This window comes from Perissodus microlepis, chromosome 4, assembly GCF_051167445.1.
Source record: "Perissodus microlepis isolate ML-2025 ecotype Zambia chromosome 4, ASM5116744v1, whole genome shotgun sequence".
NCBI classification, from domain to species: Eukaryota; Metazoa; Chordata; class Actinopteri; order Cichliformes; family Cichlidae; genus Perissodus; species Perissodus microlepis.
Window position 1 is genome coordinate 21,968,111 of NC_140464.1, and position 576,716 is coordinate 22,544,826.

The 576,716-nt window shown below is 40.3% G+C and overlaps 20 protein-coding genes across 28 annotated transcripts; 11 read left to right on the forward strand and 9 right to left on the reverse strand.

Annotated features, from left to right (window-relative positions):
• The first annotated feature begins 46,815 nt into the window (after window positions 1–46,815).
• arhgdig (Rho GDP dissociation inhibitor (GDI) gamma) lies at window positions 46,816–80,655 on the forward strand. The gene is made up of 6 exons (XM_084926464.1): window positions 46,816–47,484; window positions 61,879–62,052; window positions 62,733–62,816; window positions 73,612–73,688; window positions 76,725–76,788; window positions 77,475–80,655. The coding sequence occupies exons 1-6, from the start codon at window positions 47,412–47,414 to the stop codon at window positions 77,669–77,671; spliced, it is 669 nt and encodes a 222-aa protein (XP_084782590.1). The 5' UTR covers window positions 46,816–47,411; the 3' UTR covers window positions 77,672–80,655.
• A 4,032-nt stretch (window positions 80,656–84,687) lies between these two features.
• Window positions 84,688–91,334, forward strand: rpusd1 (RNA pseudouridine synthase domain containing 1). Its single transcript, XM_084926465.1, has 6 exons — window positions 84,688–84,795; window positions 86,208–86,431; window positions 86,516–86,639; window positions 89,355–89,457; window positions 89,611–89,712; window positions 89,917–91,334. Exons 2-6 carry the CDS (start codon window positions 86,244–86,246, stop codon window positions 90,333–90,335), a joined length of 936 nt encoding a protein of 311 aa, XP_084782591.1. The 5' UTR covers window positions 84,688–84,795; window positions 86,208–86,243; the 3' UTR covers window positions 90,336–91,334.
• Window positions 91,335–95,948: 4,614 nt separating this feature from the next.
• Window positions 95,949–111,810, reverse strand: clcn7 (Cl-/H+ antiporter 7). 2 transcript variants are annotated; one of them, XM_084926466.1, is made up of 25 exons: window positions 111,559–111,810; window positions 110,329–110,406; window positions 107,568–107,633; window positions 107,023–107,088; window positions 106,749–106,881; window positions 106,494–106,603; window positions 106,016–106,096; window positions 105,867–105,929; window positions 105,657–105,740; window positions 105,391–105,484; window positions 104,470–104,534; window positions 104,135–104,251; window positions 103,990–104,044; window positions 103,390–103,450; window positions 101,814–101,955; window positions 101,132–101,225; window positions 100,879–101,051; window positions 100,473–100,524; window positions 100,240–100,367; window positions 99,499–99,584; window positions 99,254–99,386; window positions 98,911–98,970; window positions 98,649–98,825; window positions 97,568–97,648; window positions 95,949–97,430 (listed from the first exon to the last, which is right to left on the reverse strand). In XM_084926466.1, exons 1-25 carry the CDS (start codon window positions 111,670–111,672, stop codon window positions 97,344–97,346), a joined length of 2,400 nt encoding a protein of 799 aa, XP_084782592.1. In that variant the 5' UTR covers window positions 111,673–111,810; the 3' UTR covers window positions 95,949–97,343. The 2 variants fall into 2 exon arrangements, with proteins under 2 accessions (XP_084782592.1, XP_084782593.1); XM_084926467.1 differs by lacking the exon at window positions 110,329–110,406.
• Window positions 111,811–112,604: 794 nt separating this feature from the next.
• ptx4 (pentraxin 4, long) lies at window positions 112,605–116,676 on the reverse strand. The gene is made up of 4 exons (XM_084924793.1): window positions 116,511–116,676; window positions 115,344–115,522; window positions 114,100–115,121; window positions 112,605–113,824 (listed from the first exon to the last, which is right to left on the reverse strand). The coding sequence occupies exons 1-4, from the start codon at window positions 116,634–116,636 to the stop codon at window positions 113,142–113,144; spliced, it is 2,010 nt and encodes a 669-aa protein (XP_084780919.1). The 5' UTR covers window positions 116,637–116,676; the 3' UTR covers window positions 112,605–113,141.
• Window positions 116,677–117,624: 948 nt separating this feature from the next.
• Window positions 117,625–126,443, forward strand: slc2a6 (solute carrier family 2 member 6). Its single transcript, XM_084926468.1, has 8 exons — window positions 117,625–117,913; window positions 119,473–119,744; window positions 120,637–120,733; window positions 121,594–121,693; window positions 121,893–122,086; window positions 122,205–122,380; window positions 122,557–122,852; window positions 123,978–126,443. Exons 1-8 carry the CDS (start codon window positions 117,869–117,871, stop codon window positions 124,286–124,288), a joined length of 1,491 nt encoding a protein of 496 aa, XP_084782594.1. The 5' UTR covers window positions 117,625–117,868; the 3' UTR covers window positions 124,289–126,443.
• A 5,967-nt stretch (window positions 126,444–132,410) lies between these two features.
• On the forward strand, window positions 132,411–137,570 carry litafd (LITAF domain containing). Of its 2 annotated transcripts, none has more exons than XM_084926469.1 (5): window positions 132,411–132,527; window positions 136,010–136,059; window positions 136,160–136,249; window positions 136,344–136,545; window positions 136,799–137,570. In XM_084926469.1, the coding sequence occupies exons 2-5, from the start codon at window positions 136,014–136,016 to the stop codon at window positions 136,914–136,916; spliced, it is 456 nt and encodes a 151-aa protein (XP_084782595.1). In that variant the 5' UTR covers window positions 132,411–132,527; window positions 136,010–136,013; the 3' UTR covers window positions 136,917–137,570. The 2 variants fall into 2 exon arrangements, with proteins under 2 accessions (XP_084782595.1, XP_084782596.1); XM_084926470.1 differs by having other exon boundaries at window positions 136,163–136,249.
• Window positions 137,571–148,409: 10,839 nt separating this feature from the next.
• slc25a17 (solute carrier family 25 member 17) lies at window positions 148,410–151,873 on the forward strand. Its single transcript, XM_084926471.1, has 9 exons — window positions 148,410–148,633; window positions 149,056–149,116; window positions 149,216–149,282; window positions 149,435–149,586; window positions 149,785–149,901; window positions 150,016–150,164; window positions 150,472–150,567; window positions 150,704–150,792; window positions 151,537–151,873. The coding sequence occupies exons 1-9, from the start codon at window positions 148,580–148,582 to the stop codon at window positions 151,688–151,690; spliced, it is 939 nt and encodes a 312-aa protein (XP_084782597.1). The 5' UTR covers window positions 148,410–148,579; the 3' UTR covers window positions 151,691–151,873.
• Window positions 151,874–152,944: 1,071 nt separating this feature from the next.
• On the forward strand, window positions 152,945–161,999 carry znf598 (zinc finger protein 598). Its single transcript, XM_084926473.1, has 12 exons — window positions 152,945–153,270; window positions 154,593–154,705; window positions 155,262–155,391; window positions 156,077–156,288; window positions 156,394–156,611; window positions 156,706–156,799; window positions 157,179–157,366; window positions 157,469–157,547; window positions 157,654–158,540; window positions 159,439–159,604; window positions 159,703–159,850; window positions 160,818–161,999. The coding sequence occupies exons 1-12, from the start codon at window positions 153,097–153,099 to the stop codon at window positions 161,184–161,186; spliced, it is 2,778 nt and encodes a 925-aa protein (XP_084782599.1). The 5' UTR covers window positions 152,945–153,096; the 3' UTR covers window positions 161,187–161,999.
• Window positions 162,000–164,187: 2,188 nt separating this feature from the next.
• syngr3a (synaptogyrin 3a) lies at window positions 164,188–173,080 on the reverse strand. Its single transcript, XM_084926474.1, has 4 exons — window positions 172,860–173,080; window positions 170,764–170,998; window positions 169,182–169,327; window positions 164,188–168,438 (listed from the first exon to the last, which is right to left on the reverse strand). Exons 1-4 carry the CDS (start codon window positions 172,959–172,961, stop codon window positions 168,223–168,225), a joined length of 699 nt encoding a protein of 232 aa, XP_084782600.1. The 5' UTR covers window positions 172,962–173,080; the 3' UTR covers window positions 164,188–168,222.
• Window positions 173,081–174,685: 1,605 nt separating this feature from the next.
• gfer (growth factor, augmenter of liver regeneration (ERV1 homolog, S. cerevisiae)) lies at window positions 174,686–176,995 on the reverse strand. Its single transcript, XM_084926477.1, has 3 exons — window positions 176,774–176,995; window positions 176,322–176,533; window positions 174,686–176,127 (listed from the first exon to the last, which is right to left on the reverse strand). Exons 1-3 carry the CDS (start codon window positions 176,993–176,995, stop codon window positions 175,965–175,967), a joined length of 597 nt encoding a protein of 198 aa, XP_084782603.1. The 3' UTR covers window positions 174,686–175,964.
• A 71-nt stretch (window positions 176,996–177,066) lies between these two features.
• On the forward strand, window positions 177,067–183,880 carry drg2 (developmentally regulated GTP binding protein 2). 2 transcript variants are annotated; one of them, XM_084926476.1, is made up of 14 exons: window positions 177,067–177,182; window positions 177,519–177,614; window positions 177,858–178,018; window positions 179,358–179,447; window positions 179,535–179,595; window positions 179,890–179,980; window positions 180,086–180,158; window positions 181,341–181,431; window positions 181,544–181,641; window positions 181,826–181,902; window positions 182,803–182,891; window positions 183,008–183,066; window positions 183,172–183,225; window positions 183,518–183,880. In XM_084926476.1, the coding sequence occupies exons 2-14, from the start codon at window positions 177,551–177,553 to the stop codon at window positions 183,602–183,604; spliced, it is 1,095 nt and encodes a 364-aa protein (XP_084782602.1). In that variant the 5' UTR covers window positions 177,067–177,182; window positions 177,519–177,550; the 3' UTR covers window positions 183,605–183,880. The 2 variants fall into 2 exon arrangements, with proteins under 2 accessions (XP_084782602.1, XP_084782601.1); XM_084926475.1 differs by lacking the exon at window positions 177,067–177,182 and adding an exon at window positions 177,214–177,299.
• A 7,171-nt stretch (window positions 183,881–191,051) lies between these two features.
• On the forward strand, window positions 191,052–244,396 carry myo15aa (myosin XVAa). The gene is made up of 64 exons (XM_084924712.1): window positions 191,052–191,154; window positions 202,826–202,908; window positions 203,267–203,330; window positions 206,577–206,686; window positions 206,903–206,977; window positions 209,240–209,330; window positions 209,731–209,834; window positions 209,963–210,026; window positions 210,113–210,226; window positions 210,337–210,498; window positions 210,742–210,855; window positions 214,613–214,671; window positions 214,953–215,076; window positions 216,094–216,189; window positions 216,623–216,754; window positions 216,844–216,969; window positions 217,088–217,165; window positions 217,260–217,414; window positions 217,505–217,550; window positions 217,634–217,758; window positions 219,006–219,123; window positions 219,322–219,497; window positions 219,859–219,943; window positions 220,179–220,232; window positions 220,390–220,471; window positions 220,787–220,917; window positions 221,123–221,218; window positions 221,984–222,219; window positions 222,358–222,548; window positions 222,994–223,066; window positions 223,195–223,390; window positions 223,436–223,592; window positions 225,414–225,505; window positions 228,202–228,337; window positions 231,501–231,565; window positions 232,817–232,954; window positions 233,065–233,125; window positions 233,413–233,560; window positions 233,667–233,760; window positions 233,846–233,966; window positions 234,072–234,187; window positions 234,307–234,366; window positions 234,631–234,706; window positions 234,822–234,937; window positions 235,036–235,154; window positions 235,349–235,490; window positions 237,077–237,188; window positions 237,296–237,370; window positions 237,523–237,725; window positions 237,994–238,118; window positions 238,244–238,340; window positions 238,437–238,509; window positions 238,701–238,774; window positions 238,877–238,959; window positions 239,055–239,185; window positions 239,266–239,360; window positions 239,668–239,745; window positions 239,876–239,972; window positions 240,090–240,250; window positions 240,516–240,649; window positions 241,839–241,972; window positions 242,346–242,479; window positions 242,772–242,912; window positions 243,575–244,396. Exons 2-64 carry the CDS (start codon window positions 202,826–202,828, stop codon window positions 243,674–243,676), a joined length of 7,050 nt encoding a protein of 2,349 aa, XP_084780838.1. The 5' UTR covers window positions 191,052–191,154; the 3' UTR covers window positions 243,677–244,396.
• A 506-nt stretch (window positions 244,397–244,902) lies between these two features.
• Window positions 244,903–278,858, forward strand: llgl1 (LLGL scribble cell polarity complex component 1). Of its 2 annotated transcripts, none has more exons than XM_084926480.1 (24): window positions 244,903–245,342; window positions 249,192–249,289; window positions 262,546–262,627; window positions 262,758–262,918; window positions 263,075–263,221; window positions 266,113–266,275; window positions 266,390–266,525; window positions 267,365–267,419; window positions 267,815–267,969; window positions 268,065–268,285; window positions 268,927–268,994; window positions 270,619–270,796; window positions 272,134–272,238; window positions 272,492–272,784; window positions 272,934–273,084; window positions 273,169–273,307; window positions 273,477–273,790; window positions 273,938–274,129; window positions 274,222–274,294; window positions 274,574–274,688; window positions 275,188–275,252; window positions 276,015–276,150; window positions 276,233–276,312; window positions 277,384–278,858. In XM_084926480.1, exons 1-23 carry the CDS (start codon window positions 245,262–245,264, stop codon window positions 276,306–276,308), a joined length of 3,204 nt encoding a protein of 1,067 aa, XP_084782606.1. In that variant the 5' UTR covers window positions 244,903–245,261; the 3' UTR covers window positions 276,309–276,312; window positions 277,384–278,858. The 2 variants fall into 2 exon arrangements, with proteins under 2 accessions (XP_084782606.1, XP_084782605.1); XM_084926479.1 differs by having other exon boundaries at window positions 244,904–245,342; window positions 276,230–276,312.
• Window positions 278,859–279,381: 523 nt separating this feature from the next.
• flii (FLII actin remodeling protein) lies at window positions 279,382–292,575 on the reverse strand. The gene is made up of 31 exons (XM_084926478.1): window positions 292,445–292,575; window positions 290,965–291,075; window positions 290,386–290,457; window positions 290,141–290,221; window positions 289,763–290,010; window positions 289,505–289,608; window positions 289,246–289,421; window positions 288,901–289,058; window positions 288,685–288,769; window positions 288,196–288,343; window positions 287,938–288,068; window positions 286,810–286,917; window positions 286,241–286,345; window positions 285,923–286,102; window positions 285,752–285,834; window positions 285,486–285,560; window positions 285,240–285,323; window positions 284,974–285,145; window positions 284,526–284,633; window positions 284,219–284,410; window positions 283,995–284,093; window positions 283,827–283,916; window positions 283,580–283,719; window positions 283,268–283,487; window positions 282,992–283,146; window positions 282,791–282,851; window positions 282,565–282,693; window positions 281,292–281,398; window positions 281,064–281,169; window positions 280,920–280,985; window positions 279,382–280,844 (listed from the first exon to the last, which is right to left on the reverse strand). The coding sequence occupies exons 1-31, from the start codon at window positions 292,505–292,507 to the stop codon at window positions 280,710–280,712; spliced, it is 3,792 nt and encodes a 1,263-aa protein (XP_084782604.1). The 5' UTR covers window positions 292,508–292,575; the 3' UTR covers window positions 279,382–280,709.
• A 1,410-nt stretch (window positions 292,576–293,985) lies between these two features.
• desi1a (desumoylating isopeptidase 1a) lies at window positions 293,986–316,303 on the forward strand. Of its 2 annotated transcripts, XM_084926482.1 has the most exons (7): window positions 293,986–294,196; window positions 294,505–294,526; window positions 294,993–295,062; window positions 296,299–296,408; window positions 296,541–296,663; window positions 297,353–297,470; window positions 311,723–316,303. In XM_084926482.1, the coding sequence occupies exons 1-6, from the start codon at window positions 294,106–294,108 to the stop codon at window positions 297,441–297,443; spliced, it is 507 nt and encodes a 168-aa protein (XP_084782608.1). In that variant the 5' UTR covers window positions 293,986–294,105; the 3' UTR covers window positions 297,444–297,470; window positions 311,723–316,303. The 2 variants fall into 2 exon arrangements, with proteins under 2 accessions (XP_084782608.1, XP_084782607.1); XM_084926481.1 differs by lacking the exon at window positions 311,723–316,303 and having other exon boundaries at window positions 297,353–300,721.
• Window positions 316,304–335,429: 19,126 nt separating this feature from the next.
• Window positions 335,430–451,025, reverse strand: LOC146388911 (protein shisa-8). Its single transcript, XM_084926483.1, has 5 exons — window positions 448,812–451,025; window positions 447,750–448,389; window positions 406,077–406,192; window positions 353,867–353,983; window positions 335,430–341,222 (listed from the first exon to the last, which is right to left on the reverse strand). Exons 2-5 carry the CDS (start codon window positions 448,313–448,315, stop codon window positions 340,726–340,728), a joined length of 1,296 nt encoding a protein of 431 aa, XP_084782609.1. The 5' UTR covers window positions 448,316–448,389; window positions 448,812–451,025; the 3' UTR covers window positions 335,430–340,725.
• A 56,714-nt stretch (window positions 451,026–507,739) lies between these two features.
• On the reverse strand, window positions 507,740–540,641 carry LOC146388912 (myocardin-related transcription factor A-like). The gene is made up of 19 exons (XM_084926485.1): window positions 540,078–540,641; window positions 533,831–533,896; window positions 527,075–527,130; window positions 526,494–526,569; window positions 526,232–526,375; window positions 522,183–522,358; window positions 520,922–521,029; window positions 520,556–520,621; window positions 520,226–520,404; window positions 519,899–520,082; window positions 518,890–519,091; window positions 518,640–518,797; window positions 516,595–517,533; window positions 516,134–516,331; window positions 515,470–515,583; window positions 511,348–511,491; window positions 511,154–511,237; window positions 510,960–511,008; window positions 507,740–510,268 (listed from the first exon to the last, which is right to left on the reverse strand). Exons 1-19 carry the CDS (start codon window positions 540,205–540,207, stop codon window positions 509,721–509,723), a joined length of 3,621 nt encoding a protein of 1,206 aa, XP_084782611.1. The 5' UTR covers window positions 540,208–540,641; the 3' UTR covers window positions 507,740–509,720.
• Window positions 540,642–549,232: 8,591 nt separating this feature from the next.
• Window positions 549,233–553,734, forward strand: ccdc97 (coiled-coil domain containing 97). Its single transcript, XM_084926489.1, has 7 exons — window positions 549,233–549,658; window positions 549,772–549,948; window positions 550,893–551,052; window positions 551,245–551,333; window positions 551,422–551,614; window positions 551,713–551,836; window positions 553,377–553,734. The coding sequence occupies exons 1-7, from the start codon at window positions 549,503–549,505 to the stop codon at window positions 553,498–553,500; spliced, it is 1,023 nt and encodes a 340-aa protein (XP_084782615.1). The 5' UTR covers window positions 549,233–549,502; the 3' UTR covers window positions 553,501–553,734.
• Window positions 553,735–553,835: 101 nt separating this feature from the next.
• LOC146388914 (uncharacterized) lies at window positions 553,836–561,987 on the reverse strand. Of its 3 annotated transcripts, XM_084926487.1 has the most exons (11): window positions 561,706–561,987; window positions 559,970–560,144; window positions 559,773–559,835; window positions 559,107–559,240; window positions 558,973–559,026; window positions 556,435–558,868; window positions 556,189–556,341; window positions 555,245–555,502; window positions 554,977–555,147; window positions 554,727–554,832; window positions 553,836–554,644 (listed from the first exon to the last, which is right to left on the reverse strand). In XM_084926487.1, the coding sequence occupies exons 6-11, from the start codon at window positions 556,676–556,678 to the stop codon at window positions 554,443–554,445; spliced, it is 1,134 nt and encodes a 377-aa protein (XP_084782613.1). In that variant the 5' UTR covers window positions 556,679–558,868; window positions 558,973–559,026; window positions 559,107–559,240; window positions 559,773–559,835; window positions 559,970–560,144; window positions 561,706–561,987; the 3' UTR covers window positions 553,836–554,442. The 3 variants fall into 3 exon arrangements, with proteins under 3 accessions (XP_084782613.1, XP_084782614.1, XP_084782612.1); XM_084926488.1 differs by having other exon boundaries at window positions 554,977–555,144; window positions 559,970–561,987; XM_084926486.1 differs by having other exon boundaries at window positions 559,970–561,987.
• A 1,129-nt stretch (window positions 561,988–563,116) lies between these two features.
• Window positions 563,117–570,832, reverse strand: LOC146388915 (uncharacterized). Of its 2 annotated transcripts, XM_084924794.1 has the most exons (12): window positions 570,541–570,832; window positions 570,231–570,397; window positions 568,083–568,145; window positions 567,819–567,952; window positions 567,660–567,744; window positions 567,124–567,438; window positions 566,981–567,036; window positions 566,605–566,722; window positions 565,900–565,988; window positions 565,495–565,612; window positions 565,234–565,339; window positions 563,117–563,980 (listed from the first exon to the last, which is right to left on the reverse strand). In XM_084924794.1, the coding sequence occupies exons 2-12, from the start codon at window positions 570,355–570,357 to the stop codon at window positions 563,773–563,775; spliced, it is 1,419 nt and encodes a 472-aa protein (XP_084780920.1). In that variant the 5' UTR covers window positions 570,358–570,397; window positions 570,541–570,832; the 3' UTR covers window positions 563,117–563,772. The 2 variants fall into 2 exon arrangements, with proteins under 2 accessions (XP_084780920.1, XP_084780921.1); XM_084924795.1 differs by lacking the exon at window positions 563,117–563,980 and having other exon boundaries at window positions 564,902–565,339.
• Between the last annotated feature and the right edge of the window lie 5,884 nt (window positions 570,833–576,716).

Genomic DNA, 576,716 nt, shown 5'->3' on the forward strand with positions numbered 1-576,716 from the left:
CTTAATTTAAATCTTTTCTTTCAGCCAATGGGAAACTGTCAATCACATGCTAGCTTTCTAAATTGCCACTCAGCCACCAAAACAAAAATGTTGTAAAAGGGCAGGGAGATGCAGAACTCAAGAGAAAAACTTTATCGCTCTGTTTCTTTTGAAGCTGATATAAAATTGTATCAAAAACTCACACAGACGCAAAAGATTTGGACGTTTTTGGAATTCTAGCAAGTGTGAAATGACTTGCTATTGTTGGGATTTCTGCTTTGATATATTGGGGATTTTACCTTGCAATATAAGTCCTTTCATACAACACAATAAAACACAACAGAAATCAGAAGGTTTTTGTGATTTGGATTTTTATTTATTTATTCATTTTTTTCTTTTCTTTTTTTGTCAGGTTAGTACGGTGGCCCTGAGAGGCCAAACGGACTGCAACTTAAGAAAACACCAGCGATAAGAAAAATGCTGTTTTGTTTTTTCCTATTTCCGTTGTGTTTTGTGTGCTTTTGCAGCATTTTTCTTACTGCTGGTATTTTCTTAAGTTGCAGTCCGTTTGGCCTCTCAGGGCCACCGTAGGGTTAGAGATTTTGATTAATTTCAATGAAGTATACTTTAGTTTTATTGTTTTACTTTGATGCTATAATAGATGTTTATAGAATTCAGTTATATTTAAGATTATATAGCATCATGGCAAAACAACAGTCTCCTCAAGCTGCTTTATACTGTAAGGTGAAAACATTACAGTATAAGCAAGACAAACCCCAACAATCCAATGATCCCCTTTGAGCAAGCACTGGGCGACAGTGGGGAGGAAAAACTCCCTTTAGGAAGAAACCTCCAGCAGAACCAGGCTCAAGAAGGGGCGGCCATCTGCTGCGACCGGTTGGGGGTGATGGAAAGAGAATATAGGGAGACAAGATGAAGTATACTTCTAATGGCCTATTACAGGGGTGGCCAACTCCAGGCCTCGAGAGCCGCTGTCCTGCAGGTTTTAGATGCGTCCTTGATCCAACACAGCTGATTTAAATGACTAAATGACCTCCTCAACATTTCTTGAAGTTCTCCAGAGGCCTGGTAATGAACTGATCATTTGATTCAGGTGTGTTGACCCAGGGCGTTATCTAAAGCCTGCAGGACACCGGCTCTCGAGGCCTGGAGTTGGCCACCCTTGCCCTGTTAGATTATTTTTGATGAAATTACTAAATGCTTCAAAACCCTTTTGAAGTTTTAGCAGTTAATTTTTAACAATTAATTGGTGGTAAACCATCATCAGCATTGAGGAAAGGTGGTGTTGATGGAGACTCTACAGGGAGATACACTGGGGAAGGCCTTCCTACACGTCTGCCAGGGTGTTTTGGAGGCACTTGAATAAATTTAGTTTGCACTGGAGGTGGACGAGGTTTAATCTGAGACGGAGTCGGAGTCTCCCCATAACATCTCCCCATCACGCTTCTATGGACCAACGATGCGAGCTTTTGTCCTTTCTGTTTTTCTAATTTAAGCTCGAGTTGAACGTCTTTCACTCTAGATTTTAGATGACCTATCTCTTTTTCTTCATTGCCAGCCTTTCTGATCATCTGGTTCACTGGTCCAATGAGCTCCTGTTTTTGTTTGAATAAAGCGTATTCGGAAGACTTTACCATATCATTGTACTTCCTTTTAAATGATTCCAGCTCCCGTTTTTTTATCTAGTAAAGCTGCCTCTAGATCCTTGCATCTGGTACGTAGAAAGTTCAGCTGTTTTTCAAGAAACTCCTTCGTTGTTCCAACAAAGGGGATGCCTTCCACACCGTCTACGTATTTCTTTTTCAAGTTGAGGAATATATCCCTAAATTCCACCTTTTCTTTTTCTCTGAAGTGACCTGCATGTGGAAATGCCTTTTCAAAGGACAAAACGCACTGGTACAATTCCTCTTGGAAGTGGCGCTTTTTCTTTTCCAGGCAATTCGTTTTTTGTGTGAATATTTCTGTTTGCTTTTTTGTGGAGCGCAGTTGCTCTTCCAGCGAGATCTTTTCAGCCAGTGCCTGATTGTGTGCCGTTTTTACTTTATGCCTGTCCACTGCTGTCTTTCTGTGTTCTTCCTTCTCTTCGCTTAGGGCCTTTTTTAGATCTTCATTTTTCTTTTTCAGAGAAACAACTACTTCTTCGACCATAGCCTTCATTTTCTTTTCAAAGGCCAGAGCCCTAATATTGCTCTGACATTTTTGTTTCATCTCCATTTGCTGGGCCGTTTTTTCGTTGATGGTCTTCCCCATTTGATCTTTCTCGTCTGTTAAATCTTTCACAGTTTTACCCATTAATTCGTTTTGGACCTGTAGCTTTGTATTACGTGTCAAAAGGCCCTCGATCCAAAACTGCGAGGATTTATGTTCCTCACGTTCTTTGACTGCATTGATGGTCAGACTTTTACCAATTTCCATTTGCTTCTCAAGCTTTGCAATATATTTATCATAAATGCCTATGACGATTTTTAACGTCGTTTCTGCAGCATAAGCTTTGTCTGTGAGTTTTGATGTATTCTCGTCATAAAATTGCTGCATCTGATTTTTCTCCTCTTTGTGGCGTTTCACCAGTAAGTCAACGACTTGGCTGTTGTGAAACTGCTGACGCGCAACTTTTTCTTTTTCTGTTTCCAGCAGTCCTTGTGTAAGTGGTCAGCAGGTGTTATTCTAAGGAGCGAAACCCTCCAAAACAATGGACAGAGCAGTGGAGTAGCCAAGGGAATAGAACAATATAAAACTTAATTACTAAAATATAATTTATTGTACAAAAAGGTTTAAAAGCAATTAAAACAGCCCTGGCCAGGGAGAACACACAGTAAAAACCATAAAACATAAACACTAAAACCTTGGTGGCATCAGGCACAGCATCAAAATCCAGTAAAATCGGAGCGGGGCAAGGAAAACCCGGTGGCATCCCCAGCCGTCCCGTCTGTCTCTTCGCTTCAGAGTACTGGAAGAGAGAGGGGGCAGCGACAGTCACTATTTTTCTAGTGAACCAGGTTATCGCAGCACAATATGTCTCGGGACTTATCCCCGATGGGCAGAGCTCTCAACTCCACCCGCCGCTTTTCTGTGTCACGCCATAGTGATGGGTCGTTCGCGAACGAAATAGCTCTTAGAGCCGGGTCTTTGACGTGAACGACGCGAGCCGGCTCCTTATCGCGAGCCGTCACGTGGTTTTGTTTTCTTTCTCTCAGCCTCTCTCGCTCTCTCTCTCGCACTTTTTTTCCGCTTCACTCAGCATGCGAGCCTTGTGCTTTACGCTGGGCAGAGGGGCGGTAGTTACACTCAGTAGCACAGGAACAGAGCAGGAGAGAGAAAGAGAGCCAGGGACAACAAGGTCACATTAGAAAGGTATAGTAATCATCCACAACTATTTTCAGTTGCAGATGATAAAGGATTAAGAAAGTTTATTCATGCAGGTCCATATGACAGAGATTATGCATGTTCTTTTTGTTTTCATATTATAATTTATATTTAATTGTGTTGTGGTTTGCAGTGTTTTGTGTTGTTTCATTTTAAATTTGTAAAAGGAAAAAGCTGAAAATTTAAATAGTTAAAAGTTGAAATGTGAAGTTGATTTTGTATTATATGATTTATTTATTACATTTTATGCGGAGTGAATAAATAAAAGTATATTTACGGTGGCCCCTACAGACAAAGCACATACAAACTTCAAATCACGTACGAACTCTGAAGCACGTACAAACCCTGAAACACGTACAAACTCCAAAACACGTGCAAACTCCAAAACACGTAAAAACTCAGAAGCACATAAAAACTAAGAAGCACATAAAAACTCAAAACACGTACAAAAGACAACAGAAGTGCTCCAGGATGCTAGGCGCAGTGTTGAGCTTTTGTTACCTAGTGGCTACACAAGCCAGCAAGTACCAACGACCGGATTTGGTGTGTGGTAGTAACAGGTAAATGAACTTTTTTTTAAATTATTTGAATATATATGAGTGCCTGTGTATAAATACACAAACAATACACACATGCTTTCAATTGTGTAATTTAAGTGATCTAGTAGCTCTGCTTTGGAAGTTCAGTTCATGCTAGAAATGTGTTTTGAAGTTTGTACATGTTTTGTCTCTAGGGGCCACCGCATATATTTATATATAAACATATATAAATAAAACCACTTTTTTTTTACGTTAGTAATTCCTTTTGTGCATCATTTTATATTATTGTTAATAATAAATTAATTAAAGCAACAAAACAACCCGAAGAGCCGCTTCCGAGCCGAAAGAGCCGGCTCTTTTTAGTGAGCCGAACCGAAAGAGCCGGATCTCTAAAAAAAGCCGGAAATCCCATCACTACCGGATACGGTAGATGGGATGGCGACAACGTGACGGCTCTCGGGAAGGGTCATGATGCGGCGCGTGTACCTACTCCTGCCCTCCTCGTGCAGGGAGGAGTTTCCATTCCCCTAACCTAACCCCCCTAACCCTAATGCCTTTTCAAAGGACAAAATGCACTGGTACAATTCCTCTTGGAAGTAGCGCTCTTTCTTCTCCAGCCAATTCACTTTGGTTATAAATCTTTCCCGTTGCTTTATTGTGGAGCGCAGTTTCTCTACGAGCGCCACCTTTTCAGCCAGTGCCTGATTGTGTGCCGTTTTTACTTTATACCTGTCCACTGCTGTCTTTCTGTGGTTTTCCTGCTCTGTGCTTAGGGCCTTTTTTAGGTCTTCATTTTTCTTTTTCAAAGAATCAACTTCATCTTCGACCATAGCCTTCATTTTCTTTTCCAAGGCCAGAGCCCTAATATTTCTCTGACATTTGCGTTTGATCTCCATATTCTGGGCCTTTTGGTCGTCTATTACTTTGCCCATTTGATCTTTCTCGTCTGTTAATTCTTTCACGGTTTTATCCATTAATTCATTTTCGTCCTGTAACTTTGTATTATGTGTCAAAAGACCCTCAATCCAATACTGCGAGAATTGATGTTCCTCCTCGCGTTCATTTTTTTTTTTTTTTTTTTTTTTGCCTGTCCCGTTTGGTTCTTTTGCCATCAGAATTATTGTCTAAAGGCGAGAAAAGATGCCCAACGGATTTACTTTACCAAATTGACCATCCCAGCCTTGCCGTAATGGTCTATTTGATTCATCTTTTATTGTTTATTTTATTTATTTATTTTTTATTTTCACTTGCTAGATACGGGACTGACTTGAATGAGGAAAAGAAAAGGGAGAAAGGAAGAGGGGGGAGAAACAGTGGAGAAGAGGGACGGGGATAAAGGGCAAAAAAAACCTCCTGGCATGCTTTAGCTGCATTGGCGGTCACACCTGTACTAATTTTTACTCTTCTCTCAAGCTTTTCTATTTGGTTATCATACATTTCTATGACGTTTTCTAACTTTGTTTCTGCAGCATTAGCTTTGTCTTTGAGTTTTAGTATTTTCGTCGTAAAATTGCTGCATCTGATTTTTTTCCTCTTTGTGGCGTTTCAATAATAATTCAACAACTTGGCTGTTGTGAAATTCCTGACGTGCCACCTTTTCTTTTTCTGTTTCCAGCAGTCCTTGCAGGACTTCGACGTCTTCCTCATGTTTTTCTTTAAGTTCAGCCAGAGTTTTCTCCGTCTCTGCGCGGAACTTTGCGAGAGCTTCGTGGTCATCTTTTATCGAGTTTAACCTGTCTGAGATATTTGTCCTGTCATCCAAGACCGAACCCAGCATCGTATTATTCTGCAAAAGTTCATTATTTTCTTTTGTTAGATCCTCGATCCGTTTCTTATTGACTGTATGCAGTTTTTTGAAGTAGTCAAGCTCTGTTTTAAGCTTTTCAACTTCATCAATCATTGGGTGCAGTCTTTGGTCAAACTGGCTGTCATACGTGTCTTTTTCTTTTTGACATTTGCCTTTTAAACGGTTAGACATTTTTTTCAAGATATTAACATCACCGTCTTTATATAATATATTTATATTTATCATAAATACCTATGACGATTTTTAACGTTGTTTCTGCAGCATAAGCTTTGTCTTCGAGTTTTGATGTATTTTCCTCATAAAATTGCTGCATCTGATTTTTCTCCTCTTTGTGGCGTTTCACCAGCAAGTCAACGACTTGGCTGTTGTGAAATTGCTGACGCGCAACCTTTTTGTTTTTCAGTTTCCAGCAGTCCTTGTGTAAGTGGTCAGCAGGTGTTATTCTAAGGAGCGAAACCCTCCAAAACAATGGACAGAGCAGTGGAGTAGCCAAGGGAATAGAACAATATAAAACTTAATTACTAAAATATAATTTATTGTACAAAAAGGTTTAAAAGCAATTAAAACAGCCCTGGCCAGGGAGAACACACAGTAAAAACCATAAAACATAAACACTAAAACCTTGGTGGCATCAGGCACAGCATCAAAATCCAGTAAAATCGGAGCGGGGCAAGGAAAACCCGGTGGCATCCCCAGCCGTCCCGTCTGTCTCTTCGCTTCAGAGTACTGGAAGAGAGAGGGGGCAGCGACAGTCACTATTTTTCTAGTGAACCAGGTTATCGCAGCACAATATGTCTCGGGACTTATCCCCGATGGGCAGAGCTCTCAACTCCACCCGCCGCTTTTCTGTGTCACGCCATAGTGATGGGTCGTTCGCGAACGAAATAGCTCTTAGAGCCGGGTCTTTGACGTGAACGACGCGAGCCGGCTCCTTATCGCGAGCCGTCACGTGGTTTTGTTTTCTTTCTCTCAGCCTCTCTCGCTCTCTCTCTCGCACTTTTTTTCCGCTTCACTCAGCATGCGAGCCTTGTGCTTTACGCTGGGCAGAGGGAAGAGGGGCGGTAGTTACACTCAGTAGCACAGGAACAGAGCAGGAGAGAGAAAGAGAGCCAGGGACAACAAGGTCACATTAGAAAGGTATAGTAATCATCCACAACTATTTTCAGTTGCAGATGATAAAGGATTAAGAAAGTTTATTCATGCAGGTCCATATGACAGAGATTATGCATGTTCTTTTTGTTTTCATATTATAATTTATATTTAATTGTGTTGTGGTTTGCAGTGTTTTGTGTTGTTTCATTTTAAATTTGTAAAAGGAAAAAGCTGAAAATTTAAATAGTTAAAAGTTGAAATGTGAAGTTGATTTTGTATTATATGATTTATTTATTACATTTTATGCGGAGTGAATAAATAAAAGTATATTTACGGTGGCCCCTACAGACAAAGCACATACAAACTTCAAATCACGTACGAACTCTGAAGCACGTACAAACCCTGAAACACGTACAAACCCTGAAACACGTACAAACTCCAAAACACGTGCAAACTCCAAAACACGTAAAAACTCAGAAGCACATAAAAACTCAGAAGCACATAAAAACTCAAAACACGTACAAAAGACAACAGAAGTGCTCCAGGATGCTAGGCGCAGTGTTGAGCTTTTGTTACCTAGTGGCTACACAAGCCAGCAAGTACCAACGACCGGATTTGGTGTGTGGTAGTAACAGGTAAATGAACTTTTTTTTAAATTATTTGAATATATATGAGTGCCTGTGTATAAATACACAAACAATACACACATGCTTTCAATTGTGTAATTTAAGTGATCTAGTAGCTCTGCTTTGGAAGTTCAGTTCATGCTAGAAATGTGTTTTGAAGTTTGTACATGTTTTGTCTCTAGGGGCCACCGCATATATTTATATATAAACATATATAAATAAAACCACTTTTTTTTACGTTAGTAATTCCTTTTGTGCATCATTTTATATTATTGTTAATAATAAATTAATTAAAGCAACAAAACAACCCGAAGAGCCGCTTCCGAGCCAAAAGAGCCGGCTCTTTTTAGTGAGCCGAACCGAAAGAGCCGGATCTCTAAAAAAAGCCGGAAATCCCATCACTACCGGATACGGTAGATGGGATGGCGACAACGTGACGGCTCCCGGGAAGGGTCATGATGCGGCGCGTGTACCTACTCCTGCCCTCCTCGTGCAGGGAGGAGTTTCCATTCCCCTAACCTAACCCCCCTAACCCTAATGCCTTTTCAAAGGACAAAATGCACTGGTACAATTCCTCTTGGAAGTAGCGCTCTTTCTTCTCCAGCCAATTCACTTTGGTTATAAATCTTTCCCGTTGCTTTATTGTGGAGCGCAGTTTCTCTACGAGCGCCACCTTTTCAGCCAGTGCCTGATTGTGTGCCGTTTTTACTTTATACCTGTCCACTGCTGTCTTTCTGTGGTTTTCCTGCTCTGTGCTTAGGGCCTTTTTTAGGTCTTCATTTTTCTTTTTCAAAGAATCAACTTCATCTTCGACCATAGCCTTCATTTTCTTTTCCAAGGCCAGAGCCCTAATATTTCTCTGACATTTGCGTTTGATCTCCATATTCTGGGCCTTTTGGTCGTCTATTACTTTGCCCATTTGATCTTTCTCGTCTGTTAATTCTTTCACGGTTTTATCCATTAATTCATTTTCGTCCTGTAACTTTGTATTATGTGTCAAAAGACCCTCAATCCAATACTGCGAGAATTGATGTTCCTCCTCGCGTTCATTTTTTTTTTTTTTTTTTTTTTTGCCTGTCCCGTTTGGTTCTTTTGCCATCAGAATTATTGTCTAAAGGCGAGAAAAGATGCCCAACGGATTTACTTTACCAAATTGACCATCCCAGCCTTGCCGTAATGGTCTATTTGATTCATCTTTTATTGTTTATTTTATTTATTTATTTTTTATTTTCACTTGCTAGATACGGGACTGACTTGAATGAGGAAAAGAAAAGGGAGAAAGGAAGAGGGGGGAGGAACAGTGGAGAAGAGGGACGGGGATTAAGGGCAAAAAAAACCTCCTGGCGTGCTTTAGCTGCATTGGCGGTCACACCTGTACTAATTTTTACTCTTCTCTCAAGCTTTTCTATTTGGTTATCATACATTTCTATGACGTTTTCTAACTTTGTTTCTGCAGCATTAGCTTTGTCTTTGAGTTTTAGTATTTTCGTCGTAAAATTGCTGCATCTGATTTTTTTCCTCTTTGTGGCGTTTCAATAATAATTCAACAACTTGGCTGTTGTGAAATTCCTGACGTGCCACCTTTTCTTTTTCTGTTTCCAGCAGTCCTTGCAGGACTTCGACGTCTTCCTCATGTTTTTCTTTAAGTTCAGCCAGAGTTTTCTCCGTCTCTGCGCGGAACTTTGCGAGAGCTTCGTGGTCATCTTTTATCGAGTTTAACCTGTCTGAGATATTTGTCCTGTCATCCAAGACCGAACCCAGCATCGTATTATTCTGCAAAAGTTCATTATTTTCTTTTGTTAGATCCTCGATCCGTTTCTTATTGACTGTATGCAGTTTTTTGAAGTAGTCAAGCTCTGTTTTAAGCTTTTCAACTTCATCAATCATTGGGTGCAGTCTTTGGTCAAACTGGCTGTCATACGTGTCTTTTTCTTTTTGACATTTGCCTTTTAAACGGTTAGACATTTTTTTCAAGATATTAACATCACCGTCTTTATATAATATATTTATATTTATCATAAATACCTATGACGATTTTTAACGTTGTTTCTGCAGCATAAGCTTTGTCTTCGAGTTTTGATGTATTTTCCTCATAAAATTGCTGCATCTGATTTTTCTCCTCTTTGTGGCGTTTCACCAGCAAGTCAACGACTTGGCTGTTGTGAAATTGCTGACGCGCAACCTTTTTGTTTTTCAGTTTCCAGCAGTCCTTGTGTAAGTGGTCACCAGGTGTTATTCTAAGGAGCGAAACCCTCCAAAACAATGGACAGAACAGTGGAGTAGCCAAGGGAATAGAACAATATAAAACTTAATTACTAAAATATAATTTATTGTACAAAAAGGTTTAAAAGCAATTAAAACAGCCCTGGCCAGGGAGAACACACAGTAAAAACCATAAAACATAAACACTAAAACCTTGGTGGCATCAGGCACAGCATCAAAATCCAGTAAAATCGGAGCGGGGCAAGGAAAACCCGGTGGCATCCCCAGCCGTCCCGTCTGTCTCTTCGCTTCAGAGTACTGGAAGAGAGAGGGGGCAGCGACAGTCACTATTTTTCTAGTGAACCAGGTTATCGCAGCACAATATGTCTCGGGACTTATCCCCGATGGGCAGAGCTCTCAACTCCACCCGCCGCTTTTCTGTGTCACGCCATAGTGATGGGTCGTTCGCGAACGAAATAGCTCTTAGAGCCGGGTCTTTGACGTGAACGACGCGAGCCGGCTCCTTATCGCGAGCCGTCACGTGGTTTTGTTTTCTTTCTCTCAGCCTCTCTCGCTCTCTCTCGCACTTTTTTTCCGCTTCACTCAGCATGCGAGCCTTGTGCTTTACGCTGGGCAGAGGGGAGAGGGGCGGTAGTTACACTCAGTAGCACAGGAACAGAGCAGGAGAGAGAAAGAGAGCCAGGGACAACAAGGTCACATTAGAAAGGTATAGTAATCATCCACAACTATTTTCAGTTGCAGATGATAAAGGATTAAGAAAGTTTATTCATGCAGGTCCATATGACAGAGATTATGCATGTTCTTTTTGTTTTCATATTATAATTTATATTTAATTGTGTTGTGGTTTGCAGTGTTTTGTGTTGTTTCATTTTAAATTTGTAAAAGGAAAAAGCTGAAAATTTAAATAGTTAAAAGTTGAAATGTGAAGTTGATTTTGTATTATATGATTTATTTATTACATTTTATGCGGAGTGAATAAATAAAAGTATATTTACGGTGGCCCCTACAGACAAAGCACATACAAACTTCAAATCACGTACGAACTCTGAAGCACGTACAAACCCTGAAACACGTACAAACTCCAAAACACGTGCAAACTCCAAAACACGTAAAAACTCAGAAGCACATAAAAACTAAGAAGCACATAAAAACTCAAAACACGTACAAAAGACAACAGAAGTGCTCCAGGATGCTAGGCGCAGTGTTGAGCTTTTGTTACCTAGTGGCTACACAAGCCAGCAAGTACCAACGACCGGATTTGGTGTGTGGTAGTAACAGGTAAATGAACTTTTTTTTAAATTATTTGAATATATATGAGTGCCTGTGTATAAATACACAAACAATACACACATGCTTTCAATTGTATAATTTAAGTGATCTAGTAGCTCTGCTTTGGAAGTTCAGTTCATGCTAGAAATGTGTTTTGAAGTTTGTACATGTTTTGTCTCTAGGGGCCACCGCATATATTTATATATAAACATATATAAATAAAACCACTTTTTTTTACGTTAGTAATTCCTTTTGTGCAGAATTTTATATTATTGTTAATAATAAATTAATTAAAGCAACAAAACAACCCGAAGAGCCGCTTCCAAGCCGAAAGAGCCGGCTCATTTTAGTGAGCCGAACCGAAAGAGCCGGATCTCTAAAAACAGCCGGAAATCCCATCACTATTAGGGGGGTTAGGTCAGGGGAATGGAAACTGTTCGCTGCACGAGGAGGGCAGGAGTAGGTGTATGCTCCGCACCATGACCCTTCCCGAGACCCATCACGTTGTCGCCATCCCATCTACCGTATCCGGCAATCCCCAGGTCCGAATTGAGGTAAGTACCGTCCTTTTCTTTTTCAGGTTCAGGTAAGTACAAAATTATGTTTAATTTTACCGAAGTTGTGTTTTAATAAAATTTGTCTTTGCTCAATGAATTTAGTCTCTGTGTCGTTTTTAATTCCAATTTTTAGGCTTTTAAACTGTTTTTATCCATAAATTATCCAATTTTTAGGTTATAAATTTATGATATTCCAATTTTTAGGTTTGAATTTTTAGGCCAGTAAATCGATATGTAAATGAAAAAAACATCAAAAGAAATCCCCCCCAAAAAATAACAAACTAAAATAACAAACTAAAACAACAAACAAAAACACTTTTTAGTGCTGACGCATGGCTGTAGCTACGTTTCGGCTGGACTGTGCCTTCTTCAGGCTGTGCACATGCGTCGCTGGCCAAATTAAAATGAAGAGACTCTTCTCTGCCCCTCCTTTTATAGTGTGCTGTGTCTCCTCCCACTCTTGGGATTTCTGTTTTATTGTTTTTTTTGTTCAGTATCTTTAATGTTTGTCCTGTGTTATCTTAGGCTTTTTGTGTTTTTATTATTTTTCTGGCACCCCCTTCTGTAATGTCCTTTCCATTATCCATCCTTATTTTTCTATTGTTATGGCACCCCCTTCTTATTTGTGCTTTCCGTTAATTTTTTCATGACTTCGTGATTTTGTTCCTTTCCTGTGATTGTCCTATTCGTCCTGCTCTGTCCTTGTTATGAGATCCTCCGTGACCTTTTGTGCTATGTTGCGTTTTATTGTGTTGTCAAGTGGAATTTGTGCACACTTTCCCAAGGTTTCTTCCCATCATCTGGCACCTGGGAGTTTTTCCTTGTCTTCCTAGAGAGCCAGCTTGGCCTGGGTCAGGAGCTCTATCACAGCAAAACAACAAAAAAAGACTTTTATGAAAGAAGGACTTGAATTTTGTGTTATTTAAAAACACTGAATTATTATTCAGTGTTGTGTGTGATAGCAAACTGCCAGCCTTAAACCTGAAAAAAACCCACAATTTTATAGAACTAGACAATGCATTTCCTGAAGAAAATTTCAATGTAATGATTATTTATTAATACGTTTTGTATTCAGTATTTAGTTTTATAAAGTAAATGCTGACCACACAAGTTTCCTTCTGGATTAATAAAGTTTAAAAAAATATCTGTAAAGTGTTATGAAATATAAAAATGTTTTTGTTGAGAATATGTCCACACAAAATAATTAAATAGGGCATTTTCTGTTATTTAACAGAGGTTTTCTGTTTTATAATTACACTGCAGTTTGGACGACGAGCTTCTGGAACGTTTTTAGGCATTTTAGGCATTTGTTCACATTTTGCAATTTAAGCCCCAAGAAACATAAAGATTTTCTTCTTTTATTCCAGAAGCACTCCATTATCATGTACACTGTAAAATCTAACATTGTGTTTAATTAAAAAATGTAAGGATATACTAAACTCAATTTTTATCAGTTTGTTTAAATAAGTAGTTTTTATTCAAAAAGCTGATCAACCCAGTTTATTTGAGTTGTCTTGAATTGGAAAAACTAAGTAAGCTAGAAATTTTGCTTCTCAGTGCAGGCTTTTAAAAGATATGGTTTGAAAATGCCATGTGACTAGTGATGGGATTTCCGGCTCTTTCGGCTCCGAACCGGCTCTTCAGGTTGTTTTGTTGTTTAGTTAATTTATTATTAACAATAATATAAAATTATGCACAAAAGGAATTACTAATGTAAAAAAAAAAGTGGTTTTATTTATATATGTTTATCTATCTATATATATATATATATATATATATATATGGCGTGGCCCCTAGAGACAAAACACGTACAAACTCCAAAACACATTTCTAGCATGAACTGAACTTCCAAAACAGAGCTACCTAGATCACTTAAATTACACAATTGAAAGCATGAAAGCATATGTGTATTGTTTGTGTATTTATACACAAGCATTCATATATAGTCAAATAAATGTTCAAAAAAAAAAAAAGTTCATTTTCCTGTTACTACCACACACCAAATCCGGTAGTTGGTACTTGCTGACTTGTGTAGCCACTAGGTAACAAAAGCTCAACACTGCGCCTAGCATCCTGGAGCACTTCTGTTGTCTTTTGTGCGTGTTTTGAGATATTATGTGCTTCAGAGTTTGTACGTGTTTTGGAGTTTTTACGTGTTTTGGAGTTTGTACGTGTTTTGGAGTTTGTACGTGCTTCAGGGTTTGTACGTGCTTCAGAGTTCGTACGTGATTTGAAGTTTGTACGTGCTTTGTCTGTAGGGGCCACCGTAAATATACTTTTGTTTATTCACTCCACAAAAAATGTAATAAATAAATCATATAATACAAAAGTCAACTATTCACATTTCAACTTTTAACTATTTAAATTTTCAGCTTTTTCCTTTTACAAATTTAAAGTGAAACAACACAAAACACTGCAAACCACAACACAATTAAATATAAATTATAATATGAAAACAAAAAGAACATGCATAATCTCTGTCATATGGACCTGCATGAATAAACTTTCTGAATCCTTTATCATCTGCAACTGAAAATAGTTGATGATTGTAGATGATTATACCTTTCTAATGTGACGTTGTTGTCCCTGGCTCTCTTTCTCTCTCCTGCTCTGTTCCTGTGCTACTGAGTGTAACTACCGCCCCTCCCCCCTCTTCCCAGCGTAAAGCACAAGGCTCGCATGCGGAGTGAAGTGGAAAAAAGGGTGAGAGAGAGGGTGAGAGAAAGAAAAAAAAAACAACCCCACGGCTCGCGATAAGGAGCCGGCTCGCGTCTTTCACGTCAAAGACCCGGCTCTAAGAGCCGTTTCGTTCGCGACCGACCCATCACTACATGTCACTGCTATCCTCCTCGCTTTGCACAGATTAGTCTGCATGTTCATGGCACCCACATTTTTTTATTGCATTAGTTTGAGCAAACCTGGGTTCAGATGGAGCAGCTTGAGCTCAAGAGATCATTTCTGTGATTTTTTGCGTGATACTCTGGCTTGGAAGTAAACTGTTTTTGTACCTTCTTTCAGTTTAGAACCAGGTTTTGAACTTGCTAGCTAGCCAGCTTGTTAGCCTAGCATTAGCCTAGCGTTGCTGCTGCTTCTCAGCGCATGTTACGTAGAAAATTAAACCCACAACTTTAAAATTCATTTAAAAATTGCTCAGTGACATTTTCTGTTGATTGTTTGAAATTGAAAAGTGAGCAGCTATTAGAGCAGCGGTCCCCAACCCCCGGGCCTCGGACCGGTACCGGTCCGTGAGTAGTTTGGTACCGGGCCGCGAGAGTTGAGGCTCAGGTGTGAGATGTGTAGTTTTCAGGGTTTTTATCGGTTTTCAGCGTTATTTTTTTATCGTTTACTCGGCTTTCCTTGGTCTTTTCACGTGTGTTATGAATAAATCTTCTTTTTTTCGGTACCGGTACTAGTTTTATTTTGTTGTATTTATCCGCGACACCTTAAAGGCCGGTCCGTGAAAATATTGTCGGGCATAAACCGGTCCGTGGTGCAAAAAAGGTTGGGGACCGCTGTATTAGAGGACAAAACTTTTTCGGAAGGTGCAGCCCTTAGGGGTAGGGACTTTTTTTCTATCCATATTTATGTTTGGCAATATGTAAAAAGTATCCAACCGACATTCGTCAGTCCAAAAAAGGATAATAGGCGATATATTCGCTCCCGTGACCTTTTGATGGGTGAAGCAATGTAAGGGAAATTATGTCTTTTCTGTTTTTCTAATTTAAGCTTGAGTTGAATGTCTTTCACTCTAGATTTTAGATGACCTATCTCTTATACTTCATTGCCAGCCTTTTCGATAATTTGGTTCACTGGTCCAATGAGCTCCTGTCTTTGTTTGAATAAAGCGAAAGACTTTACCATACCATTGTACTTCTTTTGAAACTATTCCAGCTCCCGTTTTTTATCTAGTAAAGCTGTCTCTAGATATTTGCATCTGGTACATAGACAGTTCAGCTGTTTTTCAAGAAACTCCTTTGTTATTCCAACAAAGGGGATGCCTTCCACACCGTCTATGTCACGGTTCTGGGTCCGTCGGACCCAGTATTTTGAGTTTATTGTGTTTTGGTTTAATTTTGCATCATGGATTGTTTTCTTGTTCTCTTGTTGTGGTTGTGATGATTATTATTTGAGTTTCATGTTTCTGTTATCCATGTTTTAGGAATTGTGGTTTCATGTATAGTTCAGTTCCATGTGTCATTTTCTGTCTCTCTGTGTTGAGTCCATGTCTCTGAGTTGTGATACATGTTTCCTGTTTTATTGTGAAAGTCTTTGTCTTATGTTAGTGTGTGCAGCTTTGTTCCCCATGTCTCGTTAGCCCTGATCTCTCCCAGCTGTGTCTCCCTCCTGTTGCCGATTCCCCCGTTACTACCCTGTGTGTGTATATAAGCCCTGTGTTTTCCCATGCTCGGTGTCGCGTCGTACCATCAGTTTATGCCTGTGTGTTTTTTGGTCTCAGTGTTCAGTCCTCACTTCATGTTTTGTTTTCTTGCCAGCAATAAAGCTGAGGTTTTTGAGTTGCATTCCGTTTTCCGAGTCCTGCATTTGGATCCTCATCTCTGCCTGCCCGCACACAGAGCCGTGACAGTCTACGCATTTCTTTTTCAAGTTGAGGAACATATCCCTAAATTTCACCTTTTCTTTTCCCGGAAGTGAACTGCATTTGGAAATGCCTTTCCAAAGGACAAAATGCACTGTACAGTTCTTCTTGGAAGTAGTGCTCTTTCTTCTCCAGCCAATTAGCTTTGTGTATAAATTTTTCTCTTTGCTTTATTGTAGAGCACAGTTTCTCTTCGAGACCCACCTTTTCACCCTGTGCCTGATTGTGTGCCGTTTTCGTTTTATGCCTGTCCACTGCTGTCTTTCTGTGTTTTTCCTTTTCTGTGCATAGGGCCTTTATTAGGTCATTGCATTTTTCTTTTTCAAAGAAACAAGTTCATCTTCGACCATAGCCTTTATTTTCTTTTCAAATGCCAGAGCCCTAATGTTTCTCTGACATTTGCGTTTGATCTCCATATACTGGGCCTTTTGATCTTCTATTACTTTGCACATTTGATATTTCTCATCTGTTAACTCTTTCACAGTTTCATGCTTAAATTTATTTTGGTCCTTTAGCTATGTATTATATGTCAATAGGCCCTCAATCCAATGCTGCGAGGATTATTGTTCCTCCTCGCGTTTTTTAACTGCATTCATGGTAACACTTTTACCAATTTTTATTTCATTCTCTAGCTTTTCTATATAATTATCATAAATTCCTATGACTGTTTTTAACTTTGTTTCTGCAGCATAAGCTTTATTTTCGAGTTTTTTTGTATTTTCATCATAAAACTGCTGCATCTGATTTTTCTCCTCTTTGTGGCGTTTCAATAGTAAGTCAACAATTTGGCTGCATCGTTGGTCCATAGAAGCGTGATCCGTTTCTTATTGATTGTATGTTGTTTTTTGTAGTATTCAAGTTCTGTTTTAAGCTTTTCAACTTCATCAATCATTGAATGGAGTCTTTGTTCGAACTGGCTGGCATATGTTTCTTTTTCTTTTATGACTTTTGCCTTTTAAACGGTTAACCATTTTTTTCAAGATATTAACATCACCGTCTTTATATAATATATTTATCATAAATTCCTATGACGATTTTTAACTTTGTTTCTGCAGCATAAGCTTTGTCTGTGAGTTTTGATGTATTTTCATCATAAAATTGCTGCATCTGATTTTTCTCCTCTTTGTGGCGTTTCACCAGTTTCTTTTAAGTTCAGCCATAGTTTTCTCCGTCTCTGCGCGGAACTTTATGAGAGCTTCGTGGTCATCTTTTATCGAGTTTAACCTGTCAGAGATACTGGTCCTGTCGTACACGACAGAAGACAGCATCTTATTAATGAATGACAAGTGAGTATTAACCTGTGTTGTATTTTGCCTTTGTTTGTGTTGGTACTGTAATGTGTTTACCATTTAGGAGCGAATGTAGTCCATAGTTGGGGTGGTAGGCCACGCATGCAACGCGTGAGTTCACCCTCATTAATTTACGTTGCTAGCTTATCCTGGTTTAGCTTTGACGCATGTACGGTCTCTCATATGTCCATAAGGTCATTCCTGTGGTATCAGACCTTCGCTGTATGTTGTATGTGGTGCTTGTGATTGTTTACTTTAAAATACAGAGTTTGTAGCGGACAATTAGGGTACGAGGATTAATAAAATACCAATGTAGTTCGACCGGAAGTATCGCGTTCCCGCTTGCCCTTCACAATAAGAGCATTACAGCAGATTATAATGGGGGAGCTTTTAGTTTGTACAACTACTAAGTTAACTTACCCTCGCACTAATGCTGTTTAGTTGCATTGTGTGAGCAGTTTGAAGTGTGCTAAAATGTTCTGATCTATATATATATGATTATGTTAACTATATTGTATTATGTCTATAACTGAGTATGTCACTTGTCTATTCTCTTTATTTATCGTTTATTTGTATTGCTTATTTCCTTTGTAGAAAACCACACACGCAACTGTGTTTCACAGCCCCAGGAATTGAGTTGTGACAATAAAAGTGCCTCAATCCGAACCTCAAGCTCCTTCTTCTTTCATACTCTGGGACAATGTGTCCTTAAGTGGTGTTCTGGCCAACACACCGGAGTGACCGTAGTGCTCAAAGACTGAATCAGTGGCATAACCGTGCCTATCTTTGATATCTCCACTACAAAGATGTTAACATCTCTGTCTTTCTTAGGTTTTGAACTCATTTCTGCTTTTTAAATGCTGTATCACTCCAACAATACGATAGCTTAATAATCAATTAATTTTGACAATTTCATGGTCTATTTATGGATTTTTGAACATCAAAGGACTGTCATTGAACGTCACCACGTTCTGTGACGTCACTGGCTCCACGGTTTCTTGCGTACTGTTAAACAACAGACAATTCATTCTGTTTTGCAGTGTGAGTCAGTAGTGACCGGTGACTGGCTGCTCCAGCCAATGATGCACAGCTAATCAACGGCGCTGACAGTCTATGACAGCGTCCTCATGTGCCGACACCGGTGTTTTAGCTAGCAAAGTGGCGTGGCTGATGTGGTGTGAAACCACGTTAATGACACCGTGTACAACCATTGGAGATGTGAGCAGGACAGACAGATCAATTGACGGAAAAGTGTGGACTTCATACTAGTTTTTAAATTGTGTTGATAGGCCACGTAAAACCAGAGTTATGCTAAAAATATATGCAATGTTTGTTTTTCTTCCTGAATACTATCGCTGTTTATATTTACTGCGGGAAGAAACAGTAAAAACTGCGTTTTATAAGGAAAACGCTCAAAAGCCTGTGAGCAAAAACAAAACCAAAAAAAATCTTTCCTATCGGTCGAAAAATGTACCATGTCGACCAATCCAAAAATGATATGGCAATATGGCATTTAGTTGTTTAGGAAGGGGGAAGTTTTAGGAGTGACGGCGGTGTTTTGAGATGTGAGAGATTTGAGACATTTAGCGCAAATCTTGTGTAGTTAGTGTGTAGTGTAGTCAATAGTTTTGTTGTGTGTGTCAGAACAATGAGGCGACTGTTGAATGTTACAGGTGTTACAGGAGTGATACATCTCCTGTTGTTCTCCTTTATCTCATAGTGGACAGAAATTATTTTTGGAGTGGCACAAATAATTTGTGTGGCATCAAATTTGATTAAGAACAGCTGCAAAAAACTTTGTTTGCATAAATCAGTTACTTTTTTGAAGAAGTAATTATATAATTAATTGCCCAACATTGGTCATTATATACTGTATTTTGCAGACAGAGAGTTACAGGACTCTCTCCCAGACCACAGACTCATACTCATAATACAAGTCAGAGCTTTTTTTTTTTTTTTTTTTTTTTTTTTAAAAAGAAAGTTGTGTTTTCAAAATTGGAGTTCAAGTTATTTTTACTTCCAATAGTGTTAACATACTACGCAGGTCATGAACAAGATTTTTTTTTAAATTTTTATTGTAAGTGGGCTAAAGGAGTTAATTAAAAAAAAGTCTAACATAAATTTAAATGTTGTAATTTGATTATTTTAATAAACCATGTAACTTGGATGGATTCAATGCTGGCGTGACCACAGTGCACACGTCTGCTGTTGCTCACAGTGGTCCAAGGTAGGGCTGGGCGATATATCGAGTTTTTAAAAAATATCGATATATTTTCATACGAGATATAAGATGTGACAATATCCTTTATATCGATATAGTCTATGTTACGTTATAATTATACTTGTGGAGCCACAAGTTTGCCTCTCTTTCGTCCACTTTTGTCTCTGCGCAACGTTACTCGGCCTCGCCTCTCCTTCACTGAACACAACTCCCCCTCCTCCCCCATAGCTTCACCTGCAGGCAGCGACAAGATGGACACGGCAAATCTCCGTTAGCGAGTTGTGGGGCTGGACGGCGTCAACGTGTTAGCGAGCTAACCGCGCTAACGAGCTAACCACGCTAACGATATGCAGCCCACAAGGGCTGCACGGCCTAAAATCCTTTCATTTTCTCAAAAGTTGACAGCGCGCCTTATGTATGAATTCTGGTTGTGCTTACTGACCGCGAACCGATTTTAGGTGGTACACGGCGCTCAGCAATCTGTCAAAAAAATGTTTTAGTACGACTTTGGTAAGCTACGGAGCTGCAGCGCTTGATGGATTGTCGGAGCATTACGGCTACCGTAGTCTGGAGCCTCGCGTAGTGATACGTACTGTGCTTCAACGTAATATTACCGTATTGTGTGTGTATAAGGACCATAAATGGCACCTGTTAAGAGACATGGTTACGAAGCGGATTGCAAACTCAAGGCTGTCAGTCACGCAGTAGAAGTTGGGAACAGAGCAGCTGTGAAATCTGTCTTTGTTATTACGCTCAGCGTCTGTTAGTTTACACTTTGACTGCACAATTATGAGCTTTTTGTTATGCACAAAAACAACATTGTTTTCTTTTATTTATGGAGCATGATTATTTAATAAATGCTGATAATTTATTTTTGAGTAATTTCTTCATGTAAATCTATGCTGTATGTAAATAAAAATGCCTGTGTGACATCTGGGACACAGTGTGACTAAGAACTCTCTTTTTGTTCTTAACTTATGGCTTTAAAAAAATATCGAGATATATATATCTTATATCGCCACCCAGCTAAAAAATATCGAGATATGAATTTTGGGTCATATCGCCCAGCCCTAGTCCAAGGGACCGCTCAGAGAGTTTGTGTGTTCGCTCAGACACATGAAAAATTAGAGGGAACATTGGACCCAAGCCTCTCACCCACAACAGGGTCCTCAACCGTCCTGGAAGAAAGTCTAGTGTGGTATTCTACTGATCAGCTGAGCATGCCACCTCTCCCAGTTTGTGTCCATAAACCTCTTTGTGTGCTCCCCTGTTGATCTTCTCTCATTCCTACACTGCTCTTTTGATGGTCATGTGATCTGTACACCTAAATGCAGCCCAGTTATTGTTGTCGTTCACACCTGACGCCTGGGCTCATAAGTTGTCCTCAATATCTTGCATTTCCATCCCCTGTTTCTGACTCCCTGCCATCTGTCTCCTTGATATTCTTCTATAATGAAACCTGCAATCATTACAATCACCAATGAGTCAGTTGAATGGCTGGCTTATCACTTTAACTGAAACACTGTTCAGTCTCAACTTTGCAGTTACTATTTTCATCATTTATGTTACAAGCATTTGTAAGTGCAATTTGTTTGGAGGCACAATCGTCTGATTTTTGTGTGTGAGAACATTTCTGCATCTCAAGAACGGTTTAGTTTGGACTACTTGCACAATTTTCAGCTTTAAACTGACCTGCAAGTTGGTTTGGCTAAAAACTTCAGAGCAGACATTTGCCCAAATTTCTGGGCGCTTTCTTGGGTCAGCACAGCTTCTCAGTTTAATATATGAAGTGCCAGATCTTTTTGCATGTCCACTTAATTTCAGAATTTAAGAAACAATCCATGTGACTGAGGCTTGGTATCAGCTTGGCATCCTTTCGACTCTCTAGCCTTTTAGTTAATTATGCCTTACTAAAAACGTGTGCAACAGAGGACACAATCTCTGATTAGGTATTGAAACAGCTGTTTACTCCCCAGATGTTTGTGTCCTCAAGGAAATTCCATTTTGATTTATGCAAATGTATTGTGCAGGTACTTTCTCTGCTTCGCCCTCATTGCTTGCTTTATCTGAGAACATAATCTGCCTTCTTTTAGCGTGGGGTAGGCCTCAGTTTATGTTTTAAATTAAAACGCTTGAAGACAAAGCAGAACTCTGGACAAGCGCCTGAAGTCCAGGTGGGCTCGATGATAATCACATATGTTAACCTTTTACACAACAAACACAGCAGTGCTACTAATCCAAAATACTCAAAGCTTCATAGAACTGAAACAAACATTTATTTTTAGCTCCATTCTGCTGCTGATACATACTTTAGGTTTCTGAATATTAAACTTGTTGCTGCCTTTCATAGTGTGTAACTTGAAGGCCCTGAGTACTTTCTCCCACACTGAAAACACTGGAATGATAACATTATTTGAACATTACCTAATAAGACTGATTCAGGACAGACAATTAGTTATTTTAAACTTTTCTAGCAGTCCTTCACAAACAGGGAACAGTCTGTCTATTCTCTCCATCTGTCAGCAGCTGCTGACTCTTCCTCCTCCTCTTCCTCACACACTACTGAGTTTGTCCTGGTGGATCATCAGGGGTGCAAAGCCTCACAGATGATGTGCAGCAGTGGGTCCCTCAGTCTGTCCTCACTCTGGACACTTGCAGTTGTCACACATGGAAATCAAATGTGTGAGAAGCTGCAGGATTCAAACACAAGTGTAACTTATAAATACATGTTCATACTTTTATTACACAATCAGAAAGAAAGACAAATAGAGAGAGTGCAGGATAGACCGACAGGTGACAGTCTCAGGTGTATACACTGCTACAAAACAGCACAAGAGAAGGAGGATTTAGTGTTTGTGTTATTACGAGTGCAAAACAAGAAGAGTTCCCAGATGGTGCAGTGGACACATGTGTGACTCCTGTGATTAAAGCATCTTTCTTTCAGCTTAATGAGTGAACCGCCAGCTCGTTCAAAGACACGTTAAAGTCTGTTTGGTTCGACATCACCGAACAGAGGCAGCAATATAACATAGCTAACGTTAACAGTGCAGTGAATCCTGCTTGTGCCGTGATATTCAGGACTGCAAACCGAGCAGCATCACTGACTTTCAGCTTGTTGTGTTTGTGGATATATGACTGACTTTAATTATCCATAAAATCATCAAATTCTCTGTAAGACTAAGGTTGACTATTGAGCGGAGTATATTTCCGGCAAAATTATCCACACCCACCGCTGTGCTACGAAGTCTGGGATATGTTGGGCCATGAAGGATACACATACCCATCCTTAAAATTCAGGGAAATGAAGGACGCATTTGAGGGCCGCATTTCGAGCAGCCTTCGAATTGGGACAGCCTTTCTCGCGTCGCTGTGACGTAATCGGCCTTAAAATGCGGCCTTTAGGGCTGCAGACCCTTAATTAATTCCAACTCTTGAGCCACGATCACCCCAATGACTGTTCTTTCTTTTTTTGTTAACTCTTTTTGGCTTTGTGTTTATTGGGGTTTTTTTTTGTTTGTTTGTTTTGTTTTGTTTTCTTGTTGTAATGCTCAACTGAGAATATTGGATATTTGAATTAATGATGGTGCCTTGTATGTGGGGGTGTCCAAATTCATGGGCTGCATCCTCCTGAGGCCGTATTTGTAGGCCTATTACGTCACAGCGACGCGACGAAGACTGTCCAAATTCGTAGACTCCTCCAAATGCAGTCTACAAATGCGTCCTCCTTTTCCCCGAATTTGAAGGATGGGTCGAGTGTGTCCTTCGTGGCCCACCATATCCCAGAATTCATAGTGCAGCTCAGCCAATTCCAGTTTTCAACAATGGCGACCGCTCCTCAGTTTTTTATATTACTCTTATTACTCTTTCTGGTTCACAAAATAAACTTTTAACATATTTTCAGGCAAGAATGTAGCTGTGTAAGCTTTATCAAGTCATCACATATTTGCAAAAGTGCTGCGATGTTTTCAGAGACGTCTGTTATCCGTTAGCTTATCTGTTATCTGTTAGCTTGTAAAGACCTTCTATGACTCTTTTTTTACAGTGTTTTATGTTGGAGCCACAGTTTATCGGCAGTTGAGAGGAAGAGGTTGGATAAACTCATCAGGAAGGCCAGCTCTGTTCTGGGATGCACCCTGGACCCAGTGCAGGTGGTGGGAGACAGAAGGACTCAGGCCAAAATAACATCTCTGATGGACAGAGTCTCCCACCCCATGCATGGAAATGTTGCTGAACTGCAGAGCTCCTTCAGTGAGAGACTGCTGCATCTAGATACATGAAGGAGCGTTTCCGCAGGTCCTCCCTCCCTGCAGCTGTTAGACTGTACAATCAGAACTGCTCCCAACAATCATAGATATTTACATCTGCACTGTAACTGCAATAATTTAATCAACCGATTCGCACTACAACCTGGGTTTGCCTCTTATCTGTAGTTAATTTTATTTAATAACTGTACAGTACTCTGTTTATAGTAACCATTGTCCTTAATTTAAATATGTAAGAAAAATTGTGTATGTTTCTGTTCTGTGTCCTGTGTACTGTTTGTTTGTATGTGTGTCTTTCTGGCTGCTGTTACAACCAAATTTCCCCCTGTGGGACAATTAAGGATTATTCTGTTATTCTATTTTATTCTATTCACCAGCTTGATAGCTAGCCGGGAGCTCGAGGGTCACTGAAGCCGTCGAGAACGGCAAACTCCCGGCACATCATTTTCAGATCACCACGGTCTTTCGCTACTCAGGTTAAACGTAATATATAAGTTATTAGATTAAAGTCATTAGATTAGATTAAAAAAAACCTTTTTCCTCCTTGGTTTTCACACAGCTGAAACAACGTCAAACGGAAAACCAATTAAACAGAAGTGTGAGATGGTCGAGAATTTACACCAGTGTCCTGTTATATTTTAGATGGGAAGGAGCAGACAGCTGAGTTTATTAAACTCCACAGAGACAGCAGTGACGCAAATCTGAAGGCTAGACTGTCCAATTTCACAGCCGTTTACTTCTGGTCGGGTAGGCCAGCCCACATAGACTGAGAAGGACAGGTCCACAGGAGGATGCAGCCCATGAATGTGGACACGACTAGTGACAGCCTTCGTCGCGTCGCTGTGACGTAATCGGCCTTAAAATGTGGCCTTTAAGGCTGCAGACCCTAAATTGGGATACAGCCTTAGAGCCCCACTGGTTTGAGGATTGTTTGGAGACAAAAAACCAGCATTGTAAGAAACACTTTATGCCCTTTGAATTTATTTTTTCTTTTGTTAATTTCAGGTTTTGTTTTCTTCTTTCTTTTAAAGCACAGATGGACTGCACCCCTAATAGCACATAGCTGGCTTTGTACAAACAACATTTAAGAATTGTATATTTAAAAATATGAACATGTAAAATTTAAGAGAAACACACGCCTTTGTTGTTGGGTACAGAAGGAGCCAGGTGTTCATATTTCTTGTGTGTAGGTTTCTTTTTTGTTTGTTTGTTTGGATTGTTTTTCTTTTAAAAACTAACTGCATTGGTTTGTCTTGTTAAGAAGTGCAGTACAGAGATGACCCGCACCTTAATTTGATCTTTTCCACTTTAATATCCTCAGTGTAGCAGCAGTGTACGACAACTATTCCTGTATATTGCCTTTTTGCTGGAAAATGTATGTTGAATAAAAATTTTTTATAAAAACAAATAGACGCACCTCTGCTGCTTATCCGTGCCAGTGTGCGACCTGCGATTCCCAGTGTTTGCCAAAAAATTACTGCAGAAATTTAAGCTGTTATAAATGACTTGTTGACCTCAAATTTGTCAAAAAATAGGTCAATCATATCTCTCATGAAGAATATCAAGTAATGTAGAGCCAGAAATGACAAGTGACTTTTACATATCCTTTATTTTTTTCTGGGTTAAAAGTGTCATTAACATTTAAAAGTGTTTTTCAAGACCAATCTAGCCAAGAGGGCAGCAGAAATTGTAAAAAATATAACCTCACACTTCTATGAACTTACTTGAAGTGACGAAAAAGGACTGGACTGATGACAATATGAGTACAATCACGCAAAGTCATAAAGATACTTCAAGAATAGGTAATTTCTCTTTTTTTATATACAACCTCCTACATAAATCCTGTTCACTACAGTCTGATTACTAATAGAAGTAAAGATATTAGATGTAAAAACACATAAAAACATTGGTCCATTTCTTTTTGTTTTATTTGATATAAATCACAAAGTGGTTTATTTTAGAGAACTGGTGCAGTGGGGGCAGGAACAATATGATGAAATGAACAGAGGTGTCATTGAGAATAAGGAAAACGAAGGTTAACTGCAGAATGTGTATTAAAATATGGCAGCCCCAGTGTCATTATCAACTTTTATACTTTAAAAGTTAAGCTACTTATTTCCCCCTTTTCCTCACTGTGTTTGGTTATTACATGACCTACAGCTGTGGACAGATGTTTACATCCATCATGCACATGAATGTCAGGGTCATTTTTGGAGTTTTAATGATTTCTCTGAACTGAACTTTTCTTAGGGAGGAAGAGCATACATCTTTAATGACTGTGTGCACAAGTTTGAATTTATTTCTGATTTTCTTGAATCCACGTGCACATGCTCATACATATCCCCACCATGATACATCAACCTGTCATCCTATGCTACCTCCATCAACCTTCTCTTACCACTGTGGTCACTCTCTACCACTTCATCAAACTTACTCCACAATTCATCTTTCTCCTCCAGCTGATATCCAACCTGGGAAGTGTGCATGCTGACAGCCAGCGTTTTAGGTCTTTGTCAGAGGTGAGATATTTAAAATATGAGCTATTGGTGGACACTTTGTGCACACCACCGGTGACAACATAGTGGAGTCTGTGCAGGCACGTATAGAGGGGGTGGAGGGGGCTTGAGCACCTTCCTGTTTTCCTCTTGGATCCCCCAAGTGCCCTTTTTTTTCCTAAATAAAAGGTTCTGGCACATGATGCGGCAGAGCGTGCTGGTTACAAGCCGGGAGCGAGCTGGAAAAAAGCACACGCATTTTTGAGAAGGAGGCGGCTGCTCAGCCCCGGCTGTGTAGTCCAGAAAGGTCAAGTCAAGTCAGAACAGCTGGTCTGTTGAGTGCAATTACCAAAGTCACCTTGAATTTGGTTTTTATTAAACCTTTATTCATCCAGGTAAAAAAATCTCATTAAAAATCTAATTTCCAAGAGAGACCTGGCATCATGGCAACAAAGGGTGCTGAGTAGCTGAATAAGAAGTCTGTGCTGCAATTTTGAAACTTAATTTATTTGCAAAAGTTTCATTCTGCTACTTAATTCAATACAGGTTTTTATAATAAATTATTATGCATACATTATATATATATCTATATTATATATAAACTTTAACTCACCAAACTAGCAGCATAAATTATGATCTACAGACAAACATCGTAAACCAGATAAAGTTTTGTCAAACTTAATTTAAATCTTTTCTTTCAGCCAATGGGAAACTTTCAATCACATGCTAGCTTTCTAAATTGCCACTCAGCCACCAAAACAAAAATGTTGTAAAAGGGCAGGGAGATGCAGAACTCAAGAGAAAAACTTTATCGCTCTGTTTCTTTTGAAGCTGATATAAAATTGTATCAAAAACTCACACAGACGCAAAAGATTTGGACGTTTTTGGAATTCTAGCAAGTGTGAAATGACTTGCTATTGTTGGGATTTCTGCTTTGATATATTGGGGATTTTACCTTGCAATATAAGTCCTTTCATACAACACAATAAAACACAACAGAAATCAGAAGGTTTTTGTGATTTGGATTTTTATTTATTTATTCATTTTTTTTCTTTTCTTTTTTTGTCAGGTTAGTACGGTGGCCCTGAGAGGCCAAACGGACTGCAACTTAAGAAAACACCAGCGATAAGAAAAATGCTGTTTTGTTTTTTCCTATTTCCGTTGTGTTTTGTATGCTTTTGCAGCATTTTTCTTACTGCTGGTATATTCTTAAGTTGCAGTACGTTTGGCCTCTCAGGGCCACCGTAGGGTTAGAGATTTTGATTAATTTCAATGAAGTATACTTTAGTTTTATTGTTTTACTTTGATGCTATAATAGATGTTTATAGAATTCAGTTATATTTAAGATTATATAGCATCTATATAACTAAGATTATATAACTAAAAGATTGTAAGCAATAGAAATGGTGACTTCCAGAATTATCTTTGTACTCTTAAAGCTGAAAATGCTAATGAAATGTATTTAAAAGCGATGCTACAATCAAAATGCTAATTACATTTAACCGTGTGTTTTATTTATATTATGTTTTGACTACTGAATTAATAGAAAAGATCTAATTCATGATGTAAAAATTGTAATTCTTTCTTTCTTTTAAATAAAAAAAAAAACCCATAAAAACCCAAAACATCCTACTTGTGTGGCTGTTATTTTTGTGTAGCTCAGATATTGATCATCACAGCAGATAAAGATGAAGGATTTGCTTCTCTGTTTTCTTTTTGTTCCACTGATGATTTGCTTGTTAAGGATGATTCTCCAGTAACAGCTTTACTTCTTGCATGTCACAGGCACTGGTCCATTTTAGTTCTTTTCAGCTAAGATGAGATATAAGTTCAGGATCAAAAACAAGTCAGAAAAGGAAGATTAACATCAACATTTTAAACCTCATGGCTTTATTCCTTTGCGTCTTTCTTGTTAATCTAATTACAAGATGCAGCTCTCACATAGTCCACCAGAGGGCGACCACCTGCATTCTGTGAACCAGCAGTGCAGTAGTTAAGGACTCATATTGAATTGTACTAAGCTGATCTAACAGCTGCTTTTGGAAACTTGAAGGATGCACAGATATGGCAAACAAAGACAGTAATGGAAAAAAAATACACCTATTCATGTACGGAGTAGCACCTGGTAGCGTTCTGTTCCCTGCCCTGTGATTGGTGGAGGAATTCTGAAAGGAAGTTAGGTGTGTGGGGACAGAAGCCGAGAAGAAGAGCGGTATTACCTGATCCGTACAGATTAATAAAAAGCCTCTCATCTGCTTGACGACAGTGATTTATTCACACGTTCCTTAAAACCAGGTAATTGGGATGCTATATAACAGTATCAACAGCTCAGTAGCTTTAGGTCATGGAGCATGTCCGATATTTGAAATCAAAAAGGGGATAAGACAAGGATGTGCTGTTTGTCTGGGCTTATCTATGGTAAATTGTCTGGTTCTCATATAGCGCTTTGTTTTTTTACTGTATCTGAGCACTCAAAGCACTTTATACAACTAACAAGTTATTTTGGTGTCATGGTGTTTTAAAGCTTAAATGGGTAAAGTCCTTTCCATATAGCAAACAGTCATTCTGGTTCATTATGCCTCATGTAATATTTTTAAATTCTGGAGGAATAGACTTTTAAGTACGCTTTGACTTTGAATCTCATAGATTGCCAACCACTTTCTCTGACTTTCATCAACAGGTTCTTGTCTACTGGAAATTGATTTATAGGCACAATTTCACATCACATAATGCAGCAGTCTGGAATAATAGCTATACTGTTATTCATAGAAAATCTGGATATATGGAGAATCTTTTTTCCCACAGGTGTTTGGGGAATATCACATGAATGATCTTGGTGATGTGTTATTGTGTAAAGAATTTTGTACAGTAGCTATGGCTCCGATCTCAGACACAGGATGGGCCAGGTTGGGTATGTACGGTCTGTTTATGTGGGGCTTCAGCTTTTATATCACAGAGGCAAAATAAAGGAAGGTCAGGCACAAGTAGGGCTTTTTAAAGATAGTGTTTTTATTTGCCGTCATAGATCTATTATAACTGCACATGTGCATCATCAACTACAAACCTATAAATGTGTTGAACAGCCACACCCTGAGTGTGCTTGACTATGAGATCTTTGATACACAGTTATTTTAACAGTGCTTTCTTTACGATACATACAAACAAAACTGAGTAGTCTTCTGATTCCTAATCTTCTTGTCATGCTACTTCATGAAGTGTTTGAGCTCACCTTGCTCAGGTTGATCTCAGTATTTTGAGCCTGTATCTGGGACCAAGTCATCTTTGAACTGATCAGCCAGAGAGGCAGTCTCTGTAAAAGAAGTCACTGACTGACCTTCAAGGCCAGTTTTCTCCAGGTATGTCTTCATACGGTGGATGTAAAGGAGATACAAATTGATGTGAGACTGAAATAATGAACATTTTCTTTTAAATGTCAATTCCACCTTCTGTGCACAACACTGATATTCTTATGCAACTTCTCATAATGCTGGAGCCGGGCTCGAAGTGATTCATGCCCACCTTGGTTTTGGCACTGAAAGCTGCAGAGACATGCAATGTCTTGCCCTGCCTCCAAGCGCCAGCTAGTCCAAGGGAAACAGAATATATTTCAGAGACATAACGTTATAGAAAAAGGCTTCATTATACAGTTAAGAAGAGATACAGTTCAAAGTTATTCGACAACCTTAGGTTTAAAACAGTCTGTTTCAGTTTAAGCGCTGTTAAATTGCACGTTCAAAACAATGTTTTGTCTCACTCCCAATTCTTCTAGTTGCATGTTGAAGCTCTACTTGCAACCTTGTTAAGTTCCAACCATGCAAAATATGATTTATTATTATTATTATTATTATTATTATTATTATTATTATTATTATTATTATTATTATTATACCATTTTTCAAGTGGTCTTAAACTTTTGATCGAGACCGCACTTGTTATTAATCTCTGGCTCTCTTTCACAGCATGTCTTTTGTCCTGTCTTCCTTCTCTCACCCCAACCGGTCGCAGCAGATCGCCGCCCCTCCCTGAGCCTCGTTCTTCCGGTGGTTTCTTCCTGTTAAAAGGGAGTTTTTCCTTTCCACTGTCTATATGTTTTTCTGTATATGTATTATTGTAGGGTCCACCTTATAATATAAAGCGACTTGAGGCAGCCGTTGTTGTAAGTGGGCGCTGTATAAATAAAATTGAATTGAACAACTAACTTGAGCAAACTAATCCGTTTATCCTGCACTAATGTGCAGAGGATTTTCATGCAGTCTTTAAATAGCACATTTATTCTACATCAGTTTGTTTTGCAGCCCGTTTCAAAATATATTACAAAAAACATTGTCACATGTACAGATCCAATGTCTGGCTTAAGAACATGAGGACTTACATGTAAGCTTACAGTTTATCAAATTCCACTTACCTTTAAATCTAACCTCTCTTCTTTCTCTCCTGTCCTGTTTTTCTTGTCTTCCTCCGGTTGAGTCATCAGCACCTCTTTTTCTTGAGGACACTGAAGAAGAACCACCTGTCTAGAAGAGATGGACTGCAGAGTGAAGGCAAAAGGGCCAACTAGTGCTCAGCATCTCTGGATCTCCTTTATGACTGTTGGAAAACCATTTCAGGTGACAACATGAAGCTCATTGAGAGAATGTGCAAAGGAGTAATCAAAGCAAACGGGAGCTATTTTAATGAACTTAAAATATAAAACATGTTTAGAGTTATTTCACACTTTTTTGTTTACTACATAATTCCATATGTGTTCATTCATAATTTTGATACTGTCACGACTGGGGCAGCAGCCGTGTGATGTGTGGAAGGAGGACTCAAATGCAGCACTTATTCAGATGTGAGGGTGATTTATTAAGAATACCAAACATAAAGTGGGGATGGCAAAACAGAACTACGGATGAACTAAACTGGGAGAAACTAAACCAAAGAGTAGCAAACCTGAACATGAAGGGAGGACAGCAGGGAGAGCACGCAGGGGATTCACAGAGTAATGCAGAGTACGCAGGGTAACACAGAGGATGAACACAGACGACGCGACGAGGAACTTTTTGCAACAGTACTGCTTTAGCCCCAACAGCACTGGCGACAATTTCTAACTTGCATGGTTGTATCAAGTCGGGAGCAGTTAACACAGAAGTGTGGCATAAGAGGGATTTTGTACTTTCAAGGTACCCAAGTAAAAATAAGTTAGTTAGTTCTTTGTGAACCGACAATGAGCCGCTTATCCAGAGCATTGGCCTGACCCCAGTCCACACTTCCTGCACCAGGTGGGTACCATTGACACATTAGCACATTTTGCTCTATGGAACAGGCTTGTTGCTCATGGCTGGCTTGCTCAGCACTTACCACACGCTTAAAACATGGCTTTAATGATTTGCCACCTATCTGAGCTGTCGACAGGTTTTCTCGGGTCAAAGGCAGTGGAATATCTTTTTCAGATGGACCAGGCTCCTCAGGTTTCACAAAGTCTGGTGGAGACAAAACATTGTTTTCTTCAGATAACGCAACACCCTCCTCAGAAAATGAGGTCCTCAACTCAGAATCAGCGAGGGTAACGTAACCATCTTTACGGGCTTGGGCACGAGTAACCACACAGGCTGGGTACAGCTTTGGGGTCACAGAAATCTCTGGGGCATCAGAACTGAGGGGCTTATCCAGAACCTCTAGACTAGGACGCACTAATCCACCCGCAATATCATTTCCTAGCAACATGGCAACCCCCTCTATGGGTAAGGTTGGGCATACTGCGATGGGGAAAAATCCCGTAACGAGTTCTGATTTGATATAGACTTTGTGAACTGGTTTAGGAGCATAACCCATCTCTATTCCATGCAGCACAACATTAAATCCGCATGCACTGTCTGCTGAGAAAGGTAAAGCGCTAGAAAGGATTAAGGTCTGAGATCCTCCGGTGTCTCTCAGTATGCGCACCGACTTTAGATCAGTGGATCTATCAGTTAGTGATACAAAACCATCAAAGATAAATGGGTCAAAACAAGGGTCTGGCACTTTACCACCACAATCAAGCACCTCAGGATGGAACGCTGCTTTCACAAAGGCAACACCTTTGGGTTGCTGAGAATTCACGGTTTTGCGTTTTAGGGCCAAACAGTCCGCAATGACATGTCCCGGTTTATGACAGTAGAAACACTCTCGACTCTCTTTAAAGCCTAAGGGTGTAACAGTGGGAGCCTGCTGCGCGGCACTAAACTGTGAGTTCTCTTTAACCAGAAAAGAGGACGTATGGGTGAGCACATACTCGTCTGCGAGAACTCCTGCAGTTGCTAAAGTGGTTACTTTCTGCTCATTCAGGTATAACACTATGCTCTCTGGAAGACACTTTTTAAAGTCTTCCAGCAACATCAGTTCACGCAATGAATCATAATCACTGGCTTTTGACGCAGAGCATCACTTGTCAAAGAGGATACCTTTTTCCCTGGCAAACTCCACATACGTTTGGGAGGGAGGTTTCTTCTGTAGCCGAAATTTCTGCCTGTATGCTTCTGGAACCAATTCATATGCTTGCAACACAGCTGATTTAACACAAGAATACTCCAAACTGTCTTTTAAGGGAAGCGCAGCTACCACCTCTTGGGCTTTTCCAGTCAGTTTACACTGTAATAAAAGGGGCCAGATCTCACTAGGCCACCGCAAAGCACCAGCAATGCGCTCAAATGCTGCAAAATAAGAATCCACCTCAGCCTCTTTAAATGCAGGCACTAAAGAAATGCACTTACTAATGTCATAAGGAGTAGTAGACACGGGGGCAGAACCTGGACCATCAGCGGAGACAGATGAGGCTCATGGCTGAGACTCCAGCTTACGCAGCCTCACTGTTTTATCTGCCTCTATTTCCAGCTTTCTGATCTCAAGCTCTAATTGAGCTCGCCTGGCTTGAGCCTTCTCCTCGGCCTCCAACTGGAGCCGTGCCAAGCGCACCTTTAGCCAGGCCCCGTCCCGTGCTTCTAAACTTCCAGAGGAAAGGGGATCATAGCGAGGGAGCGTGCGCGGTGTCTTCCCCCGCTCATCTCCCACACTGTCATGACCCGTACCATCTTTATGGTCCCCCTCAAATGAGGAAGTTTGACTAGGCTCACCAGAGACCACAGGCACTTCAGGCAGATCAGGGACTTGCATTAGACCAGCCTCCACCAACTCGTCTACTACCCGCTTTTTCAGGTCACTCTTACGGAGTGTTTTAGAGACCTGTAGCTTAAGGTGTTCTGCAATTTGCAGCAATTCGCATTTGCGGCAGCTCTCAAGGAGCACAACAGACGGAGCTTTTAAAAAATCCTCTAAACAAAATGGAGCCGACATGGCGCTCAAAACAGGGAAGAGAGCAGAAGAAGAAAAAAAAACCCAAAATTGAGCAAAACACACATTCTCTCTTTCACAAAAGGGAATTCTCCTTATGGGGAAAAGGAGGATCCCGGACGAGCCCCCACTTATGTTACGACCCCCTCTGCTAGGCGTCAGGGAAGGAGTAACATACACAAGCCCCCAACACAAAACTGAGTAAAGAAAAAGGTTTTAATCTCAAACTTTGAACAGAAAATCGACAGGGCTGTTCAACAGACCACTGGGCAAACAATTATTACATAAAGAAAAAACAGTCAAGAGTAAAAGTTTAAAGGTTAACTAAGGCAAGCTGGCAGCACACAAAATAAAAGCTAAGGGTTAACTAAGGCAAGCCAGCATCACAAAATTCTACTCACAGCCAGCTAGCAGCTTAGGGCGACCGTGGCTCAGGGGGTTGGGAAGCGTATCTGTAACCGGAAAGTCGCCGGTTCGATCCCCTGGCTCTCTGTCCTGGTCGTTGTGTCCTTGAGCAAGACACTTTACCCTACCGCCTACTGGTGTTGGCCAGAGGGGCCGATGGCGCGATATGGCAGCCTCGCTTCTGTCAGTCTGCCCCAGGGCAGCTGTGGCTACAACCGTAGCTTGCCTCCACCAGTGTGTGAATGTGAGAGTGAATGAATAGTGGCATTGTAAAGCGCTTTGGGTGCCTTGAAAAGCGCTATATAAATCCAATCCATTATTATTATAAAACTCTAATCAGGCTAAGTTCAAAGCATGCACCAAGGTTTGACAAAGTTCAACAAAGATCGAAGAGAGAGGCACGAAGGGCAAACTGCATGTTCAGTCCTAAGCAGCAGCCACTGAGTGAAGGACCTCCAGCCTTTTGTAGCCACAGGTGGGCACGATCAGCCACTGATTGCCTCTTGGAGCATCACGGGATCCCCGGGTAGCCAATCGTCCGTGTGGTCTGGCACACTTCATTCTGCATAAGAGAGGGTTGGCATGGGTCTCCCAGTAACCAATCACACACAAGTCATGGCACACATGGATTTGCATGAACACAAAAAGGCAGTCTCACTCCCTCCAAGGCCCAGGGCCGTAACAAAATACACAGAGGGACACTGGGAAATCACACACAAGTGGGAGACACAGCTGGACCTGATTAACCTGACGAGACAGGGGAACACTAACACCAGGGACCAACAGAGAGAGCACAAACCCAGAAACCCAGTATCTAAAATCCCAAAACACAAACCATCCCAAAACAGCCCACAAATAATAATGAAAATAATAACAATAAATACACCAAACACAAAATCACTGAGTCATGGACTCAGGATCATGACAGATGCCTTCAGTGAGAATCTACAATGTAAATAGTCATGAAAATAAATGAGAAGGTGTGTCCAAACTTTTAACTGGTAGTGTAAGTAAAAATTTTAATAACAATGTACCATATTTTGTTTATAGGTTGGTATAACTTGCACTGCCAGACTGTACTCACACAGTTTATGTTTGGCAGAGTGGTCTTATAAAAAGTGGCCAGCTACTGTAACTGCTGATACACTGTTTTTACTGGATATCTTCAGGACATTTGAAGAGATAAAAACTGTTGCAGCCAGTTTGCCAAGGTAAGGATTTCTGCAGAAGTTGGAGAGGAGGACTTGTCGCTTTGGAAGGGTAAGATCGGTGTGGACTAAAGCCACCTGACGTGGTAATCCAAGTGTACCTGTTTTATTTAACTGATACAATGACAGTTGTAAAGCATTTTGTATGCTTGTACTTTGTGCTGATGCTAATTGAAAACTGTACAGATTTCAGCAATCAAAGCGGTGTGTTGTTTTATACTTCATTGTTGCCATATCTGTGTATTTAAAACACTGTGAGTCGAGTTGGTGAGTCGAATTGTCATCTTGGTTAATCTTTTATTGTTACCTTTTTTCATGTGTTTATATTTAACAAAATGGATATTTAAAAACTATGAAAGTTGGATGTAACTTCCTTTATTTTTGGATCTACAGTGCGTGTTTGATTGTTCTTTGCCAGATTTGTGATGACAAGATTGTAAGTCTGTGTGAAGATATAAAATGTTCATGTTTGAGGCAGGAAGGATTTAAATCAACAAGTAGAAATTTGTTTTTGTCACGGCTGAAAGGCAGAAGTAGGAAAACGGACTCAAATGCAGACTGAGACGGAGGCACTGAGAAACGTGATAACAATACTTTATTTACAAACTGTAAGGGAAAACTTGAAAAGTCAATGATGTACTGTGAGCACACACACACACACACATATATATATGCATATATATATATATGTGTGTGTGTGTGTATGTATGTGTGTGTATATGTAGTTGGAGAGTTGGAGTTGGAGAGGGAAGATAGTCAGAACTGAGGGGATCAAACTACCAGAAGGCAACACTGCAGACATTGAGGACAGTTACAAGTACCTGGGGATCCTACAGGCAAATGGAAACCATGAAGAGGCTGCTAAGAAAGCAACCACCAAGTACCTTCATTTTGTCACTCCTGGCTCTCCATACATACATACATACATGACAGCCTCTTTCCTTGTTTTCTACAGTCATTGACTGCAGTGCAGAACAGTGGGTGGACACGCATAGTCATACTCACAGTGAGATGTGACGACATGTGTCGAGATGTGTCACTCTTCCAAACATTTTTTTCTCGGTAGTAGAATTGTCGTGCTCTCTCTATACTGATAGTGAACAAACATGCTTGCAACAAGATGAAACTTTTTATGCTCTCTGGTTTGAGAGTCACAGTTTAATGACTGAATTAGCGCCTATCTGACCCAAGCGGATTGACGGACGCAGAAAGTAAAATTCAGACTGGATATAAACATCTTGATCCTCACTTACACATGCGCTCTTTGACAGCAAAGGGACAGCAAAGGGACAGCAAAGGGGCGAAGGGGCAACAATTACTGGTATATAAAGCTCACCTCAGTCATTACTGTACAGTTGCGTCAAAAATATGAAAACTCCGGAGTTATTTCTGCCTTTTCCTTGTAACGGCCTCTACGAAAGGACATGAAAATGGTAAGAGACTAATCCTCAGTAGTCTAACTGCATTCAAATTTACTGATCGGAGAAATGTATACAGTGCTGTAAATCTAAATGTTACGAATGTGAAATTGAAACTTTATAAATCCAGAATATAAAAGACAATAATAATATGGGGGATCTGGATTACTCAGAATATTAGATACGACTGTTAAAGTGAGACTTCTTTCAGCTATTACCGACCTACATTGCCAGAAAGAGGAAGTTTATGATCTTCCACCGTAGTTCTTTTTTGCACCTACGGGTGGTGGTATTTCTGTGGACCAAAACGAAGTAAAGTCTATACTACTTAAATTCACTCACGGTTTAACATTTCTTTTCAACCACAACAAAAACTGTAAGTCAGAAGAAGCAGCATAGGTAAGAACAAACTATAACAGCTACTCAGCCACAACTTTAAATATGTTTGATTTTATGGTTTCCCAAATTTCTTAGTTTTAGGGAGAAAAGAGAGGACAGTGGCTCTTATTAGTGGTTCTTATTCATGATTCTTCTTATTATTATTAGTATTATCATTATTAGTTGTTGTAGTATTGGTAGTAGTAATAACAGAAGTATATGCAACTGGAGAATTTAACTGTGAATTAATGAGTTTACTGTATCAGTCCTGTGTATTTCCACTATAGAAAAATCCTTTCTGTTAGAGGAAGGATTAAATGCATCCCGTGCTTCAAAATATGCTTCATCCTTCAGGGTGGGGAGTTGTCACAGTGGTGGTCACAGAAGGAAGAGACACCATCTTACCCTGCTCCCTCAGCACCAAGCTGAGCCTTCAACATGAGGTCTTTGACTGGAAGAAAGATGGTCAGAAGGAGGTGTTCCTGTACTCTGCTCACGATGAATACAATAACGGACGTCCGGGACAAGACGAGCAGGTCAAAGGTCGGGTCTCACATTTCTCAGAAGAGTTGAAGCTTGGCAACGCCTCCATAGTCATCAGAAACACCAAGCTGTTCGACAGTGGAGAATCAGTCCAATAATGTAATAACAGAGTTCTGCATTTATGATGTGACCTGTGAGAAGTTTTAGAAACACAAAAATGCAGAACTATTCCTTTGATACTGAGGTGGCTCTCACTGTTAGATTGTACAAGTTTAACTACTAAGCACGAGGCAAACAGCAGGAAATAAGCTGATGATGCAGAGTGAAAACGTGTTGTTGTTGCCTTTCAGAACGTGTCTTTAAGGACCGATCAGGTGACGTCACAGGTGAGTGATGATGTCATTTATATCCGTGACGTGTGCTGCAGCTCTGCAGGCCTGAGCATCATTTGAGAAGTGTTGATACTGAACAGCATAAACAGTTCAGTAAATCAGAGTCTGTGATGCTCTGCTGTTAAACACAGATCAACAGTGTTGAACCCTGTTTTTGATCCATGACCCCAGTGTGTGTAAAATGTGACTAAAAATAAAATACCACGACTGAATTAGACTTCATGACAAACATGTTGGTGAAACATGCTTCATGCTGCATGCTTCCCACTTCAGCATCCAGATACAACTACGAAGCCATGTTTTTTTTTAATAGATCCAGTATGCAGTTTAGGATCTTGGGGAAGTATAAGAGGCGTGTGACTGGACAATATGTTACTCTATTGAGGTCCTTTATCACTGTGACACATGAATTTGAAGCTTTATTCAGAGTTCTGTGTGTAAATGAGTGAATGGTGCACAGCCTCTGGGTGCAGAGTTGTAGCACACAGTGCAGATGTAAACATCAGTGACATCGTCAGGCTGTTGATTTCTCCACCTCTGTCTTTACGTCTGAGATGCTGTGGGTTACAGTCACATGACAACACTTGCATGTAACAGCAGTGTACTATAGTACTGTTGTTTACAGCCAAGTGATCTCAGTCTTTATTACATTTGTATTATTTTGGTTTATCTGAGTGTGAGTTAGTTTTTTTATATTGAATAATTTAAGTAAAATTTCATGAACTGATTTTGTTTTAGGAGGAGGCCCCAGAGCAGACCCAGGGCATGCTGGAGAGATTATATGTCTCGGCTGACCTGGGAATGCCTTGATATTCCCCCCGGAAAAGCTAGAGGAGGTGGCTGCGGAGAGGGAGGTCTGGGCTTCTCTGCTTTGGCTGCTGCCCCCACGACCCGGCCCTGGATAAAGCGTAAGAAGATGGATGAGAGGACGCTTGGTGAGAATGTCGGTGTGATTATTCAGAAATAGAAGAAATATAAAATGACCATCAATCGGCCTTGTGTCCAGAGCATCATGCAAGATCTTGACTCAAGGGGTTAAATTATCATGAAAAAGGTGGAGGAATTTTACAAAATTACACAGGAGGAGCTTGTTAATAATCTGAAGGTACCTGAGACCACAGTCACCAGAAACACCACTGGTAACACACTACGCTGTATTGGATCCAAATCTTACAACACTTGTTTAAGTGCTTTCACAGTCAAGCTGAAAAGGGTAAACACCAACTAGCCCATTGGCTGGGCTGGATGTGCGTTACAGGTCTGCTGCTCTACTGGTCTGCCCAGGTCTGGTGTATATGATGGTTAAATCTCCCACGAGGCCTTTTTTGTACCTGTGAGGTGAATCTATTAAGTCACTGTGACTTTCACCTACACCATACCTACAGTTTGTTAATATGGTCGCAACAAGTGAGAACAAAGAAAACAAAGAAAACAAACTGGAAGTGTGGGTTGGGTCTTGTATCAACAATTAGGGCACTAAAAGTAATTTAAGAATAGTATTTCAAAGTAAGGGCAAGTCTGGAGTTCATCATTATATACCCTATTAATGTGTAGATTTGTGCATCATTACAGCTCATACTACCCTCTTCTTCCTTTGAGAGGTTGCTATTCTCATCACCTGACCAAAAAAACCTCTGAGTCATTCCTCCGTCCTCCGTCAAGCTGGATTACCAGCCCTGATTACTTTCATACTTACTCAATTACTACTTTAAAAACACCTTTGTGCTGATTCATAGATTCTTTCCTGTCACATTCTTTCCCCTCCTGAAATTATTATTCAGAGAATTAACACTGGTGTTATTCACTCTCAGTCTGACTAAATCTGCTGCTGCTTATGGACGAATGAGCCTCAAATGAGACAGGTTATTCTTTCCACGCTAAAAAGAAAGAGATAAATGCCCCCTCACCAATATACTGTCGGAAAACCATTTAGACCCTGCTCATTCAGGCACCCCAAGAGTATAACGTACATAGTGTTTCTCTCTGTGTGTGTGTGTGTGTGTGTGTGAGAGAGAGAGAGAGAGATAGAGAGAGAGAGGCAGAAAGCAATTATTTCAGCTCATGTAGCCGCAGCGTAATGGAATAACTTGCCAAATCAAAGCAGATTACGCTTGCGAATCCATGTGATATCAGTTCGTGAATTCAATTTGAGGTGTGTTACAGTGTGTGATAATTGCATTTTCTCATTTCTTTTAAATTACATTTGATTGTGATTTCATAAACAGCAAGAGGGATAACTAGGACTGTTTGCTGCAGGAATAAACATTTATGTAGATCTGGGTTGTCCAAACAGGAAATTAAAACTTAAGACACAACAGCTTCTGACAAATTTTACACCTGTTAGAAAGAGGAAAACATATAATGAATCACCAAACTTACATTTACAGGAAATGCACGATCAAAGTGTAAAACAAGTGATTGTACAGTCCAAAAAATCTGTTGTTGGATGAACAGATTTTAATCATGGCACCTATTTCCACGTGATTTAACCAAGTACAATAACCCATTTTTGACCATGTCAAACCAACACATTTGACATTTGGTGGTTTAATGTAATCAGATTACGTTGGATCAACGTAGTATACTTTCTTAGTCAAGGCAATTACTGCTAGTCCTGCTTAATGAACCAATATGGGGGTTGATGATTTCATAGAGACAAACAATCATTTGCACTTACATTCATGGGTAATTTAGAATCACCAATTAACCTAACTCTAATTGTGTGAATGCCATGAGGCATTCACACTATAGTGATCCTGTTTCTCTTTAAAGTTTATTCTACCTTATTCTAGTTGCTCAGACCTTTGCTGGTTAACTCCTCCCTCAGTTTTCAGCTGATTTTCACCATTCAAACTTTAAACTGTTCTGCTAATGCCTGCTATATCTTGAGACCAGGAGGCGCAGGTTCGAATCCTATCTGTGCCTCTTGCCGCACATCTTCTCTCCTCGCACTCTCCCTGAGTTCTTGACACTGTTCAGTGTAGGCTTTCAAATAAAGCAGTTTTCAGCAGGTAGTTGTCCGTCTTCTGCTTTTGTCAGATTCCACTACACGGCATTCACGCAGGAAATGCAACTTTTTGTAGTTACACACTGCAAACCAGACAGATTGTGGATTTGAACCCAGGCTCTTCTTGCTGTGAGGCAACAGCACCAACCATCACGCCACCAAGCTGTCAATCCAGGCTTACCAAAACTGGGAAAGCTATGATTACAAGGCTTGATGCAGAATTTTCTGTACGTTTTTGTCCTTGACAGGTTAAACCACAATAAATAGCGATAGCATAAACGTGCAGCATAAAACTCCAGCGATTTTCCTGCTGTTTGACATCTAATGTGATCTTGTGAATTTTGTGAGTCCAGGTAACTCACATGTGTCAAAGTCAAGCCCCGCGGGCCACATCCGGCCCGGCGTACATTTATATCCGGCCCGCAAGATCATTTTATATAGATTTATTATTATTGTTATGCATGGCCCGGCGATATAAGGCGCTAATAAAACACAAATTACAGATCCCATAATGCAGCGCTGCAGCCTCCTTGCCAAATGCTAGGCTAACTGGGAACATTCCCGCGTCAATTAGCAAACTTCTGTTACCTAGCCCCTCACAATGGTGAAGAGAAAAGTTGATTCTGAAAACAGAGCCTTTCAGCACCGGCGGCGGGAGGCTGAATATATGTTTACAGACATTGCTGGTAAACCCGTATCTTATTTGTGGAGCTAATGTGGCTGTAATTAAGGAATTTAATTTAAAACGGCACTACAAGACAAAACATAAGCTGAAAAACCGAAATGCAGAAACTACAGAAGGCAGAAGAGCTAAAGAAGAATCTGACATTTCAGCAGACGTTTGTCACCAGAGCATCCTTATCATACAGAGGTCCGTTGGCTGAGTTGGGGAAAAGTTCTCAATCAAGTTTTTGAGCTCAGCAAGGAAATCTGTCAGTTCATGAACATGGCCTGTATGATGCGGTGAAGGCATTTCAAGTGAAGCTGTCACAAATGCACCAGTGCAACTTGCCTCACTTTCCCTGTTGCCAAGTAATGTAGAACAAAGTCGGCGCACTTTGCTCCGTCTACATGCGGCTCCAACCTTGTGTATGCTTTCATTTATTTTTTTCTGGGGTTTTGGCAGCATGTTCATATTTCTAACTTGCATATTTTTGACAGGATATATTTTTATGGAGAGCAAAATATTTAAAGTTAAAGTTAATTTTTTTTAATTTATTTATTCTGGAATAATATTCCTGTCTGTTTTTATTCATATTTATGTTTAAAAAACATTGTTTTAGTGTGTTCAATAAATGTTTATCTTGTTTGGCCCGCGACCTAAAGTGTGCCTTGAGTTTTGGCCCCCTGTGCAATTGAGTTTGACACCCCTGAGGTAACTAATCACTCTTACTAGATTGTATCATGTCATCTCAACAAGAACAAATCATGCAATCATCATCTGCATTTCATGCAGATGCTACATGATTTAATTACTGCATGATTTAATTACGTTCACCATAGAAACACCATGAAATTATTTAGTTCTTTGTTTGTTTTGCAAGAAAACTCTTCACCCCCCCAGACACATCCTTCAACACCTGGTATTCCCAGGCAGTCTCCCATCCAAGTACTAACCAAGCCCAACCTTGCTTCGCTTTGTGAGATCACATCCTTCAACCACACACACAAATATTTTGTTTTCGGACTCCATTGCGGTTTATTTCACACCTCAAACATTTAGTAAACAATTAAACAAATAAAAGTAAACTGCAATAAATTACAGGTAGCAATAAAATAAACGACTAACTCTTTTACGCTACATCCACACCTACACGGGTATTTTTGAAAACGCAGCTGTTTCTATGCGTTTGGGCCTTTCGTCCACACGTAAACAGCGTTTCAAATCACCGAAAACTCAGTTTGTGCGTTTACGTGTGGACGCGGAATACAGACTTCGTCTCGCAACATCAAAGGTATGTGCCTTTTTTCACGTCACGCTGTGCGCCACATTATTGTTTACATGAGATGAATTTCTACAATGGCTCTGTGCAAAATGGGTTTAAAAACATGATTTGGACAGGGGGAAGAAGTTATGGCAGGATCAGCCTGATATTAGCGAGTGCTCCCGATGCAGGGAAATCTAATTATGTCGCACTTGGCACTTGTGCAGGTGAAGCCAAAGGGAAGATATGCTTCACCATATTTTCTAGTCTTTGACTTGGAAGGAAGTTGTTTTGGAAACATATTTGGCGATGCTTCATCTCCTGCTTTGCGTTTGTGTGGGAGCCCTGTCAAAAACCTGTCCATTATGCCAGCAGTGTCCAAGAGTTCTCTGTTTGATTTTTTTCTTTTCATACCACGCCCTCCCTGTAATAGCTCTGCGCCTCCCCCCCCAGGGGGCGGGCCCCACACTTTGGGAACCTCTGATTTAAGAAATGATGGCAGAGGAAGAAGTAGCTTGAAATGGGTAAGAATTGGCCAGTCACAGTTGGAGGCTGTGTCAGTGCTATGTTGGATTTCTAGAATGGCACAGGGAAGTAGAAACATAAATACTGCAGTATTAACACATCTCCAGGACGAATTAGGAGACAAGATCACCCACCACACACTTCTTATTAAGAGGAAAACTATGAAAAGCGTTTTTCATATGGCTATCTGAGGGCTCTGCTCATATACTGAAGGTTTTAGGTGGATTCTGATGATTCTTGGCTTTTTGTTTTCTCCGTTAATCATTTTATTTATTTGATCATATTTTTAAGATTGTTGACTAACCTTCAAACCTTAATCTAACTTGTCTTTACATAAAGACAGCAGATTCATATTAAAATATATATTTATGCCATGAAGGTGTTATGAGCCATCTCATCTGTCAAGCAAAGAAGGAAACAGGATAATTCCCAATCCGTCAAACTATCTAATCCATTCTGCATATATTAATGCGTGTCACTGTTTATCAGGTGAACCGATGTATGAGAAGACAGTGGACTGGTTCACTTGAGAGCTGAGTTATGTCATTATGTTACGAAGATAAAAACAGCGCAGCTTCTTGTCAGCTACCCGCTGAGTTTTCTGTCAGATTTTTCCTGTTTGAGGTGAAATACGGTTACGCTAAATCCTGGGGGGCCCTTCCACCGACACACTCTTTATGACCTCATTCATGGCTGGCGTGTTCGAGCACACATTTTATAGATACCACTCGCCCCACTACTGCTGCTGATTTATTTTTCCATAAAGTGATATGAATATAATGAGTTTATGGAACAGCTTCTTTAGGACAGAGGCTCACCGCAGACACTGACGGGGGTGACTGTTCGGGCGAGGCAGTGGCATTAAATCAGATTTTACTGCTGTTAACCGTTTGAAAATGACAGATTTGCACAGACACGACGAACCTTAAGATGAAGTTTGATGGGATATTTTTCATGGAAGGAACTTCTCAGTGATATGTGAACTTAGTCACAGATCCAGGGACTTACGTTTGTCAAACATAGCCTGTTTGGGTGCATGCGTCTGGTTTTGTTCTAAAATCATATATAAAATAGACATTTTTTTTAATGTGAATTTATTGTGTTGTGGGTGTTTTTGATTTTTTTTCCCACTGACTGTTGCTTGACTTTAAAGACTGGCTCTAATGGGAAAAACATGTAAGGGCTGGCATACAGACTGGAATTGTGCAATACAGTTAAATATATTTGGAGAATTGTCTAAATTTGAATTCCACAGCTTTTGTCTAAACAGTGTTTTTATTATTATATCATGCCCTCACCCCAGAATATAAGCTGTTGTCCCCTTACCAACCAGTCCGCAGCCTGAGATTGTCAGGAAGGAAACAACTTGCAAGAGAAAGTCCAGCTTTCTGCATCAATAAACCCTTTCAAGTTATTGTTGAAGACTTATTTTATAAGAATGTGTTTGTAACATTTATTTTTAAAAATTTAAGGTGATTTTATTCTTAACTATTGAGTTATTCCTGTTGCTGTTTACTTGGTTTGTTTCTCTCAAGCTGAAAAATTAACTGCAGTTCCTCTAATGGCCACATGAGTATTGGCTCCCAGATACAGGAAGCATTAGACGTGCTCGTAGCTTCAGGTCTGAAAAATGAAGCCAATACAGAAGTGTCTTAAACCTGCATTCTATCTAAAGACCACCAGATGGCGATAGCTGTGTTTGCAAAAAGGCTTCCAGTCCTATAGAAGTCTATGTGAAAACAGCTTTCTAACTTGAGCCCTCTAAACACTTTCCTGATGAGTTTATGGGCTCAGTCATTAATTTTGGGTCAGTGAATTAAAAAGTTACATCTATTTTGTAAATTTTGGTCATACTATGTTTCAAATTGGAGAGCAAACTACAGTCTCAAAGTGCTTTCTCATTAGCAAACGAGTCAATCATGAATCAATAGTCAAGCATTCAGTGCCACAATCAGACCCAACTCTCCTCTCACGATGGTGGAACAGCGAAAACGCTCATCTTGAGGCTTCAAAATGGCATTTTAGGTGACGTAACAGTGGCCATGTCCACCGGTTATACAGTCTACACTCGCAAAATAAGCAATTAGATTATCACTGTCTGCTGTTGTGACGACTGTATGAGAGTTTGTAATTTATTTATTCTTTTTTTATTATTTTAAAAACTTTTCTATTTTGTTAAGGCTCATAGTTAGGGGTGTGGTCACTTTGATCGGCAGGTATTTCAAGAGTTGTAGCTAGCTGCTTTCTGCAAAGACCTCACATTTACTAATTTGAGTTACTAAATCATGTTGGTGTTGTTGGCCTCTTCCTAATCATTGTAATTGGCCTTCAGCTCATCCAAAAACTTTTCCTGAAATTTTTGCTGAGTGAAGTCCAGTGTCCTTTTGCTCTGTTATCACTAGCTAAGTGCTAGCAAGCAACCGCTGATAGCTAGTGCTAAGGTGGCCAAAAACACAAGCAATGATGCTTCAAAATGCCAAGTCCAGAAGTCAGTTGCTGAAGTCATGGTGGCAAAATGCATGTTTGATGTACCATGTTTGATTTTACTCAGTTTTATTCCAGATGCCAGCCTCTGTATTCATGCATGACCACATGCAAAACACTTTGTAATGCTGGGTTTTGATAAGCGCTATGCTAATAAACTTTCTTTTTTATTATTACTGTCATTCCTGATGACATCAAACAACATCATGCAAACTGCTAGAGATCTGAGAGGGTGAGAGGCAGGGAAATAGAGAAGTTGCATCCAGTAGTATGTTAGGTGACAGCTGGACAACCCCTGAATGACAAAATAAGAAGGCATGTGTGCGTAGACATGAGTGAAAAGGAGTGTGTCTGATTATCAAGTGGGGGAAGCAAATCCTTTTGTATTCTCCAGCACCACAACCTCCTTCGTGGCATCAGAGGTATCTGAAGAAAAGATAGGGAGCCAAAACAGTGATGATATATAAAAAAAAGACTGAAAGACAAAGAATGAGAGTGACCGTCATGATTGAAGCATGCCGCTGACAGGGCGTGGTCACTTAAAGCCAGAGGGAGATAAAGAACAAGATGAAGCTGAAGGAAAGGGGAAGTGAGATAAATAGGGAAACAGAGAGAGAGTTGGCTTGACACTGTGATACAAAGGTGAAGGAGGAGAGAGCGGACGCCACGTGAGAATTCGTAAAAGTAATGAAAAACGAAGAGGGGAAATGAAAGCATGAGAGAGTTGGAGGGGGCACGAGGAGTGAGGTGTGGAAGAAAGGAAGGAGGGGATGCAAGGAAGAGCGGAGGAGGGAGGGGGAGAGTGTGTGTGTGTGTGTGTGTGGGGGGGGGGGGGGGGGGGGGTAAAAGGATGAGCTCATTGCAGTCGCTGGGCTGATGGCATGAGGAGGGGAGGGGAGGGAGGGATGCGGGAGGGGAGGGGTTCCATGCTTGTCTGCGAATCGATAGCCAGCGTCTGAGCACCGCACACACTCACATTCACACACACACACACACTAAACTGCAGACAGCTCTGCCGGCTGAGCCAGCGTCTGCCTACCGCTGTTCTTCCAGCACCCTTACTGCATCCAGAAACAGCTGACAGCCTCCTCAGCCTTTAGATCTCTTTTTTTCCTTTTGTCACTAAACTCTAGTGTATGTAAGACTAGAAGTAGCGCAGAAAGCCAGCTGCTTCTCACGTCTGCTGCTTCCCTTCCCTCGACCTCCCTCCACCCTCTCACTCTCTCTCTCTTCCTAGCTCACACACATCCTATCACATCCACACCCACACCCAAGGATACCTCCTTGCTTCCCTCTGCTGTTTCTCTCACGCCGGTCCTCTTTCTCTTTAACCCTCTACACCTGTAAATACGTATTTCTTGTTATTTCCTCAGAGGAAGAGATGCTTGCCTGACCTCTTTTCTTTCTATTCAAACATTTCTGTGGATTCTCTTCTTTTTAATCGATCCCTGCTCTGCCACTTTGTTGCTACCTGTGGAGGTTCTCTGGTTCTACTTCAGCCTGCCGTCTCACAGAGTAAAGCCCCGCAGAGAGGCACCATGCTGGGATTGGACGTGTGTGAGTTTGGCGGTCAGGTGCTGGAGCTGCTCTGGCTAACTATGTGCTACAGAGGTGAGGCGATGAAGAAGCGCACGCGAGCGTGTGTGTGTGTCTTTGTGTGTGTGAATTAATGTAACTTCAGTGACTGAAGTTAATGTTGCTGCTAATCAGTTATCGATTTGTGCTGAATTTTCATGATTTAGAGATAAAATCTAAATGTGTGTGTGTTTAAGGGATGTTCATATGTGTATGTGTGTGTGTATCTGTGAGTCTGTGTGCAATTTGTCTCCATCCTGCCGGGTGTGGACATTTTTATGTCTGACATGAAGCGCTGCCAAGACAAGCCAAAGGTGGCAGATCAATGGCTATTGATCACATCTTACAGTATCCTGCGTGTGTCTCTTTGTGTGCATGTGTGTGGCTTGTGTATACATGCGCATGTCTTTATGTGCATCTGCATGCATGCTGCCAGCTTTTGACATTTTTTGTAAAAGTGTGTCTGTTCATTAATGGGAATGGTGAGGGAAAAAGGTGTGTGCGTCAGTGTGTGGGTGTGTGTGCATTTAGAAGGTTACACAGAGTATGCAGGAGTCATATTACATCACCAACGTTCTGCATTACTTTTAACAGCATCTTCTGCATTTGCAAAACTATAATAAATGCAAGATAAAACTGTGCGAGCGTGTCTGTTACACTGCAGTATTGTTGAACCCCGGTGCAGTACCAGATGGTGGTAAAGCGCTGGGGTTTCCCTTCACACAGGTGTGTGTATAAGTGTGTGTTTTTGGGAGGTTTAGAAAAGAAAAACGAGCATGATTTAAGGACAGAGCCACAGGAGCGGTGAAAGTGAGGTCTCTTAAGTGGAGAAGTAATGTGCTTCAGAGCCAAGAAAGGCACAGATAATCTATTCTATTAACTGTATGAATTTCAAACAGCAGTTTGACGTGATCGCGCCGCTCCAGGTGTGCAGCAGTGTTACAGCTCTCAGCTTGTTTCTCCTGCAGACTGAATACTCAGTGCTTCAGTTTCCGGCGGCCTAAAGTTCAGCTGCTTTTCATTTCTCGAACTGAAGAGAGTTTTTCTCTGTTAATCTACCTTTAATTAGGATTTTCAAAGTAAAATTACTCGCTCATGCTTCCATGCCTTCATTTAGATGCATTCATCATATCGTGTCCAATATCCTTAAACATGCTACACTTACTAGTTCCTTACAATCAAAATCTGACTATGGTAATCTTTGCATCATTTCTTGTTGAAGATAAATGCAAAAAAAATCTGCACCCTGCATGTCCTGTACATTTTTTTCCCTGTGGATATGACACATCAAATATCGTCATTTGGCCAGGACTGAATTTTGAGGACGTGTAGGAGAATTTGATAGGAACGTGGGAGGTGACTGAGTTGGAAGATAAACGGCAAGACGAAGGAGCAAAATGATAAAGCTAGGATGAATGGGAAGCATATCAGTGGAGTTTGTGGTGGAAAGAGAGCGAAGAAACATAAGAGAGCAAAGAGGGAAGGTGGAAATGGTTAGAGCAGGTGAGGAAGAAACTGGGCAGAAGGAAGATGGGGATTTATTGTATTGGGAAAAAAATAAACATCACCAGAAAACAAAGAAAGCAGAGGGATACCTTGAGATTGACGTGTTCTGTCAGCAGCTGTTACCTGGAAAGAAAAGGGAGCAGCTCGGGATATTTTACAAAGCGTGTTGTGTGTATGTGTGGCAGATACAGAGAGAGACACAGGATGAGTGGGTGAGGCCCAAGTGGCTGAACGCTTTTCATGAGCTGTCAATCAGCAAACACTGTCTCACACAGCGAGCAGCAGGCCTCGAAAATGCCTCATGGAAATCTCTTTTCTTTTCTAGTCCCTCTGCATTTTATAACCCACATGATTCCCATGCTTGCTTCCCCTTCTTTTCTCGTTTATACAGTCACTTTTTTCCTTTTTTTCCATCTGAATAGAGCTGATGCTCCATACCTGCCTCCTTCTTCCTTCACATCTGCCCCTCTTTTTCATCCAAATATTCTTTATTCTCTCTTTAGATTCAACAACATAACTTCCGCGTTTCCCTCCCTAATCTTTCCCCTGTCTTGCCGTCTCTTGCTCACTTCCACCACTTAGGTCTGCATGCACACATGCTGTCAGGTGCCAGATAAGAGATCTAAGAAAACCACTGTAATAATGTGTATGTGTTAGTCCCCGTAGGGAAATTACTCCTCTGCATTTAACCCATTCACACAGTGAAGCGGTGGGCAGCTACCAATGCAGCGCCCGGGGAGCAGTGTGCTCAGGGGTACCTCAGGGTAGCTGTTCAGTGGAGTCATACCCCCGACCTTCCGATCATGGGGCAACCACTCTACCTACTGAGTTATCCCTGGTATCTGTTTACGTTCATCATCCCGCCTCCTTTTTTTTGTCCTATTAGTGATAAATGAGGTTTTTATGGGTGAACAGACACATACGAGGGCAATCAAGTCAGTCAATTAGACAACCTGCTGTCTCATCAAGGCTGACAGAGCAGCTGTGGACATATTACTGCGCTTGGGTGTCTGTGTGTGCGTGTGTGCCAAACATTAACAAAAGAGGATGATGATTAAAGGGTGCAGGTTCATTTTCCCAGTCTGCTCATATGACTAAATTTGCGAAAGCCAGTGGATAATCAAGCATAATGATACATTAGCTTGCAAGGTAAAGATGCCATTGCTGTGTTAGCAGTAATACGAGTTGGATTGGGAAGACAGATGCCCTCTCTGCTTTTAAGATTAGGATTCAAACTTTCCTTTTTGATAGAGCGTGTAGTTAGAGCTGGATCAGGTGACCCTGAATCTTCCATTAGTTATGTTGCTATAGCTTCAGGCGGCTACTCGACCTGCTATGATGGACGGAACAGTTCTTCTGTGGTCCATATGTGTCCATATACCACAACTACGTATTTAACATTTGCCATAATTAACACTATGTTAACATTTGTCTTCTCCCTTTTCTTTTCTCTTCTCTTTCTTTCTCATTCTCTTCATCCCAAACCGGTCGCAGCACATGGCCTCCCTGAGCTGGTTCACAGAGGCTTCTTCCTGTTAAAAGGGAGTTTTTCCTTCCCATTGTCGCCAAGTGCATGCTCATAGTTGGCCATCTGAACGTTGGGATTTCTCTCTTATATTGCAGGCTCTTCACCTTACAATATAAAATGCCTTGAGGCAAGTGTTGCTGTGAATTGATGCTAAATAAATAAAACTGAACTGAACTGAAATAATAATCGTAATTCAACTACATTTAATTATCGCAACATTAAATATATGGCAAACCTTAGTTTGTGAATTTTCAAGAATACGGAGCTCAGCAGTCCTTCTGCAGTCCTTCTGATGGTCAGCAGGGGGAGACAACAGAGGGAGAGCATCAGTATGACAAAAAGGGGCACCTGAATTTCGACTTTATTTATTAGAGTTTTGTTAAATTTCATTTTTGTTAAATTTATATGCAGTGAGTCAGGGTTTTTTTTTGCTGAACAGCACCATGGTGTTATGACTACAAGCGTCTTGGAACTGGAGGATGACACATTGACTTTACTTTCTGGCAAAAGCCAGCGCTGCTCTTTCTTGTATTTACTTACTAAATTGAATGAGCATTGGATCACAGCCACTAGGGGGATATACTGCCTAATGTCAGAACAAATTGCATTAGTTGATTTCCACATTTATGTTTGGGTTCATTTAGAAGGTATGGTGAAAATGACATTTTCAACCTTTCAGCCTCTTTTGACTTGGCTCACATATAAGGAGGAATTTTCTTGATCCAGCAATCAGCCAATTTTGTCTCATAATAGAGATTTATTACTGATGCTGTCCTGCTTGAGATCTGGGTTTTGACAGAATAAGCGGGTTTACTGAAAAACTTTTGATGGCTGCAGATGGCGATGATATGAAGAAACCCCACATTATGATTGCAGTCAATTTTGATTTAGTTTAGGAAAACAGATGTAAACAGTTTAGCATGCATGGTGTTCTTCTAATAATAATAGCACACATTTTAGTTTTTGTCATGAGTAAAAGAGCATTTTCAGAGGTTAAAAGAGGTTAAGCAGTTTGCAAACTGCAGGTGAAAATCATACTGAATGATGTCTGCAGTATCATTATGTTATTTCAAAGACGGACTGTCACTCGTGAATGTGCCAATATGACCAGCAGCTGGTCTCATTTATTTGTCATCTCAGCTTTTCATCAGCAGGGCAAAACGGGGACAGAGATTACAGTGCTTTGCTGGTTAGCATGATTAAGTGTTACGAGTGTCTCCAGTGTTGACAGGATGTCTGCATCACCCCTCTGAAATCGTAGAGGTGACGGATCAAGTGCAGTCATTTGTGGCAGGAGAGACCACACTCTGCCAGCAGCTCCACAGATGGAAACAAACCCTGCCTGCACAGTCTCCCGATATGCTTTTACAGCCTTTTTTCAGTCATATTATAGCTGTTACTGGCTGTGCAGAGGCCTGTAAGCTTCCTTTTTATTTTCAGCTATGTGTGTCTTTTTGTATATAAGTCTGCGTGTACATCCCAGAGGTCTCGTTATAGTATTAGAACAGAGCAGTGACAGAGTGTCTCAAAGGACTATAGACCCCCCCAGCACATCAACACTGAGGGCACACACGCTCTGTCACAGACGTACATCGAACACACACAAAGAAGAATAAGTGTGTTTCTGACACAGTGAACAGTTATCTGGGTTAAGAGATGAGGGGGCAGACAGGAAGCAATTATGCAAACAGACGCAGGAACGTCGTGGACGTGAAACTTTGATTACTCACAATAAGGTTCCTTTTCCGTTTACAAGACAATGCTCCATTTGCGATATGTTATTTTAAATAAATATCAAAAGAAGATTTATTTTTTTAACCTGGATTTTCATCCCAGAGCCTCCATTGTGTAGATGAACAGCTCATTTGTCCACAATCCACTCCAGCCTGCAGCTTTTTAAGAATAGCTAAGCTAAAACTAAAAACTGGAAATATTTTATATCGCAGGCCGTATTCAACCCACTTAGATCTTAAGTGGGTCAGACCAGTGAAACTCCCCCTTCTGTCAGTGTAAAGATGTTTTACTATGCATTTAATCGCTCACATATCTTTTTATAAGAAAAAACGTTTCCACAGTAAGTTTCAGTTTTTCTACATGATAAAGAAATGCTGGTGTAGTAATTGGAAGAAATCTGTTAGCACTGTAAGTAACAGATGTGTGGTTTAAAAAAAATTTCTACTGAGGACTCACTATAAAAATTAGACGTTTCTACTACATTATTCTACATAGTGAAAAACAGGAACTCTTCTCATGTTATTCTTTATTTACTATTTAGTTACTTTGGTGTAGTATGAATGGCCTTCAAGGAGGTTTTTATTGATAGGAAAAGTTGTAAAACTTATGAAAATGGAATTAAAAGTCAAAAATATTTGCTCTTCTTCACGTTTTCCAAAGCAGTCCAGTGTGATTGGGGTCTTCAGCAGGCCAGTTCTGGCCCCCAGCCATATGTTTGACACCCCGCCTTAAACTTTCAGACTTTGTCTAAAGGTAATAAAACGTAAACATTTGCACTAAATGATATTTAGATGATTTAATCCACAAAAAGAACTCCAACAAAGAACTTAAAGGACGTTTTTTTTATGAAGTTATCAGGAAACCAACAGAATGAAGGAAGTTAGTGCTCCATGAAATAGTCTGTGATCTCTGTTACAGGAGTTTTTAAATTATTTTTCTACAGGTCAGAAAGACCCACTTGTAGTCTAGCTGACTGCTTGCTTTAGATGATGCTGAGTAGGGATATGATGTGATTTTGCACATTGGTCAATTTTGTTGTAGACTGTAGATAATAAATGGAGGTTGCCACATCACCCATTATTAGTTTGGAAGCCCAGAGTTTGGCATTTTGAAACCAGATGTCAGAAACACAAAGTCACTCACAGAGAAACCTCACGCTGTCATGTTAAATCAGCTGAGAAGTAATGTTTCTAATTGTTTTTATTGCTATTAATTTCTGCTAAACCGTTAAAAAATTATCCAAAGTATATCAACTATACTGTAGATTTAGTCGTATGGTAGACATGCATCACCAAGGAACCAATGAAAGAACAACTTTAATGCATGCACTCATGTTTGTGACTCATGCCTCCATTAGTATACATTTCAGCTCTCATGTGTTCAGTCCTCTCTGTATCCTCCTTCCCCTGAAGCCCCCTCTCCTCCACCAAACAGATTGCTGTGTTGACTTTCGCTAAACATGTTGGTTTAGCTGTAAATGCCGGCAGATGTGTCTTGTGATTCTACTTACATATGCAAGACTTTGATTCTTCCTTTAAACACTATTAAACTTTGAGATTTGACTACTGGGTTTTTGCATTTTAAAAACTGAAATTTGCATTTATTTAAATAAAAACGAAGAAAATAAATGATGACAGAGTGACTTAAGTATCAATTTCTGTTTCTCAGACTGTAGCTAGAGGCACCTAGAAATTCACATGAATAATAAATACCTACTCTGTGGAATAGCAATAAAGTTCATTTTAGGGGTGACGAGTATCTTTTGTTTCTTTGAAGCACTCTCTTCATCCTTTTTCTAAAAAACAAGACAAAAACAAACTGAAAACATACATTCTATACACCAAAATCTGTGATTTTAATATTTATTTTAAAGGGCTGGTTCTAACTTGTAGCGTTTAGCAGCGAGTATGTTCAGTGAAGCTGACGATAGTTTGGAAAGCAAGTGGGTTAATGATGCAGTTTTATGAGCATCAAAGAAAATCCACCAGCAAATATCACTTCACAGATGGGGGCTGAGACAGTTGGAGGACCACATGGACACACTCTGATTCACACAATATGGGAAGTTTATAGCTCTGCATGTTTAGATTTAATGAAGCTTCTGAATCACTTTTGGACAAAAACAGAGCTTTTCTTTCTGTAAGATTTTTATCTTTAGAAAACTTTGCATCTATGTATTTTGCAGCAATGTCACCATAAGGAACCAGATTAACTGGGACAGATTTAATATAACCTATGTCAAAATGTAACCTGTTCAAACAGAGGAGATATTTTGCTAAGCTTGACAAGTTTCCATCACATGCTACAACTTCAAAAGGAATCCATGTTAAAACACTCAGGCTGTTTCACTGTGGACTATATCCTGCTTTTTAAAATAAATGGTAATTGATTCAGTTAGTGTGACAGGTCAGCAGTCTGGAGATCAAAGAGGAGCTCTCAGATGTCAGAGAGGAAACTGGTTTAAATAGCAGCTCAGAAACACGTTTGCCCCGCAGTGTGTGTTAATGTACGAGCACATACACACTCACGTGCTGCTTGTACTGCAGGGTTTCATATGTAAATACAGGTGGCTGAATCATTCATGAAGACATGAACCATCCATATATTACATGCCACATGATTTTAAATGTAACTATGCAAGTAAGAGAGATTTTTACTAACAATGTAAAATGATTTACTTAGATATTGTATTAAAATAAAATAGTCTTCAACTAGAAAGTTTGCTTAGTCTCACTGAATGATGATGAAAATCATTGTTTGGGGGTCAGAAATGACAATATTTAGATTAAAGATGGACAGCTAAGTTAACTTACCTCAGCTAGTTAGCCAGTTGCATCTATGGTACAAACCGTATGCCAGCAGTGTTTGGCCAGGGCAAGCAAGGCAAGACATACTTGCCTAGTGAATTTAAAAATAGAAATCATTAAAGCGTACTAAAATGAAAGCAGTCGCTCTCCTTGCATCTCAAAGGTTTGTGCCATAAATCTTCCTTTTTGCATTCATCCTTTAAACTATTGCCATCTTGTGGCACATGCAACTATTGTCTCTGGAAACAGGCTTAACTCTGCTTGACTTGGAGACAAAGACATATGTCAGTTTTCTACTAAAGGGAGGACAGCTTTGTCCGGTTGAGCACATGCATTGTGAATAAATCTGTTATCTTTGGTGGGAGACTATTGAGAGACAGTAGTGCTAGATAAGCTGGTCCGGGTTCTGCTGAAAATAAAATCAGTCACTAGTAAAAATTTAAATGAAGAAAAACACATAACCATAATTTTTATTCTGTAAAAGTCATACCACTGTTATATGCTAATAAGTAACTAGATCAAACTAGATCATTAAAAGATTGAAGGGTCTGTTAATTAACCACGCTAAGGTTCATTATTTGTTACATAATTGTATTAAAATACTCCTGTAGGCACAAACACAGCCGCAAGTTCTAGTTCAGTGAGTCAAATTAGCTTTAAATTAGAGGTGACACAGGTACCGGCTCCACAAGTAGGTCAAAGAGGCCATGTCCCTAATAATGCATATCTTCAGGCCTTAGCACATTTTAAAAGGCAGTGTTATATAAAAAGAACCAAGGTAATTTAATCCAAATCTGGTATTGGACTAGGCTCTGTGCTTGTTTTTTATTCCAAGGTTGGGCATCTTAACATGGGAGTTTGACTTCAGCCTGAAATAGACATTTAAGGAACTGCAGTTTTGAGAACTCCACTTCTGTGTTAGTGTTGGCGGCTGTTGCTATGCTAGTCTATAATGCTTCACAGTATATGCATATTTAATGTTAAAATCCAGGAAAAGCTCTTGGCGGTTTTGGGAAGTAAGAAATTGTACTAATTGATGTTGCCAGTTATTTAAAAGCACGGCAGTTACTCTTGAGTTTGACCTTGTGAGTAAACTTTCTTACAATGAAAAGTGTAATGACTGAATTTTTAGTGGCACATTTAGATAAAATGTTTTGATGTGCCTAAAGTCACCTGTGGTGCTGTGTGGCAGCTGTTTCTAGCCTCATTACAAGCCAATAGGCCAACAGCGGCCTGTGTGTGTAAACTTTATGTTGTTCTCGTCCCTGCGTGGGTTGTCTTTGCAGTTTCATTTTCCTGTCAATATAAACATGACCGGTTCTTTGTGTGTGTGTGTGTGTGTGTGTGTGTGTGTGTGTGTGTGTGTGTGTGTGTGTGTGTGTGTGTGTGTGTGTGTGTGAGAGAGAGAGAGAGAGTGTGTGTGTGTCAGACCTGTGATTGACTGGCTGTCTGTCCACTCATTCAGTGTCGACTGGGATTACCTCCAGCCCCCTGTGACACTGTTAAAAGGATAAGTGGGTACAGCAAATGGATGGCTTATTACTTACTCGCTTAATTAAACAACGATGACTAACTACAAATGAAAAAATCATGTGTCAAGTCAAGATCATTGCTTTTAGTGCTCCATAACTATTAACATTAGTGTGGTAAGTGATGATAGGGAATTAGCTGTCTAGCAATAACCTTACTTAACATGGGTTTAGGAAAAGAATATAACCATTAAACATCTAGTTTTACAAACATATGTGCAGTACTAAAGCTGATTCACGATGGCTCTCTTGCTGTACATCTGATCATATAAAACAGATGCACTTTAAGGATGATGTCACTGAAAGCAGAGTTGAAAGTGTTGCCATGGTAATAGGTGAAGGCAGCCGTGTTTGGCCCTGACTGGGTGGGGTGCTACTGTAAGTAACAGACACGCATTCAAAGGACAGTGCACAGGTACCGCTCAGTTTGTGTGCATCTCTGTGTTTTGTGTGTAAGCAAGTGCGTTTGTGTACTCCCCCGTATCATCCAATTACCTCTACACACAGCTCTGGGGTGATGTACACTGTGTCATCTCATTATGAACAGTAAAAACAGAACCAGAGGTTATTACAGGTTGTTACTGGGCACTAAATAGATGTGCGTGGCACAGTTTGTGTGCGTTTTCTCTTCTACATATAATTGGGGTCTAGAGGTATGCATTGTGCATCTGTGTCTGTAACCGTGTTATGTCTCTATGTAAGAAATTATCTTTCTTCTGTCTCAGTATGTTTGTGTGCGTGTGGGGTGGAAGTTAGAAAGAATGTGCTGCTAACTTCAATCATAAAATGTAATTTTTTAAAACAAGAGAGAGAGAGATTTTATTCCAGCATGTCCAATATGACTGATGGGCTGTGATGAAATATAAGCAGCATGAATATAACGTTTGTCCATTAATGAGAAAATGTTTTATTGTCTTCAAAGCTACATTATTCTTTGTAAAGTGGTTACAAAGGATCAAGGATATCTGTATCAATCTAAAGGGGAAATTAATTTTTTTGTACAATCAGCAGAAATCACATAACCATCAAACAAAATGCAATAAAAAGGCAATGCAACATTAAGAATACAGGGATTCATTCAAAAGACAGATGTCAGCTGGGATGAATAGGTTTTTGAGTATATTTGTATATATTTGCACTTTGGCATATGTTATCTGCAGCCACACAGAGGCAACTTAAATCCTTTGATAAGGAGGGGCTTGTAGAGGTGGGACTAAACAGGCACCCAGCAATATGATCAATATTATCAGAATACTTCACTGACTGTGCGATATGACTGCGATTGTAATTTAAACCATTTTCTTCAACTGCAAATTATGCCAATTGCCAATATCTGAGTATCCAATAAAAATGATGCCAGTTAAGTTATTTATTTGCTGCAAAATGAGATCAAATACACCAACACTGTCTCTAAAACCTGTCATTAATTTTGCCATAAGATGAAGTCAGTTTGCTATCAGTCTGTCATTGAATGGGCTCAAGTTCGCCATTAAATGCAGCGTGTTTCTGATTATAGAGCAATTTACTGAAATAAATCATTGAAAATCACACATCGATTGCTCTCTACATGGACAGAAATTCACATTTAACTATTACATTTGTACTCAGCAACCTTCCTGCTCTACAGGAACATAACCAGATTATAACCAGCTGGCAGAAAACTGAGCCAATTCCCCTAAGATGTGCTCATTGACAAAGACTCATTCAGACTGATGGCAATAGGTTGGCAATCTGTCTGCATTTATAACTTAGGCAGCAATTATGTGGAAACCTTCAACAATCTCAGAGAGTGACTGCAGTCAGTCCAAATCAAACTGGAACTGTTTGCAAGGTTGCCTCTATCAGGCAACCTGTGCAATCATCTTATGATCAAAAGTAGTTGTTAGTGAGCAACACACTCAATCTCTGGGAAACCCTTTAGTCACAATTAGTAGCAGAACATAAATAAATTCAGTGCACTCATCAGGCAGTCAGTGTCCTAACCTTGCACAGGCAAGGAAAGTCTTTCAGGGTCACATCTGCAAGTTTGCTGCACATTGTACGTAGCTTGAAGTCTGTTTTTGTTTTTTAGGTTCAGTGACCCGCGACCAAAGAGTGTCTCATAAAAGTGCTGTTGACATGAAAAAGAAAAGCTTGTGATAAAAGTATATGCACTAGCAGGCTACAGCATCCACCTGAAGCTCAAAGTCCAGCTTATAATCAGTTCAGACTCCACACATGTATCCTTTATCACCACAGGGGAGATGGTCATAGGCTTCTTCCTAAAATCCACGATCATCTCCATAGTTTTTGATAAGTCCAAGAAGGACAACTTGCACTCCCTACTTAAGAATATGGTACCTGGCTTTGACACTCATTAGTATAGAGCACAAACAAAATCATCAAAATAACATGTTCCTGTGGTGGTGCAGTGGAGGAAAGAAGATTGGAGAAGATTGGATAAAATGCCATCAACCATCACATGCTATAACCAACATATCAAGTCAGGATCAATGATATGAATCCTCACAGGTCTCAAATAGAAATATAAGCTGAAGAAGAATTAAATTAAAAAAGGGTGCAAAGGTTTTTGCACCCTCTAAATGTGCCAGAATCATATTTAGTAGAGTGCCCAATACATCATGAAAATGCTGCCTGACCTACAGGCAAGCTGGAACACATTCAGATTTGTATGCACTGATATAGGAGATTTAAGAACTACAGGCTTGTAGTCATCAATGACTGACAACAGGCCCGTAATGCCATGAGGGCTTTTCTTGCCCTTCTCAGCCCAGAAAAGTTTCGCAACCTGCACACTGCTTTTCCCGGGAGCTACATGAAATCAGTTCATCAGGGCCCACTCTGATGATTCACCTGCATTAACAAGAGTGAAAAAGGGTGTAAAGTGCTTTAGAAACTTTTAAGTTCTGATCATTTTATCACATTCACTAATCTAAAGTTTATACATAAATGTTTATACATAAATGAGCTCAGGGACCTGTGAAAGTTCTGGGCTTAGTAACTAGTAGCATGATATAATAGTTGTAAAGGCAAGTTGCCTCTTGTTTGTCAAACAATATTCTGTGTTCGGAGTATTTGCATGTGGAATTTTTTGCCTTCAAACCCGGAGCCTGATTGGGATAATTTTAAATTTTTAAAATTAAACTGAAACGTTGTTATAAATACCTGACTAGCGACAGGCAATCTAGCTTTGTTGTGGGGTGTTGCCTGGTTCATATAACACACTTGTCCCTATGTAAAAATAAACTAAACTTAAAAAAAAATTAATTAATTGATATCTAATGTACAAAATTCTACAACCTGTTTTAGACGTTTTGTACATCCCTGTAAATATGAGCCAGTGCTGACATGTATGTGGCATTATCTGGTCACATCCTTTCATTTATATAACTATTCCGGCCTGCAAGCATCGCTCTCTGGAGGTGCACATGAGATGGAGATGCTGAAATGAAATTTTGGCTTGCAGAACACATTATCGAATGTCTGTAAATTTCAGTATTGAATCAAAATCCCTGATGAAATCAAACTCCGGATGGCTGCAGCCAGCAGACTTATGTGGAGTAAAAGGCATCATATAGCTGACATGAAGCAATCCTGCCTGTGTTGCCTGAGAAATATAACAGAAATATTTACTGCAGAGGAAAGTTGCTGACAGGGTTGTTCTCCTTACTTGCAATTAGATGACTGTTAGGCAGACAGTTATAACTTTCTTCTTGATAGTATACAGGTGCTTGTCAAACCTAAGGTATTTTGTAGGACGGTAGTTAAGGGCTGAGTTCGTTTCACATTTGATACCTGTACCAGTACTTGGAATTTAGTACTAATTACTTGTTTATTGGTACTTTACTTGTTTTAGAATGACAGAGTGCAAATTTTTGCTTGCAAAGTAATTCCATATTGTCTGATAATGTCAGTGATGTTGATGCCATTGTCACAGTGTTTGCGTACAACAGTATTAAATAGTAATCTTAGACAACTATTGCTTACTGTATACTTAGGTTTTAGGCATACTATCTCACATATGGTTAACATGTTTAGCGTAACTAGCATGCTAATAAGAAATTTCAGTGCTGCTAATGTAAAAATGTTAACCACACATATTTCTGATAACAGCTTATTAGACTCCCTGGACAACATGTCAGTGCATGAATAAACATTTCTTCATCATCATGTGCTGTGGGTTCAACTTTGTAAAGGTTGGAAGGAGGCATGCTAACATTAGCTAACATTTGGCTACCAGGTTACCAAATACAATACACCCTTTAGCTTTTATTTATTTTGTACTTGACCAGGCGTTTCTTCAGATTAGATGTGTTGCCATGGATAGCATTGCATTTTACACTACAAATGTTTCAGAAGTGCTCATCTGTGTCAAGTTTTGAAAATTGTAATCACAACTGAGATTGTGTTTAGCTTGCTACCGCTACCATTGCTCTGTTTGTTTGTTGCTATTCAGTATGTGAATAGCATGTGAACAGTATGCTCTACAATATGAGACAAATAAAAGGCTATATGTAAGCTTGTTTCTGCAACTGAAAGAAGGATTTACATTTTTCCCCATCCACAAGTAAAAATTTCAACTTACTAATGTAAACTTTCTGGGAAAATAACTTGAAATTAACAAAATAATTTTAACCTCCTAAGACCCGAACTCTTTCATGACATGCATTTTTAATTTCCCTTTGCTATTTGGGGTGATTTGGACCTGATGAATGTAAAAACAAAGAATTACCTGATTTTTTTTTTTTTTTACCTCATTTTTGTTTCTGAGAAAAATGAGATCCAAATAAGAGGCCACTGATTTTAAATTCTGATAGAACAGTGGCAGTATAATGTCCTCATAAGTGGATATCAGGCCAAATTTAGACAAAATTTAGACAACCCAAAATGTGATGTCCACATATGTGGACGCCAGGTCCTAGGAGGTTAAAAGTCATTAAGTCAAAATTGTGAGCTAATAAGTTAAAAATTTGACATGGCAATGTTTTTTTTTTAGTAGCAGAAACAAGCTTCCAAAATAAATGGATGAAATACTCAGCTAGAAAATATATAGCAGCTAGTTTGTGCTAATCCTGCTAATGTAGTGCAACTGCAAGTAAACACATCTAAACATTAATAGTCCAAAGGTGTGAAGTGTAACAATATTCACTTTTTAAAAACAGATTTTTAGTGTTAATGATTTAAATATGAAAAAAAAAATAACATGATGATGCCGGTGAGTAAGTGGGGGTGGAAATGTACATGATATAAATACTGGTCCCACCCAGCCTGCAAACTGTAAGAAAATGTGCATCTGTAATATGATATTCTTTCTTCTTTCTCAAAGGTCTGATTGCTGAAAAGAATGACTTGCCCATCGAGGAGGAAGATGATGAGCGAAATCTCAACTACAACCCCCCAGCTCAAAAGTCCCTGCAGGAGATTCAGGAGCTGGACAAGGATGATGAAAGTCTGGTGAAGTACAAGCAGACCCTGCTGGGGCCAGAAGCAATGATGGCAGGTTGGTGTGTGTTTATTCTTTGGCCGTGGAAGAGGAAGATTCATGATTCACGATTCACGCTGGTGCCCAGTCTTACTGCAGCTTTATACTTTAATACTATCCACTTACAACAACAATTTGTGATGCACAAACCTGCACATACACACACACACACACACACACACACACTTCCTACGGACCTGCTTGTCTCAGCATCTCTAACCCAGCAGCCAGTGTTATGGCAGCTGATATCAGTACAGCGCTGACTCCCTCACTGCTGTAACTCAGCACCACCTCATCTACAGCTTAGTAGCATTGAATTCTGTAAGAAAGGTTATAATGAGACAATGGAAAAGCAGCAAAGAGAGGGGAGATGACTTTATCTTCGAAGAGAAGCTGTATGCTGAATACCGAAACTATCTCTAAATACCAGCTTGGGACAAGACGTTTTTCTAGTGCTTCTAAATGTTAGATACTGTATTTTAAGATGCCTTTTGATATTCCAGCATTAGTGCAATGGCCAGCCTCTGATTACAGATCAAATAAGTGATATCTAATGTGGCCAGCTTGTTCATTTTCCCTGCTACTGTTCATGATGTGGAGCTCAGTCAATCAGGAAAAAAAGAAAAGATGAAAACTGAACAAACAAAAGCCAAGCAGGTACTTGAATTCTGCAATAATGGACTGTTTCTCCTCTTCAGACGCCTCTGGTCCTAATGTCAAGGTGACCAGATTGACCCTGCTGTGCGATGACGCACCTGAACCAATTACTATGGACCTGACAGGTACGCAGTGCCTCTGTTTTGTCACTTCTTCACCAAACTACTTTTTCTCTCTAACCTTGTCCAGCTGTGGATACGATATGGTGTTGCTGTTCACTTAAACAGTTTAATGCTTTGCCCTGAAGCAAGGCATCCCATCCCACAGTGCTGCATTTTGTGTGCAGTAAGACTGCAGTGGGTGTGCCAGTGCTCGAGAGAGGGGAGACAGCTAGATGTTTGCTTAGTGGACATACTCTTTTTTTTTCTTCCTGTGGCAAACTAAGGACAGAGAGTGATCTTTCTCATATTTAATTACAGTGTGTGCATGTGTTGAATGGTAATTGTAAGTGTATGTCACTTCCTATAAGAGACATCTGTGTGTGTGTGTGTGTGTGTGTGTGTGTGTGTGTGTGTGTGTGTGTGTGTGTGTGTGTATTCACAAGTCTGATATGCATGCGCTGTATTTAAGTGCATGCCGGTTTGCTTCCCCACCCTGATGTGAGGATTTCCCTGCCTGTTACAATCACAGTCACTCATACATGCACATTCACACACAGCTAATAAGAAAGGTCACCTGGTTGCTAGGCAATGCTGATTTTGTACTGTGCAGCTTCCAAATGCAGAGCGATGAAAAGCATCTAGGAGCGCTTGTTTCAGAGTAAAAGGCTCTGCTGGACTGTATGGAGCTTGAAGAGCATGCTATGTTTCCACATCTAAAGTTTTCAAAATGAAAACCATTGGAATAATCTTGGGCTAAGCTGCCCATTAAAAGAAACACTGCATTACAAAGTGGCAAAGATTTTAAAAGGACACGGCATTGATTATGTACAAGATGTTCAGATAGACTCAGCTATCCAATGACTAAAGCTGTTTAATGTCTACTGTGGCCTTGCAGGAGCTGAATGAAGTGTGGGACAATAGCTAAGGTGATGTCATAGTGAGTCATGAGTTTATTTCAGCGTGGGCTGTGGAAACCTTTATGACAACCTGCAGGTGTGGAATATGTATGAGTTTGTCAGGGAAACAGGCTTTAATGAGTGGTAATAATGCAAATTATGGAAAATGCAGGATACTGTGTTTACCAGGTCATAATTCCTGTACTTCTCCATTGAAGTGGAATTCAAACCTCTGGAAATATCTGGAAAACCATTTCAATACAAGTGAAGACTCAGGGAGTAAAGGTTCCTAAAAATGATTTAATTCAAGCACTGCTCTGAAAGCTTTTGTTACAATAACATTTATGCTCATCATCATAGCAAGCGGACAAAAAAAACCTTAATAACTGATAATGGAGGCCTTGCTTTATTCATTCCATCTCAAATCTGTCGATTTCGAGAACGTTTGCAGATTTGCATAAAAATGTTTATAATGCAAAGATTGAACATATATAATGAGTGCTGTGAAATTTTTAGCTTCAAGTCAAATACTTTTAAAGTTATATTTGTTTTGAAAAATGGTCCAAAGACCCCCTTTCAATTTTGTTTTTTTTTTGCTGCGGAAATGTTTGAACATGTTTCAGTCTTTTATCCTGTCTTCCTTCTCTCACCCCAACCGGTCGCAGCAGATGGCCGTCACTCCCTGATCCTGGTTCATCCGGAGGTTTCTTCCTGTTAAAAGGGAGTTTTTCTTTCCCACTGCTGCCAAAGCGCTTGCTCATAGGGGGTCATGTGATTGTTGGGTTTTTCTCTGTATTATTGTAGGGTCTACCTTACAATATAAAGTGCCTTGAGGCGACTCTTGTTTTGATTTGGCGCTGTATAAACAAAATTGAATTGAATTGAATGAATACCTCAAAACCATCTTCACTGATATTTCTTACCATCAAAATGAATCAGGATCTGTAATTTGGGACAAATACATCAAAAAATGTCTGATAACTGGCTAGTTAATAATATATTAATATAATATAGTCCAGCACTAATAAAAAAAAGTCACTCAATGACAATAATTTGGAATAATGCTTATTTCAGTTTCACAGCACTGTAAAATAAACCACATGGAATATTTTTCAAGATCAAAGTTACAACAATGGAAAAAAAGACATTTTCATTCAACTTCCACGCTGGATTGAGTAAATATGACAAACTGTACTACACAAACAAAAATTTCAGTTCATAATGTAAAACCCGGGTCATTTTATCTCCATCTGTGTAAACTTTGGACAAACGTTGGATGATTGCTGTGGAATTTTAGCATTATATAACCTTTTCTTTATCTTTGTGACTAAGAATTTCATGGTAAAATTTCATTTTTCCACATGCTTTTGTTATTGTGAAATGTAACTATATACCAGAAATGAGTTCAAATATGGCATTTGAGTGCACACTGCTGGATTGAAAAAAATCTTTTAAATATCCAACACTTCAACATTTTTTAATGTACCAAATGACTGATTCTGATTCATTTTGATAGTAAGGAGGACCAGTGGATATATCAGTATTTAATCTTTGAGATATTCATGTTCATGTTTTGAACTAAAAAGAAGAAGAGAGATTGGCGAAAGCATGACTCTACAGAGTAGCTGCAGTATAATAACACTATAAGCCATGCTGGTATCATGTTGCAGTCAGATAGCTAAAACCACTTCAGTGGATGCATTAGAGATCCCATTTTGCACTCTAGGCTGTGTTTGTATACGCACGCGCGCGCACGTGTGTGTGTGTGTCTATGTGTGTGTGTGTGTGTGTGTGTGTATTGATGTTACAGAAATGGAGAGGGTTGGAAAAAATGTAGGGTGATATTGCACAATAGTAGAGTTTACTGACCTGACCGTGTGTGGGGAGAAGAGAAAGCAGACACTCAGCCTGACTGCACGCTTGACTGGTCATCCCATCAGGGACCTTTCACTTTTGGCAAGGTTACTTGGGTCCACATCCTAACCTTAACATCTGAAATCATAGCCGTCCCTTCATTCACCCAGAGGGTGTGAAATTTATCTCGTATATCAAAGTACCCAGTCTCTGTCACAACAACAAGGTGGTGGAAAGCAGACTTTGCTCTGTGGTCCAGTTACATTATGTAATATATTATTCTATTCTAACAGGATCATATACAGTCACGTGAAAACTCTTTTTCATCTTTTTCAAAATCCTGTAGGAGAATGTCTGGCCTTCTGTTCATGTCCTAAAGCTCAGGTGAACTTGAGTTATGCAGCAGGACAAACACAAAAGCCAGTCCACCTCTGAATGGCTCAAAAAAACCCAAAAACAAAATGAAGATCTTTGAGCGTCCCAGTCAGCGTTAGGATTCTAATCTGACTGAGATGCTTTGGCATGACCTTCATGTTCAAAAACCCTCCAATGTGTCTTAATTAAAACAATTCTGCAAAGAAGAGTGGGCCAAAATTCCTCCACAGTGATTTGAAAGACTCATTGGCTTCTATCACAAACACTTGATTACAGTTCTCCCTGTTAGGGGTGGCAAAACCAGTTATTAGGTTTAGGGGGCAATCGCTTTATCACACAGGGCCATGTAGGTTTGGATAACTTTTTCCTTCAATAAATGAATCCATTATTTAAAAACTGCATTTTGCATTGACGCTGGTTATCTTTGTGTGACGAAATGAAACATGTATATGTGACAAAAATGCAAAAAAGTAAAAAATCAGGAAGGGGAAGTGCTTTAGGTAATACTGGCCTGTGTATTGAACATTGATCTTGTTTAATCACAACTAAATGAAAGGAATAATATAAATCAAAGAACGTGAATTGAAAACCACGTGCACTTATTTGATGTTTCTTCTTTTGAATAAACCATCTTCTACTTATCCTGCCAGTCATCAACATCTCTTTACTGTTGCCATCCATTTCAGTTTTACTTGAATGACACTTTTTTGTATTTTTTTTTCGTCATTTCTAATTAGTTGAGTGAGCCTTGGTGTTAATGCACTGAAACACAAGAAATGCAATTGTTTCTGCACAAAAAATAGCTTTTTAAGTTTTTTTTTGTCTCAGTGGAAATAGCAGCAAGACTATCAGGTATATAGATAGAGATTTTTTTTCCTGTGAAAAGTTTAATAATAAATATCTTATAACCAAGTAGAAAAGTCTAACTTAAAGCTCTAATATATTGTATACCACATATTGCACTCTGTGTGGCCACACTGCACAAAGCAATATCCGTGACTTTGACATTTGGTGCTTTGGTGTCCTAAATGCAAGCACCGGCTTTGTTAAACTTTCATGTTCCCGGGGTTGTTTTGCTGAGCGTGCATGCTGCTGTGCATTTATTCAGACACACACTCGACACCAAGCAGCCTCTGCAACATTTATTATATTCTGTGTGTCTTATGTCAGTGATACTTCAAGGGTATATCTTTTATGTGTAATGCATATAATAAAGTCAACTGAGAGTGAACAGAAAACATGATGATTTATTCAAAAGAACTGGATGCTAGCCTGAATATTTTACCTCAGCTGTTTGAGCGTCAGAGGATGAAACAGAGGTGAAAGAGGATGAGCACTTTTATCACAAGCTGGTGTCTAATGTCCGAATGTTTGCTCTGCAACGTGTTACTGATTCGTTTTCCTGTGATTTGAGTGCTCCACAATTATCATATTGTCACATCTTATACTTATCATATCTATTAGCTAAGTAGCTGGCTCCTTATTTCTGAAGGGACGACTCGTTTACACCCTATATGACACAACCCCACCCCCCCATTTATCCAAGCTGGGGGCCAGCACAAGGAGGGTCCTAGCTTGTGAACCTGTGAAGCTGAGATTGTGTCTCTTTCTGGTCTTGAACTGCAGATGTTTTGCGTTTAAGATGAAGGTGTTCGCCACATTGGCTTACAGTTTTTTGCAATCGCTAACAAGCGCCTACCCATACTTCAGATACTTTTTCTAAACTCTTAACACAGACTCACACCTACAAAACACAATTGGCCAAATGGATAATTTTCTTCTCAAAAATACATTTTGGTAAATATATACTAACTCTTCATTTCAAAATAGAACACATCTTTCTCTGCACACACTAACTGTACAAAAACACTATAAATCTGACTCAAAATGAAATTAGTCTGTCAAAGAATAACACTTGTTTTCACTTCACAAGGTACATGCAGTCAATCAAAGTACACCAGGTTTCAAAATACTGGCTATTATTGACATTACAAAAACTGCATAGACTTTTATGTTTCAGTTTTACAGGTATTTGCATGCGAAACATGCAATCCACCATTTTGACACCAGAAATGTCTTGGTTGGTAACTGTATGTCCACATGTACAGTAATGTTCACATTCAAAAGCATTCCAGTAAAAAGCAAACAAGTTTTTGTTTCTTTACTGTTTACTACAGGAGGTACAGTAGAAACACGGTATGATAGGACAGAGAAAGTTTTACAGTATTGCTTACAGTGAACAAAATATCCATGAAACACACAAGAGCATTCTGAACAAAAAAACAACAGCAAAAAGCCAAGATAAAAAGGGGGGGGAGGGGGAGGGGGGCTAAAAAAAGGCAAAAAAGTTGCATCTAATCTCTGCGATCTTCAGGGTTAGGCCACATGTTTTCATCAACATCACATCTGATGTTATCCAAGTCGATGCACCTGGGATAAAACCGCCTGGTATGTCGGATCCACCCTTGGCAATCGTCAACTGTGATGTCCCTGGAGCCAGCATCCATGGCTTCACGGAGGGACATCTGGTCATGTGGCTGATGGTCATAAACCTTCCACCTCCATGCAGAAAAGAACTCCTCTATAGGGTTGAGGAAAGGTGAATAGGGTGGAAGGAAGAGACTTACCAGTCTTGGGTGGACTTCAAACCATGTTGTTATTGCTTGCGAGTGATGGAAAGCCACATTGTCCCAGGTAATTACAAAGGTCCTCATGTTTTCACCCTCCTGACCCTGCTCTGGAACCAGGCGCTGGTGGAGATCATTGACAAAGGCAAGCAAGCGCTCTGTATTATAGGGTCCAACCTGACATCTGTGAAGGAGTAATCCTGCATTTGCAATTGCTGCACACATGGTAATGTTTGCCCCTCTCTGTCCTGGCACATCAACTGTGGCCCTTTTTCCAATTACATTTCGTCCACGTCGACGCCTTTTGGCCAGATTGAATCCTGCCTCATCGATGTATATGAATTCATGAGGGGCCTGGTTGGCCTCCAATTCCATAACTCTCTGAAACAAAGTTTATGTAAGTCATGTTATTACTGTATACCATACTGTACTGTAACCTAGCATTGTGTAGGTTACCTACTTGCAAAGTGCAAAGCTTATAGAACTGGACATTGGATTGAATATACACTATACCTGGACATATTGTCGTCGTAGCTCCTTGACCCTCTCACTGTTCCTCTCAAAGGGAACAGTGTAGAGCTGCTTCATCCGCACTCTGTGTTTGGACAATGTCCGCGTAATGGTTGTGAGGCTGATTCTATCGATATTGTCAAATATCTCATGGTCCGCCACAATTCTAGTTTGAATTTCACGCAGTTTTATTGCATTATTTGCAGTGACCATTTCTACAATGGCAAGCTCCTGATCATTACTGAGGAGCTTTCCTCTTCCCCCAGAGGGTGGAAGACGTTGCATTCTTTAGACAGACAAAAAATTCAACATATGCATTACTGTATGACCATATTGACATGTCAAGTGAGAATAGAAACAATCCATGTAAAATGCAATACTTACCTGTTGGTTTGTTGAAAGATGCGTATAATGGAGGCAACCGTTGACCGCCTCAAATTGGGCTGCACTCTTTCACCAGCCTCTCTTAGTGAAAGACCATGGTTGATTACATGGTCAATGATAGTGGCACGAATTTCATCACTGACTACTGTTCTTGCAGCCCTTGGAATGCCACCACCACGCATTCTTACACCTCTACCTTGCCCTCTCCTTGGGCCTGCTCTTCTCCCTGGGCCCCTTGCTCTTACTCTTCCTCGACCAGACATTACAGTGTTTGTCTTTTTTTTGTTTCCAAAAACATCACTCCTCAAGGTCTTGCCTTATAAACCCCACTGAGTCTAAGCCAGAATGGAAGAAGCTGTGGTTGGCCCAATTTACCCAACATAAATCAGCTGTGTGTCAATTATTCAATTGTTTGTTTATTATCAGCTGAGATATATTTTTGATATTGATATTGTTTTTGTACTGATATCATTGCAGAAGCAGAGGTTTTTATACTGTATCTAAGGTTTGGAATATTGTTTTTGCTATTGTGGGATGTTGTGTGTTAACATTCGTAGATACTACAAAAACAGTCCATAATTTTGTTGGGAGGTATAGCTTGTCTGTTAAGAAAATGTAAGCATTGTGGAAATGTGTTCACTGACTGCATATTGGGTGAACACGACATGAAATGTGTGAATGGTATGGCCACAACAGACCGATGCTGTGCTAATTGTGTTTAGAGTTTTGCAAATGTGACAACTGTTTGGACAAACGCTTGTTAGCGACTGAAAAAAACTGTAAAAAGGTGCCAGGGCAAAAATGCAATTCTTAATAACAACATTTCAGGCCCCTACTGTCATTAGCTTGCTAATAAAAATGCTTTAAGGGATGAAGGTAAAACATTTTTAGACATTTTTTATAGCACTGCTTGATGTCAAATCCAATTTCACCCAGTAAATAGCAGCACTGAATGAAATTTAGGGCATTTATTTTAAAACAAACACATTTAAAAATATATATATATTATATATATTATTATAATCTTTGGCCACCGTAAATAAAACGTTCATTTTCATAATCCATCATTTTATATTAATCTGGGTTACACTCCTCCACAGAGAAGCAGGAATTCACCATAAAAAGTGGTTTTCTAGATAATGCAGTTTTAAAATAACTGGAAAAAAAACATCTAAAATGAATGATGAGGTGGGAAGTGTTTGATGAACTGACCCATTCAGAATAACCTTTGCTGCTAATGATAAACGAACCCTGGACTACACACAGAGGCATAATTGTGTAGGCAGTGTTAACAGATAGTGGTGTAATTAGTCAATTATAGCCCTGACTGACATGTATCAACAAACACTGGGTGGATGTTTCTCAAGTCAGCCCAGTGTGATCCTTTGACTCTTATGCAGCACCAGCATCGGGTCAAAATCATAACTTATGCAGCTGTTTTGACATTTTTCTCGCTGCTGTGCCGCTACACATCCGCCCAGCTGTTAACTACTAATGACTGCTTTGTATACGGCTGGTGAGTTTAATGTGCGCTAATGTATCATATTTAATATGAAGTGTGCATGAATTTTAAATGAATAACTAGTCTGAAGAGTGTGACACAAGCACGTGTAGCTGTTAGATTAATGGAGTGGAATAAAAAAAGTAGAAGGCTTCTCTATAGTATGATGCTCATGTAGCACCGCTGTAATATCCATGTATTATTATTATTAAATAAAAGATATAGATATGATTAACCCTGCTACAGAATATAATTCTATAATTGACCTTTGAATTAGGTCAGCAACCAGAATGACTACTTAAAACTGACTTGACAAAGAAAATGACAAATTTGTGATTTTGTGGCATAAAAAATAACAAGCAGTGATCGCCATTGGTGCAATATGTGCAAAGTGTAAGGTTTAGGCTTGTGTGTGTGTGTGCGTGTGTGTGTGTGTGTGTGTGTGTGTGTGTGTGCGTATCCTTGCATGCATACTTGCTGGTGTTCATACCTGCTTGCGTTTTTTTGGCAAGAGAGAAGGGGGGAGAACAGGTAGACAGCTTTCCACATTGACCTATTTTCTCAGTCAGACGCTCCCAAGGGTGGCCAGCTTCTTTTCTCTTCTCTCTGTCTCCTGAGACGAGAGTAGGGAGAGGAAGGAGGTGCACAGGAAGGTAGAAAGGAGGTTGTATGAGAGGGGGGGGGGGGGGGTTACAGGCTGCAGTTCAGAGAGGGAGATGAGTCCAAAGAAATGAGACAGAAATAGAGATGGAGAAGCTACCGAGGTAAATGGCATGTTTGGTTTTTATCTGATGACTTTATCTCGCAGCAACAAGAAGCTCCCAAACCACAAGGGGATGTGCAGATTGTCAAAATTAAGACATAACCACATACTGTAGGAACAGTTAGGAGTTTATATTTATTTATTTATTGCGAATTTAAATGTACTACATCTACGTGGATTTTTAAGATGTCTTGCTTTTATTCTCTGACTGCCTCACTTCTTCCTCGCATCATATCACTGCTATCTGTTTTTTTCATTTGCCCCATTCTTCTATCTCTCCTTCATCTCCCCCTCCTTTGCTTCCTCTTTTGTCTCTCTTTGTCCATTAGGAAGCACTCAGGACTGATGGTTTGGTTTAAATTGACATATAAAGTGATTAGGCAGTTCTGAGCTGATTGCTCTGTGCTTTTTCAATGGGCCAGGATGCTTTGCCACCACTGCAGTATGAACTCATTCAACCACACCACACAACTGAGACACTTTTACTATACAAAGAAACCATACTGGTTTTACCCAGTAACAATAAATAACCAGTATGTCAGAGTTCCTTTATAGGTACAGTCAGCAATTTTTTTCAGGTTATTTCATAATTTAAAAAACAAAGTACATAAATTAGTCATCTTCCAAGAAATTGATGAGTTTTCATAGGTTATTTTATGGAAAGTGCCATGTTCCCTCCAGTCAACCTATAACTGACAGGTTATAAAATACCAGCCAGTTATACAGTAAGCTAACAATATGCCTGATAATATTTGGATAGAGCGTCCTTAAAATCGCACTTTCTCCTTGATTATATTCTCACATCCTATAATAGTTTATTCACTAAGCATCAGAGTCCAACAAAGTTACATCGACTTCAAAGAAAGTTTCATTAATACCAGCTAACAGCAGATAACAGATGCTAACAGAGGCTAACATATGCTAACAGAGGCTAATTGTTTTAAGTCACTTCTTAAAATCCACTTCTTTTGATTGGCCACAGTGTTTGACTGAGAGTTGTTTTTGTATTGTATAATGTATAATGTTAAGTACTATTCTAAAGCGCTTTATAACTAAAAGTTAGCTTGGTTTGGCTAACTATGGCAAAAACAGCAGCACCTGCTGACAGAAAAGTTCTCAACAACTCACCTCAATATTATTGTCATTTGTCAGAAGTGAGCTGCGCTGACTCTTTGACTTCTTTCACAAACTTTTACAGCATCCTCCCAAATAAACAGACATAGACGCTTCCAGCACTGATAGCTGAGGTAAACGGTGGACTGACAGCCTTTCACAGATTGTGGCAAAACTTAGCTTTGCTAAATACACTCAGAGATTTTATGGTGACTCTGGGGTTATAGTGTTAAATATTGCAAAATCATTAATGGATTATATATGTGTTTTTTATTCCATGATTCATTGTTGATATAATATTATTAAAATATGTTGAAATATAGCATGTAAAAAAGTAGCAAAACACTCTAACCGGCTGTGTCCGTGATGGGGCACATCTTTTTGGTTTTGGCTGCCAAAAACATGTTTGTCCTACATCAGCTACCATAGCTAGGATTATGTGCTTTAATTGGGAGGGACAATCTGCAATCTACTAACATCTCAAGGGGAAAATGTTACGCACTATAACTTTAAGCACATTTTCTTTTTAAATTTACTCCTTCCGATTTAGCAGAAAATATGAGAAGACAATACTGGGAATTCACTGGCATCCCTCTTTAAACAATTATATCATGGTGGTCATATTATGGTGCAATTCTCCAGTTGCTGTGTAAGTCAGTAAGCTACATTTCTGGATATGTAAGAAGCAACGAGAGGGTGACCCTTCGAGTCATTTTACATGTGGAGTGAGTGATGTCATACATGTCATGTGGTCCATTAGGAATGTTTTATTGTTTCTTTGTTGTTGATTGTGCAGGAGACCTGATCGCTCTGAAGGAGAAGAGCTTCTCCTTACAGGAGGGAGTGAAATACAGACTAAAGATACACTTCAAGGTAAGTTGGAAAGATACAGTCACACAGGATATATTAAGGATGGCGAGCCTTAGTGTGGGTTACTGTGTGTGTATGTTTGTGTGTGTGGGTGTGTGAGGGATGGAAACAAACAGATGGGAAGGTATCTACTGGAAGTGATTAAGAGGTGGAAAGGGAGACACAGTGCTGAGTAAGCCACCACGTGCTATAAAATCAAACCACCAAAATCAAAGCAGACCATTATCTTTTTTTAATGGGCTTTTTCAGTGCTGCTTAATTTTATAGTGCTTGTAAAGCTTCATGCTGGAGATGAAACCCTTTTAATGCTGTGGAAATAAGACTCGGTGGGAGTTTTCACGTTATCAGCTGTCTTTGTTACGTGAACACTGAGAGGCCAAGGGCAGAACTGCAGAATATGGCAGTTTGCACCAAGACGTTTTTATACTGTTTACAGACAGCTCACTGGAAGAGTCTGTCCATCTTGATTCTTTGCTGGCGGTGGATTAAAGGTCACTTAGGTGGAGCCATTGGAGGAGCACACTCGAGGTTGTGATCCACTCTGACACACTGAGGCTCAAAGGAAGGATACACACAATAATTTCTCAGGGAAGATTTGTCAGTTTCTTTTTCTATGGAGCCCTTTCATTAGCTTCCTTTCTGTCACTGCACTCTGCTACACATTTAATGCTTTCGGGGGATTTTCCACTTCAACAAACTCTTCCAGTTTCATGTTTTTTTCTGGGCTTTTATCTCTCTTGAACTATTTTCTCTTCTAACTGCATTAGCTGAATGTTCCTCTTTGTGGAAGCCCATTATGGTTTACCCAGACATATATGACACTAACAGCTCCATTTTCATATGTTTCCATCATATAAACCATATTTGAAGACATGCATCAGTCTCATAGTGACCTCTCCTCAGTTTTACTCTAATGCACAAAGACTATCAATACATATTGTAAGTCTTTTTGATTTATAATTTGTCTTTGCAAAGGGACAAGGTATCTGTCAGCCACAGTACAGGATACAGTGAGAACACTGTGTTCAAAGGATATCGTGCACAACTGACTACATCTCGTACTGTAAAATTATAAGGAGACAGAAACAGGTAGGGTAATTTTCCACAGCTGTCACTTCTCACACTGTGGGAAATTGTCCACTTCAGTAGCTTTTGTACTACTGGAAGTCCTCTGTGTGGTTTAGTGGCGGCAGCACACATAACCAAAATATTCTCCCACTGGCGCCTTCACACAGGTTTTGTGCTAGATAGCCGGCAGGCTAAGTTCGGAGTTGTGGTGCATGTGTGAAAGTGACTTTAATGATTGTGTTGATGTTGTAAATTTCCCTGAAAGGTGTGGATAACATTGCTATAAATGCTGCAAATGAACATTATATTTTTATTTGAATGTGTTTCTGTATTGCCAAGTGCATGCAGAGCTTTTTTATATATATGTAAATGTAAAGAAAAAAGTAAATATCCAGTTAGTTATGTTTGCTCATTATGACACCAGTAACAGCCCAAATTCCTCCTAGTTTATTTGTTATATTAATAAGCATGATGATAGCAGTGATTTAATTCAATTCCTTTCCTCTGTCTCTTTTAGTAATGTTCCTTTAATCATTCAAATGCTACCCCGCCCAGCCTCCACACTCTCCTCTCCTCTTCCCAGCATCATCATCCTTTCCTGCCTTTCTCTTGCCTCACTTCCCTGTTCTCTTCTTTTTCACTTCATGCTCTGCCATCCACACTTCCTCACACCTCTAATCTCTTCCTTCTTTTCTCTGTTACAAATAAACCCCTCAACATTTAGCTGTCACATTGACAATAAACACCTGAGGTGATGAAAATGTGTTTGAAATCAAGTGAATTCCCCAGAGGGTAACTTCATTAATTATTTGCCACAGAAATAAGAAAAGGTCAGAACTCAATTGTAGTTTAGCTGCATGTAGGATCTTCCCTTGAGTCAGTAGGGATAGTAGTTTATCGCATTTTTGAAATTCGGTGGAGCTGATTGTAAGACAACCAGGAGCCAGCTCATCTATAACCCTGCGTAGGTCTCATTGTCTGAGAGTGCGGGAAATACTATTGACCTGGAGATGAAAGCTAAACATCGCTGTTATGATACAGAAGTAATTTGAATGAATCACCAGGAGCGAGTCACCCTATCACCTGGATCTTTATTAAAAAGCAAAGAGTAAGTAAGCCTAGAAAATAGGTCAGTGTGTGTCTAAGTGTGAATGTGTGGAAGTACTGGGCTTGAGGAAGGACCCAAGAGACCTTGCCCTGAAGGAAAAGGTAGAGGTGGGTAGAATAGCCAAACAGCTCAGGGAATGAGCAGCTCAGCTGTGCTGCGAGGACACCTGCTGGGCAAAGATTATCACTGCAGTTTGCTGTTACATTTAACGATGGTTTACTTCATTGATTGAATGTTTAAGGTCCCACAGACCTTATGTGTGTGTAAGGGTATGTGTAGAAATAATGACAATCCCAGAATTTCTCTCTTTTTTCCTTGAGACTAGTATTTTTTCTCACCCCATTAAAATGTAACGGATAAAGTGAAACTTATAACCCATTTTGTGAAATGGATAAAATACAAGCTAATCAACACAAATCTGCTTAAAAAAAAAACTACTTATGGGCTACTTATGAAAAAAATTATTTAATTTGCCAAAAGGCTGCTGGATAGCAGTAAATCTCCAATAGCAGAAGTACTGTAATGATGGATGTATGTATGACTGAGGAAGGATACTGCTACATATTACACAAAGCTGTTTTTTCCAGCTGTGGTCTCATCTGAATAAAAGGTAATTGTGTTTTAAGGCACTTTGCATTAATGTAATGTGTTTCCATTAATGTAGCAAAGATATCCTTAAGGTTGTGTGGAGATTTCTTTTTACATCGGTTTATGCTGCATTATGCATTATGTGAATTAGACACTTTCAATTACCTTTTGCTCACTGAGTCAGTGTGAACTGATTTCTTTTTTGGGGGTGGGGGCAGCCTGGAAAGAGGAAATCACAAATTAATGAACATGTTTGAAACTATGTGTGTCTGCAGGTGAACAGAGAAATAGTTTCTGGCCTGAAGTACCGTCAAGTGACCTACAGAAAAGGAGTGAGAAGTAAGTTCAGTCATGAAAAAAAGTGCTGGAACACACGTCTTAACCTTTGAATCCAAGTTAAGAGGTGGATCCTATTGCCACAGGTGTGTAAAATCAAGCATCTAGCCATGCAGTCTGCCTTTACAAACCTTTCTGAAAAATGGGTAATTCTAAAGAGCTCGCTTAATTCGAGCATGGTGCACCAAGTCAGTTAAAGTCATTAAATTCTATCCTAAATATGTGACGATCATCTAAAGTGGTATTATTGCAAAGTGGAACCATTAAGTAACCATAGCAACTCAGCCACAAAGTGTCAGACTATGTAGAGTTAACGATGGGGGTAACCAACACGCTGATGACTCAGCGACTGAAGAGATCCAAACCTCCCCGGGCATTAACATCAGCACAAAAACTTTGTGCAGGGAGCTTCATGGCTGAGCAGCTTCTGCATATTGTCCATATATTGTGTTTGAATGCAACTAAACATCCATCAACAAAGACACTGAACATCAGTCAGTGAAATGGACTTGTGTTTCTATTTTTTATGAACAAAATATTGTATGTCACATACATATTGTACAAAAATAAAAGTACAGAAGGGTGAAAATGGCACCTTTGAAATGTTTACACTGAATGCACAGATAGATTGTTAGACTCAGAGAAAAGGTTGTTAGAGAGCTACATGCTCTGTTTGCGTCTCTTCACAGTGAACAAGGCGGTGTACATGGTAGGAAGTTACGGCCCACGCGCAGAGGAGCAGGAGTTTCTTTGCCCGATCGATGAGGCAGCTAAAGGCGTGATGTCCCGTGGCCAGTATCAGATCAAGTCCTGCTTCACTGATGATGACAAGAACGTCTACTTATCCTGGGAGTGGAACCTCAATATCAGCAAGGACTGGAATTAATCGATTGGGAGTGTGTGTGTGTGTGTGTGTGTGTGTGTGTGTGTGTGTGTGTGTGTGTGTGTGTGTGTGTGTGTGAGAGAGAGAGAGAGAGAGAGAGAGAGAGAGTGTGTGTGTGTGTTAGAGAGAGAGAGAGTAATAATTCTGCTCTCTTTCCTTCTTTCACGTCTATTCTTCATCCCCTCTTGTCTCTGTCATCTTCCGCCACATTTCATGAGAGCTACCTTGCAGTGGCCAAAACAAGAAGTTTTCTAACTCTTCTCTTCCACCTTTTCCCTCTTTTTCTGTTTAGTGCACTACATGCAGGCCTCCAGAAAACCTGAGACTGTGACTGAGACTTTTAGAAAAGAGAATGCCCTCTTTCTCTGCTATTGTTCAGAGTTAACCACATGCTGAAATCTCCCTTTCCGCTTGCTTTCAGTTCCTTCCTCATGGCGTGTGTAGGCAAGTAATGAAAGGGTGTTTAATCTGTTCAAGGCGCAAATCCAATAAAATATAAACATGGCAAAATCGTTTTTATAGCTGAAGGGAAACAAACTCCAGAGACTGCTGTTGTGTCCAGTAAGTAAGGTGGATTTATTCTTTTTTATTTTATCATTATAGAGTTAACTGGGACAAGATGTCCTGAACAGCTTGCAGCACAGATTAGAACAGGTTTTTTTTATAGCAACATCACAACAACAGTCGCCTCTAAGTGCTTTATAGTGTAAGGTAAAGACGCTACAATATTAGAAAGAAAATCGCACCAATCAAACAACCCCTATGAGCAAGCACTTGGCCACAGTGGGGAAGAAGAAACTCACTTTTAACAGGAAGAAACCTCCTGCAGAACCAGCAGGAGGGATTTCGGATTCACACATCAGAGCATTTCAGGTTTAAAAGGCAGAGATCCAGACAAAAGTGAAGATGAGAGGGGCAGACATGCCGGTGATAGAAAAGGTTGTTTGGTCCATTCACAGAGTGAACTCGGCAGCAGGGACAGCTCATCGAGGCAATTAAGCACCAGATTAGCTGAAAAAACCTCAAAGTCACAAAGTGCACCTGTGGTACACTTTCCTCCTTAAAATTAGGGTGACTTACACTTCAAGATTGTATCTCACATTTCTGCTGCAAATGGTTGAGAAGCAACTACAGAAATATAAACAACTCAGAACCAGTTTAGAATTTTCATCTGTTTCTAAGTAATACAGCGGCTGATGTCTGGGTGTCACTGGGTGGGAGAGAATAGGTGTGCTTATAACATGCGGGTTATAACAGTGTTATATACCAGTGAGGGACAAGATCATTGTTTACCCTGTCCATCCCTGATTTAATAGAATAGAATAAACCTTTATTATCCCACGGATGAGAAATTTCGGTGTTTAACATTGTAAGCGTTAAGGATAAGAGATTTTTAGGTAGTAACATTCTTTCTTTCTTTCAAGTTTCAATTTTTTAATTTTTTGGGACCAACACAATTTTTTAGTGCACATACAATTAGAGATACAATTAGAGATAAAATTAGAGATTTTAACAGATAAATACTATTTATAAGTCTACCGGAGCAGAATTAGCACATGTGACAATGTGCTCAGTTTTATTCCATTTAGCTAAAAAATGTTCCCAATGATAGCTCAGTAAAATATAACATCAAACACTCACAAATATAGATCTTTGAACAGTTGGCAATGGTGGGGAGGAAGAACTTCTTCAGGAAGAAACCTCTGCCGGAGGTTTCTTCCAGTTAATGCAGCCATCCACCAGGACCAGTTGGGAGTAGGAGAAAAGAAAGTAGGAACAGCACATATTTAGCATCACCCTTAAACATCTGTAATAATCTTGCACAAATGTAAATTGGCGCTATTTGTCATGAACAAATGTGGGTACTTTGTATCAAAGTTTAGGAACTGTAGGTCCAAAATTTCGTGATTTTAAAGATACTGAAACAACAGGTGTCACAACCGTACCTGCTCCCAACATACAGCAAATGTAATTGTGCCTCTGAACTGGCATCATACACTTAGAAACCCACAGGGCATTACTTGGAGTGAGAGACTGTGGCAGCAAAATAGGATACATTTTAATTAGGTGCATTTAGATCATTTAGATTCACTGACACTGTATTTGCTGTCTTTCTTAACATCTCCGTTTTCTGTTTTCTCATATGTTTTTTTCCTGTTTTCTGTTATTGATTATAATAACTTTTCACATATTCTCTCTTCCCCTCATAATGGTGCGTCATCTCTCCTAAACCCAGATTACACTCCAACTAAAAAGGCCCGACCTTTTTGCCTTCGTTTTTCATACACATGCTGTGTTTTAACTTTTGTGTTTGCTATCGAAGCGCCAGTTCTCGCGAGACTTTGTGACATGTTTTATTTGAAGGAGCAGACCAATGAATGACTGGAACTGAACTGTGTATATTGTAGAAAGAGATGCATGTAAGTCCTTAAGGATTTGATACGCTTATGAACTAAATTAAACCTTTCTAAACCTCTCTCTTATACCAAGGACGTAAGATGTGAATAATATTCAGCTTTCGAGCTTGAATGTGAGAGCAGTAAATCAAGGGATAAACTGGTGTCCCTTAAAAAATACGTAATATCATTATTGTGTCAAGTCTTTGGATATGATATTTTCATTGTAGCTGAACATATTGAACTCTGAAGTACCATTTGAGTGAATCATCGTGGTCTAAGACTAACTGTAAATGTTGGCTTGTTGGGTGTTGCATGGTTTAGCAAGATTCTCTCTTTCTTTTTTTAAGGATTTAATGTGATTAAAAGAAAAAAAAAATATTAGCGATGCGATATCCAGATGTCAGTAGTGGTCGTATACTGCGGATACAGTATTTACGGGAACCATTTGTAAGGCACGGATAGCAGAAAGGAAAAAAAAAAAGTTTTCTGGATCTGATGCCTCAGCCTGTAACAATCAAGTGCTGCATCTTTAAATATTGGTGTCAAATCTAGTATCCTGTATCTTTTAATAAAGGTAATTCAAACCGAGCTTTTCGTTTGTCTTAAACCCAAGTCTGCTTTGCTTTGCTCATGTATTTTCACAGGACTCTACGCGATCGTGTTGATTTTTTCCAAACATGGTGCTGTTCTTTATGGCCAAACATCTTCACTTTAGTGTCGTTTGCCTAAAGGACGTTGTTCCAGAAGTATTGTGGTTTGTTCAGATGTAACTTTGCAAACATAAGTCAAGCTAAAATGTTGATTTTAGAGGAGCTTTCTCCTGGCAACACTTCCAAACACGCCACACTTGTTCATTCTTTATCTAATTATACTGTCATGAACTTTTATATGCTAACTGTGGCCGGCAGAGATATAGCTGTTGGATTTTTTGCAGGTTCCTCGAACATTTCACAGTCTGACCTTGGGAGGAATTTGCTGGGACACTCTTTGGAAGATTGTGGAATTGTCAATGGTCCAGACCAGCAAACTGCCAAAGTTTCTCCGTTCAGAGTTTCTCACACTTCCTGATGATCTGTGAATCAAGTGCATGTTATTAGCAGCACCTGGCTCCTACTTACTACTTAATTTCTACAAAAACATTAAGGGTGTGAAACTCATTTTCACAGGACTGTAACAGGGTTGGGAAATTAGAACAAAACAGCCTTTTTTTTGTGCAGATTTAGTGCATTGCATTGATTTGCATATCATTTTATTATCAATTGGTCTTGAAAACACATGGCAAAGTTTAAAGAGGAAAAAAAAGAAGCACAGGAATACATACCTGATACCATTTTTAATATACATAGAGGGAACAACATGGCCAGTAGGACCTCCAGAAAGTACAGTGCTTCAACACAGCTACATACTTTTTTTCTTCTCTGAAACACAGAGGCGCTAAATGGCTCATTACAAACCCCTCCAAGTCTAAACGCACTTTAAATCCATCTTCAAGTATCCATGTCTCTGTTTCCTTACTGACACTTTACAGCTTCTTGATTTTTGTTGGGCAAAATGACCAGCAGTAGAGTCCACACTATTTACATATGTAAGATGGCCTCGCTTGTCTGCTTATCCATTCGTGAAGCTTCTGTCACGGTTCATCCCTGAATCAGTCAGTCACGGCGGTGGTGGTGTTGTTGCTGCTGAGGGCCTGCTCTAGCAGGGCTCGCTGGGCGGAGGCAGGCAGGTAGAGGAAGGAGTAGACCAGCGCCAGCAGCAGCAGAGCCAGCAGCAAAAGGAGACCCCAGTCCGACGTAATTATAGGCTCATCACAGCGAGCCTGCAAAAATGACTTATTATGCATGGTGGAGAGGCGGCTTAAAATACTCACGGCAGTCTCAGAAAGTAATCTTACAGAAATAAATGCAAGGTCAGAAAAATTACACTTTTCAGAGTTGGAAAAAAATGAATACCGCTTATATAAGCTGTGTCCTTCACGCTTTATCCAAATGATATAAAATAAACGGTATCTAGACAGCCTGCCTTGTCACGTCTCTGAGCAAAAAAGAAAAAAACTGTTTGAGAAAAGACCTGTAAAAATGCTCGTATTATGGCCGGCAAAGACTTTTGCACCAAACTCAAAGTGGTGCAGAAAAGATCAAAACAGTTCTAAAAAGAAAAAATACATCCAAGATAGAGAAAGCTGGTTAGAAATCAAGCAAATCCAGAGCAACAAGGAATCTTTAGATATCTTTTTTCACACAATCCACAGTAAGGATGCTGAAGAACTTCCTCTTACAATATCAGTATTGATGCTTGCCTCCTGCACAGTATCTGCCAGCTCATCCTCTCTCTGACTGAAGCGTTTGTGTTAGTGCCACGTGCATCTGTGTGTGAGCATGTGTGCCTTCTTATCAGAGTGCATGATTTGCTATGACATGTTACGAAACAATAACCAGAAAAACAGCATCACAGCAGCACGACTGAATCCAATTCTCCAGCATTTGGCTCAACACACACACCAATTATATAATAAGTCTTCATCCTCTTAGCTCAACACACGTTATTACCTGTCTGCGTTCAGGGATTACTCTGTGGAAGAGCCTGTGCTTTATTCAACCAATGTGTTTCAGCACGTAATGTTCCAAAGAGTCTTCACTTACTATATTAGCTTTGGACCTATGAGGAGGTCAAAGCGTGACAAGATGGAGAAACATTTTCGCTTCAAAATTAATTTGACATCTCTGTACTTTTTTCTTCACCCCATCTCTGAATCTGAGCCCTTTATCTTCGTCCTCTCGCACGTCCTTGCTCAGGTGCCCTCCGATGCCCCTGGATGTGCCGGGGCAGACTTGAACAAAGCACATAAACAAAACGTGGCATTTCATTACCTCAGCTACCACATGCTCACAATACTGGATTGTCACATGGACCCGTCCCGAGGTGAAGGTGAGGGATTATGAACATCACAGTAACTGCGGACTGACCTGAAACGGTACCATAGGGCAATAAATAAATAATAAAATGAGGCAAATGCAATAAACATAATCCGCTCACTTCAGTCCAGATGACAAGCTGTTTGATTTGTAACTGTTCAAAGTTTTCAATAGAGTTGTCATAGGGCTAAAAACTAAACATCAGGAAGCTTCTTCCTCACTCTCTTCGCTTGGCTTGGCAATAAAATCACAGGTGAACCGATAGCGTGCCTATAAATAATATAGATGCTTTATCTAAAATACCACATCTTTAAATCCTGTGATGAAGGACAAGTATTTCCCATTCATTCTCTCTACTCTTTGTGCAGACGTCTTGAGCTATTCCTGATTTCTTTATAATTTATTTTACTTCCAAGGAGCCAGACTTTCTTATCATTTATTAAGGCAGTGGTTCCAAAACTGCCAAACTTCGTGCACAACACATAATTTGTTCCCACCTCTGTATTTGATTCTTAGAAAAATACCAACGATAACACAATTTGACAGGAATGAAATATTATTTTTGCCCCAAAAAGCTGATTCACAAAGAGCTGTTAGCTGAAAACTTGACATATCCTGGCCATATGTGCAGCGGATCCTTGATAAATTTGAGGAAAGTGGACAAGTGACGGATGAGAAAAGCAACAGTGGGCTTCTAAAAAATATCTGCGCCAGCTGAACTGTATTTGAAAGTCATGTTCTTAGGAAATAGAAAGACATTCAGACCTGATTCGTGACCTGAGAAATCTGTCTGTTCACTGAAGCCTCACCATAAATGGTCTCTATTAGAAGGGTGGCTATAAAGAAGCCATTTTTAAAGAAGGGAAACAGGGAAAAAAGTCTGAGGTAAAAACCCAGCACACTAGAACTGGACTGAGAGACAACAGGTCTGAAGGAGTGATGAATCCAAACTAGAAATCTTTGGTTCAATATGTAGGTCAGGAGAGAGTAACAACAGGCAGTAGCTACAGGATCTTGTTGAAATTATGAACACAGAAACGTATGGTCAGATATTGATCCACCACGCATCCACCTGGAAAGCGTCTGATTGGCAACAGCTTCATCTGTCAGCATGACAATGATCGCAAACACACATACTGTGCGGTAAAGGTATACCTGGATAGAAAAAACACACAGTCGAACACTATCAGTCATGGATTTTCCTCCCCAGAGCCCGGACTTCAACATTATTGAAGGATTGTGTGATCATCTTGATAGAGAACAGAACAAAAGGCAAAAACATCCAAAGAAGAGCTTCGAATGTCCTTCAAGAAGCCTGGAGAACTATTCCTGAAGACTACTTAAAGAAATTACAAGAACCCTGCCTAAGACAGTTAAAACTGTGTTGAAGAATAAAGGTGGTATTATCAAATATGGAGTTTCACGCTTGTTACAATTGTATAAACTGATCCATATCTTATATACTGTATTTCTCTGTATGTTTTAAAAGGTCTCCTATTTCAAATTTTCCAAGCAAAATATGAAGAAATAAGGGGTGGTTCAAGACTATTGCACAATACTGGAGACTTTTAATCCTTGAACAAAGTAAACCAGCAACGAGGTGACTCATAAAATGTTTGTAAACGTAAATCGTTCATGTACGGTGAAATAAACACCGTCATACACGGGTGGTGGCGCTGTGCACCTTTTAAGCTAGTCTGATGACCCAAAACACGCACGAAGAAGATGAAGCGCATGCGCAGTGCAGTGCGTCACAAGCGGTTTTGTTTACATCTGTTGAAAACATTTATCACTTTTTGGGTCCTTATTAACGGTAAGTTTTCCGGTTATATTAACTATAATAAGAAAGCCCTATAACCGGGCTTTCTTATTCAGAAAACATATTTTATCATACAACACAGGTTAGTTGTCTTATGCTAATAGCAAACCACTAGTTAGCAAATCAGCGGTGCTAACTAGTGGGCGCATGATTTACTGCCACACGCGCAGGTGGATGGGATGCTCTCACGGCCAAGGAAACGTCCTCGAATATAAGACAGGCTACGGCCACCGGTCTGTTCTCCTCACAGCCGTAAAGATGGTTTGGCGCACTGCGGTTGAGACCTCTGGACGCTGTCGCTTTTTTGATATTGAAACTACATAAACGTTCAGGACCTTTCGACCTTTTAACTCCTCCATTTGGGTCAAATCTGATCTTTTTTTTTTTTTTTTTTTAATTTGACAGCAGTAAAAATAAATAATTAAACATGAATGTTATTGTTTTACCCTGATATTCGACGCCTTTTCCGAAAGTTACACACAATACGCAAAATGAAAGTTGAATCCCAAAAATATTGTTGTACACCGAGGCTATTCCGGGTCAAAATTGAGCTGTTTCTTTTCAGATGAATTTCAGATCTAAACCTGGAAAACAGACAGACAGAGGTGAAGGCAGAAGCTTGATTCAGTCATGAGAACTGTCACATTTGCCCAGGTTCCCAGAGAGACAGGCACCTGCTGGTTTTTAAAGGATCGTGGAGGACTCTTCAAACAGTGTAATAGTAAAACACCATAATTTTGCACATAAGAAGATCAAACATAGGGTGCCTTGAGAGAGTGTACCTTGACACAGACACGAGCATGGTAGTAGGTTGATGAGCACTGTTGCATCAGAGCAAGGTTTTTGGTTTAACTCCTGCAGGGCTGTTCTACATGGAGTTTGTATGCTTGACCAGCTCTAGAGGTACCTGGACTGAGTTTCCATCAGGTCCTCAAGCTTCCTTCCACAGTCCAAAAACATGCATGTCAAGATAAAGTGCTGTATGAATGTGTACTTAAGATGTTAGAAGACCTTTGAGTGATCAGTAAGCCTAGAAAAGTGCTGCATGAGCACAGCTATGTTGCATATCTATGCTGGTACTTATGCTTTGCACCTGCAAGCACAAGTATGCATAATGTAACAACAAAAAACTTAAAATCCATTTATTCCGAGTTAAATGAGATTAAAGCAGAAATCAAAGAAAGTTGTGAGAAACACTTGTGCAACATCCAAACATGCAAGGTTTCGTACCACTGCCTGCTAGTTTATACTAATCAAGTTTTATGCTCTATAATTTATTGACTGTTGAATTAATATAAGTGGCAGCTATGAGGTTTTTTTTATACTGGTGAGAGGAAAGTCTTTAGTACTGTACTTCAAATAAACCCTCAGTGAAATGTGTCACGACAGCGACTTTGTCTCTGCAGGCCTGCAACGCTTGTGCCAGTTAATCACTGCACACGATGAGCACGGAGCCCGCTAGCCTGGAGAGCCTGTGTGTACTGTATCACAGTGATGACTACATCGTGGTGGACAAACACTGGGACATCCGCATCGACAGCAAGATGTGGTACGAGAAGAACACCGTACAGGCACAGCTTCGCCACCGCTTCCCTCAGCTGGCTGACCCACGCACCTACTATGGATTTCGGTCAGAATCCCTTTACTTCCTCTGCACTTGTCAGATGTTCTTGGTAGCAGGAGTAGTCTTATTGTTTTCCTCGTCTCTCACAAGGTTCTGTCATCAGTTGGATTTCTCCACAAGTGGAGCTCTTTGTGTTGCCCTGAATAAAGCTGCCGCTGGCCGGGCTTACCGCTGCTTCAAGGACCGCACCGTGACCAAATTCTACCTCGCTCTGGTATGGGCTGCAAATACAGTGAAACACATGCAATTGTGCTCTGACACTTTAATGAATTTAATGAGTTTTTAAGCGGTTTTTTGTTTGTTTGTTTGGTTTTTTGTGCTGTTAGAGTCCCTTAATCCATAGCATAATTACTGACAAAGATAAAATATTTTTATCTTTCAGAATTTGATAAATAAAAATTGAGTAAAATAAAAATGATAACAGGAAATAATATAATAAGAGTAAAAGAGATAAGGATACAGTAAGTCAGATGGCGCATTGGACATAGAAATGTACAAGATCTGCTGGATAAATTAAAACGAGCTCATGTAAGCACTTATATGTGAGGAATAATATTTTAAAATTGATCCTGTACTTCACGGGAAGCCAGTGCAACGATTTAAGAAGATGATCACGCTTCTGTGTGCCTGTCAGGGGTCTAGCAGTTGCATTTTGAAAGAGCTGCAGTTGTGTTATAAGCGTTTTGCAGTAATCCAATCTGGATGTAATAAAAACATGAATGACTTTTTCTAGTTCAGAATTAGAAAGAAATGGCTTAACAGCTGCTCTGATCTGTGCGTCTAATTTAAGAGAGGAATCAAACAGAACAGTAAAGATTTTTTTTTTTCTGAGGCTTAAGAAATGATGCCAGCGATCATTATCTGAAGTGATAGTGGAAACTAGGGCTGGGCCATATCATACCGTTCACTGTAACACCGGTATAATGTTGGGCAACGATAAGAAAATGAAATATCGCGATAGAATATGGGTAAAACACGCATGCGCAGTGCCTTTGTTTTCATATGCACATGGTGGAAAAAGCATGGCAGCGACGGAGAATGAGAAGAGCGAAAGCGGATCGTTGAATGAAACGGATGAATCAGAATTGGTTTGTAAGAATGCTGCAACTTCAGTGGTGTGGAACTGGTTTAGCTTTCATCCGTCAGATACACAACAAAGCACTATTTTTGGTAGAGCATGCTAGCAGACCGTCGTTATTACCGTTTTTTTTGGAAAATACGGCCCACTTAAAATCAATCCTTTGATTTTTCTGAAAATCGACAGTGCCCCTTATAATCCCGTGTGCCTTATGTATGAACGCTGGTTGTGTTTACTGACCTCGAAATGATTTTATGTGGTACACGGCGCTCGAAAATCTGTCAAATGTTTTAGTATGACTTTGCTAAGCTACGAACCCGCACCGTCGGAGCATGACGGCTATCGTAGGCTGGAGCCTCGCGGAGTGATACGTACTGTGCTTCAACATAAGGGCTGTGCGATATGACCAAAATCTCAAATCCCGATATAGAAAATCTATCGTCCGATAACGATATAAATCACAAAAATTTAACATTTTCTGTAAATTCTGTGAATCTTGAGCAGCTCGACTTGCGTGAAGTGTTTCCAGCTGCGCGTCATGTAGCTGGAGTCGAGTGTTTTAACCGATGCATGAAACGATACATTTAACGATACTTTTAGACATAAGTTGTAACGGCCTCCGTTTTCTTTGTGAGTATTTATTACACAGTGTGCTGCAGGGAAAAGCCTGTTCTAACGTTTGAGTCTAAGGTTTATTTTTTAGCACCTGACGGCTCTTTTTTGCTTCTCATCCGTAAATAATCTGCATACTGTTTCACTTGATTCAGTTTATTTTGAAAAGTCTCAACAGGATCTTGAGCTTTATTGTTAAAGGTTTATGTGGAAAATAAGCGAGCAGACACGCGATGGTGCTAACGACAACGCATAAACACAGTCACTTGTCCGTCCGTAGTGTGGTTATATTAAATATAAGAGAAAGAGAGAACTTCAAGAAATTAATATAGCCACTACAGTGACCATCAAAACCATGAAAAAATATTGCCGTAAACGGTTTATTCTGCGACACCACGAAACAAACGAAAGCCTAAAATGAAACGATAGACTTTTTTATATCGTCATCCCGAACAGCCCTACATAATATTACCGTATTGTGTGTGTATAACCTCTTTTGAAGTTTTGTGGATATTATACATGGTTATGCTGAGGATATGTCGGCCAATTTCCACTGGAAATGTCTTTTGGTTAAACTGTCAGCAAGGATTTGCATTTGCACGGTTAAATTTTTATATAACTTTAATGCACATAAAAACCACCTGCTTGTTTAAGTGAAAATACGTTGATGGGTTTTTTTTGCACGAATAAAGTTGTGGAGTTGTAAAGTAATTTGTCTAGTGTCAATTATATCGTCAGTTATATCGTTATCGCGAATTTTCAAAAGTATATCGTGATAAATATTTTTGGTCATATCGCCCTGCTCTAGTGGAAACTGTAACTGCCTCCTGAAAAGGGGATGAATCACTAAAGTTTCAGTTTTATTTTAAGGTAGATGTGAAGCTTGGCAAAAGAAAACAAAAGAGGAAGAAGTGCCATGAACCGGCCACAGTGTGGGTCATCAGATTCAGGCTACTTCCCTAAACTATTATGAGTAAGCTTAACTAACAGAACCAAAATTTCCAGCTCAATTAATGATTAATAGGACCTGACGAGTACTGCCGAGTTAAGGTAGAGCAGGCAGAGAGAGAGAGAGAGAGAGCTGACCTTCTGTTCTTTGACGACCAATCAGCACGAGGGATGAATGAGAGAGGAAGGAGAGCCGGTTAACAAGGATTACAGAAAAGAACAATAACCAGATGATGGATGTGCGGGTGCTCTGAGACACGTGTCAGTGAAAATACACTTTTTGCTTTCCAGATACGTGGGGCGGTTGAAGGAGAGACGCACACTGTGGACTTCTCCATCGGCAAGAACTCCACGGAGGGAAAAACACATATGATGTGTGTTGAGGGAACAGAAGGTACTTAAACTTGGCTTGGTTTGAGTCTTGTGAGTGTGAACAACAATGAGTAGAGACTCTGACATTTATTCCATCTGGACATCGTGTTGAAAGTAAATCATTAATTTCCAACAGTTGTTTGAATTATATTCTGTTCTTTCCTTCTGTGGTCAGGTTGTGAGAACCCGAAGCCTTGCCAGACTGAGCTCTTAGTGTTAGAATATGGGTTATATGACGGAGACCCTGTTACCAAGGTGCTGCTGCAGCCTCTCACTGGTAATTGCATTTGTTTCAAAGGACAAATGAAGATTTTCTTCTTGCAGAGGAAAGCCTAGCTTCCATGTAAAGATGGCAGTGCCAGGCCTGTTTTTTTGTGTGTGTTTGTTTGTTTGTTTTTACTGTAACATTCATTTGGAAAGAAGCAAACACTTCCTATAAAGTCTCCCTCCCGCTTCCGCTCAATTTTCCTTTTCTTCTCAGGTCGAACCCACCAGTTAAGGGTCCACTGCAGCGCTTTAGGCCACCCTATTGTTGGGGACTTCACCTACAGCTCGGGAACAGACAACTCCCCGTACCGCATGATGCTGCACGCACACCTCCTCCACATTCCCCTCGAACCTCAGCCACTGTGCGTCACTGCTGGAGACCCTTTTGTCCCAGCGGTTGATCCTAAGTGGCTCCCGCAGTGCTCATTAAGGACACTAGAGGCCACTGTGGAGGCCCTGATACACCGCAGGGAGGAGGAGGACAGGAAGATTAAAAAGGAAGAGCAAGAGAGAGCGAGAAATGAAGAGAAGAATGAGAGGAGAAAACGAAGCAAGGAGCAGAGCACCGAGGAGGAGAGTGAGGAGCAGAGGAGACAGTGCCAGCAGTGGCTGAGTGAATGGGCTGGAGATTGATTTATTATTACTGTTATTATCATTATTACTTTTCATGGGTTTCGCTGTCTCCTCGTGCATGTTGAGCATGCATTTTATTTGAGTGTCCATATCTGTTTCATTTCAGCTGCATCTTGGTGGTTTAACTCCTTTACGTTCTCACAAACAAGTTAAAATCACAAAAAGGCATGTGTGAACATAGTTTATGCTGCACTACTGGAATGTCCACACTATACCCACTGCAAGCTGCGAAACAAGTGCCTTGCTCAAGGTCAAGTTAATAAGAGTTCCTTGTTGCTTTTTTAATTTTAATGTGCCAACATTATAAGAAATTGGCCTTTTTCTGAACTACAAAAGCAGATGTTAGTTTCTCCCAGAAAAAAAACTGTTTTTAAACTCGTGTGATTGGTTATTTATGATACAAAGCACTGACATGCATGAAGTCCCACATGAAACATACTGTATCTGTAAACACTACTCAGCATCCTACCCAGGACTTTAATGTTTGTGAGCAGTTTTACAGCTTTATGTCTGTTTTACTCCAGTACAAATACCCTCACTTGCCACTTTGTTAGGTACACCCATTCAGCTGCTCATTAATGCAAAAATGGGATCAGCCAATCGCATGTCAGCAACCCAATGCATTTAGGCACGTCAACATGGACAGAAAGACCTGCTGAAATGCAAACTGAGCATTTTAATGCTTTGGAAGCAAAAAGGGGCCCAATCTGGTACTAGCAAGGTGTATCTAACAAAGTGGCCAGTGAGTGTACAGAGCACTGATGTGGTGTACAAAGTTCATCTGTCCACTATTTTTAATAATGGCATGAAAAATTTCTATTTTTCACACTATTATTCTACAATTTTGGGGGGATTTTCCCCCTTAAAATCCCATCAAGTACCACAAACAACATTTGAATTTTAAACTGGTATATATGATTAAAAACTTGGGATCAGCTATATTTATGACTTTGATTAAGAAGCAGGGTTTGAACATGCCAATAAAATGAATAAAGTACCTGGCTGCCTGATGTGTTTTTTCCCCCTCACTTCATGTTTGGATCCTGCTGATCAAATATAATGAAGAGTTGTGTAATAGATGAAATCTAGAAGTGTAAAAACAACAACACTGCGGACTGAATTGTTAGATTTGCAAACCAACACAATTTCAATCAGTGAAAAACTGTGTTGTGACACAAATGCCGTTACACCCCGAGCTGTGGCGTCCTCAGTGGATCAGGCTCGTTCTGGTGCATTCCACGGATCCTGGACTGGCTTTCAATCTTGGAAGTTTGGAGGCTGGATCAACATCTTGGTTTACAGTCATGTTGCTCGAGCTGCTCATGAGTATGTTTTGCATATAGTTGGGGACTGTTAGTATTTGGGAGTTTGCTCGGTCTGCAGCAGTGTTTGGGTAGGTGGTCCATGTCAATATTAGAAGCACATAAGACCCAGGACCCAAGGTTTCCCAACAAATTGCTGCTGAGGTAATTAAAAACTTCCTTCTTTTTAGTCCAACACAATTGTCCATCCAGTTAAAAAAACAAATTCCAATCAATGTGTCTGAAATAACAGAAAATTATGGTTATTATCAGTTGCAACTAATGGAAATCCTAAATAAGTAAATATAAAGGCACAGCCTGGGAGGAAGTGAGTCAGGGATTCTGCAGGAAGATGGTTGGACTGGACCTTTATCTTTCTTGTTACCTGATCTTTCTCGCAGTTCTCAGCTTTATGAGATGTCATCAGTCCAGATTTTCTAAGGACACTTGTGATGTTTGGCTCTTGCAACGTACTTGGCACTATGTTTTTGTTATCAGTGTCTAGCAATGCTCACATGGAAATGAACTTTGATTGCATTACATTTAACTGTCACAAATATGCTCAGTTGGGAAAAAAAGGTTTTAGTGAAAATAGTTGCAAAGCATTTATGTGAGGGGCAGCTCCACCTAACAGTAACACCTCTGACTGCCTGAGACAATTTACTCAAGCTAGTTTATATCTAGCTTTTCCCTTACACCTAGTGGACACAGACAGATGTGTGGTATATGTTTGAAAATGTAAAAAAAAACTGTTTTGCGGGGCCACTTCAAAGGATCAGTAATGAACAAGTTCTTCTACAGGGAGTGCAGAATTATTAGGCAAATGAGTATTTTGTCCACATCATCCTCTTCATGCATGTTGTCTTACTCCAAGCTGTATAGGCTCGAAAGCCTACTACTAATTAAGCATATTAGGTGATGTGCATCTCTGTAATGAGAAGGGGTGTGGTCTAATGACATCAACACCCTATATCAGGTGTGCATAATTAATTTCCTTTGGCAAAATGGGTCAAAAGAAGGACTTGACAGGCTCAGAAAAGTCAAAAATAGTGAGATATCTTGCAGAGGGATGCAGCAGTCTCAAAATTGCAAAGCTTCTGAAGCGTGATCATCGAACAATCAAGCGTTTCATTCAAAATAGTCAACAGGGTTGCAAGAGGCGTGTGGAAAAACCAAGGCGCAAAATAACTGCCCATGAACTGAGAAAAATCAAGCGTGCAGCTGCCAAGATGCCACTTGCCACCAGTTTGGCCATATTTCAGAGCTGCAACATCACTGGAGTGCCCAAAAGCACAAAGTGTGCAATACTCAGAGACATGGCCAAGGTAAGAAAGGCTGAAAGACGACCACCACTGAACAAGACACACAAGCTGAAACGTCAAGACTGGGCCAAGAAATATCTCAAGACGGATTTTTCTAAGGTTTTATGGACTGATGAAATGAGAGTGAGTCTTGATGGGCCAGATGGATGGGCCCGTGGCTGGATTGGTAAAGGGCAGAGAGCTCCAGTCCGACTCAGACGCCAGCAAGGTGGAGGTGGAGTACTGGTTTGGGCTGGTATCATCAAAGATGAGCTTGTGGGGCCTTTTCGGGTTGAGGATGGAGTCAAGCTCAACTCCCAGTCCTACTGCCAGTTTCTGGAAGACACCTTCTTCAAGCAGTGGTACAGGAAGAAGTCTGCATCCTTCAAGAAAAACATGATTTTCATGCAGGACAATGCTCCATCACACGCGTCCAAGTACTCCACAGCGTGGCTGGCAAGAAAGGGTATAAAAGAAGAAAAACTAATGACATGGCCTCCTTGTTCACCTGATCTGAACCCCATTGAGAACCTGTGGTCCATCATCAAATGTGAGATTTACAAGGAGGGAAAACAGTACACCTTTCTGAACAGTGTCTGGGAGGCTGTGGTTGCTGCTGCACGCAATGTTGATGGTGAACAGATCAAAACACTGACAGAATCCATGGATGGCAGGCTTTTGTGTCCTTGCAAAGAAAGGTGGCTATATTGGTCGCTGATTTGTTTTTGTTTTGTTTTTGAATGTCAGAAATGTATATTTGTGAATGTGGAGATGTTATATTGGTGTCACTGGTAAAAATAAATAATTGAAATGGGTATATATTTGTTTTTTGTTGAGTTGCCTAATAATTATGCACAGTAATAGTCACCTGCACACACAGATATCCCCCTAAAATAGCTAAAACTAAAAACAAACTAAAAACTACTTCCAAAAACATTCAGCTTTGATATTAATGAGTTTTTTGGGTTCATTGAGAACATGGTTGTTGTTCAATAATAAAATTATTCCTCAAAAATACAACTTGCCTAATAATTCTGCACTCCCTGTATACCCTCCCATCCTGCTGTACAAACTGAAAGAAGCCTCTTTTGTTGTTTTTTTTAATTTATTTACAGAAATGATAACACAGTTCAGTAACATAAGTTTATAAAGTGCAGTGCTAAAGAAAGGCCAGTTAAATCTAAATTTAACTGACTCCCCATAAGCGAGATCTGAACGACAAGAGAAGGGCTGCTGAGATTGTGGAGTAACAGGGAGGAGATCAAGACGTTCAAGCATTGATAGAGGATCTTCATCAATGTTCCTGAAGAGGGTGGCCTCTGTCTGGAGTGCATTGGGTGCAGCAGAGGAGACCAATAATGCAGATGAATTCATGAGAAGAAGGGTTGGTCTGATTTTCTTGAAGACCGGTGCAGAGGTTACCTGGTGAGAGGAATGACACTGAGGCTGAGTGGGCAAGGAGACGGCTTCACACTGATTCAGAAAAATCTATTTTCTGCTCCTCCTTTGAGAGCGACTTCCACTGTGGGTAGAAGATCACAAGAACACACTGTCAGCTCGTATACACAGCCACACTGCTACTACACATGACTACAGGACAGCTGGTACACATGCACATTAACAGATGCATAAATATATTCAGAGTTACACTTACTCTCTCTCCCACAGCTGCATTCACAGCTGCACCGTCACTGATATTTAGCTCTGCTTTGACCTTTGGCCTCTGCTCTTTAAGGTACAGCATGAAGGCATTTGGGGGCTTCTTAATGTAAGCCTGGTCTGTACCCTGTTTGGTTTGATGCTTTCTGCTTCAACAGGAATAAAACCCAGAGTGAGAGCATGTGTTACCACCATGTACAACTGTGAGGAAGGTACTTTAAAAACATGAGTAACACTGTGAAACTGAATGTAAGGCGACACCACTAAAGGAGGCTGATTACAATAATTCACACACACATCTGCAGATAAATGACAGATACCTGCAGATCAGTGAGAAAATGCAGCAGAGAAACTGACTTTGGAGTGCAGCTGTGGGGTGGAGGAGCTGGAAGAACAGCTGCTGTTGTTGCCGATGGGATGTTGTTTACATGCAAATGATACAGCAGATTGTGTGGAGAGATGGAGAAGGACAAAAATCCATAATACTGACACTTAGTCCAGCATTTCAAAGACTAATAATGATAAACAGCACAGAAACATGCAAACTAAACTGTTTTTCTTTCATTAGCCTGAAGCATCCAACAGGTTCAAGCACCTTTATCAATAAAAATCTAACGACAACTGTCTGAGTGTCTCACCTGTCCTTGGCTAGCTGTGCCTGGCTGACTGTACATGTGAGATGGCTGCATGGTGATTGGAGCAACTATACATGAACGTTGGTGCTCAGACAGAAGAGGAGCGGATCCCAGGAGGGTGTAGGTAACAGATCCTCTACTCTGCCTGCTGCTGAGTGAGGCAGGGCAGCTGGTCCAGCAGGGAAAGCAGGAGAAGGAGGTGAGGAAAAGGGAGTGGGAGGGTTGGATGTTTCCCCCAAAATATTAACAAACACATCTTCAAGAGTGCAAGGCACCCATTCTGACTTCCTTCTTTCCCAAATACGATCCAGCTCTTCCCTGATGTCCATTTTTGGGACAGAGGGTTTATGTGCTGCTGTTCTGTGTCTGGGATCCTGTGACAAACATTCGTAGAAATTTGATCCTCTTAGACTGGGATGGACATCTTATATAATACAGAACTAAACTAAGGACTAGTATTTTGTGCAAACAGTTGACTAGTAATTACTCGTTCATGTCAGGTGAGTGGTAATTACTATAAGTCACTGCAGTGAAAGCACAGATGTCCAACAATGATTATTGGCAGTAATTATTAAATTGTATCTTTTGGGCCAATTAATTGAAGTTAAATAATTTCCGATGGCACACTGGTGTACTATGGCACAGTAGTTGAAAACCACCGGTCTAAGGAGCTCGAAAAGAAAAGTGTCTGGACTCATTCTTAAATGTACAAAAGAGTTGTATGATAATAGTTAAAACTTTATTCATTCACAAAAAGGTTTATCCATAAAATAGAGCAACATTTGCATGTTTACATCTGGAAGGGTAAAAACAATAAAAGCCCAAAGAAATCGACAACACTGCTGACTGAAGTGTTAGAAATACAAACAGACACTATTACAATCAATAAGAAAAATGTGTTGTCAGGGTAGCAAAGAAGATATGTGGCACACTATTGTTTACATTCATACAGAGCTCCAATAGGGACACTCGTGGGAAGTCTTCAGTAGCAGGTCAAAGTGCAAACCTTCAGAGGTGGAAAAAGTACAATAAATAACAGCAGTCTTTCAGTGCAAAACTACACAAACACAGATATCATTGCAAACCTTCAGTGGTCGGTAGCTGTGCTTTAAACCAGCTCTTGAACACGACAACTCACAATCAGATTTTCTAAGCAAAACACTTCAAAGTATCCTATAGCGCAGCAGCAGGAATATAAAACACCAGTCTCACACAATCTGAAGCAAGTTACCATCCTGTACACCTGCATTTCCACAGCATCCAGCTACACCACCTCATGAAGGAACTAACATTTAACAGTTTCTGAAAGTAGGGAGGCAGAATGGGACTAACAGTAGAAATGTACTAGGAAAATCCTTTGGGAGCTGATGGTTGGGGAGTGAATCCTCAGGGGTGATCCGATGCGTTCCATGGATCCTTGACTGGATTAAAAACTTGGAAGTTTGGAGGCTGGGTCAACACCTCGGGTTATTTATCATGCTGCTCATGAGTACTTTTTCCATGTAGTCGGGGTCTGTTACAATGAGGGAGCATGCTCAGTCTGCAACAGTGTTTCCCAGCACAACGCTGCTGAGATGAGTGATTCACTTCATCCATCACTGGTTTAAATGCTGTGGCTAACAACGCAAAATATTTTCCAAGTTAACAAAAATTAAACAGATTTGTTTAGAATATAAGAAAATTGATTTTCATTCTAACTGATCCAGTCCAACTTTATTTGGGGCCACAGACGTGTGTGTGTGTTGTGTGTATGTAAAACTCTGTAAAAGTGTGTGAAAAACAACTAAACAACCAAAACGATTAAGAATAAAAGACAACAAAGTCAAGCATCATTTGTTGCCTCAGCGCAAAAATCTGGTGAATTATTAAATAAAATACAGTTCCTGGAATTATCCTGGAAAAACTATTAATCGGAATCCTTTAGAAGAAAATGCCGTCATTTAGCGTTAACAGAGGGGTGGATGTTTTTTAGAATTATTCAAAAAAAAAAAAAGAAAAAAAAAAGAGAGAGATCTTTGGCCCTTGAAGGCGTCCTTCTGGGCTGCCAAACTGATGGTCAACAGCTTCTGAGGCAACATGTGGTCAGTCTATGGCCGTGTGTATGTGGGCACACTATGTCTGGGCAAGCTGCAGCTCCTCCAGCCCATGTTTGCCCAGATGATATCTGGCCAAGTCCTTCCTTGTCACCAGTCCAATCACCTGCAGGAGGTGACAAACCAAAGAAAAAAAAATAAAACTAATCAGGACAATCATCATAGCAAAATAAATGTGAAGTATGTGGGGAAATACAACCAAACAAAAATCCTTTACACTGAAACATAAACACACCGTCTTACCCTGTTCACATCATCTGCCACCACCAGGTGTCTCAGTCCCAGTGCTCTGAACAGCTTAAACACACGAGGGAGTGATGTATCCTGCAGACAGAACACTTTGTTAAAGTTTGAATCAGGGCTGCTCAATTAATCGAATTTTAATCTAAATTACGATCTGGGCTTTCAACAATCATTAAAAATGACTGAGCCGATTATTAGCACCTCCCTCGTGCTTTACTCTCGCGCTGCTCCGTATGGCAAATCGAGCGCACCTCTCTGCATTTCGAACACGCGTCGCAACAATTAAGAGGACCCGAGGGAAGCTCGGAAAGCTAAGCAGAAGTTATTTGGAGAGGATATCTTTGCATCCCAGCCACAAGTGCCTCATCAGAAAGGGTCTTCAGCACTGGTGGAAATGTTGTCAACTGCCTGCGTGCATCCCTGAAGCCTGATCATGTCAACAGGCTGGTGTTTTTGCCTAAAAACCTTTGAGAAGTTGCAGGAACCATGTTTTGTTGAGCCATTTTGAGATTGTATGGGACTTGGGCCTACTAGTTTTTATTTATTTCTTATAAAAGTTACTACTTTCAGTGTTTCATTTTATTTTTGTTCAAGCAGCAACTTTAGTTGACATACCTCAATGTCAGTTTGATACAATTGTGCATTGTGTGGCTACACAGCTTGCCTTGATGTTTGGTTATTTGTATGCATAAATATTATGCAGTATTTTGAAGTTGACTAAACATAGATGTTTATATTTTTCATTTATTTTTATATTGCAAACATTTGCACTGTTATCAGTATTTGCACACTATTTTATATTATTTTTTTGACAATCTTTAAAGCCATTATTCAATTCATTGTTATTGTTAAATAAATATTGTCAAATATCATTATTATTATCATTTTTGCCATAATCGAGCAGCCCTAGTTTGACTTCATTCAAACAAAACATCAAAAACAATCCTGAAAAGCATTTTAATGAAAGAATGAAAAGAAAACTGTAAACCCACAAATGTAACATTTTGCAGCAGCAGTCTCAACTTACAAGTCTAATCAAATTTGTTGGTGCTTGCACAACTGCAGTTACTGCATCTGTTACCTGTGGTACAGTGTAAGGTGTTGGATTCATAAACTCAGTGAGGTCCATCATGCATTCTCTCTCGTCCTGGGAGACGTGGATGCTTTGGATTGGGGGAAAGCGGGGGTAGGCGTCCCTGAAGTCTTTCAGCTGGAGCTTCCTCTGAGACAGCCGGGACCGGGCCAACTCCACAAACACCTGGCAGGAGAGAAGACGGTGCAAACTGGCCTAACTGCAATCGGGTTTTACAGGCTCTCGTATCAGATCTCAGATCAGCTGTTACCTTGTGTTTGAGAAGAACAATCAGCTGAGAGCGCAGGATGAGACCACAGAGTTTTGCTGGCTGAGTGAAGAGGAAGGTGTTAATAATCTCTTACACTGCAGAGCAACATGTCTCACATTTTTCTCCTGCGTCAACTCCAATCTGCTCTTCAAGTATCTTATGTACTAAAAATTTCTTTGCTAAAGTGGTGCTAAAAATCGACACAAAGAGACACAAAAACAACGCTTTCCACGGATTTGACTACAAACACCTTAACACGACCTTTTCTCAAGAAACAAAACCAACTACTTTAACACCTCAAACACAAACTTTCAACAGAAAAAAAAAACATTCAAACAGTTACCTCATCACTATCCAAAACCTGCACGACAACAGGGAAGCCATTGTGATTTGTCGATGTGTTGCTAAGGACGTCCACGATTGTTCCCACCTTCTCTATCCTGTTGAAGCAGGTGACTGGAGAACTCATCACCTCTCTGGACAGCGAGGAGGACAATGGTGATAAGAAGGTAAACAACAAGAGTACAAGTACTGATTAGAAAATAAAAGAAACAGTGAGAAAAACAAACACAAGTTCATCCATCTTACCTGGCAGTCAGCCAGTGGGAGGTGGCAGGAGCCTCCCAGTGCAGGAAGGGAACACTCTGCAGCTTGATGTGAATGTCGTATAAACCCTAAAGCAGGAAAGTAAGAGTGGTTAGAGATGCTGTCTGTGCCTTACTTTCCTATCATAAACTGTACACAGTAGATCCAACTGCAATTTCACCAGCAAGGACAACATTCTCAATTCAATCAGCAAGGTTTCTTGAAAGATTACAGTGGTTGGACTCTACTCTCTAAGCCTGAGACTGAGGATTTGTGGAAGGCCTCAGTGAGGACTTCCAGGCCAACCAAACCCCCGGGTACAAATGAGTGGTGTAAGAACTGAGAAAAGAGGGGGGAGGGTTGGGCACAAAAATGAGAACAAAAAGCCTACAGTGCAGGAAGCCAATGTATAGGTATGGAACCAGAAGGTAAGTGTCTGAGGCGTGGTCGTGACGTTCAGATAAATCTCCAATTATTCCAGCAGGTTAGGACAAAGTGTCTGCTGTCAGACAAACAAAATAAACTTTATTTTTTTATCTCCTCTCAACAGAAAAGGAAAATATAGAGGTTTACAAAAGACTAATGTATTAAATGAAATTGAAATTTACGCTAAATGCATTTACTAAGCACTTGCATTCAGCTAAAATACAGTAGCATTTATTATGCTGGGATCTGATCACCCTACACTGGACTAACTTCAGCAGTGTGGAGTCAGGAGTAGGTTGTGTCTGTGACTTCACTCACCTCCTCAAAGTAGTCTCCCACTATTTTGGCAATCATGAGAACGAGCATGATGGGAAGGCCGTACGTGACGTTTCCTGTTGCCTCCACCATGATGACAGTCAAACTGAGAGTCATTCTTACAATGCCACCTGCAGAGAGGAGGAAGTATGCAGCACATTGTAGAACAAATTTAAATATTTACAACAATATACATAAAATTGCAATTTTTTTTTTTTAAAGTGACAGTTACTCACCTAACTGTGCTGCAGCTCCAATCAAAGCATATTTACCAGGATCAGCCCAAATCTATGAAAATACATGGAGCAAAGTCTTTAACACATGTTATCTGGCATATTAGCTTAATGTAACAGTAATCTAGACAAATTAATTAATAAAAATATGCATTTAACATGTTTCAGATAACACCTATTTCCCTATCCTATATTTTTAATAACACAATAATGCTAGCAAGTTTAGAAGGAAGGTTTGTGAAGTAACTAAAAGTTCTCATTTTTTTTTAAAATAAAGACTCTTTTCTTCCACTGCTTTGCTAATACTGTCCATGATACCGGTCATGTTAACTTGTTGGGTCAGCTCCATTAAATGTAGCTAGTTTTCAAAATGGTAACTAAAACAAATGTCACTGTGAGGAGCACCAACCGGGCTAGTGGGAGTGAAAGAGGCAAGCAGTATCCCACACAGCCTCCCCCAAGCTGCTCCTATTAGAAGAGACGGGATGAAGACACCAGCAGACACTGCCAGGCCGTATGTCCAACACGCCAGGAAGAAATAGGTCAGAGTAAACAAACCCAGCGTCAGAGGGTTGTAACTTCCTTTAAAACACAAACAAAGAAAGTAATTAGTGAGAGTGTAATGGTTTAAACAAAGTCACTACAATAGTGCACCATCTTACCCGGCTGATTGTGGAAGAGACTACGAACGCTTCTCTCAGGAGTGTTAAAAAATGCTGTAGCCATGGAATTATACTCGCCATCTGCACAAAACAACTAAACAGAGACAGAAAATGATGCATGGCACAAAATACTCAAGAGCCACAAAATGCAGGGCTTTAGACAGAAACAGATGAACGAAAAACTGCTTATCACGTCTGATTTTATTAGGAATCGGTTGTCCACAGTGCAAAATACATTCTGTTTTCTAATTAGCAGCAAACATGGGACTGATTGAATATAAAAGAGACATCTGAATGTCTCAACCAATTTTCATGGTAATACATAAATTCTTAAAATGTTGCACTCTATGAGAGAAACATCCTGCATCCCCTTAGATCCCTTTAAAGTACCGTTTTTACGCCATGCTGGTAAACTTTATTGAAATGAAACTTTACTGTGAGGTTAAAAAGTAGGAAGTGCCAAGGATCATTATGAGCAGGGTCCTCTACAAATCTGCACGTGCTGGTCTGAATTTGCTTTGTCACACATTTCACCATCTCCCCGTCCATCTTAAAACTCTAATCCTGCCCGGCTCTGCTGTAACACTGTGACCCATATTTAGCGTTATTATGCATCATCATCTAAATCGAAAAAAGCAGCGAGAGAGTGTTTTCAGTCAAGTGGAAACAAATGTGGGTGTACCTGCAGTGGGTACTCCTCATTGTGCTCGGGCCCCAGAGGCTGACAGTCGTTGGAAAAATAAATCATGGTGAATGACACTGCTGCGGTCACAGCAGCCACCAACAAGGCCTCCATCACTTGCAAACATGGGCGATGCACATACCTAACACACAGACACATTAAATTTAGACATTTTCATGTACAACGCCACGCCCTAATCTGCTCTGGGCTAAAATGCTGACACATTGCTGATCTCTCAGTCTGGACTTTCCCAAATGAAAAAAAAAAAAAAAAAGCAGCTCTTAGTCCAATAAAAACAGGTGAGAGGGAAACAAAGCTTCTTTGACTTTGTGTCTCTTCAGACCATGTGACTGGAAATGTCAAGTGTAATTACTGCTCAGAAATGTGACAGAAATACAGACTTCCTTAGACTCAGACCAGAGGAGTTATTTTTAGAAACAAGACCGTACAGCCAGGCAAATATTTTATTTTCAAGTTTATCTTTAAAGAAATATTAAAGATAAACTTTGTTTTGCTTTCAGACTGCTTCAATTAAGTCTCTTTTTTTGTTTGTTTTTTAAAAGGATCCATTAGGCTTATTTGGAGGGTTAAGAGTTGCATATCAAAATTTTCCTCGTTAATCTTATACTGGGCCTGTGCAGCACCTCAGTGCACTCACAGCCTCGAAACAAGCCATTAAGCAGTTTTAGCTCCTCACCACAAGTCATCTCTCGTCTTACTGATTACTCTCGCACACAAAAGGAACAGCAGGTAGGTCGGATTTCTGTGCTTACAGACAGAGCCGTGTGACTGACGTGACCAAATCGGGCATGCCTCCCCTCTCCCTTTCTCTTAATACAGACTTTCCACCGTGGAAAGAGTATAAAAATTGCAGATATGAACTCAAATCCTCAGACCACCTGTTTCCCATTTCCTGTAAATTAATATTGTAAATAAACTGACACTCATTTATTAAAAATCTGGTGTCATGACAGTTGGATTTAATGTTTTGATTATGATTGAGAATGAATAAGCATTAGCAAACTATTAGTGACCAATTTATAGCCATTGTGCCAAATTTGATTCCTCAACTGATCAAGTAAGAGTAGTTGGAAGACAGATGAAGACAGATAAATACACACACACACACACACACACACACACACACACACACACACACACACACACACACACACACACACACACACACACACAAACAGTGTGTATTATATTAAGATCTGAGTACATTTATATCAGCCAGCTCCAGAGCAGGAAGCCAGGAACACTTCTCAGTACGAGTCGTCTCCCACATTAGTCAGCCTCCCGGTGATCGTACCTGTTCTTATACTGAGGCTATTTTTACACATGTCAATCACAAACTTCCGAGAATCCATTTTAAGCCTTCTCTTAAAAAACCTCATCTCGCACCCCACCCTGTCTGTGTCAACCAACAACATTTTCATTCTCTCCATGTGATGTTTTTGTTGGCACAATGCACACACATGCTCTTCTTTATTCACAACCTTTGCTGAAATATTTCCTTTCTGAGTCAATGACAGTTTGGTTTGCATTTGCTTGAGTCCTATCTAAACTTTACCTGATCCTGAAGATAGTCAGCCAGTAGTTGAGTGAATTAAAGAGCGCTCCCAACAACCCACCTGCACAGGACAGGAACGGAAACAAATTAATGAAATGAATAAACAGGAGCGATAGTGTAAGTTAAATAGAACAGTGGTATTGTCATCAGTCTGAGAAACGTTTAGAAGTGACACCCACTGGGTGCAGGACTGACGATCGATTTGCAATATGCAACTCTCAGGAAAAGAAGAAAAGAAAAATATTGATCAAAGAAATTGACAAGGTTGGATGCAAATGAGTGTGACTGATGAGTTGATGTGGAACTGGCAAAGAATTAGACGATGATTCTCATTCCTATTCAGTGTTTGGGGTCTCTGATTATGCAGTGAACTATTCCTGAGCAGCTCATGTTATGTGTTGGGGGGCACTGTGCTTCTAGGGAAGATTAGTGGCACCTCTAGGCATCATTGGTTTTAGGTTGTAGCTGATAGTGTATACCAAGCACTTTGAATCACCTTGTTGAATTGTGCTATACAAATAAACTTGCCTTGCCAAAAAGGACCACATGGAGAATTGTGCATATTTGTAGAAATTAAAAAACAAAACAAAAAAACTTTACCTAAAGCTCCCATACACATAAACAAAGGAATCTCGTAGTAGTAATAGGCCACACTCTGAAAAGAGACAAAAGTCAGTGCTTTTACATTGACCAAAAAAATTAACCTCAAAAAGCACACTGTTTGTGTTTAATGTAAGTCTCTTACATCACTTTCAAAGCGTCCAAAGTTAATGAGACCTGGATTGGAAAGGTCTCCTGGTTTGCCATGATAGATACTGAGGAAGAAGTTCAGTGTGAAGGTGGAGATCATGGAGGCAAAGAACTGCAGAGGAGGAGGGCAAACACTTAGGAGATGTAGGAAATACTAAAACTTATCCACTTGTGTTTTAATCAATCTTTTAGACAACTTTTTAATTTTGTTGTTTAAGCGACAATGACAGTAAAGATATTCAGTTCAATTTATTAGACTTCTGGATGAAATGCTGTTGATTCAACATATTGTGCTCACTAATAGGGGTTAATGCTCATTTCATGACTTACTATCCTCCATGTGAGCATCTGGTTCCAGAAAGAAGCTCCCTCCTCTAGAGAGAACAAAACTCCGCCTGTCGACCACAGAAAGAGTTTAAAAACCAGAATAGCATTACATTTTTATATATTCATTTTATTTGTTTTTTCCTTTAGACTGAAAAAGTGACTTGGATAAGTGACAAAACACACTTGTGTGCAGACCAAAACAACCACACAGAGACCCTTTGGAGGAGGTAGTGTCTGTTTGTTTATGGTGTGAACATGATCCAACCCCAATCCAAGCCAACTACCAGGTGTATGTTAAAGTTTGAGCTTAAAAATGTCCTGTTGCCCCGTGTGCTTTGTATTCTCAACACAAGAAGGTGCTATAGATGTGCAAACGTCTGTACGGGTTAACGGCTAGCTGTTAAGTAAACATAAATTACTGGTTTTCTCACACAGCACCTTCTTCCTGTAATTAATTTTTATTAACCCTATTATTATTTTATTAACACATCTGGACTGAACATTCTCATGTGGTTTCTAGTGACACATTTCGGTTCACTTGGATTTTTCTGTGTGAAAACAAACCAAACCACAGGGTTAATCTACAAATTTTTACTCAGCTGATTCGGACCAGAGTAAACAAACTACAGGTGTGATAACACCCTTAAACTAATCCAGAGTTTGCAAGCGTGATCACAGCAGCACTCTTCACACGATAACCTGATCAACATGTACAAGGCAGCTTTATAATCACAGCACGCAGTTATCAAGTATGTCAGAGGGTTTCTGTAGATCCCAGTGCATCAAATTTAAGACTTCTAAAGATCTTATTATGCAAATTATTATTTTTTGTTTGCTTTTAGTGTGGGCATATATAATCATACTGTTGTAGAGCTTAAAGCAGCTAAACTTCACACACAGCAAAAGCAGATTATGTGTTTTTACCAACTGGTGCCCCAAAAGCAGCAGAAACTCCAGCAGCAGCTCCAGCAGAAACAAAGTCCCTCTTTTCTGTGTCTCTCCGGAAGTATTCAAACATCTACACAAACACACATATATTTTATATTATTAACCACTCCTATTGTCAAACACACACAAACTTAGTATATTATGATATATGGAGTTTGTCACAATGTCAATCGATGTGACACACTAAATATATACTGTGGCCCACAAGCATGTTAGTGTTCAAGATCTCAACACACGCTTACCTTGAAGTCCCGTTTTAAGGAGGTGCTTCTGCCCTGTGAGACTCCCGCAGCTACAACAGCACCAGAGTGAATCATGGGACCTTCCTGAGGATCGTGGGCAAACAAGAGGACAGCTTTAAAAGCATTTTTTTAAAAATGTGTTTCAAATGTGTTCAGAACACAGTTTGAGTGTATGTTTACAAAAAGATGAAGGATTTTGATATAGTTTACCTTTCCAACAGCAAGACCGCCAGCTACTGAACATATAACGCCAAACACTTTCACCACCAGCGTCTACGAAGAACAACGGGACATAAAGATGTAAACGTGGATCTAGTGTATCCACTATTCTAAGTTACTGGTATTTTACGTGGCCGTACCTTGAGCCGTACCACCCTGGGAATCTTGACTCCATTTAGGTAACATTTTATCTGAGGAATACCACTTCCAGCTGCTATTGGCTACAAGAGAAAGAACAGGAAAAGATACATGTGAAGATTCGTGGTACACACAGTGCCTCATCACATGCTAATAAACCGCACTGTCACAAAAACAGAAACACATTTAGCTTAAATTACCAGTATTTCAAAGAAGGACTCAGACATTGAAAGACATGCTATTACTAACCAAAAATCTTCACTTCCACAACGATTTGAATTGTTTGTAGCTAATTAATATGTAACAGAGCAACAAAAAAAGGGGAAAAAAAGCAAAAGCTTTTATGTCACACTTCTCCAAAACCCATTCTTGCACTTGAAGAATGTTATTATTAAACCACACAAATGGGGAAGAAGTGGTTCCAATTCAAAATTTAGGCTAATCAGAAAAGGTCAAGAATATTTTTGCTTTCAGTCTTACCTCAAAAAACGCAACCATGATGCCCCCCACCAGGACGAAGGCACAGTTGAGAACGGCCCAGAGGATGAGAGAAATAGACAGCCCACCCACCTCTGTAAACTTTTCAATGTCTGTGAAGGCTCAGAGTCAAGGAAGTGTCCTTTTTTTCCTGAAATCACTTGAGTGATTTGGAGAAAAATTAAAGTTCCTTAAGCCTTGCATATTTACGTGGTACTAAAAAATAGGACTAAAAAGCTGTACACGTCTAAAGGATACTCTCTTTAATAACTTGATATTTGCACCCAGCCAGTTTCTCCACCATAATGTCTATAAAACAGGCGATGAGACCCGTTAGAATGCCAATCAGACCGCAGATTACCCAACGACTGATCTCCAGACAGCGGAAACCCTAAAAACACAAGATGAGAAGACAAGAAGTGATGCAGGATAAAGCAGCCAGACACAAGACTCGAGACAGAAAGAAAGTAATGGAGTTCATAGAGAGCCCAGGCAAACTACCATTTCTGCAAAAGATTCCTGCACCACTCACCATGTGACTCATTCTTCTCTCCTCTTCAAGAAAGAGCTGGTTTTCAATGTTGTCATAATCCAGACTCTACAATGAAACAGACAGATGAATACATTTAATTTCATCAAATACATCTGTAAAAAAAAAACAAAAAAAAAACAAACAAACAAACAAACAAACAACAACAACACAAAAGCTCTTCCGGCTAGGTTCAATTGTATAATCTATTTAAAGAAACTGACATCCAAAAATCTGACCAATTTCTGTGTGCATTTTTTAGATGTATATACAAATTTTCAAAGACAATACAAAGCATATCTCCTCAAGTACTGACAGTTCCACTCTGCTTAAGAACATTATAAACAGTTACATCTTTATAGCTGGCTCAGTCTTTAGTTTCTTCCTTTATTTGCTAGAACTTGGCGTTACCACTGTAAGATGGCAAAAAAGGACATTTTCACTTCTTGTGAATACAAGCTTAAAAACAGCAAAGTAACCAAGTGTAATCCAGCTTATTCAAGACTTATCTGAAACACAGGATTCTGATTGGTTAACAGCAGTTTTACCTCATATTTAAGTGACAGCAGCTTCTCGTTGTGTGGGATCTCTTTCGGTCGGCCCCTAATAGGGTCCTGCAGGGGGCGAGGGGAAAAAAAGCATTAACACATCACCTCTGACCTCAGTTATGTGGCTGGAAACTATTTTACTGCCATTAAAATATTTTACATACAGCAGCAGGGAGTGGAACAATGAATCACAAGCATCAGATGCATTTTTTCTTACTCAGAAGAAAATTAGGGGACAGGTTTGACAATCAAAAGTTTTGAATTTTCTCTTTAACAACTCAATCGCAGCCAGTTTCTCCAGAAAGTCTACATCATAGCTGTAACCACAAACCACTCTGAAACACTACAGTGTAACCTATGCCATAACCACACATGTGCTTCTCTAGAAATGAAGCTACAATAATAAGAATAATTGTAGCATCAATCATAATCTTAGCATCAATACAAGGAATCACAGATGACAGTAAATTCCTGGTGGATGAATTGCTGAAACTATTTGAATGGATGTGAAGGAATGTACAAAGAAGTGTTAAAACTTAAGGGACAAATATGTTGTTGTTTTTTTTTTTTTAAATGACCACAGTAAAAAATAAATTTAAAATTGGGACACAACCACAAGGTAATTTATACACATATTGTGCACTAGCACAAGCATCAATGCCAGCAATGGTGGAGGTTACTTATGTAGGTTCTGTAGGCTCTGGACCTCTTTAAGTTTCCTGAAGACATTTCTATTGATCACATGATAGCTGGGAGTCTCCATCATTACTTAAAAGTCGAGTCACTTTTTTTCCCAAGCTCCTTAGATTACCATGACCTGGATTAGGGCTGGGCCATGTCATACCGTTCACAGTAATACCGGTGTAATGTCGGGCAATGATAGGAAAATGAAATATCGCGATAGAATATGGGTAAAATGCACATGCGCAGTGCCTTTGTTTTCATACGCACATGGCGGAAAAAGCGTGCCGGCGACAGAGAATGAGAAGGGCGAAAGCGGATTGTTGAATGAAACGGATGAACCAGAATTGGTTTGTAAGAATGCTGCAACTTCAGTGGTGTGGAACTGGTTTAGCTTTCGTCCGTCAGATACACAACAAAGCACTATTTTTGGTAGAGCATGCAAGCGGGCCGTCGTTATTACCGTGTTGTTTGGAAAATACGGCACACTTAAAATCAATCCTTCGATTTTTCTGAAAATCGACAGTGCCCCTTATAATCCCGTGTGCCTTATGTATGAATTCTGGTTGTGTTTACTGACCTCGAAACGATTTTATGTGGTACATGGCGCTCGAAAATCTGTCAAATGTTTCAGTACGACTTTGCTAAGCTACGAAGCCGCACCGCTTGATGGATTGTCGGAGCGTTGCGGCTATCGTAGGCAGGAGCCTCGCGGAGCGATACGTACTGTGCTTCAGCATAGTATTACAGTATTGTGTGTGTATAACCTCTTTTTAAGTTTTGTGGATATTATACATGGTTATGCTGAGGATATGTCGGCCAATTTCCACTGGAAATGCCTTTTGGTTAAACTTTCAGCAAGGAATTTGCATTTGCACTGTTAAATTTTTATATAACTTTAATGCACATAAAAAACAGCTGCTTGTTTAATTGAAAATACCTAGATTTTTTTTTTTTTTTGCACGAATAAAGTTGTGGAGTTGTAAAGTATCTTGTCTAGTGTCAATTATATCGTAAGTTATATCGTTATCGCAAATTTTCAAATCTATATCGAGATAAATATTTTTGGTCATATCGCCATGCTCTAACCTGGATGACTGAGAACCTACACAGATGGGGTTTTTTTGGATATTCAGTGACCTCCACTGTCACTCCCTTCCCTATTCCAGCCCACTTGTTAGCTAATCAAACTCATCAAACGCATACATCATCCGCTTCTCGCAGCGAGACGACAGGATCTTGTGAGGCTACACAAGAGCTCATCTGCGATGTGTGAAAACCCCTCTCCCTGTCCAAATATAAACACGTAGGCAGACGGACACATTTGCAGCACCATAAATTACACTTTAGCTTGCCATCCATCTGTGCAGCATGCAACTAAGTAAAGAAATTACTTTCACAGAGCCACAAACAAGCTGGAAATAACATTTTGTTTATCATACTCAAGCAAATCACAAGCCTGAAATCATATTCCAGCCAGCCAGCCAATGAAAACATAACTGAATCAGATGGTTTGTGTGAAGAAGCAGAACAGATGGGACATCCTGTCGTGCTAACGGAGCCTCAAGTACCAGTATGTGGTCCTGTGTGTCAGAGTGTATGTATGAGGATTTCTTGTCCTGGTTTAAGTATCCTAAGCCTGGAAAGAAGTAGTTAAGTAAAATGTAATGAATGAATGTAATGAACACATATTCAAATGCATGGACTTGATCAATTTGCCATTTGCAGTGCCTCACAGTGGAAACCAGCAGACAGTTTCCAATCACGTGCCCCTAGTGAGTCAAGCATCACTGGACTATTCTGGCTGGTGAGCGACTTAATTTCTGTGTCAGTTTTCCCAAATCATTCAGAGGGAAGCAGCTCAGTCTCAACCTTCAACTTTATCTCAGTCAAGGCATTGGCACAGTAAACAAATACGAGCATGTGGCTGAATCGCATTAGTCACAACTGCAGTGATTTGCTGGGGAATGCTGGGAAAGATTATCGTGGTCTAAGAGGCTAAAACAAGAACTGCTAATAAAGGGAAATAGAAGAGAAAAAGACAAAGAGAGAGCGAAGATGTTGGGAGCTCAAACTTTACCTCTTCTGATGTTATATCATCTTCCAAATCCACCGTGCTGAATCTGCCTATCCGAAATACACTGCCTGATCCGGACAGCTAAAGACATCACAGACAGCAACATAAATATATGAGTATGGCCATGTGTAGCACTTTTCAGGGTGATATGTTACATTGTTAACTGCTGGTATCCATTTAAGAAACTAACACAAGAGTCTTCTCCCCTCTACTTGGAGACTAAAGTCTATTTTTGGACATCTTTTGATGTTGGACTCATATGAAAGGTTATACATGTCGGGTAAGATTTTTAAGAGTAAGAAGCTCTATATTGCTCCCTTTATTGAAGAAATATTTGACTTCAAAACAAACAAAAAATCTACAACAGAAAATGCACACAAAAAGCATGTTCTTTTCCATACCTGTACATTTTCTGATGCAAATGAGAAAACATCCGTTTTTGGATGCGCATATTTGGAAGGGGATTAACGTGAGACTCTACTTTCATGTTGGCTAATGCCACACAGGCAGAAACGGTAACAGTAAAAAAGGAAGTTGGATTTTCCAGAATATTTCAATATTACTCTGACAGGCAGACGTCCGCAGGTCTTGTAACTGGATCGTGCTGGGATAATCACACTTCCCAAAGCAGTCACATTACAGTTTACCTGTAGCCCAGGTAATCCAATTTGTCCCAGGATGTTTTCCAGCGCCAAACAGGTTAGGAAATAATGGAAGTAACAGCGAATGACTAGCAATAATCTGATTATTTTCCAGGAGGACTGAAACAAATTATGAGCATCATGTACTTAATTTGAATAGGCCTAATTCTATTACTTTCGCCCTCTAAACCCAGTCACAAACAAAACTTGTGGTTGCATTTACCATCCAGAATTGCAAACCAAAACACAGTCTGCATGTTTGGTGGTTTTCTCTTGTTTTGATGTGTACTCGCCGTCTTCGTGAATTCTTGCACACTTCCATCCTCAATTCATTTGACTTTATGCTCAAATGCACTCTGGGTCAAGTCATGTTGCTGCTATATGAGTAACAGTCACCAGACATCAACAACACCTCAGTAAAAACTGTGTGCGCGGCCGTGCATTAAAATGATTAAAAGCATTCATAGCCCATGCAGTATTTATAAACATGAGTCAACATAAGCCTAGGATAGCTAATAAAACATGACACAGCATCTTCTTTGGGAAGCAGCGGAGGTAATAGCTGTTAAGGTAAATTAGCCACCATGCTAACCTGTCTGGAAGGTTTCGGTATCTCAGTGCCGTTGAGTAACGGTGTCCCCTCCCCGGTCAAACCGGAGTCGTCGCCCCGGCTGGACCACGACACTTTCTTGGTGATGTTAGCCATGGTGTCTCCCCGCTAATTCGCCGAGCTGTCAATAGTTCGCTTCATTAACTTCAGCAGTCGTTGGCTAACAACTATTATTCTCTCTCAACTCCCCATGATCATTCCTGCAACTCGTGACGCTTTGTAAGGTTCGCGTGCAGGGTCAAAAACAATCCTTGGGCGCGTTGGCTGCTGGGATTTGACGTTTTTCAGTATTTCAGACTCCAGAAAGTTATGGCAAAAATTATATTATATTATATTATATTATAAACAATAATTAGGTGACTAAAGACTGTATATGCAAGTAAACTGTATTATTTTCATCTGAACTCTAATGCAGCCAGACTTTACCATTTCAGAGGAAATGGGAGTGCCTTTAACTTGTTGCAGCTCCAAAGTTTGTTCCCTTCATTTTAAATATATATAATAATAATAATACTTGTTAGTTAACATGTCTACAAAGAACGTAGAGGTTATGCCTGTTATTTACACCTGTGCAGTGGTAAAGGGGTAAGATGCAAAAAATTGTTCTGAATCAAGAACAAGTTCGAGATTTTTAAATCCTGCATACCTCCAAGCATATCAGTTCCTTTTTATCAATGTTTTCTGCACTACAATTATTTCAAACTTACATGTAATGTAAATAGTTTTGATGAACCTGAAAAACTGTCACTCAAATTTTTTCCACATGGAAAACAAAGGAAAATAAATAAGAAGATTTTAAAAATACATAAAGCTAAAAAGTAATTAATAAGGAATGGGGGCATAAAAGAATTGCTAATGAAACGGGTATCAGTTTGTGAAATACCATAAGCTTCATTGTTTCATTTGATTTAGCTATAAAAATGTGACTTGCACTTGCAGAGGGAAAGCACTGGATTCATGGAGAGTCATGGAGAGCGGAGAGTTTTTATTCATAAGAACATTATTGACATTCACATAAGCTGCTAAAGTTCAGTTTGCTTGATACGTTGGCTATTAGAAAAACAGGCAAAAAACAAGGTAAATAGTAATAAGTAATAATTATATGTGTAGCATGTATCATACTGTGTACAGATTTTAATTTTAGAGTCACACAGCAAAGGCGGGAGGCGTGAGTAGGCATATAAACTGAGCTAATTGCTTAGTTACAGTCTCTTAGTTAGTTTGCGACACTCGCTATCACAACGCTAGTTTTGAAAGTAGTTTTAACATTATAATTATATTATATTTTGTTTCAGTAAGGATACTTTGAAATCTTTATCAAATCATCCTTTATATTTGTGTAGTTATGATTATTATCACATAGAGTGGATTCTGGCATTCTCCAGCTGTCCTGGTCTCAGGCTTGACCCTGCTACAGAGTCCATGAATAATAATACTTCTATAAGTGCTGTAGTTAAAGTAGAAACTGATAGCATGGTAGTGTTTACATTCACAAACACAACCTTTGCACAAAAAAAGAAAAGGAATTGCTTAAATGATCACTGCTTTTTTCCTTGATTATATCATCAGCCACAGTACTCTAAACAATCACAGGCCACATGATGCACCGCCCCATGCACCTCCTTTATATCCTCCATGCCAAGCACCACTCCTCTGGGCACACCTCTTCCTGCCACTACTCCTTCTACCTCTGATGGGCTAAGCACCCGGTTCCATAACCTGAACCCAGCCATTTGCCCAGCAAAACCCTCTGCAGGATCAAACCCTCCACCAACAGAGTCCTGCTCCTGTCCCAGCACCACAGATCCACCTCCGGGAACCTCCCAACCCTTCCTGAAGTCAGAGCCTGAGGAGGCGAGGAGGTGGTCATTGTAGTGCCAGAATCGACCGTGGATAGAGGACCAAAGGACACAGACATGATGCCAGTGAGCGTCCAGAAGCGGTGACACCTGGAGACGACGATACACGGGGTCTCTAATGACAAAGTCCAGAGAGGGTGAGGAAGAAGGTGAGGATGGAGAAGAAACAGAAAAGGGTGTAGACGAAGACGAGGACCTATGTCCGTAAAGAACTAACTGATTGTCACTGTCATCGGTGGCATAGGAGAGCAGCGTGCCAATATGTGGTGTCTCCACACGAAGCCACAGGCACAGAGAGAGTTCAAGAAGAGCTGGTAGACTCAGGGAGAAGGTGACATAGTTTTCTGCTGAGGCCGAGGGGAACAACACCATGGAGTCCACGTTACAAACTGCAGACAGAGAAAGAAGATGCATTCGAATTCATCTAAACATGGTGCCAACACATACACATGAACAAACTGAACGGTGCATGGAAAAGTTAAAATGTATGAATGCAACATCAAACTGAGCTAAACTGCATAAACAGTTACATGAAAGATAAAAGAGGGTTTACGCAAATCTTTAAACAGTAAATGTGATGCTTTTCACTCGATGATAACATGATACAATTTTGAAATGTTTCTTTCTTTGACTTTTTCAGTATCTGAGTAGATACTTTACTTACTGGTTGCATCCCTCTTAGGAATTGGCTGTGCTGGGATCTTGTGCTTGAGAGGAATTTGCAGAAAGTTGTGAATCATCGTGTGCCTTTTGTCCTCCTCTCCTTCATCCCATACACTAACACTTGGCTTATAAGGCCGTAGAGCCCCCGGACTGGTCCTGTTCTGTATGTCTTCTGGTGTATAATGGTTTGGAACATGGGGCAGCATCCTAGAATGCTGTTCGGGGTCTTGTAAATGTGGGGTTTCCTCAGGATGTGAATGGGAATGGGATGGTTGCTGTACCTGGGGATCAGTCTGGCCCTGTAATTGAGACAGAGCCTGGTGGGTGGTGTTGATGCTGGGGAGAGTTAGCTGATGCTGATGCTGGGAAGGATAGGGCTGTGTCTGTGCCCAAGTTTGGATCTGGGCCTGGGGCTGGGAAGGGTCTGGATGTGTTTTAGGATTTTCCTTTTGGACTTGTATTTGTAGATAAGACTCTGGTATCTGAGCTTTTGAATGTTTAGGCTGCCTTGCTGCATGGAGTTGGTCTGGCTTAGTTTCATGATCAGTGTCCGTCTGGATTTGGCTGCTTCCTTGCGCTCTGGGTTGGATATGTCCTTCCAGAATCCTTCTACGCTTTCCTCCTCTATTTGTCTGACCTCTTCTGCATGGTTCATTGTATTCCTGAGGTGTGCTGTTGGAGCTAACAGGCTCTCCCATCTTCCCTGACCCTCCCATCTTCTGCCTTCCATTCCCGTCTAGGACTTCACTGAGCCGGCCCTCGAGTTGGGCCAAGCGTGTTGCCTGGTTTTTCAGGGATTCCAGCAACCCTTTTAGTCCAATCAGCAACTCATCACGCTGGATTTGAAGAGCAGCCAGTCTCTCCTCTTGACTTCGGAGCTCTAGAGTGAGGTCGAAGAAGTCCTGATTAGGATCGGCTGTCATTTTTTCAGTCTGGTGGCAGTTCTCGCTTAACTTTCTTTCCATTGAAGTCAGGCGACCCATCAGCCGCTTATTCTTCTTCTCAAGCTTCCTGTTTGTCTCTCTGTGGTGACAGTGTGAGAAAATATTTGATTAAGTATTCTTGTGTTCTTGCTTCTCAAATCCAGCTTTTAGTATCAGACTAAGGCTGAACTGCTACATTTTATCATATATGGCATGTAAATAGCCGAATGACCTGAAAAATTACAGTTCAAAACTAATATTACTTCTCAGTGCAGCCCTTCCAGTCTCCCTGAACAGAACATTTACCCCTGGTTGCTCTGACCTGAGATCCTCTATCTCCTGTGTTGTGCTTTGCTTTAGGTGTTCCAGGTCCTGTGATACATGGTGGTAATGGTCGTTCAGGGCTTGAACACGCCGCTTTAGCGCCTGCAAGGAACTCCTGTTCTGGTTCAGGGCCAGCATGTTCAAACGGGCTCGAGTCAAAGCCTGGAACTGTTGGAACTATCAGGGAAAAAACGTTTTCATGAGTCTTCCTGCAGATGTTTGCTCACTGACCTCAAGGTCAGGAAAATACTGAAAATCTCCAGTAAATACTGAAAAACACGTGTCACATGGTCGTGACGACTGATCATCGGGTGCTGCAAGAGATTTTCCATCATTTCAGTGCTTTTACAGCATGACTAATAACATGTATGACAGCAGAAGAGAAACAGTATTGCGAAACAGATATTCAACTTTAATCTGATAGCGTCACATAAAAAGTAAACAAACTAATAAAAAGCAAATGTTTGTGTTTCTTTTTTAACCCTCTCGTGCATTTATTCAACAGCATTCACCCCCAACTACTCGCAGCAGATTGCTGCTTGGTCCTGAGCCTGGTTCTGTTTCTTTCTTAAAGGGGAGTTTTTCCTTCCCGCTGTTGCCAAGTTCTTGCACATAAGTAGTCATCTGTGTTATTTTAGGGTCTTTATCTTGCACTATACAGTAAAGCACCTTGAGGTGACTGTTGCTGTGATGCTGAGTCATTCCTGTACAAAAATGTCAAATTCCGCGATGATGCTGCAATAAAAGAAATGCCAAAACTAACATGGAAGAACATTTCACAAGTGAGGTGTTATTTTTATTTTTATTTATTTTTGGTCATATGGCTATAGTCCTATATTTCAAACCAAACTTTTTTGGATCAGCTGAAAATTATGATGATTTTCAGATTGTGTGGAGACCTCCCTGTGGGCCCAGCTCCTTTACCTTCAGAACAGCCCTGATTCTTTGAAAACAAGAACATTTTTGGCCATATTGAAATGGTAGTACCACAGTTTTTGTGACTAGTGAACAGGGATGGATTTGAGTTAGCATAGGATATAACTAGCACATAAAAAGTCATTTAAAATAAGCCGCACGCATGCAAAGGCAAGTAAAAATGTGAGTTTATGATACTGCAATAACTACTACTGTATATTATTTGCAATATAGGTAATAAGAGACTGACCTGCTCATTAAGTCGTTGGAGTTTCTGGGAAACTGGATCAAATCCCTGCACCTTTACAGTCTGAAGCTGCAGCAGAAGCGTGTAAACCAGGACCTGCATCCAGGTGCCCACCACGAAGCTGCGCATGGTGCTGGGCAGTGGAGCAAGGATAGATGCAAGCTGTCGGTCTTTGTCTGGGAATGTGTAGTTGAAGGAGAAGAGAACGACATAGCTGAAAAGGGTTGGTCTTTAAACACACTATGTGAAAACAACACTTTCCACAAAATCACTGGGGAGCTGGGAGGAAATGCAGATGGCTTCAGCAGGTGCTCTGCTTCTGTCTTTCTCCCTCTTTCACTGTCAAATACAAATTAATAAACACAAAAGAGAAATGAAGTGAATAATCGGATACACAATATTTATTAAGTGTGTTATTATAAAAGCACATTTATTTTTATTTAAAGTGCTGGAAATGGTCATTCAGCTTTGGATATGAAGTTTAGATTTATTAAAAGCTTTCATGAACTTCCTCAAAACACAGCAATCTGAAAATATATTTTCATAAAAACATATTTCGGTTAACTGAAGTAAGTTCACAGGCTTTTATGTGTGAACTTGTCTGTGTATGTGGCTGTAAAACTCATGATGTGTGGGCTGAGGGAGAAGCAGCTTGTACTTTCTTCTTCCCCTTGATTCTGCCTGGGGGGATCTGGTTCTCTTCATCTTCTGCTTTTTGTGCAAATGACCCAATCCAGGAATCCTTTTGCAGAGCCCTCCCTTCTGCTTTAATTCTTATGACTCAGTTGCAACACTGCAGCTTCAATCTGCAGTGCTAAACATGGACAATCTCATTGCATTGATGCCAATATGCTACTTTAAATACACGCTCATGTTAAAGTGAAGTGTTCCATCAAAAGTTACACTGTTTTCCACATGTGAAAGTCTAGTGCAAACAGAGGTTTTACTTTCGCTTTCATTCTGACCTCCCACAAGTCCCACATGCAGCGTCAGTGCCTTTGTCATTTCATTGTCTCACCCTGGAAAGCCCTACACGGCTCATTGTCCACCAGAAGATCGAGACAATGCTTTGATCAGACTAGATGCTGTGCCGTACTCTTTTTTAAACAAACTTGGCTGTACTTTTATTCAGCCCTTTTTGTCTCCTTTTGTCTTTTTTAGTTGTTTTTTTAAGTCCTTTGTTGAAAGCTGTGCAGTGTATTTTGGCACACTGTGATAACGTTTTATCACACGGTGCTTTTGCGGATTTTTGTATCTGTTTTTTTTTTTCTTTTAAACAACAACTTCAGTTTCTTTCGTGCAGAGGATCATCAACGGTCAGAATCTTGAGTCCGGTTATAAAAACCTCCCATAAAGCAAACATGGATGAAGTGACTCCACTGCTGCCAAGACAATCAACATCCAAGGTCTGAGCTCGCTGATTTTCATTTAAAATCCTATAAGCTTAAAAGATTTAATGCAGAATGTCTACATCGCTTTGTTTATGGTCTAACTCATTTATCATTTCAGACAGACAGTATTTTAAGCTGTGTTTATAGTGTGGGTGTCGAGCTGTTTTAAACTCTGAGTTTATGCAAATTATGTGAATAAACTAACCGTTCAGTGCAGCAGCTGAATGGAGATGTCTATCTGCAGCCTGACGGTTAACAGTTCAAATCTTTCTTTGTTTGACGGTAAAGTTGACATGTGTGAAAAATAAAAAGCATGATTTATTTTACAGTGTGATTCAAAACTCTGATGATAAATGAAAACTTGGCCCGAGTGAAAGAAATCCCACCTGTTACTATACTGATTTAACTTTCAATGAGAAACACAAACATCCCATCCTCTGACTTCGATTTGCTCATTGCTGAAATGTTGATTTCTCCATTCAAAGCAAACCGCTCATAGTTTTGCTTAGTCTGACTGCAGTGTTGCATTTTAGGATGACCTCAACAGGAAAATGAAACAGAAGTCAAGAAGCTTGTGAACTCCAGACAACTTGCTTTATGTCACTTTCTTAACTGATTACTCAAGAATACTTCAATTAAGGGTGAATCCAGAGTTTCTTGTTCTGAATTTTTTTCCTCCACTTCTGGAAAACGCCACAGAACTTTCCTTAACTAAGTAATCACCTGATAATTTTAATGCATATGTTCAACTGGTTTGATTACTTTTTGCTATTTTTGCACATTTAAATACAGAAAATACACAAATCTGTGCGGGACTTCTCTTCTGTAAGTTAACTCCTTTCGACACTTCCCACCTCCCTTTTCTGTCATGGTCCCTGCTCCTTCAAAGTCATGCAAACATGATCGCACACTTGAATAGAGCAGGTGCAGAAATGCAAGTGTAGAAAGATGGGTTTGGCTCAGTGTCCCATTTTTGTATGGCAGGGGCCTGATTGATGATAACTGAATACCAAAGCTTTCATTTTCTGCTTTTCAACCCTTTTGTTTCATGTGGTCACTTTTCTTCCCAAAAATCCAGCTGAGTTGCAACTCTTACTGGTACGTGACTTTAAATTAACCAAACTGCTTCACATAGGTTTGTTTTCCTATACCTAAACTCCTTCCATCTGTATTTTGTGAGACACTCAATCTAAAATAGTTTCCACAATACTGCTTTTTAGTTATTCTACTGTCAATAGAAGAACTGTCACCAGTCATGCAGGCAATAATCTCATCCTTCATTTATCTTTGAAACTCAAAACATCAACCAAGCAAATATAGTTTTTAAATATTAGATATATTTTTCATTATTAATTATTATTTATATTAATATTATATTGTTTTTATTATTATATATAATCCCCCCCCCTTATATCTACTCTCTGGACAACATGCTGATCTTAAATTTATTTGGGATGACAAACCTCTCGGACACTTCCACACCTATCATTGATTCACTGAACATCCAGATCAGTTTCAACTATATATGTGCAGTTGATCTTGTGTTTGAACGTGTCCACACCTCTTTGTCTTAGATTAAAAACTCTGGACTGTACCTGGCCGCATTTGCAGCGGTCCTGGGGAACTTCAACTCTGGTTACTCCCTTGTCTACCCGTCTCCCGTGCTGCCATATTTCCAGAGTCCCGACGCCGACCCTCGGCTCAGGATGAACACCGAGCAGGCCGCCTGGTTCGGATCTATCTACTCCCTAGGTGCTGCAGCCGGGGGGCTAGGGGCCATACTGCTCAACGACATGATTGGACGAAAGCTGAGTATAATGATGTCGGCGTTGCCCACAACTATCGGGTTGGTCTCAGTCACAGCATACACAACATGAAGCCCTCTTTAACACTTTTAACAGACAGATTTGCATAGAATAGAATAGAAAAAATAGAAATGCTCTGTTATCATAGTACACATACAACAAAATTGTGAGTGCTCCACACACACTGTGCAGGAATAAAATATAAATAGTATGACAGCAGAACAAGAGGAAGATTATAGCATATATTATAACATCGGTAATATTGTGTAAGCAGATCATTTATTTCTAAATTCTGTACTTTGATGCTATGACATCCCAACTTTAAACATTTGAAAACCTAAAATACCACTGAAAGCACATAATGCACTAAACTGGGATGAATTGGGAGCCAATGGAGCTGTTTAAGAACAGGTGTTATATGTTCAGTGGATCTGGAAATAATACGAGCAGCTGTATTTTGAACTAACTGCAATTTATGGAGGGATTTATGAGGTAGACCATAGAGAAGAGAATTACAGTAACCCAGACGAGATGTGACAAGAGCATTGACAAGTATGGCGGTACTGTGTGGTGTGAGTGAGGGACGAAGACGGTTAATATTACGAAGATGAAAGATTGGAACACCTCTATGAAAGCAGAAGAAGAAGAACACAATGCCACAACCATCCCAGGAGTGAATGTCTCAGCAGATTAACTCCACTGCTCAGAGAAACTGCAAAAAACCCAAGAGCTAAACCTCAGACGGGCCTCAGTCAGCATGTTAAATGAGCAAGGCTGAAAAATTATGGCTTATTTGGAAGGATTGCCAGGATTAATCTTCTTGTCTTGGCAGCACTGCTTAGGTCTGCAAAGTTGCACCTGGTGATGTGTTTCATGAATATTACACTGTAGATTATTTATTTTGAATGAATAAACTGTGTATGTGTGTCTCAGGTACATGCTGATGGGAGGAGCTATAAACTTGTCCATGCTCCAGGTGGGCCGTTTCCTAACTGGCGTTGCCGCGGGGATGACTGCAGCATCCATTCCTGTAGGTAACCATGGTTATATAAGCTTAAAAAAACCTATTTATAATTTTTTGTATTCTCTGAGTCCCTAATACGTATATGGATACCTGACTACAGCATCCTATAAAAATGTTGACAAAAGTGTTCAGTGCTCCCAGAAAAGTATTAAGAGATTGCAGTTAATTCATCCAGTTTTAAAAACACTGCATTAAAACTAGATAGACAGTCACTTCTTACTAAAATGAATAAGTCATGTGTGAGAAAGCATGAACATAGTTTGTCTAACATGACCCTCATTGATGGGATAAGCTACACCATTGGTTACTTTTATGACAAGTGCAGAACTGAAAAGACAAGTGAGCTTAAAGTAAATTTGCATCATCAGAGCAACCGGGTTTGTCAGGAAGGAAACATCTAGTGTCCTGTAAAGCTGGAAATATTGTTAAGTTAAAAAAAATGGAGTACTGAATCTCACCAAGACCCACAGAGCATGGATGCATGAGCTAAAACAACTTTGAGAATTTCCACATGCTAAAGAAACTACACGTAACTATTATAATGGTAAGCGCCTCTTCTCTTCTCTTCTCTTACATATTTAATTAAGCACTTAAACTTTATGCACTTGATATAAACTGAAGTACTCAAGTAAATTTCACTGAATATTTTACATTTTACGTAACACAAATTACATGTAAACTTTACATGAATTCCAGAATTCCTTTTATGCTGAATAACTTATTTAGCAAGTGTGCTTGTACCGTCTTTGTGAGTCATCTCAGTGTAGTTGAGTTGCTTTTCGGGGACACTACTGGCATCTTTTGACTTACTCTCTGAATTTGTACTAGTTGACTTTATGCAACTGTAATATTATGTGTGTTTGCAGGTTTACATCTCAGAGATCTCCCACCAAAAAGTGAGAGGAGCTCTTGGCTCCTGCCCTCAGATCACAGCTGTAATTGGGGCCCTGGCGCTCTACGCTCTTGGTAGGAACAAACCAGTGCTGGTGCATACCCAGTTATGCCAGCTTTATACATAGTTAGCTGTCTTTGCTAAGATTGGTTGTGCATCTTACTTTTCTTGCTTTAAATGGTATTCTCATATAAAACCGTGTTGTGATGTTTTAAGTGGTGTATCTTAAAAAACAAACTGCCTCTCTTTTTTTTTTTTGTATACAATGGACAGGTCTGGTGGTGCCATGGAGGTGGCTGGCTGTGGCAGGCGAAGTGCCAGCTGTGTTGATGGTTGTGCTGCTGGCGTTCATGCCCTCCTCCCCCAGAAGGCTCCTCTCAATCGGCCGGCAGCAGCATGCTGAGAGGGTGCTCCGCTGGCTCAGGGGAAATCAGTATGACGTCCAGACTGAGCTCCTTGCCATACAGGTAAATAGGCAAGCAGTTGATTTACTGGGTTTCATTGGAGATGAATATGAGACACCTCAGTATACATCCTACAGGGTTCACAGACATTAACACTTTTGTTGTAACTCCATTAATGCAGCACAGCATCGACACACAGCCCAAAATCACATGGTCTCAGCTGGGAACACCAACCTACTACAAGCCAATCCTGATCTCAGTGGGGATGCGTTTCCTGCAGCAGATGACAGGCATCACACCAATCCTGGTTTACCTGGAGCCCATCTTTAAAAAGAGCAATGTCCCCTTGCCACCCAGGTTGGTGGTTTATTTCCCATGTGGATTTTATTGTTTTTAGCCTTTTGTGCTTTAATGATAATAACACAAATGATACATCTAATTAATCATTTAAATTGACTTTGAAACTCAAGAATAATCACGAAACACATCGAGTTTGTCTTTAAACTCCATGTCTGTGTTTCTGTATCTGCCAGGTATGATGCTGCCATCGTGGGTTTGGTGCGCCTCTGCTCTATTGCCGTGGCAGCTTTTCTGATGGACAAAGCAGGACGCAAGGCTCTGCTGTACACATCGAGCATGCTGATGTTTTTGTCCTCTCTGACTCTCACCATGGTTTCTCACACCACACCTTGCCCTCCTGGCCCTGCTCCTCCAAACCACACCGCTCTGGACTACACCTCCCATAATGACTTTGGAAGCACTTTTATGAGCAATGCCCAAACTGCAGGGAGCATCTTGCCGATCATTTGTACCGTGGTGTTTATATTTGGTGAGTTCTGAAAGCAACAGATATTTGATTATTTGTTTCTGGCAGTCAGTGACGTGGTAGTGAGAGGTGCCAAGGGGGAAGCTGTGAGTCTCCCGCTATAGTAAACAGCTCAGCAGCTCTTGGATGGACAAATATGACACTTGGTACACTTGTGATCTATGGCTTACTGACCACATGGTTCTTCTCAGTGGTTCTGATTATAACAGGCTGACGAGTAAGGGATAGATTGTCATAACATTAGTTACAGAATAACTTGGACAAAATTTTAACTTATCGGAAAGCTAAAAACCTTGGTTTGCAAGCTGCATCCATAAAGTATTTGAGTGCGTCACACAGACATAGACTCCTGCTTATCAGTGTTAAAAACTCGACCATGCAGAAAGTCATATTATCTGTAAGATTATACACTGAAAGTACCTGAAAAATCAGTTCTGCCAATATGGTTGAATTTGGTTTAGGCTAGAATTTGCTATGGCGGCGCCAATGACTGTATATCAAAGATGGACTTGAGCAGTTTGGGGTTTTTAGGTCGTTGTTTTTCTAGTGTCAGCCTCAAGTGGTCATTTAAGGAACTGCAGGTTTTGACACTTAAGCATCAGCTTTATTTTTCAGCAGTAGAGATTACTGCTTGGTAACAAACGCCATAAACAATTAAGTTAGCATTTAAACAAATACATGTATACTTTTATGGGTTGTAGAGAAGAAACTTAGTAACCTGTCAGGCATGTGCTCTGTGTAAATTACATCAGAGGTGTTAAATCATCAGCTCTGTTATATTTAGCTCTTGGAGCCTCATTAACAGGCTATGACATATCAACATTATATCCTCATATAAATATGATGGACAAATATGTTGTCACACCTGCTCAGCTGAGAAAACCCCCAATGATTTACATGTTGTAGCATTAGCATGCTGTACTGTGCTTCTTCCCTTCAGGGGTTTCGTTTTCAGACGTCGTTAATCACACCTTAAAGAAATGTCCCAGTCTGAACATCCTAAAATATGCTGTCTCTGTGCTGTGACTGTGCCTGACAAAGGGCATCTGCTGCTTTCATTGTCTCATGATGTCATCTTCTTTAATGTGGGCTGTTAGCTTTATTATCACATTGTTGGTTGTCTCCTAGGATACGCCATGGGATGGGGCCCAATCACATGGCTGCTAATGTCAGAGGTGCTTCCACTGGCTGCCAGGGGTAAAGCTTCTGGTGTGTGTGTCACCGTCAGCTGGCTGACGGCCTTCGGACTCACGCACGGCTTCACACACTTAGTGGACACGTACGGCCTGTATGCGCCCTACCTGCTTTTCACGGTGGTGTGCGTCGTCTCTCTGCTCTTCAATGCTGTGTGCATCCCAGAGACTCGCAAGCGCTCGCTGGAGGAAATAGAGAACTACTTCAGGACGGGACGCACGTTCACCATCAACCGGTCCAGCTGAGGCCTGCATCAGTCTCATTCACATGATGTACTTATAAAGCAGGCATGGGGGTCTTAGAAAAATGATCTGAGAGCTTGAGAGATTCCAATCAATCAAACTTAACCATCATTAAAGACTGATTTCAACTAGCTAAAAATAGTTATCACCAGCTCAAGTAGGTTTCCATTTAGGACCTTCATTAAAGGTCAGAGCAAATACACATAACTGACCATTTTAACAGCTACATTTTATCATATGATTACTTTATCATCTAATCATCTATTTTTCATCTAATTGTGGTAATAATTTTTATACACTAGTCTAGAATAATTACAAATTACAAATAATATACCTCTGATTGTTATTTTGTAGATTTATATATGTCAGACTTCCAGCACAGCTTGGAAGCACTACTGTATGATACACAGAGACGAAACTACTGAAACAATGAGCAAACAAAGCTCTAAACTAAACTTCCCAGAGGAAGTGGCCAGAGCACAGCAGTAGGTCCACAGAAACATTTACTAGAAAAAAAGACGATTTTCTACAAATGAACAAAAACCTTCTGTTTTTAATTACGGGACAGTCTGATGTGCTTTTTCTGTCATTTTACAAATGTATTTCTTACAATTTCAGCCCAAAGAGTAATGTTGACGGCAATGTTTGTCTTATCACTGGAATAATTTAGACATACTGTTGAAGATGCCCTTCTGTTTTCTTATTAAAAATATCTGAGGGATTAAATGTGCATTTAAACTTTTTTACATTGGCATGAACAGCGAGTTTAAGAGGTCCAGCCCACTTGAGATAAAAGCTGGCCTGCGATGTAAAATGAATTTGACATTCCTGATGTAAACCATGCATTTTATTTATTTGAACACATTTTGGCTAAAAAGGCCATGTAGGTAGCCTTTTAACCCCCCAAAAAAGTTGACCGGCAGAATGTCTGGCAAAGAAGAAGAGCACACTGCCACCTGGTTTAGTGCAGCAGTGGCAGGTGTGGTGCAGAGACATAGGGAAACATAGGGCAGGAACTCCACCTTAAAAAATTATTTTGTTCGTGGAAGAATCATTCTTGAAATCACACACACGGTCTGTTGGCACTTATAGAGCTCTGGCAAAGGCTTAAAGTAATAATAATAAGTGGGAGCATGTGCATGAAAACTTATTAATCAATGCATTGAAAAAGTGGGCTGTCAGCTAAGGGCAGAAAACGATGGCATCAGGCTGGATGTGACTCAGCAGGCCGAGTCACATGCCGCAGGGCGCAGTCGGTGTTCAAGGTTTGGGTCTGACTCACCGTCCAGTGTCACCACATCCTCCCAGTTGTTTAGTAACATCACAGAAACGAACACACACGATGCTTTGCAAAAGTTTAAGGCGCTCTGAGTTAAGCGTGAACCTCTTCTGTGGAAGCTGTCTCAGTGTCTCCTCATGAAATCTCACATTGACCTCACTGTGTTAGGACTCAAACTCTAAGAGTGGGACACTGTAGGTCACAGGGCTTCTTGTTCTTCTTGTCATGCTGCAGGGTGAAATGGGAGCAACCGGATGCTTCCATGAAGGTTGTCAAAGCATCTTAACTGCCTAACTTGAGTGACAAGCAATCAAAGAATGCTTGGGAGTGGTAGGGACACCTCGACACACATGTGTGACACAGTGTGCGATTCTGTAGGGATGTTTAGAGCCATTAAACACCCACATTTGCGAGGAAGGTTACAGGTGTGTTTAATAACTGAGGTATTGTTTTTTCCAATGCGAATGAGTCCAATTAGGTGACACATACAGTTTGCTCCTTATAAAATCAAAGAAAAGCTTTGTGGAAGCTGCTGTGTTGAATGGTGCGAATCTATTGATCTCATTTTTTACGTTTAGATTGTAATTAAATCACTTATAGACAGATTTATAAGAGATGGCACACAGAAGGATTTCCAAGGAGGATGCCAACCTGTTGACCCTGATTCAACACCAGAAACAACACATGAGTTTGTTAGATGAGCATTCCTGGAAGAAATAGTTACAGTAACACTAAAGTCTCAACACACACACACACAAACCACAAAAAGGTACAAGTTCCTCAAGATGAATGGCCTCTTCGACGGCCTTTTCTTGCCTGCAGCTGAGGCGTTTCTATCACATTGTTTAACGTAAAGCAATTCTATAATAGATTTCTTTATTATCCATATTTTGCATTTTATGAACTGTTTTTTGGACAAATATACACAAAATGAACAACAAAATAAACATTTTTGTAGCCCTGCAAAAGTATCTCATGCTTTCTTTTTGCACCAGTGTGTACTGTAGGTCTGAAACATGTGTAAGAATAATGGTGACCGTGTAGGGTTACATTTATTTGCTCCAGTCACCTCAGGCACTGTGAACCACCAGTAACAATGGAGCAATTTATATTCCCTGTCTGGTTGGCGAGTGGTTATTGGAGGTTGATGGACAAGCCTCGGTTACACAGGTCTAGAGACCAGTCAGCGACTTTCCTGGCAACCACCAGTCACTAGGGAAGAACATGTATTCCCCAATCAATTGGAGAAGGCTTCGTTGGGATTGCTTTGGTTGCTAGCAGATTGCCACGGTTGTATTTGGTTGTAGTGACTTTACTGCAAATATTCACCAGCTGTAAAACATGCAACGCAAACTGGAAACAGGGATCATTTCCCTTCAAAGTAAAAGCTGCACCTTTTCAAACATGTTGGCAGCAGCGCTGTGGCACAACTTTTTTCCTGTTTCTAGTTTGCGTCACACTTTTTCACCTTTCATTACCACTCTGCAAGTCGTTAGTAGACAACTTTGCGCCTTTCATGCAAACTATAGCTGACAATCTGCTAGCAACCACAGCAATCGCAGGGAGGTTTAAATGTGTCTCACTTTCTTTTAAGACTTGCTGTACACTGACGGCAGTAATGTTATTTTAGGTTTTTACTATCATATGAAAATACATATACGTAATGGTATCTGTTGCTTTAACAAACTATGATTTAGACAAACTACAATTCTATGATTGTACATTTGGTAAAATATTTATTTGATCCCCAGCTGAATTTTTAAGTTTGCTCACTTACAAAGAAATCAACAGTCTCTACATTTTCTGATAGTTTCATATTTCTGGGGAGAGAAAGAATATCAACCAAAAATAAAATAAAATAAAACACTCATTGTATAAACGTTAAGAATTCATTTGCATGTCACTGAGTGAAATTAATACTTGATCCTCAAATAACCTTTTTGATTGGGGGTAGTAAGACGTTTCTTATAGTGGTGAAGTTCGCACACATTTTTTTTTACTTGGCTGCCACTTGACAACTTGAAGTTTCATCTCGCTCCACAGATGCAGATGCTGTTTCAGATTGAGGTCTGAAGACCAAAACCTTAATTTAATTTTTCTTTAGACACTCTTGTTGCCTTGGCAGTATGTTTTGGGTTTTGTCATGGTATCCATCTTCAGTGTTGAGGGAGTTTACTTGGAGTAATACTCAGCACTTCTGTTCTTCCAAACATGCCAGGTCAAGTTGCTGTCAGAGAGTTTGATTTTGCTTTCGTCTCACCACAGTACTTTCTCCCAACCTTCTTTCAGTCATATATATGTTTATTGGCAAACATAAGTCAGGCCTGTACATGTGCTGTCTTGAGCAGGGGATCCTTGGGAGCTTGCAAGATTTCCGTCCACTATGGCCCAGTATGTTACCAGTGGTGCTCTCGGTGACTATGGTCCCAACTGCCTTCAGATCATTAACAGGCTCCTCCTGTGCAGTTTTGAAAGGTTTGGGATCATCCACCACCTTTCTCATGGTCATTCTTATCTCATGAAAAAGATCTTGGATGAAGTTCGATTGAGAGTGCAATTGATGGTCATTTTAGATTCATTCCATTTCCAAATAATCGCACCAATCTTCTTGCTGATGGTCTTGTATTCTAGCCTTGAGTAGTTGTACAGTTTTATCCCTGATGTCCTTTGAAACTTTTTGGTCTTGCCGGTGGTGGTGGAGAGGTGGAATGGAAGAAACCGATTCTGTGGACAGATGTACTTTATGATTGATTGATTGATTGATTGATTGATTGATTGATTGATTGATTCTTCCTGGGTGAGGTGTTCCAGGCATATGCCACTGGGAGGAAGGCACATCCCTGTCTTGGGTCTCCTCGCTGGAGAGATTATATCTCTTGGCTGGCCTGGAAACACCTTGGTGTTGGATGGATGGATGGATGGATGAAGATTGTAATCGTTGTGCCTCATGGGCAGACAGCCCCTCTGTGGGAGGCAAAATTCTGCCTGGGTTATAAGAGATCAAATACTTATTTCACTCAATCATATGAAAATCAGTTTATCAGTTTAACTTTTGTGTAATGTTTTTTTTCTTAATTTTTGGCTAAAATTGTGTCTCCCTCCATTAAAATTAAACAACAAATAAACAATAAAAATAAGAGACTGTAATTATTTTTCTATAAGTGAGCAAACTTACAAATTCAGTAGGGGTTCAAATAATTATTTCCTACACTGTGATTCATAACCTGTTCTGAATTTCCCATTAGTTAGATCCCTGATTATTAGGCCTATAGGTCTACTTAAGACTGAAAACAAAAGACTAAAGGCTAAAACCTTGATAGCCTTGTTTTCTTTATCAGCACACCTAAACTTTCTGATACTAGCAGATTTACATCTCAAACCCACTTTAGATTATTCTCACTTTAAATTACCAGTTTTGTGAGTAATACTATAATACTATAATACTAGGTCATACACATTTTAATCAGCTCTAACTGACAGAGTTTACTTCCCTTTGTTCCCTGCAGTCTTCAGTTATAAAACTGGAATTACAAAATGGGCTGTTACCATTATCATTGTCATTATTATCATCTTTAACATTGTGCTTGGCTAAAAGAAAGGATCCAATTGGATGAACCCCTGCCCGGGCATTTCCTGCTCTCAGTTTATATAAAACAGGGCAATAAACACAAACACAAATTATGTTGGAAACCCATTCTTTCTAAGGAATGCCACACTCTTTGGGGATTGGTCAATCGCTGGAATGTTGCTCATCTGGCCCATCGAAACATACACACACACTCGTACAGTTACCTCACCCACTTGTCATAATTCAGACACACCCAGCACTCTCACCCATACCTGTACGACTGACGTTCCAAACGACTGTTTTGGGGTGAGGATGGGATAAACAAACCCAAATAAATATATGTAATAGTTTTAATGAAAACTCTGATATTGCATTGCAACCCAGGATTTTCTTTATAGTGCAGATTTTCCTCAGATTCCTCTCAATCCCAGGTGTTATCAGTATTCCCCTTATAATTCATCTTCCCATGCTTCAAAACGGAAACATTTCACCATGTTCTACCTTTACATTTTCTATATTTTCAGCCTGTTTCATTAAAATTTCCTTGACCTACTTGTAACATTTAGAATATGTGCTTCATTAGTCTACAGCGATGAAAGGTCAGCGGGGTCGACCCTGTCGAAATGGGTTTCTGTGTTGGGAAACAAGCTGTAAATCTCACACCACAGACATGTAAGGTGCACTCAGGCATGTCACTGAACCCCCAGGTCGACTCTGCAACCCAGTGACGAAGATAAAAATGTGGTTAAACTGCTCTAAGGTGCTTTGGAAAAAAAATCGAATCCTTAAGAACATCTTGTAAGCTGAAATGACGCCAACATGAAAAAAACAAGAAAAAGAAAAAGAGGCAGTTCTCAGGTTTTCACCCGCATTACACAAAAGGCCCGCAGGGGGAGAAAAAAGGACTACATTTGCTGTGAGTCACTGAAGTGAGGGCAATTTTTTATTTATTTTTATTGGCAAATCTCTCAACACCCCATCATTCATCCCCTTATGTTGCCTGCTAAAAACAACAAGCAGCTGAGCTGAAGGGTTTGAGTTTTTCTTTAATCTTTTCAGGTTTTTATATAAAAAAAAAAAACAACAAAATTCCATTTTTATCTAAAGAGTAACACTTGTAACACTACACATGTGTGAAGAGTTGGAAGATAATATCAAAGTAGATCATATTTACATACAGTATATGTCTCCTGCAGTATAGCACAAAGAATAAATGCCATGTGAAAGCTTTTCAGGGTGAATGCTGGGAATGATTCTGGGAATACTCCACATCGGTTGTGTACCATTTAAAAAGAAAAAAACAGGAAGTTCATAGCTGGAGTGCATTTCTCTGCAGAGCTGGAATGAAGTGGTTCCAGAAAGTTCCAGAAATTGTTTGATTGTTGGGGTGGAGAAAAAAGTAACTGGATCATCCATCCAGCAATGAGAGTAAAGTACAATTTTTCATCAGAGGTAGTTGTAGCCTTGTATTTAATGTATTTATTTGAGACTGGTGTATTTGTTTTTCATTTTTAATTTAAAGAATATTTTTTGTTGTTTGAAATACCTGAATCTACTCAAATTAGTAAGCCAACAAATCTGAAATTTAATACACTCAATCTTAGATCATTTAAATTTATATGACATTTATCCGAAGATAGCTATCTTAGGCTTCACATTTGCTGTCTTTGCATACAGTATTTTAGGTTTTACTCTCTTCAGTATCAAACATACCAGCTCCACAAGGCCTTACTGGGACAAAGTCTTCCTTAACACCAAGTGTATCATATTTGTGAAGTTATATGTAGATGATGTGTGTAAATTTGTCAGGAAATTCAGGCTTTACAGGGTTAATATGTTTCTGCAAACGACCACAATCACACTGACATCACTACAAAACTTTCACCACTGAGCTCTGAGGCCTCCAGCCCAAATGCATGGATAAAAGGAGGGTCTGAGGTGACCACTCAATACCATTAAACATATTTGCAACAGTAACTAGACTGTATCCTCTTTGTTCCAGTGTCTCCCCGTCTCAAGCTTCATTTATACGCTATATGATCTACTGTGACGTCACTATCAGTTTATCCCACAGCTTTTCAGTCGGGTTGAGGTCTGGGCTGACCGGGTAATTGCAACTTCTTGACACTTTTTTGTTTTTCAGCCATTTACTCCGTAAGCCAGTAAGTTGGCATACGGAGGAGTTTATGGTCGACTCAATGAGTGCAAGGTGCCCAGGTCCTGTAATCTTTAACCTCCACCACTGTGCCTCATAGTTTGTCATGTTCTTTTTAGAAAGCAGATGCTTTCTTCTGGGAACGCTTCCAAACAAGTCATACTTGTTCAGTTTTTTCAGTCTTTCTAAATGTACAGTCATGAACATTTTTAACATGTCTGATAAGTAGCTCTAGGGCTTTTTCTCTGAGCAATGTACAGTCTGAAATTTGGGGGAACTTGCTGGGTTGCTTTCTCCTGTGAAGATTGCGATATCATGTTACCATACACTTGAATCCTTCAAATCAACCAAATCTTCTGCTTTTACAGGCATTTTATTTTTTTCATTTCCTATTAGGCCTACTGACTGGTCCTTTCAAAAGACTCCTAGAAATGCTCCTTACTACAGCCTCAGGCCTGGTTAGATTTCTTTATGGTCACAATCCTCCTGGATGCAGAGTGAGTACCAAGGGGAGGTCACTGGTGTAAAACTGTGTGAGTCTGTATGTTAAAATATCCTTGGACAAGAGCCTGGAATTGCCTTCTATACACCCATCAGTGTGTGAATATGAATGATAAAAGGCACATGAGATAAAAAGCTGAATTAAAACGTTAGTCCAGCATAAGAACCCTGCCTCTTGCCCTATGAGAGCGAAGGGGCTCCAGCCACCCCTTTGAGTCTTTTTGGCTGTCAGATAATAACCGATTCAGTGTTATTGATTGATGAAATAAAGTCTGTTAAACCTCTCAAGGTTTCTTTTGATCCTCATCTTCAACTTTTCTGTGTTTTTTAGTATTCTCTAAATTCTTGTAATATGTGTCACTTAGAGTTTGTTGATGACCAGCAGATCAAATTCCAGGACAAAAACAATTCTACAGCTCAGTCTGCCTTACAGGGAAACAGGTTATTCTTACTAAAGTAACACACACACACACACACACACCCTCAATAATCTCACAGAAACAAAGAACATTTCAAAGATGACGACCGGTTCAGCCTTTGAAAGCTACAATCAAAACCATGGAGTGACTCATCACCACAGCGTGTTCGTGGTTGAAATGGTGGAGGTGGAGCTTTGGGTGTGTTGGGAGAGGTTCACCTACAGGTAGAGGGACAGGTGGAGATCTTAACCAGAATCTGTCTGGACTCTGCATCAGCAACAAGCTCATCTCTGCATTTTGACTGCAACAACCCAGCCAAGGTAAGTCTGCCAGACGTTTGTGTGTTATAGGAAGAGAATAACGAACTGTGTTCAGGCTGACGGAGTGGAGAATCGGGTTTGGTTATTTTAATGGGAAGGATTCAAAGAATTGAAAACTGAAGACATAAAAGGACACAATAAGAATAAGAATGAGAATAAGAAAGCCAGGTTTGGGATTTTCTGACAACAAGTGAATTTAAAGTGAGTTATATCGCACAAAAGAGACCAATTGGAAATCAAATATCACATGATTAAAATTAAAACATTGCATAAATCACACAAGGGAACAGAAATACACAGGAGCCAATATTGATTTTTATTTATGCGCATGTTTCTGCTAATCTGCCAACGTTTTCTTGACTTTTATGTTGTTACTTTAAAGACTGAGGTTGTGCAGCATAATGCAGCTATAAAGGTGCGTTACACTGCACCGTTACAAAAAAGGGTTCACTCTAAACGCTTTAATTCAGGATTTACCATGAACATTACTGTCTGACTGACTTACATTCTGGACCTGCAGGGATATTAAATTAGATTATAACTTTGCATGCATTTGACAGAGACGGGGCCTGGTGTAGGATTCAAATCATCTTTATGGGTAAAATTTCAGGTGTTACGTTTTAGATTTCTTGACATAATTCAGCTGGGTCTTAGCTGGGTCTTGAAAAATCATTATAAGTAACTGATCCAGAGTGAGCGTGAGGACGGTCTTTGCAGCAGTTGCTGTGGCTGACATGTAAACAATGTGAAAGATTGCATTTTGAATGCAGTGAACGGACATGCATGTGCACATAGTGAAAAAGTTCCTTCATGTTGTTGTAAATAAATATATACATTTGTTCTGCATCCAAGTATTTCATTTTCAAATTGCTTTTAGGGGATTTCTGTGATTGTTTTGGCTGATTATCAAAGGTTGGACTGAAAATCAAGGTCAGAGAATGTGATGATTGTTTAATCTGGGAATTTCCAGATTTAAACTGCCCACTGATCAGCTGAATACTGAAAATGCATCATGGAAAAAAAATGAAAAACAAAGTTCCCTCCCTCTCTCACACGGAGACACAGGTTTGACCGGCACCGGAGTCTCGGTGAAGCCACACCTGCAGCAGGGTGTTAACTCATATGTAACAAAAAGTTCTACTCCACATCTCATTCAGTTTCACTGAACTCATCATAAGCCCAAGACTGCACTGCATATTTACCTAAAACCTACCTGCTTAATTTCCACGAATTTCCTTTTTTCCCCAAAAGCATACGTACATCCCATGCTAAATGGTCCTTATGTGAAGGGAAAAAACTCTGGGAAGCTTCTGGGAAGATCTTTACGGATCGCCCAACTTTATCCAATTAATGTCCCACCGGCTATTCCGAGCACAGAGATCCAGCAAGAGAAAAAGCAGCACATTAGATAACGTTACTGCTCCTTGTTAACAGTCATCAAACATACTGTATTTCTGCAAAAAAAACGCACAATAAAAATCCTGCTCTCTCACGACCAAATTCAGAGGGTGTTGTAACAGTTTTGGCTGGCACACCCAGAGGGAAGCATGCAGCTCAGTCGCATTCCTGCGCCATCATATGGGCGTATACAAGTTCTCAATGTCTATGTGTGACACAACGATAAAGCGGTCGATCAGCTTTTGTGAATCCGGTGACAGGTTCTGAATCGGACTTACCTAGGCTGGTGTAGCAGGTGGAGACATTAAGCAAGACCCAATAATGTAAATAATACATTTTAGGGTGACGTGTCTTGGTTAAGGTTAGGCTAGTGTCCTGCAAATTTACTGAGGGAAACAAGACTGTTTGTGTAAGAGAAACAGAGAAAACCATTCAGAGAATGAATGGTTGGTCAAGGTAGCGCCCAGTTATTGTGCATGTCTGTGTGGAAAGAGAGAAACGAGAAAAGTGAGACAAAAGGAAATGAGCTGAACGCAGAGAGGAACGCGCGAGTATACTTTAAGCACTGTGATCCTCCATCAGACCAGTCACATGACTTCTGACTGTCAAAGGGCCTTTCTCACACTGCTGGAGCTTCAGAAGCACAGTGAGGATGTAATAGAGTGAATAAATGAATGTGTTCAGTTTGGGAATGACTCTGTAGAGTGGATTCAATTTTACAGGCAAACATCCAAATCTATAAAATACATCTGACAGCTGTATATGGACACATTTAAATTACAGCATGCTCTTCCAGAGGGAGAGGTGTCCAGATAACACCGGAAACAAACAGACATTTTTTATACTGTGAGCCATGCAGCATCACATTTGTGCCTTCTATCATAAGAATACAGATTATGTTTAAATGATGTAACATCAAATGATTTTTCACATCCCATCTCTGAGCTTTAGATTGATATAGTAGTAACTGTGGAACGACTGATTGGACAGTGATGCTTTTTGGCAGATATTCAGCTCTGAGTTTGACTTTTACTCAATCTATGTTCACATTCTCTTAGCTTATCTTATCATTTATCTCCACTTCCTCTGGCTCGTCTTATCATCACACTGGTCACTGGTCGGAGACACCAGGAGCACTTTTTGGATACCAGTATCGGAGATGATTATGTAGCATGTGCTCTACACGCTCATGAAATATATAAATAATCACAATAAGGTTGTGTTACACCTGGCACACAGCATCCATGTAACTCATACAATCTAATACTTTAAATATCAGAGCCAGCGTTGGATTTCTTTACCTTTTGGCATGTACCTTGGGGGATGGCACCTGCTTCACATGTGGAAGCGTTTTGTTATAATATAATTAGAAAGACTTCGTTAGTCTCAACATCTGTTTTTTTTTTTTTATTAAAGTCTGAATTTCAGTATTATCTCACAGTATACAATCAAATTCTCCAAGCAGCAGATTCCACTGTTATTTATTTCCTACTGCTACTACATATATAAGATTGTCACATATGATACATATACTTTTATCAAGTACATATAGAAAGCTGTGCACACGAAATGCCTTACGAGTAACATTTCAGCCGTACAAACAAATGAAACATTAATTAATTCAACAAATATCTTTGGGTTTATGTTGCATTTAAGTCAGTAACATTGTAATTTCTCTGGTAGCCTGATATATACATGAAATGGGGAAACAAAGCACTAATGCGATTCCAAGGATTTTCTTTTAGAAGGAGGTCAGAAAGAAGTTTTTGTGAGCTGCCACACCTGAAACAGTCCAACTGGCACTCAGACGCTCCTAGGCGTTTCCCAAAAGCTGCTCACATGAAAGGTCCCTACAATGAAGGGCTAGATATGTGTCAGACAGGAATGAGAGACATTTTCATGGTGACCGAACCGGCAATGTTTCAGTTCAATCGCCAAGGCTTTGGTTCCCTCTGGTGGCACAAAGCAGCATTGCATTTGTCTTGAGCATTGGAAAGAAAAAGGAAAAGCAGTATCACAGGAGAGATCTCAGATATTTGGCCCTGACCGCACCCTTCATTACAGTCCTTTTTGTTTCTCTGCAGCAAAATGAGCGCAGACGGAAAAAAGGAACCCCCTCCCTACATCATACCGGGTAAGCTCACAGCTCACACATGCTCAGTCAATATTCATGATCATTATCGTCATCTCCTCACCAGCTTGATTCTTTCCCTTTTCCTCTTCATATGGTCCAGTAGAAAGTCAAGGTGATGGTGTGAGAGTTTACCACCCCCACACTCCTTTCACCCCACCCCCCATGCAGACACAGAAATCTGTCACGCCAGGTATTCTTCTCACACCTGAGTCTCACACTTTTTAGAAGATTTAAGGTAAACATATTGTTGTTCATTTTTTTGCGTGTTTCCTGTCCTCTCTCAGTGTACACCGGCGGAGGGGGAGGCGCGGGTCAAGGTTTGGACTCTGGAGAAGGCAAAAAAAAGTTTGTAAGCTACGACATGGGACTGGGGACTGAGCCCGGCATGACGACCTGCGCTTCCTGCCAGCAACAGGTTATGACCAATGTCACCTACAAGGCAGGAACGTACGCCTGGCTCATGTGTTTACTCTTCATTTGCTGTGGGTGAGTGGTTTTAATCAGTTAGCTTCTTTTTAGCGCCCCAAGGCTTTTGAACACAGATCTTCTTTGTTCAACTCTGTTACTTGATTTTTATCGATTTTATCTTTTGTAAATACGCTGCATACAGCACACTTCAAAGGATGAAGTGGTAACGTTCTTTCTTTTCATGTCTGTATATGAATGTAAAAATGTAATAAAGAATGATCTCATCTGGTGTATGATAGCACAACTCTAACCTTCTGTGTGTGTGTTGCAGGTTAGTCCTTTGCTGCTGCCTGATTCCGTTCTTCATGAAGAGATTCAAGGATGCTTACCACACCTGTCCACGCTGCAACAGAGTGCTGCACGTTGAGAAGAGGAAATGCTGTAAATGATGAGCACCAGGGCTGATATGGCCCCGTAGAAATAAGAAATAGCCTCCTGTTACCTTTGTCTGTGTCTTATGGTCAACCGGTAAAAAAATGGCATTTTCTCAAACTGGCAGAGAAAGGTGACAGGGGTAAATGCAGCTTGTTTCTATGGATGACAAAGCCAAACATGAATGACTTCTATCAGATTATTAGGAAACAGACTGGGAGTGATTGTGTTATCCGAGCTTCTGTTTGTTTTTGTTTTTTTGCTCTGGCAAGTTACAGAACACCCCATGCACTTTGAAACTGTTATCATTATACTCAGAAAATTTTGGATGCGTAATGTTAAAATGAAGGTTTGTACATATATTATGCATAACGGGATTGCACAATTTCTGAATAAATCACAGCGGCAGTAAATTACACATTGAACGATAAAAGGGTGCAGAAATAAATATATTTGCTCATCTCCAGTTTCATGAGTCATTGCTCAGTAAACTGATACACAAAGCATACTGGGTTAATGTCATATTTGCATATTTGTCACTCAGGCAAGGCAAAAACAAGCTTACATGCTGTACAGTGGAGCACTGTAAATATAGTTAAGCCTTTTGTTCAGACTATTTGAATGTATTCATTCATTATATTGCAAATTACAATGCAAAAGTAACCCCCCCCCCCCCCCCCCCCCCCCCCGGAGGATGAGCATGCTCTATTGCTCTATTGCTTGAAATGTCACATCTACATTGATGGAGTACTCAAAAAAAGTAATGCATTACTCATTGCCCATCTTGAACATAATGCAGTATGATACTGCCAGAGTGTTACTGTGCTTGTTTTATTATTTTTGCATTACTTCGTAACATGCCCTGAAATGCACTATCACGCAGTTACCAGTTAACAATGAAAACATTAGTCCCACACACTTACATGAGTCCCTTTCTTAATTAGGACAGACATACAATCTTTTCTTTTTAGTGTTGACACAGAGCAGCTGAAAACCAGACCAAAGACACTTCAAAGCAATCGACACAGTCATTCTACTGTATAAACGCAGTAGAAACGGCTTTGTTACCTGTTAAAACTAGGATGTGGTTGCTGGGGTGGAGCAGAACTGTAGTCACCAATAAGTAAGTACAGATAAAATAAAGAAATTAACTGTTTTGCAATTTATAACTGTGTGATTTTACCTACTCTTGTGTTCTACATTATAGTCAATCCTTTTAAAAAATTCTATTATTATTTATTTTCTACCATGTCTCCTGCTCTCTTGGTCAGATCTCTCTAAAAAAGGACACGTTTTACCTGAATCAATAAACAATGTATAAAGTCAGAAAAACTGATTGCAGCTTCAACCTTGTAACACGAATCTTCTTTCTGTTTCAAAAATGACTTGATATCACTCATGACTTGGGATGGGTATTGTTTTAAGTTTTATCCGATACCAGTACCAAACCGGTACTTTTGAAACGGTGCCGGTGCTTAAACGGTGCTTAAAGAATGGAAAACACAAACTTGTCCTAAAACCTCTCATTTTTAGCTGTTTTTTTGTAAAAAGATAACAATGTTAGCCTTTTCTGCAGCTATAGGGCATATATGGTATCATTCTTGGCTGGAAGTAGTGTTTAAACAATGGAAAAAACACAAACTTTGTCCAAAAACCTCTCATGTTTAGCTGTTTCCCACTTTTCCTTTGGTCATTTTAGCCTTTTTGGCCAGGGTGAAGGGAGTATCTGCCATCAAACAAGAAGACAGCCGCATGTAACTACGATGGTGTTTACTAGTTCACCTTACATGCATTAATTTAATCACGTGGTGAGCCTACTCAACGTAAATTACACACGAACAACATTGATTGATTGATTGATTGAATCTTTATTTTGAACATGGTGAAAAAGTACAACAACATAGAATTAAAAGAGACAAATGAACAAAGCAAAACAAAAGGAAAACGAGCAACCACAACTCCAAATAACTTTCATGTTCAAAAAGGAGCAGGAAGAAGCATAAGCTTATTTAATCCCACCCCTTTTCCACTATCTAGTAATCAATAGACTACAGAAATACAGAAATACCTCCTTGCAATTACATTATATGTCATGTGTATTTTTTTTTAATTATTCTTTTTTTTATATATATATATATATACATATATGTTTCTATCTATCCATACATACGTATATACACATACGCACATATACACATTTTCAATAACCCCATTAACACCTCAAAGGATACACAATCTACACACATGAAAATATTAGACAAGAACACCTTATCAAATCTCTACCTCTTCCCTGTACCCTGTAAAAACCATATCCTTAAACCGCTTTTTAAACTGCGCCATGCTCGGACATTGCTTCATATCTTTACTTAGTCTGTTCCACAGCTTCACTCCACACACAGAGATGCAAAAACTTTTTAATGTTGTACGGATACGAGGATGTTTTAAATTTAATTCCCCCCTCAAATTGTATCCCCGTTCCCTTTTAGAAAACATTTTTAGAATATTGTCAGGAAGCAGGTTATTTATTGCTTTATATATAATTTGTGCAGTGAGAAAATGAACCAGATCTGTGAATTTTAGAATTTTTGATTTTAAGAATAGTGGATTTGTATGATCTCTGTAACCAGTTTTATGGATTATCCTTATGGCCCTTTTTTGTAATATAAAGATTGATAATAGCGAACATTTGTAAGTATTGCCCCAAACCTCTGCACAGTAATTCAAATACGGTGCAATCAGGGAACAATAGAGAATGTGGAGTGATTTGTGGTCCAGAATGTGTTTTACTTTACTCAAGATTGAGACACTTCTTGAAATTTTGTTATGTATATGATTTATATGAGACTTCCAGTTTAATTTATCATCTATAATCACACCAAGAAACTTATGTTCAAGTACTCTTTCAATTTCTACACCATCTATATGAATCTGCACTTGTGCATTTCTAAGGGAATTCCCAAATAAGATTATTTTAGTTTTACTTAGATTTAGCGATAGTTTGTTCCTGTTAAACCATTTTTTAATTTTGCACATTTCTGAAGTAATTGTATCCAGCAGCTCCTTTAGATTCCCCCCAGAACAAAAAATATTTGTGTCATCTGCAAATAATACTAATTTTAATATATCAGATGCCTTACAAATATCATTTATATAAATAATAAATAATTTTGGACCCAGTACAGAGCCTTGTGGAACACCACAAGCAATGTCCAAGCATGATGAGGAATGGACACCCAGCTTCCCAATTTGTTTCCTGTCACTTAAATAATTTTTCACCCATTGCAGTACAACCCCTCTGATCCCTTACCGTTCCAGTTTATTAATTAATATGTCATGATTGATTGTGTCGAATGCTTTCTTGAGATCCAGAAATACTCCAGCTGCATACTGTTTCTGTTCTATAGCATTCGTAATCTCCTCAATTGATTCGATTAATGCCAGAGATGTTGATCTTTTTGATCTGAATCCATATTGACTGTCAGAGAGTAATTTATATTTATCTAAGAATTTGTCTAATCGTTTATTAAAAAGGTTTTCTAGGATTTTGGAGAATTGTGGTAGTAAAGAAACAGGCCTGTAATTTGTGAAGTGGCGTCTATCCCCAGTTTTATACAGCGGCACAACTTTAGCTATTTTCATTTTGTTTGGCACTTTTCCCGTCTGAAATGATAAGTTGCAAATATATGTTAGAGGTCCTACAATTCCTTCAATGACCTTCTTGATGATTTTCATGTCAATATCATTACAATCAGTAGATGTTTTATATTTACACATGTGTACAATGTCAATTATTTCTTTTTCCTCCACTGATGTGAGGAACATTGAGTTAGGGTTCCTATCAATCAGATTTTCACTACAGTCTACTGATGGCAGTGACTCAGGAATTTGTTCTGCCAGTTTTGGTCCAATATTTACAAAATAATGATTAAAGCTGTTGACCTTATCAGCAGTGTTTTCCATAATATTGCCATTGTCTATAAAGTATTGAGGATAACTTTGTTGTCCAGAATTATTTTTAATGATACCGTTTAAAACATCCCATATTCCCTTCATATTATGTTTATTGTTGTTCAATATTTTACTATAATACTCCTTTCTACATACACATACAATATTGGTCAACTTATTTTTGTATTTTTATTTATTTTCAGCATCTTTTGTTCTTTGTTTTAGGAATTCCCTATAGAGTGTATTTTTCTTTTTACATGCATTTTGTAAACCCTTAGTGATCCATGGTCTATCTGAATATTTGTGCTTTCTGTTGTATTTTATTGTTGGACAGTTTTTATCGTACAATTCCATGAATATTCTTAAAAATATGCCATATGCAATATCAATATCAGTTTCTTTGTACACATTGTCCCAGTCCTGATTTAATAGATCGTTCTTAAGTGCATTCATAGTTTCTTCTGTCCTTACACGTCTGTATCTCAGTTGTTCTTCATGCTGATTTTTCTTATAATTAGTGTCATAAACTGCAAAAACTGGTAGGTGACCACTGATGTCATTAATTAATATTCCACTCACAATGTTGTTTTCCATATTGTTAGTGAAAATATTGTCAAGTAAGGTGGCACAATGTGGTGTAATTCTGGTTATTTTAGGATGTAAACTCAAACTGTACAAAGTGTTTAGGAATTCGTCGGTCATTTTATGCTTTTTTGGATTCAACAGGTCAATATTAAAATCACCACAGATAAACATAACTTTTTGATTTGTTTTAGAGAATATTTCCTCTATGAAGTCATTAAATACTTGAATACTAGAGCCAGGTGTTCTATATATACAGCTAATTATTACATTTTTCTCTTTTTCCTTATAAATTTCAATTGTTATACATTCTAATAAATTATCAATTACAGTTGTCATACTTTCTACCACCTTGTAATTTAGGTTTTTATCCACATACACAGCTACTCCCCCTCCACTCTTGTTCCTTCTATTTACAAAATTCACTTCATATCCCTCCAGTCCAAAGTCCAGTCCTTTCTCCGCATTGATCCATGTTTCAGAAATGGCAATAATTCCAAATGGATTTGTCAACTCATTTAGATATTCCTTTATATTGCTGAAGTTGGCATACAGACTTCTGCTATTAAAATGGATTATTGATAATTTATTTTCCGTGTTGATGGTGTGCTTAAACTGTTCATCAGTGAAGTAGCAGCAGTTACTGCTGATGTTGTAGAAGAAATTATTTTCCGGGTCTATATCCTTTTCTAAGTCTAGAACATTATGGTCTGTGTATCGAAATGTTCTCAGTTCCAGATTATCATAAAGAGAATTCCAATGAGTTATATTGATATTGTTGCCGGATGCAGATGAAGTTCTTTTGGACTGTGCCATGTGTTGTGTTGTGTGTCACGTCACATGTGTATTCATACCTCCAGAGTAAGTTGAACCTCAGTATTTGTCCAGCTCCTCCATATTTCTGATGACCAACACTTTGGCTTGTTCCGGTGTTCCATTGAGTTTAATGAATACTTTGCAATTGGTGGTCCATGTATTTTGAATTTTTCCCTGTTTCTTCAAGTAACGTGCTTTCCTGGCAATGTCCACATTTCTTTTTATCAGATGTTCATTCATGAAGACATCGGATCCTTTCAGTTTCATTAAGCGACTCACCCAGAGAAGAACAGCTGCTGCTGCCATCATCATCCGTCATCATTTCTGCTACACTGACTCTCCTCTTCGGGTTCTTGGGGGATGTTGCTAACTCCGGTTCCAATAACAGGCACCACACCCGCAGAAGATGTGCTTGGTCTTGCAGCAAGCTATCAAATACGGTGCATTTCTCGGCTTAAAAACCCCCCGCTATTCGTCGCCAGGCATTTCATCAGATTCGAGGTGTTACCTCATTTGCACAGTATCATCTTAAAGCACTTGTTGCGGGCTGCTGAGTTTGCATCTTTTGCTGTGAAGTACAGCCGGACTTTTGACCGCTTCGCCTTGGGCATTTTTAATCTGTAGCTCTGCTCTAAAAGAAAGTACGTACCTGGGCCCGCCTACTACGCTTGCAAAGGTAAAATGATTGGCTAGAATCCAAAGTGTATGACATCTCAGGGGAAAAAAGAACACCGAAATAAATAATCGTAACCGTAATCGGCCTTAAAATGCAGCCTTTAAGGCTGCAGACCCTGAATTGGGATACAGTTTGTATGTGCTTTGGAGTTTGTACGTGCTTTGTCTCTAGGGGCCACCGTATATATTTATATATAAATAAAACCACAGGTTTTATTTTTAGATTAGTAATTCCTTTTGTCCATAATTTTATATTGTTGTTAATAATAAATTAATTAAAGCAACAAAACAACCTGAAGAGCCAGTTGGGAGCCGAAAGAGACGGCTCTTTTTAGTGAGCCGAGCCGAAAGAGACGGTTCTCTAAAAAGAGCCGGAAATCCCATCACTAGTGTCTAGAGACAGCTTTACTAGATAAAAAAACGGGAGCTGGAATCGTTTCAAAAGAAGTACAATGGTATGGTAAAGTCTTTCGAAGACGCTTTATTCAAACAAAGAGAGGAGCTCATTGGACCAGTGAACCAGATTATCGAAAAGGCTGGCAATGAAGTAAAAAAGATAGGTCATCTAAAATCTAGAGTGAAAGACATTCAACTCAAGCTTAAATTAGAAAAACAGAAAGGACATAATTTCCCTTACATTGCTTCACCCATCAAAAGGTCACGGGAGCGAATATATCGCCTATCATCATTTTTTGGACGGACGAATGTCGGTTGGAAAATTTTTACATATTGCCAAAACTTAATATGGATAGAATTTGCATTTGCATTATTGTTACAACTAACCGAGACTGTTGCTGTTACAACTGACCCAGACTCCTGTAGCCATGAACTAGCTAACATTACAGCCAACGGCTAAAACATTAGCACTAAAGACCTACACAGAATATATCCCCATAGACGTACAAATAACATAATTTAAGTTTGATAAGTTAAACTGCAAAGCAGATAATGCTATTAGAAGTTTAAATAATGAAAAAACAAAAAAACGTACTTTTTGGCATACAAATTATTTTTTTCTTCTTAAATTGTCTGTGTTTGCCAAAATGTGCAAATTTTTTACATGTGATAGAAGAACTGAATTGGGCATGTGTGGCGTTATCACATCATTTGAAACTTTGCCCTGATTGCAGAAATTGGAAGTGTTACAACTGACCCACGTTACAACTATCCCCGGTCTCCCTACTAGCACTTAATAAAGTGGTCAGTGACTGTATGAGAAACTGATGCATAAAGCTCTGTAGCCAAACCCACATGTTGTATCTATAGCACAGTAAAGTGGAAAGTTACAGGAGATCCTACAAAGCATTGTTTTATCCAGGGGCGATTCTAGGATCAGAGCTTTGGGGGTGCTGAGCACCCAGAGCTGCTCAGCCAGGCAAGATAAACTTTACTCGTCACGATGAGACTTCTTCCCTGTCTCTGTTAGTCCCTGCATCCTTAAATGTCTCCAGTTGTCCTGAGTTCCCTCTGGCTGTCTCCTTGGTGCATTTAAACCCCTGTTCCTCCCTGGCCTCATCGTCTGTTGTCTTCATCTCCGTTATCAGTCATCATAATTTTACCATCTCTATGCAAGTCTGCAAATTTCTTTATTAAATCATAAGATTCTTAAATTCAGCAAGTCTCTCTGTGCCTGGGTCCTTGTCACAAAACATGACATCATTGTTTTGTACATTTTAACACGATTTAATCCCCACATTTGTGAAAGAAAAGCAAAACACTTTTTTTTAAAGTCTGTAACAAAACCATCAAATCTGATAAAGGTTATTTAAATGCTGCAAACGAAGAATGGATTGGAATTTTAAAAAACAAACAAACAACATATCCTAACCTTAATTACTTTACTGGGGGGAAATGATGAATGGTGATCATAGTGAGTAAGAAGTAAACTGAGTGCATTTTTTGGACAGAGATTCACTTTTAATGTGTATGGTAAATGGTAAATGGCCTGTATTTGTATAGCGCTTTACTAGTCCCTAAGGACCCCAAAGCGTTTTACACATCCAGTCATCCACCCATTCACACACACATTCACACACTGGTGATGACAAGCTACATTGTATGTATAATACAATACAGATATATGAAAATAGACTCCAAAAATAGAGTCCTTGAAATGTACAAATTATTGATAAAAAAAATTCTAAAAATGGAGGCAACTTTGCCTATGGTACAATGTATGAAAATATCTTTACTGCAGATACTACAATGGCTCTGCAGATTTATTCCTTTCATTTTAACCTGTGTCGCCTCACCTTGAAGTTGGCAAATACTTTTGGTGGTCAACTCTCACAAACAGTTTAGCAGTTTCTGTTTTGCTGTCACTATTCCCTGTCTGTTTTCTTACCTGGTTCTTCCTGGCCTTGCACTTTCTCCTCATGTTCCCCTCTTTCCTCTCTCCCTCTTTGGACTGATAATCATACACAAATAGATTGTATTCTATTAAATGAAAAAATTACATTAATATGAAAAAAATATTATTAAGATCACTAATAAAAAACAGTCCTCTCTCAGTGTACTTTCAACCAAAAGGCAAATAACCAAACCACATGAACATCTAATAAAAGATATAAATATTGAAACACTGATCCAACATTATTCTTTATTGACGGATCATTTGTTCTTACACTTTTACCTGAATGTTGCTCAGGGTTTAATCTTGGCACATGCACATATGACAAAATAACCAGCTTCTCTCATTCCATTTCAAACAGGACAGTGGTAACAACAGCAGGCTACGGACAATTTTAAGTTTTAGATTTTAAAATAGGCTGTATAAATTTCAATGGGAACAACAGGACAGTCAAATGTCGCTGATTTTACTACACAGTAGGATGGATTGTAGGGTAGCTAACATTGTCGCAAAACACGTTTTCAATACTGCAGGTTACCTGGGTGTAATGTTTTTCAGCTAAAAAGAAACATGGTCTGACTCCTACCTAACTATATAAAAAGTAACTGAAGGTTAAATGCAGCTAACATGTCCCGTTTTAAGCCAGGCACTTACACCTCCGCTCCGCTGCGTCTCATCCACCATCGCTCTGGCAGCAACAGCGCTAGAGCCAGAGTAGGTGAGAGCCGAACTGGAACAAACCATTTTGGGAGGGGGGGGGGGGGTATCTATACTTTTGTTGTTAAAATGTTACGTCTCAACCAAGTACTGCATGCTTTTTTATATTTTTAGTAGTGTGTCACACAAACAGCAAATATTGTCAAAAAAAAAGTAAGTAATATTTGGGGGTGCTTTGATTCATTTCGGGGGTGCTGAAGCAACCCCAAAAATGGGCTAAAATCGCCCCTGGTTTTATCCAATCTCTGTAAGAAAATCCTGAAGTTCAAACAGGAACGTGTAGGGGTGGTTGCTGTCTTCTTTGATGTAGAAAAGGCATATGATATGCTTTGGAGAGACGGTCTACTGATTAAGCTGCATGCAGCTGGGATAGGGGGATGTATGTTTAATTGGGTGTTAGACTTTTTATGTGACAGAACAATTCAAGTTAAAATAGGGTCGCATGTTTCTGAGCCGTGTGTGATAGAAAATGGAACTCCTCAGGGAAGTGTAGTTAGTCCAACGGTTTTCTCACTTATGATCAATGATATTTTTAAAGATGTGTCTGGTAGTTTTGGTAAATCACTTTTTGCTGACGATGAAGCATTATGGGTGAGGGGGAAGAATGTTGACCATCTCGTCCGGAAACTTCAAGAGGGGATAGGTAAAGTGGAAAAGTGGGGTGTAGACTGGGGTTTTAAATTTTCTGTTGAGAAAACTAAAGTAATGTTTTTCACAAATAAGAAAATTGGGGGTAATGAACTGTTGTACTTGTATGGGAAAGAGTTAGAAAGGGTGGATTGTTTTCGTTTTTTGGGTGTGGTTTTTGACAAGAGATTGACTTGGAAACATCACGTAGAGCACGTTGTGGGGAATAGTAAAAAGGTTCTTAATATTTTGAGGTGTTTAGCGGGACTGTCATGGGGTGCTAATTTTGCTGCACTTAAGAGTATTTATCTCGCGTTGATTCGATCAAGATTAGATTATGGGTGTGTGGTATATGGATCAGCGGCTAAGACTTCCTTGAAGAAGCTGGATGTAATTCAAGCTCGAGCACTGAGACTCTGCTTAGGGGCAGTTAAAACAACGCCAATATGTGCTCTACAAGTGGAATCGGGAGAAATGCCGCTGTGTATTAGAAGGCAACGGCTGTTGGTTAATTATTGGATAAATTTGAAAGGTCATGCCGAAACCCATCCTGTTAAGAAAGTGTTAGGGGCTTGTTGGGAAAGAGGGAAGGTTTTTAAAAATAGTTTTGGGTGGGTTGGAGATGATAGTGCAAGAACTTTTAAAGTGTCTGACAAAGTCTTTAATCAGACAGTGTTGTGGCCTTTACGTCCCATATGGACATTGAAGTGTCTTGTCGTGGACAGCTCTTTAACGGACACTGGAAAGCGGAAAGTGACCACAGATATTTGTCAAAAATTCTATAACAGATTGGACAGCAAATACAGTGACTTTTTACAGGTGTATACAGATGGGTCAAAAGATCCTAAGACAGAAGCAACTGGTGTAGCAGTGGTAATTCCGGTGTTGAATATCAAGATTGCGAAAAGAACATCAACCCGTCTGGGTGTATATGCAGTTGAATTGTTTGCCATACTGCTGGCTCTAGAATGGGTGGAGGACAGCAGGGTCTCAAAAGTACTGATATGCAGTGATTCCTTGTCCGCATTATTAAGTATTGAACAGGGTTACACAACTACCCATCAGCAAATTCTGTATGACATTCTTTTTGCTCATCATAGACTGTCTGACCAAAATAAACATGTAGTAATAATGTGGACTCCGGCTCATGTGGGTATCTTGGGTAATGAAAGCGCAGATAGGTTGGCCAAAGCAGCTGTTAAAAGAGTCGACATAGATGTACAGTTACCATTGTCAAAATCTGAAGGGAAAAGTGTAGTTTGGGCAGAAAGTCGGAACTTATGGCAAATGGCATGGGATAATGAAACAAAAGGGAGACATTTATATAGGGTGCAAAACACAATAGAAGCTAAGAGGAGTAGCGGATTGCAGAGACGTGAGGAGGTTGTTATCAGTCGAATACGAACGGGCCACTGCTTTTTAAATGGTACTCTTTTTCGGATGGGGAAACATCCGACTGGGTTGTGTGATGGGTGCACTGATATGGAGACGGTTGAGCATGTACTCCTTAGTTGTAGGAAGTATGTAAGTCACAGGAGGGTGATGTGGGGTGAAATGAGTGGTGGAAGGGAACTTACATTTGAACAAGTGGTTAATAAGTTAAGTCATGGTGAAGGGAAAGTGGTGGTTTTTCGTTTTTTGAGAAGTACTGGTCTCATCAAGAGGATCTGAGGATTCAGCAGTGACGGAAGGTTAACAGCCAGGAGATGGCAGTAATGCAACAGTTTTGGATGCAAGCTGCCGTTAAACTTGACTGAAGAAGAAGAAGAAGGAACGTGTAGGGTGAAGAGAACTACATTTCCCTAAAGCCATCGCGCGAGTCTGAAACGAGGAAGCGAGCTGTTTATTAGAGAGAGGCAAACAAGAACAGCTAGCAAGAGAAGGGGAGGCTGTAATAATAATTATTAGGCAGTCGAGGCAATATTGAATATTATTGAATGTAACAGACTCAATTTGGCGGTGACAATGAGCGAGGTTTTCTCGTATGAGAGTTTGGTTCATGCTGTCTCAGGAGCAGTGGTAAGTTGATCTTAGTTTCAGTATGCGCTGCTTAATTTTAAGTCACAAATGGGAGTTGCTGTAGCGTCACTACTTATATGCTTTAAAGATATCCAAACAGAGCTCAGTTCAAAATAACAAATTCCACTCCCAACTTTACCAAAAACAATAAATAGTAGATAATGTAGCTGTAAATGTGGAAGTGTTTACAATAACCTCTTTATTCGGCGAAATGTTAATGTACGTGTAACTTATTAAACGCACCGAATTGAATACTGAATAACAATCATATATAAAACGTCTTATTTTAGATCCTAGTATGCATTTTAAACCGTTTACATGTACCTGTAACTTGCTCGATTTTTATATGGGGTTCATTCGAGGGTTTGTTCCATATGTGAAAAAAATGGCATGCCATGGATTTCTTACTGTTGCCCCTTTAGGGAAGTGTGACTGCAATGACAGTGTTCTTCCCTCTTGATACTGCCAGACTACGGCTCCAGGGTAAGAGAGCAGAAATCACAGTCTCATTTCCAAAAGTTTTGTTTTTTTTGTTTTGTTTTGTTTTTACTGAAAGAAAATCCCCATCTGTTTGTGTTTCAGTGGATGAAAACAGGAAAGCCAAATCAACTCCAGCCATTCTGGCAGAAATTGTGAAAGAGGAAGGATTGTGAGTATAAATAGTGAAAATCTCAATGTGTTTCAAGCCAAAACTATTTTAATAAATTTGCACGCATCCCCTCAAACATCAAAATACAGTCTTTCAAGCAGTAGAAGGCTGCTAAGATGTGTTCCTGTGTTTACCTCTGCCCCCTTCTTCAGACTGGCACCCTATAGAGGTTGGTTCCCTGTCATCTGCAGCCTGTGCTGTTCCAACTTTGTCTACTTCCACTGCTTCCACTGCCTCAAGGCTAGTTGGCTGAAAGGAAAACAGTCAGCACCAAGCACTGACTTGATCATAGGCATCGCAGCAGGTGAGGTGGTCATTGGCAAGAACTGCCATCTAATTTCAGATGAGTCCCTCATACCTTTGTCCTAAGAATGACTAGCGTGAACTCCTATTTAGTAGGGCTATTCTGCACAGTGTATAAAACCAGTTTACATTATTTACATTTCTAAATGCTGAAACCGGTAGTAAAGATTCAATTTCATCTGCCTCTTTGTCTCTCCAGGGGTTGTAAATGTACTTGTCACCACCCCTTTGTGGGTCGTCAATACCAGACTGAAGCTCCAGGGCTCTAAGTTTCACAATGAAGACATCCGTCCCACCAACTACTCTGGGATTCTGGGTAAATGACCTTACATTTTACTTCTAATGAGTATTTGTGCAAACCTTCTACACATGTGCATACTACAAATTCTCTCTTTCGCGCGTTTGTTTCCAAATTGTTTTGATTTTGCAGATGCATTTGTGCAGATCATCCGTGACGAGGGCATCGCAGCGCTGTGGAACGGGACCTTCCCGTCCCTGCTGCTGGTGCTGAACCCCGCTATCCAATTCATGATTTATGAGGGCCTGAAGAGGCAGCTGAGGAGAGGCATTCCCAGGGAGGTGAGTAAGAAAAGGGAAGGGAAGTATGCAGACATTGTCTGGTTGGTAATTCTGTTCACATGATTTGTTCAGTGGCTTTGCATGTGTTCCCTGATCTTTTGAACACCACGTTTTGAGACTTTTTTGGACACTACTGCAGCGTTTGTGGGTATGTTTATTAGCTAAGGAAAATCTGATAGGCAGAGAGAGTAAAACTTTTACACTTCACCTGTTACTGAGGTCATCTGAACTCAAAACTTTCACCTTTGGGATACGTTTGTTCCTCTGATGATACACAAAAGATTCAGGTTCTTCTTTCTGCCCAAAGCTGTCATCACTGGAGGTCTTTGTGATCGGGGCCATCGCCAAAGCTATCGCCACCACTGTGACATACCCACTGCAGACCATACAGTCCATTCTTAGGGTATGTCTGCATTGTGTTGTTCACTTTTAAAGTGACACATATAATCTTTTAGTAGCTAGATTTGTGAATGTATGAACCTGTAACAAAGAAAACATTAATCTCAGAGATGCTTTTCTTTTTTGTTCAATCACCACAGTTTGGACAGTACAACAACACATCAACAGAGAAGTCAAAGCTGCTGTCCAGTCTTAGAACTATCAAGTGTCTGCTGGTCAACAGGGTGAGGTAAGTGTTTACACACACATATTAACATACTTGCAGTGCAAATTGCCACCATGACGTATGGGTTAGAAGGTCCTGGGTTTGACGCCGCCATCTGACTAGCGTGTTCTCTGAGGTTTTGCCTGTGTCTGGCTGTCGTTCTATGAAAAAGTGGTGATTGAATTGGATAAGGAGAGGAAAATGGCTGGATGGGAACCCCAAATATGGTTTTGTTACATCCACATTAGAATCTGCTTGATTTTGGGTGACCGCATTTAAACAGAGCATACTAGGCAACATGGGTTAGAATTACTATGAAGAACAAGATGAAAGAAATAGCTCCATTTGGTATTTTAAAAATATGTATGCATACAGAAACTGCTCTGTTTGTTTGTTTTTTTGCGTTGTTTTTTTTTTATTTACAACAGAAACCATTGCAAATGCATTACCATACACATCTGTAATAATTATATACAACTAACTGTACAGTCAGACTCTAGAGAACTCATCAGGAAAACACACTGGATAATCTCTGCATTTATATTTTAACAATTAGATTAATTATATCCAGCATAACAAGCAAATGATCCCTGGTTTAATTCCTTGATCGAACCTTATGAATTAGGGAGTATTTGAAAGGTGCTTTATATGGAGTATGGGCATTCATCACTGGGCCCTCGTGATGTATCATCTGAGTTACTGAATATTAATAATTTTGCTCTTTCACCTCTTGTTCTTTAATGTTTTCATGCTGGTTTTCTTCTGTAGGAAGTATGGTATGTTGGGTCTTTTTAAAGGCCTTGAAGCGAAGCTGCTGCAGACGGTGCTGACTGCTGCTCTCATGTTCCTTCTCTACGAGAAGATCGCAAGCTGCACCTTCAGAGTGATGGGACTGAGCAACAACCACTACAAGAGGCGCTAGCTTACAAAGACACTTAACAATCCTGCACACTTGACCACAATAAAGGACAGATGAGCAATGGAAATCACTGCTGACAGACTGTATGAGTGACGGGGGCTTCACCTGCCTGGACACCAGTCACTTTTTTTAAAAAGGTGAAACTGTAACTTGTGTAAGCCATTCAATAAAACATTACAAACTAAAGAGTCCTTTGGGAATTTATAGGTAAAGAGGTCATGTTTGATTATGTGGAAGATGAGAAGTGCAAAGTTTTGGGTGTTTTTTGGAAACAGCCAAATCAGAAAAGTTCTTCTGTCTCTCTGGGTCTCTCTGTCTCCAAGTCGTCCATAGACACAAGAGAGCACCAAGATCTGGGTTACGGCATTGACTCATCTCTTTAGTTAAATACACACAAATAGAAAATCCTTGGTGGACCTGACTGTAGGAATAACTTCCTGTTTACCAGCAGCAGAATAAAAAAGATGAGTGTGTGGATACAAAGATTTTAAGAGGCGATTACAAAACGTAAGCACAAGAACTCATGTTAAAAACCAAAGCTTTATTAACACAGCTACTTTCAACATGGATGTGTTTGATTCAGATGACAGGCTTGGTTTGGAATGGCCCTCAGCAACATTTTAAGCAGCAGTTTTATTATGACCTGGTGGCAGGTATAGTTTTTAAGATGAGGGCATTTTACAGACATTGAAGGCCTTAAAGGAAACTGTATCAGGTGGAAGTGCATTGCAAAGTATTTGGGCAGGGCAACTAAAGGTTCTGAGTCCCATGGTAGTCAGGTGAACAAGTGGAATAGACAAGAGACATTGAATATCAGATAAATACTAAGGAACAAGGTTATGAAGGTCTGTGAAAGTGGGAAGGAGGATCTTGAAGTTGATGCATGTGTGTATGTGTGTATATATATATATATATATATATATATATATGCATCCCATACAGTTCACCTATGCATCAACTTCAAGATCCTCCTTCCCATACATACATATATATATATATATATATATATATATATATATATATATATATATATGTATGTATGTATGTATGTATATACATATATATATATATATACATTCCAAGGTGGGCCCGCGTGAATTGTAGCTTCAGTCTGCTTCAGTCTGCTGTTTTTAGCCGCAGCTTTAATGAATGTTTTCCAAAGTACAACACCTCCTATCAGCACATTTACCGGTTCCCACCAAGGTACGCACGTGGGGCTCTCACAGATCCCACAAGGTGTGATGGGTAAAAGCACCGCTGCAGCGTGCGCTCGGTCCATCCCTGTGGTGTGTTGATCGCTGGTGTAACAGTTTCGTGACGCGGCAGTAGACTTTCATAATTACGTAAGCACTTCAGCTCTGTGGCGCTCCCAAATAACTATTAAGCTTGACTTGTGCCTTTTCACCAAGATGGACTCAACAACGATAAAAGACGCGGAGAAGAACTGTGTTCTGTGCTGCCAAGAGGTCGAGATCTTCGCCTTGGGAAAATGCGACCATCCCGTTTGCTACCGCTGCTCCACCAAGATGAGGGTGCTGTGCGATCAGAAGTACTGCGCCGTCTGCCGGGAGGAGCTCGACAAGGTGCGCGTTCTTCTGCTACTTTAACCCGGGGATGGAGCCTTGTGGCGTTAGCTAGGCCGTAGCGTTCTCATAGTTTTTACTCTATAAAAATAGGCACAAGTTGTGTGTTAGCATCCTAACTGCGTTCAGAATCAATTAAAATAGTCACCGGGGGAAAAAAGAGGTGGCAACTCATTGTGCGTACCCACTGTGGAGAACACTTTTTTCCTCGTTGTCATTAACTTAGCTAAGCTAACTAGCGAATATTAGCAAGTGCATAAGTTAGCTTATCTGTTAGACTGACACTGGTCAGAAAGAGTTGGTTTAGAAGCCGGCTTTTATAATTGAGCTGATGACAGAGTGCTTGTCTATCCGACGTTTATAGCTATACCTCATTTAGCCAGGGTGACAGTAAACTCTATAATACATTTTTAATTGAACACGTTAGCTGTCACCTCTCAATTTAGCGTGAGCTTTAGCGGCGCTGGTATGCTACCTGTTACTACTGGGTTGTGATAAATGTTTAATTGATATAGTTTTAGAGGTCATTGTGATGTCTGCCTACTGTCAGCCCTGAATAAATTCCGAATCTTGATTGCAGATGACGGAATGAGTCAAAACAGGTGGACGGTGGCCCCGGCCTCATAACACTCCCTTAAAGGCTAAATACACCTGTGATCAGAAGTTTACATCCACTCATGGGAATGAATGTCATGGTCGTTTGGGGCTATAAATGACTTCGTTCTTTCTCCAGGGTAAAATGATTGTATAGCACACATCTTTAATGACTTTGATAAAACAAGATAGGGTTAAATGTGGACACCACAGTTCCAGTAGGACAATGATCCCAAACACACATGAAAACTGGATTTAGAATAGATAAAGCAGGTTAGCAATAAGCCTCTGGAATGGCCTTCCCAAAGTCCCTACTTCAGCCCCACTGAGCATTTGTTGACTGTGCTTAGAAAACAACTCTGAGACTGACCAATTTGATTGAAGTCTAACAATTTTGTCAAGAATAGTAGTCAAATATCCAGCCAGGATTACAGAGAGCATTTCAACCTTTCAGCACTAAATTAACATGACATTCGTGGCCATGATGAGTGGACGTAAACTTTCCCAACAGCTGGATGTTGTAATGTCAAACCGTGTTGAATTGCCTAGATTAGAAGCGTACCAAGTATGCATCCTCTGTACTGACGTGGTTTTGCTCGTGCATCATTTCATGTGATATTACAGTAGGTGTTTGTGAGACATCACTGGTATGCTTTCTATTTCTAAAACAATCATCTTTCTCCAGTTACCACAGGTTATTACTAATCTGACTGTCATGTTGTTTTCAGGTGGTGTTTGTGAAAAAACTGGAGGCCTTTCAGTCTCTGCCCTATCAGCAGTTCCACTGTGAGAAAAAGTATGATATCTATTTTGTGGATGAGAAGATCTATGCCCAGTACAGGTACTAGATGTCTCTATTCTTTGTTCTTGTGTTGCTCTTTGGCATTTCAGTTCATTTATACTACAAAACCCAGAAATAGCAGTAAGAGAATTACAGTTAATATAGCTGAACTTTTGCTTGAAAAATACAATGGAAATGTATATAGAGAGCCATGCTGGTATTAACTAATGCTATGTGTGGTTAGAGATGGTGCTCTTGCTGTCTCAGTATATGGTCATATTGTAAATGTATACAAGCATGTGTATAAACCGGTATAACTAAAAGTTGGCTTTTAAAGCCTTTAGTGTTATCTTCTTGAACACTCCATGCTGTGTTCTTGTTTTGATTGCTTTTAAAGTGAGTCTAAGTTTGTGTGATGACTAAAGTGAGCGCTTTTATTTGCAAATGTGTAAATGACTTGCTTTAGCAGGAAGTATCCTCAATCTGATCTGTCATTTAACTAAACAAAAACTTGGCTTGAATTTTGGGTTTTTCCTGCTGTATCCAACTGGCTTTAATGCCCCTTTTGATTTTTACTTGACTCCGACTGAACTTTTCCTCGATGTGTGTCTGTCAGGCATCTGCTGTTGCCCGAGTGTCTCCGCTGCTCGGAGCCCAAGGTTTTCTCCAGGTTTGAGGAGCTCGAGCAGCACATGAGGAAGCAGCATGAGCTTTTCTGCTGCAAGCTCTGCACAAAGCATCTAAAGGTATCATCATCCCTAAAGAGTAAATAAAGGGGTGTCTGATCGGGTTCTCAGTATTACATGACTACAGTAGTAGCACAAATGTACATGGAAACTTTGTAGCACAAACGGTTCTTTTTGGTCTTTTTCTTTTTAATTTACTGGAGCTACCACCAACAGTGTTCAGATATAAATATGAATGTTTAGTTAGTTACTCTTTATTTCAGTTTGAAGGCATCCAGTCATTGTCCTTGACAGCAGTATCTGCTACTAAATGGTAACAAAAGCACTTACACAATGCAGTTGTTGAATTATATTAAATTCACCCCCCTTTTTAAGGTTGTTATTTGATGTATTGCTTTTCACACCGAACGAATGAGAAACCATAGCGTTGTTCAAGTTGTCTGTCGATAACTGACAGTGCTGTGCATCAGGTCATTAACTTGAACGGTTTTGCTTGTACCATTAAGTCAGATTTACAAATTTTGCAATTATTTTTTATGCATTTGTTGTTTTTTTTGTTTGTTTTTTTTAAACCTGCTGTTGCATATAAAAATGCTGAGTTGGACAGACTTACATTTTCAGGCAAATAAGGGCTGGTTGAAGGAAGCCAGATATAAAGAAGACAAATGTCGATATCCCGATAAAGAGCTTTGTTTGCTGATCTCCTGAATAATTATTTACTTTAAAAGTCACTCTTTCCCTGCAGATCTTTTCCCATGAACGGAAGTGGTATAATCGTAAGGAGCTGGCACGTCACAGAGCGCATGGAGACCCAGATGACACCAGTCACAGAGGCCACCCGCTCTGCAAGTTCTGCGATGACCGTTACCTTGATAACGATGAGCTGCTCAAACACCTGCGTAGGGATCACTACTTTTGCCACTTCTGTGACGCAGACGGCTCTCAGGAGTACTACAGGTGTGTGTGACCCTTTCACCCACCACACAAACCCTCCTTTGTTTTTGTTACCTAATGTAGAAGAATATTAAACCAGACTTTTGTTTTTAACCGTGCTACCAACAGTGATTACCAGTATCTGAGTGAGCACTTCAGAGAGAGTCACTATCTGTGCGAGGAAGGTCGCTGCGCCACAGAACAGTTCACTCACGCGTTTCGCTCCGAGATTGACTACAAGGCTCACAAGGCTGCAGCACACAGCAAGAACCGAGCAGAGGCTCGACAGAACCGCCACATCGACCTGCAGTTTAACTACGCCCCAAGACAGCAGAGGCGAAATGAAGGTCGGTCGGTCGAGACGGTGGTGTTTTTGTATTGCCATACCACCAGGATTTCTGTTTGGCATTTGAGATGATCAGAACACATGCGTTCTTACAGGTATGGTGACAGGCGAGGACTACAAGGAGGTGCGTCACAACCGAGGAGGAAGGGGAAGGCCTCACGGGGGACAGAAAAGCTGGAGGTACTCGAGGTGAGTATAAATGACCAGCTCTGAGTTAACTGGAAGGGAGCATTAATGGTGGAGCTGTCAGAATTGGAAGAGATGGCTGTTGTTAAAGGGTATATTCGTCTTTGTCTGTGACATGGAAATTTTGCAGGATATAAAAAGATGGATGGGTGCAGTTATATGCATGAGTACTGGACTGCAGAGCATCCATTTGTATTGAGAGGCAGACATGGAAAACATTTGAAGAATGACTGCACAGCATTGTTGCACCTGGGTGTCTCACATTGTGCTGTTACTGTGTTTGCGTGCTTGTGTATCTGTATATTACTTTAAAAAACTTCAGCAGCTGTTAGAGTGGGAGTAGTTTCTTGCCTTTTACCGTTTTGTCTGCTTGTCTGCACAGAAATGAGGAAGACAGGCAGGTGGAAGCTGCTTTGAGGGCATCCATTGCAATGCAAAGACAAGAAGAGAGAGCAGCAGTGCAGGAGAGGAGCGCTCCCAAACACTGCAGAGAGGAGAGGGCCGAGAGACCAGAACCGGAAGAGCTCAGACACCCGAGCGGACATGCCAAACAAGCGAGCAAACCTCCAGGTAAAAAGTAAACTGAAAAAACATACATAATGGTTATGGTTGCTAGATGTCAGGCGTATTTGTCTGCTAGTTTTAGTGTATTTATTTCTGCCTCTTTAACAGTAAAAACAATGAAGAGCCAGAACCCGCGAGATGTAGAAGATGACTTCCCAGCTTTGGGAGCCACAGCTGCTGCACCTGTGTAAGCTTCATCAGAGTACAACGTTAAGTTCTCATCATTCAGTGTATGTGTGAGCATAGTGTGACACAAATCTGTCATTTGTGCTGTTTTTTGTTTGTCCCTGCAGTGTAAAGCCAGCTCCTGCAGTGACTGCACCATCCCACGTAGCTTTAAAGGAGGACGACTTCCCCAGCCTGTCAACTGCCACGCTCACAACCCCCATGACTCCAGCTTACTCTGCGCAGCCTAAGAAGACGTCCTCTTTTCAAGAAGAGGATTTCCCTGCTCTCGTCTCCAGAGTCCAGGCCCCCAAACCTGCAGCTGGTACCACCTCTGCTTGGTCCAACCACACATCTGCAGCTAAACCCAACACTCATCCTCCTCCTTCCTCCAGACCTCCCCCACCCCTCTCCTCTGTATCCTCTGGCCCTCAGCTCCTGTCCTCCTCATCCTCGTCGTCTTCACGGAGGAAAAAGAAAGTGGGTGAGAACGGGAAAGCGTTGTCAAATTACTCTCCCCTTCATTCCGACGATGAAAGTGGAGGAATGACGCAGCAGGAGTTCCGCTCAGTGCCCACCATGTTGGATATTTCCTCTCTGCTAACTGTTAAAGCAGGCAGCAGCAAATCCTCAAACCCAGCTGTGACCTCGAGCGCTTCAAATCCAACCCCCAGCACCGATCTCCCGACCCCAAAAGCCAACAAGAAGAAAAAACAGAAGAACCCAACTGCTCCCCCTACATCTGCAACTACAACATCAGACCTGAGAACAACTGTAAATCCAGTCTCAGTGGAAACAACGGCACAAAAGGAAAATGTTCCTGAGAAAACGTGGAACAAACCGCTTTCCGGTCCTGTGACAGCGGCACTTACAAGTGGGCTGGCTAACGGCTACGCTGAGCAATCGCCACCCACTAGCAAAGATGACACTCCGGTAACAAATCATCCCAATACGGAGCCTGCCGATGAACAAGAGGAGGAGTTCCCTGCCCTCATGACCAAAAATCCACCACCAGGTACGGAATAACAATCCACAGTATTCATTTATCATCAATTTACACGTACTGTTGCTTCTTTCCATCCAATATATACACCATACAGGTCTTTTTTACAGGACCTCAAACTACAAACAACTAATACATTTAAAACTGAATGTACAGCTGCTTTAATGACTGATAGCTGCCATCACAAAGAAGCAGGGGGGGGGAGACTTCCTGGGAATCATTTGGAAACTCTCCAACTTAGCTCTTACAATAAACAGAGTCAATAAGAATTATGGAAAGTCATTTCTGTTCTTTGATTGTGTGGTTGATTGGAAACCAGGAATTGTTCATTATTAGGCAATATGATATTTGATTGATATGAGAGTGGTCCGGCAAGCAGTGGGAAAAAGGTAGACAGCTAAGGTTTTCCATAGACTTCATATAAAAGAAGAGCCCCATAGAGTTTGACTCCTCATTTAGTGAATAGTTTGGCTAATCTAATGCTTTGTTTTGGTTTGTTTGTTTGTTTGTTTTGTTTGTTTGTTTTTTAGCCAGATGTTACTACAAAGCACCCATATCCCTAAATTTAAAAAACAACAACAACAACAAAGTCACCCACCACACAGCTGTTTTAAAGAGGGAAACTTGTTAAAACTTTTTTATACCCGGCTGTGAACATGCTCTTTAAAATGTTCTTAGGTGAATATTTAAACCCCGAGCTTTGAGCTCTGAGCTTTGATTTGACTTAATTTTCGGTTTTCATGAAATTAATAATGTAATGATGTTATACTATTGTAAAACCGTATAAATGCCTCACAAATAAGCATTTTGTTTAAACACTGCGGTGTTGGTTTTATAGTTAAAACCCTGAGAACTGTTTTTCAGAGTTGATACTGCATCATTCAAAGTTCATGTTCTCTTTGTTTTTCAGGCTTTAAGACCTCTTTCCCAATGAAAGCCTCAGCTCCAGCCCCATCCTCCACCATGCCCCTGCCTCCACCTGGCCTGGGTATGTCAGCCCCTAAACCTCCCCCAGGGTTCACAGGGATCCCCCTCAACAGCAATGTGGTGGAGTCTACACCCCCAGTGGTCAACCTGTGAGCCTATCTCGTTTTTCTACATTACATGATCACTGCTTGACACAAAGGTTTTTGGTTGGCCTTGTCGGTACTTAGTGTTTTTTGTCTGTTCCCAGGCCTCCCAAAGTGCCGAGCAATGGTTACCTGGTGCCAGAGGACTTCCGCGAGAGGAACCTGGAGCTGATCCAGTCCATTAGGAAGTACCTCAACGATGACGAATCAAAATTCAACCAGTTCAAAAACTACTCTGCCCAGTTCAGACAGGTACTCACTACATAAGAGCTAAATACTCTGTTGGTATGGATATTTTGTCTGGGGGTTTTTTTGGTTTTTGTTTTTTGTTCCCCGTCCCCTTTAAATGCCCCTGAAGTGGTTACAGCTCTGTGTTAAGGTTGTGCATCCCTCCAAGTGTTGTGAAAAGTAGTATCTCAGGGACAGACTTTTATTTTATTTTTTTAATTTTTTAATTCTAGTTCACTTTGACTTAAATGAGTAAGTTAGAATTTAGTTGTATTTGGCCTTATACACCAATTATGACATAATAAATAATAACTGTCACCGCTTTATCATCCTCAAATGAGGATAAAGTGATTATGAAGGTCAAAGGTTAACGTACATCATCGTAATGTTGCGCATAAACACAACCATTATTCAGCACCGTTACTCAGAGTCAGGAGGGTAGTGTGCGTGATTACCATAGCGTAGATCAAGAGAATTCATTATAATGATGTCATGATTTTCCATATTTACAAAAAAATGTGCTGCCAGCTAAAAATGTGAATACGTATGTGCATGTACTACCTGATTTTTATGGCTGCAACTTTATTTTTTCTCTGAATCAGCTTTATTGGCCAAACATAATAAATTTAAATACCTTTGATTGGATTACATTAAAGCCTTCACCTCTATATTTTGCTCTAGTTTGGACAGATGTGGATGTAAAGTGCCACTCCCCTGGTTGTAGGACTGTGTAGTCGATCAGTAAAACAAAACTGCAGCTGATTTCTGCATTATATTAATTATTATTAATAATAATAATAATAATAATAATAATAATAATAATAATAATAATAATAATAATGATGCTTCCGTGTGTTGAGTGAAAAATGTTTAGCCTTTCTTTATTTAACATGAATGACAAACGGGAAGAAGCCCACTGAAAGAACCTGCTCCTCACATTTGGCATTTCCTGTTTGTTTACTTTGCTCATATGTCCTCTCTGTCTTTCCAGGGTGTGATATCAGCAGCCCAGTACCACCGCAGCTGTAAGGACCTGCTTGGGGATGGCTTTAACCGCATCTTCAATGAGCTGCTTGTGCTCTTACCAGACACGGGCAAGCAGCAGGAGCTCCTGACTGCGCACGGAGACTGTAAGGCACTGGAGAAGCAGTCTGGGGCTGGAGGAGGAAAGAAAAACAAGAAGAACGCCTGGCAGACGCCTGCTACAGCGGTTAACATGGCAGCTGAGCTGGACTGCCGGGTGTGCCCCACTTGCAAACAGGTGCTGGCCCCCAAAGACTTCAATTCCCACAAGACCCTGCACATCACGGAGAGCGAGGAGTTCCCCTCTTTGCAGTCGATTAGCCGCATCATCAGCTAGCCCCCCTTTCTCAGCCTTCCTCTGGTCCGTTTGCCATTGCGAGGCGAATTCAGTTCTGTGGTTCTGACACAGCCACGCAGCAGCCGGTGTGGGAAAGCAGCAGCTCATTTCCTCTGGGAGGAGTCGGAGGCCTAGTGTAGCAAAAGAAGATGGTTCATGGTGTTTCCACTTTGATGGGGATTAATATTGATAGGTTTATGTGATTGGTTTACAATTCAAGATGCACAGGGTCGCCACATCTTAAATCTTCTTTCAGCTCTCATCGTTTGAGGACGTCCCCAGCTGGCACTGGCACCAGCAACGTCTAATCAGAACTCTAAATTTATTTAATGAAAGCGGAGAGACGAGCCAGGGCTTTACTTGAAGAATGCAACGCTCCCTAATGCTGATATTATATTGATTTTCTTTTTTTCCTTCTTTTTTACCTTGCTCTGGCAAGTTGATAAAGTCTGCATGAGTCTCCAGCTGTGCTGCTTGGTTAAATAAGAGGTTCAGTTTGAATATTTAGCTTTATATTTATAGCTGTCTAATTGCTTTTAATTGTTCATTGCTCTATGCAGGCCTGTCAACAGTGTCAGTGAATGGACTCCTCATTCAGGACGGTGTGTCAGAAAGTGAGCTGCTTCAGAAATTGGAACAAATTATGGATTCATCAGTTGAATGCTTTTTGTTTTTCTTTCAATAAACCCCATTCTCTTTTATTCCGTTTGCACAACTCACCAGTAGATTTCATAATTTTGTTTATGGACTGGTACAAATGTGGCCATGATGTTGCACAAGGTTTCAAAAGGAAATTAAAGAACTGAACAATGAGTCTTGTTGTATATTTCTCAACAGTTTTGTTCAAATTGTCTTTTTAAACATGGGAGAAACAAGATGGTAACAATTGAGATCTCCACTTCTGACTACACATTTGGTTATGATGAACAAATTCAGCTGAAGGCACCGTTGTTTCCACCAACACTCGGTCTGCGTACTCAAGTAAAATCAAGCACTGACACAAATTTACAGGTAATGGATTATCTACTCATCTCTTTGTCATGCTTGTACTGTTGTCAGCAGTGCGTCTGTGTCTGAATGTGTGTTTTAAAGTGGCAGACTAGTTTTCACAGAGTAGACTGCTCTATTTTTGACCTGCTGCCAAAAACAGTTTCTGTTGACACTGCAAAGTTCTCCATGTTTGACTTGATAGCAGTTTATTTGTTTTTTAAACCATTTTTCATACATTTTTTTTTACCATTTTTCATTATATTGCTCCAGTGGTCTGCTGACACAGTGCTGTGCAGGCTCACGAATGACCTTTTAACCCTTAGTTTTATGAATCGTAGTGCTATCGTGGTTCCAACATTTAGCTTGCTGTATTTTGCCCAAGGACACTTCAGTATATGGATGATAGAGCTGGGGAATGAACCGCTGACCATCTGAATAGTAGACAGCACGCACTGAACCACTGTAAGATCTTTGTGGGCCATGAGTAACAGTTGGGTAACTACACCCCACACACATGATGGCACATTATTTAAGCACAAGCAAAAAACGTCTTCATGTTTGATTTGACACCAAGATCACATAAAAAGCAAGTGCAGTGCAAGTCTAACTATAGTGAAAATGGATATCAGCAGAGGTGGGACCAAGTCATTGTTTAGTAAGTCTCAATTCTTTATCCTGAAGTCACAAGTCAAGTCTCAAGTAATGTCAGGCAAGTCAGAGTCGAGTCTCAAGTCACTGGTGTAAAAGTCCGAGTAAAGTCACAAGTCTGAAACTTTGAGTTTCAAGTCCTTTTCGAGTCTTTAAAAAAAAAAACGAAAAAAGAATGTTGCAGTTATATGCTAAATGTAAATATTAGACCATGTGATTTTTAAATCTCTGTTTTTCTCAACACATGACGAAATAGTGAACTTAGAAAATATACACAAATTGTGAAATTGCACCTCTATAAAATGCAGCTCAATTAAACTTAGCTCCAAGAATAATTTTCACCGACAGTTCTGAGACAAGCTGCATGTTATTCTTGGATGCGCTTGTAGGGCCGGCTTTAAAATCGCATGACAAAAATATCATACACATTAACAAAAACTGTATCACCAGCGGAACCTGGGCAACATTTGCTAGTTAGATGAAGTCAGCTATCTCATCGTAGAAGCACCACCTACCGTTCTTTATGCAACTTCAACTGTCGGACAAAGTTGGAAGTTGTTCCATCTCTGTCTGTGATTCTCTTCTTGCATGTTTTGCATATTGCATTTCTGTTTTTTGTTGACTACTTCATAGTTTATGTACCTGAAAAAAAACAACATTTTTGAGTGTTTTTTTTTTTCTTTTTAAAAAAAATCTGGTTAATTTGATTGGCTGTGCTACAGCTCACGCACACATACGTACGGAGTGTGGTTTGAATAAATGAATGAATGAATTGAATTAATGGTGCACACTTTCTATGTAATATGCGTGTTAAATTTTATATTTGGGGTGAAATATCAAGTTTTTTCAAGTAAACCGGTTCAAGTCCAATTCAAGTCCCAGGTCATTGGTGTAAAAGTCCAAGTCAAGTCACAAGTCTTAGAACATTTTTTCAAGTCAAGTCTAAAGTCATAAAATTAATGACTTGAGTCTGACTCAGTCCAAGTCCAAGACTCAAGTCCACACCTCTGGATATCTGAAAAGCAATAATAAAACAGGTTTTGTACCAATTTTGGTACTTGTATCCACCTGTGAATGATTTCCCTCTAAAGTTAAATTATCTGGTGCACAATTAGAGCTTTCTTATTGAAGAAGTGTAGGGGTTGGCACAGCTTCCATTCTCTAAAGCTTTGGAAAGCCCAGGGAAATAGTGTGTATGTGGAAAATAAAATAAAGTAAATGGTAAATGGCCTGTATTTGTATAGCGCTTTACTTAGTCCCTAAGGAGTCCAAAGCGCTTTACACTACATTCAGTCATTCACCCATTCACAAAGTCACAGGTCCTCACCCACGAAACCCAGGGACACAAACAGCCAGTCCAGAACATGGTTTCTTTTTTTATTGGAGTGATGGTCAGACTGCAGTCCAGAGACATTCAGGTAATAGACAGTGATACACATCTCTGTACACGCGTTTTTACACTGAAGAGGTCAAACACCTTCAGGAAAGGAAGAAGCAACTCAGAAGAAACGTTTAAGGGGTAACACGCCATAAAATCAATGTTCACTTGAATTCTTGGTTGATGTATCCATGCAGCGTATTGTACTATATGACATGCCTTCTTTACGACCTCGGTCTAACAGATTAATGGCATGAACGACTGATTTTAGCCCCTTTAAGAGTGATCGGACAAAGTATTTCCAACAGAGAGTGCTTTCTAGTTATAAATATGCATTATTGACATAAATTTATTTATTTGTTGTTGTTTTTTAAATTTTCTGTAGTAGTGGACACATCAGACCCTGAACAGCATCACACAATAATTTCATTTACTTCAATAACATACTGAATTTTACAATCAAACCAATACCACGGTGGTGTACATGGGCCAGAGCACAAAACACAGAGAATGCTTGTATTATTATTATTATTATCTACCACAGTGACTGAAGAAGAGACTGAAGCACTGAGAACATCAATACAACCTGACCTGACAGCAACCCAATGTACCCAGTAACACCCCAGCAGCACCTCTCACCCAACCACAGTTATCTGTTCAATACCATCCCGGCAACACTGAAGACTTAAAGGACTACATCGGTGCTTTCTAACACATAACGACTATTTTCAAAACTCATGCCATAAACTGAACTTAAACTTTATCCATAGCTGCTTAAATCCGATTTCTCAGAATGGCAATGGCAGACTCCACCAGCAACGAAGCTGCTTTCAACTATGTCAAATGTCTCCTCTAGAAAAATGGTGTCAAAAATAGTATAAAAAAAACCCCTATATTTATGATTAAATATTCTTTCAAAGTTTTTATTTATTAGCAGGTTGTGGTTTATGGTAAGCCGGCGTCCTTAACAGTTAAATCTGAAAAAACAAACAACACGTAAACCAAGCTGGAGTCTGTGAGAACATATTCAAAGCATTTTCAAATAAACTAAGACCAGCCCGTGTGAAAAGTAGGGGATCTGTGCACAATTTGCAGCTGGTGGGCTAAAACACAAAGTGTAGTCCTTTAACTCTTACAAATAGACTTAACTCCTGTCCCCTATTCTAGCTGTAGTCCAGCAGCCAGTGGCGTTGCACCCTGTCCCAAAATAAAACTCTGAAAGACAGGACTGTTGGATTATCCCACGGTTTTAAAGACATGCTTAACTTAACACTCGCTGACAGACGGCGAGGTGAGTAAAACTGGGTTTTTTTTTAAAGATCACAGGTAGATCAGTGTTATTCATTTGAGTGCTGGAACTGAGGACACACAGAAATTCTATGATTGCAGAATAAGAGTTTTTTTCTATAACTACATATCTACAGTAGTTAACATTTTCAGTCTGTTGGCTTCCTGTAGCTCCAGTCCATGAAATCAAGGGCTGGATCTGGATTTTTAATGATACTTTAAGTTTTTTTTTTTAAATGTGTGTACACACTTGTGCAAAACTACAATTGAGGAATCAGAAAGTTAATTTAAAGTATGGATACATTGGCGGTTACAAACGTATAAAATGATCCTGTCAGCTTCACCGATGCTGCCAGTCTTTCTAAAACATCCTATCAGAGTCGGAGTGACACAGCATTCGATATATAACAAACAATTTTCTTTCCTTAATATGACGATTGCTTCAGTTGTCCTGCCGCAGCAGAGATAACCATTTACACTGGATCCATTAGAACAGCAAGCAAGGCTTTCGACTGGTCATGTGTGTCACTTTAACTAGAATTATTTTAGATTTGGCCCAGTTAATTTGCTTTGCATTACGTATACCTTATCAGTGACACTGAGGTTAAATAGTGTTTTTACTGAGGCAAAACGATTAAATATCGTAGCACGCTCGTGATTCCCCCTCTCTGATAAATGCACGTTAAAGAAAAAGCAAACTTCGATGCAGCACAGAACCCAACTGACTGCACACACTCACGGCTTTGGACACAAGCGTGCAGACTTACACGTCCCTCGTGCACGACGATGGTGCACGTGGACACACTCGCACGGTCGCACACACACCACACGACACCACAGATTCACTGATGAGAGCGTGCACGCGAAGCACAGCACAGACACCGCTACACACCGACATGGTTGGCATGGGTACTATCTACATCAGGGCCCCTGGTGACCAACATCCACACAACCCTGTCGTCATGGCAACTAATTATTACACCCCAACCCGCCGCTCTCTCCTTAATATGGCAGGATTGCAGGATCAATGAATTAGCCAGCGAGCGATGTGTAACACCCCCCAACTATATTCTTTCTTTTGCCCCCCCCCCTCCAGAAGATCCTATTAACAACATAGTAGTAACGTAGTAGTAACGTGGTAATCAGAAGACAGCAATAAGAACACAGGGCAGTTTGGCAGCTTCTAAAACGTAAACATAAACGGACCTACATAATTTACCCAGAATATCTCCCACTCTCCTGATTTTTGTACACACAGCAGTCAGCACAGGGCGCTGTCTCAAATAACACACTGAATACATTCCCTGGCACCGTGGATTGATTGTGAGACAAAGGCCCCCTGGGCACAGCCTGTAAAAGCACCCACCCTCCCCCCCGAACTCCTGATCAGTTTGTGTGTGTGTGTGTTTTTAATAGTCATGTAACTGACTTTCCAGGATTAATAATCACTTCCAGCGCAGGAGCCCATTAGGTCCATTTAATAATCCATTCATGCCAGGCACAGAAATATACCAGACTGAATGGTGATTCAATAAGGATGAAGGTTTCCACACTGAATTTGAAGTGTAATCAGGCTGACCCCAAAATCACACCGGCTCAGTCAGGGTGACACTGTACCATTTATATTTTGCACCGTGAGTGTCGTTTGCTTTAAAATGTGCAATAGACTAAAACATGTCTGAAAGGATGATATAGCACAATTTGAACTTCTCTAATTATATATATAATAGCTCAGCTTCCATGGAAGAGAAATTCCCTCTTTATCTCTCTCTCTGTAGCGCTTTGATCATCTGATACAACTTCCATTTCCTGCAAAACGTCACCAGGGTGGTCAGATCGTCGAGACTTATCAGCACAATCCAAAGAATTGCATGTGATTTGAGACAGCACCTGAAATTGACCTAAACTAGTTTACCTACAGTACTGCATCTACCTACTTACATAAGAATGTGAAATATTGCACTTCGTCACAAAAACATTGCCGTTGTGTTTTTTTTGTTTTGTTTTTGTTTTTCTTTTCTTTACAGCATGTGGAAAACTACTAAATTAAGTCACTGTCTGAAACACACAGTACAGTATGGCACTTAGTTGATCTCTAAGTTTGGAAACATGCAGATTTAATGCAGATGATGGTTTCTAACTGCAGCAGGGAACATACGAGGAAAGACCAGACTCTAGCTAAAAAAGAAAAACAAAAACAACCAAAAAAAAGAAAAAGAAAAACGATTCCCTGCAGTGTTTGGCATGAAAGGGGATTTGGAATAAATGAAAAGAATAAGACAAGGGTGCTCTCTGGATGCGAGTGCCTCCTGCACTATTTTTAGGGATCTAATACTGCTTTGTTGTGGTGGAGTCACTGACTTGTTGATCACTTTTTTTTCTTACTTATTTTTGTCAAAATGCGTTTGAAGTCGGCAAAAGTGGCCTCCTGCTCTGCATTTCCTCCACTTGTTTTTCTTTTTGATTTATCAGCTCTCGTACCTGTGCTGTGGCCTTGCTCCACAGAGAGGCGTACAAAAGTGACAATAAAACTGGAATGTTCGGGAAGGAAAAGGTACCAAGAGGAAGAAATGAGGAATCAGAGGCCGCTAATTCAACGCTTACTGAAAACTCAGCCCGGATCAACATAAACAACTGCACGTGTAACATCACAGAAAGCAGTTTCCTCTTATCTGCATCCCTCTCCCCTGTCGTCTTCTTCTTCTTCCACCACCATCACCAGGTCTATCCTTTCTAGTAAATGGGAACCTGGTATGTGGGTGCTGCGTTGTTTTCGGTGAATGGTGGGCTCTGGTAGGTCTCCGTGGTCTCGATGGTGGTGCCGCCGCCTCCCGGAGAGTTGGAGGGGTATGGCTGGGTGGGTGCGCCACCGTCCATGTGCTCGGTGGTGAACAGTGTCATGTCTGTGCCGAGCAGATACTTCTGGACCGCACGCACTGTTAGACCAGCCTGGAGGACCGGAAAAGGGCCACAGAGAGGGAAAAGTGAGTCTGAGACTCAGTGTGAGGTATTCCTAATCATAAAAGCACATTATAACTACACTTTAGCAACAAAGGTTTTAAAAAGAAGAATTTTATCATTTATTTTATAGAATTTAGTAGAAATAAAGCCAGCTAATTTATAGGTAAGCTAGCTAGCTAGTTATACAAGCTAGCTAGCTTGTCTGTGCCAACAAAATGTCAGAAAGAAGAAGGGAAAATAGTGAACTGAGTTTACAGCTAACAAAACAGCCCATCATGGCAACCAATAAAACTTCAAGAAGAAGCCAAGAGAGAGTCCAAAAGAAAAGCCTTAAAACAAATAACATTTCTATAGTTAGACTTAAACTAGCTACACTGCAGTATGCGCTAATCGAGAAGTGCTTTAGCAGGTTTTGGTATACTGTGAGCCAGGCAGTTATTACAGTTTTGTAACTTCTAATTAGTTTGTATTTATATTTTATAAAGGCAATGTCAGAGGTAGCATTTAGGACTGATGTACAGCTATTACAATAAAAAAAAAAAAAAACTTTTTGAAAGTCTCGCAGACATCCAAAGTCACAATAAATACGTACATCAATGCCTCATAAGGCCAGTTGATGCTGGAGTTTCATAATTAACTTTAGACATGGAATCAACTCAGATAGAAAGATTTCCAGCCTCAGCTCTTGGGGTTAAAGGTGGTTTTGCTATTAGGTGGTTGGAGGGGCTTACCCAGGTGATTATGGAGAAGAAAGAGAAGGCGATTGCTGCCCGAGCGGCATCTGCTCCTTGGTTGAGTGGCAGCTCTTCAGCTCTGGTCCGAGACCACTGATTGGCGAGGAAGCAGAAACTTACAAAGTATAGAAAGGTCCAGAAACCTGTCAGAAACCAGCAGAGCAATTAATAGTTTATTCAATGTTAGCGTTCCACATAGATGAAAGAGCACCTGTAGGTGTTGATTTCTCCAATTTTTGGACTAGAAGCACTTCTTTGTTCCCTTTTAGAAACATAAAATGCTCCTTAATACTATTTAAAACTTAAATTCAGGTGACAGGTTTCATTCCTTTGAATGTTATTTGAAATAAAGAAGCAAGCTGGTATCTGTAGCATTTTTGTTATTTTTGGGGAACTCCGGCCTTTTGAATCATGATTCCAGGCTTCGTTCACTCACTTCAGTTTCAGACCCTTTAGGCATTCAGTGGTTAGCCTGTGATTTGTCAAAGTGCAGCTCTGGTTTGAGCAAGGAAATCAATGCTAGTCATGTATATAATTGGTTTTATACACTCATCAACCAACTTATTTAGGTACACTTTGCTGGTACTATGTTGGACCCCATTTGTTCTTCAGAACTGCCCTAACTCTACCTGGCACAGATTCAACAGTGTGCTGTGGTCATAAAGTTATGGACATGATCAACACCAATATTCAAGTAGGCTGTGGCATTTACAATGCTCAATTAGTACTAAGGGGCCCAAAGAGTACCAAGAAAATATCCCCCACACCATTACACCACAATTGACACAAAGCAGGAGAGTGCCATGCTTTCATGTTGGGGTCATGAAACTAGGCAATGTTTTTCCAATCTCCTTGTCAAATTTTGGTGACCCCGTGAAAACTGTTGCCTCCGTTCCCTGTTCTTAGCTGACAGAAACGGCACCTAGTGTGGTCTTCTGCTGCTGTAGCCCATCTGCTTCAAGGTTTGATGTGGTGTGCATTAAGAGATGCTCTTACACATACCTTAAAACAGTCTTGTCATTCTCCTCTGACCTCTGACATCAACAATGCATTTTTTCCCCAGAGAACTGCTGTTTACTGGATATTTCCTCCTTTTTTTTTCTTTTTTTTTACCATTCTCTATAAACCCGAGAGATGATTGTGCGGGAAACTCCCAGTAGATACCTGACATCAATACCAATGCCACATTTAAAGTCACTTACCCATTTTAATGCTAGGCTTAAAGTTCAGCAGGTCATCTTGACCATGTCTACATGCATAAATGCTCTAAGTTGCTGCCATGCGATTGGCAGAAAAGATGGAAAGGTGGACCCAATGAAGTGCCCTTTAGATCAAAAGTACATTTTCCAAAAACGTCCAGTGCACAGTCCCATTACGCGGTTCGACATTATGCACTAGTGATGATGTATTTTGTTTTATTCCTTCATTTCTTCTCACAGCAAGACCTTTTAAAAATGAATCACTTCCTGTAGCTGCCATAACTCAGACACACCAGGACAGCCAGCAAAAAATGCTCTGTGCCTTCCCTGTTTGCTTGTGTCTGCAAACAAGACCTCCCATCACATATCCGCATCCTCACCTGAGAAGCCGATCTCAAGCATTACAGCCTTCTTCCTGTCTTTAACAGAGCTGATGGAGGAGAACTTGTAGTCAAGCAGGAAGAAGAAGGAGCATGCCAGCAGGCCAACCAGGCCCACGAACACGCCGTAGTTGCACGCGTCTGTGTTCTTATTGAAGATGCAGTGGAGTCGCTCGCTGCCCATGTTGACATAACCCTCGTTCACGATGGAGGCGAAGACCACCAAGGAAAATATCTGTTGTTCGAAGGGAAAGTAGAGGGTGGAGTCAGAGTCAGAACAAAGTGAGCGACAGGAAGGAAGAGATAGATTAAAGAAAACAACAAAAACAGATTACCATTTAAAGCGATACTGTTTCAGTTTTCTGTCTTTCCAGCAAACAAACACTGCTTGCAGACTCACTGGAAGCGAGATTGTGGCTACACTACTCAAAAGCATCTCTCTGAGCATACTCAAACCAAAAGGCATTAACCTAATTTCCCCTCTTTCTCTCTGACCGACTGAAGAGGTGGATGCTTCGCTTCCCCTAAAGAATCACACAGTCCCGAGGCAGTGTGTGTGTAACTGCACGTAAACCTACTACCATAAACTCCAACTTAAATTTCTCAAGTTCATTTTCATCCTTTCTTCTTCCCTCTGTTGATCAGCTGACTAACACTGGATGGCAGAGTAGGGCCATGTGACTGACACACGCACTCACATAGAAAAAATGCACTCCTACTGGGGGGGGGGGGGGCTTGTGGGTCATATGACAGAGGTGGAGGGGACACACAAAGGAATAATGTCAGGTCCACATTTTAAACTAATCACATGTGTTTAATTTAATCTGAGTAGACGTACACTCGGGTGCTTTTAGCGAATCGTTGTGATAAAAAAATAAAAGCTGCTTAAAAACAATATGTCTTTTTAAGGGTTGGCTTCTCCTTTTACCTGCCTGCTCTAAACTTTGATTCGCTTCTTCCTTAATTAAAAAAATCCCTGCGGTCTGCTGTGAGATTTCTAACTGACAAATAGCTTTTTTTCTGTCAAACAAATGAGAGGAAAAGGCATTAACCTAATTGCCTGTTTACTGTGGATTCCCACTACAGACAAGAATTCATTTCCCCCTCCTCCTGAAATAGATTCCTGGTATACTGTCTTCTGTAAACTGCCACTGCAGTGGTGGAAAGTACCACATGGGGCTGGAAGCACAGGGCTACCTTAACGTATATCAAGCAGAGTTTAAAAGGCTCCATCTTGAGTGGCCACAGCTATAAAGTGAGGCAGCTTTTTCTGCATAAGTACATCACAGCGCGTATCTTAACGCGACGTGGCAACCTCTGCATCCAGTCAAATTCTTTAAAATCACGTGATGATGATGACATTAATTGCATACGATCCACTGGCTTCCTTCTGAGGTCCTGGCACCACTGAGGAAGACCTTCTCCGTGTCACCCAGAGGTGATGCGTTTAGCCTACACGAAACGTCAGGGCACGAAGCTTCTCGTGGCCCTCCGTGCGTAACGACGATCGCGGACCAATCACAGGTGGGATGACGAACGGCGACGGCAGTGTAGGGGTAAATCAGCAAAATCATGAGCTGAAAATTGTGACTTAACAGTGTAAACGACAGGTGAAATGATAAATAAGAAGTGGTAGGTGAACGGGACCGTAAATAAGTAGCACAATTGCCCAGAAACGTGAACGCTGATGAGTGAATATGGATGTGCCTCTCTTATTTTCAGCACAATCCGGTCTGCTGCTCAGTGTTTGTTAAACACTGGCAGGTGGGATGTAAAAAAAAGGGAAAGAGAATAGGTGAGGAGAGGTCGTTTACGCCTCACAAACACACACATCTGTAGTGAAATCACTGGTCACGGTGTCAGATAAGCACCAGGCCCTGGTTACACCCTGTACAGCACATTTCTGTAAATCACCCCCAGCATTAACATTGATTTCATGTCTCCATTTACACCGCATCCTTATCAGCTTTTGGTGGATTTCTCGAGCCTGTATTTACAGGGAAAACACGTCACTGGTTTCGCGCAGCAACGACAACAGAGAGGACCCCCCACCCCCCGCACACACACACGGCAGCACCGTGAAAACCCGCTCTCACCCAGGACAGCACTCTGAGGATGGTCTGCGGCTGCTTGGCGAAGGTAATCGGGTCGATAGTGGACCCGGACCGGCCCGCTCCGAACGATCCCACTCCGTCCATCTTCTGTCGCTCTGTGTGTGCGCTCCTCGCGGCTCCACGCTCCCGGCTCCACGGCAGGATGGATGCGCTGCTGCTCGCTGCTGTAGGGACGGGTCCTGCGCGCTCCCAAACGGCGCGCGGGCGCTCGGTGGAGAACGTGCAGGAGCCAGAACGTGCCCACGCTACGGACGAGCGGGATAGGCCATTTATGCCAGAGCTCACTTTAATGTTGTTACACAGGAATAAAACAGGATAATGGAATAAAATTATAGGAGGATAGCGTGAGAGCGGGGACAAAACTATGGAGGCTACTTGGACCAGTGTTGTTGGTTCAAAATAGAACAGGTTAATCAAATACACATTTATGTTTGACCTCAAAGGGCTTTTGCAGTAGGTTAGTGGGATTAATAATGGCAAAAACAGAGTACACAATACCCGTGTGGGACAGCTTATGTTGCCATACTTTTCCCAAATCTTTGGCCAAACTTTATGTAAACAAAGAAAGGAAACCCAATCTGGGATAAGGTTATTAAAGAGCACTGTTACAAATTACTGTAAGAACTACATGATATTATTATTATTTTATGCTGTATTTTTAAAAATACAGTAAACTTCTACAAACAACAATGCATTCTGAGAGCCTGTGGAGGATTGTCCGACATTAAATTAAGTATAAAACCTTTCTTGTAAATTTTAAATTAACAGATGCATTGTGGGATTTCCATTTTAGTGTTTCAAGCTCTCTGTTTAGGAGGTTTAAATTTGGCATGTTTTGTAATGTTAAGCACACATTACCACTTATCGTCTGCTAAAAAGGTTAAGTTAGCTTGGTTGTTGGTAATGCAATCAGTGAGCTTTTGGCACTTTCAGTATGGATCAGCCTCAGATATTTTACATGGATGAACTGGATTTTATTCTATAAAATTACTGTTTTGAATTACTAGTAAACTTTGCTTAAATCTCCTGACCCTGAGCATATGTCTTTGTTGTCCTGAGCACCATCTAAATCTACAGCTTTACAACTATTCCAGGAGTTTCATATAAGTTAGCATCCAGCTAAGCAGGCTATAAACAATACAGTGGGTGAGACTGTGCGTGCCCCAGTCACAAACACTCTGCGATTATGAAATATGGAATAAAGAAAAGTCTTATGATGGTGCAGGAATGCCAAATACCACAGAAAGTATAGTCACAAGTATCTCATCATGGGATATTTATTCATTCATGAATCCTCGATGATGACTGAACCATAAAAATCAACATTATCAGCCTTACTAAAAATCCCAGCACAGGTTTACAAGTCATTCCTGGTAAATTTATGTACACTGCCTGAGGACACGTGGTTTGTGATTCAATAAATACTACATAAATTAAATAAATGCAACTTGGCTGTACAACCAGTGCATTGTGAATACTAAAAAATATTATATTATTACACCTGGAGAAAAACAAATGTGCCATTTTTAATATTCAGTGAATTGTTTTATGTAAAGTGTTCTGAGAAAGGCCACTGAAGCAGTAGATGTGTTGATTTATACGATGAAGTGCATTTATGGCTGACACCACTAGAAGTCACTAATGTTTTCTGTAGTTTAATAGTCTATGTTAGAGGAAATAAACTGAATGTGTGATGACACTAGGGTTATAAAGGAAATAATTCTAGACAAGGTTAAAGATTGATATGGCAGGAGAATATGGCATAAATAGAGAAAAAAATATATGATCAGTAAAACAAATATAAGAACTCTTCAAAATAAGAGCTTTAATGTAGTCTTTTGAGTCAGTGTGTTTAAATTTTCACAAATGCAATCATTTTGATTAGACATGTTTTATTCCCTCTGGAAAACAGACACATTTCTGTCACACGTTTACACAGTCTAGTGATTTCTGTTGAGTGATTACTTTGTCAAACCAACAGACAAAACACTGCATAGTGTATAGTAAAAAATGAAATGACAGAAATTTAGAAATTTTACTGGTCCAAAATTTACAGTACTTTAACAAAAGTCCTGACTCTTCATTTCTCTATATTTTGCTGGGAAAATGGGAAATAGGTACAGTGATATACTGAAACATGCAAAAATACATGGAAATATAGCATACAAGACAAAATGAAAGTTAATATTTCCTATGACTGCCTTTATTCTTCAACACAGTCTGAACTCTCTTAGGCAGCTTTCTTCTTTTCTTTCTTTTCTGTGAGTAAGGGGTGGGGGAACTCCAGGCCTCAAGGTCCAGTGTCCTGAAGGTTTTAGATGCATCCTTGATCCAACATAGACAATTTAAATGGCTAAATTACCTCCTCAACATGTCTTGAAGTTCTCCAGAGGCCTGTTAATGAACTAATTATTTGATTCAGGTGTGTTAACCCAGGGTGATATCTAAAACCTGCAGGACACCGACCCTTGAGGCCTGGAGTTCCCCACTCCTACTTTGAGTAGTCTTCATTAATAGTTCTCCAGGTTTCTTGAAGGACATTCACAGCTCTACTTTGGATGTCCAAAGATAAACTTTGAAAGACTTTCAGAAAGCCTGGAGAACTATTGCTTAGGACCACTTTGAAAAATTACAAGAAAATCTGGCTCTTGGGAAGCAAATTATAAAGAAATAATGACTCGCGATGTTTCCACAGCACTGAAGGTTGGTGATAACGGACCAATTACACAGGTGTCTTTGCTCTAATGGTCAAGTGAGAGTCATACCTGGTTAAGCACTTCCAACAAGGAGAGGATTATAATATAACCCAGAATCTTGAGTTTAGTGTTTTGAGTTTCTCTCTATAATATTGCAGAAAACTGTTTTTATGTTTCAGTGCTTTACAAATAAAACTGAACTGAAAAGATCTGAACTCAAGAAACACTGAGGAAAACTATTATGTAATCTTTAATTTTATTAATAGATTAATTATACTATATTAAAACAAAACCAGAAAAACCCAACACTCAAACATGAGCTCAGTTTAGTGGTGTTTTATACCGACGACGGGGTTTACTCGAGTCTTCAAATCTCTCTCAGCACAATCACTCAATCACAGGAGCCATCTTTCCATCCATCTCTCCACCTCTCATCCACACGGGAACAGTCAAACTCAGGCTTCCCCAACCTGACGTTGATGTCGTTGTGAAGACGACAGAACCACTGAGAAAGAGCGTGGCGGCTGCTAGTGTCCGGCTGATTGGTTTTCAATCTGTAGAGAGGAAATGTGGTTTGGTGATCGTGGCATTTTATCCTAAAGCATCTGAAAGTGTGAGGGTGGTAAATAAAAGAGTAAAATATGCCAAATCATTTCTAAGATCCTTTATGTGTGAAGATGTGCGCAAGTGCCGATATGTCACTTTCAGCCCTGTACATTAAATCTGGCGGCACTCGTGTGGTTCTGACCTGTCCCTGAGGTCTTGTGCACATTCATCACACGGGAAGAACTTGGAGAAAATGTTGATGAACTGCCCCATTTCTTGCTGCTGAGTGGTAGATGGATGATCCGGGTAATACGCGGCCATAGTGTGCAGAAAGGACCACGTGCTGCGGCCCAGCTCTTCCCTGTCCAGCGGACACTGGGGATCTTGTGGCTCTGAATCTGCAGCTCTTGTCTCCTGCAGGATCAACACAGACAGTCACCTGATGAATTCAAGAGAGACTAGTGGCCTGCTGCCCCGTGTGAATGAATGATTTATGGTTGTTTGGTTATCACAAATACATCATTGATATCTCTCCAGTTTGCTGGCTGCCATCACAACCAAATCTTAAAACAGTGAATCACAATGTTACGACATCATAAACTTTACACCGTCAAAGTAATTTGTCAAGTTTCCAGCCTGACTCCATCGTGTCACCTGTGCAGCACCACCACCACTAGCAGTTGTCGCCTGCTTCTTCTGCATCTTCATCCACGATTTAAAGTCCGTACAAGCCCTGCATGGCTTCTTTTTCACATCCCCGGTCTGCTCCTGCTCTTTACCGGAGCTGTCCTCCGGTGGTCTGCCAGCTATTGGAAAGGGGAATCCTTCAAACGCAGAGGGCACCTGTGATCCTCTCGGTCCTGTGGGCGCAGCCATGCTTGCTTTACGTATAAGCTAATACCGCTAACTGAACACTTGACAGGCATGGACGTATAGCTGTTTAAAATGCGAATGCCTCTTGGTGGACGGGTAAATGCTCTTTAATATTTCCTCTACCGTGGCGACGGTGTCATGGTCACAAGCGGTCACTTCCCCGACTGATGTAACGACATCGACACATGCGGTAAAAGTTTCCCCGAGTTTTCGTGTTTCCTCCCGGACATTTCACTGGAACGTACCGTGTTCCGGTTGGTGATGTCGGTTAACTGTGCATGCTGTTGAGTGTATCCTCTGCTAAAGTGTAATTTTCTACAGTATTTCAATAATTTAAGCTGTTGACATTACCCGTGTTGTATTCGGGTGCTCGCTTGCTTTAACATATCCTCACTCGCTGTTTTTGTTGTTGTTTCTCAACTGTTAAAGTGTTACTAGTTGCCCGGTTAGCCGGGCGGCTAACAAAGCTAACAACTCTGGAGTGACACGTTTCTTTTTTTTTTATTTGCTGATTTTTTTTTAACAGTGTAAGCGTTGACACCTGTCTGAACTTCAGCCATGGGAATCCTGGAGAAAATCGCGGAAATAGAGAAAGAAATTTCTCGAACACAGAAAAACAAAGGTGAGAGGGAGAAGTCGCAGCGCTAACTGTTAGCGCCACAATGGACCAACTTGTACCCAGCTGTGTGTGTTTGTCAGCTATGAGTGTTGCATTATACCTCAAGACGAATCAATATTTAGTCTTATTTCCACCTTTTGTTTATGCATATGTTAAGTACAATTTAAAAACAACTTTATTGTTGTTATTTTAATTGCAGCATTAACAGCTCCATTATTCGCCCTTTCCATTCACTCTTACTTCCAGCCACTGAGTACCATCTGGGTTTGCTCAAAGCCAAGCTAGCCAAATACAGAGCTCAACTTCTGGAGCCCTCCAAGTCAGCAGGGGCTAAAGGGGAGGGGTTCGATGTCATGAAATCAGGAGATGCCCGTGTCGCTCTCATCGGTTTCCCCTCTGTGGGTAAGGTATGTCAACATGGTGGACGGTGGGTTGTGTTTCCTGGTCTGGACGTAGAAGGTAAAGGAGTTTGTGCTTGTCTTCCTCTAATAATGTCTTTTTTTTTCCATAATCCTACCATGAGAAAGCAGGGTAAATTTTAGTATGTTCAGGTTTCCTTGAAGCATGCCTTATTCTGATCATTTGCTGGATCCTAATTTATTTTGAAATTTTTTCTGGAATAACTTTTAAAGGCTTTAAAAAGGGTAATTTTGAGCATTAATGTTTGCTTGTACTTTGTAGCAACACCTCTTGTCACCCTCTGAAGGGCTTAGCTTTAAGTCCTGTCTCTTTAAAAAAAACCTTCAGTCCAGTTTGTTCTGATTGCTTAGCCCTTATGACAAAGCTGAGGCCAAAATAAAATTTAGTTGCATGCCATAACTCTTATTTGTTGTTTAAATTAGTGTTAAGGGGAGTCTTTGTGATTTATATGGACAGAATTCATAGGCATAGCTAGTTGTTCCAGGGTCTCTGCTTTGGTGGTCTCAGAATCTCGTCTCTGCTGGATGATGATATTCTTTGGCTTCATTGAGCGGCAACCTCGAGCTTGTTCAGGGAGCTTTGCAGCCGAGTACAAGGCGATGGAAAAAAGAATTAGCATTTCCAAGTCCAAGGCCATGGTTCTCTACCAGAAAAATGTGGAGTGCTCACTCCAAAGCTGGGACAAGTGGGAATTTCAGGGTCTTGCTAATAAGTAAGGGAATAGTGGGGCGAGAGATTGACAGTTTAATTGGTGCTGCATCAGTACTATAACAGACTGGTAGTCGGTTGTGGTGAAAAGAGAGCTGATCGTGAAAGTAAAGCTGTTGATTTACCAGCTCATGTTCTGATCCTCCACTGTGGCCACAAGCTCTGGACAGATGGTTCAGGCATCTGACTGGGTTGCCTCCTGGACCATACTTAGGTGATGTGTTTCAGGCATGGGAGGACGTCTGAGGCCCATCTTTCAGCTGGCTTGGGAAGGCCTCAGTGTTGCCTTAGATGAGCTGGAGGAGGGTGTCAGGGTCACCTGCTGCCCCTGCAGGTGAACGTCAGGTTATGTAGAAGGTTGCAGCATAGGGTTAGAATGGGGTTTTGTTTATGGCATAGATCTGATGCAGAAGTATAATTCACGTGTAAGGCTTGGCGCATTTTGGTGGCTGAAGCAAGTAACAGAAGAACTCTGGAGTACACAGTTAGTGTTTCATGTGAGAGAGAATGACTCCCTTTGCCTTTGTAACACTGCAAACATTTCAAAAGGCTGCGTAACATACTAAAACACCATCTTTGACTAACGTTGACGCTTTCATTCTCTGCTGTGTTCTGCAGTCCACCTTCCTTAGCTTGATGACATCAACGGAAAGTGAAGCTGCTTCCTATGAGTTTACGACCCTCACCTGCATACCTGGTGTCATAGAGGTACACACATCTACATTAAAAATATTTTGACACATACAGTGTGTTAAGCGCTGTATCTTGAAACTCTTCTACTCTGTTTTCCCTCAGTATAAAGGGGCCAACATCCAGCTGCTAGATCTGCCGGGAATCATTGAGGGTGCTGCTCAAGGTACACTTAGGATTTATATTTTTATATTTTGTCACTTTAAATTTAAAGTGAACAGAGACTTTAATATTTAGGTATAAGGGTGTGGTTTTTATAGTTGTGGTTAGAATTATTTATAAACAGATGAATATGATTTTACATGTATTTTGTTGCTGTGTATAATATTGTGGGGAATGGGAAAACCAAATCATACCTGTGGAAGTAAGTGCTTCTAAAAACTGAAAAAAAACATGAATAAAAGACCTTAATTTGTAGTTGTTGTGTTAAGCTGATCTCTAACTTTTATACTTCTTATAGGCAAGGGTAGAGGTCGACAGGTGATCGCTGTTGCCAGGACAGCAGATGTTGTCGTCATGATGTTGGATGCCACCAAAGGAGATGTTCAGAGGTTTGTGAGTTTGGAGAGCTTGGATGGAGTTTCAGGGACACACAAGTGTTTATTTAGAATTCTTATCCAAACATATCCTTTGTTTGTTTTTTTGTTTGTTTTTAGGGCACTTCTAGAAAAGGAGTTGGAGTCAGTGGGCATCAGACTCAACAGAACAAAACCAAATATTTATTTCAAGGTACAGTGTGTATATTTGTCTTTTTTTTGTCTCACAGTTGGAATAACTGAAATAAGGAGATTGTAAACAGCATCCACTAACAGCCATTTGGCTGTTTGTTCTCTATATGTAAATGTTGATTTAATGGTGGCAATAACTACTGAAGGGGTTTAGCAAAATATCAACACAGCAGTCTGCTCTTTCCCTGACTCTTGCAATACATTATCAATACACTAAACATTTGCAGATATTTATATTTTTATCAATACATCTGTTCTAAATTCCTGCTAGTTTGAGTTACCGGAGTTAATCTTTCATGGTGCACATTAAATAAATTGAGTTGACTGTCTGAGACGGCGCAAATATCAAACATCCTGGACGGCAGAGTTATCTTTGAGTTACCTAATTGAACTGACATATTATTAACACCGAATAACTCTAACTATATTTTAACTATAATAATCTTTTTATTATTGTACCGCTGGTCCTTTTGGAGTTCACAGCAGATCATCTGCCTCCATCTAACCCTGTCTTTAGCATCCTCCTCTGTCATACCAACTCTACATGTCCTCCTTCACTTGAGTCTCCTCTCAGGTTTTCCTCTTTGCCTCCTGCCTTGCAGCTCCATATTCAGCATCCTTTGTCCAGTATAGCCACTGTCTCTCCTCTGCAAAAGTCTGAATAACTATACTAATAATACCCTATATGCACAAAGCAGTGATTTGATGTTTTCCTCTAAGTCAGGGGTGTCAAACTCAAATACACAGTGGGCCAAAATTCAAAACTGGAACAAAGTCGCGGGCTAACGTTAATATTTATTGAAATATATTTATTCCTCCAGATATAAGAATGAATCTTTTCTTATGGACTCAAACACGTTTTGCTGAAAAACTGAATATGGAACAAGCAAAGCTTAATACTAAACAATATATATATTAGCTGTATAATACCAGTAGGCCAGCTCTAATAGTAATTTGGTATGGCTTCACGGGCCAAATGTAATTAGGCTGCGGGCCAAATTTGGCCCGCGGGCCAGAGTTTGACACCTATGCTCTAAGTGATTCTTTGTGATGTGCGATTCTGCTTTTAGCTACAGACATCACGATATACCACAAATGACCACGTTATGTATCACTGGTATTTTGGAAACTGGAAAACAAACATAAATTTCAGCACAAATGTGCTTTTTTTCTTCCCCTGTAGCCCAAGAAAGGTGGCGGCCTCTCCTTCAACTCCACAGTTCCTCTCACCCAGTGCTCGGAGAAGCTCGTTCAGCTCGTACTTCATGAATATAGTATCCTTCGTTGATCTCTTTGATGTACATTTAGCCCAGTTAGCATTTCTGTGACATAATTTGTGAGTAGGCTGCAGAAGTGTCTGGTTATTTCTTTAATTCTGCTCCTCAGAAATCTTTAATGCAGAGGTTCTCTTCAGGGAGGATTGCACACCAGACGAGTTCATTGACGTCATTGTTGGGAACAGAGTTTACATGCCTTGCCTATATGTGAGTCAGTTAAAGCCTTGGACTTATTTAGAAGCTTCCTTGTCATTTTAGAGAGATTTGAGATGATTTTCTGTTTTTTGACTCATAACAAAACCTGGACATTTTCTATCAAAGGGAAATAATTTTGAGATATTAGGCAAATCTCTTGAACTTTGACTTTTTGTGTGTGTGTGTGTGTTCACAGGTGTACAATAAGGTGGATCAAATCTCCATTGAGGAAGTGGACCGCCTAGCACGCAGACCTCACAGTGTTGTCATCAGGTCAGATATCTTTCCACAGGTTCACAAGAACTAAACACCATAATGAATGTCAGTTAGCTAACTGGCTCCAGAGTAGAGTCCAAATCAAATCATGATATTTTAAGAAACTTTGCAATAACGCTCACAATTTACGACAATGAAGGGGGAAAAAAACGCAACGTTTTATTGATGTTTGCAGGAAGCAGTGTTTGTTCGTGTCATTAAATGAAGGATATTTTTCATCCTCCTTTTCCAGTGAGCTGCCACTGATGACACCACCTAATTTGAGTGCCAGCAGCAGCATTATATCCAGTGACCGCGCATGATGCAAATGTGAACTCTAAAGCAGCTTAAGTTGTGTTAGTAACTTCTATCCACATGAAGCTAAGCTTGTGTGTGCTCCAGTGGCACTCGTCGTCTCCTTTGTTTACATTTAAAAAGTATTTTGACTAGTTGAAGGTCTCTGAAATAGCTCCCTTTAAGTGCCTTATTACTAAGTAATTGTAATCATGGGGGACATGCCTGGGAATCTAAACACATGACGTTGCTATAGCAATGATATTGCGATATGACATTTTTATATTATATAAAAATGTATACAGGTATTATTGAGAACGATATGATATGGCTCAATCCAGTCTCTTTAGTCACTTTTAAAATACAAGAAACAGACACATGAAACCTGCTGGCTTAAGTAAAACAATGTAACTTATATAACTGAGATTCACTCATGCTCGTGTAGTTGTAGCAGCACAGAAGGAATTCCTTTATTTTGCCTCTTTGGTCCCATTTTCAGCTTAATTAGAAGGTTGGAGGGATTAACAGAGACGTTTTTTTTCTCACATGAGAGCAGTCACTTCACACCTTTTCTGTTTGTATGAAGGAGGTAAAGTATCCTATTTTTCTGACTGTATGTTTCAGTTGTGGGATGAAGCTGAATCTGGATTACCTTCTGGAAAGGTTGTGGGAATATCTGGCTCTGATCTGCATTTATACAAAGAAAAGAGGAGGTATCCACATGTGCACACATGTATTTTTCTCTTAGTCATTTGTGAGACTTTTGTCTTACATGGATGAATATACACTAGATCTAAATTAATTTACCCTTTTCTACTTTCTCTGTTAGAGCGCCCTGACTTTAATGATGCCATCATCATGAGAAGAGGAGCAAGTGTAGAACATGTGGTGAGGAAAGCGCATTTTCAAATCAGATGCTTTTACACGCATAATAAGTTAGAAGCAAACTTTGTGTATGTGCACAGTCTAATTTTTGTCTTTAAATACTTGCAGTGTCATCGAATCCACAGAACTTTAGCCAGCCAGTTCAAATATGCCCTGGTTTGGGTAAGTTCAAGTTTCCAGGGTCAACGATCTTCAGAGACACATTTTCTGCTTGTCCTATAAACCGTTTGAGCTAACTCTGTACAATTGTACTCTTGACTAGAGTAAACATAGTCTGCTGACGTCCTGGTCACAGGGCATTTAGAACAGTCACTTTCTTTCTACTAGAGATGTAAAGCAAAATTCTCATTTTGAAACATAGAGCAGAGAAGGCAAATAAATTTACAGTTTACACTTGAACATGAAGCCCTTTGATTGAAGGGGAACTAAAATGTGTTGTCTCTCGGTCTTTTAGGGAACCAGTACCAAGTACAGCCCTCAGAGAGTGGGCCTAACGCACATCATGGAGCACGAGGACGTCATCCAAATTGTTAAGAAGTAAAAGAAAAGAAAAGAAGAAGAAAAGCTTCTGTTTGGCCAGAGGAGGAACTCGCCAGGAGAGGAGGAAATAATAAACTGTATAGTAGAGAATGAAAACAAAATAATACCCACCATCCTTATTTTGTATATGAAAATTAAGAGAGGCAGTGAATCAAAGACCTTACAAGAATTGGATAAGGACAGAAAATGGTGCATTTTACCTTTTGATTAAGATAAAGAGAACACAAGATGCATTGATTCAGAGAGAATACGGATAGAATAAAGTCCATACAACATTTCCAGTCTTTTTATGTGTGTTTTATTTGTAGCCTTATCTCAATCTTAGATTGAGGCGCATGCAAACCATGTATGTTTTTATGTCCTTTATTATTATTATTATTTTTTTTTTGTTACACTTCTTTTGTCAAAGTAAAGATTACTTTTTGGCATTTTATTGTCTGACTTTGAATTTGGTCATTTATAGCAATAATAATCCAGTTAAATTGTATTTGCATAGCACAGGTTCACCACAAAAGTCGTCTCAAGGTGATTTGTAAAGACAACGGCAACAATCAGAAAATCCTAATGAGTGACATTCGGCTATGGTGGGAAGGAAGAACTCCCTTTTAGCAGGAAGAGACCATCCAGCAGAATGAGGCTCAAAAATTCATTATGTGAACATGCAATTATTTTTAATTAATTTGTTTTGCTATGTGAACTTTTTCCATTGTCAGAGCAATGATGCCTTTGAATTTATATGCTGAGTAAACAAACTTGTAGCAGCACTAGCTGTTCTATTTTATTCTACTTTCTGCTTTTACTCATATTTCTGTTGTAATTATGATTGTATTTTGGACTTCATACCATTTATTTTTAAAGATTTAATTAATAGTTTTCAGTTTAAGTGCATTATTAAGCAATTCAAGCTATGTAGCAAGCAATAGTGCTATCCAAAAACCTCAAACCACCCTTTATTTTTTAAATAGTTTCATATTTTCTGGGTAAAATGGCTGCAGTAATTTATGCACAAACATAAGTGTAAATGGCGTATATAGGGCAAAAACAGTGTTTCAACAATTCTAACAAGCTTGAAAGTCAGTATTTGATGTGACCACCTCAGTCTTCAGGAATAGTTCTCCACATTTCTTCAAAGCTCTTCTTTGAAAAGTCGAGAAGTAGGCCAAAATAACAAAAATTATCATTGTCCAAAAATGTATGAACCAAACTGCATGCCTACATCATCATAAGCTTAAGGTCAAGGGTGAGAAAAGGCAAGTCTTTTCCCTTCGTATGTGTCAAATTGGATTTGCACTGAAGCCACAGGCAACTCCCTTTTAAGTAGAAAGGCGTAGTGGTAGAAACAGTCCCAAATAAATGGGAATTCTACAAAGGTCTAACTAACAGTGATAAAGACTATCACAAAAGGCCAGCTGTGACTTTAAAATGTTTTTGTCACATGAATCCTTCAGGTGCACAGTAGCAGATGGGGATGTCCCCTCTGAGCTCCCCCTCCCATACTGCCTCCATCCTTGCAGCCGAATTGTTTGTATAGGTGTATCCAACGCTCCAAAGCGAGCTGACCATTTGTCTTTCAGAAAGTGTGGACTCCCAGCCAATGGACCCCATTCACTTGCGCACACACAAGCATAATAGGGCCATTAAAAATTCACAAGCATCTCTTCAGTCTAGGAGACGAGGACTGAGTGGATGCTTTATACTAGAAAGAGAGAGAGGGGCTGTGAGTTGACAGGGTTGTACTTCAAGATGCCTTAAAGATGTCTCATCGGAGTGTGTCATGGATGGAGACATTCTGCTTTGAAATTACCTGAGCAGGAGAGGAGAGATGGTGGGATGATATCGTGGTGCAGAAGCAGAAACAAAGGTACTGTTGGCTGGGTGTGTGCTGAGTGGTGCAGGTATGACACTTGATGCTGTTTGGCTCCATATGGCATGGCTAAGCGTGAGTGAGTGTGTGGGTGCAGGTGTCCATGAGCTAGAGTTGTGTCCTTGTTCATTAGCTGTTTAAAGCAATGAGCCGAGAGAGCACATTTAGTGTGTGAGAGTTAAAGACAGCAGGAAGAAGTAGCTTGTAATTCCTGGATATAAATAACTTTTTTCACAGCTTGGTGAATAACCGTTAGAAACACTTGACTGGGTTACCTATGAGTCACCAACGCATCTATAGCTCCACAACTGCTGCACCTTGTGGTTAACTGAAACCAAAAGTGCATCTTACCTTTGAGATAAGACAATGATAACATGAGGGCCAGGGTCATGACCTGCTGAGACAGTGTGGCTGTTTTTCACACTAAAAGTCTTTCCTGTCTCTCTACTGCAGTTATCATAGTCTGTAATTTTTTTCTGTTCTTATATTTATTTTTTGTTCTGTTTTTAGTTTAGACTGAGGTTGTTTGTTTTAGTTTAGTATTTACTCTTTGGAAACGTTTAGCTTTATTGTGATTTATATTAGTGTCAGAGACAGTTTTTAACCATGGTATGCAAAGTCAGACCACCAGGGGGCAGCACAAGCGAGGAAAGGAAAAAAAGGTGTGACTTTCACTATTCTTATACTGAAAATATACTAAAAATACTATTAACCATTAATCTGGAAAAATAATCCCACATTATTTAACTGTACAGTAATAATAATATTATTAGACTAAACCTGCTCTCTGGAATTGTATTTTTTTTAGATAATAAAATTTAATTACGTTATATAGTCTGCATCTATTTATTTATTCCTAATTCATTTTATTATAATAGTCATTCACACTTTCAGTTTTTGGTTTAGTTTTAATATAATAATGGGGTATTGAGTTTTGTGACCCCTGAAAGCATTATGACAATGTCAAAACTGCCAAAACAGAGAAGAAGACAAAAAGAAAAGAAGAGGAGGAAAAAGATAACAGAGACAGAGGTACAATGAAGTTAATGTGATGAAAATGTTTGTCTGTTGTTTTAGCTATCCAGCAGAGTGTAGCGTTAACATGCTAATTTGCTAGTTTTGAATAGCAGTAGCCTTTAGCCTAGCATGGCTTGCTAATCAATAAATAGCTTGTTTTAACATAAGCTAAAGTACTGCAGCATTTTATAATAAATATGTACAGTACAGTACAGATATCAAAGACAAAGCTATTCAGTGTCTTGTGTGTTTGTAAATGGACAGTGGAAGTTACTGTTATTTATCTAAAATCTTGCCATGGCAAAGTGATTAGAGGCAGGACTGATGGTATGGTGAGGTATTTGTCAGGGAAAGGCTTTAAGAAGTCCATAACACCTTTTAACAGGTACAAAGGCTTCACTCACAATTTCCTTGTCCCAGTTTTCATAAACAAATGCACCAAAGGATCTTCAGGTACCTTGTGTTGATGAATTGTATATTTTTATTTTAGTTAGATTGTAAGTACAAAGTCAAATTTGTTTTTTTTTATATAGTCTAGTTTAGATTTTTTTTAAATTTAGTTTAATATATTCACACTTTCAGTTTTTGGTTTAGTTTTAGTTGACTATAATAATCTGTAATATATTTGTAACTCCCTAAATGAGGTAGACTATGTTTATTTACACAGATAACAGTTTTTCACAAATTTATTTATAGAAGGGTACAGTGAGGTTTTTGGACAGTGACCTTTTATTGCAATTTTGCCTCTCAACACCATTATAGTGGATTTGAAGTCCAACATTTGAGATATACCAACTTTCAACTTTAATTCAAAGGATTTAGCAAAAGTGTTGCATTGTCTATTTAGGAATTGCAACTATTTTTAAATATTCCTCCATTTTCAGAAGCTGGAAATAAATTGAAGTAGCCACCTTCAGGTGCTGCCTGTTTGTGGGTTGTTCTGCATTCAGTTTTGTATTTGGTAATTGAAAAGCACGCTCTGTTGGGTTGATATCGGGTGACTGACTTGGTCTTTGAAGAATATCTAATTTCTTTTCCTTGTCTTTGAGAGACTCTTGGGTTGCTTTTGCAGTTTGCTTTGGGTCATTATCCAGCTGCACTGTGAAGAGGAGTCGGTTTAGCAGCATTTGGCTGAATCTGAACAGATAAAATAATAATAATATAACTCTGTACACTTGACAAGTCCTCCTGGTACTTACATCAGCAGTCACATTACTCAAAAAAACAAACCCAAACTGACTTGATTCAGTTAGCATTCACACCATAATATTGCCTCCACCATGACTTAAAGATAATGTATTATGGTTTGGATCAGGAGCTGTTTGTGTCATCTTCCAGTGTTCTGGTACACGTGGTTTCATTTGTCTAAAGATGTTTGTTTTTTTTCAGAACTGGGCAGGTGATGTGGATTGTAGACTTTGACAATGACTTGGTTAGATGCTGTGAAATTGTGTTTCCTGACATGAAAATAACTCTGTGATTGTGCACTTTAGCTGTCTTATCTGGTCCTTCAGGCCATCATTATTGATTTGGCCACTCCTAAACCTTCTTCTATCTCTAATAGGTTTATTTTCTTCTATTTCAGCCCACTGATGGCTCTTTCATTTGCATTGATCTCTGGGCCTCATTGAAAAATTCCAGTGAAGAGCTGCTAAATGCAAGCTCAAGACTTGGAATAAACTTTAAATGTCTTTAACTGTCCACAGGTCTCGTCTGTCCATGAAGCTGCACGTTAGTCGATGGTTTAAATTATTTTGAGCCTTCATGAATGTTAATCCAACGATAATGTTATCCCCTTTGAATTAAAGCTGAAAGTCTACGCTCCAGTCACATCACGATTGCTTGATTTAAAATCCATTGCGGTGGTGTGCAGGGGCAAAAGTACAGAAACGTGTCACTTTACAAAAAACCTACATACCTGACTGTATGGGCTGAGAAAACGTCATTAAAAATAGTAAGCAGACATGCAAGTCTCACGAGACTCTAAGTTGAATAGTACTTAGTGGGAACCAAGCTTTGCTTTTTTTAATGAATATTTTTTTAGGGTGCCTTGAAAAATAATTACAGACAAAACCACACTGTGAATAATGGCATTTGACAAAAAGTGTAAAATTACAAACATACAAAACAACATACAGAACTCAAGCGTTGATCTGAGAGCCTGGATCACGTTGTCTCTCCTGCCCTCTTGTGCTTCATTTTGCTCACTACATGAAGTTGCATACTTGAGTTAAGAGTCCAGTTATCACAGTGTTTACTGCAGTGAAACGTTAACAAACAGAAGATGACTAAATGTCACCTACAAAGAAATCTAAATGTTTAAAAGTTGCCAAATGAGACCAACAGTTGAATTCATCTGACAATAAAAATATATATATATAAAAAAAAATTGGACATGGTGAAAAGGTCTATATTGTTTTAGCCAATTGGTTCCACCATAAGAGATCAAACCAAGTGCTGAATGTGCAAATTAACTTTTTAGAAGTTGGACATTTCTGTATGTTGATCCTTCATTGACCTTAAGAAATATTCCAATGATTTGAGATATTGAATTTCTTATTTTCATGAGATTTATGCCATTTTCTTCCACTTGGAGCCTGTCCCATGTTTCTGTCACAGCATAACCATGAAAAAAAGGATTGAGACTTTTCATGGATACAGAATATGTAAGTTCACCTTTTTGAAATACTTTTTAAAATGAAAAAATATTCTAGCTGTGAAAGATTATTTGTATCCTAATTTTTGCCTCATAACTTTTGCTTGTATCCTAATTTTTGCCTCATAACTTTTGCACTGTCCACTTCCTGCTGTGACAAAACAAATTTCCCACGTGTGGGACTAATAAAGGTTATCTTATCTTATCTTATCTTATCTTATCTTATCTTATCTTATCTTATCTTATCTTATTAAGAAGAATATGATTACAAAATACAAATGTCTCATTGCTTTTGATGTTTTTATCCTTAGTTAAAGAAACATTTGTGCAGTTTCATGTCTCTATAGACAGCAAGACATATTTAACTACTCATATACGCACTTCAGTTGTCAGAAAATGTTTGCTCAGCTGCTACAAGAATAGAGTTTTACCTTTTGCACCAAGTTATATAAAACACTCTGCAGTAATATCTGTGGATGTTAGTTTCTATAGACATTGTTTGCATTGATCATGTGTACTTTTGTAAGGTAAAGAATGGCAGACTGCTAACAGACATTTGCCTTTGTGTGACTTAAATGCCTTTTAAGGCCAGTAATAAGTGGTCCTGTTGTTTCTCTGTCTAAAGCATCAGTTAGAATATTGACATCCATAAAGAAGCAGGCCCGGTACAGAGAAACTAATCCAGCATTGTATTCTCTCTTCTCCCACGCAAGCCCAGTTTCTGTTTTGTTAAAAGCACAGATTGAATCATTAACAGTTAAACACACTTAGTAATTTCCCTCGCAAATCTGATTCCTAATGGCCCGCTTTAAATGTTATTTTAATTTGAAATGCTCACAAAGTCATGAAATATTTCAACAAAACCTAAAAAGTAACCAAGTGAATGCAGTTTTCACATAACTGTCGTGTTTCCTGTTTAAAAAAACATTTAAGTAAAGAAGAAAATGGAAAGCAGGAACTGTTGTGTTAGAATTATAGCCATTGGCCACTTTATTAGGTACATCTGTGAATCAGATGGTGCAAATATCTAGTCAGTTTAAGATGCTGAACTTCAAAGCAAGAATCCAAACGTGGAAGGAAGCAATGCAATGTTGATATTTTGTCCCAAAAATATAATTTTCCTGTAAAAACAGAGTTAATAGAGTTTGTCATTTTATCATTAGTCTCGTTACTTCTGCAGATATCATCTGATGTGAAAGATATTCTCAGGTCTGTGAGGCTTTGTTGTGATGCTATTGTTATCATAGGCATCCTATCGTGCTCTATTATTCTGGCATCTGCAGAATGTATCGATATATATATATATATATATATATGATCAGAGCTACAATCTTGTGATTTATGTCTGTGTGTGTGTTTGAAAGAGAGAGAGACGACTTCTGAAAAGGCACCCCAACAGAGAAACGCACACACAAACACACAAATGTCTCACAGCTATTGTCACCGCACAGGATTTATAACAAATAACTCTTTGGGCTCTGACGTTGAGACACGCTTTGGCAATGATGATAGCGTGATATGTGTGTGTGAGTGTGGTAAGGAGAGGATGCTTGTGTGCCAGTCCTGCCATTAATACACAAAGGATCCACCGGTTGTTTGCTTAAACACTTTATTGGGACAGGAAGCGGGGTAATGCTGCACGTAGACATTTGTAAGTGCAGCGTGTTTACCGAAAAACCCAATCGCTGCGCTAATGATGCATGGGATAGCAAAAAAAAAGCATATGTCTGAATCACCACTGTTCTCTCTCTGCTCCCTGTTGTGCCTTTGTTCTGTAGATTACCATTCGATCTGCTCATTTCATTTCAGAGAAGCGAGGTGAACTTTGTGTGTCTATGCGTGTGTGTGGCCACTATATAAATGTCCAGAAGAGGAGTTGGTCCATGCACAGAGGAGTCGGCGAGTTTAGTGGTTTTATTCCAGACGGTGGGTGGGTTGGTTCATAAATTGATGGATTTTCGTAGCAAACAGATGATCTGAATATCATTCGCAGTCACTCAGATTAACAGATGAGGTAAGCTACTTAAAAGCCAGGGGCTTATTGTGCTTTTATAACTAAAGAAGGGCCATCGACTTCACTGTCATGAGATGTTTTATCCACTCGTGCTGCTGCTTTCTGTGGAAAAAGAAAAAGGGAGATCGGTGAAATAGCAGATGCCATTTAAGGCTTTAAAACTGTGTTTTTAAATTTGGCATGGCACAAATTGCTGTATAATGAATTATTTTTAGCTGCTGTGTTCCAACTAACAAATATTTGCACTTGTATATCTTTAGTCGGTTAAACTTTTACAACTTTGTGGAAAACTTGTTAAAGAGAAGTCCCAGTGAGGAACCTAACAGTTGTTAAAAAATATGTTATTTTCACAGTTACAGTTTTAAAGTAAAATTTGTAGCACAAAGTATCAGATCTCTTTGTGACAGTACTGGAGGAGTTACAATACTGTAACAGTGGCTCGTGTTGATTTAACACTGTGAGTTTGTGTTTGTGTGTCCTCATGCAAATCTGGATCTGCTGATGCCTTCTGTAGAAGGAACTAAAGACCTTTTTAGTTTTTTTTAACAAGTTTTTAACTGTCTTTCGGCTCCTCAATAGACAAATTTCAATAAAACAATAGTGTTGCAATGACAAAATTAAAACCATTAAAGGGAATCAAGGGCACCTACGTCAGTGTTGCTGTTTGAATGAGCTGATGGGTCATTGCAAGTATCTTTATGAGGAATGTTTTTGAAAATAAGGTCGGAGAGCGCACAGGCATTCTGCTTCGTGTGGTCTGATGACAAAATGGTATATATAAGAACCAGTCTATTCATTCATGTCCTCTGTAATGGACATTTTTTGGTCTATATATTTTGACTTATTTGAGCTACCATACTGATCCTGATGTACTAAATAGAGGACATCCTGAGCTTTCCACTGACATCTCATGTGTTTGGGTGGCCTCTTTTAGCTCCAAAGAGGCAGGAAATCAATCCTTGGATCTTAGGAGGCTATAATTGGTCAATTTTCCATTGTCATGGATAATCGCCCACATAATATAATTGCTATCTGAAAAGAAAGCATGCTCACGCTCAATTCTTTTAAAGATAGCATTATAAATTATTTAAAAAACCTCACATCAAAGCAGAATATTCTCAGCCTGCATAACCTTTATCAGTTTTTGACATCACTTTAGTTGTTTGCAAGGATAAAGTTGGACCCTGTTATTGAGAAACTAATGACTTCTCTTGATTCTGGTAATAGGGATCAATCACAAGTACAGAATTACATCTTATATTTAATATAAGCCTCACACACTGAGGCTTCATATGAAAGTCCCAGTTTTGGAATACAGCTATTGGGTTTAGCCAACAGCCCTGGGCCCTGCCTCTGCACCACAATGTTTGTGATTGTTTCATTCTCTGTAGAATGTAGAAATATAAAACATAGTTGGCTGGTCTTACACTGAAGACCTAGGATTGGCCCAAACTTTAATTCTAGACTTCTAGGCTTATTGAACATGAGGTTTGGGGGTTATAATTAGTATGTGCAATCTTCAAAACTACATCCGTGCATGTACTGCAGGAAGTTTGTCAGTATTACTTCATCAAAAATATTTACAAAGCTGTGAAGTATTCTCTCTTTTCTCGAGGTCTATTCTTTTTGTGAAAATTCTGACTAATTTTCTAAATGTTTGTGTAAAGTCTGAACTTGTACATATTTTATTATGCATTTATTTTCTTTACCACTTTGTGGTAAAAGCTCAGTTTTTTACAGAGCGATAGGCAGGGTACATAAGTGAATAGCCAGAACATTTACATCCAGTAACATTAAAGAAGTCAAAGTGTGTGTCTTATCTTTAGTGAGTCTGTTCAAGCAGTCAAACCAACCAAGATATGATGTCTGATCCTCTGAGACAAGTCTTCAGTGAGTTACTAGCTGCTGGCATTTCCTGCATTGTCAAGTCTGACAGCGCAGGTTAAGACCTGAATGGGGCTTAAAGGCTTACAGGAAACCTGAATCCAGCCTCCTCATCCTCCTGTCTTTCCTTCAGTCTGAAAGACACTCTCCCTCCTTAACTCTGTGTTTCTTTCTGTCAGTCATTTTCCTCTTTATGTTTTACACCCATGTTTCATAAGCAAATATGTCACTGTGGAGTATTATTCTGTCACTTTGACCGTATAGCAGGTTGTGTGATCATCTCCAGCATTGTGTTTGTTTAAAGGTCAATTGTAGATCCATTACTTTGGTCTGTTTATATTATATTTATGGCTTGTGAGCAAAACTAATGATGTCATCTAAACTTTGTGTTTAGTGCTATGTAGTAACTGTTAACATGCTAACATGCTAAGCCAAGATGCTAAGATAATTAACATTGTTAATGACATGATGTGCATCAAGGTTCAGGGTTCACATGTCTTGGTCTCTGGGCCTATCAGTGTGCATGTTCTCCTCCATGTGCTCAGGTAGTGATGCTAAATATGCCATAGTTGTGAGTGCAAGGTAAATAAAGCTCTTAAGTGCATAGAATAAAGTGCTGTATGAATGTGACTGATAATATGAATGGCAATCGGGGAAGTCATTATCAACAGGAAAAGTTTATTCAAATACATTTAAAAGTCCAAAAACGTATACCCTTCTTCACTGTTTCCAGTGCTGTCCAGTTGGTTGAAACCCCTGAGGTGTAGATGCATGTAGCAATTAACTAATTCCAGGAAGAGGGCAAATGCAATCATAATAAACGCTGCTGCTTTTCCCGCAAATAAATTGCCCCTATAACACTAGTGTGTGTGTGCGTGTGTGTGTGTGTGTGTGTGTGTGTTTTAGTGGGGGGCATGCTTTCAATTCCCAAATTAATGTGTATACGGTAGCTGTCAATCTCTAGTCTCTCTGTATGATTCACATCCTGCATTCACTGATCATGCAATCTTCATTATGAGACATAACCTACATGTGCGTGTGTGTGTGTGTGTGTGTGTGTGTGTGCACGTGCCCCCACTCACTGAATGAGGTTGTTGGCTATGCTTTGCTCAGGTGATCTCCTTTATTAGTCTTGTATCAGTGAGTGGGTTCGCTGAAAGCCTGTTGTCAGTGGTTGGCACACGGATGAAAAGATTTGCCCGTCATCTCTCGTTCACTCTCTATCCTCCTTTCCTGCCGCTCCTCGTTTTCACTTCTTCTAAATAACAGTTTTCTCTGAGGGACACCTATCACCACATAGTAATCCATAGTTTATTTGGAGTAATCCGCAGTTTACACACTATTACAGATTCTGTCTCTTACATGCCTTCTACCTCCCCTCTTTTTCCACCTCAGTCATTTCTGTCACTTGTGCTCTGTTCAGTGCACATTCACTCAGTCAGCAGGCCACATCAGTCAGACAGCAGATGCATATCACACATATCAAATAGAGCATTTTGTGTGTCTTGTTACCTGCCTGGTGACCAACAGTGTTCACATGGAAGGAACTTTTGAACTTTCCTCTGGGCCCGTTCTCTGTCCTGTCTTCACCCTCTTATCTCTACCGGCAGTTAGATGATACCGACAACTGCTGTTGTTATTGCTGCACAGGCTGCAGACAGTTTAGAGTGTGCTATGGCCACTGCCTTCGAGGAAATGTGATACCCATTTCTGCTTGGATGTACTCTCAGGTCAAGACTATTAGTCATTCCAATTCAGTGGTTAGAAAAGTTAGAGGTCAACCTGTTAACTGTGGTTGGCATTAATAACCACAATCCTTATTTTGTTCATTGTAACTTTCCTTGTAGATGAATGGTTGTAAATGCCAGTATTAAACCATTACTTTCCATCTGCTGTATGATGTCTGGCTGTTAACCCCTGACAGCAGTATGTATAATATATTGGTTGGGCAGCGGGCCTGGGCGGGGTTGACCCTTTGTGATATATTTAGAGGAGCCCTTGCTGAATGTTTTATCCATGCTGCGTAGAAAGAACACAGGGCAGTCATTAAACATTCATATCTGCCACTGAGATGACCTCCTGGAATATCAGCCCATCATCAATGAATCCACGACAGACACTTCTGTAATTCTCTCAGTCTTTTGCACTTCCCATTGCGCATCTACTGACAGCCCATACATGTATGTATGTGTTTGTGTTTTTACCAGTCTAAACATGCCAACATGCCACAATAATGAGGGGAAAAATAATAAAAAGGTTTCTGTTGTTTGGCTGTTCTTTAGTTTGCCTCATAGCAGCCATCATTAATATTTAGAAAGATGCATAATAGCCAGTTTATGGTCACGAAGCAGACTGAGTTTTTAAAAGAGCTGGGCAATATAAATAAGAAGCAAAGCGACTTGATTTTCTTAGATCTTTCCTAAATCCTTACTTGCTTTTTTTAGTTGACATTTTAGATCCCTGAATGGTGTCTTTTTCCATAAAATGTATTGTGCATATGCACTATAGGAACCTAATAGAAGGCATCACTCTCAGCTGTGGTCCATGCTGCTTCTTGTGTGTGTGTCTGTGTGCGTGTATGTGTGTGGTTAGGCTATGTGAAGCTTTGCCTCTCAGACACAGTTTAGCAACAGCTCAGCCAGCTTGCATTATTCATACAGAAGTGAGGCAGCAGATAGTGTTACCCCAAGCCAGTATAGCTGGGACATTATGGTTCCCCTTTGCAATTGTAACTGGGGAGACTCATATTCTGATGCACATGCACGCACAGACATACAATATATTTATATATTTATATATATGCTCCTATGTCATGCAAATGGCTTGAGATGCGGAAGAGGCCTCGTGTTGAGGTGAACTGGGCTGTGGAAGTTTCAGTAACCAGAGAGAGATGGAGAAGGTTGCAGGAGGTCACAAAGGCAAGCTGACGCGGTTGTGGGTGGATACAACCGCAAACGCAACACTTGTGCACGCTCATTCTGAGACAAAGAAGAGGACATCCCTGGACACGGAGACTCACTCTGACGCACTTGCATCGGCTCTCCTTGTTGGGGGGAGCATTGCGCTAAAGTTGGTGCGGTGGCCAAGATGAGGATTCACTGCTGGACTCACAGGACGAACTGACAATGGGAGACACACAAAGGACTACACAGAGTCTGTCAGTGGGATAGCAGGGTCTTTTATCTGTCGTGTGAACCTGGGAAATTACTTACAAACCCATACAGACCATCGGGACCAGGAGCTTGCCTTGCCATGATGGATTCTTTTCTTATTTTAGATGTTAAGTGGAAAAACTCAGTAAGTGGGTAAAACTTGGAAACAATCAGCAAGATTTTTTTTTTCCATATGTGATATTTGAAAATCAGTAAGCATCTGCAGTTTGGGTTTTTTTTGGGTTTTTTTTTTTTGCAATACTCCTGGAAAGGAGGTTTGTTTCTCTTTTTGTGCTTAGAAAACAGCTCTTTTGCCAAGGATTGAGGACGTATTGTAATGCGAGCGAGCACTGATGGCTGAGATTCCGACTCCGTTACTAGATCGTCTTTTGAAGGACTGTGGTTTGTGTTTATCTTGGTGTGCATTATAGAACAACTGACTCGAGACAGAGTATCCTGCAGTGTGTGTTTGTGGTGTCACACTGACAGATCGGATGGAGGAAAAAGGAGAGAAGACATGAAAGCAACTGGGGATGAGAAGATGTCGCTTCTGTTTAAACTGCTCTTCTCAATGCTGCATATCAACATTTACATTAATGCTGCCCTGTCCAGCATGCGTTTGGGAACTTCCTGACCTTCTTTGAAATGATTTGACTCAGAATTCATCATGCCACCCAAAAAAGGTGACCCAAAATCAGCTGCCAAGAAAGGCAAGTCAGAAGAACCAAAGAAGGGAGGGAAGGATGATAAAAAAGGAGGAAAAGATGACAAGAAAGGGGGGAAGAAGGTGGAGGAGCCCCCAGCTAAGGGGAAAGGAAAGGATGATGGAAAGAAGGGAAAAGGAAAGAAACCTGTCAGTGAGTCGGAGGAGGGGTCGGAGGAAGAAGAAGAGGAGATGAAGACTGAGGAAGAAGAAAGTGGTGACAGTGAGGAAGAAGTAGTGACCAAGAAGCCAGATAAAGGGAAAGGGAAAGCAGCTCTTAAAGGTGCATCCAAGGCCATGGCTGTAAAGGGTTTTAAGCCTCCTTCTAAACAGCCTCCTCCATCAGATGATGAGAGTGATGATGGAAAGCCACAAATCAAAAAAGGAATGGGTGCAGTAAACCTGAAAAAGATGAGTGATGTACACATTAAAGGAGCGTCTAAGGCCATGATGGGATTTGCTGCAGAGGGGCAGAAGAAGACCTTAGGAGCAGCAAAAGTACAGAAGACACCCGATGTGAAATCTCACCTGAAAGGAGCTTCCAAAGCCATAACAGGCCTTACAGGAAAGGCATCCCCTTTCAGTTTTCCCTCTAAACAACAGCAGCCAGAGAAGGCAAAACCAAAGAGAAACCTTAAAAGCACATCCCGTCTCTTCCTACGACTCTCCAAAAAAAAGAAACCAGCTGCTGGTAGTAAACCACTTCTAGGCACCAGCAAGCTTTTTGCTGGTTTTGGGGCAAAGTCTGCTGACAAAAAGCCAGGCTTGTCTGGCTTCAGCTTGCTTAATAAAAAAGACAACAATGCAAAAGAAACCACGCCACCTAAAAAGACAATAAATCTATCCAGTTTAGGGGGTAAAGGAAACATGGCAACAGAGGCAAAGGGACTAGGAGGGAAGTTCAAAGGCATGTTTGGCAAAAAGAAAACCACACCAGGCTTTAAGGCTAAAAGTTCGATGTTAGGGAGGATAGCTGCAGCAACAAACTGGTTGACAGGGAGGCTCCTGACTTCAAAGGGCCATGGTCAATTTGGTGCAAGGGCTGGAGGACGAGGCCGAAAGCGCTTGTCATTTGCTAACAGGGACACTAGAGGGAGACAGACACATTATTACAATGGAGAATATGAGTATGATGATAATGAGTATGGATATGAGGATGATTACCATGACAGGTGGAGGCCTAGAGGCTTTGGTAGACAACCAATTGCCTATGACCCATATGACCCGTTTGGAGAGGAAATGGATTACTATGATGATGATGATGAGTGGGAAGATGAATATGGTTACTATGATGAGGAAGGCAACTTTTATTACGATGACGAGCTTTACTATGATGATGAAATGGATTACTATGATTACCCTTATGGCTACTATGAGGATGAGTATGACGATTACTATGGCGATGAAGGGGTGGAGTACTACTATGGTGAGGATGGAATGCTATATGCAATAGAGTCAGAACCATATGGCTATTATGGTGATGCCATAAATGGTTTCTCTGACCCATATGACCCTTGGCCATATGAAGAATACTTTGACCACAATGTGGGATCTGCCTTTGGCCTTTCAGACTCTTATGGACTGATGAACGGTGGAAATGGTTTTGTTTCCGGTCTATATAATGACCCAATGCTGGGATATCCACAGCCTGCTCCTACTTATAATCATTATCAGCAACCTTTCCATATGGATTCTGGGCTGATTCCAGTTGAGATTGGGCAGCTATATGGACAAGAACAGCTGTCTTATCCTCTACCCGAGCCAGTTCCTACACAGCAGTTCAGGTTTCCCAGGCCCCAGGTTAGGTTATTTGGAAAAGACAGACTAGAGGTGGAAACATTGCCACCACCTCCTCTTCATTCTCGTCCCCCATCCCCTATGGTTCCTCCTCCCTCCCCAGTTCTGGCCCTCAACAATCAGGAGATGATGTCAGATATACAATATGAGCAACCCATCCACACATATCATCCTACGCAGCCAAATTACCCTACTGTCATGAACCAACAACACACTTCCATTCTTGCTGGACACACCCCTTTTCTTACAGCCGCAAGCATTCAACAAGAACACATTCCTTTCCCTCAGCACACTTACCCTCCTTTCCCTGTTTCTCCTAGTCATCTGACCCCATCTCCCCTGCCACCTCAGTTCTCCTCACAAGTCTATCAAGATCCCCTTGCACAAGACCCACAGACATTCCAGATGGTCCAAATGACACCACTGGGCCCACCAGTGCAGCCAATGATGCATTCACAGCCACATTCACCTGTTGCCTCACCTAGGCCAGTGCGCCGAATGAGTCCCCTTCCATCCCCACAGCTATCACTGAGGCTGGGATCAACTAGGGCAATGGCGCCTCCTTCATCTCGCCTTTCACCACATCACATGGACTTCCAAACAGGCATCCGGTCTGACCTACACCTCTCTCCTCACTCACATAGGCGGGTGCTCAGTCAGCGGGCCCCAGTGCCAGGTCAAAGGCCAACATCCCCAGTTAACAGGCGCAGACCACACAGCCCACCACCTTCTTCTCCACTACAACATAGGAGAGGTATGTCAGTGAGAACTCAGCCTTCAATGACAAAAGAGAGGGGAGATATTCGGTTGCGTCGAGCACCTTCATCTGTCCGACCCCAATCCCCAATTTCCAGCCCGCTAGCTTCTCCCCGGGGATCGCTAAGGAAGAGAGCAAGCCCACCACCTTCCCCAAGACTCTCCTTTAGACAGCAACCTCCACCAGATGCAGTCCATTTGCCTTCTACCAGACCGCAATTGTTCAGAGGAAGAAAACAGACATCTAAGATGAGGCGTTCCCCCTCTCCATCCCAGCCACATACACAAAGAAGGAGCCCGACTCAACCTGAAAGAGCTGAGTCGCCTCCGCGATCCTTCCGCCCCACCTCTCCCCATCGCCCTCCTTCTCCATCGCCGTCGCGCGTCACCAGTAGGCCCCTCCCCACCCGCTCCTCTACTCGCAGAATGAGAGGTGGTGCAGGGGTTCGAAGTCATGTGCCCATGGGGGCTGTGAAACCATCTCCAGCCAACCCCTACTTACAGAGACACAGTCGACACGGGGCCCCTGTTACTCAGCATGTTGCCCCATTTAGGTCCTCCATCCATAGTGGTCCCGCCCCTCTTTCAGGTCAGATAGAGGATATAGCTGGAACACCCATGTTAGCCAGGGCAGGCTCCCGGCCTACAGGGTTAAGGGAGTCCAAGCGAATTGGTACCCCCCAACGAGGATTCCACAGACCTGTAGGTAGAGGGCAGCCATTAGTCCGAATGCCCAGAAACCAGCCCTCTCTTCAGTCTAGGCAGTCATTCAGAGCACCTCCTCCAGGTCCCCCTGCCCCTCCACAGCAATCATTAAAACAGAGTGGCCCTCTTTCTTCCCAGCCATCAGTGCGCCGGCTTCAGAGTACACCTCCATCTCCACAGCCCTTGCAGCAACAATCTCCAATGCTGTCCCGTTCTGCATCTCCCATGCACCATTTGTCTCATCCACCCTCCCCTTTGCCTCACAGGGCAATGAGTCCCCATGGTTTCGGACCAGCATCTTTTCAGCCTCCTGTTCCTAATGCTAATATTTCTCTTGGTACTTTTCCACCATCACAGAATATCACTCAGTATGACTATACATTGATGGAGCCAGACCCATCTCCAATGCTTACAAATGCTTTACCAAACCGTCAAATTGTAGGCTCACCCTTTCCTACCTCTCCTCTCCCTTACTCCACTATAGCTCACACTTCACCTTTACAAAGGCCCAGCTCCCCACAAACACAGCATGAGATTTACCCTCAGAGCCTCCCTCAACTTACACCCTCATCACCTAATCTTGGATGCACACTCCAGAACCCTTACCTGCACAATGTCAGCAACACCACAGCTTTTCAGAGGAGCCCATTACCTGTCATGCCCGGTGGACAGGAGGAGATATCAGCTAATGTACAGGAGAGCCAGATGATGCCCCAGTATCCCACTGCTGGTCTATCCAATGCTTTAATGCAGAACTCACGCCTACGGAGTGCCTCCTACTCATTTCCTCTGCAACGCAATGCCAACCTCTATACAACAGTTCTCACGCCACCTGAAGCAGCAGTCCCTCTTGCCCCTTCTGTCCCTTCCACCCCACAGTTGTCCCCTGCTATGCTGACCTCTCAGCTACGTAATGCTTCTTTTGCTTCACCATTTCAGCGACAACCCTCCCCCACATTGCCAGGCTCACCTGCTCCTCCACCTTCCCCACAACAACAAGGAGGTGTCAGAGGTAGCTCCCCACTTCTCTCAGGTGGATTGCGAACTTCACACATCCAGGGATCCATGTTCAAGCTTCCAGGTGGCACTTTGACAATGTCCCGGGGCCCTGTTGAGACTCCAGTTAACACCGATAGTGTAGGTGGTGTTAGCAGTGGGATGCTCTCTAATGCCTTACAGAACCAAAGTCTACATCGGGCGACCTATAGACTACCCGATGGCTCTTTTGTCACAAGAAATGAACCTGCTGAACATGTCTCAGGTCCATCTCCACTGTCTTCCCCTATGCTGTCCTCTGCTTTGCTCAATCCCAATTTGCGACAAGCCACATATCGTTTACCTGATGGTACACTTGTTACTAGGACAGAGTCCACATCTGCACCCTCCCTTTCCTCTTCTACACTCTCCTCTGCTCTTCTCAATGCTAATGTTCGTAACGCCTCTTATCGATTACCAGACGGTTCATTTCTCACACGTCCAGGAGAGCAGACGCAGAGTGCAGAGAGCTCAGTAGCCTCCCCTGGGCTTTCTAGCGCCCTGATGAATGCTAACTTGCGTAAGGCAAAGTTTCAGCTCCCAGAAGGATCTTCATTGTTCTCACGGAACCAAGCTCAACCTTCTTCCTCTGCTTCTTCCGGCCCTGTCCTTTCTGGTGCATTGTTAAAAACCAACATCCGTGGTGCCTCTTATAGGCTTCCAAACACATCATTATTTAAGCAGCCTGGATCTACTGATGCCTCTCAACCGCGCTCGCTTGACCTTTCCAATGCTCTTCGCAACCAGAACCTCCGATCTGCCACTTACCGTTTGCCAGACGGAACTCTCATGACCCGCCCTCAGCCGGCTTCGGCACCCAAAGCGCTTGACCTATCTAATGCCTTATCAAAAAACCCAAACCTTCGTGGGGCGAAATACCGCCTCCCTGATGGCAATATCATGACACGACTCGGTGCCCCCAAAACACCAGAACCTCGATCACTCAACCTATCTGGTGCTTTGCAGAACCCTCACCTTCGGGGGGCCTCCTTTCGCCTACCCTCCTCATATGCAGTAGTATCACCCCAGGTCCAAGGATCTGGCCCTAGACAGCACTGGGCACAGAACGCTGGAGTTGAAGCCCAACAAGATGAAGATGTGTGGGGGGCAGAGAGGGTTTTACCTCATGGGACAGTCCAAAACTTAAATAAGTGGTCCATGTATGGTGAAGGGGAGCTGCTGGACCCCCGCAGCTTGATGGGACAGGAAGGCTTGGGGAATGAGCAAGGAGAATGGAATCTCAGCAGGGAGGGGGAACCACATGGGCAGTGGTTTGACAAGGTAATTTCTAAAAACGAATGTGGCATGACACAACTAAGTATCCAAAATGGCTAAAATTGTCATGGTGTCAACCTGTGAAGTGCTTTTGTTTATGCAGTGAGTTCAAAATTTCTAGTGTAACATTAGAGTGAAAAAGTTCCATAAATTATTAGGTATGTCTTGATGTTTTTGTTTTGAAAAAGCAGAATGTTTTGCTAAACAGCAAAAAAGGTAAAATTTCTGAAATGTTTTTCATAAAGTTTGAGGGTAAGCAACTAATAATAATTCAAAAGTAAGAGAATCAACAGTTCCTTGTGAGTGAATGTGTTCTTGTAATATGTACTTGCATTTCATTTCTGAATGTCTGTGCTTGTTTTAGATGTATGCAATCAGAAGCCTGCCCACCATGGTTCAGCGGGAGCAAAGAGAGGAAAATGGCGTTGAAGATATGACACAGCTAGAGTAAGTTAAAAACAAAAATGCCACAGTACACCACAGTTACACTTAGAACAAAGACTTACAATTGCAGTGGGGACCTCGAACACTGTCTGGCTGTTCAGGATTTGTATATATTTAAGTCATATTTTTGGTTGTCAGATTATGGAGGCAATGCATTGTGCTCAGCAGGCAGTGTTGCACAACACATTTTAAACCTTTATAACTAAAGAATGATGAAAGGGTGGAGAAAGTATTTGGCTGTAAGAAAAAAAAGCTCAATTTAAATTCAGTTGAACTCAAACATGAAAAAATAGTGTGGTTTTGGGTTGCTTTTTTTGTTCATAACCCCATAAATAATACAATAATTGCTTCTTTCCCCTAGTGACATGCATGAAGTGGCTGTTCTGCTGAACATAAGGAAAAGGTTTGAGAGAGAGGTTATTTATGTAAGTATTTAAAGTATTTAAGCAATACACACATTGCAAAAACAACCCTAAGGATGTTTTTTTTTTTTTTTTTTTGCAGCACTCATGTATGGTCAAGTTATCTTGTTGTCTTAAAATTTTCCTTAATTTTTATTTAGTTGGATGACAAAAATGTTGTCTATAAACATCTATGGCTACTTCACAAACTACATTGAGTTTGAAAGACAAACAAAACCTGACCTGTAAACCTTGGGTTACACCAAAAAGCGTACATTTTTAACCTGGAATTAAGAGTTATAAAAGGGACATAGTGCATGTATTTATTTCTTTGGTCAATAATTTTAGATACCAGTTTTAATACACATTGTAGCCTGATGGATTTACATCTTGGCTGTACATCTAAATTGACCCACAGGCTGATCATTTAACCTAAGTCTGCTGCCTTTAGCAGTACTTGCTGTGTATGGCGTTATTTTTGTGCCACTATTCTGAGCGCACGTTAAAAAAAATTGCAGGTGCAAGTGTTGCATTTTGAGGAGAAATTTATTTTGAGTGAAGAAAAGCTAAATTTGAGTGAACAAAATTCATTGCTGCATGCACACACACACAATAGCAGCCCCTCTCGCTCAGTTTTTGCATTTGCGCTCGCTCGCAATGTGTTGCTCGCGCTCTCAACATTTCTGCCTGTGCGCGCTCAACTCTTTCTGTACACGTTATATTTGTGCCACAAAACCAGCCAATCACAGACTTGGATGCAAAAAAAATCTGATTGGCTGTTTTGGTCTCCAATCAGCTCGAAATGACAAAATGCAATATCCCAGAATCCATTTCATCCAAAACTCAAACGAGGCAGTGGCGGAGGAACACAGAGTGGCGGAGTTAGAAATATTACTCTTTCTGGGTCACAAAATAAACTTTTAAGATATTTTCATGCGAGAATGGTGCTGTGTAAACTTCAAATATCTGCTCGATTTATTGAGACATCACATATTTGCATAAGTGCTCTAACGTTTTCGGAGATGCCTGTTACCCACCAGCTGACCTGGTGGTCACTCGGGTTAAACATAATATAAAAGGCTGAACTGACAAAAAATCGGCCGACTGCACCACCAGGTATTATAGGAAAAACCATAAAGCCTTAGAACTAAAACAAACGCTGTTGTGACAGTGATGTACACTGTCTTGTTGGTATATATGTATGATTTGTATCACCTTCATGTTTCCCTCTCACCACATATCCAAACCGATGTCATGACCAGCAGCTTTTACAGCTGTGGCTCCAGCAAACATCAGCTGATACTAGAAAGTAATATTAAATAAATTCTAACAACAGCTTATCAAGCTTGAACGTGGTGCTGTTGTTTAGCGCGACATCCGCTGGTTTCCTGTTTCTGGCGCAAAGTGGGCGATAAACAAACAAGAGAGACATCAGCTGATCATTGATCAGTTTCATGATTGAAGTAGCAACAGGAGAGGGAGGGGAGAGAATGAGAGAAGAAGAGGAGCTGTGCGTTCCTTTTCCCCTCAATACGGATGTATTGTAATTGGTCCAGCCCAGAGTTGATCATGACCAACTGGCTAATCCACCACCTTTCATTGTTTATATTGTTACAAAAACAAACATAAAAATGAAAAATCACCATTGACCCACCGGGCAAATGTGCGGTATGCCCAACGGCCAGTCCAGCTATGCGGTCAGCTGGTGGGTAACAGGCATCTCCGAAAACGTTAGAGTACTTATGCAAATATGTGATGTCTCGATAAATCGAGCAGATATTTGAAGTTTACACAGCACCATTCTCGCATGAAAATATCTTAAAAGTTTATTTTGTGACCCAGAAAGAGTAATATTTCAAACTCCGCCACTCTGTGTTCCTCCGCCACTGCCTCGTTTGAGTTTTGGACTAAATGGATTCTGGGATATTGCATTTCGTCATTTCGAGCTGATTGGAGACCAAAACAGCCAATCAGATTTTTTTTGCATCCAAGTCTGTGATTGGCTGGTTTTGTGGCACAAATATAACGTGTACAGAAAGAGTTGAGCGCGCACAGGCAGAAATGTTGAGAGCGCGAGCAACACATTGCGAGCAAGCGCAAATGCAAAAACTGTGCGAGAGGGGCTGCTATTGTGTGTGTGTGGATAATAGCAAACACTGAAATACATTTTTGCACGCAGCAATGAATTTTGTTCACTCAAATTTAGCTTTTCTTCTCTCAAAATAAATTTCTCCTCAAAATGCAACACTTGCACCTGCAATTTTTTTTTACGTGCGCTCAGAATAGTGGCACAAAAATAACGCCATAGCTGTGGGGTTCATGCAGTCCTGGTCACCAAAAACATCGCCTGTCAAGTTAAATGTCTATGATATTTCAGGATTTTTTTTTGTAATTCTTTATTCAATATTTGGTGGTGACTAAATGATGACAGTACGGTGGCCCTGAGAGGCCAAATGGACTGCAACTTAAGAAAACACCAGCAATAAGAAAAATGCTGCAAAAGCACACAAAACACAACGGAAATAGGAAAAAACACAAGGGAAGTGTTTCTGGGGAGACGATAACCCGACAGACCAGTTCCAGGAACCCAAAACATGGTAGGCGTGTTTTATCATGATTCATATAATACTGATGACGGATTTTTAGGCTAATAGTTAGGCTAACACACTTAGCTCTCATCTTTTCTTTCCTCACAAAACCGATAGATCCTCCACTTCTTTTAAGTGTCTCCCAGCGCAATTCTTAGCATATTTTGGTTCCTGCAGCTGGTCCGTCAGATCTCCCCAGAAACACTTCCCTTGTGCTTTTGGAAATCAGTTTTTTCCTATTTCCGTTGTCGTTTTTCCTATTTCTGTTGTGTTTTGTGTCCTTTTGCAGCGTTTTTCTTATCGCTGGTGTTTTCTTATTGCAGTCCGTTTGGCCTCTCAGGGCCACCGTACGACAGATACAAATTTTGATGTCTTTTAAATTCCGCGCAGGTGATGTATGTTGAATGTGACAAACAGTGAAAGATTGCATTTGCAGGGGGATGGTGAAATGCACATATAGTAACACAGAAAATCAGAAGAATTGGGATTTATAATAAGTGTTTTTAAAACATATATTAATAATTGTGGTATGTGTGCCAATGTTCATGAAAAGTTTTTGTTCAGATTGGTCCACGTGTTAAGGGATAGATAGGGTACACAGACACATGTTCCTACACACATACACTAAGATCATTATGGTAAAATTACTTTCTTTGTGAACCTCTTCTTTCTTTTTGTCCAGACATACATAGGCAGCATTCTGGTGTCTGTGAACCCCTATAAGATGCAAAACACCTATGGGACAGACATGGTGCTCATGTACAAGGGCTGTGCCTTGGGAGAAAACCCTCCGTAAGTTATTTTCACTCTAAAATTGTTGAACCGTGAACCTTATATTTAAAAAACAAAACAATAAATGTCAAATTATTAAGTATGTTTCATCCATGCTGACAGCTGTAAATAACTGTCAGCAACAGAGGATCAAAGTGCAGAAAGAGGGAAGCAGAATACTTTGTTGCGCTTCCTTTAAGAGTCTGAAGGCTTGTTGTGTATCTCTTTCTCCTTCAGGCATTTGTTTGCCATAGCAAACGCTGCTCATTCCCAAATGATGGATGCCAAAAAAAAACAGGTCATAATAATCAGGTAAGAGGCTGACTCTCATTTTCTCTTCAGTCACTTTCTCTGTAAATATGAATCAGACAACAGAGACGTGCATGCAGTTAATTATACGGTGCATTGTATTTTTAACATCTGAGTCTTGCAATGTGAATCTTTTCTTTTGTATCCTTTGATATATCATTGGTAACCTTTTAAGGTTGTCCATGAAGCTTCTTGGTTAAAGGTTTCCATCTACAGATGGATTAGTGTTTGTAAATTCATGAGTGTCTGTCTGTGGCTTACTGGCCAGCAAACTTAAGATGGAGTGTTTTGCTCCATGTCAGAACTGATCTCTTGGAAGAGAAAACACACACACACACACACACACACATGCACATAAACCAGTGAAGTTAAATTTACCAACAGTTGAGTGTGACTTCATTTAGTGGCTGCGCTCATCTGTGAAAACAAACACACCGACATCCAGAGGTTTGCACAAACATAGGTCTATGCTTTTAGATATGACAAAAGACACTCATAATATACACATAAACGCACACTCACACGTGCACACGCTCTCACAAACCTGGAACACTTTAGCCGTATTCGGAAGGAGACACCTGTAAGGAAAGCCCAGCCAGGTCTGGGTTGGAGCAGGTTATGTTTCAGAGGTGTGTGTGTGTTCGTGTGTGAGTACATTTGTGCGGGCTGTGTGCTTGCAAGTGTGTCTTTGTGTTTCAGTTAGTATGTGTTAAGGGGTAACTGAGGTCTGGTGTACAATGACCAATAATGGTCCTGTTTTTAGCTAAGCAGCCATTGAGCTGAAACCCTATGCTGGAATGCGGTGAAGGTGCCAGCGTCCCTACAGCGTCCGTACACACACACACACACACACACACACACCCTTTGGCCAAGCTTACATAATGGTGGTATTTAGTGCTTGGCAGTGGTAGAGCGATGGACCTGTGTGCATGTGTGTGAAACTCTTTCAGGTGGTTTAATACAAAAGTGGAACCGAAGCCTTGCCTAATGCAAGATTAGCCTTGTCTCACATCACTTAGTCAATTAAGTCAAACACTCTGCAAGCACCACCACAGAGGTGAAAAGGATCAAATAATGGACGCTCTAAATGATTTCTGGAAGTCCTGAGAAGCTGTGCTCTAATTCAGGGTAATGTTCACACTTGGTGAGCTTTTCCTTGCATCAAACCTGTTTTTGTATTTCCACTAGTAGAATACAGATGATCAAAATAGTTCAGAGTTATTTTTGCCTACCATTAAAGAATATAATCTTTTACACTGCTCAAAAATAAAAGGAACACTTTTTATTCAGAATATACCATCAAGTTAGTTAAACTTCTGGGATGTCAGCATGACTGGTTTGGTGGTGGGTCAGGGATGGTCTGGGGGGGCATATCCATGGAGGACACACCTCTACAGGCTGGGCACTGACACCATGACTGGCGTTAGGTATCGGGATGAAATCCTTGGACCCATTGATACACCCTACTCTGGTGCAGTGGATACTGGATTCCTCCTGCTGCTCAACAATGGCCGGCCTCATGTACCAAGAGTATGTAGGCAGTTCCTGGAGGATGAAGGATCTGATACCATTCACTGGCCCCCACGTTTGCTTGACCTAAATCCAATAGAACACCTCTGGGACATTATGTTTCAGTCCATCCGACGCTGCCACACTGCACCTCAGACGATCCAGGAGCTCAGTGATGCCTTGGCCCAGATCTGGGAAGAGATCCCCCAGGACACCATCTGTCTCATTAGGAACACCCGCCGACGTAGTCAGGCATGCATGGAATCAAGTTTGGGCCAAACAAACATTTTGAGTTGCTGCAATGAAATTTCAGTGAAATGGACTAGCCTGCTGCATTTCTGTCTTTTTCAGGTTTTCATTTCTATCACTTGATGTGCCATCATTTCATTCAGCACATTGCCCAGTCCATATCTGTGTAGATATCAGCAAAATTTCTTTCCACTGAGATCAGTGTTTCCAAAGTGTTCCTTTATGAAATGGCACCTCATAATTAACCCATCATGGCTGTATAACAATAAAGCTTTTTGTATCTGGGCTTTGAAAAAGCACACACAAATTTTAAACATTAAAAACTGGGCATTTTAATGTTTCATGAGCTCAGTTTGTATGCACTAATATTCAAACTTTCCAGGTGCTGGTTATCTGAGAAAAAGTTGTCTCCAGCTCAGCTGAGCACTGGGGCAGTTCTTGATTGTTTTCATTGCCGTGTTGATGGGTTTTCTGTATTCCCAGTGAGACTCTGTTACTGTGTTTCAGTGGGGAGAGTGGGTCTGGAAAAACTGAGTCCACCAAACTCATCCTTCGCTACCTAGCAGCTGTACTTCACAAAACTAATCTTGCGCAACAGGTATGCACACACACTTCCTGACATGAATAAAGAACTGCCATCAGAGTTGGATATTTGCAAACTAAGACACTCAAAGTTTTCCTTTTTGTAATGACGACTAATGTGCTTGTGCATATTTTTTATTTTCCTGTATCTCCGGTGGCTTTCCTTGGGTGCAGATTGAGGTAGTTGGGGTTTTCTGCATGCTGCGTGTTTTATATTTTACAAGTAATTTTCATCAATGGCCACAAGAATATCAGGTTACTGTGTTTTGCCGTGGTGTGTTTTTCTATGATTCATTTGGCCAGACATTCCCACTGAAACAGCTTCTTTCCTGTGTGTTGTACAGTTACAGTTACTGCTCCCTTTATAAGGCGATCTGATAAAGGTTTATTTATTGTTTGTGTGGCATCCCTGATAGATACTTGAGGCAGCTCCTCTTCTGGAATCTTTTGGAAATGCCAAAACCGTGCGGAACGATAATTCCAGTCGCTTTGGGAAGTACATTGAGGTCTTTATGGAGAAGTGAGTTTTTTTTTTTTTAAAAAAGCAACAAGCAAAACTTTGACCTCTGCTCTGATCTCACTCCAGCTTCTTTTACTTCTGAAGCTGCTTCTTTTTCACGTGTGTTTTCTGTTTCTTTGTTTTCCCAGTGGTAGGATCAGTGGTGCCATAACCTCTCAGTATCTGCTGGAAAAATCCCGCATCGTCTTTCAGGTGAGGCAAGCTGACACAAAGGTCTCGATAGCTTGTTTATTTCTGTATATGGAAGTGTTGCGGTAAATGTGGCGTGTGTGCTTCAGGCCAAAAATGAGAGGAACTATCACATCTTCTACGAGATGCTGGCAGGTCTTCCTTCGCAGCAGAAGCAGGCCTTCTATCTACAAGAAGCTGAAACCTACTATTACCTCAACCAGGTAGAAGATAGTTTGATCATCATCATTGTCAGTGATTTTGGGTCACGACCCTTCCAAAAACCCTTCTCGGGTCACGTTTAGCACTGCTGGTCTTCTCGTTCTGCACACAGGGAGAGGATTGTGGGATAAAAGGAAAGAACGATGCAGAGGACTTCCTACGTCTGCTTTCTGCCATGGAAATCCTTCACTTCACTGCGGATGACCAGTCGTCCATCTTTAGAGTCCTGTCTTCCATACTGCACCTGGGCAATGTTTACTTTCAGAGGCATGAGGTGTGAATTATTTTATTTCTCAGGTTTTTCTCGTATGTCATCACTTTTTTTTATTTTGATTAATATAATAATAAGGTGCAAAGTGTTCAGTCACCTAGACTAATGAGTTAAATTCTAAAATAAACTAAACTTTATCAGGACAATAAAAACTATGTAAGATAAGCAGCAAAGATTTTCCCACAGGTAATACTTCTTTTCTTTTTTCTTTTCTTTTTGCATTTCTATTTTCCTCCTGAACTGCAGGCTGATGGCCAGGAGGTGGCGTCAGTGGTTAGCACTCAGGAGATCAGAGTAGTCGCAGAGCTGCTGCAGATGTCACCAGAAGGACTACAGAAAGCCGTCACCTACAAAGTCACAGTCAGTATCAGACCGTGTCCCGTCTGCATGTGCACTGATGTTCTGTCTTTTGTTCGTTCAGTGCTTGAAAACAACAAGCTGCAGTCTGAGACATTCCTGAACCTGGAGGTGATTTTTCTACATTGTCAACAGGAAGGTGATGTGGCACTATGCCAGCGTTTCTGCCTTACTTACACAGCTGTGGTTACATTAAAGGCATTGTATCGCCCAGAGTGTCGCTTACGCAGATACAAAGGAGACACATGTGTTGATGCCACACACAGAGTGAAAGAATGAAAGACAAGAAAGAGGCAAACTGCTGTCATCGACCTGCTTGGATGGTTCTTTTCTCATCCTGACCTCCTCTGGTCGGTTATTAGGATCGTTTCTATCCAAGCTGACTATTTCTATAAAGCAGGGGGTTTTGTGGAGTATATGATTATCAATTCCAATGAACCATGTCATGTTTTTCAAGGGGAATTTAAATATATCGGAGTGCAAAACATTGGAAGATACTTTGTTTATGTTTGCGTTTTAAGGCCTTAAACAGAACAATGAATTTAGAAGTGAAAGAATTGAAAAACAAATCAAATGTGCTTATAGCAGCCTGTAAACTAGGAGAGCCTTCAGCATTTGTGAAGGAGGTGCATGATTATTTATCGAAAGACTTCACTGCTGATTTAATTTAAATCTAGGACAGTTCATAGCTCTGTGTAGTGCAGGGAGAGTGACTCAGTTTATCAAAGATTTATTGGAGCAGTCTGATTAAAATTGTTCCCTTTTTTAAAAAAAAGTTTTGATTCCTTTATTAAGAGCCAAACATTCAACCCAGTAACTTTTTTGACCCAGCTGATAAACTACCAGCAAAATGGCAGACACCCTCAAGTGAATGTACAGCATGAAAAAAAAGTCTAAAGCTGAGTTTTGCAAGTTTAGCTTTTACCTTTGTTGGTGTATTAGTGGTATTCAAATAAATGCAGATGTGCCTTTAATGGGTCACTTTTAATTATCTGTATCACTTTCACATGGTGAAAACAAGACTTTGCAACATTATACACAAACAGCACAATGGTGTCATTTGATTAAGCTCTTGACATCATTGAGGAGGAAATGTCTCTCACCAGGACCAAGATCAGGAAGGGCAGCCATCTGCCTCAGCCAGTGAAGGTAAAAGGGGCAAAAAAGTATGATGCACAGACAATACAGTTGCCCCAAGACACTTTATATTGTAAGCTAAAGACCCTACAATAATACAGAGGAAACAGAGAACAACAATAACCCTCTGTTAGCAAACACTTGGGAACAGTGGGAAGGGAAAACTCCCTTTTTACAGGAAGAAACTTCCAGCAGAAAGAGCCTCAGGGAGGAGCAGCCATCTGCTGTGACCGTTTGGGCCTGAGCGGTGGAGACAGGACAAAAGACAGACTGTGGAAGAGAGCCAGAGATTATTAATAACTAATCATTAAATGGAGACTCCTAAAACGAGTGACTGAAATCATCAACTCAGCAGGAAATTGTATAGTGGTCAACTGAGAAAGTCCTCTTTCTCATAGGCCTCTATAGGTCTGAATGTCTTTTTTGCAGCCATCTGGTGGTCTGCAGTTAGAATGCAATTTGAGGGCACTTTCACACTGGTTTAATTTTTCCAACCCAGAAACTGCGTCCATATTTTATACTGTCTATGTTCTGAGCAGGAGGCAGCCCACAGCTCTGGAGACTCGCAGAAATATACAAGGGGGAAAGCATGAATGTAAACGGCTGCACACATCCACACATCCTCGATACATCAGAGGACACAGAAAAAATTCATATTTAGACTGAGCTATGCTATTTTAAAAGGGAAAGCATCTTTTTACTTCTTTTATTTTTAGTGTGCCGCAGAGATGAACAGCCACATTCAGCTTATAGCTCCAGGGCGTGAATCTGTCAGTCATGCTTTTGTTGTGATTTCAGCTTTTTATGCTTCTGGTTTTTGCATCTAACCAGCTGGGAATCCTCTTTGTCCAAACAACGCGGTTACTTATTTCCACGAGGCTTTGCTGTTTGCATCTTAGTGTCTTCATTTCTATACCTTACACTTTCTCCTGCATAAAGAAGAAATGCTGTTTTGTTTTCATGTGAACTTTCTTGAGGTGCATTGAATTCAAACTGGGACAGGATGGTAAATTGGTCATTTTTTTTATGCTCTGAAGGAACTTCTTTAAAAACAGTAAACAGGTAGGTGGTGACAATTTTAAAACCTAGACTGTTTGCAGTACAAATAAATAAATTTGGTTCCATTTTTCCTTATTGTTGCCCACATGGTCAAGTGTGACTAAAAAACAAACTATTTTTGTTATTAATTCCAAACTAACCCAAACTGGGTGTGGAGAAGTGTCACAATACCAGTAAGTATTAAAACCAGAGAGCATAAAAACCTTTGCAGATGCCTGGCTTTACTTGAACTTATCTCCTTTATTATTTTAAAGCAGCATAAGAGATTTCACAGCTCCAGAAAGTTTGATGGAGCTTTTGAAGGAACTGTCAGTGTTAACAGCGCAGTTAAAGGACTTGCACGTGACTTACGATAGCCAAAAAAAGAGAGGATCCTCCATCGCATTTGCTGTTCTGTTATCCTTAATTACCAGTACATGAGCTATTGATGTGGTCATTATCATCCAGCTAGGAAATGAAGTTAATCCATACCAAATCCAGGAAAGGAACAATTAAAATATCCCACTGTCCATACAAGTGTTCCAGTTGGTCATCCACCTATTTGTGTATTTCCTTGTTTGCTTAATTTCCATCATATCCATGAACAAAGTAGAAAAAAAAAACCATATTTGTTTTGTTAAGCAAAGTATTTCTCCTCTTAGTATTCCTTTTTTGGATCCATTTTCTTTTATGTATAAGTATCCAGTAGTTTCTCTGTCCGGTTTAAGGACTGATCCAACTCGTCCTGACCCCTCTGGTGCTGCCTCTGATGAGGAATGAGGGTGATGGGAGAATTAAAAGAGAGAAACATCTAATTATCACCCACCTTATATCTTCCACATACACATGCTCCTATACACTAACCAAGGACCTTTTGTATAATTGAATTCCTAATTACAAAGGTGCCTGAGTAACAGGAGAGTGGTGAGTCGTACCCACTCATTTCCTCTCACTGGAGGAATCATGTGTACACATTAGTGTCTTTGTGTGAGCGCACACGTGTGTGTGTGTGTGATAATTAAGTGTGTTTAGGCAAGAGAGGGTCTCAAGTCTCAAAGCATTCTTTATCTGATCAGATCTCAAGTTTAAGACACTCGGATCAATGAATAAGAGAGTAGAAGAAAGGGAAGAAGGGAAGAGCTGAAAGGATGCAAAGGGGTGGATACAAATATAGGAAAAGAAGTTAAATAGGAAGCAGTTCAGTAAAAACAAAGGGTGAATAGCCTAACTCTTCAGCCCAGAACTTATGGCGTCCTGTTGTGATTCTTCAATTGCAGAAGAAAAAGTTCTGCTTCTACAAAATATATATTACAGTGCAGGAAAAAAAAAGGAAAAACAGACTGGAAGAAGCAGGAAGCAGGTGGAGGATAAGACCACCTGATCTGTCAGCCCAAGATGAGAGCCTCACCACAGTTACTGAACAGGCACCAATGAGGGGCACAGTAGCAGGAAATTTGGGTGCAATTCCATTTTTAATTTGAACTTAAAGCCTTTCAACTTCAAACCAAGATGAAAGGAGGCTTGAGACTCTATATTATCAGGTAGACGTCTGCGTAAAACGTGCTGACTTAATGTTTTTTCACAGGAAACAATGAGGGACAAGATCTACACCCCTCTGAGTGTAGAAAGTGCTATTGATGCCAGGTGAGAGACAGTTACACACAGAACATGCCGTGCATAAAAAATCATTACATTTATTACCGTTAATTTATTTAAATAACATGTTTGCATCTTTATCATTATGTATGCATGCACACTAATACATGTGCAATAAATTACTAACACATATGCAATCTTAAAATCCCTTTACTCTTAAAGTTTTACCTATTAAAATTCTTGCTAATAACAATGCATATGTTTTCTTTCTCCTTTTTAATTTCTTATATCATTGTGTCACTCGCTGCCCACCACTCACACACATCCAGAGATGCTGTTGCCAAGATCCTATATTCGCTGCTCTTCCGCTGGTTAACAGAAAGGATCAATGGTCAGGTGTACCCTCACCAACACACCCTCTCCATCTCCATCCTGGACATTTACGGATTTGAGGTAACGGAGCCTTGTTGTATGTTTGACCTTAAACCCCTCAGAAAAATCTAGAATGCAATGAATCCTTAGTAGGTTCTAAAATTATTTTAAACTTAATCACAGATGAATAACAGTGCATGATATATTGCACCTTGTCATTATTTATTTAATAATTATTAAGCCAAAATGCAGAGGCAGCTTTACTTCTTCTATAGGAATTATAGGAATGCTACTTTCAGCTGCTCCTTTGCCACATGGGGTCGTCGCAGCCGGCAGCTCTACATCTTTGATTCATTAGAGTTTTGCACCAGATGCCCTTCATGACACCACCCCAAAGGGGATTTGTGGCTTTGGCTGGAATTGAAGCAGCAACCTTTCACTCACACTACATCATGAGAATGATTAGTCACAAGTGGAAAGTATTCAAAACTGCTGCCAATCTACACAGGAGTGAACGACCCAGCAAATTCACCCTGAGGTCATACCGTGCAATATTCAGAAAAACTGCAAAAACCCAAGAGCTCCATCTCAACTCTACAGGCCTCAGTTAGGATGTTGAATGTTAAAGTTCATGACAGTATAGTTATAAAAAAGACTGAACAAGTGTGGCCTGTTTGGAAAGGCTCACAGAAAGAAGCCTCTTCTCTTAGGACAGTTTAGGTGTGCAAATTTGCGGTGCACAAGCAGCTTATCAACACAAACACCTGCAGTTACTATGCTGACTATGAACTCCTCTGTATACCGAAGTACTCTAAAGTCAGATGTAAGAGTGACAGCTAAAGCTAAAGCATTTGAAATAATCCGTCGCATTCCCAGTAATGCAGTCAAAGCTTTTATTGACATAACTTATAAGTATAAGAGAAAAGATTCAGATTATTATCAGCAGGGAAGGAAGGAAGGAGGGCTTAACAATGTTGCACATTAAAGATACTCAGAGGGACGTCCAAATAATCACTTTGTAGGCATGATGATGAGACAGAATTACCATAAGAATTACCATATATATGTGTGTGTGTGTGTGTGTGTGTGTGACAACAGGATCTGGTCCTCAACAGCTTCGAGCAGCTTTGCATTAATTATGCAAACGAGTACCTGCAATTCTTCTTTAACAGGATCGTATTCAGAGAGGAACAGGTGAGTCCACGTCACACTTCCCGATAAAAAGCACTCACGCACTTGTCCTATAACAATTGAGGACAAAAAATGCACATATTTGAGGCATCATATGCACGCAAATGGATCTCATTAAGTGTAGATTAGTGGCATAAAAGCATGTGAATCCTTATTTGCCAACGTCTTATTTCAGACGTTGGCAACTTTCAACATCAAAACAGCCATTTTACCTCCTCCTACCAAACAGCAGGAGTAAAAGAGCAGCACTTGGGGGATGAGGGATAGACGGGTGGATGACAGATGTAACTGGGGGAGGATAAATGAATGTATTGCATATAGTATATGTATTAATAGGTAACCCTAACCTGTACCTCATGAGCTGCAGGTTGCCAACATCTGGCTTAGGTAGTAATGCAACTAATATTTTATGATCTTTTATGTGATCCTCTTGCAGGAGGAATACAGCAGGGAGCAGATCCCATGGCAGGACATCACATTCAACGACAACCAGCCCTGCATCGACCTCATTGCCGCTAAGCCTCATGGGATACTGAGGATTCTGGATGACCAGAGTGGTTTCCCGCAGGTGAGGATGAGGAGGAAGTACTGACATACTTTCAGATTCCTTATATGGATTATAAAACTGGGACTTTTGGTGTGGTAATTTGTTGCCAGGCAACAGACAACACTTTTCTTCAAAAGTGTCACTATCACCATGGCAGTAATCCACTGTACATGAAGCCAAAGATGCCGGTCCCAGAGTTCACAATTAAGCATTTTGCTGGGCGGGTCACTTACCAGGTACTAAGCTTCTCATTGAGATTCTCTTGGCTAGTTCCATTGTATTATAATTCATTGAAGTATTGAAAATGTGGTGAACTGTAATGAGAAACAGAGTGATCATCTGTCACTGATGCAGGTTTACAAATTCCTGGATAAGAACTACGATCAGGTGCGTCAGGATGTCCTGGACCTGTTCATTCAGAGCAAGAACAAGGTCGGCTTGGTCTTAAAACTTAATCTAATCGACATAATCGCTAAGCAATGTTTTTGTAAAGTCTGTATTAATTTGTGCATTTGTGTGTTTCCAGATGGTATCGAACCTCTTCCTGGTTCATGCAGAGGCCACGGGTCAGCAGAGAGGTCACATAAGGAAGAGCAGCACAGTCACCAGAAAATACCAAGCTCCCACCGTCAGCAGCAAGTTTCAACAGTCCCTGCTGGAGCTGGTGGAGAAGATGGAGAGGTGAAGTACACATGTTCTCTCTCAGATCATAAATGGTTTTTATTGTTTTCATTAAAAAAAAATTATCATGTTTTTGTTGTTCCATTTCAGGTGCAATCCTTATTTCGTTCGCTGCATTAAGCCAAATAACATGAAGGTAGGTCTTGAAGCATCATGTATTTAAAGTTATTTACCTGCACATACATCAGTGTTTCTGAGCTTTTGGACACCTGTCTTTAGCAACCAGGTGTGTTTGAGGACGAACTGGTGAACAGCCAGCTGCGGCACTCTGGTGTCATGGAGACCATTAGGATCCGCAAAGAGGGATATCCAATCAGAATGCCATTCTATGTCTTCCTGTTCAGGTAACATGAACTCTGATCCTCAGCGTATTTGTTGAGTTTGTGAAGCTGTTCAGGAGTTTGTGTTCCCAAAAAAATGAAGATAATTGATCTCACAGCTGAGGCAGAGGAGAACCTTCTATAACAGAAAATCCCAGCAATAACTGAGCAGACCGCAAAGTGGCAACTCATAGCTGATGCTCTTCTGATTTGCAAATATCATATGTCGTGCCTTATTTAAGCTACTTCAACCGGTCCACAGTTGCACGTGCCTCTGCAAGTCACTTTGCAACCCAACTTTAACTAATTTTCTTCTTGTCATGCTTTGTCTGACTTAATCAGTGTCATTGCGCTGCTCTTTGGTGGGGTCTTGCTGCTGCCCTCCCAGTACAAAGCCATGCCACCAAATGAAAATGAATGCAGATGCAAATAACTGAATTAAATTAATAATAAATAAGGATTATATCGGGCTAAAGTTCTATACCTGTACATTTATATATATGAAACCCATTAATTTATGTTTGTTTGCCTACAAGTGAATTAGGAGTTTAAAATTTTAATTCATGTGTAACTTTGTTTATGATGTTGTCTTATTTGGCAAAAAAACTGAACTATGGAAGATTCTGTAACCATATGTATAAAAGCACAAAAAGAATAATTACACATTTCACACAATATACACTACATTGACTATAAGGACACGTACACATTATACAGGAGCCTTTATTACATCCCATTATAAATCCACAACCATTCATAATGTGTCTGTTAATGCGTCCATAATGCGTTTTCCTTCCTCCACCAAATTTTACAGTTGGCACAATGCAGTTTGGTGTTCAAACCCAGACTCATCCATCAGACTGCCTGATAGAGGAATGTGATTGTTATGCCACAGAACAAGTTTCCACTGCTTCAGAGTTCAGTGGTGGCATGATTTACTCCGCCTAGCACTTGGCATTGTGTCTGGTGATCTAATGCTTAAAGCATGGCCTTCAGCTATGGAGAGCCATGAAGTGAAGCTGCCAGTACTCCAAGAGCATTGGTGTAAGTTGGCGACCCTGCTCTGCAACTTTGCATGGTCTGAGCTACTTTGGCTCCTAAACAATGCAACTGTTAAACAACAGTTTAACAGCTGGTCGTGACCCAATACCTCTGTCCATATTACGTGTCTGAATTGCGACACGGTCAGTATCGATTTATATCAGTACTTCTTTTTTAAAAATCACTATTATCGACTGAGCACCCCTAATTTGAATGTGTGTCTCTGTCAGGTACAAGTCCCTGGCGGGGATACAGACACTTCCTGTGGCAAATGGAGAGAACTGTGTGTTGTTGCTCGGTAAACTGTGTCCTCTCCGACCAGGAGCCTACCATGTTGGAGTCACAAAGGTGAGCTTGTTCACATTAAGCCTCACAGTTAAAGACAGAACCAGCACCAACTGCTGGTCTGATGGCTGAGTAGAGATTGTTTTCCTGCTTTGCAGCTTGAAATTTGAGATACTATTGTTGGATCAATGTCATATCTTTTTTTTTTTTGCATGAACTCACACATGTATCTGCACTTATATGTGTGTGTATGAATGGCAGTTGTTCCTAAAGGAGGACATCTACCAGCTGCTGGAGTGTAAGCGAGAGCGCTCTCGTCATCTTGCCGCCCTCACCCTGCAGCGTTACACTCGCATGTTCTTCGTCAGGAAACGCTACGTTGAATTCCGCAACAAAATCAGCAGGTTTCAGGCACACTGCCTAGGCTTCCTCGTTAGGTGAGGTGTCCCACAGAGATCTTACATTTTCAGTAGATTTTATTAAAAAAAAAAAACGCAAATTCAGATTCTGATTGGGGTCCTGCATTCTTTCAATGTAATGATTCTGAATTCCAGTATGCGCTCAACCACATAGTTTAGGTTAAAAGGGCAGTGAGGTAAAGAAAATGTAAATTGTCTCTTTAGGGTAACGTAACATTAAAATCACTATAATTAAGAAATAAAGCTTTCAGTGAACTGTTGTGTTGAGCTTGTAGCATGCTTGTGAAGTTTACCTCTGTGAATGTGGCAAATGTTAGGAAACGAGATCAACAATCAGTGCGTTAGGATTCATTGTACTGAGATTCTCTTCATCTTCTAGGAAACGCTATGTGAAAATGAGGGAAAGTCTGGTCTGTTTCCGCTCTCTGGTCCACATGTATGTCAACCGGAAGCAGTACATTAAGGTACACTGAGATACTGTGGTTTGTTGGACTGATGTTTATACCTTCTGCCTGTGATTTTTTTTAAGTAACACGTGTATTTGATGCAGTGGCCTTTCAAACATCTTCATATTTTCTTCATTTCTAAGAAAATAATTTCAAATATGACCCACCCTTAATCCTGCTTTGTGCTTTTGAGTCTTTCTGCTCTGGATTTACATTAAAACACTGACTGTGTGTTTTTGGGATCTCATTGAAGATGAAGTTTGAAGCCAGGAGGAAAGCAGAAGAGGAGAGGAGGAGGAGAGAGATGGTAAGATGAAGGACTAGCTAAGACAAGACTTCAATGAGAAAAGCATCCGTGTTTTTGTTTTTGCACACTGGCATGAGTTCAAACCAGCAGCCTATGTTAGATCTCTTCTAACCTCATTGTTAGTTTGCAGATAGATTAAAAGTGGTGTTTCTTTCAGGAGCTGACCAAAAGGGAGGTGGTTAATGTGACCCACTTGGTGATCCCTGCAGAGCTGGGCGCTTTGCTGCAGACAGCAGGAGGTGTGTAGACGTCTGTCCGTCTTTCCCGTCAGTGTGCATCACATGCACATAGATTATTCATGTGTGTGTGAGTGCTCCAGTCAGCTGTTTGAATGTGTCTTATCTCATCAGCACTGACAGTATCAAATTAAGAAATGATATGAACAGTTCTGACAGGGTGGAGCAGGAGGCCCATCATCTAATAAATAAACCAGACCTGAAACCTGAAAAATTGTCAATATAAAAAAGTTTAGGATTTTATACATGTAAGTTTTTGGTGCTCTTGCATTACTCCTGGCTGACTCCTCGTTTAACCTTGTCTGTTCCTCTCTTCAGTCCGGAGGGAGTTGCACTCAGACTGCTTGGCTCTGCTTCAGGCTCCTCATATCCAGGATGATGCTGAACTCACGTTGCCTCTGGACATCAACAACTACCCTTTCTTCCGCTATGTTCAGATTTACTTCAGGGTGAGATGCACGTGCATCAGCATGTCGTCATATGCTGTGTAACATACTGTGTAACATACTGTGTATGTGCGTGGTTACTCAGATTTGAGGAAAGCTGTTGAAGTTTGTGTTTAGATTTATCGGTTATAACATCATTTTGAAAGGTTTTAGGTAGATTTGTTTGAAAAGCTGTTTATTAAACACAGCAAATCTTTTGTTGCTGTAGGAGCCAAAGTTTGGGATGTTGATGGCTCCTCTGGAGTCACCTCTGACCCGTGTGGAGGACGACCTGAGAGGGGAGGCTCTGGAGCGTTTCAACATGGTAGACTGATCTTTGTTCTCCCCTTAAAAGGGAGAGACTGTGTAAACTGTTCTTTTTGGTTGTTTGTCTGTCTGTCGTGCACAGTTTTGAAACATCGAAGAGCTCGAGCTGATATCAGTTTGGTGGAAATCGCCCCAAGGTCAAGGTCAAATGTGAAAATCAGTAAAAACCTTCATATTACCCAGTTTTTATTGATCGTCTTCAAACCTCTCAACAGTATAGCAGGTCTTGGGGAAATGATTACGTAAGTTAGCTAAGTATTTGACCTTAATCTTCATTGTTAGTGCCGAAGGTCAAATTTAACCTTGAAAACAAACTTCAAGAAATCATATCAAGTGTCATACACTTTTTTAATGCAACGCCCTATGACGTCACAACTAACAGGTTGTAATAAAAGCATCATAAAACATCAGTTTTAGTTGCCCATTTACCCTGAATATTGTTGAGCACTGCAGTATTTTAAAATGATAACAGTTTCACAGAGACACACTTGCATCATGTCATTATGTTACTCTTGTTACACAGAAGCAAACCATCCTCTAATTATGAGGTTCTGCTACTAACTGGGAAGCAAATAAGAAATTTGGAACATGTTTTTTACATTGTAAAAGATTTAACAGCAGAATAAAAAAGTCTCTTCTATTTTCTCGTGTTTGTAGGACAAACCTACAAAAACACACACAAATACGTCACCAGACTGCCATAAATCTGTAAAACCGACAGAGTTAGTTGTTACAGCTTTCACGTGGATTCTGTTTTCTTCAGGTATTACGGTTTATGGGGGACCCTCATCTGAATGGGGCACAGGAAAACATGTTTGGGAATTACATCGTCCAGAGAGGCTTGTCGTCTCCAGGGTTACGAGATGAGATCCTGGCTCAGGTTGTCAACCAGGTGTGGAGGAACATAAACTCTGAGAATGCAGAGAGAGGCTGGCTGCTGCTGCTGGCATGTGTCTGCTGCTTCGCCCCATCGGTCAAGATGGACAAATATCTGCTCAAGTGAGAAATCATAAAATGACCTCACAACTAATTATTTAGCAAATAGTTTGAGAGGTAAAAAATACATGTTAAGAAGCTATATGCTGTAAGTAAGAGACTTCTACTCCACTCTTGAACCTCATTTCGCCTCTGCTCCAGGTTCGTGTCGGACCACGCTCCTGCTGGCTGGCAGGTGCTGCTGCAGCACAGACTCATCCAAGCGAATCAGAAGATGCAGCTGGGATCAGGCTCTGCCCCCGAGACTGCACGGACGTATCCGCTGTCGCTGCTTGAGTGGACCGCCAATAGGAAGAAGGCTAACATGGTGTTGCACGTGCACTGTCTTGATGGTAATATCTCACCTGCTTAATGTTGCGTTGTTCAACTTTTCATCGGTCTGCTTCTTTGCTCTTTTCCAAGAACTCCAAACGATTCAAGCAAAGTAAATAAAAAATTCACAACATTTTCCTTTAAAATCAGTATCTTTCTTTTGAGGTGCACAGAAAAAAACCAAGAGCTGTTCAAATATTTAGGAAGTCTTTCACACCCGGGGTCTAAACTGGCACACACCTCAGAGAAAAGAAAGAGGGACGACCTGGCATTGCTGTTATTGTGTAGGATCAATTACATCCCCAGATCATTGATTATTCATTGTCATTCAGGATCAGGTGATGTGACTGTGGGGCTCATGTGCTTTGTATTGCGCAATTAACACAGTTTGTTAGTTAATGAGTGTAATTTAAAGCAGCAAAGGAACTATTTGTTGCTTGTTTATTCATTTATCTCTCCCTGCAGGAGGGTCCTTCCTGTGTCCTGTCCATTCCTGGACCAATGGAGAGGATTTAGCAGGAAACATTCTGCGTCACAGGTTTGGTTTTGTATTTTTAGCTCCATAACGTTTAATGTAAACATCTGAACATGCCATGATAATGTTTAGAGAGCAGTTTTAACACGTGTGTATAGATATTTTGAACATCTGAATCATGCATCTTGCAGGGGAGTGTCTGACTGGTGGAGGGGGAGTTCAATTCTGATGAAGGAGCAGGGTCAGTGGGTGGAGTTAGCTGGTCATGACTATGTCATGGACCTGATTGCAGATATGGAGCTTCCTATGGACTTCCCAAAGCAGAAGAGTTACTTCATCATCAGCACTGACAACCCAGCTAAAGTCAGAGCTAATGCCAGCCTGTCAGTATGCAAGATGCACACATGCAGTTCATTACTCACGTGACTAAAGCTACACCACGTGGCACATTACTCCTCTCTCCTCTCATCTCTCAGTGCTTTGTTTGGCAGTGGCTTTGACTCAGATGAGGAGCTTCCTTCCTCCCTTCCTCTCAGCAGCAGCAGACCAGCCTACAGCCTGCCTGATTCAGATGGTTACTACAGCCACGGTACACACACGCGTGCACACACACACACACACACACACACACACACACACACACACACACACACACACACACACACACACACACACACACACATCTAAATATTGTGTATGCAGTTAACTCTTAACTGCTTAACTGAATTTTTAAGCACTTACAAATTAAAGATTTTCAAATGATCTGATCAAATGTACAAACTAATCTTTCTGTGAATTGAAGTCCCCATCGGCTGTTGTTTTTAACTACTTACTAGCGTGTATCACTCCCAAACTGCTGAGCCCAACACTTTTATGCTCTTTGTGTTTAACAAATGCTTCAGCTGTGTTATAGATGAATCCCACCTGTCCAGATGTTTAAAGCTGAGTACCAAGGATGGCACTCAGAAAATAGCTTTTTTGAGTCGTGAAATCAGAGGTTTCAGGTTTCCAACTCACTCTGGGTTCCAAGAGATACAGTTAGCAGGATTATATGCAAATTTAAAACTTGTGCTAGTTTGAGTACACAGATTATAAGAGGAACACTAAGGAAGCAAGCTTGATCCTTGCATATTTGCCACTGCATTTTTGATATGCAAGAAAACACATGGATAGGCCTGCAGGGTGCTGTGAGTCTGTTTATGGACTGATGAGACTAAAGTGGACCTGTATTGACCTCTGGATGGGCTACGTGTATGGCGTAGGAAGAGCAGGCCCTATTTGACCATCATGACAGCCAATCCCTCTGATGTTCTTTGATGGGACTTAAAGAAAGCAGTGGATTCATAACTGAGCTGGATGCTTTTGGCTTCTTATTAGGAAATTACTGGAATGTCTTATTGTAGATTTTAACAGTTAAAAGGTGCCCAACAAAGTAATGTATTTGTTGATGATAACCTTTTTTGGAGAAGATTAATCCTTAGTGCAGCCATTAAGCTTATTAAATTGTATTAAAGCTTTAATTTGAATAATATTAATCACATGACGAAATGTCTCTTACATTGTTTCAGTTGAATAAAAGTTTCTGTATTTAAGTAGTTTTGTTTATTAGAGTTTTGGTTATGATGTATGCTCTTAGTTTTGGATTTTCTAGTCCTCACCACTGTGTTGTATGTTTCTAACTCTAATTAGTTACTTCCTGGTTCATTTTGCAAGCACTTGTTTTTCTGTGTCTTGTGTTTGGGTTTTCATTAGGTTATTGTCTTCGTTTCCCACATTATCTGGTGTGTTTGTATTGTGTGAGTCTCCATCTGTTCCTTGTCGCATCATCCAGGTTGTGTGTTTCCTTTGTTCAGTGTTTCCCCTACGTTTCCTAGTTTTGGGCCCTTTCCTTCAGCTGTGCTTTTGTTTTGTATCTTTGTATTATTTGAAAGCATTCAGCACTACAGCTGCCGTTTGAGTTTACATGCTGTTTCACGAGCCCTGGATGTGGGTCCATGTCCTGCCTGTCACAGAGCTGCACTTTGGCAACAAAAATGGAAGAGTTGGGAAAGTCTTGTGATCTTGAAACAGTTTCCTGTGTGTTGTCTGAAGAGAGAGAGAGAGACGTAGATAAAAAGCTGGATCAATTAATCAAGGTTTCTGCAACAAATGTGACAATCAAAACCGTGAAAAAACAATGAACTGACTTAGGTTACATTTTTGAGAATAAGACATTTTGATCAGTAACTAACAACCTTTTCTCTACAGTTCAAGTAAACCTGATCACCTGATGAAACATGCTTGATTAAAAGAAAAAAACAGACTTTAAGATTTTTGCATTTGAATCAAATCAAAAACATGACAGTTTCTGTGCACTAAAAACACTGAAAATACAATGTTTAAAGCATTATTGCTGTTTGTCTGTGTTCAGAGTCAGAAACATTCAGCGAGGGTCAGCCTCAGAGAGGGATGGACCGCTACCTGGACAGCCTGTTTGACCCTGTGCTGTTGGACAGCAGCACGGTGAGTGCTCGTCCTGATTTCTCATAAACTACACATGTCAACCAACTATTTCCTCTTTGTTTTTAAAATTGCTGTAGTGCTATGAAACTAACACGCAAAATAGTAATAAATGATTGCTTGGTATAATCTTTTAAGTCATCTACCAGGTGAAATACTCGACAGATGACCATACAGGGAGTGCAGAATTATTAGGCAAATGAGTATTTTGTCCACATCATCCTCTTCATGCATGTTGTCTTACTCCAAGCTGTATAGGCTCGAAAGCCTACTACTAATTAAGCATATTAGGTGATGTGCATCTCTGTAATGAGAAGGGGTGTGGTCTAATGACATCAACACCCTATATCAGGTGTGCATAATTATTAGGCAACTTCCTTTCCTTTGGCAAAATGGGTCAAAAGAAGGACTTGACAGGCTCAGAAAAGTCAAAAATAGTGAGATATCTTGCAGAGGGATGCAGCAGTCTCAAAATCGCAAAGCTTCTGAAGCGTGATCATCGAACAATCAAGCGTTTCATTCAAAATAGTCAACAGGGTCGCAAGAAGCGTGTGGAAAAACCAAGGCGCAAAATAACTGCCCATGAACTGAGAAAAGTCAAGCGTGCAGCTGCCAAGATGCCACTTGCCACCAGTTTGGCCATATTTCAGAGCTGCAACATCACTGGAGTGCCCAAAAGCACAAGGTGTGCAATACTCAGAGACATGGCCAAGGTAAGAAAGGCTGAAAGACGACCACCACTGAACAAGACACACAAGCTGAAACGTCAAGACTGGGCCAAGAAATATCTCAAGACTGATTTTTCTAAGGTTTTATGGACTGATGAAATGAGAGTGAGTCTTGATGGGCCAGATGGATGGGCCCGTGGCTGGATTGCTAAAGGGCAGAGAGCTCCAGTCCGACTCAGACGCCAGCAAGGTGGAGGTGGAGTACTGGTTTGGGCTGGTATCATCAAAGATGAGCTTGTGGGGCCTTTTCGGGTTGAGGATGGAGTCAAGCTCAACTCCCAGTCCTACTGCCAGTTTCTGGAAGACACCTTCTTCAAGCAGTGGTACAGGAAGAAGTCTGCATCCTTCAAGAAAAACATGATTTTCATGCAGGACAATGCTCCATCACACGCGTCCAAGTACTCCACAGCGTGGCTGGCAAGAAAGGGTATAAAAGAAGAAAAACTAATGACATGGCCTCCTTGTTCACCTGATCTGAACCCCATTGAGAACCTGTGGTCCATCATCAAATGTGAGATTTACAAGGAGGGAAAACAGTACACCTCTCTGAACAGTGTCTGGGAGGCTGTGGTTGCTGCTGCACGCAATGTTGATGGTGAACAGATCAAAACACTGACAGAATCCATGGATGGCAGGCTTTTGAGTGTCCTTGCAAAGAAAGGTGGCTATATTGGTCGCTGATTTGTTTTTGTTTTGTTTTTGAATGTCAGAAATGTATATTTGTGAATGTGGAGATGTTATATTGGTTTCACTGGTAAAAATAAATAATTGAAATGGGTATATATTTGTTTTTTGTTAAGTTGCCTAATAATTATGCACAGTAATAGTCACCTGCACACACAGATATCCCCCTAAAATAGCTAAAACTAAAAGCAAACTAAAAACTACTTTCAAAAACATTCAGCTTTGATATTAATGAGTTTTTTGGGTTCATTGAGAACATGGTTGTTGTTCAATAATAAAATTATTCCTCAAAAATACAACTTGCCTAATAATTCTGCACTCCCTGTATTACTGCATTACCACTGCTTTCATTTTGACAAAGACTTTTCACTATAAATGTGTCTATGTAGAGCTGCAAGTGCTTTCCTGCCACTGCAATTCAAAGCTTATTACTTCTTTGTTCAGTTATATTAATTATATTATAAGGCCAATCAGTTAATTGCCAACCTAAAAGAAAAGTAATAATACAGGTGGATAGTTGTAGCTCTGTGTCATTGATCTGTCATCTGAGTGTGAACAGAAGAGTGCTGATGGAGGAATTGAGCATGTGATCCTCGGCTTGTGTTTGGGTATGAATGGAGCACACGGGACGGCTGATTAGGTTACCGAGTGACCTACCGTATATGACCGCAGCAGCAGTCAGCATAAATGAGTCACCGTGTGGGGCAAAGATTCCGCTCATAGCTTCCTCTTTTGTTTATTAGTGGAAACAAAACGAGTTCAGCGTCCTCATCACTCGGGTTGCACAGGAAAGGTTGCATCAGGAATGTTTTAGGGCTTTGGGTAGTATATATCAATGGCAATAGTTAAAATAAAAACATAATATCTGTGTTTGGCAGAAGTCTTGATAGACTCGTTTAGATTTTCTTGAGCGGTTTTGGCTTTAAAATCATCTGACACTGGAAACAAAGTAGCTAAGAATTTCAGTCAGCTCAGGAGAATGAGGTCTGTCATGTAGTGGTGAATTTTGTTGTAGTCCATTTAGTGTCTTTATGCTGGAGCCTCTCCTCCTGCGTGTACGGTACTTCCTGGAGAGTATACTGTTCCTGCAGCTCTGGCTCAGAGAGGGTCTAAATCAACCAATCCAGTTCACTCCCTCTTGCTTGTTGTCTTAGTCCCTCTCCTTCCCTCCCTGCTTCTGGCATACACACCTTTTCTTTTTCCACTTCATGCCCCTTAAACTCCAGTTTCTCAACTATAAGCATCCCTTTCCTTCTGCTGAGTCTCCTGCTGCTCTTTGCTCACCAGGACATGGAGAAGAGTGGAAGTTTGTCAGAAAGGATGAAGGGAGGAGGAGGTATAGGCATCACAGGAGAAGGAAGGGAAGAGGGAGAGAGTCGTCCAGCTTCCAGCCGGCCTTATCCACCAGGAATACATCCTGGAGGTAAACACTGAGTGCTGTGTGTGTTTGTTGTTATGTGTGTCAGTGCTGATTGGCCATATGTTTGTCTCTGGACTTCTATTTTTTTGCTGCCTATATTTTGTGTCTAAGCGGATATTGCTGTTTCCAGAATTAGTGGCACCTTTCTCCCTTTTTGTCTGTGAATATTTTGCTGGACTTTTCATTTTCAGACATTTCTTTTGTCCTCACAGCTCACTCTCTCTGCACTGACATTAATAATTCAGTTTAACCTAAGCGCTCCTAAATCTTTGGCTTTTGTCTCAGGCTAATAGAGTTTCCCTTTGTTTCTCCTTTGTAAGCTCCTCCTCAATAAATTAATAATAATGCATTCAAAATGTTTTGGTGATGCTTTATTATCAACCTACTTTCATTCTCATAGTAATCAACTAACAGGCTAACAGAGTATTTCTTTATTGGTATCTTAAAGGCAATGAACAGACCTGAACTTTAAAAGTTTAACTTTGAGCAGTTGGCTGTATTGACTGTCCTCATAGACAATACATTAAAAGCCATTCACTATAACAGGTGACTGTTATTTCTCTTAAACACCAGTCATTACAAATTGATCACTTTCCACACATCTAGTAATGTTAAGTACCTGGTACTATTTTTACTGGCTCTTGTGTGCTCGACTGTAAAATTCCAGACTTTTTATTTATTATTTTACCTTCACAGTTTCCTCTTTTTTCCCCTCTAATGTACTGATGCCAGGCTTACGGCACTGAGCAAAACTCACATAGTGACAGTGCCAACATGCTGATGTTATACTGGTTTGATGTTTGTCATCAGCAAGCATGTTTGCTTTACTTCTAAAGCAGGGCATTGGACAAATTGAGATTTTGACCTGACATGTGTTCAAAACGCAAATCTAAAAAGGGGAAACCATACAGTATCAAACAGCATATACTGTAGAGAAATATTGGACGTTTAAGACCAACACTGATAACAATATTTGGTGATTTAAAAATCTGATATCCTGATATATCACCAATGCTTTTTTTTTCCCTTTCAGACACATGAAACAAACAGATTTCCCTAGCGCTTGCTTATTTACTTGCTTGCATATTTCCTGAATCTGATTGGATAAACTGGTTGTTATGCTTGTGGTGTTTCAAACATGAGTGTTGCCCTCTGCTGGACGACCTAAACAACGTCAACTCCCAGGACACGATTGAAGCATGTTTCACCTGTCTTTACTTTTTTGTTACATTCTCATTTGTCAGCCGTTATGTTATAAGTGTGACAAATAGCTGATATTGGCCAGTAATATCATTCCACTGATGTGCTCTAACAGTTACTACTATTTTACTCAATAGTAAAAATGTTAATTTTACGATGGCTCCAGCGTAAAGCTGAAAAATAAACCGAGCATTGACATGAAACTAATTTCTGAGATTTGTAGAAAGACCCTTTGCAACAGTGTTAATTTGTAGTCACAGACTTGACTATAATGTCATTTAGTTTTAGTCGACTAAATACCTCATGATGAAGTCAAAAGCTGCCCAGCAAATTGGGGAAGTTGGTTGTGTTATCACTGATGAGATTTGCTCAACACGATTTACAAAGTGTCTTATTTTCCTTGACATCAAATGTAAAATGTGTACATGTGTCTACTCTTCTCTTCCTCCCAAGCGTTGACATTTTGTCGTGTTTTCATGAGAATCAGGGAGCATGGGAGCTGGTTGTAGTTTCCCTGGGGTGGATCAGATGTGCGTGTCCAACCTCACAGCACAAGATTAGTTCTGCTTGGATCACTTCCAAACTCGCTTTTCTGTACAACTTAATTAGTTCTGATTGGATCTCGTCTCTCCAGAATGTTTTCATCTTGTTTTTTATTTGTTGAATGCATCAATACATTTTATCATAGCTTTTGTCGTCCTGCATAAGTTTTTATTAAGTTATTGTTCTCATTCGAAAAAACAAGGTTGTTGATGAAAACTATATTTAAAATAATTTTTCAACATAATTAACACGTTTTTTCAAAGCGATAAATACAGCACAAACATCTTCACACCAGCACTGATACAGAGCAGAAAAACATAACAGCTTCTTCATACAAACTGTATGAATACAGACGTTGTTTGCTCAGCTTTAAGGACTTTTCTTGTCGTAGTCATGTCAGCACCTGCCTGATAACAAAGACACGGAAAGTGCCTCATGGCCTTGAACAGAGTTTACAGTTAGATTTGAACCTGTTGCTTCCCATCTTCACACACGCACACACTTTGTACTCTTTGTGCAGGATGTTACAGTCACATACCAGCAGAACACAGAGATTAGAAAAGCTGAAACAGGTTTTCCATTACACACTCAGCAGGATTTGTCTGGGTCAAAGTTGGGTAATAAACACATTAATATTGATGTTCTATGAACCACAGCATCAGTGTGGATAATAACGACCACTCTGACATATTTTATTTCTGAATCTGAACTTGATCATACCTTGTTTGTCGTAAAATGTGAAATATTTCCCAGTCACTAACAATGTGTGGACTAACTGCCACTTAAGACCTGTCTATCTTCCTTTTCCATGCCTGCTACTCCTCAAGCTGTGCCAGTGCTTCCAGTAGCAGGAGGAATGATGCCCCCAATCCCTGCTATGCCAATCCCCTCCCACCACCATCATCACGAGCAACATCAACAACAGCAGCAACAACAGCAATACCACCAATACAACCGACCCCAACACCCCTACCACCGTCAGCAATCGTTTTCTGCCACCACTCCTTCTAGTCGTGTAGCACCCACGCAGTCACCCACTCGCACCCCCGCTGCTGCCCCCGCAGCTACCCCTGCTGTTGACACCGATGTCGCTTCCAATGTGTCTGTTGTCCCGGGTCTGCCTGCGGCGCCCTCACTCCCAGCCACACCTGTGGTTCCAGGCTTGCCTGTGATGACAGGTGTGCCAGGTAGAATAAAAGGATGTGCGTTAGGTTTTCCAGCATGTTTGGCCTGAAGTGTTTGGGCATGATGGACTCCTTTTTTTCTTTTTTCTTTAATTAAAGCCAGTTTCAAGTTTTTTTGTTTTTGTTTTTTATGTGGGGTTGCAAAGTTCATTCGTGTGGTTTGTTTTAAACAGATAATTCTGTTTCTTGTGCTCTTAGTGCAGCAACAACATAACAGTTATATGTTTGTGCTTCTCCAGGATCGGAGCAAGCGGTACTGACTCAGCAGCAACAAGCCATCATCAACCAGCAAGCCATCATTCTGGTCTGACATCATTTCTCTGAACAACTCTGATATTAAAACCACTGTTCGTACTGGGTGATACAGTTCTGTGTAAAAGAGAGACTGTGCAACACTTACACCTAATGATTCAGTAGTTTGTAGGAACACATCTAGCAGCAATAACTTGAAGTAATCATTTTCTGTGTGACCGGTTTGTCACATAGTTGTGGAGGAATTTTGGCCCACTCTTCTTTACAGCGTTGTTTCAGTTCACTGGGGTTTGTTTATGCTTTCTCTTAAGGTCACATCACAGCTTTTCAGTCAGGTTTCACTGGACCATTGCAACACATTGATTCTTTTCTTTTTCAGCCATTCTGTTGTAGATGTGCTGCTATGCTGGGGATCAATGTCCTGTTGAATGACCCAGTTTAGGCCAAGTTTTAGCTGCCTCATGTAGACAGACATCACATTGTATTTTTTTTCTGCCAACAATGACACAACAATCTAGTTTTTTGTTTGTTTGTTTTTTTAGACTTGTTCAGTATATTTCCAACTTTCCAACTTACCTAATTTTCATATTTAACATGCTAACTGATGGCTGCAGAGGCTTACATGTAGCTCATGGGTGTTTTGCAGTTCCTCTGAGTATTGCACTGTCTGACCTTGGGGTGAATTTGCTGGGTCGTTCACTCTAGGGGAGATTGTGGCATTGAATTAACTCGTGAATGCACCAGAGCATCAAAGCGCCAAAACATCTGATTTTATAGATGTGCTCACACTTGCTGATGATCAGCTAATCCATTACATTTGATTTGCTGCTACTTACCCTCTCAATTTCTATGGAAACATTAATGGTGAACTTAGTTTTTTACAGGACTGCACAGAGTCTTTTTCACATGGCTGTACGAGCAAATGAAGTATGATAAAACTGCCTTTATGTAGTCAAATGCTAAAAAGATAATGCTGCACTCTGAGCCCTAAAACTAATGTTTAAGTGAAAAATACCATAATCAGTACCACTTTCACATTTGTATGTCACAGTACACATGAAGATACTTGGATAATCTAAGCAGTTAATTCATTTATTGAGTGAAAATTGACAACTTTACAAATGTACCACATTACTTTACTGACTCCTGACATCAAATGTCTTGCCTAAACAAATGATATCAAGTTACAAATTGACACAGTTAACCTAAACATTAAGTTAAACCATAAAAGATGAATATGTTTTAAACATAGGTATAAACTGTTACTCAATATTGAATATATGTTGGATTGTTTGTGTTGCAGGCCCAGCAGATGACGATGCAGGCCATAGCAATCCAGCAGCAAATGTTGTCTTCTTTCCCCCCAGCTGCTCCAGCCCCCCAGTCACCACCCTCATACTATCACGCGCACTCACAACAGCGCTCACGCACAGCCAGTCCTGTGAGTAAACACACATGCTGCTGTGTTGATGTAACGTTCAATACACTTTATGCATGCAAATCTGAAATATAATCTTGAAGCCGTATCACTTATTGTTGTTTTTCCTGCAGACCAAAGAGAGTGAGGCGTCTCCGCACAAGCCGAGCGCTGCCGCTGTTCAACGGAAAACGAGTATGTGGTACACTTGCTGTGCGGTTTAAACGTCAGTGATTTCAGTCAGGGATCAGGATGCCTTAGTCTCTGAATCAAAAAGGAGTGGAAATAAAAATATTGATGCATTGCAGCATAGTGATTTGTGGTTGGAAAGCCCACTGCATATAATTGAAAATGCGGAATTGAGTAACTGCCCTTAAATAAGTATATAATTATCACTTTAAGGGTTTCCCCCTGTGGCTACAGGGGTAAGGGATGAACCCTGAACAAACCGGGTTTGTGTGTAATCAAACTTTTTATTCCAGGTCCATCACGTGGCCCCCCTCCCGAGGATGTGGTCCGCTCCACTGTGAGTAACACTGAGCACTTGGACCCCAGCCATGATATCAAAGACATTATCAAACAGCACCAGCCTGCAGGCACAACATCTTCCTCTGGATCTCCCACACAAAGGTTAACACACAAACACACAAACACACACACACACGATGATGTGAGATATTGATGATTGTCATACTCTGTGGCATTTAATCTGTTCTGACTACTGTGGTGTGTGTAGGAGAAGTGATGGAAAGTTGTTTGGAAAGAAGCCAGACCCTCATGATGAAGCGATGGAGATCCTTAAAGATCAAATGGCAAACCCACCACAACCGGTATCCTAACTCCACACCTACCACACACACACACACACACACACACACACGGCAAAACAATATCTAACCATTTTCCATATCTCAGACTCACAGAAAGACTTCGTCCGCCCAATCTAAAGAAGACAGGGGACACAAGACTAGCCAGAAAGCCAAGCCTCGCCCCCAAGGGCCATCTAGCTCCAACATAAGCCCCGCCCCTCCTCCAGGTAAATTTACACTGTAGAAATACCTGTGAATAAGCTCCAGATTAGACTGATACAGGTGTGTATTGTTCATGATATAAATAAATAAATGAATGTTCTTGCTTCCAGTCTCCAGAGAGTTGCCAGTTGAGGAGGAGATCATTCAGACTCAGCTCCACAGCAGAACCAGTGATGAATATTACACTTATTCCAACGTCCCGTGGAAACTCTACATGAGGAAAGAGGTTTGTTTTTACCTCAGTTTTTTTTAGCTAAGTACAAACAAATGGAGCTGTAAACCCCAACGTCAATACAATCATTTACATAGAAATACAGTTTATTTATGTCTGTCCTCCATTTACAGGTTTTTTATCCTAAAGAGAACTTGAACAATCCACTGATCCTGGATCTGATCTTCAGACAGGTTGGTTTATAAATCCAATAACTGTCAATATTCATCATCTTTATTTATTTTGCTTTTATGCAATTCTTTGTGTAAACTTGTGTAAATTATCATAGAGACCTCAGGGTGTTTTCCAGCTGGTCTAGTTAACAGTAATTATGGCAGTAGTTCAGATGGTCATGATTCATTAATATTAAAATGCTAAAATAGTGTCTATGATGTAGTTATTTTTCACTCCAAGTGTTTCCCATTAGCACATTCCCATTCCTGGCTGTGTCTTCCCAGATTGTACATGACACCTTTTCTGAGGCTTGCATACGTATCACGCAGGAGGAGAGACAGAAGATGAAAGACCTGTTGGGTATGATGAAGCTAGCATGCATGCTTTAAGGTTTATGACTTACTTGCATCTATGTGACGCTCTCTGTTGGTTCTCAGGAGTTCAAACCTTTACTGATCCTCTGTTTCTGTGACAGCGGAGAACAAGGTGGATCAGGTTTCAGGAACATACAATGAGAACGTGAAGAAGAAGGTGGTCACCGTGGCTAGAGACGAATGGGAGATCTACTTCTCTCGGCTCTTTCCAGCCTCTGTGAGCTGTTGTTTTGCTTGGCATAGATAAACTGAATTAATAAATAGTTTCATGTGTTTATATTGTGGTGTGTGTATATGGTTGTGTGTGTTTTCCAGGGCAGTGTCGGGACAGGTGTGCAGGTGTTGTCCGTGTCTCATAAAGGTATCAAGCTGCTGAAGATGGTGAAGAGCAGCTCTTCTGCTTCAGACTACTTCAGAGTGCTGAGGCCTTACAGGTGAGTCTCATACAACATATTCCTGTTAAAAAACCCTGTAAGTTAGATTGTTTTAAATGCATTTTCTTGTTTTAAAAAAGAAGATCTGGCCATAGATCTTATTTAACTTTCTGTGTATACATGTCAAATGCCTGATTGCTTTGAACTATGATTTTAAGTTGACTTCCTGGTTTGGCATGTCACTTCCTTTGCAGCTATTCAGACATCCTGTTTGTGTCTATTCCATCTAAGAACATGCTTGAGTTCAATCTGACTAATGAGAAGCTGATCTTGTTCTCCGCCAAAGCCCCGCACGTCAAGCATATGACCGACTACTTCCTCACAGAGCTTAAGAAGGTCAGAGGAATGTTGTCAGTGTCTGCGTGTGACGAAGTGTGAATTATGAATGGATGAGTTTTTATAATGCACACTGATAGGCACAATTAAATTAGATGACATTACTGTGTAAAAAAGTCTCATATAATCCTTTTTAATATATGTATGCATGGGCTTTACTCCTCTTTCATTACAATCGGAATTTGTTGTGTTTTGAGGGTAACAAGTGTTTTTTTTTTTATTTATTAACTTTCTAATTTTTTTTTTTACTTTAAAAAGATGAAATTTCAGGTGTAATCCAAATTTAAACTGATGCCATACCATTGACATCTAAGCGCGTTCACAGGGTGTGTAGTGCTCTTTATCCACGTGTGAAACTGGCTCAGTTTTCAGTGTCTTAAAATTATGTGCAAAAAACTTTTTTTTTTAATATTTTGCTTCCAAGAAGCCAGACTTTCTTGTATTTTTTAAAGTGGTTTTGAGCAATACTTTTCTTTCTTTCTATTTTACAGTTTTTCTTTGGACATTTTCTTCTTTTTCCCTCATTTTCACTCCTTGTATCTGACCATTTTCAGAGGGATTTTTTGTTTTGTTTGTTAAGCCACTTAACACTGACCTCTGAATCATTCAAGCACCAAAAAAGGCGCCTGAGTCAAAGGATAAGTCCGTATTTTGTCTACATGTGACACACAACTTAGCAAAAAAACAACAACAACAAAAAAAAACCAAACAGGCACTTTGTTTCTAGCAGCCTGTAAAAAAAAATCCCCATTTCTGGAGCTGAATCTTCAAAAAATTCCAAAGACAACAGACATGAAATAGCAATTAGCAATTTTACACCAAACAGGTCCTTCCCAAAGAGCTGCTAGCTGAAACCTGGGTGTATATCGGCATGGTGTGCAGTGTGTCCTGACACGTGACCTCATCAGAAATGGTCTGAGTGGAAGCCATTCTTAAGGAACGGAAATGGGGAGAAAAGACTGAAGTGTGCCAAACAACCCAAGAAGTGGACTAAAAATCAGTGACAACAGGTGTTATGCACTGATGAATCCACATTTCAAATGATCGGTTCAAATCATCATCAGTATGTACGGAGGAGGAGGTCGGGAGAGATGTACAACACTGAGCGTCTCCAGCCATCTAAAGCATGGTGGAGGCTCCGTCATGGTTTGGAGCTGCAGACTACTTAAACAAAGCTTGCCTGATGATTTCAGGCTGTGCTGAAGAATAAAAATGGTCACACAAATCCTGTATTTCTTGTATGCTTGCACATGTTTCAATAAATCAATGCACATATTTCCCATTTTCCTTGTAAAATACAAAGCCATGAAGTGTGGCTTAAGACTTTTATACAGTACTGTATTATATGGCACTTTAACTATAAAATATCACTACCTTTATTTCTTTATTTTTTACTTATGGAGATGTGATCAGTACGCAGGAATAACTATTTAAGTTTATAAACTTTAAAACAAACCTACAGTGAGTAGCGCTGACAAACCCATGAATTCAAAGTGGACATTAAGCAGTGAGTGAGGAAAGTGATTTTCTTGGCACGAATGTTCTTTGGCTCTCTGCTGGATGTCAGCATGCCCTGTCTTTGTCAGGACTCAGAGTACGTGGTGGCAGTGAGGAACTACATCACTGAGGACAGGACTCAGCTCAACTTCCACAAAGGCGACATCATCAGACTCCAGCACATGGATGGACTGGAGGCCGGTGAGATACAGGAACAATCCAACACTGAAAATTGTCACAGTGATAGATCTGCGTTCTGCCTCTGAATTATTTCACAGTGCCCATTTCATTGTGTGGTTATATCTCAGGTAAACATTATGGCTGCATTGTGAGGAAGAAGGTCATGCTTCTGGAGGAGCTAAAGAGAAACACCGCTGAGTTTGGTGCGTGTGGCGTGACCTTTCTTATTCTAGCTTTCTTCTAACATTTTGGAATTTATTTATGTTGGTTGTGTGACGCAAAATATTGAAGACATTGAAGAGTCTTTATTTTGTGCGCAACCTTTTACTTATTTTGTGTGTGTGCATGCGTGTAGGCTGGCGGTTCGGCGCCGTGTATGGAAAGTCTGGAGTGTTCCCCAGCGAGTTCATCCGTCCTGTGGCTGCTCCGGACTTCTTGGTCCTGCCTCCTGAACGCGTGGAGCCCCGAGACCGGCAGGGACGAGTCGCCGCCTCTGCTGCTGTTGCCGTTGCGATGGGCTCAGCTGTAGCTGCTCATGAGCTCGACCTCTCTACCGAGGTGCTAACTGCATTTTTTTACTCTTTTTTTCTGCTTTTTCAAGCTTCCCACTGTCAGAATAATAGGTTAAAGGCTAGTGTAACCTACAGAGGTCAACATGAATAGCACCCTTACATTATGGTATTAGCCAGTGTTTATACAGCATACACTGGAATGCTTTGGTTAGCAGAAATGGAAATATTTTTTAGACAATTACACTGTTGGTGCTCCCAGTAAGTGGCACTCTTGCTTTTTCTCTTCATGCTGTGGATTTGTGTGTGTGTCTCAGGTAGTGAATGAGATCTATGGAGACAGCCTGGGTGTCGAACTGGACGACCTGCCTCTGCACAGCAGCCAGTACCACATGGTTGAGTTTGCCAAGAAGTACTTCAGAGAAGCACAGAGGAACAGGAGGTCAGACACACACATGTGCAGTGTCAAAAACAAAAAAGAGTTAGAAGGGTTCAATGTAAAGCTAAAATTTGCACTTACAGTGATAAATAAATAACCAAGAGTTGATTGTCTGCTTTTCCCCACAGTGATCAGAAAGCAAAAAAGGGGAAGGAGCCCAGGGACCCTGCTGACATGGTCAAATTCTCCAAGGCAATTCAAATCACAATCATGTCTCTGTGTTCAAATATGTAGGATATGTTTCTCTGTGCCTGTGCACAGAAATCTAAAATGTTTTTCTTGCCATCGTGTTCTGGTTTAACATCTTGTTTCTCTTTCTAGTCTCCAATCCAGGAGTCACTGATCGACTTCTCAGACAGTGGGATGAACCGAGTGGCTGCTGACATCTTCTTAGGTGAGAGCAGAGTGTGGAAACGAAAAGAAACATAGGAGGTTGAAGCAGAAGATAGCAGCATAAAATACGCATATATTTCGTGTTTCTTTGTGTTTATTTTTAGTTTATTTTTAGTATAAAAGCATTAATGTGCTTTAAACGAAATACATCCGAAAAGATGTGGTCCAGCTCCTTCTGTTTCTTTTGCCCAGCTATAATGAAGTTTATGGGAGACTTCCCAATGAAAGGCCAGACCGAGCAGGACCTGGTCACCACTATATTAAAGGTATGCTTACATCAGCAAATTGTCTATCCATCGTAATACTAAGACAAGGTCTGTGTGTGTGATTTTATGTTTTTCTTCATGCATGTGCTTAAACAAATCTAGTTAAGTGGTGACCATGGCCTGATGAAGGATGAAGCCTACTGCCAAGTGATGAAACAAGTTACTGTCAACACCAGCTCCAAACCGTAAGGCTTCCAGCACTCGCTTGTTCTTAAAGAGCGGTGACATGATCGTGGAGAGGCTTTAACCTGTGGCTGTGTGCGCGCTTCTCTGTGTGCAGGGACAGCTGTCAGAGAGGATGGCGGCTGATGTATATTCTCACATCTTTCCATCGCTGCTCTGATGTTATGAAGCCGTTTCTGTTGACGTTTCTCCAGGATGCATGTGCCAGCCCTGGTTTGCAATACCAAGGTGGGCATCGTGTTTATCAGTCCATCTCTTCTGATCTTCACTGGTCTAAAGTGTTTACTAGCTGCTCTTCCAATTGACAGGTATTGCCAAGGCATGCGAGCAGAATCTGAGGAGGACTTTTCAGTATGGCGGGCGTGTGCAGTATCCCAACAATATGGAACTCAAAGCAATGATGGTTAGTTTGTAAATAAGCTACACGGTGTTCCTTTGTGGCTTGAAATATGTCAAAATTGTAGGGATTGCTAACATTTATTGACTGAAAGTGTCAACAGGTGTTTAAAAATACGGAAAAACAATCAGGATAGTCCTGTATAGTCTCCTTTATCAGGTAGATCAGGGCGTGCTAATTAATCTACAGCGATATCTTTCATATTGTGGTGTCTGTCTGTCATGTTCAGATGTGACTTTGCTACATGACTTCTCAGTAACAGCTGTGGATAGCAGTGTGTGACGTTTCCCTCTGATTTGTTGTCTGTGTACAGGCCGGGCGTAGCTCCAAGAGACAGCTGTTCCTGCTCCCAGGTGGCATCGAAAGGCACTTAAAAATCAAGACATGCTCTGTGAGTGGAAAACACACACACACATGCACACACACACACACACACACACAAAATGGCTGCAGTCTCTAAATGTAAAACACAGATGCCGAATTTGTAGCCTGTAGTGGCAGATTTGCTTTTTCCTTATCAGGTTGCTTTGGATGTGATCGAGGAGCTTTGCTTTGAGATGGGACTCCAAAGAATGGAGGCACTGGATGAACATGCCGTCTTTCTGGTCACACACAAGGGTAACAAGGATCTCTTGTTTTAGTGGAGCTCTAAAAGGCTAACATTTCCTTTTGCCGAGTTAGATATTGTGACACGTTTTGGATAATAGATGGTTACTAAAGTGTCTTTCTGTGTAGGTCAGAATGTACGTCCCCTGAACAAGCGAGAGTACATCCTGGACATCGCTACAGAGGCCGAGCCTGTGGATGCCAACTACAGTCTTTGGTTCAGAAGGGTTATATGGAGTCTAGCTCTCAAACTTGACAATGAACTCTATGTCACCATGCACTATAACCAGGTATAAATCTCATTTCACAGAGCTGTAGATTGTAGCAGTCCTGAAATTTTAACTCTCGTGCTAAATATATGTCACATCCTAATATTTCATTGGATAGCTGACCTCTTTTTTTTTTTTGTGGCCACATACGTCATCACCACTTGATGAGGGGGTTTTTTGTGGTCGGGCGGTGTGCATAGAACTACATCTTGTTTCGTCTTCTCATCAGTTGATATTTGTCATAGAAACAAGACGGACTAATGCACATTGTGCATCTCTTTTGAAGGTGTTGCCAGACTACCTGAAGGCCTTGCTGAGTGTGGTTCCTCAGGGTAAGCCCAGTGAACAGCATCTGCAGCAGATTACCAGGCTGGCTGCCCTACAGCATCGTGCCAAAGACACCATCTACCTCCCCACCCTGTAAATATATCCATTTGTTGTTGGAAACCTTTTGCATGCTAATGTACCAACTCACACTTGCATATCAATTACTTTTGGGCAAGTTACTAGTGATACAAGGGAGAAATTAAAGGTAGGTTTATGTTGCATTTTTGTCACCCATCATATCTAATCATATCTATGCAATCAACATGTGACTGAAGTGCAGACTTTTAGCTTTAATTCAAACGGTTTAATGAAAGTGTTCCATTCACTTTTTAGGAATTAAATTGATTCAAAGTGATTTAAATTAAAGTTATCTAAAGAAACCAGTGATTGAGACTTTTAGTAGCTTAATTTTTTCCAAACAGTAAGACATGGCTGACTTACAGAAGAGCACGTTTTGCCCAGATATCCCTTTTCTACTATTTCTGATATTGTGGCTATATCACAAAGGGCTGAGAAGGTTGCTGCTGCATCCAGGGACTAAGTTAGTTAGCTAAGGGTTTTATATAACAACGCTCTTTAAAATGTAGTAAGACAATAATAGTAGACCCAGGACTGAACCTTGGGGAAACCTACAGGTTGGAGAAGCAGTGGTAGAAGAGAATGTACGGTATCCCTGAGAGGTCAAACGTACTGCAACGTAAAAGAACACAAATAGAAAAATGTTCCAAAAGCACACAAAACACAATGAAAATTCATCAGGTTAGACCATTACATGGTATGTTGAACAGCTAATATAAAACATTCATCTACAGTGTTATATGTATCATCCAATTACACCTTTACTTCCTCACAACAGCTACAAATCCTCAGGTTCTGTGTCTCAGTCGAATCCTTTGGATGTCTCTGTTTCTCTCATTTCCACAGCTATTATGTAAGATTTTCTGCTAAAAAAACCACTTCTGTTGTGTTTTGGGAGCTTTTTTTCCCCCAACTTCCACTGTGCTATTTATCTTTTTATTTTTTATTTTTGCTTTACATCTGTTGTGTGTTTCTTTTTTAATTCCATTGTGTATTTTTGTGTTTTTTATGTGCTTTTGTAGCATTTTTGTATTTTTCTTGGCTTTTCTTATGCTGCAGTCTTTTTGACCTCTCAGGGCCACCATACTCTGCTTTGTACATTGTCAACTTGTACAGAAAAATACACCTAAAATGCACATGTATAATTTGAGCTGCTGTCTCTCAATTACACCTTGTTCACTCTTTGTGTGTGCGTGTGTGTTAGCCGTGAGGTGCAGGAGTGTATCCCTCCGCAGTTCTACAGCAAACAGGGTTCACAGCAGTGGCTGAACATGACAACACAACACATGCAGCAGGTCCAGCCCTTAAACCCACACCAGGCCCGTGCGCAGTTCCTTGGTAAGACAACAGTTCTTTGTGAGTGTGAAAGATACTCACAATTTGGCCATTTAACTTTTACATATGTCCTATAATATTAATAACTTTTGTATTGTTAATAGCAAAGCCCATTGCATATTCTGTCACAATTCTACTAGGATAAACATCTGAAACATCTGGTAAACAAAAAAAAGGCTTATTCTGATCCCCAATAGCAGTTCTAAGTTGATATGAGTGCAGCAAGGTGTCTTCTTAGAGCATTTTTGTTGGACCAGTGGGAAAGAAAATGTTCAAAAGCACGCTGATTTGTCACGACATTTTCTGTAAACATCTTTACCTCGCAATTTGAATGCGGCAGCTTATCAGAAGTGAGCTTTGGTGTGTTTTTGCCCAGGTCTGGTCAGTGCCTTCCCCATGTTTGGCTCCTCCTTCTTCTACATCCAGAGTTCTGGCTCTTCCTCCGTCCACGCCCCATGCATCCTGGCTGTTAATCTGAACGGGCTTCATTTTCTTAACAAGGACACACATGTGAGTCAAACAAGCATTTTATCCTTTTACTGATCTATTGTGATTTAAAAATACAAAAAAGGCAGGAATTTTATTATATTTAAACAAAGCTTTTGGCTCCCTCTCTTGGTTATGGTGTTTATTGGCTCTCCCATCCATCATTTTTTAATAAAATCTAAATTACAAATAAAAAAAAATCTATGCAAGAGAAAATATAACCTTTAAAACTTGAGATATTTAATTTTATATTTTATGTCTGTGTGTCCCCTGAATGCCTATTTATATGCACATTGGTGTGTTTGTGTGTGATTAGGAGACTATGGTGCGTTTTCCTCTGAAGGAGATTCAATCAACTCGCACTCAGAGGCCAACATCTGGCTCCAGTTACCCATATGTGGAGATCATGATAGGAGACCTGCTTAACCAGCGTGTCACACAGCTGCAGCTGGAGCAGGTGGGTGTATAAGACATAGATGGAAGATTTAGATGTGTGTGTGTAACAGTCTGTATTTACAGTGACACATTTCTGCAATCAACATGTGACTGAGGTGCAGACTTTTAGCTTTAATTCAAGGTGTTTAATGAAAGTGTTGCATCAACTTTTAAGGAATTAAAGTGATTTTTATACGCAGTACCCCATTTGCGAAAATCTTTCGCAGTCAACGACAGCTTGAAGTCTACAACCCAGGGTCATCACCAAATGCTTAGTTTTCTCTCTTGAGATGCTCCCCCAGGCTTTTACTCCAACCACATTCAGTTGCTGCTTATTTGTGGGTCTCTGCCTTCAGTTTTGCATTTGAAAACTGAAGAGCATGCTTTATTGGTTTCAGAAAGATATCCCATTTCTTTGCCTTGAGAAACTTTTGGGTTGCTTTTGCAGTTAATGTGTTATAATCTGCAGTTTGAATCTGCATCAATCTGAAAGTCTGGACTTCAATCAAATATTGATTAATTTAAAATTCACTCTGATGGTGTACACAAGCAAAATTACAAAAGGAAAAAGTGTCCACAAACTTTTGCCCCTTTCGCCCCTAACTGTACCACTGTGCAGTCTATATTCACTCTTCATCTTAAGTCCAGTGTTGTTTCTTTAAGGGTCTATATGATGTTTTCCAGGGCCTGGAGCTGTGCCGAGTCATCGCCATGCACGTGGAGAACATGCTGTCAGTCAGAGAGAAGAGACTCACATTGCCACCAAGTGAAATCACCCTGCTATAGCACAAACACGAGGATGACATATACATAGAAATCACAGTTTATGCCTTAAAAATGTACTCTACCTCTATTCGTAAGACAGGTTATTTTTGTATGTAAAGGCACTGTTATGTAAGTTGATAACTTGTTTATTGTGATGATTTTGAAAAAGTGCTTTTCCATTATGGCCATGAAAATTTTATTTTTTCTTAATTGATCAGCTGTTTTCTTAATGAATGATTTGGCACATAAAATGTCATTCATGTCAGTCACATTCTAGTTTTAGAAGAAACTTGAATGAATGCCTTAATCTTTAATGTTTATAGTTTTACATAATCATCCAGAAATGTTTAAGATCTTGTCCAATATAACTATAAGGGTTAATGTCTCCTTGTTTCCATGCCCCCTCTTTAGAAGAATAGCGTGATTTTCTTTGTTCTTGGGACACCATTAATTTAGTGTAACGGTGGTGCCAGTTTATTGCTGTATAACAAACAAACCCTTATAACCTCATCTTGGTTTTGACATTAATGGAAACTTTTGGTTTGATAGGATAAAGAACTTTTTCTGACACATCTCTTATTCTCTGCTTTGCCAAGGGGCAAAGTCTTTTTGGCACATAAGCTTTGAGGCCACATCACTAAGAGTTTGTACTAACTGAAATATTTTATTTTTACAGTTAATTTTTTTGCAAATAGCAGTTTTACATAACTATTGCATGTGAATAATAAATTAAAGCTTTAGTATAACAGTAGTGGTGTGTGAGTACTTTCTTATTTTTTAGCAAATACACAGCAATGTATATGAGTTAGGTGGAATTAAAGAGTATGGAAATCATTGGTGAATACAATACTACAAAAAAAACCAAACTAGTAAAATATAATTAAAATAAAATATATGCTAAATATAACCTTCAATTAATGGTCAGAGTTACCATTCTTTTCACGTTTTTCTTCCTAAAAAGGACGTATAATCATGTTTGAAGTAGTCCTTCAAACATGATTGTATCTGTCTGCTTCCATTATTTATCTTAAACCCAGTTTCTGACATCTTAAAAAAACAAATTTACAATAGTTAAGGTAAAATATTTACATTTTCTCCACAGTTTCGAGTGAGAAAAGTTAGCCGTTATTGGCTATTTAATCTCTGGCCGTTCCATTTTATTTAAAGGAAGTCCCAGTTGTCGCAGTGTACAAACTCAAGCAGCTGGGACATACCGACGGTGTACCCTGTGCTACAAACCGAGCATCCGTCTCGCGAGCCCTTGGTTGTGTAGGCGTTGCTGAGTAAATTGCTCGCAGATTTCCTCGTCCCTATTGGTTACCAATAACGGGATCCGTGTGAACCGGGAAGAGGAGGGGGGGGGGGCTGCTGTGGTCAAACCCACCAGGACCTAAACAGCACCAGGAGGGAGAGGAGGGAGGAGAGCCGCAGCAGAGGCAGTAGTGTTGTACCCCCGCTTTCAGCCTGCATGGGCTAGTCCGTTAGCTAGCTTAGCATCTTCCGACTGCGCCGAACCGCCTCTAGTCCCGCCGAGAAGCTCGGGTTGATACCTCCGTGTTACCCTCTCTGTCCCCTCGGTCCTGCCTCCCCCGTGACCGGCTTGAAGATGATGAAGTTTAGGTTTCGTCGGCAGGGCACCGACCCGCAGAGAGAGAAGATAAAACAGGAGCTTTTCGCCTTCAACAAGGTAAAGTAACGGGACAAGAGGAAAGAGAGGGAGATGGTATTCCTCCTCTCGCCTGGTTCCCCTAAACTAAAAGACTTATTTTTAAAGTATAGATATATAAAAAAAAAAAAGCCAGTACTTTGCAGCTGAAGTCCGGCCACTCCTCTTGCGCTTGCTGTTTTCTGTCCTACTTCGCGGACAGAAAAACAGATTAGCTGTGAAGTGCGGGTGGTGTGTTTGCAGGGCGCTTTGTTGATGTGTGTTTAGTGGCTGTTGAGTTGTTTTCACGGCGTGTTAATTACCCCTCACCCAAACCAGGACCTCGCTCAAAGTGAGCACCGAGCAGCAATCAAGGAAAACTGTAGCGCTAATATTGCTGTAATTAACAAGCAACAGAGGATTGTGTGGGTGTTGGGGATTATCAGCATGCAGATTAACGGGATTAAATTACAATACATGGTTTTCCAGCAGTTTGATGCTTCGTGTGGTGTGACCCATCTGTCATGCAATGAGCAGGGGTGTCTCTCAGCGTGATGGCACTTTTTACTCCTCTCGTCTGGTTTTAGTAGAAGATCTTTAAATCTCTGCTGCTTTTTGTTATGCAGAGTCCTCATACCCCTTGTTCCAGTTCTTGGGGGTCTGTGGGTGCAGCCACGAGTGTCAGGTTTCATGCTGGCATCACATCCACATGGATATGAACCAGTTCATGTACAGTAAATCTGAGCGTCCTGTGGTAACATTCAGTGGTGGTGATGGTGGGTTTCCCCTCTGGACAGTCAATGTAAGAGCTCATTTCAGTTCCACTTTCAGTATTAGCTGAATCTTGTCACCCAGATCACTGTTGCTACGCTGGTGGGAACATAAAAGCAGCTTGCACCACACAGATCTGTGGAATGTACTGATAGTTCTGCATATCCAGTGTCAGCTGTAGTAACTTACCTAACAGGGTGTTTCTAAGATCATACTGAGCACTGCAGTGGCCTTGAACTCAGGTTAGATGAAGGCACGGTCTGCATGCTGTGTCTCAGAAAGTGTCCCAGAGAGCCAGGCTGTCTGGACCTCTTAAATGTTAAAAGAATCAAGTTTGTCCTGCACGCTGGATGTGATAATGACATTAACCCTTCTCAGCAGGATTGTTTAGGACTGCGGTGCAAACAACACGATGATGACTGATGATCGTTAAGAATCAGCACTACAGTAGATTTATTTCTCCAGAATTAAGTACTTCAAGTTGACTTGCACTCTGAAGTAAAAAGAGTCCTCTTTTAAGCCATTTTAGCAAATGAAAGAATAAGTAATATAAAAAAACATGAACCAGCGCATGTCCTGGAAAATATTAATCAGCCTTTCGTGGCTCCTAGAGCCTTACTTGCATGACCTTGCAGACTTGGGTAACCTAAGTTGTCTGAGTAGCATGAATGAGATGGCTCACTGTGGCCAGCACAGTGACATGAGCGCTTTGACAAACTGTCCTTACACCATCCCGCCTCAGTATCTGCATTCCAGTCGAGGCCCTCATTGAGTTTGCCATTGAACGGTTTTAGATTGTGGCTTTCCTTAGAGCCACAGCAAATAGTCGATTGGACAGCTGGTAGATCTGACTGAAAATTAATCAGCATCTCTTTTGGTAATAGAATGATCAGGTGTTTGTTTTGTTCATTTAATTTAGCTATGGGATAAAATAATGAGGTGTGATCAGTTATTGTTTTTTTTTTTTTCTTTGTTTTTCTGTTACTTATTCCTGATGATATCCTATGTGGAAGTAAGCTTTTGTGTGAATGTGACTCAGGCGGGCAAAAACTCCAGAGCAATCAGTTTGACATCATTGTTGCCGTTACAAAGCTATCAGAAATGTGTTGACGAGAGTGATTTAACGAGAGTTGGTGTAGCGCCGAGTCATATCTGATAAATATATTTTGTATTATGTCTAACCAAATGAGACATCTGAGAGAATCGCCCGCTAGATAAATGCCTTTGTGGTAGGAGAGTACAGTTAGGGCCATTATTTGTTGGACAAAGACATCATTTTCTGTTGTAGTCTTGCTTCCATACACCATCACAGAGGATTTAAAATCAAACAACTGGGATGTGATTGAAGTGCAGACTTTCAGGGTCATTTTAATAGGTTCTAGAGTTTTAGAGACTGGAAATAAATTGAAAAAAATGAAGGATTTAAGGAATCCATGGAGATCATGAAATGCTACGTTTCCTACCATGAGACGCTCTCCTCGGCCTCTGCTGCAGCCAGCTTCAGTTCCTGCTTGTTCGAGGGTCTCTCTTCCTTCAGTAACTAAAATGACATGCTCTTTTGGGATGAGATCAGTTGATATTTATTTTCCTTGACAAACTCTTGGGATGCTTTTGCAGTCTGCTTTGAGTCATTAACTGTCTTCACTGTGAAGTACCATCTGGTCAGTTTTCAGCTAGATCTGAGCAGAGGCTCTGGTCCTGTACATGTCACAGTTCATCCTGCTGTTTCTGTCAGACTAGACTGTGGCAATGATGCACCTCGCTTCCAAAGTAGTGTTCTTGTTGCTCGGTTAGATGTTGAAAGTAGTTCTGTCATGAAACATTTTAGTTGTCTTCTGTGGTCTTTGTGGCCTTTTGGCTTTTCTAAGTATGTGTCAGATTGTTTGGTCACTTCTAAAGTTTTTGCTGTTTCTCTAATTGGTTTATTTTACTTTTTCAGCTTTCTCCTTCACTTGCACTGACATCTCTATTTATCTCTTACCCATAATTCCAATAAACAGATACCAAATGGGACATCAACTACTGATCTTTTATCTGCTATTTTGTTATGGAATAATGAGGGAACAAGCTTCACCTGGCCATCCAATTAATTTGGACTCTCTGAAAATGAGGGACTGTGTATAAAACTGACTGTAATCCATAAACAGTTAATGCAACAATTTTGTTAAACACCTTGAAAATAAATCTTCTTTGAGTTGTAAAGAGGCCAAAGCTGCAAAAATGTTGTCTTTGTTCAAATACTTACAGACCTCACAGTTTTTAGGTGGGGAGACACTTAAACAGCTTATGTTCATGTTAGCCGAATGATGATTCTTTGTCTGAATCTGATGAAAGTCCATGGACTGTTTGTTTTGCTGTAACAAACACACATGTATGTGCGCGCGCGCGCGCACACACACACACACACACACACACACACACACACACACACACACACACACACACACACACACTTTTGTAATGTTTGGCAGCAGCTGCCAGACTGTCACAGACGTTGTCTCTCTTCAGGAGGGTTGCTTTGATGTGACTGTGTTTGTGTGATAGAGACAGATCGCACTGCACCGGCACTTTAAAGACCGAGGGAGTTAATGTTTTACGTTATGTCTGAGTTCAAGCAAACAGCCAGGTTCAGTTTTTTCAGTTAGCCATGCCGAAACCTCGAAGACCTCCACAACCTGTTTTTAAACCAGTTTTAGGTGTCTCTCTACTGGTTTCTGTTCCCATTTTCTTTGTTGACATAAACACTTCTCCAGCTGTCTTGCCATCTCCTGACATGGGCTTGGAGAGAAAAAAAGCTGAGATTTTATTTCAACCCAATTTAACAAGGTCTGCAGCGCATTACAATAAAGCAATGCTGCTGCCATCAGTACTTTTTAAACTACTTTCCTGTAACTTTATTAAGGGAGTCCTCCCTTTTAGACGCCTCGCTGACTATATTCAGCGAGTCTGACGAGCAGAAAACGACACGCAAACTCTCAGACAGAACTGGGTGCATTTATGGAGGAAAGTCTGGAAAAATAAATGCAAGTGTACTTGTTGTTGTATTTCTTGTGGCATTTGATAAATCTGTCTCATCAGTTTGTCTTCTCCACTCTTTCTCTGCCTGGCTTTCTCTCACAGACTGTGGAGCATGGGTTCCCCCATCAGCCCAGTGCTTTGGCCTTTGACCCCAAGTTGCAGCTCATGGCCATCGGGACAAAGTCAGGAGCCATCAAAATGTATCCTTCTGTCAGTGAGCTCATGCATCTGCAGAAGTTGTTTTGGGGGCTTGGTAAGGGTTGACATTTTCAAATAAGAAACCTCAGAAAGGCAAGAAATGAAGAAATCTCACAATAGCATCACACTTTTTAAATGAATACATCGCATTAGACTAGATTAACAGATCATATTGGAGTCCAAGTCTCAAAGTGGTCATGCTGTATTAGTCAAGGCATGCATACTACAAGTGAGCTAACACAAAGCTGAGGTGACTGACTTGTGTTTGTGTCAAACAGATTATAATTTATCATATTTTAGGTTGTGTCATGAAGCTGATAAAGATTTTGGGGACAGGAAAAGATCTAGGAGTACCTCGGATAAGATTACAGAGACTGTTTCTCTTTCACTGCTGTCAGTTTACATCTTTTGAAGTGCTGCTCTGCTTATCTTGCTGCAGTGCAGATACCGTTTTGCTTTAGCTGTGGGTTTGTGGCAGAAGTGTTTCATGGATGTCTTTTTTTTTTTTCATGCTCTTTAGTGAAAATGCACATGTTGTAGGATGACAGCTAGTCATTCCTTCAGCTGCTGTTATTACACCAGGTCTACAGTGATCATACTCTTTATTGCTTTTCAATAGAACTATATCTTATGGTCTGTCTTTCTCAAGCTCCACTTTTTGGCTTTTTTTTTTTTTTTTTTTTTGTAATGTGGAGGAATGTCTGATCAGTCAGGATTTGCAGAAGAGCTGTTTATATAACATCAGTTTGGTAGAAGTGTGTGTGGGTGGACCAGTGTGTCTCTAGATTTTCATGTTCCATGTTTTTGTTTTTTTTGAAAGTTGTGACATTAGTCACGTATATTTACCACGCCAACTGTGTTTCTAGAAAGAAGCCTACCATGTGCCTGTGACCAGAGAGGTTGTGAAGAAACCCTCAATTTTACTATAATTATTTCTCTAAATAACTGATATTTTACTTGCACTCACATTCTGACAAGTGGGTTAGAAGATATGATGATGATAAGTAAGTAAGTTGCTGGCGAAAAATGTCATCACAGCCAAAAGGATGGTCAACCAGAAGTATGAGAATGACACCAGATAAACAACATCATCTTTGTTGCAACAGAATTTACATGCTGGCATTGAAGAGGATTTCATCCTCAGAGGCTTAGAATACCTTAAATGCATTTCTTGGTGTGCGGTCAGTGGGGGAATCTTAACCCCCCGACCCAGGAAGTGGCAGTGCAACGTTCACTCTGTTTGAGTAATGCCGGATGAGCCGAGTGAAGCTGTGCTGGGAATCTGTATCGGGTTTGGCTCATGATATGCATTATGACAAAGCCATAATCTGGCTCAGTGTGTCGGTTGTGTCAGAAATTCCAGCAGCTCTGAGGCTAGTGCTTCATCCACACCAGCAGCTCTGTGACGTGTTGTTGATGTCTGTTATCTCTGTGGCATCCAACTCTGCCGTATTTATGCCGCAGCTTCTAGAGTGAGTAGCAGTCTGCTGCTGTGGTGTTGTATTCAGGATTGCCCAGAGTTGGGCTTTCCTCCCTTTCATTGATCAGACAGGTGAACTTCACCAGAGTAAGACCTTAGGTTGAAAACGAAACGCTGGGATATGTTAAAACTTGCATCAAAGGTGTTTCTGCACAGATTATAGTAACTGCGTGTGTGTGTGTGTGTGTGTGTGTGTGTGTGTGTGTGTGTGTGTGTGTGTGTGTGTGTGTGTGTGTGTGTGTGTAGGGAGGCTGCTGGCTGTGTGTGCATTATGCTGGAGAATCGACTCTTTCACATTCAGATGGGAGGAGAGAGAGAGAGACTGGTGGTACCAGGCGCTTGCACTGCAGAAAGGGATGGATCGAGGGGGGAATGGTGAGATGGAGATAAACGGCAGCAGTGAAGACAAGGGAGTGTGAAACAGACAGCGGGGGGGCAAAAATAACTCCACTCCACGGCTAAATGTCTGTATCTAGCAAAACTAACCCGCCATCACCCTGCCTTTTAACAAGATTCCAGCTGCTGGAGAACATTTACCTACATTGCATTAGAACTTCAGCCTGTGGCTCAGGACCACCTAAAGCTGGTTAATTTTCCCAGGTAGTTACACGAGACACTGTTTTAGAGGGCTGGACCAATAAGCTAATAAGGAGATAAAATTAATATTGAGGTCAGCTTTTTGGTGCAGTCCTCTACAACATCCCAGTTTCTCATGTGGCCCCTTGGGCGAATTAATTGCAGACCCCTGAGCTAAAGTTGTAAGTTGTTTAAAAAAAGTTTTATGGTGCCCAAATCTGAGAGTTCTCCTAAATGTAATAAAACTAAACACTTGATGGCAGTGAGATGTTTGTTTGTTTTTTCCCTTGGAAGAATGTTTGTCACAAAGAGCTGCAGCTAATGATTTTCACTGATTAAGGGTTTTTATATTAACCTGATGGAGTTACAGTAATGTGGCAGCTGTGACTTTTGGTGTTGGATGACGTTTGATCTTCAGTAGAGATTCTTAGAAATGAGGGGTCACAGAAAACTTGGCCAACCCGCTGGCTAATCACTGCTTTCCATTCAAGCAAGAGAAAAAAGAGCCAAACCATACACTACAAGGACAAAGTATTGGGCCACACCTCAGTCTTTGAATTCAGGTGTTTTCAGTTTCGTTGCCACAGGTGTATAAATTCAATCACCCAAGTCATGCAGTCTGGCTTTACAAACATTTGTGAAAGAATAGGTGGTTCTTAAGAGCTCACTGAATTTGTGTGTGGTGTTTTAATAGTGTAGGTAAATGCTTTTATTTAGACCGTGAGAAGCTGAGCAGGAGCTTTTTTTTTTTTTTGTGGAGGTGAAGCACCATGTCCAGCTGGTATTTTTTAACAAAGTGGCAGGTTAATTATTTGTAGATTTCCATCTGGTGGTGTTCCTATCTGTAGATCCACCACATTTGGTATCAATAAGAACAATGTGAGAGCAGCAGCACCAGTTTCCTTAGGTTTGTTGTTTTTCATGAGTGTCCTGTTGTCTTTGAGTCTCAGCCTCCGGTCATCTGCATCTTGTTTAATGAATACACTGGTGTTAAGGTCATCTTATGGGTTTCCCTAGAAACTCTTCATTTCCCCAAATCTCTGTAGACACTACAGGGATCTGCATGACACTTTGAGCCACAACAGCCACTTTAGTGGGAAATTCATTGGAATTTCCCTTTAATCTCTCAAAGCCTACTACTTGTTTGTTTTAACCTTTACAGTGATATACAACAAATAATAAACTTGAAGAAAGCAACACAGTTTTATTCCACTTCCGAATTCAAGGTTGGGGGTAAACTAGACAGACAAGCAGTGAGAATGAGTTTCAGGTTTGTGTATGTGAGTGAGTGTCCACATTCCTTGTTAATCTGACAGGCTCACTGACTTTGGTTTGAGCTAGAAGTGGTTGCCAGCATACCTGTACTGTAGTACACATTCACAGCCCTGTAGAGCCAGATGTGCAGTCCTGCTTTCTGACGCTGATGCCTGAACTGTGCGGAGAGCGTGCTGAGTAGTAGGACTAGAGAGTATTCACAAAAGAAGAGTAGAAAATTGCTAAATTTGAGGTACTCGTTTCATTTGAACTCATGCTCTCCGTCCTGGCACCACGTCTCCTCTTGTTCACATTCAGCCTCTCGTTCAAATTTCTCACTTGCTCCCTCTCCTTTTCTCCTTCTCTCGTTCTCTGTGTTTATAAAGGCAGGGTCATATTACACCCTGAGAGTTTCTGCTTCGACCACAGACTGGGGCTCAGCAGAGGGAAGGGGACAATGTAGTGTGGAGGGTTTTTTTGTTGGTTTTTTTTCCCCCTATCATCTGTGGGGGTGGTGGGGCGACTTAGGAGTCTGTCTCCTGTCATGGAATGCATGTTGCGTTGCCCTGGGTTAACCCTCCCTCATTGTGTGTGTGCGTGTGTGCAGATCGGGTGAGTAAGAGCTTTGTTGCTGAGTCGAGTCTTAATAAAGGGCGCTTTTGAAATGGTTTCCAAGACAACCATTGCAGTTGCCTGGGATGAGAAGTACTTGCACACTGGAGGGGTTTAAAAGTCTGCAGCTAAGCACATCAGACATTAGAGTTTGGTGGTAAGAAATGCATCGGTTAAGGGTAAAAAGGTCAGAAAATGCTGCCTACAGTATTACAGAACCTCTTTGCGATGAACACGTTTATTTCAGAATGACAAGTCGGGGCTCTGATTACTTCTAGACAATGTGGTACGTGCTCAGTCGCACAGACACTCTGACCATTAATCAAAAGGACCGGCCATCCAGCAGCCAGGACGAGCTAATATTTACACACTCGGGCAGCAGAGCTTTGATCTGTGTGTTTGTGAGTGTGCTCCAGCTGATGGCTCTGCGTCTGTCTCGCTGACATCCTGCTGGTCAATTGCCTGTTGTTGTTCTGATTCATCAGTTCCTATCTGACACTTTATATTTGCATCTTTATTCAGTATTTTTATCTGTACTGAAGTCACCATAGTCCAGCTTAGTTTAGACCACAGGGTTGTTCACTGATTTTTTTTTTTTTTTTTTTTTCCGGGAATTCAAGAGAAATCTGTCTTTAACACCATGAGTCATGCACTGTTGCAATGTCACACTGACGCCAAGCACTAAAATGTATGACTGGATTAAAAAAAATAAATAAAAAAAATCCCAGTTTTCTTAATTTCTTCTCATGATGAGTTGATTTTATTTTGACAGCTGTTTTAGTTTAATGCGAGTGCTCATGTCTGTGTAGTTGGCGGTGAAAACGGTGCATTTCCTTTGTGCTTGTTGGTGCCATCAGTTTCCCTTCTAATTGTAGTACAGCTTCAGCTTCTCCTGCCATTTCCCCGTCATCAGTCTCCAGCTTTTGATCAAGTTATATGCATTTGTGTTTTTATGCACAACTGTGTGGTCTGTGTTGCAGACACAGACCACACAGATGCAGATACCATTTTATGTAAGCTGCATTATTTTTGTTTGTGTTGAACAAATCAATGCAAGTATTCATTGGTATAGTTGAGATCAAGTTAGACTTTGATTTAATCTGGAACACTCCTCCTATCCTTTACCTCCTACCTTCTCCTCCCCCAATCACCCACACACAGCCTACTCTCCGCTTGCTTATACGGATGTCTTATAAAGTACTTTTCTCTCTACAATATTTTTAGTTTCTCCCTCCTCCTATCATACTTTTGTCTTTGTTTTTTCTTTTTCACTTTCTGTGTCACTTGGTTTCCCGACTATTCCTAGCTCCTCATTGATATTCCTGAAGAATTGCAGGACCTTTTAACCCCACCCCTTCTGCTCTCTCTGCCTTCACCCTCCTCACGCCTCATTCTCTGCTTTTAGTCCCTGCCTGCCTCCTCACCCCTTTTACACCCACACACATGAATTAATGTGCACACACTCGCTCGCCCAGTTGGCAACAAGTTGCAGGAGTCTGTCTGCGGGGATAAAGACTGTGCGGGCTTACCAAGTAGAGCAGATTGGATGGGTTGTATAATAAGAGAGTTGAGGCATGAAAAAGAAAACATTTATCTGAACTGACAAATCAAAGTTGTCTGATTTGCTGAATGAGCAGGGTAAGGTGACTGAATTAAAGAGAGCATTATGGCAGCATTAGCTACTTGGTAGCTTTACTTTGGATTGCATTTGTTAGCCATTACCTCCCAGTGTTACTGTCTCTGGCATTGCAGATAATAAGCCTGTTAAAGCTATGTTTACATCTTTACATAAGTAACACTCAAAGCACAATTTTTATAAATTTTTTAAAATTTCCTTTTCTTTTTTGTTTTTTCTTTTTTTGTGAATTAATCGGCAGCTATGCTTCTGGGTAGGGCTGCCACAAACGATTATTTTGATAGTTGACTAGTCACCGATTATTTTTGCGATTAGTCGACTAATCAGATCATGCATCCATTGGACGTAAAACATACAGCTTATTGCACCAGCAGCATCTGCTCTTATATATCTATCATTAGCTTACAGCTTTAAGTGTTTAAGGTCTGTGCTAACTAAAAATAAAGACAAGATGATAGTTTATTAAATTTTAATGAAATTTGCAGATTGTTTCGGTGAAGTTTAATAAACTCAGCCGTCTGCTCCTTGCTATCTAAAATATAACGGGACACCGGAGTATATTCTCTAGCATCTCACATTTCTGATAATCAGCTGTCTGCTTGACGTTTAGTCAGCTGTGTAAAAACTATAACTTTAATCTCTGCCAAACCGATTTACTCAGGAACAAATAAAATACTAAAAAAAAAGCCAAACAATAACATTTTGAAGTTATCTAAGTGACTTATATATATTTAACCTGAGTAGCGAAAGACGGCGGTGGGTTTGAAAACGATTTGCGGGAGTCCGGTGTTCTCACGGGCTCTAGTGAGCCTTGCCCCCGGTTAGCTATCGAGCTAGTGGGTAACAGACGTCTCCGAAAACGTCGGAGCGCTTCTGAAAATATGTGGTGTCTTGATAAACTGAGCAAATATTTGAGGTTTATACAGTTACATTCTCGCCTGAAAATATTTTAATCATTTATTTTGTAACCCAGAAAGAATAATAAGAGTAATATTAAAACTAACTAGCTGCCGCCATTGTTGTAAACTGAGCTGGGCTGCGCTATGAATTCTGGGATACAGCTTCTTCTTCTTTGGGGTTTAACGGCAGCTGGCATCCTTGTACATACAGTGCTGCCATCTTCTGTTTCAGTCCGTTATTACACTCTTAAATCCTACTACTTATTCCTGCGTCTTTTGTGATGCTTCAAACGAGGCGTCGACTATTAAATCAGTCGTCGACGATTTTGATAGTCGACGTAATCGTGACTAGTCGACTAATCGTGGCAGCCCTACTTCTGGGTTTGAGGCTATAATTTCAGCAAAAAAAAAAGACTAATGACAACATTAACATGCCCATAGTCACTATGTCCGAAATCACGCATTATTTACCACAGAGTAGTGTAAAGTTTCAGTCAGTGTACTGCAAACCTGGTGACCTGCATCACCTAAACATCAGGAATTGTACAATTTTTAGTTAAGTTTATTTTAGGTTTTCTGTACGTTAGCTTTGCTAATGTATCTTGTTGGCTTTTTCCTTAAACTTGCGTTCTTTTTAAAGGTGGAGGTGGGATTGTTGCTAAACAAAAACCCTCAATATGTTGTACATATAAATAACATCCTTTTCTGTTTCTCTTTGATGTTACTTTTAGTAGAGGGTTTTCTCTAGCTAGACCTGGCTTAGGTAGAAATACTCTACTCGAATTGCTAGACTTGTGCTGTTTGGTCCTGCTAGTGATGTTATTTTGTTCAGCTGATCTTCTTGGGACCATTAATGTTTGCAGTGTTAAAATAAACCGTGTACTGTTTTGTAGTGATTCTCCAATGTACATGTACATCCACTACTTCAGGTTTGACTGCCTCGGTGTGACAGAACGTGCACTGAGGGGGCTGCACAGAAAGGGGAGTGTGGGAGGTGGAGAGGTACTAGCAGAGGGAAAGGATGCAAATGAGACAAGATTGTTTCTCTAGTGGGTGGGTGGAGTTGTTTGGCTTGTCTTGTTGTAGACTTTTTGCCAGACGTCTGAAGAGTTTGTGCATGTGTTGCTATGCATGTAGGGAGGTGAAGGAGTTAGAAAATGCACATAAATGATGTCTTTCATCAGTTCAGCTTCCCTGAAAGTCTGAAACTTTTAGGAATATATTTTTTAAACCTTTTTTAGGGCCTTCATTCTCTTTCTGTGTGTGATTAATTTGTACTTCATCTTTAGGTCTAGTGATGGGGTCAGGCAGGAAGTAAGAACATATCTTCTGTCACTGTTGGTGGGTGTGTGGGTGTGTGTTTGCTGCTGCCTGTGTGTCCACATGGAAGACAATGCCTTCTGTTTGTCTGTATTCAGACCGTGAAATCGCTTTATCCTTGCTAACGCACTCTCTCTGCATCAGCGGGCAATTGTGCGTGCGTGTGTGTGTGCGTGCGCGCATGCGTGTGTGTGTGTGTGTGCGCGCACATGCGTGCGTGAGGACGAGATAGTGATTCAGTGATTATAAGTTACTGTAGGCCTCCATTGTGTGCTTTTCTGTCCTCTGGTGAGCAGTGAAGCAAACCTTTGCATGCTACAAACAGAACATATAGATCAGTTCAACCAGTCTGTCATTCAACAGGTGTCGTTCTTTTTCTTTAAAATTTTCTCTAAACCTTTGGCATGCTGTTTAGGAGTGGTTTTACACAGCTGGAGTGTCTGTTTATACTTTTTTTCCAGACTGGATGGAGGAGGACTTTAAGTTTCTGCTTTGAGTCAGCGTTTCATTCTGTTTACGAGTATTAAAGTCTGACTGCCTTTAGTTTTTGCTGTTAGAGCCTTGTGTGTGTTCGAACTGTCGATGAAACTTCTGCCTTATCTGGTGAGGCACCCTGAGACTTTGCAGGCGTTCCTCTTTACCTTATCCTGCGTTTGGTAGGCACATAGTTTAACTCTTTCCTCCATAAAGATGCCGTTTGATGTCCTCCCCCTGTACTCTTAATGACAAGCTTTGACACCTCAGTAATAGATCAATAAAGACATGGTTCAGGTTTTCCAAGGGTACCTCCATAAGCGGAGACCACCCTCACCAACTTCTGATGCTGCTCAGTTCAAAAAAGAGCTTCCAGGAGGTAAAGAGCTGAGCCTCAGAAGGGTATTCTGTACATGATGAAGGAAGCACTTTCCAAATTACCTTTTACAGCACATGTTCCTGGTCCCCAGAGGATAAATCCTTACATATTTTATTACAATCCTACTTATTTGTGTATCAGCATCAATATCAAGTCATAGGTATAAAAATAAAATGTGTGTATAATGGGTAGATTGCCATGTCTTCGATCTGTTGAGCACATTTGTGCTTCCCAGAATACAAAACCATTTGAGGATCAACACTGCAGCTCCAGGGATATCTAGTGAGCCTTCAGAGTTTGTGTGTGTGTGTGTGTGTGTGTGTGTGTGTGTGTGTGTGTGTGTGTGTATTATTCCTATAAATGTTTAATCAGTTCCCCTCTGATCATTTTATTCCTGTTGACATTGCTTTATCTTTTGTCTTGCTGGAAATGGATTCCTCTCAATGAAGGTATTGGATATCAAATTACCTGATGCTTCTGAAGGGATCAGGACTAGAGTTGATGGGGAAATTGAATTCAAACACATTTTAAAGAAACTTTTATTGAAATCAATAATATATGTAGGTTTTTAATATTTTCTTTTCAGCTCACCTGTTTTTTTTGTTTTTACCCTCAGTGCTTTGTGGTTTGTTTGTTTTTTTTAGTGCGATTTCTCAACATTTTAATGGTACAGCCCTTCTGAATAATAATCTAATGACATTCCCATCAGCTTTAGTCACACTTGTGGTTTGTGCTTCTTGACAAACATTTGCATGTTAACAGGCTAAAGTAAGACCATGATCATGGTGAACATTATACCTGCTAGACATCAGAAATTGTGAGCCTGTTAGCTTTTGGCTAGTACTCAGAGGTGCCACCATGCCTGTAGACTCTTATGCTAAAACTTCTTAATGTTTATTTTAAGTTTCGTCATTAATCAGAGTTTACTGGAATGAAGATGACAAAGCTGTGAGCACAGGCACATAGTTGTAGAGGCAGGAAGGGTGACACATTTACTCACTTATTATGACCCCACAGCTTTTGGGGGCTTGTATTATTGGCCAATGAGCAGACCTCTTGGGGGAGGGAGCTTAATTCAGACATGCACATAAACTTTTAATGAGGTCAAAGCAACAGGGTGACATCATCCCTGGGAATCCCTCTACCAGCTGTCTGCTGACACACCAGGAGCAGGAAGTGTGTGTGTGTGCACACATTTTTATTTATTAATTTTTCTAACAGCTCCTGATTGATAAACGTTTTTATTCCTGGTTATGTGGTGGTGGGCTGGTTTCTGTCTGAGCTGCTACAGACCAGCCAAAAGTCAAGTCTCTGACAGAGTCCTAAATATTCATTAGTGGTCTTCTTTTTTTTTTTTTTCCCCCCTCAATGTGCTGACAGCTTTCTTTGCACTCGTTTTTGCGTAGCCAACCTAAATGTGTGGGAGCTGCGAGATTTGTGATGAATGAGCTGTGGTCACCATGACATAGCTGGAATATATGCACAAACCGCTGCTGTCCGTCTGTTTTTCAGTCCCTCTCATCTTTCCCACACAGCTGTGATTTTTCTCTGTGTTCACTTATTCTCCCGTCGGCTTTTTCACTTTTACCTTTAAGTTACGGCAGAGCACTTTTAATTTGTCTCTCAGTAATTTAACTCTTACCTTTCTGTGGAAGCTTATTTCTGCTGCTGGAGGGGAACAAAATGCCGTCCATAACTTAAAATTTGGGTATCTCAAAAGTTTAAGTTGGTAAGATTGACACAAAATTCAATCCAGAAGCTTCACGAAGGAAAGCAGATGGAGCAGACGCATGCACACGCAAAAGCATCAGAGAGCTACCAGTGAACGTGAACAAAGACCAGGATGAGTGTGTTCATGTCAAACTGTTGGGCAGCGAATACTGTCAGCCACCTCCTTGTTACCTGCTTCCAGATGACAAGGAGATGACATATCTTCATAGACCTTCCTGATTGGGAGAGCTAACTTTAAATTTCAAGTTATTATTTTTTTTCCTCTCCCCATTGGCGGTAATGCGGTTCTGTACCTTTTTGCCATTATTGCTCCTCTTTAGATCGTGATGCCTACTCTGCTCATTGTATCTGCTTTTAACACAGATGTTGTAATGCAGCAATTCAGTCCTTTTAGTATTTTAGCACACATGCTGTTGTGCCTCGCACAAATTGACTCACAGCTTTGGCTTAAAAAAAAAACCCAACAAAATCTGCACTGGCAGTTCATGACCCACAAATGAAAGCCCTCCTCACACCTCCACCTCCAGCTGTCTGAGACTTGTTACTGCTGTGTATAAAACACAGGGACAGGAAGTGACAGCACTCAGGAATGCCAGTATAACACCCAGCTTGGCCTGCAGGGGATCAGCGTCGTGAGGGAATGAAAAAGAGGGATTTAAGTTCTTCCTGATGGAAGAAGACGGCTTCCATAAACAAGAGGATGGAACTTGCAGTTATGAAAGCTGTAGGAGGATTTTGTTTTGTTTTGTTTGTTTTTTGCACCCCCTCGTCTGACTATAGAGCAGTAAAGCAGTGAGAATGATGATGATTGAATATCTGTGACTTTCTTAACAAATTCCTGACTATGGGGATTTGGAGTCCTGGGAATAGGAAGTGAGGGAAAAAACGTATAAATTAATGTAATTATAATATTGATCTTTTCTTTTTCCTCAGATAAAACAGGAATGTAGAAAACCCGCTGTGCACACAGTAGAATACAAACATGCACTCCCCAGATTTCCTCTTATTTTTCTGCATTTTTAATCCACATTCCTACAGGCTTATGTAAGCAGTGTGCTGAAGTGTGTCGATATTGCTACCAAGCACACGCGTGTGTGTATGTGTGTGCAGCTTCTAGTGAGGGGGGGTGTGTGTATGCGCGCAAACTCACAATTTAGTCCTATTTTGTGCAGTTGTCGTCACAGATCTTGAGAGTAATCTTTATTTTATCAGCTCGGCTTCATTTCCTGGGTTAACAAAGGGGTGACTGCGGAGATTGCCGCTGATTACACACACGCTCAGACATACATATATATATACACAGTGGTGGTTTCAGGCATCTGCGTCATCTGGTTTTGATAATTGCTATGAGCTTTTGTTATAGTGTTCTAATTCCTCCCCTCTATTACACCTAAACTGTGTGCGTCTAGTTTACAGCTCAGAATTATAGCACTCTGTCCTCTTACTCACTAGTTTTGTTTGTTTGGTTACTTTGTGTTTTTGTTTTTATGCTTTTTTTTTTTGTTTGTTTGGGGTTTTTTTTTAAGTAAAGTGAGATACTTTAAGGTACTCCCTCTGCCTGCTGGTGTGTACGTGCATCTTTTTTTTTTGTGCCGTGTTTGTTTTGTGTATTCACGTTGTCTTGTAGTATCTGAGGACGCTGAATTTTGTTACAGAACATATGCATCTAAACAGACAGAAGGACACGGACGGCTATGTTATGGTCCCCTCTATCTCGTGACCTTTCTGAAAAACTAAAAATATCCACAGTTTGGTTATCTGCTTTTAACAGCACTGGTGTTCCGTACCAGTCATGCATATTTTTAAACCATGATGGGAGTCTAATTGCTTGCCCTGGCAGAGTTGGCGCCACGTTTGGTGCACAGTGTTATACTGATGTGCAGGGAAATGGGAAGGAGTAAAAGAATGATATTTTAAACAGGAATGTTAATTTGGGAAAGGATTGTTGGTAACTGCATTAAATGGAAAACACGGCATGTGACAGAGAGGCAGATATATCCAGGTTTATGTTTTTAAACCTCTCGAGCTTTGTTTTAGGAGTGTTCTTCGTGTGTATAACTAGCCATTGACTTAAAAAATAAAATGTGCTTTTGCCCGTCTCTCTGCTGAGACCACTCAGTGTCTAATAATTCATGCAAGTTTTTTGCCTGCAGAAATTATATTATGTCTTCTTGCTGCACCAGCTGTGGCCAGAGGCATCTTCTCTATAATGTGATATCTCAGGATACTGAAAAAATGTACTTTTCTGATTTTCTATGAGTTTGAACACGAAAAATAAAATGATGACAATTTGTCTTTTATGCAAGGACACGCCATGGGTTATGTCTTTGTCAGCAAGGCGATTGTAAGACTGATGAAATTGCAGTTAAAGGTTCAAATTTTATCCTCCTCCGTTTGAAATGACCATATTTTTGAAAGACCAGGGAGCAGCTGGGACCCTCTGGCGATATGTTTGACTCTCCTGGTCTAAAAGAAAACATTATACATGGAAAAAGCCAAGCCTGGAATGACAAAGAGGTAAAATGCAACTTTACTGACTGGTGGAAGCAGAAAGTTTAGTTTTGATTAAGGTGGAAACTTGTAGCATGTAAGGTGTGCAGCCAGAACAGCCTCAGTGCACATCTCTGGAGGGATGAAGCACCATTGTTCCAAACATTTATTGATTTGCAGTGAATCTTCTCTTTAAAGGGAGTAGTGGAAACAAATTTTACAGAAGAACAGAGATTCCCTCCTTCCAATCTTTGTTTTTTTCCCCCCTCCTTTTATCACATGTCTGTAGCTCTAGACAGTAAGTATGCTGCTTTGTGACATCTTAACTTTAGCCCACTGCTCTTGCCGTTGCACAGTCTAAATGTTTGAATGCCAAGTTGTGTATTTCTTTAACGGGATACCTGCAGCTATGGGGCGCCTGGTGTGGAGTTCACAGGTCTGCACAATGACACCACTGCTGTCACACAAATCCACTTCCTGCCTGGACAGGTGAGGTCAATTTTCTCCTGAATGTTTAAAAATGTAAAAAAAACCAAAACCCTCCAAAACATTAAAAATTAAGTTAAGGTTTCGGCAGTGAATCATGGCACACATCATATATTAATTCTTTTCTCCCAAGGGTCGTCTGCTGTCACTGTTGGATGACAACACAATCCACCTGTGGGAGCTGGTGGCCGGACCCCTGAGAGAGGTCGGTGGGGTTAAGAAAGAGGGCGTGGTTTCTCTACAGGAAGTGAACACCTACAGTCTGCCCGGCAGACCTGGCATCGAGAGCTGCAGGTACACAAGAGTCCTCTTTAAAGAAACCTGAATGAAAATTGGGAACTTTTGAAAGTCTGTAATCATGTCTCACCTTCTTTCACACCCCAACTTGTTGTTGGTTGTGCCTGTTAGAATTTTGAGTATCAGAAATTTTCCTAATTTCCTTTGTCTCAGTGCCACTCGGGTGACTGTCCTCCTCTTGCTGAAGTCATGTGACCTCCTCTGCATTGGAACAGAGGGAGGAGGCGTCTACTTCCTAGAGGTGCCCAGCCTCTCGCTGAAAGATAACCAGACACTGCTCCAGGATCTGATCACACACAGGTGAGATTGTTACACAAAAGAAGGAATTAATACAAAAAACCATGAACAAAGAGACAACCCAAGTACAGATCAAGCAATAAATCTGTATCTTTTTCGTTAACTTACACTGTTAAACTACAGGATCTGGTGGATACACCAGCTAAGCTGATATTGGAATGGAATACATAGCCTTATTGTCTAACTGTCAACACATGTGGAAGGGTTATATTTTTTTATATTGCAGATATTTATTAGAGAATATCAAATTATCCTTGTAAATAGCTTCACACGCTTAAATCTTTTATTGACTTTTCTTCACCATCCTTGTTCTCCACTCTTCTCCGTCCTCCATCACAGTGAGCGTTCCTGTAAACATTAAACACTTCAGCTTCCTCCACTCACAGCTGCAGCTGAGCAGCTCACACACATGCGTGCAGATACAAGTATCCCCACTGACCCTAGCAGCAGCAGGCAGGTCAGGTTCACTGGGTTCAGGCTCCATTAAACGCTGTCAGATGTTTTATATATTAATTTATTTAGCTTTTTTTTTTTTTTTTTTTTAAAAACCCAACAAATCAAAAAATAATTACACACCGTAGTGTGAGTGAGGAGCACTAAAAATGAAGATATGGCTGCTTTTCGGTGGGTGAGGTAGGTGCTGCTTTTACTTGCAGAATAAAATGATCAAATCAGTCATGGCAGTAAAGTTGACCTAACAAAGCAGCCTATTACCTAATTTTGGCTTTGTTCCGGTAACTCACTTGCACAGTTTTTGACAGACATGTTCTGTGAAGCTTATTAAAAATGTACTTGTGTTTTTTCCCTTCAGCGCTTTTGTTTTCATATAGGAAGTTTCTGTGTGTTAGTCTTCGCTCTTTGCTCTCGCATCAAGTGTGTAGAGTTCATTTGAACAAAGGTAATGTCACATAATGGATTTTTTGTTTGTTTTAAACCAGTGCAGATTAGAAAACCTTCTTTAATTATGTGTGAGGGTTTTCAGCTTTAATTCTTCATTTTCTGCCATATAAATATTATTACAGTGGTATTAAATATGGCCAAAGTTGAGCCTCATTTTTGTGTTTTTTTTTTTTTTTTTTTTTTTTTTTTTTTTTTTTCTCTTTTGTCTAAGATATCAGAGTGAGGGGAATAACGTTAATATTGGTCCTCTCAGGCTGTGGCCGTGAGCACAGTAGCTCCAACCACCTGCTGATGAAAACCTTCTCTATGCTAATGGCAGCCAACCATTAGATTTAGAAAGGTTTAGAGGAAGGGTGGCCTTAAAGAAAAGCTAAAAACGCCTTGTTTCAGACTGGGGGTTGCACCATGATATCAGTTGTAAAGGCTGCAAAGGAACTTGCTAACAAAGCAGTGTTAACTAGATATACAGACACTTGATAGACGGCTATGTTACTTCAGGGCTGTTATTTGTAAGGTGTTTTTACCCCCTCCCCCTTAATGATGGTGGAGCCTCACTGTGGCAAGCAGTGGTGTGCAGTGATGTGAGAGCTCAGCAGAGAACTAGAACAAAACACAGTGAGAGTGGAGCACAAACACAGATCATCACACACGTAAAGGAATTCAATTGTTATCATAGAAGAAAGGAAATGCAGAATGTTGTTTGATATCTGACAGAAAACAAACGTGATTTTTTTTTTTTGCCTCTCTACATACCACAGACTGCTTTGTGGTTCGTGCTTGAGCTTTGCTGTGCTGCCACACTGGCTGTGTATCAGTGCTACTGTTGTTTCTTTTTCATTCTGCTGTGACTGTGTGACTGCTTGGCCAAACCCCTCATTAACCAGGCTTGTCGAGGGAAGTAAGCAGAACTGAAGCCTAACGAGGGCGCTGATAAGGCAGGCGTGTGTGTGTGCGTGTGTGTGTGAGTGTGTTTGTGCGCAAAGGAGGGGAGGTTTTAGACAGTAAAGCTTTGTACCAAATGCCAAAACACAGTATTCCGGTTGGGGAAGTGTTTCAACACACACACACACGCGCGCGTACACAGGATCATCTCTAGGACTCTATGGCAGGATGCTGGATTCCCTAAAAATACTTATGAACAGGGCGACAGAGACAATGGAATGCTTTGTTGGGAATGTTTCTGCCGCTGTGCTTCCGGAGAGGATCTTCCTCAGTGAAGCCTACAACAGCAGACAGAAGTTATATGTGTGTGTGTGTGCGCGCGCGTGTGTGTGTGCGCTTCACCCGGCGCTGCTGTTCATTGATCCTTGTGTTTCATATGCATTAAAGTCCATAAAGCTGCAGTACTTTCTTTCTTTATCACTTCATTTTCTCTCTCTGTCTTGGCTGTTTAGTCTCCTTTCTTCTTCCTTCGCTGAGGGAATCCTCTGACATCTCAAGGGTGTGTCCTGCTCTACATTCCTGCTCTGGCTCAGAGGAATGTCTTGTTCTCAAACTTCAGCAACTTGGGTCTTTGCTCTGTGCTGATTATACATGTTTTAGCACTTTTGCTTTGGGGTGTTTCGGTGCAAAGAACAGCTTTGTGTATTTGCAGCAGTAACTTCAACATTTTGTATAATCTCCTTGCACTGTTTCCAAAACTCTGTTGCGCCGTATGTGTACTGCATTATTTACCCTCTACCTCCACACACCATAATTTCAGATGATAACAAACACTAAACCAGTTTGAGGATGTAGTTGTTGTTGTTTTGTTTTTCAAACTCGGCTGTTTACTGTGTCTGTACAGTGTGACCAAAACACAGAATTTCTCTCGCATGGAACCAGGTGACTCTGTCCTCTTGTATCTCTCGTATCATTGGATAATTGTTTCATCAGACAGATGTCTGACCTCGTCAGGATGTGTAGATAAATGTAATTTACAGCCTTGTGGATCACAGTAAAGCGGGAAGCTACAGATGTGGGATAATGGATAATGTTTGTTTTCATTTTCCCAGTCTGCCAGATGACTACAGATGTGGGAAATCTCTGGGGCCGGTGGAAGCTCTTCAGGAACACCCTCAACAGTCAGGGAAGATTCTGATTGGCTACAGCCGAGGCCTGGTGGTCCTGTGGGATCTGAGCATTCGTCACGCTGAGCAGCTCTTCCTGGGCAAACAGGTACCTGTTACAGTTGGTGCTCATTGTTCTTGCTCCCAGTTTTCAGGGTGATGTTATAGCTAGATGACCTGCAGTGATGACTGTGTGTCTTTGTGTCTATGACCCTCCCCCCAGCAACTGGAGAGTCTGGTATGGGAACGCTCTGGAAACTTATTTGTCTGTTCCCATAACGATGGAGGCTATTCAGTTTGGGCTGTTACCAGTGGCAACACCTGCAATCACCAGCCAGTGTCCTCCACTATCCCCTACGGTGAGAAATACACACATGCATACATCACATGTCACACACTCCACACATTTGCATTTCAAGTGTAGGAGTGAAACATTCTCAGGTCCGGAGGACAGAGTGGAACCAGCGACGGACAGTGGACTCCACAGTGATGAGAATAAGTGCTTCAGCTGAGAGCTCGCTGTGGCTCCACACAGAGGCTGTGTTAGATGCATTTTTCCCAGTCATGCAAATTGTTTTCAGAATCTTTTTACCTGTCATTTTACATTTCTTTCATGATCATAAACATTTCTAAAGCATTTAACTTTTGTTCAGTAATGAGCTCTAACGTGATAAAACTCTGTTCTGCATCTTAGTTAATTCTCTCTACCACGCTGCAGACGTGTAGAGAATAGATGAAGAGCCACAAACCATATGGAGACTTTTCATGCTTATCCTTTTATTTTTCCTGTAGTAACAGAAGCATTGAAATAAAATGGACTAAAACTTCACTTTAAAGAGAACCTGAGAGAACTTCGCACCTAAATTACTTTGGGTGTGAATGCTGAACCCGTACTTCTATTACAGTTATGAACTCGGAAGAACCCTTCCTGGAAAGTGTTACAGCTTCCTCGAGTTGTGGTGGATTCTGTAATGGTTTTGCTGCTTAAGATTTGATACTTTGTTAAGAACAGACCACTACTAGTGCGTACACGGTTTCTGTCTGTGTTGGCTGTAAATTATTTAATATTCCCGTGGAGTACCCTGAGTGCTGTCTAACAGACGGCCCCTTTCATTTGCCCTCTCTTGGACTAAAAAGGATCTCTGGTAGCTTTTAATAGTCTTCTTTTTCTTGTTTCTTTTGTAATTGTCTATCACAGGTCCATTTCCCTGTAAAGCCATCAGCAAAATCCTGTGGAGGACAACACAAGCAGGGTGAGTGTTAAACCTCGTTTTGCAACCTTCCTGTTAAAGTGTGTTTGAGTCCTTCTATCAAACAGGTCATTTGGAATCAGCACTGGCGAATTTTCACTTATGACTGTTTTCTCAGATTCATTTTCATTTTCATTTTATTGGTCTTTTCTTTTGCATCCCTATATTTATGCAATTGCTGATTATTTTCCTAGTTTTGTAAATCTAAAAGGTATAATTTACCACATCATGTAACTATTATCTGTGGTGAGAAAAATACTATTAAAACATAATAAAGAGAGAAGTTAACTTTTTGTTTGCAAGTTACTGTAAAAGAATGCAGTGATGCAGAGTGAAAATAGAAACCAGACAGAAAATTGTGAGGTAGAAAAGTAGCTAATCTGTGTTTCTCACTGTAGTTCTCCAGTGCTTTTATACAGTGGAGGGATGCCCAGAGCCAGTTATGGTGACCGCCACTGTCTAACGATCCAACAGGACAAAGATCACGTCACCCTCGACTTCACATCTCGAGTGATTGATTTCTTCACCGTCCACAGTGTGGAGCAAGAGAGAGGTCAGAATCTGACCTGTGTTAAAGATGGTGTATGTAACGTAACATTTTCACGAGTATCAATCCTTTATCCCCTGTGTGATCTTTTCTTCTTATAGAGTTTGATGAGCCATCTGCTTTAGTGGTGTTACTAGAAGAAGAACTGGTTGTAATTGACCTCCAGACCCCCGGATGGCCCTCTATGCCCACTCCCTATCTTGCTCCTCTTCACTCGTCAGCCATCACCTGCTCCTGCCACATCTCCAGCGTCCCTCCTAAACTCTGGGAGAGGCTGGTCAACGCTGGCAAAGCACAGCAAAGCCGGCAGCACACACACAGGGTAAGGAGCTCATTGGCACTGTGAATGACAGGATTATTTAGCAAATTGGTTTATACATGGCAGTACGGGATATTCAGTCACAGGAAATCCTCATAAGAGGCTTAACCTGAAAACACCTTAGACAGAGTCTGACCCATCAGCTGACGTTTTATTTGGATTTATATTAAAATTGCTTGTTTCAAATCTCAAAGGCGTCTATATGAAAGAACAGTTGTAAGTTGATCAGAGGAGGCTATTTGCATGTAAATGGAAGTAATAAGTCACAGGCTCTCAGCCCAGCAATGAGAAGAGGAAACAAACAGGAATGTAACCATGAGCCACTGGTAGTGTGTGAGCTTTAAGAGCAGGTGTAGACAGTTAAAGGCTTTTCAAAAGCTTTGTGGCTTAGATCGGTTGTGCGATCAGTGGGAGATTAGCAACACACACGGACACACAGCTGTTACGCTCTTCATCATGGCTCTTTGTTTGTCCATGTGAGGCCAAATCAGATTGGCAGACGCTTTATCAGAGTGTGAATCTCTGTGGTACATTTTTCTGCTTTAACTTTTAAGACAAGTTCATGAGAAAATATGTTGATGTGAAAAATGATGAGTCCTAGCTTGGTTCAGAATTATTTATTTATTGTTTGTTTGTTTGTACAGAGCTGGCCGATATGTGGGGGGAAAAATCTGGCACCTCCACCTAAACAACAAGAGCTGCTATTGACAGGGTATTTACGCACACACACGCACACTCTCTTTGCACATGTCTACCCTGCAAGTGAATTCAGGTCTCTTGTTTTTTCCCACAACGTAAATCTGATGCTTTCTAGTAAGATTAGGTCACTAAAAGCAGCGTGAAGAAAGGATATCCTGCATTCAAAAAACTGGTGAAGGGGAAATCCCGTGAAACTGTTGGTGTTGCCAACCGCACACTTGGCAGAACTTGCATTGGCCTAAAGTGCAATAAAAAGAGTTATGTAATAGAAGTAAGTGGTTTAAAGACAATTTGAAAACTGAGAATAGCGTGAAAGCAGGAGGAGAATTTTGATGCCGCTGTTAGTTTTGTTAGCAACAAACTGATGTTATCCTTGTTTTTCTCTTTCTTTGTCCTTTGTGTTTCTCTCCATTGTTTAAAGTACAGGAACTTGTTTCCATCACCAAAGATGAGTTAACTAAAAGCAATGGATTGCAGCAGATAAACACTTATATGATTTTAAAAACTTGATGGTCAGAAAGTGACAGGTTTGAATAGCTAGCTAAGAGTATAACTAACTGTTGAAGTGGGTAGTGGATAAATTGGTTAGTGTATCTATTAAACATTTTATATAGTGACCTAAAATTCAGAATTAAAAAGGAAATTATTTTGTTTAGCATAGTGACCAGCTGGTCACTCAGAGGTTGAGCTTGCAACACCCTCAACCTCTGGGTGACTTTTTTGGATTGCAACGTGGTTGCTCAGGTCGTTGAGAAATAACATGTCTGCAAACCATCACGCTCTGACTGGGACTGACTGCAGTCACTCTCATACAGTTTGGTGAAGGCAATCAAATAAATGCCGACCAATTTACAAGCACGGAAGGATTACCAACATGTTGCGATCAATTTGATTGTGCATTAATGAGCGCAACTCGTCTGGGCTGCGCTGCTTTGCTGCAGGGTACTCGACTCAGCCAGTTGCCAGCTGGTTGTATTTTGGTTATGTTCATATATAAAAGCAAGTTGCTGAGTGCTTGTGTTATTCTGCAACAACTGTACCACTACGTGTGGAGGATTTTCTCTGACTGATTGCAATGTGTTGGCAGTCTGTCTGCATTTATAAATTAGATGGTGATTATTTGCAAACTTTTGCCAGTCAGTCTGAGAGTGATTCCAATCGATTCACGTCAGACCACGAGTGCTTTAACTGCCATACCAAGCAACCTGAAAAGTAGCAACTACGTATCCAGCCATTAAAAGTGGAACAAATTCAGTCATTGAGCAGACACTGATTTTTATTTTTTTAATTTATTTTTTTCACTAGTGATAATGAGGTTGCCATCTAATTTTTACTGCAGTGTGACTGACCCATAATTTGAATGTCTCTGTATGAACACGGCAACTTATGTAGTCATTTCTATGCCAGTTTTCCCCAGTCAATCGCCACATTATCACGTGATCCCATTCAGTCATAAACTGATGGAATCAGGTGAATCTGCTATCTTATTACCTTTTTATTGCTGTCTTGATGCACCAACATCACTTTGAACTTGGCACCTGACTACCTGGACATAATAGACTAATAGTTTAAACTGGTCACTAGCTGTTATAGATGGCTGTTAAAGGGAGCAGTTGTTGAATTTTCTGTGATTACAGCCATGAGGATGGCACGGTGCGATTCTGGGATGCTTCGGGTGTCGCCCTCACTCCGCTGTACAAACTCAGCACAGCCAACGTCTTCCACACCGACTGCGACCCTAGCGATGACCCGCAGGACCCCAGCAACGACCCCGATATGCAGCAAGAGGAGGAAGAATGGCCTCCGTTCAGGAAGGTGAGAAGCAACGAGGCTTTTCACGAAAGGAGGTGAAATGGACATAAATATAAGTCTCTCCTCAGAGTTCAGACACAGGGTCTGGTTTTACAAGCTGAGGGAATAAAAGCAATCTGTCTTTCGCACACATGCAGTAATGCTGCATCTGTGGCCCTAATTTTCTGATTGTTTTCATGTGTTTGGATTTAAGACTGACCCACCCCATTGTTCCTCTTATTAAAACTCGACTCCAGCGTAAACCGCAGTCTGTTTCTGGTTTAATGGACAGTTTTCTGTGCAGAAATACATTCAAATGAAGTGATTCACAGTCTGGAGGCAGAATTTTGTGTCAAGGGGAATCTAGCTGAGCTGTTTGGCTTCATTAGTCAGGAAACGGAGACGGGAGATTTTAAAGGAACGGTTTCTACAGTCAGAAATGTTTCTCAGTGCTCGGGCATGTGATCAGGATAAGAGTACATTATATCTGGGATTTGATATGAATGGAGAAAAAAAATAGAGGCATCACACCAGTAGAAAATAGATGAAGTATTTGTACATGCAGATAGACAGAATGGCAAGTTCCTTCTGCTCACTTCTTTTCTTCCTCTTCGCTCTTTAACTGCCTTACAAACACATCTCCTCGTGTATCCTGTGGTAACAGAGCTGCATGTTCAGGAATGTGGCCCTCATATGGGATGAAGAGCCTTTCCCTTTTTTCTCCTCTGTAATGAAAACCAGACCCATCATCCCACTCTTTCTGCTGTGTGTGTGTGACAAGCTTCTCTTACTCCTTGTTTTGCTAAGACAAAACTCCAATGTGAGAGGGATTCCTACTGTGTGCGTGTGTGACAGACAGATTAATGCGCATTTGCAGAGACTGTATCAGGGTAAAGAAGGGACTGTCCTGGCATTTGGTTGATAGTAAGAGGAGAGAGGCCTTTAAAGGAGGAGGAAACCATCAGGAGGGCATTTTGGCATTAAACTTAATTTGTAATTGGGCCATTAAGACAAAATGTTTTACACTGATGATGCAGTTTTTACAAGTTTCCAAAAAAGGTCTGCTTGTGAAGTCAGGTAGAGTTTATAAGATAATTTCTGACATAGGTACATTTCATTAACTGATTTGCAGCTCACTACCTAGCACGTATCTTTTCCATGGGGATATTTATGATGAACTTGAAGTGTGTGGGAAGTAATCTTCAGTGTAACTTTGCGTGGCTTAGTGTCACTCACTGCATAGTTCAGTTTTGCTTTGATCATCTAGAAAGGCACAGTATTCAAAATGGTTTAATGTTAACAACTTACAAGAAAGTGGTTTTTATATTCAAATGAATTAAATCCAATGTGTGTGTGTTTAGGTGGGCTGTTTTGACCCCTACAGTGACGACCCCAGGCTTGGCATCCAGAAGATAAGTCTGTGCAAGTACAGCAACAAGCTGGTGGTGGCCGGAACCGCCGGACAGGTGAAGATCAAAAACACACTGTCACAAGTTATTAAAAAAAATAAAACCAACATTAAGTAAGTTTGTTTCATTAATTATATCATAGAAAAACTGAAATCTAATTTTTGCCATTTTCCAAGTGTTTGCTTATAGGGCGTTGTGTGATTGTTGGTTTATTTCCTTTTATTATTGTGAATTGGGGATATATGTAAATAAAATTGAATTGCTTGAAAACCCCCCAAAATGAGCCACGGTGTTTCTGTACTGTTTCTAGGTGATCGTGCTGGGTCTGAGTGATGAGCGTTCGGACCACTTGGTCGACGTGTCAGTGGTTGATCTGCTGTACGACAGGGAGGGCTTCACCTGGAAGGGCCACGACAGGCTGGAACCGCGCTCTAAACCCGCACCTTTCCCTCCGGGCTTTCAGCCGCTGGTGGTGGTGCAGTGCTTGCCCCCGGCCTCTGTGACGGCAGTGGCACTGCATGCCGAGTGGAACCTGATCGCCTTTGGGACGAGTCATGGATTTGGCCTTTTTGACTACCACAGACGAAATGCTGTGCTGGCAAGGTTAGGCGCACACAGTCACGTGATTTGTATTCTTTGGGTATCGGGCAAAGCCTGAGTATTTTTGGGATAATGAAGATATACTTAGTCCCTGCTTAACCCATTTCCCCGCTGACTTAACATTCATTCTGGTGCTCTTTATGCTCTCCTAGGTGTACCTTACACCCTAATGACTCCTTAGCAATGGAGGGTCCCCTGTCAAGAGTCAAGTCCTTGAAGAAGTCCCTACGACAGAGCTTCAGACGCATCCGCAAAAGCAGGGTTTCAGGAAAGAAACGCACCATCACTACGCCCACCAGCAAGGTGAGAGACTGTGTGTCTGAGAGTAAACTGTGCAAAGAGAACACTGTTTATACTATTTATACTATGTATTGTATGTGTGTATAGGTTCAAGAGGCAAACGCTGCTCTAGCGGAGCAGGAGGAAGTAGCTCCGGTGCAGAGGCGTATAGAGCCGCGGTCAGCAGATGACTCGCTCTCTGGAGTGGTCCGGTGTGTCTGCTTTGCAGACACATTTCTACGTGATGGTGCGTTTACTTACTTTTCAACATATTTCCACTCTGTCTTTACTTCATTCACTTTTTTCTTAAACTGTTTGAACCGCATTTGTTTGTTGGAGAAAATGTCAGGATTGAGATAAGGAAGGTTGTCGTTTATCGTTTCTGCCGCGCTAACAACACGCTCGGTCTTGCTTAGGTACACATCACGGCCCCACGCTATGGGCAGGCACCAACTCGGGCAGTGTGTACGCCTACGCTCTGGAGGTGCCCGGTGTGGGTTCAGGGCGAGTGTGTGAGCGTGGCGGTGCGAGTGAGAGCAGTGTGTGCGTGGAGGCAGTGTTGGGTAAAGAGATTCAGCTGATGCACAGAGCGCCTGTGGTGTCGATCTGCGTGCTGGACGGTCGGGGGAAACCTTTACCAGAGCCGTACGAAGCCTCTCAAGACCTCGCCATCGCGCCTGATATGACCAACGCTCACTCTGTCCTGATCGCCTCGGAGGAGCAGCTCAAGGTATCGTCTGGAAACAACATCACAAAGTCTGTATTTGCATTTTTATTGTCATTTTTTAAGTTTGTAATGGATCTGGGCTTAAAAAGCAGTCTGCTACTCGTATATCATTTTAAATCTTACCTTTCTTCCTCCTCTGCTCAATTCCAGGTGTTCTCTCTTCCCAAAGTCAGCGCTAAGACGAAGTTTAAGCTGACTGCACATGAAGGCTGTCGGGTGAGGAAGGTTGCCATGGTGGTCTTCAGCTCCACAGCTCAGGAGGATTACAGCGAACACACACTCGTCTGTCTGACCAACCTCGGGGACATGCACCTCTTTAGTATTCCTGCCCTCCGACCACAGGTGCAGCCTCAGGGTTTGATCAAGAGCTTGACAGCAGCGTGTGCTTTCAAATGTGTTTTTGTGAGTCATAACTGTGTTTTATGTGTCCTCAGGTGCGTTATGACTGCATCCGTAAGGAAGACATCAGTGGCATTGCATCATGTGTCTTTACCAGGAATGGACAGGGTGAGAAGAATATGCTTGAATTTAAAATGAACGAAGTTATTTCAAGACACCTAAAGAGCACAGTGGGATTTCTTTCGTTATTATTATTTATTTTTTATTTTTTGCTTTTAGATTTTCATCACGATAACATTTGCCTCCTTGTCTCTGAGGTAGTGCAGAAAAAAATGAAATGAAATGTGGAGGCAACATAAAATGAAAGCTATGTATGTTCAGAAAGGTCAGCGAATGACTAAAAGGATGGTTTCACTCACTAATATAAAAAAATGTTCTTCTCTGCAGGGTTTTACCTGATCTCTCCTTCAGAATACGAGAGGTTCTCTCTCTCCGCCAAGGTCCTCACTGAACCGCTCTGCTTCGTTCAGCTCGACCGACCATTAGAGCCCACACCCACCAGGTAACACACACACACACTCCGATTGTAAGCATCATTAAATCTCAGGCTGCTTTTACTCTGTGATTATGAGCGAGTGTGTTCAAAACTTTAACAGGTGTGTTATGAAAAGGTGAAAGGGAAGCGGATCCTTCTTTGCTGAAATTTGGTTCTAGATCTGAGGATCCAGTTAAACTAGGGTTGGCTATATGGATTAATCCTTTATCAGAATATACGTGCTAATAAATATATCATAAATAATAAAAAAAAAAAAAAAAAAATTCAGTGTCATTGTTACTGATTTGCAACATTTCCCAGGACCAGTGAAAGTCCCTGGGAGGTCTCTGGACACCGCACTGAAAACCACTAAGCTGTGACTGTTCATTATGATTTCTCATGTGAAACCAAAGAAATGATCATTTTATTGTTATTGCTGTATTATTCCATCGACTGCCAAAGTAAATGGTGTGTGTGTGTGTGTGTGTGTGTGTGTGTGTGTGTGTGTGTGTGTGTGTGTCCACAGCGATGGTACGACAGTGCAGCCTCAGGCCAACGGAACCCACAAGAACCAGATGGGTCAGGCTGAGGGTAGGTCTGGAGACACACACACACACACACACACACACACACACACACACACACACACACACACTCTCTCTTCTTCCTCCTGCCCTTCTCTCCTTTTTTTTTCTTTCTCCTCTCTCTTATTCTCCCTCTTCATCACTCTCTGACCGTGCCTTGGCAGGGGTCCCCCCCTCTGGTCTCCACGGTAACCATTCAGTATGCCCCACTCGCCTCTCCTATCCAAAACCACCTTCCACAGCAGGAAACTGTGGTTGCTGTGGAGACCAGCAGGCCTTTCACCTGGGACTAGGTCATTAAGAACTTTACACGCAGGCACCAAAACATTATCTTTCTGTCAAAAATGTGAAAATATTCAAATAAAAAGGTTACATCCTGAATTATGATACATTGTTGTCTTGTACAAAGACAGTAAAAATTGCCCCAATGTCAATTTTGGCACATCAGAGCAGCTCCAGTGTCTTGAGACAGTGTAGCAGGGCGCAGATGTTTAAATGTTTTGATCACATGCAAATATTTCTAATGAGGAGAAAACAGTAAAATCCAGCTCAACACATAATAATGAGCAAGTTACTGGAGGAGGGAGTGGTGGTGGTTTGTTTCCGGCTGTTAAGATGTGGCTTGTGGTTACAGGTCTACAGAATACAGTAAAGTGCTTTATAAATATCAATCTGTTCGCCATATTTAAATCATTTGTTTTCTGGGGGGACCAATCAGTCTGTCACTCTCTATCAGACGTAGATGAATCTCTGGATTTGTCCCTTGCAGGGCAAACAGAAGAGCCTCCCAGCTGCTTGTCCTCGCCAATCCTGGACACCCCACTGGACTCCCCCCTTAGCTGTGCTGACCTCACCCTCGACTCGACAGCAGAACTCACCGTGGAAGACGTCAGGGATTTCCTAACGTAGGCACACACACACACACACACTTATTAAATGTATTATCGGCAAAGACGATAAATAATTTGCGTGTCTGTGCTACAGAAGTGTGGACGAGGCAGAAAATAACCTGAAGAATATCAAAGAAGAGGAAGGACGATCGACTGGCATCCTCATCAACTGAACAGGTGAGAAACATTGGTTTATTAACCTGATAGTCCTTGAAGCCCATCCACCTCTACGGTGAGGGTATCAGAGCGAGTGGACACACACACACACACCTGTTTCTAATGGAGCGCATCCAGACTGTGCAAACTTCAAAGAGCTGCTCTGTCTGAGCGCTGCATTCCAATAACGAGGCGTCCACACTGTTTCCACCCAAACTATGTGTCTCTGAAAGCCAGTCGAGCTGAAAACCTTTGCACCGAGGCGCACTGAAGCTTCAAGCTGTAGCTCAGTATTTTTGGTTACTGTCATTATAAAGTACACGGAACGGGCTCATGAACTTTTTTTTCTTCTTTTTTCCCTCACTGTTCTGGTTATTATTTCAAACATTTGCAACTTTTACTTCACATCAATCAGATTTTCTGCAGCTGTGACCAACACGAGTGTCCTCAGCGGGTTTCCTTAAGACACTGGGGTTTCACAAATAAGAGCTTGTTTACTTGATTTAGATTATAAGGTTATTATTTATGACAGGATAGTATTTATTTTAAGTCTCTGCTTCCCTCTTGTGGTGCTCAAACAAATATCTTTGCACAGATTTGACAAAGGAAACTCAATATCTGTCGTCACCCCTCCCAAAATAAATAAATATGACTTCAGGTTTTTTTTGTTTGGTTTTTTTTTTGTGCAAAGCAAGATTGTCAGTCGTACTAACAGTGTGACTGAAAACTGCTGTAAATGTTGCCATAACACGGCGTTACTCTGCATGTAATTGCCAACTTGACCCCATTCAGTTGCAGTCTGTTTCAGATATTACAGCAAATAACTGATAAATCATTGAAAATCACGTGTTGCGGTGTACACAGACAGAAACATTAGACAAGTAAACATTTGAAAATCTTCTTTTGTGGTTGTGAGACGGCTGCTGTTCAGTATTTATTTTTTTATTCATTTTTTTTCCTTGTGTGACTAAGTCATTAGCTTGTTCTGAATTAGGAGTTAGCTTCATGGAGCTCAATGTGTTGTGTGTTTGGTTTGTTAGTTGAGCCGATTTATTGTGAATTTGCTTGTAATTATGTATTTGTTTATTTCAGTATTACAGGGAGGGGCTCAGGTGGTCGTGATGGATTGGATTTCAGTGCTGGACCACAAACATCTCCCATCAGCCCACAGTGGAGCCCCCTGCCAGCACTCTGCACTCTCTCGTTTACCTGGCACAAGCTGGGATGAAAGTCTTACTCCAGACACAGAATCCAACGTTAAAAACACTTGTTGTGGTTCCTCCTGCTGGAAGAACAAATTCTCTATTGTCTTCTTCTGGAACCCCTTTGGAAACATGACGTTTCCTCCGATGTGGAGACACAAAGTGGGCACAGTGTGGCGTGGGGTCGGCCTTGGAGCTGATGGTTCTGATTTCAAGAGCTCAAACTGAAACGTCCGTCTTTGAGGTCTTTGTGTTCATCTGTTATCGGCCCTTCAGCTCAGCATTCGAGGAAAGAGCCGTCACAGTCTACAACGGAGACTCGATGGTCACTTTTTTCCCTCCACCTGCAGCCTGTGGCGCGCCTGGCTCGGCCTGAGGTTTTGCAGTTGCCAAATTCCCTTCTTGATCTCTTCGGCACACGAGCGGATGCGATGGACCGCTCTTCCTGACGCGTCCTGTGAATAACCTGTTTAAAAAGAACCGAGATTGTCCAGCAGAGCCTGAAGGAGAGCACTGTAGTGTTGAAGACAGACTAGCAAATGAAGTATTTTGAGTACGAGTCTTAAAGTTGTAGCATTTCTCTATAGGTGCCAACAAAGGCAGCTGACTTTTTCACCTGTGGAGGTCGAGGCAGCGCTGAAATCGGCAGCAGGCTCTGAGAAGCTCTCTCCACTCTGTGGGTACTGAGGAGGAAGCTGAGTGTGGGACAGTGGAGGTGTTTTTGTATTGCAAACTTTTCTATGGCTTTTGGAGAAAGTGAAGATATTTTCATTGATGAATGGAGTGAGGAAATATTAAAAATTCATACTGTGACTACAAAGGGAACCAGCTGGGGCAGAGGGCAGATTTTGGTGATTTATTTTTTAACTTTTGAAATATCTTTATTGCTAAAGAGCCGGGCAGTGATGTCACAGGGGTAATAAACACAGAATTACCATCCTCGTGTTCAGTGACTGTGGCAGAACATCTGCTTTCCCTCCCATGTTAACACCTCTTATAAAGGACCCCTGTGGCATCACTGTCCCCGACTACAGTGGGAGTCAGTGGGGCCACGTGATGTGAGGTTACTGTGCAGTGTCAGCCTGTTTGAAATTTAAAATATATTTTGTCAATAATTCAAACATGTGGATGAAGGTGGAAAGTGGGTCTCTCTCCTGAACCCTCCTCCTTCATCGCAGCATGCAGAAACCTTCGGACGGGACTCAGGGAAGTGTTGCAAGCTAAGCAAAGTTAGCGTGGAAGTGGAGTGGGACTACTTTTTTGGAGGGGGGGGGGGGTCTCTGAGTTGGTGCATTCTGCGTAGTGTTGGTTACACACAGAGCTTTGATTGCTAGTATTTTTACCCCCCTTGTGTTTTTTTTTTTTTTTTAAAAGACGTTTTACTGTATATAGAAACAAATGTATACAGCATCTATATCTGGGTTCACACAAGAAAAGAGGGAAGTATTTGAAACTGTCATAACCTTAAAACCACTCAGTGTTCCCTCACTTTAACACACGTCACCACTAACTAATTTAGCTCAGCAGGTAGGAGTCATGTTAATGCCTTTTTAAAATGTTAGCTTTTTTTCCCGTCTCGGCGTACTGGTTGATGCACATAATTAACCCTTTCATGCTACAGCTGGCACGATTTACCTTCTTAATCCCACATTTAAGATGAATCTGTTTCTATTTTTGTCAGTTTCGTGTGTAGGAATTTATTAATCGGGTCATTTAGCAGTTTGGCTGATGAAGAATTGAATGTTAATAAAATTATTTACACTCAAACTCGAGTTTGGTTTGTGCTTACAAATCACCTCTGCTTTATTAGAGCGCTTAAGAGGTTTGACACCTTGCTTGAAGATCTGATGCTTTAAAAAAAGAAAAAAAGACCAGGTGGACAAAAAGATGTGATGTGAAATTTTATTTTTATATAAAATACATAAATAAAGCATCTGCAGGTGGCATCAGGAGCATGTGCACATTTTCAGATACACATGCATGTGTGCAGGACTCAAACACACCGACAGGCATACACCCCACATAATATTAACCAAAATGATGGAAGTTGCAGCCATCTGGGAACACAGACTGGATTCTGCCTGCACCAGTGCCAACATCCAACACAGGTCACATGATCACTAGAAGCACCGCAGCAGTTTAGTTTGACGGCGCCGGCTGCAATGATTTTAAAAAAGTGCTTTAACAACTCAAAGATTAGCAGAACCAGAAGTCACGATACAATGCTCGAGCTCTCCCATTTCAGAGTTCTGTCCCAATAAGGAATCTATTTGCAAAGCAAACGTGCGCCTAAAGTTTTAAACCTGTAGCATTTTAAATATCATGCATTTACTTTTTCAAATGTAGGTACACATTCTCTATTTTTTATTTTGGAAAGAAATATCTTCTTTCTTCAGATTCTCTCCAGAAAATAAACATTTGACAAGTTAAATGCAGCCTGTGATGAAGAATACAGTATTGTTCAGTTTCAGAAACTCCCGACCTTCACCAATTGCACAAACATCCGTCCTCAAACATTACAAAAAAAAAAAAAAAAACAAGACTTTGCTCTGACCTTGACAAGATTTCTTTGGCCAAATAAACGTGACTGTGTTACTTTACTTAAATTACTGTCCATCATGCTCTTAACAGGATCAGGAGGTGAGAGCAAAAGTATACTAATATGATGAGAGGAAAGGGGATGACCCCATTTCAGCAAAGGCGCACAGGGTAGACACTCACACTTCATGAAAAATATATAATATATAAAATGACATTCCTCAGAAAAACTATTATAGTGCTGTTTCGTGTTCAGTCCCTCAATGACGACGAGAATACACACTAGTCCCTGCCTTAAGCTGTGTGAAGGAGCGCCTCCTGTAGCAATGAGCGCCTAGCCCTCCCCCGCTGTCGACTGTCGACCATGCAGCACGAGCCACGTGAAAGCAGCAGAACAGATCGATATGTTAGATGGTGCAGCTCACTTAGGTTTTCATAAAGCCCATTTTTATCTCAAAACATAATTCTTTAATTCAGACTTGCTAAGAAAATAAAAAAGCTTGGGGGAAAAAAAGGGGAGGGGGTAATTTGCAGTCTATATCAGATACTTAGCAGCCAGCAGCTGCTTGACCAAAAAGGCTGCTGAGCATGGATGGAGGGGAAGGGTCTCGGGTAAAGCTGGGATGGATTTCTGTAGAGAACTCTCTGGCAGTGTGTGTGATTGGGATAGTGTTTGGCCTATGCAGGGGGAGTTTTGAAGGGTCCCCAGGCGTGGAAGCAGCGCGTGAAGCAGTGAGGCTCGTTGCCCTTCCTCACCAGCCGAAGCTTCCTCGGTTGTTCGGTTTCCTTGGAGCGCATGTGCTGGATGTAAACCTGAGAGGGAGGAGGAGTTACAAAGATGTGGATAACACAAAGCACGGACACAGAAAGTGTGCTCCCCCTACTCACCTGGCAGGCTTTGAGACTGAGTTTGATCTCCACCTGGCTAGTCTGGGTACCAACCCACATGTACACCTGAAGGAAAAATGATATCAAGTATGATGATAAAATCTAACAAAGTCCATCAACACACCAATCCTTAACCGTTTCTACCTCTTTGCCGTTATCCAGCAACATGATGTCATCATCAGCCAAGTCATCCTGGCAGAAGTCTGAGCACTTCTCTGACACAGAGAAATAACCTTTCTCGTTTGAACACCTGAAGCAGAAGAGTAGAGGGGAAAGGAGGAAAACGCCACAAAGATAGAACCAATGTGATGAGTGAAAGAGAAAAGCAGCTGTTTCATACTGTAATGTGTAAAAACACGAACAGTTACCCACCGGAAGAGACGAGCGTGTTTCATGTACTCTGCGTCTTCATCGTAAGGTTTCTGAGAACCAATGCCGACCCAGAAGAAGTTCTCTGGCTCCTCCCCTTCATTAATCACCTAGGAGACACATTAATGATGGTGCTGTGACTGCATTTCCACTGCTGAAGGCATACAATCTTCTTTAGAGAGTTTAAAAGAGAGGCCAATGCTTCCATTAGTCACAAGTGAGTCTCTCATTTCCTGTATGATCATTTTTACCCGCACACCTGCCGAGCCGCTGAGGGGGGGAAACTGTCAAAAGCTGCTACAAACAAGTTTTTGGAGCTAAATCTCAAAGTGACGATGCTGTGACGTTTCATCACTGCCGAGGAGACGTATGAAGCAGTCTCAGAAAAATTAAAGATTCATTATCTTGCTTTTTAGCGAGGATGAATTTTGTTTTATCGAATGACTCATAATGCCAGCAGCTGTCACGTCCCAGCTTTTGAAGAAGGCCCCTGTGAGTTGGCTGTTTGGTAGCCTACTTTTAGAACTTGCTGATTTGTCTGACTGCTATGACCCATTATACAAAACTGTTTCACACAAACTTTTTTTAAAAGTTTGTGGGCAAATCTGGTAAAGGCCTGACTTTTTGTTTTCCTCTTTCAAACACATGACACACAAATAGGTTTCCATAGCAACTGCTGGGTGTAGTTATTTGTGAGTCCTTAATAAGATAATGTTACAGTATATAGTATACAGATTTTGCCAACACGGGAAGTTATAGAGTGCCCTCTGGTGGACAAACTATGCAACATCAGCACCTGTAACATGGCTGAAGGGTGTTCCTCCTGCGTCTTTCTCACTTCTACAGATGCTGATACAGATAAATAACAAATATCAGCCAGGTTACGAAGAATTAAAGACTAAATTGAAATTAAATCATGTTATATAATGTAATGGAACATGTAATAAATCAAGAATTTATAAAAAGGTATCTGCTGTGTAAGCACTGAGCAGCTGTAGTAAAGGATGAAAGCACTTGAACTCAGAGGTTAAGTGTGCAGAGAGGTTTCTACTTGACTGTATTTGCTGTATGCAGAATAAATAAATAAACACTGGCGGGTACCAGTGGTCCCCCTCAGCCTCCCAGTAGACACACCTACATTGTCAATTTCAAACTCCTATTTTGCCTTTCTCTTGAGTTACCGCAGTCACAAACTTGGGTGCCTACACCGCCTGTCTGTCTGTCTGGAAGGGTGACGACAATACCCATGAAGATCCATGCTTGCACATGATCTCACCTGCTTGCTGTACGTGTCGTCGAACATGCTGTTCATGATGTCCTCGGCCAGCTTTCCTTCATCGGGATCGGCGGCTCTGCCCACCCAGGTGTAAACGATGCCCTGATTATCTGTGCTCTCAAACGGTACCTGCAGAAAGCACATTTTGGGATTGGATCCACATGAAATCATGCTTTGTCTTTATTAAGTTGCTTGAATGAGAGATGTTCTTTTTTTATATCCAAACCTTGAGTATGTAGCAGAACTCAGAGTTGAGATTGCTGGAATCTGTACCAATCTGGATGGTCCTAAGAGAGAGATGAAGGGTACGTGTTTAGCTTTTTTTTTTTTTTTTTTTTTTTAAAAAGATCTTTCTGGGGGAGTGAAAGCTGGCATGCATCAAAACATTCAAACTTTTCTGAGGACAAAAGAAGCAGGTTTTGCATGCCTGGTGCAAAGTGCGCTGCCATTGGTGCGTATGTGGTAGAGGGAGGGCTGGGCAGAGTCGGTGTTCTGTTTCCTCTTCCCTTTGTGGATGATGAACTTCCTCTTAAAGTGGGACAGGAACTTGAGGTTCTCCTGCTGCTGAGTCATACGCACCACCTAAACAACAAAACAGGACATGACTGTCATTGTGATGCTGATGGATGTAGTGTGATAAACATTTTTTTCTTATTTTAGAAAAACAAAATTCCAGAAACTAGATTAAACTCTTTGCTCGTACTTGCAGTTTTCCAGGGAAAAGACTCTCAAACTTCTTCTGCAGGGAGAAGGTGAAGGTGAGCCAGCCCATGTTGGAGGCCTGCCTGCCCTGCCAGAAATAAACTACACACTGGAAGTCCTCCTCAGGCTGTTTGTCCTCCTCCTCCCCATCTCCCCCTGCTCCCTGCTCACCCTCCTTCTTTTCCTTCTCTTCATCCTCGTACTCCACAGGCACCCAGTATCTAACAAAGCACAGAAAGTCACCAGTAAAATGAGGTTTTTCTTTATCTTTGAAATCAATTCCAGCATTACAGCCCCAGAAAGACTTGTCTACCTGCAGAGGAAGACATAACAATCTTGGGTGTAGAAGTGCCCAAACTCCTCCTCAGGGAGGCGAGCAAACTTCTTTCCCTCCAACACAAATCCTTCCATGCCATCCAGGTCCTCGTTCCACTCCTCCATCAGCTGTTCAGCCTACACAGGTAATACCGTAAATATGTGAGATGTAAATATGTTGTTTTACTGTGCTTTTCAAAGTCAACAACAATCAAAAGTAGAAATCAACTGCACTGCGTTGTTACCTCAGTGAGGGGCATGGGTGGCTGCCTGGGAAGGAAGAGAGCTGTGAGGTCAGCTTTCATCTGGTCTTTCTGCTCTGCATCCTTCTTCACCTGAAAGAAGAGCACAGTTTAACTTGTGCATAAAAAAACAAAATAACAGTCTGATGCTGGTCAGCATGTGTCACTGACCTTGCCCTGCAGATTATCTTTCTGTTGCACAGTCTCCGCTGCTCTGGTGTAGTCAACCTTCAGCACATCATCCCAATTCTTAAACTTGGACTTGAAAACCTGAGGAAGAGGATGAAGCAGAGGAGAGGTTAAGCAGGAAGAAAATAGTTTTAAAGAGTGTAGATTAAAAAGTAACAATGATATTTAAACAGTATTCAACTGCAGTGGCTTCAGTAGATGTTTACCTGGCACTCTGTGCCCTCCAGGTTGCGGGTGACACATGCGTGTTTGGGCCGGTGCAGCATGGAGCACAGCTCCTGACCAAGCTTTAAGGCGGCCGCTCGGACGAGACGGGGAGACTTCCTCCCGATCCAGATGAAGACGTCAGACCAGCAGTCCAGGATGTAAACGCACTTTGTGTCCAGCAGGGACTGCAACTGAGGAAAGGGGCAGACATAGAAGGAAAGGAGGGTGAATTTATGGAGTGCAACATGAAGGGAAGAAAGGTGAAACAGGACTTTACTGCTGCTCATTTGCAGCAGATGGACGTACCAGTCTGAGCTCTGGCAGGACGTCCAGTTTGACCTTGTGATCTTTGTGCTCGACTGAGAGCTTGTAGTTAATCTGAGGCAGCTCCAGGTAGCCAAGACCCAAGCCCACCTAGAAGAGAGATTAAAAAGTAAAAACCACTGATGAATCTTTGCTTTGAGTCTTTCTCATATCTGAGTAATGTCTAAGAGCTGTAAATTAAATATGGGCTGTCATGCAGATGATTTTTCAGGCTACAGAAGGGTTACGGTTACCTGACGTAAACAAACAACCCCCCCTCCAAAAAAACCAAACAAAAAAAAAAAACAAAAAAAAAAAAACACACATGCAGCTTCAGGTCTGCATCCCCTACAACACTGACCAACACGCTTTACACCTGTGCCACCTTAAAACTTAATGTGAAGTTCAACTAAAAGATATGCACAGCATGTAAACATCAATAAATATTTACTTTATATAGTTTAGGTCTTATTGGAGTGAAGTCATCTGGCACGTGTTTCTTGATCTCCTCTGGCTGCCCTCCCAGCGTCTCCCAGAATCCTGGAGGCTCCTGGTTGTGCATGAGGGTGATGATCTCTGCCTTCCCCTTACGTTCGTTCTTATTTATCTTTTCAGCAAATAACCTGGAGGATGACAACAAATCACAGGACATTTCACCAACTTTCTGGGCTGTAATAATCGGTACAGTGTCTCTAACACCGTCGGTTAGCGTCTCACCTGGCCTTCGTGGTGGCGCTGAGAGTAGCGTTGGCTCCTCTCCAGATAAAGATTTCCAGCCCTGAATCCAACAGGAAGACGAAGCTGCCGATAAGGAAAAACGCAGGATGTTATGGACACAATGCTTCGAGTTCCAATAGGAGTAATTAAAGCTTGAAGATTAAGGATATAAAGAGGATGATGATTGTGTGTCAACTGTGCTGAAATGTGTAGAGAGTGTAGCAACAAGAGTGTGTTCAAAGTCACCGTGGATCGAGGGACAAGGCCTTTACAGGAACAGACTCCAGTTTGATGTTTTTCTTGCCGTAGACTCTGTACAACCTGATAAACACATGAAAGCATTCGAGCCTGTTAACGTGCTCTGAGCCTGATCAGACGCAGTACTTTGAATTTACAGCTGACACACTCACAAAATTAGGCTCAACATAAAGATGTGAGCAGCTGTTTAAAGCTAACGTGTTTCTGCACATTGCAATGAGTCATTTTCTAAGTAAAAAGGTGCTCCAGCCTACCTTAGTGGATACTGTGTCTCTTCCACAGTGTAAAATCCACTGGCTGTTCCTCCCTCGATGTAGGAGATGTCATTGTTAAAAACCTGAACACAAGAGAAGGTCCTTTATGACAGCACAAAGCAAATAACTGCTCACACAGGTACGTGTAGTTGTTTTAATGTTTCTACATACGGCAGTAAACTCGTCGCTCTCGTCTCCCATCTCTTCCCTTATCGTCCTGCACTCTGCTCCCAGGAAATTTCTGAGGTTGACTGCATGGATGGCAGAGCCGGCCTTCTTGTCCAGAGTGGCTTCCTGACCAATCCAGTAGAAGATCTGCCAGTTTAATGCCCCATTGTCATCCAGATATGTCTGTAATTGAAAATTGTAAGATTAATGACTGGAATATTGTTTATACTGCACATTACCGTGACCAAACAGACGAGTTTATCCCGCTTTGTTTCGCTGATCAGACTCCTCTGAGGCAAACACACTTAAATGACACGTTACCTTGAGGATGATGTAACAGTCGGCCTCGTAGAACTTGCCGTGCAAAGCTTCGTCCACTTGTAGGGGAATGAAGTTCTCTATCTGCCACACTGTCACACCTGGAATCTGGAGAAGAACAACAACAGAAATATGTAAGGTTACATTTAGTTTAGACCTCTAAACTGTCGACTGACCACTTTTCTGTCCCATTTCTGGAGGGGAAATGGGACAGAAAAGGATTTTATTATGTGTAAACATTAAGGGAGGATGTGGCTCAACAGGGGGTTTGATCCCCAGTTCGCCCAGTCTGCATGTCCTTGGCAAGCAACCCAGCCTAAAACTGCCCCCAGCTGTGTCGGAGTGTGGAGAGAAAGCCTTCTGAGAGAATGTGAAGTGCAGCATACAGCACGCTGAGGAGCCAGCAGGACTCCATGTGATGCAGACTGTAAACAGTCATTTAAACACAAATAGGAAGTAGGAGTTGCTGATTGTTGGAGTTAGGTGGTTTTTTTAAGGCCATTTTGACTGGCTGTAGTTGAGCGCACACACACACACACACACACACACACACACACACACACACACATTACCTGCCCCACATCCTCCATATAGAACTCCGAGTAGTCCAGCTGAGGCTTCTCTAGGCTCTTGTCCCAGCGCCGGACTTTTAAATCACCATATTTCAAATCCCCGTTTTCCTGCAAAATTAAAGGACTTCTTTGTAAGGATTACGCAGCCATTTCTTCTACCAGTCGTTTATATTTCATCTAAACATAATCTAAAGACATTCACACGACAACAATTACTTAATAGAGCCGAATAATCTGACTTTAAGTTGGAGTAGGCTGATCTTACTCACTTATCAGATTACTGTAAACCTTAGGCCTTGATTATACTCTGCTGTGGACACAGACAAACAGTTGGAGACCCAACAGCTGAGCAGTCATTCCTACCATACGAAGTCCACCGCCTGGACCACATGTATAGTTGGTACAGTGTCATTAAATTCTTTGCAGATAAGTCCAAAAAACAGACATCCATACTGACCATTGAGCTCACTGTCTGATGATTACATTTAAATCACGTGGATCTGAGTGGACCTGTGGACGTGTGAAGCATAACCCCAGCTTTAGGTGTGTTTACACCACAGGGCTGCAGTAATCTGAGGGAAACACTGCGGGTTGTTATCTATATCACAAATCATGATGTCATCACGTTACCTAACAACCACCTATCAATAGGTTTAAAATACCCTTCTGTTGTATTTACTTATCCTGTATAACACTGTATAACCTTCCAACAATAAAATCTAAGTCATAACCACCTAACGTTATTCTGATGCAATCATGTTGCTTAGTAACAACCTACCAAAGGGCTAAAACAACTCATTTATAATATTTATGCACCTGCAAAACATTTATTGCTAACCTAAATAGCACATTTTACACATATTTAACAAATGAAATTAATTTATATCCACAATACTTGCATGTTACATAATATATTAAGACGCCATCATGTTGCCTAGCAACCACCTAACAACTGATGATTATTGACTAAACTCACAGGCCAAATAATCCTGAAGTATTACTAGTAAATTTAATTCCAACAGCTTCCAATAACATGAATAATAACTGTCATGCAGAACTTAAATCCCTATTTCTTCTTTGTGAAGTGCCAGGATCTGTTTGATGTCCTTAACTTGTCTTTTGCCTTACCTCCAAATTCTTCTTCTCATGTGCGACATCACTCATGCCCTTCAGCACTTGCTTTGCCTGATCATCCTGAGAACAGTCCTTCCTCCTCCTCAGTCGCATCCTCCTTGCCATGGGATCCCGGGGGCTGGCTCCTGGACAAATGTGTACAAAGATGCAGATCTGAGCCTCCAGGAAATAATCAAGATGTATGCAAAGAAGGAAACAACAAAACATACTGTTGTTACCAATACATTCATTCATATTTAGAAGCTGTCTTACCTCCTCCTGCGGCTGCAACGGTAGCAGGGGAGGCTCCGGCCAGACGGAGCTGGTTCTGTAGGGAGAAGTCAATGTTGTACCACTCTGCTGCGCGGTCGACTGGTTTAGGAGGCATCACGAGGTTGGGGTTCTCACGCACATCAAGCACCTACAGAGAGAGACGGGAGTGTGTTTGTGAGTGCGTTTCAGGTAGAGATTATTTTCCTAAATTACAGCAGGGGGAAAAAAAATAAGGCATATTTAATGAACCATTTGTTTGTTACAAGGTCAATCATGATTCTAATTTGTTTAAGCAAAAATATCATTACATAGTTCCATCTCATTACATTCACTGTCTCTTCAGTCATGACTCAAGCTTGCTGGGGTTTTTTTTCGCCAATAAAAGGATCACAACCACTGTTATGCTCCATTTAGCCAAATATTACAAACATTGTGTGTAAAGGTACTTTAATTCTAATATAATCTGATTACTTTACTAGAGTACTGTACCTCTAAGTCTGTCAAGAAGTGGATAGCCTCAGGTAATGTAACCAGACGGTTTTTATTCAGCACCAGCTTCTTCAGCTTGCCACACCTGGACAACACAAAAACACAAGAAGCTTTAATATTTCTTGGTGTAAACTGGAATGAGCAATGTAAACTAAATTATTTTAAGTGTCAGCTGATTGCCCAAAAACTGTGTGTTTGTTTATGGGTTAAACTGACCTGCAGAGTCCCTCAGGGATGAGTTCCAGGTTGTTGTTAGCAGCCATGAATTCAGTGAGGTTGGACAGTTTGCCCACTCCGGGTGGAACCCCATCAAAGTCCAGTTTGTTGGAGTTGAGGTACAGCTTCTTCAGTTTGGACAGCTTACAGATGGCAGACTGGTTGGAGAAAACAAAACCAAACTTTATATTATGGGAAATTCCACATGAAATACATTTCTTTTTCCTGTGTCTCCGCTTCCCCTCTGCAGGATACTAAAGCAACAAATTTGTTTCCGCTTGTGCTTCTAATGTTAGTTAGCAGAATAGAATAGAAAAATGGCAGCTGCCTGCTCATGGTCCTTACAGGCAGTGAGGTGAGCTGGTTGCGGCTTAGGTTAAGTGTCTCCAGCTGGGTCCACTGGTCGATGCAGAGCGAGAGCTCAGAAATCTGATTACTGCTCAGGTTCAGCCTCTTCAGACTGCTCAGCGAATACAGGCACTCTGGTACTCGAGTCAGGTCATTACATGAAAGGTCAACATCTTGGAGGGAGAAAAGAATAGAATATGAAACAGAGAACACATGTTTGCAAAACGCCGATAGGTGTGTGTGTTTATGGTGTTACCTGCTAATTGTGTTAGTCCCTCCAGGCTGGTGGGCATGTTGCTCTGTGTTCTCTGGGTGTTCCTCAGGTGCAGAGTCTGTAATGCCACCATTGCTGGGAGCTGACTGCTCAGACAATAAAAGAAGAAGCACTAAAATCAGTAAGGAGGTTTAAAAGATAAAATCATCCTTTCTGGATGTTTGTTTAAAGGTATAAGGTGACTGGTAAACTGAACAGAGGTTGGCAAAAAATGATGCAATATTAAATCTTTTTTTTTACCGCAACTGGGCATGCATCAGCGGGTTGTTGTTTAGAATCAGAGTCTGCAGGTGCACCAGGCGTCTCATCTGGGGTGGCAAGCTGTCCAGCTTGTTGTCACTCAGGTCCAGATACAGCAGGTCTGTCAGATTGATGAACAACTGGTTGGGGATGGAGTCGATGCTGTTGTGGCTCAGATTGAGCACCAGCATGTTCTTGCTGTTCTCCAGGTCCCTGGGGATCTCTGTCAGCTGATTGTAGCTCAGGTCCTGGTGGAGGAGAAAGTGAATAAATAAAGCAAAAGTAGTGGACTGGAAGAAAATGATTCATGCTCAAAATGTTAGTGTTAAATTTAAGGGTGTGTTGAAAGTGTGAGATAGTTAAGAGACGTTTGTGTACCAGCACAGAGAGGTCATCGAGCTGAAAGATGTCATCTGGGACTCCAGAATTTTTCAGATTGTTGGCTCTGGCTACCACCGCCTGCAGACAAAATTTAGAATACTAGATTACACACTGGTGTACAAAGAAAGAAGCAATCATGTGGCAGGAGCTCTGTTTTTTAATGTATGGGTGGAACATCATTTCCATTTTATTTATTTATTTTTTTTTTAAAAGGCATGCGGTTTTTATGTTTTGTTAGTTACCCGTAGATTCGGTAAGCTGGACAGTTCCCCATGTAAAGTGGTCAGGTTGTTGTGACTCACTGAAAGGTGCTCCTAAAAAAGGGAAAATACACACAGACACATGTCACTGCTATACTTTGGTCTTCACAAGTCATGAGAATACAGGGTATGTGTGTGTGTTTCACAAGTAAATCAATCTGCTGATTGCACCCTTGTAGTTACCTGCTGCTATCAGATTAAACACTTCTATGTTTTGACTTCAAACACAGTTTAAACTTGTTCATGTGACCACAAATACAAAGTGAATCCAGCAAGGACAAAATGAAAATATATTTGAGCTTTGATCTATGTCTCATCTCCTGTATAAATAATTTTCTTGCACAAATATCTACCTCACTTGATAAAATAAACAGTTCCTTGATCATTTTATCTTTGGAAAACTGCACAGTACAGATGTAAAACAAAAAGACTGTGGCCATTACAACGAGGTCTACTCACAAAAAATTCTTATCTAATTGAATTTTAGATGCACATACACACACATAATGACATAAATGACTTCATGTATGAAGATGCTCCTAACTAGTCAGGATGTCTCACCAGCTTCTGCAGAGAGGCCAGCTCCTCTGGGAGGTAACACAGTCCTGTCCTGTTCAGTTTCAGCCATCGCAGGCTGCTCATACACTTAACGTGCTCTGGGAAGTATCCACCCTGAGTGAGATGACACAAAAATACATGACTTTTGACAGCAACAATGCAACAACTTACTTTGTTATAGTGCAGGGGGGCTGAATTTGTCAGGATTTACAAAGCACTGAAACACCTGAAACAAAATCCCAGATATGCTACTAGAGAAAGATTATATTTTTAAACAACTTCCCCCAAAAGATACTCTAACACAGCGGTCCCCAACCTTTTTTGCGCCACGGACCGGTTTATGTCCGACAATATTTTCACGGACCGGCCTTTAAGGTGTCGCGGATAAATACAACAAAATAAAACTAGTACCGGTACCGAAAAAAAGAAGATTTATTCATAACACACCGAGTTAACGATAAAAACGATAACAAAATAACGCTGAAAACCGATAAAAACCCTGAAAACTAAACATTTCACACCTGAGCCTCAACTCTCGCGGCCCGGTACCAAACGACTCACGGACCGGTACCAGTCCGAGGCCCGGGGGTTGGGGACCGCTGCTCTAACAATTTCATTGCCAATTATAGGAACGAACTGCACTTTAATGTTCAGGTTGCATAAAGAGTGACAGCAGTACATTTGCATACAAATGGGCAGACAGCATTAATCTTGATTTTTTTTTTTAAACAGATGGAAAGTGCACACATCAAGGAAGAGAAATGCTAGGGCTACATATGCTAAAGCATTTGGAATATAAGGAAATGATCTCTTCATGTACTGGCAGATTTCAATCAAAAGCCACCGATCGACTAACAGATAACTCGGTTGTTTAAGCAGCATATTTCCAATACTTTGACGGGGATACGTAAATAGTTGTGTCAGGACAAATACATGCCAGGTGATCGCAGCTGTCAATCGGGCTGCTTTTTCCACTCTCCCAAAATAAGCTCACAAAAGGGTGTCACAACCTAAAATCAACAGCAAGCTCTATTAGTTAGCTGACGCTGTTTGTCAACTTCACTTTCTGACAAGTTACAACACGGAGCTTGAGCTTCTGTAACAGACATTTAGTTAGCCATAAGTGTGGCTAGATTACTTAGCTAACATGACGGTGAAAATAAGACCTGGCTCATCAACAACTTCACAAAAATAATATTAACGCTAGCTGACGAGCTAAAAGTATATATACCATTCGCAAACCAACACGTCAAATAAGAACTGTGTTAACCACCAAACTGGGCGGTGGTGGCTAAGAGCAGACTGTGTCACTCTGACAACTGGCTAACGCCCAATGCTAGTAACGTTAAGCTAAGCTAGTTTATAGCTAGCCCTGCCGTTTGTTGCTCTGAGAATGACTGAAGTCGCTCCAGCTCCGCTAACGTCGTATTTACTAAACATCGGAGGGTGTGAAAATCAGTGAATGCTGTTTAAAAATCCTTACTTTAAAGTCGTTTCCACTGAGGTCTACCCCCCGTATAAAGGGAAGAACTCCGGTGGCAGCCATTTCTAACTATTTGATGTCTGCTGCTCTATTTTGGTCAAAAGAGGGTTGTGGCTGAAAAGACTACCGTTTCTTTTTCTTATTCTTTTTCCGTGTCGCAAACCAATGCGATGAGTGGCATGTCGCCACCTAACGTACACCCACTGAGTAACAGCTGTCCCAAGCCTGGATGAGTGGAGTACCAGGAAGGGCATCAAGGGAAAAATCTTCGCCAAATCTAATACGTGGATCATCAAATGATTAAATCCCCAAAATTGTGAAATTGCTGCAAAAACAGTCAAAAAAAAAAGGTCAAACACAACCTCAATAAATACATAAGAAGGTCAACAATTAAAAAGTAAAAATCTAAAAACAAAAACAATATATATGTATATATATATATATATATATATATATATATATATATATATATATATATATATATATATATATATATATATATAATACTTGGTGTATTCAATTAAAACCAAGCATGGCAAATATCAGTCAACATAGAAATGGCTCACTGTAACCCACAAAAGTACATTTTTTCTTTACAGTCTTTAGTGCAGAGTGAAAATAAAACATTTGCTCACATCTAATTTCTTTTTTCGACCCTTCATCCCAGTTCCTGCTGTTGGTTGCCCTTGTTTAATATCTGTGCCCCACTTCTTCTGCCAGGAATCCCACACCGCCTCTCTTCTTAACCAGGTCGAATTTTCTAGAGAGAACCTTCATAATTTCAACCTTCCTCCAAATTGCAGCACTTTTTTTTGTATAATTTCACCTGCTTTCTCGAAAAAAAAGGGGCAAGGATGCAGCAACCTCCAACAAGCTGTATTCTCTACATTATGGAGAAAAATATCCACCAGTCAGTCATCTCCTTTTATTTCTGCTGAATTTAAACTAACATGGTCTGCTAAAAAATGTAAACAAATTACAGCTCCCTCGGGGCTAAACTTCTTATCTATCATCATTTCCTTTGCACACATGGACACACGTCTCATATCTTGTCTCGGAATACAGCGCCCTCCAGTGGTTACCACTGATCATAACAAATCCAAGGACTCACTTGTGTCCCACTTTTTCTACATTTTTCTCGCTAAGGAGCCAAAACCTGTAGAAATCTCTGTATATAGGTGATATATTTATATATTGTGGTCTTTATTTTTGTTTAAATAAATAAACGAATTGGAAAAAAATATATCTTTTTAAAAATGGCTCCCTTTTCTGGGTGATATTAGTGTCAGCTATCAGGCTACCGAAGCGTTTATTTCATCTTGATAAGCCTTGTAATTATTTTCTATTCGAAATAAAAACACAAGCTTTGTGTTGTCAAATTAAAATTCTGTCAAGTCATTCACAGACAGCGAACTAAAATCGGAAGAGCCACAGTGATCCTTCAAAATAAAGCAATCTCACAAGAAAACAGTCGACCTTTCATTAAAGATTCTCGCCAGCCGTTCTTATTTTGAAAGCAGTGAAAGCGGAAGTGCTTGGGCTATTTAAAGACCTGACATCATTCCTTTCGTTTAGAACCTCGCAGGAGCGTATGTTGAGAAAGCTCTGTGGCTTAGCTAGCTAACGAAAAAATAGAAAAATAAAATTTCTGAGTTTGAGTCATGGACAAGAATCCTACGCGATACAATGTACAACTGTATATTTATGATTTGTCCAGAGGAATGGCTCGGAGCCTTAGTCCTATAATGTTGGGTAAGTAGCCTGCAGACAAATACTGATGCAGTCTGGCCTTGGGGGACAAATAAGTGATGATAACCGGCTGGAGAAGCCTTCTTTGACGGTCGTCTAAAGCAGATGTTGCTGTTCTCTGGTTAAAATATCAAGATCAAGGGACTTTTATAAATATTGTTTGGTTTAAAATAAATGGCGAACTTAACCGACTTGCACCCGTACATCATTAGAAATGGCTCATCTCTTGTTTTACCGGCTTCTGGTAGCTTCTTGCATTAGCGACCATCTCCTGCCTTGCATGCATTAATTCCCCCCCTTTTCTATTGCAGGAAAGCAGCTGGATGGGATATGGTAAGTGTAACCTCCTTATCACGAAAACACAGCTTTTACTGTAGATACATCAGGTGTAGGCCACTGACCTAATTCTGGTCCCAGGGAAGACAGCAGTGGCATTAAAAATGGTCAAAACACCTCCTGGTGGTCTGCCTGTTTGTATTTATTGACGAAGGCGTCTGGGGATGTATGTGAACTGACCAAGTGAGCTATAATTAAAAAGATTAGGCAGATACATATGATGTTTTAACACTAAATAAACAGCTAGTTGCTCACTCATCCACTCATCTGTCTATGGATGGATTTTTAGTCCTTATAATTGTTGTATTCGGTAGATTGTAAAATGCACCGTGACTGTATTAATTGTGTTATTTGGTGTGCCAAAGTGGATTAAGCGTCATGAATGGTGCTAATGTAATTTTAAATATGCTGTTATGCCACTGAGATGCTCTGACCTGGATTTACCAATGTAATAATTTTGCAGGCACACAGCTATAGTGGCATATGGTGATGAGTTCTTCTTTGGAGGGGAGGGGATCTCCAGCTGTTCTCCGGTAAGGATGTAACAAGGATGTGACGTCCATTTCACTTATATCACCAAACACCTCAGCCTTCTCCCAGACTGCTGCACACATGTGGAAAATAATTTTTGAAGGTGTTTTAGATGTGTGTCGGCTCCTTCTCATTTCTGCAGTACCTTTCATTTTTGCAGGTCTTACAAAGTATACCCTGAGTTTTGAAATGGTTGTTGTCCCGAAACAAACATTTGTATGTTTGTCCCTTGGGGCCACAAATGAATCGACCAGATGTTTGTGATGTCATGATAGCGAGCAGGGGGAAACAAACAAACAAAAGCAGTGCAAAGAAGGCAAATCACAACGCCTGAGACCAGTGTGACACTTATCAAGAAAGAAAAAGTACAACTGGGTAGGTGATATTCTACAAAAGTGGGGTGATGGGTTGAGGAACCTATACCAGCTGCTGTTGGGTGAGAAGCAGGTCACCAGCCTGCACAATGCTAACACAGAGAGACGCTTCATACCTACATAGAATTTAACTATATGTATATGTACTACTCATACATATGAAAGTAGTACATACCATTATATATACTACTATCAGTAAAGAAATGTTCAAATTTGCCTAATAATTTAGACCATAGTATATCGTATCATATACATTTCATACATCTATGGTCTGCTACCACAGCTTTATTATCATGACAAAAGTCCACCTATTAAAAATAATAATAAATTAGTTAAAAATAATATAAATGGGTTGTTTTAATGTTTTGGCTGATTGTATATTCTTACCTGTAAGTTGAAGTATTTTACTTTTTTTCCAAGACCAAATAAATGATGTGAATTCAATCATCTTTTCTTGATTTTTTTTTTTTCAAAAAGAAAAGTAAAAAAAACCTCAGTCATAACAATTAGCTTATTAGCTTAGCATTTTTTCCCACCTTGGAAGTAAGGTAACACGGTAAGGTAGCTAGTAAAGTTGGCCAAGTTAGCAAGCCACAGAGCCAATGCTAACTAACGTAAGCGTGTATCACAAATACAGAAAATTGACTCAAGAAGACCTCTTTATTTATTATTTATCTAACATTTCTTTATGCAGGTAATCCCATTTTATGCTCAATGTCTCACTTACTAGCGAGACTTGTTACAGACATGCATAATAAAATGAAAACGATAGAAGCTAACAGTGCAGCAGCTTCCTCAGACCATCACTGATTTACTCTTTAATCATGTTTCTGTTTTATGACACATTTTCTTTGTTTTTGGCAGGGTGGGACTATGCTGGGGCCTCCTGACACAGTGGTGGAGCTCGGTGAGACTGAAGTCTCTGAGGAGATCTTCATGGATTACCTCTCTTCCCTGGGAGAAAGCACATACAGGTCAGTTTCTTTCCCGCATACAGAAAACCTCCAAGCTCCTTACATAAGTAATGTATAATCAGGAGATAGTCAGTAACATGCAAAGTTCAAATAATAAACCTGAGTGTTTTTGTTGTTGTTGTTGTATTTCAGAGGTGACAGGTATCGTCTGTTTGAGCACAACTGCAACACTTTTACCAACGAGGTGGCTCAGTTCCTGACAGGCAGGCCTATCCCGTCCTACATCACCGACCTTCCATCTGAAGTCCTCTCTACGTGAGTGAAACTCGGGCTGTCAGCTTACATTCGCTTCATTTGAGTCTGTGGTATTAATAATGTCCCTGCTCACCACTGCTCACCCCATGACTGAATGTGTCCCATTGAAATCTGAACAAGGCTCCGGTTCAGCGGCAAGTCTTTGAACGCCACATTAGTCGTCTAGACCTCCAATTGCAGTGAAGTTATGTACTATTAGTCATGATCGCAGCTAAATTATGAAATGTTGTGTTTATTATTAATCATTAATTATAAACTACAGTGTAGCTTTATGATATGTTGCCATACAGTCTTGGATGAAGAGGAAGAAATTTTAAATTTGGCCACTAAATGTTAATATAGTGCAGCCTGCAGCGGAGTTGTTTGTACTTTGCCCTGGTTGAACTTTTTGTGGTATTTAACTGTTATGAAAGCTCAGTTTGAGCCTTTTTTAGCCAACAACAAGGGCAGTCATAGCAGAGGCACAAGTTTTTACCACAAATTAAGTGTGACTGCATGAAAAGGGAACAGGCAGCACTACCTTATGCTGTTGCTATTGCTCCTATACTTTAAACATCCCTGCAGAGATTTGCTTCACATCTGCTGATGCATAAAAGTAAATATGTTGGAGGGAGTTATTGGGTTAAAAATGGGGCAGTCATTGTGCATATGTGTTTTTAAAATGTCAAATGAAATCTCTCCATCTTTAGACCATTTGGCCAAATACTGCGGCCCATCCTGGACTCTATTCACATCGCCCCTCCGGGAGGAAACGTCATCAACGGGGGACGAAACATGTAACCTGAGAGAGTGCAGAGTAATCTCGAGGTATTCCAGTGTAGTCAGTCAGTGTGAAGTCTCAATCGTTCTTTTTTCTTTCTTCATATACATTACTAATATATAATATAATGAATGACTTGGGATTGGGGGGGTATTATTTGACACTTTAGCTTTTCAGGAGTGAAAAGCCGTCGAGTATGTTGAGTCATGTTTTGTATAGAAGAGGTTTGAAGCACTGAAACATTGTTTTGACTTTAAAAAAACAGAAGACTTTGTAGTATTAAGAACAGCTCATGTGGTAGCTGTAACTAATCCACCTACGATATAACTTAGTTTTGTACTAAGGTACAAAATGCTCTTTTATCTTAAAGCTGAAATTCATTTGGTCACATGTTTGATCACAATTTTCTCGCTCCGTTTGCACGACTAATATTTTTAATAACACTCACCTCTGAGGATCTTCTGCTGCTGACTACAGTGGATTTAAATCTCAGCATATCAATTTCCAGTGGATAAAGACTGACATGAACACAATGGCTGATTAATGGAGAGGGTTTTTTTTTTTTTTTTTTTTCTCCATTTTGGTCAATCATGTTTTGATTTTGCACTTTTATGTTGTTAATTTTCCATCTTCTGTTCTTTTGTACCTGTAATCTTTGTCTTTGTTTGTATTTAGGTCAACTAATGTGGATGCCTACTTACATGATCGCTCCATTTGTCACAGAGTGCGATGTAACATACAGCAGGTGATTGATTGTCTATACCACGCCAAGGTTGTAAGACTAGAGTGTATAGACTGTATATAAAATATGAATGTAGCCATGGTGGTGTATTGGCTTGAGAGGTCGCCAGTAGAAACCTCCAATTGAGCATTTTGGCCACGCCCTTTTTTGTACCTAGACTTGTTAACAGTTAAATTCCTGGTGTTTTTTAAAAAGACTGTAAATGAGACTATAAACTCCTCAGACAGTGTTTACTGTGATAATAGATGATGTGATCAGTACTATAATTCTACACAGTCAGGCTTCTTTTACCTGACTATGGCTACGTTCACACTGCAGGTCTTAATGCTCAATTCTGATTTTTTGATCAAATCCGATTTTTTTTTTTTTTTTTTTTTTTTTTTTTGTCTGCTTGTTCACACTACAAATAAAATGTGACGGCAAACGTGCTCTAGTGTGAACGCTCAAAGCGGCCCACATACGCAAAAGAAGACGTCACACACAACGCGCTCTGTTTAGACCCAGAGCAAACAATATTGTTTGACTGATGGCCCTTAATATAAAGACTTCGGACTTTACGTTTCCCAATTTTAGCTTTAAGTTATTTTGTTATTTACATAATAATGTAAATAACCTAATAATTATCCTTATTGCTGTTTTAGAAAGGAGCGGTGCTTCAAAGGATAGTTGCAGATTTCTGTCAGAATCTGCAGTTATACAGTATAAATAAAATGTTCACGTTGTCTTCCCAACAGTTTCACTGACATCTACACTGGATGGCCAGGAAGCGTTCGCGATATCTTTGCGGGCGCTTCTCCGGCGCTAATAATTAGCATCTGTCTTGTGTCAGTGACGTAAAAGACGGATTTAATGAGACTTGACCGTTCAAACAGCAGTTGCTTTCTAAAACTTCGGATATGTATCGGATTCAGTACCACATACGAAAGTGACCCAGATCGGATTTGAAAATATCAGATTTGTGCCGTTCACGCTGTCATACCATGATCGGATATGGGTAGCATAGGGTCAAAAAAATCGGATTTGATGCGCTTTCGCCTGCAGTGTGAATGTAGCCTATGAGTCGCCTCCTGCTGGCAATTAGAAAAGAAATGCAGGTCTGCTTCACTCGTCAGATCTGGAGGCTACATCTCTGTTTTTATATACAGTCTATGGAGTTGACTACTGCTTAAACTTGTTCTTATGTGTGCACATCTACAGCAGGACTGTAAATTCTCTGTATATGCAAGTAATCCCTGGCTTTCAATAGTTAATTGCAGAGATGATTACAGGCCGCAGAGTTCCACAGTGCTGTAAACTAACTTTCCACACAGTCTCTGTCTTCTTAAAAACAAAGAACAAAGCAGTGCGTTTGGCTGTTTCCGATTAGGCCGAAACATTTTGAGAAACAACCTTATTTTGGTGTCGAGTCTACTGAAAGCGATGCGCGTCTCAGTCCCGCTTTGACAGAAAGTTGTCATAGGTGCTTCGTGGTCTGAATTAACTCTAGAAATAGATGCTGATCATAGATACATTTTCTTATATAGATATATTTTTACAACTGCCTGTGATCCAGATGCCATGACAGTAATTCCAAACAATAGCACATCCACATTTGCAGGCAAAGTTGACCTGTACTCTTAATAACTTCCCGCTCGAGTCCTTTAACAACCACCAGAGTGTGTTTAAAAATACAATACACCTCTGTGCCTTGATTCCCCTCTGCTTGGCTGTAGTTACACTGTTGGCAGTTGGCGTGGTTTCCATATAGCACGCATGGTAATGCCCCGTGCAGGCTACGTTATAAGCATCTGATCCTACGTGAAGAGAAAGGAACTAAAAGTAGTAAGAAGCAACACTCATTAGAACATTTACCGTAAACTATCAGAAATATTCAGATTTAATATCAGTAAGTGCACACACAGCTAACTTCAATATAATACATTTAGTAGGTGTCAATCTGTTAAGCCGATGTTAAACACGTAACCCACATTTGAACTTACTAACTTTTCTCTGCTTAAACAGAGTGATGGGTGAAATAAGCACAGAAAAAACAAGAAATTCTCACCGAGTGATTAAACCAGCATTAACTCTCCTCACGTGTTCCTGTGATAAACAAACCCTGCACACACTATCTCCATCACTTTGGCACGGCACCTGTGGCTCGACTCTTTCTTTGTTGCACGCGCACAAGCTAACCGGACCTGCAAGCTTTTTAAAACTTTCTTTTAAAGTTTAAGCTGACCTTTGCAAAGCTTTAACCGTACACGTTTGGAATATTTCTCTTCAGCGAACTTTTGAAAACTCAGGTGATTCTGGGTTCTGTAAATCTGCCTTCTGCTAACCTACTAACTCATATAATAACCCGACCGCTGAAATGTTTTTAAAAGTCACCCTTCGTTGCTCTGATTTTTGTTGTTGCTGGCTGCTACCTGTAATGTGAACTTGCAACAGATGTTTATGGATATTATTTCCTGATTTAACTAATAACTATGATAGATATATTTATGCATATTGTTTGTATTGTTTGTGTGATTGTTTTTTGTAATTCTACCTATACATAAAGCCATTGACTGCAAATACTAGTTGTATTTTTTTTTTTTTTTTTTAATTTATTTTACCCCATAAATGTAGCATTTTGCCTTTTTTATACTTTTTCATAGGCATACATAGATTCATAGGACCTTGCTCTCCCACAGCTGCACTGCCGCTGATGTTCATTTCAGCTTTGACCTTTGGCCTCTGGGGGCTTCTTAATGTAAGCCTGGACTTTACCCTATTCAGTTTGATGCTTTCTGTTTCAACAGGAATAAAACCCAGAGTGAGAGCACGTGGTACCACTGTGTACATCTGTGAGGAAAGTGCTTTAAAAAACATGATTAACGCTGTAAAACTGAATGTAAGGAGGCACCATTAAAGGAGGCTGATTACAATAATTCACACACACATCTGCAGATGAATGACAGATACCTGCAGATCAATGAGAAGAAGCAGCAGAGCAAACTGTTGGGTGGAGGAGCCAGAGTGGCAAAATCAGACAGCATCAGACTCTGACTATACACATGCAGAGACACAGATGGGAGAAGATAACAAAGAGTTTATGAATATACAGATGTTCAGCAGCTGTGTTTGCTCGTGTGTTTGTGTTTTACGTACAGTTCTCTAACAGGATGCAGGTACTGGACCATGTCGTCAGCAATCTTCAGCACATTATACTTGAAATATGATGATGGCTATCAGACAAGCTGCAATGCTATCATCTATTCACTAGGTGGTAGAATTTACCCTCTTTTACATATAAAAATTGAATGTGTGTGGCAATAATATACATTTACGTGAATGCTGGGAGACTTCAGTGTGAGAACAGGAGCTTACTGGGTTTGAAGGAGTAGCAGAAAGAACAGTTGCTGTTGTTGCCGCTGTGCATAAATCCGTAATACTGACACTTAGGCCGGCATTTCAAAGACTAATAATGATAAACCGCACAGAAACATTAAAGTGTGGAGTGATTAAACCTTCGGTAATCTCTTTGCATGAACTACGCAAAGTAGAGTGATCAGTGTGAGGAGAACATGTGCAGAAACTACATTCATTTAAGTTTCTATTAAGACGTGCTACACCGACTGTTCAGTTTGCTTTCATGTACTTTAGATGCTTCACAGCAAAGATGTACTATATTGCCTAAAGTATTCACTCACCCATCCAAATCATTAAATTCAGGTGTTCCAATTACTTTAATGGCCACAGGTGTATAAAATCAGGCATGCAGACTGCTTCTACAAACATTTTGTGAAAGAATGGGTCGCTTTCAGGAGATCATTGAAATCCAGGATGATACCAGGATAGGACCACCTGTGCAACAAGTCCAGTCGGGAAATTTCCTCACTACCTATCATTGTTTGCAAAGCACGCTACCACTGGACAGTAGAGCAGGGGACATGCGTTCACTGGAGGGACGAAGCTCTGGTGGTTGCTAGGAGAACAGTATTTGACTGCATCGTACCAAGTGTAAAGTTTGGTGGAGGGAGGATTGGGGTCTCGGGTTGTTTTTCAAGAGTTGGGCTCAGGCCCTTAGTTCCAGTGAAAGGAACTCTTAATGCTTCAGCATACCATTTTGGACAATTTCATGCTCCTAACTTTGTGGGAACAGTTTGGGAACCTGACTGCACATGCGAGCCAGGCTTCTAGTCCAACGTCATTGTCTGACATCAAAATGTGCTTCTGTAAGAAATTCCTAAACCTTGTGGAAAACCTTCCCAGAAGAGCTGAGCTGGCATATTAAACCCTAGGGAATAAGAATGGGATGTGACTCAAGTTCATATACGTGTGACGGTACAGGAGCAAATACTAATATAGTGTATAATGGCATGAACAAACACTAACAGTTCCTCTGGAGATAATTTCCCTATGAAGCATTTGGTCTTTACTTGCACTTTGCTCGCCTGAGTCTTTGGAATTATGATTCACTGGAAGTGATTAAGTTCACTGATCAGCAAAGCTTCACAGCACAGTTACACAAAGGTAAACTACAAAGAAGGTAACAGCAGATTGATTTTTAGACTCAAAAAGAAGTTTTTCTTTCATTTGGCCTGAAGCATCCAACAGTTTCAAGCACCTTTATCAATAAGTCTAATTACACCTGTCACTACCTCCAAGTGTCTCACCTGTCCCTGGCTCTCTGTGCCTGCCTGCCTGTACATGTGAGATGGCAGCATAGTGATGGGAGCAACCATGAATGGAACTTGCTGTTGAGACAGAGGAGGAGCTGATCTCAAGCAGGTGTAGCTGCACTCGGACAGCCACCCACAAGATTTAGAGGAAATATTTTTGTAGAAACCCTAATCATGAGTTAAAAGAATCAAGTGTATTTGTTTAGATTAAACAACCCGAGTTTCAGTTATTTTAAAACCATCTATGCCAGTGCTTATCAAAGTCATTCAGTGATGGTTCAGTTTGTGTTGTAAAATTGGGGCGACCGTGATTCAGGGGGTTGGGAAGCTCATCTGTAACCGGAAGGTTGTCGGTCCGATCCCCCAGCAAGACACTTTACCCTACCGCCTACTAGTGTGGCTGTGGTTTGCCTGCACCAGTGTGTGAATGTGTGAGTGGAATTGTAAAGCGCTTTGGGTGCCTAGAAAAGCGCTATATAAATGCAATCCATTATTATTATTATTAAAATGTTTGAGTTCATCTAAATATTTCATTGGATTCCTGTCCATTTCTCTTCACCCACAATCATCATCATGGCAGGATCAACTTCCATGGAGACCCCCAGCAGTTACTGGACCCCCACTGACCTAACAGTACTGCGAGATATCGCTATACACTTATTTCCTAAAGCTCCCAGGTGTGATGCTAATGATTTTTGGACATATTATATATTTAATAAATGAACTGACTTTTAAAGTAAATTGCTTTCTTGCAATTCATTGCAGTTATGCAAGCATCTGCCAAGTGAATTAGCGTTGGGGTGAGCATGGCAATTAAACTGCTAATTGCCGTAAAAGGCCCTCAACCACTAACAAATGACTGATGTCCTACTGAGCAAGCTCTCCATCATAAGTGTGAGCTTTGAAGGTCAGTGATCCTCAGCAATTGTGGGTCATTTCTTGGAAAACGCAGAGTAAAAAAGGGAAAATGCACAGAACACACATTAATGTGTGAGCTTTATACACCTAAAGCGCTACGGTAATTTACTTTTAACTTTTAAACAAAACTCATATGCAACAATTAAAGTTCATCATTCTTCAGCAATTTAACCATCAGCACAAAAATATACAAGACCTCCTCTGTACTGTGCTGTCAGTTTGTCAGCTAACCCCTGTGCTGCGTGTTACGATGGCAAAAAAGATATCACTTTTCCAGATGGCCGACTTCTCGCTTTGGAGCAAAACTGTTGTGCAAACAGATGTGCAGCAGACTTTCTCAATGGCCTTTCGACCAGCATCCCTCCTAAGTGAGAGGAAAATAAATGCATGCGGACCTAGCCCGTCCTTGCTCCCTGCGGCTGAGTAGCTGAATCAGTTGAGTTAGTGACACGATTATAAGAGAGCGTGTGACATTTGACAAACGTTAACCTTCTCTTTTACTTCAAGGATACTCTCAGGCAGGGCCAAAGTTGTTAGCATGGCACCTGTGTGATAAAAGCTGGTGAGTCACACCAAACCTCCTGCTGTGGTGACACATCCTTCCATGGCATACAGGGGTGACTTGGCTTTTCTTTCTTTAAGGTCTCTTCTAACTGTGAGTTGTTCATTTTACCATTATCATTAAAATATGAAATGATAAGGCTGAAGATTTTAAGCCAAACAAGCTAATATGTTTAATGTGGCTGATAAAATAAAAAAAAGAAAAGAAAGAAAATATGACTTATAATACAGTAACACATTATATAGTACTGCACAAAAGACTTGAGCCACCCCTCCTTTCTCAGAATATGCATCCAAGGATCAAAACTTTGTCACTTTTTAAAGTCGTCTTCAGCAATAGTTCTCCAGGCTTTCTGAAGCTCTTTCAAAGTGTTCCTTTGAACATCGGTTGATTTTCTTTTTCACTCATTTTCAGTCCAATCTTTGTACCTGATCATTTTCTGGTTGCCACTTAACAGCAATCTATGAATGATTCATGCATTAAAAAAAGGCAACTAACTCAAGGGATGAACCAATGTTATGTCATATAACAGAAAACTTAGCAGAAGACTGATTTTAAATTGTAGTTCCATTAGATTTGAAATGCCTGATTGGTAATGGCTTTCTTTTTCAGCATGACAATGAGAGGAGGACGGCGTTTAATCTCGCTGATCAAATAAAGTTATTTAGATATAATGACGCTATTTTCTCAATTGCTTTTTTGACAGCTTGAGGTGTAAAGTGCAAATGAAACATGTAAGATGTAAAACTACACAAACTGATTTTGCATAGACTTAAACATCACAGATCATTACAGATCTGTGATGTTTAAGCTTAGAGAGATTGGGATCAGAGGACAGGTGAAACGGCAGGCTATAAGAGAATTAGCTAACACTGCTGAGAGGACCAGTCACTGGCTAAAAAGGGCTGACATCACTTGGGCAGCTAAGGCAGTCAGCTAACCGCGAGACACACGCCCAGGATTGATCAACCCATGGCTGGTCTGCCTCAACAGGGGGCGTCAAAAGGGTAAAACATAACATTAGAAGTTTTGCTGGTTGACTGATACAGCTGAAGCTGATACACCCTTTGAAGAAGTGAGGCTCCATGAATGTTAAAGAGGTAAGTATTACTTCTCAGTTGCAGTGAATAGATAGAAGAAAATAAACTGTAGAAAACTAAACATTTTAATATGACAATCTAGATCAGATCTCTAATCTAAGTTGGGAGTTGATACCCAACTTCATGTGACTGCTTATCCATAACTGGATATGGTGAACTCACTCTGTAGTACAGGGCCCTGATTTGCTCTACCAAGTATACATGAGAGCTGATGTCTGCATCAGGGTGTGAGCAAAAGTAAGAGACAGGGAACAAGTTTGTAAAAGCTCTCCTGAAGGTTGTGCAGGGGAGATCCCCATGGCCTAATGTTTCATTTAGCACTGGTATGCATAATTAAGGGATTCATGTACCATTTTTTGAAGGTTACCCTGCAAGAAATAATTAATGAACATAGCAGCGGAATACCAAGTTCCTGGTTTTGGGGGTAACTGAATGTGGTGTTTTGCAGGAAGGCAATCCAAATCTTATCTGGAGCACTTAAAAAACACAACGTGTTGCAAAATCGTCTGCACAGCGCAGCTTTGAATCTCTGATTCACCACATTCCAGCGACAGGCTCAAGTATTTCCGGACACCTACAACAAAATATTGCATTACTGGACCAAATTACTTATACACAGCTGAGGCAGTAGAATAAATGTGTCTGGTGTTGAAATTATTTATTAAAATGTGTATTGCTTGTAGGTACTTTATTGTGTGGTTACAACAGCTTTCTCCACATTTATTAGGCTGTTCTCAGAGGGATCAGGCTAAATGCTGTAGCCACATCAGTAAGTGCGATGATTATTCTTGTCTGGCCACGCTTGACCAGACATGGTTTCATCTTTGCTGTAAGTGTCACTTTAAATGACTGTCAGTTTGTCGCAGCAGCCCCTGTTGGCGTATACAAAAACTGGATATCCCTCTTTCCACTTTTCCAATTCTTTTCTTTCTACCATACATCCCTGTGTTTACAACAGTCTCCCTCTGAATTCGCTCTTCAGCATCTCATCAGTCATCTATTTATTACCGGCATCTTTTTTTTAATAACCTCTCCTACCTTTAGCAAACAGTGGATTACTTACCTTCTTAGTCTTTATTTCTTGCCTGTTTCTCTTCAGACCTTCATTCCCTTCCTTTGCTTTGTTTCCCCAACTCCATTCTTTTTCCATCCTAGTTGACTTTTTCTCAAAATCCTTAATTACCTGTGAGTTTCTGCCTCGCTGCACCTCCTTCGCTTTCTGAGCCTCCTCTCATTTCTCTACTTGCCTCCTTCTCCTCCTCTAACTTCCTTGACCTTGTTCCTTAACCTGTATCATTTTCTATTATCCATTTTGGTTTGTAGCTCTAATGGCCTAAGACTTTTCAGCCATTACAAAGTACTCGAGTACACCATTTTTAAAAGAAAACTCTGAGAAATGCAGTTATGCAAAGTGCAAGCATTTAAGGTCGAGAGTTTCTGCATGTCATTGGGTTTATGGCTGTCGCATGGTCAAATGCAGAGTCAGCTCATTTCTGAGTCCTGCACAAAATTGCGTCTTATGTGTTTGCATAATGCGCTAAGACATTAATTTTTTTTGTTAGAATAACACTGAAATGAAAGCATGTTGCCAGAGTTTGACACAGTGTTCCACAGGAAATAACACGTGTGACCTTTTTGCTTTTTACCCATCATGCTCTGATGCTGTTTGTCTCTAGGTTTTCTTGAATCCACCTCTATCCACCTTTCTCTATTTCCTTAACCACCTTGTCATCTCCCTCTGAGGGCAGCCAAAGGGGGGAGGCCCACCAGCTGGCCAGGTCACGGATTTGAAATCACTTGGGTCAACAGCATCTGTGTGCTCCTTGTCTATGTAAAACCAAGGCCAGGATAAGTGCCATGTCCTCGCATAAATACATAGATGCATAAAGACGTGGACACGTGAAGTGTCCTCAAGGCCTTCTGCTGCATCAGTCAGGTTCCTTGAACGCCCTTGGTTGGTCCCAAGTGGAAAATGGGTATGAACTCAGGTGTTTTTACCTGTATACCCATCTGTGTGTGCAAGAGATTAATTCTGTGTGCTTTGTGTCCTATTTTGCCATCTTGAAATTTGATCATCATAATCTTGCTTTAAGAAATAACACTGATGCAATCATTGATAACGTGCTTCAGCCAGGAGCCAGTCAGCTGCTGCTCCGTACTTCTACAGATAAAACATAAATGTGTTAATAAGAGGGCATTGGATATGATGGTTAGTGAAGCTTGATACATTTGAGCACTATTTGTTTCCACTATTTATGCTAAGCTACCCCAACAGACTTCCTAATAAATGGGCAAGCATGTCCTCATGTAGCTCTGCACCAATTTCCCACTATGTCAAACATATTCATTGCCTCTATTTGGCAGAATAGTAGGAAAGTAGACAGAGAGCAAATGGGAAATGCTCCAGGGCAGAATAAACACTCAGTCAGTCAAAGACTGCATATAAAAGATGGATACTTTCAAAGATGTGAAAGTGCTTTAAACCTGCATGCTTCTGCACATCCAGCAAGAGGTGACTGTTGGCTACAAAAGGCTGGAAACATCTAAAAGGAAGTTAAATGACCCTACTGCTCACTTAATTTATAACCTCAGTTATCATTTAGAGTAAAATCCACAAACTTTGGGTCAGCTTTTTATGTGCAGTCTATACTTAAATACAGTATGTAGCTAATTTTATTTTGAAAAGAAAAGAAAATTTATTTTGAAAATATACAGTGTAACTTCCAATGCAGTTCAAAAAAGAAAGCATAACAGTATCTGAGACTTGCCTTGTAATTAACCAACAATACATAACGACTTGTTTTATGTAGTTAAATAGGGATAAAAAAATAAATAAATAACAAGACTGTATCAGCCATGTCGACCCAGTAATAATGTGCTTTAATCCACAGAGTAACTTTGTATTATTAGAGCAGCAGATCATTTTTCATTACTCTCATTTTCCACTTGATGGCACCAGCTCAGAGCAGTAGCTCCCACATGTAATGTTCTGGGCACAGACGTTGCAGCTGCTATAGTCATCGTTACATTAGAACAGGGTTGTGTTTTTATGGTATCATTATAAGATGCGATGTGTCCTCGGGATTTGTAAAATCTCTACTTTGATAAGGGCCACTGAATGCTTTTGGAGGCAGATTTAAAGGACAGAACAACCCGGCAGGGTAATGTTTGTATTACAGCTGGAGCCTGAAATTGAAAACACTTTTCCCATAGACCTAAATGTAATTTGAACATTATTGTCTAATTCTTGGCAAAAAGGGGAAAAGGTCTCCAGAAATGCCAACCTGTTCTTTTAAGAGAGGACAGTACAACAGTTCTATACATGTGTGCATTAAATTTGGAAGAGCACAGTATTTATTCATTTAAGTCGGCCGACTTTCTTACTTACATTCTAAAGCAACGCCATAACCTGACACATCAACAGCATTCATGCCTTGTGCTCACTGATGTGGACGCAGCCAGAGAGGCTGAGAAAGATCTCTTTGCACTCATGCAACCTGTAACTAGGGATGTCAGTACAAATTTTAGACCCCGTGAAAAGATGTGACACATGTACCCTCAACTTGAATGCATCGGATGAATGCACACTGGAGAGTCAGCTGTGAAGATGCTTTATTTGATGGGAGAAGAAGAAGCAGCACTCTGAATGTAGAGGTAGTCCCAGTAAAACATGATGTTAGGTTGGGCCAGAGAAGGCAAAACAGGAGAAATTTGACAGCAACTTTGCTATAAAATAATCACTTTTGTAGCATTGTAGCTTACACATTTTTGCCTCATATCTACTTGCTGGTTTGCTTCCTCCCTCATTTTTGTTCTTGTTTTTTGGCACCATTATAGTTCAGCTTTTAGGTGCAGCTGCAGACCATCGGCAGGACAAAAAGAATCGTCATTTAGAAGTGGACTGCTGTTAAATGTGTGGGATGTGTGATATGCGAAATCAAACTCCAGTGTTTGTGTTTTCCTGCCTTCACCCTTTCTTGTTTGTTTACTGTGATAAACAGCCATAGACTGCGAATCAGGAACACCACCTGTTCAATAACCTTCATTTTTCCTGTCTGGATTGTGTTTATGTCACGACATTTTCGAACAGTGCTGCAGTGACGATCAGCTAAGATTCCCACCTACACTGAGGGGGTAGTGTCTGCAGCAGAAGGAATATAGAGAACATTGCTGCCATTACTACCAAAAACATGCAAAGTTGAACTGAATCATACCACACAGGGAAGGATAATGTGCAAATAAGAACCAGTAACTAATGCAGGACATTAAGTAGCATGGTTTCATATACTTGGCCACCTGATCTGGCTGTCTCTCCACAGTTAGCTGTGGACTGTTGGATTACCACAAAAACATGTAGAGAGTTTGATGAGTCATCCTGTAATGACTGGTAACAATATATGAAATACAGTGAAGGAGCTGTAGAAAATGTTCCCTGAGCCCTGAGGTTTGAAAAACAGCTGAAGACAAGTGAATCTCTGACAGGAAGAACATCCCAGAGTCAAAAAGACAGAATTTACAAGATTTTGGAGACATGATGAGCTGTTCAGTAGGGTAGGAGTCCTCTTGAGGACAATCTCTGCAACCCCGCATATATGAAAAAACCTTAAGAAGGGTTGGAAGAAATTGTCACTGAAAATAGAATAAGGATGAAAAATTGCACACTGTGTTTCCTTTTGTCCTGCAGCATCCGCTACATAAATACTGCCTACAAATGCGTAGAAGTCCCCAACCTGTAATTACCACACTTTATGGAAGGTGCCAACACGGGTGTATGGATTAGCACGCACTTTTAAGGAATAAATTATGCATCGCTGCATCAGAGTCGATTCGCCGGTGTGTGACGATTGTAAAGATATTTTGGAGGCAATAAAGCTTTAATTCCAAAATGAGGTCACAGAATCTGGCAGCTCACATAATACACCTCAGCACCGAGACTGGAAACAGAATGAAAGATAGACTGTCTGTCGCTGTCAGTGATAGAGCGCATTTACATTTCAGATCCTCTATGAAGAACACAAAGACACTTTTTTCATATATGCTGCGACTTCAGATATGTAATTGTGCTTGTCATCACCAACTAAAAAAAGCAGAAAAGTAGCAAATAAAAACCATCCACGCTGACACTTTTTCGCTGCTCTTCTTTCTTCTGTAAGTGGTAGTGTGAGTTGCAGCCTCAGTAACAAAAGACATCACTGTCATGCCGAACTGTCAAAACAATCAAAGACAGAAACGGCTACGGGTAATGGAAACTTTTCAAACAAACTTTGTACCAACTGTTTGTGTGTATGCATGTATATATATATGAATGGGAGTCACTATATTATGACTGTAAAACATTAAAAGATGATATCACAAGTTTTCCCTCCATTACATTTAGCTGAGAGGATTTTGCATCCACATCACAACATGACACAACCCAGTGGTCTTCTAATTAACTCTCGAGGGGTTGATTCTGGGACTTCACTGCTCTTGATGTCACGTAGCATCATTCATATCGTGAACCCAAATGGGAACATACAGCCAACCCTAATGCCTCAGCTCAGAGTATCTGCTCATGCTGAACGCTTACGTTATTTAAAATCTGCACATCTAACTGTGTTGAAACTGCATTCATAACGTTGATAGATCAAACACTGCTGGATCTAATGTGGCCTCAGTCATGTTTTATAATCAGTATTAGTCTACTACATCAATAAATGATAATAAATATACCTTGTCAGTGTTTCAACTTTTTCCTGTCTGTGTTGGCACACTTGTTGGTACAGTGGACACCTTGACCTACAAAGTCTTAACCTCTCAATCAGAACTTTGCAGATGTCAGAAACTGAGGGTGAGTTGACATGGTGTAATTACAACTGTTAATGCAAATATCTAATCAGCCAATCACATCATGGACTAGATGTAATTTTCCCACACAACCATCTCTAGAGTCGAATGGTCCAAAAAAGAGAAAACAGCCTTTAGAGAATGGACTAGAGCCACAACAAGTCTCCTTAAGGTACTTTATTCTGTACACTGAAAAAAAGGGATTGGTCATCTCTTGGATTCATGTAAGGATCTTGTGTGTATTCAACACAATTGCCTCATGCTTTAAAGTCAAGTGTAGCTATATAGTGTAGAACCTACATGATATGCAGAGAGGGTATATTAAATTGTTCATGTTCGAGTGAAGTAAGTCAATAATATAGCAATCTTAAATCTCGCGACACTGCATGTGATTTTGTCTTATCCAATAACTTATCCAATATCCAATAACATCATTGCTAACTGAAGTGTTATAGCCATTGAACACGCTCTCACTCAGAGCTAACACACACAATTTCTGTTACAGGTAGGTCGAGTTAGGACCAAAGGTAATCATTTGCATGGGCAGGTGGGCAGTGGAGCATTTTGGAGCCTGTCCATTGGAGAGATGAGGGCATGACACGCAACAACATCCTGACAGAATTCGTTTCACCGGGTCAACAGAGAACTGAAAGAAGAACTGCTGGAAAGTGTGTGATCATGTATGAGTTGTATAGTTTTAATGTTTTATTTGGGAACAGAATGGTGTGTATGTGTAAGTTTGGTGATGGAGTTTTTATTATGAATGAATGATGAATTTTTATGAATTATTATGTCTATTTTTTTTATGTTTAAGGACAACAGATGGAAATTAGCCTTTGGCTATAATCTGGCATGTTTACATTCATGTAATTTTTTTTTTTTTACATTTATGTTCATTAACATGCACTGTCCTAAATAAATAAATAAATAAGCTCTCCCATCCTGGAGTCAGGGTGAGAGGCTGCTAGGTTGGTGCTCTGCATTTCCAGCAGGTGGAATGAGGATTATAAGTGCAGCATTTGACTACTCAAGCAAACTGCGCTTTCTGACCTTTGAGAAACAATTACAGTAGCGAGTCCTGGTGTTGAGTTCAAACGTTAAACAATATGGAAGAAAAATTGAAAAAGCAAAGAAGACAATGAGCAAATGAGCAAAAATGGGTGCCACATGGGTTGCAGTGGTAGGCAACTAATTCTAAAAAGCAGTAGAGACTGATCACAAGAACATTAAAAAGATCACCTGAAAACAATTCATAATAAAGAAATGTCCTTATGACAAGAAAAAAAAGAATGCACAAAAAAGCAAAAGTGAGAAGCAGGAGAAGTCCTGGCTGTTGGAGGCAAAGTTCCCAAAATAGCGTAAAGACAAGTTGTAATATTAAAAAAAACAACTTTTGAGAACATCTGTTCCCAATGGATAGTCGACATTCTTCTTGGAGTATAAACTCCAAAACAATATGGTTAGAAAAGTTGGAGTCTCATATGTATCTTCTTGTGCTACAAGCCACAATCGTCTTACCACAGGAAACCGCACAGGCGTTAATCCAAAGTATATCATTTGAAAAAGTCTCAGACAGGCTTCCAGCAGTCATGAATGAGTGATGATGATCTCACAACCACTTTGATCTTTTTGAAGACATTCTCCTTTAGTCAAGACGAATGCATTTCCACACTGTCAACGTTATGACACTTTTCAACTGACAAGAGAAAAGTTTTGTTATGAAGCCAAAATATATTTTCAGTCAGACAACTGACCCTGTTCTAACCACCTTTTGCTTACTCTGTTTGGCATCTTTAGCTTCTCATTCTTGCATGACAACAAAGCCCCAAGGAATAAAACTGGGCTTTGAAGTGATTTAAGGGCAGTGGCTGCTGACTGCATTCATCTCAAGATGTATGATGGCCTAAAAAGCATTTTTTCTCACATAAACTATCAATGAAAGAGGAGTGCAAATCGGGTAGTTACTCAAAATTTCCTCACAAATCATATTAGGAATATCATTATATGAACAATGCAGACCAAATTGCATATGCTTTTATTGAATCCTCCATTAATTATTCCTCTCAAACTCTTTTCCCAACAGTTTCATCACCAAAATATGATTGTTTAGGAATATCGCCAATGTTTTGTTACGGTTAAGATATCTGCCACCTTTAGATAAGCTACAGAGAACATTTTGCAAGGTTAGAATCCCGAACATTATCCCTGTAGAAGCATCCAAGACCCCACTGCACTATGCACTGGTAAAAATGAAGCATCTCTTAATTACCGATCCATGACTGCAGAATCACTGGTTAAGGAAAGGGATTTGAAAGCCATCACTTTAGACAGCTGAGAAAGGTAATTGAAACTGTGGTGTGGTTACCCAGAATGTATGAAACTTTAAACCGGCTCCATGGAGATGTGTGATGTTTTCTCAAATGTGAGCAAAGAGCCAGGGAGCCACAGAGAGCGCGCCTGTGCTGTACAGTTGACTTTCCTTATGAGCTGTAACAAGTAGCCCTGAGCAACTAAGTGTCAGCCCAGCAAGCAAAAGATACAGAGCCACACACAGGGAGTGAGAGAGAGAGGCAAAAAGGGAGCAGAGTCAAGAGAACAAGAAGAGGGGGACACACAAACAGAATTTAAGAGAGACGCACATACAAACAGACTTGAGGGGGCAGATGCATATGTAAAAAAACACAGCCAGTGTTGCACAGATTCAAGTCTTCATGCTATGTTTGGCTGTCTGTAATTATGCAAGGCTTCCCGCACGCTGCATGGCTCTGTCATCGCCCCGCACATCTTCACATTTCTTTGTCATTTTGCTATTTTTCCCAAAGCCTTAATCAACGTGGCTCCCTGCTTTAAACGTTTCTAATAATGTTCACGCTTTAGTCGCGTTAGTCATTTCCTCGTTGCTGCTGCATTGTGGCGTTCTCCCCCCCCCCTCGCCAAAGCCAAGATCATGAAAGACCGATCTTCCTACAGGGACAGAGGGTGGAGAAGAAAAACAAACAAACAGAGAATCGGCAGGGTTAATACCACTGGCAGTGAGCTGCAGTATCTCTGACTTTGTATTCTGCTGCTGTCAAATGCTGCTGTTTTAATTGGAACTGAACTCAGCCAAACGCAGCAGCCGGCTCTTCTCAATCTGACCCCAAAACAGCAGACACTCACTCTCTCAGCCTGTACACGTAGCCGCCCCCACACTCCTGCACTCACGCACTCCAGAAGAGGCGGAGAAGTCAAGAAAGATGGAGATGAAGAGAGAAAGTTGGAAAAAACTCAAACATATTGCAGGATTTACCAGCTGATAAGATGATGGCTACATTTGATGGCTACATTCGTTACCTTCACTCCACTCACTGCTAGCTCTCTGTGTTTTAGATGACTGCTCCAATAGTATTGGCCAGACTTCGACTTATATAATGGCATGTTCCATCCATCCATTCATCCATCCATTTTCTAAAGCATCAAGTATTAAAGTGTTCTGAACCCCAATCCACAACTATGAGAGGGGATGGCATCCATCTATTTTCTAAAACAATGATAATTATGTGCTTGAAAGCCTTGGCAATATTGTTTCCCATTTAGCAATCACAAAGACAGTTGGCCTGAATAGATTTAAAGTCTGGTGAATTGGATTGGATTGTTCATTGTGTCACAGAGGGAGCGGCAGGCCAACTAATGGCAACGCTGAGTGTAATAAATGAATTCAGCTGTTCACAGGTGCCAAATGTATTGTCAGGTGTGGCTGATTAAAAGGTGGGACCTGCATGGGAAATCAGAGCAACGGCACTTTGTAAATCTAAATGTAAATCTAATCTGACGTACCATTAAAAACAGATAGCGCTCTGAATGAAAAATGTGTGGAAGAAACGCGACAGATGGTTTATTATGAGCCTACAGTCTCTCAGCCCGGTGTTCAGAACTCTTGATTAGTTGCTTTTTTTGCTTCTTTACTGAAGTTACTGATTTCTGATGTTCATGCAGATGTTTTTATTGCGTGCTTGTGCTGGTGTAGTAGGGAAGAGTAGATGTGAAAGCAATTGTAATGTCATTCTAGGAAATCTCTTTTCAATAATGCTTTGAGTGTGGTATTTGTACCGCTAAATACCAAGTTATAGTTAACTTACTTGCTAACTGTTAAAAATAAAACCACTAGAAATGCATGGGATGGTTTAAGAACCTGCTGAGTCCGCCTCCACATACTTTGGCCTTTCTATTTACCAAGCAGACCTTTTTCCTTGACTATTTGAGCCAATATGGATGACCCGTAGCCAACAGGGAAGACCCGTTGGGACTTCCCTGTTGGCTTTTGAAACTTGTTGCAGTGGGTTGTAGTTGCTGCTTTAGACCATTGTTTGGTGGAGACCCTCATGAAGTCTAATGCAAGAACTTAGGCACAGAGTCAGGTTGAATGCCTGAATGTTCATCTGGCTCATAATCAATTCCAATTCACAAGTTATTGTAATGTATGAAATGCAGAAAGAAAGTGAATGTTCCAGGAGTGATGACAGCCATCTGTGATTTCGCACCTCTAATCTTAAACTGAGTGACTCGAAACACTGACAGAACTAGAAACACAATAAGGTAAAACGATAAAATCAAAGAAGAAACCAAACCTCTGCGTTATACAAACACAGACCACGAAAGAGACATACTCCAAGACAAAATATGAAGTTAAACTTATTCCAGTTGAGGTTTTTGGCCACAAGTACAAACTCTTACAACTGTGTTTTGTCTTGATCAGTTTCTTTAGCTGTTAAAATGAGACATTTTCCACACTTTTGGGCTTTTTGGCTTTGATAACATGTTTTTTATTAACTTGCACAAAGTTGATTGTGTTTATTTTTCTTTGTTTTCTTTATTGAACATAAATGGAAATAACTAATATTGTGAAGAATATTGAAAAAATATGTTTTTTCAGTGTACAAAATTAAGTTTTTTTGTGTTAACACAAATGTTAGTAATAAACAGTGATAGAATTAGTATTTATGGAAATATTGATTTGTATAAGTTGAATTTTAATTATCTTTAAAGTACAGATAGGAATAGAGAATATGGCTCTAAATGTCACATTAAATGATGATGATTAAACGATCATGATTATTTTTAATACTTTTATTTGTTTTTCTATAACTTACACATTTTGCACAAACGTGAAGGACACATTTAATCGCTGTATTCGTTAAATACCTTTTAAGATCAAAGGAAAAGAAGATAAATGTATGATATTGTACATTTCATTGGTAGTTAAAAAGATAATTAACATTATATGCGCACACTTATTTTCACTTCATTTAATTACAACCTTGATATGCTGAAACTGGTGGTCTCAGCAAATCATTAGTGAGAGAAAAGAAAAAGAAGGGGAAAAAAGAAAATTGTGGGTGTTTTTGACCCCTGACTTGTAAACTGACTTGTTTTTTAAATGTATTCATTCAGTCAACTGTAATTTGCACTTTAGTCTTTAAAAAGAGCAGTTTTAACTAATCACTATAGGAGACAGGTTAGCTGTTGTGGAGAAGGAACCTAAAAGCTTCAGATGAGCCTGATAAATGGTGGCAATTGAGTGGAAAAGTCACTGCTCCTGCAATACTGAGGAGCTGTAGTGGTGGTATATCAGTTCACCAGGAGACTAATATACAAAGAGACTGCGGAGATTAGCAGGATTCAATTATGATTGCATTGTCTTTATTTGTTGTTGAATGTATTGAATTGCTCTGTCGGTTAGACGAGAGTAAGAGCATTGGGTCTCTCTTTAAATTAAATCTAAGGAAGTAAGACATTTAGATTAAATCTTCAGATTAAATCTGAGAGATTCTTTCTGTTTCCAGTTTCCAGTTTTTGCTAACATTAGTAATAAGAACCTCTGCAGTCAGGCAGTGATGTCATAATGAACTTTTCCGGCCTTTTCCTTATTTTTTCTTTACTTAAGGATTAGCATTAAAGTAAATGAGATGTATCAAATACATTTTTATGCTGTACGTTTTGTACCGAGGCAAGTGTTTAAGTGAAGAAATAAGAGAATACATGAGGATACAACTGTTTTTGTGGCTGATGCTTCACTTATGCACACCGGCATATAATGAGGCATGGCAGGTAGTTGGGTACATACGGCAAAATAAAATTCTGTCCAGGCAGCTTCATCTAGAGGAAAAAAAGTGGACATAATGCAGATACTAGAAGAATCAGAAATGAATAGGATTCATCCTCTGGGACCAGACTCACATCCCTAAAGCCACGCTGCCGCAAAGCAAGTCACGAAGGTCAAGTAGAAGTCAGAAGCTGGAGATTTACCAGCAACTTCAAGGATGCCAGGACAGAACTCCCAGCTAGTCAGCAGGAAGTCACACAATACGAGTGTGAAGTAAGAGTGGCTAGCAAAAAAACCACGTACTGGAAGAATAACCGGTAACATATGGGAAGAACCCCTCCAGCTGACAATCAGGTCACAGAGAGCGGGCTCTTCCCTGGTGGTTTACTGACTGACTGACTGGAAATAAGGCACTTTGGAGAGCTGATTTAAAAGAGCATCCATCAGAGAGACACACAAAAACACACACAAACCCTCTTACACTGTATCTGTGATAAAGCCTCCACCATTGCTGGCTCATGCGCTGATCCAGCCAGAGCAATTATGGATGTGTCCAATCGCCATGAATTTCCTTAAGTTTAATTAATTTTGTGCAGTAAGTCTTGACTCTATCAATCCATCAGGTTTTATGTGCTGCCTTTGCCCACCTCTCCATCTCCTATCATTTCTCCTTTAAAGGACATGTATAGATTCTAGCTTCTTCTTCTTTTAAACCTTTTATGCAGTCGTCATGAGAGCTTGTCTCTATTTTTCTTTTATATTGCTTTTAATCAGCTCCTGAATACAAATTTAATCTGACCTTTCATAGTGGAAATAAAAATCCAGCTTCCGTAATATAAACTCCTTAATGTGACAATTAAAGACATGAAACGGTCATACATCAGAACTGAACTGCTGCACAAACAGGATCTAATATTTGATAATTAGTATCAAACAGATGATCTAGTGATGTTTTTAATCCCTTATTTTATAGTCCCTCTGACAATTTAAGCATGGTGTGGCATTGAAGAGGGATAGGGCAGCGAATTAGTGGCAAAGCACGGTAGATTTCCCCGTTAGAGCGGAGCGATGGCTGGAGAGTGAGATTTAGATAGATAGATGGAGTAAGAGATCGTTCCACCTCAGGAGGCCTGCAGTTTAATTGAGTTTATGAAGCAGTGGATGGAGCAGATTGATGGGGGACATCTATCTAAGAGACCTCTGATCCCTCACTTTCCATCCTTCACCTGATCTTTTTTTGCTAACTTTCCCTTTTCTAGCACTATTCATCTCATTTACTGTCCTGCCTTTTTTTAGTGCAGATTGTGAAGTTTTGTGTATATCTGTCAAGCTTTATTCGTGTCCTTTGTATGGATTCAGATACACACATAACAGTGCATTAGATTTTTATACTTTCAACCAGCTGCGCTCTTGACTATCAAAGGTCCTCTCTTTATAATCTGTAATAAAAGTAATCTTTTTTTTATAGGTATACAATTTTTATGGTAAAGTAACAGTCTTAGTATTTGATTTTACACATGATATTACAGAATTTTACCATTTTTATTATCACGTTTAATGACACTCAACGCCCCGAGGTCTCAGTCATTATAGCTGGAAACCTTATTCCTTATACAGAAGCAAAGCTTATAGTTTAGAGAAAGGCTAAAAAGATTTTTCTAAAAAATCAGAATTTCCCCCGTGTTACCTGATCGCCAAGATGTGGCAAAATAATTTCCAAGAAAAAAATGCCTATTCTGATTAGATTTGAGGATTAAAGGAATAAAAAGAAGAGATTTTTTAATAAATTTTTTTTTAAACCATGATGTACTGTGAAACTTGTATACTGCTGTAATGTGTAATCACAAAAGATTTCCTTGATGATATTTACATCAGTGTAAATACAGCAGATTAACCAGAGCTACATATTCCATATATTTGTAATCACATTTTATTTTGTTCTCTGTCACGATAAGCCTCCGTCTTCACAGATGGCTGTAGAAACTTACTCTTGTACCTCTCTCATGACCTCTCCCGTACATGCTGATGATGATTTGAATCTAAATCGACATTAATTTGTTTAAAAATTTTACATTTGGATTTATCTGTTGCCACTGATTTTCACTTCAGTTCTCGTGTCATTTAGCATACATCAGCATTTTCTCCCTCCTTCCCTTCCTTAAGTACTATCAAACAGACATTCTTATGTTATTCAAAACCATTAATAAGAGATTTAAAACAAAAAAAACAACCTTATAACAATGATTCAGTAAAGCTGAAGCTGTACTAATTTGTCTTTTTAGGTTTAGGTTCTCACTAAAATGCTGTGCCATTACGTCTGCTCAGAAATCAGAAATATTTTATTTTTATTTAATTAGTCCAAAGCATAATTAGCTATCTCAACCCATTTCAATATTGTCTGATCTGGTCTTACTATACTTAATTATAGTAATTATAAAATAGCTAGTCAATAATTAACAGTCCACTTACAGGGAAATTTCAAAGTAATTTTTAAATACATAAATGCCTCCTCTTTCTTTTTTCGGTATAGGTCTCCATTAGGTATTTTCATTATTGTATTGTTTAACACATGTACTGAATAACTGCCATATTTTATTCTGTATTGTTTTGCAGTAATATTACAAATCCATGCAACACCCACGCACACTTGAACTTATTTTGTCAGCTTGTTACCCTCCAGACTGTGTGTTGACAGCTGGTTGCAGACACACCAGATTGACGGAGCACTTACTGGACAGGCCTGCAGAGCTGCAGATGCTTGTGTGTGTGTGTGTGTGTGTGTGTGTGTGTGTGTGTGTGTGTGTGTGTGTGTGTGTGTGTGTGTGTGTGTGTGTGTGTGTGTGTGTGACTGATTGGGCTGTGTGTGGGCTTTTACAAGAGAAAAATGGATTGACTTAAGAAAAAGAAGGAAAAAGAAATGTATGTTTGGGCCAGAAAGAGGGAAAATGATATGCTAATGAGTGCATATTGCATGAATAAAAGAGCTGGAAATGTGTGTATGTATGTGTGAAATGCCAACGTTTCTGCCCTGAGTGTCTTTCTTTTTGTTTGTGCACATGAATTGACAGATGATGATATACAGTATCGCACTGCTGCTCATGTGATTATAGGGCCCCACACTGCATACATTTGCTTTGATAAAGCAGTTGCCAATATGCATTCATTCAAACCTAAACTTTGTTTCATTGGGTCTTACAAAACAGTGAAGAGCAGTCAAAACAAAAAACAAAAAATTATCATAATTATGCTCCTAATGATAAAACAGAATAGTGGGAGTAAAAAAATGAAATAAGTAGTATGGGTCTGAAGGTGTTATGAAACAGCTTTGTTGACTTCCCACTGATTGGAAATGAAAGGCACTAAAACCCACATGCTTTTGGCTCTCAGTTAGCCTACTGAATCACCAGGCTCAGCACTTCCTCAGATCTCCATGGCCCTATTTCCAGCTGCGTACTCCCCACTAAACCACAGCATTAGCTGGATTAACCTACACACTCCTGCTGTCTGTCTCTCTCCTGCAGCACCAGACTTAAATCTTTCCTCTGGTTCTTCTCATGTCTGCCTTTCTAATGTTACATTCTGTTAGTTCTGCATGCCTCTTTGCCTTTTTCCCCTCTACAGAGCTGGAAATGTCATCTCCCTTTTCTCTCACATTTCTTTTGTCCTTCCTTTCGTCTCCTGCTATTATCTGACGCAGTTTCATTCCTGAGATCATTCTCTTTTTTAACAATATTTCTCCAGAGAGGGAGTATTTCCACCCATTCTACTTCCTCCTCCCACCCTTCTCTCCACCTCCTCTGCCCTTTTGATGTTTTTTTCCCCTCCTTCATTCATTTGGTTTTCTGTCCAGTCATTATCAGCTGTGGTGAGTGACAGTTCCTGTCTTATCAGGTTCTTTCAGGTGCTGGTTAAAATCCATTCTCTGGTGGGATGCACAAAGGTGAGCTGGTAAAATGCCATGTGCCGCCTCCATATTGCAATGGGAAGACTATTTTGGCTGGACATACTGCACTAAACGTGCCTTTATTTTTTCTATTTCAGTTTCAGTCTTTTTTATTTGACTATCAATTCTTAGACTGTTACTGTATCCCTGCTGATGTGCTCTTAGGCATTCCTTTATTTTAAGTTTGCCCATAAATGTAAAAATATGAATGCTACATTGGCTTTCCTAAATAAAACCAATCAGTGTGAACGCTCTACAGCAGCTAACCAGCACGAACTAATAGCTTGCTGACAAAATGCAAGGTTAACACAACATATTTTTGCTGGGTCTTAAGAATATTTACATTGCTTTTCTGCCATGTCTCTGGTAAATATATGACAAATGTAAGTCACGGAAACTTTGGTCTCCAAATGTTCAAAGATAATCATCATGTTGTTGCTAACATTTTGCTTATTGCCTGCTAATCGATGACAGTAGCAAGATTAACAGCCAAAACAGTGCTGCTGTGGAGTGTAAAAGTAAAAATAATAAGCTGAGAGATGTATAAATAATATAGCCTAACAGTACTTACTCGTTCAGCTTGAAAAGCTGTTAACCATGTTACTGAGATACTTATGGTTGCTTGGTGTTGAGCTAGCAATCTTTGCTTTTGGAGCACCCGGTAGCAAGTGCAATGCACCTTTCTTTACAAACGTGCACAACAACTTCTGTAACTAAACTTAAAATAAGTGTCCTTTTTTTTACAGAAAACAAACTGACACGTCACACCAGGAAAAGCAAAGCTTTCAACGATAAAATTAACGATAGCTTCTGTTTCGCTGTCCTTACGCTGTGCATGCTGCCTCACTGTGGCTTACATGGGACACTTGAACTGAGCAGAATATTTGTAACACCTGTACTTTTACCGACTGTGACCGCTCTGAACGTCTGCTGTGGAAAAAGGGTCGCTGCACAGTTTCGCTTTTGCTGCTAGAGTGCAGAGTCCCTGCATTAGCATTAGCAGTGCGGCTGAATAAGTAATGGTAATGTAATATTCCAGCATCCTCTGACCTGAATAAGAACATTTATACACTGGTACTGAGCCCCAGGATGACTGCCAGGGGCAAGAGAGGCCGAAAGAAAGAGCAGGAGAGGTGAGAGAGAGAGAGAGAAAGATTGTGGACATGGTTTGTGGCATTTGGCTTTTTGGTCTCTGTGATGGATTTGGTCCAAACCCTTGAGACACACAAATGAACTGTGACACCTATGACAGCTGGAGATGATGCCCACTGCTCTGCCAGCTCACTCACACACGCACACACACACACACACACACACACACACACACACACACACACACACACACACACACACACACTATATTTTATCTCTGGACAGCTGTTTTCAATTTCTAAGACTAATTCAAAGCCCAGAGTTTAACTTGGCCATGTGACAGTGGTGTTTTTAATGTTTCTAATGTTTATCTTTATTTAGTAGCAATATCGATGACAGACATCCACTGAATGCTATATTGTATGGGCATTATTATTTGTAATTGCAGTTGTATAGAGTTATTATTGTGTTGTCATATTCACAGATGTGATGTCTCTGATTTCATTAATATGAAAGTTTCCTATAACTTCCATTTTTTCACATGTATAAATAAAAGTCAAATTTGTTTGATTTGTTATATTTGTTATATTTGTAAGGGAAAAAAACATTATAGTCACGTAAAATCAGTCTAAGGGGGATTGAGTTTATATACATACAGGGACAAACATTAAAAAAATGATTTGACAAATGAAGATTTAAACAGGGAGTGTCAGTTTTGAGGACTGGGTTCCAGTTTCACACGCCAAGACTGAGGGCTGCACAGAAAAAATGCCCACATCAAACACTTGACTTTTTCCCAAGTGCACCAGATATTTACCTTTATTGGGATGTAGCTTATTAGGTATGTTGGTTTGTGTATCTGAACAAACCAGCCATTTTTGCTTACTAACCAAAGAGTTCATTGCACCCAAACACCACACAAGGGTAAACAGCACTTAATGTAAATAAATTACGACTAAATTTTTTAAGCCTTTTGGAATAGCAGGAGGAGGAAGTCATTTATTTCTGTGGAGAGTGCTTTGTTAAAACTTCATTTATTTTATAAGACTAGCTGTCCCTCAGTAACTTATCTACATCCTGCTGTACCTCTCGGCTGGGTTACTTGGTGCAGGAATTGATTGTCTGTTTTTCTACTTGCACATTTGATATGCTGATTTCCCTCCATTTCTTTTGGCCTTGAACATAAAGGACCACATTAGCTGAATGTTTGTATGCACACGGGGCAACATTATGAATACAAAATCTTGTTAGAGTATTGCCCACCATCTGTCGTCATAATCTTGTTTTTCTCTAAGTCACTTTAATCCTCTTTATGTACCGTAACACATTTCTTCAGGTCGAAAATAATGAAAGGTTTAATCTACATTATGTCCTTTTTTCCCAGGATAAATGTGCGATCGTATTATCACTGTCAAAATTAATTAAGTTGTTAATTTAAAAGATGTTCAGTGGGTGCTTTGGGTTGAAAATAAATTGAATCAGACATTCTTAACTGGATTTGAGGATGTAAGGACATAACCTACTGTAGAAGCAATTAGTTACAGTTTTTCAGTTAAATATAGTGAGGACTGAATCCAAGTAACTATAGGAAGAAGTGCTGTTGAATCTGTAATTATGTTTTTTGTTCTATTGTACCTCTCAATCTCACGCACTAGCTCTGGCTCCTTCCCCACCCAAGGTCCCAGGGTCCCTCACCCAGGTACCAATTTTCCATGGGAGACCCTACCAGGGAGTGGAAGTCCCCCGACAACATAGCCCCTGGGATCCCTGGGACACACAAACCCCTCCACCACAATAAGGTAGCGATTCACGGAGCGGTCAAACCAAGTTGTGAAAATACCGTATTTTCCACACTATAGGGCGCACTTAAAATCCTTTTTCTCAACAATCGACAGTGCGCCTTATAATCCGGTGCGCCTTATGAATTCTGGTTGTGCTTACTGACCTCGAACTGATTTTATGTGGTACACGGCGCTCAAAAAGCTGTCAAAAAATGTTTTACTACAACTTTGGTAAGCTACGAAGTCACACCGCTTGATGGATTGTCGGAGCGTGAGGGTTCCCGATGGTTAGGGACAAATGTAATCACATGGCTGTAAACGGTCCAAACTTCAGTCAGGAGAACAACTGAGATAATCCATCCACAATACAAGGTTAGTCATTAATATACTGCAACAACATGGGAATAGAGCAGCTATGAGAGAATTCGGCATTAATGAATCAATGTTACGGAAGTGGAGGAAGCAAGAAGAATGAGTTGAGTAAAGTTTGACTTATCTGACTGTTTTGTTTCGCTTAATGCGCCTTATAATCTGGTGCACGTTATGTATGAAAACAGACCCGTTCATCAACAGTGCGCCTTATGGTCCAAAAAATATGGTATATATAAAACAAAGTGAGTTGGTCACTTTGGAGTTCTTCAAAATGAAGAAAAAATTGGTTATTGGAGTGCAGAATCATTCTGTTTTATTTGACCATAGCTAACAGACAGTTCATGCAAATTGCTAATTGAAATTCGGTTAGCTTGTCCTGTGAGTGATTGGTTGTTGTCACTGTGACGGACACGGTAAAACCATTCCTCGCAGAAGCATCAGGCAGCCTACCATGAAAGGTTGAATCCTCCCTAACGTGCCTGCTGAATGTGACAGAGCTGCAGCGTGTGTCTAATGTTTTGATCGATATCTGATAGAATGCATGCAGGCTACTGAAAATGTGTAAAGTCATAATGTCTCTAAGGTACCACAAATAAATAAAGGCAGCTTATACAGATGCTCAATTTTGACATGGCTATAACATCATAAGAATTAATCGCTACCATATTCCATTAATGCAATTTGGACATATATAAATGGTGGTCACATAAACACAGGTATGCTAGAATATATCAGCACCCCCTGAGCTGTGAGTCATCATTAGTGTCAGCCTCAGCCCTTAACCAAACTCTATCAGAAAAGATCATTTTGTTTTTACTTGCTAATACCCCCAACTATTAGCAATTAGAAAGAACACCATCATTGTAATTAATATAATTATGTAACCAACATTTATTTTTTCAACTAAATCTGGTTTGCCATTTCTGAGTTACGGAAGTCTTAGAGTATAGGCCTCAGAGAGTAATCCAGGACACTCTAATAGGAATAAAAACCTTTTCACTCATATTATAAGACATAATAATACATTTTCTCCCCCAAAAATAAAAAGGTAAAGCAAATAAAACATGGAATAATTAAAGTGATATTCTTTGAAATAATGCACCATACTGTCAGTGATTGATCCACTGTTAAAGGTCAAAGCTCTGCGCTTAAGGCACTAGTTCCACAACCAGGCAGCTACAGTAAGCGACCTTTCTCTCCTTGTCTTACTCCCTCGTCACCTTTGGAGCTGTTCCTCTGGCATGACATTCATTTTCCTGGCATGCTATGCCCAGAAAGTAGATCCTATATTGTATGGATATTATAGCATTAGTGTTTATTAGTGATACAAAGCAATTGCTTTGATGTGAAAAATCTATTACAAGGGACATAAGGTTTACACGTGTGTCAACATAATGGACCCGTTTCAAACACTGAATTCTTGCAAGTGATGATTTAATAACCCCATATGAAGTACTGTATTTAATGCCATTGCATTAAATGACGACACAGTGATGTGTCGATTACCGTGATTGTCTGTTACCATGACTGGCTTGTCCTCCCCTGCTTCTTTATGCTGCCCACCAAACAGTCGAACCATGTGAAACTGTCAGAGTAACAGTTTTGTGTCATTCTGATTTCAAGACATTGCCTAATCTAAAAATAAACAAAGAGTATCGGCTCTGTACACCAAAATGTGTAATACTTACAAACACTCAAACCAAAATTCAATAAGTAACAGTGAAAACAAAACTTTTCAGTGTATTTGTGTTGACCTGTTTATTATCTTTAGTCCAGTGGCTCAGTAGTAGTAGGTGGGTGGCAGATGTGAAGAACACAAGGTTTTGACCTTTCCTGTTAGAGCCTTCATCAGTGGCGTTCTCTCTCTCTCTCTCTCTCTCTCTCTCTCACTCACTCACTCACTCACACACACACACACACACACACACACACACACACACACACACACACACTGTCTTGTCTAGGGAAAACCATCTTCAGTGGTCATTAGTTAAATAAATATTTGCTCTTTTCCTAATTTTATCTTTCCTCTCATCAGTTGTTCCTACTGAATTATTCATTTAAGCACAAATACAAACAGCACATTCAGGAACACTGACAACAAAAGCTCAATGAATAATAACAATAAGTGACTATAAGTGTTAAGCAGTTAACAGTTAAGCCATTTCTTTGCATGCTTCGAAACATCTGTCACCAGCGAGTTGATCCACCCAGCTTGCGGAATAGCAGCGGCCTCTTGCCCTGGAGTTTCACCAGGTGACCTCTACAGCAGGGGCACCACCAAGGGGTGGCCAGAGGGGGCACTGGCCATCAGCCAAAAAATGCTGGCCCTCTCAGTGGCCCCTCCCTGACACGTCTGTCCTGTGTTGGTAATAATTTTAATAAACATGAGCGCAAGAGACAGGAAGACACCCGACAATGAGCTCAAAGATTATCTTGTTATGTCTTCCTGTTTAAAATTTATTAGGTTTTCATATGTACCTATTTTCAATGATATCGACTGTAATAGCAGGAAATTAACTACGCAAGTAGATGTTTTCTCTCTCTCTCTTTCCCCCCCCCATATTTTTTAAGTAACCTATATTTCACAACAGCTTAATAAAACTGGAAATGTTACTGGAGTACCACCCCAATATTTTTTGTGGCCCTCATAGTGCCACCCTTATGAAAAAATTCTGGAGGTGCCCCTGCTCTACAGAGAGGAAAATCAACACCAAAAAGGCTGCAGGATCAGAGAAATGTTGTGCTAGCTCTGGCTCTAGTCTCTGTCTGTTGCACTGACCCTGAACATTATGAAGTGCTTTGAGAGGATCATTCTTAAACACTTTAAGGACAGGTCTTCACATAGCCCTGTCTCACCTGCAGCTTCCTAACACATATGTTAGGAAGATATTTGTTGACTTTAACTCAGTCTCGGTCGTCGTGTCCTTGGGCAAGACACTTCACCTGTTGCCTACTGGTGTTGGTCAGAGGGCCCGGTGGCGCCAGTGTCCGGCAGCCTCGCCTCTGTCAGTGCGCCCCAGTGTGGCTGTGGCTACAATGTAGCTTGTCATCACCAGTGTGTGAATGGGTAGATGACTGGATGTGTAAAGCACTTTGGGGTCCTTAGGGACTAGTAAAGCGCTATACAAATACAGGCCATTTACCATTATTGTGTATATTTTTTTTATTGTGTTTAGTTGATATTTTAAGTTGAGAACTACTGCACAGAATTTCGTAATGCGACTGCATAATGACAACAAAATATCTTGAATCGTTGATCAAAGTGCAGACTTGGATTATTTTTGCATACATGGATTATTTTCTGTTCACCTCACTTGCATTAAACACCTTTTATGAATATTTCCAATTAAATATTGAAAATGAAAACGTGAATTCCAGGAATGCTCTAAATTTGTTGGCGTCTTCCACATTTAATGAAAACACTGTATGTTTAACAGGGTGTTGCTTGATTTAAAGATTCAAAACAATCACAGAGCAGTAGTTTAAAAACAAAGGGTTCACTACTCCTCAGTAGTCAGCCTTATTTAAATCCATAAATTAAAGAAAAGATAAACCCTTAATTTAGTAATGCCCCTTTTTTCCCCCTGCCTGGGATATTTCTGCAACTCTTTTATGAGCAAAACTTAGTTTGTAACTGTTTCTCTCTCTTGAGGGGCACCAGGCAGGGATGCCCACTCTCCCCTTCACTGTTTGCAATTTTTATTGAACCACTAGCAGCAGCAATTAGACAGAATTCAGTAATTAAGGGCATAAAATGCAAGAACGTGGAACATAAAATCAGCCTTTATGCGGATGATGTGTTACTCTTTCTCCAAAATTCACAAACCAATATCTCTGGGGTGATTGAATTGATAAACTCTTTTGCAAGAATATCAGATTACTCAATTAACTGGTCAAAATCTACAGTCCTACCGATTAATTGCTCCCTCCATAATTCCTCTTCTACACCACTGCAATTGGGAAATATAAAATATTTAGGTATTAATGTTTCTCCCAAGCTTGCAGATCTAACTAAATTAAACCATATCCCACTTTTAAAGAAGGTAGAAGGTGATCTGGCTAGGTGGAAATGTCTACCCATATCACTCATGGGAAGAGTTGCCGCTATAAAAATGATGGTCTTACCAAAAATAAATTATTTATTTTCAATGATCCCAACTAAACTGCCACAAGATTGGTTCAGATCTCTAGATTCATGTATGTCCAAATTCCTTTGGAAAAATAAACCCCCACGTATAAGCTTAAAAACACTACAAAAGACCAAGGATAAAGGAGGATTAGAACTACCTAACTTTCAGCACTACTTCTTAGCCAACAGGCTTCAGTTTATCTCAGGATGGCTAAAACATACCCTCTTAGATGAACCTTGGCTAGATGTAGAACAAGCACTTTGCAATAATCTAGAGATTTCAGATCTACCATTTATCAGCTCAAACATCCAACGACATGAATGCTTCAAAAGCGTCAACATCAGCTCTTCTCTGACAGCATGGTGGGAGTTTCTAAAATTGACGGAGTCTTCATTAATCCCATGCAAACGTACACCTATCTGGAACAACCCTGACATATTACAAAACAATAATATGATAAACTTTTCAGATTGGAGTGGTAAAGGAATCAAATATTTAGAACATATACTAGAAGGAACAGAATTTATTTCATTTGACGGACTAGTTACACAATATGGGATCAACAAGAAAAGATTTTTAGAATATCAACAAATTAAATCCATAGTAAAAAAGAAATTTAAACGGGGTCAAGTTGAACTACAAACACCACCAAGTGTGGTTCAATTTCTTACTCTTAAAACCCCCAAATTACTATCCAAAATATACAGAATGTTTTCTAAAACAGATGAATCAATATCACTTCCTATTGCAAAATGGGAAGCGGATTTATCAGTTAACTTAGACCAAAACTTCTGGTCTCAGACTTGCTTAAAAACCTTTCATCTAATCAGAAATCCCAGTCTTCAATTAATTCAATACAAAATATTACATAGAGTGCACTATACAGGTCATCGGATGTTCAAGATGGGCTTTACGTCTACCAACAACTGCTCACACTGCCAAACCAATTCACCGGACAATTATATCCACGCTCTTTGGTTCTGTCCACCAGTTCAGAAGTTTTGGCGCGAGATATGTGAAGACTTATCAAAGTGTCTGAAATGTAACATTCCAACTTCCCCCTTAGTGTGTTTGTTGGGCAGCTTAGATAATGTCACTTCAGAAAAGAATATAGCCCATATGGTTTTCACTGCCCTATGCATAGCCAAGAAAACAGTCCTCATGAACTGGAAAAATAAAAATAATCTTAATTCTAACCAATATAGAAATTATCTATTAGATTACATTAGTCTTGATACAGCCTCTGCCACCACATCAGATCAATTGCTCTGGGCTCCTTTGATCAGCTCCATCACCTAGTGGGGGTGGGGGGTCATAGTTTGGTCCCGCCTTCACTGTTGTGATTGGTGTGGGGGTAGGGACAGGCTTAGGGCGTCGGGGGGGTTCCCCGGAGGCATCTTTCTTGGGGGGCTCAACCCGGGGTAGCGGTCATGTCCAATTAGGGGCTCTGTTGGCTCTCGGGTGACGGTTTCCTCGTGGCTGCGTGCAGCGGGGCTAGGGGAGGGTCTGTGCTGACGGACGTGGGTTACTGACCTGGTAGCCTGGCTGCCCCTGGGTGGGTCCGGGATGGGCGTGAGGTTCTGGGGGCGCTCCATCTCTGGGCTGGGGCCCTGGCCGGGCCTCGGGGGCTTGGGTCCTGGTTGGTGTGTTGCCGGGGTTGTGGGCGGGTGGGTGCATGGGGGCCCGGCCCTGGCGCAGGGTGTCGCCGGTGCGTCGAGCCACCTGGGGGGCTCTTCAACTGGTGAGGGAGGTTGTCACACCTTGCAGGAGCTCTCCTCTCTTCGGGAACTCTCTCTGCAGGAGGGGGAGATACAGGAGAGGTGGAGGAAGATCTCAGCCTGGGCGTCTATTGTCTTATGTAGTCTGGAAGATGAGTGGATGGTGGGGTGGGTGCAGTTTTCTCTGTGGTGGGGTTGGGTGGACTGTCCCGGGCTCTGTGGGGCCGGGCGGCGCTGCTGCACTGGGCCCCGGTCTGGATGGGCCTGGGCCCCCTTTCCCTGGCGGGTCGCGGAGTATGGGGGTGCCTACTGGGGTCAGCGGGGGAGCTGGCCCCAGGGAGGGGTCACTTGCCCCTCCCTTCCTTCCCTCCCCATCTCCAGCTGCCTCCCTCTTCCCGCTCCACCACAACCACCCACACATGCAGGGGCTTGGAGTAGGGGTGTGTCACCAGGGTGCAGAGGAGGCTACCCCCCCCTCTGTCCCCTTCTGGCTGCCTCTGCCTCAATTTTATCCCACAACTTAGACATTCACATTACTCACACTCTCATTACACATACATATAGGATCTTGGGGGTGGGCACGCTACACGGATTCCAAAAGACCATCAGGGTGTACACCTCACCCCTGGCGTCGTTGCCCACCTCTCAATTTTAAATACACGTAGACATTGAGGGCTAGCAGGAGGGGCTATGCGCTTACCTGCTGCTCTCTGGCAGGTAGCTCCATGCCCTCCTGGGTTTTAAATGCACCTTAGAACACACATGCATCAACACTACAATGAGCGGGTGGAGGGAGGTTTGGAGTCTTCTCTCACCCCCGTTCTCTGTGGCCTGCTGGAGCGGGGGGGCTAGAAGGAGGAGTTGGCCGTCCGACTGCGGTCTGGAGTGTGGGGCCTCCCTGCTTCTGCGGAGTCGGGGCGGTCTGCCTCTCCCCACCGCAGGGAAAAGGGTTACACCACCTGGGTCTGGGTGCAGTTCCCCCCTCCAGGGGCAAGGGTACCTAGACCCGGTTCGTAGAGTACGCTTGGGGAGTGTGATCGTGTGTACAGCGTCTCTTTATGTTTGTCTCCACGTTGGTTGAGTGTGGAGTAAGTGCATATGAGAGCATGAGGGTGGGAATGGATGTTTGTATCTGTGTGTGCCTGTATGTCTGTGTCTATATGTCAGGTTGGGTATCAGACGCCACCTCTCTGGGGACATCTCAGGCCCTCCAAGGTTTGGAGGCCTATCTCCCCCCACCACTTCCCCTGCCAGTGGCAGACGCCCTCAGACATCGGTGCATTGGTGGTTCTTTGTGTCCGGGGATGGGCGTCCAGGTACACACCGGCTCACTCCTTGGTGGCTGCTTGTCAGGGCCTGGAGCCTGGGGCTCGCTCGGGCCACTTCGGGGGTGTTGTGCCCTCGGCCTCTCAGCCTGGGGCTCGGTCACTCAGGCACAGCTGGCTGCCGGCGGAGCTCACGGGCGCATCACTGCAACCCCCCTGGCTTCTGCTCCGCGGCTGCTGGGTGAGCCCTCATCTGGGACTCTCCTCAGCTCTTTCTGGGACAGTGGCGCGGCTGCCCCTCTGTTGGTCTTCTTTGGTCTCTTGTGTTCTGGGGGCCTCTGGATGTCTGGAGTTTTGATCTCCTCCATACCTGCTTCATGCCCTGGAGGACGGGGCAGTGGCTCCCCACACCCTCTAGCAGATCATTACATGAAGGAACCTTTTAAAAAAAACAAGCGCGTCCATGCTCACAGGTGTACACACGGGTGCTCACACACACAAACTACACCCTTTTTGGCTCCTACCTCAAAGCACACTGTGTTCTGTTGATCTTATGTGCTGCACAATAATGTTTAATATTTAGTATTTACTGTCATATTCCCATATATCATTGTGATGTTGTTTATTCTATTACTCTTGTTCTCTTCTGCTTGTTTTCTTTTTTCTTTCTCAACAGGTGATCCAGGTGATCGATAGATGCATTTTTTTTTTCTGCCCATTCTGTTGGTTTTTGTTTTTTGCCCTTGTCCCTCTTCTCAGCTGTTTCTCTTTCCCTCTTTCTTTCTCCCCTTCTTTCCCCCAGTCAAGTCTGTCCCGTATTCACCAAGTGAAAATAAAATAAACAATAAAAGGTGAATCAAATGGACCATTACGGCAAGGCTGGGATGGTCAATTTGGTAAAGTAAATCCGTTGGGCATCTTTCTTTGCCTTTAGACAATAATTCTGATGGCAAAAGAGCCAAACGGGACAGGCAAAAAAAGAAAAAAAAAAAAAAAAGTTTGTAACTGTTTGCATGACACCCCTGCTGTGTGTTTTTTTTGTTGTTGTCTTCTTCTCAGAAACAGCGTCACTTTCCTGTTTTGACAGCAAGTCTCTTTTGTTCTGTTTGTTTTTGTGTTAAACCCTGTGACAGGTCATCCTATCCGGGTTGCTCTAACTGAAATAGGACCTGATGTGGTAAAGACATTGATATTACCTCCAGGTGAGCCAAAACACTGGCGCAACCTTGAACCTTTTGCTTGTCTCATACAGCCATACTTAGCTTTTAGTAATTGAAGATAATGGCCAAAGTGAGTAGTTTGTATTAAAAATCAAGATTTGCTCTCAAAAAGAATTGATCTTTTAAAGAGACGAGACAACGCAAACGGTTTCACATGCAGTCAGAGGACGTTGCACACTTAAAACACAGCACTGCCAGCTCGGTTATAACCCACGGCAAACATAGTCAGATCCCAAACAATGTCAGAACAAATTAAATGGCAACACGCTTCTTTGGGAGACCCAGACTTTAGGTTGTGTGTGACAAGAAAGCAGAGAAGAGAGGCAGAAAATACAGATATGTGAAAGGATGGGGTAAAGATTTTTTTACTCTTTTTTACATTCTGTCCTGCTGGTATGTGTTTTTGTTAGATTTTCTGACTTTCTGTATTTGGAGGTTTGAATGTGTGTCATTTACCAATAAACCTGAGAGAATATTCTGCAGGGATTCATGCTTGGGAACTCTAAACTGGGTCATATGAAAGCTTGAAGCAGATCTTTTGGCAGTTTCCTTGCTAGAGCTGCCATGAGTGTTGTTGTCAAAACTAATTAAGCAGGAAATTTTGGGGGAAACCTTAATTCTTGTGTAATCCTGTACTTATTTTCATCATCAGTTTATGACACTCAGTGCTTATAAGGGTTACGCTGGTGATGAAGTGCTATAATTTACCCTGCTCTTGAACCCATTTCCCTCCCTTCTCCTTTAAGTGACTTAGTTTTTGCAAATCCCAGGATGTTTTCTGACACCTGCACCAACCATGACCTTGTTCAGTTTTCCGATAGATTAGCTGCAGCAGTTGCAATGGACTGGAGGCTGGCAGCAAGTCAAGGATGTAGCCCGTCTCTTGCCCTATGATGGGATAGCTTCTAGCCCACCCTGTTATTTGAATTGGACAAGTGGTTAAGAAAATGGATGGATGGTTACAGTAAGCTATACACCAAGAGTCTGGTGCTGGTCAGTTTGAGCTGCCTGATGAGTGTACTGATTCTGTCAAGAATTCCAAGATCACAGTCACAAATCAATCTATCTTGTCCAGCTTAAACTGGGGAGTAAGGTCACAGCTACTGGTCTGTTTGAGGTGTGATGTTAGTGAAATGCTTCATCCTGTCAATTGAAAGGTACTAGAAGCAAGTTCCATTTTAATTACAAAACTGCAGGAACTGTCTAATGGCATAGCCCTGCGACAGATTGGCGACCTGTCCAGGGTGTACCCTGCCTCTTGCCCTAAGACAGCTGGGATAGGCTACTGTTTTAAGGCACTGTGGCTAGTTTTTGATCTTTGGCACATTCTGTGTCCTTATGGATTGTTGTGCCTGGGCTACCTTAGATACTGTTAGATTAGGACATTGCTCTATTCTGACCAAACAAAAGATGGATGTAGAGTCTGGTTGTGAAAAATGTGGACGTATCTTCAATCTTCATTCTTGCTGATGAGAAAAAAATCAGTGTTGCTCACTGTGAAATTCCTAATAAATCTGTGTTCTTAGTTAATTGCTTAATTTACTTAATTTCATAAATTGTGGTCAAAACTTCGGTAAAATTACTTACTAAAAGAATACTTAATTTGTGTGACTGCTTTGATACTGATGAGTCAGCAGTGTCTGCCTGATGAATATGCAGTGGATCCACCCCTCATACATCAGGTTTCAAAAACCCAAGGTGCAGACAGCCAAAATGTCGAACTCAAGGATACAATATGGGAATCTACCAACTATTTGATGGCATCGCAGTATCTTTCATGGACTCTTTATCTGTGCAATCATTTGCAGTACCAAAATAAATGTAAAAAATGAGGATTTTATGTTACAAACATACAAGTGTGTACAAGTAAACAAACATGCTATAACTGCTAATAAACATGCTTAAGGGTCAGTGGTAGATATTGGATTTTCTAACTTTTGTGCAAAGGCAGACTTTTTCCTGTCTTCGTGCAAAGTTAAGCTAAATTGCTGCTGAGGTTTTTATACTGTAGTATATACTCCATATGTCAAAGTTAAAAAAAGAAAACTACATGCTCTTTCAGTTTTATGTATAAGGACAGAAAGGAAATCATCTAAATTAGGTAAATACAAAACATATTACACTGTGTCATCAAGATGTAGAATCAGTGTGTAAAGAACCAAGAATATCCTCACTACTTCCATAGGAATTTAGAGGCTAAGTAGCAGCCAGATGCTGCTAGTGAAGTGCACTTGATTAATTGATCATCAGCAAGTGTGAGCATGTCTATAAAAGCAGAAGTTTTGGCAGTTTGCGGGAGCATTGAGCTTTATGCCAAGGAGGGAAGAAATTAGCAATGATCCTAAGGAGGCAGTCTACTACCCATCAATCTGGGAAAGGTTAAATGGGCATTTCCAAGTATTAGAAAGTCCATAATTCATTAGAGGTTGTACTTTTTTAAGGACCAGATGATTTTTATTACATCCCAATAGGTAAAACTTTAGAATTAACTGTCTGTTTACCATGCCTGTTATATCATTTAGGCAAATAATGGTGCTAAAAGGTGTGAGATAAACAGTTTCCTAAAGCAACATGACTCTTAGAAAGAAACAGCCAGCAGACACAGGTACGATTAACAAATGCTATATTTCTTGAAAGATTTATTCAAACAAGACACATGGGCCAATGCAGTATGAGTGCCTATAGACATTGTAGTTTGGCAGTCAAAACTTTATTATATAGCATTTTGTATGCGTGAAAATTCTGTTCATATCCCTTCATCCCTAAAAAAACAAACATAAAAACAAAAAATCTGGAGAAATTTGTCTTGAGTTACAGAGAGTGACGTCAGATTGCCCAGTCTGCTTTTATATATCTATAAAAAGCCCTTATGTAAGCTGAGTAGTCAACGAATTTCACAGCAGACAAATGGTATAGGATACATATAAACACAAGTATTACATAGCAATCCAAGGCAGCCTATTGCTGCCTATTACAAATTATTATGAGACGACGCATTACTTTTTTTTTTTGTCTTTTTCTTTTTTTTTTTTGCAGATGCAAAAGCTGTACAAGAAACCGCCGAGTCTTCCTTTCACTTTCAGCGAATGCGTTGGCAAAGCACTTGGATACAATGCAATATCATTTAACATTAAATATATGAGTGCATGTATACCGTACAAGCTTCAAACACATGGCATATAATGTAATTCATCTGCTTGACGTTACATTGTATGGCATGTGCTAGGTGATTGCGAGGGGCGGGGGCAAGGGGTGCGGCCATGAAATCTGGAAGCTCTTCAAAATTTTTCCGTTGGTCAATCATTGAAAAACACCGTACAAAAACGGACAGAAAACAAAGAAACAATCGAACCATACAACATAATCTATATATTGCTCGGGATCGTGGAGCCCAAGTATGTCTACCAGGTTGCATTCAGATAACCTGCCGTAGAATACTTGATGATTCTTTTATAGAGAGGAAGTTTTACAAACAACAGTCAGTTAGCTCTGACTCGAGCGAGCAATGCCACAGTCTGTCGTAATCAGGAGAGATTGAGTAAATTCACTCTAAGCTGATGATCCAAAGCAGTCCCAGCATTCTCACCGTTTTGGATGTTTAAGCATCAGTTAGGTGTACTCAGTTTCTCCTGATTCAAGGCTTTTGGTCCTGCTTCATATCACAAAGTTGGAGACTTTGTGTTTAGGATATAAGTAGTGTTATACCTCTGTGGCTCTTGTGTCTTGTTTCAGGTGTGTGTGGATGTTGGTACATGTATGTCATTTGCTTGAAGGGAGTCATTAAGGTTCATCCATCGTTGATGTAAAAACACATCCTTCACTGTCCATTCGCTGTCCATCGGGAAATTAACACTGAAAGGTGCCATTGTTTTCCAGTACATCAGCAAGATTGCAGCTGTGATGCGGATCTCACAAAATGAACAATTCAAGAAGCAGGCGTTCACAGCGCTCGCTGTCAGCCAATCTCCGCGAGACATGACAGCTAACAAAATCCGAGCAAAGCTTTCAAGTTGCCAGTCTCTTTCACTTTGCTGGTAGCCTGTCCTCAGGCTTTGCTTGTCCTGAAGGACTAACTCTGCTCCTTAATTGCAAATCCTGGAGCCTGTGTTGGCATTCTGGTCAACCTCCGTGTTGTTGGGTAGCACAAGCTTCACGCCCTCTGAGGCCAGCCAGTGAGTACAAGGTCCAGTTCCTGATTTTGTTGTTGTGCAAATCAGAGTAAACACCATATTCGACTCCCAGCTACAGTCACAAAGCGTTTTTGATAGCTGGTTGCTTGAATGCACAGAGATAAGACCCAGAATTAATGTTTTTAGACCACCCAGACAAGTCAGAATGAAAAACAACCATCGCGATATCGGCTGTGCTCGTACAGCCACGTTTCTCTTTTCTCATCTCATCGCCTTCATTTTTTGTCTCAAGCCCTCTGCACAGCTCATTCTTTCACTCAGCTCTGCGTCGTTTTTGACACTCGTGCCCTTATTAGCACCCATCCTTAAACTCTTAGGAGGGCTCCAAATAGGCAAACAGAAAGAGAGAGATAGGGATAGGGCGAGGGAGGTTTAGCGCTTATTGCTTCACTGATGCATATTGCTTGTTTACTCGCTGTCATTCCTTATTTATTCTCGACCTCTTATGCATTCCGACTGATTAGGGAGAGAGCCCACAGAACGGTTTGGTAGGGATTTTAGAGGCCAGAAAGCTTTTCATAGGAAGTGACCCACTAAAAAATGTGGCACCTCGAGAAAATAAAAGTCAAAGAGATGGTGAAGCCACGCAAGAGAAGCTGCGGCACTGTGGTGCACTGAATACTGTGCAGTGCTGGCGAAAGCATAAGCACAGATGTGTTTGATGCATATTCACAGCATGCATATCCCATTGATGCTTTTGTATTCATGATCCCCATTCTCTGCTGATCCCCTATTACAAAAGCATGCCATCCCCTACCACCAGTCCAACAGCTTGCCTAACAGGTTTTTCACATCTTGGAGAGGTAAAGTGGAGAAGCCATTGCAGCATTACAAGCGAGCATTATACTGCTACTTGATTCTCGCTCGTTAAAGTTTTACCCTGCTGCTCATTTTATTTGCTTGTGTACATTCACAGCTCCAATAAAATTGAGATGCAAATTGGGGAATTTGGCTGACTGACATTTCTGCTGGCAAGTAAAACAAACAAACAAAATCTTCTCAAAAATTTAAATCTGTCTTACATAAAATCCACTTTACTTCTTTAAGCTTGGCATCAGCAAATCTCCAGATATGAATAATATATTGCAAAGCATTTGGTCATTGATGCCACAGCTTGTGTTTGTGGATGCTAGCTTGTGCATGTGCGTATGAATGTAATCGTTTTTGTGTGAGCGCTTGTGCGGTGTGGTGTAGTGAGGATGAATCTGGAGCCTGCCATGCTTTGACTGGCTCTGTCATTAATTATAGTTTTCTCCTTATACATGCTCAAACACACTATGAAGACCCAGTGAGGCTATCACGTTTACAACAGCTTGGAGCAGTGGGTACCAAACATCAGGGAGAGCGCTTCGTACCCACTGCTCAACCCTTCCTGGATATGAATAAACAAAGGGAGGTCGGGCAGTAGAAGAAAGTCTGCTAGGACACTACAAGTAAGAGAAAGCAAGTGAGATACAGAGTGAAAGAAGAGAGATAGATGGAGAGACAGAAAGGGAGGGAAAGAGAGAAAAAGTGCCAAATAATGTGCGACTCTGTTAAGCGGTGCTGTTTGATGAGGTTCCACCACCTGCCGGATGCGCTGTAGCATGAGCCAGGCATATGCACTGCGGAATAGCTGGTGTCCCAGTGATAACAAATGAAGGTGAATTCAATCAGTGAGTCAGACTGGCTGTTGGATTGGTCTATATTGAGGAGGAGGAATTGGAAATAAGTGGTGCGATGGTAAGGGATTCTGAAGGATGAAAGCATTATTGCGTTTTTTTATGCTTAAGCTATCAAAACACTGCTATTTGGCAAACTACTCAAGAAATTCTACTTTAAAAAAACAGTATTTCTAGTTACTCCTCTGGAATAGCAATTGGGTAAAGGTACAAAAGGTGCCTTTTATGGTTGGAACTTTTAACATGGGCAAATTTCCATTATTTCCTTGTGTTTAGCTATTGTGCCTGTAAGGGTCATGCCAAATTTATGCTAGCTGACATTGTTGCAAGAATTTGGTGGAAATCTTCAAAAAGGTTTTTCTAAGATTAACTAAAAGTGAAAATAAGAGTTGATGGCTAGCTACACTCATGATAAAGCTGATAACTAACATTTGTTTTATTTAATGTATTATTTTTTTAAAATGCTATTATTCGTCGCTAGCAAGCTAGCTAAGAAGACACAACCTATAAATAAGATAAATTAACAATTAGCTGGTGCAGAACTCCTGTGTTCACCAAACATAGAGAGACAGCAAACCAAATTGAAACAAAAAGGGATTTTTTTCTAAGATGAAAAGATCTAATTTATTTATTAAAATGTAGAATGAGCATCGACGGGTTGTTACGTTACCACGTATGATTATCAATGGGTATTAATTTCTACTTTTAGCCCTTGGTATAAATCGAGACCTGGCTAATTTTTTATGTCAGTATTCAACAGTTTGAAGCGTTATCTCCCAGAAATCCACTGATTTACGCTGCTGTGTATGCACGTGGAAGCAGTTATTAACTTATAGTGTTTGAGCACTTCATTAAGAGGAAGTGAAGTAAACTGCAGTGTACCATGTACAGTTGGTTTCAGCCTTTCAGATTATGTTAGTTTTTCATCCAGAATTATGTTAATCATTAGTGTCTAATTATGAAAATGTATATTTGCAAATGTATGGCACCAAAAATAACAAAGCGGATTTCTGGGGTCAGAGAAAATCCATGTCTGTACTAATGTGCAGGATTAGCTGACTTTTCTGTGATGCATTTGTGAAATGGAAAGAATTCACTGACTTTGCAATGATATTTTGGGATGATCCCTTTGCCCCTTTTCTAGGTATTGTAACACATCCTCGGCTTCATGTAGAGGTAAAAATATCCACCACGTCACAAGAGACTGTGACTGAAATTTGCTGTTCAACATGCTGCCACAAATAACTAAAGGGCCGGCCTGTTCATTTGCCCACTTTTTCGGATGGAGGTGGGGTTTTCTGTGGTCTCTTGACACTGCTGGGAACCTTGTATAATTTTTGACAAGTGTGTAGTATGTGCATGTGTATGCATGTCTCATTTTTTCTTATCTTTCTCATCTCACTTGCGCCTGGAATGAGATGAATCCCTCCCACACTATCCTGCCCTCCACTCTAGTATGAATTGCGAGGCTGATATCTCATTCTTTGGAGGGCTGGAGGGCAATGAGTGGTGACAACACAATGGCATTGTGTCTACTGATGGGAAGCTAGAGTCTTGGGGGACACACTCCTCTACCCTCCTCTCCTGTCAGTGTCAGAGTCTGGGCCAGTCTGAGGGGTAAAGCGTGTATGAGTTGAATTTGAACATTTGTACATAGTGGAAGGGCACTCGGCACCTGAGCAAAATGTCACCGAGGTACAAGGGGCTTGACAGGAGGCGGAGGAGAGAGCTGTGCCAACTGCCACTCAATTATTTAGAGACGCTGCTGGGTTCAAAGAGTCAAAGCAAATAATCCACTAATCCACCACCTTCACAGCTTATCTGCAACTTATCTGTTTTGCTCTAGTGGTCGTAAAAGTACACAAATATCACTCACATTATTGTTATTCTTGGTAACAATGACAAGGAAAATGCAGAGTTAAAAAAATTCCAGATACGATATTTGCTTGCTCCAGCACACCATTATAACTGAGGATATAAAAGATATTAGAACATTTCCCCTCAACTGCTCCATTTTTGTCTTCTGTCTGTTCATCAATCCTGCCCCATGTTCACACAGTGACCTCTGTTTTGCTGTTAGTGGCCAGTCCCTTGTGCTTGGGGTGCATATGCGGCGAATGGCCGTAGCCCAGCGGCTGCGAGAAGAGCTCAGGCAGCGTTTCAATGCTGAACTGCCTCTTGTTGGAGTAGGCCTGGCGCCTGCTGTTCTGTTGGTGCAGTGTCTGGTGCTGCTGCTGTTGGATAGGGTGATGCTGTTGCCCGCCAAGGCCCATGTGAGAGGCTGCCGGGTGCTGAATGTGGCTCTTACTTGGGTCCCATGCTTTGAAGGCTGAGCTGGAGGTGAGTGGGTGAGTGTTGGTCTTGGAGATCTTAGGTTTGGGGATCTGGGAGGCGTTGATGGTAATGGCTAAAGGTGCATGGACATCTGGTGGTGGGAGGAAGGGCTTGTCCTTGGGGTGGAAGTTGATAGGCTGGAAGGTGGGAGGAGACTGGCGGTGGGTGTAGTCTACCATTGGGTAGCTCTTGTAGTAGTCTCTTGGAGTTGTGTCTAGATGAAAAGGACAGAACAAGACAAAGAGGTGGTTATATTTTGATATTATATAATTGCAATATTACCATAATCAGTTCTATCCGGTCTTTAAGTGATGACATGATCTTGCTTCTGGGCCCAACCAACTCTGCGTTTAATAAGGCTGTTGTGTTTTTAACACGTTTTAATGGTTTGTATCTTGTTCTATTTAATCTCAACAAGCCCCTAAAACAGTCATCACTGTCGGCCTCTCTTGGTTTCTATTACTGCTATTCATTTAAAAGCTCAGTTTTTAAAACCTTATGATGTAACTACAGCCCATGCCAGCAGTTTATTAATGGCTAACCTCGTATTGTGGATGGTTTATCTCTGTTGTTCTCCTGACTGAAGTTCGGTCCGTTTACAGCATCCTGCCATGCGATTGCATTTGTCCCTAACCATCGGGAACCCCCAACTTTTATCCACTGGAAAAAGTTAGCGTTCGTCCTCCAGCTTCACTGTGTTTATGTTATGCTAACATAGCTGTGTTGCTAGCGATCACATAGCACGTCATTATATACCAGCTAGCCAAATTTCAGTAATCCTACAAAACGACACTGCTGTTTAGTTTTCTATCTTCATTTGTGTCAGAAGTTTGATAGCAGAGCTGTATGTCTTAATTATTTTTCTGAAATCCCTCAGTCAGAACATGGTATATCATGTTTAGGTGGAAACTAGCGAGCTAATTTCCTGCTAACTTCTAACTCTGTTAAATTTAATAAATTCTGTTTTCATGGATGCCTGGATGTTAAACTTAATTGTTACACCTGGTAGACAAGCCACATTTTATTACAGATGAAAGAATTTAGACAGTTCTTCAACTCTCAGTGATGCCGCAGTGATTGTTTGACTTTGAGACCTGCAGCGGAGTTTGGGCCCAGACGTGGCTAATGACGTTAGACTTAAAGACCGGATAGTGCTGTACTATCCTAAACATTTGTATCAGGCTGTCCAATTGATCAGTAACGGCAACAAAAGTAAATCAAAGACCGATACATTCATTACTGATCTATACTGTTTACAAGGCGCTTTATTACAGTCACTTCACTATGTGCAAAAGTGGATATGGACATATGGAAATGATCAAATTAACCCTGATTGTCATCAAGTTTCTCTTTAGACTCTTTGCAAGGGGATCATCACTATGTAACTGCGCCCATGTAACAACATATAATTATTCAGTAAATATAGTGATTATTCATGTGTGAATATAGATGATTCAAAGTTGGTCCTAACAATGAACTTTGTACATCTTTGGATTTTAATTGTCAAATATAGACTGTTTTTGGTTTGATATATGAATGTGGACCCCCACCACCACCAGACCACCACCCACCCCATATATTTTTATACTTTGAGCATTCAAATATTTATTCATTTTTTGCAATTTTTTTAAAGAAGCTATATGGTTTGTAATGTCAGAGAATATCTTTTTATTTTCAGTCACCAAATTCCAGATAAATTAACAGGTAAGCCAACAAAAAGAGAGAATTTGTGAGCATTTGTATGATTGCTATTTGCTCTTTGATCTGTGTGCCCGCTGACCATAGATGTAAGGCAGAAGAGACAAATAAAAATACAAGCAACAAACTACGGGGAAAAAGTGGCATGAGCGAGTCCCGAGCAAAAGGAGTGATTTGTAAGGAATAAAAATAGACCGGGTTCAACATGTCGAGTCAGATTAGTGTGAGCTCTCTGAGTGGAACTCGACTCTGCTGTTTGGTCATCACCACCGCCCCCAACACCACCACCATCACCACCACTTCCCTCATACATGCTTTGCCCTAAAGACACTTACAACCTTGTTTGCTTGGCCCTATTTTATCGGTCCCTTTTCCTGGAGAGAAAAAATATTTGAAAAATATTCTGCTGTATGATTTTTATTATTTTTTCTTGCCCCTTCACCTTTTCTGACTTCATTGCTCTAAATCAGCCTCTCTTAAATGTACATTTCTTTTCCTCGTGACGTAACATCATGCTTTCAGCCCCTGTTGTATCAAGTTAGTCTTGTGCATCTGTTTTTCTTGTTATACTGTTGAATTTGACAGTGGATGGCTGTGTGTGGGCGTTTGTGGCTGCAGACCCCAAATTTATTGATTTATTTACTGTATGAAAAGTTTAGCCAAGGGCCACTTTTCTGCTCCATAGCTAAATCTGTCAATTTCAATAATATATTCTAGCCAAGATCACTAAAACCATTTCCTTATGTTTGCCTTTCCAGAAAAACACCTAGAGGGCGAGTCTCACATTCACACATGTCAGGAAGCTGTCCAGCACTATCACAGTGCTGTAATTGCTTATTGAACCCTTTTGTGCGTCCATTGTGTAACTCTAGGGTACTTCAACAGCAGCTGTTGGCAACGGAGACAGAGCTACAGGAAATTATCTACTCCCTCAGAAAAATTCTCCATGCTGGCTCAAGGATTTAAGCAGGTTCTAGCATTTCTCAGTGCACCATCAAGTATTCCAACAGCACTACAGCCATTTTCAGTCTGTTAATTCTGTACAGGAACAGAAAATACTTCAGGAACAAGAAAAGAGTAAAGTACAGGCACTGGGGGCTATTTATAACAAATGATTAGCAGAGGAGTTCTGCTTTTATTTAACTTTGGCACAATACAAATGAGGATTAGTCTGCATTTCTGTGTCTCTGTCTGCAAATATGCACAAGTGTGAACTGTATGTGTGGATTCACACACTTAGCTCAATAATTTGTTGGACCTGTTTGGTTTGTCTGTATTTAGTTTCATATTTAATTAAAGCTGCAAGCAGCCACGAGAGGGCCCTTTTTCTCTGGTGCGGTCCAGCCTCGCTGAACATCTCCTATGCCCACTATTTGGGAATTGAGTATCCCAGTTAACCGAATGTCACACTGATGTATGTCATGTGTGGAACATGGATGATGATGATTATAGCCTACTGAATATTACCTCCTTCCACTAGGTGGCATTCTAACTATTGCTGACTAAGGCATGTTAACCTGTTCAGGTCCAGACTCTGATCATGTCTGTGAAGTGAGAGTATGAACAATTTGTCTTTGAATTATAACAGTTTCCTGCTTCATGGTGAATGATTGATTATGGCTTTCCTGGACAAATTTGAGGTTGTTGTGACCATCCACCTTGAAACAGCATCTCAAAGTGTAAAACATGACATTTCCTGTTCCCACTAGGTGGCACTGTGGCCATTGTCAAATATTGCAGTTAAAGAGACGTGTGGTCCAGATCGGACCATGTATGTGGTAATAAGAACAAGTAAAAAAATTTACCAAAATGACCAAAATTTAATCTGGTGCCACGGCCACGCCCTTTGACGAAACTTCTGGTGCCTCTATCAGCAGTCATATCTTCAATAAACGCTGGTGACGCGGTTCCACTGGCAGCCATACATACCCATGCCATAACACTACCTCCACCATGCTAGACAGATGATGTGATTGGATAATTAGTAGTTTCTCTCCTTATCCAGACTTTTCCCTACTCATCATTCATTTTGGTTTCACCTGTCCAAAGAAAATTATTCCAGGACTATGCAGGCTCTTTTAGATGGTTTGTTTTTTTGGCAAAGTCTAACCTTGCCTTCCTGCTTGAATGTAACCAGTTATAAACCCTCTGTATTTACATTCACGAGGGCATCTCTTGATTGTAGATTTTAAAAATGACACGCCTCCTTGAATAATCAATTTCTTGATTCTTGATTATAATCACAGTATCCCTGCCCTTGGTATAAAACACTTCAGCATAAGGCTAGCAGAATTTGACAGATACACTGATTCAAATGTTGCACACAAAGGGGAAAATACTGAGACACAATGAATTAAACACACCCTTGCTTCTCACAACAACTGCTGTTACTGTCCATTTGAGTGTTTCCACACATGTTGCCAGAAGAAGCACCTGACAGCAGGGTCCTCTGTGGCAGTATTACCCACCATCTTGTCCATTCCACACACTCTCCATCTGCTCTCTCTCTTTCTCATCCGCTTGTTTCCCGCTCTCTGTTTCATTTATTCCACACTCTTCAACAACATAAGCTTTTGCTCTCTATCCAGTGGCAGCTTGAAGTGATGCCCACGGGCCCAATCTGGGCCACTGCATTATAACTGCATAAATTGGAGCCTCCAAATGATTTCAGTTTGACAATGTGCTGCATTTTTGTGTGGTCTATTTCAATGTCGTTTCATTATGTTTACACAGTTATTTCTGCTTTATAAAGGGCTTATTAACATATTGACATTGTGGGAAGGAAAGAGCCAAGATCCAGTTATTTCTAGACACACACACATATTTCCACTATGCAATTCATAATTTTAAAGCTCATTTTAAAAGAACCCCACTAAGCACATATGCCAAAATAAAGGGATATTTCACTCTAACGTCAGATACATCTAGTTTTCCTCTAGCTTGTGTTTCTATTCATGAATATAGAGAACTTTGCCTAGTTTTTGGAGATACAAGCTTTAGAGATGTCTTCTCTCTGATGTAATAGAACTCAATTGTGTTTGCTTGTTGTTACTAAAAACAAAAAATATTTTAATATACATAAAAAACAACTCTGCAGCCCTGTCTTTATCCAGTAGAGATGACCCCATAACACAATCAACCAACCAACAAACCAACCAAACTTATCTAAAACCTAAACCTAGAAATGTTATTGTGAGCATTTTTACACAGGGTGAGGTTTAGGATGGGGGTGTTTTGCTACCTGTAGCACAAACCCCTTGTCAAAGTCAGATTATTCAGATAATTATTGTGTGGTGTGGCTGGCAAGTGTTGTAGGGTGTGGACAAGAGATATTTTATTTTGTATTCTTATGGTGACAATTTATAATCAGAACTATCATTGGTCAATCATTCATCATTGTCGAACCAGTTGACAGAATAATCTCTGAATTATATCTATGGTAATCTGAGCAAAATATTGATGTATGTATATTATCATCACTTTAATTAGTCTATTGTTGTTCTCTATCATTCTTTCTATCTGCTTAAGCTGTTGCAAATGGTATCCATATCAGTGTATTCACACCTCTCGAGACATGACAGTTTCTAGATGAAACTTCTCACCACAAGGTTTATGAGGGTTGTCTATGGAAGCCCGTTTCCGCCACTAAATAAATAAAAAAAAGCTAGTATCCATAACTCGAAATTTCGAGTTATTTTCTTGAAATTTCGACTTATTAACTCGAAATTTCGAGAAATATAACTCAAAATTTCAAGTTACTTTTCTCAAAATTTCGAGTTAGCTCTGCCAATCAAAAATATACGTGAATGAGGTCGCTTTCTTGTTACCCGGAAGCATATGGCGCAGAGGAACGCGCACTCAAAAACGGATCCCAACAAATTGGCGCTTTCGCGAGTACGTTTGCTGATAGTAACACCATGTGATTCAGCTAATAACACAGGGATTTCATCATTTGTGAAGCCAGGCTGAAAACACTCAGCAATCTGTGCATTCACGACTGGATGTAGCTTAGCTGTAGCATTTGTAGCTGAGGGCTTCAGCTTCCGGGTAACAAGGAAATGACGCCATTCACGTAGATTACTGATTGGCAGCGCTAACTCGAAATTTCGAGTTCCTTTTCTCAAAATTTTGAGTTAATAAATCGAAATTTCGAGTTAATATGTCGAAATTTCGAGAAAGTAACTCGAAATTTCGAGAAAATAACTTGGAATTTCAAGAAAATAACTCGAAATTTTGAGTTATGGATCCTTTTTTTTTTTTTTAGTGGCAGAAACGGGCTTCCATAGTTGTGATATCATATTACAATGCTGCTAAGTTTATAAGCTTACCTGTGGAGTAAACGTTCCAAGCACTACAAAGCAAGTGCCATTTAGACCAGTTACACAGAAAAAGAGCAGATATGGTAGGTAACTGCAAAATTAGGCAACTCACACCAAATGAATCTACTTGGATAAACAATAATACAAGTGTACTGAAAAATGCCACAGTTTCATTTTGGGGTGACATTTCCCTGGAGATTTGTCGGCTGCACATCCATGATGTTAATCTTCATTCCCAACACATCCCAAAGATGCTTTATTGGAGTGAGATCTGGTGACTGTGGAGGCCATTTGAGTACAGAAAACTCAGTGTCATGTTCAAGAAAACAGTTTGAGATTATTTGAACTTTGTGACATGGTGTGCTATCCTGCTGGAAGAAGATGGGTACACTGTCAACATAAAGGGATGGACACGGTCAGCAACAAAGCTCAGGTAGTCTGTGGCATTTACACAAGTTCAGTTAGTATTAAGAGGCCCAAAGCGTGCCAAGAAAATATCTCCCATTACCATTAAACCACCACCACCCTGAACTGTTGACAGATGGCTGGATGGATTCGTGGTTTCATGTTTCTGCCCATCTAAGTGTTACAGCAAGAACAAAAATTCTGTAGTCTCAGTTTCCTATTCTTTGGTTATGGACAGTAGAGCCTGCGGACTTCTGCTGCTCTAGCCAATCTGCTTCATGGTTTGATGAGTTGCCTTGCATTAAATTAACTATTTAAAATCTCATATTTTTATATATATTTTTTAATAACATAACATTAAATGGAAATATCATGCTTGTCCCTTTTCACCATGTAAGTTACATTTCAGTTCACTGACAGAATTGGTAACTTCTGGCTCTCCAAAGCAGTGTTCTGTAGATTTTAAGCAATGCTTTCCTTAGGAGTATTCAGCTTTTAATTATTTAACACCAGGAAAGTCCAGCAGAGCTGAGGTGGTAAAACTGAATAAGCTACAAGAAAGAAAAAAAATCCCCCCTGCAGAACATCATAGCTCAGACGTTCCATTTGTTTTGAATCAGAAGGTTTCCCCTTTATAGAAAAATTTCTGAAGAAAATGTTAAAACTAGATTGCTATGCTTTTCCTCATTAGTCTCTACAGGTTGTTCACTAATCACTGCATGTAGAGAAATTGCATCATAAAGTGCAAAACGTTAAAAAAAAAAAAAAAAAGCTAAACCAGAGGAGCTGATTCATCTTCAAAGCCAGACTTTGAGATCCCTCCAGTTCATGTGTCTAAAAATTCACAAAACCTTTTTTTCATTATTATTTACATTATGTGTCCTGAAGCATATACTGAAAGTTTCAACAACCACAAAGAGAAAAAAAAAATCCAAATTGTAATCTTATGCTGTTCTTCTCAGAAAGCAGATTTTCCTGTTTCCACCCTAATTCTGCATTCACTGGATAATAAATTCATCCCAGTTTATACAAGTGTTGTAACTTGCATATCAAAACAAAATTCAGATTGACAGCATTTTGTCTGTACTCCCCTTTAAAACTGCAGGATTGTTAAAATGTAATTAAAAACTTCAGGCAGTCTTGGCCCGCAGTTTGGAGACCGAGTGGTTTGGCAAACAGTCCTTCACAGCCTCTTTGAGAAAATCCCTCCACCTTCTGTCTTGTGTTTTTTTTCTTGCTGTAAACCTGACGCTCACTGGTCACTGACTTGGATTTAACTCTGTCAGTCACACATAGGTTTGTAATTGTTTATAAAAAATCCTTGCCTTCACACTCGATTCTGAGCGTCTCCTCTACATGTTCATCTGGTGTCTGTCCAATCACGTTCTCCCTCTCTCACCTTTAGCATCTTTGTCCCGTGCTCTCCCTGCCAGTCCACCCTTACTTCCTCCAGTACTTTAATTAAGTTATCAGAGCTGCTTGATCCTCAGTCCTGCTGCTACACCTGGCAACGGTTTGACGTCATAGAGTTTCCTGACCTCTTTGACATGTTTCACTCTTACACACAAATTTTAAAATCTAAATTTTTTCCCTTTTTTTTAACATCACCTTTTGTGTCTTGCTTTGCAGGATAAATTTTAAAAAGCAGAAGTGAGGTTTTACCTGCTGCAGGAAGTCCTAGTGTGTTAATAAAGATTTCAAAGCTTAGTTCAGATACATGCTGTTTCACCTGGCTGATGGTCAGCTGTCCTGTCCAAATTGTTGGGTGTCCTAGCTATGACTTTGCCCACACAGGAAGGATTTCTGGACCCACTGGCTTGTTTATTGCACAGTAAGAGAAGTGATAAGCATGTGTGAAAAGATGATTGGTCTGAGTACATTTACTGCATAGCACTGTGCAAAAGTCTCGAGCTTGTATCTCAAGCCACTTTGTCACTAGAAACAACAGGCTATAGTTCCCATTTCTTTGGTTGTATCTATGAAAAACACCAAAGATAACAGTTTAACAGGCATAAATAAGTATCTATATATCAACAAGATGATACCCACACAGCTATAGGCAAAACTTGGCAGATCTTGGCCTGGTGGCAGTGTGTCCTTAAAACAACTGAGAAAATTGGACCAGTGGAGGACAAAATAAATACTTGCAAGTCTTAAAAAAAGTATCTACAGCAGATGGATTTGAAAGTGCTTAGGAAATAGGAAAAAAAATGAGCAAAGACCTGACACCAGACCTGAGAGATGGAGTTTACTGTTCACTGTAGCCTCATCAAAAATGATCTCAGTGGACCTGTGGCTGTCAAGAAGCGATCCTTAAGGAAGGAAAACAGAGAAAAGCTGAGGTATGCCAAATTACACTCGAACTGTCAGTGGTCAGAAGATCAGTGGTAACAGGTCTGACGGGGTGACGAATCTAAATTTGAAATTTTTGGTTCAAATCTTGTCAGTACATACAGAGGAGGTCAGGAAAGAGGCAGCGAGTGTCTAGAGCCATAAATAAAACACGGGGGAGGCTCTGTCGTGGTTTGGGGCTGCATCTCAGGCAGTCATGTTGGGGCGACAGAACATGTAAACACAGAAAAGCAGATTTTGATCCACTATGCGATACCATCTGGAAAGCTTCTGATTGGCGTAGGCTTAACTTTTCAGCAATGATCCCAAACACACTGCCAATGCAGTAAAAGCATACCTGGATAGAAAAACACACAATGTTACACTGTCAGTCATGGATTGGCCTCCCCAGAGCCCGGACCTCAACATCATTGAAGCAGTGTGGGATCATTTTGAAGAGAACAGAATAAAAAGGAGCCAAAATCCAAAGAAGAGCTTTGAAAGTCCTTCAAGAAGTCTGGAGAACTATTCCTGAAGACTACTTAAAGAAATGAAAAGAAATAGAGAACTCTAAGAGAACAAGCTTCTGAAAGTAAAACAGCACAAGCTGATAGGATTGTTTTTTGTGCAGTATGAAGAATGAAATAAGGAGGAAACAGCTAGCCTGGCTTTGTCCGAATAAAACACAATCTGCTGAAATGTCTGAAAGACGTGGATCTCATTAGATTGTTGGCAAGAAAACAAAAAATCATATTTCCATATTTGTCAAATTATTCATTCCCAAATTATGCGCCACATCCAGTGATTGTGGAGGAATGAATTGAAAAGAAACAAATTGCTTGAAATGTTCTGACACAATGTCATGATGAAAGCGTTATAACATATGCAAGTCTTTCACACACACAGTTTTCATGTCTCACATGAATGTTGTCACAGAAACAGATTTATTTTTAAAGCAGATGTGCTCACAGGGCTTTTGGAGAAGATATAGAGGGCATTGTCAGAGGTCGTAGGTTGTTCTGGTGTTGTGTAAGCTTTTAGGTACATAGTTAAAGAACGTGAATGATCAGCATCGCTGATGACAAAAAGCAGAGCACTCTAAAACTGTGTGTGTGTGTGTGTGTGTGTGAGAGAGAGACAGAAATAAAGCAGTTACAAAACAGAGAAGAGCCTATGGGTCATCAAACAGTCTTAACTCAATACCTAGACATCGAGTGAGAGAGGAGGTTATTGCACCTCCGTCTGTGAAGGATGTGATACTTTGAAGTATTTTTCAGGGAAATGTGGCTGACGCTCATTGTGGATAGGGGATTGCTGCTGCTGCAGTCGGCCTTTGTCTCCCAGTCACTGAGCAGAATAATGAGATGAGATTGTCTCATTCTTGCTCTTTTTCTCTTCAGTCATTTTCCACAGTCACACCACATTTTGCTGGCCTCAGTTTTTGCGAGCTTAGTGTCCCAATTCTATGTGTTTAATATAAACTATCAACTTTTTCTTCATTCTTGAAAACAGTAGTCAGCACCACGTAGGCGCTGCTGCAAGGAATCACTTACATGTTTTGATGGCTGCAATTAGAAATCTTGTAATATTAAGTAAAGTAAAGTAAATATTTCTCTCTTGTTCAAAGCAACATTTTAGCTCCTGAAAGTGCGGTTGAATGAACTGACTGAATTATATATGAGAGTTTGGAGTGAGGTGTCTTATTTTAGCCTTACCAACAGGCACATTATTATAGACAACTACTGTCTGTGTATATGCATATGTATGAGTTAGGCAGACTACAGCCACTATGTATTATTCACATTTTCGACAACCTTGTAGTGTTACCCGAGACAGAATTACCTTTACTGAACACATGTTCAGACTTCAGTTTGAACATTAGTTGTGTAAGTTTCCAAGGTTGTACTGGAGCTAGATTAGATCAAGTCCAAACGGTTTGATTGCCTTCTGTTCGGCAAGTGATGATGCTAAAAGCTGCAGTTGTTAACTTGGCTTAGTTGTTCGTTTCATGTTTTATCAGTCTGCCAATTTGTTGCTAACAGGTAGCCTAACTTTGGACTTTTGGTTATCCCCAAGTATGAACTCATACTTCATGAAAGGTCTGCATTTCTAGTTTGCTTTTGACTGGGGATTAGGTAAATGAGTAGCCAGATATGGCTAACAACAGAGCAGTGTGGCTGCCATAATGCCTAAAATCGCACACACACTAGAAGTCACACATGACTTCAAAGCTAACAGTTGGTCACTTGCAGGGCTTCAGTTGCCTAGATGACCCTCTAATATATTTACTAGATGGTCATACTTCAATTAATGGTATTCTTCATTCTGATTGGTAGTCTCTTCAGTCACTCACTTAAGAGGGTTTTGCAGGTCCCGCCCACTTGAAGTTCCCAAATACCGCTTTCTACAATTTTTGGCTATTACGTCAATTCAAATCACTCCCATTGTATGCAGCTAAACAACACAACAACCAATCACAGTAGATCATCCCACCAGCTGATCCAATCTAGAATCAGCAGTGTGAGTGTGCAGAAGCCTGAAGTCCTACACCATAGCATTATTCCAAATGTTTTATACTTAATAATCAGTTCAAATCTGCTGCCAGTGATGGCAAAATCATTTAATTCATTTATTTTGATTTCCTAAACACTGAAAAGTTGCATAATGATACCAGTCAATCCGTTGCCACATTGTTTAGTTACTTTAATCCACACATTAACTACTGCAATAACATCTGCGTTTACATGTCAATAAACAATGCATGCACATGTGCCAGGCTGCTGTTCCTCATCTTTGTCACAGTGTCCTTATCTGTCTGAAGTGATCACATGAAGAAGGTGCGTGTGTGCGCGTTTGTGTACGTGTCCCTGTTTGCATCTACACGTTTACACTTCCCTCCCTCAAGTGTGCATTTGCATTTGGATGAACAACATCCTGCGTGTGTACGAGTGTGCGATATGTTGGTTTATTCATGTATTTTCACAGGGCAAGCTTGAGGCGTGAACTAGACGCTTCACCCTGCTGCTGGCCAGACTCTACTGTCACTCAGCCAGTCTCTGTCGTGTGTGCACGCGTATGTTACAGCTTTGGTTTTATAATGTGAACCAGCTGAGTTACCATTCGCTACAAGTAAAAGTACATCATCATTACTGGTATTACCAGTCTCACACTGCTGAGTTATGATCAGTATTTCCAGGAAGGACCTGCCAGTATTATACTGGTTGAACTCACCCATTGCACACAGTGCGCTTGCTGTCTTCTTTAATTTAACTGACTTTTATGTTTTGTCTCTGTAAATCCAGCATGCATATTGATGGGTTTTCCACTGGTTTTTGCTGTATATTTGGACAAGTTATGTGTGTTATGTGTGTATTATTGATTACAGCGCAAACCAACCCAAGCTTTGCTATCAGCCTTGTGTGCGCATCTGTGCACCTTGCTTCTAATCTCCTGCTCGCCAGCGACAGCTTCTCGGCATAATGTGTCTAATATTTAGCTGCAGAGACCAAAATGAAAGTTTAAGCTGGATGGTGCTACGGTGCATGAAAGAGCCTCGCTAACATGGTTTTCCTCAAAAACTCAATAGAAGAAAGTAGCTTCTTCAATTTCTGTTGCAGCTCTGATTTATGCATCATGGTGGTGAGGATATTGTGGTAATTTTTTTTCTTTTTTTTTTTTTTCGGCAATTTTCTTCTCTTGTGTAAGTGCCTGCAGTATTTTTCCAACATTAGATCCTTGTAATATCAAACTGGTAGAACAATATCTGAGAATGGGTGATTATTTAAATCATGGTGGTGGGCTCATATGTTCATAATATTTACATCACAGCTGCTGTAATCTGGTGTAACAGGGTAACTCTAGACTCTACCACAGCACTCAAACATGATTCATAACTCATAATGTCTGGATAAGAGTCAGACTCATACAAAAAACCCATCATTTTCTACTACCGTACACATTTGGCTTCGCTGACCTTTGTACAGTAAATCTGTGTTCTGCAAGTGACTTGTTATGTGCACACCAGCAGCCGCATCCATGAGCAAGCATGCAAACATAAAGCTGTAAACATGTATGCATGTAGTCAGGTTTAGTATGTGTTACTCACCCACAGCCTTGAGTGAGGCATACTTGTTGAAGCCAATTCCCAGGTTGTTGTGAGGGTGAGACAAAGCCATGGCTGGACCCAGAGGAGATAAAGCTGCATTGTTTAAATGGTTGTGATCTATGAAAGACAGAGAGAGAGAAGCAAATATCAAACAAATATCTAAAAGTTGATCAAAGAAAATGCTAATTGGGAGAATATTCTCAGGAGGAATAAGAGCATTAAACCATACAAAGAGAGAAAAGCAGCTCTCCTCTCTATAACTCTGGCCTTATTTGGCTGACATTTTTTTATGAATGGATGGGGATGATTTTTAAATGGTTTTTTATGTTTCCATTTCCAGAAAGTGATGCAAAAGCTCTTTAAGCTCTTTAGTCGGGAATGCAAGAACTAATTAGCTGCGGGCGTGATTTGTGCACTTCTTTCAGGCCACATTACAAAATGTCCATTTCCTGCTCAAAATAACAAATATATTCAAAAAGCTGTTTTTTAATTTAATTTAATTTTTTGTTATTTTTACATCTGCAGGTCAACAAGGACACGAGAAAACACCACTTACCATAGGCCTCTGTTTGAGTGAAAACAAGGACAGCTGATGAGGAAATTGAGCACTCAAAACTCAAGCTGAATTACACAAACACACCTTGCAGAAAAGTTGACAGATTTGTTTACAGCGCTGAAAGTCGGATGAACTTGCACATTCACAGCTGCATCGCTATCGGCTAACTGAAAATGCCTGCTCACAGTCCTGCAGGCGTACAGCTAAGCATTCAACTGTAACTTGACAGCTAGTCAGCTGAGGCACTCATCACCCAACCACAACCTCCATTTTATTTAGTTTTGGTATTTTATTATGACGATTGAATGGTCATGTATATTTTTATTTAACCCTTATGCCCGCTTCAAATTTTTACCCTTTCGACACCTTGGTGGACCAAAATGTACACACACAAAATCTGCCATAAAAAAAAACTTTTTTCACTTAATCAGCTTGAGCCCTTATAAAATGATCAAAACATTCAGGATTTTAACTCTTTAAATGCAAATTTAATTATTCATTATTTAAAAAAACAAAACAAAAAAGAAAAAATTATTTCCCATATTATAAATAGTCAGGGGATGGGGCATCGCTGAGTCTTGGACATGTCAAATATCAGCAAAATCTGATAACAGATACTCCCTCCTGACACCTTCATGACCAGAAGTGTCTCATTCACTTCCACTGAAATCATGTGTTTTAATCTGTAGGCCACTGTCGTATAAACCATTCGTCTCATTCGTCTTACCCCCTCTTTGCATTATGGGAGTGCAAATAGGGAAGTGGAGGAGAAATGATCAGCAGCATAATTAAGACATGGTTTAGCATCACCTGATCTTGCTCTAACTATAAACATTTAAAAAAAATAAAACGTCTTGATTCTAATCTTAAAACTAGACATGGTTTCTATCCCCCAAATTAACCTGGGGGAGCTGGTTCCACAGGGCGAACCACAATTAAACCACCAATCGGAGTGCTCTGTTAGGGCAATATGATACTATTAGGTCTTTAAGATATGTTGGCACCTGATTATTCAAGACCTCATTTATGAGAAGGATTTTTAAATTCAATTCTGGATTTAGCAAGAAGCCACTAAAGAGAAGCTAAGATGAGAGAAATATGATCTCCCGGGTCCCTGTTCTACTCTTGCTGCAGCATTTTAGATGAACTTCTCAGGGAGCTTTTAGAAATGGCTGATAACAAGAAATTACAATACTTCAGCCTGTAAGTAAGAAAGGCACAAACTAGTAATATGGCATCACTCTGAGAGTCTATTTGTGATTTAAGTGACACCACACAGATGAAAGGATGTAGTCCATGATATGTGCACGTTGAGGGACATATTCTGGTCATTTCTCACAGTTTTACTGGAGGTCAAGCTAATGCCATCCAGGGTAAATATTGGTTCAATATCATGTTTCTGGTGATTTTAGGGCAACGTACAATAACCTGAATAAGTCTGAATTTAAAGGTAGAAAATTGACTTCTTGTTTTATGTTGAAGGTTAGTTTCTCATGTGGTTTTTGGTGATTTTACTTCCTGTGTTAATGTCTGATTGAATCCACCTGTACCTTGTGTGATCTCTCCAGTGTTCACTCTGTGACTATTCATTCTTTATCAGGTCTTTGTCATTAATTCCTCCTGTTCACGAGTTATCCTGGGTTTTAAAAATGACATTTTTTGTTATTAAAAAATAATCTTAGAGGAAAATGAGTGACAGAATCCCAACTCTAATCACCAAAGGTACCTGTTTCTGCAATTAATCATTGGAATCAATGGAATACATTTTTCGAAACAACATAAAAGCAACTGCACTCATCTCTGACAATAACAACACAGCATCTCAAAGACTCTGCAAGCCTTCTGGAGAAACAAGGTCAGGCCAGGATTACCTCCCTTCTCTGAAAGTGTCATCTTTCCAGAAGTACAAAACTTAGCTAAAACTGTTTCCCGAAGAGGATGACACACACATACACACACACCTGACTCCTGGATCCACCAGCCCCACAATAGCTTAAACGCATCGATGGGAATCAAGCGAGGGGGAAACAGGAGAGCGAGGCGGAGAGCGCGGGAGACGCAGGGAGAGAAACCAGAGAGCGAGGGATGTGACACCAGCGCTGACTGATTGAATTAGAAATAGATCTTCACTTCCCCTTGTAATTGATATGCAGTAATGACACGCTGTGTAGCACAGAGTGCAGGGAAGCCCAGTCGTGTGTATGCGTTGTATAGCTGTGTGTGTATGTAAAATATCTTGTGTGAACCACGTATGCCGCCTCTCTCATCACTCATTCGCCTACCTAGAGTTAAAAGGAGCACATCAGTCAATAATCCAATAAACAAAAACCCACCTACAGTTAAAATTGCTTTAGTTATTTAATTTATGCAGGAATTGTGAGCGATTGCACAACATTCAAAGCAATTGCTCCTGCTCTTTAAGTGCCCTACATTTGGATCCCTTGTTCTCAAGCACTCCTTTTGTGAACCAACAACAGTGGAAATAATGAGAGGGTCAGACAGAAAGACAGGGAGTTGAAGGCAGACACAGCTAATTGATGGAAAGATCCCTGGCCACTCTCCAGTTTGACCACAGGGCTGTTCCCGGCCACCAGAAAGAGAGTTAGAGAGTGAGACAAAGAGGTTTATTTTTGAAAGATTTTTGTTGTTTTACTCCAGCATAACATGTAACAGTGCGCATACTACTTTTGTCCTTTTTCTGCTCAGTGAGTTTTTAGCATCCTCCTTCAGCAACGTTATGACAGACATGGTAATATGCTGAGGCACAGGACAGAGGATGAAATGCAGGATATGGGTAAGACAAGTTTAGCTTAGCGTTAGTGTTATTATTCTCAAATAGTTTTTGATGCATATGTTTATATTTAGAGCGAGATTTATGAACATGTTCGTCCTTAGAGATAGTAAATAGCTCCTGACCTGACTGGAGTAAAAAGCCATTTGCCCTTCAGTGATAAGGAAGGGCACAAAAACAACATGTCACACATTACAAATGACATTTCAAAAAGCACTTCAGGAGCATTGCCATTGCTTAACCATTAGATTATTAACCATATACAGAGTTTATACAATTTTTCAGCAACAACTAAACATCAAGCAAGCGTGGATCAACAAAAGCCATAGAAATCAGTGTAATGCAGTGGATTTGTTTCCTTTCTTTTTTGCTCTCTTGCACATTTTTCACCAAAAGAAACAGTGAAGATAAGTAATAAGTAATAGTGAGCAAAAAAGAAAGCAGCGGAGCCTTTTAAAGGCTGTAAAAGCCGAGTCCATATTGTCCACAGTGCCACACCTTTTCTATTACGCCTTCAGTTTTATGTCATAACTTTAACAATATGTTAAAACCCAAAGCCAAACCGTGTCACACTGCTATAGTAAAAATCTGCTTGTAATAAAAGGGTTTAGAGAAGTAGTCTATAAATAAACATTATTAGCCCTATTAAAATGATTAAAGCGAATCTAACATTGTAGCTTAACTCACTTTGGATTAGCTGTGTCCTCATTTTAAGCATTGCTTCATTGTTGGCCTTTAGAATAATTGTTAATTAATTTTGCATCAGTCACAGATGATTAATACCTTACTAAAAGCAGGAGTTAAACTGGTTAATTGAACAAGAAGAAAAAAATATGAGGGGGCAGTCGCAGAAGGGTGAACATCATTTTCAGTCTGACAATCACTAATTATTTAAAACCCAGCCTTGGAAATCAAGGTTTTTGACATTTACATAGCACACAGGAAGCAGAACATTAAAAAAAGACAGAAAAACAAACAAACAAAGAAAAGTATCTAATGCTTGTTTTATGCTACTCTTGTTGTGTCTGTTCATGCTATTGTGCAGCCTTCAAACAACCTAACGACAGGTAGCTCAGCTTTGGGTAAGTTTGTGGGTAATGCTGATTGGCTGGCAAAAAGGGGAGGGAGTAACAGGCAGCATGAAAAGTACAGTCAGTGGCTGCAGTGCACACTTTTCATGGCCGATACACAAACAACAGCACAAACAAGAGTAGCCCACAGACAGGCTGTACCACATACTTTGGACACTTGGTCATAGCTGTTGTTGTAGCATGCTAAAATATAGCAAATGTTCTAGTGGCTAACTAGACTTTAGGTGCTAAAATACTCATGTGACATAGCAAAAGCTAATGTTTTAGCTAGCTGCTATCATTTTGATATAGTTTCCACCCTCAGTTGCATAACTTGCTGCCCAAAGAGATTTCTCGCGTTGTGAGGGAAAATATGTATTTCCTGAGTTGTTAACTAGGTGAAACCATTCGCAGAGGTTGTTGCTCCCAAATCCTTGTTGTGAGTAGTTGTCCGCTAACACCCACTAACAAACCACAGAGTGGCAGTGAAACTTGAAAAACTGCGACACCTTCAGAGTAAAAAATCCCACGACTGCTCGATAACCGGTCAGCAAATACCCGTTATTTTTTCCAATAATTGGTGGTTACCAGGCGATCGCCAACTGGTCTCTATGGTCTCTTTTGTCCTATAATTACACAGTTCGTATTTTTTTTTCAGTCGTTTTTTTTAATATTTTCTATCCTGTAATATGCACAGCATGTTGATTGAATTGATTTCATCAGCTGTTTGATTTGATCAAACATGTTGTCAACATGTAGTTCAGCTCGGTTCTCTGAGCATGTAACTCCTTACGGATCCTCCTTCACATGTTTCTTTGAGTTTATGTTTTTCCACTGAGGTAAAGAGAGAGTTTTTAGGAGAAGTCACAGGAGGATTTTCTTTTTTTTGACTATTCATCTGCAACCCTGTTAGGTTATGTGGCCCTAGGGCATATTTCTTGTTTTTTCTCAGTCACTGTATTTTTAAAATATTTTTTGGACATCACTTGCTCCATCCAGTTCCTGGGTTCCACTTGACACACTTTTAAACTGAGTTGCTTTTGAGGGTTTTCCCCCCCCCTCTCTCTGTAACCTGTCTGCTTCTGTAAGTGTCCTGTGTTTGCATCATCCCTCTTTATTCACCTTTTTTCAAACAAAAGTATTTCTGCTATCCTTTCATTTTCACATTTATGAAATATCAGGTCTCTAGTCTGTTTTCATTAATGATTTACGAAATGTTACCCCTCAGCCGTCGCGATACGATTCATACCGCCGCAAAAAAAAGTGTGAACGCGATTGAAAAGGAACAAATTATTTCCTGCAGTTCGTATTCGTGAATAAATTCTCTCTGAATGTCCCACATTTCCTCTGCATGTGTGTTCACGAGGCTGCGCGCGGTTTTTGATGTACTGTAGCATGGAGGCCTCGGAGGGAAAGCGCTGATAAGAATTCAAATTTATGTTTATTAAATGGAAGCAGATGAGAAAATGAGGACTTTACCATACATGAATGTAATTCACAGTGTGTAGAGGCGAAAACTGTGAAAGTGATGAAATGTATGTGGACTTGTGTGTGTGTGTGTGTTTGTGTGTGTGTGTGTCCAATACCTTTGTGAGCAGCTATAGCAAATAATGTCTGTTTGGCATGTGCACGCTTCCCTCCAGCGTGTATTTGTTTTGATTTGTATGTGTGTACTTTGAAGCATACCTTGTTTGTGTTTGTGACTAGAGTGTGTGTGTGCAGCCAGGCAGGCAGGCAGGAGAGCACCGCTGGGTGATGGCCTAATTCAGCAGGGCTCAACATCAAAGAGGTTGACTGCTGCAAGGGCTTCAGCCAGTTTTACTCTGAAATGACTACTGTCACACACACACGAACACACACACACACACAGCTAATGAGACACAGAGAGCGAGAGAGGGAGGGAAGAAGAAAGGGGAATAAATGTAAGAACAGCAGAGTGGGATGGAGAGAGACGAGGACAGCTCGGTGTTGTTTAATGGCAAAGACTCGTCATGAAACAGAAGCCGTTGTCTCAACTTCAGCCTTTATACCATAACTTGAAAATACAATGTTTATAAATATATTTATGTTAAATTTATTGTCTGATGTTTCACAGTGCAGAGCACTAGCAGGGCGCAGTTTGAGTGATGTGCAGGGTGATATAAGATCATCTGTGGAACTGCAGAGCACTCTGGATGTGTTTGTGGTTGTTTCATTTTATGTGAGAGAAGGAAAGCAAAGACAAAAAAGAGGATTCAGAGGTAGGACAGAGCAGAGGAGGCTTAAAGCTTTGTCTCTTATACTTTGTGTACAGCACATGTAACGCACCAGCTGTTCAAGGGACTGGTTTGTATGTATGCTGATGTGCATATTAGTTTATTAGAGCAGAAGGTACAAAATCATATATGTGGCCTCACATACTGCAGGCCACTTGGATCAGTGGCCTTCTGTCAGGACAAAGAAGGTGAGCAGTGATTAGCAGTTGCTTAATGAAATCTGAAAATAAACACCAATTAAAACTGAAGTGAATGCAATTCCTCTCCTTTCATTAAGGCTGTTTCCAAGCATTACTGCCACCTTGTGGTCATGAAAGATAGCTGTTGTCACAGGACAACAGTGCACACTTTACTTTGATTCCACTGAAATCTAGTGTGTCTCGATTACATCGGGGGGTGTCTTGTTAATGACCGCATAAACCTCTGGTGTTTGATGGGAAACTCATGGAAGTTTAGCATGGCAGACAAGATGCTGCTGGCTTCACTCTGCTAAGATCAGTTTTGATCTGCACATTTGCAGAATGTTTTCATGGTGTTTGATTTATTTTTTGATTTATCGTTTTTAGTTCAAAGGAATATCCCTGCAAACTGCAAATTTTTAAAATTCTTTTTGGCGTTAGTACTTTGCTCTATGTCTTTTGTCCTGTCACCCTTCCTTCACCCCAACTATTTGCGGCGATGGCTGCCCCTCACTGGTTCTTCCTGTTAAAAAGGGAGTTTTTCCTTCTCACTGTCACCAACAAGTTTACTCATACAGGGCTGAGTGATGGTTGAGGTTTCTCTGTATTATTGTAGGGTCTTAACCTTTTAATATAAAGCGCCTTTAGGCAGCTGTTGTTGTGCGCTATATAAATAAATTCTATGAGTGTGAGAAGAGACCCAGTGCTGTAATTTGTGAGGTGGCATTTTGTCACCAGTTTTGAGTTTTGCTGTTTTCATGCTGTCAGGAAATTGTCCAGTTTGGTGTGATAAGTTGAAGGTTTGAGTTAGTGGTTTTCTTTTTCCATTTATTAACACCATCTATAACTTCTTCATGTGTAGCTGTAATGCTGTTAAACCGCTCATCAGTGTGACAGCTAGTGGTGCTGAGGAAAAAGCTGTTATCAGTGTGATTTTCCAGTTCATGTGGATGATGTTCAGTGTAATGAGAAGTGCTCAGCGCTAGATCATATTGTACAGCAAACTTTTGTAGATTGTAGATTGGTCATTATAAGTCTATGAGTTTTTTGTTGTTGTAATCAGTTTGAACATATGAAATTTCCCCCTCGCCGTCGCAGCTATCAGCTCCGGATTAAACTCTGCATCAGCTCCTTCCTTTTCCTTCTTTTGCATCTGTGAAGTCCTCATTTATATAGATTTTTGTTCCAGTGAGTGACTCAGCCCGCTGTATGGGTTTAACTGTTTGACTGTATAATTATGTGCACTGTCCTTCTTGAGCTCCTGCTGCAATTAGACAGAAGTTTTCTCATTTTTTCCCCTTTTTTGAGCGAGGTCTCTCTCAATCCACAAATCCTTCCAAACACAGACTGTCACACACATCGAAAACATCAGTTGTTTTTCGTCTCCTTTCGTCTGAAGGGTTGTTTTAAGCTAATCTGATCGTCTGCTTATATTTAAAAAAAAAAAAGTTCATTGTTTTTTGTGAAATGTTTTCTCTGACATAGAAGTAAGAAGATGTATGCCATGACTGCAGACTTATTTTAAGGGCGTAAAATCGACCAAACAGTACCTATAGAGTTTACATATTATGTCTGTTATATTATGTTACATATATGTACTATATACATCATTATATTCTGTTTAATCAGTACAAAAATATGTAGAAACTATAATTTGTTGTTTTATCAGTGAGTAATGTGGGTTACGTGCTGGACTGGTAGCATTTTATTTTATTGCTATGCTAAGCTAACCATTTGCCTCCCATGGCGTCATATTCACATTTAAGATATTTGATTGCGCCAGGTAACCTTTAACATATTCTGCAAATGGCAGAAAAAATATTTCATGGTACTTACAGTCTTCTTCAGTAACTCTAGGCAAGAATAGGTTAGATAAGTGGATGCTGTTTACATGTTAAAGCTTTGAGTGGGTACCATGTGTGCAGCATATGGGCCTCCTTCATTAATATCTCTTCCTGTCTCAGTGTTTTGGAAAAAATACACACAAGCATTACTTTGAGTTGTTGCTTAGCAAAGCTTTCTGCGTGTCCTCTCTTTCTTCCTCTGATTCTCTGACGCTTTTATCTTTTTAAAAATCTTTTTCTGTCACTTTTCCTCTGTTACATTTCTTTTCAGGCGCCTCTTTCTACTTCTGCACCTGCCTCTTCCCGCCTATCCTTCGTCCTTCCTTCCTCATACACCTTGTTTTCTCCTCAACCCTGTCTTGCCTAACTCTTTTGTTGTGACGGTAGAACATCTGTTGCGATGGAACGAAGCAGTGAAACCAATATGTAAGAAAAACTCATCTACCTTCATGTTTTCTTTTTGATTTTCCTGCCTCTTTTTCTTTGCCGTAAGTTTTAGTGAAGTGGGAGCTGAGTGTTTCTCTACATTTCACTCTTTTCTTAAACAGCATATAATCTACGGCAATACTGTTGTACTGATGAGTACTACCATTATGAGCAAAACACTTCAGTGAATATTCAATGATGAAATAATTTTTGCCTCACTGACCTGCTGACTGTCCAGTGGCCATACTTCTAAACTCTCTTAATACTAAGAGGAACGTGAAGAGAGACTGATGAATGACTAGAAGTACCTGCGCCCTGCTTTGCCCAGCAAATCACTGCTTTTCTCTTACATTTTTGTACTCTTATTCTTGTTCCTCTGTGTTAAATAGAGTAAATGGAGTCATTTCAGCACACTAATATCAATGTTGAAGTCTCTTTAAAAACTGCTCGCACGCCAACCCCCCAACCCCCCAACCCCCCTTTTCTGCCCCTCACACTCTATTTGCAGGATAAATGAGGGCTTATCCCAGGATAACACCATTATTTTCTGCCTTTAGCACAGACAATGAATGTGCTGACCGTTGCTGCTCATTGCTTTACATAATGCAGTGAACACATCTATGCATAACACACACACACACACACACACACACTGACATGCTCATGCATGGACAGAGTGGTTTATCTAAATAAATAGAATTAGCTGTGGAAAGCATGTTGACTACAGAGTAGTCCAAATAATAAATAGAGCAAAGCGAAAGCAAAGTGAAAGAAGAAAGGATGAAAGAAATGGAGGTAAATTAGAGGTGAGGTAAAGATTATCTAATGTGTGTTGACAAATGATGATGTCACATCACTTAAACAAGACTTGAAATGCAGTCTTCAATCATGTAAGGTTCATTAAAACTACAAGAAAGATGTGTCAACAGTTCACATCACTACTGTAACAGCTGCAGATGTCAGAAGTACTTATATATATGTATATACACACATATATATATATACATACATATATATATACACATACATATATATATACATACATATATACATATATACACACACACACACACACATACATATATATATATATATATATACATACATACATACATACATACATACATATATATATATATATATATAAGATTCGATAGTGTCATCCAGCCTCAGTATGTCCAGCCTCTCTGCACATCTTTTATTCTGTCTTCATCCTGTCTTCCTTCTCTCACCCCAACCAGTCGCAGCAGATGAGTTTTTCCTTCCCACTGTTGCCAAAGTACTTGCTCATAGAAGGGTCATGTGACTGTTGGATCTTTCTCTGTATGTGTTGTTGTGATTTGGCACTGTATTGAGCCTTTTGCAGTAAATGCTTGTGAATTATGAAGTCCATTCAGTCAGTACAGATACACTCGGTGGGGGGAAAAAACAAAACAAAACATAAAGCCCAACAGAAGTTTTACATGCAGAATTCTGCAGATATAAAACATATTCACATAAAACAGACATGCAGAGCCAACACAGGCAAATAAAACTGATAATTAACAGGATAGAGCATTTCAAGTTTTTAATCACATTTAATCCAGCTCCCAGTCAGCCTTTATTCCAAAGCACTCCAAACTAAAAGCTGAGCCCAGAAAAGTCTTCCTGGTGTCAGCTGGTGCTGCAACCATTTACCTTTTTCTTTGCAAGCTCCTTTGACCATCCACTTCCAGACATACTCACAGCAACACTGCTTTCCAAACAGCAGTATAGCAGAAATTATATAAGAAATGGCTGAATGTATGAAAAATGTATGAATCAAAGAACAAATCATGGCAACCAAAACAACAGTAAATACGCAGTCACAGTTTGACTGGTAGGTTTGAGATTCACTTCCATTGATTAACTTTCAGTTAGCTGAATACTTGGACAAAGAGGTCAGATCACTGATACTTTCCTTCACTGGCTTCCAGTCAAATTCAGAATCCACTTAAAAATTCTATTATTAACATATAAAGCTCTACATGTACAGAAAAAAGCAATTAAAAAGATAGCAGGAATGAAAAAAGCTGGTGGAAGGTAAATGGGAACGATTGACAGGGAGAGGAAAGGAAAGATGAACAGATGGCAAACAGGATACAGGAAAGAGAACAGACGAGGGCTGCGAACGTCCCTCTTGGTTTGCAGCCTCTCTCCCAGACTGTTTTTCAGCTGGACAGAGCCATTAAATATCCCACTGAGATCGGGATTTGTCTTTTCAGCACCATGGACAGCATCATTATCCATACAGAACAAGACTCAATCTGACCCATCACTGCTTGGAAAGAACAGCACAGGGGGAACGACTCTGATTTAACTGAAGTCAAACTTCTCATCTTGTTTTAATTTACCCCCTCCTCCAAACACACCCTTTCATTTCCCTTTTCCCTTCATTTACTCATGAAAACAGTCCAGATTTTCATTTTATGTAAATGTTATTAATTCAGTCTGGCTGGCTAACCTGTCAAGCAAAACATTAAAAGTTGTGCAGCAACAAAGGGTAAAACAGCTGAATATTAATTAAAAGCCTTTTATTAAAGCATTTATACTTTGCTTTTCTTTGCAGTTGCTGCGACGGTTTCTGGGCATGATAATTAGTGCTTGTATACATGCAAGAAGGGGTATGTGTATTTCTTTTCCTTATTTTTTTTGGTTGCATTTGTGCGTTATGTAACAGTGAAACAAACAGTGTGAGTGAATCTCTTTATTCCATTATTTTTTATTCATTATCTACAAAGAAGCGCTTCAACTCAAGCGTCTGAAGTCCGACTACTCCCCCCAGCCCCTTCACGCCCAAAGTCACCATGACTCCTTCTTGCTCTCCCTCACGCCTTCTCTCTCTCTCTCTAATTGTTCTTCAAGGAACAACAAAGCAAACCCCCTTGTCACCACTTCTTAACTTCAGAAGATTCAATTATTCAGAAGAGGTAATTGTACTGAACTGTTATCTAAAGCTAAGTCGCCTACCCACAGAAATTTACTGATGTTGTAGCCTTATTCTCTCATCTTATGTCTGCGTTTATAAAATGTGATTTATGTGTGTGCGCCAGTATAAGTGTGTTGCATAATCACCTGCAGCTTCTTCGGCAGAAATTAGGAGAGGTAGACAAACCCTTGTTATGCAACAGGGCTCACAATTTGGGTCTCATACACAGAGATAATTTCTCGGTTTTAGTCTTTTGTGAAAAAGATATTGCAGGACAGAGGTCGTTCAGCATCCTTTCTGACTTTATGTTGATTAATGAAAGACAAATAATCGACAACCTAGCTCACTCCTTTGAACTTAAAGGCGTACTTTAAGTATGACTCCCAAAATCAGGTTGTCTTTGTCTCGAAAGTGAGACTGACTGTAAGTCTTTATAGGCAAATTTTTAGCATTTTAATGGTGCCCCAAAGAGCTTGAATGTAGCATGGCAGCTGTTGCCAGACTGGCTGGCCTCAGTATTTTAAAACTGCTGGGAATTTCCCACATAACCACAGGGCTACAGAGAATGGTCCAAAAAAGAGAAAATATCCACTGAGCAGCACTTCACTGTGCAAAAATGCTTTTTTGTTTTTGGGGTAATTGTAGATTGCTTTGACCTGATAGGAATTCAACAGTAACTTTAATAGCCACTTGTTGCAACCAAGGTATGCTGAAAGTCATCTCTGAATGCACATGTTGAACCTTAAAGAAGATGTGCAGTAGCAGCAAAGGACCACACTGCTGCACCACTGCTGTCAGCTACCAACAGGAAATTGGAAAAATAAAAGGTTCAACTCAATAATATCAAGATTTAACTACTGAAGGGGCCAGTACAGGTCAAAGGTAATACTTATTACCACTGCAATGGTACATGAAGTGTACATACTACACTAACTAGTGTGGAGGACAAAGTGGCGGCTGGGGAAAATCATCTATTTAACTGTAAATACAAAATCAAGACTTTATAAACCTTTAGAAACTCATATTCTAACTTCCTATCACTTCATTATCAGCAATTCCGCACAGGACAAAGATGTTAAAGTCATGCAAGCTCACTGCTGCATGCTCCCAAACAAACTCCCAAACATGCCAACGGCTTCACTTTAAACTCAGGAATTTCTGAAGTATTGAAAGACTCATTATTGTTACACATGCTGTTCTTCTAGTTTAGCATCTTTCAATCTACTGTCAATAAAGTTGCACGATTGCCACATTGCAGCTACACTTCATGAGGTTGCCATGAACCAAAAAAAGGCATACAGATTGCAATGCTTTCCTTTCTTTTTGTGCTTTCCTGTTACTTGTTTTTTCCCCTTACTGCTTCCATGTACAGTGCTCCTCGGGGAGGATCCTTATAAGACCACCTGGGTTTCTCTCCTCTTCACCTCAGATGTGTTACTTTCAGCTGTTTTTATGTCCTATTTAGCACTGGCGTCCTCCTCATTGACCTGAGTTTGTAGTTCAGTTGCACCTTGGGGCTGAATCCTTGCACACCTGCTTGCAGGTCTAGTGTAAATTAGTTTTTTGTGTTTCTTTTTGATTAAAATAATATAAAGATCAACTCTATCATATATACATAGTATTTGATTTAACCTTCCTACCATAAGAGAACCTGAAAGTATCTTCAACAGTACATGCTGGGGCACATAACCCCCAGCATGTAAAATGCACCCAGTCCAGTCCCTTTCTTTCAGCATAAAGAAGTTTAACTACACATTTTAAAAAAGAAAAAGATAGCCAACAGTATTTCTTAGTTTTCTACATGATAAAGAAATGTTGCTGTAGAAAATGAAAGAAAAGTGTCAGCATGATTTAAAGAGTAAGAAATAAATGTGTGAAATTACAGAAAAATATCCTTTTTTTAAAAATTGTAAACCCACAATGCATCTGTCCAGTGGGCCAGATTGGAGTCTTTGCCAGGCCAATTCTGGACCCCAGACCTTATGTTTCACACCGCTTTATTACAGTATCCTGCATCTGCACTTACAGAGTAATAACACAGAGGACAGTGTCTCTGAACTCATAATTTTTCAGAAACGCAAGTAACAAGAGCGCCAATGGTAATTTTGACTTAATTGGTAAATTGTTAAAAAGGATCTGCTTTGTAATTTACTGTTCTGTCATATTTTGTCCAGCAATATAAATCACAACCAATGCCAACGTGGATACGAGAGATTTAGTGCATTTCAACTTAATTGCTACAGCTAATGTTGTAGTATAAAAAGAGGGGAGGAAGAAAATTAATTAGGACATATAGTCTATAAATTGAATGTTTTTTTTTGTTTTTTTTTACAGGTTTTATTCACCGTGGGGGAAGCACATCTATGAGTGATTTTAATGGTTTGGTTTGCTAGCTGCAGGCTGGAACTTATTATTGTTATTACAGACATGCGTGACCAGTCTGGATTTAAAATGCAACGTTGAGGTTTGTGAGATTGATAAAAGAAAAAGAAGCATCATTAGTGACCACAGTAGGCTCATTTTAAATACTTATGAGATCATCAGGGTCGATTTAAAGAATGCTTTTCTTTTCTTGGTTATTTAGCATAATGAGCAACTATCAAGGTCAGTGAGAAGACTCATTGAAAGGTCCTGCGCATCACACGCGGACTTCATTATTTATGTATGCATCCAGACAGGAAGAAAGGGCATGGGCTATGCATATTAGTCTCTCTATGAAATATTACCGAACAGACCTTTGATGCAGCCAAAGGAAGGCAATAAAGAGATACACAGGAAAAGAGGGAGCGCTAAGAGAGAGCGAGAGCATGGAGGGAGTAAAAGAAAGTGATATGATGTTTAATAAGTTTGCTGCTCAGCTTAAATAAAACAAAAAGTTAAAAATAACAACAACAAGAACATAAAAGAAAGCAGAGGGAAAATTCATACATTAGCTGACTTCAAAGGTGGGTTAAGAGCTAAAGACTGACGTGAGAGTCACACGCAGGCTTGATGAAAGAGCATGCACTGCACTTATATTTATACATGTGTGCCTGTAAGAGTTTGTGTGTATACAGTAGATTGTTGTCCATGCTGCAAGGCCATTATTACACAAGAGCTCAGTTCTCTCTGTCACTTTGATAACTTTGGCTACTGAAATGGGCACAATCTCTTGTTTGATCTAATTTGATATATAATGGTTGATGACAGAGATACACAAACGCGTGTGTCCATGTGTGCTTTTCTCTCAGCGTGTCTGTGGGTGAGCCTGTTACAGAGAGCTGAGTGAGCTCCTGTTTGTTCTGCTGCTCGTTTACTGGACGGCCATCAAATACGTTCATACACGTAAAGATTCGAGAACGCGCAGCCACACACACGAATGACTCCATGACCCAGTCATGCTCCGGCACACATTGCAAAAATACACACTTACACTGACATGTGGGGAAATTAACAACCAGACATTTTCTAATTTGCACGTCTAAGATATTTAGATTTAGAATGAATGCGAGTCTGACAGCAATAAAGCCAAAATATTCTGCGATTTAATGGAAATTGATGATAAAATCAGAGGAAAGAAAAGCAAAACTGTGCTCCCAAGCACAAGCTGTTGTTCTTTCCTGTGGTTAAAAATCACGTGACCCCTATCGGACTGACGATAGCAGCTTTGTAATGTAGAAAACGTGTGTTCAACGTGATAAAAGCCAATCCAAACACCTACCAAACAAGTAGTTGTTTTCCCTAATCTTAAGCAAATTGCAAACGAAAACTAAAGTAAACATCAAACTAGGTTTAGACTTTAGTCATTATGCAACAGTGTAATTGTGTTTGTGCCTCCTCTGCTCATCTCCTGTGCCCGAACACAGATTCGTTTTGCTCTTTGAAAGTGGGAACACTCCTGTGTCATTTTGGGAACACCTCCATGGGCGATTTCATTCGGCAGAAAAAAAAAGTGTCTTTGAGAAAAATGGAGACTTACCAGCTGATTGATCAGTTATTGACAAACAAACGACTAGTCCATCCATTCTGATAACTGGTTAGCTGCTTCAGTTGCTTGTCAAAGAGCGTGTGGGCATATATGTGAGGATGTGTCTCGTCCTGCTCTGCCTCCCCTCGGCTCCGTGGAGTGCTGGTGCTTCCTGACTAATTGTGGCAGGCCTGTAATGTGATTGTAGAGGCGATATGCCTTGCTACTCTCTCTAACCACTCAGCCACATACTTCATCATGTTAATTCCCGTGTGTGCTTGTGCTTGATTGTGCATTTGCATTTGTGTCAAACCCTAGCCCTTTTCTCTCTGGGTGTGTATATGGACACATTTATATATACAGGTGCGTCTGAGGCCATTTGTTTGTGCGGCCGGGTCTCGTGTGTACTGTCTGTGTGTGTGCAGGAGTAGGAATGATCTCATCCATATTCTCCAGGCAGCAGCAGCAGCAGCAGCAGCAGCAGCAGCAGCGCTGAAATCACTCAGCTCACTGACTTCATGCAGCACCATAAAAACTCAGCAGCCAGCGTCGTCCTTCACTAAACAGCTCCCATTACAACACTCGGCAAGGAGTGACTGTTTAAGAATATTAAATGCAAACCTTTAGTGGGGAAAAAGACACTCATCCAGCCTCTTAAAATTACACCCAAGTCAGTAACAAAAGGGTGGAAAATGCTGCGCATTTTTCATCTCTGCATACACTCTTCTCTCTTCACTGCTAAATCACACGAATCTCTTCTTAAATCTTCCACACAGGCAGCCATTAGAGGGAAGCCATGCAACCAGCATTTACCCTGATTCTGATACACATGTTTCACTTTTATTTACTCTTAGGAAGGCAGGACACCTGAAGCAGCAGTTTCTGCAAGCATATAACGTATAACGCATGTATTTGACAGCTAGTAAGGAGTGATGAAGCTTCTGTAATCCCTATATATTTTGTGGATAGGCGCTAATATGTATCTTCCCCGGGCAGCTTGTATCCTCGGATGGGGACGTGGACTGATGGAAGTAAGGGTGAATAATGACTCTAGCACAGATCCAAAAACCTCAAACACGAGAAACAGTTTCTATCTCCTCTATTCGTTTTAACTCTCAAGGTGACACTTACCCTGTTTAATGTAAATGCAGCAGTAAAAGAAACTTAACATCAGATCTGTGCTAACCATGTTAATGACACCTGTTCATTTAAATCTTGATATAGCCACAGACTGCTTCAGTCTAAATATCACCGAGTGGCATCTTAGTTGAGTTGGGTGTGGACTTGGAGACACAGTGATCTCTCCTCTGTTACAAAACAGTAAATTCAATTTTAGTTAAATTTTTTTTTTATATCACGCCAAATCGCAACAACAGTCATCTCGAGGTTGTTTGTATTGTAATGTAAAGACAATGAATAAATCTAGAGAAAATCCCAATAATCAGACGACCCTCTATGAGCAAGCACTTGGTAACAGTGGGAAGGAAAAACTTCCTTTTAACAGGAAAACCCCCCAGAACAGGAACTAGGCTCAGGGAGAGGTGATCATTTGCCATGACTGAACTTAGGGGAGGGAGACAGGGCAAAAGAGACACTGTGTAAGAGAGCCAGAGATTAATAATAACTAAAACAGGTAAAAGGGATTTTATTTGTGGTGCTCAAAGCATTTCCAAACATACTTAAAGCATCTGTTCATCTTCTCTTCCAGTACCAGTAACCAGCACACCATCGTGCCAGCTAATAATAATAAAAAGCACATTTTTTTGCCAGGGGTTGGCTGAGCAGAGCTCCCTGTTACGACTACACAGGCTACAGGCTACAGGCTAGCTCAAAGACCTGGCTAACTAGCTAAACAGCTACTCTGATGCCCTCTGTCTTTCCTCTATATGACTGTTGGTGTAACTACACTACTGGTTCCACTATTGTGACTAGTTCAGAAAGACATTTCTCTCAACCAAGAGATAACCATGCTTTAGTGCTGCTGGTAGGAGAATCCTTTTTGCTTTTTTCAACAAGCAGGACATGAAAGCGGCATCCATTCCCCAACTAACTTTTAGACAGAAACCAATGAGACACATTTCTCCTAAGGTCAGACCATTTATTTAAAAGTGTCTGCAGTAATAATGAGCCTTCTTTCATAATTTGAACAAAGCAATTATTTAATTAGCCTCACTCATTATTTAATCGCTGGTTGACAGCATCACACAATGTGCTTTTTAGTTTGTTTGAATGAAGTCGTGTTAATTTGAGATGCCGTTTTTAATGCGACACCAATACTTCAAAATGGGTATTTGTAGTGCTCAGGCCAGTTTCCAGAGATTTCTCCAAACTTGAACACGTGTTTATTTGCCTCTGCGATATTAAACTAAATTCAACAATATATTGTTGTTTTGTCCACTCAGACATATATAGATATTATACATATACAGACACTAGATTTTTGATGTAATATGTCACATTACGTTAAAATAACTGACATAACAAATGTTCGACATGTGGCTGAGGAGGCAGACGGCGAGAAAATGTTTGAAACATGCCTGAGCTCCTCTTTTACTCGTTGGCCATACAGACTGCTTTAGAAGCAAGGCAAACAAACATGCTTCCCGCTTGGTCACACTGACTGCCTGTGAGGACTGCATACAAATGCACAACATGCAGAAGCTATATATGTACACACACATTTATATGGTCCTACATTCACACACAGAGACACACACACACTAAGCCACTCCTTCCTCTCTCCCTTTGTCTTGTTGGATCAGCTACTCTGTGTTTCCTAAAGCATGAATCTCTTGCCAGTGTGCCTACCCACCATGTCTAACAGTGATTGATGCTCCACAGACGCACCCCCAGACAGACTCTGTACATTTGGGTGAGTCTGAGTGCACGTGTGTACATGCCTGTGTTTGACCTTCAGGTCCCCCTCCATCCCAGTATTACCACCAACACCTCCGTCTCCCAACCTCCCTATTTGTGTCTCTGTCTTGGTATGCTCTGACCAACACCCAGTTAACACGGTGCAATGGGTTGGTGCAGCAAAGGCCACCTGGGAGGGAGTTGGTGTTGTCGTGTTGGGGATGGATGTAGAAGGTTATTAGTGTGTTCTGCACAGACTGTTAATTGGCTAGAGTTGGGATTTAGGCTATACAATGGGAAGTATAGAGAGGCCTGAGGGAAAGTAAGAGAGAAAGACTGCGATTTATCCTGGGATAGAGGTGTGACAGCAAAGAGATAGAAAGATAAAGAGAGAGTAGCACCACATAAAGAGAAACAGAGGGAGCAGATGGCTTCGAATGAGGAATGGATGACATGAGGGTGACAAAAGAACAGGAAACGACATCACTGCATCCAGATGCTGTCTTGTCTCGCAGTGAAGCAGTCTGTCATCGTTTTAATGTTCTTCTCATGTTTTCAATATTGCCACATTGTCTTTAAGTCCTCGTATCACGTTATAAAGATGAAAATCAACCCATGTATTACATATCCTTAAAATGTTTCGAAAATGATCACATTTAAAATCAGTAATTTTAATCCTGTTACTTACTAATCTGCCAATGTTGGCCGCCAGTTCCTCATCCTGCATATTCCTCCTCCTCCACTCTATCTATTTCTACTCTCCCCCCTTTTTTGCCCCCAAGGCAGTGATTTGTGGATTCTGTCATACTCTGGCAGCTGGATCCTTTTTCTGTCCCCCTAAGAGAGGGGAGAAGGAGACCGAGGCAGAGATAAGGAAAGAGAAAGAGAGAGGGTATAAAAGGGACTTAAAGGGTCTGGCTCTGAATAATTACACATCCCCTCTGTCCATGTGCTGTCATCCTTTAGGTAGTGTGAAATGTAGGCCACCATACTAAAAATAATACAAAGTGTTGAGATGATTTGCTCTCACTTTTATGAATGACTTTGCAATTGTTAAAAAGATCGGCTATTCTTTTCTATGAAACCATGGTCATATTCAAGGAACGCTTCAATCCTTTTATGATTCCAGTGTTTAATTGAAATACTTTTTCAAATGCGATTGACGGTTTGAATCCAAGAGGGTCAATTTGGCAGGTTGTGCTGATCTTGCAAATGCAAAATTGAAATCGAGATTGCCAGTTACAGTTTGTCAAGTGTTCGCCCACTCCCCCAAATTAGCAGAGGTGGAAAGTAACGAATTACATTTACTTGCGTTACTGTAATTGAGTAGTTTTTTTGTGTATTTGTACTTTTTAAAGTCATTTTTCAAGTCTGTAATTTTACTTTTACTTAAGTATATTTTTTAAAAGGTATTGTAGTTCGCTACATTTTCAATCACACCCGTTACTGAGTAAATTAAAAATTAAAAAAAAACATTGCGCTTTGGAAATACTGCAGGGAATGATGGGTAGTAGAACAAATTGGCGCTAAGGTCACGTTAAAGATGGAATCTGATGTCGGTGTTACGGATCTAGTGAAAAAAGAAGCCCCGTCGAATTCTGCTGACCCTGAACTCGAAGAAACGGATGTGAACCCCTGGCCGTATTTAAGGGACCATTTCGGCTTCAAATGCAAGAAAGGCAACAGCTTTATTATGCAGTGTAAGCTGTGTTTGCCCAGAGAGACCGAGTTAGCAGCTTTTAAAAATTCCACATCAAACCTGCGCAAGCATGTAGAGGTAAGTTAAATACAACTCGTACCGTTATGGTAGCAAAAAGGCTGTGCTCCAATTAATCACATTAAGTTAAGACATCTGTGAAGAACACAGATAACGTTGGTTGGTACTAGCAACTTGCTGTAATCGGGCACGTTGTTGTCCACGCAACTTACATTTTTTTTACTGGGTTGGTAAATTGCCAAAAGAAAATGTGTTTACCTACGTTTTTCCTGTTTGTTAATAATAATAATTTATTTTAAAAAATAGTTAAATTAAAGACAGAAGCGGCTACTTTCTTACTTAACCCACATATGTTCACACTGCAGGCAAAAGAATAACAGAGCGCTCACTTACCTTAGATTAGTCAAAGACAGCTGACTTCTGTTACTTGTTAATTAGCACTTGCAACCTCCCGTTAACTAGCCTGTTACTGTCCAATAAAAAAAAAAACACAAGGTATATTGGTATAATTTACCAGCGGTAGCTATGTAATGCATTGATGTCTTATTAGGGACGTCAAAAAACTTTCTCTCAAACTTAACACTGGCCTGCCTGCCTCAGCTGCCTTCGAACATCTCTTTAGCTGTGCTGGACTACTGTTCACTGCAAAGTGAGCAAGGATGAACTCTACTAACTTTGAAAATCAACTGCTCCTCAAAATTAACAGGAAGTTCAGAGAGTAACACTCTAGGATGGATACAGGAACTTTAATCTAGAGGTACAGTAGGGCAGGGCCAAGTTTAAAAAATTAAAAAACATAAAGCAGCTGCCGTTCAGTTCAGTACTTGTTCTCTTATTTGACAGTTTAGAACACATTCTCATGTGAAAGAATGATATGGTTTTGTATTGAAAACACTGTGATACCTGACAGTTTGGTTGATTGGTTTGGTGACCATTATCCATTTTCATGTATAGACTTGCAGTTTAACTGCCACTGCACTTTAATTTGTAAAGTTTTTCTTTTCACTAAAAAAGAACTACTTTGAGATTTATATCCCACTGTCTTTTTTTGCACTACTCAGAAGCGGCTGTCCTCCTGCTGACAGAAAAGTAACTATGTAACTTTTACTCTGAGTACATTTTAAATGAGCTACTTTTTACTTTTACTTGAGTACATTTTTAGACAGGTAATTTTACTTGTACTTGAGTAAAATTTCAGCAAAGTAATAGTACTTTTACTTGAGTAAAATATTTTAGTACTCTTTCCACCTCTGCAAATTAGGAAAAAATGGAAAAAGGAGTTTTTCACCAAAGGCATTTTGATACATCAGAAAAATCTTTTCCATTATAACATTATACGTTAGTAGACAGGGATAAATGACTTGGATTCAATTTAGCAAGACTTGTTTCTAGAAGGACTTAGGTCACAGTGTGGTCAATATTTCCAGTCACACAGGCCTATACACCTTCTGGCACCAAAGGGAAAAAAAGGGTATTCCCAGTCTGTTCCCAGATTGGTTGGTGAGTGGCTGATACCGGCTGCTTTGAAATCAATTGCTAAAGCCTCAGACAAACAGGGCTAGAAAACCCAAGGACAGTCACTGTTTGCTAAAGCAAAATTTGTATTCACCTACAGTTTGGCAAAAAAATCTAATTGCAATTGCTCGGTTGCTAGCAGATTGCCACAAGCACCCATAGTTGGCATGGGACACATGGACATGTTTCTGAACACTCGCCAGCTACTCTCAGAGGAGTAGGAAAATGGAAAAGTGCAACGCAAACTGCTAACACAGACAGTTCGCAGTACTGTTTTAGCAGCTGCAACTTGTCGAGTACAAGTTGCAGCTGTTGAAATGTGTTGATTGCAGTGCTGAGACAAACATTCTCTGGTTTGTGTTGCACTTTTTCAGTTTCACTGCCACTTTGTAATGTGTTTGCAGACAAGTTGGCGTCTTCCATGCAAATTTAGGGGTGACCGTAGCAATCTGCTAGCAGCTAAAGCAATAAAAACAAGGTTTATGGTGTGACAATCTTTGCAAATGATTTCCAACAATATCTGCAAACCCATGGCAAACTAGATAGGGAATATGCATTTTTCACTTTGAATGTCCAATATGGTAATGTGTCCATGACATCACATGAGGTAAAATCAGTTAGCACTAAAATAGCAACTAAGGATGGAAAGTATTAAAACTACTGAAATTATTAAACCTAGCTTAAACATTAGCTTGCTATGCCACATGATTATTTTAGCACCTACAGCCTAGTTAGCTGTGAGAATGTTAGCTATGTTTTAGCAAGCTACAACAACACAAGCTGAATCCTGTCAAAACACTTTAGCGTAGACTTCAGAATTACAACAGGCAAACACTTACTGTTAGCAGAATGCAAGGTAGTGTGAATGGCCCTGGCATTAGAGGAGTTTTAAAACACTTTCTGAAAAAAAGTTAATGAACACTTCAGATGATGTGCTAAAATGTCTGCTATAAAAAGATTCTCCTTGTGACCTGTCATCCTGTCAGGTTATATCTAAAGGTGAGTAAATGCCAGCTCTCTTAATTAGTAATTAACCTTATCCTGTCTTTACACCAGTTAAAATTACAGATGCATCTAATTAGACCTCTTAGTACTTGTTTATACTGAAAGGAGTTTCCTAAAAATCCCATGCAGAGGTCAGTTCGGTTTGGGTCAGAGGGCAAATCAGACAATCACACCCACATAAGGGTGTGCAGAGCCTTTAAGCTACACTGTTAAACACTTACTAATGTAATGTAATTTTACTGCCTTTCATCAATGTCATATCCAATTCATCCACCGATTCACTTATCCTTTTCAGGGTAGCGGGGGGCGCTGGAGCCTATCCCAGCTGTCATAGGGCGAGAGGCGGCGTACACCCTTGACAGGTCACCAGTCTGTCGCAGGGTTAACACACAGAGACAGACAACCATTTGCGCTCACATTCACACCTATGGGCAATTTGGATTAATCAATTAACCTATCACCACAAGCTGTATGTCTTTGGACGGTGGGAGGAAGCCGGAGTACCCGCAGGGAACCCACGCAAACACGGGGAGAACATGCAAACTCCACACAGAAAGCCTGATGGTGGGATTGAAGTCAGGACCTTCTTGCTGTGCGGCAACAGTGCTAACCACCGTGCCACCGTGCTGCCTTTCCAATTCATTTAAAGGGATAAAGTAAACCTCTTTACAGCAGACATTATGGTTCTCATCACAGAAAAAAAAGAACTGGTGTAATTTATAGCAATAATGACGGCTGTGTCCCACTCACTCAATAGATGCAGTGCATACATAACATAAAATGGTCATCTAACTTCCAGCTTCCATGTCAATCCACAATGACACCTTCGACCCAAGAGTTTCTAACACATCGACTGTAACTGCAGTAACTTTACTAGCATTTTGCTCATTTTTATTCTCCAGCCACTCCTGCGAGATGCACAAACTGTGTGGTCAGAGATCAGCTCCACTGGAACAAGCAGAGGTCAAGTTTTCCACACTGTACGTTTCCAACTGTACCTTCATGGACTTTCTCCACTGGTCTAAGATTAGATGTTGGACTGTTTCCAAGTTCCTTTTCTGTGCATATTTTTCCATTTTAAATTTAACATGAAACATATGTTTAAAAAAAAAACAGACTCTATAAGGAAGAATCGTGACTTCATATGCCAAGGTCAGGAGTTTGACATTTGTAACATGTGATTCAGCCTGTTATTGATGGAGACGGGCTGGGTGAAGTGTACCACCTCAGGGTACATTATAAAACACACTCACAGAGGGCCACATAGCTGCACTAAGCTTAGTGTTTTTGACTGGATTCATAGATATTAAAGATATTATCTAATGTTACTACAACCATACTTTCTCCTCCATGGCTCCTAACCACCACTAACCACTTGTTCAAGAAAACCAACGAGACAGGAAAATTAAAGATGACATTAATGCCGTATGATTTTATAATTTTGCCCACATGCTACATGCAACATTGCTTGAGCACGACTTGCATCCTGACACTTTATATAGCGCACTCTCATGTAGTCAAACAAGTCAGTGGCTTTTACAATGCTTGACATTTCTCTCACTCTGCAAGCAGTGCATGTGAGCTGTCCAGTGACATTTCACACAGCAGTTGGAGGGACGGACATGGTGACAGATAGTAGAATCAAATAAATGAAAGCAGAAATGGACAGGTCTAAAGTAGTTTTACTGCCACACATAAACACTTGTTTCCTCGTAACTGCAGCCTTATCCATCTCTCCTCTTTTAAGTCTCACTCCCTGAGCCCCATCATGTTTCTCACCTCATTGTCACCCTATTGCCTCCAACTGTCACACACAGATGCACACACTCATGTCATCTGCACCCACAGATACACACCATGTTGCTATTTTACACGCTCTCTTCCATATGTTTTTTTATTTTCAGGTTCCTTGTGACCACTCCTTTACTCGCTGCTTCCCTGTTGTTGTCTTTTTTTTACCTCGCCCTTCTTCCCTTCCATCTCTCTCCTTTAAGATGGTAACGACTGAGATGCCAAGCAAATGACAGGCTGTGATTGGAAATCCTGTTTAGCAGAGAGTGTTGTCTCTTCCTCGCTTTCGCACCCCTTTTCTCTCCGCCTCTCTTTTTCCCACTTTCTCTGCCCCCCCTCAAGCATCAGCTCATGCACAGCGGCCAACGCTGGCCTCTGTCTGATCCCCCATAATGCACTCTGATGGCTGTGTCAGTGCTCAGCCTGATGTCAGAGAAGCCTCTCTCTCAGAGCAACAAGCTAAGATCAATTGTGAGGTGTCACCAGGGAACCGTTTCCTCTGTTGGTCTTTCTGCTTTCTCTGCCTGTCCGATTATCTCATTCTCTCACTATTCCTCGCCATCATTGTTCTTTCTGTCTATATCTGTGTTATCTTTCTGTCACTTTTAACAACCTTCTCAACCCCACACTGTGCCTTCTCTTGCTATCTTGTCATCTGCTCTTCTGTGATTTATTTATTGTCTTTTTCTTTTTGCTTCCCACTCTTTCCCGGCACACACTCCCAAGCAGGAGTGCCTCAGTGCACATTAAATATCCACTGCGGTTTTCTTCTGTGTGACTGCATTGGGTTAGTGCAGATTGTTCGCTTCTATTTTACAAAAAGGGGAGAAAAAGCTCCAAAATACTCTCGATATTGGGGAAGTGGTAATTTCTTTGCCGGAGTGAAGCACTTCTAAAAATTGATTTTGTGTCCATGGAAAGGCCAAGCTGATGTGAACAAAATTTTTTTGACAGCCGATGACAAAAGCAATGCTGTTAAAAAGAGTGCAGATATAAATATTTGGCAATGTAGTAAGTCGATATTCTAAAATCTTACCATATTTGCATGTCTATGCATACAGAAAGAGACCAAAACAAGTAAACAAAATTCAAGTGAGATCAGCAATGGATGAACAAATCCCACAACACACCAGTTTGGATTGAACTGTGAGACATGCAGTAATTTCACTGGTTTACTATTTAACTTAATATAATATATATTCAGAAAATATATGACATGCTAATAGAACAGAGTAAGTCATGTTTTAAGACTTAGAAAGAGTACTTCCATCTCTATTGCATGTGTTAATGCAAATGTTAGCAAAATGCTGGTTTGGTAGGTGACAGATGGACATGGTATACAGAGCCTCCACTGTAGACACTCACTGTTGTACCTCTCTTCTGACCTTCTCTGTACACTCCATCAGACCTGTTGCCACAGATTTTCAGTGAAGTTCGTGTGTAATTTAGCATCCCTCAGCCTTTGCTCCTTGTTACTCTTCTTAAATAATTGCTTCGTGACAGCCACCCTTCCACTGATGCTAGTTCTGATAAGGCTTCAGTAAACAGAAGATGAATCAGCTGAAGGGCCAGATACATCTCTAAAGTCGAGTGTTAGGGGAAAAAAGCCATCAAAGACCTATCTTAAAGATGTGTCTTTCAGATATTGTTCATCTGAAAGGCAGATCCTTCTTTTGTCCTCCACTTTTCCATTTTCCTCAAATTTTTTCAGCACACACTGCACACCAAGGCTAAATTTCAGCTAACAGCTGTTTTTGAATTAGCTTGTTGGTGCAAAAATACAATTTTATGCCTGTCAAATTATATATAGATGTTCCTGGCATGATCACTCTTTGCATTTTGCTGTCATGTTCCTGTTCTTGTGCAATAAAAATTAAAGTACTGTTCATACCTGATCAAAGTAAGCTAGTAGTAGTGCAAGTGGGCAGAAAAACCTGCACTACCCATATCCATTTCTCTATACATGATTACTCTGTGACTCTATGATTGATCTTATTGTATTGCATTACAGAAAAAAAAAAATCAACGCGATTACAGTAAAGTGTTACAGTAACACATAACACTTAATGTCACAGAGTCTTTCGTGTCCATCTCAGTCCAATACAGTTTAAAGGCTGCACACACAGTCAGAATGCCACATTTTTCTAGAAACAGACTGTAGAAGTGCATCACCTAATCCTATAAGTGGCTGCACTAGTTTTGTGAATGGACAAAAGTATTTTGGTGCCATGGGTAACTGTGGCACCAAATACCGTGAGTGTTTAAACACTGCTAAGAAATTTCTTTGACTAAAGCCAACAAAACAGACCTGATGATTGATAACAGGAATTACAATGACAGTGACAGCGTGGTGCTAATAGAAGGACAACTATATCTTTGTTTTGGAGCAGATGGCTGATCAGTAATGGCTGCAGCAATAAAGTAACAATCTTATCTCAACAGCTTTAGTTTTACCGTACTGTCATCTGGATTCAAGCAAAAACAGCAAACACAGGGTAGCAGGTATCATCTGCATATAATTTCCAGGTGTGAACACAAGGATGACTTTTTAATAGCTAATTATCAAAATTGCACCCAGATGTAGAACACTTTTCTTTTTGGGGCATAAAATAAGCGATGTAGTGATTTGTCCTTGTGCTGCAGATCTGTAACTGGCACTCTGGGATTGCAGCAGTGTACTCTGACATATGGTGATTGTGTTGGGATGAGAATGTTGCTTTAAGTTAATGGTAGTTAATTAGCATATCCATTAAGAGAGAGATTTAATTTTAATAAGGATATGAAAATATGAGTGTTTACGAGTCTGTGTTTGTGACAGGGAAGAGAGAACGCGAGAGAGCGAACATCTCGCCGTCGGCTGCTGGGAGATAAATGATATCTGTCATTTACACAGCAGTATACTGGCTGTATGGCTTCACTTTGTTATATGACAGTCTCACCTTTCTTGTTATACACAGACATGCATGTGTACTGTGAAGGTTCAGTCCAGTGATTGATGTAACTATTGTAGTATCTGTGACACTACTGAACCCAACTAGTCAATATGGCTTTAAAGAGACAGAGAGGACTCCCTGGAAAAAAAACCCCAAACAAAAAAAAACAACACAGCGCAGCAGTAAAAAGGAAACAGGCTTCAAAAACTGTGCTCATAAATAAACAAACAAAAAATAACTAAGAAAATAGAAAACTAATGAATATTGTGACGCGTTCGCCTCGAATGAATGCTTGTGCTGCTGTATCGCTGTATCATCTCAGAAGACAATCATGTGTAGGTGTTTTGTTCATGTCTCTGCTGCTCTCAAGTGACCAAAAAATAACTTAATGCTAGTTTAATAAATCAATATTACTGACGTTACACAAACTTAATAAAATAAGGATGTGCAGCAGCTGCATGCTCGAGGAAAAAAATCATCCTGGCAAAACATAGATTTTCTGTAAGTTTAACAAAGAGCCAAAGAGCAGTTTTCTTAGACGTCTGGTTTAAATCATGTTAACCCTCTAACGCCTGATCCATGAAATAACTGGCAGAAAATTCTATTTTTAAAAAATAGTGTTTGTTGAACCTGCTGAGAAAATTTAGGAGAAAAATAAATTAAATATAAATGTACATTTTTGAGCTTTAATTCGTGTCATTTTTCTACCTCTGACATTTATTGCTCGCAGTAGCGTATGGGCTCAAAATGTGGTCATAAATATTTTGTACTTGTAAAAAAGATTTGTATGTGTAAAAAAGATTTGTGTGTGCGTAAAAAAGATTTGTATGTGTAAAAAGAATTTGTGTGTGCGTAAAAAAGATTTGTATGTGTAAAAAAGATTTGTGTGTGTGTAAAAAAGATTTGTATGTTTAAAAAGATTTGTATGTGTAAAAAAGATTTGTGTGTGCGTAAAAAAGATTTGTATGTGTAAAAAGAATTTGTGTGTGTGTAAAAAAGATTTGTATGTGTAAAAAAGATTTGTGTGTGCGTAAAAAAGATTTGTGTGTGGACTTAGCCCAAAAAACCCCCTGCAAGTTACAAGTACGAATTTTGACCCTATTTTTCTTCCTTTCATCTGATTGGTCAATGTCATGTCAATCACAAATGTAACAATCCAATCAGAGAACAGATGGGTTTGGCTGTCGGAGGGGCGCTTTTTTGAACTGCAGGTCCTTGAAGGGTAATACAGTTTGAAGCTGGAGGATCTCTATATAAATATCCGATAGCAGCTAGGTCCCCTAACTTTCAGCAGCTGTTGAAAGGATAAAGTTGTGGTATGTCAGTGGTTAGAAATACCATTATTACTTTAGGATTAGTTTAACACAAAGTCAGGGCTGACCCGGGACCATTGCTGTGAGTCACAGTGCGCAGCATAAAAGTCCTTTCACATCGGACAGGATGTGCTGCTAATGCTAACTGCTAACTAAAAGCAAAGGATCCAGAATTTGTTGCGCTGGCTGCTGGGCTCTGTGGGTTTTTGCAGCAGCTCTACCTGTACTAGATGCACCTGCTCCTTGTCTTTTCTATCTCTGACTTTATGTCCTCTACAAGAGTTTCTGTTTTTTTTGCTGGTTCTTCAAATGTTCAATAAAAACATGTATGCTAATTCATAACGAAGAAAGCTTTGTAATGAAGACTGTCATTTCCAAAACACTGCCCGCCCCCACCCCGCGGTCCGCAGCGCTGTTGAAAAGGCTGTGGAAGTCCCTATATTAAACACGTAGACCTGTGACACAAAAATCACCAAACTCGGACGACCACAGACTGTTTTCCTTCGTGGTGATGAAGGAAAACGCTAGGTTGGCATGTAAAAGGGCATTTATTCCCTTCAAAGACCTGCAGTTCAAAAAAAGCGCCCCTCCGACAGCCAAACCCATCTGTTCTCTGATTGGATTGTTACATTTGTGAGTGACATGACATTGACCAATCAGATGAAAGGAAGAAAAATAGGGTCAAAATTCGTACTTGTAACTTGCAGGGGGTTTTTTGGGCTAAGTCCACACATAAATCTTTTTTACGCACACACAAATCTTTTTTACGCACACACAAATTCTTTTTACACATACAAATCTTTTTTACGCACACACAAATCTTTTTTACACTTACAAATCTTTTTTACAAGTACAAAATGTTTATGACCACATTTTGAGCCCATAGTAGCGCCGCATCAGTCTGAACACACATCAGGTTTTTCAGGAAAAAAAGAGAAAAAATCACTTATGATGTAGTGATCACAAAAATGTATCAAATATGAAGCACTTGGCATGACAGGGTTAAACTTTATTCTAAAGTTTAAGTGTAGTAGATGTCCTGATGACACCCAGCTGTTGTTTTAACGGCTAAATGTTTAAATACAGAGTGAACAATAACAGAATGTCCCACGCAGTGATTGTACGTTTGACCTTAACAAGGTCCCTAACAAGGTGAACCAGCTGTTGCATTAAACATATTCGGTCCAGCATTATAGTGCTTCTATTGAACCGCCAGCGGGATGATTGTTATGCACTGTGACAGACCAGAGGCCCATACAAACAAGCTCATGATGTGACGGGGACATAACTTACTCGACAGTCATACATCAGTGGTATGAATGGGTTTCTTTATATTTTTGAAACGGGTGTCATTTGGCTTTGAGTGGAGGTTGTGTGGCCCTCTGACATCAATCGTCAGTCACATATCATCACAGGCTGTCGTTAATAATGCAGCTGATTGATCTAAAAGTGGTCTGGACACATTCTGTTGCTTCGCTCTCATCTACAGCAGAATCTCTGGGTATTTATCTATTGTTTCTATTTTTTATATTGTTCATCTCAGGACTTGTTTTCATGATTGAAATCATCAGGAAATAGCACATCAGATAGACTACAATGTAATACATGCACGCTCCTGTCTCAGTCCCATTATCTCCCCCACAGGTAAACACACAGAATCCACTGAAACCCCTGTGAAGTTCCACGGGACAAATCTGATCAGACGTAAGAGCTGCTGCCCTGATGTCTGTCTGCTCGCAGGTTAGTGATATTGAAATGAAGCGTACAATTAGTCACTCAGTGTTGCCTTGCAGTCCTGTCTGTTCAGCTTTCTTCTTTGTCCGTCCACATGTCCGCCTCTGCTGTCATCCTGCACAGGCCTTTGCCATGTGTATGTAAAGCCTCTGTGCCAGTGTGTGTATTGAAGACAGGCTGCTGGTCGGTGCTCTCTAAACCCTGTGGCTGTCACACAGCACATCGGCTGTCATAACAGACCTGACTCTCCCTCTGAGGATCACGCATGGTTGAGTGTGATTAGGTTAAACACGCTCTCTGAAATGACTTGATGGGATGTGGCACTGTGTGTGTGTGTGTGCGTGAGCCTGTGTGTGTGAGAGAAAGAGTATGTGTCATTAATGTGTGCTGTCATTTTCATGTGACGGACTCACATGTGCAAAGAGGGGTTTGTGTGTCTTTAGGCCCTTAAAGTGTGTTTTTCTGATTGTGAGTCCTCACTCTTGTTCTGTGTGTGTGTGTGTGCGTGTGTGTGTGTGTGTGTGTGTGTGTGTGTGTGTGTGTGTGTGGTCCAAGGGCTCCCATGTTTCCAAGAGCTCTGGGTTTCGGGTGTGAGACTGATTTTAATCAGCTATGTTACAGCATTGTTTGGCTTAGCTTAAACACACAGGCACACATACACACTAATGCACACAAACAGACACACACACATGCAGACACAGAGCTACCATGTAGAGTTCAGATCAGCTGCTGTTTCTTTAGTGATAACTACGGCAATTTAAGCTCACAGTGGGAGCAACCTTCACAGACAGGAGACATTGTTATCGGTGAAACACCCCCCGTGTTACTTCTTATTGGTTTTGTTTGCGTACTTCTACTTATGAATCAGTCGTGTCCTGTGAAAAAAAATGACACCTTTAATCTTGCTGTAACAATTTATTTTCCGTCAAAATGCGATATAGCTACAGTACTAAGCCAAATGATGTATGGTGGCGCTGAATCGAGATACAAGGTTGTCCTTTCGTCTGATCTTATCTTTGAGCTTGTAATCAACATTTCGAGCTTGTACAAAATTGCTGGTTGACTAGGAAAAAATTACTCTTGTTGGCAGCGAACATGACAGGAATGCATGTAGAGATTTTCTGAGAGATGTGGAACAAAGGAAATTAACTGGCTGTATGGCACATGAGTAGATGCGTCTATAGTCACCATCCTATCAGAATCATAATCGTAATGAGTATGCTTGGTGTTTAACAGTTTGCACATGCTTCAGGTTAAAAATCCTGAATGCACTGGTAAAACAAAAGGTGTAATTCTGGTTATGTACTGTAATGCTTTTACACTTTTAATATGTTTCTGTACAATATGAAAGGGTGGGATTGCATCTGAAAGATTAGTTCAGGCAAATGCTGTGGCCCCTCTGTCACTCTGAATGAATGGCGGGTAAATGTTAATCATCTGGTACTTAAATTATGCCTTTCTATGCAAGTTGAGCCCTCAAAACATTTTACAGTGTTCCCTTGTTTATCGCGGGAGTTACGTTCTAAAAATAACCTGCGGTAGGTGAAATCCAACTTTATTTTTTACAGTTATTATAGATGTTTTAAGGCTGTAAAACCTTTCACTACACACTTTACACACTTTTCTCAGACAGCGTGAACGTGTTCACACTTTTCTCTCTCGTTTAAACACTTTCAAAGTTCAAACCTTCGTGGAAAAAAAAGTCCAGTATTATAGAATGAAACCAAAGGCACGCGCGGTTGCCTTTGACGGTGCAAAACGTTTCATCAACATTGTTGTGTCTGTTGGGGAGAAAACTTACAAACATACGGTACTGCACTTCAGAGTCACACTGCTAGCGATCGAAGATTTATGTAAATATGACAAGGAGACACGGCACGAGATTGATTGACAATGGTCTACAGCCAATCAGGACGCAGAACACAATGCGCTGTAGAAAAAAAAGACATGCAAAAATACACACAAAAAAATCCGCGAAACAGCGAGGCTGTGAAAGGTGAACCGCGTTATAGCGAGGGAGCACTGTGTACTGCAAGTGTCTTTTACCTGTTTGCATATAGATTAAAAAAAGCTAACATTCACACATGCACACTGATGGATGCATCAGTATCTTGCCCACGGGTACCTCAACATCTGGACAGAAGGAGCCACGCATCAATTCACCAACCTTCTTATTGGTGACCCTACTAGTGTTCTTATATTTAAGATAATTAAAGCATTACCAGGGCCAGCAGGAATAAAGTAATATTCTACCAGAATAGTAACACACTCTTCCACAAACACCTTAGAACATCTGGTGGTAGCTAGCTCACCTACAACACCATTTCTAGTGACTGTCGGGTGTGTGTGTGTGTGTTAGTTTGTTTGAACTGGAATCAGTGATGCTATCTGTGTTTTACATTTTGACCTCTACTCTGATGGGGTGGACCAGCTCAGGTGGTAGAGCATGTTATCTACTAATCAGCAGGTTGGTGGTTTGAACCCTGACTGCTCCAGTCTGCATGTCAGATATCCGCGGGCAAGATACTAACCCACAGTTGCTCGATGATACATCAATCGGAGTGTGAATGTTAAGTTCAAAGCACTTACATCTATAAAAAAAGTGCTTATGTGAATTGGGCATGTTGTTTTAGGTGCTCAGGTAGAGTAGAAAAGCGCTATATAAGAATCAGTCCATTTACCATTTAACTTGGAATTTATCTTCCTAGTAGCAGGGAATCTGCAATTTTGTGCAATGCTCAGAGAAACTGCATGTCCTGCGACAATAATGCACATCACCATGTTTGAAAAAAACTAAAAAATATTAGCTCATCATAGTATACATCCACAACTCGAGCACAGTGGTGGAGGTTTGCAGCAGTACCTGGGGATTTGGCAGTCATTAGGTTGACCATGAGTTCCTCTGTATACTAAAATATTCTAAAGTCAGGTGTGAGGCCATCTGTCTGACAGCTAAAGCTTGGCCCAAATTAGGTCATGCAACAGGAGCAGCAAATCTCCACCAGAATGACTGAAAAAGAAAAGAATCAAGGTGGTGCAGTGGCAGTCCAGACCTCAGCCTGAATGCAATGCTGCAGTGGGACCTTAAGAAACAAACCTCGACGAACTGAAGCATAGTTGTAAAGAAGAGTGTCCCAAAATACCCTGAATGATGTGAGCGATTAATAAAGAAGTTAATGCTGCTAAAGGTGGTTCTACAAGCTACCGAATCACGGGCTGTAATTAGCTTTTCACACAACTTCTGCATTTTGACTTTGTTAAAGAAATAATGACACGTTTTGTCATTCATGTGAGGTTGTATTTGCCCAATTTTAAAGCTAAATATTTTATTTTCTAAATTCTCTCCTGATATGTTAAACCCGAGACCTGATAGAGTGTATACTGTATGAAGATATTCCTGCTCTAGGGAATAAATATACAGTAACTTTTGCTTTTCTACTTTTGGTGCCCTCCATTGTTAAATAATAAATACGTTTGGTTGTGGGAACATCCATAGATAGATATGGAGCCAAGTGATGAAACCAAAATATCTTTGTCATCATAGTATCCTGTGTATTCTGTATAATTTATGAAATTGTGTCTTTCAACATCCAACCTAGAAAAATCTTGGTCTTGCTGCACATTGGGCCCTTAATAATAAATTTGTGCAGTTTTTAGAGGAATTAAGAAAGAGAAACTATGCTTTTCAGTTTCATGTTTAATCTTCTCTACATAGATTTTAAAAATTGTAATATAATCAGGCTTAAAATATTAACAGATGAAGTGATCATAAACAGCTGAGAAGACATCAGTTCATAATTTGTGATTAATATTCAACTGTTTAAACATATTTTATTTCCAAAGCGGCCCGTGTAAGTCCTCAGTGCTGCCCTCGTTGCACAATTGTTGTCATGTCCAATAAAAAGAACAAAAAACAAATAAAGATGGCCAATCTTCCAAATCTGAACCTTTCAGTAAAGTCTTCCACAAAAACTAGCAGGTGGTGCTACACTTCCTGTGCCCAATGCAAGAGAGACAAAGTTTGCATAAGGAGGATGTTGAGCACAACTGCTCGTGTTAATGAACTGTAACTAATTTGTATTGGTTTTCCACTTAACAGTAGTAGTAGTTCTGTGTCTCACTGTGGAGGTGTGGACAGACACTGTATTTTGTCTTAAGTTTGATTGTGCACCAGTCCCCAAATTCAATATTTAGCCTGCTTTTTTAGTGTGTATATATTGTATTTTAGTTTAATTTAACAGCCAGGTACACTTGGAAATTACTGAAATTATTTTCCAGTTATAAGGACCACCAATAGAATATATATTTGCTTCCTGTAATTTTTTTTTTCTTTTTGGTGGAATATTTTCAGTGTGTGTCGTCTCCTATTCTGGTAGCCAGCTCCAGAGCTGCACTTGGCCCTAATGCATTAACCAGGAAGCCACTGAGTCCTCTTTGACAGGGGTTATGCCTCATTATGACAGAATAACAGAGCCAAAATGGACTCCGATTCCTTCCAGTCGCTTCATAACAGTAATGCTATCAGTGAGCCTGCAGCAGTCACGGCTAATCCTGGCTATTTAATGTATAGCCACACACTGCACCTCACTCAGGGGCTCCTATCAGTATCCAACAGACACACACACAAATACTCACATGCACACACATTCACAAGCTCTTTGCATCCATGAAATGCATGCATCCCTCTTTGATCTGCCTTACTCCTCACTGCACCTAACACATAGAAAACAGCCACTTCTTGCTTACAAAGTAGAGCTACAGTAGGTGTCTTTGCATGCACGCTCACTGAGCAAATAAAACCTGGAAACACAAAGATGTCACAATTCTCACAATTTCTTCAATGGTAAGGTTTGCTGATATTTAATAGCCTTCCAAAAATGATGTCATGAGGATTACTTTGTTTCACTTAAACCAGAGAGACGATTTTACATCCACTGAAAACTGAAAAATGTTGGTCATGTATTAGGGAGACAAATACGGACAACACAACCACAAGTCATCACATGCAGCGCTGCTAACTCACACTGCTGCGCTTTTTCTAAGGTCAAATGTGTAAAAATGTTTCAATTCATAATGGTTAACCCCAGGGATGGCTCGAGGCAGGTGGTGACAGACATAACAAAGCCTCCCTAAGCCTCTCTTGACATTTCTAATACTCAACACACACTCATGCACGATAAACTGCACATTAAGACAGCACACACTGGCAAGGTGTTGTCATTTGTCTCCATTGAGCTCCAATTTATAAGAACGTCTGTCCATGCTACCCACGATGCTTGGCCTTGCTGTGTTTGCGTGTGGAAGGGGGCTGTTATGACTGCTCGGTGTGTGGTGGCTAAGAGTGGACTCTTGTGTCCTTCAAATGACAGAGATGAAAAAAAAAGTCCACTGCACAACACTGGAGCAGTCCACACAGCTGCACACACTCACACAAACAAGCATCTTCACTCTTCACACACATGGGAAAATAGAGATGTGTCTAAAGATACATTACCCCCCCAACCCCCCCACCTGTGCTATATACATTTCTAAATTCACATGTCCTCTGCAGCAGCTACAGAAGCCTGAACACTGTACTGAAAGCAGAGAACACAGAAAACCACTCACGTTACATTAACATGAAGTTTTGTACAGACACTGATGGCATCTGAGAGCATGCATCCTACAGATGTTTTCTTTTGTGCCACTATAAAGCTGTACGGACCTCTGCTTCAGGGTTGAAAAGTCTCTAAAACCACCACTCAACACAAAGCAATTTCTCTTTATTTTTGAAAATGATAACCTGTAATTTCCACCCATTTCCACACAACTAAGGTGGGAAAATAACCCGGGATCTTTTTTTTTCATTCATTGCGTAACTCCTTTTTTTTTTCTTTTTTTTTTTTTTACATAAACAACTGAGTGTAATAGAATTTCAGTACAACAACACTTACAGTGTGTATGTCAGCAAATACTGAAAAATGTTTTATCATTCGATTTAAATAATATTGTGTCTCTGCTCTTTTTGTGGCAGCTGTTTGGACATCATAAGCACTTTTTGGTTTCCTGTATGGTTAAATATCAAGGCGTGAACTTGTTCTTTTCTGAGGGTAACATGTTGGTAATGTGTAAAATGTCTTAACGAATAACGGCTCCTGTGAACCTTTAAATTTTGTTCTAGCTTTTTCACAGCGTCCTTAATCATCATATGAGGTTTCACATGCGATGTCTTTCATACTCGACGTGATGCAACCAGTGGTTGCTAGGGATACATGTGTATTACCCAACTGGTTACCAAGTGTTTCAAAACATGTCCAAAGAGGACACTGCACAAAAAACTTCTTTATGATTATTTTGGTTGCTAAAAAGTTGTTCTGGTTGCCCATAGTTTCGATGGAAGATGCCAACTGGACTTAAATGTCATGAATATTCAACTGATTATTGAATACCCATTTCTCCCTCACAACCACGTGGTTGCCATTGGCTGCAGACTGGTCTCTAATCCTGTGTGACTTGGGCCTTATTCACTTAACCCAACTTTGGCACTGTGATTGTCAGAAGTCCAAAGTTAAAGTCACCTGGTCAGCAAGCGCACAACAGTGTTAATTTGCTAATGCTATCATACTAACATGCTAACCTAAGATAGTGAAAACAGTCAACATGCCCGATAACATCTCCACTGTGTTAGTCTGAAAATCTTTGCATGTATGTAGTTCAAAAAACCACCTATGTGAAAGTTTTGTGGGAAACACATTACAATAATACACAAAACCCGTCTGTGTGTTTGTTCCTTTGTTCGAGAATGTCTCCTAGACCACTGAGTGCTAAGTACCAAAACTTGGCACACAGGTAGATGCAAGGCCCCTTAAGGATCATACTAATATCAGAGATTATGATGTCATCATGCTGACAGTATCGTATCATTTATATGTTTTAAAGGCATGATATATTTTGGCCACCATCACACTGCGTAGCAGCTACCTAGTGATGAGCTAAATAATCAATTTAGCATATAAACCACATCTAAAGCACATATTTTTCAGTGCAATAAGTATAACAGTTTTCCAGCAGCATGAACAGGCCGAACATTTCGGGAATGCCTTTGTATTAATCTAGATAACTCACTCAAATTCATCTGTGTGTAAAGACTGTGGCTGCACAAACGCACCATATATTGGCAATAGGGATTGGGATAGGCTCCACCCTCCCTGCAACCCTAAGTTGGATAACCAGTAAAGAAAATCGATGAATTCGTTGTTGGATAGAAATTTTGAGTTGAAACTAAAACTTCATTAGCTGAGTTCTCTCCATTATATGGTGGCTTTGCACATCAGAAGTCATTAGAGATGCATATACTGAATTACTGTTAATTATCTTGTGGGCAACGTAAAACCTAACCTGTGCAGAAGATTAAAACAGGACGCCATAAAAAGTTACAATATGTGTTAACTACTACAACTAGAAATACAGAATGAAGAAATAAATCTTGGATACATTTTGTTGTTATCTATATAAAACTTTAACTTTAGATTTGAATTCCACCACACAGTATTCATTTCTCCCTTCAGACCACTGACCCTCCGGTCGGGTTTCTGTCTATCTGACTGCGTGACTTTGTTTGTCAGTTTTGTGTCATTGTTTTGGCCGTTCGCTAAAGCTGTAATCTGCTGCTGCCCTGGCTTGTTAATAAGCTTATTCTGGATATTTCTCCTCTGTGAGTTGGTTGACTTTCAGCAGTGTCAGCGGACAGATCAACACAGAACTAGAATGGATAGAATAAGGCTACTGAACCTGTTCATATGTTTGCAACAAATTTGCTTTCAACTCCATGCAACTCAACTCCAGAACATCTGAAATCACCAGAGGGGATATCAGATCTATTTATTGAAGCTCTGTGATCATTTCTGGGTGACTTTAGAATTCAGTGAGAAAATGACGGATAACACAGCTCAGTCTGCAGACACCGAGGCTATGATTTAGAGAGCAAAAGAGCGAAGCAGGGAGAAGAATGAGATAAAGGCGAAGGGGACAGAGAAGTGACGGAAAATACCAAAAAAGAAAGAGAGGCCTTGAGGGAAGTGGGACTGCGAGCACAAAGAAGGCGGGAGATCAGAGAAGATTGGCAACTAATGAGAGGGAACTGGAAATACTGAGATAGATAAAATGATACTGCAGTGGAAGAGCAGAGCGACTGAAGCACTATTGCATTATTAGCCATATTTACACCTGATTTGCCCAGCAATCAGGGAGGATATCTTAATTCTGCTGTGCACCTTTTAACAAAATAAGTCAGAGACTGATAAGTAACAGTTTTGAAACAGCCAAGAAGGGAAACTTCTTCACAAAACAGTGAAAGTCAGTGTAAAAGACATTCAAGTCAATATATTCAATAAATTCATGAGACCACCTGCAACTTAGTAGAAAATATAACTGGGATTTTTCTTTTCAAGTACTTCATTACGGGCAGTTTTGGCAGCATCGGTATAATTTCAGCTCGAGGGGAAGATAAAGATATTTTGGCCCGAGGGGAGAGAAAATGAGGCGTTCGAAGTTTCTGTATAAGGGAAATGCAGAATCACATTCCCTAACCCTCTTTCTCTGCAGACAATAATAGATCATTGCTTTCTTTCTCTCGACCATATGAAGGTTGAGAGAAAGAAAGAAAAACTGAGAAGAATGAATAAGCTGTAAGAAGGAGCGAAAGCAAAACTGGGAGAATGAAGATGACTAAAGAAAATAACATATTCATATACAGATATAGGAATAAACAGGTTTGACATGGATAATACAGCAAAAGGCTTGTGCTGTGTTCCTGCTGCAGGTTTTGGAATCAACGCTTTTAATATTTACAATATTTAGTTCATTTTAATATTTGATTCCTTTCACTTTTAAAACGTGATATTCATAATTTTATCACATTACTTATCAAGTTACTTATTCATACACTGCACAGCTGAGGATGTAAGGAATGCTTTTAGTTCAGATTTTGACTTGAACCTGATGCAACACAGTGCACACTCCACACAAGTGACCCAGTTCTTCACAGCATCGATTCAACAAGGTGCTGAAAACATTCCTCAGAGATTTGGTCCATTATAGCAACATGGCAGCATCATATAGTTGATCCAAAATGTCATATTCTCACCACATCCCAGCGGTGATTTGAACTTCTAGACATCCACACGTCCTATTTTAAGCAACCATGAGAAGATGGGTACACTGTTGTCATAAAGGTATGGACACGGCCATCAGCAATCACATGATAGGTGTTTAAGCAACGCTCAGGTGGTGCTAAGGTGCCCACATTATTCTAGCACCACCACCAGCCTGAACTGTGGAAGGCATGATGGATCCATGTTTTTATGCTGTTTTTTATGCCAAATTCAAATTTTTAAGGCTACCTTGTGTTGATTGTACTATTACTTTTATGCAAATTGTAGCCTATGTTATCTGTTCTTAGCTGACGAAGATCCATTTGCTTAAAAGATGGATGTGTTGTGCATTCAGAGATGCTCTTCTGCATACCTTGGTTGTAGCGGGGGGTTAGTGACCTTTCTCTTCCTATCAGCTCAAAGCAGTCTGACCTTATGATTAGTCGTTTTTCTCTGATCTTTGACATTAATAAGACATTTTCACAAAGAACACTGATTCTCACGGTATATTTTCAGTAGAGGTGGTTAGGGATGGGTATTGATAAGATTTTCACAATTCTGATTCCATTTTCAATTCTGTTTAATGATTCGATTCTCTTATCGATTCTTTTTTTTAAAAAAAGGAGAACACTAAGGTCGATTAGCTTAGAACTTTGTTTTACATCTTCTCTTTGAACAAGATAGAAATTTAGGAGTAACATGGCCTTACAAACCCAACAGTGAGATCTTAAGAGATCCAGCCTATGGCTCTTCAATGGGGTGTCACAGGGGCCCCAGGAAAAAAAAATTGTAAATGTAAAACAATAAAATAAATATTCTTCTGTAGCAATAACAAAATATAACATAAATTATTCTGTAGCAATTACACAAGAATATCCAGTAATGTCCCTGCCTACAATTAAACACATTCACTTACCGAAAATCGGGGCATCTGCTGTGGCAAATGGGTGCAAGCCTTTTACCACAAACTTAGTCACTGCTCGGTGACATTCTTCTATCCTGGCCTGAAAGCAGACGCTACCGGTAAACTGCAGCGAGAACTGCCAGCATCTGAGCCAGCCAGACTCTGTCTCTCTCATCATGGTCACCTAAACGCACAGTAATGGCAGGTTTTGTAATAAGGCAGATCGCGCTAACATAATATGCACTGTTAGTTGATTATTTACCTGCCGCATTAACGGGAGAGGACGTGCAAACGTTACCGCTGCTGCTGGGTTGAGATTCACGAGTCCGGAGCGGAATTGAAAACATGACATTCATTTAAGGTTATCGTGTGTTTTGTGAGCAAATGCTTTTGCATATTCGTAGTGTTTCCTCCCTTAAATGAAATATCTACTTTGCAAGTTTTGCAAGTTGCCCTGTTGTCATCCGTTCTCGTAAAGTATAACCAAACTTTTGAGGTGCCGTGTTTCCTGCCAGGTAAATGACGCTCTGCAATGTGGTGACGTCATTCGGGGCGACTGGAATCGATAAGGGAATCGTTTGCAAAAATGGCAAACAACTCCAAGGAATTGAAACAGTGGGAACCGGTTCTCAACAAGAACCGGGTTTCGATACCCATCCCTAGAGGTGGTAGTGTGTGAAAATGCAAGAGGGTGAGCAGTTTCAGAAATACTCAGACCGGGCCGTTCTGGCACCAACAACCATGCCATGTTTAAAATCACCTTTCTTCTCCATCCTGACACTGACTTTAAACTTTATCGGATTATTTTGACAATGTCCACCTTGTTGCTATATGACTATTTAGATATTTGCATTAATGAGGAGCTCTACAGGTAACCTAATGAAGTGGCAGATGAATGCAAATTTACACTGGATCCTTTTAACTTGTTGTGCACAGGCCTCAGCAATATTTAGTGGGTTGTCGTTTCTGTTCCTGTATTATTGCTGCCAAGCCTGATTAGACATATTCCAGATCTCATAAAATGTGTTACTTTTCAGGATTAAATCTGGTTGCATGAGGTCAGAAGCTGAAGGCTGGTCAAAGGTTACAGCAGTCATCAACAGGTCAGCAAGGAACTTTGTGGTTCACGCGCACATCCTGTCAGGTGTTTGAACACAACGCCTGACAGGAGTTATATTTCAAATTAATTTAAAAGAAAACTCCACCTGATCTACACGGTGTACAATACACTCATGCACGAGTGCGCGTTTCTGTGATTGTATGAATATTGACTCATACAGACGCACGTACTTCTTAATATAGCCTTAATTCAGTTTTGCTGTGTTTAACCCCCCTCTCTCGTTCGTTCCGTCTCTGGTGGTGTGTTGCTGACGCTCAGTGCGGTTATAATTGGCACCGTCCCCATGTGGCACTGTAGTGACGATCCACAGAAATCAAGGGCACACACAAGTAAACAAACACCCACACAGATGCTAACACACACACACGATCCCCCTGCCTCTATAGGATGTGTTTTCACTTAGCACCCGTCCTGCAGGCTGCAGTGATAACCATTTCCTTATTTTGATTTCAATGTCAGACTGATCCCATCTCTCCCTCCTCCACTCTCTCTTGCTCTCCCACTCCCTCTGCATCAAAAGCACAGTCCTTCTCTTCCTGCTCCATTTGTTTCTCTCAGTTTTCTCTCACTCTTCTTCTCTTCCTCTTTTCCGCCTCTCTTTCCCTCTAATGTTTTTATTTCCCTATCTATGCCTCCCCCTCCCTTTTTTTTCGGGGCCTCTCTTGAAGGCTACTGACATGCAAATTATGCCCCACAAATGCAAAACCTTACCCATGTCAGAAGAGACCTCCAGTGGAGAAGAAGAGCTTAGATATTTCCCCTTTTATAGCACAGGGAGTTTTTTTGTTACAAGGTTACCTGTGAGAACTTCTGAATAAAGAATCACATGTGTGCATTTGAATTACTGAGACGGAACAAAGCATGATTATTTAATGTGTTTTAAAAGCGTGTTGGAATATTAAGTAGAGCACAGACATATGTGGCTTTTTTTGTGTGTTTGCACAGATTCATCAGTCATCCAGAGTCTGAAATTGTAGGACATAATTATTGTAAAGCAGGTGTAACATTATAGATATGTACAATATTGTGCAAAAGTCTTGAGTTGCCCCTCATTTCCTTATATTTTGCTTCCAAGGAGTCAGACTTTCTCTTCATTTATTAAAGTGGTCTTGAGCAGTAGTTCTCCAGGCTTTCTGAAGGTCCTTTAAAGTTTTCTTTCTACATCGACTATGACTCATTTTCAGTCCATTCCTTGCACCTGACTGTTTCCATTTCTTTTGGTAAACCACTTAACACTGACCTATGAATTATTCAAACATTAAAAAGGCACCAAACTCAAGGGATGAACCGGTGTTGTATCTACACATAAGAGACGGGCATCCATGGGAGAGTTCCAAGGAGAAAACCACTGATGATCAAAAACAAAACAAAGGCTCGTTTCACATTTGCCAAAAAACATCTTGATGATCTCCAAGACTTCTGGGAAAATATTATGATTAGATAAAAGTTGAACTTTCTGAATGATTTGTGTCCTGTTACACTCACCTGAGGACCACTTAAAGAAACAACAAGAAAGCTGCGTAAGAGAGTTCAGACTGTGTAGAAGAATAAAGGTGGTCATACCAAATATTGACTTTCAAGCACATTAGAACTGTGCGAACTTTGTTTAGCCTTATATAATTCTATATATGTTTGCATGTTTTAGGAAATCAGTGGACCCATTTTCTATTTTTTCCTAGCAAAATAGAAAGAAAAGAACTTGCTAAATACCTTGTACAGTGCTGTAGGTGTAACAAATCATATGTTGCTATTATAATGGCGCAACAATCCATTTGTATGGGTAGGTTTCTGAAAATGCAATTCTAAGCAGAAATGATGTTCGCCTTCTTAGGCTGACATTTGCTGACACAAATTTGATGCCAGTCATGCTATTATTGGAAGAAATATGGGGGCTAAAAAGAGTGCTTAAAACAGTATCTGTTGCTATTATGGGCCAGTCTTTTACTTCTCATGGATAAGTTCTGTTGTTAAAGCCAGAAAATATAGTATATGCAAAATACAATAAACTCCACTCTGTAAAATTCTTAGACATGCTAGGTCTGTAAATTAAAGTCTAAATATATAATATGTTTAAATGCTTTAGATTGAAGCTGACTGGTTCCTGCTTCATGTTGTTTTAAGTGGTGCTGAATTCAGCTGATTGCAATTTGATGAACAAAAGAAAGAAAAAAAGAAGCATCTCTACTTCTTTGTGCTGCAGTCACTGTTACAGTTAGGCAACATTTGCATGGCTGACAGCAGCTATAAGTGATCAGGGAGTGTACGCACATTCCCAGCTTTCCATCTTCCTTCCCTCCTTTTCTTCCCTGCCATCTGCTCCTGTCTCACTCCTCCTCCCCTGCCACACTTTCTTATTCACATTCCATCGCCTGATACCCTATCCACTCTGGTTCTCACTCTTATATAATCGCTCACTGGCTCACTTACACGCACCTTATGTTTTCATTTTACTTTCCCCACTTTTTTTGTCCTCTCCCTCATTTCTTCAACACTTCACTCATTATTTCTTCGCTTTCTTTTCCCAATTTGTTAACCACCGTCTTCCCTCCATGTCAGCTCATCATCTCTACAGTAAATACAAAGAAAATTTCCATGAAAGTTCATACCACAGTGGGTAGATCGGTATATGCTCAGTTGGCACAGACTGTACGCACGTTTGTAATGACGTGCAAAGCCATGTATGTGCTTTGCCTGTGCATGCCCTGTGTGTGTGTGTGTGTGTGTGTGTGTGTGTGTGCGCAGAATAGGGTGACTGTCCTCAGGGCAGCTCTCCACACCAGAACAGAGCAGAACAGCAGCTGACCAGCTGTCCCCCTCGCAGCTAGCAGCATGTTGTCTCTTCTATCTGTTCTCTCTATGTACCACTGTGTTCATCCTTCCTTCCTCTACCTTTCTTTACCTTTACCTCTCACCGTCTTATTCTTTCTAGCCTCTGCTCTCACTCTTGTTCTGACCCAACTATACACTGGATACTTCCTTATTTTCCACAGAGCTGTTAGTTTCTCCACTCCAAGGCTTTGTTTCTCATTATCAAACACACACACACCTCTCATTGTCAAAATCTTCCAACCTCTCGCTTTCATTTAGTGTTCATCCTCCTTTCTTCTTCTGTCACGGTGATGCTAACACTAATGTAGACCTCTCTTAATCTCATGCAGTACATTCAAAAACTACACATACTAACACTAATGTAACACCCTTTCTGAATGGAGGAAATAATGATGCTTTTCGAGCCAAATACACACACACACACAACAGGTGACTGTGTTGCTTGCAGGAGTGGAAAGAGATGCTACATATTCCTGGAAAAATAATATCAATTGAAAATGCCGGTAACATTCAGATTAAGATTATTAAGATCTAAGTTTCACTTCTGCTGACTGTAATTGGTGTGATCTGTGCAAGCAGCTTGCAGAGCATGTCTAAATGTTGTAAACCCTATTTTCATAAACCTGCACAGCTCTGTTTTGTGTTCAGTACGTTAATATTAAATGGGTTCGGTAAACAAACTCCCTTTGCTCCACTTGCATTGTAAATCATGATAACAGTCACTTCTGAGCCCCCCCCCCCCCCCCCCCCCCCCCCCCCCCCCCACCATTTGCTCTGATTATATCAGACCCTGAGATTGTTTTGTGAGATATCACAATCCAAGCATGTTTTTTTTAACTGTAGCAAGGTGACTTCAATGATATTTGAAAGTTCAGGCGATTTTAAGTGGAGTTACGTGCTGTAGGTGCTTCACTGGGATTATGTTGGAGAAAAAGCAAAAAGGTAGAAAAGAAGACAAGAGCGGTTTCAAGAAATTTTCACGTCATCCGTTTTTTTTTTCTAATTTAAATCAGTTTCATATGTTTAGTCTCATTTGGTTTGGGAGGCAGCTCAGGATATTACCATTAAACGCCTACGATGATGCTTTGAGACAGGGCGTAGACTTTGTTATATTTTATTCATTACTGAAACTGTAGTGAGGAGAATCTTTAGACATTAACAGTGGACCATTACTATTAAGTACCCATTGTTATTTATAGCACATTGCTGCAGTTTTCAGATAGTTTTATTAACATTAATGTGAAGAACTCTTTCTCAGATGCAGTCTTATTGAAAACTGAAGCGTCGATGCAGAACAACTGTGGTCTATTACTGGCAAACTAAGCTTCTATACTGCACCATAATCCTGACTTTTTATTGCTGAATGCTATAATACATGTTACAATACTGTGTTTTTTTTATAGCACAGTGTTGCTATAATAAATTAAAGAAGTGACATTCGTTTCTTGTTCTTTTCCCTCCGCAATATCAGCTGTCATTGGTAACCCCACAGGAACTCTTTACTCTGCACTTTCACTCATTCAATCATTGAAAACAGACCGTGATACTCCTCTCCCCCTCCCCTTCCTCTTTCCTTTCAAATATAGCAGCCTTTCACTTTACATCTTGACACTTTTATGTCTTACTTCATGACTTATATGGTATTAAAACTATACTGTATTGAAAATGAGGAAGCGTAGAGGAGAAAACATGATTTAGCTGCATTAGCATTGTATTCAGGTGCACTCTGAAAGTACAGCCACAATACATCAGTGCTGAAGCTTCACCGAACAGCAGATGGATCCAGTTGAGGTCCAGATGCATCTCCGGATCAGCGTCAAGTCTTTGGAGGATTTTTTCCTTTTTTCGTTTTCCTCAATTTGTTTAAGACACGCTGCAAACCATGTCAAGAGTGAAAGAAATGGGGGCACGTTGTATTATTTTACATTATTCTAATTACAAATTATTATAATAAGCTGCTATTAAACAAAGCGCGTAAAGAAACATTTTTAAATTGTTTGTTTTTTCTAAGTTGTCTGTTATATATAGATATGATATTGGTTCATGTCTTGATTTAAGTGTCTTTTTTATAACTGTATGATTCGTAGGTCAGTCTTAACTGGTTTAACAATAAAAAACAAAAATGATTTCTCATTATTGAAAACGTAACCAGTGTCCAAAGAAAACTGTCACAGTGTGTGGAAGCGGACTGTGTGGAGTGTGAATAATGGACCTAAACGCAGACGCAGAACGTGGAACGTACCTCGAATTAACAGAAGGCGAGTCGTTTAATAAGGCTGATAAAAAGGTACAAACAAAGGGCAAGGCACACTCATGCAAAACTAAATATTAACCTAAACTGGGTGAACTAAAATACAACATGAAGAACCCTGACATGAAGATGACAGTGAACGTAAATGTGAACAAACCTGGACATGAATACATGAGACCTGGAAACATGGTGTGAAACAACATATGACCTGACAAGGAATGAATGAAAACACACAGACTAAATACACACAGGAGGTTATAAGGGAAAGTGGAAACACATGGGGAAACAGCAGACTGAAATGAACATAATTACATAACAGGGGAAGCGAAACTAAACACAATGAACATGGGACAGCAGACCTCTTCAAAATAAAACAGGAAACATAATGAGAGGCAGACATGACAACACACGAAGGGCGAGGGAGACTTAAACACAGTGAATGAAAAATGAATGAAAAATAACGGCAACCTAGGCATAATAGAAATGAACTTAGAGAACCTAATGAGCCTAAACATAAACCATAAACATCAAAATATATTAAAACTCAAAACGCTGGGTCAAATGGCCCAGGATCGTGACGAGAGCCTGCAAAAGAAGTTCGGAGAGCCTGGAGAAATCACAAGAAAGTCCGACTCCTTGGAAGAAAAATATAAAGAATTTGGGGTGGTTCGAGACTTTTTTCACAGTAGTTTATTTAATTATTGTGTCAAGTTTAAATTTCTGTCAAAGTTCAAAATCTGCAGTTCCATGCTGATATAAATGTTGACACAGGATTTTGTTAGTTGTGCAAGTTGATATGTGAGTATAGTAAACGCACTACAGCAAAGGTCACAAAAAGGTTATAGTGGAGCCCACAGGGGACAAAATAGCTGTCAAGTTATTTCACTCTGGTGCAAAGTGATAGACCCACTCAATGAATCAACATTACAGACTGCTGTCATTGCTAAAATGTTTCAATGGCTGGATACAGATGACATTCTAATGAATTTGATTAGATATGATTACAAATAAACTCTGTTTGTGTGAGTGGTGATTGGCTCGAGTGTGAGTTTGACTCTTTATAACAGTGAAAAGGAGCAGATTGAATAATATTGGAATGAAAAGCTCTATTAATGTTCCACAAAATTCAAACCATGAAACAAAATAGCTTTATTATACATGAACGCTCTTTTACTCAAACTTCCAGAAATTTCTTATGAATTTTCACACCTCTGTAAAGCATCCGGTCCCAGTTTCTCTCTGTCTCCGTCGTGCCCCCTCCTCTCTCTCTGTCTTTGTTGCTGTCCCTGTCTAAGTGGCCGGGAGGATTAAAAGTGTTTAATTAAGAGGTGATTATGTGACAGCTGACCCAGCAGGATCAGGAAGGCTTTATTTTATTGTACCCCATTCTAGATGATATACACCACGTCTCCATATGTCTGTGCTTATTTCACACCTCTCTTTCCCTTCCCCTTGTTAGCTTGCTGTCTAATTTAAACTCTGATTCACTGGTTTGTCCTTTTTCCTACATGATTTCTCACTCCCTTAAGAGTCAACCACTCTGGGTTGATTTGAAAGTGTGTGCTTTGTTACCAGTTAGCAAAAACACTCAGAAAACAGTTAAAACCGAGACCAGTGCAATACGCGAAGTTAAACACTGGTGCTGTATATATTGTATGTGTATTTGTTATTCCTTGATAATCAAATGATGTTTTAAATGCTGCTAAAACATGTGGTGCTGTGCGTGATGTTGCACACATGAAATATTAAAAGTGTGGCTAATATGAGCGGGCTAATGTCAAAATGCCTGTGTAGATGTTTGACATCCCTTCTGTCGTGTGGTTTAAAGTTGGTTTATGCTCACACCTGCACTCTGTCTTTAGGTCATTTAGTTGGTTGTATGGTTGTATTTATCTCACAGGTTACATAAAAGAAGATTGATATCAGTACAGAAGTACCTTATAAACCTGGGTTGTTTTAAAAATAGCAAAAAGGGGCAAATTGTCTTGTTACTAAAAGAAATCCATGTCCATGAGAAAGTGGGCCTACTGCTTACAGGATTTATGATCTTAGTAGATGCTGTCTTGATGCCTTTATAGTCTTGATCACCGGTTTAAGACAGCGTGATGTCCACTTTTTGAATTCGGATCTCATTTAGATTAAAATATAAATATTAGAGTCTACAAAACCAGTAGGTGTTGTCAAGGTGATCCAGTGCTTTCCTGTATTTGTGTTTGTTCATTTGCTTGTCTCTCGTTGTGTTAGAGTACAGTTACAGAAGGAGACGATGATGACAGAATAAAGCTGAGAGTTGATAAGCACAGTATGTGGTGAAAAAGATGGCTAAAACTTGTTTACATCAGTGGTGGGAAGATGAAAGTAAAGGGAGAAGTCCCACTAATTCCCCTTTGTAGCTGTGTGGATGAATATTGCCTCTATGGTTTGTGAGAGAAACAAACAGACTTTTACTCTGAAATGCAAATAATTGATGGGAACTAGAGCAGAGAGAAACATCTGGGACATCCTATAGATGCTTTTACATCCAATGAAGCAGCCATCATTAGTGAGTTGTGTTTATTATCATCATATGGCTTCACATCTGCCTCTGGTGCAAAACTACACGATAGAGCCAACCTGGATATAAATACAACTGGACAAAAAGGCAACTTTTTCTCTTTGTGTTCGACAGTGAGAGCAGAACTGTGAGCCAACAGGGACCTTTGTCCTTTAAACACGCCATCAGTCTTGTCACAAATGAGCCCTCAGGAAATATGTCCACTAATTTAGGTCTCAACCCACTGAAGAAGCAGAGGGTTATATTAAGCATGTATGTGGTTGTGTGTGTGTGTGTGTGTGTGTGTGTGTGTGTGTGTGTGTGTGTGTGTGTGTGTGTGTGTGTGTGTGTGTGTGAGATCCAAGTGTCTAGAGAAGAAGGCAGACAGATGGGTCACACAGTTTTCCCTCTGTGGGTCTGGAGCTGGAACAGCTAATTAAATCTTAATTAAATATGACCTGTCTGTCCCTGCACGTCCCCGCCCATGAAAGACATGTATGTGTTTATGTGTGTGATGAAGATGCACCAGCTGAGAGTGCGAGTATAAGAGTAAAGTGTCTTTTCTTGTTCACAGAAATATAAACATGTGTGCATATCTGTATACTTATGCTTCCATGAACTTTGTGCTTAAAGGATGAACTTCAGTGTCTCCTGAGCTTGTTGTGTGTTTGAGGATGATGAGTGCCACAGTCAGTGTTAAACTTTGTTCAAATCCTTCCAGTTGATCCAGCCCCTTGCTTCTGAATCGCCTGGACATACTTGTAATTTAGAGGGAACTTGTCATGTAATATACTTGAATAACAATGATTAGCTAAAAAAAAGGATAACATTTGAATAAAAAATCTGATCGATCTAGATATACTGTATGGATCTGGACACAACATAAGTCCTCCATAAAGTTTTTATTATTTTGTGCACACGATTGCATAATTGAAACAGAAGTGCAAACATACTATGCTCATTTCCACCTCTGTATTAGTTGTAGTTAGCAGCTTTGCACTGTTCATGGTTCAGAATAATCCACATTTAGTTTATCCACTGGCTGAAACAGTTTCTGTTACCTGATTGGCTGACCCTTGCTGTTGAACAGCAGTCAGAGGAGGACTAAGCTTCCCTGAAGATTTCTGGTCTTTTTGACATTATGCAGAGCCAGAAGCACTGCTTGCCACCAGGCAAACAACTTGGGGCCCCAGGTCAATACGGGAGACCCTGAGGGCTGACAAACTTCAAACTTCAGCAAAGGCAATGTGCAAAGTTTACAATGACAGTAGGAGAGACCTGACCTCGCTAAGGGGACTTTGCCTGACTCCACTCACTCTGTTTGCAAGTGGCAAGCATAGTTCAGTTTAAACAAACCTAATGACAATGATGAAAGAGTTATACTTCAGGGAGAGAGAAAAAAGTAGAAAAAGGTAAAAGAGGAGAAAAGAAATCACAGTTTTGCTATCCCGCATGATGCTGTGTGGGTTCTCTGTTATTATTTGCTATTTATTTCTTCAGTATGTTACATCATGTTTATCTTTTGTTCATTGTCTGTGTTTGTTTTAAAATGTGCATGTGAGGATGAAATAACCTTACTTGCTGTAGAAAAAAATCTACCTACAGTACAAATAAAGCAACCTAGCCTAGCCTAACCTAGCCCAAATAGTGAGTGGAGCAGATAATAATGATAAAATTAATGCTAAATAACTAAATGCTGCGAGTCTAGTCTTAACTATGGGAGAAAGACAGGATGTAATAATGCAACTTCCACTAGAATCACATTATTTCATGTAAATTATTTTGGCATTTAGCATTAGTTAAGTTAGCTAGCCGAGCAGGAAGTGTGTTCAGCTCTGCTAGCTGGAGTATGACCTAACTGAGCATGCTCATCCAGGAGTCAGTGACACGATACAGGCAATCCACTTGTTACTGTAGCTAGCTAGCTACACTTGCTGGCAAGCAGTATTAACACTTCATAACCAGTCAGTGTGGTTTAGGTATCATTACCAAAAAAACCAAGGTCTCTGCCATTTCTATTATAACGTGTTGCCTATCAACTTTTATTGTTTCTGGTGTCAGATAATTTATAACAAAGTAGTGATGACGGTGGGAGGGATTTTTGCCCCGGGCCCCAACAAACCCTAGAATCACCACTGTGCAGAGCCAAATTTAGCAAAAATCTTATCTTAGCTTCCAGACTTTAGCAATTGCAGAAATTCTCATCTTATTATTTAAAACTATGGCCATATTTATTACTTGCATCCACTATTGTAAGTGAAAAAAAAACTTTTAGTAGTTTTTGTGTTTAGTAGTTTTTTTTTAGTAGTTTTAGTAGTTAATTCTTTGGGGTCTCCATCTGGTAATGAAATCGTAACACTAAATCAATAGTAACTTAAAGTGTGTACAAATCTTTAAAACAAAGTAAATCTAGAAATTGCAGCTAAATAGTTAAAAATTGAATTGGTGAAAATTTTAGCTAGAGCTAAGAGTTCGGTAGCGCCATGTTATCATGTTATCAGCCATGTTCTGTCAGCTCAGTTTGCTTGTATGGTAACTCATACATGCCAAAAAACAAAACTTGCCGTTGTTGGAGCGCAGTGCTCTGGCAGAGATGCCGTTTGTGCCTATAGGATGATGAACACCAGTACCATCCACTGCTCCGCCCTCCCCGGGTTGCTTCAGAAGCTCTGTCAAAGTCCTGGAGGGAAGAAGAAAAACAACATTTACACACTTTGAGCATCCTGCACACAATCTGAGACAGTAGACAAACAAATTGCCTAACGAGCTTTCACAAGTGCACTCACGCACATCCACAAAAAGGGAAGAAGAGAGGAGAAAAGTGTGATATGAGGCAAAGATAGAAGAAGGAGAGAGAGAGAGCGCTGAAACAAAGAGGACCAGAGGGAGAATGTTTGAAAGATTGCTTAGCTGGGACTGTCAGAAAGATAATAAAAATAAAAAACAAAACAAAACATGGATGTGCATATAATATAAACTGCCATTTTTTTTTTTTTAGCAAAACAACTTTATCTCAACAGCTTTACCTGCGGATAAAGATTATTTACATCAATAAAACACAAAATGCTCTGAATTCAATTCAAGACAGTGGAAGTGAAGATAAAAAGGATGAGTCTCTGGTTGTTTGCCAGCTGGGAGCGTCAATCATTTATAAGAAATAAGACAGCTTCCCCTCTTGCTGTCTTTTACTGTTTGATGCCTTTGAACAAGTTCTGATGCCGCTTGAAAACTGGAACACGGGCAGGAAAAGGCCTGCAGATTTAACTCTTTGGGAGCACGCAGAACTTCAGCTGCAAATGAGACTTGGACTGAGTGTTATATCTGATGCACAGTATGACGTTACTCTACTTTAAATGTTTTAAAGACACTGGATAATGGCCATGTGGGTGTACTACATCGTGGGGGTACTTCCTTACTTGCTTCAGGATGTGCTGTATGTAAAAATTGTGGAAATGCACAGCTGATTTGGAAAAAAACCATCTTGAGTCAGCTATGACAGGCAGGGCTTCGTGTATACTACTGTTTATAGGGTTTACATGTAGTATATTATACGTGCAGACTGTTCTCAGTGGTGTGCATACATTTAATTCATTAAAAATGCTAAGCCTAACCAGATTCTAAATATCCCACTTGTAACTTTAACCTAAATTAATGGACCTTATGTGATGGGCAGTTTTCACGACCCTCTGCAACGCCTTCTGCTCTGCCTCGGACCGGAAGGCGTTGCAGAGGGTCGTGAAAACTGCCCAGCGCATCGCCGGAGCACCACTTCCTGCCATAAAAGACATCTACAGGAAGCGGTGTCTGAAAAGGGCTGGGAAAATCATCAGAGACCCCAGTCACCCATCACATGGACTCTTCACCCTCCTGCCCTCTGGGAGGCGCTACAGGAGCCTCCGGACTAAGACCACCAGGTACCGGAACAGCTTCTTCCCCACAGCTGTCAGACTCCTGAACTCTGCCTCCTGACATCTGACCCACGTTAACACATGGACTGAACATACACACACCCACAATGGACAACTGTACCCTCAAACACACAATAATAACATGGACTGAACCACCACTCACAACCACTAGCACTTTATATAGATACTGTAGAAATTATCCACATATCTAATTTATCTTAACTGCACTACTGTATAGCTCTGTAAATATCATTCTGTACATACGATAATTTTTAACCCTACAACTGTTTACAACTTGCATAGTTCCCATTTCTGTATAACTGTATATCTCAGATTTCTGTAAAGTTATTTATTTCTTATTCTGTATAGTTTTTCATATTTATATCCTGTTCATAGCCTGTACATAGCTTGTACTCACTACAGCCTGTACATACCTATAGTTATAGAATATTCACAACATACTTCATACCGTGTACATTATAACATACCATAATAGACCCATTTCTGTAATATACTTACATATCTATATTATTGCTAATATATATTGTAATATATCTATATCACTGAAGCACTTCTGGATGGATGCAAACTGCATTTCGTTGCCCTGTACCTGTGCATGTGCAATGACAATAAAGTTGAATTCTATTCTAAATTCTATTCTATTCTATGTAATGTCTGCAAGAATGAGGGTTTTACAGGTTTAGTCCAAAATAAGTCACATGGAACAAACAGGCTGAAAGAGCTAAGCAAAGATTTTTGGAGAAGCAATGGCAGAGAAGATGGAAAATGTTGGTTTCAAAACTGCAATTCCTGCCCCGCTTGATCACCGTTAATTGCTAAAATCCACTATTTGCTTTTAATAAGGCCAAAGAAAAAGAAACACTCACTGAATTATACTCTATGCCACTGCTGACTTAGGAGTCTATAATTGGTTCTTACAAACTTTCTAGTGTTTTGTGTACATGACAGGAGAAAGCGTGCCATCAACGTGTCGTTTTTGACAAGGAAATTACTGTGACATAGTCAACAAATCAGCTGTGACCTCAGAGCTGCTTTCAAAAGACCCATAAATATTTCCTCACTGTTAATCTCACTGTTGAAACCTTCACACAGCCTCCCAAAATGCATTAAAGCAATTGTCTTTTTATTAGCCTGCTGTGAAATGGTTGCCTGTGGTCATGAGAGCAGTGAGCATGAAAACATTAACATCAGCACAATATAGTGCAATCAAACACAATACACGTGCAAGAGGCAATGAACGCACCCAGCTTTGTGTGTCTTTGCGGGTCATTCAAACTCAATTCATCAAATTTAAATTCTAATAATTAAAAAAGGAAACTCTTATGTGACAGTCACATGGAAAGATGCACTTCTTAATAGGAATTATGCAAAATTTTAATGTCTGTTATTATTTTTTTCATGCATCATTTTTGTGGCCATTTTGAAATTCCATTAACCAGAAAATTTACTTAGTTCTATGAATCTGAATTGAGCAGTTGACACAGATTGGTGGATGCTTAAAGTCCCTGAAATACTTGTTTGATGATTTGGAGGCCTGTAAAAATATTATGTAAAGCAGTTTTACATATACAGTACACGTAATGTTCTTTAAAATCAATTCAAATGAGATATAAAAGCTTCAGTATAAACAAATTATTCTCAGGCAAATCTCAGATGGTCAGGTGGAAAGTGTCTGGTGAACCGACCTGTTGTATAAAATGCTCAACCATAGTAGAAAAACACTATATTAGAAGGAGTGATGACTATGTGTTTATGCATTTTTCCTGCTTTTTTTGTTTATCTGGTCCACCATCATTATTATTATATCTTATTTCTTTATCCACTGTTCATGTATATGCAGTATATCAGTCTTAAAACTAGTAGCCTACACTAGTTACTTACCTGCCTATTTGAATTTAAACATTACTGTCGCTTGGGGTTGATAACTGTCCCGTTTTAGCCAGGATGTCCTCGTCTAATGAGTAAAATTGGTTCGTCCCTTACTCTAACTTAAATATTCCTTTTATATTGACCGTTACCTGGACGAGTACTTGTGTCACAGCCCTCAGTGACACCCGTCATGTGCACCAGATGTGTAAAATAATACGTCATTTGTGAAAATATGGTGCCGTTTGGTCTGCGTAGCATAATACAGTATTTTATTTAAACATTTTTTCTTTTTTGCTTATTTTTCAAAGGAAATGCCATATTGATTGTTTTAAATGAGGTATTGATTTAACTGAATACCAACATTTTACTGCATTTTTATTATAAAAATATGAACATACAGTACATATTTGTATTATGCCCAGCTGGTTGTGCATTGTGCTTCTGGCACGCCACAGTGTCCTTTATTTGATAGCTAAAAACTTGGCAACCCTACTGTCGCTGGTTGTTCTTAGCAAACCGTGCACTTACCAGCAACAACATTTGCAATGTTGGCTGTGATTGTGGTGCTAGCTACTGCATTTTAGGAACATTTGCAGCGTGTTGTGAATGTAAATTCATTTACACGAAAACCTAATTAATGCTACAGCACATAAAGTGTGTTGCTTTGCCTGCAATGCCTGAAGAAAATCTGCTGTTAGCTCGCTAGCATTATCAGTGCTAACGTTCCTTCAAAGTCTTTGCTGCTATCAGAAGAGAGGGGAACTGAGGACTGAGAGCAGTAAGCATGGAGCATTCACAACTCAGCTCAACTCAGCTGTTATGAGTGCTCTTGGGCTCTTGACAGAGAGAACACGCTTATGTACTCAAAAGAGAATTTCAAAGTATAGAAGTAATAGCAAAAGTCTTCAATAACAAGCGACAGAGTTTAGTTATTCCTTTAGAATTTGTATCCTGTTTTTCCTTTCACATTTATTTTGGTTGAATGTTTTACTGATTTTTTAATTCAACCCAACTTTTTTGCCAAACTTCTGTTTGTTTAAACATCCTGACTCAGTGTCCTGACTTTGATCCTGAATCCTTTATGAGACTTAGCATAAAATTAGCTATACTGTAGCTTATTATTATCTGACACTTGACATTATGTTGTAACTGTACTGATAAAATTTGTGGATCAGTAGTTTTGTTTTTTCTTTTGGAAGTTTGTGGTCTGTTGGAGTGAGCCAGCAGTCACCAGTAATGTTGATTCTTGATCTGATTCTGCCATGCAGTGAACATCTATAAAAGTGATATTCTAGTCCTGCATCTTTCCCTTGAGGAAATACATTCTTCACTTTTCTGTTTATTTATCTTAAGCAAAATCTATTTCAATCAAACAAAAATACTAACTTCACAGAAATGTGATCTAAATTGAAATCTATTCATTAGCTTTTTAATAAGCAAATCACCCTAAAAACTTGCTCTTCACCTTTGATGTTTCGCAGACTTTAGCCAGTCACAGGACTCTCAGGACCAGACCAGATGAGACTATAGACTAATATGACAGACATGCCAGAAAAGCATTTAAAGCAGTATATTGTGGTGGCTTAACAGGTTAGATGGAGTCCTTGAGCCTTGAACAGCATGGCTTAAATCTCAAATCTTGTTTGGTGGGAGGAGCTTAGAACAGAGAGGTAAGAGCTGTCAATTTTTACATTTTGGCTTTTTTTTGTGTTGTTTAAAGATGGCTGCCTACGACAGCTACTCCCAGGTGTGAATATGAAGGGAGGTGCTGCTGTAAAGCTCCCAGCTCAGCAAACCTCCCCTGGATAATTTTCTAGCCGAATAACTTTTTGTTTCTTTTCTGTTTTTCTTTTTCTTTTTCTTTCTTTCTTTCTTTTTTTTAAATTCAACTTAGTGGAATTTCACATATGACACATGCTCTCTGGGCTGAATGTGATTAGGCTGAGCTTACTGTCAACAAAGGGAAAAAATGAGCAACTCAGCAGTTTTATTAGAAATTATTACTTAAATTGTCATCATTTATCATGACTATTAGCTTACACCTTTATCTCTAGCATTATTTGGTTGAAACTAGCATGGCTAAAAACACAAAGTTTGAAGTTAGAGAACAAGAATGAGATTTCCACAGGGATATTGTGTAACTGATGGCTTAAAGGGACATGGAAGCATAAGCAGTACCCACAGACTGGATGGTGTGTGCCACATAATGTATCCACACATGCATCTCAATTGCCCTTTGATTTTCTGCTTGCTAGCTAATACATTTTCTCATTAATATGTGTCCACTTCCAATCCATTACTCCATTTGTCTTCCTGTTTCATCCCTCCACCCCCACTCACACTGTCTCTTGATTTTCTTCAGCCCCCTGCAGAATGCTTATGAGGGCTATTGTTGAGCACTTGTTGTTCACTGCACCCCCTATCTCCCTGGAAGCATCCTCTCGTTCTTTCGCTTCTCTTCTAATTCTGTTTTATCTCCCCAACTTTCTGGGTCTGACTTTGCCCCCCCTCCCCCCAACACACACACCCATTATCTCTCCCACATCTTTATTTTCATTGCTATGAGCCTTTTATCTCTCCCTGTATCACTTCCTCAACCCATCGTCTCTGTCTTCCTTCTCCTCGCGGCCCTCTGATTCGGCCCGTCTTGCACTCTCTCACCGTTGTGTCTGCTCCGTCTCTCAGTCTCTCACCCTTTGGCCCACTTTCTTTTCCAGCCTTTTCTTTCCCTTTAGCATCCTCAGCCCTTCTTCCCTTGCGTCTCTTCCCCTCCCTGAGGAACCTGTCACAAACTATTCCAACTTGCGATATTAGCACTCTTGAAATGAGACTGAGTGATGCGAGGACATCGGAGCTGCATATTCAGATTCACAAAAGGGCTCAAACACTGATCGGACTTTGCATTAAAGGCATAAGTTTAATTGCTGCTTCTGACTATCTCTACATTGCTGTATGAGGTGCGTCACAGCAGCACGGCTAAAATGTAGAGGAAAAATGCTTAAATTGTGAAAAAAAATTCAGATACCATGTAAACCTCCAATCAGAAGAGCATCCCCCCAGTCTGTATGATGAGGGAAATCTGGCCCTTTCGTGAAAAGGGGAAGAGTGGTAAGAGTTGGGTAGATGCATGCGGGTAGGCCTACACACATGACACACATTAAGTACACACTATATCCTGTGCCTGCCTAAGTTTGTAATTGAATAAGAACAATTAAGGTTATTTTTCCAAAGTGAGCATTTTGGAGGTTAACCAATATTCTCTGTAAAATGTGAGCTTTAAATTCCTTCATTCATTCATTTCCTAGAGCTATGAGTCCTTCTGGAGGCATGACGTTGGTAAATGGATTTGTGTTTATATAGTGCTCTTCTACTCTTACATACACAGCCATACAGAACTCAAATATACACAGTTATATATACACAGTTATATATATATATATATATATATATACACTATATATTCTGTTATCTGCCTTCAAACACATATGAACTTGAATAGCATCATATTTTTAATACATAGAGATTAATCTCTTGATCCCTTTGCTATTATAACTGCTACAAGTCCTCTGGGAAGACTTTCCAAAAGTTGTTTATGGGAATTTTTGACTTTTCTTCCAGAAATACATTTGTGAGATCAGACACTGATGTTGGACGAGTCTCGTAGTCTCCAGTCTAATTCATCCCAAAGGTGTTCTATTAGGTTGTGGTCAGGACTCTGTGGAGGAAAAGTTGGGAACATGAAATTTTCCCAAATGTCTCAGTGTGCTCGATTTGGGCATGGAATTGATTAAAACACCTAAATTCAGTGATTTCGATGGGTAAATGAATACTTGTGGCAATTGAGTGTATGTTGTTTTTTATATATATCATGCATCACTTAAACAGTGATGGAAAATTGGAGTCCGGTTTCTTGCCCAACAACAAGCAGGCTGAAAGAGTGTGGTATTAAGCCACTGTGCTTTGAATTAGCAGACATGCTACTAATCTATGCTGTGCCCATGTTCATGCAGCATGACACTGGATACCTCTGGAATCTCCCAAAAAGTCATTGAACTAGCTCTATGGAAATAATGGATTGGATTGCATTTATATAGCGCTTTTCGGGGCCCTCATAGCACTTTACAATTCATTCACTCTCACATTCACACACTGGTGGAGGCAAGCTACAGTTGTAGCCACAGCTGCCCTGGGGCAGACTGACAGAAGCGAGGCTGCCATATCGCGCCATTGGCCCCTCTGGCCCCTCTGGCCATCACCAGTAGGCGGCAGGTGAAGTGTCTTGCCCAAGGACACAACGACCGAGACTGTCTGAGCCGGGGCTCGAACCGGCAACCTTCCGGTTACAAGACGAACACCCAACTCTTAGTAAGCTATATACAGCTGCTATATCCACTCAGGTATACTCATTAACATAAGTAGCTACTCATTATATGGCAGCAATTCAATGCACTGAGGCATGTAGACATGGTCAGACATGGAGGTTCAAACTGAGCATCTGGGCAAGAAAAGAGATTTAAGGGACTTTGAATGTGGCATAGTTGTTGGTGCCAGATTGGACGGTCTGAGTATTTCAGAAACTGCTGATGTAGTGGAATTTTCCCACACAACCATCTCTAGGGTTTACAAAGAATGGGCTGGAAAAGAGAAAATGTCCAATGAGTGTCAGTTTGTTGATACCAATTTTCAGAGGTATGCAACTCAGTAATGCTAATTTCAAGCTTAATTACTCCAAATGGACTTCCTCTGCAACACATGATGTTATATAACCTGAATAATAAATAAAAGTTCATGCACATGCATGCGCATGCTATTTAAAAAATAGCAGAATGCACAAAAATATCTGCTACAGATAATACAGATTATTCCAGTGAGGTTTGGAAGAACTTCTGGAAAACTCCAAAGAAACATCTCCAGGCAGTCTGCTCAAAGCACCACATGCCCAGTTTGTTCCCTAACAGGACTTCCTGAACACCGCAGAGTAAGAAAACACAAAAGCTGCTCCTGATATCTCCCGAAATTATATTTGATAAAACATAATCAACTTTAAAAAGCTAGCAGGCGTGGATCTATTGAGACTCATAACAGGGACAAATTAAAAGCCCTTATGAGCCACCAACCAAGCATGAGTGTGTTTTCCAGTCAAGCATTATAATATGTGCGGTAATTGCTTCAAATGGAGTCAGCCATCTACCGTCGTAGAATCCTTTCAGTCGTGCGCAATTAGTGATCATTCAGATGTTTGCAGGGAAAAGGATTAGTCTCTGGAAATTGCGCTGATATTCACGCAGCGTGAACCCTCTCAAGGGTGAAACATGTGGCGCTTGATTAGTCAGTGTGTGCCTTTAAAAAAAATATAGAATAATGTGTACTGTGATTTGTATAGGGTATTGTTCTTTAGAATCAAGGAGACCTCACAACACCAAGGAGTGTGTGATGTGAGTTGTTTTACTGAAAGCTAAACCCAATCACATCTTGGTGCGAGACACACTGACAGGCTGATAAGAGGTTTGCACTGAAAGCCACACAAGTTTATAAAAACATGTATATTTTTATTAGGTCAACTCTGTTGATGTGTCACAATATTCAGTTATTAAATTAAAGCAGCACATGGGTGTGTGGGTGAAGTTTCCAAGAAAAAAACGACTCTCAAATAGTCGCCTTATTTTACCTCACTGGCAGAGAGAATTAATTTTCATGTCCCTGTGATATTCATTTTCACAGCTGTAATTTCATCAGGAAACAGTTATGAAAGGTGTTCCACTTTGCTTTTTACCTGAAATGGCATTGAACTACTGTTGATGGAACGCCTCTTATCCTCCAGATTTTTTAATATTTTGAGATTAACTGTCCCTCAGCCTTGCCTTTACTCTATTCGCTCCTGCAGTCGGTCTTCAACTGTAAAAAAACTTAAAACCCTCAAAACATGAAGATAAACAAACCCACAGGATGTGTTGAATTAGAAACATTTGGATTTAATATAAAATGTGATTTGTGTTAAAAGGGGTTTAAAATATCAGTGTGTTTAATAATACTGTGAAACATCCTGAGCACCGCTAATTTCTTTATATAAAGCCAGACTTTATTGGCACTTTTTAAAAGTGAGCGATAGTGCTCCTTGATCTCTGAAGTTCTGTCAGTTCAAAGGTTTTCTTTGAACCTTGGCTGCTTTTTCACTCGTTTTCTGTGCAGTCCTTGTACCTGACTCATTTCAGAGGAATGCTTTGAATCATTAAAGCATAAAAAAGGGACCAATTCAAGGGATTAACTAGTGTCATGTCTACAATTGTTTGCCTGCCTACAAATAGACCAATTTTAAATGGAATTTTTGGTACTTGTTCCCATTTTTGTAGTCTATAAAAACACCAAAGATAACACAGTTTGATGGAAATAAAATAGCATTTTTGCATCAACACGGTGACTCTTCAAGAGATATTAACTGAAAAGTGTGCCACATCTCAGCGTGGTGTACAGTGTGCATTTAAAAAATTAAGGAAACTGGACAAGTGGAGGGCAAAAAAGAAGTGTCAGTTCTAAAAAAGCCCAACAACCTATCTACTATCTACTCAACTATTCTGTTTGATTTTTTTTAAATGTAAATTTTTAGGTCAAATCTTAACCGAGGAGGTCAGCACTGAGTGTCTATAGCGACAAGTAAAACACAGTGGAGGCTCTGCCATGGTTTGAGGCTGTGTTTCAGCCAGTGGTGTTGGAGATCTTGTCAACAATTATGTAATTATGAATGCAGAAAAGTACCATCAGAAATTGATCCACCATGCAACACTATGTGGAAAGCATCTTAATGGTACTGGCTTAATTTTTCAGCATTATGATCAATGATCCCAAATACACTTCTAATCCAGAAGAAAAATATACCTGGATAGAAAAACACACAGGGGAGCAGTCATGGATTGACATCCTCAGAGCCCAGAACTCAACATTAATGTGTCGTGGTGCGACTGGTGGTCTTGCGTTTTGTTTTTTGTAGTCTCAGGTGGAAAGGATGAGTCCTTCTGCTGAGTCCACCTGTGGGAAGGGCTATCCTGGAGTAACACCTTTGCACCCGTTTCTCATTCTGGAGATGTTGCAGTGGTCCCCTGTCAGATCGTCATCATCCTTAAGGTGTACTCAATTACTTCCAGAACTTTTCTGAAAGTAACTTTGTCTCTCCTTGCTTCTGCTAGTTGACCAGTATTCCCTCTCTGTGTCCCGGCCTGCCCACTCTCACACTGGGCCACCCAGACCTTCCTCCCCACACATTTCTCTTAGGAAAGGCGACTATCATTACACTGACCACATTGTGCCTGTTTCCCTCTGATCGTCTGTTATCTCCCTGTTTCCTGTTTGACAGATTCGCCTTATGTAAATCTGTAAAACTGTGGTTTCTCCGGTGTCCTCTCATTGCTGCTCTTGTTGTTTTTTTTAGTAAACTTTCCAAAACTGTCTGCTGTTCAGGTCTGCTCACTGGGTCTGTAATCAGCCTTATCATGACGCATTAAAGCAGTGTGGGATCATCTAGAGGGAGAACAGAATAAAAGGCAGCCAGCATCCAAAGAAGAGCTTTGAATTACCTTTAAGAAGCCTGGAGAACTATTCCTGAACACTATTTTGTGTGCATGTGTACATATTTTAATAAATTGCTGCATCTCTTTCCCATTTTTCCAACAAAATATGAAGAAACAATGTGCAGCTCAAGACTTTTGTACAGTTATGAAGCAGCAGAGCGGCTAAAGGCTATCTTTATAAGCTCTTGTAAGCAATTATTCTCTCGCTGTTGTGTCATGACAGAAAATTCAAACGGGTGTGTTGAAGTCCAAAATGATCAAGCCACAACTGACTTGCTTGTCTCAATCACTCAGCTGCACGCACGTGGGCATTTGTAACATCAGCTTAACAAGTGGTTTGTGATGGAGTGCAATTTGCCACCTTTAAAGAAAAGAAATATTCAAGACGCACTCTTTCTGTAGGCAATTTCAGCAAAACCGCACGGCTCTCGCTTCCAGGAAAACACAGTTTTCCCTCCACCGAGAGGAAGAAGGCCAATTTTGTTTTTTCATGGTCAAATTGCATATCAAACAGGGCCATAGAGTCAAACACTGTGAAACTAATTCACTGCATCTGTACAGTTGTTTTTCACAACCCTGCCGTGGCCCAGTCCTTGTTGTATAACTAAATCCGCACTATTGTTTTCAATTGTCAAAGAGCGTTTGATGCTAAAAATAAAGTGAGAAAAATACCCCGCGGTCATGTAATAAGACATTCAGTATTGTTCCACACACACGCACACATTTACTCCCCTGGGTCTTTACCACAGCATTTTGTGGCTGAATCACTCTTCACTGTCACAGCAGGTTAGTTTATATTACAAGGCCCCCCCTCCCCGTGGATGATTCCAGGGGCCAGTAACCTAGCATGAAACAGAGCATGGAGCTGAAGCCCTGCTGTTTCTAACGACTGTATGCTGTATAATTGTGTGTGATGGCGCTTGCCACCTACAGTTGTGCCATTTGACTAACCTACACAAACACTGATTTGTGTCCACTCGCGCACATGCAGATAGACACAAACACACACGCGCGCAGCTGGCAGTCTCCTACCTACAGTTGTGCCTAGGGGGAGTTAATTGATGCCACATAGAAATGTGACTCATCCCTTAATTCCCAGGGGTGGTAATTTAGCGAGGTTACAGTAGGCGGGAATTGTACGAGTGGAAGTGTGTAGTTAGCAATGATTTCACAAAAAAAAAAAAAAACCCTGAATCTTTCAGGGGGGCAGAAAACAGATTTAAAAACTGAACAAAAGAGAGTTTACTCAGGTTTATGACCCCATAAACAGTTTTTTTAAAAAGTCATTATTAATTAAGACCTCAAATTAAACAAAACAAACCACTTCTCAATCATTTCCCAGCTTCATGATGAATATTACATAATGTGCTTGTGTATTTTTTGCTTGTTTTTTTTTATGTCCAGGAAAAATAACTTCACAAGCAAATTGATTACAGTACACATGATTTCCACACTCCTTCACCTTTGCTGTAGTGGTAGGTTTTTTTTTAAGCAGCTGATTGTTATGTAATTAAAGTTCAGAGTTATTGTTTCTAAAGTGTTGCCTTTGAACCGGCTGTTTAAAGCAAAAAATGCAAAATGATACCTTTGAAACTAACAGGAGGAGGCAGACATCTGTGTGTGTGTGTGTGTGTGTGTGTGTGTGTGTGCGCGTGCTGCATGAATTTATCTGCCTCTTCATCTATCCTTCCTTCTCTTTGTCTTGGAGCATTATGAAATGACAGAGTCAACACTTGAAGTCTCTTTTCATCAGTTTTTCACAGCACTTCATCCCACCACTGCTGTCAGAGGAAGACAACACACACACACACACACACACACACACACACACACACACACACACACACACACACACACACACACACGCAGGAGGACAAGATCCCCCACATAAAGGCCACTGCAGTGGGATAAGTGGTAGCATGTATCCTATCACAGGGGTGTTTGATAACCCAGTACCTTTGACACATAAACAGCCACACATGCATGCACGTATACACGCGCACAGCAGATATACACGCGCACAGCAGACACACAAACATGCCGTTGCTGCCAGATAGTGCGCCGTTGTAGGCTTGGTACAGAGCCTGGATCTGTCTCCCACCCTGCTATATTCCTATTAGAGCTGACAGCTGCCAAATAATGTCCCTTGGCATGGCTGAGTGCCTGCTGTGCCAGGGCCTGTTTGCATTAATGCGCGCGCTCTCATGCGCTTACATGAGTGTGTGTGTAGATTTGGACGACCACACACTGGTCATTGGTCCACTTAGATTTTTTTTTAATGAGTATCATATTTTGAATAGAAACATCTATTTAATCGGGAATTTAGTTTATTGGGGGCCACAGTGCGGAGACGCACACACAAACTTGAGAATAAAGTGAAAACTTTCTGAATGAAGAGCTAAAGCGAGAGGAAAAGAAATGAGCTCAAAAACTTAAACTCGCATCTTACGTAATCAATATGAGCTTCACATCTAGTTAAGTAAGCTCAGGCCTGTCTTATAGTCAGATATAGCTTCAGACTGTTAAATTTCAGGAAGAAATGGCAAAGCTGATGCTGTTACCGCAGACAGAACCCCTAACACTCTAACACCAGATGGTGTGTGTTGGTCAGAATCTGTCAGCTTCAGATTATTAGTATCATTTGTCAACTTGTGGGTCCAGCTGATAGAGTTCAGTACGAGTCCCTGAATGCTTGAAGCAGATGTGATGAGCCAGAGTGCAAAAGTGCTCTGCTGGGGTCATCCCTGTGGTGGAACGAGTAACTGCGGTAACTGCAGGGCACTAACTGTGGTAACCAAGGAAATGTTGGAGGAGCTGAATTAAATGTTTGAATTTTAAACTGAAGCAAGTAGCTTTATCTGATAGAGCTGGTAATTTATCCTCTTAATCTGAGTGGTGACCCACAAACAGTAGAGTTTGTTTTTGATTAACATCAACAGCGTGAGAACTTGAGAACAACAATTTGAAGTTCTCATGTGAGGTGCCTTTAAATACAGTTCATCATATATATAGATGTTCCTGGTAGCTACATATGATTATTGACAATTAAATTTGAATGTGCTAAAGTGATAAGGCAATAAAAAGAAACTAAGTACAAAAACTGAAAAAGGAAACAAATCCAAGCCCTCTTGCTTCAAGCTGCATGAACCAGTTGCTGGCAGCATCTCAATGCTGAGGCTGTGGTGTTGCTAAAGATGATGTCACAGAAAAATACCATATGTCAGCCTCTGAGTCACTGCCTGCACTCATTATTTTGGGCCATCTTTATTTTAGAAACAACAAAACGCACACACGCATGCACACACACGTACGCATACACGCATGCACACACAAAGATTCACTCTCCTCAAGGGATTTGTTCTCAAACATTCATCAGTGTGACGCACACATAACCCACGCATGAATACACCTCCACACACAGACGCGTGTTTGTCAGCAGAACACCTATCGTCCTGTGAAGCCTTAATATTTCCGACGATACGCAGGTACTTAGCGTGCTATCGACTCAGCGCCGGCCATCTTTGTGTGGACATAGGCTGGATGGTATTGATCTTTTCTGCCACATTTCTGTCTAAACATCTTGAACCACTCACTGCAGGAGCTTCTAACATATGCATTCATTACTGTTTTTTTTAATCTCTTATATAATATTTAGATTTGCATGCATGGTTCAGTTATATATCTCATATGAAGAGGTTTTAATACGATTGTAAGGGTTGAATTTAACTGCACATTCAACTTGCAGTTGTGCAAAACTGCCATTTGACTTTACTACCCACCCTTTAAAATTGGATAAAGTCTTCCTTTATCCATTCTATGAATGCAGTGCCCCATCTGTTCATGGTATGTACTGTGAATATGACACGGCTAAGGCAGCACTGACAAATTAGAAACACCACAGCACTCCCTCGTCTGTCTACAGTGACAGGCTGTAGTAAATGCGTGTGAACCGAGGAGTTAAGTGACCTTGGATTGCAACCTCAGGCACGGACACATGGCACTGGCATGGCCAGTTTGCCCAGAGTGCTGTGTGCTCTGCTCATGAAGGTGAGATACACACAATTCAAAGAACACAACAGGACGGATGGATGAATGGCAAATCTTAACTCTGCTCGTTTTGAACGCACTTTGCATGAGCAATGAGATGCAGCAGCGCAGCGCCTCCCAGATGGGCGCTATTTGTGGGTGAGGGGATGCAGCTGGTTAGCCAGCAGTGCGAGCTGTCAATGGACGTGCACGCAGCACACTCTGATCTAATCGACATGCTTGATGCTTGGATCCAGATGCACAGATGCTTGTTCCAGATTCGTACCCTCTCAGAAATGCTTTTTCAATTAACAATAATTAAGAAATCTCTCAGCTAATGATAAATACAATGCTGCTGCCAAGGACAGCACAGTCACATGGTAGTTTGTGAAGTAATCATAAAATTTAATAGATTGATTTGTCTTCTTGGACATGAAATTTACTTTTTCGACATGTAGAAGCACATGAACACTGCCTGCCACGAAGTTTATTGTGTAAGACTTCTATACAGTCTGTTGCAGATGTTGCTGCCGGCTGCCAGCTTTAATTTACTTACAGTATATAATGCCAAATTGCAACAGCAGTCAACCTTAAAGCACAATAATATAGGGAAAACCTCAGCAATCAACTTCTAATATTTTACTAGTCTTTTAGTTTCCACGAACTAGCATCTGTTTATTGGACTCGTACTCTTATTGCTTATGGACTAAGCTTTACACACCCTGGAAAACATGAACTGTGTACCAGATATCTCACTAGTAATCTTGTTATAACACCTACATGAACCACCTTCTCCTGGTTTGTTACCTTCAGTCCCCAAAGACTAAATTAACCTCGTCTGATGACTGCAGCTGGGTTGCTCACACACTGAAAAACAAACTCCGTGCTCTGTTTGATGCTGTTCAATATATTTGATGCAATGCGCTGTAATACACCAGAAATCAACAAAAAGCTTTGCAGAGCGGCACAACAGAAACAGGAGTCAGCAGTCAACCTATGTTTTGCTCATAGCGCATTCACACATGCACAGATATTTCCTTCACAACTCAAAGTTCAGCCTTGTGCACACGCACAAACACATGCGTGGCGAGGCTATGCGCACTACGTAGTTTGTCACAGGGTTTACGGACACACCTACAAACAGTGCAAGGGCACTCTGACAGTGTTGTATAATATACTAATGGATTAGCAGCTCTCACAGCCAGTACTTGCCCCTAATTTTTCATTAATCAAACACTCACTCACACACACACACATACACGCATAGACACAAACATGTCTGTGACTATGATCTTGACTTTTCCCTTCACATGACTGAGTGCCGTCCTGCAGGGTGGGTCACATCAATGAGTCTAATCTATCAACCTGTCCAGCTTGACTGCTTTTAATTCCATCCACACACATCTCCCTTTCTTGCTTTCTCTGCGTACCTCTGTACCCAACCCGTCTTTGTCTCACAATTTCATTGAGGTGCTCCATTTCACTAAAGCTGTTTCTGCCCTTACACCTTATTTACCAATTCTCCCCTCTCTCATACTATGGAAGATAACCTGGAAGACCACTCTACCTCACTTCTCCTGGTTTTAGAAACTGATTCAAAACCCATTTTTCTAACCTTAAAACATTTTGTAACCTGCATTGCACAGTCAAAGCTCCACTGCACTTATTTATGAGTTTCTCATTTTCTTTTTCATTTAAAAAAATGCTGATTAAAAATCACATTAATGCTTACCATTTAATGAATCTGCTCCTACATTTACAATAGAGGAGAGGAAAGGAGGAAAACATTCAAAAGGAGCGGTAGGGAGCCAGATTAATGGAGCGAGGGGATGAAAAATTAACTCGCCCAGTTCTTTCTTTTGATGAAATGCCAATTAACCAATCTCTTTCACCAGTTAATCTCAGTTCCAGCCTTTTCCTTCCAAGTTTTCTGTTCTGCCCCAGTTCACTCTCCATCTCCCACTTCGTCGTTTTCTTTTTTTCTGGCTCTCTAACCCTGACGACTATCCCTCTGTTTCTCACACTTACTTTATTGTCATCCCTCTTTCCTCATCTCCCACACTCTCTGTCCAATTCTCCATTTATTTGCTTGTTGGACTTTCCTGCTGCCTCTCTCTCTCTCTCTGCGCTTAGCTTCACCTGTCAGCTCGGATCAAGGCTCTGGAGCAGCAACATGACAAACTGCCCTCTGATTCACTTATACAAACACACAGATGCACACACAGACACGAGCATATAAGCGCACACGCAAGCAGCGTCTTCTCAGACTCAAACTCTGACCTAACCACCTCTCGCTCCCTGCGTTTATTTGATGATGCACAGATAAACACACATACACACAATAATACAGTGACGCACAATTTCCAGCCTACTTCTAGTGGCACCTTTAGAATCTACTTTATGAATTACTCTTGAGAAATTTGAGGTTACTGCCCCTGAAACAGTAAATTGAAAGAAGTGCTCTTGTAGTACCGTTGTACAGCTGTGTCGCTATAAGCAGACTTCATTTAGTACGCTGATGTTACATATTCTTATGTTCTGAGTGAGTGTCCTGGAGCTTGTTTGTCTGTTTTACAGCTTCACACACCATCACAACTCATTTATTAATCTTTTTTCCTCTCCTTTTAATCTCCTCTGTCTTTGTTCATATTACAAAAATCTTTCAGATCCTTTGTTCAGTCTTTGGAACGTTTTCCATTTATTTAATCATTGTTTTCATTAAAAGAAATCATTTATTTAATTAAACAATTTATATTGAAGTGAGTCAAGTCAGCATTTCTGGGTGTATGTGGGATTGTGCTGTGCTCACCTCATTAATGGTTGCTCTTCTCTCAAAACAGCCTACATGCCCTATATGCAGGGGAAATGGATTGATTAGTGGTAGTAAAGTTCCTATAGCTGGCAGAGCAAAGGACGGATATAAATCCCCTTAATGGCTGAAGCTTTTAGCATGAGCTAACCGTCTGAAATGCTTATCTCTTATACAGAAGTAGAGATGAGTGAAGGAAGATAGATTTGATAGACAGAGAAACGCCTTTATGAGGACACTTATTAACATAATGTGAATTTTTCCAACCCTGACATCAGCCAGCAACTGCAGTGCTGTGAAAAACAATTTTTAAAGTATAAATGATGATTTGTTTTATTAGGGAAAAAAACCTCAGCAAGCCTACCTGGTCCTAAAAGTTCATTAGAGGACAATCTAAATACTGATAGTATCGATACCAATGCTGGTATTGGTATAGGATTGATAGCAGCGCAATAGGTACTTTGTTTCTAAGCTCCAAGTTTAGTATGTAGCTCACTGAATTATGTTAAATTATTAATGTTTTATAATGAAAAAATATACCTCAAACATGCACTATGAAAAACATCTGAACCTTTTTGCATTGACTGCCATGTCTATCACATATTTATAGCCCATAACCGAAGTTGAGCTTTAAAGTCCTTTAAAGACGCAGGCACATTTACGGTCAGTATCCAAGAAAAAAAACATCAAAAGCTGGAAGTTTATTTTGTTGTGTTAGTAGTTATATTGGAAAATAAAAATCACAGTGATTTATTGTACAGAATTTTCAAATTAATGATGATTCATCTCATAAGTCATGACCCATTGCTCTCCCCATTTATAAGGACGAGAGCCTTGACAGGTTACAAGTGTTGGTATCGGTTTTGTTGTCAGTCCTGTATTTACTTGGTATCTGTTTAAAACCAAAATTTTCAGTACTTTGATACAGAAATGGAGAAAACGTGGAGCATTAGTGCACCTTCCCAGGATTGGCGTCCTAAAGAGCATACTAAAACTCATGAAGAAGGGCACAATAAAACCCAAAACAACATGCAAAGAGCTGCAGCCATCACTTGCCTCAGTTAAGGTCAGTCCCTCAATGCTCTTCTGCATACCTTGGTTGGTTATTTGAGTTATTGACTGGCCATTCCTGTCCTCTGACAGGATAACAACCAGGTATCTTAACTGAGAGAACTGCCTCTCCCTGCATAGTTTCTCTTTTTCAGACCATTTTTGTAAAGCACAGAGATGGCTGTGTGGGAAAATTCCAGTAGTCATTAAACTTTCCAAGTCACTGTAATCCCCTTTCCTCCCTGCCATGTCTACACATCTAATTGCATTGTGTAGCTGTGATCAGCTGATTCAATTTTTTGATGTTAGCAGGCTGGTGAGGGGGCGTACCCGATGTAGTGGATGTATCCACTGAGCTAGAGGTGTAGAAAAATGTTTATAGCAATGCACAAACATACTGTGGTTAAATGTGCTTTAAAATGGCAAATCCCTGAGTAATTCTGGCTTTGGACATTTGTTGTGTTTGTTTTTTTTTCTTGCACTGACAATTTATAATGTTTTGAGTGTCGTGCATCTTGCTGGCTGGCCTGCTCTTTTCATCTCCAAGCTCTTAGAAGCATTGGAGGTTTGTCAACAGGGTGGACGTGCCTTTTGAAATGGCCTCTTTTTTAAGTATCTTGGAGGTGGAAGAGGAAAAGGCAAGTCAGGGAGGCAGAGAGGTGACAGTTGCATTCAGTGAGTCATTTCAGACATTTCCCATTAACAATAAGTCAAATATCAGTTTTTACATGCAGCGAGCAAGGCAAGTGACTGGGCACTTTTTTTTTTTTTTAAAGGAAAGGTTGTTTAACTGAAACAAAATCCACAACTCAAACACTTAAAACTAACAGCAAATACCGAAGAAAAAACATTGATTCAAGATAATTTAACCCAGTCTTGTATTTAGAGTCTCAACAGAGAGAACACTGAGAGAATATGTATGCATCCTTTGACCCAATGAAGGTTGCAGTTTTTCATTTTTGTTTCCTACGGGAAGAAAAACAAAGCTTTCTAATACCTTTTTTTACATATGCAGCACACATATCACTCCTCTCTCTTAAGATTTATCGCATTCATTTGTCCCAAAGTGAAGAGGAACGTAAGTGGAATGTCAATGTCTCAGCACATTTCCCACTGACAAACACGCAGTAACCGAGGGAGTGAACGGAAGATGTGCAAAAAAGGTGAGCAGAGGAGAAAAAGCACTGAAAGAGGGGGGGAGTAGAAAGATGCAGATCAGGAAGAAAGAGCTGAAGATGACAGGAGAGTCACTTCAGGTTGCCTGTTCATTTTTATTGACGATTTTATGATTTTTATGATTTATAATCATTTATGATTTGAAAAAGCTTCTTATTTAACTTGTAGCATGTTGGATGACTAGTGGACTGATGCCAGAATCAGTGACCTCAAGGTCAAGGTCAGAGGTCAAGTGTCCTGACTGCAACAACTTGAGAACCAGGTTGATCTAGGATTTTGATTAATGCCATAAGTGGATCTACTAGGAGGCTGAGGGGTAGCATTTGCTGCTGCCAATATTTTTGTACTCTAACAGAGACCTCAAAGGACTTTTTACTACAACCTCATTCGTCCATTCATAACAATTTATTCTGTCCCTTTAAGCTCTATCATGCACACCCTCACACTCACACCCTGATGGTGCAGTTTGGGATTCAGTATCTTGCTTTCCGATTAGTAGATGACTCGCTCATCTTCCTGAGCAACATGCACCCTGCGTCCACTTGCATTTTGTTGACTAACAAGCTGTGCAGGATGTACCGCGCCAAAAAAAGGCTGGACAGGCCATGTTTGATAGTTACAGTATAACAAAAGACACAATTTGGCAAATCAGTGTTTTTTTGGACAAATTTCCTACACGCACTTCATCAAATGCCACTGAGCAGTCCTTATCTTTCAATATAACCTCTTTTCTTCCTCTCCTGTCTTATCTTTCTCTATCTCAGTGTGAGGTTAGCTCTCTTTTTTGCAGCTGGACCTTTAGCTAGCAGACACAGTGTGTTGCTTAGAAAACCTTACTCTGATAACTTCAGCATTAGGACTGACTTTCATTTTTCACTGTTTAGGCTCAGATTAAGTTTGATGTTTGAACGAGCATGTTTTGAAAATGGAAGTTGTAGAAAGTACAGGTATTTGTGTGAAATAAAAAAGGTGTCAGAAAAATAAATACGCAAGTACTACCCTGGATATCGGTAATACCAGCCCTGTATTTACTAGATATCAGATCCTTACCAAAATGGTCTCTGCCACTTCTACTAATCAGCTCGCTCGTTCCTAAATTCTCCTCCCACTGATCTCATTGCTCTGTTGCTGATCTCTCTATTCCCTATAAACCCTCCTGTTTGTGTTTTCCCCAAAGTCTCTCACTCTCTTACACCCTTGTCGGCTGTCCTGGGTTATGTAACTGTGTTTCTTCGCCTTCGTGCTCCACTTCCACCAAGATAATAAAGACCCTGTATGTTTTAACAGTGAAGCTAAATACTGGGAATGAGGGGAGGGTTTATTGGTTATGGGTCTAGCAGCTTTCTTTAGCTGTATTTATTCGTTCCCTGAAGACAAAGCAGGCTGGATGAAGTGTCTTTGTTTGCTGGAGAATTGCAGTTGCACTCAAGAGTGCTTTTCACACATTAGTTTCTGCAAAACCCAGAAGACAGTCATAACATTAAGGGCTTTTTTGTAGATATCATACCTTTGTGGATTTTGTGTAGCGCCTGCCAAGATTCCCATCACAGTAGAGTGGTATAATAGTTGTGACGCACTGTTGGGCTTTATTTTACTCATAGTAAATGGAAAATAAAATGGAGAGCAAACTGTTAATTATTTCTCAAACACACAGTTGTGCCAATTTTAGTATTTTTGGATCCATCATGTAGAAAATTTCATTTAAAAAATTATTATTATTAGAAATAGCATCCCCTATCTGGACAAATATTTTCCTCTCTGCTTGCCAATTCCTTTCAAATGGCTTAACACACAGCAGCCTGAGTATGTCCCAGACATGCTTTTTAGGAGAATGCACCTCATTCTGTCCTCCAGCGTTTTTGGATGTTACCAGAACCTGGAACAGAGAAAGCATTTCAAATCTGTGTTTCCAGCCCTCAGCAGAGCCTGCCAGAGAGCCTGCGCCCAGTAATGCTTGTTAATGATCTGGTAAAAGTGTTTTTTCTACTCAGCGGGCTCCAATTTTACAGGGAGTGCAGAATTATTAGGCAAATGAGTATTTTGTCCACATCATCCTCTTCATGCATGTTGTCTTACTCCAAGCTGTATAGGCTCAAAAGCCTACTACCAATTAAGCATATTAGGTGATGTGCATCTCTGTAATGAGAAGGGGTGTGGTCTAATGACATCAACACCCTATATCAGGTGTGCATAATTATTAGGCAACTTCCTTTCCTTTGGCAAAATGGGTCAAAAGAAGGACTTGACAGGCTCAGAAAAGTCAAAAATAGTGAGATATCTTGCAGAGGGATGCAGCAGTCTCAAAATTGCAAAGCTTCTGAAGCGTGATCATCGAACAATCAAGCGTTTCATTCAAAATAGTCAACAGGGTCGCAAGAAGCGTGTGGAAAAACCAAGGCGCAAAATAACTGCCCATGAACTGAGAAAAGTCAAGCGTGCAGCTGCCAAGATGCCACTTGCCACCAGTTTGGCCATATTTCAGAGCTGCAACATCACTGGAGTGCCCAAAAGCACAAGGTGTGCAATACTCAGAGACATGGCCAAGGTAAGAAAGGCTGAAAGACGACCACCACTGAACAAGACACACAAGCTGAAACGTCAAGACTGGGCCAAGAAATATCTCAAGACTGATTTTTCTAAGGTTTTATGGACTGATGAAATGAGAGTGAGTCTTGATGGGCCAGATGGATGGGCCCGTGGCTGGATTGGTAAAGGGCAGAGAGCTCCAGTCCGACTCAGACACCAGCAAGGTGGAGGTGGAGTACTGGTTTGGGCTGGTATCATCAAAGATGAGCTTGTGGGGCCTTTTCGGGTTGAGGATGGAGTCAAGCTCAACTCCCAGTCCTACTGCCAGTTTCTGGAAGACACCTTCTTCAAGCAGTGGTACAGGAAGAAGTCTGCATCCTTCAAGAAAAAACATGATTTTCATGCAGGACAATGCTCCATCACACGCGTCCAAGTACTCCACAGCGTGGCTGGCAAGAAAGGGTATAAAAGAAGAAAAACTAATGACATGGCCTCCTTGTTCACCTGATCTGAACCCCATTGAGAACCTGTGGTCCATCATCAAATGTGAGATTTACAAGGAGGGAAAACAGTACACCTCTCTGAACAGTGTCTGGGAGGCTGTGGTTGCTGCTGCACGCAATGTTGATGGTGAACAGATCAAAACACTGACAGAATCCATGGATGGCAGGCTTTTGAGTGTCCTTGCAAAGAAAGGTGGCTATATTGGTCGCTGATTTGTTTTTGTTTTGTTTTTGAATGTCAGAAATGTATATTTGTGAATGTGGAGATGTTATATTGGTTTCACTGGTAAAAATAAATAATTGAAATGGGTATATATTTGTTTTTTGTTAAGTTGCCTAATAATTATGCACAGTAATAGTCACCTGCACACACAGATATCCCCCTAAAAACAAACTACAAACTACTTCCAAAAACATTCAGCTTTGATATTAATGAGTTTTTTGGGTTCATTGAGAACATGGTTGTTGTTCAATAATAAAATTATTCCTCAAAAATAAAACTTGCCTAATAATACTGCACTCCCTGTAGTTAGCTATATACAGCTGCAATATACACTTTTAACTGCCACTTTGTTAGGTAAGCCTGTTCAGTTGCTTGTTAACACAAACATCTAATTGGCCAACCATATGGCAGGAATGCAGTACATTTAGGTGTCAGCATCTCATGAGATGCTGAAGTTCAAAATGTGTGTCAGAATGGAGAAGAGAGGTAATTTAACTGTCTTTAACACGGTTGTTAGTGCCAGACGGGCTCACCTGGGTATTTTAGGAATTGCTAATCTGCTGGGATCAGCACACACAACCATCTGTAGGGTTTACAGATAGTGGTCTGCAGCAGTTCTTTAACTGACAATGACTTGTTGATTTCAGAGGATGAGAATGGTCTGACTTTTTTGAGCTGAGAGAGAGGCAGCAGTAACCAACCGAGGTATTTGCAGAAGAGCATCTCTGAACACACAGAACTTTAAACTTGAAGCAGATGGGCCACAGCAGCAGAAGACCACACCAGGTGGCACTGTTGTCAGCTAAGTACAGGAAAATGAAGCTGGTCTGATGAGCATCAATTTCTGCTTTGACCTTTTGATGGCAGGGTCAGGGCCTTTAACACTAAGTAATCATGCATTACTTCCACACATTAGTCTACCTGAGTATTGTTTCTGACCATGTCGCTCCCTTTATGACCACAGTGTAGCCATCTTCAGGTGGATGCTTCCAGCAGCATGTCACAAATCTCAGATCATCTTAAGCTGGTTTCTTGAACATGACGGTGACTTCTCTGTACTTTAATGGCCTCCACAGTCACCAGAGCTCAGTCCAATAGAGCAGCTATGGTACAGAGACAGTCACATCATGGATGTGCATCCATAAAAATCTGCAGCCAGTGTGTGATGCTGTCGTATAAATATGGACTAAAATCTCTGAGGGATGTTTCCATCACAAGCATTAAGGAGGTCCTCCACAGTACTTAGCAAGGTGTACTTAATATAATGTTGAAAGAGTGTAAATGCAAATATTGCCCTTAGTTACATTAAATTAATCCCATTAATTTAAACATTTAAACTCAGCCTGCTTAGTCTGAGTCACCTGCACTTTTGCCTGCATACTTGTTTCACCTAACAACTACTTAGGTTTTCTGAGTATGGATAAATTTGACATGAGAGAGTGCAGCGACTCATTAATGTTTAAATTCTGATTCTTGTGGATGTGCGATGTTGTCAGTGTATGGGTAAGAACAAGGCTTAGGGTTAAGGAAAAAACTCATAATTAAGTTGTCAACAGGCCACCACGACTGAGCGTCCTGTGCAGATGGATGACTTTACAGTCTGCACCATGTAAATGTTAATAAGTTTAGCTCCTGTGGCTAAACTCAAGGCTAAATGTATGTGTATTAAGTGCATTTAGTTATGTATTTGACTTTAGAATGTGTTGATCTGATTTTTAAGTAAAGTCTGTGAAAAATCCTCTTTATTCAGGCGTCTAAGACGAAAACGTGTTAAAACACACGGACACGGGATGGCCACTGACTCAGAGGCACAGCTGCAGCTGTAGATTTAAAGATTACCGATCATCGTGCGAGTTCAATGTTGACATTTTAGCAAGTAATATAGGCTCAGACACCTGAGAGGGCCAGACAGTTTATGAGAAAGATAACAGAGCAGGCGGGGAGGAAAGGAGGGAACGAAGAAGCATAAAACGTGGAAGAAGGTGATGAATGGAAAAAGAGATGACTGGAGAAAGAGTTCAGCGGATGGATAAGGTGAATTATATTTTGACCATCAGGGCTGTCGTGTAGGGACGACAATTCTCAGTTCCCCTGTCATTTTCCATTGACTTTGTGTTATTTCACTGTTGCCCATGGGGAGTATTATATTGTTTTCACTCCAGCTCAAGGGCAAGACATCATAATCTCTTTTCCTCTCTCATTCTTCCCTTGTCTATCTAAATGCCAATATGCACTTTCTCTCTCACTCTCTGTGTCTCCCACTGTACTCCACTCCCAGCTCTACCCGCAGTGCCAGGTTTCCCTTGGCCGGCAGCACCAGTGTTGCGTCATGCTGACATTGAAATGTTGATACAACATCAGTATAATTAGAACACGTATATCAATCGTTTCACCGCTGCCAAATATGACTGTGTGATTGTATGCTTTTTCACGTCTGCAGAACAGTCATATTAAGTCAACAGCAATTTTTATGCGATACTTTTCAAGGTAGTCGTTCGCTTAAGGGATAAATTTATCACCCTTTTGCTTTTTGCAAGCTTGGCTATCATTAGCCTACCAAAATAGAAGTAAAAACTGAGGGAGAGATGACAGTTTAGAGAACTGGGCATGTCTCCAGTGATGATGGGAGACTTCCAAATAGCCAGGTAACATACTGAATTTAATACTTGGCTCATTAGCCGGAGCAAGAGACACAGCAGCTCCTGCTCACAGGGGCTCTTGCGGATTATGACAGTGTCGTCATGTGCTGTAACTGCAGGGCACGGTCCTGATTGATTTTCATTATAGCGCAGACACAGTGTTATTGTTCCTGAGTGCAAAAAACCATGCAGCCCCGGTCAGGGCAGGGCAGCGACGCTTTCTCACACTTGTTTGTTTGTAAGGTGTTTTTGACGTCTTGTAAAAAAAAGCTGGCTGAAGTCTGGCTGAAGACTTTTGTACATTTTTTAATTTTTGTATGAAAATTCAGCATAAACTGAACCAGTGTTCTTCCTGGGATTTGTGCTTTGGTGCGTTTGTGTATGCATGTGTGACAGAAGTGGGGCGTGACAAACAATAAGAGGCGGGGGTAGATGTTATATGTTTTATATCTTAAAACAAATTCGTTTTCAAGGCATTTTTAAAGGCTGAGCATACGTGTGTGTTTGTGCGTGTGTGTGTTTGTTAGAGAGGCAGAGAGAGCGAGAAAGTAAGGTTGAGTGTGTGTGCTAATCAGATACACGTTTGCTAGTTTGCAAAGGCATCAATTCCCTGGAAAACAGCTTGTATTCTTCCAGTCTGCTTTCTTTCTTTCTTTCCTTTTTTTTTTAGGAACAAAGTGCTTCCTTTAGTAAAACAGGAAACTTCTATTTGGAGACGGCAAGTGTGCAAATGGTAAACACAGCTCTGTGCTGTCTGTGCTACTGTAGATCGCTGCTGTTTTCTTATGGGTGTGAGGAAGAAGGGAGAGGTTAAAGGGAGTGGAGCCAAAGACAGAAATGATATAGGAGTGGTATCGACTGTAAGCCCCAAAACTCTGTGGACTCATCAATCATACGGCATGTTGCACCTCTGATATACAGAGTAAAGCATAGAAAAATAACACGCTGTAGGAAGAAAAACCAGCCTGAACAGCACTCACATGATTCTGATCTCACACTGTATCTCTTTTAGTGTTCCATTGCATCACTGAATGGCTATTTAACACACCAGTAACCTCTAGCTGAATTCCTATTAAGCTGCTTAACAGTAATTGAACAGATTCATAACCTTTGCTTGACGTAGAAGTGATTATGTGTCTGATTAATACACTGATTATTCTGTATGATGTGTATTTATGTATGTAGCTCATTTTGTATTCATACACTCTCCCTCGAGCTGATCTCAACCCCCTAAGCACTCCTTTTTAAAGTAAGAATATCGGGGCGCAGGTGTTGCTGTGGCAAGGTTTAGGCTTTATTAATAGACAAAGCAGGAAGAGCTTTCCTTTAGGATCAGCACTAACAAGGCTTCCTTTTTCGGGGGAGCTGAAAATATTCTGATACATTATAAGAGCTGCAGAGGATCTCAGGGGGCAGACAGGTCACCTGCAGTTCCCTGTTTAGTTTCCTTTCTTTCAATTTTGTATCATCTCTAAGGTTTTCACAACATTTAAATGTTTTGATGATGTTTTATTAAAAGATATTTTAAGAAAGAGACATCACACTCGTATCTGGTGGTTCTACATCGTCTTTGCGTGACCAATTAATCTAATGGCTCTCTCCTTAACTGTTGGAATAACTGCAAAGCTCTGTTGCCAACATGGCTTCCAGGCAAAGAGACTTCTTTCTTAGAGGATTTTGATTAACATTTTTCTCTTTTCAACCTCCTAAGATCTGAACTCTTTCATGGCATAGATTTACAATTTCTCTTTGTTATTTGGGCTAATTGGGACCTGATGGATGTGTTTTTTTTTGTTTTGTTTTTTTTACCTGATTTCTGTTTCTGAGAAAAATGAGATCCACATATGAGGACCTTCGTTTTAAATTTTGATAGAACAGTGGCAGTTATAATGCTCTGGTAGGTGGATATCAGGCTCCTGTAGAGCAAAAGCAATGTGATGTCCACATATGTTGACGCCAGGTCCTAGGAGGTTAAAGATGATGCTGTCCTTTTTTTTTTTTATAAAGATATCCAACCATCTAGCTTTGCACAAACTCATAACGACAATCAAAAGTGCACCAGCATTTGGCATCTCGCACAAAAATGTACTTTAAAAATCAGACTGAGGCGTGTCATTATTTTCTGTGAGACACAGTCTCAGTCAGCACTTTCAGTTCATTCATTTCTGCATTCTAGGTCAGTTCTCCGTGATTTAGGCAGCCGCAGTGTTTTGTTTCTGATTACAGCAATGAAGCAGTCTGAAGCGGATATTACACAGATTTATTCATATCTTACTGATAGTTACACCATGTTTTCTTGAGCTGCAGTAAACACCAGGAAAACTGCCGCACTGGAAAAATGTAGGAACTTTCCACTTTTCCCTCCCCCTTTCTCGCACTCTCTCTCTTTCTCTGAATTTGAGCTTCTGTGGGAGGAAGATGGACAACCGAGCTTTTCAGTCAAAAATGTGAGAAACTACTGGATAGATTTGTCACAACGTATATAGGTGCTGGACTCTATGGTCTCTAACAAGATATTTGTGTGTTGTTGTGCAGGCAGGTGTACTTGCATAACTCATGCTGTGGGGAAATTAATCGATTTGCATGCTCACTTTGTCTGCATTAATTATATAACAACGTTATAAAGGTTAGGAATGGGTGAGTATGTAAGTGTTTGCTACTGCTGACAAGAAACAAACATGGTTACGATAAAGCACATTCATTAACATGTGTAAAAAACACATGTATAATACAGATGGCAGCAATACAATACTGCTCTCTAAAGCAAGGCGTGCCAGTTAGATGGGACTAATTTGTGTCTTTTGATCCTGCTACAATGTTAAGAGAATCACTAGTAGATGATGATTGCATTGGTGTCTTTATTTGCAATAAGAAGAAATGGGAATGAGCAGAAGAAAAAAAGTCAAAGGATAAAGATTGAGACGAAGAGAGGACAATGGAATGAGACAAGCACACAAAAGAAAAGCAAATGGAAGCTGAACAAGAAGGGGATGAATGTAGATAGCAAAGCAAAGAAGTGAATTCCTCCCTGCTGTGTTATCCCATTCCTCCTTTTGAGGTTCCCCTCCGTGCCACTCATCTTCCTCTTTATTTCATCTCTGTTCCTGCACAATGTTGAAACTGCACAAAGATTTGAAGGAAGGTATTTTTGGGACTATAAAGCAAACGGACAGATAGAAATGGAACAGTGGGAAGTTTATGTAGGAGAATGATGAAGGGGAAACGATAAATTTCACAGAGAATAGGTCCTTCTCGATTATTTTATCCTCTGTGATGTGTAAGCTTGATAGTGTCTGTAAGATAAGAGCTGAAAGGTGACTACTGAGAAGGACAAGGGCCATGGAAGAAATCAAAAGATGGATAAAAGAACGGGAAAAACACTTGGAACATCCCAAACACCAAATAGTGGCTGGGATCTCACAATTTATAACGGAGAAGTAAAGAAAATTAAAGTTTGTATTAGAATACAACACCTTGAATAAAATAATTGTGTAGTATAAGGTGTATATCCCTATTGCTTGTTTTTAGTAACCACACAGACATGCACTAGGATAATTAGGACAGTGATAAAAGTGTTTGAAGTTCCTGTGTTATTGATTGATGATATAGTAACAAGGTAGGGCTGTTCGATATAACGACATATATCGGATGACGATATAAAAACGTCTATCGTTTCATTTTACGCTATCGTTTGTTTCATGGTGTTGCAAGATAAACTGGCAATATTTTTTCACCGTTTTGATGGTCACTGTAGTGGCTATATTAATTTCTTAAAGTTCTCTCTTTCTCTTATATTTAATATAACCGCAGCACGCTGTGTAATAAATACTCACAAAGAAAACGGCGGCCGTTACAACTTATGTCTAAAAATGTATCGTTTCATGCATCGGTTAAAACACTCGACTCCAGCTACACGACACGCAGCTGGAAACACTTCACGCAAGTCGAGTTGCCCGAGATTCACAGAATTTACAGAAAATGTGAAATTTTTGTGATTTATATCGTTATCGGACGATAGATGTCTTAATATCGGGATATGAGATTTTGGTCATACCGCACAGCCTTATAACAAGGACATTATAATATGCTAATTAATCATCTATGCGGGCGTCATCAACTGGTAAACATTTGATGAGCTTAATTTTTCAACTCAAATTTGCTCTGTTTACAGATGGCTATCTTCACAGTAGTGAGCTAGTTGCGAATACAGAGCTCCCATGAAGAAAGCTAACCGGATGATACAGATTTTGTCCTTTAACCATTTAGAAATGAATGGCTGTTTTTTTTTCTGTTAGCTAAAGTGACCTAAATATCACCATACGTGGTTTAGTAGCAGTATTTATCACAAAGGATCCAGAGGCCTTCCTTTCCAACTTTTCATTAAACCACCATGAACAGCTGTTTCAGTGGAAACTACCATTAACTAAATAAAAAAGAATTAACTGCATTCAGGCTGTGAAGCCTCTTCCTTCAATTTGTTAAATTTGCAGGTAAATGCCTGGGCTGTGTTTTGTGACATCCTACAGTTATGAAGGCCATTGCCAGTTATTGTGCAGCTAGTATTTAAAACTGAGGTCCAAGATGCTGTAGAACTATTAGAGTTTGAAAGGGTCTGCTGCTGAGTTCAGTCGATGTAACAGAGTTGCTTCCTTCCCTTTATGGAGAATTGCCCTGCAGAAAGCTGAAAAAAGTGCATAATCGAAGCATACTGAACTCTGCTTTATAGGAATCTTTAGTAGCTGCGTTATAGATGAATACTTATTTATTATTTTAAATTGACAGCATTTGGGCTTTTGCAATTTTAGACTATTTGAAACCTTAAGTGTTGAAGTTAAATATCATAGCTGGCCAAGTGGAAGGAGCTTTTAATTAAGCTGTTTGTACTGTTACATTTGTTTGAAGCAGCCGAAGAGGGAAATATGAGACTGAGGATAACACACATATTTATTTCGTCGAAAAATACATGTTGCAATATGCTTGTAAATGCTGTAGTTAGTTCGTAAATATTCTATAAACCCAGATAGATAGATAGATAGATAGAGCGAGCACAGGGTGCAGTGATAATGCTTTCTATTGTGTGCGCTTCAGCAAACAGCTACATGTAAGCAGTTGATATTCTGTCAGGTTGAATTGTAGCCAGCTTCAGTCTACAGTGGGACAAGACCATTACTAGGATCACTGGAGTGAAAATAGAGCCCATGCTGGACGGCATGTTCCCAACTCCATGTAGACTGTACACAGACTTATACCCACACAAATATACACAGTCACAAAGAAGCCCAGAGACACACAATGCGACTCACACAGTCAGCGGAGTTTAACTGAAGTACTTTCAGAGAAAATATAGACGTAAGTATATCCACTTGCAATTGTGCCTTCACAAACCTCCTACAGAGCCTCCAAATTGCAAAGTCAAAAGTGACACAGATTGTTGTTAACAGCCCACAGCTAGGCTCAAAAATAAACCTCTCATTATGAAGCGATCACACTCCATTTATCTGTATTGTGGTTTCTCTTTGAACAGACAGTGAACTGTGGTGCTTTAGCTCTTTATGGTAAACGTGCTGTAAACTCTCGTAATGTTGGTGCGCTTATTTAAATGAAAATAAGTCTGTAGGATTGATGTTTTTTGATATAGGTGTTTGCTGAAACATACATAGATAAAGTGTTTTTGTTTTAATCTACCAGAAACCTTGACCAATCAGAAAGAGCAGTCTGTACACAACCTAAAACTCAACACCCAGGGAGAAAGGGCATAAATAACTGAGTGCAACAGAAATTAGCATACAAAGATTGTATCATCTTGAAACTTAAGATGCATGAAGATCAACCTAAAGTAAAATGTGGAAATTACACCTTTGAAGATGTACAGATTTTGCATATCATCTGATTATCTCACATATTTTGGTGCTAATCAATTAAATACGTTTCTTAAAACTCTTTCAACAGTTTCCAGTATTTTAACAATGTGCATAATGTACACACCAGTACTGTATATCAATTATCATGCACATTTTACTGCCCAGTTTTTGGCACAAAGAGTGTTGATGTTGTGCATGAAACGTGAGAGGGGAACCAGGTAGAAGGAGGAAATACAGGAAAAAATGGGAGGACAAACAGGAAATTAGAAATAGTGAAAGACAAAGGAAGGGGGACGTTTAAGATTCGGAGAAAGTCAGTGATCCGCTGATGTGGTTCACAGCCACTGCAGCAACAGTTGAGCTTAAGAACTTCAGGGCTCTGCAGCAGTCTGTCTCACTGCTGCACTGAGGTGTGGTGTGGAGTTACAATCACAACGCAACTGATACAGCCACCTGTAATAGGTAAAAAATTCACACCGTATAAGCGGAAATGCAAAGTATTGATAAGCATTTCCAGAAGGATGCATCAACCAAGAGTAGCAATGATTAAAACAAAACAGTACTCTATTACAAGTAAAAGATATTCATACATAATTTTATGGAAATATAAGCACATAAAGAAGTGACATCCAGAAAACTGAATGTGTCAGTCTAGTTTCTGGATTAAACACATGGACCTGATATCCTCCAGAGCAGCATTTCAATAACTGGAACACATGAAAGAAAATTTTAAGGCTGGCACATAAAAGTCAGAGTCAGCTAAAAGCAAAATGTGTGCTTTAGTGCTTTTTATGTTTGCATATTCTCACCACTTTTAGAGTTGAGCTGCTGGTGATAACTTTGGCATTGTTATGTGTTTTAAACTGTGGATTTAGTGGCAAAGTGAAGAACAGAAACATAAAATGAAGTCAGTAATGGACTTTGATGGCACAAACAAGACTGAGGTAGAAAATATTCACAACCGTAAGCATCTCTTTAAAGAAGCTGATAAAATGGATAAACAATAATTCCTTGCTGATTTGAGTTAGCTGTGCACTTTGGGAAAGGCAAAGTCTATTTTTCATACCGCAGCAGCATCAAAGAATTTATTTTCAGATTAAGCTTTGAGGGAGACGTGCATTTAATGAGCTAACTGAGCTTTGCTGCGTTTTCGAGATAGAAGCCAAAACACGCTTATGTTAATGAAAGGTGAGAATAACAACAGCACTGACAACAAAGGCAATATTAGCACTGCTGCATGCTTTACATCAGTGATGAGTTACAGACACGTCTATTTGAAGGACCTGGTTTTAAGGCATTCCCTTTGTTTGTCAGGTTTCGTCACTAAACATCTTCATGGTAACTACTTTACACATTATTTTGTTATCAAGTTGTTTTTTCCTGGTGTTATTCTGCCTGTTGCAGCAGCTTCCATTGTGGTTGTTTTATTTATAATGACTTTATCATGGAGCTTCATGAAGTGTCATAGAGCATCGTGGCGAGACATTGTCACATTCACACTTCTCAGACCACAGTGTGACCTTACATAGCTTCAGGACTTTTTTGGAAAGACAGGGATGTTAATCTAAAAAGAAATATGGAGGGATTGCAGCGGTTGTGATTGAAAAGTGGTGTTATTCCAGACATACGGTGAGTAAAATTAGTATTGAACACGTCACCAATTTTCTAAGTAAGTATATTTCTAAAGGTGCTATTGACATGACATTCTCACCAGCTCTCGGTAACAACACATCCAATCCACACATCCAAAGAAATCAAGCTATAGATGCCCATAAATAAATTCATATACAATAATGAGAAATCACACAGGGAAACAGTATTGAACACAAGAAAGGGAGGTGCCTATTAGCTGGTTCAGTCCCAAGTGATGGCCTATAAAAACGTGTCTTATTACCAAGGTGTCACACAAGAAGCCGCTCATGATGGTTAAAACCAAGACATTCAAAACTGTAATGTTGCAAAACATACTGATGGCATTGATTAGAGAAGAATTTTAAACTACTGCAGGTTCTGGATTATGACACTGTTGGGGTCATAACCCACAAGTGGAAAGAACATTATTTCACTATAAATCGACCAGGTGGAATCAGTAAGTAAAAATCTTTAAAAAGTGTGTTTAAAGTTTGCTGAACAACATTTAGACAAATCTAGGAAATACTGTGAGAATATAGTCTGTCAGATTAGACCAAGATTGAACTCTTTGGATGCCAGAATACACAGAATGTTTGGAGTTCAAACGGCACTGCATATAACCCCAAACACACCATACCAACAGTGAAGTTTGGAGGCAGGAACATCATGGTGCGGGGCTGTTTTTAAACATACAGCATTGGCGCGCTTCATATAATTGAATGAAGGATTAATGGAAAAATGTACCCAGACTTTCTTGATAAATATCTGCTCCCATGTACCAGGATGATGAAGATGAAACCAGGGAAGACATTTCAGCAAGATAATAATCCCAAACACAGCCAAGGAAACTCTCAAGTGGTTTCAGAGAAAGAAAAAGAAGCTGCTAGAGTGACCCAGCCAATCACCTGAACTGAATCCAAGTGAAAATCTATGGGCAGAACTAAAACTCAGAGTTGTCCCAGAAGGAACCTGCAGGATTTGAAGCAAAAATTAAACCTGAGCAATGCATGCAACTAGTTTCTCCAGTTAGGAGGCATCTTTGAGTAAACACGTGGTTTGGATTCCTCCATCAGCTGACGCAGCAATCATCAAACTGACTGTAGCCATGATTAGTGGCTTATCCACCTGACTACCCCCTATTCTAATTACTGGATGTGCAGCTGATCACTTTCTCCAGTATTCAGTTCAATTCAGTTTCAGTCATCCTACAATAGAAGAGCAGCCATCTGCTATGACTGGCTGTTGGTGAGGGGATGAAGACAAAGCTTCACCATCTCATACAACAAAAACTGCATTAATTTGAGATTTAAGATCCCCTTATTATATTATATTTAAGTTTGTATTCATTAATCTCTCTCTATCTCTCTCTCTTTTTTTTTAACCTTTTTGAGCTTTTTTCTATGAAAGTTCATGTTTTGGCTGCTGTAACACTGTAGTGCCTTAAGTTTGGGGATAAATAAAATATATATCTTGTTATTTTAACAAATTTAAGTCTCATCATCACCCTATAGTCTAAGAAACAAACCAATTACACTAATTGCTCTCCACAACCCACTAAGTGTAGTTTCATCTGGTTATTGCTTTAACTATTTCAGGAAAAGCAGAAAAACAATTGGAGCTGTGTGCACATATTTATCCAGTGGCTCTAAACACCTGTCAGGCAATGATTAAAAGTGGCACTGTGCCTGAACAATAACTGAAATTGAAAGCACTGTTGATGAAACACAATACTGTAAAGGAGGAGAATGGCCGACGGAAACAGTTGTTTAGATCCCCAGTGTGTCATTCAATCACCTGTAACCTTGAACACGCAGCCCTCCAGTGGAACAATTTCCGATAAGTGGTGCATTCTGCCCTGTGTGTGTGTATGTGTGTAAGTACATCTATCATCCTTACAAATTGGGGGCAACATGTTGCTACTTTTTTTTTAAACTGCACTTGCATTTTCTACTCTGTCTCACTTCTTCTACCATTCCCATAATTATTTTCACCAAGTTTCATGCGTGCACTTCACGTACTCTTGTGCCTGTAACTTTATAACCATATGACATGAGACACCGGTTGATTCATTTTATTTCTAATATTCGCTAAAATTAACATTAAATGATATTCAGACCAGAGTCCACTTACTTAATGCAACTGCAACTTGGACTTTATAGAAAGGTTATAAGAATAGTTCTATTTTGGTTTGTTTCCAGCATTCACCGAAATTGGCACAGAAATGTTAAAAATGGTTTTTCGTTGCATCCAATCAGCACTGGCAGAAAAGCTACCGAACAGGAAGCAGGAGCATGTTTCAGTAAATCTTAATTTACTGACATCAAACGTAGTGTTTGATGTCAGTAAAAGAAAAATTGTACTACTAGACCAGTGAGGTTGTATCAATTGGCAAAAACAGTGGTGCCAGTATAAATGTCCCAGCAAACTTGATATGTATAAAAAAATATGTGAAACAGTATTAATTGTTGAGAGAGTCTATGAGTTTGAATGCACTTTATTTGACCTGTTTTCATGCTGGGCTTATCCTGCTAACTCTGCCATTAATTCACAACATGCACTCGGATTATTAATGCTGTTGCTTGTTAAGTATTGTTTTATGATAATTGCTTAATGCGCCACTGTGTTTTGATTAATGCTGTACAAATAAACTGACTATAGTGTGCGAGGTGGGCTTACAACAAGGCATTCCCAATACAAGTGCCTTCTAATTTTTGGCACTATCAGCATGTTAGCCAATGTGCTTTCTGCATAGATTATTTGGAGACATATCTTTAGGCGTTTTTTTTTTTTTTTTTGGTAATGTGATCTTGTACAGGTCCATGAATGGCCCTTGTCTACAGCTACTTATTTTCCTCCAGCGCCTTCAGTGCTGCTGCAGTCCACAAAATCACAAGCTGAGCTCTTATTATTGTGGTATTTTAATTCCCTCAGATGAATCACGTATCAAAAGATACAATTCATTTTTAATTTTGCTTTGCAGCAGTTCCCACACAACAGGTGCAGACACAGACAGACTGAGGGCAAAACAAAAATACCAAGAACCACTGGGGAGGCGAGAAGCTATGCAATAGAGGAGGGGGAGAGGGCTCACTGTAGGGTCGTAATGAGAGGTTTGTGTGTGTGCCCAGGTGCACATGTGTGTCTTCTGCTCTATCATTGCACCACTGGCTGTTGTGATTGCTTGACCCAGGGTTTCAGCGCATTACCACCTTAACAGCTTTGTGGCTGGATTTATTCGTTGACTGCACACACGCATGCACCCAAACTCACATACACGCATAGATTTGTCACCGGCAACCAGGTGAAGGTGTCTCTCGGTCAAATGCATGCAGGCTGAATATGAATTTTCAGTTGTTGATGGACATGCAATCGATGTGATAAACAGTTTCACAGAGGCGCAGCCTTTCCTGGCAGAAAAGTGTCTTTTACAGACAAAAAAGACACTACACTCACTGGCTACTTCATTGGGTACAAGTGTTCAAGTGCAATTAATGCAGATATCTAATCAGCCAATAACTATCTCTACATGCATTTAGGCTTGTAGACATGTTCGACACAACCTGAAGTTTAAATTGAGTGTAAGAATGTGGAAGAGACGTGATTTAAGTGCCTTTAAATGTGACATTGTTGTTGATGCCAAATGAGTATTTCAGAAGCTGCTGATCTACTGGGATTTTCCTGCATGACCATCTCTAGGGTTTACAGAGAATGGCCCAGTAAGTAGTTCTAGTTTATCAGGCAGAAACACTTTGCTGATGCCCAAGGTCAGAAGCCAGAGAGCTTTGTGCTAACAGACGGGCAACAGAATGGTCAACAATTGGACAATAGAAGATTGGAAAAATGTTGTATGGTCTCATGAGTCTTGATTTCTGCTACAACATTCAGATGATAAGGTCAGAATCTGGCACTGCCTTGTGGCAGCGGTTTAATGCCGCAGTCTGCCTAAATATTTTTGCTGAATATGTCCATCCTTTTATGACCACAGTGTACCCATCTTCTGGTGGCTGCTTCCTGCAGAATAACATGTCATGTCATAAAGCTCCAATAATTTTAAACTGGTTTCTTGAACCTGAGTTCACTGTGCTCAAATGGCCTCAGCACACTCCAATAGAGCACCTTGTGGTGGAACGGGAGATTCACATGGATGCGCAGCTAACAAACCTGCAGCAACCGTGTGATGGGATCATGTCAACACAGGCTGAAATCTCTGAGGAATGTTTCCAGCACCTTGTTGAATACGTCATTATCTTAAAAGGCAAATGACAGTCCAACATGATGCTAGCAAGGTATACTTTATAGTGGCTACTACTGTCAGCAGGACTCATAGCCTGTTTACACTCCCAAACTATCACATACTGAACCCTGGTCAGGATCTGTTGCCTTTACATTGTAACACAGTGAGTTCCCTTTCAGTGTCATTTTTCAATAGGGTTCGATAGGAGTCCCTTAACATCTGACCGCAGGGGAAAGTGGTCTGCTGGTGTCATCAATAAGGGAGCGCTAACCAAAGAGTGTCATGGTAAACAAGTTAATGTCAGAAAAGCAAACAGTGATAGAAATTATAGAACTGAAAAAGAATGGTAGGTTTGTGAAATCGTAGGCGATGCCACCTCACGCTGGACATCGATATTAAAGAGGTACCTGTGTGTTAAAATATGGTGTTTCTCTGTGGCACATTGTGAGTGAAAATGTCTTGGAATCCCTCTGGATTAATCATTCACTCATCGGAAAAGCTTCCTTTCTCATGGCTTGTTCCTCTCATCCTTCCATCCACCCCATAATAATGCTACTACAGACTGTCCTTTCATTACTGGTCTTTGGTCACATCAGTGAAGTGGTTAGCTCATGTGTCATATCTCGGGTTCTCCTCTTTCTCCTATACCAACACACACTCACACACATACTTTGGCAGATATGAGGTAAGCTTGCTTGGAGACCTTTGCTTGAATCCATGACGTCTGCATTCATTTTGTGCTTCCATTAAAGGCAAGCATGTTCAAGGTGAATGAACAGGTGCTTCAAAAAAAACATGAAGACAGATTTGCTTTTACAATAGTGTGAAACTTTAAAACTATTGAATCTGTTAAAGAAAGCAAATCAAATGTTCACCTTGTGTCGCTATTATGGAAATTTTACCTCCTCGCTGACTGTCAAACTCATGTGACATTTAAACACAAGAATATCTTTTCCTGTCTTTTTCAGTTGTCTCTATGATCATGTACAACCCTTGAAAGTTTTACATTCTGAGTATAAAGTTACAACCAAACAACAAGCCCTCATTCCAAAATGCAAAGATGCAAGTAACATGAGCCTACAGCAAACATCTTAACAAAAAAACAACAAAGTTTATTACAGTTACATTTAGATCTTCTTCAGTACTGTGCACACTGTCTCACTACAATAGCTTAATAGGATACTTGATTACATTTTGTTTTCCTGAACTTTTCCATTTCAATATAAGGATGATAAGTTTAAGTACACAGGCAAAATATTGGATAATTATTATTCGGTTCAGAAAATGTATATTATGACATAAAAAATATATTTCATTTAAGAAAAAGGTATACAGTATTGTATAAATAAATAAATACATTATGTCATATAAAATATCTGATAAAAGAAGAAGATATGACATGTTCACTGACTTGCTGTGAACCGGAAACTATATATCTCATCTTAGAAACAACCTGATAGCCTGACAGTACCAACAGAATCAGTATTTGCTATGATACAGCTATTAACTGTGATAAATGTGCAAAAACTACAGATCTGTTGCTTTCTGTTGCAAATCTGTGGCCATCCACATAAACATAAATTCACATTAATCAGAAATAAGAGAAGATTTATTCATAACACAAGGGAAAAGACCCAGGGAAACCGAGTTACTGATAAAAACCGATAAAAACCCTGAAAACCATAAATTTCACAGCCGAGCCTCAACTCTCATAACTTGGTATCAAACAACTCACGGACCGGTACCGGTTGATGGCCTGAGGGTTGGGGACCGCATAGAAACACATTGAGCTCATCCACACAGACTCAGATTTATTGCACCATGTTGGCAATCGGTGTGAGAGTGATTCCAGTCACTCCAAGTCAAAACGTGATTGGTCAGACTAGACAACCTGGGCAATGGCTTTGCCTTTGCAAATGTACAGTTGGTCACCATAACTACTCCAAATGGGTTGGCGAATGCAAAACAATTCACAGCAATTACCGGCAACCCTTTATTTTTGCTGGTCTCAAGGAGGTTATCCTATGTTTACTCTTAAAGGGACTGAAGCATTAGAGGAGATAATGTGATGTTGCTGTAGTATCTAAAAATCTTCTGTTGGTTGTCTATGTAACAATACGTATATACTGTATGCAGTACTGGTCTTGGCTGATATTAGCTTTGTTTACTGATATCAGCCTAACAGAAAGCAGTGGATGATGTTTATCTGCTGCGTTGATTTATGTCTGGCAAAACTGTGACGAAAAGTAGAAATACTTTAAAACAGTTAAATTACTTTTATAATGAGTATGTTTCCATCTCCTGGCATAACATAGGAAACAAAACCCTAAACTGACAAAATGAGATATTTTATTTTATAATGAGCCTACAATAATGAACAATCTAACTGGCACTTCTTTGATTTTGCTTTTTTTGGAGGGAGTAAGTGGTTTTGTTTGTTTGTTAATAAAAATGCTGAAAATGAATATTAAGTATTTTAATCTGGGGTGATATTTGCTTAGACTTAGAAAATTGACTTAATTGGGTTTTTTTTTTAAATAAATTTTGCATTACATGAAAAATTTGCACTATTACCATGAAGCTGTTTGCTTTATTATAGAATGGACAGTTAAATACCATGTGATCAACCTATGTCACTTCTATTCTGCCGATTAAAGGCATACACGTAACATTTCTGAACATTTATTTTCACATTATGACCTGAATGTGGTGAAGACAGTCAACCAGATTTCTGAAGGATTTCTCAAATAATCCTTGGACTAAAGAATTCAAATTCACGCAGTTGTTTGATTCGGGGAATAAAATGTGCCAAGCGATGCCATCTTTCATTGTGTTATTGGTGCCATGGTGCAGTTTAACATTAACAAGTGCTGATGTTTACTGCGTCTTCCTTCTCCTCCTCCTCTTCTCCTCTTCATCATGCTTTGGGGAGGTTGAGAGGAAACGCGGCGATGACAGGATTTTAAAGAAGCTCTTACTCTTAACACCCAACAGGCTATCCGGTCAAACCAAGCACTCCCTCTTTCGCTCTATCTTACTCCCTCTCTCTCACACACCCACACATCCACGCACATACACCCACCCACACCCCCACCCGTTCTCTGTACTAGAATTAGCCACTGGCTGCATTCCAGTCAGATCCGCTCAATATTCCACCCTTCCAAAAAAAAAAAAACCCTCTCTCTTCTCATTGCTCTCTGGAGGCCACACATTGCCACAGTCATAGTTGTGTCACAGCAATCAATCACCCATCAATGTGAAAAAGCTACACTGATGCAGAGAAAACACAACGCAACCTCACTGTCATTTCCTCCAAAATCATCTGTCCTTTGGAATCTCCATCCTGCTGCCTGACCTCCATCCTGTGGTCTTTCGCTCTTTCCCACCCTATCACCATATCCATTGCTCCCTCGTGGTTGCAAACTTCACACCCATTACCACCTCACTGTGATTCACTCACTTTATTCATTATCGAGCTAGTGACCTTCTCAGCCATGTGTTTTCCCATTTCACATATGTTGAGAATAAATACTTGAACATTCAGAAAATGACTTGGACACGGAGATGGGATGTTATGGCTGTGAATTGAAATGAGTTTCAAAGACATGTTTGCAAATAAGCAGGGTTATTCTCACAGAAAAGAAACTCCATAGTTTGACATTTCTCTCTGGCTGAGAGCACAGGAACCCCACCCATCATCAAAATCTTTGTTTGCAAGAAGCAACCAATCAGGAAAAAGCTGTCTTAAAGGGAGTGCTGTCTAAAAGAGAGAGGATACTAGGTAGGGAGTTGCACAAATACCCAGTCATGCAAAGCTACGCTAGTAGATTTAGTGGATAAAATGTAGAGCTGGAAATTACCAAAATGAGTCTAATAAAATTTGGTTGCACTGCTACTTTGGTTCTGTTGGAGTTGCATGCTAGCCCTATAGTCTGCTAAAATCAGAACCAACTTATTGTATGAATATGTAGGTGTGGCCAGTAGAAGGTTAGCTTAGCTTCACATAGAGAATACTACCCAGAAAAACAGCTTTGTTAACTGGCTGCTAGCTTTAGCAACTTTAAAGACATTTATCTCTCATTTGGCAAAACACTTAATTCCCTCAAAAATATTTTCACTTAACTCTTTAGTCGATGCCCAGTATCATTCATCTATTGCATATCACTTCATTCATTGTTTTACTTTTCTCAGTTCCTACCTAGAGTTGGTCATGTCGGTCTGCCCTCCTTGACTCTTCTCCAGCCCAAGTTTGGTGAAAATCCCCACCAGCACCATGATGGCCACCACTCCACAGATAATATACACAATCATGTGGGTCCGATCCCGGTCCGGTTCCTCCTGGGCTTCTGTAACAGGTGCCGCCGGTCGTCCCGTGTTTGCCCACACAGGTGTGTCATAATTTGAACAGGATGTCTGATCCAAACTGTGGATTTTGAACTGGCAGCAGAAGCGGTAGAAGCAGGAACCGCAACAGAACAGGTAGATACCTGCGTTACAGTTAAAAGGTGGGTCCCACTGGCCCATCACATCATAGTAACCCCAACAGCGGTTATCCCCAGTCGGACCTGCTTGCTCCTCTGTGTCTGGTGTCGGGGTTATTAGCGCTGCTTCTGGTGACGTAGATGGTTCTGTTGTCTGGTTGTTGGAAGAGAACTGCGCCAAAGCCTGACCTGACGGCTGAAAGTTCAGACCTCCCAGAGAGATCAAACCCAGGAGGACGGCTAAAGATAAGTTCACCAAGAGTGGATGAATGATGGCAGCCATCTTGGTCTTACTCCAGTATCTTGCGATGTTAGTCCTGATGTGTAAGAGTTAATGACAGTTCCAACTGAAAGCACCTAGGTGTTAGAAATAAAAGAAATAGAGAGTTAAATATCATCCTTGCCCAGAGCTGTTAGTTATAGCAAATAAATGAATCTTTTTGCTGTGCAAGCAGTGCAACTTAATGAGATACAGTATCAGTGAAATAGGAAGCTGAAGAGGAGAGATCAAGAGTTTTTTCCCAGAGTGATAATCTGAAGAAGCATTAAAAAAAAGCATTCATTAACTAGTTATTAAAATTCAGATTTACAGAAAACTAAACTGTCACTGTGGGATCAGAACAAGTGAGGAAAAAGAATCTCCCATTTTAACATGCTCCTAGCTAAAGTAAACGTGGGCCCTTGTGAGCGGAAACTCACATGCAGAGACACACGATAGTCCTCGGCAGTTAAATGCGTGTAGGTGTGTGTGTCAAAGCGCATTCTAAAATTTCTGTCACCTTTTACAAAGCCATATGTCATCGGCAGACAGCAGAGGCGGTTGTAGACAAATCCAAAGCTGGTGGCTTGGAGGGAATCCAGTTTAGGAGGCCGCGTTACCTACGGATGAACTCGCCTCTGGCATTTCTGACAGTAAGCTCCCCCGCAGAGTGAACGAATAATCCGCAAAAAGTGGGAAGTCTGGGGTCCTGATGTTGCTAGCTGTAAAGGCAGATATCTCTGAAACCTGCAGGCAGTCATGGGTTCCCACGTGGAAAACTTTTCACTCCAAAGATGGACTCATATTCTGGTGTGGGAAAAAAACTCTAATGCTCAGCAATGGAGCCAAATCAGTTGCGATATCATTAAAAAGAAAGAAAAGGGAATAAAAAAAAGTCTGATCAATAGTTTTTCACTTAAGTTGTCTTCGTCACCCACTACTCCCTCTTGAGATTTAACTTGCATCCATCATCCTCTTACTCTCACTGTCGGCACTCACAGAAAGCTTTTTTATTTTTGTAGTGGGCATCTTTTTGCTGTCACCTGAGTCCACTTTGGTGGGTGTTTACTTCCTCTCCTAGAAGCGCAGCTCCAGTCTTTCATCCACTGAAGTTTTTGTATTGTTAAATATTCAGCTTTTATGACTAAAGACAGTATCGGATAGTTCCTTTCTATTTCCAGTCAGAGCCAACAGGTAACAACAGCTGTTCTGTTTTTTGGGGGAAATTACTCCAGGCTCTCGTCAAGCTAAAATCCTGTGGTGATTACAGTCCAAAAGCGTCCCTCTTGCACCTGAGGCGTGTTTTCGCGTACACGTAATCTCACATTCACTTTGTGAACACATACAGCTCCAATCCCCCTGGTGATAGCACACTGTCAGTGTCAGTCTCTTTTAAGCGACCCACAAGAGTCCAGTGGTTTTTCGTGCTCTGCGGGCACCGGGCTCCTGTTGCTGCTGCTCTGTGTGTGCTCCACTGAAACCCCTCCTCTCCGTGGATCCCAGGGTCTCTAACAGACCCAGGACACCAGCTGGGTACTCTGTCTATCAGCCCGCTCAGTCCTGCCCTTCAAGTGCTTAGGCGAGGAGAGATGAGAGAGAGGGGGGGAGAAAGGGGAGGGCTGATGTTGTGATCTTAATGTCTTGGTGCTGCTGCAGCCGAGACTCTGGAGAAGCCGGGAGAAAGATAAACCTGTCGGAAATACTTGACCAGGAGTGGAGTGGTTTGTTCTTTAATGGCTGTGTCTGCTCCTGTGTTTGGCTCAGTCTTTTCTTTTCTTTCTTTACGCTCTGATCTCTCTCTATCTTCTCTATTTTATAATTTTCCCTCTTTCTGTCTCTTCCACAACTTACCTTACTGTTTCCCCACAGCCTCTAAGTAGGGCTGTTTGTTGTTGCTGAGGAAATATCACTGTGAGGTCAGAGAGCCCGTGGACTGCCCTTTGCACTTTCAGCCAGCGCACTTGCACGAGCCTTGCTGGAATAAATATTCCCGCAGCCCAGCTGGATGACAAAGACAAGTGGAGATGCGACAGCCAAACAGCAGAGTGGCACTGAGGGCAGATCAAAAAATATCCTGTTTTCAAAAGAAGCCCCCTTTTGGAAATATAGAGCTGCGTGCAGCAGAAGAGCTTCGCTCTTGCTGGTTCAACTATTCAGTTAGCAGGTTTTTCAATTTTTCCGTTAGCATCAATGTATATATATATTTTTTTAATTTGTCTTTTTTCCCCACTGAGAACAAAAAAAAAGAATGAATTACAAAAAAGCTTAAAGCATTAATATGCAACAGTTTTTAAGCAAATGTTGCACATTATCCCCCAATTTTCATGCATTTTGCCGTCAATTAAGTCCTTTGTCCGGCTGCAGCTTCTTTGAAAACAGGCATAATTTGATATATATGTATAGGAATTTTATATATATATCATATGTATGTGTTTTCACTGGTGATCTGCTTGTGGGATGCTCCAAACAGAAGTGAAGAGCAAAGGAGACGCTATAAATGCTCTTTTTATTCCATGTTTCCCCGTTGTTGTTGTTCTTGTTGCTGCTGCTTCCTCATCAGCGTGTATTCCATCATTTCCTCGTCGCCTCACTCTGCTTGCAGCGCGTGTATCCCGTCCACTGGTGATGCTCGCAATGCTGCTGCTGCTGCTCTGGCAGGACCGGATGACAATATCCCGCGCACTCTCTCTCTCACTCCTCCCTCTCCCAAGTCACTCCTCCCTCTTTCGCTCACTCCTCCCCTCCTTCTCAGCATCTTTCTCACTCTCTCTCTCTCTCTCTCTCTCTCATATACACACACATCCATACTCACTCATATCTTTTGTGCGCAAATGAACACAGCTCCCGCTTGCTGACTCTCCCTTTCACTCTCCTCCTCCCTCCCTCATTATGTGTCACTGACACTCTCTCCCTCTCTCTTTTTCCCTCCTCCTGGTTTTTCCTGTGTTTTTGTCTCGGCCTCGTCAACACTCACTCTTTGTCCCTTTTGTTTCAGGTTACCTCTATTTCTGTCCTTTTTCATCTCCGTTTGCCTTTTGTCTTTCTAACCTTTTCAGTTTCTTTTATCTATGTCCGGTGCCCCGTGCCTGGGTTTTCTCATTCTTCCATTGTTCCTATGCTTTATCCACTCTCTTTGCCCATTTTTCCATGGTTCTCCCTCCTCTGTGCTGTTTTCCTTTTTCCAAAATGCCACAGTTCAACATATAGGAAGAATTGATGCTGACTGAGCAGCAGGTTGTAATGTGCAGGAATGCTGGTGTGTTCATCTGCAATGTGTGCGTGTTTGTGCCTCAGCGTAATTACTGCGCTAATACCTCTGCACAGTTCGTCTTTGTGTGAGCATGTTTGGACCATGCGTGGCACTGCAGTCTATTAGGGCTGATTTAGGGAAAGAGCGAGCAGTGGTTGAAGTGAGAAAGAGAAGTAAGGAAGAAAGGAAGGAAGGAAGAGGAAACAAGACTTAGATAAACAGAGAGGAAGGAGAAGGAGGAGGCAGGAAGAGAGAGAAAAGAGGGGAGGAGAGAAGAGGACAGCGGCTGCCAAAGAAAGAGGGTGGCTTGACAGAATAGAGCAGGGGGAGGGAAAGAGAAGAGGAATTATCATAGGAAAGGGAGGGGGATTAAGAAACATGGAGAAAGCTAGTGGAATAGGAACTGACAGAGGGATAGTAGGAGTGAGGGAGGGAGCGAGAGATATACATAGGAAGGGAGCAGACAGGTAGGAGGAAAACCATCTCAAGGGAAGGTGACATTGGGCGTGGAGAGAAAGAAACAGGAAAGGCAGGAGAGGAACAGGGACGGACAGTCTCCAAGAAAATTTCCAGGATGAACCGAAGAGAGATGGCGAAGCAGACGATTATGAATTTTGAATACTTACAGATTTAATGCGGAATGTGAGCCAGATTTTTAAAGAAGTAAAAGAAGTAGTGCCTTGGGTCTGGCTTTGAAGGGGCCAAGCATCATCATTTTTGCATAAAAGCTTTAAAGCTTTCCTATACTTTCCTTCTCACCCCCTCTCTATTTTATCTTTGTTTATCTTCTTATCATCCATTTTCTTTTCCCCTCTCTCACACATTCACTCTTGTGTTTGAGTCACGCTATCTTTTGTTTTTTTTCTCTTTTTTTGCCCCTGCAAGCCCAAGGCTCATGTTCTCTTGCTGTGTGTACTCTGTCCAACCCTCTCGGCCTAAATTCGCTTAAAATCTCTGGCAAAGCGCGTCAGGAGTTATGTCAAAGAAACACACATGTGCATACTTCAAAGGTACACGAAAACATTCATGCCGACACGCACGCTCCGGTGACTTCACACCGCCGCTACGTGGCACAAATCAGCTAATCCTCCTCCTCCGTCCTCCTGTCTGGCAGTGTCCTCAGCATATTTTCTTTCATTTAAAGAAGGTCATTAATTAAAAGGAAAGAAAAAAATTCAAAGTCAGTGTGATTGAAAGCTTGGTCTGCTTTCAGATAGGCAAGATGCTGCTTTTCAGTGGTCAGAAAGGCAGTGAGACATAGGTGCACAGCGTGTTGGCTGAAGAGCAGGACAGGAGGCAAAGAGGGATGAAAATGGATGAAGAGGTACAAAGATGGCCCCAGGGGAACGATGGCGGGCAGAGAACAGATTGAATGGGAGATCTTAAATCACTTCACTTTCTCTCTCCTTTTCTGCATGGCTATGGTCTGACAGCACGCAGACTCCCATTTCTGCATTGCACAGTTTTGCTCTTTGGTGATGTTACCTAGGATGCATACGCATGTATTATTTTCTCCCTTAACAAGGACAGCCTTACAGTAACATTTAAGGACCTTTGATACTGAGAATGCCAGTGCACACATTTGCTACAGGACAAGAACTGTTTTTCAGAATTAAGTGCTCTACAAAAGACATTTGATTTACAGAAAGTTACATGGCACAAAAGTCAACAGCATGAATATGTTGATTGAACAACTTGAAGACATCTCTGCAGAACTGCCGTGTTAGAGTTTGGGTGAGTCTGCTCAGGTAACCTTGGGTTCCACTAAAGTAAATTTTGCTCTCAGATGCTGAAGATGCCAATTTTTTGTAACCGCATGGACTTTTGGGTTTAATTATCAACTACCATACAGATGTGTGTTAAGTGGACAGACCATCAGTTCAGGTCTGTGAACTAAAAATCTCCTTAGCATTAATTAGATATAGCAGTGTATGTAAAATAAGTTCACCGTGCTGATTAAAAACGTTCCATTCTTTTAATGTAGCACGATGTTTTATTCTGTGAAAGTAAGCACAGTGATTTAGTCAAATAACAGCAATTTTCATTTAATCACTTAACCTTATTCATTCATGCAAACTCACTCATTGCTCACTGCTTGAAACCTCTCTTTCCCTTCCAACCAACAGCTCTTTTTGTTTGCACTGTTTCACAGCAAACAGTAATCAGGGCAGTTTGTGTAAAACATGGAAATCAGCTTTTGATTGGAGACAGTTAGCTTAATGCAAACCTGTCAGACTTTAGGAAAATTTGCAGCCTGATTGTTTCCAATCGTACAAATAAGCCACTTAGTTCAGTTACACTAGAGTAGAAACAGGATGGCAATGTCCTTGTGATTAGTGGAAACAAAGGTTTCCCAGTGATTGTGTTGGTTTTTCTTAATTGGAAGGAGTTAAGAGAGTTTGGGACCAACTGGTTGATAGTGCAACACCCACAAGCTCAGAGTGAACACATCAGCAACAACACAAGACCTTCATTCTTGTTTTAAGCCAGCGAGGTATGATTGTGGATGCCGCTCAGGTGCGTCCACCTCCCCCGCAGCCGTGCTGCAGACCACGCCCTCCACATTTACTAGTACTTTACTAATGCTTAAAAGTGTGACATTATTATAAAGTGCTACCAAAAAGAATGTCACCTTTACTTTGTGCTATATATTTCATTTAAGGAATCTTAAATTCCTTAAAATAGTCTTTGCAAAATTTGTAAAATAGTCTTTGCAGACAAATAATATAAAGTCTTTCACTCATTTCATTGTGTCTGCATGATGGATTTAGGCTGTCACTTGGTGTTCGCTCGCTCTGCGGTAGAGTATCACTTCCTGTTCCTGCTCAAACACAGTGGTGTTTCTGAGTAGCTTATTTGCTTAGCAATTTAATTAACAACTTTTAAATACATTCTTCTTTCATAGTATAATCTTCACGTGCTTCATCCGAAGCACACTTTCTGTGTACTCACTACCTAATTTATAGCCAAAGTATTCACTCACTGTCTCTGTACTGTTTCGCTAGCTTAGCTTAGCTCATAGCCGACTCGTTAGCACCATGGCTACTTCACCTGTCCCTCCTGCACTTTGTTGCTCATTGTGTCAGATGTTTAGTTACTCCTCGGCCTCCTTTAGCAGTAATGATATCTGTAACAAATGTAGCATATTTGCAGCTCTGGAGGCCAGGATTACTGAATTGGAGACTCGGCTTCGCACCCTTCATTCACCCGTAGCTAGCCAGGCCCCTGTAGCTGGTGCAGCCGAAGATAGCGTAGGCCCCGCTAGCTGTTCCCCGGCAGACCCCAAGCAGCTGGGGAAAGAGGGCGGCTGGGTCACGGTGAGGAGGAAGCATAGTCCTAAACAGAAGCCCCAGGTACACCACCAACCCGTTCATGTGTCTAACCGTTTTTCCCCACTCAGTGACACACCCGCCGGGGGTCAAACTCTGGTAATTGGTGATTCTGTTCTCAGACATGTGAAGCTAGAGACACCGGCAACCATAGTCAATTGTCTTCCAGGGGCCAGAGCAGGCGACATTGAAGGAAATTTAAAACTGCTGGCTAAGGGTAAACGTAAATTCAGTAAAATCATAATTCACGTCGGCAGTAATGACACCCGGTTACGCCAATCGGAGGTCACTAAAATCAATATTGAATCGATGTGCAACTTTGCTAAAACAATGTCGGACTCTGTAGTTTTCTCTGGTCCCCTCCCCAATCAGACCAGGAGTGACATGTTTAGCCGCATGTTCTCCTTAAATTGCTGGCTGTCTGAGTGGTGTCCCAGAAACGATGTGGGCTTCATAGATAATTGGCAAACCTTCTGGAGGAAACCTGGTCTTGTTAGGAGAGACGGCATCCATCCCACTTTGGATGGAGCAGCTCTCATTTCTAGAAATATGGACAAATTTATTAAACCCCCCAAAATATGACTATCCAGAGTTGGGACCAGGAAGCAGAGTTGCAGTCTTACACGCCTCTCTGCAGCTTCTCTCCTCCTGCTACCCCCCCAAAAACCCATCTCCATAGAGACTGTGTCAGCTTCCAAAAAGACAAAAAACAAACTAAAAACCAGCAACAAACAACTTAAACATAAACAATCAAAAAGAAAGAACAATACAGTATCCACATCTGAACCAAAGAGTAAAACAGTGAAATGTGGATTATTAAATATTAGGTCTCTCTCCTCCAAGTCTCTGTTAGTACATGACTTAATAATTGATCAACAAATTGATTTACTCTGCCTTACAGAAACCTGGTTGCAGCAGGATGATTATGTTAGTTTAAATGAATCAACACCCCCGAGTCATTCTAACTACCAGAAACCTCGAAGCACAGGCCGAGGGGGCGGTGTGGCAGCAATTTTTCACACCAGCCTATTAATTAATGAAAGACCAAGACAGACTTTTAATTCATTTGAAAGCCTGATGCTTAACATTGTCCACCCCAGCTGTGAAACTCAGAAACCAGTCTTACTTGTTATCATCTATCGTCCACCTGGGCCTTACACAGAGTTTCTGTCTGATTTCTCAGACTTTATATCTAATTTAGTTCTGAGCTCAAATAAAATAATTATTGTGGGTGATTTTAACATCCATGTAGATGCTAAAAATGACAGCCTCAACATGGCATTTAGTCTGTTATTAGACTCAATTGGCTTCTCTCAAAATGTAAAAGAACCCACCCACCACTTTAATCACACTCTAGATCTTGTTTTAACATATGGCATAGAAACTGAACATTTAACAGTGTTTCCTGAAAACCCTCTCCTGTCTGATCATTTCCTGATAACATTTACATTTACAATAATTGATTACACAGCAGTGGAGAGTAGATTTTATCAAAGTAGATGTCTTTCTGAAAGCGCTGTAACTAAGTTTAAGAATATAATCCACCCACTGTTATCATCTTCAATGCCCTGTACCAACACAGAGCAGAGCAGCTATCTGAACGCTACCCCAACAGAGGTTGATTATCTTGTTAATAATTTCACCTCCTCACTACGTACGACTCTGGATACTGTAGCTCCAGTGAAAACTAAGGTCTCTAATCAGAAGTACCTGACTCCGTGGTATAATTCTCAAACACGTACCCTAAAGCAGATGACTCGTAATCTGGAGAGGAAATGGCGTGTCACAAATTTAGAGGATCATCATTTAGCCTGGAGAAATAGTTTGCTGCTTTATAAGAAAGCCCTCCGCAAAGCCAGAACATCTTACTATTCATCACTGATTGAAGAAAATAAGAACAACCCCAGGTTTCTCTTCAGCACTGTAGCCAGGCTGACAAAGAGTCAGAGCTCTGTTGAGCCAACCATCCCTTTAACGTTAACTAGTAATGACTTCATGAACTTCTTCACAAATAAAATTTTTATCATTAGAGAGAAAATTACCAGTAATCATCCCACAGATGTAATATTATCTACAGCTACTCTTAGTACCATTGATGTTAAGTTAGACTCTTTTTCTCCAATTGATCTTTCTGAGTTAACTTCAATAATTACTTCCTCCAAACCATCAACGTGTCTTTTAGACCCCATTCCTACAAAACTGCTCAAAGAAGTCCTGCCATTGATTAATTCTTCGATCTTAAATATGATCAACCTATCTCTAATGGTCGGCTATGTACCACAGGCCTTCAAGCTGGCTGTGGTTAAACCTTTACTCAAAAAGCCATCTCTAGACCCAGCAGTCTTAGCTAATTATAGGCCAATCTCCAACCTTCCTTTCATATCAAAAATCCTTGAAAGAGTAGTTGTCAAACAGCTAACAGATCATCTGCAGAGGAATGGTTTATTTGAAGAGTTTCAGTCAGGTTTCAGAGCTCATCACAGCACAGAAACAGCTTTAGTGAAGGTTACAAATGATCTTCTTATGGCCTCTGACAGTGGACTCATCTCTGTGCTTGTCCTGCTAGACCTCAGTGCAGCGTTCGATACTGTCGACCATAATATCCTATTAGAGCGATTAGAACATGCTGTAGGTATTACAGGTACTGCACTGCAGTGGTTTGTATCATATCTATCTAATAGACTCCAATTTGTGCATGTAAATGGAGAGTCCTCTTCACACACTGAGGTCAATTATGGAGTTCCACAGGGTTCAGTGCTAGGACCAATTCTGTTTACATTATACATGCTTCCCTTAGGCAGCATCATTAGAAGACATAGCATACATTTTCACTGCTATGCAGATGACACCCAGCTCTATCTGTCCATGAAGCCAGATAACACACACCAATTAGTTAAACTGCAGGAATGTCTTAAAGACATAAAGACCTGGATGGCCGCTAACTTTCTGCTTCTTAATTCAGATAAAACTGAGGTTATTGTACTCGGCCCTGAAAATCTTAGAAATATGGTATCTAACCAGATTCATACTCTGGATGGCATTACCTTGGCCTCCAGTAACGCTGTGAGGAACCTTGGAGTCATTTTTGACCAGGACATGTCCTTCAACGCACATATTAAACAAATATGTAAGACTGCTTTCTTCCATTTGCGCAACATCTCTAAAATTAGAAATATCCTGTCTCAGAGTGACGCTGAAAAACTAGTTCATGCATTTATTACTTCCAGGCTGGACTACTGTAATTCATTATTATTAGGATGTCCAAAAAACTCACTGAAAAGCCTTCAGCTAATCCAAAATGCTGCAGCAAGAGTACTGACAGGGACTAGAAGGAGAGAGCATATTTCTCCTGTTTTGGCTTCCCTTCATTGGCTTCCTGTTAAATCCAGAATTGAATTCAAAATCCTGCTCCTCACATACAAGGTCTTAAATAATCAGGCCCCATCTTATCTTAATGACCTTGTAGTACCATATCACCCTATTAGAGCACTTCGCTCTCGCTCTGCAGGCCTACTTGTTGTTCCTAGAGTATTTAAAAGTAGAATGGGAGGCAGAGCCTTCAGTTTTCAGGCCCCTCTTCTGTGGAACCAGCTTCCAGTTTGGATTCGGGAGACAGAAACTATCTCTACTTTTAAGATTAGGCTTAAAACTTTCCTTTTTGCTAAAGCATATAGTTAGGGCTGGACCAGGTGACCCTGAATCCTCCCTTAGTTATGCTGCAATAGACGTAGGCTGCCGGGGGATTCCCAAGATGCATTGAGTTTTTCCTTTCCAGTCACCTTTCTCACTCACTATGTATTAATAGACCTCTCTGCATTGAATCATATCTGTTATTAACCTCTGTCTCTCTTCCACAGCATGTCTTTTATCCTGTCTTCCTTCTCTCACCCCAACCGGTCGCAGCAGATGGCCGCCCCTCCCTGAGCCTGGTTCTGCCGGAGGTTTCTTCCTGTTAAAAGGGAGTTTTTCCTTCCCACTGTCGCCAAAGTGCTTGCTCATAGGGGGTCATATGATTGTTGGGTTTTTCTCTGTATCTATGAAGCGCCTTGAGGCGACTTTTGTTGTGATTTGGCGCTATATAAATAAAATTGAATTGAATTGAATTGAATTGGATGTGATTGAAACTGGAAGCAAAATAATCAACAGCTGTCGGTGCGTCTTTGTGAGCTGGATGAATACGCTGACATGCTGTACAGGCTCGCTTTCATGGGCGTCTGAGTCGATGTCACTGCAGCACACATGCAGCACTCTTTGCAGATGATTTCTTCTTAGTGAACATCATTTGTGCTAAATCAAAAGTATTTGCAGACAACAGATGATGATCCGCTTCGAGGGACAAGCGCTTCACCTTCTGTTGTGCCAGGCGTTTGATTTTTGTTGCATGTCTGCCTTTTTGCATAGTGTTACTTATCCAGAAAATTCCAGGAAACTTCAAGCTGCACAGTGTAGAGAAGAGCTGTGACCGGCACATGCAGGCATGTGGCAGGTCCCGGTTTAGGGAGCAATCGATTTGCTTTTACTTTGGGTTTTAATCAGCAGAGCACACATTTTCATTATTGCTCCAGAATGCTCGTTTGTTTGTCGGTTTGTTTGTTGGTGGTCAATAAAATTAGACATGAGTGCAGTCCACAATGAAAGTCACATATTTTTGAAAGAATTCATAACATCTGGTTCAAAGTTTTTTTGTTACTGGTAGCTCCGGTTTGCATTGTGTAAACAGGAACTGCTGCTATAGTGAAATGAACTTAAGTCCATCAGAAGGATCATTTTCAAAGACAGCAGAAATGTCATCTCTTCTCACTTTTCTCTTTGCCTCTATCTTTTCATCCTCCTCGCTTTTCACTCTTCCCCTCTTTTTCTCCCTTACGTTCCTCATCATTCACTTCCGTTCTTTACTTTCTCTTCCTTCCCTTTTCTTCACCCTTTGGAAAATTTCATTTCAAATTTAAGGAGGATAGAAGCGTTTCCTCAAAGCTAACCTCAGTTTTCATCTCTGTCACCTGCCATCTCCGCTGCCACTTCAAACCACGTCTTTACTTTTACTTTGTCCTTTCCTGAGTCTGTCTCCATCTCTCACCTCACTTTCTTTCTTATCCTCTCATCAAACTGTCTCTCAGATTCCAGTGCATGTGCAGCACCACGCCACTCCTGTCAGTTCCACTCTGTTTTTCCTTGTAATGTAGCATTCTTTCGGCACCGTGTCACTCCTCTTTTGCTTGCCATAGCTAGGCATCCTTCCTTTAGTCTCTCACTGTCACTGACTGTCACTCCCAAAGGATTATTTCAGGGCAGAGTAAATGGATGGAGATTCATGACAGCAAGTCAGGCCAGGCCATGAGAGGATGCACGGAAAAACAGATACTCCAGGTTACACAAATTCAAACGGCCTGAGCTAACAAACTCAGTTTACTTCAGTTTACTATTACAGCTAGTTTTCTACTGGTTTTTTTAATTTTTATTTTTTTACAGTTTTTAATATCAAAAATAAGACATTTTAGACTGTCTCGCTGGAGGTTTAAATGTCTTTCTCTGCTCTCATCATTGCAGTTCTCTTTAAATAAAAATTTTATTTGCAGAATGCGTCTCAGATCCCTCTGGGGGGTTGCATCAGGAAGGGAATCCGATGTAAAAATCTGCCAAATCAAATATACGGAATTACCCGCTGTGGCGACTCCTCGTGAATAAGAGAGCAGCCGAAAGTATTTTTTTTTCTTCTTTTTTTTAGTTGAAGAATCCCCCATGTGGACCAGCTGGGTCTAATTCCCAGCTGTGGCCCTTTTCATACTGTGATCACTGTTTGTGTGGAGAGCTCGCCCTGTCTGTCTGCGCTGTAAGGAGAGCCCTGTGCTAAACTCACAGTAACAATGTGGATCAGTTTCAGTTTCACACACACGCACACACACACACACACACACACACACACACACACACACACACACACACACAAACACACACACACACACAGAGTATATGCTATATTTGATGATTTTTTTTTTTCGAGAAATGCAAAACATTTTGAACCAGCACAGAAAAGTATACACTCTGACCCAGTTTCATGTATGCATTAAGTCTTATCTTCTTCCGTATATTTACCTTTTGACGCAGTTCAGTTTTTGTATGATTTGCAGATTAGCATCATCCTGTCTGGCTTCCAGCAAAAACCACATTCATCCTTTGGGCCAACAAGGTTCTAGTTAACAGCACTTTTTTAGAAATGGCAATAAACAGATGCTTCATCTATTAAACTATAAGTTTTGTATAAACATCATCCCACAACTATGAAAGCATTGTCTAGCAACATGCTAACTATAGAGGTATCAACACTGACTGCCTGACTATGAAGGGCCGTAGAAGCCAAAATTCATTCTTTCACTCTAACATACATGCATTTTCATTTATGCATTCCTACATTTTGCTCTCATTTACATGCATTCAGTATGCATTTAATCTCACAAATAACATATGTATGTAAGAAGAGAATGCATACATGTCTGAAGAAAATATATGTATGCAAGAGAATAATGTATGTGAATGAAAGAGTATAGTGGAAATGGAAGGCTGGGTGTCTGTACCGCTGTGATTGGCTGAGAAGCACGCGCGGGTCACTTTCAAGTGTCTGACAGCATGGAGGGGGGAAAAAAAACTCGAGTTCTTCAGCAAGCTATCAGGGTGTTAAGAAATATTTTATCATCTCCTGAAACGGTCACATCGTTGTCCTCGTCACTTGATCGAGATGGGACGGGCTCAACTGCACCCAGTGTTACCCACAGCACGGTGGAAAGTGAGATGAGGGAACTTTTTAGACCAGCTAACACCCGGGTAGCTTCAACGAGCCAAGTAGCTACACAGAGTTCGACTGGAGTGGGGCAGTCTTTTATGGCGTTATTTTTGTGCCACTATTCTGAGCGCGCGTAAAAAAAATTGAGCACACGTAAAAACAAATTGCAGGTGCAAGTGTTGCATTTTGAGGAGAAATTTATTTTGAGCGAAGAAAAGCTCAATTTGAGTGAACAAAATTCATTGCTGCGTGCAAAAAATGTATTTCAGTGTTTGCTATTATCCATACACACACACACAATAGCAGCCCCTGTCGCTCAGTTTTTGCACTTGCGCTTGCTCACAATGTGTTGCTCGCGGTCTCAACATTTCTGCCTGTGCGCGCTCAACTCTTTCTGTACACGTTATATTTGTGCCATACTGGGAAATATGGAGACAACAACAAGCTCAAATAAATCATGAATGCTTGGCTGCAATGCAGTTAACTAGTAGAGTGGAGTTATGAGAACTATGGTGAACTCCATAATAAAATATCACTTTCTGACTATTTGTGGTAGCATTAACTAAATTTGGCTGTTATAGCTGATAATCAATGATCCGGTGTTCTGCTAATAACTGAACACCACTCTACATTCACTCAAATGCAATATACAAGCTTAACTCTTGACTGAGCAGCAGCAACTTGAAATTTGCTTGTTTCTGCAATAACTACAAAAGTACTGATTGAAAGCATAAATATTGAGCTTGCACTGGCCCTTCACAGCAAGAATGCCTCGTGAGTTGGACTCTTCCAGTTGATAATGGATGACTGGACGGCTGCTCAGTGATCAATAATGAACGAACTGAGAACTCCTAATCATCCAACACGAGCACCAAGGGTCGAGAGCTAGTTGTAAAGTCAGCCAGTACAGAGAGGATTATCCTGCTGCGTCGCTACAGGAGGTCTAGGTCATTATTAGCTGTCTGCCTCTGGTTCCTCCTAATGCAGTCTGAATCCCCCGGACAGCCATCCACACACACACACACACATTCACAGTGTGTGTGTGTGTGTGTGTGTGTGTGTGTGTGTGTGTGTGTGTGTGTGTGTGTGTGTGTGTGTTTGTGTGTGTGTTTGTGTATGTGGCAATGGGGACAAACACAGTAACTCAATCACCCAGTCAGAGATGTGATCTGTCTTCGCTTGTGCCTCAGAAAGGGGTTCGAGTAAAGAGGGGTGTTGAAAGAATCTGTGTGTGTGTGTGTGTGTGTGTGTGTGTGTGTGTGTGTGTGTGTGTGTGTGTGTGTGTGTGTGTGTGTGTGTGTGAAAAAGATAATAAGGTCACCTACAGATGAACAAAGACGTTAGGGAAACTAATAAGGCAGGAGAGGCTGAAATAAAGAAGAGTTGATGCACAAATGTCAGAAGAGACCCCCATCAGACTTTAAATAGTTCATTAAACTTCCATCCATCTTAATCAGGTTCAGACTTTTTAGACTTTGAGTGAAATTGATTTCCACCTATGTGTTAATGTTTTAATGTGCTTTTCTTCAAGATAATTTAGTCTCTCATTTTGTGCATGTTGTCATTTTATGTGTCTTCGTTTTCATTATGCACCTCATAAAAGACCTCCAGGGTTTGTGTGCGTGTGTGCTTTCTACGTCAACCCATGTCATTTTGCATTTCTTTGTGGTCGTTTTTCATGTCTTCGTAACGCCCTCGCATTTATTTTGAATCTTTTCGTTTTGGATGGAGCTAATGTCGACGCTCCCCGACTTGCTCTCCCTGCTCCTCGGCTCTCTGTTTCTGTTAAACTTTTGTGACACAAAGCGGATTTGTGAAATCCACTAGACTTTCATTGCAGCTTAGTGATGTGTGCATGCACACGCACATGGCTGGAGGTGTAAAGTCATTAAATTAGCATGTTTGATAAGCTATGCAGTGTCAGGACTGTAAATCACATGCATTAGCACATGTGAAAAAAAATCTCTAACGAATTTGAAAGGATCTGTGCAGGCACTCGCTTGATTTTAGAGAACGTCTGTGCTTTGTATGTGAGTGAATTTGTGGCTTTCAGTGGATTAGCCTAGTTTAGGGCTGATGTTTTCATCACCCAGGCTCCTAAACTAAAAGAACCGCTTATGACATCACCATGCATCTCACAGTGCTTCTCCTCAGAGCTGTTTATCCAACTCTATATTTATCATCTCGCCACACTTCCAGAAACGCATTCCGGCTCTTGTGCAGTCTGTTACATACATGCCATAAAGAGCACATGAGCACCTGGAAGCTTTCATGAAGGAGGGTGAACCAGACCAAATCCCATATAGTGTGTAAATATGTAGCATATTGGAAAACAAATTGCCTCTGAGGGGATATTTTTCCTGATCTAATCTAAAATGTTCATGCTGAGATAGCACTATCAAAGTCAGGGCTTCCTCTTCTTTAAACTTCTTCAAAGGGAAACTAGAGTGAAGTAGGCTCATGGCAATGCCTGAGTTACTTTTTTCCCCTTCTCCGTAAGAGAGGTTAGATCAGAGGATGCTTAATGGTTGAGCTGTACACTGGAATATTCAAAATTACCCCCAAATAATTTAATGTATCCATTCAAATATTCATTCAGAGAGGTCCAACATATATAATTCAATGAGACAGACCCGATTTAGTCACAATATATGTGTAATTAACAGTTCTAAGCAACATATTTTGCATATATCTGGTGTCAGTGAGCAGTAGGAGTCGAAGCATGTCTGCTTCTTATTGCTCTCAAATGATAAAGAGAAGCAAATACAGCTACTTAACCAAGAGTTTTATTCATTTCCTTAAAAAGATTTCTTTTTTTGTGTTTTTTTTTTTTTTTTACCAACAGTCTGGCAGCACATTGAGTGCATCAGAGCTTTCTTGGAACCATAGTTCTGATAAACCCCTGATGTTGACAACACATTTTCCCGACAGATGGAAAGCTTTGAAAACAGTTAGGCTACAGTCAAACCAGCTTGTGTCAAAGTGGATTAAAGTCCTACAAGGTGAAGTCTCCTTTTGGTGTTTCATATTGTGAACTCATTAGCCTTCAGAGCTAGAAACAGCGACAGAGAGGTTTTCTCTGTCGTCATCAAAGCCTGCTGCAGTGACCTCATTATCCCACTCAAGTTTCAAAGCTCTTCTGCAATGGGTTCATCGCAAGAACTATCTCAACCTATCATAAAAATCTGAATCAAAATTATGTCCTCATGTGTAGCGAACAGGAATATCTGAATTGTTTTCTCATTAATACTGTAGCATCTTTACCTGACAGTATAAAGCACCTTGGGGTGGCTGTCGTTGTGATTTGGTGCTATATAAATAAAACTGAAGAAAATTTAAAGGATGTTTGTTATGAAGCACAGGAAAAGCCAGCCAAAGACACAGACCGACAATGTGCACCAAAACAGCAAAGCAATGACGCAATCAAGAATAAACAGACTTCAGTGTTGGTCCTCTTCATTTCAGTGTCTGTAAACATCTCCCATATCTCAAAAGTGTTGTTTATTGAACAGCTTCCGAGGCAACTGCAACAATAACTACTATTTTATCTCAAATCCTTATAGGCATGATAATTGAATTACGTGGGCGATCGTGGCTCAAGAGTTGGCAGTTTGTCTTGTAATCGGAAGGTTGCCGGTTCGAGCCCCAGCTCCGACAGTCTTGGTTGTTGTGTCATTGGGCAAGACACTTCACCCGTTGCCTACTGGTGGTGGTCAGAGGGCCTGGTGGCACCAGTGTCCGGCAGCCTCGCCTCTGTCGGTGCGCCCCAGGGTGGCTGTGGCTACAATGTAGCTTGCCATCACCAGTGTGTGAATGTGTGTGTGAACGGGTGGATGACTGAATAAAAGCGCTTTGGGGTCCTTAGGGACCAAGTAAAGTGCTATACAAATACAGGCCATTTAACATTTTACTGTATCATAGTTGCTCAACAATCTTACTTTTAAATAGGAATACAACCAGAATAAAACCAGTTGAGTTGAATCCCCAGTTGCAAAGAGACACATTGAGAGATTGCAACATGCTGGCAATCTGTCTGCATTTGCAAGTTAGTGATTATTTGAAAACCCTCACCAATCTGTCAGAGAATGATTAAACTGAGTCCAAATGTTTAGAGACAGGTAGCCTCCCACCAGGTGACCTGTACGATTCCTTCGTAATCAAACAGTTGAAGGTGTTGCACGCTCAATCTCTGGACAACATAGCTGCTGTAACTGCTTGCAAACATTTGCCAGGCACAAATAATAAATTGAGTGCAATCACCTATTTTACTTTTACTCTAGAGTGAACGGGTCATTAGGTTTAAAGATCATAGGCTAAAATTCAAAATGTTAAATGTAAAAAGCATGTTTCAAAGAAGTATTTGCTACCCTAATAAATGGTAAATGGCCTGTATTTGCGCTTTACTAGTCCCTAATGACCCCAAAGCGCTTTACACAACCAGTCATCCACCCATTCACACACTGGTGATGACAGCTACATTGTAGCCACAGCCACCCTGGGGCGCACTGACAGAGGCGAGGCTGCCGGACACTGGCACCACCGGGCCCTCTGACCACCACCACTAGGCAACGGGTTAAGAGTCTTGCCCAAGGACACAACGACCAAGACTGTCCAAGCAGGGGCTCGAACCGGCAACCTTCCGATTACAAGGCGAACTCCCAACTCTTGAGCCACGATCGCCTAATAAGACATGTAACACAACAGGGTTTTTTCTTTTACAACATCTGGCTCGGGATGTGTTTATTACTGATTACAATGGATGATTGCAGCCGACTGGTTATATCACAATCTACCCCTGACATGTATGAAACTGAGACCAAATTATGAAGAACAATTATTGTCTTATAACATCTGAACTGAGTGTGTGAAAGAAATTTTTAATACAGATGACACTTATTTAACTTTTGAGGATATTTTTTGTGAGATTGCTAATGAGGCCTCCCCAAAGGATTGCAGTGTTTTGAAAATGAAGACAGAGAAAAATGATCCAGGCCACATCTGCGATAGAAAGGCAGATGTTTTTTTTTTATATGCAGACTTAACATCTCCCAGCGGGCTCAGTGCAGACACATCATAAAGGGCTGAATGTAACTGAACATGAAAAATAGCATTTCTTTACAATAATATTTGCTTGACTTTATACTTGAGACATCTTTAAATAGCAATTCTCATTATTCCTATCACACATACTTCTGGTAGTTTTCACACCCAAACACAGCTTCACACAGAGACGCTTCCACCATATGTCATGTCTGTACAGTGTACAGTATGATGCTGGTGTAATGCTGTGAATGGGATGTGTCATATTTCACCAGCTTTCGTTAACAGGAAGTTCAAAATGCATTAAATAAGCAGATGCATGCACAAACGAAGAGCTCGTTTTGCATGCTGCGAGCCCTTAACTTATACAATTATTATTAGTCCTTAGCGGGCCATTGTTATATCTGTACCCTCATCTTCACCAGACTCTTCAACCTCTCACTGGATCAGGCAGCCATCCCATCCTGTCTAAAATCAGCCACAATCATCCCAGTGCCGAAGAAGTCTCCCATCTCCAGCCTGAATGATTACCGCCCTGTGGCCCTCACACCGGTAATCATGAAATGCTTTGAGAGACTAGTCCTTCAGCACATCAAGGATTACCTCCCCCCAGAATTCGACCCCCACCAGTTTGCATACCGTGCAAACAGATCCACAGAAGACGCCATCGCCACAGCCCTCCACGCTGTGCTGAGTCACCTAGAGCAGCGGCAAAGCTACGTCCGAATGCTCTTTGTGGACTACAGCTCAGCCTTTAATACAATCATCCCGGACATCCTCATCACCAAACTGGTCACTCTTGGCCTCCCTCCTCTCACATGTGCCTGGATAAAGGATTTCCTCACAAACCGGCCCCAGACTGTAAGACTCGGCCCTCATCTCTCCTCCACTCGCACACTGAGCACCGGCTCCCCACAGGGCTGTGTGCTGAGCCCCCTCTTGTATTCTCTCTACACCCACGACTGCAGTTCGACCCACAACAACACTCTCATCATCAAGTTTGCTGATGACACCACGGTAGTCGGACTCATCTCGAAGGGAGACGAGGCAGAGTACAGAGAGGAAGTCCTGAAGCTGGCAGCCTGGTGTTCAGAAAACAACCTGGCACTGAACACCAAGAAAACCAAAGAGCTCATTGTTGACTTCAGGAGACACAGCACCGACTTGGCCCCCCTCTACATCAACGGGGAGTGTGTGGAGAGGGTCCACACTTTCCGGTTCCTTGGTGTCCTCATCTCTGCTGACATCTCCTGGACAGGAAACATCTCAGCGGTCATCAAGAAGGCCCAACAGCGGCTGCACTTCCTGAGAGTCCTCAGGAAGTACAAGCTGAACTCCAACTTGCTGCTGACCTTCTACCGCTCGTCCATTGAGAGCCTGCTAACCTACTGCATCACGGTATGGTACGGCAGCTGCACCAAAGCAGATAGAGTGAGGCTTCAGAGTGTGGTCAAGACAGCACAAAAGATCATCGGCTGCCCTCTCCCCTCCCTGATGGACATTTATTCCTCCCGCTGCCTCACCAGAGCAGCAAACATTATCAAGGACAGCTCCCACCCTGGCTTCAACATGTTCAGCCTGCTTCCCTCAGGGAAGCGCTACAGGTGCATCAACACAAAAACCCACAGACTAAAAAACAGTTTCTTCCCCAAAGCGATAACCACCCTGAACTCACACATGCACAGATAACACAGCCCCCCCACTTCCCACTTCCTCTATGGACCACCACTGTGCAATACCAATCCTATGTGCAACAACTCAACTGTATATACATAACACTATTTATACCAATTCTATGTGCAATAACTCAACTGTATATACATAACTCTATTTATACCAATTCCATGTGCAATAACTCAACTGTATATACATAACTATTTATACCAATTCCATGTGCAATAACTCAACTGTATATACATAACACTATTTATTACATATTACTTACGGCTTGTATATTGTACATTTTTTATATATATATATATATATATATATATATATATATATATATATATATATATATATATATATATATATATGTTTTTCCCTATGTTAATACTGTCCATATGTACATAGCGCTGCAGAACTGTACCCCCCCCCCAGCATGTTTACACTGAGTAGGAGATGCTCTGTATCTCATTGTACAACTGTATAGTGACAATAAAGGCATTCTATTCTATTCTATTCTATTCTATTCTATTCTATTCTATTCTAGTGACACTTGATGCAGAGACACAGTCAGCCAAAGCACGCATAAACTTTCTCTCATACAGAATAATGATCTGAATTTGACATCATCACCATAAAGGTTTATCGGAAATATAATCAATTGTGTATGAATTTCATTATCTTTGTCATTGCTAATGTAATCACACGATAGCCCGAGAGGACTGTAGCACAATCCTTTATCATCATAATCATCATCGTAATTGTTATTGATGTGAGTGGATGGATATTTAAAGCACAGTGCAGCACTCGTCTTCTGGAAGATCATTTGGTGGGAGGATACGTTGTAAAAACTGTAATATTCCAATTACAGTACTGAACAGACTCTGCTGGTGTCTTATAAAAAGATTCAACCTGACATGGCTATAAGTGCTTTCTGGATTTTATGTGTGAAATAAACCTATTTCAGTAGGTTTGAACTGGACAGCTTGATTATTTAAAACTTTGGAGATTCTAAAAGAAAAAAGTTGTAAAAGAAACTTGCTGTAGAGAGACCTGTTTTATTGGAATTTAAAATAATTTAAGGACACTGAGCACAAGCTGGACACGTGTGCCTTAAGTCAAGTGACAATTATCATCAAAGCTCATTTATGACAATTACAGGTCATCAGAGGTAACCCTCTGAGGTAACTTAGAGGTAACTCTCTGCAGTTTTCTGACAAAAGTCTGAGACTAACTATCAGCATCCTCATCTGCCAGTGAACTTTCTAGCTCACCAAAGCCATGAGTGACTGATTTTGCTGTCCCCCATACCCAAGAGTTGACCAAGCTTGCCATTGAGTTGGATGATTTCAACAAATTACTTCCAAGAGTTAGGAATCTTGTAGCTGAGTTAGTTGACCTCCAAGTATTTAGAGTCTGCCTTCCCAACCGACATCTGACCTGTTCCAGAATGCTACGACCCATCAGATGTTCAACTGCGCTGATTTTCAGCCTCCTGTGTTCCCTGTATCCTGTCCTGAATCATATTTTCACTTCACTAACCTCACAGTTGCAGACCCTGCTTCCAGTATGCCTCGAAGACTTCACTGGTTGCTTCTGTGCTTTTGCAGTAGTCTCCTTCTAAGCTGCTAACCAGGCCACTGTGCTTGATTATATCAAAAGTTCTATAAGTGATCTCCATATAAGTACAGGGTGGGCCATTTATATGGATACACCATAATAACATGGGAATGGTTGGTGATATTAAAGTCCTGTTTGTGGCACATTAGTATATGTGAGGGGGCAAACTCCTCAAGATGGGTGGTGACCATGGTGGCCATTTAGAAGTCGGCCATCTTGGATACAACTTTTGTTTTTTCAATAGGAAGAGGGCCATGTGACACATCAAACCTATTGGTAATGTCACAAGAAAAACAATGATGTGCTTGGTTTCAACATAACTTTATTCTTTTATGAGTTATTTATAAGTTTCTCTTTGTTCACAGCCATTGACATGTCAAAGAGGTTAACACATGAGGAGCGGATCAAAATTGTGTTGATATCTGGTGAACGCAGTAACCGGGTCATTGCAGCAGATTTCAATGCAAGACACCCTACGAGACCACCCATCTCCCATGCTACAGTCAGCAAACTGCTTGTTAAGTTTTGTGAAACTGGTTCAGTGTTGGATTTGCCAAAATGTGGACGGAAGAAAACGGTCACTAATAGAGAAACATCAGTGGCTGTCCTAGCTTCATGCAGCAAGAGCCCACAGCATTGGTTGTCGTGGGCCAGTTGAATGGCCCCCAAGGTCTCCCGATCTGACCCCCTTAGACTTTTATCTTTGGGATCATCTGAAGGCAATTGTCTATGGTGTGAAGATACAAGATGTGCAGCACCTGAAACTACGGATACTGGATGCCTGTGCTGGCATTTCTCCTGCGGTGTTGGTGAAGAGTGGGAGAAGAGGGTTGCATTGACAATCCAACACAATGGGCAGCACATTGAACACATTTTATAAGTGGTCAGAAACTTGTAAATAACTCATGAAAGAATAAAGTTACATTGAAACCAAGCACACCATTGTTTTTCTTGTGACATTACCAATAAGTTTGATGTGTCACATGGCCCTCTTCCTATTGAAAAAACAAAAGTTGTATCCAAGATGGCCGACTTCTAAATGGCCACCATGGTCACCACCCATCTTGAGGAGTTTGCCCCCTCACATATACTAATGTGCCACAAACAGGACTTTAATATCACCAACCATTCCCATGTTATTACGGTGTATCCATGTAAATGGCCCACCCTGTACATTCAACCCATTATTCTAAAATATTTTTGTTGTTGTAAACTAGTTGTAGTTATTTTCTACTCTACCTGAGCACTTAAAGTGCTTTAAACCACTTGCCTCTTTCACCAACTGACACAACCACCACCTTTTTGTATCCTTTTCAATGCAAGTGCTTTCTGTCCAACATTCATACTCCAATAGATGCACCATAGAGCAACTTGGGGTTAGTATCTTACTGAAGGGTATTTGGCATGCAGACTGGAGCAGCGAGGGATCAAATCACCAACCTAGGTGCCATGCTCTACCTCCTGAGTTACAGCCACCCAAATGTACAAGCACATCTTTAAAACATGGACAAGTTTAGTTTAGTTTGTCTGAGTTCATATTGAAACAGAAAAGTTTTGCCCAGGAGAACTTCTATAGATGGGTGTAATATAGGACATGAGTCAAATTTGCATTCAGTACAAATTTGCATTCAGTACATTTCTATTCAAGTTACAGTGTGTACAGTACATTTCTTACCCTGTAACTTCTTGTCTCCCACACTGACTGTGTTCACTTTTGTTTAATGACAATGCAACTGAGCTGAGTTTTTGACACATGCTGAACTTCTATGTTAGTAAATTCTGCTGCTTTTGCCACTATTAGCAGCTGTTAGCAGCTGTTAGCACAAGTTAGTGTAACTTTCTTTGAAGCGGATATCATGTTGGACACACTGAACTGTCATACAATGTGATAATGTAATCAAACTGGTTATCTGAGGAACACTGGAGGGTCACATGTCTAATCTCCTGACAATATCTAATTGTGGCAATATGAATATACATGTTTGTGCATGCTTCCATGTGTTAGAGCCCTGACTTCAGTTCAGGACTTGATGCTTGGGGTGAGGAGGAAGAGGATGAGCAAGAAATGAGGGAGGAGAGAGTGTAGTTTTGAAGAGGAGGAGGAGAAAGACATAATGAGAAACAGAGGATGAAAATATACAAGTAGAAATGTTCAATAGTTATATAATGTTGGAAGGAGCCATCTGTGATCTTATAACATAACTTATAAGATGTACTATGCATGTGTCCAGTCTTTAGCCACATACATAAACCCAATTGGGCAGAATGGCAGTGGCTATCTCAGATACCTTATTCAAAAGGGGGGCAACATGTGGCTTCCACAAACCCATACTTGCTCTTATGTATTTTTAATGGATTAAAAGTTTATGAAATACCAGTTTGTTGGAAGATGTAGTTACTCATAAACAAATCTATATTTATGAGTACAAAGTTCTCTTTAAAAAAAAATCAAATAACAGCAAAAAACAACTGACTGTACCTTTTTAAGAGACACTATGCAGCAGTCATGAAGCCAAAATGTGAACACACACAGAAACACAGACGATCCCCTTACATCTGTCTTCTGACTCACCAGTCAGCACTCTCACAAATCAGCAACCGTGCATCTAGGTTTTCTTGTGCAAAACTGAAGACTGCTGTTGTCAGGAGGTTTCTTTCATTCGGTGTCTACAGTTGAACCACAGTGTGCTGCAGCTAACTACAGAGATGGTGCCCAACAAAATAATTACAGGCTCAAAAAGCAAAGGTTTTCATTCCCATAAAAGTCACAAGACGTGAGAAGACATTTCTGTTAACCAGCTTTGTTTCTGGCATAGCAATTAGCAGCATTTCTCATCATTAGGGCAAAACAAGTCTTGTATAACTGCATAATTGTGAGAGCCATTCCCCACATGCGTTGCTGCTGACTGTCAGTGTGGGAGACAAGAGGTTGAATCCTATAAGCTGAGTGTGGTGTTGGGACTTAGAGAGTGATTGTATTTGACATCCTGCTAACAATTCCCCTGGTGGTGAAAGCATTTAAAGGTACAAATAGCAAGATGTTTCACTTTAAGCTGGGGGCATATAACACAATAATAGCATCAGCTGTCAGCCGTGAAGACACTGTGGGGGAAAGCAAGCTTTCAGCTTGGTGGAAGAGCTCTTGAATCAATGGAGGCTAAGGCACGGAGATGAGAAAACAGAAAAGAACAGAGGCGCTATGGGATGAGGAAGGACTGGGTGAAAAGAAGGTGCCTTTCAGTTTAATTAGTGTTGCCAAATTAATTAGCAGCAGGATGTGAATTAATTAGTGTTCCACTGGCAGTTTAAAGGCAGTGCCATAAGGAGCCACTGTAGAGGTCCCACAAGACTTCACAGTTTGTTGCAACCCAAACATTATCCTATTAATTAGCAATTAAATGCTTCTAGCACCCTTCTTTCCCTCAATTTCTGTCTGTGTTTTCTCTGTAATTTTTTCCTGCGCTTTGTCTTTATTGCACCTAAGAAAAAGAAATTTGATATAGATATTGATAGAGACATTTTGTAATTGAACTGTGTTGCCCATTTGTGCTATTAACGGATCCTGTTTTATGTCTCTTCTTTGTGCATCCACCCAAATTATCCCCCTAAGGACATTCTAAGGACCAACAAGGCTACAAAGGTTTTTTCTAAGTATTTCTGTCTCGAGATTAAACCCGGAATGAAAAAGACGAAGAAACAGAATATTGCTTGACATCCTCATTGATTTTTAAAAGCTATCTCATTCCCTGTGCTCTCACTCTGGTACTTTCTGCTGACTGCTTTACAGCCAGCATAACCAGGTTGATATAGATGAATGGGTCAGTGCACAATGAATTGGCTGGTTCAGAAAATGGTTACTGCTTTGCTTTTCTGGAAAAAAAAAGATTAAGAACCCCAGTGTCGAATGCACTGATGCTGAGGACTCAATTCAGTCATATCGTTTTATGTGATTCATTGAACTGAAGGAGGATCATGGGGCTCTCCACACTGATAGGCATGCCTCATAGAAGTAGTAGAGTGGGAGTTTTGTAGGCTTTGTATCACCTATCACCTATACAGTGTGTGAATGTGTGCGTGAATGGGTGGATGACAGGTTGTGTAAAGCGCTTTGGGGTCCTTAGGGACTAGAAAAGCGCTATACAAATACAGGCCATTTACCATTTACCTATCAATTTCTTCTTCTCTCTCATGTTTATGACATAGCATTCAATATTTAAAAGATTGCCTACATAAAAATATTTCAATACGAATATTTAAAATGGATAAAAAAAAAGTCATGTCCTTCGCTCTATAATCTCTCAGCCAGGTGCTTTCCAATCAAATGCACTTGATTGAGTGATCAGCAGAAATCTGTAGCCTCTACAGGCCTCGGTTAGCATGTTAAATGTTAACGTTCATGACAGCACAATTAGAAAAAGACTGAACATTGTGGCTTATTTGGAAGGGTTGGATGGAGAAAGACCTTCCCTCTGTGGCTTACATGACAATATGGCTTTATCAATGGCTTAATCCCTAAAGTCGACACAATCAAGTGCTCTCATCGTCACAAATGAGCAAAAATGATCCTCACAGAGTAAGAGAGAAAAACCACCACAACCCGCTCCTGTGGACAAGATCTGCTTTCTGGTTTTGACTGTTTTGGGGAATAGACAGATCATTGCCATCTTTGCCATTATGTAATTCTTTTTTCCTATTCAAGATTATTGTCTCTGGCTAAATACCAACATGACTGTAGCAATGCTAACATGTGAGGTTAATATTTAAGAAGTGTTTGTGTTATTTAAGAAAGTACAGACGATCCTGATGGGAATGCCGTTAGTTTTGCCAGGTGGCTCTGCAGAGCAAACCACAGCTGAAGTATCTTCCATGTTTGGGTCAGTGAGCTGAATCTGTCATCTCTCTTCCTGACTCAACCTGAGGAAGCAGTGCACCCTCTGCCCTCCAGGCCAAGACGTGATTGGTGGCCTTCAGGTAACCACGGAAACCAAGACAATAGAAAAAAGAAAGAACATGTGTTGTCCAGCTTTAGTCTTTTGTTTTTTGTAACATGTACTGATTATAAATAAAATGATACGTGAAACCTTTGACTTGAATGTTTCCCTTTATGTTATTTCCGTATAAATAGCTTCCAAAAAATATTTAAGCAAAAAGATAGAGATGGAAAAAGTATATTTATAGGAGCCACCTGTTCCAAACACTCTTCAAATCATTATTGTTATTAAAAAAGAGGAAAGCAAAGCAACAGCTCCCCAACATGCAGCTCACCTCAGCCTCAGGCTACATGCCGTCTTGTTGTAGACAGCTCCAAGATGAGAGGGAAATGCTGGGAGTGAGCTAACTAAGCAGGATGTTAGAGATGCATTTCTGCCTCAAGGCATAAAGTTGCGGTATTGTTGCTTTCAAGTCTGGCAACTCATTGATGATTTGGGAGTCAAAAACAGTCGAAAGCAGGTGGCTTTTGTTAATTTTTCTCATTTGCGATACATTTGTAAAATGTCAGCAGGCTTTCTCTCATACGTTCCTCTAGCTTGTCAACAAAGCAGCTGGTTTCGGTTGCTCTGTCAAATGGAAAGATACAGCAGAGTTAATAAGACTCCGTTGGCATTAATTGGTTCGTCAACAAAATCAGACGTGCTGCTTTAAGACACAACACTATTACATAAAAGCCCTCCAGTGATAACACTGAGTACTTGCTACAGCTCTGCCTGGTTGTGTAGCATCAGGCTGTGGCTGACCATTGATTCCTCTGACTGCTGTGAAGTCATTCTCACACAACTGCCACCAGGCCATTGACTACTGCAGCCGCTGATCAATGTTAATGACACTACATATGAATCATGATACAATTTTTGCATAACCACTATACAGTATGTTGTATATTTAAATGTGTTGGTGTGCAAAGGTTTTCATCCACCCCTCGTTTCTTTAAATTTTGCCAGGAACGTAGCAACCAGGTGATTTACTGAAAAATATGAAAAATTCTTCAACACAGTCTGAAATTTCTTGGGCTAGCTTTGCTAATTTCTTTAAGTAGTCTTCAGGAATAGTTCTCCAGGCTTCTTGTAGGACATTCAAAGCTCTTCATTGGATGTTTCTGCCTTTTGTTCTGTTCTCTGTCAACATGATCCCACACTGCTTCAATAATGTTGACGTCCAGGCCCTGGGGAGGCCAATCCATGACTGACAGTGTTCCACTGTGTGCTTTTCTATCCATGTATCCATTGGCAGTGCATTTGTGGTCATTTTCATACTGAAAAATGAAGCTGTTGCCAATCTGAAGCTTTCCAGATGGTATTGCATTGTGGATCAAAATCTGATGGTATTTTTCTGCATTCCTTATTCCTAATTCTATCAATTGTCACCCAGAAGTCACTCAGAAGTTGCCAGTGTCAACTACAAATCTTGATTTAAATATAAACATACTTACAGTAGCATCGAGTAGATTGCTATGAGCTACAGTAGACTGAAGCAAGGCTACTGGCTTTTTCACAACGGTTGGAAAAAACCCCCATCAGTGGTTATATCGTCCCAGCCACAGTTGTTTGTCCTGAAAATACGTGACAAAGTTATAAAAAGAACAAACAACATATCTTCATGCAAGGGTAATATGGAGTAATATGGAAATATGGAATCCTCATTAGAAGATTTTGATGAGATGCAGAGAGGCCAGGCCACCAAATCTGTAAGATTGGAGGGGATGATAATAATACTGTACTGGAGTCAGCAATAAATCACACTCTGATAAGGTCAGCATCTGAATAATGTTCATAATAATGAGTTCCAGCCACGAGACAGAGCCCGTGGACATTTCCTTTGGAGACTAAAATTGTTGGAGTGGAGCTGTTACACAGCGCGTATGGGACATTTGTATATGTGTTGTAGGCGTTTGTATGTGTTGGATTTATATGTGAGCAACAGTGCGCGGCAAAAAGGTTTAGTGAGAAAGCTCAGTTTGGCAAGGCATCCGCCTTTCCCAGCCCCCGTAGCCAGAAAACAATAGCTCCTCTGCTAAATATAGAACGTCTGCAATTTACCTCGCCCTTCTTTCTCTCTTCATCCCACCTCTCTCTAACACTCTCTTATCTCTCTAACATATAACACAATCCTTCCTCCTTGCAGTCTCACATCCTTTTAGCTTTTCTGGAGGCATGGCTCCAGGGACGCTCGGTCTGAATCCAAGACTTTGATCCTTTTGGATTGCTGTGAAATTTGTTTCGACTTCTGCGGTCACATGGGGATCAATCCAGATGACTGTGGTGATTCACTGACTTGTCTGCTCTCTTACATTCTACTGTAGTTCATAACTAAAACCCTCACAAAGTACTAGTTATTAAAATAATCAAGAGTCATTTATAATAGTTAATTTATAATCATATGATTGAGGACGTTTTATGAGGCCATGATAAACATTCACTGTCCTTGAATTCTCAATTACATTACATACAAATGCAACAGTTGGGGAACAGCCATAGTATAAGGAGCTTGGAAAAAGAGTAATTGGACTTCTTTAAGTTTCTGAAAGACGTCTCACCTCTCATCCAAATCATGGAGACTCCCAGGTATTTAATCCATAGCGGGAGTTGTCCCTTAAGAAGATGGCTGACCCATTTTTGATCATTTGAGCCAAGGTGTGAAAAAGGGTGTGGGTCAATCTTCTGTGTATCATAATCCAATTTAGTGTACGCACTTGCCGTAGCAAGACCTTGCCTCACTCTCTCATGTGACTTATAGAGATCAACTGATGTGAGTGGGCGTTAAGGCGTCTGGGAAGGGACCTCAAAACTGGACTGTAGGTGGCAGACAGTTGGTGCCGAAAACCACCCCCTCTGTTTAAAGATGGTCGTTCACAGTGAACATAGATGACTTTTTTCACTCCTCTTGTGTTTGGGAGTTTTGCCTTTAGGATGAACTGTTTTTTGTCAGAATGTGTGGCTGGGTCTGAAGTGCACTGGGATGCAATACAATGCTGTTCCGTTTGTCCTACTGTTACTCCCTAGTTGGTGTCTGACCTTCTTTACTAGGCATTTTTGCTGATTTGATGAAAGCCCAGTTTGGATAACCACATGTTTTAAGAGCTCTCTTTACATATGTGTGTTCCTTTTCTTTCGCTTCTGGCTTAGAGGGAATGTTTTCTGCCCGGTGTTGCAGGATCCTGATTGCTCCAAGTTTGTGTTTCAGAGGGTTGTGGGAGTCAAAGAGTACTGGTACTCATCTGTGTGTGCGTTGCTTTTCTTTTCAAGCTTCTTAGATTACTATGATGACCTGGATAACTGAGAACCTACACAGACATATAACCATAGAAGACAGACCCTTGTCACCCACTGGTTTGAGAAGTTTTGTTGCTAAATTGATTGTAAAAAACTCGGATTTACAGGAAGGGGCAGGAAACTGACTGTGAAACTGCATACTCACTAGCTAACAACTTGTCAGTCTCAAGTTTTAGCCAGTGAGTGTGTGTTTCATACTACACACCACATCCTCTATTTTGAAACAGTATGACCAAGATTTACAAAACAAATTCCATTTTTTAATAAATATTACTCAATATAAGTGACTGGGCCCAAGACTCCTCAGGAAACTGTTTACAGCGATGAGAGAAGTATTTTTTACAACCACAGCTATCGCCCCCTGGTGGCAGTCAGATGGAATGCAAATTTAAGGCACTTCTGCGCTGGCTTCGTTTTTAAAACCTGGAGTGTTTTATACTGTCTATGGGAACAAGCTGTTTGCATAACATTAGCATAAGATCATTAGCAAACATTTGCTTGTTTTTAGGATTTAGAGAGGAATGAGTGAAATTTTAATTTAATTTTCTTTCTGCTAACATTTAAGCATTATACAGGAGATGGCTCTGTTCCCTAGCTAGCTGCTAATTGTACTAGGGGTAGTCAGACCAGCTGACCTCCCACAGCACATATTGCTGTCAAGTTGTCATACATTATCATTTAAAAATAGATTATAGCTGCTTTATACTGTATTGTACATTTTGCCAAGTGCTTGACCTCATGCATTGACGCACGCTATAGCCATGCTAGTGTATTACAATCAAATTACTAGCACGCTAACTTCTTCTGTCTCACTGACTGTGTGTGTCCTGATATGTCCTGACCCTCTGTATACTATTGCTGAGCTGTGATCATTGTGAGCTCAGCTTTCTAATGCAATAGGGTCACACTGATGCGAACGGCTTTAATGCATGTTTTTTTGTTGCTCTATTATCGACCCCACTGCCCCCATTACCAGGCTTCCCCCGAGCACACGCTGTGTCAGCTTTTTGTGTGTGTCAGAGAAAGCACAGGTGGAAGCGTGTTGAGTTTGATTGCTTGTCGATGCAAACTGATTCAGCTGCATGTCATTTGCATTTTGCTGTCAAATATCTTTAAATGTTTGTCTCAGTACTGACTACGTGACATGAAGCACATGCAAAAAGTGCTACCAATTTTAATTTTAATGTACACACCTATCTGTGGTGAGAGCTGATGAGCATGTTGCTGCTGCTGCAGTTTTTAATTGAAATTAATATGTTAAAGCTCTCACTTGTTTTACTTAAGGTTAGGTAATAGGATGATATTACCTGTAAGCCAGTCTAAGCAGCCTATTTACTGTCTTTTTGCATCACACCAAATGAGCTCAGACAGATGAGCTTTTATATAAACTTGTAATTAAATGTAATACGGTGCACTTAATATTGTAAAACTTGAAGATAAAGATGTTTTTAATATTCTCGAATTTTTGTGCTCTTCATTTGTGAAACTCAAGTCTAGGAACCAAAATGTGACTATAAAAATATTTGTTTGTGTGAATAATTTTGTGTATTACTAAAAGTCCTTAGAGGAAAGTATTACACTTAAAAAAGTACAGCAAAGAAAATCTCAAAATAAAACAAACAAACAAAACAGCAAAAATAAAAACCTTTTGCAACTGGTACAGAGTAAGAAGAGGAAATTACAAACAATAACCCAAGTAAATAACGCAGGAGACAATGAGGAAAATTCCTAGAAGAAGCTTTGGGTTTGACTGCACCTGTTTGCCAGTGATCGGATTTAATGCACTCGACCAGAAAATCCTGCCTTCAGTGAGGTATTCATCACGTCTCCACTGTTTCTTGACTGTTCCTTATTTGCTGCCCTGGGATTTGCCTGGGGAGCTTAATTCAGTTTCAAAGTTTTCTGTACTTTGAGAAGTTTAGCAAGACTGAGAGGCTCACTTGACTGGCTACATTTATTTCATTTTGAGGATGAATGATCATCAAAAGATGAACCTACAGGGACAGGGCCGAGGAAGACTCAGGTGTGGTAAATAGGAACATCACATAGCCTGGTTAAGATAAAGGCCAATAAGTCCTAATTTATTATATTAAAAAAAAAACATGAAATCAATTAAAAAGCTTAAAAGAAAAACACATTGAGACTAGCAGTGAAAACAACCTGATTGAGTAAACTGATCAGGAAGGCTGGCTCTGTGATTGGCTGCAAACTGGACTGTGAACATCATTTAAACTGCTATGACAAAAGGATTTTCCAAATATGGAATTGTTTTTATCTTTATTTTTTGAGCTGTATAAGGCCTCAGTAACAAAAACCTAGAGCCTAGCAACCACCGGGCAACCACCAGTCAAGAAAGGCAAAAAGGTTGCCACTGGTTGCAGGATGTTGCTGATAGTTTCTAGCGTGAAATTGCTCACAAAGAGGTATACAGTGCTGCACCGAAAAACCTCCTTGTGATTGCTTTGGTTGCTAGCTGGTTGCTGCTGTCACTTTTTTTTTTTTTTTTTTGGCTTGTCTGCAACCACTCATAAACCACTTGACAAGCGGCAGTGAAGCAGTGAACATGTGATGGACACTTGAAACACAGAATGTTTGGCTTGATAGTTGAAATGTGTGACCTCCAGTATTAACAGTAGGGTATTGGATATATTGAATGCCACAAATCATTTAAAGACACGGGACAGATATGTTTCACTAAAGGGCAAAGATATATAGTGATGGTGTGGTGGACCACTAGAGGGCTCCACTCACACCCAGTGTTGAGGAAGTGTGTTGCTGAGTCTTGTAGTATGAGGTGCCGTAAGGGACATTATTACTGAAATGCTCTCACACACACTACTGAAATTTTAGCTCTCACACACACAACTGAAACGCTCTCACACACACTACTGAAACGCTCTCACACACACTACTGAAACGCTCTCACACACACTACTGAAATTTTAGCTCTCACACACACACAACTGAAACGCTCTCACACACACTACTGAAATTTTAGCTCTCACACACACAACTGAAACGCTCTCACACACACTACTGAAACGCTCTCACACACACTACTGAAATTTTAGCTCTCACACACACAACTGAAACGCTCTCACACACACTACTGAAATGCTCTCACACACACTACTGAAATTTTGGCTCTCACACACACAACTGAAACGCTCTCACACACACAACTGAAACGCTCTCACGCATACTACTGAAACGCTCTCACACACACTACTGAAACGCTCTCACACACACTACTGAAATTTTAGCTCTCACACACACAACTGAAACGCTCTCACGCACACTACTGAAACGCTCTCACGCACACAACTGAAACGCTCTCACACACACTACTGAAACGCTCTCACACACACTACTGAAATTTTAGCTCTCACACACACTACTGAAATTTTAGCTCTCACACACACAACTGAAACGCTCTCACACACTCCACTGAAACCAGAGGCATTTCCGCTGAACAGGAAGTTGTTTCCTGACAAGGAAACTGATGGAAAAAGTGGTATATTTCAAAACACTACAAGGATGTCTACTCAGCAACCTGCTAGTATAGCAGTTCCCAACCTTTTTTGCGCCACGTAAACGATATAAAAATAAAAAAACGATAAATACCATGAAAACCATAAATTTCAAACTCAAGCCTCAACTCTTGCGACCCGGTACCAAACGACTCACAGACCGGTACTGGTCCAGGACCTGGGGGTTGGGGACGGCTGATCCTTGTTTAATAAAATAGTATACAGGATTAGACTTTATTTTGAAATGTGATTTTGCGGTAAATAAAATCCCCATAAAGATATCAAACTTTCCAAAACAGACTTTGCATTTTTGGGAAAATGAGATTTACCCACAACCTCTCCCCATAATTCAACCTTATGGAATAATAGGGTAATAACACTTAATCAAAAATCAATTTTCGAGAGTGACTGGTTTGAACAAAAAGATTATATTCATAACAGATTTGTTGGATGATAATGGTGTCATTCTAAGTTACACAGACTTTTCAGAAAAATATTGTCTAAACTGTTCTCAAAGTGAATATAACAAATTTTTGTGAACTGGTCCCACTGCCTCTGCTTCATTTGATTAAAATTTTTATGATATACAATAATTTCTCATCAGTGCTCCCAAATTTATTGCTAGGGCAATGTCAGCTGTTTGATAAAAATGCAATAAGAAATTTGTTAGTAGTTTCTTCAAAGACAAAATATTTCATAGTTACAACAGAATGGTTACATTGCATGGTTCTAATTTAGTTATTTCATATACACTGGATAAAGCATACTAAAAATTTATGAAATAGCCTATTCTACCTAAAGTTAAAGAAACACACTTTAAACAAAATTAATCCTGTGGCAGAATTTCTAAAAAAAAAAGAGATTTGGCTTTGAGGTGGATCAGTGTTCTTTTTGTACTGATGAAAATGAAACCCTAGAACATCTTTTTTTCCCTATGCCCTATCACACAATGTATTTGGTGCAACTTAAAAAATTGGATTTCCCTAAATATTAATGATGTGCCAGTATTTGAATTACATCATAATTTTTTTTATATGGATCATCTAGCATTGGGTGTCCCAGACATTATTAACATCATCATACTTTTGAGTAAATATCATATCCATTGTGCTAAATGGAGGAACGCTAAGCCTTCTCTCCCTGGTTTTATTGATGATTTTAAGATATTTTTTTCTTTGCTAAAAAAGACAAAAAGCACATATGCCAAAAAAATAACCAGGATAATGCCAGTCTCCTGCTATTATAAATTTTGACTTATGCTGAGGCTAATATATTGTTAAGTAATGCAGCTGTCTCACTAAGGTCCAGAATCGATTTGTTCCACGATTCGATTGAATTCGATTTGATTCAATTCAATTCGATTTGATTCTGGGAAATTTTGACAGTCAGAAATATTATAATTCAGATCAGTACATTTACATATTTTTGTATCTAAAAAAAGGAAGCTGACACACGCAAGACTTTATCAAAGGTATAAGCGTCACAGCAGATGCCTTTGTGTAAAAGTAGCTGAAGATAAAACACAGAAAAACATGAAGGTGATTTTTCCTGGCCTAGGATTTTATAAAAAATATTCTGCAGTACATCAAAAACGAAACAAAACCATTAATCAACATATGAACGTTACCTCTGACGTTCCAGCGGTTTTATTAGAGACACGGCTAAGCGTTTTGCATTTTGCATAATTTTAAAAAGTTTAAATTTGTTCAGTATTGAACGGCAGAAATTAGGTTTTCTTTTCGGAAGTATGTAAAATGAAAAAAAAAAAAAACATCGGCCGACAGCGCTGTAAACAACGGTAGACTTGTGCGTAACAAGCAAGCGAATAATGCAGAAAACAGATTTTTAGACGGGAAACTGTTCTTGAAGTACGGAGAAAGAGAGAAAGAGAGAGAGAGAGCTGTACATGAAGTGTGATTTTATTGTGGTGGAAGCAAAACAGTAAACGTCAGAGGGAATTCATGACGATGTTTATGTGAAGCTCAGTTTGGATCTTCTTTTGCTGCTGGTTCGGTCAATATTGTTTGGAGAGAGATAAAACTAACAGCTTTAGAATCGGCGCAAAAACGGCGTGAAAACAAAGCCGGACCCTCGACAGATCAGAATCAGCTAGCTGTCGGCTTTCAGCCCCGACCGTTTCCGTGCCGTCGGGGGAGAAAGGCGACATCTCACTGATTCTGATCCGCGGGTCCGCGCTGTGTGTTTACGTCTTTGTGCAGAATCCGTGTACCTGCTCTCATTTACTGTCTTAGCTGTTTGGTGGTTGTTGAAATTTTGTGAGGTTTCACCTGAGATTCTGGCATTTCGGGCAAAATAAATTTATATTAAAAAAATCGATTCAGGATTTTAATGAATCGATTTCACGTAATCCAAGCTAGAATCGATTTTAATCGATTATAAAAACCCACCCCTAACTAGCAGGTTGCTGAGTAGACATCTGTGTAGTGGTTTGTTTGAAATCTACCACTTTTTCCTTCAGTTTCCTTGTCAAGAATTAACTTCCTGTTCAACTGAAATGCCTTCCTGTTTAACTGAAACGCCTTCCTGTTAAACTGAAACGCCTTCCTGTTCAACTGAAATGCCTTCCTGTTCAACTGAAACGCCTTCCTGTTTAACTGAAATGCCTTCCTGTTCAACTGAAATGCCTTCCTGTTCAACTGAAACGCCTTCCTGTTCAACTGAAACGCCTTCCTGTTTAACTGAAATGCCTTGGTTTTTCAGTAGTGTGTGTGAGAGCTAAAATTTCAGTAGTGTGTGTGAGAGCTAAAATTTCAGTAGTGTGTGTGAGAGCATTTCAGTAGTGTGTGTGAGAGCGTTTCAGTTGTGTGTGTGAGAGCGTTTCAGTTGTGTGTGTGAGAGCTAAAATTTCAGTAGTGTGTGTGAGAGCGTTTCAGTAGTGTGTGTGAGAGCGTTTCAGTAGTGTGTGTGAGAGCATTTCAGTTGTGTGTCTGAGAGCTAAAATTTCAGTAGTGTGTGTGAGAGCGTTTCAGTAGTGTGTGTGAGAGCGTTTCAGTAGTGTGCGTGAGAGCGTTTCAGTTGTGTGTGTGAGAGGTAAAATTTCAATAGTGTGTGTGAGAGCGTTTCAGTTGTGTGTCTGAGAGCTAAAATTTCAGTAGTGTGTGTGAGAGCGTTTCAGTTGTGTGTGTGAGAGCTAAAATTTCAGTAGTGTGTGTGAGAGCGTTTCAGTTGTGTGTGTGAGAGCTAAAATTTCAGTAGTGTGTGTGAGAGCGTTTCAGTAGTGTGCGTGACAGCGTTTCAGTTGTGTGTCTGAGAGCTAAAATTTCAGTAGTGTGTGTGAGAGCGTTTCAGTAGTGTGTGTGAGAGCGTTTCAGTAGTGTGTGTGAGAGCGTTTCAGTAGTGTGCGTGAGAGCGTTTCAGTAATAATGTCCCTTACGGCACCTCATACTTGTGGGCCTATGTGTTCAGTTGATGTGAGGTGGAGAATAAAGCTGAAGTGAGAACTGAGAGCTCCCGTGTCGTCTGTGCTTACCTCCACAATGGAAACATAAGGCCAAGGTGTCGCTACCCATGCTGACATGCTCCTTCTGTCTCCTCCAATACATAAATGACTGGTATAGATGGGACAGGCAACTGAGGCAAAAATTAACACCAACTGGAAATCTGTATCGTCTATAGCATTGTAAGTGTGTGTGTGTTTTCAATATGTTACGTAGTAACATTTAGATTGATAGATGTCCTGCATGCAAGAAGCAAAAGGCTCGGGTAATGGACACATTTTATTCAAATGGATCAGAAAGAGAGTCCTAGTGCAGGTCTCGCTGTTCTCGTCTGATTGTGTTCTAGATGATATTTTTACAAAAAAGCACAATCAGCAAGCTGGTTGCTGAGATGACACATGTTTTATTCCCGCATGAAGATAAAAGGCTCTTTGATCTCTTTTTGTACCATTTTGTTTAAAGCTCTTTATGCCGTCATGAATATTTAATTGTCATTTTACAGTGTGACAGGCAATTCAACTGGTCTCGCTTAAAGAGAGAGAGATATTACGGCTTTTTCCATCACATTAATGCTTGAAGTTGTATTCTCCCTTTATGGAACCGTTGGAATCCACACTCAGCCTTTTCTTTCATGGCCGGAGGACTTGATCTCTTTTCTTTTCTTTGAATTTTTTTTTTCTTTAAAAAAAAAGAAAGAGCCCGCTGATAACTCTTCCAAGTGATGGCATACAATAATTCCTTGTGCCTGTATTTCATTATTCTTCTTATAATTTCATTTTTCTCAGTGTTATCATAATCTTCTGGAGTGGCTTCAGGTTTTAGCGTGATTGTTCGGTGGGTGACTGACAATATGTGGGTCGATTAGTTCCTTTCTGATAGGGTTTGTAAAAGAGAAAAATATCATCATGGATTGGTATTGGTTATCAAGTTATCTGTATTTATCCAATTTTGTCTCATTCCTTTCTTACTTTGCTGTACAGCAGGATATTCCCAGCTACTATTTGCAATATGTTGATGCTGCGGTTATATCAGGATAACAAGTAGATGAGAGAGGAAACAGAAAGAGTGGGGAACAATCTTCTGAAGCAAAAAATGTTTGTTGCTTAAACCACTTTCCTGTTGGAAAAGCACGTTCTGTGACAGCTGATGATCATGGAAGATGGTTATTTAGAGAATAACCCTCATATTATAAGAATTCCCAAAGAAAGTGGTGACACGGGGCTCGGCATTTTTACAGAAAATACCAAAACATTGTTTACTTCCAGCATCACTGCAGCCTCTGTATTTACATGCTCTGCTGCAGTTATCTGGCAGGCCTGACACTGTGATCACAAGTTAAATAGCATGCTGCCAGACACAAATCACCCTGCCTGCTGAAGCATGTATTGGAAATCAATTCTGTGCAGGCAAGCCATGCAGCACTGGAGAGGGGCTTTCCGATGTCCCTGTTTTGCCTTATGTGCTAAAGAGGTAAATACCATTGCTATGCTAAAGAAAGCCCAGTATAAATTCTTGTCAAAATAAATAATAAGTGAGAGTTAAATGTTTTAAATGTTGATGGAAATCCAAAATTGTTATTCCCTTTTTTTGGCATAGAATATGTAAGAAAATCAGGCAAAAATAAATGAGATCCATGAAACATGACCAGCCAAACCTGATCCATTGTCCTGTGTACATTTGACACTATTACCTTACATTTGCTTGTCTGTTATGAAACTACAGAATGCTTATTTTAGACCAAATTTGGGTTTAAAATATACTGCTTAAAAGTTTGAAGGGAATATTCAAGCTAAATGGCCCACAGTATTCATGCTGACTGTATGAATACTGTGGGCCATTCCCTCAGTTTGATAGCTACTATTCACAGAGCCCAGCTGTACAATGGGGCAAACCAGATATTATAACTCCTTCCTCTTCTTCATGGAGCACAAATATCAGAAACTGCCCAGAAACAGGCCCAGATGCATCTACTGGAGTGTGTGAGAGTGTGTGTAAATGTTGCATGAATATGTGTGCGACTGGATGAATGAGACTTGCAGTAGAAGCTGACTAGAGAGGTGCTATTTAATTCAATTCAATTCAATTTTATTTATGTAGTGCCAAATCCAAACAACAGTCTCCTCAAGGTGCTTTATATAGGAGAGAAAACCCCAACAATCATATTGCACCCTATAAGCAGGCTCTTTGGAAACAGTGGGAAGGAAAAAGTCCCTTTTAACAGGAAGAAACCTCCAGCAGAACCAGGCTGAGGGAGGGGCATCCATCTGCCACGATCGGTTGGGGTGAGGGGTAGGTTACCAATCCATTTACCATTTATCATGTATTCATGTCTTCCAGAATTGTCACCACACACCTAGAAGGAAGGGTTTGGTGGCAAAAATTCATTTACAAACCCTCCATGCCTCCTGTTCTATGTAAACCAAAAAGAAAGGACAGACGAGGCTGTCAAATCCAAAATGTGAAAAAGCAGACAAAATTGGGTGACGAAAACTAACCAGCTGGAGCGAAGGTATCTCACAATGTGAGATGCCAATCATGCCTAATACGCCAAATGCATAAAAGCTGCAGCAGGCTTCTGCTGCTGGAAGCTGAAGGTAGCCTTTAATCACAGCACAATGAGAGATCTTAGCTTGTTTAGTAAAGCTATACTTAAATATTCTACTGCTTGGATGTTTGTTCATTTATCTGATTTTCAATTTTGGACTTCAGATATTTGTTTTTGTCTCAATTTGTTTATCTGACATCCCTCCCACTCACAGAAGTGATCATTGTGCTTCAGTTTCGTTCATTATTGCTATAATTAGCCACTTTTCTCTTTACCATTCGTTTTTCTTTTTCAAAAAGGCCCAGTGAATTATCTGTGCACAGAGGACTGCTGATTTGCAATGATGTCTTGCTCTCTTGGTGCAGGAAAACTGCTCTCTCTCTCTCTCCCTGCAGTGTTCATGGGGTGAGCGAGCAGCGAAGATTCAGAGAGTGATGGAGAGCAGAGTTGCACAGACCTTCTGTGGCTTCTAACTCTCTCCAGCAGAAATCTCTTTACCTGCAAATGTAGCCAAAATTACAGCAAAGATATTACCTCTATTTAATGCATGCGGTGATTTAGTCAAAGGTTTAAAATGAGACACAATAACACCGCTCAGAGAGTTAGCATGCTTTTATGAGCGTTCACTGGAAAGCGCAGTGTGTCAGGATTAGGGAGAGCTGTGCTGGTGCCTGAGCCCTGCAGCAGGGGTTGAGTGACAGGCCCAAAATTTGTTAAGTTGTATCATTTAGTCCAAACCTTAGAAACTGTTGAGTTTCACAGAGTGACTTTTAAATCACCTCTTCTTTGTCTCCTCTTAAGCAGCTTGTTTATTTCCTCCCTCGATAGCTATTGCTGCTATTATGTCCCCTAAAGCAGGGTTTACTTCTGAGAGGAAATGAGGTGCTCTGCCCTGGACCTGCAATTGGTAACCCATAGCAACAGTTCTCTTTGCCCAATAAGCAGGTGAACATATGAGCCACTCAGTAGGTGAACTTATAGCTGACTGACCTGCAGAAGTCTGGAGGAGGTGTAATGGAAAAGTGGCAAGCGCTGTAAACATTTTTTGTGATCACCTGGGAAATATAGGCAACCACCTGAGGCAGCAAAACTGTATTAGGGTGCATGGGGGTGATGTACATGGAAAACTGAATGCCTTTTGGGACTGGATCCACTTCTACTCGGTGCCAAAGCTACTGGAGGACTGTGTTTTCTCTCTGGGAATACTTGGGACCTTTGACCCCAGCCAGGAGGCATGGCCTGACACAGGTCATCTGCCTTAAGGTCTTCAGTCATACCCTGCGGGGGCGTAATCCCATTATGACTTAGTGTAAGGATAGGTTTATTACTTACCAGCAGAACGTTAAAGAAAAACAGCACAAAAAAAATCAGTGACTGCTTATGTGTGTACGAGATGTTTTTGGAGGCAGAGTATACCTTTATTTGTTCACCGTTATCTAATTAGATCATTCTTTTTCATTTCTCTTTCCCAACAATTGAAGATAATTTATCAGAATTTCATGGTCGGGAGCACACCTCACCTCACACACTTCCCCTCTGGTTCTGAGAGTGTATATGACTTTCTGCAGCGCAGCCTATTTGTTTTACTTTAATTCTCAGTTGTCACACCTCTGAGGATCGGCTCAGCCCAGTCCTCACTGAGGCCTTCCCCAAACCACAGTCTCAACCCTAGATCCATTTTTGTTCCATCCACCATTGTCTTTCAAGAAACACTGTCTAATTTCAGGATGTGGTGCCTGCTAGTGAAAGTACATTTCCATTTTAATTCTCCCTCCTTCATAACACTGACCCTGCTTGGTTGGATTCAATAACACGTCTTCCTTAATTAAACCAGCTGTTTTCATCCCAGACCACATTCTGTCTTATCTCCAACAAAAGTACTGCATGGACTGCATGCCAAAGAGTCTGCATGGAAGAGGACATTTGATCATGCTCTGTGATCATGTACTACACCTGTACCATAGATAAGAAATGGACCAGTTATAGACTTGCATATCTAACCACATTGCCATTTGAATTCAGTGTAAGAACACATACCTTCATACCCTTGTCTTTGGGTTTTTCATGTGCTGACAGAGTATTCAGTGTCATTTTATGCAAAGCCATAAGTGGTTTATAAAATGCAAAGCTTCCCTATGTGTCTGTATGTGTGCGCACACACATATTTCACCTCAAATTAGAAAGATGGATCCTCAAGATGTCATTTTCTCATCACCGCAGCTTATACCCATTCCCTTATTTGTTGTATTTCACAGATACATAAAATCCCCTCATTGTATTTTTGTTTACAGTGTTAGAAGTGGCAGGTGTTATCTGTGAATAAGTAAAATACAAAATGATGCTGTGTAGAGAGGGTGAAAGAAGCCACATGAGACGGTAGAGACTGGGACGGGAGGAAGAACAATATCCAGAATGGTATTTGCAAAGATAAGGTTTTTAAATTATAAAAGAAGAAAGTTATAATTGGAGGACATGAATAAAGTGTTAAAATAATTATGGAGAGGTGTCTGGATCGTTTGGTAAAAATGGGCAAAGTTAAGTATAGATTGAGTTCGTGTTGTGTTCAGATAAGGGTGAAATTTGATTTGCACTAAATTTATGTAAGTCCTGTTTTAGCAAAGTGCAGCAAGAATGAACACATCAGGATGAAAGAAAGGGAAAAATCACAGCGCTGTGGTCTTGTACTCTAGGTGGACGCAGTGAGTTTCAAGGGTTCCAGAGCTTCTTTAGCTCCAGTTGAAGTAAGTGACATAAGCACTAAACTAACACATCCATACACTGGGCTGGACTGTCTGTTCTGTGGGAAATGACGACCACGAGTTGAGAATAAAAAGAAAAGAAAAAAGCTCTGCCTCTCCTGCTCTGATATTGATCCTTTTCTGTTTGTTTTTTCAGGCCATTATGGGTCTAACAACATTATCAGAGCAATGCTAATTCATGCAGACCAGTTTTAAGAGCGAGGTCAGAAATGTCTCACCCAGTATTGCATAAAATATTGGAACATCAGCGTAGCTTTATGGTGCAAAATGGACAGTGGTGCATCTCTGGCTATTTTTAGGTAGGTTAAGTAAATCCCTCCTGGTTAGAGTTTGGTACACAGTATATATCTGTGTATAAATAACTATGGACCAGTAATTCTGTAATTATCCATTTCACTGTACAGTGTTATAGGTACTGGGTAGGTTAATTGTAGCTTAGAGCAAGTTGTGTAGTGAGGCGTGCTCTGTGGGATTGCTATTTGTGTTAGTCACAGCATCTAATCTTTTAGCAGCACCTCCTCCTGTTAGAGAATCCTCTTTGGCATCTGTGTGGAAACAGGTTTAAGTCTGGACTCAGCATCAGACAGAGGAAAGGGGCGGAGGAAACTGAGGAGATGTTTGAAATTTGAGGAACGAGTGAGGAATACGAGTAAAGAGGAGAGATTGTGAGAATGAGCAAAGAGTCTGAGGGTCTGATGCATAGTGTAAGTTTGACCTCAGATGGAGGAAGACATGAAATGAGGATATTTGTGGGAGTGCCGACATCAGCACATTTCTATTTGCAGTCATTCACGTGTGTTCACCTCACTTCCTTGCAATTTAACCTTTTCCTTCCCCAGTGAGGAGGTCTGATAAATGATCAATCACAGACAAATACATACAGACATCTGTATGTGCAGTGCTTAACAAATTTATTAGACCACCAGCAAGGGCAGGGTTTATGTCACAGCTGCCCTAAATTACCAGCATATCTAATTCCCCAAATCATTTTTACGCTACTGTAATGTAAATCCAATACCTGTGAAGCCATGCATAGTATTTAAACAATATAATACTTGTACAGTTGATATTTCTGCATAAAAGAAGCAGCTGAAAATGCAAGAAACTATAATAGCTCAACAGAAAACGAGAACCAGAAACTCTGTGGCTCTGTGGTTATGACATAAAACTTTGGACATGAGGAGAAAGAAGAGATCAGAGGAAAAATAATAAGATTCAAACTCCACCTTTAAGCTGTTGTCAGGGGAAATGTGAATTTGCAGAACAGGAGGAGGATAAGCTCTCTGCCTTGATCTTTACTCTTTGGGAATATCACAAACGCCTTCTAATATCCTTGACTGAGAGTACAAGGGAGCGCAACTGACTCATTGATCATGCCAGAAGGTTTTCAGAGAGCGTGAGCGGGCCCGGGGTAAAGTAGAGACTCCCATCATTCTGTGGTTTGCTTCTGTGTTCATTTAAGATGGTGCACACTGTGGAAATCTGGACAGGGAGATAATAGACTGAAATCAAGAACACGTTTATCCTGCCAACAAGCTTGTGTATCGCTTCGACCTGAATGGCTTCTTCTCTGCAGAATTTTATCATTGTCTTAAAGCAATTAAGGATAAAAAAAAGAAAACAGGAAAAACACATTTGGCTGGGTCAGCAAAGTCTCAGCTTGTAATTAGCTGATTCTTAGTAATTAAATATATACTTACAACAGTGGAAGGGATCTTTGGAAAAACAGTAGGTGATTAGAAAGTTGCAGACTGGTGTTTAGGTAACACACGAGAGAGTAAGTATCCACAGCACTGCCCATTGTAGTAAGATGGTAGTATTTCCCCTGTTTTCTTCTGCTGTTCTCATCTTTTTTTTCTAATTGCGGGGGTGCATGTGATCCACTTAAAGTAGGTCAGGCAACACCTGCACCACAGTCATGCATCTTGCAACTCACATGACAGATAGGGTGGAAGGAAAAGACTGCTTCTGAAAAAGATAAAAGGGTGAGATCGTTCAGCCCTCTGTTTGTCTCAGCACTGGTGATAAATGCATGTTTGACGGGACGCGAATCAAAAACATGACGTAACATATTTTACGAGTATTGATACAACAAAGACAACTGAAAAGCACACAAGTTGGATTTTGCATTATTTGTACATTTGTAGAAATTGCTATATATTTTTTTTTATCATTGTCTTTGTTACAAACACATTTGTAAATCATTGTTTTTATTTGAAATTAGCTGCTCTGGTCACTGCTGTTGAGAAGCACACTCATAACAAGAGGCAATCACTACCATGCTTCGCTGTATCTGTGGTTGTAGCCACATAATGAGCATTGTTCTGTGTTTGATGGGTATGACTCCTGGAGTTCTGCTCAGATATTTCAGTTTTTGACTCTTCACATTAGAGAATGGTTTCCATAGTGTCTTGAGTGCTCTTTGAATATAATATGGTAAACTTCAATGGACTTTAGCCAAAAAAAATCGGGCCAAGATACACTAACATAAAGACCTGGTTGACAGTGAGAAGCTCAAATAGTTATCTTTTGACAGTTTCTTCCGTCACTGCAGAGGACTTTGCAGTCCTCCCTGACCAAGGACCTACTTGCTCAAATACTCAATATTAGCTGGATGGTAAGATCTTCAAACAGTCGGCCACTTTATCATGTATGAGTGTGATGGACCGAGCAGTGAAGGAAACTTAGGCACAGGTTAAAGTCCCAAAAAAAAGATTTTTTATTTAACCCAAAAACACAATTGGTTAAATCATGCAAAAAGAATCAAAATCTTGGGCCCATAAAAGAGGTCAAAATAACAGAACTCTACTCAAAGTTGACAAAACTACTGATAACTCAAACAAACTGACCTGACTTAACAAGACAAAGGGGAAACTTAAATAGTGGCTGATCAGCCCACAAAAATACAAAGGGGTAAAACACACAAAACCTAACTGAAACTAACATAATGAACTCCAATTCCCCCCCATGGTCCCGAGTTATGGAATGAACCAATTTGCAGTCGTCCTTTAAAGCTCGCTCCGCCCCTTTTCCACCTCTTAACTCCTCAATCAAGGGACTGGAGCAGCTGCAACTAAGGTAACTCAGAAAACAAAAGATGAATCATACATAACAGTGTAAACTAAAATGTGCGCACCTATTTTAGAATGCAGTGTTATGTGGATATGTGAATTAATTCTGAACCAAACCAGTTATTTGTCCTGTAAATTAATTCCTATACTTAAAGACAAATGTGAATGCAATGTTATGTAAAAGCCTCTACACTAATATGGTGATATTACCACTGTGTGGCTGTAAGTGCAGCCATCACAATGAGGTATTATCATCGAGCTTTGCAGGGGTTGTTTAGGCAGCATGGACTGGGTTTTTTAATAATTGCTTTTTAAACTGTATAAAATCCCATCAGTTTGTAATACTAAGGCATTTAATGTATGTTTATGTGTCAAATCTAATTCATTACTCAACTGCGTGAGTAACGAATACAAAAAGCGATGGGGATTCAACAACTGCAGGCTGTAACTTGTGTGAAGGAAGTGACTCGTTATAGGCATGGCAAAAATAATGAAAGTAATATAAACTCTGTAGAACAAATTTGAGTCACGATTTTGGGCTTTTGAGGATTGATGCCAAATACAGACATTGTCAAATCAACATGAGTGAAAATGATGAGTGAGATGAGTTAAGTTTGTGAGTAGCTGTTGAGAAGACAGCAAAAAGTTCAGCTGCTATCTGTTAGCTGCTCACGCAGTGACCTCACAGGACAGAGAGCACAGGTTACATACTGCACATTATCATATCAGATGATTACATTAAAACAAATGCTTAAATTTATCTTCCATTAAAGTGTACTATAAACACAAACGTACATGCTATAGACTAGATGTATACTTACATACAGTAGCTACATACAAACACCAGTCATATACAGTACACAGCACACCTTATGTCTGAAGGCGCCCACTCCACAACCAGAGGAAGGAAGGACATGAAGGCTTTTGAGAGCAAACATATAAACCTGACAGAGACGCTGACAAGAAAAACTGCACACTACTGTAAACAGATGGGAGCCCTGGATGCAGAGCTACCAGGCTCTCTCTCTCTCTGCTCTCAGGCTCTGGCAAGGGTTCAGCAGTTTTATTGAGCAGAGGGGGAAAGTATGGAAGCTGTCAGTGGCCATATGATGCTGCCTCTGCAGTTTACACACAGAGACAGACCTTGAGATTGATGGCAAGGACACAGAGACCTAAAAGGGTTCTCCTACAGATAAGTGAATGTGAAACACAGGGTTAAAGGTGGAGGTAAGCAACAGCTTTAAAACTAGACAATGTACTCCATCATTCCTCCACAATATAATATTATATTAAAAAAAGAAAGAAACACACATACACACAAGAGAGCGTATTGAGCCTCCATGGGATGAGCCTAAACAAGCCTGATCCATGTCCCCGTGCCAGAACCCACAGGACACCGCCAAAGGTTCGTGCCCTGATGGGTCAGACGTTTTTTGGCAACATATGAGGATTTAGATATTATTAGGTAGACAAATTAACACTACAGTGAAAGTCTCAAATAATTGTGAGACTTGATGGTTCGTTTTCCTTTATTGTTTGCTGTGTTGTTACTTCACCTGCAGTTTTTTCCAGGTAATGTGTGTTGTTTGTGGTAAAGGTCAGTACTGTCTCCACCAGTTGGCTGACCTAGATTTAAAAGGCCCCTTTATGTGTTCATATGATGATGCACATGCTTTGTGTGTGTGTGTTTGTGGGTTGGTGGGTGGCCTGTCTCTGTATAATCCCTCTGGTAGAATTTGGTTTCAAACATAAGTCAGAGAACAGTCACAGACACAGTTTGCAATACGCCTGACCTACATCGGCTGCTTACAGTGTGCTTAAGACGACACATGAAGTCACACTTACTGTATCTCTCTGAAAAATATATGCTTTCAAGAGCATGTTTGTGTGTGTGTGTGTGTGTGTGTGTGTGTGTGTGTGTGTGACTGTAGTCTGTTTAAACAGACATGCACACACTGAAGATCAACAGTTTAGTGCCGACGGTAGTTTTGCAGAAATGCTGCTGTCATATTAAAGATTAGATTAAGCTTCTGTCACCAGGCAGCGTCTCGTCAGGTGGTTAACTGGAGAGGTATAATCGCCGTACGCGTACACACAAACAGTCGTGTGCGCAGACACACACAGAGGCACAGGCAGTAACAAAGCAGGCACTGAGACATAGAGACTTGACATGTCGTGTAAAAGCACAAAAATAGGGCGGAAACCATATTTTACATATAGATACTATGTACGCAAATATACCTACGCAAGGAGAAACACACACACGCACGCATTCACATACACACACCTCCCTCACTCAGTGCTATTTGCAGCAATGTGGCAGCAGTAATTAAAGGTGTGACAGCCAGACAGGTAGAGGTGATGATAATGGGCCGGAGCTATTTCTGTTCTCCACCCTCCTGCTCCTGAGCTCTCTGTCTTCTCCCTCGGTCTCTCTCACTAGCTCATATCTTTTTATTTTTCACTGCCAAACACTCACCTCTGGTCCAGGTGGGACTGAAATGTTCTAGTGCACACACTCCAACACATGCATGTCTGAGTCCTTACACACACCCTTTTCTTATCTCCCCCTTCACCTCTTCCTGGAGTCTCTCACACATTATCGCTCTTTCTCTCACCTTTCAAAACTGCACTTTCTTTGTTCCCTTTGTCTGTTTTGGCATTGTCTCTATAGGTATAAATAGGGATTGCAACTATTTCCAACAGCAGCACTCATTTTCACAGTTTGGCAAAGGGGCAAAGATGGCAACTGAGATACACAGTGTTAGAAAAAAAAGCACTTTAGTACATGAGAGTCTATTAAAGTGATGTCATAGCCTTTAATAGGGGGCTTGCAGGCAGTTCTGTAAACTAAACTTCACCAGATTTCTTAGAATAAGTCCCACCAAAAGGAGAAAACCTATAAAAAATACATAAATATTGTACTTCATGTTAAAACTTTTGGCAAATAGATTTTTCCCTTACTCTTGCAGGGAAGTAAACAGTACATTCAGCATTTGTGTGCTGTCACCTTGCAGAGCTGATGTGGTGAATGTGTTAGTCAAGAGTTTACAGATGCAGCAGACGCAGCCCCTCTAACCACCAAACGTCCACAGACCTTTAAAAAGACATCTAAAGTTGGTTAGTAAGTAAAAAAAGGTGGAAAGTTTTGTTTTTGTTATCTTTTCTCAACTTTTTGCTGGGTAAGTGAGTCAGCAGCGATGCGCCTGTCCACCGAACTAAACACTCACTTAGCTGCTGTGGTCTCCTGAGGCATCTGTATCTGGCTCTTTAGCTGCTAAATGTTCCGCTGTGTTCACCAGCTGGTCTCTAAATGTGTCTGCCTGTTGTTTGGTGCTACACAGGTGCATATGATGTTATTTTAGAGCAAAGTTTGAGAAGAGAATTAATCAGTAAAGTTGTGAGCCATAAAAACTTTAAAATGTAAATGATGATGAAGTGTTGACAGAGCTGATAGGGATGAAGGTTGGTGTGAAATTCTCCAGTTGAGTTCAGCGTTATGAGAGAACCCCTTCACTATGTAAAATTATTGATTGATGTTATAAAAAGGAACCAGTGAAGTTATTAAAAACTAAATGGAGTTTGCTGCCTAATGCATTTGTAGATTTCGATGATCCTTTTGTCACACAAGTTTGTCAATACTGAGATGTGCCGTTTTAGTTAATCAGCAAATGTATTAAATGAAGCCTAAATATAAGGGCCACTCGTTATAAACAGAATTTAATTTCAGCTTCTCATTTCTTATAGTTGTATCATTGCAGGTCTTTTAAGGTGAGACGCAACATGAGTCACTGGGCAGAAGCTAAGCACTAATAGATCGAATCAGTCATTTCTGCGTTTGCCCTTGAATGCGACTTTCATCTGATGGCGGCCACACAACTCACGACTGCCAGACCTCATTTTCTAAACCTTCACCTTAGTTCAAACAATAGTGCAATAAATACAAGCGTATGTGTGTGCTTGTACAGTCATGTGATAAAGAGTGATTTCTTAGGATTCTCTGCACTCCACTAAAAAAATTAGATACATCTTTGCTGCTTCCACAGGAATTAAGGGGTAAATAGCAGCAAGGGGCTGCTTATGGAGTGCAGTTGATTAATTGGTCATCAGTGAGCGTGAGTGTCTTTATAAAAGTGCAGGTTTTGGCAGTTAGCAAGCCTGGAGCATTCAGGTGTGTGTGGACATCGTCCCAGGAGTGGACGTCCGAGCCAATTCACCCCAAGCTCAGACTGTGCAATGTTCAGAGAAACTGCAAAAAACTCAGGAGCTACATGTCAGGCTCTACAGGCCTCAGTTAGGATGGTAAATTTTTAAAGCTAACACCAGTACAATTAGAAAAAGACTGAACAGTTCAGCTCATTTGGAGAAGTTCCTGAGAGAAAAGCCACTTCCCTGTATGAAGAATATAGCAGCATGGCTTAGGTTTGCAAAGTTGCATCTGAACAAAGCATAAAACTTCTGCAACAATGTCCTTTGGACAGACGAGACCAAAGTGGAGATGTTTGGCAATAATGCATGGCATCACAGGTGGTAGACACCTAAGAAACAACCTAATGCAGCACATCAGCACAAACACATCATGTCAATCACACAAAATTGCAAACTGACTGAAATGCTGTGGCGGGAACTTAAGAGAGCTGTTCATAAACAAACCCATAAACCTCTATGAACATCTTTTTCACATGTTTTCTTGTTTAAAAAGAGTTCTCCAGCCCTACTGTTGCTTTCCAAAAATCAGAGATCTATTTCAGGATCACAGCAGAGTGTTGAGGTTCTGCCTCTAAGGGTTTACTCACACTGGGCATGGCTGCCTTGTTCTTGCGCCCAAGCACAATTGTTCCACTTCCCCACTGGCCTGCACTCACACTGCACCAAGTACACTTCAGATTGTTTCAGCATCTGAACTCTTCTCTTTTGCACTCACACGCTCTCCTTTTCATGCACACACATACTCACAAAAATATATATGTGTATATATATATATATATGTATTATCAACATCATGTCTGTTACCCACAACTGAAAGGAAGGAGGGGTGGGGGACTTCCATTCCCTCAGTATTAGTCTCTTGGCAACAATCAGGCCTAGTTCCAGTGGCCCCTGCAGTTTAACCGGGAGTAGCTCTGACGTCGGAGAACATCCAAAAATTACAAGTTCAGGTTCAGGCTGTAAAGGTTTCATATATGCCTTGGAGTACCAGTCAAAAAGTACTGTACCAAAAGCCTCTTAATGAGGGACAAGACCAAAAGGCATGAAACAACCTTCTGCCCGTCTGCACCTGTCACACATTGGAGAGATAGAAGGATAAATCTTGTGCAGTCTGACCTTAGAATAGTGTAACCGGTGGAGGATTTTAAATTGAATTAATTGATGTCTACTGTTTATAGAGCAGGAATGGATTTTGGACAGACACTTACTCCACATAGATTCGGGCACCCTCATGCCCGATTCTTTCTCCCAAGCCTGCCTAATCTCAACGGTATGCGCCACAATAGAGTCGCCAAATAATTGTACAATTTTTTTGATAAGATGTGTGGAATCAGGTTGGCTCTTGAGTATTTCATAGATCCCGTGCTCCGAATGTAAAGTTGCAAAGTCTTTAAACTTAGTTTGAATGTAATGCCTGACTTGCAAATATCTATAAAAGTGTGAATGTGGCAGATTATATTTCCCTTTTAGTTGACCAAATGACGAGAATTTATTATCAATATACATATCTTTAATAGACACTAAACCCTTGTCTCTCCAGTCATGATAAGTCTTGTCCTGCCAAGGAGGCATAAAATCATGATTAAAACATATTGGCGTAGGTACAGATGTGTCTGGCAACTGATTCAAGATTCTAATGGTTTGTTTTAATACAAAACCCAGACATTTATAAGAGTCTAATTTTCCAAACTTGGTAAATAACATAGCCGACAGAGAGGAATTGTTCACTGATTCAGCTTCCAGTCTAACCCACAATGGGGGCGTCGATCCCTGGTTATCCGGGGAGTCCTGCTGCCAGAACACTAATGCTCTGATATTAGCAGCCCAGTAGTAATGTTTAAAAACTGGCAGACCCAGCCCTCCTTCTCTCTTGGTTTTCTTCAAATGCACTTTAGAGATTCTAGCCCTTTTACCATTCCAAATATAGGACTGAATGACTGAGTCCAAATGTTTGAAAAAGGTTGCTCTAAGATAAGTGGGGAGATTTTGACATAGATATAAAAATTTGGGAAGAGACATCATCTTAATTGAATTAATGCGTCCAATCATTGACAGAGGTAGTGTTTTCCAGTATTCAATGCTTTGCTTTAGACCTGACAGATACTCAGTGAAATTCAATTTAAATATTAATTTGGGATCTCTAGGTATAATCAAGCCGAGATAGTTTAGATGATTCCTAACTACTTTGCATGGAACTTGCTGCAGAAATTCTGGCGAGCTGTTGTTGGAAAGAGGCATAAACTCACTCTTTGACCAATTAATGGTATATCCTGATAATTTACCAAAAGCTGCAATCAGGCTGAGGAGCAGAGGAACAGATTGTTCAGCATCCTGCAAGTACAGTATCACATCATCAGCATACAAGCTAATTAGTGATTCAACACCTCCAACCTGGAGCCCCTTGATATCTGAATGCACTCTTATAGCCACAGCAAGAGGCTCCAAAACAATGGCAAAGAGTGCTGGGGATAGTGAACAGCCCTGCTGCACCGAGCGCTGCAGAAGGAATGGGGCAGATTGGTTGTTATTTGTCAAAACAGAGCACATTGGTTCTGTGTAAATCAGTTTCACCCAAGAAATGAAAGATTCACCAAACCCAAATCTGCGCAGTGACTCAAACATGTAAGGCCACTCAACCTGGTCAAAAGCTTTATGTGCATCCAAGGCCAAAACAGAGGCTCCCTTAGAATCTTTATAGTCAGAATAGATGATATTGAGTAATCGCCTAACATTAAAAAAGGAAAGTCTACCAGGGATAAACCCCGTCTGATCAGGATGAATAATGGATGCCAAGTGTTTGTTCAATCTAGTAGCCAGGATTTTTGTAACTATCTTACGGTCAGGATTTTGAAGTGCTTTAGGCCTAAAATTAGTAGGGTCAGTCATATCTTTTCCCTTTTTCAAAATGAGAGTAATATTGGCTTGACATAAAGTTTTAGGCAATTTTCCTTCTTCTTTTGAGTTGCGCAGCATCCTAAGCACAAGTGGTGCAAGAATGTCGCAAAATGTCTTATAGAACTCTGGACAAAAACCATCAGGTCCCGCTGTTTTTCCATTAGGGAATGATTGTATAGCCTGGATAACCTCCTGAAGAGTAAACTTGCACAAAAAGCACTCTTGCAGAGCACAATGAGGCTGATGGTTTTATGCATTTAGTGGCTTAATTGGGGCCATTTGCAAAGCAATTACACACTGTCCACTCACGTAGATCTGTTAACTGCTTGACATAGATGTCTGAGGAGGTATTTGCATTACATGCTCTCCAAACAGGGCGTGGTACCCAGCAATCAGTCTTTAACCAAGCTTTAGGGGTACAGATCAGACAGAGGGAGTAAACTCTGAAGTTGCATGGTCTTAACAACGTAAAGCCCTTAAGATGGCTGCTGATGTAAGGTGGAGCTACAAAAATAAAACTGAACTGAAGTGTATTACTTCTGTGTGTGAATGCTGGCGTGTTTATATGTGTGTCCATGTACTTGCAGACATGTCTTACCCATTCACATGTGTATCTGACAGCCCGTGTCAGCATTTTTATCTACACATGCAGCTGGAGCTGAAATCTGCCACTTTAGTATAAATGTGTCTGTTTGTATGTCACTAACCATGTCATCACTGATGGTTTCCAGACTGGTCCACATTTTGCATGTTATTTGTCATCTGTCATATATTCACCCCAATCTGTTAAACCTAAATCAATTTTACTCCTTCCATCCACCACAGAGGAGTCATGGTGTTGGCTCTGAAATAACCTCAGCTTTCAAAGGACTGTCAAATGTCCTCTACAACAACAGCAGCTTGTCACAAGGTCATCACATCAGTGCTTTTGTTGTCTTAAACTGGAGACACACACACAGACTGTTAAGCCAATAGTAGTGACTCATCGGATGGAGATGGACTGAGTCTGATCCAGTTTGAGTCAGTGGGTGTTAACAGTCTCTCACCCCAACCGGTCGCAGCAGATGGCCGCCCCTCCCTGAGCCTGGTTCTGCCGGAGGTTTCTTCCTGTTAAAAGGGAGTTTTTCCTTCCCACTGTCGCCAAAGTGCTTGCTCATAGGGGGTCATATGATTGTTGGGTTTTCTCTGTATCTATGAAGCGCCTTGAGGCGACTTTTGTTGTGATTTGGCGCTATATAAATAAAATTGAATTGAATTGAATTGAACAGTCTGCAGATGAAATAGTGTGTGATATGCCTTCTTTAATCTTCATGTTCACTTGCTACCAGTGATTGTCATGTTCGATGTTTGTGCCTGACATCTACACAACCAGTTGCATCACTTTTGTGTTGGCTTCAACCCTATACTCATCTCCACCACATGTTTTTTTTTTTGTTTGTTTTTGAGGAATTTGTGCAGAGCCCCGCAAGGGACATGGGAGAAAAAAAAATTACGATGAACTTTTGCGAGATCTCGCAAAACAAACTCGGGATCTCGTAAAACTTTTGCGAGATCTCGCAAAGTTGAATTCCAACAATGGCGGCAGCTACTTAGTTGTAATATTACTCTTTCTGGGTCACAAAATAAACTTTTAAGATATTTTGAGGCATGAATGTAGCTGTGTAAACGTCAGATATCTGCTCGGTTTACAAGACATCACATATTTGCAAAAGTGCTCCGACGTTTTCGGAGATCTGACACCCACCATCTCGAAGCTAACGGGAGGTCGAGACCTACTACAGCCGGGAGGAACACTGCTTTCCCGGCACATCGTGCCTCGACCTCCCGGTCGGCTTCGAGCTGGCGGCCTCCGAAGAATGCGGCTAAAACTTTTGCGTTTGTTTTGCGAGATCTCGCAAAACTTTTGCGAGTTCCCGATTTTGTTTTGCGAGATCTCGCAAAAGTCAGTCTTAATTTTTTTTTCTCCCATGTCCCTTGCGGGGCTCTGTAAATTTGTCTTCCTGAATAAACCAAAACTATTTATTGTGTCATCTAGTAGTCTACTATTCTATGTGCTCCTTCCTGATTTTCAAAGACTGAAAGGTTCAGGAAGTCTTCAACTGTATCTCATAGTGTAGTACTGTGTTAAAGTTTCTAATTAGAGATAAAGTGCCCTCCCCTCCCTCCCCTTTTAATTCTTTAACTTCTTCACTTTTAGTACATGGGGATCTGCCAGGCCCGGGAGCCACTGCCAGTCCCCTTCGAGGCCTTCCCCAAACCGCTGCTCAATTCATGTCCAAGCCATTCACCTTTACCTTCTAAAATGCTGTCAAACCTAAAATGAGGACATGGGCCCAGCTAGTGAATTGCTTTAAAATTGTATTTTTGCACAAACAGGCTGATTCCCAAAGAGGTATTAGAGGAAAACTTGCCATATCTCAGCATGGTGGGCAGCATGTCCTAAAAGAAATTGATGAAGCTGGACAGGAAGAGGTTAAAGAAGAAGTGTCAGGCCTGAAAACCATCCAAGAACAAGAAAAAAATCAGACCTAAGATGCATCTGTACCTCAGTTGATCCAACTGTTCACTGAACCCTCACGAGAAATGGATCCAGTGGAAGGTTGGCAGTCAAAAAGCCATCGTTAATGAAGAGAAACAGAGACAAAAGGCTGTTGTGCCTAATTACACAAGAACTGGGCTGAAAATCAGTGGCAACGGGTCTAATGGACTGAAGAATGCAAATGTGAAATGTCTGGTTAAGTTCGGAGGGGATCATTCAGCTAATGAAACAGGAGCAAATGATACATTTGTACGACAGGCTGCTTGTAGATACTGTGCCTAAAAATACAATTTTAAATGGGTTCTTAGCTAATGTGTCTATTGTGTCTATTAAACAACTAAAAATGGATGAAAAAGAAGCCAATGTCCAAAAAAAATCCCCTTTAGAAAACCTGGAGAGCTGTTGCTCAAGAAGGATAAGGAACAGACTCTACTATCACTGTATCAGTTTCCTAGCAAAGTATAGACCTTTGTTACCACCACAATGTTGTAATCATACATTGCTCTGAATCTTCTCAAAATATAAGTTTGTGCTCCTGTAGGAGTGTTATAAAACAACCATTGTGTACTTGGAAGTCCACGTGTTGTAAATGTAGGTATTGTGTATATTTGTGGATGCATGTGTTGCTGTCTGTGTTTGGAAATGCTAACATACTTCCACATCACAAGCAGACCCCCTACTGTAATGCTGAGGCGCATCAAAGCATCTGCAGAATCACTTCAGGCTGTCTAATATCAAAACCCCCTGCTGTGGCTCATATGCCAAAGGTGAAGCTCTGCAGTCAGGGAAAGCGAGATAATGGGACAGTTTGCCGGGATGGAAGCTTTAAGGACATCTCCAGAAGTTAAGAAGTTGTCTGGTGTGACAACGCAAGCTGCTTGATTGCACTGACGTCAGTCAAGATCAAAACTTGAACCACATCTCCACTTTTCCTTAAGTGAATTTTAAAACAGTTAACAATGATATACTATAAAGAGGAGCAAATGTGAAAAACTGCCAGTGCATGTATAGTTTAAGCTACCTGGTGATAATTTGCATAATTGCTTCAGAGCTTTAACCTTTCAGCATTTTTCTCAACTACCTCAAGAGCACACCCAGCTGTAATATTTGCTTTTTTTCTAGGATGAAAAGAAGGAAAAAAGGACGAATGATGAAGGTGGAGATCAGCCACCATGTTATGGGTTTGAGTGAAAGGCAATGGACCCCCACTGTGGAGTGCCCGCTCCCCTGCATTAGACTATAGAGTATGTTATCATTTTCAAATAAACCTCCGTCTCCCTCATGGTGAGAGTCTGTGTGTATTCATCTGTGTTACGTTTCATATGTGATCTGTGTTATCAGTGATGTGACAACATATAATTCACCCCCTGTTCAAGTACTGAAATGCATTGAGGAAACACACTAGTGTATATGTGTACTGCTTTGCATGAACACTGGATTGCATTCCTCGCTCTCCTGTAGGTCTCTATGAATTTCTATTTCTGAGATTATATGCATCTTTGAAAATAAACAGCAAGCTTAAGGGTGTGAAGATAAGCCTGCAATTATCTTCAGTATCATCGGCTTTGCTAAATCAGAATATCAAGGAACAAACAAGCAAACCGGAACTAATCAAAGAATGAATTCACTGAAAAACTGTTTTATTCTGGCTTATAGAATCAAAGCTTCTGCTGCTGAGTGAGTGTGAGTGTGCTGTAGTGATTATCTAAAGAAGTCAATCCGTATGTGCAAGAGAACAGTTCAAGGTTTATTAAATGTACTGTAACATGTCTACTTTTACATTAATATTATTATAGCATATGTATTATAGTGGGTACAAATATGATTATTTGATTATTTTATGAATTTCAAGATCCACATATAACAAATTATTTCCACATTGTTAAAGTTATATAAAAATAGACTCATGATAGGTCCACAATGGCCAGTATCAGTACCATGACTGACATGTTTAAGTAAGTACGTAGTTAATTATAAGCACTGATGGGAATAACGGCGTTACAAGTAATGGCGTTGCTAACGACATTACTTTTGTCATTAACGACTAATCTAACTAATTACTATTCCTATCGTTACTAACAAGACAATGCGGTGAGGTCGCGTTACTATTTTTCAACAAACAGACGGTTGAAGCTGTGTTCAGTTTACCGCATTTTATATCAGTTGCACGGAAGTAGCTGTAAGTAATCTGGGCGCTACAGCTTTAAGCAGCTGCGCGCTCCCGCGGACGGCAATCACTTTCTGGTAAACGATCACTTTCTGGCACACCTGGAGCTAAGGGGGCAAAACAATCACATGCGTGCTGCTGTTTGACTGAGGAAGAATAAAGTAGCACAATGAGGCGACTGCTGTCTCCAGGTAGAAACAGGAGGAGTGATACACCTGCTGCTGTCAGACCTGCAGGTATCAGGCAGTGATGTTCTCCTTTATAGTGGACAGAAATTGTTTTTTTGGAGTGGCACAAATAATTTGTGTGGCATCTTACTGAATGCAGAACAGCTGATTGTTCTGTAAATAATTTGAAATGGTTATAAAAAAAGGGTAAAAGGTAAATGGCTGCAAATAACTTTGTTTGCAAAACTTGTGCATATGATTTTAAAATTGACAATTTATATTTGCATTTAAAATTATGAAATATGATTCAATAAACATGTTTGTGGTTATTACAGTAAAAAATATAACTTTCTACTCGGATTTTATGTTTTTTGTCTGATTTTAGTTCAATTGTGTTAATACAGTATGTCAAAATGAAAACATAACTGTAAATTCAGACACGTGATGTTGTGCTGAAAAGAATGATACCAAACAAGGCAAAGTAAATAGTTTTTGTCGAGGAAACATCAAAAGTGGTTAAAAATGGCCAATTATACCCTGGACCCCAGAGGGTTAAATGTTTTTTTAAAGTAACGCAATAGTTACTTTTCAAGTAATTAATTACTTTTAGAATCTTGAAACTCAGTTACTAACTCAGTTACTTTTTTGAAGAAGTAACTAGTAACTATAATTAATTACTTTTGCAAAGTAACTTGCCCAACACTGATAATAAGTAAGCTTATTTAATAAGACATAGACAGTCACACAGCACTGTACACAAAAAGAGTGCAGTGGTGATAGTTTTGAATGTCTTTGGGCAGGTTTTCAACTTTTCTTTGTGTTGTAGCTTTTGCATTCAAACACCAAAGAAAGATGGTTTTTGTTGGTGTCCACTTTAGGATAGGGATTTGTGTCAGTGTGTGGGACTATAACCCAAGCTTCTTATTGTTAACTTGACAATGTATTTCAGGACATGTTGCTAACTAATGCAAAAGAAATGTAATAAGTAGTGTAACATATTACATTCTCCAGGGAGTAATTAATGTGTATTACATATTTTTTTTGCATAACAATCCCAGCACTACACCTCATATGGTGTGGTCTAAAGCAGCGGTCCCCAAGCCCCCGGGGAATTGTTTGGTACCGGGCCACGAGAGTTGAGGCTCGGGTGTGAAATTTATGGTTTTCAGGGTTTCTATCGGTTTTTATCATTATTTCTTTTTATCGTTTTTCCCATTAACTCAGTTTCCCCGGGTCTTTTTCCATGTGTTATGAATAAATCTTCCTTTTTTGTACTGGTACTGGTTTTATTTTGTTGTATTTATCTTTGACACCTTAAAGGCCGGTCCGTGAAAATATTGTCAGACATAAACCGGTCCGTGGTGCAAAAAAAGTTGGCGACCACTGGTCTAAAGGGTCTTTGCATCACCATCACCTGACTGTATGTGTGACCTTAGGACCACTGTCCACTTTCTACTCTCCTTCCATAGTAGAAACCTGAAGATTAGACAAGCTGAAACAAAGCACAGACGAAGCGAGTTCTTCATCTGAAAAGAATAGTAAACAAAGAGCAACATATGAATAGTTAAAAAAGAAAAGAGTAGCCTTTGGGACTGTCCTTTCTTTGGCACTAAGATACAATAAATATTTCTTCCACCTACAACAGAGTCCCTGAAATATTTTTTTCCCACAGGGGAAACATGGTTTTATGACAGTTTCCACAACACTTATAAAATATTAGTATTGCGTAAAACAAATTCAAAATGCAGTAGCAGCTCTTTCATAGGAGCCAGAACATTACACGTTTAGTACAATATAAATAGTAACGCACTGAAAAATGTAATGACATGTATATTGCATGTGCATGGTAAATTCAGCATATGTGTTCATGGATATCGTCATAGTTGTCTACATTGCCTTCAAATGTTTTGTTGTTGTTGTTATTCTCAAGACAAATTAATTTGTGGTCAAACAGCACCACGAAACCTGAATTACACAAGAAGAAAAGAAGAAAATTAGAAACAAATGTGCTTTAAAATGGTAAGTGTTTAGTGTCTGAAATGTGAAATGACAGCACTAAAAGCTCTGATACAGTACAGGACAACTAAACAAGTAAAAAACAAAATAACTGCAAAAATCCTTTAAGAATAATTGAATTCAAAAAAAGTGAATCAGACATCAAGAGTTTCTCCTTTTATATCATATCTTATTCTCTTTCATCATCACGTGTGCATTGATCATTTATAACAAGAGCAAACATAAAGGTGGCTGAATACAGGAAATTTCCAATCCTTTTGGGGATCACTAATATACCATAAATACCAAACAGTATATAAACATGAAGCACTGTGAGCATATCATACCAACAGATTCACACATTAAACAGAAATATAAAATGCTCAGAGTTTTTAAAATAATGTTTCATGTATTTACATTTATATAATTTTGGAACTCTAAAATAAACCCAAACAAAACAGTAAAACACTGGGCATCACACTTTATATTGTCAAAAACACTGATCAGTTCAACATTTTCTTTTGAAAAAGTGCCAAATAAATTGGGGCATTGTTATTATATTGTTTATTTCCTCATTATTTTCAAGAACCAGCAGCTCACATGTCAGTTTTCAGATTCCATATACATTCAAAACTGACAAAACCAGGGATTTGTCTTTGGCATACAGTTAATCTTCTATATAATGTATATAATATTTCTTTAGGAGAAGCTGGGCTGTGAATGAAACAATCAACAATTTTCAGTAGTTTCCTTCCATAACTCTCCTGTCACAATCAATTTTCTATTTTCTTTTTTTGCATAGTTTTATAAATTCAAATGCAAATAGTGCTGTGCAGTCTGGGTTTTTAAAACCAACATTTAATGCCAACACTGTCATTGTTTTTTCCCCCCCACTATACTATGGGACTTAAGCCAAATGCAGCCTTTAAACTCCCTTTATTGTAACACTGTTGATTTTGATGTAATAATTCATGATTGTTCCAAACATTTTGCATAAGCTAAATGTGTACCTAAGTTTTGATGTTGTGCTTGGATGATTTTTGTACTTAATTCTGTAGATACATGTATCCTGTACCACAACACTTGTAAAATATTAGCATGAAAATGCTTGTAAAATATCAACAGTTTGATTTTTCATGGGAATGAATCCTTGAAAAATCCAGAGAAAAGTTCCAGAGCAGTAGCACATACATAATGTGTGTAAGTTTGACTAGCACTAAATACAGTAGTAACACTTTCATGGCTGTAGCCTGCAAAATATCCAAAGTTATTTCCATAACATGGAGCTACAGTCATTGTAAATCCCACTATTATTAGCCAGCATTAGATATTTGATGATCTATCGGTATCTACATTTATTGGCTGCTGACTGAAAAAATTTAAAGTAAAGAAGAGAAGGGAGAAACACCCTTCAACCATGTTATGTGGGTTTGAATTTGCATAGTTTGCCCAACAAAGGGTGCTTGCAACTTCCCTTTTGGCAGTAAATGTGTTTGCAACATCAGTGTTGCATTGGTGTCCAACTAGTCCAAGCAGAGTTGGGCAATGTACAAACAAGTAAATAAATAACTACACATAGCAACTATCGAGGAAATCTGTTTGTGTTTTCTGTGCCTGAAAGGAGAAAAAATATCAGCCGATATATCAGAATATCTCATTTTTAAATTCACCCAATATTGGTGTCGATCTTAAAAGTTTCCCCTTTAACTTTGGTTATTGATTACTATTTAAATTACAAGCAAGGAGATTGCATTGTCATTAGACAAATATCAAGTAAGTTTTCATACCTCTTTACTTGAACACTGTGTCTATGGTAAGACAAGATAAAAGTAATTCATATTTTTGGGGATTATGTTGGAGTTAAAAGCACAAAAGTGTCAACAAGACCTTTGCTAAAGATGCACTAACAGATATAGGACCTGCCTAATAAGAGCATCAAAATCAGTGCAGCAAAAATATAAACAAATAAACAAAGGTCAAAGCTCTTGAAGATCCAATATCCAAATGTATGAGAACATAGAGACTAAGTGCCCTAATCAAATACTGAAACCTCAGCAATCAGTTGCATGTTTTTATGTATAAGTGACTGGATAATGAGTAACTGCACCCATCTACATAGGATATCAGTTTTCCAGTAGCTCTAGGCTATAGGGAGAATTCCGAATGTATGTGCAGGTCAGAACTATCCAGGAAGTCTGTGGAAAAGACACTAGGGGGAGTTTGGAGAGCCAGTGATGGACTTTTCTCTTCTCTATCTCTTTCTGTGGTAAGATTCAACCAGTCCATACTGTCCAACCCTTGCTCCCATGACGCCGTGTCTGAGGTATCCATGGGAGAAAGGGGGTGGTTCAGAATGCTGGAAGTGCACAGCATTTGGTTGTGAAGGTCATCAATCAAGCTAAGTAGACCTCCGGGCTCCACCCCGAGAAGAGGCCTTCCAGTGGTGCTTTCGAGGAAGTCCTCAAGGCGCCCACTTTCAGCATGACTAAGGTGTTGTTTCTGTCCTGTGGTGTCGGCCACAGTTTGAAGCTCAGGCTGCAAAGAGGGGTCAGGGTGTGGAGTGCCACAGCTGGGGGGAATGGGGGGAGACGGGGGCAGCAACACCTGGAGTGGCGAGGGAGGAAGTGAACAAGCAGAGGAGTCTCGATTAAGGCGGTTCAGAGAGAGGTCTGGTGGAGGCTTACAGGAAGTTTCTGAAAGGAAACACAAAGATAACATTAAAACAACAAAAATAGAAAGAACTCTAAACCAAGTATTAGGGGCAAAAGAAGATTATTTACACCTCTCTCTCTATTTCCATCTGCAGTAATTTATATTTAGTGGCTCGCTCTGTTCTGGAGCATATCTCCAGGGAAGGCTTAAGGCAGTGAAACCAAAAGCACGACCCCCACACAGAACCCAGCAGGTATTAGTGACAACAAATCAAAACACTGATTAAGTCAGAAACCTACAGAGTAACTAAATATAGCTTAGAGCTTGACCAATCAGCGGGCCAATATTACTAGCTGATATACGCTATTTGCTGATAACTACCAATCCATGATTCCATAATGGAATTGCTGAACATTTAAATGAGATGTGATGAAAATGTGACGACAAAAAGCCAATGGGGAAAAAAACAACAACTTTGGACCTCTTGAGCTTTTTCAGTGCCCCTGCTACTCCAGATTGAGTTGAAAACGGTGATGAACATGTTGTTGAGGGCAAAAAACTCAAACATGATCTATCTATCTATCTATCTATCTATCTATCTATCTATCTATCTATCTATCTATCTATCTATCTATCTATCTATCTATCTATCTATCTATCTATCTATCTATCTATCGATCTTGAGATCTAGAGATCTAGAGATCTTGAGATCTAGAGATCTTGAGATCTTACCTCCTCTCTGCAAGATGATGTCAATGAAATCATCTTCATGATCTGTGTCCTGATGAGAAACAACATGTTATGTTTTAAACTACATATAGTGTTACTATATGATACAAATGCCTCATGTGAAAGCCCATGATCAAAAACATAGTTTAAAAAAAGGGTACATTTTGCAACTGAAATGTCTTTTTTAATCATCATACTTTGTCAACGGGAGATGAGGCTGCTGTCTGAACAGAAGCCGGAGATACAGGACTAAACAAGTCCTCCAGATTTGGGCACACCTCCTGGTAGAGATAAGAGGAAGTGAGCGAAAATGAATGAAGAACTAAAAAGTTCCAAGTCCTGTTCCAGGCCCACCATGACAAATTATTCACATCAATCCTGGATTACTTACACCCTGAGAAGGAGATGAAGGGGTGTTTTTTCCTGAGGGAGCAGGCTCTTGGTCCCTGAAGAATGGCTGTAGACTGGGAAGTGCTGACAAACACTGAGCTGTGCCCTGGTGTGGTTTCTCTACAGACACTTGAATTACTCCATTCTGTGTTTTCAATTAAAGAACAAAATTGGAAAGGACTGTAAGCACCGTAAAAGTAATAAAAGTCAGCAGTACTGATGTAGTTACCAGTAAATTTATTCATAAGATGTAGACAAGTTCTAAATCAAGTGTCACAGAAGGCAAAAACGAGACACGGAAAAATTGCTAATCAGGATACAGTGTTCCACTAAATCCTGAGGTGTTTGAGGCAGGCTTTGGCCCAGTGACCACGCGCTCCAGCACACCTGCACTCGGCAGGATATACTGTGCATCTCAATTAGCCAAAATGCAATAGAGTCTTTGTTCTTCCTCCATTAACACCGTAAATCATCGTAATGGAGGATGTCGTAGGAGTAATTAGCAAAGCAATAATAATCAGCATCGGGCTAGTGTCAGAGACTTATCAAGGACCGCTGTCATTGTCTCAAACAGCATACATCATTAATTTTCGATGCGATTGCACTCACTAGAGCAGTTCTCTCACACTCTCATGTTTCTCTATCTCTTTGTGGCGCATTAACAGACTTGTTTCAGCACTGGAGATGGCTCAGGGGGTGTGTGGTTTTCATTGAGATTAAACTGTATAACTCATCAAATATAAAAAGAAATGGTACAAATATTTAAGAAAATTACCTCAGATCTTTTATACGGAAACTTCATGGTTAGCAAATAAAAAGATCCCAAGGATTTTGGTTTTTCTCCTCTCACTGTAGTCTAATAGAGATAAATGATATTTAAAAATACAATTGCTTAAAGCCTCGAAGATGATGTGCCTTTTGAGATCCTTGATATGACAGATAATCTATATACCTCAGAGTCAGCAATTTTTATTACAAAATTTTGCTACGAAAGAAATATGCTCTGAGCTAAAACCCACTCATAATGGCATATTGACCATACTGATCTACTGTAAGAGCTGTGAAATGTAACACTTTAATTTTTTTCAATGTAGTTACAGTGGGGTAAAAAAATAGTTGATCCCCTGTTGAAGAGTCTCTAATTGTTATGGTAGTTTTGTGTTAATGGAGAGAGACAGAATATAAACCAAAAATCCAGAAATGTACATTGATTTTTATGTTAATGACCGAAATAAGTACTTGATCCCAAAGTAGAGAAACTGTTGTTGGTTAGCTCAGCAGTAAGGCATTTCTTGTAGAAGGTCACCAGGTTTGCACACATCACAGGTGACCCCCCATCTTTAAAGAAATCTTAAAATCCTTTTGGTTTCTTCGATGGCTCTTGGCAACTCAGAGCTTCAGCTCTCTCCACAGATTTTCTATAAGACTGAAGTCGGAAGACTGCCTAGGGTACTCCATGACCTTAATGTGCGTCTTTGGTCACTCTTTTGTTGCCTTGGCGGTGTTTTGTGTCACTGTCATGCTTGAAGACCCATTCATGATCCACCTTCAGTGTTCTGGCTGACGGAAGGAGATTGTCATCCAAGATTTACATGGCCCTGTCCATTGGCCCCTCATTGAAGTCATCATGTACCCTCAGCAGAAAAACAGCTCCAGTGCAGAATGTTTCCACCTCCGTGCTTGACTGTAGCATTGGTGTTCATACTCAGCATTTCTCTTACTCCAAATATGGTGAGTTAAACTGATGCCAAATAGCTTAATTTTGGTTTCTTTTGACCACAGCACTTCCTCCCAAGCCTTCAAATTTAAGATGGGCCTGTACATGTGGCTTCTTGAGCAGGGGATCCTTTTGGGTGCTGCAAGATTTCAATCTATTACAGTGTAGCATGTCACCAATGGTGTTCTTGGTGACTGTGGTCCCAACTGCCTTTAGACTATTAACAAGCAGTAGATCAGCCCAAATCTACACAGGAGGACTGTGTAGATTTGGGCAGATCCACCACTAGGGCTGCCACGATTAGTCGACTAGTCACGATTACGTCGACTATCAAAATCGTCGACGACTGATTTAATAGTCGACGTGTCGTTTGAAGCTTTGTAAGATCACAAAAGACGCAGGAATAAGTAGTAGGATTTAAGAGTGTAATAACGGACTGAAACAGAAGATGGCAGCACTGCATGTACAAGGATGCCGGCTGCCGTTAAACCCCGAAGAAGAAGAAGAAGCTGTGTCCCAGAATTCATAGCGCAGCCCAGCTCAGTTTCCAACAATGGCGGCAGCTAGTTAGTTTTAATATTACTCTTATTATTCTTTCTGGGTCACAAAATAAACGTTTAACATATTTTCAGACGAGAATGTAGCTGTGTAAACCTCAAATATCTGCTCAGTTTATCAAGACACCACATATTTTCAAAAGCGCTCCGACGTTTTCGGAGACGTCTGTTACCCACTAGCTCGATAGCTAGCCAGGGGCAAGGCTCACTAGAGCCCGTGAGAACACCGGACTCCCGGCAAATCGTTTTCAAACCCACTGCCATCTTTCGCTACTCAGATTAAACATATATGAGTCACTTAGATAACTTAAAAATGTTATTGTTTGGCTTTTTTTAGTATTGTATTTGTTCCTGAGTAAATCGGTTTAGCTGAGATTAAAGTTATAGTTTTTACACAGCTGAATAAACGTCAAGCAGACAGCTGATTATCAGAAGTGTGAGATGCTCGAGAATATACTCCGGTGTCCCGTTATATTTTAGATAGCAAGGAGTTTATTAAACTTCACCGAAACAATCTGCTAATTTCATTAAAATTTAATAAACTATCATCTTGTCTTTATTTTTAGTTAGCACATACCTTAAACACTTAAAGCTGTAAGCTAATGATAGTTATATAAGAGCAGATGCATGCTGGTGCAATAAGCTGTAGTTTTACGTCCAATGGATGCATGATCTGATTAGTCGACTAATCGCAAAAATAATCGGTGACTAGTCGACTATCAAAATAATCGTTTGTGGCAGCCCTATCCACCACCTTTCTCATGATTATTCTCACCCCATGAGGCAAGATCTTACATGGAGTGGCAGACCAAGAGGGATTGATGGTCGTTTTAGATTTCTTCCATGGCGCCTCAACAGATCCTTACCTTCTCATCAAGTCTTGTAATCGATTCCAGCCTTGTGCAGATTGACATTGTTTGACAACTCTTGGCCTATGGTGGTGGAGAGGTGGAGAGAGACAGATAGCCTCTCTACTTTTAAAGATTAGGCCTAACACTTTCTGTTTTGATAAAACATATAGTTAGGGCTGGATCAGGTGACCCTGAATTCTCCCTTAGTCATGCTCCAGTAGGTTTAGGTTGCTGGGGGGTTCCCATCATGACCTGAGTGTTTCTTCTTCTGTCACCTTTTTGACTCACTATGTGTTTATACACCTCTCTGCATGTAATTATTAGTTACTATTAATTTCTGGCTGTCTTCCACAGTGTGTCTTTGTCCTGTCTTCATCCCTTCACCCCAACCAATCATGGCAGATGCCTGCCCCTCCCTGAACCTGGTTCTGCTGGAGGTCTTGTCTTGTTAAAAGGGAGTTTTGTCTTCTCATTATAGTTCATAGTTTCCTCTGTTTTTTCTGTAGTATTTTAGGGCCTTTAGCTTGGAATATAAAGTGGAAACTGTTGTTGTGATTTGGCGCTATATAAATAAAATTGTAAAAGGTTAGAATGGAAGAAAGTGATGCTGTGGACAGGTGTGTTTTATGCACATAACGAGTTGAGATCTTTGATTGATTGACCGATCGATTGACCGATTGATCGATCTTTGTTCCACGTGGGCACATCTGTGGAAGCCAGAATTCTGGCTGATTTGTAGGGGATCAAATACTTATTTTACTCAATGACATGCAATTCAGTTCAAAATTTTATGTAATGTGTTTTTTCTAGAGTTTTGGTTGATATTCTGTCTCTCTGTTAAAATTAAGCTACCATAAAATTTAGACGCTTTCCATTTCTTTGTACATGAGCACACTTGTGAATTCAGCAGGGAATCAAAGAATCATTTCTCCCATTCTATACACTATCTAAGTTTGGGCAACAAAGTCATATCAGAAATGTCTTGTTTTAATCCTCACCTTAGTGTGCTTTTTCACAAACTTCACTTGCATGCTTTGCTGAGCTTTACTATCAGCTCTGGTCAGCTTAACGGGGTTGTGGCCTGGACGTTTGGCTGGAGTAGACTGGAGTCGCTATAGGAACAAATGAGGTAGTTATCAATGTAAGAAATGAACGGACAGCAAAGCAATGAAACAAATTTCATGCAGTCCAGCTCAATTAACAATGATCTGCTTATCCGTTTTTGGTCTGCCTTTGTACACCACCAACCTAAAAGCTACTCGGCTTCCTGATGCTTCTACAAAAAGGCCAGCCTTAAGTGCAACATCCACCTGTAGGATCTGAATACAGCTTTGCCCTGAGTTGCTGAGTTGAGCTTGATACTTTTTTGCAGGAAATGCAGAGATCAGTGCCTGTGTGGCCAACATTAATGCTGTATAGACTATATCGCACTATATATTTATATAATAAATTAATCTATGTAAATATGACTGACAAAGCTTTTGTGAGTCAGTCTCTCTACATTTTAACACTAATGCTATCATTGTAAAACTTAGTAAAATGAATCTTCTTAAACATTATGTTGAGTATTGCAGTACTGTTTGATATTCTTTACATTTAACTATAATTGTAATTCTGTAGCTCAAAAAGCAACAAGATTGCATGCACACGGAGTTTACGTACCTGCAGTGTAATGTGATTGGTTGCTTTTCCCTCAGCAGGGTCCTTTATTTTGTTTCCAGTAAGGTGATTGGTCAGCGCGATCAGAAAATGGTTACCGTTGGTGTCAGTGACCAAGGTTGGGGTGGAGTCAATCTTAAGGTGGTCCAGTGAGAAAGAGGCACTTGAGCCTGACTGCTGTTTCAGGTATGCTTGAGGCACCTGTTCAACAGAAAAGAGAACTTTTATGGGAAGAACCGACACAGTCTAGTCTACACTTCACTGCATACCAGCATGGCAACAAATTAACTTCCGTTTTGATTCATCATACTCAGTGCTTGCTAGATATGATATAATTATTCTCTTTATTCTAAATTCTTACCAGAGCTGATTGTTCAGGATCCTTCTTAAGAGCAGAACTTTACAAGCAATGCAGTTAAATAAAACTCCAACCCCACACACTATAGATAAAAGCCAGTCCTAACCTTAGATGGCTGCTGCTGCTGCTGCTTCACCTGCTGTTTGGGCACCTGTTGCTGCTTCAGCTGTATTTTGGTCTGAATCTGGATTTGCTGTAGTTGTTTAGTCTGTTGTTTAGTCTTCATTTGCTGAGGCAACATGTGTGATTTTTGTTGCTTCAGTAGAAGCTGTTGCTTCAGCTGCATCTGTTGCACGTGCTTTGACTGCTGATGCTGCTGTTGTGACTGCAGCAGGAGCTGCTTTTGCTGGTTTTGAGATTTTTTCTTTCTCTGCTGACAAAGTTTCTGCAGGTCGTGCTGATTCTCCAGCGTCTGATTCTGGATGTTGTGCTTCTGCTGCTGCTGTAGCAGGACTTTCTGTATGGTGTGTTGTTGAGCCAGCTGCTCCTCCTGTGTTTGGGTTGAGGACTGCGGCAATCCATGAGTGATTGGGGACTGGAAAGTTTTCTCAGGTTTAACTTCTTCTTCCTCGATTACTTCCTGTTTCACAATTACCTTGGTAATATCCATCTCTTGTGAAATAGGTGATTTTTGCGAGGGAAATCGATCAAAGTCCATTGAGAAGGCAACATCGGGCTCATCGAGAGGTTCTTCTTTTACCCCGAGAGGACTGATTGGCTCTGGAGCCTTTCCTCTGTCTCCATTTTCCAGCTGCATTTTTAGCACCTCCACCAATCTCTGTTTCTGCCACAACATCCTGGTCAGTGCCTCTATCTGCTTATCTTTCTCCTGCAGCAATCTGTCTTTATCAACACTCAGTACAGGAGCTGTGCTCGTAGTGGCTGGGACACCTGAAGATACTGAGGAGCGTCTTTGAAGAGAGGCAGACTTTAAAGAGTATTGACAAGGAGTGGGAGTCGAGCATCGAGGCTCCTCTTTAACGTTTGTGGAGAGTTGAGCAACTGAAGATGGCTGGAGGCTCAATTGGTTGAGAGGTGAACTCATCTATTGAGAGAAGAAATAGGTAATCTATAAGTGTAAAGCAAACTGTGTGTCTGCAGTTTTAATTATATAATGGTTCACCTTACAATATACAAGGAGCTGACAAATTAAAGGAAAAACTTGAATACCTATGGTCCAGTGCCTCTGTTACAGTGTGGGATCTGAGCGATCACCTTTATTCTGTCATTAAACATTTCTGCCTAATGCATGGGGACTCTTCCAGGCTGATAGTGTCAGAGGGGCAGCTGAACAGTTGATGAGTACAGAAATAAGAGGAATCATGTGCTGTAGGATTTTTACAGAATTGAACTAATTTTGGTGACATGTCATGGTTTAACATAGCGGTCCCCAACCCCCGGGCCAGAGAGCGGAACCGTTCCGTGAGTCGTTTGGTACCAGGCTGCGAGACTTGAGGCTTGGGTGTGAAATTTATAGTTTTCAGGGTTTTTATCATTATTTTTTTTAGCGTTTTTATCATTAACTCTGTTTCCCTGGGTGTTTTCCTGTGTGTTATGAATAAATCTTTTTTTTGGTACCGGTACTGGTTTTATTTTGTTGTATTTATCTGTGACACCTTAAAGGCCGGTCTGTGAAAATATTGTCAAATATAAACTGATCCGTGGCGCAAAAAATTTTGGGGACTGCTGGTTTAACACCTCACAAAGACATGCAAATTGGGTTTTCCTTTAATTTGTCATACAAATGTACTTCATGTTCATTCATGTTTTATGGTGGAACGTGAGATTCACATTATGGATGTGCATCCAGAAAAACTGTGTGACGCTGTCATGTCAATATGGACCAAAATCTCTGAGGAATGTTTCACTTTTTTTTACCATAGCCATAATGTTTATTATTGCTATGTTTATAATTATTGTTTTTGTTAATATAATAAAATCTATCATCTTCCACTTGTCAACTTCATTAGCAATATAAGTGTCTCATTATCAACACTTGTATTTTAGTTTTGATCTTGAACTTGTCAAACAAGGAAGTTCTGAGAGGAAGTGAATTTATCACTGTGACACTTAAATATGTGTAATGCACGGCTTTCTTCAGTAAATTTCTGAAGTCCTCTAAGGTTTATTATAGCAACAAAAAGGTATTACCAGCTCCCCTAAGAGGTCACTGTTAAAACTGGCGTCTTCTGGACTCATGGCAGTCGGTGAGGGAATGAAGGAGACAGCTGAAGAGGCAAGGCTCCCATTGCAGGTCATGAACTGTTGAGGTTTTGCTGCATTTAGGCTCCCACTGCTGCCCGCTTCAGCTACACAAAAATGTCCAGAAAGACTGGTATTAGACAGTTAACAGAAAGTTTATATACTCTTTCTAGGATCACCTCTATGCGTGTATTGTTACTGGTGATGATGATCGCAGCGCTCTTGGATGATTTTCCTGCTCCTTCAGCCCCTGGCCCTGTGGTACACCCTGCTGTTGGAGAGGAGGTAGTGTCACTGCCTCGGCTTAATTCCTGATATGTCCTCAGCCTCTCAATGAGGTCGTTTTTGGTGCCGGAGACGGGCAAGTTACGCAGCTTTAATTCGGACTTCAGTTCCGCAACCTGATGTAAAGACAGCATTAAAAAAAGAATTGAGATAGAAGAAAGAGAGATGGGGAAAGCAAAGAGATTAGGATAAATTTGAAAGGGAAATCAAAACGGGAACAAGAAGAAGAAGTAATCCATCACTGTCTCATTGTTTAACTTCGCTGAGCTGGTTGGCTCCATCGAATGAAAGAAACCTTGAGGATTTTTTTTCCATGCATCACATCACATCTCCCATTTACTCCATCTAAAGGGTACGAATGTCAGGCCAGCTGCTCCAGCCTCTCTCTTCTCTTTACCTTAGTCTCAGTTCAAGAGTGGTTTCAGTTGTACCATTTGAATGGACCAGTCACCTTCAACTTCAACTCCACTACAACTCCAGATTGTAGAATCAGCTACTACAGCCAGTTAGTCTCATTCCAGCCTTTTGAATTAATCTGCAAACCTGCTTGTTTAACCCTGCCTCTCCTCCAGCTCCAGCCTCTCCTCCAGCCCCCCTGCCACTATATTTTTCAAGAGAAATCTCTGGATTCCCTGAACATATTGCTGCTGTGGCTCCCACCTGGCCACAGCCACCCACTTAGCCCTACCATTACTACACAGTTTTAATACATCGCTTAACTCCAGCCTTTATTGATAAATCGTCCGTTCCTGCTATAAACCTAGCTTGGTTCTGACAGGTCATAGCACAGACAGATATTTATTTAGACTTTTAATTCTTTACTGAATGCTTAGTATGCAGTCATGCATGTTACTCATATTATAAAAACGACACATAAGGTAGGAAAGGTATCTCTGGGATGTGCATGTCGCTGTGCAATTTACCTTCATTTCATCGAGGTTTGGAGGCAGAGACACTGGTTTGGTTCCACCTAGCGGGACAGAACTTAGACAGGTGTGGACGAAATGTTTAGAGAAGTCTAAAGGTGCACCAGCAGGTCGAGGTGGGGAGGAGGAGGTGTGCATAGACTTAGAGGAGGAAGATGGCTGCTGAGCTGTCTGGGATCTGCTGGGCAAAAATACAGTGACACAAAAGTAAATCTTAACAGGTGCTCTTGAATTCTGAAAACAGAAGTTTATGTCCCATGTTCCTTCCAGCCTTTGAACGTGCAATCCTTCAGACTCCACAGAAGAGCATGCATCTGGACTTACTTAGTTGGTGCAGGGAGGATGGTGTGGTAGCGCTGCTGCTGCTGACTGAGGATCTGGAGCTGCAAGAAGAGCTGCTGCTGCTGGAGGATCTTGGCATAGGATGAATCCAGATGAGGAGGAGGCTCTTTATCTCCCTTCTGATCAGGAGGGATGTACTGATGGTACTTTAACTTTTTTATCTGGAAAGCACCCCCATTAACAGCAAGTCATTATTTCAGCACTACAGTACAGCATTTCAGACAAATATTTGCCTTCTCTTAGCTGTAGCTACACTGGGTATGTGGAATGCCAGCATTAGAATAGTTTCCTCAGAGAAGGAGAAGTTTCTACCTTTGGTTTGTCCTTGGTTTTCTTGTGTCTCAGTCCAGAGCGGTCACAGTTTGGTTTGGGTTGTGGCTAAAAAAAAAAAAAAGATGAGTAATTTTAATGAGAGTAAAATGAAACTTTAAACCACAATATGAGGGAAGCAAAATGAGAAACCCACAACACATGCGAGATTTCCTGTTACCACCAGAGTTCACTTCATCATCTGCAGTTCTGAACAGCTCTCAATAATAATTTTATCAATTAGCACTAACAGCTAAAATAATCATTTACGAAAGCTCATAATTTAGTCGTCATTGTGACAGGACTGAAGCGGTCCAGTCTAATGTATGCGTGTCTAACAACTAACGGAGCTGAACTGACAGATGTTACCTTGTTGGCACCTGTCCTCAGGAGAGATGACGCCCCTGTCTCATTGGTCAGCTTGAGTGAAATGGGTGACCCAGAGGTTGGTAGGAGAGAAGGAGCTGTAGGTGGGACCTGATTGGTTTGATGGAAACACTGGTTGATCATTCATGGCTAAACTGCAAGGCATCAAAAAGAATCATCCCATTTGAAAAGGTCTTCATTTTTTTTAAAGTAGTGAACATCGAAGATTGTGGTAAATGTAAAATTACATAGCAGAAAAGGTTTACATACAAAACGCACAATGTTCACAAATGCTCAATTTGTCGTCCCCCCCCTCCCCCTCCAGACGCATGGCAAATGTCCATACGACAATCAAACTCATCTCATAGATGTCTGGAGTCGCTGCATCCACTGCTGTTACTTAGAGGCTGGTGGATCGATCCAAATATAAATACTCTCGATACCGACACTGGTATTGGATGGATATTTTGTTTCTATCCTCTAAGCTCTAACCCACTAAACTGTGTTTGCTAAATCATTATTTTTTGGAAGCTGAAAAAATAAACTTCAAACATGCACTACAACTATATGTTGACTGTCACAAGTATATTATTTATAGCGCATTTAAACAACAGAAGATCCAAAGTGCTTTAGAGACAGGAACATTTACAATCCAGTGAGTCATCACACACCGCTCTCCCCTACGTAAGCTGCCTTTGTAAGTTGGAAGTATCTGTATCGGTACTGGCATTAGCAACATTGGTCATGTATTTACTTGGTATGGGATCAATACCAAAAATCTGCAGTATGTAACACGACTATAGCCTATTAGCTTGGTTTGGAAGTACTGTTGTTGATGCACTTCAATGAGGGAAGAACTGGATTTTAATTTATTCAGTGAATAAATCTCCAGGTAGTTTTCACTGCTTTTTATTCAGTAATTAAATGATACAAAACAGTACTTTTCCGTGCCACGGATAAAACCTATGCATCAGATGGTTGATGTAGCGAAATGCTAAACTTGCTAGTGTGTGAGTGAGTGGGTGCTCAAAATGTTGTTATTTTCCCCTCACCACAGCCCGGTTATCCCCTCTGTGACAACTGCACCCACTATAAACTCTCCCACACTGTGCTACACCACCACCACTGGTAAATCTGATGCAGGTCAAATATACACAGACAAATGCACTAATTCACAGCCTCTACATTGCTTTTAAGCTGTGGATTTACAGTCTTGCATACATTCTGCACAGCATCTTAGTCCCACTCTCTGCAGTGATCCTACCTGTGTAGGAGACGGGATGCCATGGCCTGTCAGTGTTTCCTTTGGAGTGGGCAGAGGTCCCAGGCCCAACGAACAACCCTCCTCACTGACAGACGTGGACTGCTCTGGAGACAGACTGTCATTAGTGTCCTCATCAAATGAAGAGTTCTCTCCCGAGGCTCTTTGAAACTGCGTCTCTGAGAGGAGAAGGAAGGATTGTGGGGGAGACGAGGGAAGGAAATAAACATTATCTAGTTAAATTAAACCATAAAATAAATGTACTACCCGGTGATTCTACGTCCTTGCCCAAGTCTGTGTGCCTGTGTAACACTATCACTTGCATTAACAGGAGCTGAGCCACTGGACTTCTGCTTGTGACTCTAACACCCTGTGGGCACCTCCAAAGTCAGACAAATTATCACCGGTGCCTCCTCCACAAGTATCGGTGACTCATCAAAGGCTTGCATTTGTTAATGTTCAATATCCTACAAAAATGCACACAAGACACTCGTTCCCAGTGTCTCGTCAACAACTGACACAGAGAGCTAGAGAGCTGTCTAAACTACTTAAACACTTTTCTGTAGTCATATCATGTCCACCAGAGCCAGTCCTAGATGCACCTGTGATCAGTCAGGTTTTTGTCAAGCATTTTGCTTTTCATTCATCTATGTTCATTTCCCACACAGCCAAACAAAGCTTTTATAACAGTTTTTATGTAACAGATGGCGTCTCTCTAAGGATGACGTTGTGCTGAGGATTCTGAAGGATCGTCTGTGTAATTTATGCGATGACTATTTGAACTGTTTATGTGACGGCTTCCCCTGTTTATGCCTGCTATACTAATAATATTCTCTTTAAAATATCTTTAAAATATGTTTCGTATGCAACAGATAAATGCAGCTGAGCGTGATATAATAGTAAATCAGATACAGCAATGTAAAAAACTGCAAAGAAAATTGTCAACCACATGCCCAAAGTTTTCTTATTAGCCAACCACAGGAAGGTTAAGACATCTTACAGCATAGCTTTAATCCAAGCCTGCCAGCTTTCCCATGCGCCATATCATATAATCATTTCATTATTATGCAGACTTATGAGTCTTCACAGGGATTTAAGGAATAAAAGTACCCGCTAGGATCCCCAGGACTGCTGTAGAGCCATTTTTTTTAATAATAGAACTGAGTTATTAAATTACAGGAGGTGCTAACGGGCAGTAGCCCACTGCTATTTAGAACACACTGCTGTCCATTAATTTACCATCAGCAGGTAATGATGAAAAGACAACACGGGGCTGATTTAATAATGTAATGACTCGCTTACAGCTGTGCTGTGTGTGGGTGTGAGTGCATCATGCTTTGTATGCTCATATGTCAACCTCATCTAGCTAGTTCCTGGTGCTCCTACCAAAAGTGGCGGTAATGTAATTGTGTTTATTGTGTAGCAGTGACAGAGATGGATATTCCACTGACACAGTCTGTTATTAAATCTCAACCTTCTTCCTCTACACATCAATCAAGCAGCTGGACCCACCGATTCCTTGCTCCCACAGTACAAAGAAAAAAAAAGTGTTCTATATACAAATCCCACTTAGACGATCCTCATCCTTATTTCAGGAAGTTTCTTTTATTCTTGGAGCTGTATGATGCCAGTGAGAGCAGACAACACATTCTCACTCCCAAAGTGTAACATTTAAGGCTAGGTGACAAATCATCGGTATATTACGCTTAGGAAATTAGGAAACATGAGAACTGTTTGGAATAAATCTACACATGTACGTTTATTTTACTTAAATCGCTTTGAAAACGCCTAGGGCTGGAATACAGGGCTGGAACACGTGTTACCACGGGAGCTTCCCTCTATTCAATTTCATCCACAATCGGCCGTGTAGCATAGGAACGTGGAAGGTCACCAAAGAACGCCTCGGGACGTGAAAAATCATCGGTATATCACGCGCGAGTGAGAACGGGCTGGAGCAGATGTACTTGATATGGCCAACTCAAACACAGAATTCAAATCCACCTGCTGCGCAAATCTCTTGACTACAATGGGCAACCAAACATATAGAAAATGACCTTGGTGGGTAAAATCTCACTGCTATATGTCAGTAGACTGCAGTCAACTGAACTCTGTTTTCTTAATTCTCTTAATTTAAGTTCATAATCCTAGCTACCGTGGCCATTGTAGGACAAACATGTTCAAGATAGCCAAGAGAGATCAAAACATTGCATTTACACCGGACCCCATAACAGCCATAGCAAAAAAACTGGAGTCTTTGATAGCTACACATGCCAGATGAGAAGTGTTCATGTCTATTTACTCTGGAGGAGACTGTAAAACTTTGTGAAAGGAGTTGAACACGAGTCAATGAGTCACTTCTTTTGCTGAGGATATCCTTTTATGTTAGTAAGCACTGCTATTTTTGCCGCTGTTAGCCCGCACAAGTGAAACTTTTGTTGAAGTGGATCTAACATTGTTGGTCTCAAAAACTCTCAAATGATGTGAGAAAGTTATCAAACTGTTTGTCAGAGGGGAAATGTGACTGTTAAAACACTCGAGTCTCACATTAGTTGACACAACATTAGCATATAACCAGCTAACTGTGTTGTTTAGTTGCGTCATTGTCAGCTGTCCAGAGATGGAAGGGTGATATATCTGATCTGCTGACAATAAGTAATTGCAACAATATTAGAATAAAAAAGCATGTTTATGGACTTTTTCATGTGTTACAGCTCTGACTCGCATTTTTGCTTCTTTGGTAAAGTGGACCCCTTTTCAGATGATAAAATATCGCTAACATAGCTAAAGACACAAATCAAAATTTGCGTTCGTTGCTGTGTATTTTTAATGGGTTGATTCTAAGTTTATGACAATGCATCTATTTGTTGGAAGATGTAGTTGCGCACTAATCAATGTATATTTATGAATACAGCATTCTTTTTTTCTATTAAATTACCTCAAAAAATTACTGGAAAAGAGCTAAAAGCGCTCATTTCAGACTATAGATGAACTGAGGAAGCTCCATTAAGGGCCAGTGAGAAACAACTAAGGATTATTTTTTTAGTGATCTATTCTGAAAATATTAATATGCAATTGAATTAAGCTTAATAGGTCCCCGTTATTTTAAAATGTCACCTCTTCAATTAGCAAGTGATTCTCTATTAACAGGCGCTGTGATTGTTTAAAACCAACCGAGAACAGAGAAGGAAGCAGTATCTTCGTCTCTTGTCTGTTAAAATGGGAATCAGAGGTCATGCATCATTTACAATTACCCCCCTCCAACCTTTCCAAACTCATAGAATTGATCAATTGAAGTGTTTGCCTGTCAGTGCGCTGTTTGTGAAAAATTTGTATGTTAGGAGGTTTTTGTTGACAGGTATGGGTGCCTGTGTGAGTATGTGGTGAGGACAACTGAAGCATCTGGGATCTGGGAGGAAACATCAGTATGTTCATGATAGGTGGAGGAAGGGGCCAGGAGGGATGTCCTGTCAGGAGCCTCACAGTGTGGGTGTGTTTTGATGAAAATCTATATCACACTTCCTTCCTCCACACAGACTGTGTGCAGGAAATTATATAGCAATAGTACACTTGTTGATTGTTGAGGGGGCAGAAATAATAAAACAAAATTTGCAAAGTAAGGCCTTCTAAAGTTGGCATGACTAATGTGTTATTGTGCAACAACCCTACATATCGAGACTGTGTGTTTGTGTATTGATGGCTGGAAAATAGAGACTTACAGATAAGCTCTTGAAAGGCTTACACAAGTTGTCCGCAATAACTGCATCTATCTGCTTAAGATCATTATATCTGGTCTCAATGCTTTGTTTGTGGGTTTTTTTCTCTGTGGTCAGCTTATTGCAATCAACCATAAATAATTCTGCACTTATAACATTTAAGATAATAATTTCCTCCACTCAGCAGAAGTAATCCTGAGAGGGGTTTACATTGATCCAGCTTAAGATGGCAGCAACCCAATAAATAATTTGGTGAAATTGCAAAAACATGATGTAAAGGGCAAGTTGAGTCCTGTTTATTCATACTGAAACTGTTGCCTTAAAATAGTTCTCACTTACCTATGAAGGCTTGTTTAATACTGGAGTGAACGGGTAGAATGTTTTTATGGATCAGCTCCATGGGCCCTGGCCTCTGGGCAATCTTATCATTCAAATCAACAGCGAGGCATGCTTTCTTCAGCTGCTTGACCTGAAGGAACGGCTCTGCATAGACACACAAACCGGGCATGGAAATTCTTTACGAGTGTGCATGGATCTAATGGGTCTTTTTCCGTTAGACTGACCAAAGTTCCAGAGGTATGAGGCTCTGTGTAGTGTTTACCCTCCAAGATGTGCATCCTGATCAGTTCAGATTTCTCTGGTCGACTCCTGATCTTTCTCTTGAGATAGTCTTCCGTCTGGAGAGAGACCAAGAGACAAGATGAAGAAGAAGGAGTGGAAAATCTCTCAGTTTTGCACTCACAAATCCTTTATTGTACACTGTTAAACATTGTGGTTCCTCTCCTTCTTTAGGTGTAGTTCCACAAACCCTTCTCTTAACAATGTAGACCGTGCTTTCCTAAGCTAACTAAAGGGCCTGTGTTTATCTAATCATTTTAGCTAGTTACTAATGGAGAATTACTTTAACCTACTCATCCATCTTCCCACGTACTCACTCACAACTGTCGATGATGTTGCCCTTGGGGCAAGCACTGATTTGGTGGATAGTTTCGCATTGCTCTATACAAGTCTAAGTCTTGTCTGAGCCAATGGTCTTATCCCAACTCTTTTTTTGGCTTACATTAAAGCAGGAAAAGACAGATCAGAATGCTTCTGTAATGATGCCACGTGTTTTAAAAACTCTCAAAGCTTAAATTGCATCAGTTTTGACATCAGTGACTGATTTGAGGATGGCATACTCACCCGAGCACGTTCCAAGCTCCTTCTCTGTTCATGGAAGGCAGCTGAAGTTTTCAGTGCTAAGAGGATAAAAAGAGAGAGCATAGTAAAGAAAAAAAAATCAGGCAAAAAGAGATAGGGTGTTAACATGGTGGTTTGTGTATTGATGCTAGTGGGGGGTTAGCAAAAGAGCTTTTCATGGATCTTTGCCTCTTTAGTTCAATATCAAGTCTATTGATGGTCTCAGCCAAAGCTTTTTCCTGAGTACCAGTTCAATGTAGTGCATAAAGTACAATGATGGCTGGGATACTGGTCCCCAACAACAGCTGCTGTAAAAAGCTTAAAAAAATCACAAAGTCAAAGGAGAAATGTAAAGGGATGAAGTCTGACTGCTTCGATCCAATGAGCTTCTCTACAGCAGTGGATTTCCTGGAAACTGTTCAGCATTCAAAGATGACTTAAGTAGGACTTGTGCAGGTTTGTGATTATGCAAAGCCTCGGGATTAGTGGTAATGGAAACCTTCGAGGTAATCATGACACCGTGATACTGAGTTAAATGCAACAGCTCAACCATTACAATATAGCTTTGCTTCTAAGCAGTCTAAGACAAAAAAGAGGATCTAAATCTTGACCTAATAAATATTCTACATGTGAGAACCAAATTATTTAGCAGCAGACAAAGAATTTTGTTTAAATATTCTAATAAATGTTTCAAACTTTTAAGAACAAGCGGATTTCCAGGTACATAGCAAATTTTGGTAATGTATTTGACAATACCTGCAAAACCAGCCAACTCTAATGTGTTTCAAAAATAACCAAAATCTGTAAAATTCCTCCAAGTGGCACAATTATTATTTTACCTTCTCTTTAAATACAATGGTCCAGGTGTCAAATTTCCAAATTGGCCAAGTAAAGCTTATGTTAAAGCTCAATGAGGAAGATCTGTAACCACTAATCTTCCTGTTTTCCTGGCTGCTAGTCTATGCTTTACATCACTTCCTCTTCCCCACACTATTAGACTCAACACTGACACCATTACTCTAGTTTGGTCATGTTCTTGGCAATCGGACTCTCACATTAACTGTCAGTAAATTTAGGCCTTGGTGTTTAAATTGCTGCAAAGAAAAACACCACTGTGGATGACCAACTAGTCACATGTCTTGCATTGACTTGAAAATTTGGACTTTGATCAAAAATGTATGATTAATGATTCAGTCTGTGATCTTTCCATGTGTAGATACCATCAAACATGGATTGGTGGGTGATGGTGTTGGGGGAGCTTCACTGCTAGTGATGGCAATTTATCCAGAATTCAATCTATCACAATACTGCATGACTACATGCCATCTTATCTGGTTCACAAAAAGATGCACTCAGTAAAATATTTCTATTTACTGGTGTTTTTTTTTTTTTTTAAGTTGCAGTGTGTTTGACCTCTCAGGGCCACCATACAGCAGCACATTTATTATATAGTGTCCCCATATCCATACTAGATGTATGTGAGGACACTGGAGTTATTTGCATTCAAAGTCTTAGACTCAACTTTAGCCCAATGTGTTTACATCACTTGTGTCTTAAACCAAGTATGAAGTTGTCAGTGTCTACGATGAGGGCTGCATGTCATTTTCTAGTCACAATATAGTTTCAAATCTCGTGCGCCAAAGCTAGCACAACAAAAAAAATGTCTTACTGTACTGTACTTCACACACACACAGTATGGCTGCATTATCAAACCCGGGGCAGAACTGCTGGTACCTAAGCCTCAGTTCACGTCACTGAGCACTGTCACACTGCCGGTACACACTCACTCTCACACACCCTGGAGACATCAGCCCTCTTAGACCTCTCACCCATCCACAAGGAGGTTATGTGTCCACCTTGAGGGTGTATAAACCTCCCTGTCAGTCAGCTACATTGAAAATGAGTGATGGGATCGAGGGAAGGATGGCTGGATGAGCACACGGGGGGAGGGGGGGGGTGTTAAAGTGTGAGTGAAAGTGAAGAGGATAAAATAGATTTAAGGAAGATGAAGAATCATGAAACAGATGTAGAGAAGATGGGGAGAGATGACAAATGAGAGGAGGCAGCTGGAAGAAAAATGGAACAACTGACCAAAGGGCAAAAGACGAGGAGGAAACAGTGCTGAGATGGGGTCAGAGAGAAAATACCCCATTATGTGCACGAGTGGTTCCTTACCACCCTGCTAGAGCTAAGCAACAAGCTTTAAACATTTTAACATTGAACAACATCACTTCCTCTGACAGCAACTGTTCAGTCTCCTGCTGTCTAGCACTTCCTCTTTAATGTCTTTAGCTGTCCTGCAGGTCAGCTGTGTAAAGTATGATACATTTGCAAATACTCCACCAAGTATACATGCAATACTCAGATATTTACAGAGCTCATAATCAGTGGAGGAGCATCTGCAAAAGTAAATATTGCAATTCCATGCAACTAGGGCAGGTTTACTAATTAATGCTTTCAGTCTCTTTCTTGTGTTTTTGCTCATTATATCGACTGTGTTAACAATTCTTTAGAAATAAAAAAGGTCCCCGTCTCCTTTGTTTAACTCAGCATGATCACATGTAGGTTAGTGTGAACTCACAAACTATTTTTAGTGTTTTTTCTGAGAAGTGTAAAAATTACAAACTAGGTGAGGTATCACACTGAGTGCTGTGTCAAGTTTCCCCACAAGAACAACATGGCTGTAGCATGGTTTTTACCTTACTAAGGTTAGAAAGAGGCTTAAAGCGAAGTGCAGTGCATACTGGGCCGAATGGTCCAGGGAGAAAGACTGGTCTGTTGTACTGGCTCTGTATATATACTCATCTTGCGGTTATGAAGTCACTAACATGTAGAAACAATAAATGAAATATGTAACCACATCCTATTAAGCAGATGCAATGCCGTTTTGCATGCTCATTATTGCAAAACATGGCTGACTTATGTGTTTCTTTTTCTCTTAAAGGTTGTTCCCAGGCACCACATAAATATAGTCAATTAGAACATGACAACAGCAAGCACACCACAGAGTTCAGGGGCGCTGCAATACAGCTTTTACGTGACAAAACTAACTTTCAGGTGCTTTCTCAAACAAAGAACTAGTTGATTTTGTGCAGGGTTAATCGGTCTCTACCCTGGCTCAACTGCAATGTTCCTGAATACTACTGCAAAAAACTAACAAAGCTACACACCTTTTGTTAAGAAGCAAAGAGAGGCATGGGATAACTGAATTAAAACATATGCACATAACATTCATCTTTGATCTCCATGTCAGTTTTTTTTTCAAACATTCGGCAGGAAAGTGAAAGCAGATAAGAACTGTGATGACTCCTGTGGTCACACCTAACATGACCACGACGAGCGTGGTGCGCACGAAATGCTGCCAATAAATAAAATGGATAATATAATAGTGAAAATAGTAAATGCATATTTGTGATGGTGAATACATTCAGCAGCAGTAAAGCGCTTGCATACAGAGTCCATATGAATAGTTTTCAGGCTCCCAGTTTAAACATCTACCACATGAGCAGGTAAATATTAGAATCATTAGCAGATAAGACACAGAACACACTGTCTCACACTTCCTGTGTCAGACTGCTTATAGACCTACTGTGAGAATTATTGTCAGAGGAAGACTGAGTCTCATTTTCTGAAGAAAATAAAATGTGGGGAAAGCTAAAGTTAGCCACACTGAGCATAAAAAACCACCATTAATAGTACCAGTTTGTAAAGCATTCAGAACTTTGTGCATTACATACTTGTATTAATGCATGCGCTGAACAACATATTATGCTCCCTAAAGTAGCATTAAATGGAAATTGTCCATTTAACAGAATAATTAAGACTCTACAAACCAAACAGAAAAAAAGTGCCTTTTTTAAAAACTGAGCCAAAAGTAGCAGCTAACTTGGATGGCAGATGGGGAACTCTCACAATCTGATAAGAAGCAGCTACGGATATGCATGATGGCAGCTGCAGTATGATCTTGAGTAACTCACTGTAAAGACTGAAAGGAGACAATGACACCTTTTAACTGCAATCCAAATCTCTTTAGAATAAACCTAAAATGGCACGGCAGACTGCACTCAGATGCTTCTGTTTTCATTTCATTACTAACTTGCATCAACTAATGTAGCTGTTATGCTGAAATGCATCTTTCTCTGTTCAATCTTGCGTGTTACTTGATTTATATGTTAAAGGTTCTTGTGCTGCTTTCATGTTTTTTGTATGAGCCTATATGCAATCCTCAAACGTAAGCATTTGAAAAAGAAGCAAACTGCAACACATGGCACAAGCTTTTTATAACATATGGGGGGATGAGTCTGCCTACAGGGACAAAGTGGAGCGACTGACAGCGTGGTGCAGGGACAACAACCTGCTCCTGAACACAACCAAGACGAAGAAGACTGTTGTGGATTTTATGGACATTAAACCACTTTACGTCAATGGGGATGGGGTGGAGATGGTGTCAGACTTCCGCTTCATGGGAGTTCACATCTGTTCTGGGGTGTGAACACAGTGGAGCTGGGAAAGATGCTCAGGAGAGACTTTATTTCCAGAGAATCCTCAGGGAAAACAACATCCCTCAAAAGCTGCTGGTGTCCTTCTATCATTGTTCAGTAGAGAGCATCCTATGCTACCGCCTCTGTGTGTGATTGCAAAGATTGCCCAAGGGATCACTTTCTGTTTTTTACCCCCTCTAGATGAACTGCACTGCTCTCGTTGTCTCAGGAAAGTAGGAAATATCATAAAAGACTCCCCACACCCTGCTCATAATCTCTACAAACTGCTGCCATCAGCAATAGCCAGTTCTCCCCCATAGTTGTTAGGGCTTTGAATTACAAGTAATCACTTCCAATACAACCTGATAATACTGTGCAATGGATGACAGCCTGTAACATCCTGTGCAATAGTGTTTATGTGCAATAAGATTCTTTTTATTATTACTGAAAGACTATTTTATTCCTCTTTTTTATACTATTCTTTTGTAATTATATTAAAACCTTTTTCTCCTGACACCGCAGGGACTCCACTTACTAAAGATAATTTGATTCTGATTCATTTTGCGTCATCTTATAGACAAAACTAGTCCTTCTTTTGTAGCAAAATACACATATAATTTTCTTTATTTTTCGTGATTTGCCATTAATTAATTTTTTAACAAAAATTTAAATCCCATTTTTTAAAAAAATGTAATAAATGACCTTTCAGATAAAATAATATCTGCTACATGCTTAAATGTTATGTCATACCTTTAGTGAATCTAATGGACCAATGAATAAATGAGTGTAATACCATGCAGAAGTCTTGAATCACTTCTTTATATTTTGATAGGGAAATGGGAAAGAGGCGCAGCAATTTACTGAAACATGCACACATACATGGAAATAAAGTGGGCAATAAGGTAAGATAGAGTTTGTACAATTCTAAAAAGCTTGAAAGTCAATATTTGGTATGACCACTTTTAGTCTTCAGTCTGAACTCTCTTAGGCAGCTTTCTTGTCATTTCTTTAAGTAGCCTTCAGGAATAGTTCTCCAGGCTTCAAAGCTTTGGATGTTTCTGCTGATCTCTGTCAAGATGACCCCACAGTGCTTCAATAATGTTGAGGTCCAGGGGAGGCCAATCCATGACTGATAGTGTTCCACTGTGTGTTTTTCACTCATATATATGTATACATATATATATATATATATATATTTTTTTTTTTTTCCCCTCTCGTTGTATATTGTTTTCTCTTCTTACTTTTGCATCTTTGTGGTCCAGCTACCCAATCTGGCTGTGCAAGAAACTGCACAATGACAATAAAAAGCTCTAAGTCTCAAAGTCCAAGTCTCTTTTTCTATCCTTTTACTGCATTGGTACTGTGTTTGGGATCTTTTTCATCTTTTTCATCATTCCAGATGGTGTTGCATGGTCAGTCAAAATCTAATCATAATTATGTGTACATAATTCCATCAATTTTGACAAGATCCACAACAACACTCACTAAAATGCATCCCTAAACCATGACAGAGTGTTGTACAGACGGCTGTAGATACTCATGGTTGTACTTCTCTCCTGACCTCATCAGTATGTGTTGATGACAATTTCAGAAATTTTCAGGTCCTGTGTTACTGGAGTTTTTCCTATTTCTTAGGAGATGACATTCAGATACTGTTCAGACTCTGCACATCATGCTGTGATATGTCACGACAAATAACTAACAAATAACTCTTTCAGAATTGCCTTTTTGATGTGAAATTCAGTTTTATTTATATCAAAATTTGTTACATTTGACATTTTGGATAAATTCAACTGAAAAAATGGGAACAAAATAGATGTTCTTGTGATAGGCTGCCAGTAACAAACAGTCTATTTAAGTTAAAATGACTTCTTTGATAAGTTGCCCCTTATGTGTAGACACAACCCTGGTTTATCTATTAAGTTAAGTGCTTGAATGATTGATTGGTCAGTGTTTAGTGGCTTAACAAACAAACAAACAAGCAAAAAGCATTCTACTGAAAATGGCGAGATACAGGGAATGGACTGAAAATCAGTGAACAAGCAGCCAGTGTCCAAAGAAAAACTTTGAGCTTTCAAAAGGGCAAATAAAAAAAATACAACAAAGTCTGGCTCTGTGGCAGCAAAATATGAAAAACCATACGGTGGGACCCAAAACTTTGGCGCACTACTAGATGTGACAGTTGTATCTACTAACAAGGTTATTGTAAGAGTTTACATCAGCTTCATTTTACAGTTCATATCAAAATATTTCTTAAAAGTGTTTTGTTGTAACTTACGTGGCATGATCCCCTGGCTGACGAGCTCCTCTCTGCTCCTTCTCTGTTGCAACTTCAGCTGAAGAACTGAACACCAAGATGCAAGTCAGTAGCGGCAGAATGAATGGAAAACATCATCAGACTGAGTGTGTATGCATGTTTATCTGTTCTCACCCACCGAACGCCACAAAGGTAGAGACATTACTAAGCAAATGCCCATGAGCAAAATGAAAGCAGTAGATTGAAGCAGTTATGCTGCCGTGATATATCCAAGTTACTCTATGAGGACTTTTCTGTCTACACTATTAGCTGCTACAAAAATTGTGATCTTTTATGATCGGATGCACAAAGGTTATGTAACACACTACAAAGGGAAGTCAGACACACACATGAACACACGTACTGGCAGTTTCCTGTTTCACGTTTTTGATGAAATGGCAGCCCACAGTCACACATTCGTGACATTACAAGATCCCACAGAGTGTGAGAAAAAAAAGACAGCAGACTGCTCATTTTGAGAGCGCCTGGATTGAACTTGATGCTTGTTTGATTGTATTTTATAAATTATTGATTTGTTCACACAACTTTATTTATATCTGCAAAACATTTTGAGGGCTGAACTTCAAGATGATATGAAAATATGGACTGGCAGCAAAGGATTTTCTGTACCTCAGCACTTTTGATCTGAGCAGTGAGTTGCAGTAAAATGCAGCACCTGGAAACGTTTTGAGTGTGAAGGTCTTTTTCACGCACTATGACTTTCTGCATCCACAGTATTAGTACACACAGTTGCCACATAGAAGTGTGGCTGAGGTGTTGCACAGTGTGTTATAAGTTGTGACTACCAATAAGAAATAACTTCACCTTCAATCACAGGTCTTTTCAGAGCAGATCAGGCAATATGACAATGTGATGTGGTGATTGAGTGGGATTAATAAATAACTTTTGGTCTCAGCTGCTGGTTTTGGTTCCCATGTAGCAAAGCCAGACATTTATGTTTAGCTTGTTTCTTTTAACACAAATGAAGCGCGTGCATATGCTTTTGATAGTTTTTGGGGAAAATCTTATGACAAAGTGAGGAAATGCACAACAGAATAGCTGTGTTTTAATTGTCTTTCTTTTTGTTTTTTGCCTGGTCACATTTTGTTCTCATTTTCCTAAATAGGTTCTGTTAAATGTTTAAATTTAACCTTCTACAGTAAGTACAAATCCAGTACTCAGTGCTGAGCCATAATGTCTGATCAGTGGTTTGAAAGGACATATCCATAAAGTGAAAATTTACTGCTGTGCTTTCTGGGCTGAAGCTGACTGTCACCCCAGTGACATTGAAACTGTAGCTCATCTTTCCTCATCAGAGTATTCCTCCACCATGGGCTAAGACCCCATGTGGGTATGCTTGATCAGCACTTCATCGATTTTAGACAAGTAAAAGAAATAAACTAATGTAGAAATACAGTTTGGTTAAATGTAGGTGATTTTGGGCTGTCTTCGAACTGTTTTTTCCAGGAGGGAACTGACTATGGACACGATGTTAAAAAACAAGAATTGGGTAAAAGAAAGTTTGAATTTATTATGGATTTTCTCTACACGGGGTCAAAAGTATACATATAGACTCAAATGTACATACACCACCATTAATATTTGGTTAAATGTCCCTCAGCATGTACCACTTTGACCAGAACCCTATGGTAGCCATCAATAAACTTTGGGCTGGACATCGTACCACTTTTTCTTGACAAAATTGTTAGTTCATTTAAATTGGTTGGTTTCCTGGTTAAGATTTATTTTTGAATGATGGGCCACAAATTTTCAAAAGACTTAAGGTTGGAGCTTTCGGAAGCCAGTTTCAGAAGCTTAATGTTACCCTTCAGCAATTCCAAAACCAGTTTTGCTGAATCTTTGGGATCTTTATCCTGTTGGGGCATTCAACTGTGTCCCGTCTGACCATAAAGATTATTGAATAAAGCAGGCTAACATTTAGACTGACCATTCCATTTTCTGGAATAGGCTTCCGAAATCCCCAAGTTCAAACCTATTAAAATTTGTGTACTATTCTTTAAAAGCCAGGTCCATGCAAAGAAACCATCCAATTTGCACTAACTTCAACTACCAATTCCTTCACGAGGAATGGTCAGATATCCAGTCTCAAGCCAGAAGCTTTTTGGTGGCAACCAAAAGAAGCTGGCCGAAGTGAAACTTGCCAAGGGACATTTAACCAAATAATAGTGGGGGTCACAGAAAGTTGGTTAATCTGGTCATAGTATTTATAGAGGAAGAAACTTTTCCTTTCTCATCCAAGTGACTTCCTCAGTCTCACCTGACTGCAGGTTTCCCCCACTTTATAAACAGTACATTTGTGTAATGACCGAAAGTAGCACCAATGGCTAACAAAGGGCCCATAATTTCAGAAAACTCGACTTCGAACTTCGAAACCTTAGGAGTATGAGTTAATTGCTTCCATATGATAAATAATAGACATATTATTGCCCAGTTTGTTAGAGAACTGAAATCAGGTTAACCTCTTAAGCCCCAACGCCTAACCCCAAATGCGATCTCCTGCCTTTTGCCCCCATATCCGGGGTGTTGGGGCTTAAGAGGTTAAAATAGATGAAATGCTGCACAGAAAACACTGAAACCACTAATTGTAATACAGTACTATGCAAACATCTACCCCTCATTTCTTCCCATTTTCTAGGAAAATGGGAATTAGGTTAAGCTACTTTTTTAAAACATGTACAAACTGGAAATATGGCACATAAGGCAAAAGTTTGTACAATTTTAACAAGCCAGAAAGTCAATATTTTGTACAACCACCTTTGTTCTTCAACAATGTCATAGGCAACTTTCTGGTCATTTCTTTAAGAATTCCTCATGAATAGTTCTCCAGGCTTCTTGAAGGACATTCACAGGTCTTTGGATGTTGGCTGCCTTTGTTCCATTCTCTGTCAAAGTGATCCCACACTGCCAATGTTCAAAGAAAAACTTTGAAAGACTTTCAGAAAACCTATAGAACTATTACTAAAGACCACTTGAACAATGACAAAATGACAAGAAATTCACTGGAAACAATATATAAAGAAATGAGGGGCGAGTCAAGATTTTTGCACTGTATGTACTGTAATGAACAAGATTTGGATATTATCAGATTTCAAGTCTTTTCTAAACCCAAATCCAAACTTCCACATCTATCTCTTAAATCTCCTGTCTTCCTTTTACATTTTCAGGTTTTCAGGTTCATGTCTTCTGTCTTTATACCTGTAAAAAGTCTTACTTAATAAGGACAAGCTGAATGTTTTCAGAAATTTGAGTGTGGCCTACATTTTCTTCCCTGAGTTGGAAAAAATGGGACCATGCTGTGTTACTGTGGCCCATTAGAATCTACAGATAGTCTTTATGAGCGACCTACAAAAACATTCATATCGCTTTGATTTCTGTGATGAGGACTTGGCTGACATGGATGGTGCAGTTTCTCCCCTTGGCAGCAGGAAAGATTTAACTGGCTCCTGCAGGGAAACATGGGCAGCCACACTAAGCAAACACTAACACAGATACTCATTACAAGCATGCATAATATTTGCATATGCACGCAAACATACATTGCAGTGCAGATGCACATTTTAATCTCCACTTATGGTGGCATAGTGTAATCACACATCAACACATAAACACACACATTGACAAACACTTACATTTGCAAAGTGATGCTACTGTATGTATTGAGAAAGAATCTATGTTTGGAATGTGCACTCACTGGTCAAACGCTACTACATAAGAGGAAGTCTCGCTTTAGCCTAGTCATAAACAGGTATGCACACAGCACTTTGTGCAATTTGACCATGCAAAAGAGCCCATTGAGCTCATTGAGTAAAATGAAACATGGGATCTATGTCAAAGGGGGTTATTTGACTGTTGAGGTTTTCTCTGTTTTATTGTATAGGGTCTTTACCTTACAATACAAAGCATTCAGGCGACTGTTTTTGATTTGGTGAATTGAATTGCATTATCCGAAACTAAAATTGTCACAAGCTGAACAGGCAATGAAGCAACAAATTGCAAAGACTGCACTGAGCCTAAGAGATTTCTTCATGACTTAAAGTTGTTTGAGCAACATAATATGAACACCGGTGTTATTTCTCCATTTCACAGCCACTCCATAAGCCAGTTACGTGGGCATATTAAAAAAACGTTTTTTACACAGAAGGCATCACTGCTAGATGACGAGCCTGGTATCAAAATGTAGGTAAAACGAGACCTTTCATATGCTACAACTTATTTTCATCTGTCACAAACCTCTTCTTCCAGAACAAAAAGACTGAGTGTTTATCAGAAATTAGTGAGGCTGATCTCCTGTACAGCTTAGGGTATCCTTGGAAAAACTCAGAAGTGGTCATGATCCTACGTCTTTGACTCAGTATCTTCTGTGTTTGGACTTTTGAATTCTTATTTATTGAATATACTGAGTTTGAGATGGTTATCCCAGGTTTTGGTTCTCATTATAGCTGTAATTCTTTTGTTTTTTACTATTTGTATCCTCACGTCTTCTTAGTTTTGTTATCTTGGTTCTACTTTGCTTGTATTCTATGTTTTTTCTGTAATCATACTCCTCCTGTGCTCCCCATGCATTTTTGTGAAGACAGTCTGTCTCTGTGGTTGTTTACCCTTCTGTCTTATCTGTGTTTCAGTTCCTGTGCACTGTTTCTTCCTGTTTTATTTTGGCGGTCTCACATCTCTTCTGCTTTGTATTTAGCTCTATTTCCTCTGTCTTGTAACCTGTAATTAGTTTCAGCTGTTTTCCCACCTGTTGGCTGTTCCCTCGTTATCCTCTGTGTTTATATATATATTGTCTCAGTATTTCCTCGACCCTTGTCACATTCTTCCTCATGGCTGTGTCCTCCCTGCCAGTGTGGGTTCTTAGAAGATTTGTAGCTTTGGTTTCCTCGTTTCTAGTCTTTGATATTGTGTGCTTTGTTCAGGCTCAGCATTAAAGCTGCTTTTTAGTTTACTTTCTGTCCTTTGAATCCTGCATCTTGGATCCAACTCCTGCCTGACACACAGCCTCCCTGACAGAAACTGTTTAATAATGTCAATTCACATCTTAGTTGATGCATGATGAGGTGTCCAAAACACTCATTAAGGACACAGAGGTACAAGTACAGGAGGTTGTCAAATATATATAACAATAATACAATTATTTTCACATATTTGACCACTTTGCATGTGTGACAGTGATAATGACTAGCCGATGTATCACATCTGGTTCACTTCTGTGTGAACAGTTCACTCAGAGTGCTTTCTACATTAAATTAAATGTGCATGGATTTGTGGACCACCTTTTCTATTTCAAAGTTGTGGAGAGACAGTCAGTTACAGTGTGTATTTATCCATCAGTCTTTTCTTGTTTCCTAAGGAGTCTTCTATATGGTAAACACGATGTAGTGGGCAGTTCAGATTGTCTTGTCTGCCCCCAACCTGTGGTCTGCCTCTGTGTCCCCCCTCTCTCCCCCGCCCCACAAGTTTTCTATTTCCGACCATGCTGTAACCACTCGAAACCCAATCCCTCTAGACCGCCCTGTGAATTAAGAGGAACATTACTGTAAACTGCCAACTCGCACACAAGTACATAAAGTGTAAGGACAGCTTAAAAGGTTGTGCACACTTGGTCTGATGGGAAAATGTGAGAAGCGATGTGGTGAAAGGATGCATGGGCAGTCTCTGCTAGGCATAGCTGCGGCTGTTATTTTGCTATTTATTAGTTATTGCATATTTTTCAATAACTGAAACTGTGGCAATGCACCATAACATGCCTTTAAATTTTTAATGAAAAGAAACTAAAGCCTCTTGGAGTTTGTCCTTGTCTAAATTGGTCCACACTCCTCTCTGTCCAGATACTTTGGTTCAAGGCCCAGGGACCTCCAGCCAACAGGTTGCTCGGTTCATCTGCTCAAGGCGACGTGTGCTGTGCCCAGGCTGGCTGTGCCCCAACTGTAACCAAGGCACTAGCAGAATATTTGATCCCATTAACAGCTCGGCCCAGAAAATAAACCTCTATTCTTTGATGGGAAAGCCTAAACTTTTAAAACAGTTGATGTAATATCTACAAATATTCAGTGTACATTTTCACAAAATTGCTTTACTTAAAAAGAACTACTAATACAATCAAACTGAGCTACACACATTTTCAAATCCTCATGTGTTGTGTGAGTGCAGCTCTAAAAATGTTCATGTGCTGTATGTGAACTGGAAACGTGACTAGAAACAGGTATCCCACCTTGTCTGAGACTCTGACAGGCTTGGCGCTCTAACTCAAAACGCATATCTGGCTTATCCATGTTGCATCTGATTGGCTGAGGCCTGAAAGGGGCAGGGTCAATCCGGACACATGGAGGGTGCTCCAGCATGGCGAGCGTTAGCAAACTGGAAAATTACCCCTGAGTGAGTCATCCACAAAAACACCACAATAGGAACGACAGCCAATGGTGGACATCAGTTTAGTCCAGGTGCTGGATTTCTGCAGCCTTGAAATCCCCCCAAAACAAAGCAATCCGCTTAAAGAGTCAAGCTCTGGGAGACCATTGTTGTGACTGAAATGAAGGAATATCCTTCAAAGTAGAGAAAAGTGAAAGAAGAAGAAATCTGCAACATTTCTGGTGTCAGTCATGATCAAAAGAGATTTGTTCTCATCAAAACAGCCATTTCCAACCACTTCTTTTGAAGAACTCCTTGATTAGATTCAGCAAAAACAAAAGAGAGAGTGTCTAGAAGAAAATCCTTAATAGAGGTTTTTTTTAAAAAAGAGAGTAGATGAATGCAAACTATACAAACTCCAATGCTGTGCTTTAGAAGAGCGTCTCCTGGATTTGCTGTTGCTACAGGACTGACTAAGTCGTGTGTGCATGCCTTCATGTGTGTCGTATATCAGTGAAGCTGTGCTCGAGAGGTCTGTCACAGCTGTTGCTGTACTCAGTCACTCAGCCGTTGATAGACACAAGCAGGCGCATCCGAACACAAATACACGCACACGCGTTCTCCTCACCAAATTCCTCTCACTTTGCACTTCTGATCTGAGCTCAGTGTGGTGTCAGTGATACATCCAACATCTCAACAGCTGCTGCCACTCCATGTGCCCATCATCATTTTTTGTCAGCTTTATTTTTATTTATTTTTTTGTCTTTCTGTCCAGCTGTCTGACTTTTATTTCCTCTTTTTCTGCTCACAATGTTTGACAGAGTTTATTTGGAGTTTGGATTAGGAAAGTAACCAAAAATCAAAAAGTAATCATGGAAAGATACCAAACCCTCACCTTAGATAATGCGAATAAATTCACTTAAAAGATAATGTTTACTTTGAAAAAAACTAAACTAATGACTAATGACTATTACATGTAATACATTTTTGAATCATAAAAATGAACTAAGCAGGGATTATGCTTTCCATGTCTATGAGTCTGCTAGGGCCCACTAAGGACCCAGTGACATAAAAATTACATTATCAGATGGTTAGCATAATGGTTCGTGCGGATGTTCGTGCACCTGCCTGTTTTTGGGCACCAACTAGACCTGGTCCCCAGACGGCAGACCTCGAGTGGATGTCAAAGAAGTATAAAAAGAATGACTATTCCACTATCAGAGGTCTATCTATCTGTGTCTGTGTCCACAACAGAGTATAACCTAGGCTTTAAACTAAACTGCACTGAAAATGTAAAATTAAATAAAAATAAATAGAAATTAAAAAATGCAAAACTATAATAGCTATCACAAAAGGAGGAGAAGGAGAAGGAAAAGGGCAGCTTTTCATCTATAAACTGCTTTAAAATCAAGTGAGGACAAGCTGTTTATGTGGCTTTTGCTCAAGCTACAGCCAGAGCCATGGCATGTGATGACTTTTGCAGAAGAGTGGATTTGCATTTGATGTCCCATCTCTATCATCCAGGCTTTGATGATAACACATTTACTTGCTAACACTGGCTCTGTTTCTACACATTGCAAAGAATAGCAACTGATCTCAGTGCAGTGAAAGCAAAGCAAACAGTAGCTTGTCTAGTTCACTAGTGTTCCATAAATTTCCCGTCAAAGACGAGAGATTTATCTGCAATGCACATGTGCAACAACCAGAAACAGCTGCTGTCCTCTCAGCTCGACAAGCTTGAACTTTCAAATTGATAAACTTGTGCGCACTTTCAACAACAAAGATCTGTATGCACTTGCCTGCCTGTATCCAAAGCTATTTGGGTTTTAGTCTATTATTTTAATCACTTCTTTCCCATGCTGTCAAAATCAATTCTTCTTCTACAGCTCTTCCCCATCTCCACTGCGTCAATCAGAGATCAATTTTCCACTTGTTCCATTTCTACTACCACAAGCATCTAGACTGCACAGGTCTTCTCCCGCTTCCTCCTCTGCTCTGCTCTGCTACCTCAGCATAGAGTCCAGTTGCCAAATAGGTTATAATTATATTAATATAATATGATAAAAGCTTTGTACTTCAATAAATCTAGTCAATGTTTTCCAATGAATTTCTCCTTATTGAAATTTCTGGTTTGGATTTCACTGGACAAGCACTGTTTGTCCTATTGGACCACTACCGCAAAAAGAAAATATGGAGCATCAAAGTAGGTTAAAGTACATTGTAATTGTTTCCAATATTGCTGCCAAAATATGCCAAAAAATGCTAGTTTCTAGTGGATTTTTTAACCAATTTTGTATTTCCATCTAGCGAACTGAAGGGTCTTCAGTTGTGGTTTTGACATTTAGCAGGAGAGTGTAGTGGTACACTCCTTTTGGAAAATACGTAGCTGTGTATCTCTTTCCCAAGATGATCTGTTTTCTCCCAGTGCCTAATTAAAGTGTATACAGTATACTTGCCTGCAGCCGTTCATGTTGCCTTTATCACTTTCCTTCAGCGCGACTGTCTTCTCCTCTCTGTGCCTGCGTGTCAGTATAAAACACCTGTTCCCTTCCACTGACAGTTCCATTCATCTCCATTATTAACGCCCTGTCCCAGGTGACATCAACTAATATGACATGACATTAAAAGAGAGCCCTTTCAAGGTGAAAAAAACTAAGCGCTCTATTCTCATCTGTCAGTTAGCATTACAAGGAGCCGATGGTACTTGTCATGTTTGCATTATGTAAAAAAAAAATAGATATATATATATATTATTGCCTGTGCTTCAAAAACAAAGAGCAAGCTGAAGATGAAAACACATGATAAAGCATGTGGATTTGTAAATGATAAGATCATAACTAGCGAGAATCTGCATATTTGTGTTAAACATGCAGGATGACTCCCAAGTGTGTTCTTGATACTGAGGGTGTTATTATGCGAGAAGTGTTGTCCCCAGGCAAAGAACTCCTCAGTGTGACAGGAGAGGGGAAAATGAATCAAGACTCTCATCCACCATTACTTCAGATAAGGCTCCAACCAAAATGCTGCCAGGGATAATCCTGCTCTGCTGCATGTGCTTGTGTGTTTTGTGTGTGCAATTGTTTCCTGTCACAAAGAGTCTATCTACATGCACAAACTGTTTAACTCTGCTCGACACTAATGTATCTGTATAAGCAATGTAAGTGCAAGATTAAGACTTATTATTAAGACTAAATATGTTTACATTGCTTTATATCTGAGTCAAACTTTTTAAAGTGCGTGTCCTGATATCAGTTGTAAACACTGAGATGAAAGCCAGCAAAGAGAATCTCCCAGAGGACTATCTCTTGTTGTTCCAGATAATTGCAGATGATAATCTGTGGATTAAAAAACATTAATAAACATAACAGATCTCAGAGTAGTTCTTGAAGAAGTCATAGCTCTTGACCATTCGAACAAAGGAACAACCAGGATGAATGTTTTAGTGACAGATTTTCAAATCACCATTGGGCCTCATAGAGGTAAGAGTGGTATTTGAGGGTGCCTGGGTGATTTGAAGAATAAGGTTTGGTGAAAAGTATCAACAATTGGCCAAATTAAAAAGAATTAAGCTTCAGCAAAAAGTATAAAAGTATATAGAACAAGTTTATTGTTTGACTGACCTCAGCTTGTGGCCTCATTGGGGTTGTCATAAAGGTCGCACTTCTCCAGTTCATTCATCTATTGCCAGGGAAGCATGACTGTCTTTAAACCACATGAACATATTATCCAATAATGTCTCATTTGTAATCAGTATATCAGACAGCTATTATTAATCATTTAGTTTTTTCTACTCTACATTTAACCTTTTTTTTTTCTGTAATAGCTTATAATGAGCTTTATGAAACCCACAAGCTGAAATGTATTAAATACATGTTAAAATTGCCACTGGCGATTGCACCTCTTTAGATTTTAGTCGATACTCCAAGAACTTTGTAGTTGAAGTTGTGCCAGAAATCTCCCAAATCTCAAAACTGATCAGACATTGATATATTGTGCTGGCGAAGATTCTCAATATGTCGTAAATGTATTGCTGTGGGGATCTGAAAGTATATTTGGTAAGTGCTGTATAACAAAGCACTATTATGGAAGTCTCCGTTCTGGTGCTGCTTTACAGCGTTTGACAGGAACAAAACATTAGCTCACTCAACTAAAAAGCTTTGAGCTGTTACCTTCATCCTTGTGCCAACTCAGCCAGCATAATAACATGGGAGATATCTGTCTGAAGGACTGCTGTGAAGGACAGTAATGAAACTCCATGCTGAAATACAGTTCTTTGCATCACTCTTGAGTCATGTCTGATTTTTTATATTTAGCTGGGAAAATGGGAAATAGGTGAAGGTGAATTATTGAAAACTATGCAAACACATATGGAAATACAGTACACAAGGCAAAAACATTGCTGTACAATTCTAATAAGCTCTTCAACAATTGGTTTGACCACCTTTATTCTTCAGCATTGCCTGAACTCTCTTTGGCAGCTTTCTTATAATTTCTTAAAGTAGTGTTCAGGAATAGTTCTCCAGACCTGGTGAAGGACATTCAAAGCTCTTCTTTAGATGTTGGCTGCCTTTGTTCTGTTGTCTTTCAAGATGATCCCACACTGCTTCAAAAATTTTGAGGTCCGGGCTCTTAGGAGGCCAGATGATGACCTCACTATTGTCATGGGTGGTCAAACTTTGTGTCGAGGAACAGACAATAGTGTTCCATTGTGTGTTTTTCTATCCAGGTATCCATTCCGAGGGTGTTTGGGATCATTGTCATGATGAAAAATGACGGTGTTGCCATCAGATGCTTTCCGGATAGTATTTCACGGTGAATCTAAATCAGATGGTACTTTTGGTTGAAATGCAGCCCCAAACCATGACAAAGCCTCCACTGCCTTTTAAAGATGGCTTTCGATGCTTATAGTTTTACCTCTCTGCTGAGCTCTGTTGTAGATACTGACAAATATTTGAAACAAATATTAGAATTTTTGACTCATCACTCCATCTGACCTGTTGCCACTGATTTCCAGTTCTTCTCTAATGTGGCATGCCTCAGCCTTTCCTCTCTGCTTCCTTCCATAATAATGGCTTCTTGACAACCAACCTTCTACTGAGACCATTTCTGGTGAGGCTTTAGTGAACAATAGGTGTATCAGTAGAGCATTCAGATGCATCTGTCAGGTCCTTTGTCAGATTTTTTCCTCTTCGTGACTTTCAGATGTTGTTCATCAGTTACAGATAGTTTTCTTTTAGGGCTGCTCCTTCTTCTTTTTCCCTCCACTTGTCCAGTTTCCTCAAATTTTTTAAGGACAAACTGCGCATCATGTTGAGATGCTTATGCTTATAGCACTTTGGGAATTACCTTGTTGGTGGAAAAATAGCAACAAGGTAATTGCCTGTCAAACTGTCTTATCTTTTGCATTTTTTACAGATTAAACTAAAGAAACTGCAACAAATGATCTTCTTGTTCAACAGGCTGCTAAATACAAAGTACCTAAGGATACAATTTGAAACTGGCGCTTTGCTACATTTAATCACAACCGTGGATCATCTCTTGAGTTAGAGGCCTATTTTATGCTTCCTTGAAAATGGTCAGGCACCAAGGCTGGACTTAAAATGGACGAAAAAAGCAGCCAACAGAAGATCTTTAAAAAGCCTGGAGAACTATACAGAGCACTTTGAAAAAGCACGAGAAAGTCTGGCTCCTTGGAAGCAAAATATAAAGAAATGAGGGGAGCTCATAACTTGCACACAGTACTGTGTGCATCACCTCTAAAGGCAAATGTAAAGGCGTACATAAAAGGATTTTAGCTGGCACGTACAATGAAAAATACATTTCTCTTAACAAAAAGTTGAGGAAACAGTCACAACTCCACTGACCTTTAAAATCTGCAATAACTTGTTATTGGGCCCTGCACACATGGAAGCAAACTGTGATAACCTTTTTCATTAGATGGTTCAAAGGTATCATTTAACATTGTGACATAGTCAGAAGTTAGTTCATTTTAGATACGTTTTTGGTCACCTGGTGATATTTCCTTTCTTTCTGGCCTGTTTTTTCACCCAGCCATTCAGCTGCTCAGTGCTCTGTTATGTTTACCATAGTCTCAGATGACTGTTTCCGCATGCTGAGCAGTATTGCAGCCTCAAGGCGCTTTATGTTATAAGGTAAAGATCATAAAATAACAAAGCGGCAGTCCAAACAAGTAATAAATAAACCAAACGCTGCTTACAACCAGCGCAGTTGTAATTACTGGGCCACCTTCTCCCCTCTGCTCTCCGTCACTGTCAAACACAATGTGTTCATCAATATCTAAAATGATTCTCTGCTGTGTCACAAAGAGGAAATTATAAGACCAGATGTCAAAAGTCATTGCCTAGAAGCGGTCGCAGTAATCTAATGAGTCATCTTGTGCGTTCATTTAGAAGCTGACTCAATACTACTGACAGACCTTGAATGAATACAGGAAATTAAAGGCTGCAGTACACAAAAGAATATGTATCCAGGTAGCTAGTCGATGGATGCTGTTTATTTATTTCAAGTCTAATATTTCATCATCATGTCACACAAACTCTTTAAATGGATTAAAAAATAAAACCAGGTCTAGTCTATTTTATCTTTGAAACCTAAACTATACTACGCACATAAATCAACCTCTTCTATATTTTCATCATCCAGACTGCTGCTCTTCCCCCTGGTGGTACTGTTATGTTATTATGACTGTACCATAATCACTTCTGCCTTCTATTTATTTCTGCTTTCCAAATAAAGACTCCATTGTCTCCTGTAACAAAGTAACTGAGCAATTACATTTTTAATTAGCTGTTGACTCAGTGGTATCCATTTTTGGCACGTTTACCTGTATCTCTCTTTCTCTCCCTTTGGGCCCCCTGAGAAATAATTGACTGCAAAACCAAAATACAGTTATTAACTATTGATTCACGTGTCAGTCAACCTGAAGTCTGCATGGAAAGCAAACAGAATGAATTAGAGACTCAGGGTTTTTTGCAAACTATTCACAATAATGGGACCTTGCTTTGACAGCTCAGAAAGATACACAAAGTTTTGTCACAGTGAAAACTGCACTTTGGGTTCCGAACATTTTATGCTCACCGGTTTGCTTTCCATATTTTAGTCAGCACATAATTTTTTGTGATTTGTTTTTTAAGGTTGTGTGGATGGTCTATTTCACCTCATTTCTTTCACTTTTCTCTAACATACCAGTCTAATGTATAACGCATGCATCTATAGTGCTGTAAATAGAGATCGATGTAATGAAATACTTTTGATAAAAGTCATAAAATGATTTGCTCTTTTCTTGGCCCCTAAGTTTAACCCTTTTCCTCTGTCAACACTCAGCCCTCATATCTCCCCCACGCCTCCTCTGATATTACATCTCTCTTTCCTCTAAACTCCTTTACTCTCTGCCATGGGTTTAAATAGCAGGACCAGCTGGCCACATCAATATACGCAGGACCTCTTTATCACAGGTGCTGGGATTACAGACACACACATACATGTGCTGTTATTTAGAGCTTTAAAAATGGGACTTGATGGAGAGTAACACTTGTCTAGAGAGAACAGATAGGACTGCGTTCATTAACCAGACACCATAGATTCGTATTTGTTTCTATCTTGCAGAAATGAGAGTTGTAGTACTTCTGCTGTCCAGCGGGTGGAGACGTGCCATTTCGAAAAGGGGCCCGCAGCATACTCCTGTCTAAATAGTACAGTCATTTGAACAGCTGTGTCAGATTACTGTGAGCTCACTGTAATACTTCTGAAACACCAAAACAAGGCTAGAGAAGAAGATGATACTATGGGTTAAACATTATCCATGCTGATTCTTTTTCTCTAATCATCTCCCTCCTGTTCTCCTGCCATTGAAGTATATGGTTGATCTGAAAACTGTATGCTAAAATATTTTTGAAATCTGGTTGATGATAACCCTCTGATACTTTCCACTAAGTTTTATGCCCATGGCTCAAGAACTCCAGCACCACCAATGGGTTAAAGTTGGAGGTGCACTTCATACAACAGTTTATTTTAAATGAATTCCACAAGAAGTGTTAGCCAAACACAGAGAAAAACTCTGCAAGCATTATCTCATAGCATTCACCAATAAAAAAAAATGAATGTTCACTCTTAACCCAAATAGCAGCAGCAATCGACCTTGATTTTATTTTATTTTATTTTACTTAGTATTACTAGTTGGAGAAATGGCATAATACACATTTAGTGTTAAAGTAAATTAATATTTTGTTCTTCAGTTCTACCACAACAAGATGTACATCTACCAGCCCTCAGAAGTTGCAGCAAAGGTGAAACCATGAATCCATCCAACAGCTCTTAATAGTAAAATGCACTTGTGCAAAAATACAACACAGTAATTCCAACCCTGACCACAAGACACATCATTTCCATTACAAGACCAGCTTTGTTTGTTTGTTTGTTTTCAAAGACTGGCCTTGAATGCCAAATCCTGCTGTACCTCCTCTTCTTTTTCTCCCTTCTTTGATTTTCATGCTTCACAGTCTCACCTGAAAGTCTGGAGAGTAAGAAGAGGCTCTTACTCTCCAGAGTGGCTCTCAGACAAAGGACAGCTGTGACCTATCACTTATCTCTCTAAAGCTGAACAGTCCTTGCACACAGAAGCAGTTTAGGGTTCATTGTCTTGCTGAAGAGCACTTCAACCAAGACAAAGCCATGCACAGAGCCTCAAGGTGAAAAAACATTTCAACCTGACCTTGATAATATTTGGAAAAATACTGGTCATATCACCTAACATATTATTTGAAATCATAGATTTCATAGATTTAAAATAATAGACTATACAGTGATTAAACACCACAGTATGATATGTAAGCAATAATTGATAAAAGAATAAAAAAGAAAGCTGAGGTGACCCATGTGTAATTTATGTTTAATATTTATTTCTAAAATATTTCTCTATCTTGGAAAAAATTATAAGTATTAAAGTCTGTCACAGGGTGGCGACATATACATATCAAAGAAAAGTCTGTGGGGGAGGAACAATTCTTTCGGTTGAACAGAGAAAAGGGGACACACAAAAGTGACGGACCGTTATGGCGATGAAACGTTATACAAAATAAGTGAAAGGTAAAATAACACGCGTGGTTTCCATGAAAGAGATTTTCTCATCCAAGAGGTTTTACATTAAATTGTAGAAACGAATTGGTCGTTTAAAAGAAACAAGCAGGGGAAGTTGGCGGTAGGCTGAGCTTTTCTTAGTGAACCATCGTTAGCTCCTGGGAAGACGGTGGCTAAGTGACACCGCGGTTAATGATGTGGGGAGAGATCGACCCTCCTGTTAAAACACAGCCAAGCTTGTGTGAGACTGAAGACGAGAGGAAAATAGAAGAGATAATACTGCCACGGAGACAGAGATGTGACTCCAGCAGCTCTGAAGACACCCAGCGGGTGGTGCAGGACATCCAGGTGAACCAATCAGCGACAACAGCGTTTGTTTGTTTTTTCTTTTCAACCACAGTGTCAGGTGCGGTCTGTCATTATGACGCCTCGCTGATTTACTCTTTCTGCTCATCATACAGAATATAAACCTGAGTGAGTCCAGCTGTGTGAATGCCATGATGGAGGCCATAGCTGTGAGCGGCGTCTTGGTGAAGAGCCAGCAGATCGGAGAGGCTGAGCTGACCGTGCAGGAGCGCAGAGAGGAGCTGCTGCATCAGTACCGCAGCAGGCCGCTGGTGTTCCTGGAGAGGTACCATGTATGTGCCCACAGTTCAACGTGTGTGTGTGTGTGTTAGTGAAGGGCAACATCGCCCAATATAGGTGCTTAGAGGCAATGACATTCATAAGTAAATCAAGGCAAACTTCTTTCCCAGTGACGTGCTTCCATTGATGGCACTCTTTATCACTTAATGTGTTACTCTGTTGGAACAAGGTGCCAGCATTGTAGTACAATAGTAGTGACAGAGCATGAATCAAATTTAAGCACAAAAGTAGCCTAGTTAGTGCTAGTGTCAGTAATTCCCACATCCCTTTTAGTCTTCCTGTCATATGGAGTGCAACCAGCGAGTGCTCAAATGACACAGTGGAGTCGTTTGTTAACATTTTGGTCACACATCATCAGCTGTTAGCATCTCCTCCTCCTTACCCTGCCTGTACTTAGCTTTGTTTTTGCCTTAAAGAGTGAAAGAAGTGTGTCTTGTTTTCACTTTCAGTGGGAACAAATTCCTTGTATATTTTGCAGAGTACAGCATTGGCTGATGGTTGTTGAGCTATATATTTTTTAAGTACTAAATCTTCCTCTGAGCCCAACTGTAGAGGTGGGCCTATCGATCTAAATATCATTTTGATACCAGCGCTGGCATTGGTATTGGGTTGGTACTAGTGCGATACGACTGATACTTGTGTCCTCTGAGTTTAGTTTGCAGAGCACTGAATTGTGTTGAATAAACTGTTATTATTGTTTAGAAATGAAAAGATGTACTTCAAACATGCACTGTGACTGTGTGTTGACTGTTACGTCTACCTATAACACATTAAATAACAGAAGCTGACCCAAAAGTTCTTTACAGACAGGAACATTTACATTACAGGTCTGCAAAAAATCCAGTTTCAAAATACACTGTTAACTAAATATTGTAGTGTTGGTAAAGAAGTGAAGAATTCCATTATTATATTTTGTTTTTCATCTTACAATTTCCAGGCTTGCCTGAAGCCTCAGCATCTCTCAGCATTTGCACATGTCAGCTCAGACCCACGAGCACAGCACTACAGCAAGGTGATACAGAGACGGGCTGCAGGACGCACCGACAGGACCAGAGTCAGGAATCAGCGCTATGCTGCGCTCAGGGCTCTGCAGAAGGGTAGGGGCAGCAGCAGTTAATGATGTAATACACCCTTTTAAATTATGCCACCATGCAGCAGTTGTGCAAAAAAGCTTTAGTCTTTGATAATGTCAACTGAAATACTTGCAGCCAACCCACCAACTTCTCTCTAACTCACCATCTGCCTGGTTTTGTTTTTTGTTTCTTTTTGTGCCATGCCTCCTCTTCTAGACGGCCAGTACTTCAGTGAAGAACAGATGCGAATGAGGGAGCCGCTGCTGTACGAACAGTATATCGGCCAGTACCTGACAGATGAAGAGGTGAGTCCTGTTTATCTTGCATTTTATATGTGATTATGTTTTTGTATATTTCAGAGTATTTTTCTAATTACCTTCATGAATGCTGCAGGTGCTACAGCGCTCCCAGGAGGCCATGCTGGATGGTGCACAGGGGGGACCCGGGGAGCCGGGCCAAGGTACAGGAGGACTCGCCAATCTGCTCCTCAACTCCTACCAGGAACGACTCATCCAAAATCGTCTGCAGGAGGAGCAGGAGAAGGAAGACGGCGCACTGGAGGAAGAAGAGGAGGACGACGACTACGGTCAGTCAGAGTTCGGGTTGAAGAAAAAACTTCACACTGAAGTTTCTTCTTCTTTTCCCTCCATCTTTTCTTATTCTGCTCTGTGTTTCATGCTGTAGATGACAGAGACCAGCAGAAGGAATGGGAGCCGACGCCGGAGGAGAAGGCTCTTCTCAGAGAGGAGTTCATCAGTCAGATGCACCAGCGTTTTCTGGATGGCAAAGACAAGGATTTCAACTATAGGTCAGTCACACAGCACACAGGAGCAGTTCAAAGGCTTCTTCATCGCGTTGTAGCCAACCTAAAGCTGCCTTTGACAGATCGAGTTCCTCAGACTATTAGGCTACGTTCACACTGCAGGTCTTAATGCTCAATTCCGATTTTTTGATCAAAGCCAATTTTTTTTGTCTGCTTGTTCACACTACACATAAAATGCGACAGCAAACACGCTCTAGTGAAAACCCTCAAAGCGGCCCACATGCGCAAAAGAAGACGTCACACACAACGCGCTCTGTTTAGACCCAGAGCAAATAATATTGTTTGACTGATGGCCCTTAATATAAAGACTTCGGACTTTACGTTTCCCAATTTTTGCTTTAGGTTATTTTGTTATTTACATAATAATGTAAATAACCTAATAATTATCCTTATTGCTGTTTTAGAAAGGAGCGGTGCTTCAAAGGATAGTTGCAGATTTCTGTCAGAATCCGCAGATTATACAGTACAAATAAAATGTTCACGTTGTCTTCCCAACAGTTTCACTAACATCTACACTGGATGGCCAGGAAGCGTTCACGATGTGTTCTCGGGCGCTTCTCCGGAGCTGATAATTGGCGTCTGTCTTGTGTCAGTGACCGTTCAAACAGCAGTCGCTTTCTAAAACATCAGATATGTATCGGATTCAGTACCACATACGAAAGTGACCCAGATCGGATTTGAAAATATCGGATTTTTGCCGTTCACACTGTCATACCATGATCGGATATGGGTCGCATAGGGTCAAAAAAATCGGATTTGATGCGCTTTCGCCTGCAGTGTGAACGTAGCCTTAGTGTATGTTTGTAGGTGTTTGTAATGTAAGATTTTCAAATTAGTAAGCAGGCTTTTTGAGAATGTTGCTGAAAAAAATAACTAGTTTTGTTATTAAAGCTTTGAGATGATCATTCCTCATAGATTAATCTGAGCTACAGCTCAGCGCAGTTTAAAGGCAGTTCATGAGGTACAGACGACCTGTATTTTATTCATTTGTGTCTTGGATCACGATTTTTCATCTGTCCGGACACATATACACAGATTTTTCTTTCCACAGTACTTTCCACATGTAAAATCATTTTATCAATACCAAATGCATTACATGGTTATGTGCAGGCACTAAAAACAACTTGGTTGGTGTTAGGAATTAAAAGCTGCAGGTTTAAGTTTAGAAAACGATCACGGTTTGGCCTAAAATTCAACGCTTACTAATTCTTTTGAATCTGTAGCTTTATGGTTACCATAGTGACATGTTTGCCACTTTGTCTGGGCATGTTGCGTGACACATGCTCAAAGTATGCTCCATACTGAAAATACATTACTAACAACTGAACTTTTTCACAACTGTTTTCTGTTTCATATTGAGACTGTGCTGTACAAGCTGTTGTGAAATTACACGTTAACACAAGTTAGTAAAAAGACTCCAGAGGAGGGGGAAAGTTACAAACTCTGAAGTTCAGTGGAAAATGAGAAAAATCCTACACTGTGGGCTTTGAAAGTGACTTAAGGTGTTTATGTGTTTGTGTTACAGGGAGGTGGATGAGAATCCAGACTATGACAACTTGGACATTGTCAACAGAGATGCAGAGGATAAATATTTTGATGACGATGATGACGAAGAAGAGGAACAGGAGGAAGAAAATATGACAGAATAGTACCTGTGTTATTAATAAATGAACTGTAGATATAAATGTACAAAAAGAGTTTCCATTCTATTTTTTAGTTTGACATCTGAACACAAACAAAAGATGTAATAAACATGTTTTGGGGTCTTCTGAAAATTTGTATAAATATGATTTTCTTGTTCAAAACTCAACAGAAACAAACAAGGCATTTTGCTGTGTTACTAATTATGACATCATTTCAGCATTAAATTTGTCTCAAAGCCACATACGGGACGTGATCTGTGCGTATCAGCTGATTTGTCCACATGGATTTTAGGTTTTGTGAGTGAGCGAGAGAGCGATAGTACATGTAGTTTTAGACATTTGCACACGTAGTCGTGAAGCTGAACCTAATAAATTGTGCGTAAATAATCAGTATTTATTTAGGTTTAGATGTACGTGTGTCAGATTGGTTTGTATTTATGTGTGGATTGAAACATGAGTGAGTCTTCAAAAGTTACAAATCATCGTACACATTTAAAAATCAGGACTGAAAATGAGTGACAAAGCAGCCAATGATGGCTGACTTTAAGAAAACCTGGAGAACTTTTGCTCAAGGCCACTTCAAAAAATTCAAGGAATGTATTCTAATTACAATGCTGTTCCTTACAATGATTATTACAAGTTGGGTAAAGTCCAAAGAAAACACAGTTTGATAACATCTGCACAATTTACAGATAAAAAGCATCAATATTGTTTATTCAGAATTTCAAGAAGAAAATATCAGCTGTATGTGGAATTATTAAAACAAAGTAAAACACGGTGATCAGCAGCGTGAAAGGAAAACTGAGTAGCAAAGACAAAGTACACTTTTATGATTTTGTTGCTTTTCTCAAAAGTAACAATTAACCAAAGAAACCTCCAAATAACGCATGTCATTTGTGGACATACTGAAGCAATTTTTCAAAGTCAGCTTTACAGAAGCATTAATCTTCATTTTTTAAGTTCTTTTATTATCAAAGTGTAACACTCTTCTTGTAATTTTAAGACCTTTAGTTGCATTTTTAGTTTCTCCCTCTTCAGCTGATCAAGATCCGTTGTATTCAAACCAGAGCTGACTGAGGGCCCAGGCGACAGAGCCTCTGACATGTGAGAGAAATTAATGCCGACAGAGGTTTGAGTTGCTGGAGATGAGCTGTGGAAAAAATTTAACTTTTAAAATTGCGTGAATGAATTAAAAAAATCTTTGCCTAAATGATAGGACAGCTACATCTTACCTCCTCTCTGGCCTCGTGGATTGTAATTCAGCTACATTGTGGCCAGAGCAGTGGACATCTTTATGTTCACACTCATCTGACGCAGCCAGAGGTTCACAGGAAGGACCTGTACATTTAGAAAACATATTGGGGGGAAAAAAAGACCAGAAAAGATTAAAAATAATAATAAAAATAAATACATGAATTTTTTTTCTCTTAAAAAAAGCTGAAAAAAAATCATGCTAGTTATTTCAGTTTTTGAACAACTCACTCATTTCCTCTTCTGTTTTTTCCTCCACATTCTGCTGTTTGATTGGTGTGTTTCTTTCCACGTCTCTGGTTTTTACAGTGACTTCAGATTTTGGCATGTTAGGAGGATCGTCTCCTTCTTTCTCATTCCCACAGTTTGCTGACTGTGCATCTCCTCTGTCTTCTGAGCCTTCTTTACAAAAGACAAAATGTTACCAAAAAGTGAAATTAATACACACATAAATAAAGTATTTACTATTTTCCATTAGGAGAATTGTGGGAAATATCACCTTTAATAACACACTTGTCAGTGTGGTTATAGGCAACAGCAGGTACAGCTTCAGATTCCATTCCTCCCGTTTCCATTTCATCTTCCTCTTCTTCATTCCCAGCATCTTCTGAATTTACAACCTCGTTTTCATGTCCAGACCCGACCTTCTCTTCAGCTCTTTGCTCTGTTTTCACTGCCAGCTCCCCTCTGCTTAGAAACTGGTCCTTATCTTCAACAATATCTCCCCCAGTTTCTTCTGCAGGCTGTATTTTTGCTTCTTGATAGGGATAACAATGCATTAGATTTATGTATGTACACTTTATAATTATTTGTAATTACTATTAGTAGAATCAAATCATTTCTCAAAATAGTTTTCAAGTTAGCAGCACTCAAACTGTGTGGTCTTCTGCTATTGTAGTTCATTTGTTTCAGGGTTTGGTGTTCAGAGATGCTCTTGTGCATACCCTGATTGCAATTAGTCATTATTTGAGTTACTGTTACTGTCTTTCTATCAGCACAAAGCAATCTGGCCATTTTTCTTTGACCTCATTTTACACCAGAGAACTGCCGCTCACTTGATATTTTCTCTTTTTAGGACCATTCCCTGTAAACTCTACAGATGATTGTTTGGAAAAACCCGAGTAGCAGATTCTGAAATATTCAGACCGGTGTAACTGGCACCAACAGCCATGCCATGTTCAAAGTCACTTCCAGTTGTGGTCATGCACTGATTATGGCCATGAATGTACGGAAGAGGATTAGGACCACCGGAGGGAAAAAAAAGTGGGCATGTCTTTTTTTCTTCTTTTCCAGAATTCTGAGAAAAAAGGTCAGAATTCTGACTTTAATCTCAGAATTCTGACTTTTTCTCAGAAGAGATAGTAGAAATCTCTTCTAGAAAAACACTGACAAAATAAGAAAGCCAAAACACATGCAACTGCTTTTGGTTTTTGAAGAACTCACTCAGTAGCACTTTTGGCACAGTTTGTATTGCCACATCTCTGGTATTTCCATTAACTTCAGATCTGGACATATCAAGAGGATCTTCTCTATTTTGTTCTTTCTCATTTCCACAGTGCGTTAAATGCCCGTTTTCTCTGTCCTCCATCCCTGCACCTTTGCAAAAGTCAACATGTCAATTAATCAAATATATGAAAAAAATGCACAGTGGCTATTAAATATTTATTTAATGTTAAACTCTCTTAATACCAGAGTTTAAGGCACTGGATTCAATCAAACTGAAGACACTGGATTCAGTTTTATTCACTATTTCCAAAGATGTGGAAGCTTCCTGTTCTTTTCTTTCACTGCTTTGTGGTAACTGGTCTTCACTGCCTTCCCCATCACTCCCATTGATGGATAGGTCATGTATGTGTGAGGGAGCAATGAGTGTCGCTGCTGCAGTGGGTGTGTTAACTTTTGCTGAGCTGCTGCACTCTCCTGGACGGGCCATCCACTTGGAGTGACAAGGACCTGTTCCCTGAGGCAAAATTAAACATTTAAATTAGATTTACATTTACAACAACAGATATTCATTTTTAAATTACACAGGTCTACAACCAAAAAACTGCATAAGATTTCAGATTTGTTCATTTTTCATCATGCTAAATAAGTTCAGGATTTTCTTTGCTGTATAAGCCACACTCAGTTTACATCCTGCATTCAATCTGGACCATGCACATGTTTTAGTTCTGTATTATGGCTCCAAGAGGTTGTGTAATTTCTCCAGACAACTTTTGTTTTATTTGTGGTGAATAAACTGTTAACAAAGGAACACAAGTGATTTTGTGAAGAAAGTTTATTTTGCTTACTTCAAGTTGAAACTTGTGAATCAAGACAAACCATGGGCTCCTCACAAGGTGTGTAGAAGATGTAGGGAAGATATTTTTTGGTGGTTTAAGAGTAAGAAAAACTCATTTCCTTTTGGCGTGAACTGCAAAACCACACTACTGATTGCTATTTCTGTTCGGTAGATTTAAGAGGCTTTAATACTAAAAATAAAAAGAACATATCTTACTCAAATTTTAGTTCAGCTATTTGTCCAGTGCCTCATACCTCAGAAATACCAGTTCTACACCCACCTTCAAGTTAGATGATATCCGGAGTGATTCTGAGGACGGAGACACATTACCTCACCAGGACGAATCTACCTCAGATTTTTCTGTTGATGAGGGACCCCAGCCATTTTATCAGAGCGAGCTTATTGATCTAGCCAGAGATTTAGGCCCTTCCAAAGATGGAGCTGAATTGTTGGGTCAAGACTTTTTATGTTTTGCAAAAAAACTGTATGTGATGGAGGAAAATTGAGATCATTTTGGATTCAGCACCCCAAAAAACCCACCAGTGTTTAAGATTAAACAATGGAAAACTCGCATTTGCTGTTTTCAGTGTTTCTTTTAATTGCTGTATGATCTTGTATGATGGTAAAAGACTGTGAAATACTGAAAACTAGAATTTTGAGTGGTATAGAGTGGCACTGGTCCCAAGTTATATATTACTCTTCTGTTTTAAAGAAATCCAAAACAGTTTGAAAAGGATCTGTTTGGCAAAGGGATCATTTTCCACAAGCAAGCCTGAATAGAAATGGATGGATTGGCCTCAAGACACCCCGGACATCAACATTATTGAATCAGGACATCTTGAGAGAGAACTGAAGAAAAAGCAGCCATCATCCAAAGAAAAGCTTTGACTGTCCTTCAAGAAGCCTGGAGAACTATTCCTGAAGATAACTTAAAGAAATGACAAGAAAGCTGCCTAAGAGTTGAATTGTGTTGAAGGATAAAGGTGGGCCATACCAAATACTTTACACTGTATTTTCATGTATTTTTTGCACACATATATATGTATATATATATATATATGTATATATATACATATATATATATAGATAGATACTTTTGTGTCACGTTAATCGTGATGATCCATGTTAACACTGACAGCCGTAATTTTAGATAAATAAAATTTCCAAGTTTCAGCAATTAATGCATTATTTTTTTATGGTTGTATTGGTGATATCAAGTTTAAATGATAAGCAAAAAGGAAATGAGACTTTGATGGAATTAAAATAGTTACTAGTAGAGTAACCAGTGATTTGTAGTATTACGTTTTACATTGAAATTCTGACCTGATGATATGGCCTGATTAAAAAATAAGGGTAATCTTATGTCATTAACATTCACATGAGGACCAAAAATACCAGACAGTAAAGTGTATTAAAATAAAATAAAATTTAAAAAAGATATATATATTTACCTGTCTTCCATCAAAACATCTCTTGAGAATAATTCTTAGTTCTTTCCCCCTGAATGGATGTTTCGTTGCTGTTGAAATTGTATGTTTTGTTGTTAAAGAGCAGAGTGCTTTTCATACACAGACACTTTTTGTTAGGCTAGTTACATGCCAATAGGAAATAACATCATTTAATAAATAACACTCTTGTCAGTATGTTTAGGAGCAACAGCAGACACAGTCTTATCTTCTATTTCTCCCTCTGCCTGTTTCTCTTCATCTTCTTCACTGCCAACATTTTCAGCTTCCACTCTCTCTGCTCTGTTTCCACGAGCATTTCCTCACTGTTTGAAAGCTGGTCTTTACCTTCAGCATTATCATCTTCAGTTTCTTCAGAGCCGGATGATTGTATTTCCTTTTGATTCAAGGTTCAAGAAAAATGACCTTTAATTATCATTCTCAGTGTTGTTTTAATTCATTTTTGAAAATCAGAATTACAGTACTCTCATGCTCAGTTACCTTTCTAGTCTTGGATCTTCCTTTTCTGTATCCCTCGGTTTTTAGGTAACCTTCCTGTGAAAAGTTAGTTTGACAGTTTATTTAGTGAAATCTGATTTTCTTTGATTAATAGAAATGCAAAGAAAAAAAAGTACCTTAATCCAATACTCCAGAGGTTGATCATCATAGAAAATAGTTGCTTTCCATTTTTTACACGATCCTTTCTGTGCAAGTATCTCAAATCTAGGGGGCTTATACCATTTGCCTTCATACTTAATACACGCCTTACCTAAATTGATCATCCAAACACACAGGAAAATTGAAATGACAGTAGAAAAGAACACTTAAAAAAATAAAGCTAACTTTTGACAAGTTAACATTTGATCCTCTTTAAAACAGTGCACATTGTTTAAAATTGTATTTTTGAACCACAAAAGGAAAATGCTTTCTCTTTATTTTTTTCTTAATTCTTAAAGATGTTCAAAACATTTGCACCTGATCTGCAATCCAATCCAAGGTTTAGAGGTTTTTTTTAATGTAGGTTTGTATTTACTTTTCCCAAATGATTGATGGAGAGCAATAATGTTTCCCAGCTTTCATGAGATGGGGGGAAGGCAATTCAGAATCACCAGTGCATAACCTATCATGCATTCATTCAGCTGGAGAGAAACTGATGACTACAGATCATTGAAGTCAAGTTACATTTTTTTATATACATGATTTTTATTTGTGGGCACAGTTTCAAAGAGTATAAAGTGTTTTCTTGTTTAATGGTTTCCATGAAATGTGCTTATGCTTCTCAGATGATTGTATTTGCTTACTTTGTTCCAGCTTCTCACAATCAAGGATGCCCTCTGTCGTTCCACAGATTACAGGCAAAAACTCTAAATTACAACAACAACAATAATAATAATTTCCCTATAATAAAATAATATGAATGTATTTTCATGCCATAAAATTAGAGAAACATATTCAAAAATCTAAAAAGATGTTCAGTGCTGGGTGACTAAGGACTTACGTTTTCCTTCTGTCTTCCAGGTTTTATGATCCTCCTCCTCCTTCTCGTCTTCATCATCAGAAGGTTCATTATATTCAGCCTTCCATCTTTTCCTTAATCTACAGTCTTCTTGGTCTTCCCCTTCCACAGATCTTTTCCTCTCCATTTATTTTTCAAAACTGAAAATATACTCTTCCTAAACAGATTTCAGGGTAATCATTGATTTGTGTCAAAAGGTCTTCCCACCCGAAACAACATTTGTGAGCCCTTACCCAAGCGACATGATCATAAAAAGAAATAGCACAACTGAATATTGAATTCTTTGTTCGTCTTTTGTTGTGGGAGAGAAGAAAAATGTTTGCTGACCACCGCACAGATCTCGAGTTCAGCTCATACCGATACTAATAGTTTGGTCCTGAAAACAGTTCTCAGTATTAACATTTTGAGGTTTTGTCATTGTGGTCTGACGACACAGTTTTCATGTCTTGTTTTATTTCAGTTTAGACTTCATTTGACAAAACTCATTGTAACTTTCAAATCAGTCAATTAATCAGATAGATGACAGATAGATATGTCTTCTGTTTTTCAAAAAGATGCACGACACCATTGACTTTTTAAAATATTTTGTAAATTTTGTATATATTAAAATGTAATCTTCCATTACTTTTTAACATATCCGACTATATTTGAATTCCTTAGTGCAATATAATTGCGAATTAACTTAAAGAACACATCAGCTTGGATTAGCTGCTTTCTCAGTTGTTTTCAGTGCCATCCTTGTGCCTGAATATTTCAGAGGAATGTTTCTTTTAGATTGTTAGGCCCCTGAACACTGACCTATGAATCATTCAAACATTAAAAACACACCTAACTCGAGGGACTTATATATACAGTGTTGTCTAAATAACACTGTATATATAACAAATAACTTAGCAAGGAACCAGTATTAAATTGTATCTTTAGGTACTTTGTTACTAGCAGCCTGTCACAAAAACATACAATTTCTTCCAATTTCTTTAGTTGAATCTCTGAAAAATGCCACAGATAACAGAGTTTGACAGGAATTTTCTTTTTTATTGTAAACCAACTGATGTCCAAAGAGCTATTAGCTGAAAACTTGACATATCTCCGCATGACGTGTCCTGGCTCAAGACTTTTGCTCAGCACTGTAACTCTCCTTTATTTATTTCACGTTTTTTGTCATTATGGCTGCACAAATTTGTATGAAAATGTTGTTTTTGTTTTGTCTAACTTCTTTAGAACAGTTATATCCATCTGTCACAGACATGATTGATATATTACTCGCAATGCTTCAAAGTAAAAGCACACCTCTTGTTTTTCTCTTGCAAATTTAAATCTGAAGACCTGACACGAACTGCTGTCAACACACTAAACACTTTAATGTAAATACAATAAAACTAAAAAGTGAAATACACTATAGGGACAAAAGTTCTGGTCCACCTACTCATTATTCCTACAGGAGCTGCTCATAACATAGAAACGCACGTCAACAGTTTTATCAAGATGTTAATACCAGAGGATGCTTACTCTATTACTGATAAGCAAAATTTGGCCACTTTTACGCACTATGCACCTCGGCGACTCCACACCGTGCGACTCCTTGTGGCCAAGGCGAGAAAAAGTGACTTCAAACAAATTCTATGAGGTCTATCAGCAAACACAGGAGAGCAAATAGAAAGCACATCTGCACATCAGTTCTAACAATCACATGTCCATTATCCAGAATAGGGACTTACCTCTGTTGCCGACTAGACAGCAAATGATGTCCCACACAGGAAAGTAAAACTTTAGTTTTCAGTTACGCTGAAAAAAAAACCAACCCACCCCCAGTTATTAAAGTGTGTGCCCAAACACTGACTTCCGGCAATGACGGCAGGTTTTACAGGTAAGACGATTTAGACTGACATTTACAGTCGCTATTTATATATGGAGAGAAACCTCGAAACGCTTGCAAGTGCACGTACGATATGATTCACAAATGTGTATAATTTTGAGACGCATTTCACACTGTCCGCTTCACTGACATCCGCAAACTTGATGCGTTCATGTCCCAGTGTTAAACTGGGACATCTGACTTTCCTCGGTATACCTGCATTTTATCTATAAATTTATTCAAATAAAGTGGTCGCTTTTTCTAAATATAGCAGAAAATGTGATTTACCAATTAGAGGCAGTACACAGTAGCCCATAAAGGTTAATATATGGTTAAATAATCTGATGCTACATGCTGGATGATCTTCTGCTGGGAAAAGTCAGTCAGTGCTCAGCCGCATATGGGGAACACAATGGCTGTACATCACTTTGGATCATCTTCTGGAGTAAACATATGCTTGTCTTGCACAATCATTGTATATTTTTTAATATAAATATAATCCAGGTAATATGGAATTGACCATTCTCTAATTGGTAAATCTACATTTTCTAGTAAAGTGGTCAAGAGATATTTAGAAAAAACCTTCCAATTTATTTGAGAAAAACAAAACAAAAAGTCGGTGATGTCAAGAGAAATACAAATAGAAAAAGCAAGGAGATGTCGTGATGTCCCAGTTTTACGCTGGATCTTAATACAGCTTACTACACAGTAGTTTATGCATATTTCTCTCCATATCCATGTAACAAGATACATCCATATTAAAGGAATATGTGTAGGTTTCAAATAAACTGAGGGAAAGTTTTTTCATCTGAGCAACCGCTGAACCATAATAGTTTACTACGATTTAAATTTTAATGTGAAATGAACTGATGTGAATGTCCTATGATAACTTCACAAATGTTACCTTTTAGTTTTTTTGTTTTTAGAAGGGAAATACATTTAGTTAGTTATTTATCAAAATATTTATTTTTGAAGTGATTGAAACAACACAATTTTCTTTGTTTATTTAGTTGAGCCTCAATTTGCAAAAATCATTGGGATTTTCCAACAGTGGCCAATCTACAAAATTTTACATGGGATGCAAAGGAGGGGCAAGTTGTCTAGGCAGGGTGGCACATACATCTTCAGTTAAGTGAAATCCCCCTGTTTAAATGGAGTCAACAATACAGCCACAAAAACTCTTTAAAACTATTTATTGTATCATTGTCTCTTCTAAGAAATCAAAGACAAGGTGATTTTTTTTTACAAGTTTTAAAGTAGAAAAACTTGGTGTAATAAAATCATTTGAATGTAATTATGTATGCCTTTATTGGAAGGGACAATAAGAAAGACAGTTTCATTTAGGCAGTCTTGGCTTGTGAAGAATGAATTTACACATGCTGATATATATTTGCATTTGCACAAGTAGGACAATAAGAATAGGGAATACCCTCAAAACAGTTATGTCACATTATTGATTTCAGAAGAAGACAGAAGATAAAGGGAATAACCCCATATCCCTTCTTCACCTAACTTTCACCCCCTTCTATTTCTGGACATCACATCTTTTGAGACATATGAATTTTCATTCATATGAGTACGAGTACACTTAATTTCATGTCTTATTCAGGTTTAGCTATTGTCTCTTCAGTTAGGTTTACGATTAGCCAATTTTTACACAAACATCCATTCTTATATGATATGATTTACAGATAAAAATCATGTTTATTCACATTCTACAGAAGAAAATATCAGCTATTTGTTTAATTCTAAAAGCAAAGTAAAACATGGTAATCAACAATGCTAAAGGAAAACTGAGTATAGCAAAGAAAAAGTATGGTGTATAAATGCAGCACACTTCTATGATTTTGTAGCTTTTGTCAAAAGTAATATTCCACCAAAGAAACTTCCAACTAACGTGTCAGTTTGTGGATATAAACACAGCAATCGTTTAATTTATTGTCTGCAATGTCAGCTTTACAGAACCATTAATCCTCATTTTTTTAAGTTCATTTACTTTCAAAGTGTAATAGTTCTCTTGTAATTTTAAAAATTTCAGTTGCATTTTTATTTTTTCCCTCTTCAGTTGATCAAGATCCATCGTATTCAAACCAGAGCTGGCTGAGGGCCCAGGCGACGGGGCCTCCGTTATGTCCGCACTGCAAGTAAAAAAACTCTTGTTTATGGAATTTTTTTTAAATATATTTTTTTATATATTTTGTCTATAAAGAAAACATATTCTTAACAAGCAATTTTTGCACGAGAAAATTAAGCTCATTCAAGAAAAATGTCTGAATGTTCTCAGTCATCCAGGTCAATGTAGTGTAAGGAGCTTGGAAAGAAAAGTGTCTGGACTTCTTTAAATAGCTTGAAGACGTTTCACCTCTCATCCAAGAAGTTTCTTCAGTTCAGAACTGAAGATTCTGGTTCTGATTCTTGAAATAAGAAAGATAATCTTATTCTAGAAGAATAAGATTATCTTTCTTATTTCAGGAGTAAGGCCACTTTAACGACTTTTCAATTTAAGAAATGCATAAAGGCAGCCAGCCCAGGTGTCACTGTTGGAGAAAGAGAAGACCCAGTCGCACACAGATAACAATTGATCACTTATCTGGCAGGTAATACTTAAATACGCAAACGGTCCAAGAATACTACCAGGCTTAGTGCAATACTTCAGCACTGACTGTCATTCAGCCACACCAATAAATAGTCCTGCCTAAGAGAGCGGCAGCACTTCCAGGTAAACAATTGCCACAAAGCCAGAGAGAAAAAGGAAAGAGAGAAAAACAAGAACAAACAAACACAGGCAGGTCGACCAGTCGGGGAACCGTCCGGTCGACCAGGCTTGAGTCTGACCCATGGCCTTTTGTTGCATGTCTTCCCCTCTCTCTCCCTCTACTTTCCTGTCAGTTCTTCACTGTCTCTATCAATAAAGGCCAAAAAATAAAATATAAAAAATTTAAATCTAGACTTACCAATAGAAAGCTTTTTTATTTATGTGAAAATCTAAATTAAACACTAAAATAACAAAATAATTCTTCAAAATAGCTTGTTCAAGAAAGCATAATACTCATTATAGGTAATTTTTTTTTAATAATCAGTGTCTTTCCTTGTAATAATTCAAATTTTCTTAAATTAATCACACATTTTAGACAGTTTTGCCTAATTTAGGCATAAAACAGTTAGATTAATTTGCTAGTCTTAAGGATTCTAGGAAAAAAAACATCTTACCCAATTGGCAGATTTTTTCTCTCAAAACTAGACAGTTTTGTCAGATTTAAGAATATTTGGCTAATTTCAAGTAGAGTTGGTTTTGCAGTGCGAGAAATAAATGCCGTCGAAAAACAACCCTTTAAGACAGTGTGAATAAATTCAAAATCTTTGCCTAAATGATATGAGAACTTTATCTTACCCCCCTTCTGGCCTCATGGATTGTAAATCAGCTACTTTGTGGCCAGAGCAGTGAACAGCTTTATGCTCTTGCTGATCTGACACAGCCAGAGGTTCACAGGAAGGACCTGTACATTTAGAAAACATGTTGGGAAAAGAAGACCAGAAAAGATCAAAAGAAATAATAAAAAATAAAACAAATACATGAAACTGGATTTTTTTTTCTAGAAAAAAAAGCAGAAAAAAAAATCATGCTAGTGATTCTGGTTTTTGAACAACTCACTCAGTTTGTCTTCAGGTTCTTTCTTAACATTTTGCTGTTTGATTGCTGTGTTCTTTACCACATCTCTGTTATTTCCACTGACTTTAGATCTTGGCATCTCAGGATGATGTCCAGTCTTCTGTTTCAAAGACAGCCAATTATATATGAGTATCCTTATTTATAATTTCGTTTGAAAATAATAAAACTATTTTGAGCAACATTTAGTTTAATCCAAGTTTTATTTATATAACACAGAAACTATAAAGAGTCAGCTCATGGTGCTTTATATTGTAAAGACCCTACAATAATACAGAGAAAATACCAACAATTAGATGACCCCCTATGAGCAAGTGCTTTAGTGACAGTGGTGTTTTAATTTGTCTTTATTTTGAATGATACGTTTTTAATAAAATAAAACAGTCTTACCTCAGGAAGGCTATTAACGACACCCTTTACTTCTTCGATCTTCAGTGCAGGTTTCACAGGTGTCAAAATTGTGCTGGTTGTTGTCTTCTCTGAAAAAAGAAGGAAGATTAAAATATGAGCATACACACTTTGGAATTATTAGAATTAGTTTGATGTTGACGTTCAGTCTGAACTTCAGCAGATCATCTTGACCATGTCTCCATGTCTTTATTGAGTTGCTGTCATGTGATTGGCTGATTAGATTTTTGCATTAATGAGCAGTTGGACAGGTATACGCAATAAAATGGCCGTTTAGTGTCTTTTGGAAAGTACAACTATTCATTACAGAACACACCCGATCTGTTTTGATCACAAAGACATGTGGAAATAATATTTATTCAAGCTGCAAACAAAACTACTAGTTAGCTGTGTGCACATATGTGCTAGCATATCTGTAAATGCTTACATAAAATAAAAAAGCTCCTAATTTTTGCACAAGCCTGTAGAAGGATTTCACTCATTGTTTGGAGAACTTCAATTATCATTTCAGAACTGAGCCAAATTAACTGTACACCCACACTCATCTCACATAATCAGAGGTTAAAGAAGGACGAACCTGTGAACTTAGAAAATAGATTGAAAGTGTTTTTCTTCTACAAAAAAAGCAAAAAACTAAATAGAAGTTGAATACAACCTTAAAGTGCTTTTAGTATTTGAACAACTCACTCAGTTCCTCTTTGGGTTCTTGCTTAACATTCAGCTGTTTGTTTGCTGTGTTTGTTGCCACATCTCTGTTATTTCCACTGACTTCAGATCTTGGCATGTCAGGACGATGTCTAGTCTTCTGTTTTAAAGACAACAAAGAATATATTTGTATTTATTTTAAATAGTCGGACTGGATGTTGTAAAAGCATACATTTGTAATTTGTCATGCTGAACCATAATATTTGCCAAATTTCTATCTTGATGACGGTGCTGGTGTAAAGCAGAGTACTCTAAGATGATTAACATACTCAAAAGTTCCAACAATGCAAAGTACAGTGAAACATTTAAATAAAATAATCTGTCTTCCCTCAGGAAGGATGTTAATGATACACTTTACCTCTTTCATCTGTAATGCATGTTTTCCGGGTGTTGGAATTGTAATTGTTACTCTCTCTGAAAAAAGAGGAAGAGTTATTTTCATACACAAACAAGGTCTTTGTTATCCAAACATACCAATAGGAAATATATTGGAAATGTCACCTTTGATACTACTGCTGTCAGTATTGTTAGAGGCAACAGCAGGCACAGTCTCATCCTCATCATTATCATCTTCTTCATCCTCATCTTCCTCAGTGCTACGCTGATCGTCACCAACATCATCTTCATCCATATCCTCATCTTCATCTTCAATAAGATCTTCCTCACTTTCTTCTTCTTCTGCAGAAGAGATACAAATCGGTGTAGCATCTTCATCTTCATTTTTCTTAGTGTCAGGGTCATTATCTTCATCCATATCATCATCATCATCCTCTTCTCCATCATCATCTTCATCTTCATCACGATCTTCCTTGGGTTCTTTCAAGAGATGTTTAAATGTTTAAAATATTACAACGTACATGGAGATTTTTGTGACTTTTTCTGTGCAAATACTCTTTTTTTCTGAAATCCTGTGGTGTATTTGTCAAAACTACTGAAGTCTTCAAACAGCTGATTAAAAATAATATAATAATGTTTGATTCATATTCTCAAACATTCTCTGGTTTTGAGGCACAGATAAAAAAAAAGAGCAGACAAACCTGTTGAGAGTTCGTGGGACTCAAGGTCTGATGATTGTGGTTTTCTTTTCTTTTGTCTATATCCTTTAGTGGTTAGGTAACCTTTCTGTGATAAGTTAATACAACAGTTTATTTAGTGAAATCAGATTTTTGTAGATTCATAAAAATGCAAAAAAGTACCTTGAACCAAAAGCGTAGAGTTTTTCCTTTGTGGTAAATAGATGACTTCCATTTTCTACATGGCTCTTTTCCTGCAAGCTTCTCAAACTCAGGTGGAGTGTAAAAGAAGCCTTTACACTCAATACATGCCTCACCTATATTTATAAAGAAAAAAGTAATCGTTTTTATGAAAAATTATTAATTGATTGATGTATTTATATATGTACAAAAGAGAAAAGGAAAGACTGGTAGGACTGGTAAGAAAACAATACTGTATGTACTTACCTTTTCTCATCTTCTCTTTATCCAGGATGCCCATTTTGGTTCCACATTTTACACGCCAGAAGTCTGTTTTTTTGAATCACCAAAAAAAGAAGAAGTACTTTCTCCATTAAAATATATATTAAATGTATTTTCATGGTCAATGTACAATGTACTATTAATTTGCAATTGTAGAAGTTGTATAAAGAGAGATGCCAGTTTTGACAGTGTTTCCTACTTTCATTGTAATAGTTTTGATAATGCAAATATTTATAATTCAATTCATTTTTATTAAATAGCACCAAATCACATCAACAGTCACTTCAAAGCATTATATTGGAAGGTACAGACCCTGCAATAATACAGAGAAAACCCCAACAATCAGATAACCCCTTATGAGCAAGCACTTTGGTGACAGTGACAAGGAAAAACTTTTTAACAAGAAGACTCGGGCAGAACCAGGCACAGAGAGGGTCAGCCATTCTGTCATGACCAGTTGGAGTGAGGGAGGGAGACAGGACAAAAGACATGCTGTGGTTCTTCATTAGGTGATGCTGCCTAAATGAAGTGAAAATGTTGCCTGTCTTATTGTCACTTTGGATGAAAACTTGAAATACATCAGTTTGCTCCATTATCCAACACTTTTTTGGGGGTTTTCTTTCCTTAAATATTACATTTAAATAAAGCCAAAAATGTCCTCCAGTTAAGGTATAATGCGATGCTAAGATCCCTGGAGAGTGTTTCCTAAACCTATATCTGCCAAAAACTTTGCAGTAATGTAAAATAATTTTAATGTAATTATGCATGTCTTTATCTGAAGGAACAAAAGAAAGGCAGTTTCATTTAGGCAGTCTCGACTTGTGAAGAATGAATTCACACATGCGTTTATATATCCTCCTGACTACCAGGAAAAAAAAAAATGTTGTCCAATCAAAAAAAATTTTAAATCTCCCAATGTTTGTAAGGTAATTGGAAGACTGAAATCATTTTTTGGGAAAAAAAAGTTTACATTTTTTAGATATCACATGTCCACTGTAGAGGACATTGGAAGGCCAAACATGTAAAAATGAACTTTGATGGCAAATATTTGCTTCAACTCTTCACCAAGGAGAAGTTTGAACTCAAGGAACTGTAGTGGTTTCTTCCCCCAAAACTGCAAGTCATTGCTATACTGAAGCCACGAGTCTGTGATTGCCAGATCAAAAAGTAGAGAACTGCACATACTGTCAATTTCTGAGTGCGAGAGACCATCCTGTAGAAACTCAACATTCGGCAACAAGGTCCACGTCACCTATATTGGTAGTGTACTCAGCAATTGCCAGTGGACTTGGCACATGGACAAACCTTTTGTTTTTCTTAGACCATCTTGTGCGTCTGTCCTGAGGTTGATTGCCATAGGCAGAGGATGCCATGACAACTGGCTTGTTGTCCAACCACTTAATAACAGCAAGTTCAGGTCTGAGTACCATCTCTGATGCTCCTTCTTTCTTCTTCAAGGGCTTATTCCCTATGATCTTCTTCATCAGACAACTCAAGATCCGAGTTTCCCTCATCAAACTGCAATAAATTTCTTTCTGCTTCTAAAAATGACTCCTTTTCTGGTCATTTAAAAAAACAGAACAAAATGGAGGAAATAACTACAAATGTCCACTACGGAGGGCATTTATAAAACACTTCAATACTATACTAAAATGAAGTTAGAATTAAGCATACTATGTTTTAATGTGTTATTAAGAGACTTATTTAAAATATGTTAACAACATTTATAGCTAAAAATTGCTCAATAAGAAGTTTTATGCACTTACTTTTCTTCTTCCCGTAAAATGTGCCTGCAGCGATAGCCGCCATGTTCCTTAATGAAAAAACTAAAGTTCCATTGGAAAGCCCTAAATGTCCTCTGTAGATACCAAAAGGAGGCAATTCTGTAGTATGCAGTGCATGGGAGATATTCAGGTTTAGAAAGGTGCTCTACAGAGGACAAATTTGCATTGCTGGTAGTCAGGAGGATATTTGCATTTACACAAGTATGACAATGAAGAATATGAAATACCCTCAAAACTGTCATGTCTCATTATACCCTGCAACTTCAACAGCTTCAGAGAATTATATTTCGCATGCAGAAATATATTTTAATAAACAGATCTGTAAGGTAAAATGACACAAAGGACTTACTGTTCTCATTTTTATCATCTGCAAAGCTCTTTCTTTTCTTCAAGCTAATTCTTCCTTTTTTCCTTTTGGGTTTCTCATATTTTTCCCATGGAAATCCTGGATACAGGCTTTCAAGGAATTTATCCATTTTTTATTTTTCAATATTAGATATCTCTTTCCTAAACAGACTTTAGGGAAGAAAAGTTATTTTCAGCTAAAATAACGCTCTTGAATCACTTAAATCAATTACAGTCACAATCATTTAAAAAAAAAAAAAAAAAAAAAAAAAAAAAAAGAGTGACAAGTGTCACGAAGTACAAGGTGGACTCACGCGCTGGACTCCGGGGATGATGCACACAAGAGAATTTATTAAAGAACAATGTCCAATGAGTGTATATACACAGCTGCGGGGCAGTGCTATGTACAAAAGGTGAGGGGGGCAGGGCTCCGGGGAAAATCCAGGGGAACACGCTCGTCTCTCTCCACACAATCCAAACACGAATCCACTTGCACACCAGGGAAACAGTCCAGGGAATCTGTACACAAAGAAACGCTTGTTAGATTCTAAACACACACTGCACGGGAAAATACTTGGTGGGACGCTCGACTTTCACTGACGCGATTCTCACAACGATCCAGCGAAGAACAGCCGTTGCTTCCTGTGTTAAATACCATCCACACTCCTCCGAGGGCGTGGACCCATAATGAGTTCAGCCCTGGCGAGAGAGAGGGAGAGAGGACTAGAGAGAAAGAGGGAGAGACAGCTGATCAGCGACCAGCTGAACCTCCAGGCCGTGACAACAAGAGTGAATGTTGTATTGTTTGTTCACCTGGTCAAGGTGAACAAACAATACAATATGTGTGTGTATATATATATATATATATATATATATATATATATATATACACATATATACACCATATATACACATATTACAATAGCACTGAGGTCTATCAGCAAAAGCATCAGAAACCACAGGAGAGCAAATAGACAGCACATCTGCGCATCAGTTCTAGCAATCATACATCCATTATCCATGTATAAAAACACAACTTGTTTTAAAAAACAACAGAAAGGCAAAACACTAGAATAGGGACTTACCTCTGTTGCTGTCTAGAGAGACGTCCCAGAACAGGAAAATGAAACTTAACTTTTCAGTTACACTGAAAAAATAAACACTCTCTGCAGCTGAGAGTTGACATACTGTTTTTTTTAAACTAAAATAACGTTCTTGGTCAATTACAGTCACAATAATTTAAAAAAGGAGTAACACGAGTAAATGTTGAATTCATTTGTTTACCTGCTTTACACAGAAAACCATGTCATGAACACAATTTTTATGTTGACGTTAATACCAGAGGATGCTCGGTACTCTGCAGTTACTGATAAGCGAGACATGACTACATATTGCTGTAAAGTGATTTAACAATGGACCATATCATTTCAAAACTTGTAATAGCCTTTTATTAATCCTGCCACTATTTTTTCTTAGCATTTTTACAGTTGCTTTACCTGATTACCTAAAGAGAACCTTCAATGCTATGGAAACATTTTCTAATTATTGACTGATACATTTGAATCACATTTTTACTGCAATTTATTCTGAAATAACCGGTAACCTTCATTATCATAGATCTGAGTGATAAATGATCTATTACTGAAAAAGCTGAAAAAATATTATTTCCATTTATTATATTTTGGGCTGATAGTTTTGCCTGATGTACATTTGAGACTGAAGACCACTATATTTCACTATTCTTTGATGTGAGTGTCTTGCTTGCAGGGATATGAATACCAGTTTGCTTCATAATCAGAATCATAAGATTCTGAATTGACCTCATCTTCATCCTCCTCCTCTGTGATCAAAATTAAGCCTCCAGGCGTGTCAACTGTTTACTTCTGCTGCTCATTTTGTAAAACAGGTGAGTGTATCATATGCAGCTGCAGTGGGTGGAGTTGTTGTCCTTGGGAACAGAAAAGGTTCTCATCAAAGTCATAACACCTGCATTCTCACTTCATATAAGATCAATAAGGTGTGTGTGTGTTTTGTGGTGAAGTATGTCTGTCATGGCTACTGCACGGACTCAAGTGCAGACAGAGGTCTTTGCACACAAAACACAGTTTATTTACAATATGAAACACCTCAGGGCTATACATGTACAGTGAGATAAGAGGGGGTCCATGGCTCCAGGGAGAAGGGGTAATCCACACACACGCTTCCACTTCAGCTCAGTCACCACCACAGCTCCTCCACGCACTCTCTCGCCTCTTCAGCCGCACTCGCTCCAAAACTCCACTCACAGGAAAGGTCCGTAATCTGGACCAGGAGGGGGATATCCACACACACAGAATACAGGAGTTAGTACCACAGACGAATACACACAGGGTGATCTTTGAAGAAAAGCACCAGGTGGTGACAATCACACAGGTGCGTGGGCCAAGAGCAAGAGCCCATAACAAGCTCCACCCAGGCAGAGAGGAGCGAGGGAGAGGGAGAGGGGAAGAAAAAAAAAACCAAAACCTGTAGCCAGTGTGAGCCAGCCAGAGAGACACGGGGACCATGACAATGACTCCCAGCTGCAAAGAAGCAAGTAGTATTTGACACTTCTAAGCCTTTTTCTACACTTTGACTACAAGTTCAAATTGACATGATGAGTGTCTGTGTAATATAAACAAGACAAACAAGCTTCACATTAAAAACATGCTTTTAGTTATTATTATTACTTATTTTTATTACATTTTTAAAAATGTCAATTTGCCCCGCAACATAATAGGCCAAGAGAAATGCCAGGAGGACTCTTAATCCCACATGTCTCAATAGACTTGTCCATTGTTAATTGTTTAAATGTATTATGTTTATCATATACCGATGTACACAATAGCTTTCCTTCAAAAGAAAGAAAGACAGTTATTATTATTTTTAACAACACATTTATCCCACACATTATTATAAATCAAGACATCCCAAGTTTTGTCACAAGGGGAAATAAAACAAACAAAAAAACTGTCACATGAACAAAAAGCCTGAAATTGTCACGGTTCTGGGTCGGTTCTACCCAGTATTTTGAGTTCTGATGTTTTGGTTCATTTTTGAATGATCCAAAATATCAGAACCGCTCCGGCCTTCGTCTCCTGTCTTCGCTGGAGGGTCTGAGGGATCCGTCCAGCCTGCAGCGCCTGCAGCGCCACCACCTGCGGCTCCCACGACGTCGCCTGCAGCGCCACCGTCTCCGGCTTACACGCCGTCGCCTGCAGCGCCAGGTCCAGCTTCAGCCTCATCATCCTCGTCTGGTCCAGCTTCAGCCTCATCATCCTCGCCTGCAGCAGCCTCTTCTTCAGCTTCTGCCTCGCCTGGTCCAGCCTCCATGTCTTCGCCTTCAGCGTCGCCTGGTCCTGCCTCGTCTGGTCCTGCGGTTGATTCGCCACTTCCTCGTCCATACCTTGCACGGCCGGCTCTTCCTCAAGATCTCCTTCACCTGAGTCGCCGCTGCTGCTTTCCGCACGACCGGCCTCCAGACCAACTCTGTCACCTGTGCCTCCCACCTGGTCGGCCTCCCGACCGTTTGACTTATGACCTTCTGTGTTGTCGGCCTCCGGGCCGACCCCCTGAACTGTTTTGTTTTGGACCTCCGTGCTGCTGGCCTCCGGGTCGACCTCCCGAACTTTTCATGAACTCCTGTTGAGATCTAGTTTGGTTTGGTTTTTGATCTGTTTTCCTGTGTTCTTGGACTTTTTGCTCCATGTTTTGTGGTTGTTCCTGTCCCTGCTTCCTGGACCCCCTCCGCCCGCCCTGGTCTGGTGTTCTCGTTCTGTTCTTCTGTGTTTTTGTTTAGGGCTGTCGGGAGCCAGCCCTTGGAGGGGGGGTACTGTCACGGTTCTGGGTCGGTTCGACCCAGTATTTTGAGTTCTGATGTTTTGGTTCATTTTTGAATGATCATTTTGTTCTCTGGTGCTTTAGTTGTTATTTTTATTTGTGATTCTGGTTTAGGGTTTAGTTCTGTATCTAGTCTGCGTCTTTGTGTAGTGATTTCTTGTTTCCTGTTTTATTGTGAAGGTCGGCGTCTTGTGTGAGTGTTTTCAGTAGTGATGGGATTTCCGGCTCTTTTTAGAGAACAACCTGAAGAGCCGGTTCGGAGCCGAAAGAGCCGGCTCTTCAGGTTGTTTTGTTGCTTGAATTAATTTATTATTAACAATAATGTAAAATTATGCACAAAAGGAATTACTAATGTAAAAAAAAGTGGTTTTATTTATATATGTTTATATATAAATATATGCGGTGGCCCCTAGAGACAAAACATATACTGTCTGTTTGCTCATATTTCAGTGAATATTCCTATAAAGAAATGAGCTGTGGTTCAAGACTTTTGCAAAACACTATTTTTATGCATTTAAGATGTGTTTATGCAGAATCAGAGTTATAAGATTCTGAATTGACCTCATCTTCAGACACATTCTCCTCCTCTGTGATCAAATTGAGCCTCCAGGGCTGTCAACTCATTTTATAAAACAGGTGAGTATATCATATGTAGCTGCAGTGGGTGGAGTTTTTGTCTTTGGGAACAGAAAAAGTTCCCATCAAATGTCATAACAACACCTGCATCCTCAATCTTTATATAAGGTCAGTAAGGTGTGTGTGTGTTTTGTGGTGAAGTATGTCTCCCAGCTGCAAAGAAAGAAAACAGCATTTGACAATTCTAACCCTGTTTCTCAGCTTTGACTACCAGTTCAAATTGACATGAACAGTATCTGTGCAATATAAATAAGCCAAGCAAGTTTCATGTTAAAAAATGCTTTTACCTTTTTTGTTTGTTTGTTTGTTTGTTTTTTACATTCTTCAACTTCAAAATAGGTCAATTTGACCCGCAACATAATAGGCCAAGAGTGATGCCAGGGGGACTTCAATCTCTCTCCCAATCCCACCTTTCTCAACAGACTTTTTCCGTTGTTGATTGGTTAAGTGTATAATGTTTAGCATATATCCATGTACACAATAGCTTTCCTTCAGTTAAAAGAAATAAATAAAGAAAAATGTAAAAAAACAAAACAAAAAAACCCCACTGTGGTATGCCAAATACCTCAACATGATTGAAGTAGTGTGAGATCATCTTCACAGAGAGCAGAACAAAAGGCAGTCAACATCCGAAGACAGCTCTGAATGTCCTTCAAGAAGCTTGCAGAACTAGATTAGATTAGATTAGATGAAACTTTATTAATCCCTCAGGTGGGTTCCTCCGGGAAATTCAGTTTCCAGTAGCACAGCACCGAAAGAAGTTGCATGTTACAGATACAATAAGGGGAATGAGAGTAAGGATATAAGCATAAATACACCATATCTACACATACACATCAATAAATACAGAATATGCAATATGGATAAATAGGATTGCACATTTGAGTGAGTATATTGCACAGTGATTATTGCACAGTCGAATATAAGAAAAAAAATTGCAAATATTGCACAGTGTAAAAACAGCACTACAGCTCAGTTGTTCCCGCCCTCCCTTGTCCCCCTGTTTCCCCTCCTCCTCCCCTCCAGTGAGGAGTTAAACAGTCTGATGGCGTGTGGGACAAAGGAGTTTTTAAGTCTGTTGGTTTTTGACTTTGGGGGAAGCAACCTGTCGCTGAATAGGCTCCTCTGATTGTTTACGACCCTGTGCAGAGGATGCCCAGCATTGTTCATAATGTCCATCAGTTTCTTTAATGTCCTTTTCTCTGCCACTGACACCAGGGTGTCCAGCTTCATGCCGACCACAGAGCTAGCCTTCCTGATTAGTTTCTCCAGCCTGGATGAGTCCTTCTTTGCTGTGCTGCTCCCCCAGCACACCACGCCATAGAAAAGTACTCCTGCTACCACCGACTGGTAAAACATCTTCAGGAGCTTCCTGCAGATGTTAAAAGACCTCAGCCTCCTGAGGAAGTACAGTCAGCTTTGGCCTTTTTTATACAGGTGCTGCATGTTGCATGACCAGTCCAGTTTGTTGTCCACCCACAGCCCGAGGTACTTGTATGTGTTAACCACCTACACCTCCTTTCCCTCTATCTCAACTGGCAGTGGACCTGGTCTGGACCTCCCGAAGTCCACAACCAGTTCCTTGGTCTTTGAGGTGTTGAGTTGCAGGTGGTTTGTGTGACTCCATGTGACAGACTCCTGTACTCCTCTTCCTGGTCATCCCAGATACACCCCATGATGGCCGTGTCGTCTGCAAACTTCTGAATATGGCATAATTCAGGGTTATAGCAGAAGTCAGAGGTGTACAGGGTGAAGAGAAGTGGGGACAGCACAGTTCCCTGTGGTGCTCCTGTGCTGCTGACCACAGTGTCAGACGTGATGTCCTTCAGCCTGACGTACTGCGGTCTGTCTGTGAGGTAGTCAGAGATCCAAGCAACCAGGCAGGGGTCCACCTGCATCCTGTTTAGTTTCTCCTGGAGCAGACAGGGCTGGGTTGTATTGAAGGCACTGGAAAAGTCAAGAAACAGGATCCTGACCGTGCCTTTTCCCCTGTCCA

Bases quoted from the DNA above. Each gene is read 5' to 3' on its own strand.
- arhgdig (XM_084926464.1), top strand. From the start codon at position 47,412: ATGCTGGGATTGGACGTGTGTGAGTTTGGCGGTCAGGTGCTGGAGCTG. The intron at 47,485-61,878 runs GTGAGGCGATGA...TCTTTCTCAAAG, and splicing joins GCTAACTATGTGCTACAGAG to GTCTGATTGCTGAAAAGAAT. The intron at 62,053-62,732 runs GTTGGTGTGTGT...TCTCCTCTTCAG, and splicing joins GCCAGAAGCAATGATGGCAG to ACGCCTCTGGTCCTAATGTC.
- rpusd1 (XM_084926465.1), top strand. From the start codon at position 86,244: ATGAGCACGGAGCCCGCTAGCCTGGAGAGCCTGTGTGTACTGTATCAC. The intron at 86,432-86,515 runs GTCAGAATCCCT...GTCTCTCACAAG, and splicing joins CGCACCTACTATGGATTTCG to GTTCTGTCATCAGTTGGATT. The intron at 86,640-89,354 runs GTATGGGCTGCA...TTTGCTTTCCAG, and splicing joins CCAAATTCTACCTCGCTCTG to ATACGTGGGGCGGTTGAAGG.
- clcn7 (XM_084926466.1), bottom strand. From the start codon at position 111,672: ATGGCTAACATCACCAAGAAAGTGTCGTGGTCCAGCCGGGGCGACGAC. The intron at 106,882-107,022 runs GTGAGTGGTGCA...TTGTGTTTTTAG, and splicing joins AGAGAAGAATGAGTCACATG to GGTTTCCGCTGTCTGGAGAT. The intron at 104,045-104,134 runs GTAAGAGACTTA...GTCTCTTTTCAG, and splicing joins TTGGACGCTTTGAAAGTGAT to AGTGTGGCCTATTACTACTA.
- ptx4 (XM_084924793.1), bottom strand. From the start codon at position 116,636: ATGCGCAGCTTCGTGGTGGGCACCTGGATGCAGGTCCTGGTTTACACG. The intron at 115,122-115,343 runs GTCAGAGCAACC...CTGTCACCACAG, and splicing joins CAGGAGATAGAGGATCTCAG to AGAGACAAACAGGAAGCTTG. The intron at 113,825-114,099 runs GTAAGTAAAGTA...CTCTGTCTGCAG, and splicing joins TCCTAAGAGGGATGCAACCA to TTTGTAACGTGGACTCCATG.
- slc2a6 (XM_084926468.1), top strand. From the start codon at position 117,869: ATGGATGAAGTGACTCCACTGCTGCCAAGACAATCAACATCCAAG. The intron at 122,087-122,204 runs GTAAATAGGCAA...CCATTAATGCAG, and splicing joins CTGAGCTCCTTGCCATACAG to CACAGCATCGACACACAGCC. The intron at 122,853-123,977 runs GTGAGTTCTGAA...GTTGTCTCCTAG, and splicing joins TACCGTGGTGTTTATATTTG to GATACGCCATGGGATGGGGC.
- litafd (XM_084926469.1), top strand. From the start codon at position 136,014: ATGAGCGCAGACGGAAAAAAGGAACCCCCTCCCTACATCATACCGG. The intron at 136,060-136,159 runs GTAAGCTCACAG...CATATGGTCCAG, and splicing joins CCCTCCCTACATCATACCGG to TAGAAAGTCAAGGTGATGGT. The intron at 136,546-136,798 runs GTGAGTGGTTTT...TGTGTGTTGCAG, and splicing joins TTACTCTTCATTTGCTGTGG to GTTAGTCCTTTGCTGCTGCC.
- slc25a17 (XM_084926471.1), top strand. From the start codon at position 148,580: ATGAGCGAGGTTTTCTCGTATGAGAGTTTGGTTCATGCTGTCTCAGGA. The intron at 150,165-150,471 runs GTGAGTAAGAAA...TTCTGCCCAAAG, and splicing joins GGAGAGGCATTCCCAGGGAG to CTGTCATCACTGGAGGTCTT. The intron at 150,793-151,536 runs GTAAGTGTTTAC...TTTCTTCTGTAG, and splicing joins CTGCTGGTCAACAGGGTGAG to GAAGTATGGTATGTTGGGTC.
- znf598 (XM_084926473.1), top strand. From the start codon at position 153,097: ATGGACTCAACAACGATAAAAGACGCGGAGAAGAACTGTGTTCTGTGC. The intron at 154,706-155,261 runs GTACTAGATGTC...TGTGTCTGTCAG, and splicing joins AAGATCTATGCCCAGTACAG to GCATCTGCTGTTGCCCGAGT. The intron at 158,541-159,438 runs GTACGGAATAAC...TTTGTTTTTCAG, and splicing joins GACCAAAAATCCACCACCAG to GCTTTAAGACCTCTTTCCCA.
- syngr3a (XM_084926474.1), bottom strand. From the start codon at position 172,961: ATGGACGGAGTGGGATCGTTCGGAGCGGGCCGGTCCGGGTCCACTATC. The intron at 170,999-172,859 runs GTGAGAGCGGGT...TTCGAACAACAG, and splicing joins TCCTCAGAGTGCTGTCCTGG to ATATTTTCCTTGGTGGTCTT. The intron at 168,439-169,181 runs GTAAGCCCCTCC...CCGGTCCTCCAG, and splicing joins TCTTCTCCATAATCACCTGG to GCTGGTCTAACAGTGCGTGC.
- gfer (XM_084926477.1), bottom strand. From the start codon at position 176,995: ATGGCTGCGCCCACAGGACCGAGAGGATCACAGGTGCCCTCTGCGTTT. The intron at 176,534-176,773 runs GTGACACGATGG...TTGATCCTGCAG, and splicing joins GTGGTGGTGGTGCTGCACAG to GAGACAAGAGCTGCAGATTC. The intron at 176,128-176,321 runs GTCAGAACCACA...TCCTCTCTACAG, and splicing joins GCACAAGACCTCAGGGACAG to ATTGAAAACCAATCAGCCGG.
- drg2 (XM_084926476.1), top strand. From the start codon at position 177,551: ATGGGAATCCTGGAGAAAATCGCGGAAATAGAGAAAGAAATTTCTCGA. The intron at 178,019-179,357 runs GTATGTCAACAT...TGTGTTCTGCAG, and splicing joins GTTTCCCCTCTGTGGGTAAG to TCCACCTTCCTTAGCTTGAT. The intron at 183,067-183,171 runs GTGAGGAAAGCG...AAATACTTGCAG, and splicing joins GAGCAAGTGTAGAACATGTG to TGTCATCGAATCCACAGAAC.
- myo15aa (XM_084924712.1), top strand. From the start codon at position 202,826: ATGTATGCAATCAGAAGCCTGCCCACCATGGTTCAGCGGGAGCAAAGA. The intron at 210,227-210,336 runs GTAGAAGATAGT...TTCTGCACACAG, and splicing joins CCTACTATTACCTCAACCAG to GGAGAGGATTGTGGGATAAA. The intron at 237,189-237,295 runs GTGAGATACAGG...GTTATATCTCAG, and splicing joins CATGGATGGACTGGAGGCCG to GTAAACATTATGGCTGCATT.
- llgl1 (XM_084926479.1), top strand. From the start codon at position 245,262: ATGATGAAGTTTAGGTTTCGTCGGCAGGGCACCGACCCGCAGAGAGAG. The intron at 263,222-266,112 runs GTGAGATTGTTA...TCATTTTCCCAG, and splicing joins CAGGATCTGATCACACACAG to TCTGCCAGATGACTACAGAT. The intron at 273,085-273,168 runs GTGAGAGACTGT...ATGTGTGTATAG, and splicing joins TCACTACGCCCACCAGCAAG to GTTCAAGAGGCAAACGCTGC.
- flii (XM_084926478.1), bottom strand. From the start codon at position 292,507: ATGGCTGCCACCGGAGTTCTTCCCTTTATACGGGGGGTAGACCTCAGT. The intron at 291,076-292,444 runs GTAAGGATTTTT...CATCTCACTCAG, and splicing joins TCAGTGGAAACGACTTTAAA to GGTGGATACTTCCCAGAGCA. The intron at 289,059-289,245 runs GTAAGGACCATG...TTCTCCAACCAG, and splicing joins ACCAGCTCACCTCACTGCCT to TCTGCCATCTGTAAGCTGTC.
- desi1a (XM_084926482.1), top strand. From the start codon at position 294,106: ATGGACAAGAATCCTACGCGATACAATGTACAACTGTATATTTATGAT. The intron at 294,527-294,992 runs GTAAGTGTAACC...ATAATTTTGCAG, and splicing joins AAGCAGCTGGATGGGATATG to GCACACAGCTATAGTGGCAT. The intron at 296,409-296,540 runs GTCAGTTTCTTT...GTTGTATTTCAG, and splicing joins CTGGGAGAAAGCACATACAG to AGGTGACAGGTATCGTCTGT.
- LOC146388911 (XM_084926483.1), bottom strand. From the start codon at position 448,315: ATGGCTGCCATCATTCATCCACTCTTGGTGAACTTATCTTTAGCCGTC. The intron at 353,984-406,076 runs GCAAGTTTTGTT...TGTCTTTCATAG, and splicing joins AGCACTGCGCTCCAACAACG to ATCACAACCATTTAAACAAT. The intron at 341,223-353,866 runs GTGAGTAACACA...CTTTTCATCTAG, and splicing joins TGCCTCACTCAAGGCTGTGG to ACACAACTCCAAGAGACTAC.
- LOC146388912 (XM_084926485.1), bottom strand. From the start codon at position 540,207: ATGCTGGAGCACCCTCCATGTGTCCGGATTGACCCTGCCCCTTTCAGG. The intron at 526,376-526,493 runs GTAAACACTACA...GTGTCTATGCAG, and splicing joins CAGGATGCACATCTTGGAGG to AGCCGTTCCTTCAGGTCAAG. The intron at 520,405-520,555 runs GTAGAAACTTCT...GGTGCTTTCCAG, and splicing joins AAACCAAGGACAAACCAAAG to ATAAAAAAGTTAAAGTACCA.
- ccdc97 (XM_084926489.1), top strand. From the start codon at position 549,503: ATGATGTGGGGAGAGATCGACCCTCCTGTTAAAACACAGCCAAGCTTG. The intron at 549,659-549,771 runs GTGAACCAATCA...CTCATCATACAG, and splicing joins GGGTGGTGCAGGACATCCAG to AATATAAACCTGAGTGAGTC. The intron at 549,949-550,892 runs GTATGTGCCCAC...TACAATTTCCAG, and splicing joins TGTTCCTGGAGAGGTACCAT to GCTTGCCTGAAGCCTCAGCA.
- LOC146388914 (XM_084926487.1), bottom strand. From the start codon at position 556,678: ATGGCCCGTCCAGGAGAGTGCAGCAGCTCAGCAAAAGTTAACACACCC. The intron at 555,503-556,188 runs GTGAGTTCTTCA...ATCCCTATCAAG, and splicing joins TGTGCCAAAAGTGCTACTGA to AAGCAAAAATACAGCCTGCA. The intron at 555,148-555,244 runs GTGATATTTCCC...TCTTTTGTAAAG, and splicing joins TGACAAGTGTGTTATTAAAG to AAGGCTCAGAAGACAGAGGA.
- LOC146388915 (XM_084924794.1), bottom strand. From the start codon at position 570,357: ATGGATAAATTCCTTGAAAGCCTGTATCCAGGATTTCCATGGGAAAAA. The intron at 567,745-567,818 runs GTACTTTTTTGC...AACTTATCACAG, and splicing joins CTCTACGCTTTTGGTTCAAG to AAAGGTTACCTAACCACTAA. The intron at 565,989-566,604 runs GTGAGTTGTTCA...TTCTTTTTTCAG, and splicing joins AGAACCCAAAGAGGAACTGA to AGAAGACAACAACCAGCACA.